Source organism: Alligator mississippiensis, chromosome 1, assembly GCF_030867095.1.
Source record: "Alligator mississippiensis isolate rAllMis1 chromosome 1, rAllMis1, whole genome shotgun sequence".
Classification (NCBI taxonomy): Eukaryota; Metazoa; Chordata; order Crocodylia; family Alligatoridae; genus Alligator; species Alligator mississippiensis.
The window spans coordinates 470,525,724-471,101,007 of record NC_081824.1 but is presented as its reverse complement, the minus strand read 5'-3'; the positions used below and the strand labels follow the sequence as shown (position 1 = coordinate 471,101,007).

Sequence of the window (575,284 nt, the reverse complement as noted above, 5' to 3'; positions counted from 1 at the left end):
GAAGGTGTGACTGCTCGAAGCCCTCTAGATTAGGTCGAATGTCCAGCAGTCAGATGCGGGGATATGGTGACCCTGACTATCGTCTGCCACGTCTTGATGTAAGAAGTCTTCTGTCAGGAGGATTGAATTCTAGACACCACTAAACATCAGGTCATAGAGACAATGAATCCTATGGCTCCGAACTTCCCTTGTAGCCCCTCGTAGTGACACTGGGATTTCAGTCCTACATGTAAACTGAAACTCGCAGGTCTCGCTCTTTTCAGAATTAGCTTGTATTTATTCAATTCTTGTTCTTTATTCTAGGACCTCACGTATCTCTGGGCACAAGACCTGGAGCTCATTAAATATCCCCAGGTAATCCGACGGCCACGTCCAATTCAGGTACGTCTTCCTTCCAGTCTCCCTTACCAAGTCAGAAAAACCAAGACTACCCGACCAGAAACTTGGGCTGTAGCCCTTCTGGGCAGTATCCTCTCTAACTCCCCTTGAAGTCAGAGAAAGTCGGGGGGGGGGTTGCACTTTATGTCAGTGAGCAATATACATCAACCCTCATCAAGACAGAATCCAAGGTTGAGGAAGTAGAAGGATTGTGGGTTAGGCTACATGGGGGGCAAGGAGAAAGGGATTTGGTGGTAGGGGTCTGCTACAGACCCCCACACCAAGGGGAAGAAATAGATGCAGGGCTGCTGAGGTAACTCTCGGAGACCATAAAAGCTAAAGAGGCAGTAGTCATGGGGGACCTAAACTACCCAGACATCTGCTGGGAGACGCAGACAGCAAGGTCCCATCGCTCACGCAGGTTTCTAACCTGTGTACAGGACCTCCACCTGACACAGGAGGTGCGTGGTCCCACTAGGGGGAATGCCATACTGGATCTGGTATTGGCAACGGGAGATGACATGATAGGGGACCTCCAGATCGGTAGCCATTTGGGAGACAGTGATCACCTAATAATAGAATTCAACATAAGAGGGCGAGTGGGTAAGGTAACTAGTAGGGTGAAAGTGCTAGACTTCAGGAAAGCTGATCTCATTGCACTCAGGCGATTAGTCAAGAACGCACTGCAGAGTAGGAGTTTTGAAGGGATGGGAGCCCAAGAAGGGTGGCTGTGCCTAAAGGAAACGATCCTTCGGGCACAAAGCAAGACGATCCACAAGCGATGCAAAAAAGGGAAAGGGGCCAGGAGGCTTCCATGGCTGACCAGAGAAATCCAGGGCAGCCTAAGGGCCAAAAGGGGAGCACATAAAAAGTGGAAACAGGGTGAGATCACTAAAGATGAATATACCTCCTCTGCTCGTGCTTGTAGGGAGGCAGTTAGGCGGGCCAAAGCTACCATGGAGCTGAGGATGACAACCCAAGTAAAAAACAACAAGAAATTGTTTTTTAGATATATTGGGAGTAAAAGGAAGGCCCAGGGAGGAATAGGACCCCTGCTAAATGGGCAGAAACAATTGGTGACAGATAGGGGGGACAAGGCTGAACTCCTCAACGAGTTCTTTGCCTCAGTGTTCCTAAGCGAGGGGCACGACAAGTCTCTCACTGGGGTTGTAGAGAGGCAGCAGCAAGGTGCCAGACTTCCATGCGTAGACCCTCAGGTGGTGCAGAGTCATTTGGAAGAACTGGATGCCTTTAAGTCGGCAGGCCCGGATGGGCTCCATCCGAGGGTGCTGAAGGCACTGGCCGACATCATTGCAGAGCCACTGGCAGGAATATTCGAACGCTCGTGGCGCACGGGCCAAGTCCCGGAGGACTGGAAAAGGGCCAACGTGGTCCCCATTTTCAAAAAGGGGAGGAAGGAGGACCCGGGCAACTATAGGCCAGTCAGTCTCACCTCCATCCTTGGTAAAGTCTTTGAAAAAATTATCAAGGCTCACATTTGTGAGAGCCCGGCAGGGCAAATTATGCTGAGGGGAAACCAGCACGGGTTTGTGGCGGGCAGATCGTGCCTGACCAACCTAGTCTCTTTCTATGACCAGGTTACGAAACGCCTGGACACAGGAGGAGGGGTGGATGTCGTATACTTAGACTTCAGGAAGGCCTTCGATACGGTATCCCACCCCATACTGGTGAACAAATTAAGAGGCTGTGATGTGGATGACTGCACAGTCCGGTGGGTGGCGAATTGGCTAGAGGGTCGCACCCAAAGAGTCGTGGTGGATGGGTTGGTCTCGACCTGGAAGGGTGTGGGCAGTTGGGTCCCGCAGGGCTCGGTCCTTGGACCGATACTGTTTAATGTCTTCATCAGTGACTTGGACGAGGGAGTCAAATGTACTCTGTCCAAGTTTGCAGATGACACAAAGCTATGGGGAGAAGTGGACATGCCGGAGGACAGGGAACAGCTGCAGGCAGACCTGGATAGGTTGGACAAGTGGGCAGAAAACAACAGGATGCAGTTCAACAAGGAGAAATGCAAAGTGCTGCACCTAGGGAGGAAAAATGTCCAGCACACCTACAGCCTAGGAATGACCTGCTGGGTGGCACGGAAGCAGAAAGGGATCTCGGAGTCCTAGTGGACTCTGAGCCGGCAGTGTGATGAAGCCATCAGAAAAGCTAACAGCACTTTATTGTGCGTCAGCAGATGCATGACGAATAGGTCCAGGGAGGTGATACTTCCCCTCTATCGGGCGCTGGTCAGACCGCAGTTGGAGTACTGCGTGCAGTTTTGGGCGCCGCACTTCAAGAAGGATGCGGATAACCTGGAGAGGGTCCAGAGAAGGGCAACTCGTATGGTTAAGGGCTTGCAGGCCAAGCCCTACGAGGAGAGACTAGAGAAACTGGACCTTTTCAGCCTCCGCAAGAGAAGGTTGAGAGGCGACCTTGTGGCTGCCTTTAAGTTCATCACGGGGGCACAGAAGGGAATTGGTGAGGATTTACTCACCAAGGCGCCCCTGGGGGTTACAAGAAACAATGGCCACAAGCTAGCAGAGAGCAGATTTAGATTGGACATTAGGAAGAACTTCTTCACAGTTCGAGTGGCCAAGGTCTGGAACGGGCTCCCAAGGGAGGTGGTGCTCTCCCCTACCCTGGGGGTCTTCAAGAGGAGGTTAGATGAGTATCTAGCTGGGGTCATCTAGACCCAGCACTCTTTCCTGCCTATGCAGGGGGTCGGACTCGATGGTCTATTGAGGTCCCTTCCGACCCTAACATCTATGAATCTATGAATCTATGAAAGTGCACGTGTTGTTCTGACTTGAGAGTCTGCAATTCTGTGTAGCCGCCGGCACAACAAGTCCTTTAAACAATAGAAACTGAAAAAAAAGCCTACTTGTTGCAGTTGGGGTTGAGCCGCCTTCCCCGGCAAGCCCTTCAGCTCCTTGCCGCAGTCCCGGTTGGTGCCTGGTGTTCCCTGAGACGCCTCTTCAGCTGGTCTCTCCCGGCTCAATATAGCTCCTGCGAGCTTCCCAGCCAGCTGGCTGCTGGCTCGTTGCTGCTGCGGCCGTATCGCCTGTCCTCCCAGGTTCCTGGACTCGTGACCTCCGCCCCTTGTTTTCATCTGGGTCCTTTCCTTTGTGAGGCTGCTGTAGTGTTACGGAGCTGCTGCTCTGCAACCGTGGCTCCCGGGGAACTCTTTTTTCTTTTGCTGTCTCCTGTTGGCACTTAGGAAGTATCCCCGCCATCTTCTCCTCCTCTCTACAGCAGCTCTAAGGTTTTCTACATTCAGGAGGAAGGTAGGCAGTTTACTGGCAGGAGCTAAGCTTTTCTTGGACGTTTCTAACACGTTGGCCTTGTGGGCAGCCAGGAAAGGATGGAGGAGCAAGTTCTAAGAGCTCCAAATGTGCGTTCCCAGCAATGAGAATAATATTGCCTTGAGAGAAAAAGGTGGGAGCAACTTGTGAGAGTAGGCAAAAGCCCGTAGGGGTTACAGACCCCGCAGAGTGTTTTTTAAAATGGAAATTTGGCTTCGAATCTCCTTCTTTATGGATGGTTGGTTTTTTTAAAAATAAGAATGATCTTTTAAAGAGTTTTCTTTTTAATTGACCGATACACATTTACAGCTGTAAATCTGATACCTGTTTTCTGAGAATAAAACGTCCTATTTTTATAATTCGTGTTTGTGAATCACCTGATAACATTTTTAGTTGCCTTATTCAGTTTGACGTGAAGTCCATTTATCCCAACATTTGTCAAGGATGAATGTGTTGTGAGTCTCCACAAAAAGCGAAGCAATTTCTGTCATTTTATCACTTGAAAACAAAGTGCCAAAGCGCTCCAGATTGGATTCCCTGTCCTGTTCCCATTCGGACCCTGCATGTCTTCGTACCTGAAAGGTGGATCCACACGTCCCAACTTTTTGAGTCGCCTTGCCTGTTTGTGCGAGTTCTGTAAAGGGCAATGTGCACGTACGGAGTTGGGTACATAGACACAAGGGTACTCAAACATCATTCGGATCAACGCTCAAAATCTTTAAGGAATTTCCTTAAAGGAAAAGGAAGTTTGGAGATGCGACTGGTGCCACCTTAGTCAGGGGGAGCACGTGCCCCGACAGTGACCAGTCAGTGGCCGGTCTCGCTGCCTGGGGGCAGACCCCCCATGGCCGATTGTGCTGACTGGAAAGTGGGCGCAGCACTCTCAGAAGTGGCTGCGGTGCTCCCAGAAGTGCCAGTGGCGCTTCAGCTGGCTCCCCCGCTCCCCGGATGGCCCTCGCAGGGCAGTCACGGGCACTCCCAGCTGCCCCCTCTTGTCCATCACCAAAGCAGGGACTATCTTTTATCAATCTCGAACTTTCCACCTCGGCTCTCGTCGCACACAAGTCACTGAATCACTCCCAGGGACCATTTCCCACTAATAACATATATTTGCCTCTCGAGTAATAATGATGGCTTGTTCCCATTAACTTGCCTGGGCTTGGATCAGGCTCCAGCCAGTGCAAGGGCACGTCTAAAAGTGCCAAGAAATATTGTACCTAGATGTAAAACTGGAAGTGGGACAATGGGAGACAAAATACATTGCTACCTCTGGGATATGCCTGGACTCGTGGGATTAACACCCTTCCTTCACAAGACGAGTTTGATTCCCCTTGGTCAAGCCTTAGTTTCTGTCTCCTCTACCGACATGCACTTCTGATAAGAGAGCTCCCCGCTCCAGCGCTGGGTGGACTTTGGGTTTGGACCCGGTGCAAAGGAGGCCACTGTGGACTCGTGCTGGTTCCTCTGTCCTGGATGTGTGTCTCCCCGCTAGCGCGTCCCAGCGCTGGTCTGTTTGGGAGAGGAGAGATGTGCTTGTCTCTGGGGTGCAGTTAGCTACGGAGATGGGGAGGGAGGATGTCAAGGTAATACTGTCCAATAGGAGAGCCGGTTGTTCACCATTGGTGCCATCTCTAGACCGGCCATCAAAATAACGACACTTCAGTAATTTGTGCTCTCCGATCATCTGTGTTCTCAAACGGCCAAACTGAATTAGAGTTTCAGAGTGGGGACTCTCCTTGTTTTCTGATTCATGTCAAGCTTTTGGTCTTTTGTTTCACAGGCTGCGGGGGACTGCAGAGCTAGCCTGGAGAAGGACATCTTTCTCATCCTCAGGGATTTGACCCATGCTGAAGGGTTTTTAAAATCTTACCGGGCCTTCCTGCCACCAGGCCAAGTCCTGGACCTTCTCCTCAGCAGGTAAGAGCCAAGAGCTGTGGAGGAAGCTGTAATAGCCTTGAGAGGTGGGGCATTGCGAGCAATGATGTCAGATAGTTTTGAAGAAGGCGTAATTAAGAAGCCAAATGATATGGATGTTTTTCTCACAAGCCTGACAAATTCAGTGTTTCAGTTGAAACTGGGTTGAAAATGCCTCCCCCATCCAAGCAATTTATCAAAGAAGGAGACCGAGAAGTAAAATGGACGGTTTGGTTCTTTAGCGGAAAGGTAGGACAGCTGGAGGCAAGCAGTCCTCCAAACAGCTGGACACACAGCTGGAAAAACCAGGCGGTCACCAATGCAGGCGGTCACTGTCCCTCCGCAGAACTCTTTGCTCCATGAATCGGGCTCTGCTGGATCAGGAGAGGGATTTCACAGGGCTAAAGGCACAAAGCATCGCTGTCCCTTCCTCCCCCTGCGCCACAATGCTCCCCCAGCTCTGCTCTCGTGGAGAGACAGCAGACCGACAGCTTTGGTTTTCAGGGAAAACCCTGGCTGAGCCGGACGAAGGGGATGAAAGACAATGATGTTCTTCATCTTTTTTCTCTAACATAGTTTGACTAGAGAAATCTTCATGTTTCATTGTCTGGGCAAGGTTCTGACGTAGACCGTCTTATTCTTCTGACAGAGACCGTTTTTTAAATAAATGTTGAAAGTATCCATTTTGATATTTAGGCATGGGCACCTGGAGATCCCACGAGCAGCGGGAGATGCCAGCCAGGCCAGACAAGAACTTGGGAAGTAAGTGTGGCTTTCTGCTGTACAGCAAAACCTCAGTCAGGATGCAGAGGATGTGGTAAACTTAATCAGCTCTATCTATCTATCTATCTATCTATCTATCTATCTATCTATCTATCTATCTATCTATCTATCTACATAGGCTGTCTCTCTCTATCTGGCTCTATCTATCTATCTAGAAATCTATCTATCTAGATAGAGAGAGAGAGAGAGAGAGACAGCCAGCCTTATTTGTATAAAGAAAGAATTAACTGTATGATGCCTACACGAATTGCCAGAGACTGGGATGCTGCCCCAAAACTGAACAGATGTAGTCTTTTATTTGTGGATCCATCATTTCTGGGAGAGCTAACAAAGCATTCAACACTAATAAACGTGGCCCAAATGTAGCAAGAAAAAAGAAAGCAAGAAAAGTAGGAAGCGAGAATAGCCAGGCGATTTGTGTTGTGTAAAGGTTGGGTTTGGGGCAGGATGTTTGTGTTTTGCCTGTGTCTCCTCTACTTGTTTGCCATAATACTGGACCAAATTGGAGGATGCTGCTATAGCTAAACAAAGTTATAATTGTCCTATATTTTGCGTCTTGAGGATACAATTCAGTATTCATTCCCTAGTTTGGATCAGTAATTAGGAGTGGTAAAACGGGTGTCAGTGAGATCAGACCATGATTAGGTAAAACGGTGCCCAGATCACAATTCCTTGCTGGCTCACAGCAGAAGGGATATATTCATCTACTTGATACAGGTTTGAATGACAAATATCACTGTGATAAAGCCTGACTATGACGGGATTTTGTCAATGTATTTGTTTTCAGCCCACTAGCCCTGCTGTTTTCCATGTGGCTGCACAACTTTGCGGAGGATTTTAGGGAGCCACCAAGTTTTAATACCTTGAACAAAGTTGTGGCATACCTGGAAAGGAACATGCCTGCCTCCCAGCCATTAAAAGAGGCAGAACAACTGCTGGTTACGTTTCAGCGAGAACAAGTTGAAAATGAGAGTAAGTTATATTTTTGCTCAAGCTATCACTACCTAATCTCCCAAACCTCACTAAAGAATTGCATTTTGGGGGGTTAATGTTACCAACATTCAGATGGCCAAGGTTGCTAATAGGTGTCTAATGAGGTTGTGTCCTGGGTTTGGTTTCAGTGGGCCAAGAAAATGTTCAGGTCTACGTTGAGATCCAACTGTTGCTCAAAGTGAGCACAAGTTTCCAGCCGGGTTCTTCTTGCATTTATTTCTTGTAGTCATATTTGAAAAAGGTCCTTAAACTTTGAGCGACAGACACCTCACTTGAATGAGAATGAAATGATCCAAATCTTGAAATAACGGAGAGTAATTACATTAAATTGTCTGTGTGCCAGGGAGTGCGGAGAGGGCAGGTCAGTGTCTCATTTGCGAGTGCGATAGGAACAGTTTGATAGCGATCACTTATTTTATGTGTTCATCAGGTTTGCTTGTGTTTATACAAAGCTGAACAATTTATTCTTTCAAAAGTTCATCATGCTTCTCCGTGAGCACATGTAAAGACTCGGTGCCGAGTCATTGTTGTAAGGGATTTGTTTAGTGAGAAACATGTAGACGGAGCTTTCTATATGCAGCCTGAACTCTACAGACCCCCTTGACGACTCTATGCAGCCTCCACCCATGTGGATTAGACTGCAAGGCTGGGACAAGAGATATTCCAAAGGGCTCTGACAGATGTGATTTGACTCCATAAAGTTAAGATAAAGAGAGCGAGAGGAGAGATTCCAGTTGTCGGGGAGAAGATTTTTGTAAACAATTGTTATAAAATGTCATTTCTGTGGCTTCTTTTCATCAAATATCCACACTTAACTAAGGCTGGTCCAGCCATTTTCACTCGCCTCATTTAGCTCCAAATAATTGGTGTATCTAGGCCAGCCCAGGGACCAGCTCGAGGACCAGCCCGGGGAGCAGGCCAAGGACCAGCCTGGGGAGCAGCCCAAGGACCAGCCCAAGTCCCAACCCAGGGACCAGCCCGGGGACTTGCCAGAGGGCTATCCCAGGGACCTGCCAGAGGGCCAGCCCAGGCACCTGCCCAAGGACCAGCCCAAGTACCAACCCAGGGACCAGCCCAGGGACCTGCCGGAGGGCCAGCCCAGGGACCTGCCTGAGGACCAGCCCGGGGACCTGCCTGAGGACCAGCCCAGAGTCCAGCCTCAGAAAAAGGTATGGTCTGGAAGCTTTTGTTCCAAGTATTCAATATGAAAAGGGTATGCGGAACTGCCGATATTTGTATTCTATGTGAAAATAGACTTTCCACATCCAGTATTCACTCCTGTCCCCGAGAAAGCTGTTCAGAGCTGTGACCAAACACAAGTGCATGGCTGCAAACAGCACAAGTGGCCCACTGGGTGAAAATCTGACCCCTCATTGCATGTGGTGTCAGATAAAGATGTTTCAAAATGAGGCATCTTCTGTAACGTGCGTGTGCTGGGGCTCCCAGCCTGTGGGTGTTTTCAGAGTGGGAGGGGACAAGGGAGCAGAAGGAGCTGAGTCTTGGGGTTTTTCAGCCCCCCTCTGCAGGCTGGGCCCAGTGTATTGCAGGCCTCCCAAGGTGGGGGGCTCCAGTTCCCCCACTCCACCACTCAGCACCAGCTGAGGAGCCCCAAGAACGAGCTCCCTGCGCTTCCTTTCCCCCCTGCCATGCTGAAACAGCCAACACTGCACAGAGCCTGGCCCTTGCTGTAGGAACCTGCTTGCAGGCTCCCAGCAGGCAGCTAGATCCCCACCCCCGGGACCAACAGTGACTTTCTGTTTGGTCTCGGGTAACGCTGTCACTCAGACCGCTTTGCAAACATTGCTCTGAGTTACAGCTGGGAGCTCCACTTCTCTCTGCACCCTTAGGACACGTCCACACACGCAGGCACTATTCCTAGGGCTGTGTGAAGCTTCGGTAGCTGATTCAATTTGGAGGAGATCCTTCCCGATTCAGCGGCAGAATCTCCAAATCCAAATCAAAACAGGAGACCAATTAAAAGGTCCAGATAAGCGGGGTTGTTACTCAAATTTGATCTTATGGTGACGGAACAGTCAAGATTTTGGAGCGTGCTGGCTGCTACGCCACAGCCAATCTTTGAATGAAGGTCCTCACCCAGCACATCCAGGCAGCGTCGGCTGCCACGACTTTGTGTAAGAAGAAAGAAAAAAGAGGGAGGCTTGCTGTTTTCGATGGTTGTTGACATTTGGCCTGTTTTGGATTTTTTTACCATGGTTAGCTCCACTTTGTGGGCATGGCCCTGTTAACGTGAGGCTACTGGCTTTCTATCTCCATTTTACTCCTGACTTATTATATTATTCTTATCATTAATTTTGGTGGGCTGCAGAAGGATGGCTCCCTGGTTTCTTCCAGGTGCCCTTGTACTGCACCACAGCCACTCACGGTTGGTTTTGTGCCCCTGCAGGTCTGTGTGCGGCGGAGGCAACCGGCTTTCCGTCGCATCTTCTCAAGAATTTTTTCTTGTTTCCAGGTCCCGGTAAGTACGGAGACTCCTCGGCGCCTCAGAAGGAGAGAGCTTCCTGCTCTCATCCTTTTCCCCTCCGGGGCATCGTCCCTGTTTTCTTTTCTCAACCCACTTCCTTTGAGCTCTCTCCGCGCCTCTCTCTCTCCTCCTCCTTCTTCCTTCCGGTTGTTGCTGGGGGCGGCTTGTCACTGCTCTCCGTCCCGCACCAGCCACCCCGAACTGACGGGAACTGATGAATCTGGGCGTCTTTCATCCTCCCGCATCCCAAGCTCTCACTCCTGGTTCGTCAGGCGAGAAGTGGTTGTGCTTGGAGCGCCTGCTCCGGCACTCCTTCTTGTCTTCGGGGTACTTCTCCTGGGTCCCTGTAATCTCCTCTGAGCAGGCAGCGTGATCTTCACTGCCAGAGACCAAATCAAATAGGAAGCCTCCAAATCGATTCGGAAAAATTTCGGCCCAATTTGGAGATTCGGCCATAAACTAAAGAGGCAGCAGTCCTCAAGGATGCTGGGCACATCTGCCTCCAGCTGGTGAGTCTGTTGTGGTGGGATGAGTGGGTAGGGAAAGGGCACGGGGGGGGGCAGATCAATGCCCCCACTGTGCGGGAGGGATTGGGGCTGGGGCTTGGACAAGCTTCCCAGCCGGGGCATGAGGACGTGTGAGTCTGAGATGGGGGTGAAGGGTGAAATGGCTTGCTCCAGGCAGACGGGGGTAAGCAGCAGCAGGGCATAACCCCACATCTATTACTACCATGCCCACATCCTGTGCCCGCACCACCCCGGCTGGGCAAGCAGCAGCAGCGCCCATATCCGGTGCTCCCCACACTCTGCCTGGGCAAGAGGCAGCAGTACCTGCATCCCACGGCCCCCACACCCTGTATGTGCATGGCCCTCTGTCTAGGACCTCTGGAGGTTTCTAGATGCCAGAGACTGGCAGGTGGGGGTGGGAGGTCTATGTTGTGTCAGGGCTGACCGTTTTCTTATGTAGAGCTGAGAGGAGAGTTGCATGGGATGGTTTAGATAGAGCTGCTCATGCTTCAGGCGGGGGGTGGATTAGATGGTCTCTGGAGGTCCCTTCCAGCCCTGCTTCTCTAGGACTCTCTCTGTGACTCTGCGGTACCAGCTCACACCTTCCAATGAAGTGAGCCGCGCTCTGTATGGGCAAGGCTCAGAGTGGAAACTTGAGGAAATTTAAAGGGCAACCAACAGGAAAAATAGCAAAAGACAGAGGAGTCTGCAAACACAAAGGAGTGGAGGAGATGGAAGCAGAGCGTCCAGTGGTTTGGAATATTGGCTTGACTTTTCAGATCACGAGACAGCCCATTTCCTTGGGTGAGGAGCCTTGCCCAATATGTAATAATAGAGGACGGTCAGTAGGCACATCCGCTCTGCAGGAGCTCCTTCCTGAGCAAAGCACATTGTGGAGCCTGGAAAGCCACTCTTTTGTTCAGCAGACGAGGCTCTTTGGGTACAAGTGGTATCTTTTATGACACCAACTAAATATCCATTGCAAACAGGAAAATTCGGTATCCTCCAAGTTTCAGGGGTGTTAGTTGTAAGTGGATGTCTTGATATGAATACTTCATTGCAAAGACCAAGTTCCTCCTGTAGGTAGGACACCACCACTAACAACATCGCAGAACCAGGTATAGACCCCGAAATGCCTGCTTGTGTTTGTGCTGTTTTGTTCCTACTGCTTGCATCATGTTTCTGACTTCTTCTCTTCATTTATTTTTTATTCTTTACCTCTCTCACTGCTCATCACCGTGTTCATCTGTACCTCCATGGACACACCTTGTGCACCATGACATCAACTGCATCTGCATTTTACTACCAGCAAAACAAAGACACCCGCATTGTGCAGTGCATTATAAATGACAGCGAAGGCGCTGAAAGCAAAATCATGGTAAGTGATGTGGAAGAGTTGTGTAAATTTATTACTGGATGTATTTTCACTCTGGATGACAATGTAGATGTTAAAGCGCACACCACTGGTAGGAATGGGCGTGTGTGCACAGGTAGGCAGACAGATACACTGCAGACCAGCTTGAAGGCAAGTCACTGAAAGATGCTGTATAGCAATAGATAGTATGTAGTTATACAAGGATCCTCAAGGGCATGAACTTCTAGATATCCTCATGTATTCTCCTTCAGTTTCTCTTCTAGAAAAGGAGAGCTGGAAGGGACCTCAGGGGGTCATCTAGTCTAACCCCCTGCTGAAGGCAGGACCAGTTCTGCCTCAACCTTCCCACTCAAGTTATGTCTAAGCTAGTCTTAATCCTGCACAAACCAACCTCCCACACAACCGCTATTCCCAGTGCCCCAAACACCAAGGGTAACTGTAACCTGCTACATAAATGACATACAGGAACAGTTGTAGTTCGCAGTATTTTTTGGCTGCAGTTTTAAAGACCTGAATCCCTGCAAGTGAACTATGGGTCTGACCCAAATCCTGTTGAAGGTGGGAAGAATCTTTCTGCTGATTTCAAAAGGGATTGCATTGAGCCCTGTGCTTTTTCACAACCCACTGCACTTCCACAGGAGCGTGGAAGCAAGAAACAAGGCCAAAAAACTTCACAGGTGTCAAAGAAAGTATTTGCCACCTCAGACTGTAACTCAGTTGGTGCCTGGGAGCAACATATAGGACAAGGATTTACGTGGAAGGGGATGGCTAGGAAGACGGGCACGTCACGTCTCCAAATGTTTGGTCGAGGGAATGACTCTGAGTTGCTGGTGCCCCAGCTAGTGCATGCCCTGTCTTTTTGAATGCAAACATACTGCACTGTCAGGTGTAGCGCAGTTTTCTGCTCAGCGGCAGCTACAAAGTCATTCCAAAAACATGACCTTTTCTCACTACTCTGAAACTTAGGGCCAGATCCAAAGGGAAACTGAAAACAGACTTCCATACACAAAGAAGCAAAATCATTCACTGCAAAATCCCTTTTCCAGCTGACTTGCCAGGACAGGACGGCAGACGTAATTAAAAAAATCTTGGAGGCGAACAACCGAGGAATGGAGGACTTGGCCAACTACGAACTTGTGCAGGTGCTGTCAAAGGACAAAGGTAAGAAAGCAAAACTTTTTACCAGTGAAAATAGCCTGCTTGTGCTTGCAGAAGAACATGCATATGACTCCATTTCAGAAAGAGTGGGCTGTTTTCACCTCCAAGCCAGGTGGAGGAGACCTCCCTCTTGATTACCTGGAGGAGTCAGCACACCTCTACTCCCCTTTGGGATGGCACGGGTGCAGGTGGGGAAGACTTGCAATGGGAGATCCAGCGCTGACATGTGTCCAGCTGTCTGAAGTCAGGGCCAAATGACAAAGAAGAGAGAGCTGGGAGCATCACCCGTACACTGACTGGTGCCCAGAAAGCCACAGGGACGACACAGGCCAGATCCACTCCCTGAAAGCCATCCTGCTTCGAAACTCGACGCCCTCTGCACCAGGACTTGGGGATGACTTGTGTCATCTCAGCATCGCAGCATTCATTGTGGCGCAGCACAGTACAGCCTCCCTCTTCTCCACTTAGTTTAGTATTGGCGGAAGCCAATTTTGGTCCTGATATGTCCAGTGCCCTTGTGAGTTATTCCGTCCTTGACTTCAACAACTTCCTGGACAAGACTGAAGTTTCCTAGATGTTTGCCATGGGCATGGCTTCTTTCTTGCCCCTGCAGGTGACCTGGGTCACAGGGCTATATCCCACTTCACCTCGTGTGCCTGAACATGCTCATCGGGGCAGGCTCTCCCTCTTGCTAGTACACTGTTTGGCACGCAGAGCTCCCTGGTTGCTTTCCAGCTCATTTTCTCCATGAAGTAACTTCTTAGGGGCTCAGTCTAGAAAGCGCTGGCAGCATCCTTGGCACTGAAGATGGGGCAGTGCTTGTCATGAGAAACAGTCCTTGTGGCTAGTCAAAGCTACCCAAGAAGAGACCCGTCAGGGTTTCATTTAGGCCTGGATTTTCCAGACAAACATTGACTGATTGGCACTTAAACACTACCTGTCCTTACTGGGGACAAAGGTTGCACAAGTTCTCTCAGTCATCTGTGTCGGGACTTCACCACCTGTGAGTTCGGAAGTATTTCCTCGTTTCCAGCTTCAATGTCCCCTGTTGGAAAGTAAGCCCGTTACTGTACCCGCTACAATCACAGAAAACTAAAGAACCTCTTTACAAGTAACAACCCTTTTGGAAGATTTCTAACACCCGCTCCATTTTCTCAGGATGACATAATCCAGGTCTTCCAACTTTTCCTGTCTAGGAAAATATTAGACCTTTCCTCGTTGTTGTTGCTCTTCTCCGGACTCCTTTTAGGTTGTCGGTTTCTCAGGAAGCATGATGCCTCGAACTGGCCCCAGTTCTCCAGCTAAGGCCTCCCCGATGCTGAACATAATTGAAAACCGGCTCACCTCCTTTGCATACAACATGCATATTAACACAGCCCCACACGCTCTTGTTCTTGTTTGGGTTTTGTAACAATATTACAGGGATGACTGAGATTTAGCTTGTGCTCGACTCCTGTAACTACTATATTATTCTTTCATTACTGTAAGACCATTTTCCTTAATATTCCCTCGAAGGTACAACCAATTTCCCCAATTCCTTTTTCCTTTAAACTTACGTTCCATGGGACCCTGGCCACCAGTTGTTTGAGCCTGTGCATGCCCCTGCTAATCTTTACTATTTATTTGAACTATTGTCATGCCAAAAGCCATACTTATGGTCAAAGACCCTACTAGGGAAAGCACTGTATCAATCCAGAGCATTACCCACAGAACAGCTTCACCTTCACAGAGGGCTACTGGATTGTAGGAATTGCACTTGCAGTGTTTGGCAAGCCCTAAGCCTGCTGGGTATCTTGAGTGGCAGGAGGAGAGTCTACCATCAATCCCTGACCATTGCGAGGTCAAAATATCATCACCATCAAATCAGCAGCAGTATCAGGCCTTGCCCTGGGTTTACCAGCCCTCTTTCAGAGCCAGTGAAGAGAGGGAGGATGCAAAGGGAGGGGAGAAAGCCAGGCTGAGCAGGCTTCTTTCTGCTCACCTCTGGCACCCAGCAACCCAGCGCCCCAGTGTGCCGCTCCCCACACACACCCCTCTCCAGAAAACAGCTGTCTCCCATTGCTAGCAGACAGGGACCTGTGAGCTCCGGGAGCAGCAATCTCCTCTGCTGCCAAAAGGCAAAGTCCAACCCCTGTTCTTGGTGCATGAGGAGGTAAAGGGGGTGTCTCAGCTGAATGGAAAAGAATTTGTCTTGCCCTAGTTGTTGAATAAAGAACCCAACACGTGCAAGCTGTAGACAACCACACATGGAAATGATGCTTTAAGGAAGCAAATCAAACGGTTGTCTTTCAACCTACACGTACAGCGCTGTGTGTATACATCGTGCTACTGTCTGTAGTCAGTGATCTCCGAGCCAGAAAACAGTTTCATTTAGTGCACAGGTAAGTTTGGTGTTCTCAGACTTCCAGACGCATGACTTTGGATGGTCCAACATCTTCTCATACTTTTGCTGCTGGTGGGAAAGGAGGTGTTATAACTAGTAAAAACCCAATTAAAGAACCTCATTTAGACTTCCAAGTGGCACGTGCCCAGCCAGAATGCACCTCTGAACGCTCCCCCATTTTTGCTTGTAGTGTTACTATCCAGAGTAAATCACTCGATGCTTCTTTGCTTTTCTCTTTCTGCAGAGCTCGTCTTCCCAGAAAGAGCCAATGTATTTTATGGAATGAGCAGCAAATGCCCTGCAGCCCTTTCACTCAAAAAAAAGGCACGTTTCAGTTTGTACCATGCCCAACAAAAAAGAGGCAGCACCTACAGAGATGATTCAGAGTCAGAATCCGACGAAGAACTGCCATAAATCCTGCTGTCAGGCTGGGGGACCCTGGGAACCTGCGGGGGGTTGGGGTGCAGGCATGGGAGGGATAGGGGGAAATGGGAGGGAGGTTTGTTTGAAGCGGGGGATGGGGTTAGGGTTTGCAATTGCAAAGAAGCAGACACCCGGGTGGGGGAAGGGGTATATTCCCTTCCCTCTGCCCCCCCAGCCCTGCCGGTGCCCCTCACTCCCAACCCACAGCCCCTCTCCCACCCCCACATACCTCCTGGTGCTCCTCCCTTGTCCTGCAGAGAATGAAAGAGGACATCAATCTCTTCTGCCATTGCCCCGAACCCCTGCCGCCTGCTCACCTCTGCCTGGAGCCCCCTCTCCTGCCCCTCTAGGGCCTCAATCTGGGCACGGGTGGGACAGGTAAGGGACCCCCAGCCCCCACGCTACCCCCAGTCCTGAGAGGTCCCTCCAGGCACCTCCCGCAGACAGGGGTCTGGGCACTGTTGACCCACCCAAGGGGCCTATCTGGGTGGACGCCTCCCAGGAGCTGCTGGCTGGAGGCAGCAGCAGGGCAGGGGCCTTGGCTGCGCTCCGTGTCACCCCATAATAGCACCCCTCCTCCTTCACTTACCTGAAGTCTCTGTCATAAGCCCCCACGTGCTCCTGCCCACGACTGGCCTGGAAACTGCCGCAAACTGCTCCCCTGTTGCAGTCCCTGTTCGCTGGCTGCCAGCTTCCATTGGCGTGCTTGTTTTCAAAATGATTTAGGAACGCTTCTGGGGTATCTCCGTGTTGGTTGTGAGAGAAGATTGGGGTGTTCGGGCTGAGGGGAGCAGCTGGGGCTGGCTAAGCTCCTGCGACTCCAGTGTTTGACTGCATGCTGAATCCGGCGAGACCGTGTTTGCACTTGAACCTGGCCTCTCAGGCATCATGCTCACGTTGGCGCTGGGCCTCGTTGTGCTGGCACTGGGCCTCCTTCTCCACCATCTCCATTCGCTTCAGCTCTAGCTCTTGCTTGGGCTTGCACTCCTCAGCTTCCAGCTGCAGCTGGGATTTGCAGAAGTCCCACTCAGAGGATGGCCCCTCGGGTTCTGCATGGACACGTGGAGGTGATCTTGCGGCCCGATCATCATCACACAGGATCTGAATCAGGTCTTCTCTCATTGGCTCCTTTCCCTCTCTTTCATCACCTCTTTCAAGTTGAGCACAGTCATGTGGTCATACTTGTCAGCCATTCCAGCTATCTACACTGCCCACTTGACCCAATGCCAAATTAGAGATTGTTTGCTCCAGGGTTTCCAGCGACTCTGTTCCCTTCCCCAAATGATGACTTCAAGACATCAGGATGTCAGATCCCACAACTTTCATGACACGTTGTGGGCCAGTAGATGGTGCTTCACATTGAGCCATCCACCTCACTGCGCCCAACCACCTTCCAGGCTGCAAGTGCCTCCGTGGGGGCACCTCACGTCCAGCCGACCCCACTCCTGGTGCACACCTGCAAGCCTGGGGGTCATGAAGCCACCATCCACAATCTGGACTGATGTTTGCCCTGTGCCCCATGGGAAACACAGGCCTAGTAGTCCTTGATGGTATTTGATCCACTGCAAGAACTTGGGGTGCTTCCCTGTCTGAAGCAGAAATAGTGGGTTCCCTTATTCCCCTGAACCAAGGGGATCCCAAGGCATAAAGTACACCCTCTCCCAACGAGTCTCCCACGCTTGGTACACAGGAGAAATGTATTGGTTACAAGGAGTAGGCTTGGAATAAGGCACAGGATAGCACAGTATCAGAGAAATCCCTTCGAGCATTCGGTGGCATGGTAGCCTTTGATCACACATCTGGGTTAATGCAGGCTATATATTTCGTTAGTAGGGCTGTGCACATTTTTCCCAGGTCTTTCATTTCAAAGCTGTTTCAATGCGTTTTGAGCTCAAAAGAGTGACATTGAAACAAAACAAAAGGATTTGAAACAGCTTCAAAAGGAAACGAGGGAACTCAAAACATTTAGACAGTTTCAAAGTCGTTTGAGTTTCGAAGCTGGGCTTACTTGGCTTCAGCACCACTCTCAGGTGACAGGGCAGCCTCCTTTCATGTGGCTCACAAATCTGGGGCTGGCATCCCTGGAAGGAGTCCGGCACAGGGTGGCAGCCTTCCCGGGGGTACAGGCTGCACCCAGCATTGGAGATAAATGCTGCTGCCTCCTGTCCCAGGCAGCAGCTGCAGCCTCCCCTCATCCGGCACAGATACAGGAGCTTGCACCCCCAGGAGTAGTGTGGCACAGCCCAGCAGTCCTCCCAGGGGTGCAAGCCCCTGGATCTCCACCCTGGACGAGAGGCTTCTTCTTTCATTTGGAATCCTTTTGTCTTGTTTCAATCTCACTCTTTTCAGCTTGAAACACTTTGAAACAGCTTTGAAATGAAACACCCCATGACATTTCTCACAGCCCTATTAACTAAATACGTTGCGTGCAGTGACTCAGATGTGTGATTAAAGGCTACCATGTCACAGTTTGCTTTAAGGGCTTTCTCTGATATTGCTCTATCCTGTTCCCTATCTAAATCCTGCTCCTTGTAACCAATAAAGTTCTCCTCTGCACCTAGCATGGGAGACACATTGGGAGAGGGTGTACTTTATGCCTTGGGATCCCCTTGGTTTGGTTGAGTAAGGGGGACCACAATTTCTGCTTCAGACAGGGAAGCACCCCAAGTTCTTGCAGTGGATCAAATACCATCAAGGACTACTAGGCCTGTGTTTCCCATGGGGCACAGGGCAAACATCAGTCCAGATTGTGGATGGTGGCTTCATGACCCCCAGGCTTGCAGGTGTGCACCAGGAGTGGGGTCGGCTGGACGTGAGGTGCCCCCATTGAGGCACTTGGAGCCTGGAAGGTGGTTGGGCGCAGTGAGGCAGATGGCTCAACACAGGAATACCTGCTACCGGCCCACCACGTGTCATGGTAGCTGTGGGATCTGACAACCTGCTGTCTTGAAGGCATCATTTGGGGAAGGGAACAGAGTCACTGGAAACCCTGGAGCAAACAATCTCTCATTTGGCATTGGGTCAAGTGGGCAGTGTAGATAGCTGGAATGGCTGACGAGTATGACCACATGACTGTGGTCAACTTGAAAGAGGTGATGAAAGAGAGGAAGGAGCAGAGGAGAGAAGACCTGATTCAGATCCTGTGTGATGATAACCAGGCCACAAGATCACCTCCGCGCGTCCATGCAGAACCCGAGGGGCCGTCCTCTGAGTGGGACTTGTGCAAATCCCAGCTGCAGCTGGAAGCTGAGGAGTGCAAGCTCAAGCATGAGCTGGAGCTGACGCAGATGGGGATAGTGGACAAGGAGGCCCAGTGCTAGCGCCAGCATGAGTATGATGCCCAAGATGCCAGGCACAAGTGCAAACATAATCTCTTAGGAGTCCAGCAAAGCTCGGTAGCCCTCCCGGTGGTGTGATCCCCTGGATCTGTGCCCTGGACGAGAGGAGGCTGTCCTGTCACCTGGGACCAGCACTGGGCATGGGGCGCAGCGAGCACCAGCGATAATTGCTGCTGCCGCCTGTCCCAGGCAGCACCTGCAGCCTCCCCTCTGCGATCCCTGCCAGGTCATATTGCCCACTAGGAGCCGGCGGGCTAGCTCCTCCTGCTTGTTCCCCATGCTCCTGGCACTGGCGTCCAGGCAGCTGAGGCCCCAGCTGACCCCCTCGATGTCCTGAGACGCTGTGAGAGAACCAGGCCATTAGCATTTTGCAAAGAAGTTTTGTTCGTGTCCTGCACAAGGCAGCTTTCCTGGGTGCAAGTCCCCGGGCAGACCTCTCGGGCTAAGGGGTCCGGACGGCAGATAGGTCCCTCCGTGCCCCTCAGGAGAGATTTCCCCCCACCCAGCGTGCCCTCCTCTGGGTGGGAATACTTACCCCCTGAGCACTTACCTCCTCCTCCGGTGTCTCTGTCGGAGTCTCCTGCTTGGGGTGGGGAGCTACCTGTAGTGCAGTGCCAGGGAGGAGTGGCCCAGCTCTGCGTGCGCTGGACCTGGAGACGACTGTTTTCCAGGTAGCTCCAGGGGGTTTTTGTGGCCAGTCTTCTTCGTGGCCACCTCCTCCCCCTTGTCCTCCCCATCCTTCTTCTCTGTGCCGTTTCCCTGGAGTAGGGCCCGGCGGTAGTTGTCCATGTGGTCTTCATAGGCCCCGATGTGCACAGCTGGCGTCCCTCCTGCTCAGGCTACTGCACTCGGCCCTCCAGGGACTCCAGCAAGGAGCACATCCCACAAGTGGGGGAGCGCCGCTGCCACCCCAGGCACCCCCGCCGTGCAGGGCCAGGGCTGCACGCTCTGTCTGCCTGGGGTCTGGGTGCGGGGAAGCTGAAGCTGACAGGCATGGTGATCCACTGCCACGGCTGCGAACTACGTCTCGTACTTACCTGGTCTCAGCAGCTGCTCTTCAGGCCCGTGGGCTCAGGCCGCTTGCTTGGAGCAGCCCTCTGGGCGCCCTGTACGTGCCCTTCTGCACGAGCTCCTGTGCAAACCGCTGCTTCCCAGTTGGGCTGCACCTGTTCGTGCGCTCTGTTCCCGGGGCTCCCGGGGGGGCTCAGCTAAGTAGGGACTTGCGGGGGGGGTTCCCTCCCGGGCTCCACTCAGCTGACATGTCCTGCCCAGCATGGCCCCAAACACACACGTGCACACACTCACTGACGCACACACTCACACTTCCTCATGCTGTACAAGCACCCCTGGGCTCACTTGCCCCCTCTCACGGCCGAGCTCCTACCTCCTGGCTCTTCGCTGGGGCGCCCGCGTGTTCGGCTCCCAGGGACACAACAGGCATGAACCCATGTGTCCCCCTGGGGAGCAGACCCAATAGCAATATTGACTAATGGAGGCCACTGGATGTTCCCCACCTCCCGTGTCTGGGACAGCACCGCACCTACTGCCGCGTTGGAGGCATCCGTATGCAATAGAAATGGTTTGGGGAAGTCGTGTGTGTACGCCCCTGGCTGGGTGCACAGAGCCTTTTTAACTGAGAAATGCCTGCTCCAGCTCAGGTGTCTCAGGTGTGCAGCCCCCCGCTCCCTCCCAGCCCTACCGGCATCCCTCACTCCTGACCTCCCCCAGCCCTGCTGGTGCTCCTCATTCCCAACCCACGTTTCCCTGCTCCCCCCGGTAACCCTAGATAGGGGGGCATCGGCAGAGGGGCAGGGGGCAGGGGATGTCTGCAGGGGAAGGGGGTGGGGGGTGCAATGCATGGGGGGTTGGGTGGGGAATGGGTAGGCACAATCTGGGAGGGTGGAGGGTAAGCACAATCCGCAGGAGGGATTATGGGTATGCAGGATCTGCAGGGGATTTCTGGGCTCCGGGAAGGTTTGGCAGGATCAGGTTTTTAGCCCCCAGCCTGGGTCAGTTCCGGTTTTCATCTACATGTGGCAAAAGCATGGACGTGCATCCAGACAGGGTCTGCAGAATGGCTGCGCAACCTCCATTCCTGAGATGGCCAACTGTATATAGTTAAAACATTTCTGTTTCTATTATTTAATGCAATAAAATATTTATCAGTTAAACAGTCTGGTTAAAGGTCATCTTTTTCAACAGTTGCACTCTCATGAACAAGGTGTCTTTTCAAAAGTCAAAATGCTTCTTAACAAGACGTACTTGCAATCCTACTGTTCCTTGTGCAACCCTACTGCTCTTCCTCCTCCCTTTGATTAAGCATTCATTAATATTGTACTGAAATTATGATAACATTAGGAGTTAGCTGGTGTTTTGTGTGTGGCTGGCCCTGGGATGTTCAGGCAGCCGCCAGGTGTTCAGACATCCCTCGGGGAAGTGAAAGTCATTGGAGTGAAAGCAGACACTTGGCTCTTGGACGGCTCCGGCGTCAGGACCCCAGCCTGCTGCTCAGAGCATGGCAGTAGGAAATGAAGAAAACCGAGAACCGTTTTCACAATTTGTTCCTCATCACATTTTTCAGAGATAACACTTGGTATTTGGGAAACAAGTACAGCAGAAAGCAGCATGGAGAACGAGCAGCCTCCTTCTCAGACTCTTGAGGGAAACCAATACCCAACGATTTCCAATTAGTTTGAGTTTTCTCCATTATTCTTCGGGCCATTATGGATGAGATAGATCTAGATACAGATATAATCAAGGATTGAGAAGGGTACGACTCCCAGCAGGAACACAGCTTTACAAAGTAAGACCTCGTTTTGGATTGTGTACAACCGCCACCTCCCCTTTCTTCTGTCCCCACCACCCCGTGGCCCTTTCTCATCTCTGAAGTGTCTGGAGTGGACATGTTGAACTCTTAAGTCAGCTCAAAGTTCAGCTTACCTCTGAAGTGTGGCCTGGTAGCTGCACCCACCCACAATTTCCACATCCATGTACTCTTACCTGCAAAAAGGCTCATCCTTGATGAACTGCGGTGCTTACACGAAGGTCTCTAATGACCAGAACCACAGGTCCAGGCCCCAAAGACTTGCACACCATCTTGATGCATTAAGCAGATGTTTGAACACAGTGCCCTGTGCCTCAGCACAGCTATAGACCCAGGTCCGTTTGGGCTAGTTGCAGCCAGCTCAGGTCTGAGTTATGACCTGTGAGTGCAGCCAACAGGAAAGTGCCGTTTTCTCCTCTCACACATGGACACAAAACCAGGGGAGCTAAACTCACTGACCATTTCCAGGAACAGTATTTATTTGTTGGTGAGATGAAGCATGAGCACTTTTAATCTGGAAAGAAAAAGTGTTCCAAAGTTAGGAGGAAGTGAAAAAGGGACGGTGAAAGAAGTGGTTATACCAGATACTGCAGGGCGATATCTTCTATTAGACCAAGTATAGTTGCAAAAAAAGTTATTATTTGCAAGCTTTCGGGCTCCCTCACCCTTCCTCAGGCAAAGGAGAAGGCACCGATTGTCCCACTTCTCCCAGGTAGAAATGTCTCTGTCCTGGATCCTGGCACTTCACCACCACTGGAGATGTCCCTGTTCCCACTCAGCTAGTAGATGAACAGGGGAGAATTGCATGAGGTTTGCTGAGGTTTGCCTGGGCTACGAGGGGTATGTGACAGTCTTAGATGCTGCAAGTGAGGCCCTGATCATCACTTTCTCAGCTACTTTCCTCCTCTCGTGGGTCTGGGGCCTGGGCACTGCGCTGTGCTGAGCAGGGCTTGGGACATGCGTGGCTGCTCTGGCACCAGTGCATGCAAGGTTGGAAGCAGCACAGGGCCAGGACAGTCCAGCTCAGCCATGTGATGCTGGTGCCTGGGGACGTGCACTGCAGACTTGTGCCTGTGGGGGCTGCAGGGAGCCCTGCACAAGCCCATGTAGCCCAGGGTTGGCAGTGCTGGGCTCTGCCCTTTCCTCCTCTGCTGGGAATCGCCCCCTGGACGTAAGGGCATCAGCAGGGCTGTGGTGGGTCAGACCAGTGGTCAGTCTCCCCCAAGCTCCTGCCTCCCACAGTGGCAAGCAGCGTATGCTTTAGAGCGGGGGTGGGCCCACTGACCACCTCGGGGTGGGGCTGCAGGTGGGTGGGAGCTGGCATGGGCACGGGCAGCAGCTTCAGCAGGAGCAGCTCAGCCATGGGGGTCCACCCCCACCAGCCCTGCCTCTGGGCCACTACCCCGAAGAGCGGCTTGGGCAGACGCCCCGATCCCCAGCAGAAACCTGCCAGTTGCATCCACAGGTGATGCCAGCGCCCTCCCAGCGCTGTTTCTGGCACACGGGCTGGGAGCTGGTGGAAGCTGTGGAGACGCGCTGTAGGTGCTTCATGGTTCAGGTGCAGCGGGGAGGGGGAGACAGAGGCAGCCCTGCCCACCCCCTGCCCATGAAGAGCTGGGGCTGTCCTGTGTCTCCTCCCCACCACCACTGCCCCGAGGGCCCAGGGTGGTCTGGAGGTGGTGCTGGCGGCAGCGGTGGGGAGGAGCTGCAGGGCAGCCTCAGTGTGGGCTCTGGGCAGCCACAGTCAAGCATGCCTGATGCCAGGTCCTGCTTTTTCCCAGCACCAGTTGCCACTGTGCCTCGTGGGCAGGGCCGCCTGCCTCTGTCTCTGCCTCCTTCCACCTCCCTCCCCGCAACAAAGTGTCCCGCACCTACAATACGTCCCCACAGCTTACACCAGCACTGGGAGTGTGTTGGCATCAGCTGTTCCCGCTGGGGATCAGGACATCTGCCCAGGTCTGCAGCTTTTACTGCTGCATTAGGGCATCAGCTGCAGCCCCGGGCAGCAGCCCTGATCCGCACCCAGCACCTGCCAGCAGCATCTAAAGCTGATGTTGGTGCAAGCCCAGTGCTGATTCTGGGGCATGGGGCAGGAGCTGGCGTAAGCTGCTGACAGGTCTGGCACATGCCCGCCTGCCTGGCACAATGCAATAACCAGAGCTGCCGGCTTCCTGTGGGTCAGATCCCATGACTTCGCAGCTGCCCACCAGCAGGCCAGATGCAGCCCACGGGCCATATTTTGCCCACCCCTGCATTAGAAAGAGAACACATGGACAGGGCATGTCTCGAGTGACTCACCCCCTGGCAGACCTTCAATGACGCAGGGAGGTCACCCGCCTGATGGGAGCCACGGGCTTGGGCAGTGTGACCCTGGAGCCAAGCACACACTTGAGGAAAGGAGAGTTGCCCCATGAGAATTTAGGGCTGTCCTGTCAGGGCTGGTCTGTTTAGGAAAACCTTGTCCACTTTCCCCACAGCCCTGGACCCATTCCTGGACCCAGTGGCATCCCCGGGGCCTGAAGCAGGGAGCCGAGCAGCCCAGAGCTGGGTCAGAATACAAGGGGGTCGGGGGGAAGGGGTCTAACGGTGGGGGTCTGCTACAGACCACCTAACCCGGGAGAAGAGCTGGACCAGGAATTTGCAGCTCAGCTCACGGAGGAAGTTAAGTCAAGGGATGTGGTCATCATGGGTGACCTAAACTACCCAGACATTTGCTGGGAAGAGCAGTCAGCCAGGTCTGACCGCTCGCGTAGGTTCCTAGCCGAATTGGCTGGAGGGCCGCACCCAGAGAGTGGTGGTGGACGGGTCATTTTCGACCTGGAGGGATGTGGGCAGTGGGGTCCCCAGGGCTCGGTCCTCGGGTCAACACCATTTAATATCTTTATTGGCGATTTGGACGAGGGGGTGCAAAGCACCTTGTTCAAGTTTGCAGATGACACTAAGATGTAGGGAGAAGTGAGCACGCTAGAAGGGAGGAATAGGCTGCAATTGGACCTAGACAGGTTACAGGGGTGGGCGGATGAGAACAGGATGGGTTTCAACACTGACAAGTGGAAGGTGCTGCACCTGGGGAGGAAGAACCAGCAGCAGACCTACAGGTTGAGGAACTCCCTTCTCGCCAGTGCAGAGGCAGAAAAGGATCTTGGAGTCATTACTGATGCCAAAATGAACATGGGCCGACAGTGTGGGGACACGGTCAGGAAGGCCAGCTACACCTTGTCATGCATCCACAGATGCATCACGAGCAGGTCCGAGGAGGTGATCCTCCCCCTCTACGCGGCACTGGTCAGGCCGCAGTTGGAGTACTGCGTCCAGTTCTGGGCGCCGCACTTCAGGAGGGATGTGGACAACATGGAGAGGGTCCAGAGTAGGGCCACCTGCATGATTAGGGGCAGCAGGGCAGGCCCTAAAAGGAGAGGCTACAAGACCTGAACCTGTTCAGCCTCCACAAGAGAAGGCTGAGAGGGGACCTGGTGATCTTCTATGAAGTGGCCAAGGGAGACCAGCAGGCAATGGGAGAGTCCCTGTTCCCCCGAGCACTACCAGGAGTAACGAGGAACAACGGCCATAAGTTGACTGAAAGTAGATTCAGGCTACACAAGAGGAGGCGCTACTTCACTGTCAGGGCGGCTAGGATCTGAAACCAACTTCCAAGGGAAGTGGTGCTTGCCCCTACCCTGCGGGTCTTCAAAAGGAGGCTAGACAGCCACCTAGCTGGGGTCATTTGACCCCAGCATCCTTTCCTGCCCAGGGCAGGGGGTCAGACTAGATGATCTGCTTAGGTCCGTTCCGACCTGACCAACTATGAAACTATACCCGAGCAGTGCTCTTTTAGTCCTCCCTAGTTTTTGTCCAAACTTCCACTTCTTGTAAGCTTCCTTTTAGTGTTTAAGTTCACTGAAGAGTTCTCTGCTAAGCCCGACTGGTCACCTGCCAGACCTGCTAGTCTTCCTGCACATCGGGGTGGTTTGTTTCTGCACCTTCAGTAAGGTTTCTTTAAAATACAACCAGATCTCCTGGAGTCCTCTCCCCCTCAGACGGGCCTCCCAGGGGATCCTGCCCATCAGTTCCCAGAGGGAGTCCAAGTCTGCTTTTCTGAAGTCCGGGGTCCTTACTCTGCTGCTCTCCTTCCTTCCTTCCTTCCTTTCCTTTCACGATCCTGAACTCAGTCGTCTCATGCTCACTGCTGCCCAACTTGCCATCCACTTCCACCAGTTCTTCCTTGTTCGTGAATAGTATATCAAGAAGAACACAACCTCTAGTTGGTCTCTCCAACACTTGCATCGGGTAAGTTGTCTTCAACGCTCTTCAAAAGCTTCCTCTGTGCATTATCTGAAGTGACTAGCTGTCCACCAGTGGATTGAGCTCCTCCTCCTCTGTTGCTAGAGCTCCGTATCTGTTCTCCAGGCAAACCACAGCACACGAGGATGACGACATTTTCTTGCTGCCAGAAGATACAAGCTTCCAGCTTCCACCTTCCTGGGAGTGGATGCCCTCTTCCTTTTCTAGCACCACCTCTGGCAGTCCTTCCTCCACAGTCCTAGAGGTTTCCTCCAACACCGAATCGATGAAGTCCTCATGGCGGAGGATGCTTCATAGCCTTTCTTACCTCCTCCTGTAGCTCTCCTGCCTTCTCCCTGAGGGACACCACCAGAAGGCACTGCTCACATTGCAGGCACTTCCCTACTTGGTTGACACTGGAAGGAGTTTGCAAGCCACAGTTTGCATAGCACCAAGCCAGGACCCGTGTGGGAGTCTCGACGGCGTGCAGTCCTGTTTGGACAGACACCTTGCAGGTGGAAGTAGAGGAAGAGCTGGACGTGGCAGTGGCTCTGGGAGCGCAACATCCTCCAGCCATGTCTCTGGGTCTTCATTCTGCTGCCTCTACTTTGTGTCTCTCTTTCCAAGCAGAGAAACCAAACCCTACCAAACTCCTCTGTAGCTGGCCTGTTTGCTGTTCCTTCATCTGAAGGGTTCCCTTTTCCCTGTCCTGTTTGCTTCCCTCTGTTTGCTGCTCCCCTGGTCGGTTGGACTGCCTCCTTACATACCTCTCCTGGGTCTGATGGCAAGTATATGGGTGAAATTAGAAAGCAAGTACACACCAGCACGAGCTATCTCAGAAAAAAATACGAAGGACAGGGATACACGGACACAATTAGGAGCACGTTCCTCACTGTCTTCGTGCTCAAGGAAACTCTGCCTAACACCTTTAAAAGGCCAACTTGGGAGCAACAATTCATAAGCTGGCTGGACACTAGGAACCAAGACTTAGCACCTCTATTGGTTTTATGGCACATTATAACCCACCTGCTTCCCTGGGAATTTCTAGTTCCCCTCACCTTTCACAACTCTACAGACAGCTTTTTACTATTGCTGGGCTTGCTTTTCTCCTCAGACCTGAAGAAGGATGTCTTGCATTCAGAAACGTGTCTAACTATCCTAACTATGCAGTTGGTCCAATAAAAAAATATCACCCAAAGAAATGATGTCCTCTGCTACAAGAACTTTAAGTTAGTGTAGCTATCAGTATATATGTGTGTACCTCATTAATACAGCTTCTGGGCAGCAAGTGCTTAAACCAACTTCTCATGCTTAAAATTGTACCTAAAAAGTATTTAAAAATGGTTTCCCCCTCCTCCATGAAAAAACAATATTTTCTTACATCTGTTACAGTATATTTAAATATATGCAAACTATAGGTAACAGTAACATCAAGACTGAGAAGTTTATCTTGTTAAAAAGTGCATAGAGTGAGGGTATCCCATCAAAAATAGCATGTGGGGAGTAGACAATTTAGCATGCAGCTCTCAGATTCAGTATCATACTAGTATGAGTTTCCAAGGTGAACTTTCTGTATTCACTGAAGAAAGAAACTTAACAGCATTGATTTTAATAGGTTACATTAAAGATTCAGAGATCCTTTTTCTTCCATGCCGCAAAGTATCATTCTGTTCCTTTCTTTTTAGTACAGAAATGTGTCAGATAGAAGGAATAATCTTGTTAGCCAATGATCATTTCAAGCCATTTGGGTATCCAGCATAAAAATACAGGTTCAGCCTCATTAATCATAATTCAGACAATGTAATTTAATTGGCATCCAGATATGCGGCATGTCCACTTAATGGGAATAATTGTCAGGGAACTGATTCTGTGCAATGCATTTTAATACTTCTAACAGCTGCGACAATTCTGGTTACACGGTATCTCTGGTTAGTGGTGGACTTCCCTTTGAGCTCTCTATTTGAAAGCCTTACCTCCCCATTGCCACGTTCCTCAAAGTTTGGGTAAATGTTGCATGTAACTACCCTCTGAGTCCGGTTTTACAAAGCCACTCTTTACTTTGGCACGCTGTAGGTTTGATGCTGGCTATTACAGGCCTGTTCACTGCATTCAAGAGAATGCTGCTAGCATAACTTGGTCCTTTTTTCACCTTGTGCTGGTTCTTATGAGCATGGGCCAGGTACAGAAGTTACACTTATTGTGTGGTAGGTGGTGAAAAAATGAACATCTGTACCACCTCCATGAGTGACTGGTGCCTCCTGAATCTGGGGGTGCACTCACAGAAGCTGCTGATGGTGGCGGTCCTGTTAGAGGGGGCACCAGCCCTACCGACAGCATCAGTGTCGGCTGTTGGGGAGGGCGCCGGCCCTGTCGGGGGGCACGTGCATGCCCGTGCACCCCCTACCAGTCACCTATGACCGCTTCCCATCCTGACTCAGGGTAGGTCACATTCTGCCAACATCTCGTGGAGCATTGTAGCACCCCACTCACCCCTCCTTGCAGAGCCGCGGTATAGCTTAGGCTAGAGCTCATCTCCTTTGCCCAAGTGTCAGGCTGGCCCTATGCCCAGGTTATCACTGACAAGAGTTAGCAAAGCCTCTGTCCTCAGGCCTGCCTGCATCCTCCCTCTAGGTAGCATAGATCCATCCACACAAAGAAAACGACTTATTGCTGAATTTCTCTTATTGCAGGAGTGGGCAAAATACAGCCCGCAGGCTGGATCCAGCCCACCAAGTAATTGTATCTGGCCTGTTGCAGGTCTTTTGGCACGGGTGGCAGCCCCAGCCTTGGTGCAGCCAATCCTGCCACCCCGGGCATAGAGGTGCTGCCTGGCATGGAGGACAGCCCACCCTATCCCCACACTTGGTTGTTGGGCATGTCAGAAGCTGTAGTCTGCAGGGCTGGGTGGTGTGGCACAGGTGGCATGGTGACCAGACTCGACTTCCCAGCAGCCCCCGCAGTGGCAGCTCCTTCTGGCTGCTGCTGCCAGTGTCTCTGCTACTGTCACCAGACACCGTTGTGACCCCATTGCCTGGGCACAGTGGGCTGTCTCCCCCACATCCACAGCCGGGGACACTGGATGGATGGGCAGGCAGGTGGGCAGGGTCTCCATGGGGAAGAAGGGGATGCTGGGATGCTCATCCCTGTGATGGACGCTAGTTCTGCAGGCAGCAACTGCCCATGGGACTGGCGCCCATCGCAGGGACATGGAGGGAGCAGATCATGGCTCTGCCCCAGGACCCAGCCCTGCACTGTCACTGCCCTGTGATCCCAGCCCTGGCTGCCCATCCTGCTCCCGGATGCTGCTCCTTGCCCACTCACAGCCCCATCCCATCTGGGCAGCCAAGCACCCCTGCCCCTGGGGGTCCTGGGCTGGTTTCCAAGGAGACTGACTACTTTCCTGCTTCATCCAGCACCCCCAGTGGTGGGCGTGGGGCAGATGGGCCCCGGGGCTGGATAGGATCAATTGGCATCTCCTCTGCTCTCCCATCCTCCCACCATGCTAGGTATTATAAATAGCCATGGGCCCTGAGGCAGGGTCAGCCCCCACCACAGCCCTCAACAGCTCACTAAAACTCCTTCTGCAGCCCTCCAGCCCAAATAATTGCCCACCCCTGTCTTCCTGCATATTGCCATGGGTGCATGTTGTGACAGCTAAAAAGTGTGCCCGTGTGATACAGGTGCTTGCTGAAGGCTCTATGAAGATTAGACCAAGTGTTTTTCTGTAATTGTTCAGATATTAAACTATATGTTGTTGCTAAAAGCCTAATTCAAGTTTAAGATGTAGTGAAGCCTTGTATAAAGGAAAGCCTAGTCAATTTAGCAAAGCCTAAAAGTGTAAGACCCTGTGGCGCAGTTAAAATGACCTTATCAAAGAAATGCAAAGCTTGTACTGCTAATTGGTCAGTCTAAGGACAGTTGAAGTAAAAGGAATCTGAGCAATCATTCGTTATCAGTATCATTCAGAAGCTATAAATGCGCTGGAATATTTGGAAACCATTCAGAAGGAAGATACAGCTCTGTGAAAAGGATTAGTTAGCTGTTGCCTAGATCAGTGGGCCTGTGGACCTCGAGGAGCCCAAGGACTGCATTCCAGGGTCCTTCACGGCACCCTTCAGACAGTGTCGTTCAGGGACGCCTGTCTTCGCTGAACTTTGTGGAAAAGAAGCTTGCTGTGTATCAGGCACCAGAGAAGACTTGCTGACGCGAATTGCTTTTGTCTGTCATTGTTTGTTTTGTTACTACGCGTAGTTGTGTTTGTGTGAAGTCAATAAATCTTTCTTACCTTTCTACCCCCGACCACACTCTTAATCCCAAACCCTCCGCAGGCTGCTGCTGGGCCATAAATTGACGTCATGAACAGGATTGAGAGGCTCTGGTCCGGAAAGAAAGGGCAGAATGGAGGGAGTTGCATGGGCCCTGTTAGTAGCTTTGCTTAAGGAGGTAACGGGGATGGAGAATCCCGGGTGGGATAACGATAGTTTGAGACCTGCCTGGAGTGACCCAGGAACTGTACCCGATCATTGGGCTAGGTTTGCTGCTGCTTCCCTAGCCCAAAAAGGGGTGTCTGTCATGGCTGCTGGCAACATGCCTGTGGTTAGGGGCTGAAGAAGTCGCCCAGCTCTGGGACAAGGTCACCCAGCTGCGTAAAGAGTTAGAAGACGTGAGAGAGTCTAACAGCGTGGCGTGCGAGGAGACACGGGCCGCTCAGAGCCGCTTGGACACTTTAGAAAGGAGGGAGAGGAAAATCATGATCGCGCATGTAGCCGCTTTCCTCCAGAAGAGGGCACAGTTAGCTCAGACTGTGGAGCCATCCTTCCACAAGATCAGACAATGTCTTTAGGAGCAGAGACCAGAAGTTGAGCTCTGGGAAGAGGGAGAGGAGGAGACTGGTGATGAGCCTGATGTTGAACTGCCACCGTATGTCCCTGCCCAGAGGGAGGAAACTAGCCAGGCCTTCCCTGTGGTATTAACCCATTTAGGGCCTCAAGGAGGGAATCCCCGAACAGAGCTACGTTCATTTACCTGGGTGGAAATAAGAGATATACAGGAACAACATAAGTCCAAGCCAGGAGAACCAGTGATAGACTGGCTAGTTCGAATGTATAGTGAAGGAGCTTCTGCAATTTCAGGGAGTAGGGCCGAAGCAGCCCAAATCATTCTGCGCCCCGAGCTCCAGTTAAATCAGTTTGCAAGAGGTGATGAAAATGTTATTTTGTTTTCTGCTGCACTCCAAGCCACTGCAGCCAGCTATGGTAATATGAAAGAAGAGCTTAGCCCTGCCCCTCGGGCATGGAATAACTTAGGGGAGGCTGTCCGCTGCTTGTATCAATTGGCATTAACTGAAATCATTCGTGCAGTGGACTCGCACGCCAGATACAGAGGTTGTGACAGCACCGCTGTGGAGGAGGTTTTGCCGACGAGCACCAACAGAGTGCACCTTGGCCTTGTTGGCCTTGGAGCCAGAGGCAGTAGATCACCCGGTAAGAGATGCAATACAGTGATTAGTGCAGCTTCTACCCATTTTGCAGAAGCCAGGGCTGGCTAAGTCGACAAAAACTGCTAAGGCCATGGCGGTGGCCTCAGCAAAAGACAAACCTCCTGATCCCCCTGAATTGTTGGGAAAAGCTGGAGAAGGTGGGCCCAACACCCGCGAGCAAAATTGTGGAAAGACTTGTTAGCTGCCGGTTTTAATAAAGTGCAAATTGATGGAGTGTCCACCAACGTTTTGCGAGGGCTGTGGGCTAAACACTGCAGTGAAAAAGCAAGCAAAAAAGCAATTCAATTAGGTAAAAGTAAAAGGTCAATTGATATGCTGTTAGACACTGGTGCCCAGATTTGTATTTTAGATTCTGCAGATTGGAAGGGGGAGAAAGGAACCCCTAATCAAGTAATTGGAGTTGGAGGCACCACACGACCAGGACATCTAGTCCAAGCAACCTTCGCATTACCTAATGGCTCTAAGGTAACAGCAGCCGCAGTAATACTTAAAAGGGGACCAAGCTTACTGGGACTTAATGTATTAAGAGGACAGCAGTTTGCCCTTGAACAAGAGAACTGGCAGTTTGGGTGTGCAGTGCCTCACTGAGAAACAAAAGAAACGGCTATAACAGCTGTAACTCGATGTAGCATGATCCCACTAACCCTGCCTCCCATGAAAGGAGTATGCAGACCCCAGTGTCGAACTGCCCCCGAGGCCACCCAACCCATCCAGTGTATCATAAGTCAGCAGTTAGAAGTGGGACTATTATCCGAACCCACTCCCCGCATAACAATCCAGTGTGGCCAGTGCGCAAGCCAAAAGGAGGGTGGCAGTTGACTATTAACTTTCGAGCTTTGAATGCTTATACTGACCCCTTAACAGCTGCTGTCCCATCGCTACCAGCCTTGACGGAAAGCATCCGATGTTATGGACTCGTGTGGATGGGATCCGTTGATATCAAAGACATGTTTTTTCCTATTCCCATCCAGGAGAGTCACTGGCCAGTATTTGCGTTTACGTGGCTAGGGCAGCAGTATACCTACACCGTGTTGCCCCAGGGATGGATACACAGCCCCACCCTGGCTCATGGAGTTTTAGCTACAATAGTTCATGAAGTTCAAGAAAAGTACCCTGACATATGCATATGGCTGTACATAGATGAAGTCATGGTAGGCAGTCAAGACAGAGAGGCTGCCCTCAAGGCCTTTAAATCATTGAAAGAGAAAGTGCTTACCTTTGGATTCACACTGTCTGAACAAAAAATCCAAAGGGTCGGGCCCCAGTGTGAATTTCTAGGAATAAAATGGCAGAATGGGGGGCCACAATACCAGCTGAGGAGCTGAGAAATATAGTAGAGACCTCGATTCCCACTAATGTGAAAGAACTGCAAGCCCAATTGGGAGCACTCAATTTTTAGCGTATGCATGTTCCTGAGTTCAGCGTATTGGCTTGTCCCTTGTATAATCTATGTAAGAAGAGAACTAAATGGAAATGGGGTCCTGAGTATAAATATGCCTTACAAGCCCTTAAAGAAGCAGTAACTGTTCATGCCTCTGTAGCAGCATGACGTCCTGAAGGAGAGCTTTGGCTCCATATAGGTGTCTCGGAAGGAGGACCACACTGGAGCCTGTGGCAGAAGGGGTCCTTGGAAGCAGAAGGAAAACCCCTTGGATTCTGGAGCCGAGGCTGGAGAGGGGCAGAAGCAAGGTATACTCTCTTAGCCCAGATGTTGTGTGCAGCAACAGCAGCCCTGGAAGCCACAGAAGCACTGAGAGGGGAATTACCCACAGTTATCACTACTCCAATACCTATCCTTGGAATAGCTGTGCCAGATCGCCGGCTACCACCTGGGGGGAGAGTCCAAGATACCATGGTCCAAAAGTGGATTTATTACATTTTCAGCCAAGTCCAACGAGTAACCCCAAAGGGACGCCCTGCATTAGTTAAAAGATTCACTGAAAGTACAATTAATGCTTATCCTGATCAAACAAGCTGCAGTGAACCTTCACCCATCAAAGAAGCACCTCCTTTCTCGCCTGAAATGGAGACCTCAGCTGATGATGAAGTCTGGTTCACAGATGGGTCTGCTCAAGGTCATGCCTGGAGAGCAGCTGCCTTGAGGATTCAAGATGGCAAGCAAGCAGTATCACACAGCCTCGGAAAAAGCACGCAGTATGTGCCGAGCTCCAAGCAGTGCTCGGTGTGGCTGTGTGGGAATTAACAGAAGGTCCACATCCTAGAAGGCCCATCTATATTTATAGCGACTCCTGGATGGTAGTAGAAGGATGTACTAAATAGCTACCCCTATGGAATAAAGAGGACTTTAAAAGACAAGGACAAGACATTTGGAGCCACGAAGAGTGGAAAGCCTTATGGGAGTTAGCCCAAGATAAACTTCCTCTACACATCCGACATGTGAGTGCAGCACATGGAAATAAGGCAGGAGAAGGCCCAGAGGCAATGTGGAATAGGCGAGTTGATCAGCTAACAAGAGAGGAGAGCGCTGAAACCTTGTATGTTGAAGAAAAAGATAAAGTGGCTAGTCCATCATGACCCAATTCCTCCTCCCACTGTACACCTGGGGAACGAGCCGCAGAATGGCTACATCAACAACATGGACACCCCGGGCGTGATGGAACTGCCCTCCTGGCTGCATCTTGGGACATTCATGTAACTAAGAAAGAAGCACAAGAAATAGTCAACGCATGCATCACTTGCCGTGAGGTAAAAATGCAATTAAAACCCTGCCCGACTGTCCCGCTGTCATTATGTGAAGGAAAGGTAGTGTGGCAGGTATGGCAATGTGTATAGGCCCCCTCCCTCGGACTTCCCGAAAGCGACAGTATGTGTTTGTAGCTGTAGAAGTTGTCACAGGAATGATGTTTGCCCACGCCTCAGCAAGAGCTACAGCCCAGGACACTTGTGCGGCACTGGAAACTTTGCTAGCAGAACTACAGAGCGATAATGGCCCCCACTTCCGCAATCATCTTGTGTATGACTGGACCGCGAAACATAGCATGTTATGGACATATCACATCCCATACCATCCGCAGTCTAACGGATTGGTAGAGCGAGCCAATGGCATCCTCAAATGCAATTTGCGGTTGGCCGCTGGCCCAGCTCTTAAAGACTGGGACTTGCACCTGGATCGAGCTATCAATTGGGCCAATAACCGACCCCGTCTGGGAGGTAGCTTTTGCAGCAGACCTTTGGATTGGGTGGTCCCCGCGAGTCGGCAGTAGAGTGACCTAGGGGTGATGACCCAGGAAAGCTCCAGGCAGGAGATCGAGTAGTAGTGAAGCATCCTCAAGGAGATATATGGGGGGGGGGGCGCTATTAGCAAAAGGTATGCATAATACATGGTGGGTATTTAAGTCAGATTCACCTAACAGGAGCCAAGCTCCTTGTTGTCTTGTTCCCACAGATTGGATCTGTCCACAAGTGCAGCCATAGCCATTTCTAATCGAGCCTGCCACTGAAGACGAGTCCTGTCATCAGTCTGAATCGACTGGCATCATGAAGTGGTGGACTGTTATGAGTGTACTCTTTTTATTAATGCCTTGTTGTGTCTCCTGGGTAGGGCATGTCTACTATCCTTCTTATTACCCAGATATTAATGAACTTGCTCCTGAAAACCTCAAGAAGTAGCCTGACCCTGAAGAACATCCCCCAGAAACGCATTCAGATGGCCTTCACGTGGTCCAGCTGCAGTGTTCATACTGGAAAAAACCTGCCACCCCGGAGCAAGTGACGTCCTGGTCTCTGAGTAGAAGATACAGGATAGTTGACTGGCAAGCTGGTAACTGTCAGTGCACCTGTGGCACCAGTTATTATCTTGGGTTCATTCCCTACCTGAAGGCTGGAAAGACTAACTGTGGGAGGGGAGGTGGTTGTTATAGCTCTGCTCGTTTGGGAGTTTGTTGTTACACACTTCCTGAGGAGGGCCCCGTTGAGCTCAACGCCCCTGAGTTTGTGTCCCCAATAGTGCATTCTGCATCTGTTCGGCCTCTTGAGCCACTGCGATGATGGGAGGATCTGCCCCCTCCCATTCCTATGGCTGACAACACTCTCCAATGATGGTGTGAGGCCCACCAGGTAGGAGAGCGCGTTACAGGTTGCAACAAAGTTATTACACGGTTTGTGAATCATACCTACACAGAGGCGTGGTGGAATGGTACCTACTTCAATACAACCAGTTAGGGGGGCTGTATCCGCAAGTCTCCACCACTTATCCTCATCCTTTTATACCAGTGGGGTTCCTAAAGCAAATCAGTGTTATGATCCTGCCCGGACAATGCCGATTTATTACCCCAATACAGCATCGTTCCCATGAGCGACAGTGGGAGCTCTTTCGCTCTCTGGGAGGTGAAGCATGGTTACAGGCTCTCAAAGTAAGAAGAATATATGTGATCTGTGAGAAAATGGGGTGTTCACTACTATCTCTGGCCGTTCCCCCATGGGAGGCCCCGACACCGTCCGTGTATAACTCCACACCCTGGTGGAGGTCACAAGTTAGGATCCCAACCCTCCTAAATGCTTCGTTGTTCACTGCCCGAATATTGTTCAGACCAGAACAATGGTATGTCTGAGCTACTTTTCCAAACTGTTCAGCAGGAGCTCGGGTAGCTGAAGGGTTGCTTAGATGGGAATGGCCAGTCATTTTCTGTTCCATAAGTGCACTTAAGTCCCGCAGACGAAGAGATACTCCAGGTTATCTTTGGAACGGACTTAACTCCGCTATGAATGTGTGGAACTTGGATAAATCCCAGAAAAACACTGAAGGAGTAGCCAATCTCTGACAGGTGGTAGGGCTGCTCACTAGGGGAGGCATGCTCGAAGGAAAAACCTTAGAGCACACTGACGAATTGCTAACTGATTTAGGATTAGAGACTGCCCATCTTGCCGAAGTCATGATGGACACTGCTTTTAAAGCAGATTTGGAGTACTGCATGTGCACAAGTCCAGTTATCATTAAATATGCATTTTCCCAGATAATAAACAACGTTAAAAATAGAGAATGGCCCCCTGGCTTAGAGCATCTTGGGATGCCTGCAACATTTAAAGAGAGATACCCCTATCAAAGTACCTGGATTACCACTTGGGAAGGCTGTGATAAAGGAAAAAGTTCATTCCTGGTGCAGGGGGTAAAAGAAGGAAACTGGACCACTGCTTATTTGCTAAACATGGGGCTAGGAGGAGGATGCCTTTGGGACTGGAATCTGCATCGCCCCATCTGAGAAATAGTTACCCCCGATGGCTCTTGGTATGTAGCACAGTCCCCCTTAGTTCCAATTAGTAGCACCTTGATTGGATTAGGGACCCTACGGAGAGGCTGGCCTCCTAGCCCACCTAACATGACCTGCGTATACGAGTTACCTAATGTGTCACATGTAACAATAGGGCAACGTGTTTGTTGGGAAGAACCAGGTCGTTTACTGCATTGAAATGGTACCACCTGAACTTTATGCAATTCGTGTTGCTTAGGAGCTAAAAGTGGAGCTGTCGCTCTACTGCAATTAAGTAACCATACTACTGCCCTAAAATGGCCAGAAATTTCCTCTGAGACTATACCTCTCAACCTTATGATACCTACTGCATGGGTATCAGATGTAGACATGCCACGGTTAAAAAACTAGAATGAAGTAAAAAATAAGCTGCAAAGCCTTGAGGCAAAGGCTTGGCAAGGCACTCAGTTGGCTCTCCTTGCTCGAGAGGGTGGACGAATCATCAGTCTAGTTGTCAACATGCCTGAGCCTTGTAAATGGTATGATGTAATCTGTACTATTTGTGTGTCACCAAGTGTCATTTCAACTACGTGGCTAACCATCTTGAGCATCATAATATTCTGCATTGCCCTAGTGGCAACAGCTAAATGGTGTTTCAATCATTGTTGTTGTAAATCTGTTCATGCTATGCAAGTTAAATTTATAGATCTCACCCCATTTACTGATGTAGCGCATGTAGCTTTAGCATCTCAATTGTAGCCATCATAGTGCTTCAGCAAGCAAGGGGTGGAGCGTGACAGCTAAAAAGTGTGCTTGTGTGATACAGGTGCTTGCTGAAGGCTCTATGAAGATTAGACCAAGTGTTTTTCTGTAATTGTTCAGATATTAAACTATATGTTGTTGCTAAAAGCCTAATTCAAGTTTAAGATGTAGTGAAGCCTTGTATAAAGTAAAGCCTAGTCAATTTAGCAAAGCCTAAAAGTAGTAAGACCCTGTGGCGCAGTTAAAATGACCTTATCAAAGAAATGCAAAGCTTATACTGCTAATTGGTCAGTCTAAGGACAGTTGAAGTAAAAGGAATCCGAGCGGTCGTTCGTTATCAGTATCATTCAGAAGGTATAAATGAGCTGGAATATTTAAAAAACATTCAGAAGGAAGATACAACTCTGTGAAAAGGATTAGTTAGCTGTTGCCTGGATCAGTGGGCCTGTGGACCTCGAGGAGCCCAAGGACTGCATTCCAGGGTCCTTCACGGCACCCTTCAGACAGTGTCGTTCAGGGACGCCTGACTTCGCTGAACTTTGTGGAAAAGAAGCTTGCTGTGTATCAGGCACCAGAGGAGACTGCTGATAAGTTGCCGACGTGAATTGCTTTTGTCTGTCATTGTTTGTGTTGTTACTACGCGTAGCTGTGTTTGTGTGAAGTCAATAAATCTTTCTTACCTTTCTACCCCCGACCAGACTCTCAATCCCGAACCCTCCGCAGGCTGCGGCTGGGACACATGTGAATGTGGGTGCAGGTGAATGCGGGTCTGCTGCTATTTTGCTTCTGCCCATAGTGAACCTGTCTTAAGAACTGATTCTTCTGCACTGATTTCTGGCAGTGGGCAAGTTCCCTAATAGAAGTAAAAAAATGTATTTGAACATGCTTGAAATCTACCTCAGCACACCTATGCATATATACTAATATGTAGCATCACGACTTATCTGGGGAAACCAAATGCATGTGTAAAATGTAGACTGTGAGAAGTACTTACACTGCCTGCGCTTAATACAGGATGCAGGACCAGAAATCCCTGAGTCCTGCTTACAGATATAACGTCCCAGAAACTTTGGATGCATTCAGCGGCCCATAAAGAAGCAGAGAGTGTTTCTCTGCTCTCATGTCTTAAAACCAGTTTCTAATAATCCTGGTCACCTGGTTTGGAAGCATTTGCAGCTAGCTGTTTTTTGTCAAGTCCTGCATGGTTTGTTTTATTAGCTACTGTTGTTTAATTGTTGCTTTTCCTGGCTATATGAACAGTAATATCCAGCGGTCTGGCTAACCTTCATGTAGTGTTCCCTTACTAGAGCAATCTCACAATAAAAAAATAATAACCCTCTGGGATACAGTGTCTATGATGTTCCCCTTAGGAAAAAAACTTCACATTTTTCAATGGGAGGAGAGGAAACTATTTCCCCACCTTCCCAATCTACTGCCTGCAAAGGCAGCAATGATTTGACTTTCCCTTCTGAACCTAGTTGATTTCCTAAACTCTGTACAGGAGTTTGCAAACCACCAGACAAACAGGGTCACTCTTCTGAAGCTCTCCTGATGAATCAGGCCACGTGTGAGGACACTGTGCAACCCGTGATGGTGCGGTTCGCCACAGCTCCACGTGACCATGGCAGGGACTCAGGTCCTGGGAGAAACAAGGGAGGGAGGAAGGAAGGGGCAGTGGGGGGGATATGAGGCTGCCACAGGCCACCCCCTGTGCTTATAGCCCTCAGGCCATTATGGCTGAGAAGCCCACCATGGGGCTGGGGCCAGAAATGCTGGGGTGTCGGGGGAGGGTGAATTGCCCGCTTCTCCCCCCTGCCAAAGCCTGGAGCCTAGCCAAGGTGCCAGTCCTCGCCCCCCCCCCCCCACTTAAAGTGCTTAAGATCACATGTCCCATTCAGTGGGATCATAAATCTGCATGGACATGTCCCTGCCATTTCTGTCAGGGCCATGCTGTGCTCCACAGGAGACTTGAGCCTAAGCACAGATACTCTGAATACTTGCATGTAAGCTGCTCCCTCTCCCCGCAAGGCACTCATGGAAAAGCATTGATACCCTTTATCGAGCTCAGCAAGCAGAAGGGTAAACAGCAGTTTTTTTCAGAGATCACCCCCAGGTCAGGGACAGGACAACCACTGCAGGAACAAGAGAAAATGCCCTCCTTGTCAAAAGCTGCCCTCCCTCATTCCCTCCCTCCCTGCCACTTCTCGAAAGGGACACACGTGGCAAAAGGATTCCTGCATCTGGCTGCCAGGCGGACTCCTGGGTCTGGACCTGGACAGGCTGGCAAGCAACTTAACAGCACTTTTTCCCCCTCCTGATCTGATGCATGGATGGGGTCCAATGGGCGCTGGCTGATTGTGATGGGGCAGGCTATGCACCATGGACTCCTGTTGCCACGGGCTGTGATACAGGTAGAGGGACAAATTGGATGGGGAAAATGGACAGGCCACAGGGTGCTTACGCCCAGGCTGCTGAGTCATATGACTGGGTGCTCCCGATGGCCACCCGCTGTTTGGAGGAGACACCCTGAGAGAGTCGCAATGCCAGAATAAGGAGTTAATGCACGTGGTTCTGGACCACTGCTGGTTGCCCAGTAGGCACAGGCCCCCCAGGTGGGTCCAGGCCAGTCCTGAAGGGGTGCAGCAGTGCTCAGAGCATGTGGGAGATCACAGCCCAGCAGCTCACCAGGCCAGGTGGTCACTGGGGCAACTTGTGAAAGCAAAGCCCAGTGGCCCCAGCTTATCTACTGGGAGAACTGGGGGTGAAGGGAGGAGCTCTTCCTTTCCCCATGGCCCCACTCCTGGTCCAGGCTTTACTGTGGGGGAGAGGGACAACCGCGGCAGGCATAGGCAACCCCATGGCTTGGTGTGGCTGCCTGACACGAGCCCCAGGCATTGGCGAGGGCTGGGGGTCCACGGTCCTTGAAGGGGGAGAAATGGCCAGCGGTCTTCTACGTCTGCTGCACCAATGCCTTCCAGCCTGCAGCTCTCTCAGAGAGACACTGAGTCCAGGATAGCACAGCTGTCCAGGTCCACAGGCGCTAACATGTGCTCTGCTTCTTCCTGACCTAAACAGGGTGCTTAGAGTAAAGCTCAAAAGTTAGAGCGCTTCCACTGTGGGCTTCTTGAACGCCTGTACTTAGCGATGACGAATGTTTAGGAGTCAAACTACTGCACCTACATCAAAACATGATCCTACAGAGGGAAGGACTTGTAAAAAAATGAGCTCCTTGGTCTGCATGCTATTTCCTAGCGTATCAGTTCCGCTCAATTTAAAATATTTTTCAGACTTTCAGGCCTACAAACACAACTAGAGCTGAAGAATCAAGTTAGGTCTCTTCTTCCTCCTGAATCATCACTGGTAAGAAAAGTTTCAGAGCTCAGATTCTGTCTTCAGTTATATCTGTCTTCAGATAATGCTATTAGTAGTATAGTTGCAATCCTGTTGCTTTCAACTGGCTTACACCTGGTTGCGTTACTTTTAAAAGTGTTTCAGGCATCGTGGTTTCAGACTTAGTCTGGAGAGGATCTAAATCAGTGATTCTCAATCGTGGTGCGGGGCCCTGTGGGGTGCTCTGGGATCCTTTTAAGGGTGCCACAGGGTGCTGCATAATATTAGCACTGTTAGGTGTGGAAACACCTAACATACAATTCACAAGATAAATCCAGATAGTTCATATAGAATTTCACATTGGCAAAAATATTCTGACCTGAGTTCTTTGCAGCAGACAAATTGCTCTAGTGTTTTTTTGTAGTCAAACATGAGTGAAAGCTAAGAGTTGGCATTTTCTGAGGGGGGCCTTGAGTCTAACAAGGGGTGTCTTAGTCTAATGTGGTTGATAACCACTGGTCTAAATGCTAAATTATCCTCTGTAGGCATTTTTGCAATAATTCCACAACACAGTGTGCCCCTTGTTTCTCTTTCACACTTCGAAACAAATTGCAACTCAAACAGTCCAAAATGTTCCATTTTGAATAGTGGCACCTATTCAGAAATATAGTTAAATGTGATTGTAAACCCATAAAAATGACCAGAAGAACACCAAGTACATTAATTGGATTTTGAGACATCACTATTCATTTCAAGACTATTTTCCAAAATATCAAATAGGCAGAACTATAGAAAAGACCTGATCCTACACACACTTTTTATGAGGCACAGTCCCACGGTGTTGCAGACAATCATACACACTGTGCATTTCTTTGCTCATGTGGTTTCTGGCTGACAGACAGTGACATACAACGCAGTCCAAGAAAATGCAATTATTTTGTGAAGATTGGAGCGAATAGCACAAAACCGCATTTTTTGTTCTTCTGAATGAAAATTAGATTTTCGTGCTGTGCTGTTGAAAAATAAACTGCTACCAGAATGTATTTAATATGCTTTTACAACTATGGCTCGAACAATGAGAGGATACGTGCATCAAACAGCATTAACTCCTTTTAATATGCTCATTGGGTCATCTGGCCTACCTATAGACGTGCTGGTTCATGTGCTAACTAGAACGCTCCAGCATCGCCCCATCGTCATGTGTGTTAAACCTCCCTGCAATTTAAAATAACTGTGGGAGAGCGTTTTAACTAATGCTCATCGATTAAGCTTTAGTTAAAGTGCCCCTGTGGCCATTTTAAAATGCAAGGATGGTGTGGGGAGAGTGGGGAGTGTTTTCATACATATTGAATGAAAAATAAGTAAAGTAAAAGATCCTACCTTTTTAGCTTTGCTGTTACAATACTTGTATATAGCAACAGCTCATGGAGAAAAGGAATTATAGAGCAGGGGAAGAGAAGACTGAATGAGAATCGTGCTGTAGTGCGGTTCGAGTGCTGTAGGGGAGACTTTAGAGAACATTGAGTATTTCCCGTACCTGGGAAGCCATCTCTTGCAGAAGGCTGACATTGATGAACCAATCCAACAACACCTTAAAAGTGAAAGTGCAGCCTTTTGAAACCTGAGGAAATGGATATTTGAAGATTGCACCATCAGATTCAAACCCAATCGCATGATTTATCAAGCAGTCATGATCCTCACCTTGCTGTACAGAGCTGAGACATGGGCAATGTACAGGAGACACCTCAAGTCACTGGCGACGTACCAACAATGCTGCCTGAAGAAGATCCTTCAAATCCAGTGGGAAGACAGACGCACGAACGTTAGAGTCCTTTCACAAGCAAGCATCGAGGCAATGATTATCTGACGTTAACTTTGCTGGGCCGGCCACGTCAGCCAGATGTCCAGCTCCAAACTCCTAAAACAAGTTTTATTCCCCCAGCTCAGTCAAGGTGTACCCTCAAGAGGAGGGCAGAGAAAGCACTTCAAAGGACATCCTCAAGGCCAACTTGAAAAAATATAACATTGACATCAACTCGCAGAAGACTATTGCCCAGGGCTGCTCCGAATGAAGGAAAAGCCTGCTGCAAAGATCTCAGGACTCTGAAACATTATGACCATAACAGGAGACACAAAAGGGGGAGCAGGAAAGACAGCGTGTCGCAAACTGAATCAAGAGTCCAGATCCACCTGCTGGAGTTGAAACAGTCGGCTGATCCTGGATTGGCCTTGTCAGCTATTTTTGGACCCACAGGTAAAGCAGTCATGGAAGACAGTCATCCTCGAATGCAAGGAATTGCCAATGATGAGACTGCTGTTCTTTCTGTGGGGGTCCAGGAAATATGCAGGAAGTAAGGTTTCTTGGGTGATAATCTTTTATTGGACCAACTGCATATTTGGGAGAGGTGGTAGACATGCTTTTGGGCACAAAGACTGGAAGTGGGGCATTTTGTGACTGGAAGCTTGTCTAACATCTCTTCCCAACTATACTGGTGGTCCAATAAAAGATATCACAAAGAAGTCTTACTTCTGAGATTTATGCCTTATTTTACTTTTATAGTCCCTGTTTGCTATAACAAAGTCCAGGTACAGTTAGGTCTAGGCAGATCTCCCTAAAGAGATTAATTTGTAAACTTACCTTTATAGCTCAACCACAGGGACTCCAAAATACTGTGCTTTGTCTATTGTATTTATCCTGAAAAACAGTCACAGACTCTTTTATGCAGCAAACTGCTGTGGAGCTAATGCAAAGCAAAATGATTCCCTTTCAGCATCAGACATTAGCTCTTTGTAGGTAATTGGACCCCTAAAGCAGGAGTTTAAGTCAGCAGAGCTGTGGCTTCCAGCGCAGAAGGTACTTGTTGCCTGTTTCCACTACACTCATCTAATGTGTTAGAGGTTTAATAAGATCAAAACCTCGTTAATATGATTGAATTTCTTTCACTTTCTTGAATTGGTGCAGTTCTTTTTTTCCTATGTGAGGACTGTGGTTTTGAATAAAATCATATCATTTCTCTCCAGAAGCATCATTGATCAATTCAAAATCTGAATAGGGAACAGATCACTCTAAAGATAGCCAAGTCAAGGCTCTTCCTCTATAGACTATTCTTTTCTGCCACTGCTGGAGACTGACCACTGGGGTGGATGGACCATTGGTTTGACACGGGATGGTGGTACTTGTATTCTTTAAAAAAACTTATTTTATGCATGCACAGTTGAGTCTTCTTTAGATATTAGCAGCTAAAAGAAACCAGCAGGTTGCAGAGCAACTGAAAATGAGCGGAGATGGGACAAGACCGGGAGTGAAACCCAAGGTCCCTATGTCTCCCCATGCTTCAACAAGCATCTGTGACACCCATTGGCCAAGTGCCCTGTCCACCTCTAGTGCTGGCCTTACCTCCTGCGAGGCATGGCTCACTCTGTGAGCACCATATGCATGTGGAAGTGTGGTCAGCAGATCTAACAGTTCCAACTGGACTGCTCTTAATAGGAACGCTGGTTCAAATGCACATGATGGCATTACTGGGTTTTTTTCAGGGTTTTTTTAAACGGGGAATTCTACATAAAACTGTAACATCATCAAGGAAGCAAAATCAAAGAGTCAAAAGGTAGGAAATGTCGGAATGAAGGTTACCTGTGCAACCTTCCTCTGCATGCATACGTGTTATGATATAGTCTTTCATTCCATGATTTATACATCAGTGGTCCTTAACCCTTTTGGATTCATAGATTGTCAGGCTGAAAGGGACCTTGGAAGATCATCGGGTCCAGCCCTCTGCACCAAGCAGGAAAGACAACTGGGCGTTAGGTGACCCCAGCAAGGTGCCTGTCCAGTCTCCTCTTGAAGACTTCCAGGGTGGGTGATTGCAACACGTCTGGAGGGAGCTTATTCTGCAGTCTGGACACCCTGAATGTGAAGTTTTTCCTAATGTTGAGCCTGAAGCAGTCTTCCAGCAGTTTGTAGCCATTGCTCCTAGTTTCCCCCATAGGTGCCCTGGTGAACAGTTGCTCACCGAGCCCCTGATGTACGCCCCTAGTGTAGTGGTCAGCTGCTACCAGGTCCCCTCTCAGCCTTCTTTTCTTCAGGCTGAAGATCCCAGATCCCTCAGCCTTTCTTCGTATGGCTTGCCGTGTAAGACTGATCATACGGGTGGCTCTTCTTTGAACTCTTTCAAGGCACCCCTCATTCAACCCAAGGCATCTCTCCATAACTTTTTTTTTAACTGACTGGCACTAAAAACTAATTTTGTAGATTATAATGCTTACCTCCTTGCAGAGGGGCCAGGCAGTAGGGATGGGGGATTGGCCAAACAGGGACAAGCTTGAGCCTGCCCTTATCTGCTTATCTCCTCACACCTCCCTTCTCACCCCACTCCTTGAGGCATCCTTCAAAGCATCTGGTGGCACCCCTGGATGCTGCAACACTCTGGTTGAGAATCGCTCTTATACTCTATTTTCCCCACAGGATCCGGTCTCATTCAGCACACAGGTTGGACCTATCCCGGGAAATATACAATATAGAGTTATGTAGTAATAAAGGGTCTTGTCCATGGGAGTCCTGGCTCATAGGTTGCAGGATTCGGAAGGGCGTGTAATGAATGCGGTAGACTTGCTCAGGGCAGAATCATCCCCAACTAAGCCACCCCAGTCAAATGTCTTGTCAACCTGCTCTTGAAAATTTCTAGGGGTGGAGATTGCCCTATAATTGCTACCAGGTTTTCTGGGTAGCCTGTTCCAATGCTTGCCCACTCTTATAGTCTGAAAGTGATTGCTAAACTCCTACTTCAATTTCTTCTGCTGCAGTTTCAAGCCATTATTGCTTCTAGTCTGGTCCTTTACAGGCACAGAAAGAGTCCATCTCCATCCCCTCTACAATCTCCCTTCAGGTGGTTGAAGGCTGCTATCAAATCCCCCCTCAATCTTCTCTTCTCCAGACTAAACAGACCTAGCTTTTTCAGCCTTTCCTCATAAGTCTTGTTTCCCAGGTGGATGATCCAGGATATAAGTAAAGGTCTTATGGTTAAATTAGTAGAATACTATCTGGAGACCTTGAATCTATCCCTGCCTCTGTCCCAGAGTTTTGGTGGCAATACACAAGTAACTTAAACTTTTCCCATGAGCACATTGCTCATTTGTTGTGCCCCAGCTTCAGGCTCGGAGGTCTGATTTCCAAATTGCGGAGCATTCAGATACGATCAAAGTCAGTGGAACTGTTCTTTGAATAGATAACGTGCTCTGAAGAGTCAGGCCCCAGATGTCTCGAATCAGTCTCCCAAAATTAGCAGATCTTAGTGATCATCTTAGTGTCTTACTATCTCAGTTCCTTATCTCTATCGTGGGGGTGATCTCAATGTCCCATGTCATTACGATGTTGTGAAAATAGAATAATAGATGTCTGAGGGGCTCTGAGATACCATAGTGATGAGAACCATAGAAAGCCCATTACGAACTTAATGATTCTTGGCTTCAGAGCAGGCTTTGAATAGTGTGCACTAAATAAAGCGGGGAACCTTGCATTGAATGACAAGGAGAAAAAACATGTTGAATAGGTACTTGTTAAGTGAGCACCATCCGTTTTATGAACTTAATGAGGGAGGAGGGTTCTGCGGAAAAATAGCCTGAGATCAAGTAATTAATGACCGTATCAGAAAGGATATGTGAAAAGGGGCCATCACACTAAGGTTGCACAGGCAGCTTTCACTTTGGCATTTCCTCACTTTTGAATGCTTGAGTTTGCAACCTTAATAAAGTTCTTTTAAAATAGCTTTTATGTGTAATTATTGTTATAATTATTTATACTTAGGGAACATATAGTGGCCCCAGTCTGGGCTTAGTCACTGGAAGCAGAAACTTTCTGTTATTGCTGACTTGGGCTGGATTTGAACCAGTAAACTATGTGAAGTGCATGAATGTCCACTTGGGGTCATAATGTTGGTGTGATTTGTTTCCCAAGACATAATAATATAAAACTATCCAAGATCTGACTTTGGGCGATATGACTGCAAGATGCAGTCAAGAGGTTGCCTTCCTCCCCTTTTCAAGAAGGGGAGGAAGGAGGATCCAGGCAACTACAGGCCAGTCAGTCTCACCTCCATCCGTGGTAAAGTCTTTGAAAAGATTATTAAGGCTCATATGTCAGAGCCCAGCAGGAAAAATTATGCTGAGGGGAAACCAGCACGGGTTCGTAGCAGGCAGATCATGCCTGACTAATCTAGTCTCTTTTTATGACCAAGTTACAAAACACCTGGATGCAGAAGTAGGGGTAGATATCATCTACATAGACTTCAGGAAGGCCTTTGATATGGTATCCCACCCCATACTGGTGAACAAGTTAAGAGGCTGTGACTTGGATGATTACACCATCCAGTGGGTGCAAATTGGCTAGAGGGTCGTACCCAGAGAGTGGTAGTGGATGGGTCGGTATCGACCTGGAAGGGTGTGGGCAGTGGGGTCCCACAGGGCTCGGTCCTAGGACTGGTACTCTTCAATATCTTCATCAGTGACTTGGACGAGGGAGTGAAGCGTACTCTGTCCAAGTTTGCAGATGACACAAAGCTATGGGGAGAAGTGGACACGCCAGAGGGCAGGGAACAGCTGCAAGCAGACCTGGACAGGTTGGACGAATGGGCAGAAAACAACAGGATGCAGTTCAACAAGGAGAAATGCAAAGTGCTGCACCTAGGGAGGAAAAATGTCCAGCACACCTACTGTCTAGGGAATGACCTGCTGGGTGGCACGGAAGCAGAAAGGGATCTCGGAGTCCTAGTGGACTCCAAGATGAACGTGAGCCGGCAGTGTGACGAAGCCATCAGAAAAGCCAATGGCACTTTATCGTGCGTCAGCAGATGCATGACGAATAGGTCCAGGGAGGTGATACTTCCCCTCTATCGGGCGCTGGTCAGACCGCAGTTGGAGTACTGAGTGCAATTTTGGGCGCCGCACTTCAAGAGGGATGTGGATAGCCTGGAGAGGGTCCAGAGAAGGGCCACTCGTATGGTTAAGGACTTGCAGGCCAGGCCCTACGAGGAGAGACTGGGGCACCTGGACCTCTTCACCCTCCGCAAGAGAAGGTTGAGAGGTGACCTTGTGGCTGCCTATAAGTTCATCATGGGGGAACAGAAGGGAATTTTTGAGGCTTTACTCATCAAGGCACCCCTGGGGGTTACAAGAAATAATGGGCACAAGCTAGCAGAGAGCAGATTTAGACTGGACATTAGGAAGAACTTCACAGTTCGAGTGGCCAAGGTCTGGAACGGGCTCCCAAGGGAGGTGGTGCTCTCCCCTACCCTGGGGGTCTTCAAGAGGAGGTTAGATAAGCATCTAGCTGGGGTCATCTAGACCCAGCACTCTTTCCTGCCTAGGCAGGGGGTCGGACTCGATGATCTATTGAGGTCCTTTCCGACCCTAACATCTATGAATCTATGCTATGGGCAGGGAGCCTCTGTTAATCGCTGTACATGTCCCCATGTCTTGCTTGTTCTCTAGTCACTACAAAAGCTATTTAGTATACTGTAAGGAACTAGTTAGCTCAGTGGTTCCCAAACTTTTTTATACTGTGGACTGGCATGGGAGCGGGACGGGGTGCTTGGAGCTAGCTGCCTCCCTCCTGGGGCTGCCCCGCTGCCTAGATTTAACCCCGCACATGACTGCTAGCGGCGGAAGCTGTTTGCCTGAGCTGACAGATGGGGTTCTGAGCAGGGGGCTCATGCCATGACCTGGCAGCCAACCCTTTGCAGCCTGGGTTAGTTAGTGTCAAAGCTCTTCTATTGTATAATCAAGCCTGCACATGCTAACATAATAGAGATGGTCTTTTCTTGTCCATGCAGCTGTGGATCCAGGTGTGGAGTGAGGGGGTGTGTGCCACACCCCACTTCAGCCATTTTGCACATGTGCAGTGAGCTCGAGAATATAAGAGCATAAGAATTGCCATTTACTGGTAGATCTGGGGTGGGCAAGTATTTGGGCTGGAGGGCCCCACTTAGGGAGTTTTGCTGAGCTGTTGAGGGTTGAGGGGTTGGGCGGGAACTGACCCAGACTTGAACAGTGGGTGTGGGGCGGGGGGTGCTGACCTGGCATGGCGCGGGGGTGTGGGAGGGGTTCAATCGGTCCTATCTGGTATTCCACCCTGCACCCATCGCTGGGGGTGCCTTATGGGGCAGGTGGAGTCTCCATGAAGATCAGCCCAGGACTGCTGCAGGCAGTCTGTGCTTGGCGGGGCAGATGGGATGGGCCCACAAGTGTGTGGGGTGCAGCGTCTCGGAGCAGGATGGGCAGGTGGGGCTGGGGCCAGGATCGTGGGGCAGTGACAGTGCAGGGCCCAGAGCCTCAATTTGCTCCCTGCATGGGCTGGGATATGCAGGGAGCAGCTGGCAGCTCTGCCCTGGGCAGTCACCGCCCTGCAATCCTGGCCCTGCCTGCCTGTCCCGCTCCTGGACGCTGCTCTGCACCTGCCCTTGGGCCCGTCCCATCCACCCCGCTGAGTGTGCCCTGCCTGTGGGGGTCCCAGGCTGGTCTTCATGGAGACCCTACCCACCTGCCAGCTACATCCGGTGCTCCCAGCAATGGGTGCAGAGCAGACTGGTAGTGGCAGCCAGGCAGAGTGAGCCACTGCTGTGGGGGCTGCTGGGATGGCAAGGCTGTTCTTGTATTGGGAGAGAGAGTCAACAGAAAATCTCTTTGCCGTTTAGTCTTTTGTAAACCCGTATGATGTCCCCCCTCAAGCATCTCTTTTCTACACTGAGAAGGCCTAGCATCTTTAGTCTCTGCTCATATGGGAGCTTCTCAGTACCCCTGAGCAGCTTTGTTGCTCTTCTCTGAGCTCAGCCCAGTTAGTGCAGGCTACAAGAGCCTCGTGCGTGCAGCGAGCTGTACAAGCTCCCCAACTGGTTGGTGTGAACTCTGGCCCACAGCAACTTGCTGCAGCTCCAGAGCTGGGGAGCGAGTGCCAGCACCTCTCATCCCATCTTTCCTCGTGCTGCTGAAGTCAGCAGGGAAGGAAGCAGAAGGCGAACAGCAGCAGCACCCCCCGCCTCCAGATCTGCCCTTGTGTTCGTGGGATCGAAGCCCGTTCTTTTGAAAACATACGTTCTCAGCTCCGACCGGGAAGTTCACAGCGCCACGGTGTGCGCTATGATGACACAGGGTCCTGGGTGCCACAGACTGGTTACAATACAAAACGGACATGTTTTCCTCAAGTACAAAACAGCCAAAATGAGCTCATCTCCAAGTAAATGAGTGACTGCCACTTGTCTCTTTTGAAGGCAGCTGAGATCAGGCTGGCTGTCTTATTCTTCCTTCCATGGTCTCATCTGAATTGAGCCGGGAGAATAGGGCCTTTTCAGTTCAGGAAGCTTATCTGTGGAGCTGACTCCCTGTGGACGCCTGCCATGGTTTCTCCGTAGCTGTCTCCAGTCTTTTTTTGTTCAGCTCAGTAGCTCTCTGACAGTTTTGGCTTCCCTTTGATAGTTCAGTTTTCTACAATGTCTGAGAGACTAAATAATAAAATTAATTGCATGAAAATAAATAACACAGTGGGATAAATTCATCCTGGTGTGATTCCACCAAGCTCAGAGAAGTTCAATCTGCCCCGATTTTGGTGCAATGTGTGTGGCAAAGTTGTGACTGACGTGAGAGTTTGGCAAACCCGGTGAATCTTTGCTGCAAAAGTGAAACTTTCTTTTCTAATTGAAGTAACGAAGTCATCCCATACCAGGGCAAACTGAAGTTTCATCAGCTGCCCACTCACATGATTCAGTAAGAGCTGCTGCTCACACTTCAGAGGCTCATTTAGTTATGTAAGGCAGAAGTGCTGCTGTGGATGTTGCTAATGACTCTTTTTTGGTGCTGCCATAAAAGGTGATACCGCAGCAAACAAAAATAGGGGGTAAAGCAAGCAAAAAAGTGTTCCTTTGCAATCAAAGTGCAAATATCACTTGGACTTTGATGACTCACTGCTGAGTAATATACTTTTGGGACTGCGCTATGAGCAAAGAAGTGTATTCATTTAAACAAAACTTGAACCAATGTAGCTGTGTTGTATGTGTTGGTTCCCAGTTGGCAGCATTTCAGCGTGACCAACAGACTTCAGCCTTATTGCCCTGCCAGACCCTTTAGTTTGTCACAAGGGCACACTGCTAACTCATATCCATCTTATTGTCCACTGTTACCCCCAGGTCCTTTTTTGCAGAGCTGGTGCCCAGACCCCCAGTTGGTACTGGGGCATGGGATTGCTCCATACGAAGTGCAGGACTTTACACTCCTTGTTGAACCTCATGAGACTCCTTTTGGCTCAATAGTCCAGTTTCTCTACATCACTCTGAATCCTAGCCCTGCCCTACAGTGTATCTACTACACCTCCCAGCTTGGTGCCATTCATGAACTTGCTGAGGGTGCACTGCATCCCATCTGCCAGACTGTTAATGCAGATACTGAAGATCAGCAGGGATCCTGGTTTTCTCTGATTTACAAAAAATCCCCAATTTTCAGTTAAAAAAAGTAAACTCAAATCCACATTCTTCCGTGATTTAAATGGAACACCACTATACACACACACACACACACATATAGTAGTGTTTCATTTTAATAATTGAAAAACATGGATTTGGGGTTACTTTTTTAACTGAAAATTGGGGATTTTTTAAAATCAGAGAAAACCAGGATCCCTGAAGATCAGAATAACATAGAGGAAAAAAACCCAGCCATCTTGAGGACTGGAGTGACAGAAATGAGATGGACTTCAATGGTACAAGATGCAAAGGCATGCATTTGGAGACTACTAACAAGAACAGTTTTAAACAGCAAATGAAGGGAAAGATGTGAGTGCGTTAGTCGAAGGATTGCAAGCCAGAAGTGTGATGCAGCCATGAAAAAGGCAACTGTGATTCTCAGATGTATCGGATAAGATACTTCCAGTAAAGATAAAAAATGTTTATACAAAATACAAGACTGTGGTAAGACCTCATGTGGAATAGCACGTACAGTTCTGGTCACCCATGTTTCAGAAGGATAAATTCAGGCGGGAATAGGAGGATAAGGGGAATGGCAAGATCTTGTGATTTAGTTTAGCAAAAAAAAAAAGGCTTCCTATAAATACACCATGGAGGTACTTGACAGGGAGGGAGAAGAGCTGTTTAAGTAGGAACTAAGGGATATAAACTGTCTATGAATAAATGTAGGCTGGCTATTAGAAACAGTTTTGATGTTCATTATAACTACCTCAGTAGTTATAATGGAGCCAAAATCCCAGATAATTTTAAGATGGAGTTTGATAAATATATGAAGGGATTATATGGTAATATTGTGGCCTGTAACAGTATCACTGACCCAGGAAGTCCTTTCCAGTCCCACATCCTACAGAGCAACTTTTTCTACGGAGGACAGGTGTAAGTCTGTCTTTGAACGGGAGATCTTTAAGGTCAGGGAACTTTTAGGTGGTTTAAGAAGGCTGTGTGTGAATTAGTTATTGGTATTATTACATTTAAGTCACAAGTGAAACATGACCCCGGTACTAGGACCTAGACGTGAAGTCCTAGATATTTTGTGGTCACTTGGGAGTCTAGTGGGTTCATTTGGCCAAATTCAAACAAATAATTGTGTTTTAAATGCAGTCAAACATACTTGCATTCTGCAGCCCTGCAGTCCACCTGCAGATTCAACCAAGGAAGGAGGCCTTCCGGTCATCAGCTGCTGTGTAGCTCCATGCTACCTTGTTAAACAATTAGTATAGATCACTATTAAATTAAATGACCCCATGTGTCATCCTTACCTAGCTCATCAGGGCACTGAAGAGCTTAATTTGTTAAAGTATGTGAAGTGGTTTGAGATCCTCTGATGGAAACTGCAGTGAAACCACAAAGTATTTTCAATTATTGTCATTCTTATATTATTGTTATAATGATTATTGCAAAGACCAAGGTTTAATTGGTTTGTGCTGCGGGTTATTTGTAGGAATGAGCCAAGCTGATAAAGAAGGAAATTCTTTCTGCTATCTCTGAGCAGAGGTGGTTGGCTGTGTTAGTCTCTGCTTATTTTATCTATCTAATCTAAAGCAGCTGTCTCTATGGTTTGGGATGGTGGTGGAGGAAGGGAGGAGGGGTAGCGGGCAAAGAACCTGATTCCATTGCAATGCGAGTGGTGGGCTACCCCAAATCTCTTGGGATAGAGAAGAAGCAGGTAGGTTGCAACTTTCAGTGGGAGAGCAGTGCAGAAAGGGAACTAGATTTTCGGCAATAGGCCAAGAAAGCCTGTATGATAAAGGCCCCTGGCAGACATAACTTTTTGCTGTGCTGCAAAGTTTGTAGCACAATAAAAATATAAAGTACTATAGACAGCCTCCTGGCTGAAGTGCGACAAAGGTCTGCTCTCTACAGAGGGGGCAATGGAGGGCTATCCATAACTCCCCTGCCCCCAGCAGTACCTGTCAAAAAGGCTTGTAAAAGTCCCTTTAATTTCTAGGAAAGCCCATAGCCTGGGACCTACAGCATCACTGCCCAGTGGTCTGGGATCATGGACTGTGGGTAGACAAGATTGTGGTGTGGTGATAGCCTGGGATCCTAGAGATGCCCCCCCAGCAGGGATGAAGCCCCAGGAGAATGGCCCCTTCTCACACTGATGACATGGTCACCCTTGTTTTCTGCAAGGTGTAAGGGGCAATCCCTACGCACAGGATCAGGGTGAGGGAGTGGACAAGGAGTCCCGAATAATGCACATTCATAGCTAAATAAAAGGCAATGACTACCAAAGGGGTGTCTTCAACCTAGATGGGTAAGATCAAATGCAAATATATTCCCTGTGACCAGTGCACATACAAGAGGTTAATTCAGCTCCACTTTTCTCTGCCTTCAACTCCTGTGAACAGATGAGCTCCAGAAAAGTCTGCTGGGAAGCAGATGACTACAGAGCCTGGGGCAGGCAGGCAGCAGCTCCAGGCAAATGGTTAGTATCAAGCTTCCCTTTGCCAGAGATAATGATAATAATAATAATGATAATTGGACAAAACCCCCCCCAAATGTTTTCTGGTCTCCTTTCTGTCTGGGCCCCGGGCGACTGCCTGGTTCACCCATGCCTGTGTCCGGCCTTGGACACAGGCAGGGCTTCCTACAGAGTGTCTGGGTGTTGGGTTATTCACTGGGCCACTTTTGCTTAAGTTACCTTATTTAGTTTGGTTTTTTCCACCTGCTAAACAGGATTGGATGCCAATCCACCCCTGCCTTCTGCGCAGCTGTCGTAGTATCTTACTGCCTGTTGAAAATAGAAGATGCAGCCATTGGCAATCTCTGACTTCCTCAGAAATGGACTGTTCTGTGCTCAGGTATTAAATGTGGGGATGACCTGGAAGAGTCGGTCCTGCCAGGGGAGAGTTTTCTTCTCTTGTAGAAAGGAGTATTGTGCAAATCTTATTCAAGATACTGAAAAGCGTTAGTGTTCACATATCCCAGCTAGTGTGTGCTAACTCCTCCAGGCTGTGTTTTTTTTTTTTTTTTTATTGCCCTTTACTTTCTGTACTTATAAAAGTTAGAGCCAGGTAACGTGTTACCTTTTTGATTGATTTGCATTTTCACTCAGCTTGTGGTGGTATCAACGACTGAACAAGGTGAAGACAATGAATGATCAGGTCTCTTTGGTTTTGCTTTTTGTTCCTTAGCTGTGCCACATTTGAGTCTATTCCCCCTACCTGTTTCTTCCTCTGGTAGTCTTTAACCCAGTTTTTTCAATATATGGGCAATAACATAAGTCTCTTTTATTTGTATGATATCACTCAGGAAAGTTAGAAATGGAAGCATTCCAGCTCTTTAAGACTTTGAGGCCACTGGGAATTATCTGAGTCTATTACAGCTGTGAATTCAAATTTGGCAAGCTATTATCATCTATGATTTGTATTACAGTCATGCCTAGAGGCGAGAATCTCATTGTGCTAGGCCTTGTTGAAACTGTAACAAAGGGACAGTCTCTGTGATTCTGTCTCTGTACTTGATTCAGGACTTAAAATTTCTGCAACTGTTCATTTATCGAGTTTATTAGCGGCTATAGCACTTGAACCATGTGGATTCTTTGTCAAATTTTGCACAATCTTCTTAACACTTTCATATTCAAATAGTGATAGGTCCTAGAAACCCCATTCAGGGATTGTGGCCATGTAAAAAAAAGAAGGTGGTCCTTACTTTAAAGAGCGTGCAGATTTCAGTATAAGAGAGACTACAGATGAATACAACAGAGGGGAGCAACATAGCAATGAAACCATTATGGTTAGCATAACAAATACTATTTATAGTACATCGGGTGCCTAACCATTGTTGAGTGTTATGTAAGGATGAGTTGTAATGACACACGAAGGAGAATAATCTGGCATTTTTTTGGCTGTTGAGAAGCTCTTCCTTTGCATAGAGGACAACCTGGAAGAAGATGCTATGATGCTGGAGGAGAAGATGGACTGATGGTAGAAAAACCATTGGCAGAACTGAATCCCAAACTGCTCCAGATTCATGTTGCTGTGGTTTTGACCAATGCATCTTCCTATGTAAGAGAAGTTAAGATCTCCCCGATCTTCAAGAGGGACACAGACCCATAATGTAAATCACAGACATTTTCTAATCAGTTTGGACTGGACAACAAGGGCATGTCCAGATGAGTGCGCATGTGCAGTTCGTGGTGCCACAGACCGCAGGCATTTGCAAGCATGTTCATTTGAAGTGCGGTGGGGTTTTTTGACGCTAGGAAATCCCAGTCTCAAAAAAAATCCATGCCAAGAAAGGTGGGGTGGTGCATGTGGCAGCAGTGTACTCTGCCGTGCTCTGGATGCCGGTCAGGCTCTGAGCACCCAGATCGCCACTGCTGGAGCCCAGGAGGCACCCAGGACTCCCGCTAAGGCTGCTGGAGCCAGTCCAGGTGCTGGCCCCAGCCTCCCCTACTCCACCCAGGGCAATTTGCTGTGTGCCTGAGCATGCATGCAGGGGTGTTCCCTGGGGACAAGTAGCAGTGGCACAACTACGTGGCACTGCTATTTGTCCCCAGGCAAATGCATGTGCATGCTCATCTGGACGCTCCCCAAGGTGTTAGCCAAAGGCTCTGTCCAGTCTCATTCTGTAGCTATTTCAACTATATCAATCAGATTTCATAAAAGGGAGATGTAAGATTCATTGGGTCAACAGGAGCTGAGTTCCTTACCCACGGGTAGCCTATAGTCAGATGAAGCGTTCGCATGCAAGGTAAGAGATGTGGGTTTGAACCCACTTAGGTTGAAGAGGGAATTGAAACCAGATTTTAAGTTGAATGAATGCTCGAAGGTTCTCCTCTAACAAAAAGCTGAGTATAACCACTAGCAGCCCCTCTTTAAAGGAACGGGTGAGCCAGTTGCCTGTTGAAGAACTTAGGGCCTGAGTCCAGCAAAGTTTTTGGACTATGAATCATCCTTTTCTGTAGGTGCCTCCCTGCAGTCCTGAGTTAGGTACCTAACCTCCGGTGGAGTGGGATTTATGACACACCCTTCTCTGCAGCATTTGCTGCGGGCTATTTTAGGCAGTCACTTGTCCGATTCCCATGCTGAAGTCCCTGCCTCTACCCGTGCATTGTGCGGGGAGCTCAGCTCTTCCCTTTCAGCATGGAACATGCCTGGGCTGGCAACTCTCAATGCTGCACTTTGATATATCTGTCAAGAGCCCTTGCAAGCCCTGAAACACAGAACTTGCTTCAACCCATCCAGGGTGCTTAAACATTCATTGAAAAATTCCCCCAAATTTAGGGGCCTCCCATAAGACAAACCTTGAATAAATTCGGGCATTTTAACTGCTTGCAGCTCACAGTCATCCTAATCCTTAAACCATTCCTTGCATTCTTCTCTTTCCCCCTTATAACCCACATACCTTAGGCACTTGCGTGCTCAATCACAATTTTTTTCCTTTTTCCTTCCTATTTCTTTTTTTTTTCTTTTACAGTTTGATATAAGTGAGGATGCAGATAACTTAATTTAGAATCCAGGTGTTAATTTACTACCTTTATTTAGTGCCCGTTTGCTGTTCCTTTTCTCCTCTCTGCATTTGAGTCTACTTGGCAATAATAAAAGAAAATTCCATTTGCTTCCCTTAATATTCTGGTTGTCTGGCTTCTCCACTCATTGTTAGCTGATCCCATGATAAGATTTATGTCCTGCCATCTGATCCTTTTGTATGAATCCAGTTTACAGCTATAAGGATTATAACTGTATTGTCCTTGGATTGCAAGCTCGTCTCTGTTGGAGGCAAATAAAAACATTTGTTTGCAAACCAAATGCATCAAGAAATGTCCATGTCTTGCTTCAGCTGTGTAACTTGCTTCCTAGTAGTTTGCAAACATCAGTGTTAATTTTAGCCTGGTAAGGCAACAGTGCCTACTCTGCATTTCATAAGCAGTTTTAATACTGCAGGCTTTTGTGATATCGCCCTTCTGCCACTGTCGTACAAATTTAGGCATAGCAAACCTGTACGCTCATGCTGAAACTTTGTAAGTCCTGAAACAGCATGTTAAAACAAGAGCTCACAGTCAGATCCACTGCAGCGTGGGATCAACAGAGAATTCAGAGTCTGATGTGGATACCTTGCAACTGGATACCCATGAGAATAGAAGAGTTGAACGGAAAGAGATTAAGCAGCTCATTGTACTTTTTCCCCCTGTGAAGTGTAAAGAACTGAAAGCTTCATTGTTTGGTAACCACTTTAAAGTTAAAGGGAAAGAAGAATTTCTTTAATAGAGTCCTCCAGTAAAACGTGTTATTTTCATTGAATCAAATGAGCTCATCCAGACCTGTAGGCATGAGTACGAAAACCCAAAAGCCAACCCTGCACCCCATACAAACTCCATTGTCCTCATTGTGATCACAGCTTCCCCACGGTGAACAGGTAGCTTCCTCACACAGTCCACACAAGTCAGCAGTGGGTCCTTCCCGCTCTGGGGCCTGGCTTTATTCATAAAAGGAATTCAGAATGAAACAATACCCCCTCCATGTTACCCCAGGCTTGGCTGCTCCTTGAAAGCTGTCCAGCCCACTTCCTACATCCTTTCTCTCTACGAAGCCATTCTTGCCTCACCTCTGTCTGCATGAGATAATGAACCACCTGCAACAGCGCGTAACCAGAACCAGTATAACATATTCCAGCTAGACTATTGTTTGCTAAGAGTTGAAGATTTCCAAAAAATGCTGCCAACCTGATGTACAAAATGAAACACTTTTTAGATTGTACGCTGTACCCCATTATACAGGCAGTCCTCGACCTACAACGTTTCGAGTTACAACGTTTCGCACTTACAACAGTTATAAATTGACACCCTGCTTCAACTTTATGACATCAGTTTCGACTTTACAACGCTTGATCCGATGCCACGCCACGCCAGCAAAAAAGTTTGCTGCGTCGCTCGTCTCCCTGGAGAACGTCTGTCCAAACTTCCTTGGACACTTTCTTTAAGAAAGCTGACAAGACTCCAGACAAACCCACAGCCGAGACTCCTGGGAAGACTCCAGCCAAGAGCCCTTCAAAAAGTCCAACCAAGAGCCTTTCAAAAAGTCCAGCAAAGTCACCTCAAAGCAGTCCTTCCAAATCAATATGATTTCTGTTTACAATATACATACATTAATGTAGCTATATTACTCATCTATAATTGATTGAGGACAAAATTCTGGGGCATTTTTGGTGAAAAATGGGTATCGGGCCTTGGTTTAGGAACCAATCCCCCATTTATAACATTGTTTCTTATGAGAAAATTGGTTCCGAGTTACATTTCGACTTAAGACGTGGTTTTCAGGAACCAATTGTGTCATAAGTCCGAGGACTGCCTGTATATACTTAAAATTCAAATCGTTTAAAGGCATTTGAGAGAGAGAAGCTGTGCAGTTTTGCTCTGAGTTTGGGATGGGAAGACAGAAGTTCCAGAGTTCAAATCCCAGCTGTGTCATGGTTTTGCTATGTATGTCCTTGGCATAGTCACTTAGCTTCCTCATTCTCCCTATCTACGAAATGAGTGTAACATTACTCACTCACAGGGTGCTTTCAGGATTCATTAATGCTTGTAAAGTGAGTTAGATGTCTCTTCGTATCCCAAATAAGAGGGCAACTGGGAGACAGCCTACTTGAAACCATTATTTGAGAATGCCACGTAAGCAACCAAGTCACAGGGCACGTGACCCCATCAGCAGAAAGATTATTATTAGTGCCAACGTAAGTATTTCTGGTGTTTTGTCTATAAGAGAGCCAAAGTCAGAGAATCAACAACTCCCATTGATTCAACACACAAATGACTCCAGAAGCAACCTGGGACAGAGTGTGGGGATATATCTAGGATATTTTAGACTGAAATGGCTTTGCCTTGAGCAGGAGGTTGGACTAGATGACCTCTCAAGTTCTCTTCTTATTCTATTCTTTAATTTTTCTGAGTGGCACATTATGTACCACATTCACCCCCAAGATGCAGAAGATCTAAAAAGTTGGATGCCAGAGTTGAGAGAAGTCAGTGCTAGGGACCAACCTGCGGTGTACTATAAAGCCTTGAGGTATATAACAAACAGTAGTCTAGAGAGAGACATGGTGATAGATACAGTTTGGGGAATTTAATCCTCTGATTAAAACACTCAATCCAGTTTCATCTATCTTGCTGTTGTTAAATACATTTTTTTTACCTGAGATTTCCTATTTCCTCCACAGCTTTCCACAGGTCACCAGCAATTTAAAAAGTGAAAGAAAAGTACCTCCCATTGGAGGAAACTTCTAACATGAGGTTGTCCAGGAGGCCTAAAACAATTTGCACCTCCAGTGTGGTTTTGATTTCAGTGTGACCTATTCTGTAAGAACCAATCTAAATCCCATACAAGTATCTGTGGACAACTATTCAGTGCTAGATTGTAATAAATAGGTCTGCATATTTATTACAGCTTCCTCCGCTGGATAAATGATTAAATTCACTGTTCTGTCAAGTGGAGATAAACACTCCTGCCCCCTCTTTATGTTTTAGGATACAGTGGTCTTGAGTGAGAAGCCTTTTGCTGTGAATGATATAATATGGACCAGCTATAAACATGGGTTAATGTTATCGAAAGGTTTACTATGCATTTCATGATGGATGAATTTAACCACAGTCATATAAACATAGCAATAAATATTTCACTGATATTCAGGGTAACTTTGCCAAACATACAAATCATTGATAACCTGTAGTGAACCATAGACTGTAGTGTTTTTTAGCATTATTTTTAGCATTAGTGTATCATAGAGTGTTTTTTAGCATTATTAGTGTTATTTAGCATCTAAAACATGTTCAAAGTTGTATGGGAACACCACAGGGATTTCACATTTTTACAGCTTGCCTAAACTGTACGATGTCTGTGAAACATTAACAGAAAACCCCAAGAATCAATGTCTGTCCGTGTTTCGCAGTTCCTGGTTGCTATTCATGTAATGCAGTAAGACAGCATTGCAGAGACATGGAAAAGATCAGGAACAGAATTGTTTCCTACAGTTTATTCTCCAGGGCTTTGTTCAGGCCATTTTTAAGTGACTCAAGCTACTGAAGTGATTCATGCAGTGACATTTTGGCAGGGCGTGAAATGCAATCTGGCAGAGGTGCGATGACTAAAGGTCTGATCCTCTCCCCTTGGAAAATCCATGGCAAAACTCCCGCTGGTTTTAACTGGAGCAGAATCAGGTCCTTGGAGGCATCTCATCGAAATGGCAACAGACGCCAAGCAACAGATGAAAAAAAATCTCATTCTCTTACACGTTACGTTCCCTTTTACTATCCCCCTATATTTACAATAACCCTCTTCGCAGCCAAGAATTTTTACATAGAAAAATGGGCTTCTTTGTGAATGTCCAACCGATAAAGCAGCCCTGGATTAACAGTCTTTCTTTCTGATGTCTCACTCAAGCTGGCTCTTTCAATACTTAGTCCTCTATGATGTTAATGTGAGCTCTCCAAAAGCATAAGTTAAAACAATCAATAAAGAAAGGAAAAACTAATTGATTTGGGTTTTTTAAATTTTTCTTTCACTAGAAGATGCTCATTAAACTTGGCCAGTCTGTGTTGAAAGACAAGTTTGTTGCATCTCATGATATAAAACTACAGTCCCTTGCACAACATTCACTCAGAGTGGTCTCTTCTTTTGCTTTTCTGTAGTTCCCGCATCTTTTTCTCTACCTACATCTACCAAGCCAAATTCCTGCTTCTTTTATGTAAATCTGGGGTAACTTCAGTTTCAACGGAGTTACGTTGGATTTCTTGGGACCTTATTACATGGTCATTTTGGATGACTTCTGGAGCCCATAACCCCTGGATTGACCGCACCTTAAACTGGTTGTAAGCACTCCTTACGCAGCTCAAAGTTACGCCACTCCAGGGCAGGATTAGCTCTGATCTGTGTTACCCGGCTCATGTTACACTAAACTGGGTTACCTGGGAGCAGGATTTGGCCTATTGAGCTCAGATATCCTGCAAATCTGTTTTCAGTATATTCCTCCAGATGCTGAAAAAAATTACCACCTCATTGAACTAGAACCCAGTTAGAAATAAAATTAAAAGGAAATGATTCACGAATAAACAGATGCTTATGTGTACTTCAAAACCACACCAGGCATGCGGTAGCTACATGGAGAACTAATCTCTGACCCTGCCTTAGGAAAGGCCTAAGGCAAAGGGGTTTTGCCTGTGGGGAGTAGAGAACAGTGCTCTGAGCAGTGGCTTATTTAAGTTTGCAGAACTTTGCTCTCTAAGTCCTATTTTATCTGAGTTTCCAAGTTGGGGTGAAAGGGTCAGAAAAATAGCTCTAGTTTTCCTTTTCATCTCTCCCTCTCAAGTTTAGAAAACTAGCCAAAAGAGATGTGAGATTTACCCAATTAAATAACAGAACAGGGTCATTTGTTCAGACTGGCAACAGGCAAGGGGCGATAACTACCCTCCTCCTAAATTCCAAAAATTCCATTCCCAATGGATGCCATATAGAAAATGAGGCATTTAAATCCCAAATAGTAAAATGTACTATATTACAGTGGCAGACAGTGAAAGCAAACCATGCTCTTTATGAATTCTGTGACTTTTGCAGTTCTTAACAATGTTTCACACTTGACAGGATGCCCAAGAAGACTTATTGCGGGCGAGATGTTTGCTTACCATTGCTATTCTGCTGATTTTACTATGCTTCTTTCTTTTATTGGCTTGCCAGTAATAAAAGTTATTTATTTATTTGTTATCCAAAGGTATAAGTACATGGCCAGGGACAGGGATCTGTCTCCCTCCAGCTTCTTTATCTCAGTGATGCCCCCCTGCCAGCTTTTGTGTTACCGTTCTCTGTTGCTGGGTAGTCTCTTGCAAATCATATATTTTGCTATGCTTAGCTGTTGTTATAGTTTCCTGTCCAAATGGGATGGTGTTTTTGGACAACGGGTTGTTCTTAGGGATTGTGTGGAGTGAAGCAAGGATAGGTGTGGGAGGCAGGGTGGGATAAGAAACAAAAGGAAGGCCTTGGTCTCTGGTGAGTAATGAAGCAGATAGGGGGTTTCTGTGAGAGAGTGGCCTTTGCTGGAGCGAGCGTAGAAACAGGGATGGATTTTGTATGATGCTGGCAATGGCAGAGACTAAAATCCTGTAATACAGAGACTCTTGGGGCTAAAGATTGAAAGAGGGGATTCTGACTTTTTAAACATATCTTCCCTGCATTCATGAATTAACTTATCTGCTCATTTAGAGGCCTAACACTTAAAATTAAGTATATATTTTTTGAATATCAAGGCTGCCTTTGCTATTAAGGAATGGGTCTTTCTGCCATTCCTTTTTATTTAACCTAGGCAACTGTAGGATTCATTTTTAAAGAGCCAGCTCCTCAGCTGATGTAGATCAACATCACTGCATTGGCTGACATGATGTACTCAAATCCCACTTTGAAAATGCAAGCATACTTTAATTTGTTTTCCACGTGGATAGCCATAACTTTTTGAGGAAGCAAAAAGCTTGAGATAATTGAGAAATCCCCCAGAATCTCTCCTAAAAATATTGCCATAAAGCAAAGCAGCTCAGTAGAAACTCCATCCCCAGAGCAAAGAATACAGCTCAGGATCAGCAGCATGCTTTACTATTCAGATATACCTGTTCAAACTCACCGATTGACTGCTGAATCAAAAGATGACCTTATTATTAAGCCGTGGATCCCATTTGCATTTCATGATTTCCAGAGCTATGCACAACATCCAAAATTTCTAGTCATGGTTTACTCAGTGTTTGCCTTGACCTGCTTATTCCTCCACCAAAGCAACTCTTAGTTGTTATTCTGTTATTTTCAAAGTCCTTGAGGATACAAAAGAATGTATTCATTGCCAGATGTTTTACCAAATACAAGGCCTTCAATGAAGCAGTGAGAGATGGTATTAAATTGGACTACAAGGAGATTCCTGGGAGCGGACAATCCATTTTTTGGTACCCTGACTGAGTGTCATCTTGCCCACGACTCCCAGAGTCATTAACAGAAAGTGCCAACAATGGGACCTGACTGTGATACCACACTGCTTCTCGTGCCATGTCTAGCACCACAGGGAAGAATGACAGCATTAGGCAGCATTTAGAAACGTCTCCAGTGCAACTTTTACCCTTTTCCCAGAATGAAGTGATTAAATGAGTGATTAAATATTGCAGAGGTAGCAAATGTACAAGCATGATTTTCAATTTTCATGATGAAACTGCAGACGCTGCTGAGATAAAACAAATGTCACTGGAAGTAAGGCTTGTTAAAATGAAGTATGAAATTCCTTATATCTGAGAGGCATTTGTGTGGATTACCCTAGTATTCAGTCTGAGTCTTGAAACCAATAAAGCATCAGCAAGTGCGTCTGAGTTTGGACCTGACCTTTTCAAATTAGTTGGCCAAGATGACAGTGGTTTCTCTAGGACGGCAGGTAGAGATAGACAGTCTAATATAAAGACATACTACAAAAACAGCATTTATGCATCTAGACTACATTTAAGACCTGATTTTCCCTTTATTGGAAAAAAGTTTTATATGGGTGTGACTCAGTTTTTACCCCAGTGTAACTGATAGCAGACTTAGACCCTCATTTTTTACTCCTCAGCCTCTCCCGCCCCATTAGCTATTTAGGCCTTACCTTGACTGCAGACATACTGTGCCCAGCAGTAGCACCCTCAGTTATCCCACACTGCTCTGTGTACACTACGTCCTACCTAGAAGCAGGGCAGCCACATCAATACGGCACTGTGCCCAGATTAACTGCCACTGTTATTCAGCAATACTAATTAATCCATCCTTGGCATCACGTGGACTCAGAGAGAAAGAATCATAGAAAATTAGGGTTGGAAAGGACCTCAGGAAATCATCTAGTCTAGCTGCCTGCTCAAGGCAGGACCAGCCCCAACTAGATCATCCCAGCCAAAGCTTTTGTCTACCCAAGTCTTTAAAACCTCCAAGGATGGAGTGTCCACCGACTCTCTAGGTAACCTGTTCCAGTGCTTTGTTACCCTCCCGGTGAAAAAGTTTTTCCTAATATCCCACCTAAACTTCCCTTGCTGCAACTTGACACTGCTTCCAGTTAGGGAGCTGCCTGTATGGATCAGCACAGCATGTCTGTGGGGGCTGCATGCAGGTACAATAAGTTTGTAGTCTACATATGGCCTTGATCTCTCTTGTTTGAATTTCCCCTTAGCAGTAGGCACCTTTAACAGAACCAAGGTATCCCATGCTTCCAAGAACGTGTCCGATCCCTTTTTGTGTCTGGCTAAATTGTCGGCTTCCACCGCACCTGGCAGCAACAAGATCCACACCTTCACGATATGCTGCACGAAAAAGAAATGCCTTGTGCTAGTTTTAAATGAACTGCTCACTTCATATGGCGACCCCTAGTTCTAGTATTGTCACCAGTGAATCCTTATTGAACTTTCTCTTTGCTGTTTGGAATTTGATAAACCCTTCTCGCATCCCCCCATCAACATCTCTTTTCTAAACTGACCAGGCCTGGCCTTTTCATCGAAGCGCCTCCATATCACTGAGCTTCCTTGTTGTTCTCCCTTTTTTTTAAGTTCAAATCCATGGTAGGCGTCCTACGTACAAGCCCCAAGCCCACAGGCCTTAGCATTCAGATGCTTCCTTGTCTTGCTTGCCCCCAACCCAAAGATGTGGGGAGACGGGCTGGGTTAACTGATGTGCCAAGTATGCTGTGCTTCAGGTTTCAGTATCTACAGTTTATTGGTGAGGTGCTGGCAGCCCTTGTACATGCTTATCTCCCATTCAGGAAAAGCACCAATCTTCCTTCTGTTTCCCCCCCTTAAGTGTATGGGTGTTGGTTGATCACAGACATTTGGCATACTTTAAAGTTGTAAAAACATTGCTGACAATGGTGACTAAATAGTGCCTGAAACTGTGTTAGCTACTACCTATTTTCCTAGGCTACACAGTGCCAAAACCAGATGGTCTGTCCTCTTTGCTGTACGTTTTAAAAGGAGGAAATAGAGGTTCTTAAATGACTACACAAAAATCAATTGCTTCAAGAGCTGATCTTTGAGGCTGGGGCTTAAGTGCCCAAGTCCTTCGCACAGGACACAGAGACCCTTTTGAGATAATATAAAAAGAATATGGACTTGAAAAGAGGCCGTGTAAATTCATTATGAGCACCAAGATAAATCAGAGCTCTTTCTTGGACACACTTACTCACTTCAAAGCACAGAGAAGGTGGGTGGAAAGGTCTGTTTGGGTTTCACTCAGTTCCCTGTCAAGCAAGGACTGGACAAGTCCATGTACTGCTGCTGCTGTGGTGATGGACTTCCCTGAACAACTCTCCTTCCCCATGCTTATGGAGCAAGTCTTAGGTGTCCAACAGCAAGTTAGGATCAAAGACAGATAATGTTTGACTAGATTCAGAAAACAGAGGGTTTTCTGAGTCCTACAAGGGGACTCAAATGATTGCTATATCTGTTATAATCTCTTAATAATAGCAAGAATAGAATAGAATAATAGTCTATAAATTTGGAAGTACTTTGACGTGGTCTCTCAGAGGCAACTAAGAAAAGGGGGGAAATGACTTTGTGCCCCTTTTATTTCCTTAGCCATGATCTACTAGCACTGGCAAGAATTGCACAGGTTGAAATAAATCCGTTTCTAGGTTGAGTGAGGGTTGCTCTTCCCACAGTTGTTAGAAACTGATATAATTAAGTAGGACAGCCTCCTAGTTTGGATGCAGCTATTCTCCGAAGCTATACAGGCACAAGCATCTTTTACCGGAATGACTGCTTCTGTACTAAGGCAGTGTTCAAGTGGTACAAGAACTAAGTATAGATCTTGCCTTCGCTAAATTGTCGCCACCATGCAGCACAGATGCTCTCTACATCAATTTGGAGCAGTTCATGTTGAATTGACTTGCTTGGTAAACTGTCTCATTAGAACCGAGTTATCTGTCTCAGGCACTTCACAAGAAAACGGGGAAGGAGAAAAGAAATCTGTCTTTGGCGTTGAGGTCACTCACATTCCTGCCAAAGCAACAGGGATCTTATATGAAACCTTGCTGAGTTAGGACACTGAATTTAGTGTCCTAAATTCAGCATTTAGGCAAAGCATTTGCAGGAAGCCATTCTGCTGAGGTGGCTCATTCCCTTTTCCTGGGGGCATGAGGTGCTTCCAGTTTTCCCAGCTCTTTCGACATTTAAGGTCAGGGTATATAATACCATGCCCAGTCCTTACCAATGCCTGCCTAAATACCAAGATGTAAAATGCTGTTGCCACTTCCTCTTGATAAAAATGTCATAGCACCATTGCTCCTTGCATAGTTCCCAATTCAAGAATAGACATGTGTGTATTTGTGGGAAATTGGGTTGCCAGATTTGTCTGTTATCCCTGCAGGAGTCAGGAGGTGAAAGAAGCAAGGACAGCCATTGGGAGAAGAGAATTGTGAAAATGCACAAGAGAAAGGTCAGAAAAGTTTTTTAAAAATCAGGACATGTCACAGATGTTGTCTGATGCATCATTTTAATGACAAATTTAGCCCTACCTTAGTTCCAGAAATATTTTTCAAGTACTAGGACTCTCATACATTTTCCCCCAAAGTACTTCTGCTTTAGAGGAAGTGTAGGAAGAAGTTATTCCTAGTGTATGCAATTCTTCCTTTTGCATTTGGCTTCAGACAAATCAGCTAGGACATATCTACACTGAGTTTCTCCATCAAACCTCTCAGTCCTGTGGTATTTATCACCAGTGCTGCTCCATTAGCAGCCGCTGTGGCCTCTCCCATCATGATAGCGTACGGGGCAGCCGTACACTCCTCCCCTCCCCATACTTACTGGCAGAGGGACCCCAGCAGCTTTGCTACTTGTTCCTGATCAGCTAGGTGGCAAAACCATGAGAAAAATATGCACTCTTTTATATGTGATGATGCACCTGACCATTTGCACCCCTTTATTGACAGGATTTGCCCATGGGAACAGGGCCCTGGAATAAGGTGCCAGTCACACTGCTACTTCTCAGACCAGAACCACCCTTGAATCTCTGCCTCCCTGTCTAAGGGCAGATGGTCACTGGGTTCAAACAAGGTGGGAAAGAACAATCAATTCTGGAAAGTGCTAATTTTTTGCCCTCAGACTCCCTCTAGCCCAGTTCAGACATGAGGCCCCCTCCATAGGCTCGAAGCACCCCTTGGAAAATGTCAGCTCTTAGCTGTCACTTGTTTTTCAGCTACAGAAAAATATTAGCGCAACCCTTGCCTTGCAAAGAACTCAGAGGGCATGCAGCAGGCCAGAAAGGTTTTCACACTAGAGATCCCCATTTGAAATCTCTGGGTTTATCTTGTGAATCGTGCCTGCACCACTACATAAGAACTGCCATCTAGTTGCCCCGTGTCCTGTGTCACACAGGGGCAGACAGCGGATGCTGAAAGGGAGAGCAAACCGGGGCTGAACACTGGTCCTCTCTCACTTGCAGCCTCCAGCATTTCAGATCTAGGACAGGGGTGTTCCACCTCTGGCCGGCAGGCCAAGTTTGACCCATGGAGCCTGGTATCCAGCCCACAGGGCTCCCCACAGGTTGGGGGATCTGGCGGCAAGGGAGTGGTGACAATTAATATGGCTGCTCCTCCCCTCTGCCAGATTCCCAGACCCTAAGCCCTGTGTGGCAAATTGGGGCTGGAACACACCCTCTTCCCCCTTCCTAGGCTGGATCAAGTCCAGGCCATGCGCTCTCTCCTGCTGCCCCTGAGCGGCCAGCTCAAGCCCCCTTTGCTCCTCTGGGGAGCCAGCTGCCCCTTCACATGGAGAGATAGGGCCCCACTGCAACACCACCAGATCTGGCCCACGGAGGCTCCCATCTAGCCTACTGAACAAAAAACATTGAGCACCGCTGGTCTAGGAAGTTCGGGGTCAGAGGCTGTGCCCCTAACTCCCATGCTCAATAGCTGCCGATGCCCCTTTCCTCCGAGAACGTGTCCAATCCCTTTTTGAACCTGGCCAAACTGTCGGCTTCCCCTGCATCCGGCAGCAATGAGTTGCCCACCTTCGTGACACTGGGTGAAAAAGAACTTCCTTGTGCTAGTTTTAAATTAACTACTCACCTTATGTGGTGACCCCTGGTTCTAGTATTGCAAGAGAGTCAACAGTGAACGCATCCTTATTTACTTCCTCTTTGCTGTTTGGAATTTGGTAAACCCTCCTCACGTCCCCGCTCCAACGTCTCTTTTCTGAATGCACCAGGCCTGGCTTCTTCATACCATCGAGTATCCTTATTGTTCTCCTTTTCTTTTTTAATCTTGTGTCTCGGGCCAAAGCAGCCAAATCAGTTGAGCAGAGCTCAATTGTTCAAGTCTGTGCAGTGCTACCACAGGCAAGTCTCCTTCCTCCCAGACTTTTCAGCCCCTGGGGCTTCAGATGCTCCCAAATCCATGGTAGGTGTCCTACGTACAAGCCCCAAGCCTTGGCATTCAGATGCCCCTTGATGTGCTCGCCCCTAGCTAAAAGGCCAAAGGAGCAAGCTAGAGGGAAAGCCCAAGAGCAATCCCCTTCACCATAAATTATGTCGCTGAGATCTTCCCATTGGGAGGGCTTAGCAGACTCTTGCAGGGGAGCCTACCCCAGTGCAATGGGTGGGTCTCCACTCTCAACAGCGCCAAGTTGCTCAAGGCCAGGAAGAAGGGGATCTCCCCTGCCAGGTACATATGGGCCAGGACTATCAGCACGGTATCTCCACTGCCAGGCAAGCTTGCTCTCCTCCGAGCTCACAGCTGGGCTGCCGCAGGCTCCTGCCTATGCTTTGCCCATGCAGCGAGCTGAGCTGTCCGTGCTCCCCATCTGTTTGGTGCAAGCTCTGTCCAGCGCCAACACCTCACCCCAGCTCTTCCACCCCTTCCCTTGCAGCCTCCAGCAGGGGTAGGCAGCCCCCAGCACGGGTGCCAGGCTGCAAGGCATTTTGCTTGGCACGCTCATCTCAGGGCAGACGGCAGGGAAGGGTCTGGGGGCTGCCCTGCTACAACATCGGCTCCCTGCCCTGGCACGCCGACATCTTATAGGCATTTTCAGCCAAACAAACATCACCACCCCTGAGCCAAGCAAACTCTGCCCCAAACCCCCTCGCTCGTCCCTGTCCTCCAAGCCCGAGTCCAGGCTAAAGGGGAAGCTGGGGGGCAACAAGCGGCTCATGCCCAGGCGGCAAAGAGCTGCCCACGTTGGAGTGGGCTGGTGGTCCTTGGCATGCTGCGGTGCCTGGTGGGAGAAGCAGTGAGCATCCCTTGGGGTCACTCAGCCCCTTGCCCTGTCCCTCCTGTCCCGGGGAAGCCCCAGCCCGTGTGCGGAGGAGCGGCAGGGCGCCGGGGAGGTCGCAGCCCGGCTCCTTCGCCCGGGGCTGCGGGGAGGAGCTCGCACCCCGCGGCCCGGAGGCGGAGCGGGAGGCGGGCACGGCTCGCCCAGGGGCTGGAGCCGGAGCCGGAGCCGGAGCCTGCAAGCAGCCGCGGCCGGGCAGCACCTTGCAGCGGCGGCAGCAGCAGGAGGTGAGTGCCGGTCCCCTTCCCCGCATGCAGCCCCGGGGCTCGGGAGGAGCTGAAGTTTGGGAGCCGCCTCCTCCGGCTCTCCCCGCGCAGCCCCGATGCTCCCGCAGCATCCGCCTGCGCGGCGCCGGGCGCTCCCCCGCCCCTGCGGCCGCGACCCGCACCTCTGCCCCGGCTCGCACGTTCCTTAGCTGCAGAATTGCTCTCGCGCGGCTCCGCGGTCAACGAAAAAAGCAAAAGCAGCGAGCCAAAAAAAAAGCTCTGGGGTCGCACCAGGAGCTGAAAAGCGTAGCAGCCCAGCCCGTGCCCGTGGCAGTGCCAGCTGGCCCCATCCGCTGACTGTGCAAATGGTGGTTTTTGCATCCTTCATCCCACCCTGCCACCTGGGGCTGGTACCCCAGTGCTGCTGAGAGCCGCTGCCTTGTCTCAGCTGAGGCAAGCGGGCTTCCCCAAGTGCCAGACCGAAGAGGTAGGTCCTACAGGTGTAATAAGGCGGAATGGGTGTGTTTTAGCCATGGCTGAACAGTGAGAGAAGAGCGGGTGTTGTGGGGAGAGGCGTGCGTCTGGTTTTCAGCAAGTCAGAGCACAAGAGGAAGAAAGTCTTGTCCTTTTCCCTGGGACTCAAAAGGTTGCATATTAGCATTCGCCTCTGTCCCATCCTTTGCGTGTGCCTTTACTCTGAATGTCTTTTTTATGCTTTGGGAGCTTTGTGATGTATTAGATCTCAGCCCGCAAGGTAAAGCAGATCCGTGGTGACTTTGGGAGCTGAGGCCACTCATTCTTACCTTTCATGGCTGGGCTCGGAAAGAGGCTTTGGGCTCATCTTAGCCTGGGTCCCCTGAGAGGACTTTGTTATAATCCTCTCTTCGCTTGGTGCCGGTTCTTTGTAGGAGTAGGAATGATTTTCCTGCAGAGGAGGGAGCTGGAAACCAGGAGAATCGTAACGCTGCCGTTCCAGCATCGATTACTTTTGCTTTTTACTGAGACAGAACTTCGCCTTCTGTCCACACAAGGCGAGAAATGCTGAAGTTCAGGGATGGAGGGTGACAGCGAGGTGGATAATTGGCACGTTTGAACCCCGTGGGGAGACCAGAGATTGCAAGTGGGATGCTAAAACTACCTCTCCTATAAATGACTTTGAAATCAACCCCAAAAATAAGTTTGAGGAAGAAACCAATCTTGCTGAATGAGGACGGTAGCCAGCTTGCTGACCAGCTGAAATACCTTCTTGGTGAATATTGTGTGTGACGTTACATTGCAAGAGGGGAAAATGTAGCAAGAGAGAAAATGTGAACCGAAAGACTTGAATTTCCCACACCACGAGGGGCCTGAACATTTTTCCTTGCAATTAATTGACTGCATTAGATGAACATGCATTTTGGCATGTTTACTTTTATCTGTTTTAAATGCAGTCCAACCATGTGACCCAAAGGGTCACGATATTAACCATTCCTCCTATTTACTTGATATCATATGGTGTATTTTTTGTTCCTGGTGACCACACCACAGCTGATAACAGCCCCTCAACTGGGCATCCGCCAGGCTCCTGTGTTTGGGTCTCATTGGGCCTTGTCCCAGAAAACTCAGTCTAAACTGAGCGTGTCCAGGAAGGACATGAGAAGGAGAAATGGTCTCAAGTTTAGTCACAGAGGTTTGTGGTTCATGTAGGACTGTAAGTTCCTTTATTTTTAAATGTTATCTCATTTTTTTTCTGGGGGTGGGAACGTGCATGTTGCAGAAGTTGTTTGGATGAAATGCTTTCTTTTGGGAGGCACTGTGGTGTCCCACATGGTTTTGCAGGCCTGTTACAATATGCTCACGATAATCATCCAGGTTTTGGACTGATTGTGTGATCTGGAGCTCCAAATGTTTTGGTTTTGGTTATTGAAGCTATCCAGCTCCTTTTTGATCTTTCCATCTAATCTGGCATGCAGGTTAAACAATAACCTTCTTGGATGGTTTCTTTTCTCATACAGCCTGTGCTCTTTGGACCTGACGTACCACTCCCTCGCTCTGCTTCTGGGCTGATGTAACACTGAAATCAAGGGTGTTAGACGGGTGGGAGAGTGGAATAAACAGTGATGAATTAGGCCTGGTGGTTTTGGTTTTAAAAGCTAACACAACTGTCTCCTCCTGTCTGCCAGTGCTGTGTGTCTTGTGTCTACCTAGAAAAAAAATAAACCAGGTCAAAAGGAGGCAACAGTGTAAATTCACCCAGTTTTATTTCTTAATCTGAAGTTATTAACAGTAAACACTTGCAACCTGCCCTGGGAGGAGAGGTGTGGTTTGGACTAGCAGCTGTGCAGAACAATATGTAGTTGGGTTCCCTGAGTACAAAGGTTAAAAGGACCAGAGAGGATGGGAGAAAGGTGTATTTTTTTTAAACAGATGGGAAACCTGAGTTGTAGAGAGGAAGTGACTTCCTTGAATTTACACAGTAGGTTGGTTGGTTGCAGAGCTGGGAGTCTTTTGAGTTCCAGTTCAGTGCCTTAAGTGCAAGACCAGTTTCTCCAGTTACGTGGATGAATCACTGCTGAGAAATCAGTGTAGTTGACATAAAAAACAAATCCCCCAAAGGCTATAGCAAAGACTTCATTGAGCTGTTCTTTCTGTTGCTGGTGGCATTGCTGACCTTTCTTTAAAAAAAAAAAAGAAGCTAGATTGGGGAAAAATGCAAAAATCTAGAACTCTTGGTTCGGAGATGATACCTTTTATTACACGAAGTGAGAAAATGCAAAGAAAATGATCTTTTTTCTGCAAGCTTTTGGGCTCACACGCCCTTCATCAGGCTCAGGGCAAGTTAAAGATGGGAAAAGGTCTCCAGGTTGTAGCCGGCCTGGTCTAGAGGGAAAAGGAACCAGAACTCAAGGTGGAGGTGATTTCTTTTGCAAAAATCTCTAATAAGATCTGATAAGGTCTAATAAGATATCACCTCTACCACGAGTTCTGATTCAGACAGGGGAAAAGATAGTCTTGCTTATATAAGGAAGCCAAGATTCCCTAGTCATTGAAATACCTGATAGCTCAAATGATGTAAAAACATTTCAAGCTACCCCCCTCTCACCAGACTTCTTTCACTGTCTGACAGCTTATGTTGTATTCATGAAGTGGGGGATGGGGGTAAATATTTTTCATTTAAAAAAGAAAAAGTGGGGTTTGTTGTTGTGGTTTTTGTTTTCTATTTGCATATGGAAAGCTTTGTGTGCTGTGAATCTCATAACCTTTTCAGGAACTGTTTATGCTAAACATGGGCCTGAAATAATCCTCTCTGGATCGTTTCCAAATTTGCATAAATTCCCCACATCTTGTTTTGAAGCAGGCAGAAACCACTGATCATCTCGTCTGAAAATTTCACCCAGTGATTCCTGCGGTGGAAGGATTTGTGTAGCAGGGAATTTGAGTAAACACTATTGATCCCAGTTAACTTCCGGATGAATTAGAGCTATCTTTTTAGAAAGACATCCAATCTCAATTAAAAAAAATACCTCCCCGCCAAAAAAATAAAACCTCCAAAAATTCCATGTGAGGGTGAATTTGCCACTACCCTCGGTAACGGTTCTGAGAATTGAAGATCTTGTTATCTTATTTCAGTCTTATTTGTGAAACTCGTGAATTCTGATCTGGACTGACTTGCCCGATCATCTTTAGCTCGTGCTAATTCAGGTTAAAGGAATATTTTAAGCCGCTATCCCAAATGTCAAGGGTTCCTACCTCTTAAGCTTCTGATTTAGGCCATGGCACCAATTATTTCAGTCTCTCTTACACCAGCATAACTTCACCCGAAGCCTGCGGTGCTAATAGAGCTGACAGGTCTATGGAACATGTGCTATAGTTTGGACCTTGGTAGCTTTAAGTAGCTCTAATAGGAATTTCGAGCTGCAGCTCACATTGAAGCCCGAGCCGGGGTCCAAGGGAACTGATATGTATGTAAAGACAGACTCAGACTCTGATCCAGTGTGTCAAGGGAAATAACCAGATATCACAATATCCAGTTTGAAGAGGTCCAGATGACATCCTTTCAAGATGCTGCTGTATTAAAGCAGCCACCTCAACTTGAACTTCGGTGACCCTCCATATTAAAAGCTAAAGTTAACAGGCAAGTACCACGCTTCAGTCAACTAGGAGTATATAGTCTAAAAAGCATCAGAGGCAAATTGATGCATCCAGCTTTGAAAAGCAGTATTGATTTGTTCATTAACATTAATAAGGCTCTCAATTGTCAAGCCCCGTTATGTTTTGCGGCTTTTCTGGAAGCAGAGCCATTTACGTGTTGTAACCTGAAAGCTGCACGAAGAACTGGCTTGGGGGGAAATATTCATTTCCTTCATAAACCACAGGGCACATTAACTGGCTAGAACCTGGATTTCCTCCTGTGTAACATGTTTTTAATGGACCAGTAACCTCCAAGGAGCTAGTGCTGGTAGTGTTTACTAGTTAAAATACACTTTAATGAGATTATATCAGATATGGTCTATAGCAACATAGTTCAGGGTCACCAGCAAAGGGCAGGGGAATAGGTTTATCTGCTTTGCTGCTGAATAAAAGGCTGGAAATCTCGTACATATTTTTAGTGCTTGGAGGTACCCCCCACCCCTTACACTATAGATTCAGGTCTTGTCCTAACCTGGAAAAAATGTTGGCTGACTGGAGATCTGGTAGGATTACAACATTAGGGCACCACAGAAGTAAAACCAGGCTAACTGAGTGGGGAAGGGATTTTTATTCATACTTCTTGTATAGCAGTGGTTATTTTTGGTTTGCTGACAGGTAACCCAGATGCTTGGGGGGGGGAGATGTTTTCTTTAAGAGTTTTATAGTCTTGTCCTTTCAAGGAAAAGAATGTACCTTTAAAGAGAGTCAGGCCTTTTGTAGATATGATTTTGAAGAATGAAAAACCATTCTCTTTTTTTTTGCTTTTAGTGATGTGGTCTCTGAACACTATAATAAGACTTGTGCTCTTAGCTCAATCCAAGTGCTCTCAATGTCCTGATGGACCCTTGTGCTCAAAAAGAGTGGGTGCTGGGTATCTGTCATGCTTCTCTTTGCTATACTAATTGCTCTATTTTGTCAAGTTCAGTAACACCCTTAATGTTAGAGGGTTTTCTGAGGACTTTGAGGTCTTGTGCCCTTGTGGTCTGTTCCCAAAAATAGAAGTAGCCGGCTAGTCTTAGAGCATCCATGTGAGGGGGGAAAAAGTTGTAACACTAGAAATGAAAATCCTGTATCCTGTCATTATTTAGTCACTGACTCTTATAACGAATAGTCACTCAATAAATCCTGTCCCCTGCCATGAATGTTTGGTTGAATTTTATTGTCAGATTGTCTAGAAGACTTAAATCTCTGTTTAACCACAGATGCCCCCAGCAGGTCTCAAACCTGATCTGAAAAGGCTACCTCTAAGGGCAAGAAGGGAGTTCAACCTTGGTGCCTAGGTCTCTTGAATTCTGGTTGCTGGGGGTCGTATTGGCTCATGGATGGTGACAGTATAATAGCTACCGGGGTGAGTAGGAGAAATGAATGGTGACGGGGCTGTAAGGGTGCAGGTAAAGGCATGATGGGCTCAGAAGCACGATCTACGCAATCAGGCTTCCTGCCATGCCACACGTAGCAGGCCTAGAGAGCATCTTTCTGGCAGTAGAAAGGAGCTTAAAAATGCAACCCAATTAAACACTTAAACTAGAATATAAAAAAGAGCCCTAGATGTATTTATTTCTAACTCTCATGATTTTTGAGGCTCGAACTTACGACTTGAATGTGCAGAGTTAGTAAAAGTGTCTTTAAAATGAAAGTAATGAAGATGCAGTAACAACATGGCTTGGCACTCAGAAGCGCTAGACTTTCACTTGGATCTTTTCTGAGTATCCTTAGGGAAAGCCATAGATATATCAAACAGTTGAAGAAAGTGCTGTGGTACAAGAAACGAACGTGTCGGGTTGCAGCTGCATTGACCCATTAAAACCATCCACTATTTCATTTCTGACTGTCACATTTCTTATCCCTTTACATCAGCCCATACATCTGTGTAATAAGGTAATTAGTGAAACACTTAAGGCCCTTTTCAGTTTCTGTATTTTGGTGTTTAATCCATCACCTGTGGACTTCAGACTCCAGCTTAGCAGAGATAACAGTTACAAAGGATTTCATGAATCTTGCCTCTTTGTTAAGAAGTCCTTCCTGCTCCATCCAGCCGGCACAAAAAGACAGAGAGAGTGTGGGAACATAATTGCTGCTTCAGGGCCTATCCTAATCCTTTGCTGATGTTCCCAGACAAGATTTGGAAGAGATCTGAAAGCACAGCATCACACTGACCCTGTACCTTGATGTGTGTGCATCTCTAGTGTTTGATAGCTTCAGGCTGGTTTCTCCCTTGAATCTTGAAGGATTATCAATTAAAGCCCTGACACTAATCATTTGCAGCTTGAAAAAGGAAAGTGTTAGTGGTTTGCCTTCATGTAGGTATGTCTGCATACGTACGGTCTCCTGCAACTTCTGCTCTCTTCTCCCAAAAACTGTGCCTGGTTTTCTGTATGCTTTTTACATTCACTATTTGTTTCTTGCCTACTTTTTCCCTCCTAAAAGACTCTCCAAAAACCGAAGCTATCCAGTTTTGTGCTAGTTGAGACATCAGAACCAATTAATTTGGAGGCAGTGATTGATTTTCTTTTCGCTTTGTTTTTGTGTGCGTTTGTTTTAAAGCTCTGAGTTAAAATTTAAGTTAACAAAAACAGACACCTGAGAAGCACTTGGAAGGGGCAAGGTTTCTTGGATGAATATCCAACATCCTTTATTCTTTTAAGTAAAGACACAGTTTGCTCTTTGCATGTAAGCACCCCCCCCCGTCCTCCTACCAACCATCTAGCAGCAAAACTAAGGAAGACCCAACTTAATATTTTTAAGGGCAAAAAGGCAGATTGAAGTAAGACACAAACCCCAAAACATCTCTGGCCTCCTTGAAAAAAGTGCAAAAGGTGGCAACAAACCAATTGTGGCTGTTTTTGTTAAAAATTAAAAAGTACGCCCATATTACAGCACGTTTTAGTGCTGGGTTCAAAAGAAACGATTTCTAGTTATATATAGTCATTCATATTTGACTTGCTACAACCGGGAGTGGGGTTTTAAACTGCCTTAGGCCTTTGATGTCAATTGACTCATTTCACCATCATAATACAGGTTCTGGTTTTTAGCTGAAAGTAATACTCACTGGAGAATGTCTCCTGTCCCTTTTCCCAATTCCCCTGCCCGCCCCCAACATATTTTGCAGGTCTTTAAAACTTTAAAAGGCAAAAAATATTGTCTGCTCTATATTGCTGAGTTCTGTGTTGCTTTCCTCCTTGTCTATCTTGCACCCAAGTATGCGTGGGCTGCTGCAGAACAGCACTTGGAGCTGAATGCATTTGCTGAAGTTGGGCTGAGAATAGCCCTGCATACACTGAAAACCTCTTTCACAACTTTAAGCCCGTGGCTACTGACAGAAATGGAAATCCTCATGCCTTATGCAGCCCTGGAGCGGCCGGAGCAGGACTGGGCCACTTGTGGTGGCCGCTGCAGCCACTTTAGGACATAAGCTGGCGTGCGGGCTCATCCGTGGGCTCAGTCTGGCCCTTAGACAGGCCTGTGGGGTGTGTTGAGTTTGATATCCTGCCTTCGGGACTGAACGACAGGCTTTGAGGAGCTGATTGGGGTCTGCTGTGATCACAGGGGAAAGTTCTTCCTAATCTCGGGAAGTTCGTGGCAGACTGGAAGCAGGATGATTTATATACCTTCTAGCTATACCAGTGGTTCTCAACCACTTTAGCTCCGAGGCATCCCTCCGAAAATGCCAGCTCTTAGTTTTCACTCATATTTTTAACTACAGAAAAATAACACAGCGGCTTTTCTGCTGCCAAGATCTCAGGAAGATCGCAACTATGGATTTCTACTTGAAACATTTGGGTTTATCTGGTGAATTGTGCTTGCAAACCTAAGTGCTGACATTTTGTGGCATCCCGTGGCACCCTTGAAACGATTTCAAGGCGCCCCAGAGTGCCACATCACTGTCCTATATTTTTATACGGGCAAATAATATCCACCTTTACATTGACATTAAATGCCCACGTGCTTTTTGAGTCCTCCTAATGTCTTTACTTCAGTATCCAGCCATGCTGTAATTCTGTGGGTTTAATATTTTGTGCTTTTATGTATTTATTTTAAATCTTGGGACTACAAATAGCCTGGGCCGTCAGAAGCACTTATAATTAAAGATAAACCTACCTGCAGTTTGGTAATGGGGATTGGACCCTTGCAATTCCCTCTCTCCTAGACAAATACCTTCATTTTGCCTTATTGTTTTTCATGCAGTTTTGCCATTGCTCTTATTTAGCCAAGGTAACCCTTGGATGTGAGTGCAGTGTAGTCTCAAAGTGATACGTTGCAGCCCTCGAAAGAGGCAGCTTTTCCCTGCAAGCTTCACTCTCTGAATCTAAATTCATAATGAGCCAAACCTGGATTCGCATAAGGAGAATTTCTATAGCTGACCTTGACTCTGTCAGATTAGCAAAATGGGCAGATGAAAAGCTTTCTCCCTGTGAATCTGGCGTGTGATTTAGAGATATTTTTTTTTAGCAGCTCTAGCTGTGTGTGTGGTTATCTGCAGCTGCTCTCCTTTTGGTCGGCTTTGACTCAAACATTCATATTCTAATGTGCATTTGAACTTGAATTAACTCTTAGGCCTGTCCGGACAGCAAGAGCAAAGGGTCATTCTTTCCTGTCTTATAGGAACCTTCTCAAATTAGGCTTCTTTGGAAAGTTGATATCTAAATCATATGCTACAGATCCCTTTGGGAAAGCAAGGGAAGTCCTTTATGGTTTTGCATGTGTAGGAGCAGCTCGAGGTTTTTTTTATCTTCACAATTTTATAAAAATCCTCCTTAGATAAAAGGTATGTTTGAACTAGACTTTTGAATTGGACCGGACATGTTCAGTGTACTGTTAAAGTCTATAAAGACTGTCATGAGAGGGGACCGTCTACTCTCCTCTCAACATAACATCCAGAAATGATATCTGCAGAATACTGAAATAGTTTAAATATTTGTAGTGGTGTTAAGGTGCGGCTGGCTTCAACCTCCCCCAAAAATCTGGATCTTAAGGCTTCGGGGCCCGTTCCAAACCTGGCAGATCCCCAGGCCTCTCTTTGGGCAGCCCAAGCCCTGTGCACTACCAACAGCTCGCCTTAGTTGTCTCTCTCTGGGATCCATGATTGTGTATTTGCGTGTGCATGGGAGAGAGACTTTTTCACTTTTTTATATACAATAAAATTAATATAAAAAGTATATCTATAATAAAAATTAATAAAAGTATATTTATAAAAAAGTGAATCCCTCCAACCAATTAAAAGCCATGGGGCTATTCATGAAAGCAAACAATAACCAAAGAAGAATGATTAAAATTAAACGCAGGATGGGGAAGATCCTTGTGCCTTCCTTGAGAGAGGTGGGGAGAGAAAGAGAGAGAGGGTCTGGGGCGGAGGGTCAACTCTCTATAGGATCAGAAAAAGACACGGTGTGATCCTACCATGTCCTTTCCTCCGCTCCTCCCTCAGCCTGCCCGTTTTCCGTACTTATAATTGCTTTTTGACTTGGTGATACCGGCTAGATCTGAGGTCTGTGGATCTCTCTCTTGAGCGTAACACAGGGTTTCCTCCCGAAGGTATTTATTAGTAATGATCATTATCGGTCCCGGCTTTTGTAACTTTTCCCAGGTCCCCTGCAGAGGTGTTTCTTTCAACTGGACTCCGAGATGAATCTGAACAGAGAGGATGGCTCACGCTCTTCATGATTGCATTATATCTTGGCTTTTAATGTTGTGTGGGGCCTTGGCCAGTGGGGTGCTTTAGAAATCAAATGGTTGTTTCTGGCAGAGGCAAAACCTCAGGGTACTAGCTGCTTCCGGTGTTGTACTTGCATTGCAAGCTGGTTAGGACAGAGACCTTTTGATACAGGGCTTCTGTTATCGGGATTTTTGCACCTATTCATAGTGATGATAATCTGAAGGCTGGATAGTCTGGACAAATTTGGAGAGTCTGATTCTTGGCTGCCTTCTGTCTTGTATAGGCCTTTTGACCTGGGTGAAAAGCAGTACCAAAGAAGGATGGAGAAGTCCTGTCCTTCCCATGATAGTGTAAAATGATGGGCCAGATGCTGTAATCGGTGGAGAATCAATCTGGTGAGCGACTGTTGGGGGTAATGTGATGACGATCAAAGGCAAAGCAGTTCACCTGTGTGTACTCAGATCTGGCTGTATTTTGCAATTCAGGACCAAGATGAAGCATTTACAAGGCAGCAGGGAAGTGTTAGGGAAGACTCGCAGGCTAAGGCGGGCATGGAAGCCCTTCATTAATCAGATTTTTATTGTAGAGAGTCTTACTTTGACACGTCTGGTCACTGTTGCTGGAGAAGTAACCTATTGCTTTCAACAGGACTACAGCTGGAATATGTTACTAGTCCTCAGCAAGTCCCATGGGGAAGAAGAGCCAGTGTTTTCAAGGTATTTCTATGCAGAGAGATGAAGGTAGACGTCTATGCACTTCTATACGTCCCATAGAGTCTAGTTACTCCTGAAATCAAGAAGACGAGTTAACTACAACCAAGGAGCTTCTGAAAGTGCTGCTGGGTGCCTGTGTACCCCTTTATAAATCTGGTTTTCAAGTTATTCACTAGTGCGAGTAGGGGAGGGGCAGATTTTATTCTTTGGTGATTTTTTTTTTTTAAAGCAACCGAAGTCTTTGATCCTCCCTGCCTTGCAGTAGATAAACTGGAGGGCTTTCTGAGGGGTGCAACAGAAATGCCGGGGGCCCGAGGGATTGCTTCACCAGCGGAGATAAAAAGAGGAAAGCAAGTGTAATTTTTGTAATGAGGGGGGAAGGACCACAAGTAATGTCTGAAGGCTGTGTATGCTAAGCAGGGAAGGGAGCTGTGCACACGAGTCATATTGCACGCGTGTGCAGTCCCCACGGTATTCAGCAGCTCCCCTTCCACGGGTAACGATCTGCACGGAAGTAAATGGTGGTGGGGCAGTGCCGTGGAGTGGTACATGCTAGTGTCACTGGATGAGCAAGAGAGGACTTTAGCTGAACCCTGGGGAGAGGAATTCCTTGTAGTCAGGTCTAATATTCTCTGGGGTGACTATTTTACACTGAGGGAGGAAGCTGCATTTATTAAAACATTTAAACCTAGATTGGCCAAACCACGAGAATATCTGATATTCTTAACATAATGCCTAATATCTGCTGCTCTGCTCTCTGCTGAGCACATGGCCAGAACACATTAAAAACCATGCACAAAAACACACCATCTACAGCTAGGGTTGCCACCCTCCTGGATTGGCCGGGAGTCTACCAGAATCGGCATCGATCTCCCAGTGACTATTGAAAGCAATCTGGGAGATTTCAATAGGTAGGCTATTTTAAGAAAATAAATGAATATCATGAATGCACAGAATTCATCCAGAAGTTCATTCATTGTTAAAACGCCACGGTGTCATCTGATTGCGTTTTTCTTTTCCTCGGCAGCGTCATGACATACTATGTGATGTAAATGACATGACGTCATGCTGCAAAAAAACCAAAAAAATCTCCTGGACTGAAGCTTCAGAGTTGGCAACCCTATATACAACCCAAGTGTGTGTGTGTCGCACAGTAAATTGGTGGCACAAACATGATGCACAGTTTGCGTCACCTTACACATGGGGCTGAGCGGTCCTCCCAGCTTATGTGCTTGGTTATTGTGCACTGACAAGATCTTGTTCAAGATTTCCAGGATTGCTCGTGTTTCAGATCTAGGGTGACCAGGATTTCCAAGCAGAAGGATGTCACAAGGAGGTAGGGACAGTGCTTTGGGAGCAGGGGAAAGAAGGTAAAGGTGGTCTGCAGCAGCACAGCTGGGCTAGGAGTGACGTGGAGGAAGGATCTCACAAGCAGAACTAGCTCCGTGTAAGCTTGGCCGTGATGTGCAGTGCACTCTGTTTCCTCGCTGCTCTGTTTGGGATAGCGGTGCTCAACTTTTTGGCCAGATAAGGGGTGTGGAGCCGGTCTGTGGGCTGCATTAGGCCCTGTGCTGCCTCCACCCAGCCCCGCACTGGTCCTGTGTGTCAGGACTCTGGGGCCCTATGCCACCTCTGCCTAGCCCCACATGCCAGGATTGGGTCCTTTGCTGCCCTGTGCCCCTAGGCTGTTGCATTGAGCCATAGTCCATGGGGAGCCCCACAGGCTGGATGACATGGTGCCAAGGGCCAGATCTGGCCTGTGGGCCAGGGGTTGAACCCCCTTGGTTTGGGAGAAGGCACAGGAGGTGGCAGGGCATCTGGGTGCTAGACAGCCAGAATGCTGCTGGGTTTGATGGACTCCACCAGCACCAACAAAAGGTTGTGACTGTATTTGTTAAAATTGAACATTGACTGTCCCCTGCCATGAGCAAGATGATGGCGGTGAGGGAGGGGTGTCTTCTAGCCACTTGGGAGACCTGTTTATTGGATTGAGCATTTGGGGGCCCTGCCTTCTACTTGACTTCAGGCCAACATAGCTAACTACATCTCCTGGAGACCTGTCCCACTGGAGTTGTATACAAATGAGACCGGGCATCTGCCTTCAATTACCTGGGAAAGTTTTTCAAATTCATACTGAAAAGCATAGTCATGGGACTAGGGGGGTGGGCAAGAATAAATGGCGGCGGTTCAACTAGATACTCTTCAGCTGTACACTCAAGCAAAGCGATGTAAACACATTTAAGCATGTTACGTGCTTCAGCAGAAGTTAAGGGAGCCAATTATCATGTCGCAGCATGGGCTTGAAAATTGGAGAGATGAGCCAATCTAGTTCACTATATGGAGATGTGCCAATCTAGTTCACTATATGGAGATGCGCCAATCTAGTTCACTGTATTGTGCCAATCTAGTTCACTATATGGAGATGTGGCAATCTAGTTCACTATATGGAGATGCGCCAATCTAGTTCACTGTATTGTGCCAATCTAGTTCACTATATGGAGATGCACCAATCTAGTTCACTGTATTGTGCCAATCTAGTTCACTATATTGTGCCAATCTAGTTCGCTATATGGAGATGAGCCAATCTAGTTCACCATAATTCATTTGAGCACGTGCTCTCGATGGACTAGGGAAACTAGAATAAGGAACCTGACTCTCCATGGCCCTCAACCACATGTAGTCCTTTATCCCAGTAGCAGGTGAGGTAAGTGGGTGCCAAATGGTAGCATTTTGGTTAAGTGGTATTTTATCTTGGCTTGGCACAGTGACTGTACGTTGTGCAGGGCAATAGTAAAAGGTATAAGCTTTCGAATTAGAGAAGCAAGAGACTTCCTCAGGGGCAGAGGAAGAAGAGAGAGAGACAAAGAAGTCTGAAAAGTGTTAAAGACCTTGGGGAATCTCTGTGTCCAGAGGCAGGAGGGGTCTGCAGGAGGGGAAGCAGGTGCTTGTGAGTGAGGGGCTTCACGCAGGGCCGGTTGCTAGTACTTCCATGACTTCTGCTTTTCAAACAGTTTGCATCCAGATCTGGGCCCTACAACTCAACCCCAATAGTAATCTGTAAGGGGAAGACTCTTGGCACGGCGTCTCAGTCCAAAGCAGAACTAACCTGTTGCTTTGCATGGGAAGTGAGCAGAGGACAGGAGGCAGCACCGTCCAGGGTAGAATATTATTTATATGCTCATTTCTCTGCCCCTAACTTACCACGTGACTGCCTAAATCACTTAAGCTCTGCATGCTTCAGTTTATACTTCTGTGAAGGGAGAGGATTGATAAATGTTGTTTTTAGATATTTGTATTCTCCTCTTCATAAAAAAACCTTTTGAGCTTAATGGAAAGGAAGCAGCAGTGGGTTTTTTTAGGGGTAGTGGTTGTAGCCATGTTGGGCTAAGGACATTGGCAGACAAGGTGCTTTGGGTAAATCCTATATATTTTATTAGACCAACTAAGATAGTTGGTATTGTTAGACATTTTAGCAGTTATTTTAGACATTCTTGGTGTGGGTGAAGGGACACTTAGACATCTATTACAGAAAGTATTTCTATAATTCACTTAAAAAGCCCCAAAAAACAATGTGATTCTGTCTAAATTCATTCTCTTATTCTTATTGGACTTTCTCTTACATTCCTCAAGTGTTGTAGACATTTCTTCAGGTATCCAGGTTGTAGCCATGTAGGGTGAGAGGAGAAGGCACTCAGGACTAAAGAAATGATTTTTTGCAAAAATCTCGTTGGTCTAATAAAAGATATCATCTCTACTCCGAGTCCTGGTAGACAGTTCTTAGCACTTGTCTAGTTTCCTTTTTTTGCAGAAACTTCTGCTGTTTTGTCTCCAAACTGTTTTGTGTTTCCAGACGTGTAAGACACATCAGCTGTCTTTCAAAATCCAAAAAATGACAGGAAGATGAGAAGAACGTACAGCTACTAACAGGAACCATAAATAGTGGAGGGTCGCTAGATTTCTGTGCTATCACGTGTATAAAACTACCATTTCCTCGCACTCTTATGTTAAAACAGATCCATTGCCACAAGGCGCTTCATCAAGGTGAATGTCAGAACGAGGGCTTATAATAACGATGTGTTCATAACTATGATGTGCTTGTGGAGTGAAGAACATTTCCATGCCTCGTAGGAAGCTGGGTGCCTTTTTGAATGCTGCATGCCCAAAAACGATGAGCCCTGGATTTCATTTTAAAAAGGCAGTGTGCAAACACTAACATTTGAAAACAAAATACAAACTACCTAAGCTTTGCTTGGCTTTAGGAGGAAGACAGTGCATGGTCTTAATAGGCTCCCACAAAAGACCTGCCTGCTTAGCCCACGTTTGGGGCTTGCAATGCAGTGAGGCCTGCAGCTTGACTTGCAGCTGGATGCTTCTGGCGCTGGTAGCTGGCCCTGATGAGAGCTTATTCAAACTGTTTTCATTGCCCTCAGACAGGAATGTTGTGTTCTTTGTCCCACCTCCTAAAAGGCAAACCTGTGTTTGAGTACTTGAAATGAACTCTTGAGCAAATCTATCCTATCTGAAGTCTTTTATATACAGCAAATTTGCCCAGATCTTGCTATTGTAGTTATTAACAAAAGAGTAAAATTACATTGGTATAAACCCCTAACATGGGGCCATTACATGGGAAGCTAGGTATTTGTATGTGTATTAACCATCTCTTTCCTGCAGAGATGCCACTGTATGAATAGCAGCACGTATGATTATCCAGGTATAATAACTGTGTTGTAATTTCTGGCATGGTGAACAGGAGCTTTTGGATGTAGCTTGCGTGAAGGGCCCTTCTTAGAAGAAGGCTTTCTTGCATAGATTTATTTGGACTCACTGCAGGAGCCAAACCAGGTGTTGTGAGTATATTGGAGCATGATGCAAACTTAAGTTTTATGTCATTTTGCAGAGACCGCTCATTAGACCCTATGGTTTATGCCCTTGCCTCTAAACCCATTAATAAACGATCCCGTTCCCCACTGTTTCTGCTTTTAGCATTTCAGTAGCTAAAAGAGGCTACTGAAGAGCAATGACAGGGAAGAAAAGGTAATTTCATGAATCTCATTTTAAAGCTACCTTCCTCCTCCAGGAAATTCAGCTTTATGGCTGGAAACCCCCATCATTAACCAGCTCTCTTATGCTTGGGTATGTAAAGGACCTCCCATTGTCTGGAGACCCCTGGGGTGTTCAGCTCATTCACATGTGCATATGTAATGGTCATACAGTGTGTGTAATGCATTTCCCTTTGTGCTGGCTCCATGGAGGAGATGAGTCTGCTACAGTCATCGATGATGGGAGTTTAGCTTGGGCTTTCCTGACTCTGTCTCTGCTCTGGAGGTCATATTTTAATTACTAGTGATGACTGAGTTGGCACTTCTTACCCAGGTACTATTGTAAAAAAAAAACAAACAAAGCAAAACAAAACTCTTATTTATTTCTGAAATTAATTACATAAAAAGTTCATGTTCCAAAAATGTTACAACGGTCGGGTGGGGGGACAGGGACTCATTTAGTAAATCCCGGTGAGACTAACAGCAGATGCTGTAAGTAATTGCTTTTCTAAATTAAGTACCTGATGTATTCCAAGGCACTAGGTAAAATGAGAGAAATGGCCTGCATACCGATTCTTATAATTGGATGGATCCTGATTCAACAAGGTATTTAAGTATGTGTCTAACTAGAACCAGGTGAATAGTCTCAGAAGTCTCAGACGCAGGAGGAGGGGTGGATGTCGTATACTTAGACTTCAGGAAGGCCTTCGATACGGTATCCCACCCCATACTGGTGAACAAGTTAAGAGGCTGTGATGTGGATGACTGCACGGTCCGGTGGGTGGCGAATTGGCTAGAGGGTCGCACCCAAAGAGTCGTGGTAGATGGGTCGGTCTCGACCTGGAAGGGTGTGGGCAGTGGGGTCCCGCAGGGTTCGGTCCTTGGACCGATACTCTTTAATGTCTTCATCAGCGACTTGGACGAGGGAGTCAAATGTACTCTGTCCAAGTTTGCAGATGACACAAAGCTACGGGGAGAAGTGGACACGCTGGAGGGCAGGGAACAGCTGCAGGCAGACCTGGACAGGTTGCACAAGTGGGCAGAAAACAACAGGATGCAGTTCAACAAGGAGAAATGCAAAGTGCTGCACCTAGGGAGGAAAAATGTCCAGAACACCTACAGCCTAGGGAATGACCTGCTGGGTGGCACAGAGGTGGAAAGGGATCTCGGAGTCCTAGTGGACTCCAAGATGAACATGAGCCGGCAGTGTGACGAAGCCATCAGAAAAGCCAATGGCACTTTATCGTGCATCAGCAGATGCATGACAAATAGGTCCAGGGAGGTGATACTTCCCCTCTATCGGGCGCTGGTCAGACCGCAGTTGGAGTACTGCGTGCAGTTTTGGGCGCCGCACTTCAAGAAGGATGTGGATAACCTGGAGAGGGTCCAGAGAAGGGCCACTCGTATGGTCAAGGGCCTGCAGACCAAGCCCTACGAGGAGAGACTAGAGAAACTGGACCTTTTCAGCCTCCGCAAGAGAAGGTTGAGAGGCGACCTTGTGGCTGCCTATAAGTTCATCACGGGGGCACAGAAGGGAATTGGTGAGGTTTTATTCACCAAAGCGCCCCCAGGGGTTACAAGAAACAATGGCCACAAGCTAGCAGAGAGCAGATTTAGACTGGACATAAGGAAGAACTTCTTCCCAGTTCGAGTGGCCAAGGTCTGGAACGGGCTCCCAAGGGAGGTGGTGCTCTCCCCTACCCTGGGGGTCTTCAAGAAGAGGTTGGATAGGCATCTAGCTGGGGTCATCTAGACCCAGCACTCTTTCCTGCCTATGGAGGGGGTCGGACTTGATGATCTATTGAGGTCCCTTCCGACCCTAACATCTATGAATCTAACATCTATAAGTTAATGGGGCTGCTTAAGTGTGGGGAAAATTTAAACGTGTGCTTAAATAATATCTCGCTCGACTAGTACATCAGCATGGCACAACTCTGGGAAGTGACTCTACTTATGGCCTTATGGTGTTCCCTGCTTGTCTTGGGGCGGTGTGTCTGCGTTGCGGTAGGTAAAATCTTGGTTTTTTCAGCGGTCAAAAGATGTGTGGCTGTGAGGGAGGAGGTGCCATTTCTGCTTGCTTTATAATAGAACTGCCCCCAAAAAGGTAATCTGCCAAAGGAAATGAGGGATGGGGGAGAATTGGGATGTGAGAGCCCGATGCTGATTGGAATAAGCATGAATTTGAACATTAAAGTTTCACCGGGGATTTTTCCAAATGCCTGTCTTCTGGTTGGTGTAAACTTGTTGGCCCCAATTAAGTACTCGTGGCTCATATTGCCTCTAGTGGTTGTATTGTACACAAGTGATAAGATGGGGAGAGGCAGGAACTGAGAGGAGTGATAGAGAAATGAAGGGCCTCCATGGTCTTGTGCCTCCACAAGGGACGTGTGCCAAGTGGCTGAACTATGAACTAGCTCAGGATAGTGCTACATACATTTGCACGGGTATAAATGGCCATACCAAGTGTGAGGCAGTGCAGGATGCAGTTGAGAGGGTTGTTAAGAGTTTAAGCAACAAAAGACAGCTCGAGGAATACAAGGCAAGAATGGGTTTGTAGGACCTTTCTCTGCAGAGTACAGGCTTGGCTTCTTGCAAATACTTGGTGGTTATTGCTTGGAAATCCTCCCACATCTCTGGATAGTCAACCTAGCCATTAAGCTGATGCTTAAAATTAAAAGCCTAATAAGTAGGTCTGGAAAGTATTCTTTATTTTTCCAGTTCTCTTCGGAGAAGATTGAGTTAGATGTGCTCCTGGCCTTAAATGTCACACTGGGTGCGTCTATGCATCACCACGTTTTAGTATTTCCTTTTGGAAATACTAAAGCACGGCGCAGTATGGGTGGTTACTGCGCCATGCGCACAGATTTCGCCAGCGTGCACCGCTACGGCAATGTAGCTGGTGATCGCATGTAGGCCCACGGTCACTGAATTATCTAAGCATGCTAATTTTTTTGGTAATCGGACCTGAGATGATCTTAAAATGGGGGAGGGGGAGAAATAAAATCTGCAGGCCTGGTTCTTGACCACAAGCTCCCACCTAAATCTGTAAAGAGGCCACGCTGCAGATCCTCCACGTGCGGATGCCGTTGGGGTTTGGGTGCATGGTCCGCATGCTTGTGAGCATGTCCTCTCTGATTCGGTTGTGGTGTCCACAAGGCTGGGGAGTGGAGTATTATTACATCAGGAACTTGTTGCGGGGTGGGAGTGGGGTTTCCTAGCTCATCTTATGCCATGTGTGCACCTCTGGGGACCCAATTCCAAACAGGTCACAATCTGACCCTTATTTTATAAGTCTTGTTTATCAGCGACTAACTTCTGCTTCACAGCTGCTGTGGACTATTAGAAGATCCAGGTCTGTTTGGACCGCAAAAAAAAGAAGTTTAGGGTAATGCAGCAATGAGACACAGCACATTTCCCATAAGCCTTTCTGCGTGTCCTGGAAGTGAAGTTCAACCTGACGTTTTCCCTGCTCCTGACAAATGAAGAAGGCAGGCGTGAAGATCGGGTGAACTTTTCCTGTAATGCTTGGACTTGGTCAGGCATCTTCTTGGTGCAGATTGGGTGAACCTTTCCTATAATGCCTGCTGAGGCTGTTACTACAGCTGGCATTAACTTGTCTGGAGGCTGCCTTTCAAGTCCATCCAAGAGCCAGGCACCATGGAAGATGAAATACAGGACTGCAAAGATGCTGAAACACTGAAAATCAGCAGGGTCCAGGGCGTAGGGCCCAGACTGGGATATGAGACCTGTATTATCTTTATGGTTGACTGCAGGATCTCTTGTTGTGACCTTGGAGAAAAGCCGTTTTGCTTTTCTTTCCTCTCCCACCACTGATCTTGTCTGTCTCTTGTTGTGTTTTAGCCCCATCGGACTTCATTCTTCATTGGGACTCCTTGACATTATGGTAACCCCTCAAACAACAGCTTTTGGAATATGTTCCTTTTCTAAACAAATAGTTTATTTTCAGATTAAATTCATCCAATCTAGTTCCTGGAGGAAATAAAACATCACTATAAATTCCTTGTTCAGTGTGGTACCCAACAGGTAACTGAAAAATAAGTGAGCTCCTTAATCTAGTGCTTATAGTTAATGATTTTGTGGGAAATGCAATTTATCACCCCTCTGTGCACTTCGGGATGGGTGTTTAAGGGGACTGCTGTAATATTAGCTCTGAAGCTTTAGCAATTTGCTTGAATAGTGATTTGCTTCTGCTCTCTTAAAATAGCTCTGGAGAATCTCCTTCCAAGACTACCATCAAGAAGGCACATAATAAAACAGATCAGCATTAAGGAGCAGATTCTGATGATGTGGCCCATATAGACAGCCTTGAAATATAGCAAAGCAATACAGAAGCCTCTTATTAGAAACGAGGAATTGATCACATGCTGCGTATCACTTTGAAGGCCAAAGGGAAAAGGGAAGATTTTTTTCCTCCAGAAAACTGCTCCATCCAAACTTTTCCAAACAATTTGGTTTCTTTCTCTTGGACCAGGTTTGTGTGCCATCTTCTTTGCATGCACCTATGGTCAGACCTTTTTTAACCTCAATCTTTCAAGTCCCTTCTTAAAACACAGCTTGCACCCCCTCCCCCCCATCATCTTTATGTGTCTTACCAATGAATGCAAATTCATTATTCTCCTCCTTCATTCGGGTTCCTGTCTGTAATCATCACTCACAGCATTGTCTGCCTTGACTCGGAGTGGTCTCTCTAAGACAAAGACCCCGGCCTTTTGTTTGCTGTTTATTGCCATGCAGATTTATGAGGCAGCTAGACTAGATCGACTTTATTAACAGTGAGCCGCTCTTTCCTCCCGCGTCTGGCTCCAAAGTTGCGCTCTGTACAGCTAGCAGGATTATTCCTTTGGCTCAAATTATCGGGGTTTATAACCATGCTTGATTTCCTTGGTTTGATCCACAGCAACACCAGTCATCCTCAACACCGTTGCCTTTTAGGGAGCTGAATGGAGTAAGAAGACATGTCGCGTTGGTGCGTAGCTTTTAATAGCCCGGCTCGGACTTACTTTTATCTCAACTTTGAATCTTTTTAAAGACAATATTTTCAAAACGTGATCACAATGTTAAGCATTTGTGAAGTAAAGAGTAGGCACATCTGCTCTGCTCCAAAGGGTTTCCTATCTGAAGAATGCACGCTTGTAAATGGGACTACCCTAGGCTGTTTCACTGTTTGCTTTTTGGCGAGTCTGTCGTCTTTTTGCCCTTTGCAGTCTTACATCTCTTTTAAAAAAAAAAACAACAAAAAACCCCAACTAATTTCAGGAGTCAACACAAGCCTATTAACTAATCCACGGAAATTTCTTTGACATTTGATAACTCTGTGTGATGCGAACAAAGAAGGCTTTGTTGCATTGACATCAGCGCTATCTTGTTGTTTCAGCAGCGCGTTCGCGGAGCTGTACGCTTCTGTTCCAAAATGAGTCATATTTCAATCCCCAAAAGACCAACTGTCAAGCTTCCCCTTGGCTATTATTTCTTTCTTGCTTTATTTAATCGCCCTGCCAAGGAGCTGTTCTGACGGCCCAGAGGTTTTGTGCTGAATACTGCAGAGGCCGCCGTGATTACTTCAGCGGTTGGCTTGCAGAGAACGAAGGGTTGATCCCGATTAGCTGTGGAGCCACCCACCACCCCCAGATCCCATCAGGATCAGAGTCGTAATCCTGCTGTCATCGGCGACTCCAGGAGGATCACAGGGAAGTAGGGCTGGAAGGGCCCTCAGGAGGTCACCTAGTCCAGCCCCCTTGCTCAAGGCAGGATCGTCCCTGACTAAACCAGCTCAGCCAAGTGTCTTTTGAAAGTTATAGGATCGCAGGAAATTAAGGCTGGAAGTGCTTCCCAAGGAATAAGCTGTCAATAGCAACGTGGTGATACCCATAAGAGAGGAGGACCCAGCTACGGGAATGCATATGCATCCTTATATGAATAAGAATGATCTTCCCATCCCATTGCTCTCGCAGTGATAACTTTTGTTAAGTGTTGTAATCAAATTGTGCTAATAATTTATCCTAGGGAAGCTCCGGGCAAAAAAAATGTCAGCGGGCTTGGGGTGCTTTTAAATATCCTACTGTGATTTCCTGATTTCCGTGGGGAGCCCTGCTCAAGAGATGATCAGGGATGTCTCCAAACTGCCTCCTTTCATTCTGCGTATTGTCCTCCGGCTGCAGTCCTGCCCTTCAAATCTGCATCCGTCAAGGATGTGAGAGCCCAGTGCATTACCCCTGTCTGAGGCTGCGATGCCTCTGCCTTGCAAAATGATGGCTGCTTTTGCAAACTGTGCTTCTAGGAACTTAAAGATGCCATCCATGGAAACAGTAAAATGACCAGCTGTGGCTTAGGCCTAGGATAAATCGTAGTCAGCTGATGTGACATCAAGCGAGATGGATCCTGTCTGTGTGGAGTGCCAAGTGCTGCCTAACTTCTTCTTAGGGTCCTTTGCTAGCCAAGTCATATTGTGTGATGTAGGCAAATGAGGTTTGAGCAGATCGATTTGCACTAATAGAGCTTTACCCCTGCTTTAGACCTCTTCCCAGAGGAGCCACTAAAGTAGACTGGTTAAAGAAACAAATTCACTCTGTTGGAAAACCATCCCCCAGAAGGACAGATACAGGGGTAGAGGTGTCCTACCATCTCCATCTCCACTGCTACTATTACTTGATCCCAGTTTTAATAGCTGACAGTTGGAAGGGAGGACTCTCCTTAATGAGACCCTGGGGATCGCTGGGTAGTTATTGATGATGTTACATCTCTGCAGCTGGACATGGTTTGAGGCTGACTGGTTTGGCGTGCGAGCGCTGCCTGATGTTACCATTTTTTTGGTTATTCCCCTTTTTTTTAGCAGGAAAAAACCTGCCACATTTGGCGCTCCCCAGAATATTCATTTTTTTGAAGCAGGTGAACTGAATAGCTGCAAAATAAGCCGATGGGAGCCCCATTTCAGAGATCATCAGCAACTCAAGCTCTCTTATGACAGTCTCAAAGGGTGCTCTCAGGTATTTTTTAGGCACGGCTTTCTGTTTGCAGGGTGGGCAAGGTTATATAACACTGTGGGATGCACAGAATTCCCACTATAGTCAATGAGCAGCTTTGTTGTATAAGGACCAGGTGCCGGTGTCCAGACAGATCCCTGTATCCCAGCACAGTCTTGATGAAGGGGTCTACGAGTGCAATCACCAGTTCGTTTTGCACTTCAGTTGCAGCTCCGGACCTGTAAGTCTTGGGTCTCTGCACAGTGGGAATCATGAATGAAAAACTGGCTAAATGACAAACTTTCCCCCCCTTTTCTGGGTTTTTGGTGATATTGCCCTAGTCTCAGAGATCTAGAAATCAGAAATAGCTAAGAATCGGTAGAACTGGTTGGAAAACAGGTGTTTCATTTTGTGAGAAAAAGCACTATTTTTTGAAAGCCCGCTTTCTCTTCCCAGGTTTGTCCTGAATTGGAACAAAAAGTCCTTTCAAATTTTTTATCTCAAAGTCAGTTTTGAAGACTTTCTTTTTTTGGAAAGCATTGTTGTAGCCTTAGTGAAACAGGGTTTTTTTTTTTTGTCCTAGGAACTCAATGGGAAGTTATCCAAACATATCAATACAGGCCTGCGAATTGATTCAATGTTTGCCAAATTGGTATTTTTTCTATTAAATACAATATATTTTTTGATCAGTTCAGATAATAAAAATGATGGTGACTCCTTTGGAGACTGTTTTCTGAGCATCTTCCCGGCGGGCCCCAAGGTGTTAAAAGAAAAGGTCAGAAATACTGATGTCAGTCTCAGGATACAAAGGAAACAGAAAACTATGGTTAGGTGGTGGATTTTTTTTTTTTTAAGGGGGTTGCCAAGAAACATTTTAAATGGTGCCCTGTAAACCTTGCCCAGCAGGAAATGATCTCTCTTGCCAAGGTGCGAGAGCTCCACTTCTGCATCTCAGTGAAGCATAGCTTCAAAGTCTGCTTGGACCGGGTTCAATGTCAATGCTGAATGTCATGCCACAGCAATCTAAGAGTCTCGCTCAGCTGGAGTCGAGGCACCGAGCCTTGCACTCTCTATTCCCTTCCTGCACCATTTTCCCCACCAGGACCGGCTCTGCTTGCTCATGCATCCAAACCGAGTTCTCCCATCACAGCCAGGCTTTGGGGGTGGGAGAGGGCACTCTCTACTTTTTTGGCTGTGATGGAAATTGGATGCAGTGGGTTTTCTCCTTAACTAAAATAAGGAGCAGGGTAATTCCTGTGTTCAAATACTGTGACGCTTTATATTCTTTAGTGACGAAACGATCAGTAAAGCTAACCACACTCTTTCATGCATTAGCAGGTGCATGACAAATAGGTCCTGAGAGGTGATACTTTCCATCTACGCAGCACTGGTCAGGCTGCAGCTGGAGTACTGCATCCAGTTTTGGACTGCAGAAGGGATGTGGACTGTTAGACCCCAACTCCATGCGGCGCCCAACAACTAGTGAGACGACGATCCCATTGCCTATGGATCCAGTTGCTCAGGGAACAAGCGGGGAGCAAACACCAGCACATATTGCTTGCAACAGCTTTATTCAAAATGGAGACGGCTTTGGACTAGCTTCCAAAAAACCGGGGAGCTGCAGTGAATATTGTTTTTTTTCCCCATATTTATACACCTTGGTTTATACTCATTAACATTTACTCCACCTTTGCCCCTCCTTTGTTCCACCCATCTCTCCTCCTATCTCAAGCTCTGCCTCTGTTTACTTCATTAGCATTAAATTGCCTATGCATTTCATTTATTTGCATGCCTTTTTGTTACGAGCGCATGCGTAAGACCATGAACCCTGCTTCTCCCGGTCACTTGCCGTTTCTTGCTGACTCCTTCATCTCCAAGGTCTTGCTTCTGCTTTATCTCCTGACGATAGCTGGTGGGCTGCATCTTGTTCTTCTTACACCAGGCTTGTCCAGCATACGGCCCACGGGCTGCCATGCGGCCTGCCGAGACATTTTATCTGGCCCGTGGAGCTGGCGGTGGCAGTGGAGCCACGGCGGCGCAGAGTACAGAGGTGCAGCCGCAGAGCACAGAGCCGCGGTGGTGGCGCGGAGCGCGGTGCACAAGGTGGCGGCGGTGGCGCAGAGCCGCGGCCACGCAGAGCAAAAACCCATCAACTGAATTAGACAAGAGTAAGGGAAGGAGGGGAGACTGGCACGGGGAAAAGAAGCCACACTCGGAGGTCAGAACAGGGGCTTACCTCTCCTCACACCTAATGCTGTCTATGCTGCCTCTGAGTATGGAAGTCAGAAAGCTGGGTGGTAATATTGGCTTTTCCACTGAAACCTTATTGCAGCCAGGATTTCACTTGGCCTCTTTTCTTCCTCTGCTCTATCATTTAAAATGAGCAAATGATACTTAGATGCTGCTGATTTCAAATAGTGGGTTGAAAGGCATTTTCAAATGGTGGGTTGGAGGCAGGGGGCATCGTGTGTGTTTTCATGTGTGCGAGCACACACACACGCACACATGCACACGGCTGGCATTCAGCCTGGCAGGGTGGTGGGAGCAGTCCCAGCAGCTGGATCCTGGTAAGTCTATGGGGGATGCAGGCTGGAGGGCCAGGGCCAGGGCCAGGGACTGACCTGGGGTTGGTGTGGGTGTGTGAGGGGGGACGGGTGCCTGTTGGCGCTCGGAGAATCTGTCTGGACACTGGGGTTTCAGCAAGGGCAGGGCATGGACATATCGCTGCCCCCCCACAATCATATTACCACTCCCCTCCCTCCTACCCCCCACCAACCCCACCCCAGTGTCCTCTTTTTTGAAACTGGAAAAATGGTAACCCTGCATCTAGTAAGCAGGATCCTGTTGGTAACTTCACATTGCAATGCAACGTCCTGACACGGCCAACGTGCTTTCAGGGGCTGGTTCCTCTGCGGAGCTGCGTGGATACGATGCCGACTCGGAAAGCCTCGTGTTTCTGTTTTGAAGACACATCCACCCTGTTTTTGTTTGCGCACCGGTTACTGTATCGAATAGCAGACCTTCCCCAGTGGCAGGTCTGATTGAGGGACCTAATGGTCAGGGCACAGTTGTTGTCTCATTCATCAAATAGCCACGTGTTTCCTGGTTTGAGAGGGGAGTTTGCATATTGTCACAGTTCCAGGGGCTGCAGCTGTGTCAATCCAGCATGATATATGGGCTTGTGTCTTTTTCTAGGAGAGCATGCTTTTCGAAGGTAAATTTAGCCTACATAAATGCTGAACTCGAAGGATGCTTTTCAGGGGTTGGGGGGGGGAGGGGTTTAAACAGCAGGTGAATGTTGCTGGTCTTTGTGACATGACCCTATTTTATTTTGACTATTTAGATGCAAATTGCTTTTTTTCTTCCTCTTAACACCATCTGTTATCCCGGAGGCTTTGACTATACATGGGGTGTATGTTTGGTGGGGGAAGGAGCAGATCTCTGGAGCTTCTAGAGTAGCATAAAGAATCTGATTTCATCCACCACGAGAGACTTGAGCTCTTGTTTTATTGATCACTTGTTATGCATGCTACACAATTAATAGTGGATAGGAGAAGATGCAGCCAAAAATAAGAATAAGCCTCTTCTCTTGGGGTCCTCACTGAGATTTGATTTTTTTTTTTTTTTTTTCCCAATGCACGTTTCTACATCGTGTGTGGTCTTGGCAGGTAGCAAATGCATCACCTGACAGGTGCTTTGTGTATTTATATGCCTTTTTGTCTTGTATTTTGGTCACATTCAAAGACATGGGTAGAGATTAGCTAGATGCATCTTCATAAGTGCATTTGGTCTGTAATTATGTTTATTTTATACCACCATGATAATGCGAACTCAGATTTACATTGCATAATGTGCTGTGTGTGTGCTGTATGTGGTTTTTATATAGGCTAGCAGATCAGTGTACCTTCAAGGATATTAATGGCCCCCAGTGATATAAAGCTTCCTCATCCTTGTACTGTAAAAACAAGATAAATAATAGCTAAATTTGCCATGTATAAATCTAGATATAAAAGCATATGCTGTCTGAGCTGCTTTCCAATCTGTACCACCCTCACTTGGCCTTGAATATTGTCCCCACTCTCCTTCTCTTGCCTGATCCCCAGTTCAGCAAAACACTTAAGCACATATTTTAATTCTATTAGAAGTCAATAAGACTGTTTCCCAATGGGATTTAAGCACGTGCTTAAGTGGCTTTTTCCCCCCGCAGCTTCTGCAGCGGCTCTGTTGTAAGAAGGCACCGTTGCAAACAGCATGACAGCTTTCAGATAGGTGCCAGATGATAGACTTAAGGGCACTATGTGTCCTATCCTTGTGGTGTCCTTTCCTCTGCAGTAGCCCCACCGGTGGATACTGCTACCCCATTTAGTTACGGTATCATTGTTTTTCTGTCCGTCTTTGGTAATCCCTCGCAGTCAGAGATCATGGTCTTTCATGACTGTCTTATCTGTGGATCTGAAGATGGCTGATGGGCTGATCTGGGATTGAGAGGCTGCTGCAACCAAGGCACGTGTTTCTGTGCAGGGTGGGTGATTCAGTCCGTGACACGCTGTTTCTGCTACTCCTGCTTTTTCATCTGTTGTCATTGTAAGGTTTCAAAATACTGAGATCCCTGCAGCAGACTCTTCCTCCATTTGGGGTGATCCTGGGTCATACTCTCCCACGAGTTGATGTCAAAGTTACTTGTTTTTCAAGCTGGCCTTGAGGACATCCTTGAAGCCCTTGCTCTGCCCTCCTCTTGGGCGTACACCTTGATTGAGCTGGGAGAATAAATTTGCTTTGGGTGTCCTGGAGTTGGATACCCAGATGACGTGACTGGCCCAGCGAAGTTGGGCGATCATCGCCTCAATGCTTGTGGGGTTTGCTTGCAAAAGGACCCTAATGTTGGTGTGTCTATCTTCCCACTGTATTTGAAGGATTTTCTGCAGGCAGTGTTCCTGGTACCTCTCCAATGACTGGAGGTGTCTCCTGTACATTGTCCATATCTCAGCTTCATCCAGTAAGGGGTGATCACAATTGCTTGATAAATCATGAGCTTGGTTTTGGATCTGATGTCATGATCTTTGAACACCCGTTTCCTCAGGCATCCAAAGGCTGCACTTGCCCATTTGATGTGATTTCATAGACATTCACTTTCATACAAATGAAAACTAGGAGTAATGGTCACAGTCTGGACACCCTAGTTGTGAAGTAGTTTTTCCTAACGTTAAGCCGGAAACGATCTTCCAGGAGTTTGTGACCATTACGCCTAGTTTTCCCCAAGGGTGCCCTGGTGAACAGTTGGTCACTGAGCCCTAGATGCACACTTCTGGTGTAGCGGTCAGCTGCTACCAAGTCCCCTCTCAGCCTTCTCTTTTTCAGGCTGAAGAGTCCCGGGTCCCTCAACCTTTCCTTATATAGCTTGCCGTGCAAGTCTCTGATCATATGGTTAGCCCTTCTCTGGACCCTCTCAAGTTTTACCACATCCTTGTGAAGGTGCAGAGCCCAGAACTGGACGCAGTCCTCCAGCTGTGGTCTCACCAGTGCCGAGAAGAGCCAAGTCGAGCAGGAGAGTCACTTCTTTGCAATGGTTTTGCTGGAGATGCATTGACTGATGCATGCCAGCGTATTGTTGGCCCTGCTGGCTACAGCATTGCACTGCCGGCTCATGTTCATACTGTGTCCAATTATTACCCCCAGGTCTTGGTGACAAATGATGGGGGATCTTCAGTCCTGCTGCCTGATGAGAGGCAGCAGTTGCACAAGCACCCATGGCATGAGTTTTGCCTGTGAACAGCTGTGGGTGCAGGGCCCCAGAGCCCAGAGTCCTGCTGAACCTATCTCATTGAAACTTGGCAGGCTTCATAGCCTCAGCAGGGGCTAGCAAGCCTGCAGTTTTGACCTCGCTGTGGCTTCACACATACAAGTGACAGGAGTTTGGCCCTCAAGATTTTGGGGTGCAGTTTCTCTGAACCCCCTACACCTATCTCCTTGAAACCTGGCAGGCTTCATGCCCTCAGAAGGGGAGGGGCTACCATTTCTGCAAGTTTCATCGAACTCAGGTAAGAAATGACAAAGTTATAGCCTGTTTTGACCTTCCCCATTATATCCTATGGGCGAAATGTCAAAACAGGCTCGAAACGCAAAACTGTTTTGACGGGACGATACGGAACAGCTGTTTCAACTCGAAACAAAAGTCGAAACAAAATGCTGTTCTGTTGAACCGTCGAAACGCTGGTTGAAACGAAACGCTTCTGTTTCTCACAGCCGTAGTAGAAACCCTTCGTGTCCACGTCCATATACTGACATAGGAACCCTTCATGTCTTGCTAGCTGCAACTCCAAGTGCACTTTGGCCATCCTGACTTCATCCCTGCATGCCCGAGCAATGTTCTTATACTCCTCCCTGGTCATTTCTTCAAGTTTCCACTTCCTGTAAATTTTCTTTTTGTGATTTAGTTTCCTGAAGAGTTGTTGTTAAGCCGAGCTGGTCTTCTGCCATACTTGCTAGACTTTTTGCTCGTCGGGATGGTTTGTTCCTACACTCTCAGTAAGGTTTCTTTAAAATACAGCCAGCTCTCCTGGACTCCTCTCCCCAACAGACTGGCTTCCCAGGGGATCCTGCTCGTTCCCTGAGTGAGTCAAAATCTGCTTTTCTGAAATCCAGGGTCCTTACTCTGCTGCTCTCCTTCCTTCCTTCCTTCCTTTCCTCAGGAACCTGAACTCAATCGTCTCACGGTCCCTGCTGCTCAAGTTGTCCTCCACCACTACATTCCCCACCAATTCTTCCCTGTTTATAAGAAGAGCACAGCCTCTAGTTTGCCTTTCCAGCACTTGCACCAAAAAGTTGTCCCCAGCACTCTCCAAAAACTTCTTGGCTTGACTGCCATGTTGTCCTCTCAGCAGATGTCAGGGTGATTGAAGTCCCCCATGAGAAGAGTGATGGAGTGATGATAATGCAGCTTTGCTTAACTCCTTTCTTCACCTCAAAGGGGTCTGTGATAGATCTACTACTGAGAGCCATTGCTCACGTACCATCATGGAGTGGGCAAAGAACATCAATGAATTTCAGTGGGCCTCCATAGAAGGATCCTCCACAGCGCGTCTCTGACACCCAAAGGCTTTTGTGTTGTCAAAGAAGACAATTTAGAGTTTATGCTGTTTCCTGCAGCTGGTGAGCTGTGAAAATCATGTTAGTTTTGCCTCCTGATGCCCTAAACCCACACTGAGATTTTGGGAGGAACTCTTCAGCAAGTAGAAGGAGATGGTTTAGGAGGGTTCTTGCAATGGTCTTTCCTGTGGTGGACAGCAAGCAGATCCCCCTGTAATTTCCTCTTGGACTTATCTCCTTTCTTGAAGATTGGCACAATCATAGCGTCCCTGAGGTCATCTGGGATTTCCTCATCATTTCAAATCCTTAAGTTGCGGGCATGGGGCGGTGATGTGAGCTCCTTTCCCTCCTGCTGGAAGATTTTGGTGGAGAGTTCATCAGCTGCAGATGCCTTGTTCTTCATCTGCTTGATGGCTTTCCTCACCTCACCAAGTGTTGGAGGGTTTCTGAGAGAGTCTCTGCCTGGGTGTTGCAGGATGGATTTGAGACTGCTTTCCATGCCAGAGTCTTGATTTTGAGGAGGTCTTCAGAAGACTTCTTCCAATGAGCATTGATGGCATCCCTTTCCGTAACCAGATCTTCTCCATACTCCTCCCTCCATGTTTTTCTGTACTGTCTCTATTTCTAGGTCTTCCTTTACTCCCCCCAGCTGCCCCTTCCACATCTCTTCATTATCTCTTTTCCTCAATCCTTCCACTTCGTCCTTTTTCTGAGTCCGCTCAGTTGCTTCCTTGTTCTCTTCCCCAACTAGCAATGAGTCTTGTTCCAAAGCTGAACCTTCCCAAACCTCAGCATTGTTCCTCAGCTGGGAATTGGGCTCTTCTCTGGCACCCCAGCATCTGGTCCTGTGCTCCTTCCTTCCCTCCTTCCCATCCATTGCCTCAGCAAGTGGGTTGGTTTGTGGATCACCACTTGTTATGGGACAGCCTAGCAGGAGCCTATACGGTCCTGCTATGAGCAGGAGGTTGGACTAGATGACCTCCCGAGGTCCCTTTCAACCCTAATTTTCTATGATACAGAAGAAATGGAACTAATGGTTGTAGTTGACATGCAGGTTGCAGGTTGATTCTGGTTTATTAGCATGAGATTTGCCCCCTGTATGGTGTGCTTAGCACATAGGAAGCCTGGTGGGAATGATGGGTGAGAACCTGGCTGGAATATGGATAATGGAGAGTTGGCTACAAGAGGTCTGACAGAAAGGTCCTGACTACTTAGGGTCCACAAAGCAAGCTTTTTTCCATATTGGCTGTTCACTAACTAATGTAGGGATCCCTTCCCCCCTCTGCTTCCTCTCCTCTCTTCCCTAGTGAGATAGCAGCATAGGGAAGTGGGTGGCATCCTTATCACAAAAGTGCATTTCTGTTTGGTTCACAGTGTAATTCCCTCCTTTACAGCAAGCGGCTGGGGGCTGGGGTGGCACGGGTGCTAAGGCACATGGTTGATAGGCGAGAGGTTACAAGCTCAAGGCCTTAGCAGAAGCACTCCCAGTGCAGTCCTGTCATATTCAAATGAATTTGCAAATACTGCTAAACACCTTATCACAAGGGCACAAAAAGAAAGGAAGTGAGTAGCTAAAAGATACCATACACGAAAATTAGCTCGTAGCATAATTTCTAGGAGGTAATCTGCAGCATAATAGGATTATTGGCCTGATTTAATTACGCTAGAATATAACTGGATAAATGTTAACACTCATTTAGCTTTGGATTGTTGCAGCGGCATAATTGCGTCTTGCATTAGAAATGCTAAGGTCCTGTTTTACCCTGTTTTTTTGTCCCCCTGAAAGCCTTTGGCATTAATTAACTGAAATTAATTAAAATGAGATACAGGCCATGCCTAGATTTTAAAACACTCTCTGGGCTTAAAAACACTTTGGCTAATGCACGTTTTAATCGGGACAGTCTTCCTAGCCTGGATGTCGTTATCTCAAGTGAAAGTAAATAAAGCTGTGGATAGGTGCCTTTGTATTCATTTCTGTGTCCCGACTCTGTTTCGAAGAGTTTGGAAATATGAACAGAAAATAACAAAGTCGCATCCTATTTGAAAAGTAGCAGTTAAGCAATTTTAAGGAAATAATCCAAAACAAAAAAAAAATGGTGGGAGGAATGAGTAGGAAGCAGTAGAGCTGGGGTTGTGGGTGGTATCTGGCTTGATATCTAGTTCATGGGCTGCAGTTTGGAGACAGGATTTGAGGTGGAAACCGAAGACTGTAGTATGGTTTGCTCTAACACGTACCGATAGGTTCTTATGAGACTCCGTACAAAATAGATGTTGAGGGCTAGCAGCAGGGTCCAGCTTTTGGGGACCCCATGCAGAGGTTCAGCTTCAGGCCTGTACTAGACAACCATGCAAAAATGGATTGCAGGGGGCGAGACAGCTGCCGGGTATGTAGTTGCATGGCAACTCGGAAAGCAGCTTTTCCTGCTATCGCTGCACAGAGGCCTTTTGTAGCATCCCAAGGGTCCACCTTCTGGCAAGTAGCATGAACCCTAAAACAAAATGCAATGCAGCGGGGACCCGATGCAACTGCCGTAATACCACCTCTGTTCATCCATCTCCAGCTGAAATGTCCTAATTCAAGCTCTGGCTCAGATGATGCAGAATGCTATTCTTACTATAGGCAGACAAGGTTCATATTATAGGTTTTGGCATTCTTATTATAGGTCCTTTTCAGTTTGGGACTGGACCAGGATCAAAACCTACAGGTGTAGGTTTAGTTCTGGAAACTCAAGTCCACCCTCCTTAAATTTGGATGAGAGGTTTTGAATGCTGTAACAGTGAGAAGGACGTAGCAGTGCTGCTGGGCTGCCTTAGTGCCTTGCTAAATGGCAAAAGGGGCCAATACAGGATGAAACTGTGCTTAGGCTATTGCATTTAGTTTGGGACATCTTAATATTAGGAACCTATTAGCACTGGGGAGAAAGTTTACGGGAAAGCAACAGCAAATGACTTTTTTTGTAAGAACATGGCAAATATGCATAACTTGGCCGAGGGAGTGATGACCATCTGCAGATATCTAAAGTGTGAAAATGCAAAGAATGAAGGAGAATTGAACTGCGGTTGGGGGAAGCACGGAGAACATGCTGTAGGGATCAGTGCTGCCCTGGCCGGGGAATGGACTGACAAAACTGTGGCAGGGTTATGTTTCTTCCAAGAGTCTGTCTGGTTGGAGATCTCCTTCCTAAGACGTCGGGTTACTTTACGATTTCTTGCAGGAAATCTCTTGCCGGAGGTAAGTAGCTCCTACTTGAATCTTATGCATTACATTACATTTCACTCCTCGGGCTGTGGAAGGGCCCTGTCAGAGACTCCTGCATACCTGTCCCCTGAGAAGGCATTAGATAGGTCCTGCCTAACAAATACCACCTATGCATTGTGCAGTGGGCAGTATATATCAGATGCCCTTGAATTTTTCCTGTAGGGTTTCAGTCTGCAAGAATACAGCTGAATCCTGGGCAGCACAAGCTGAAAGGGTTTTTTTTTTTCCCTTGGACTCTAACCTTTGTCACTCAAAGTCAGGTTAATCTAGGCTCCCCTCCTCCTGTTACCAAATGGGTAGGTAATTGTACCCGCTTGAGGGACAGCGTCCCTGTCTCGCTCCTGAGCTCTGTCTCCAATTGTATGTTCCTGTTTTGCAAGTTTTGTTAGAACAAAGCATTTTGGTTCCTCACTTGGGAGGAAAGACCTGGTCAACACCAGAAAAGACTTTATTTGGCTACTGAGTGCAATAAGTGCACTTTGAGTGAATTAGCTAAAAGAAAATCGTACAGCAAAAGAACTTTATTTCTAGAAGATTTAGTGGTAACTGATACCTAGACCCTATATAGGAAGGTAAAACTTACTGGCAGCCTGGCTGTTGTTGAAATCCAGACCGTGCTGAACTTTGCACTGTGTGCCAGGGTTGTTGCTAATTTTATTATGTAGACACCTGTCCAGAAGGAACTGGATTGACACGGCCGCCTTGGGTGCTGGCAGGGCTGCGCAGGGAGGTATGCTTCGACCCTGCCTGCCTGGTGCTTACACAAGTGATTTTCACAAGCACAATCTGTTACTGAACTACGTTGAAGATCCATGCTGCTAGCTACAGCCGTCAAAAACGGGGGTAGTTTAACAAGAATATGGGTGCCTAAAGTAACCACGCCTCTGAATGATCATAGTGCTCCTTTCTTTGGAGAGGCTCAGTTTATGGGCAGAGACCGTGGTACAGTGGTGCATGGTTGGCTGTTTATATTGCACTGGTTCCTTCGAACCCCAGTCACAGACCGCGTTGCTCATACACACACAATCCTCGTCCCAGTGAGCTTGCGTCATAGGGCAAGGCATATATGTCTTGGGACACTGTCCATCATTGACTTTCTGTGCCCCTAAACTACTCGGTGCCTCAGTTTACTGATCTGTAAAATGGGCATAATGCCACTAGCCTCCTACTGGATGAAATCAAAGTGGTTCTAATGTGTCCCATCAGATAGGGCCTGTTCGGCTAGCAGGTGCTGAAGAGTCTCTTAGCTTAAATGGGAAGGAGTTGCCCTTTTTGGAGTAGGAGGTTCTGGGTTCGAGTCCTGTTGTCATCTATGGCTGCAGGTTTTGTTATATTTAGCTCTTTCAGAGATGTTTTTGACAGCTTTAGATTTGTTGTCACGCTCACAGGTCCTTAGACACAAGTGTAGGTCATTACAGCAGAATCCTCCTAACCAACGGGGAGAACTGAGGCAGATCCTGGGCACCAGGCTTTCCAAACTGCAAGTCAGCCTGGAAATGTGCGTGTGAAACCCTGTGGACTTTGGTAGGGCTCGACCCGCAGACTGGTAGCTGCAAACGTCAATCCAAGTGGCACCATAAAGAGAGCAATGAGGCATCGTAAAGCTGTACTCTGCTCGCTTCATTTGTTAGTTGTACCTTCAGCTTTCAATTATTGATGCTGTTGATTCTTCACCTGCCAGGAAACGTTCTGCCCTGCGCTTGGTAAAAGTAACAAAGTTTGGAGTAATGCGAGCCCTCGCAGCCTGGCGGATATAGCTGTGCATGCATGGATTATAAATTCTGTGTAATGGTGATGTTTACTAGATTATCATAAGAAACCCCTCGTTAATGCCCTCCTCACCGCTACAGCCTGTTAAAAGCTAAATTGGCTGGAAACCCTAGGACATTTGAGTCGCTTTAGCTCGCTTTATTGTCTGCCGTGAAATTCTATTAGGTTATTAATGGTGTCATAGTGGATGGAATAAGTACCGTAAATGTAACATATTTATATGCGCAGTTTTTAATCAGTTTGTCCCCACTGACACAACATTTGCTGCTCCTTTTCAGTTAGTGGCTTGCTGAATGAATTCCCTTCCATTGTCTCCTCATCCAGTGGATGCGAGCGACTGTGGACGTTTTGTGCGAGGCCCTTTTGATCGTACAAATTCCACAATTCTTTCTTCTAACTTTGAAGAAAAATCAAGAGACTTTAAAGAAACAATAGGGACTGACACTAGTTCCTATGTTTAATTAAAAGCACTGTCACGCTAACAGCCCTGGCCAGCCAGCAGAAGGGAATGCGATGCTTTTGCCAGCTCGTTACATAAACACTGTTGAACTCCGCGCTCGCTCCAGTCGGTCGTCCCACTGAAGACAATGGGGCCATTCATGGTAGCAAGAGCTGTGCTCCGTTACAGATGCTTACAGGTTTATGTTTCCACTTAGTGCCAAACAGTTGGGCTGTCTCCCAGCAGCCCGAATTAAGCCACTTTGCCAACCAGCACAGCTTGCTCTTGGGGCGTTGCCCGTCTCCTCCTGTGCTCCCCTAGCTCACTGGGCACAAAGTGCAGCCACATCCCACGTGCTCAACATCGCCTCATCGATAGACTTTGCACTGCAAGCTTCCCTTACCCCCAAGGGGACTTGCTGTGTCAGGGATGCTGTTTGGGGCTGGGTGAAACCCTCCAGTGGGAGCCTCCCTACCTGGTGCCTGCAGCGAGCGCTGCGGCAGGGACACGAGGAGATGCCGCTGGAGGCAGGTGAAGCCAAGCAGGTCCCCTGGCGGCTGCAGCAGCGGCACCAGATCCCTTCCAAACTCTTCATTCCTCGTATGTTAAGGACCCCTCTCTTTTTATAATGGTCTTTATGGTCCACCAGTTTAGCTCGCCTTTGATCTGCAGTTCATCTCTGTGTTAGCTGCTCCTGGGAAGGAAGCTCCTATTTCATTGCCCTGCATATTGTTTTTGACTCATTCCCATGATGTTATCTTTGTTTTTGCTTTGATCTTAAACCGACTAATCCAGCCCTAGGCCCCTAGCGTATTAATAAAGCTTCTAGTTTTTTAATGGGAGAAAAATATGTGTTGTTTTAGATGAGATGATGCACCCCCTTTTTGCAAAATGCTAGTTCCACCCATGGCAATGCTGCTTTTGGGGATGAAGTCAGTGAACAGAGCGCTCCTCAAAGATGCTAGCCAGGAAAACATTATAACTCCCATTAACAGAATGGGTACACGACTACTGTCGGCATAGGCTTCCCATACCCGTGCTCCTGCCTGTGCTGCATATGGTGATATTATTAAACGTGACCATTTTCCATTTGTGTTGTCGCAGGAACAGCTTCCACCTGCATTGGGAAAATAATAATGCTGCCTTCAAAACCACTTGCAAACAAAATATGACTACAGAGTTTTAGGATTGACGGGGCTTTTTAAATTTGTGGAGGTTTGATGGTCACCGAAGGAATCTGAAAATCTGGCGGATGGCAAATGTTGGATAATCACCAAGCTCTTGGTGAGCCAGGTTCATTTTGCAGCTCCTGAGAGAGACTCTGAACGATGAATAGGAACAGAGGTTGCTTTTTGAGGGTCGTGCGCTGGCTGAAGCACAGGACCAGACTCGGCTCAGTTATACCGCGTGACTCGACGGTAGTGACTGGAGTGGTTAGTTCAGATTCACACCAGCGTAGCTAGGATTCGAAAGGAGCTTGGATCTACATGTGAACTTCGAGCCTGAGGCCCATCTTGCCTTTTGCAGCTGAAAGACAATTAATAATTCAGGTGCCTCTGGTGCGACTGCTGCTTATCTGCAATTTGGATTTATTGCTAAGTCCCTCACCAACACACGGCCTTTATTATGCGTGTGGTTTAATTAAAGGAGCTCCTACCGGTATCTTCTGTGCTCTGAGGGTGAGACTTGGATGAAGAACGAAAAGCCTTTCGCCGGGAAATCTCTTGGGTTTTGTTTCTGTGCATCCTAGGGAGCGACGGGGAGGGGGTTGTGAAGTGTGAATTGGTTTTTTTCCCCTGCTGAGGGCTCTGGCTACTCTTTTTCTAGTCTGACTTTTGCAGCTGAAAATCGAAACCCTTCCCTGCCGTTCCTGTTAGCTCAAGTGAAATGAAAGCCAAGGCCGGGCTTCAAGCCGGGTAGCAAAAGAGGAGCCTGCACTGACATTTGCAGCGGCAGCAAAGACAACTTGCTTGTTCTGGCATGGAAGTAGCACAGGCGCAGCGTTTCAGTGAATGGAGGGGAAATGCTGAGGATTGCTTGCCTGCTGCGGTAACTTGGCTCTCAGAGCGTCCATTTGGGTATTTCTGCTATATTACTGTTGGCATGGCTGTTTGGGAATGGAGCATGCACTTAAAATATGCATTTGGGATGAGGCAGATAGATCGGTCAATGAGAGGATGAAGGCGATTTGGACAAAGAGGTTGCCTTTTTTATCTCTCCAGTCTTGTTAGGGTTTAGGCACCTTACTTGAGTGCTAGGCCCTTAACTAATAGATATAATGCAGATTAATTCCATGGAGAGAGTTTCTTGGAATTGAATCATGGCAGGGTTTTGGAAACGTGTGGGTTATTGCAGCAGTGTCTGCATGTGGGCAGACCCAGTGGTAGTCAGGAGGACTGAACCTGGGAAGCTGATCATAAAACCTTAAGCCCCAAACACCTGAGCTGAAGAATAACTCTGAGCTGCCACTGTGTAGGAAGCTATTATGATTAGTAACATCCTCCACTAAAGGAGATGTGGGCACATGTACGCTGCCTAATCTTTGTCAGGGCAGGAGCCTCGTTTTACAGACTCTATGGCAGTGCTTCCCAACCTTTCCAGACTTAAAGCCCCAGTCTGGAAAATGGTAGCTCTTACCTTTTGCTGGGTTTAACAGAACAGTATCAGCAATTTGTCTGAGACAGAGGACCCGGAAAGCCCTCACGCAACAGGTCAGAGTGTTTTTGACACTGGATTCCTATTTGAAATGTCTGGCTTCACCTTGTGAAACATATGCAGGTGTTTGCAGACCTAACAGTGCTAATTATTGCACTGTGCCCAGCAACACCCTTAAAGAGATCTTGGGACACTCCAGGGTCCTGCAACCACCGATTGAGAATCATAGGTCTACAGCCAAATAGGGCCACGGCAGGGCCAGGCTGACCTGCAAACTGCAGGCCCAGAGACTTTCATCTTGTGACTTCCGTCATTAGCCCCAAAATGTGTGGATGAACTTTAGTGTTTTTGAAAGATGTCCTGTCTTGCCTGAAGGACTCCAGGGCTAAGTACAAACAGATAAAAAGCCTGAGGCTGAATCCATTCAATCTTTGCAGGTTAGTCTAAGCTGCCAAGATTGAAGCAGGTGAACAGATATTCGCTTTTGATTTTGGAAATGCAGCCACATGCCTGCAGTGGCCCAGGCTAGAAGCTGGGAGGTGCGGGGGGTGCTAGAGCATGTCTCCCAGCTCAGCTGGAGGTGCACAGCATCTGGGGATGCCAGGGGACTGTTCATTAACTTGGCTTTGGAGGGAATCTGTAAACCGCTTTAACCTAAATCGGTTCAGTCTGATACTACATCCATCCAGGTTTATCTTAAACTGGTTTGGGCCATTTTGAAAGTGGTTTATGTGCACTGAACTTCTGTTATGTTACAGATCTGAACCAGTTTCCAATCACTTATACTGTTTTATGTGCAACTTCTGTCCATAGCCCAAGTGGAGGGACTTCTCCGTATCCCTTGTTCAATTCAAATTACTCTTAAACGGCTTATTAAAAAAGATAAAGAAAAAAGCTGGCAGGGGAGCCACACTGCAGTCAGTCGCTAGCACTCTGCAACAGATTCCCCCCACCCCCTGCATGGATTGGCATTGCCGTAGCAGATGGGTTCTGCTTCAAGTATGAAGTTATTTTGGGTGATCAAAAATGTCCCTGTAATATTAAAACAGCTAACCCTTCTTCGCATGGCATGAAAGGTGAGTTACGGGTGTGAGGTGGTAAGACGCCCCTTCCCTAGAGTCTGCCTATGCTTCATCCTTGGGCTGTACACGTTGAGCCCAGGCTGATGGGTTGTTTGTGCTTGGCTTTCATTGGTGACCCAGGCTTGGTACTCGCACTGCAGTAACTGGCCGCAGAGTGAGGTTTTGGCAGGCATCGTCTCTGGTTTAACATCCGGTTTGTTGTCTGTCTCTCTGCCTCTCACAGTACTTACACCACCACTGCCCTTGGCTGCAGGCCTGCTTTGAAGATGCATGTGTAAGGGGTCCATGCCCTTCTTGCCCTTTCCTCTCCTCTGCTCTGCTCTCCTCCCACCCTTCCCCAATTTCTTCTGGCCACAAATAACCAGGTGATCAGGTAGGGGGCATAAATATGCTACCCATGCACGTTCACCCAGCATGGGTCAGGGTCGGAGAGCCACATTTATTTATAGAAAGGTGAAGTAAGGCCAGTGAGTGAGTGGTCTTTCTGAGCTGAGATGAAACTGCAGACTTGGTGTGGTTCACCACTGGGATTCAGATGAGGCCATGACACATGTGGGGGCAATCTCCACTGCTTCCTGTTGCAGCACTGAATACAGCTGTAGGGACAGTTGCTCTTCCAAAGAGGAAACAGTATATTTTAATGCCTGTGTGTGTCTGCGCGTCTGCACTCCAGTACCCTGGTATAACTGATCCCGGTTAAACTCATGCAGCCCCCTGGGCTCGATGAGGGGCATGGAGCTGGTCCTCGGGTTAGATTGGGCCCACAGACATACCAGATCCAGTGCATAGGGCTGGGCTGGTTGTGTGTGCCATATGCAGCTTATGGGGCTAATCTAAGACGCACAGCTGGATCATAGGGCTCCATGGGCCACATCTGGCCTGCAGGCTGGATCTCTGACACCCCTGAAATACATGTTTGTGGATCAGAGCATAGCAGATACAGAAATCTCAACACAAGGCTTAATTGGGTGGATCATAATCAGCATGGTGACTTTAATATCTTGTCATTTGGGGATACGGTCAAGATGACCACCGACCGTACTAACAATGGCAAAACAGCGCCTCAGAAATGTCTGACTTTTGTAGTGGGGGAGAGGAGAATTGGTGAGCTAATCTCTGGGTTTCTCATTACTACAGTTTTATTTCATTTAGAAGTTGCAGCGAGTGAGCAACTCTCAGAGTCTGTCGTCCAGCCTGCATGAATTATAGATTGGCCTTTTATGAGCTCCACGTTGACTCAGCTATCGGTATGCGTTGGACAGAGAGATATCTTTATGGTATGTGGTGTAGCGTAAGTTTTGGCTCTGCTGCAGATTTTAATTGCTTTCTGTCTCGCAATTAGTCTTGCTAGCCTGGCTACAGAAAAAATAATACAAGTAAACACAAGCCAGCCTGATGCTAGACCCTTGAAATTTGAGGGTTGGAGAACGGCCAGATGAAAATGACTTGGCCGGCCAACAGAAGGTCTTTTGTTAGAGGCCAAATGTTTAATTTTTTTTTAATTCAGGTGATGTTGGTACCTAGAGGGCTCATGTTAGGTAGTAGTGAGACCCATAGTAAGAGGCAGGCCCCAATCTCAATGGCATACAAGCTTAAAACTAGTAGCACATCCTGATCCATCTCTTCCTCTCATCAGCACGCACAAATGAGGTAGAATTCCCTTCTGGCATACAGTTCATATTTTGGGCCTGTAACGGCCCAAGTCAGCAGCAGTTTGCTAATTGGTGTGGATAACTTTTGGATTTAGGGTGTCTGGAAGGCCCTCAGGGTGAAATTCTGCTCTGATATGCTGTCGCTGCTGGAGAAAACCTTTCTGTATCTCTTACTCTCTCATCTGGAGCTGTCTGGCTCACCTGCTCACCCATTCATAACCGCATACCACCCCCAGGGCTGGAACGTGTCAAGTCCGTTCTCTTCTGTAACGTGTCTTTAGTCCCCTGGCATAATCGACTTTGGCTAACCAGTATGAAGAGATTTAAAAAGTTTCAAGAGCACCATAACTAGCTGTGTTTGCAACTCATAGCAGTCCTAAGCTTTCCTCTTTTTAGTACATGCCAGAATGTATTTTAAGACTGCTTTGTGCTGAGCCATATGGGCTTCTGACTTCTAATACTGCAAAGTAACCACAGAAACAATAGCATTAGACCGTAGAGATGCCTTTTGTGGGGTTTGGTTTGAGTGCTGGCATTTTAATATATGGTAATTGAGAGTAATCATGTCTGCCTCTAAGATGTATCCCTCATCTGTCTGGAGTTGAAAGGTTCTTCTGCTGTGTAATTATGTTTCCATTGTCGTTAATCATGCCATTGAAATGTAAAAACAGTTCCTTGTGGAGCAGTCCACTATTGCAAACAGCACAATCAAAAGCAAGGGAAATGGGGTTGCATGGCTTTTGTCCATCTGGATTGCTTGGAGCAGAGATGATTCAGTGACTCTGACGTGATGCTACCGGGAGCCAAACAGGGTGTAAAACAAGGCAGATCCTTTCAAAGGAAGAGGGCAGCTAAGTCAGCTATGGATTGAAGATGACTTAGGTGGTTGCTGGACTCTGGGGAGATGACTGTCCGCAGGCATGCAGCATAACTCACGCAAGATGGAGCGTTTGGTTTTGGCCGGGAAGGTAGGGGAGTGGGCTTGGGGATGCTGATGAATTCCTGTCTGTTTGGCAGTGCCCACTTTCTGCGCTTTAATCATCTCTTGGCTCCAGATGCATGGATTTTGCTCTGTTTCGGGAGAACATCCTAGGCAGAACCTCGAAGACCTTTGGAAAAGCCGTCTCTAGAACGTGGACCGTGATCCTGAGCAGGCATCCGGGACCGAAATCCCGGCACCTGCAGGGAAGTGGCTGTGGAGCTTGGGCTTGCTGATCCAGAATCGACTCTCATAACTGGAGGTTGGGCTAGATTCGGTGATTTTAACTTTGTGGGCTTTAGGGGTGTCCCCCCCTCCATGCAATAATCTGGTAATGCCAAGTGTTGCAAAACCATCGCGCGACTCGGGATTTCCAAGTCAGAATAACTCAGACTCGCGATTTCCTGATTCAACCCTCAGATCTCCAGATTTTCCCAGCTGGTAAGTAGAGGGGAAGGGGCAGGGGCAGGGGCAGCGGCAGGGGGGAAGGAGATTTGAGTCCCCCGTGGTGAGGGAGGGAGTGGGGCAGGAGCAGGGGTCTGGGGCCGGGGTGGATCATCCAGAGGCGCAGGGCAGGGGTGCATGGGGGCACATGTCCCCTGCGGGTCAGAGGTGAGATACCTGCTGCAAACTGGGGCTCTGCACCCTGCTGCCTTGCCCCAGGAGCTCAACCACACGATGCCATTGCCACCTGCCAGGCAGACGGGGGACACGGTGCCCGTAGGCTGCCCAGTGGCAGGAGGCTCACTGGGGTCGTGCAGCTCAGCTCCCAGGGCAAGGCAGTAGGGCGCCCCAGCTCACAGCGGGCAGCCCACATCTGACCCGCAGGAAACATGTGCCCCCACGCCTCCCCCGGGGGTGCACGCTGCTGCGGGGGAGTCGCACCCCTCGTCTGCACCCCTGTCTCTGTCTGTCTGCTCCTCACTCCCAAGCCACAGCCCCCCCAGCCCTGCTGGAGCTTCTTACTCCTGACCCACAGCCCCCCGCATCCTGCCAGGCCATGTGGGGACCCCCCTGTCCAGGCCCCAACCCACACCCACAGTCCCCAACACCTTCACAAATCACCCTGCCACACACACACACTTCAGAAATAACATCTCATGATTTACGTGCCAATCTCTTGATTTTTGCAAGAGTTCATCTTGTGATTTTCGGCATGGTGGGGCTGGCAATACTGATAATCTCACGGAGACTAGACTAACCGGCCCCCTCTCATGCTCTGTGTGTGTGGGGGGTAATAGCAATTCAAGAAACCAGGGGTATGTGTGGCTGTGGTGAGGAAGTATTTGGTTGGCTCCAGGGGACAAGTGCTGCAGCTGATGCTTCTTCATCTGAGGAAGCATGTCAAAGGGAGCAAATATGTTCGTATTGCCCAAACTTCCCCCCTTTTACTCATGGGTACTAGCCATAACTCTTTTTTTCCATTGGGGGGTCTTAAAGCATTTGCCCCTTCCTGTGGGGAAGGGGCGTATTACGGATGGGGAAGCAGAGGCAGAGGGAGGGGACTCCACCTCCCCAGGCTTTCACAGCAATTTGGTGGCTGAGCTGCACATAGGACACCCAGGTGTCCTGTCTCCTAGTCTTGCATATTAGCCCTAAGACTGTGCGCCCTGTATCTTGACTTGAATTGGCCTCTCTTCTCCTCCTCTACCCCTTCCCTCTTTTCCCTCCACCGTTGTGCTGCCCGTTGTCCAAGATCCCTCCTTCCTGTTGCTTTCTCTTGTCCTGTCCCTCCGCTAATCTGTTCTCTCTCCCCTGTCCTCAGTCAATTCTTCCTTATATCCTTATGTTGCCCAGCAGATGGGTAGTGGGTGGGGTGCTGCCTTGTCCTCCTCGTTGCTCCCTGACTCTGTGCCGCACTCAGGTGCCATGGGGGAGAGGGGGTCAGCAAGGAGGTGGCTTTTCCTGCCTATTCACCAGTCCCGATAACTCCCAGAAACCATGGGTGCTTGTACACGTGACGGGGGTGTAGTCCTCAGGGTTTTATTCTATGCTTCCTACATTGAAATGGCGGGTTTTTAATTGAAACCCACTGTTTCAATTTTTCCATCACTTTACAATGAGGGGCATGATCCTGTTTTTTGTTGGAGCTGGAGCCTGCCCATGGTCGGGATGCTGGTGGGCCAAGCGGCTCCTGAGCGGTGGGGAGCCTTGGTCCTTCTCTCTATGGTGGCAGCATCCCTGGGGGCCGCCCAGGCAGGCTGCTAGCAAGCTGGGTGCTTCCCCAGGTTGGAGGAAGCACCCAGCCCATGGGCGACTGGTGCCTCCTGAGTCTGGGGGGCACCTGCAGAAGCCAGCAATGCCATCGGGGACGGCGAGCACCCGCAGAAGTTGGCGTCGGCATCTGGGGCGCAAGCTGACAGCTGCATGGATGCACTTTGCAACATTACAAACTAAACTACATCCAGATGTAGTTTAGTTTGCAACCATGCAAAGTCGTTTAAAACCCCCAAAAGTCTTGCATGTGTACAGTGTGTTGCCATTAAGCCACACAGTGACATTTTGGTCACGTGTGCATGTTAATGGCATCACGTGTACAAGTGCCCCAGGAGACTGAACTTCAGAGGAAGGAAACTTTGATTGCTTCTCCTGTCTCTGTCTCAGCTGGGAGCAAGTAGAAAGTGGCAGCGCCTACAAATGCAACTATCACTAGAGAGGACCAAGGTGGCAGATATGTGGCCACTGATGCGTGGCAGGGAAGATACCATGGGGTGATTTTCAGCCCAGGTGGTTGTACTTACCTTGGAGGGGGAGATCCCCTTCTTCTCAGCCTAGAATGACTGGGTGTAGCTGGAGGGTGAAGACCTGTCCCTGGCACTACAGGCAGGCTGACCCCTGCAAGAGTCTGCAAATGCCTCTAAATGTGAGGATCTCAGCTACACAATTTATGGTGGTGGGAGTTGCTTTCCTTTCCCTCTAGCTTGCTCCTTTGGCATTTTGGCTAGGGGCAAGTGAGACTAAGGGGCATCTGAACTCCAAGGCCTCTAGGCTTGAGGCTTGCACATAGGTTGCCTGCCATGGATTTGGGGGTATCTGAAACCCCAGGCTGAAGATCCTGGGATAGAGGAGACTAGTACCGCACAGATTTGAATGGTTGAGCTCTGCTCAGTTGCTGCAATTCAGAACTGATTTGGCTGCTTTGGCCCGAGACATGAAATTAAAAAACATAAAAAAAGTGAACTTCCTCCTAACCATTTGCTTCCTCTTGACTCTGCGTGTGAAAGCAAAGCCCTCTGCAGTCTGTGCAGGTCCCTTTGCAGGTTTCGGCTGTGCCTTTTGTGAGCTGCTGGTGACACGAAACGGTTCCTTGTCAGCGAGGCCTCAGGGGTTTCCATGTCGGGTGGGATCGCTGCCCGCAGACCGCCGTCTTGACAAAGAAACCTCCCTCCTCCAAGTGTCCTGGTCTCTGCATCCTCCACTGTCTGCCTTGCCATCCACTCCTGCTCGGTCCCACGTGCACGTGGGGGAATGGCATGAGGCTTGTGGCCCGCGGAGGACCAGATGCTGAAACACACCCAGACAGATGGAGAGCCCCAGGGGCAAAAGCTTCTCCTGGAAGTCATGGTAGTAACCCTGAGGCAGGTGGTGTGCAGTAATTGCCCTTTTCCGTGCTGCTTCCTTATGACAGGAATTGCTGCTCTGAGACTGAATTCAGTGGCTCGCCTGGTGTCCTGTCTGGGCGTTGAAAACCTGAGGGTAGTCAGTTGCTGCTCTTGGAAACTTGTGCCTGGAGTTTGATATACAGACACTGAGCACACGTTTCTCTGCCCACGAGGACCCCGAGTCTTTCTCAGGCTCTTCGGCGACTGCCACCTCCCTCCTGGAGCATGGCCTGGTCCTCGGGAGCCCTCTGCTGGCACGCAGCCCGGCTAGGTTGGGACGTCCCAACCATGCATCCTTCCCAAGGAAAACATCTTCAGAAGGAGCAATTAAAAAAAAAATTAAACTAAAACAAGTTTGCATTTTCTCCCCTTGTGCAGTGGGACAGGTTCTTGGTCTCAACATTAGTGCAGAAGTAATAGCTCCCGACTTGGGTTTCCTCATTGCTTGCAGAACCGGAGAGCGGCCTGGCTAGTTGTTATTTTATTCTTGTTTGGAAACTAAGTTTTCATGAAAAGCTTGAACCCCCCCATCAGCTCTTGTTTCCAGGCAGGCTGTATAAAAATTGCCCTTACTCCCATTTGGTGAGAGGCATGATTAATTGAGGCCACTGAGTTATTCTGCATGGTTTTTCTGCATAGCTGTTTTGTTTAAACCTGCGCTTGAATTACTGTGTGCATTTGGGGGATGTAGCCTGATGAAAGGAAATGTCCCAAAGCAATAAAACAAAGAGCATTTAAACTTGGTCTTGACATTGGAAATAAACTTTGGACAGATTTAGTGTTAAGTTTGTAAACCTGAATCCTTAGCTGCGTATTAATACAAGGGGAACGTTGCTGTGGGACCACACTTTGCTTGCTAAAAGAAGTATTGCATGCAAGTTGGTGATCTGTAGTTGAGCTGCAAGACAGGACTGACTCATGGGTGGCTGGTTTGCAGGATCAGTTTGTGCATTTGCTAGCTACAATCACAAAAGGGATGACTGATTCTCTTTCTTGATCCCCAGTGACAGCTTCTTCAGCTGAAGATGTCCAATAATGGTATTGAAACAGAAGACAAACCTCCTGCCCCGCCAATGAGAAACACCAGCACTATGATCGGATCTGGAAGCAAAGACACCGGCTCTTTAAACCACGGCTCGAAGCCTTTGCCTCCCAATCCTGAAGAAAAGAAAAAGAGAGACCGATTTTACCGATCAATCTTACCGGGAGATAAAAGTACAGTAGTTTGATATATCTTTTTATTTCCTTCCACAAACTTCCTTTCCGCGTGACGCTAAGAGTCAGATTTTGGCTGGGAAGTGATCCTTATGACTCTTTGGAGGCTCATTCAGGACACGTAATATTTGTTGAATATGAAACTGTATTGGTCATGTTGGAAGTATGTGGTTGTGGTTTGGGAATCTATTTTCCTAATAATTAACCACGTTCTCTTGCCATTCTTCCCTTCCCGTTTCTGTTTCTCATGCGATCGGTGTGTGAGGGGAGCGCGTGGACTATGCAGATGACATCAAGTGACTGTCCCTGGAAACAGGGAATTGGCCCTCTTTTTCAGCGGTTGTCTGAAGTGACTTTTCCTAGTTGCAACTATTGCAGCTAAAGGAAGCCTTGGCCCGCTGTGGTCGTGACACTGAGAGCAGACTAGTACAGTACAAGTGTGCCTGAAGGGCCATCTCCCACCAGGCCTGTTATATGTTGCTACCTGTCTTTGCCCTAAATCGCTGAATGTTTCAGATGTGATCTGTCATTTTGTTCTATTTTAAAACTTCAAGGTGGACATCATCTACCCACTACTACAAAAAATCCATCGGTATAATTTATCACCTAATTTCCTCCAAGTTGAAGGAGCTCCTTCTGCTGTAATGGGGAAGAGAATAGATGGCAATGGGGAAAGAACTATGTCCTGTACATGCAAATTTAATTTCTACCATTAGGATATTTTAAAGACTGCGCATTTATCATGTGAATCTCTTGAAATGATAGATGTTTTCCAGTCCTTAATCTGTCCTGTTTCCTTTTATATCCATAACCTATTTTAGGGAACCTTGTCCTTTATAATACATGATCTCTCCGCTTCTCGGAGGATTGATAGTGTGCCCATCACCCTGGCATCTGACTCCTACATCAATGGCTCTTTCTCTAGTTTTTATATGTTTGGTTATCTCTGCTTTCACTCTTACAATCGGGTGTTGGACTCCTTTGTTCTGGTTATTAATGTAGTCCTATGATTTCTTCCTGCTCTCCATTCTCCGAATGGTGAAGATTCAGATTTGTAAAGCTGCTGCGAAGGAAACTGGTATATGTTCTCACATACTACACATGCTCTTCCCCCTTAAAAAATCAACTCCTGGAAATTTTAGTGCTCATGAGATGAGAAATAGTTTTTGCCAATTATAAGCTGCATGCAACTGCTAGGAAGCAGACCAATGAGCAGGCTCTTCTTTCTAGCTGCTGCTACTCAGTGTGCATCTACATGAGATGCTAACTGCACAATAGCCTAATAACACTGCACAGTATTGTGCTAGGCAAAACCCATGCAAATACGCTACTGTGCAGTAGTTTTAGGCAACTGCACAGTTAGCATCTGAAAAAACCCATGTGCTGAGGCTACTGTGCAGTAGCGTGTTGATTTAGTATTTTGCTATCCAAGTACTAAAGTTAATGCACAGTAACTACGGCTCATTAATGAACATGTAGACGTACCCAGTAACTACAAAGGAGGATCTTTTTTCTTTATTCTGCTTTTCAAAAATAAGGTGTGTATTATATTTTGGGGAATGTTGTATGTGGGAAAATATGGTGCCGGCTCCACAGCACCCTGTCCCTGTCTGCTCTGTACTGAGGGCTGCTTTCCTATACCTCCTTACGGCAGCCTCTACTTATCAAGCACCACGAAAAGCATGGCCAATGTGAAGGAAAAACGAGTCATTCGATGGTGAGAGTGAGCGGAGCTGCATGTGAGATATGAATGCAAGACTGGTGGGGGTTTTTTGCAGTGCTGTGGTTGCTATACAGCAGGGCTGTCCGGCTCTTGTGGCTGTTGTGGCAGACACAGTTTATTTTGGGGCAGGGCAGAGCAGATGGAGGGTCCTGCTAAGCTTGCTGGCCATGCAACGGGGGGAGCAGGGGAGCTAGTGCTGTCTATGCAGGGTGGTCCTGGGGAGCTTGCGTAGCATGTGGCCCATGGCTTGTGACCAGCATGGCATGGGGTCTCTGGATGCTCAGCCGGATGAGAACAGTACCAAATACTAAATGCTGGGCCAGTGGGAAGTGTTTCTCAGTGGACTTCTTTGGTTGAGGAATTGTCACTGGCAGGTATTGGTAGGGTCAAATACTGGAATTATATATTGGGATCCTCCTCCTCTGTTCCCTTTCACATCTGCCCGTGTAATCTAGCACAACACAGAATAAGAAGTTTTGGTAATCCCGGAGATCTGCACCAGTCCTTGGCTGCCCCAGGCGAGTGGTGGCCCACAAAGGCTAAGCTTTATAAGTAAAACAGATGTTTTCCAGGTTTAAAAGGCAGGGCTGAACACCTGTGGAAGTCATGTAAATAAGAAGACTATTTAGGTAGCTCATACTGCTTAGTCCATTAAGAACATAGAAACGCTCATTTGGTGGAAACACTGTGCCCTTTCATGGTCCATTGGGGTGACATGTCCACTTACCTAAAACAAGCTCTGATGAGCCAACGTACATACTATTTTATATTAGTATAGTTTAAGTATTTGAGTGCTGGTTTACTTAATCCAGGCGTGTTTAGGTATTTTTACAGCATCCAAAGTTGCAGGCTGGGGCTGTGTAGGATCGGTCGAAAGCTACAGGACATTGTCCCCGCTGGCAGTAGCAGGAGCTTGGAGGTTAGACTGCAAACCACAGTATCTGTCCCAGAGCTCTGAATATAACTTGAGATATGATATGATAAGCAATAGGAAGAAGATACCTAAAAGAAAGACCAAGCTTGCATGGTTGCTTGCTGGAGGTAGGTAGGCACCCCAAGGATTCTGGTTGAAGTCTGAGGTGCAGGAAGCCTGATCGGCTCGCTCATCATCAAGCACGTCCAGCTCCAGTCACGGTTTCGTTTCTGCCTGTGAGCTACACACAGAAAAAGAATGAAATCGTCAGTGCAGGTGCAGTTGCATTATTCATTCTTGATTGAAAACCGCGCATATCATTTGATGTAACTGAGGCACATCCAAGCTGCACCCCTGCTTATGTGAGGCTGCTTCTTGAATATGCATTTTTGTGTTTAATCTGAATTTGTAAGCAGCTGCGGGAGTCATCAGGACAGAATTCATTGATGCTGTCTGAGAAGGCATGCTGGGGTCGCTCATTAGTGAGACGTTTTCCCCCAGCAGATGTGGAATCTGGGTGCTAAATGCACCTACATAAGTAGGTCCAATTCAGGAGGTCCAAATATAGAGGCATGAAGAGTTCTGGGCTATGAATTTGGGGTGGTAAATGGCATAATGCTCCTTAGCTCTTTTGGAGCCCATCCTCCTTCAGACTGGTTTTGGGATCCTATCCAAAGGGTTTTGGTTGTCTTAGCACGGTTCTTAGCCGTGTCCCTCTCTTTTCTATCCCTTGTTGGCAACATGCAGTTTTCTCTGCCTTTTGCTGGATACAGCTGCTGTCCTGCCTGCTGCAGATGTTCAACATCTGGTAACCAGCTGGTGTTTCTGGTCCTTCCCAGCTTCCCTCTGTGCTGGCTCCTCTGCTTCATCTGTTTCTTTTATTCCTCCCTTCATGAAAGCCACCATTATTTTGTGCACGCTACAATAAACCCTATGTGTGATTTCTTTTCTGGCTTTATTTGAATCCTTCAGGCATGATATTCTGCAGTTACACCAGTTCAGTATAACCTGGAATAACTCCATGTATATCAGTGGCATTGCACTAGATCGCTATGGGTATAATGGAGAGCAGAACATGGCCCTCTAAAGCCACAAGATTCAAGTACTTCCAAGTAGTTTCACTTGAAAAATGCTTTAAATGGTTGCAATGTGGAGAATTAGAATAGTGGCTCTTCAGGATATATGGTGTTTTAAAAAAACCCTACATTTTGGTGCTATGCATATTGAAAAGCCCCTGTATTGGGGGAAAGTCTGTCGTAAAAGAACTACCCATTGGCCAAGTACAGAGATTACACCTTTACCGGTATAAATGATTGGAAACTGGTTTGTACCCATAATAGAACAGAAGTTCGGCACATACAGATTGGTTTAAAAATAGTGGAGCCTGGTCTAAGATTTGCCTTTCCCACCAAAGGGTGAATGTGTTTTGTTTGCTACTGATCGAAACTGTGCCACATATAGAAAATCATGTAACACAATCACGTAACGTGGATTGATTCCTCTTCCAGCTTTTTGAATGTCTGTATTTTAGTCTATAGACAGACAAGATAACGGCTGGAAAACGAGCAATTTAGGGCCAACTCCCGCTTGTGCCCTGGTTATTCACTCTCCCTGTCTGTACCAAAAATGCTGAAGTCAGTAGATTTGATCAGTGCATCCAACGCTCACTCCAGTTTGCAGAGGATAGTATGTTTTAAAAGTAAAATGCATAAAATGTATTATACAATTGGTAGGGCTTTGTTAGACTCCTTAGGGATGATCTTGGTATGTTTTTAAAAAATTGATTCCAGGCATCTCAGAGTTTAATTATTTTTGCTCTTTCCTGCCTGTTGTTCCTCTGTTTTACCCACCGTTCCGATTCTGTTGCCATCGTGAAATACTGTTGTGCTTTCAAATTATTTGGTCAGACCCAACTTGGTAGATTCTTTAATTTTGGAACATGGTTTTAAACTTGTTTGGCGATAATATTTAGAGGTGCACTGATATATTGGATTGGCACCGATAACAGGAAAATTAACATTATCAGCAGTCGGCTTTTTTTGGTCCGTGTAGCTGATCATGTCACTGATAAATGCTGTGTGCATGCGTGCAGCCGCAGCACTCATGGGGCCGGAAGTGCAGTTTGGAGAGCAGCGTCTGGCTGTTAAGTCTGTCTGGGGGAAGGTGGGGGGGAGGGGAGGGAAGGGGCATGGGGGGGGTGCAGATCGAGGCCCCCACGGTGAGGGAGGAAGTAGGGCTGGGGCAGGATGCAGGGTGGAGCTGTGGGCTGCTCATTCGGGGGGGCATGGGGGGTGCATGGGGGGTGGGGGCGGTTCCCTGCTGCTGCATGCACCCCTAGGGGAGGCATGGGGGGCATGTGCTCCCAAGATTTTTGCATGGGGCAAGGACAGACTGTCTGCTGTGGGCTTGGGGCCAGGAGCTGTGTTGGCCTCTTCCTGGTGGGGTGACTGGGTTGGGGCTGCACTCGGGGTAAGCTCAGCTGTGCGGAGCGGGCAGTGGCATGGGGGGCTGCAGGGAACTTTGGGGTGGCCATAGCCCCGCAAGCCTCCCACTAGTGCCACTGCCACCTGTCCTGCTCCTGCCCACCTCGAACCAAGCCCTGTGCTGGGAAGAGGCTGGTGCAGCCCTTGGATCTGAGCCCATAGTGGGCAGCCTGCCTTCATCTCACACACAAATCCAGAGGGGGCATGCCCCCCATGCCTCTCCTGGGGGTGAGCGCAGTGGTGGGGAGCCACCCCAGTCCCCACTTGCTCTGCCTCTTGGACACCAGCTGGGCAGCCCCTGCCCCACTCCTTCCCTCACCATGGCTGGCCTCGATCTGCTTTCCCCCCACCCCTTCAGCCCCCTTCCCCCTGACTTACCAGCTGGACGCTGCTGGGTTGCATATCTGCTCGGTATCGGCCAAGAAAATCTTTATCAGTGCACCCCTAATAATATTATATCATATTCTTTTCTTAATTGATTGTCCGAGAAGATTATTTGCCAGCATAACGTGCTTGCCTTGAATGGTTCTGTTTTTTTAATCACTTAGGTGGAGGGGGTGTTTGACGAGAGCCGGTATTTGCCAATTGATCTCTTTGATCTCCAGTATGGACATACGCAGTATAGACAACTTTTATCTTTTGTTAATAGCAGTGTATGAGTAGGTGATATGAAACAGCTCTGTCTTGTTGGGATGGATTGGTGATGGTTTTTAAGCTGGTTTCGCTCTGTGCCAGATTTGTTCAACTGCTGTAAATGTGTCCAGTTATTCCTACCCCTGGTTCATCTGGAGTAAATGGGGCACATTTTCAAAAATGCTCAGCACCCAATAGCTGCTGTTTCTGGTCTGATTCTCAGAGGGCTTTTACCCAATGTCCACCCAATACGTCCCCCTGAAAATCTGGTCCTGACTGGTGCTGAGCCTCTCTGAAGAGTTGGCCTGTGCTATCTTGTGTTACCTGCATTATGCTGTACTAGACTGGGGTGGTCAACCCCCAGCCTGTGGGCCAGATGGCTGGGGTTGCCTGGGGCCTGATCCCGATGTGTGGGACTGGGGCAGCATGGGGCCTGATCCTGCACACTGACCCCACAGGTGATCTGGTCCACAGACTGGTCCTGTGCCACTCATCTAGCCTGTGCAAAGGTTGAGCACCGCTGTACTAGACTGAATGATGTGGTACGTTGACCAGCTGCTTTCAATTCAGATGAAATACTTAGAGATCACTTGTGGCTTAAGGGCGTGGGTTACTCACAGGGTTCTTCATTGGTGGTAGGGTTTGGTTTCACAGGGACCTGTGAGCTGCCGGGGAAGGCGTTTTGTTCTTGATGGATTTTGCTTTCCTCCCTGACAGCCAATAAGAAGAAGGAGAAAGAACGACCAGAGATATCCCTCCCTTCAGATTTCGAGCACACGATTCACGTTGGGTTTGATGCTGTCACAGGTGAATTCACGGTAAGTGAATTAGAAGAGCATTGCATGGCCGTGCTTGTCGTTGGAGGACGCAGGGCATATTAAACGTACCTAAAGTAGTATTCAAAGAGACCCTGATTATCATCGAGCTGAACCTCTTGCAAAATATAGGCCACAGATTCCCACTTGGTGGAGAGCCAGACTACTTGAAGTTTGGCCTGTTCAAACTTGGCACTAATATATTCCAGAAGGTTGGACTACAGGTAAGTTTTCCACTTTCTGGTGTGGTGGGGAGTGACGCAGCTTTTTTCGCAGAATAGAAATGATCAATCTCTTCTTGTTAGAGCCATGTCTTCTCTGAACTCCAGATCTCTTCTTAGGAGGCAGGCAGCTGCAAACAAATGCCCATGCTAGCGTGTAGGACGTGATCTCTGAAGGCTGGCAGTGATTTCAATTTATTCTTTTCTTTTTTTAAACTTCTGTACAAATCGCTGGGGAGATGAGATCACATTTGCCCATGCTTGGTTCTGAATTTGATTGTGAGATACGATTGAACAGCAGCGGCACCACACAGATTGTTTGCAAGGATGATCGTGTTTGGCTTTCTCTCTTTAATAAACTTCACTTCCAGGGCCTTTGGGTGCCCTCACTCTATTCTTGCTCACAGTCACACTGTGCATGGCTGCCTGTGGTACTCATCAGCTAGCCAAGATGAAGCAGTCAGGCAAAGCAGCTGACTGGTAGATCCATCAGTCTTTTAATGAGTGGGGTCGAACTCTCTGGAGTAGGGAGTCTGGTACCTGGGACACTGGAGTAGCAACAAATAGGAATATCAAATGAGCTAGTGTTGACGGCTGACAAATGTCAGGGCTGGGCTGGGGTCCCCAGGCTTATCTTGCTTGTAGCTGAAGACATTTCCGTGGTGAAATTCTGTTTTAATATTTGGGATGAACATCTCCATAAGATGCCATTAGGATTACTCTACCATCACGACCAATGAGGCATAGGAACATGGGACTGGAAAGGGCTACCTGGGCCATCAAGCCCAGTTTCCTCCCAGTCAAGACAGTGCATTACAATAGTATTAGGAAGCATTGAGTGGCACCATAGCTCCGCTGGCGTGGAGTTGCATGGTGGCAGAGGGTTTGCCAATGTGCGTCAGTTTGCAGGGTCACAATTAAGGCTTCAAACCTTGCCCCTTGGGAGACAAATAAGTTGTTGGTCCACCAGGCTTTCCCAGATGCTGTCAATAATCCCCTTGAGCTTGAGTGAGAGAACTAAATGTTGCACGCCTCCAGGTTTTAAATATTCTTGATGTGAATAGGCTGGTGGTAACTGCCTGAAACATCTCCCCCAGGGTATGCCAGAGCAATGGGCTCGGTTACTGCAGACATCAAACATCACCAAATCGGAGCAGAAGAAAAATCCCCAAGCCGTGCTCGATGTGCTGGAATTTTACAACTCCAAGAAGATCTCCAACAGCCAGAAGTACATGAGTTTCACAGGTAGGTGGTCAGTCTTATTCTGCTGTTCAACTAGGCTTCCTGGTAGCCCCAGGCATTTAAAATCAATTTGAAGAGTCACTTTTACAAAGGCAAGGCAGCTGAGTCTCCGGCACAGCGAACAGCCCCCTTCCTTTGAAATCTAGCCCAAGAACCTGGTAATCACTTTGACAGATCTGGGTGTGAAACAGAAGAGGTGTCAGCTGGGCAGATCCCAAAACATGTAGTGCCTTGTGGATTAACACTGGTAAGTGGATCGCAGAGCTCTGGAGTTGTGGTCTTAGTGAGAAGAGTCCCTTTGGGATGCGGTATTCACATTTTACACCAGCTTGGCTTTAAGATGTAGCTGCACCGATATGGCATCCTCTCCAGCTGCTCCAGGGCACATGCTGGATCTGGTCCGTGGGTGCCATCTGGACCGGCCCATGGGGCCAGATGAGTTTGGCACCCCTGGCTACAGTGGACAAGACTGTCACATGAGTCTGCATTGCTCAGTGATCTTTGTTCATGATGGGGTCTCCTCATTGTACCGACAGGGTTTCTAGTACTCTGCATATGAATGAAAGCGCTGGCTCGGTTTCAGTTGCACTGATGCCTCTGGGGAATTGCACCCCTAACACCAGGGAAGAGCTTGCCCTGATTGTGCTTGCAGAGTGTTAGATTGTTATTGTACAGGATGGCAGCCTGCTTGGGGAAGTCCTTCGCACATCTTATTCCCTCAAGAAAACCCCCTCGGCGTATCAAGAGCCTGCAGGAGCTCCAAGCCGTAGATCGCTTGTGGGCAGCAACTCCACATAGTCAGACTTCTTGACAAAATGACCTCCTGTTCTCTTAAACTGAATCGGATTTGAAATGATTAATTTGTTTCTGGGGCTCCATCAGCTTCTGCTTCTCTCCACATGGCTGTGCATAGGGATTACAAAGGGCTGGAGTAGTTGGGACGCTTTTTGAACCTGGTTGGGAAGACAGTGAACAGTGTCTTGTAATCTGTCCAGGCTTTCTTGGAGCGCAGGGAATTAGTGCTGCGCGTGGCCCTGGAGAGGTGTCCAGAGCACTGAGGCAGGTGTCCAGACTCCCTGTACACTGGATGAGGATATTTAGGTGCGCTTTGGACTAGGACTCAAAGCAGTCAGCACGCTGAGCAGGGAATAGTCTCCCTGCGGTCGCCGATAGGAAGCACCAAGGATGGAAATGTGTTTTTAAACAGGCCCCTTGTGCTGTAACGTGTCTTGATTCAGTCTGGATCTAGAGTCCAGAACCTCTTTCTAAGGGAAGTTGCCTACAACCCTCCTTTCACAAGCCAAGCAGGGACCAGTCCTTTCCTCGAACATACAACTGGAGGAGGAGGTGGCAGCGGTGTCCCCCATGAGCAGGATCCTAGTGGTTGGACTACTTCCCCAGGGAGCGAGGGAGCTCGATTTAGTTTTATCACCACCATGTCCAAGAGGTTGCAGACCTACCTCCCTCACGTCCCAGAAGACTGCCCTACCCACCTGGCTGGAAGCAGGGTAGGCACGGAGGCACCTTCTACCCACCCCTCCATTGTGGTGCAAAGGGCACAGCTTCAGAGTATTCACAACTCGCTGGAAGTGGGCACACCTGGGTCCCAGTATGCGGTCTGCAAAAACCTCCTGCCTTGCCAGGAAACAGGCGCTGGCTAAAATGTCATTAGCCCTTTCCTGGACCAAACTCTTAGACCCCTTAGTCACCCTGCGCTGGGGTTCACCCTCCCTAAAATGGGGATAATTCCTTTCCCCACAGCAGTTTACTATGTTTCTGCAGTTCTTGCCACAGTTTATTGCAGCCTGGGCCTCTAGGCATGGTTGCATTGCAAAGCACTCTCATAATAATTGCAGTGGTATCTGTTTCTCTGTTTCAGATAAATCTGCAGAGGATTATAATTCATCAAATACAGTGGTAAGTTTTTTGTTGGCATTCATTTGGTTTTTCAAAGGTGCATAAAACAACGTTATAATCATTTTGCATTTAATCCTGGCTTGTTTTTTTCAAGCCTGGGGCATTCTAGACACCCGAAATATAGCTAAACAATATATTTAATGTATTTAAAGTCTTTTTAAAACATACGAAAACTATGGTATCTGTCATTCTGATCTAAAAATGCGTATTTCTTTCCTTTCAGTTTTTCCTATAAACTCTCTGTGGCTGGAATATAAGACACTAGACTCAAATGACTTTTATTATTAGTTAATTTACTACATTCATAGAAGTGGATCTTTTTTGTAGTAGTGACACTGGTGAGCAGCAGTGTAAATAGGTCTACAAAAGAAAGTCCAGCCTGGTTTTTTCAGTGTACCAGGTAGATTTTATAGGTATTCAATCCATAAATGTCTTGTGATCTAACCAAACCATTAAAAGCCCACATGATCTGATCCCACCACTGTCAATGATTAACTGCATTCTTCTCAGGGAGGTCTTTTCTTTTCTTTGACCTTTACTCCTCTTCCCACCCCCATGCACATACACAGCACATATGGATGCAACCAGTATTCGCCTTTTATTGGGAGGATACAGTTAAGTAAGTGTGGATATTGCAACAGCCTTCAGGTTGGAAGAAGAGTTGTAGGGGAGGGAAATGATCTGGAGGGTGACACTAGGAAGCTGGGGCAAAGCTCCAGGGGTGTTTTTACATGTGGTTGGGCGGTGGGAAAGTGCTTTAATTAGAGCCACTCTAATTAAAGCACCCACAGTGTATCGTATATCAGCGACCCTGCACTTCAAAATGACAGCAGGATGCTTGAACTGAAGCTTTAGTTCGAACTTTAGTTAAAGCCCCGGCACTGCCCATTTTGAAGCACTGTTGCATGAGATGCAGAGACTGGCTGCTAATTAGCTAATTAGCATGCTCCAGCAGACTCGATTAATCAAGTCTGCTCTGACGTGCTGTAACAGAGCAGCCTCCCGGCATGTCTACAGACACCCCATGTGCTCAGGGAATTTTGCAACAGCTTCGAACACATAATGCGCCTCGTGGCTGTAAGCAGCAGGGCTGAATGCAGCACGCTTAAAATAAAGATCCAAATTGCTGCCATGGTGGTGGCGTGTATGGTGGTGGCAATAAATGGTGTCCCCTTATTAATACACAGAGCTCTATGCATGAGACAGATATTCATAGAAAACAGTGTGTGCGTGCTCTCTGAGAGCTTGCTTACCTCTCAAATGCAACAGCTCCACCTCTCAGGCTCCCTCACTCCTGTCCCATTATGGAGAGGGACTGGTTTGCTCTCCCTTTGTTCCAGGGCAAGGCATCCTTACCTGTGCTTTGGTCTCTCCCACAAAGGGAAAGCAAAACTTCCAAGTATTTCATCTTGTGAAAATGTGTGTTGACCTTGGTAACTTAAAATAAAAAGGATAGGTATTGGTAACATCACTAGTCCTGAATTGGTGTTAGAGCTGTTATCTTACCAGTGTGAGGCAGGGGCTGATTCTGTGAGGTGCTGAGTACCCCCATTTCTCTAAGCTCAGAGACAGATACTCCGTGCCTTGTAGGATCAGGCCCTTCAGTCACTTAATGACTTACCCTTCAGCACTCTAATGTTGACGGGGTCTGGAGACTTCAGAGATTTGAGGTTAGTTTAATTTAGTACGACTCTTTTAAGGTAACTTTAGAAAGCTCTTTCCCCTGCAAGGCACTGCCGGGACCCTGAAAATTGGAGCTAGAAGCCAACTCAGAGCTCCAAGATGTGTAATGGGCTAGGAGAAATATGCACTTTTGTCAGAAATGAATGCTTCTATGCAATTCTTGGACATTTCAGCTATATCCATTTTCCAAAAAAGTTAAAGGGACATCGGGTCTGATCGGTTTATTATGTATTTATTGATTAGATGTATATCCCACCACATCCAAAAGGCAACTTGCGGTAGACAAGTGACCCACATACAGGATTCCCAAAACAACACCCCAGAAACAGAGAACCCCAATTCCCAAGTCACCCCAACCACCACCTCCCTGCCGGGACCCCCACTCAAGCAAACCCTGCCAGCAATCCCAACCACACGCCCCAACTGTGACTTGCATCCAGATACAAGAAACCTCTTCCTGCTCCCTGCCCACCCAGTTGATAGTTTATGGGGTTTTACAGCAACATGGACTCTGGTTCTTTCTCTTGCTGTCCCATATAAACATGGGAAATGTCCTTTTCATTTCCCTTGTATTGTTAAAGTGTATGGAAAAACAGATTTTTTAAATCAGTCTTTTATTTTATAGTTCTGGTGTCACCGTATCAATTATACATTAATAAAAACCAAAAGTAATATGTTGCCTGTATCTATGTGAGTAGTATTTACCATTAAGAATATCTATATAAAAAAATAGGGATAGGCATTACTTTACGTAGCATCTAAAAAGAAGGTAGATCCCTGCAGCAATACACATTTCTGAAATAGGATCTGCTGTTATGAGGCATGGATCACAACACCAAATCTCATGTCCGCCTTACTTTCTCTTAACTTTGAGAGAGCTTTTGAATTTATATTCAGTGTTTGGGCCCATCTCTGATCTTAGTATGGAAAAAAAAGGGCACCTATACATGTGATGGACGTCTCTCTGATGGGTGGTAATTAGCATGCGTCAAAGCAGACTCAATTAATCATGTCTGCTGTGAGTCTGTTGGAGCATGCTAATTAGCGCCCTTCAACAGCCTCCACATCTTGTGTATTTAGTGTTCCTGCATTTTAAAATCGCGGCGGGTTCTGCAAGCTTGAGTTAAAGTGCCTCGCTACCATTTTGAAGTGTGGGACACTGAATACACATGATGCTGCCGGTACTTTAATTAGCGTGGCTCTCAGAGCTGCTCTAATTAAGGTGCCCCCACTGTAGAGCATGTGTATAGACACCCAAATGTACTGAACTTTCCCCACTTTGATACAGGGGGTGCATCTAGGTAATTAATGCAACACAATAAGCTCCGGAGCAGCTCAAGCTGGAGTCAACTGCTCCTGGGCGCAACGTCTACAGGTGTGCCTGGGACTGCAGCAGTTTGAGCTGGGGTGGAGAAGCCCTAGGCTGGCAGGGGGCACAGAGGGTGGCAGTGTTGGGTGGCGGAGGGGCTGGTGGGAGCCAAGGGTCTGGCTCCTGGCTGGCTGGGCTTACCGGGTATAGCTTGCTTCTGGTGGTCACTGTCTATGTGCGTGTTTAACCACACTTACTGACTCCGCTGTACGATAGTACTGTCCCCAACAGTGAGTTAATTTTACTGTGCCCTAATACCAGCGCATGATTAGACGGTAGCACTTTACTGCAGAGCTAATTAATCTATTCCACAGTAAAGCGTACATGTAGACGCACCCATGGGGAAGTTGCCATTTGCCCCTTTGGGAGAGAGAAGGAAAACCCCTTTTCTTCCTTTCTTGTGCCCCTGCAAGTGCAGTGCAGCAGTAGGATGCCTGGGACATATGTCATGTGTCATTTGGTATCGCTGTGAGAGAGGATGTAGAGGTGCTTAGGCCCGAGTGAACCCAGCCAGCCATTAATGTGAAAATGCGGTAGTCTGATTTCTTAGCAGGTGAGATCGCACTGAGCAAAGGAAGTGAATCTGTACCCAGAACATTGTTTTTATTACTCTAGTTATTAAAATCTGTGCGGTGCTTCTGCCAAAGCTTGTTTTGTTGGCAAAGCAACGTGCTGTCACTGCGCTAACAATCTGTCCTCTTGTTATTCCTGACACTTAGTGTTGTCCTGGAGGGAGAAGCTGCTGGAAAAAACAATTTTTTTCCCCCTCTGCAAATGGCAAGTGGAGGTTACCATTATTAATATATTTAAGGGAAAAAAGGCAGTCAATCTGTTGTCTATTTTGCTCCCGAGTCTTGAGGAACTGATCACAGAGTCCCTAGGCTGGATGTCCCTGTTCCCTGTAGCGTCTGGGTACCAAGAGCTATTTTCCTCTGTTGTTGAGTGACTGAGGACCATGGCTCCATGTTGACTTGTTGTGCTTCTCAGCTGTGCTGAATGTCCAGTTCTAATCTTTTCCAGGCTGTTAGCCGCTGGTGGCTGGTGACTGACCTAGGTGTCCTGGTTAGCAGCTTCAGGTCAGTCTTGACATTGCAACAACCTGCAGGTTGGAAGAAGAGTTGTAGGGGAGGGGAATGATCTGAAGGGCGACACTAGGAAGCTTTGACGAAGCTCCAGGGGTATTTTTACACTTGCTGTGCAGGGGGAGTGGGGGGCACTTTAATTGGAACAGCTCCAGGAGCCACTCTAATTAAAGCACCCATAGTATCTCATGTGTCAGCCTCCCTGTGCTTCAAAAGGTGGTAGGGGTGCTTTAACTAAAGCTCATTCGGCGTGCTTTAATTAAAGTGCCCCTGCTGCCCATTTTGAAATGTGTGGACACTGATACACAAGACGTGGAGGCTGGCACGCTCCAGCAGACTCGATTAATCAAGTCTGCTCTGACGGGCTGTAACAGAGCAGCCTCCTGGCATGTCTATGGGCACCCCATGTCACACGCACGTGTGCTGCCCTTTGCCGCAAGGCCCCTTGGAGAATCAAAGGCTGAACCCCCTTTTTCTCCTGGGGATCAGGTGGTATGAAGGCGTGTGACCAGCATCCTGCACTGTGCACTAGGGCATTGGTTCTCATCGTTTGGATCCCACACTTCGCTGCGTCCGACCCGGAGCACAGATTTGTAGCCTAGCTCCCTTATGGTGCTTTTGGCAGACGTGCCCCAGAATTGAGTTTTGCCTGTGCTAATTTGGCCGATTTCTTACACCCCATATGCAGCGCTTCTGGGGGCCGGCCCGGGGAACTGATTGAGAACCGCTGTGCTATGGGCATCCCTTTAGGGCATCCCCCACTCAGTTATCTATGCTGGTTTGTGCCACACTCCACTCCACTTCTCTTTGTAAAATAAAGTGTGGGGGAGACACCTTCTTCCCCAGTGCTAGACCTCTCCTCGGTGGTCCTCTGCCAGGCCTGATATAAATTGCACCTCACAGACAGATTATACTCTTCTGCATCCCCCAGTGGAGTGTCCCTGGCCTCCCTACCTGTCAGCCTTTCCCTCCACGTAGGTTATGCTGTATGTGTATGCCTACCATGCTTATTTTGCATAGGGGTAGAAAAGCAGAGGGGAAAAAGCCCAATAAAATCTTTCCAGGCTGGGTTAAGGTACGTTTGGCAATTAACCCCTTCCATGGTGGGTTCTTTAGAAGGGCATAGATAAGCTCATCCCATGCGTGTGGGTCTGTGTTGCTGCACTACATTGGACCTAGTTAGCCAGTTTAAAAGAGCTTCTGTCTCTGGGGCTGTCAGTCTAGGCCCTTTTTAAATAAGCTCTGCCAAGCTGCTGGAGAGAGAAGCTACTAGCCCTACAGTACATTTTCCATCTCCTCTCTCCTGCATGTAGCCAGCTTGATTTTCCCAGAGGAGCACAAGCTAAACAAAACCGCCTGAAGCAATAAACCCACTGTTTAGAGCACCACGGGCAAAAAGTGCTCATGCACATGGAATTAGGATGCCTTCTGGCTGGGCAGGGAGCCAGTTCAAGTTTCCTAACGTGGCTTTGGATATCCAAGTAACCACCAGAGTCACCGATTGGGAGCACTGTAAAGAAGAGTCATGCTGCCTCTGGGCAGGGAGAGGCCAAGGTAGATGGGCCTGATTTAACAATGAGGCAGATTTTAAATAGCAAGAGCCATGTGAAATATGGGAGCTGGGCACACCGCCTCTGAATTGGTCTGAAGTTTGGATGAATCTTTCTTATAAACCCAGATGAACCAACTAAAATGTCTCTCCCCTTCAAGACTGGCAATGTACTTTGCAGCAGGTCAAATTCTGAGCCTGATGCAGAAGCCCCTGGACTGTGCAGCCGGGGCACAAATCTAGGGTTAGCTTCTTGGGCACCGAATGTCACAGGGTAGACGTCGAATCTGATTATTTTTGTGGGGAGCAATTTCTTCTACAGCTGGTGTTACAGTAGTGCTTGCGTGTCCCACAGACATCTGGGCCTGTTGTGCTTTGTGTTTTACAAGTGCTCAGTGACGCAGTTCCTGTCGGGAGAGCTTGCAGTCTAAATAAATGGGAGAACATATTATCCCCATTAGAGGAGGTCCTGGCACAGAGCTCTTTGTACGCTGGAAAAGCTTGTGTCCCACTTGTAAGATCAATCTCTCTCAGCAGCCACATGCAATTGTAGTCCTTTGACTTGGCAGTGTGGCCCCGTGTAATGAAGACAAATTACATCAAAGCATAGATCTAATTTTAGTTCCCTTTGCGCAGTCTGAACCTGTGCAAAAATTCACTGACTTCATGAGACTTCATTGCAGACACGTTTCAGGGGCCATAGTGTCAGCTGACAACTAGGGCTACATGAAGCTTCTGTAGCTGATTCGATTCGGAGGAGATTTGGCCCGATTTGGGGACCTAATCTCCAAATCCAAATCTAATTGGGAGACCAGGTAAAAGCTCCGAATCTATTTGAAGCATTTGAATTGATTTGGAAAAGCTTTGGAAAAGATTTGTCCCATTCAAAGATTCGGCCATAGACTAAACAGGCAGCTGAGAGCTGCCTCCAGCTGCTAAGTCTGTTGGGGTTGGGGGAGGAGGGAGGGAAGGGGCATGGGGGGAGGGAGGGATTGGGGCTGGGGCTAGGACAAGCTGCCCAGATGGGGCTGGTGGGTGCATTACTTGGGGAGGGGGACAGGGGGGCATGGGATGCAGGTGGGGCAGGACTGGGAACGGGCGCTCTGCCCTGCTGCTGCTTGCCCAGCTGGGGCACGGGGAGACGGGATGTGGGTGCAGCTCTCTCCAGGTGGAAGGGGGTAAGCAGCAGCAGGGCATAGCCCAGATGTGGGCAGCGCTCAGCACCCTGCTGAGTTGTGCTGCACCCATGCCATGGGACAGCTGCTACATGGCTGACAGGCAGGGGGGGCGATCCCTGCTGACCCCCACTGCCCCGCGCTGTGTGGGGGGGCCCTGCCACGAGCTCCCAGAGGGCCCAATCATGGCTGCTGCAGCCAGTGAGTGCAGGGCTTTTTTTTTTTAAGTGCCAGAACTAGGCTGGGGTTGGGCGGGGGTTGGGACTGGACAGGGCAGCCACAGGGGCTTTTCCCACAGCTCCCCCGCCCGGGCAGAGGCCGGCACAGCCGGAGGAGTCGTGGGAGAACCTGCAGCCGCCCGGCTTTGCCTGCCTGTCCCTGGCCGATCCGAATCACCGAATCTCTCTGAGTCAGCGCCGCATCTTCCGAAGCTGATTCTGCTGAATCGACCAATCTCCGAATCAAATCGCTGTCCTCCGAATCAGTTGAATCTGAATCCGAATTGAATACTTCTCTATTCGCACAGGCCTAATGACAACTTGATGTTAACGTCACCTTTGTTGTAGTTGTGGCTGAGGACCAAGGAAGAATGGACCCCTGTTTTTGTAATGCAATTTCTATAACCAGCTAGCAACATCTAGACAGAAATATCTGCTACCAAGGCCCTGACGCATAATACTGCCAGCGTTACACATCAGGGCTCAACAGAGAAGGTTTGAGCCAGCAGGTGGTAATTGCATCTGGTGTGTGATTTGTGGGGCCTGATGTGCTAATGTCCAGGCGAATAACTTTTTGCCCACATGACTATAACACTGACTTCACCAAGGCCACTTGTTTATGCGTTTCCAGGCTCAGGCTCTTGAAACAGTTCCACTTTTATTACACTGCAAAAGCCCGTTAACCTGACTGGGTGTTTTGAGCCTGTTGTGATTAAAGGGTTTCTATGTTAGAAGCTTAATTCCTTTTCCGTGAAGAGCGATAAACTTTATTTTAAAACAACTTTGGTGCTGAAAGTCGTGTTGTGTTTTTGACCCGAATTGCAGAACGTGAAGGCGAGTGTGTCCGAGACCCCTGCGGTACCACCAGTTTCAGAAGATGAAGATGATGAGGATGATGCTGCTCCACCCCCAGTAATAGCTCCACGCCCCGAGCACACAAAATCGGTAAGCACGTGAACCACGTTAACGCCCTTCCCACACATTTCACCCCATCTGTACTAGACAGCGGGTCAGTCTGCCCCAGACCGTGGGCTTTATGCAGCTTCTGTCCCATTCCTGGGAACAGCAAACAAACTGTGATTCAGGGATCCAGTTCCTATTCCCTTGCTCAGGGGAAGGAATAATTTACTTCCAAATGAGCTGCTTCATGCTGTTACATAGTGCTCTTGACTTGCTAAGGCTTTTTCATGTGGGAATGTTTCTTTCACTGCTTACAACATGCTACTACAAAGGAAATGCAGGTAGTGCATGGAGGTGGGGGTTTATTTTTAATCCTTCCTTTATTAAAATGTCTGTGCATTTCTCCCAACACAACAGATATACACTCGCTCCGTGATAGAGCCCCTTCCTCCGCCTCCCACCAGAGATGTGGCCACCTCTCCAATCTCCTCGCCCTCTGAAAACAGCACGACCCCGCCTGACGCGCAGACAAGGAACGCAGAGAAACAGAAGAAAAAACCAAAAATGTCAGATGAAGAGATCCTGGAAAAATTAAGTATGTTGCCTTTTATAAAGTCCATGTTCCACTTCTGGTCAGGGATGTCCAGGGTCATTTCTGTTCCTGAAGCTTTAATGAGCAGAGACCTGTGACAGTTACTTTCGGAGACTTCTTACTTAAGATGTCGCCTTAGGAGACTGTTCTGTCTGTGGTCTTTGGGCGCAAATGTAAGTGCTGAGAGGCCGATCTTCAGGCATGCTGAGTTCCTGTGATTCCCATGGGACCTAGAGCTGCTCAGACTTTGAAAACCAGGCCCTGAATATATATGCATATTGAAACGTGAATGTTGAAGTCATCCTAGATGTTGCTATTTTCTCAATTTGGGGCTGAGTATATTTAAAAGTGTCAGACTCGAGGTGAGCAAAACTGATTGGCATAATTAAAAAATAAATACTAAATTTAAATCCAGCAAATTTAAATCTGGGGCTTGCAGGGAGCGGATCGCAGCTTTGCCCCGGGCTCCAGCCTCATGCTGTCACCGCTCCAAGATCCCAGCCCCTTCCGCCTATCCATCCCGCTCCTGGACGCTGCTCCCTGCCCACCTGTGACCCCATCCCATTCACCCAGCCATGTGCCCTGCCCATGCAGGTCCTGCACCCAGTGGTGGGTGCAGAGCAGATGGGCTGGAGCGCCTCAGCAGTGGGGCTGGGTTCGGCGGCGGTGGCAGTCAGGAAGAGCTCCACCGTGGGGGCTGCCAGGAGGCAAGTCTGGCCTCCACACCACCCCAGCCCTGCTGTGTACCTGAGGAAGCAGGACCAGTTGCATGTGCCATGGCCTGGGCTGCCCCATGCACCTGGGCTGGGCAGGACCGAGGGACCTGCTGTGGGCTGGACAAAATCCCTTGGCGGGTCAGATCTGCCCCACGGGCATATTTTGCCCACCTCTCCAGTAGCTGCTTTGGAATATGTCTAGGACCATTGTCTCTTTATGTCCAAATAGCTATGACTTATTCCAAACTTATAAACTTTTAAAAAAGCTACTTAAGTTGTAACCTGGGTGCTTTTACTAGTTAAAGATACAGCACAATGAAAACCAGCAGGAAACCCTCAGAAAAATGCCAGCTTTTCTATCCTGTAAGACACTGACCTCTGCCAGCATTTACAAGTTTGCGTATAATGTAACACGATAACTCAGCCAAGATAGTAATCCTGTGATGAGGACCTCGCCTTCTCTGGCTTTTAAACCATACCAATTAGATTTCTTGATTATTTTAGAGCAATTGCACATCTGTCTGTGAAACACAAATATCATGTGAAACGTGGATTAACAACCAAACTGGGGAAAATACATAGAGCTCAAAGATGACTCAAGTACAAGGGGACACCTCGTTATTTAGAAGTTGCCCCTTTCCAGGCCTAACATTGCAAACCCAAACTCTGGGGGCTAGTTTGTGTTAATGTTGAGGGGCATGTTGCACAGCTCAGAGTTAATGAGACTGAGCCTTGAAGTGCTGTTGGCAAAGACATGAATGTCGTGCACCAAAAAGCATCTGTCTAGAACCACTTCACTAATCTAAGGAAATAGGAGTGAAACCCCTGCAAAGGCACTACAGCTGTTGCAAGGCTGATGTGCATACATAATACAGCACTTTGTTTTAAGTAGTTATGTGTTCTGCATTTGGTCAGCAACACCTCCACAGCTGCAAGCTTTGGTTGGGGCCTGAAGCTTTGCCACATGTTAACTCCTGAGCGTAGTGCAGCCCAGGAGGACCTCTGAGGTTGTTGGCACTAGGCTGGGCTAAAATCAGCCCTGGGGTAACTGGGCGAATTCCATTGAGGGCAATAGTGATGTGTAGGGGGTGCACGGGGGTGCACATGCGCCCCCTGAGAGCACTGGTGCACCCCCTGACAGCAGCGTTCCCCGCGTAGGTGATGGGCAGGTGGGCAGGCGGGAGTGCTGGTGAGAACCAGCCAGGGAATGGGGGTACCAGGAGAAGTGATCCCCGTGGTCCCCTAGCAGCCGATCGTGCCGACTGGGGGGGTTCCCCCATGGCTGATTATGCTGGCACTTCCATGTCAGTGCGATTGGCCACGGGGGGACCCCCTCAGTTGCTCAGTCTGTGTGTGTGTGGGGGGGGGGGGGGGGGGAGACAAGCGCCCCCCCCGACTCAGGAGGCACCAGTTGCCCATGATTGAGGGAGTGGAGCTGCGTTTGCTCATCCGAGGTCTGACCTGGTAGTAGGACCTTCCAGTGCAATGCAGGACCTTCCGACTAAAAATATACAGAGATTAAAAGAAAATGGCCCGTTTAAAAACCTCTTGGCACTTAGTTCTTCTGTTCGCTTACAGAGCCCTTCTGCAAAGCTCAATTAATCCTCAGCCTCCATGGGGAAGGGAAGAGTTACCCCATTTTATTGAAGCAGAGATTAAGACCAGGGTTTTTGACGGTCCTGTCTGGATGCTGTCGTTGCCCAAATTCTGCGCAGGGGCTATGCTGCTGCAGCCTGAGCCCCTGGTGCAGGCCCAAGGCAGGGGGAGAAGAGGGGTCTTGGCTGCTCACTCAGCAGCTCATCGTCTGGGGAAGGAAAGCGTCACATCTCTAATTGCGGTGTCAGTCCCTGTGTTTGTGTAGCTCGGCTCCCCTCCCCGCGTTCTCCCTCATTACCTCTGTCTGCCCCAGATCCTGTGGGTTTGGCCACTTTCCAGCAGCGTCTGAAAATAGCCTGCTTTTTTTTTTTAGTTGAACATGGCTCGCCACTGGGTGCCTGGGCCTAATTACCATATGCAGAATAACTTTGCATATGCTAATCTGTATCTAGTTAATATTTCTGCTCAGCCCTGCGGCCCTTTTGGAAATCTCTCCGTATGTTGATGGCTCAGGTAGCCTGCATGCTCCAACTTAGAAAACGCCCTTAGTTTCCCAGTTCTTGTGTCTGTCACGCAGGCGCTGTTCTAGGAGCTATTTGTACTTTTATGAGCCTTTGTTTCTCCTCCGTTTCTCAGTCTCGATTGGGGGAGCGCTCATTCAGGCATCAGCCCACATTTGTATAGCCCCTTGGAAAAAAACTTAACAGATTGATTTTTTTTTTAATGGGAATTCACCTGTATGTTTAATCACAGTATGGCAGGGAGGAGGGTCAGATTCAGCGAAGAGCCGACTGCCAGCTTGCTTGCTTAACACCTTTGCTGTCGGCCAAATGGGATACCCAGAGTTGGGGACCGAAAGCCCTCGGGCTCTGTAGCCTCAGGGCAGCCTGCCAGACAGACTGGGAGCCAGGGCTCCAGCCCCTTTCATGGAGAAGTTGGAAACTTTGGGCATCCCTCCCCAATGGGAACAAAACCAAATCCTCTGTGAGATGGAATTGCAACCCCTGTCCTCGCCAGCTCTGTTAAATACAAGTCCAGCCCTGCATCTCAGCAATCTCCCTGGTGCGGAGGAAGATGGTAATGTGCCTCTCCAGCTCAGCTGCCACACAGGCAGAGATGAGCTGACATCGCTGTAAGAGACTCTGGCAGTGCTGCTGAAAGTCTGCGAGCTGCGAAAGCTTGGGAAGCAGCTGCGCAGGCTGTTATCGACTGCGTCTTGAACCTCCGCTTCTCAAACAGATTAGCCTCCTCAGCTATGGATAGTCATAACACTTAACCACTTCCAAAGGCAGAGGGTGTGTCAGCCCTTAGGCTGTAAGTGTTACATGTGCAAGCTCCAGTAGCGAGCTAATTCACAGTAAATGCGACTGCTATTGGAAAAGGTGAAAGTTGCAATAATTTTGCTACACCTGTTTAGGTACAGGAGCCAGCATGCATAAGTCGCATCATAATAGCTGTTATGTGTGCCATTTAATGTAGATATCTTTGTTACATCCATCGGTACCCCTAGGAGAACACCTAACTGCCCCATCTTTGGTGAAGTCCCTGCTGTAAAGTCTCTAGCAGGGGTCCTGGGCCCAGTTTTTAGGACGATTATAGTGACACTGTGCTGGTACAAAAGGCAGATCTGGCCAGCTCACCACATCATAGAGTATCCAAAAATATCTGCTCCAGGCCAAGTTGCCTCTGAGCCCCCAAGCAAGCAAAAGGATGTGAGTGGAGTGCGTCTAAAAAAAGAGCTTGTGCATCGTATTTCAGCAGTGTTGCCTATGCAGACTCTTTCTTCCTAACGAGCTAGATCTCTTGAGCCTGGGCTCTGCAATGAATGCCATACAGGTGGCTTCTAAACTTTTGCAGGTCTTGAAAGTCTGCAGGTGTCTGCGTGCTTGCAGGGCCGGTCTGTGCAATGTTCTGTCTTTGCTTGGGCTCCCGGGGTGTAAGTAGCATTGCCTCTTGCATTGACGCGGAAAGAGAACTGTTTTTAACCTGGTGTTTTCTCCCTTTTTCAGGAAGCATCGTGAGCGTGGGTGACCCCAAGAAGAAATACACACACTTTGAAAAGATTGGACAAGGGTTAGTGTCTGCCTCCCATCCCACCTCTCCTCCTGCACTGTCAGCATAAGGAAGGCAGAAAAGCCAAGCAGAGTTTGTCTTCTGGAAACACTGTGATGTTTTCCTTCCTCCGTCTCTTCCCTCCACTGGCATACTCTTGAGTCATGGTGACTGGGACTTTGCATGATTGTGTTTAATATAAAAATATATATCATTAGATGATCTTGTTGCTAAATATACCAGGGTGTAAGAAAGAACCACTTATTTTCTCTGAACAAAACAATTTTCAAATTATAGATTTGCTTTCAGAATTAACCCTCTATGCTCAGGCCTGGTTTTGCATTCCCCTCGCAGGGGTGTATGTGTATATAGGGTCTCTTGGAGAGGTGATTTGAATCCTTTGTTTACTGAAAAATGACTTAGTTTTTGAGGCCAGTTATCAAACCACTGTAACGATTATTTCATCTCTGGTGAGCCTGCAGAGTGCACATACTTTCCATATAAAGTATTTGGACTCAGCCCTTCCCCTCAGCTATTAAAGGCAGTGGGAGATTTGCCACCGACTCCAGTGGGTTCAGAATCATGTTCTCTCCCCCCGTGGCCACATCTCTCTTGATTTGGTCTGCCCTGCCATCTTTATCATCTTGGGGTAGCCTGGACACCAGGCCTGCTGCAGTTGTGCCACTTTTAGGTTGAATCAAACTATGTTCTTCACAGTGTTGCATAACTGGAGTCACTGCCGCTGTCCCAGAATGTGGTGCGATTAATTCAACCGTGGTTAAGACCAAGACCATAACCATGTCAGGAGACTGTTGTGTTTGTAGTCAGGTCCCCGGCAATCTTTTTAACCACTGAGATTTGCTTGTAAGCATTGCAGATTGTTACTTATGCTTGGAAATGTGTGTGGTAGAGTGGGAAGGAAATATGCGTTCGAGAAAGTTTTATGGATTCAGAAAAGTGTGGGTGGGTGTCTGTGTGTGTGTGTTTCTCACTTTCGCTCTTTAATTCTAATAATGTCTCTCTTTTTTTTTTTCTTCTTACCCCCTTCATCCTTGCTTAGAGCCTCAGGCACAGTTTATACTGCGATGGATGTAGCTACGGGACAGGAGGTAAGAGCTACCAAGTCGCTGCACCCGGTTGCTTGGAATCGTGCCCTAAAACAGGGGTGGCCCGTTTGTGGCACGTGGGAGCAGGGAGCAGAAAGCAGAGCAACAGAACGGGCAGGGGAAGGGGATTGGCGTGGCACTCAGAGAGGGCACGGCTTAATTTGTGACACCTGCCAAAAGGTTGGCCCCTACTGCCCTAAAAGATCTATCTAATGCTGCAAAATAAGGACTTTCTTTCAAGGGTTCATGGTGATTTAGCTTTCAGTCATAATGATTATTTGCGGGGTCCTGTACGGCATGGTCTAGTAGACTGAGCACAGAACAGCAGGCACCAAGAGTGTCCAAAGTCTACTCCCAGCATCCTTCTCATCTGGAGGGGTTTTCTCGGCATCTATGGAAGCTGGAAGTGCATTCATGTACATGTGAATATAGTCCTGATGTTAACATATAGCCTCTCTGAGCAAATCCTGTCCTTCTCCTGTATCACCTACACTGACTCTAAATGCCAGAAGCCGAGATAACTCCTGTTTCCCCTTCCCAGTCTGTGTCCATTTACTTGTCTCTCCTTAAATTGAGAGCCCTGATAGGCAGCGAATGTCCCTTTCTGCACCTCCACAAATAGTCCTCACTGCATATTCATTATTCAAAATAATTTGTGGAAGTTTGTAGCATCACTGGTCCCTGGAACGTGGATCTATTTTGCATTTATACAAAATCATGAATTATAGACCAGCAAACTTTGCTTTTGGCTTTTTTGCTGATGCTGTATTAGGAACTGGTAATGGGTGAGATGAGAAAGCAGTAATACTGCTCGACTTCAGCTCTTTGTGAAGGGGGAGACATAGTGGCCAGCTTGTTTTCCTAAGGCTAACAATTGTAAAGCATTGTAAAGCATTGCAGTAGTCTGAAGAATTATATAATGCGTATTATATGAAACCCTTATGTTGCCTCTTAGGATTCAATACTTGATTTCCATATAGATATTTCTACTCATTATACACCCCATTAAACCACGGACTTTCATAGATGTTAGGGTCGGAAGGGACCTCAATAGATCATCGAGTCCGACCCCCAAATAACTTCCAATTTAAATAACTTCCATCGGCTCCAGGTTGTCATCAATCTAGGCACGCTCAGGTCTTTGATTTTTAAATCTGCATCTCTGAAATCCTTCACGGAAGCAAGGGGTTTTTTTTATGATATTTTTTATTGGGCCAACTGTATAGTTGGGAGAGATGGTCCAATTAAGCACATTGCTTCTCACATTTCTGCACCCTCACGGCTACAGTAACACTTCTTCCCTATCCTTCTACTCTGTTAACCTATTCTTTGGTATGCGGGCTTCAAGTAGTTCTTTGTCACTGCTGTAAATCTTCCCTATTAGTCTTAAGCTCAATGAAATTGAAAGGCAGTAGATTTAAAACTAATTAAGGGAAATTATTATTCAATGTACAACTACCCTGTGCAATGTCTTGTCACAATATATGGCAAGCCAGGGTGTTAACAAGATTACAAAGACTCTTGTGTCTTTATGAATAATTAGTATCCGATGTGCAATTTGCCCTCTTGTTTTAGTTTAGCTCTTGCTAATTTGGAAGGGATGCCTGTGCGTGCGTGTGGGAAGGCATAAGCCAAACTCCCATCAAGGTGAGGAAGAAATCCACCATGAATATAGTTTCTGGTTTCATGCACCCTGAGGGTTAGTGTAGGGGTTTCTCCTTGACTTCTGGCTCATTGAGGATTGAAGCGAGGATCCTCCTGACATAATTCAAAGTGTGTCACCACTGGCTGTTTTATTGACAGCAGCTTGATAGCATTGTCAGTACTGCTGCAAAGCAGTGCAATCTGTCTCCTCGTCCCTCCTCCTCTTTCTCTGGTGTTTTGGGGTGCTCTGCACATATTGCCTTTCACTGTCATGCTGAAGTGCCCTCTGTACAGGTACTTGCCTGCTTTTGTGCACTTGACTTGCTGGCTCCCTCCCATCTCGGCCACGCTTTCTCCGCAGGCAGCTCTGGTGTATGATTATGCTTCCATCTCTTTATCTTTGCCTAAATATTGTACAAAATGCAATTGGGGTGTAACAGCTGTCAAATTGATTCTGTTGTGCTGAGTTAGTCCTATTGATTTCCCTGAGTGAGAGGCTGTGCTTTGTGAGCAAGGGAATTTGGTCCCATATGCTGGCATTGTGATTACTTGGGTTTCATTAACAGCACATTACACCAGATTTCTGTTTGTATGCATATGGATATGGGTCTGTGTAACGACGGGCTGTGTAAAGCAAGAGGATGCCAATTAATTAGAGTTTACTTCCACTCCCAAGGTAACACTAGGGATGGAGTTGAATCAAACTCCCGGGTCTGGACACCCTCAAAGTTTGCATGTGAATGTTGTTGCTCCATCTCCTAGCTCTGGTTATAACCTTGTGAACATTTTACTGTGGGGAACAGCCCTCAAGCGACATGATTTTGACCCAGACATTTCTTGAAGCATGGCTTCCACCCAAAGCAAGAGGCCGATCCAAAATGAAATGATGCGAGTGACATTCCTTAATGGGTCAGCGTTGGCTAAATCAGTCAGTGTTGTAGCGAGCAGCTGTTTGTTGCCTTGCCAAGAGTACTCAGGAGGAAAGCCATCCAACCATGACACAGGCCTCCGGTATGGAAGTATTGCCAGTACGTTTTTGGCTTGCTGAACGTGAACATGTCTGGAAATCAGAGAATCATAAAAAATGAGGGCTGGAAGGGACCTCGAGAGGTCACATCTGGTCCAACCCCCTGATCAAAGCAGGGCCAGCCCCAGCTAAATCATCCCAGCCAAAGCTGTGTCTAGCCAGGTCTTAAAAACCTCCAAGGATGGAGAGTCCACCACCTCTCTGGGTAACCGGTTCCAGTGTTTTACTACCCTCCTAGTGAGAAAATTCTTCCTAATATCTACCTTAAACTTCCCTTGCTGCAACTTGAGCCCATTGCTGCTTGTTCTGTCATCAGCCCCCACTGAGTGCAGACCGGCTCCAGCCTGGTTTGGAAATTGAAATGTGCTGGAAGCACTTGTCCTCTTACCAAACTGCTCGGTCACCCTTGAGAGTAAAACTGGCCTTAAACTTTATTTGAAGTAGGATGCAAGAAGGCCAGATTAGAAACTGGCAGGTTTTGAGGTGACTTAATACATCTTTACTTTTTAATTTGTTTCCTCTCCTTATTGTAGGTTGCAATCAAACAGATGAATTTGCAGCAGCAGCCCAAGAAAGAGCTGATCATCAATGAAATCCTCGTCATGAGGGAAAATAAAAACCCCAACATTGTCAACTACCTGGACAGGTGCGCTCCGATTCCAGATCTGGCTATAGGGCCACTGACTGTCCCTTTCCAAGGCGACTCTGCTTGAATTCAAACCAGGCTGATAAGCCAGACACTTTATAGTTAGTCTGCCGTGCCAGTAGTGAGAGTTCATTTCCTAAGAGACAGTTTTAAAAAATCCACTTTAGCACTTTAAGTTCCCTTTAAAAATGATACCATCAAATGCTTTAGCAAGACTCAGGCAGGTTTCCACATTGCGCCCCTTTCCCTTGCCAAAATGCTGCCCCGTGAGCAATTTCCTCTCTGCCACCAGAAGAGAAATGGAAACTGAGCTGTGCCGTTCGCCTTTGCTGTCTCTTCCGCTGGGGCTGTGATGTGAATGATGCTGGCATGCTCCGTTTGTGCAGAAATCTCCCTGCCAGGCTCCCAGGGTAAACTGTCCTGCTAGCTGTTTCTTACACTGATTTTTATTTCCAGTTGAGCTCAGTTGGCTTGTTTCTTCCCTGAGTCATAACAGCATAATTGGCAATTATGGGAAAAAAACATGCCCTTGGCCCCTGATGAGGTATGAGCAAAGTGCAGGGAAGGGCGGGAGCAGCTGCAAGGAGATGCATTCCCCCAAGCCATGCACCGGGGGCTGGGGCTGTGCTTGCACGGCCCAAAGACTGAGCATAGCTAGAGCTCAGAGGGGCGCTGACCTCTCTTCACAGGCAGCAGGACCTCTCCCTTCTCCGAGCCGACTCGCATGGGATTATGCCCTTGGAAAGAATAAATTGTCTGCCACTGCTTGGCCTCTCAAGGCCTGGTGCCTAGTTCACGCCTGACACTGTGCTAGGTGTGTGGTACAACCCTGGTGGGGGTGTCTAGCACAGAACTGAGTCTTACTGCATGCCTACAGGGTTGAAGTGTTGTAGCCTTGATGGTCCAGGGAATATGTGAGGATGAAGAGGAGAGTCCCTTGATGGATAAATGAATCCAAGATGTCACCAGACAGACCTTGCTTCTCACTTACCTGCACTAGACTTACCTGTACTGGTTTCTAAACAGATAATACGAAATCAGTAAATGCAGGGGGGGAGAAGGAGTGTTAAAACCCCCTTAGTGCCAACCCCCTGGTGAGGTGGTCTCACAACTTCTAAGGAGCATATTAAGCTGTCAATAGAAAAATCCCTGGCTTACAGAAAGTTGGACGTGTGGGGGTGTCATACAAAGACTCGCAAATTCTTGACTTTCAGGTGTTAGTGCAAAATAAGTGCAAGAAGGCCTGTCACTTCCTAATAAAGCATTGAGGACTTTTCCTCCGTAAACTCAGGTTTACGATGATTGGTATTGATGTAGTGCTTTTTTTCCTCTTGGGGGACAGGAGGACATAGGATCTTAAAACAGCTTCTGAGCCCCTCGGCACTCCTAAGATGCCTTAAAGAGGAGTTGGGCCTGATTTTCCCACCCAGACTTGTACTGAGAAAATCTTATTTGGGACCTATTTTAGAAGGACTCTACAGCATGAATCAGGGTTGCCACATCCGACTTTAAATGACATGCCCAAGGTCACATGGTGAATCAGTATCAGGGAACAGAATTTGGGTGCACTGACTCCAGCCCTGTGTCTTAAACACAAGTCCTTTTTATGTCTGTAAAGTCTGCAATGAACAGCTGAGTAACTAATACTATCTTATGCTGTGCGGAGAGATCAGAGTGATCTGGGGGGGAACCAGGCTGCTCCCTCTGATTTGCCGTTACTCAGCTGGAGCTGGCAGGAAGCACTAATTAATTCTGCATCCATGCCCCTTGTGTAAGATCTATCAATTATTTAGGTAGCCAGGCCCTGGATTGTGCACGTGGCTGCTGATTGGCACAGCTTCACATTCGCAGCAGGGCTCTTGGCTGCCTTCATCAGCCGCTCACCAAGTCAGCATACAGCCAAGGCTAGCTGTGCTGTGCAGCGCATGGGCTTTCCATTCTATTCTTCACCCTTGTTCTTGCTCTCGCTGTCCAGGCTATGAGGGCACTTATGGCAGGGAAGGGAAAAGCAACTTCTCAACCACCTTTGCTGATCTGGTGGAGGTGTATCTGAAAGGAGAGGTATCCATTTATTTGGAAGGAGAGTGAGCAAGATCCCCCAGCTTGTAAGTGAGAGAGGTAGTGTCCTTGAGGGTCTGTCTGGAGGAGAGTGACCCAAATTTCATGGGGCAAGCAGGGCATCTGAGCTAACGAATGGTTTCATCCTTACAGTCCCCTCCTCGGTGCTGTGCAGAGCCACTGGCGGCTCAGCCCCTATAGCTATGGGATATACTGCTGAGGAACAGCGGGTGCCTGGACTCTGTCTACAGGCTATATTCTTTGCAGATACCCCTAAGTGAGTGCATCTGCACATGAGAGCCCTGCGCACCCTAGCTACACAGAAAAGGCTCCTTGGTGCCCAATCCTGTGCTTAAGCCATTAGGCCCTATTTGTCCTCCTTTAACTAAGGAGAATCCCCTTGATTCAAGTGTTTCAAGGTCTGTGCCACTTTGGAACAAGCCCCCACTCCATTAAACAGTCCTACATAGCCTTAGAGTCATTGTTGTGTCTCTCTCGAACCCAAATTGTGCCTTAACCCATCTTGATCCTGCCTATAGGAAGTTTCTAGCTAATCACTGCCCAGGCCCTCACTTTGCTTTCTGTCCTTGACAAGTCCCTGAGATTTATTAGTGACTCCAAGTCTGTCTGTTATTCTCTGGTCTTGAAGATGCAGAAGGATTGATGCTTCTGATGAGGCCTGAGAGTCCCCAAAATGACACTTATGCAGTGTCAGCATCAGCACAGCAGATTTTCACTTGATTCTGATCTTTTGTTTGTCTGTCTGTTGACCCTGTCTGCTTGCCAGCTCGATTGGATGCAAAAGCTCCTGCTGATAAAATGGGTACAGCTCAGGAGTTTTTCAGCCTCTTATAACTTTAAAAAAACACAAAGAGAGAGGTGGGAGCAAGAAAAAAATGGGCAGTGCTTATTTTCCCCTATACCGAGCAGATCTTCTTGATGCCAGATCTTTGAACTGGCCCAAGATGCTCACAAATGTCCGTGTGGTTGCATTGTGGTTTGTAATGCTGGGGAAGTCTGTTAACTATGCTGTGTGGGAAGGCAAGTGGCAAAGCACAGCTCTCCGAAAACGGGGGGTGACTAGACACAGGTGAACTGGTCATGGGTCTGCTCCCCCAGAAAATTTCAGGGAATCATAGGATCAAAAAATGAGGGTTGAAGGGACCTCAGGAGGTCACATCTAATCCAACCCCCTAGGACCAGCCCCAATTAGATCATCCCAGCCAACGCTTTGTCTAGCCTGGTTTTAAAAACCTCCAAGGATGGAGACTCCCCAACCTCTCTGGGTAACCTGTTCCAGTGCTTTATTACTCTCCTGGTGAGAAAGTTTTTACTAATATCTAACCTAAACGTCCCTCGTGGCAACTTGAGCCCATTGCTCCTTGTTCTGTCATCTGCCCCCACTGAGAACAGTCTTGCTCCATCCTCGTTGGAGCCCCCTCCAGGTCCTTGAAAGCTGTTATTAAATCCCCGTTCAGTTTTCTCTTCGTCCTGAGGTTGTCTTTGCTCATTGCAAACTGCTTCCCCTGCCACAGTGTCTACTGCAAGCTAGGAAATGTTGGTTGTGTGTCTGCTCCTTATGCTGGATTAAAATCTGGGGTAAATTACTCCATAGTAATAATTGCATTGTGCACCCACACCCTAACATTGTAAACTCTACGGGATGTCTTTTAGCTGTGTGTGTCCATCCAAGGCACACAACGTGCTTCAAATCACTTGAGTACCGTGTGTTTATCTCAGATCTCAAGCACAGCTGCATTGGCTATTAGTGACTAGAGTCCAACGCTTTTAAAATAACTTTTCTCGAAGCTTATTTCAGCTATGGAAATACTTTTTTTTTTTTCTCCGACTTTTACAGTTACCTTGTAGGAGATGAGCTGTGGGTAGTTATGGAGTATTTGGCAGGAGGCTCCCTCACAGATGTTGTAACGGAGACCTGCATGGATGAAGGACAAATCGCAGCAGTGTGCCGAGAGGTGAGGTAACGCTCTGTAATTGAGAATGAATGGTGATCATCAAATACATATTGAAAGGTTCCCATGAAGTACCCTTGGCTCAGCAGCACGACTGTGGCTTTGAACTAGGTATCTCTTGTATTTCCACAGGCCATATCTGAACTGCCATAAAAATGGCTAGACCTAATTTAAGAAAAACAGTGAAATGAGAGCAGAATAGGCCAGCAACTGTATACACAACCTGTGGTACAAACGTTCTCGAATTCTGGATTGACTCCTATCAATTACTTGGATTTCTGCATATCCACAAGCCTTTATGTAAAATAATCTTGCCTTTTAGTGTCCGGGGGGTGGCACATTCACTTGCCCTTGGTTAAAAATATTGTGGCACAAACAGGTTTTTGCCGTGATGGCAAAATTATTGCTGGTCCGATTCTGCGGCCTGTTATGCAAGTGGTCAGGCTAGATGACCTGTTGGTTTTAAAACCTGTTATCTCAGTTACCTGCAATGATTGTGTTTCCCCATTGCATCGTGATAATTCATTTTTATGCTGTATTAAATCTCTCCATTTACTTGCACTGAGGGGCAGGTCAATCCAGGAGGATTATGAGCTAAGGAGAAGCTTTTTAGGCAAGAATGGGGAATTAAGCATCCATCCTCCATTGGCTCTTAATGGGGGATAGGTACCCAAATGTCCCACGTGCCTCTGAAAGACCTTCCTCCCCAATCTCTGTGCAGTCCTGCAGTTTTGCTTTCCTCTTGCCCTGATGAATGAGTGGCATTCCTGTTGTTTAAACCATGGAAATCTTAAGGCTTTGTTGTAGGCTCTGGAGTGCTGCTGGGGCTGGTGTCACGTTGGCCGTGGACCCCGTCATTCTGGCGTAGTCCATACGTGTGAGCGGGGAGGTGTGCCAGAGCCCAGACCTGGCCCCTACGCAATGCACATTGCCCTCTCTCCACTTGTGAGAGAGGCTTTTTCCCTTTTAAACAGCTAGAGCAGCTTCGTCCCATCCACACACCTTTGAAGACTATAAGCTGGGTCAAGAAGAGCCATGGACTCTCTGCTACCACCTGGGTTTTAACGGGCCAGCTCACCTCTAGTGAAGGATTTTTGGGGTTTTTTTTGTATAAATGCTGGGATAGAAGGTGAACTTTCATTTTTACCCAGGAGAACTTCTATAATCTTTTCTCCAATGCCTGATGAACTGTGTTTGTGCCCAAAAGCTTGCAATTAAAGACTTTGTTTTGCAAAAGTCTTCTTGGTCTAATAAAAGGTTCATCTCTATTATGAGTCCTGATTGGGATATTGGAGAGCCATTTGTTAGGGCTTGTGCAGCAAGGCAGTGTCCTGCCAGAGGAACCCAGGAACAATGTTGTCTTTGTCCATATTCAGTCTGACCTACTTCTCATAAACAACTCAATTCTCTGCGTTAGTGTTCGGAGACCTGCACGCTATTCATTTGAACGTTTCTGGGGTGGTCTTTCTTTTCAGGGCCATCTCAGCTCCCCCAGGTAGTCAGTGGGTCTCAATCACTTGGGACCTCTAACCCCCCACCCCCCAAAACCAACCCCTCCCTCCAAAAAACACCAAACTCCAAAGCAATCCCAGCATAATGTGGTAGCACATTAATGTCATAACTCTCATAACGATTCAGGTCCATTGATTATACCCTAATCGGCCTTATCTCCAACCTCATGGATTGTTTTACAGCAGAAAGACAGCTGTGTTAGTTAGCTGTGTTAGTCTGATGCTGTATCACATAGTTAGCTGTGTTATTCAGAAGTCAAGTAGGACCCAGGGTAGATTTACAGCTTATAGGGGTAGGGTGTGTGTGTGCGTGTAATCTCTTGCTCGCTCACACGCACGCACACATGCTTCAACCCGTGGAAGTTTTCTAAGCAGCAAATTGAGCTTCCAAGTGCTAAAGCTTCTGCAATATATAGAGTTGTACTTTGGTTAGTCTATAAGGTGCAACTCTACCCTGCCTTCAAAGTACCAGCATTGGCAAAGCCGGTTTGATGTGGAGGTAAGCTACATTGCCTAGGCTGATATAAATTTTAAGCCTGCATTTGGAACACCTCTCTTTAGACTTGACTGATGAGTTGCTTTTTTTCCTAATGCTATTTTCTTACGTTGTTGACAGGCTTTGATTCAAATTAAAACACTGTCTTGTGGCCTTTCTCACAGTGTCTTCAGGCTCTGGAATTCCTGCATTCAAGTCAAGTCATTCACCGAGACATCAAAAGCGACAACATACTGCTTGGCATGGATGGCTCTGTCAAACTAAGTACGCGTGAGGGAGCTTGGGTGATGGCTTTAATTATCAGGCCGCCCATTAAAATGTGTATTGTCTTCTTGATGCATGGGGGTGGTACAAGGAGTCTATCATTAACATTTGTCAAGTACTTCCCCACTGCGCAGACCAGAGACATGTTTATACAGGTGTTAACGTGGCATCTGTTTGCATTAACGAAAGGTGCAGCCATGAATCCCTGCGCCTTGAGATCATGGCTTTCAATACAGGTGGGCTTTGCCCGAGTCAACCATTTTTTGTTTGGTGTATTTAATGTACCTTTGCTCTAACCCAACAAAATCTTCTCCCTGCCCCAATTCATTATTTGTAGCCTAAGCAAATGTATTATGGAAAATGGTAAAGGGGGAAGGAAAGACATCGTTATTTTTCCGTTTTCCCAAACTATTAGCTCTCCTTGGCACAATCTGGGCTTTAAGAGCTGACCTGGATTCTTTTCTCTGTGCACCTTGTCACCAGTAATAAAGATTTTGCAACCATATGTGGCCCTTAGCAATACTGGGCTTGCACAGGGGTGATTGCTGGGAGCCTAGCAAACAATTTTGTTAGTGCATTAGACAGAAGTTAGTCCAGCTTCTCCTCACCTGGATGTATGCCTGTTCAAGTTTACCAGGAGATGCACATCTTCTTTTAGTAAGTTAGAGCAGCAGACACGACTCCTAAATCCATGCAGGGAACAGATCTGCTGAGTAAGGAGGTGCCATATTTTTTACATAATTGCTTCTCAGAGTGGAAAATATTCCAGCAGATTAACTATGCACCAAGCTATGAATAGCTACCTAGAGAGCCAGGTCTGCGATTGTCTGTGTTAGATAACAACGGTTCTTTCAAACTGCATTTTATTATCCGCTGTTTGGGGGCAGAGTTTGAAAAGTTTCTCTGAAAATAAAAGCCATGACCTTCCAGATTGAAGTGGAGCCACTGAGACCAGCAAACTCCCTCAGGTTTACAAGCCAGAGATGGTTTTTCTTTTTGCTAGCGTTACTGCGAGCTCAGCCTGAGATCTGAAAAATAAGCTGAGAATCCTGTCTGAAACAAGGTCTACAGTCAGAAAGTGGCTGGTAATCATGTTTATGGTGCATGAGACCAGGAGAGAAACCAGCTTGTGTTGCCTCTGTAGGGCTTGCGGATGTTGACTTTTTACCTCTTGTTTTATGCAAAAAGAAAAAAAAAAGGTCCATTTCTACAGAGCTGCTTTTGATCAGAAGAGCATGCTGTGTGCAAAAGTACAGTGAGGTTTTTTGGTGTTTTTTTTTTTAGCCTGCACATAAATGTTCACACAGCAAATCAAATGCAGACGGGTTGAATGACACTTCTACTGTGGAAACTGCATGTTGGCTGAAAGAGCACAGACAGAACAAGCTATTTTCATAATGCCAGATTGGAACTAGCACCCGTTAACTTTCGTGGTGGTGTACATGCAGAATAACAGCACGTCCTTTTACATTTTGAAGGCACTGCAAGTGCAGCAGGATCTAGTTAATTCTTCACTCCAAGGGACTTGGTAATAACTAATTACCCATGAGTGACTCATTATCAGTAGTTCTCCATTTTCAACCTTTTCCTGCTGTGTTTTGCAAGGTCTAGCAAGCCCCGGTAAAGAATGGCATTTGACATTTTTCCTTCATTATACTATTATAAATATTCCAAGCTGAAGAGAGTATCCAGTGCTTTTTGTGAGGATCAGCTGGCTTGATGAGAGCTATGGAGGGCATAGGTCAGTACCTTTTAAGATGACTAATAAGCAGGTGCCACTTCCATTGCATGGAAATGACTGTATTTTAACAGATGACATTAAGAAATCAATAGGACCCTGGTGGGATTTCAGTGCACCGACTAATAAGACCAAGATGTCAAGTTATTCCACTGACTAATGAACCAGATTTTACTGTTGGTCAAGTTTTACAGTGTCCCTGCAAAGGAAACGCTTCCCCCTTTCACACAGGGTCACAGGGTGTTGGCTTGAGTATGGGTCAGCTGTGGGATCAGGATCTGTCCAGTTTTGTCTTATGCTTTAGCCATGAAGCCTATGTACATCGCCTAACTATAACGATAAGTTATCCAGAATAGGTTCAGGTTTGTTTGAAACTAATGCTCTAGCATGAGCACATACATCGTATGGATAAACCAGCTGAGCTATAAGTAACCACGCTCCCTAACATTTTCTTTTTTCTTTTTTTTTTTGCAGCCGACTTTGGCTTCTGTGCTCAGATTACCCCAGAGCAGAGCAAGCGCAGCACGATGGTGGGAACACCGTACTGGATGGCTCCTGAGGTGGTGACGCGGAAAGCTTATGGCCCCAAAGTGGACATCTGGTCTCTGGGCATCATGGCTATCGAAATGATCGAGGGCGAGCCCCCGTATCTCAACGAGAACCCGCTGAGAGTAAGCCAGCGCCGGGCCGTTTCAGTGCTCAGTGGGTCAGAGCAGAACGGGCATGGTGCTACTGGACCGTCCTAAGGTTCCTCGGGATATCTCCGTTTTCAGCCCTAGGCAGAGGCAGGCTCGTTAGGCTCTTCTCTGAGCCCATCTACTAAACTGGGTCAGCAGTAATGCAAGAATATCCTCTCCTGCAGTGTTTTTCCACAGCCCTTGCCTTGCCCAGGCTAGAAATAGGTATGAGACAATTTTAAATGTTTTCAGAACGTGTGAAATTTTAGTTTCAGAAAGGAGTCTTCCTTTCTGAGGCAGCTGACTCATCCGTGACATGCTGTCCTGCCGTGGCCCACTTCAGAGCATGGCCCTTACCCCTTTGTAAGGTGGCAGGGGCCAGATCTTACACAATGACCCACAGCCACAAGTTGGGAGTAGTGTGGAGCCAGAGCAGTTGTGCAAGCCTATATTGGGCCTGGCTTCTTAAAGCCCTGAACCCAGGCTGTCTCAGTCTTTCCCACTCTGATTCTCATGCTCTGACAAAGGTGGATGTGGTTGCAAGCTCTGCCAGAAACTTTGAAAGTAAAGCCCCTTTCCTAGCTCTGAAAACTCCTTTCCGTGTTGAGTTTTACTTGATCTGAATGTAGGGCCCAAACTTCCTGTCCCCTTATAACATATGCACCAGCCTTGCACTCGGCATCTGAAATGCTCTTCCCCCTACATCCGCCCTCGCACCCCAACTTCTCCCTCTCCCAATGGAGGAACATCAGTTTCTCCCTGTCTTACTGGTACGTGGCTCCTTAAAGGTGAAGACTGTCTAGCCTGGTGTGAGCCCTTGAAGCAAAGCTCGAAGGGGAGGTGGCAAGGAAGAAAAAAGTCAAGGAAGTGGTGTTGCATTACTGTCCTCATTTCACGTAATGCAACCTTTTGACCTCCTTTAATTTGAGTTGCCCTAATTCCCAGGCTCCTGTGAGAGATTCATTGCTTTACAGGATCTGATCAGCGCGTCTGAAAAACCTTCAGGCTGCCTGGCAGCATCTAACTAGCTTTTTCTCCTTACTGCTTTTCAAACGCATGCTTTTTCTTCCAAATCCTTGAGTTGGCAGCCTGAGCCTTTCAGATGTACTTGGTGAAGAGCTGGTCTGTTTGCAATGGTCTGTTTTACCCTAGTGGCAAAATAGTTGCTCGCGCAAGGGAACTGAGTATCCCTTTACAACCCCTCTTTCGTAGGGGCTCTTGGCACCTGGCAGGATTGGGGTCCAAGGGCTTGTCTCCAGAGGGAGATGTTACTGGCAGAGCTGTATTGGTCTAGCTACACTGCTGTAATTGCACTGGTGAGAGTTGCCATATGGACGTCCTTTCTCCAGCATGAGGATTATTCTGCTGATACAGTTAAGCCAGTTAAATTTCTGACGGAGGTGCAGCATGGGCGGTTTCTCTTCTTGCAGACCGCTCTGGGTTGTAGGGTCCAAATCCAGATTATCAAAATAAAACACTAAAGGACTGGATCATGCTGAAGCAATGAGGTGGGAGGGGTGTGTGCCCCTCTTCCTAGGATCTCTTGAGCATATATTAACAACCTTTACAGAAGCAAGACCCCTCTGCTTTACCTGTGGCAGGTTAGGGTGCTATGTCTAGTGTTGTGGCAAGTTGACTGCAGTTTTGCTAAGAGTAGATGTGTATAGGATGGCTTGGATAGGGCTGATCCTGCCTCAGGCAGGGGGTTGGACTAGATGTGACCCCCAGAGGTCCCTTCCAGCCCCACTTCTGTATGATTTCGAAGGCTGGCAGCACTTGTGTGTGAGAAAATCACTGCAGTGATTGGGCATCTAAACAGGTTGCTCCTAACCGAGCATGCAGGGGAAACAGGAGCCATAGTGAGGTGTAGAGGGGGAGTGGGACTCGAAACAGGAGTGAATTTCAATCCCTGCTCTGTTATATTTGGTTTCCTTGATGCTTGTTTGCTTCAGGCCCTGTATCTCATCGCTACCAATGGCACCCCAGAGCTGCAGAACCCAGAAAAGCTGTCGCCCATATTCAGAGACTTCCTGAACCGTTGCCTGGAGATGGACGTGGAGAAGAGGGGCTCTGCTAAAGAGCTGCTGCAGGTAACATGGCCAGGGGGCACAGGCAGGTGCAAAGTGGCTCCCGGAGAAGGTCCCGGGGTGGGCTGGTGAAGATTTTGTCTCCAGATTGTGGTGTTAGGTCCAATCCCTTTTAGCCCCAGCCTATTGGGCACAGCCACGAGCAATGATCTGCTTGCCTGTGTCAAAATGAGTGCTCCCATCCTCATCCTGCAGACTGCTGAGCCCCTTGGGGAGGTGCTGGGAGCCAGCTATTCCCATGGCTTTTTCAGCTCCACAGGAGCAAGCCCTGGCTGTGCTTGTACTTTGCCCCCCACCTTATTTGCTCCATGCTTTCCTTCCCTTGAATGCTTCAGACCACAGACCTTCTGGTGAAAATGCCACATCTCAAACCCTGCTGTTGCTGTCCTTAGCTCCGACCGTGATGTGGAGAAAGTTCCCTTTGCAGCCCTCACCCCTCCTTGCTTCCCTCTTGAATTCAGCTTTGCCTTGTGCCTACTCCTCCCAAGACCTCTGCTCATGCATCAATCCGAAACCATTAATATGTGGTTGAATTATAGCATATCCCGTGTCTTTGTTCAGACCCTGCAGCTTTGTTGTATTGCAACAAGGACTCTCCGAACTCACCTCGCTGAGCCCCATGGGTTTGTTGGAGGCAAGGATTTTGCGGGGTGGCCTCTTTAATTGGACCAACTGCAGAGTTGGGATAAAGTTAGAGAAGCTTTTGAATGCAAAGCCACTGTCTTCAGATCTGGAGAAAAACGCTTTGCATTCAATAACTTGCTTGACTTTCAGTGGGTCCAATAAAAGATATCATCTCAAACAATCCTTGCCTCTCGCATAATTCCTGGACTGTCACAGCTATAACGTCACTCTAACACTACCACAGTATGGTGTTGTTGAAGGCGTGCGCACAGTCAGGAGTTTGCAACTTTGCAAACCAGGAACTTGAGCTGGGTTAGCTCAAAAGGTTTGTGGCTTTACCAATTCTTTGTAACCTGAGAGTTGAGCTCATCATTAGACTATAAACTGTGCGGGCTTCCTGTAGCTTCATTGCAGTTGTTTCCTGCTGTTGCTGGACTTCACAGATGTCCTCAATAATTGTCATCTCCTTTTCTCCTAGCACCAATTCCTGAAGATCGCAAAACCCCTCGCTAGTCTGACGCCCCTGATTACTGCAGCAAAGGAGGCAGCCAAGAACAACCATTAGAACAAAATCCTTGTAGTCATTGTGCCAAGCCTGTTAGAAGTTCATTTCAAAGACTGAATATTTGCCCTCCTCCTTCTTCAGGGTGCACAAGACTTTTTGGCCCTGTGAGAACGGCTGGCAGAAGTAGTATTTGTTGAATGTTAAAGGGATACGTGATGGGGACGTTGTTGATCTTAAGTAGCAAATCATCTTTCCTCCTTCTTGCTGGGAAAAGAATATTTTGTATTGACAGGTTGTCATGAAAACCTCTGAGCCTGACCTGACACGTAGCACAGCCAGTTTGTTTTCCTATTTCTTAATGTGTTTTATTTTTGAAAAACTAATGTGGAGCCTTAGACCATGTTTATTTTAATAAATTAAAATCTCGCGCTGGCTGGACTTCCCTCGCCTCTACCAAGCTCTGTTGTTCCACTACTGAGACTCCTGCATGCTTTGGATTACTTGAATGATGGAGCAGCCAGCAGAAACGGGAATAGCTTTAGTCATTGAAGGGGATGCCAGAGCATGCAATGCCCAGATGCTGCTTCGTCCTGCCGGACACACCTGGAAGAGAGCTGAAATAGTTTGATAAGGCTTCCTGCTGCCACTGGAAGATTTCAGTCATGGGTGGCTTGTGTGCCATGTCTTGTAAATAAGCTTCTCAATTACATTATCATCTTTCAGTTCTCATCTCTGGGCCTGTAGACTCCGGTGCTCAGTGCTACCAGCTAATCGATTGTTTCCGAAACTAAACTTGCTGGCAAGCTATGGGAGACTGTGCCAAAGAATGGGGCAGAGCTGCTTTAAAATGACTTTATTTGTATAGCAAGGTTTGGTAGAGCATTGCCCTAGGTTGTAAAACAGTAATACACTGGTTGCCATGATAAAGTCAACATTTGCCTGCAGTTACCACATGGTGATACTTGAGAAAGTATTATTTGGTAGGCCCAGGAGAAACAGCCTTATCTTGGAGGCTGCTGCCATTAAGTATCCATGAGGACAGTTTCTGAAGTGAGGGAGGGCCTCGTTGTCTTCAGCGGGAGGACTGAAAGGGTGAAATCCTCTGGCTGCCACAGTTTGTAAAGTATCTGGTGACCTGGCTCTGCATCTGAGTGGAGAAATCTGTGTCCTGGGCTACACTCAGCTGTACATTGGTTTTAATAAAATGATTGCTGCATTTCTTAATGTGGGAGATGTGAAGGGTTCACTTTGTTTGTCATAAGTAAACTCCTGTCAAGTTAGACTGTGGTATTTGCCACCAAGTGCCTGGATGTGATGGGTGAAGTGGTGCGAGCAAGGATTTCTTACACTCCATCCTATGGAGCTGCTGTTGTGTTACGAAGTGGGTCATCAGGAATCGGCTGCTTTGGCTCCACAGCAGGTAAACTGGGAGTTGGATGCATGTGTGAAAGGAAAATACCCGTATTAAAACTGGGGGAGCTGTTTGCCTTGCTCTCCAGGGTCGTTTGTACACGCCACGTTTTTTGCCCTTTCTTGCACTGCAACAACGTGACTGTTCGTACGAGTGTTTTCTGGATGCTTTAAAAGTCTAAACTAAAATTCGTCGGACATAGTTTAGTTGGGCTTGCTGTGAATTAAAGCATTGTGTTCATGGATTCGTTGCATGCAAACGCGAAGACACTCTAAGATGTGTAATGAGCCTCTTGTTCCACCAGTTGGTGCTGTGACTTTTTTGTAGTTTCCTTCAAATTGCTGCCACTTTCAAATTGCTTCCACTTTTTTTTTTCTTTTCTTGTGCCATTTTCCGGCTCCCTGCTCCCCCGGCTGCGTGGCAGGGCATGGGGCAGGCGGGCAGCGTGGAACCATCCCGCTTTTCAGCACCGGCCCTGGACTTAATTAGTTCAAAAACCTAGTGTGTGAAAACACTGATGTGATGCTCCAAAATAAACAAGTTTACATTTTATAAAGCTGTTTAAATTAATGAGGATTAAACCCTGTGACGTGTACAGGCCCCACAGGCTGCTTCCTTGCTGCAGCTCACTTGTGTGCGCTGGTGCGAGTTGCACTGACTTATGAAATCGCACATTTTGGGGGTTGTATCAGGTTCCCAGTGAAGTGGCAATATCACATGGCAGCTCGGTTCAGCTCCTGAAAGCCAGTACAGCCTTCTCTCTGATCCTTCCTCTTCTTTCTCTAATCTGATCTGATTGTCTTCCCCTCTCCTTTTACCATGACACATGGCTGTCATCATCTGAAATAACCTGCAGGGCATGCAGGATGTGATGGACTGATTATGGTTTTGGTTTTCCTACGTTGATGCCTCGCCTATTGGCTTGCATTTGAAAGAAACATCAATGCTTTCTCCGTGATGCTGCTTTGCAGTATCCCTTGTCCCTTGCAGTGTCTCGGTATCTAGGTGGAAGGAAATATCACATGGGGTTTCCCAAGGATCTGTCTTGGGTCCACCACTGTTTAACATCTTCATTAATGATTTAGACAATGGGATTAAGTACATGTTTAGCAGATTTGCGGATGACACCAAGCTGAGTAGAGTTGCAGACACTCCAGAGGTTAGCTCTAGGATCCAAAATGACCTGGATAAATGGTCTGAAATGAATCAGATGAAATTCAGCAAAGACAAGTATGAAGTCCTGCACTTGGGATGGAATAACTTCATGCACAAATACAGACTAGGGAATGACTGACTAGGATGCAGTGCTGCAGGGAAGGACCTGGGGGGTTACAGTAGATGGTAAGCTGAGTGTGAGCCAAGAGCGTTTCCTTGTTGCAAATAAAAGGGGGGAAAAAAAGAGAAATTAAGTTGTACTGGGTTGTATTAACAGGAGAGTCTCTTGCAAGTCAAGGGCAGTGATTCTTCTGCTGTGTTTGCCACTGGGGTCTCACCGGGAGTGTTGTGTCCAGTTTTGGGCACTGTACTTCAAGAAGGATGTGGACATGGACAGATTGGATGGAGTCCAGCAGAGTGACAAAGATGATTAGAGGTCTGGGAAACATGGCTTATGAGGAAAGGGTGAAAGAACTAGGATTGTTTAGTCTGGAGGAGACAACTAAGGCAGGGATTCGATAACAGTCTTCAAATACATGAAGGGTGATTTACAGAGAAGATGGGGATGGGCTTTTCTCAATGGATGTAGGGAATAGGACAAGGAACAATGACCTTAAACTTCAGCAGAGGACATTTAGGTGGGAGTTTAGGAAGAACTTTCTGACTGAGGATGGTTAAGCATTGGAAGAGGCTGCCTGGAGAAACTGAAGTCTCCATCCTTGGAAGTTTTCAAGGGCAGGTGAGAGACACCTAGCTAGGATGGTTTTAGTCAGGGATTCATAGATGTTAGGGGCTGGAAGGGACTTGCAAGATCATCAGGTCCAGCCCCCAGCACTAGGCAGGGATGATCCAGCCTGGAGCCAGGGGGCTGGACCAGGTGACTTAATGACCCCTACATTCCTATAATGCTGAAAATGTAAGCGGCTCCTTTGCCTTTCTGGCTGCTCTGACACCGGGACACTTTCTAACACTACCACGTCTGTTGTGAATTGTGTCTTGTTAGGCAGACTTATCTGCCGGCAAACGTCTAGCCCAACATTACTCCCCTCCGAGGTCAGCCTACTTCTGGGATGGACCAGAGGCGTTTCTAATGTTCTCATGATGTGATGGTCTGAGTCCTCATTCCTGCCCCGCAAATTGAAACGCAACATACTCATTGTTCAGAATCAGATTGTGATTTTCAAATCTGGCGATTAAAACCGTGCAATCGTTCACTTTTTTTTGCAATAGGCCAGGCTTTTCCTGGTTGGCTGTCTGACCAAGCTTGGATTGAGGGGTAGGTTCCTTGGGCAGAGGGGTGAATAATAGCAAACCCTCCCCCACAGTCTTAGGAGAAGTATGATTTGGTGACCCTCTGGCATTTGGAAGGAAAAACTATAGCTTTTGCATAATTCTCTTCGATGAATGAGAGTTGATGTCTTTATCTTTTCCCAGGTGCTTTCTTCTTGGCATAGCAGGAAATGGATTCGAGGTTCAACTTGGTGGTGCTCAACTTCTGGCCTGTGGAGCTCCCCACAGGTCCAGAGATTCGGCAGCAGGAAGAATGGTCACTCAGGGTCACTCTGTAGCCAGATCCAGCATGGAGGGCTGGGCCTTGCACGAGATCAGGCCAGCACATGGATCACACCTGCAGACTGATCCTGCTTGCAGGATCAGGCCTGTGAACTGCCTCTAGCCCATAGGGTTAGACGGTTGAGCACCACTGCTGTAAATCATGGTAGCTCCTGCTTCTCAAGAGTCCTACAGCTCTTAAATACTGGGGATCTGGATCTGTCCTATACAAGACTTTTCAAGTCTGAGGCCAGGGGGCTGAGGAGACCCAGAGGACCTTGCTAAATCAGCCCACATGCAGGCTTGTATGCTGGTAGCCAAGTTTCCCCTGACCAATGTAGAAAAAGATTATCTTTGTCTATGGTGAACTATGCTTCAGACTCTCTGTTGCCTATGTTGACTGCAGTCAGAAAAAAAAATAACACTTTTGTCTCTTAGTGGACTTCTAACCCATGACAGTGCTTCACTCTTTTAATAGCTTCTTGTGAGAGATTGGCTTGAGGCTCACTGAAAGGATGTTCAATGCGTGCCACCTTCTCGCAAGCCAAGTCTAATGACGATTTCGTGGCACCTGATCTGCTCGCATGGGCCAGGCTGGTGCAGAACACGTGTCTTTCCAGCTCTGATTTTTAAGCTAACTACCTTAGGTGTAAAGCAAGCAAGTGCTACTTGTGTTTGTCTCCAAATAATATTGAAACTCCTGCTTCAGCTTTACTTTCAGGATGTGTGCAGATTTGTGTAGCAACCTATGTTTCCTCCCTTCCCCATTTGCTTCTCACCTCCTGTGTCCTGTTCTCAGTGTTTTCAGTACTTGCAGCTAGATTTGGATAAATGCCCGTATCATTACTGCTTGGGTTTAATGGCCACTGATCTCCTTCTTGCTAGTGATGTTCTCCGAACTTCTGGGAAGTTCACTCCCCCCCTCATCCTCCTTGATTTGTTTTCTGAGAACATTATTTCCTTATGTGCTTAAAACTATTAGACAAGTCCTTACACGAACATTGGAAGATAAAAGCGCATCATTTAATCTACATGCTTTGTTTGTTTCTTTTTACCTATTGTTTTTAAATTAAATGATTTCCACAATCCTTTCGTATCTTATGAGTTTACTGAGCAAGGCTGCTTAAGTGCAGCACTTAATTAGTTGCCTGTTATTGGACATTTATATTTAATCGGCTCCTTTGCGTTAGCTGGTTAGAACACAAAATGCTTGGTTGGAATATTTGCCTTTTGGAAAGTCAGGCTCTTTTCCGGCATATCCATCCTATTAAGTCACATTAAAAACGATAAGAAAAGCTGCAAATCATCAGCTTCCAAAAGTGTTGAAAGAAACCAGGCTGATACCAATCTGAGTAGTTTGCCCCGATCCCAAGCCCACTGGTTGGGAAGACTTCCACGGGTCTTATTGAATTTCCAAACTGGCACTTGCAGTATAAGAATAGAGAAGCTGATGTTGTTGCACCAAAAGTGAGCTTTTAGGGGCAGCTGCTAATAGCTTCTACAGTATTAATGGAAATATCATACTAATAACTATTCACTTCTCACTAAAAAAAGAATTATCCTAATGAGTCCGAAAGAGAGAGAATTTATGTGCCTTTAGAAAAAGGCTCTGTAACTGAGAAAGACATCAGGAGTGTAAGTGAAGAGCCAACTCTGTTCCAGCTTTGACAGCCCAGCTTCAGACACTTGCGGCATGTCTTAATTAATAGAATATCTCACTCTTCAGACCATAAATCTGTCCTATCATTTGCTACTACCTCTTCTTGAGACAAGACATATCCCTTACTGGGGTGGAATATCCCTTTTAAACGAAGGATTCTTCTTGAGAAGACCTGGGTTTCCAGAGAGACATTTTGGGGCTGTTGGTTGTAGCCGTGTTGGTCTAAGGATGTAGACAGACATGGTTCTTTGGGTCAATGTGGTATCTTCTATTAGACCAACTAAATAGTTGGAAAACATGTTTTTTGCAAGCTTTTGGGTACAAACACCCTTCTTCACATGGAGCATGAGTCACTTGTCTTGCAAAAATGTCAAGTTATTTGACTTTTTTCGCCCGATCTTGAAGTAAGGAAGGCAGAGCTTGAGAGAAAACTTGGAGTAAATGGAACAGATCCTCCTCCATGTCTAAGCACTTGGAACAGTCAGCATGGATTTACCAGGGGCAAGTCATGCCTGACCAACCTGATTGCCTTCGATGAGGAGATGAATGGCTCTGTGGATGATGGGAGACTAATCGATGTGGTATACCTTGATTTTAGCAAGGTTTTTAAAACAGTTTCCTACACCATTCTTGCAGGCAAGCTAAGGAACTACAGCCTGGATGAATGGACTGTAAGGGGGATAGAAAACTGGCTGGACCATCGAGTTCAGAGTAATCAGAGTAATCAATGGCTCAATGTCTAGTTGGCAGCTGGTATCAAGTGGTGTGTCCCGGGGGTCGGTCCTGGGGCCAGTTTTGTTCATGAACGACCTGGAAGATAGGATGGAGTGCACCCTCAGCAAGTCTGCAGATGACAGAAGCTGGGGGGAGTAGTAGTACTACTCTGGAGGGTACGACTAGGATTCAGAGTGACCTCGACAAATTTGAGGATTGAGCCAAAAGTAATCTCTTGAGGTTCAATGAGCACAATGCAAAATCCTGCAACTAGGGCAGAACAATCCCATGCACAGGTGCAGGCTGGGGGTGACTGGCTGGGCAGCAGCTCTGCAGAAAAGGACCTGGGGGTGACAGGGGACAAGAAGATGGATATGAGCCAGCAGTGTGCCCTGGTTGCCAAAACAGCTAACAGCAGATAGGGCTGCATTGGTCGGTGTGTTGCTAGTAGGTCAAGGAACATGATTATCCCCTCCATTCAGCATGGGGGAGGCCACATCTGGAGTGCTGTGTTCAGTGTTGGGCCCCCACTACAGAAAGCACGTGGACAAATTGGAGAGAGTCCAACAGAGGGCAACAAAAATGATTCAGGGGCTGGGGACATGACTTGTGAGGGAACTGGGTTTATTTAGTCTAGAGAAGAGGAGACTAAGAGGGGATTTAATAGCAGCCTTCAACTCCCTGCAGGGAGGTTGCAAAGGGGATGGAGCTGGGCTGTTTTTAGTGGTGGTAGAAGACAGGACAAGGAGCAATGGGCTTACGTTGTAGCAAGGGAAGTTCAGGTTAGATATTAGGAAGAGTTTTCTCACTAGGAGGGTAGTAAAACACTGAAACAGGTTACCCAGAGAGATGGTGGAAGCTCCTTCTTTGGAGGTTTTCAAAACCTGACTAGACAAAACCTTTGCTGGGATGATATAATTGGGGCTGGTCCTGCTTTGAGCAGGGGGTTGGACTAGATGTGACCTCCAGAGGTCCTTTCAAACCCTAACTTTCTACGATCCTAAATACTTTAGGTTAGAACAGGGCTCAATACTGCCAGTAATGGCAAAGGCAGCCTCAGTGTGTTTCAGTGTCCAACCCGACACCCCTTAAAGGGGCCTGGTTTGTAGAAAGTGCAAAAAATCAAGGCATTCACTATGAAGTCACTTGGTAAATCTTGGCAACAATCACAACAGCTATCCAAATATAGCTCAAACTGTTGCAGCCTAGGATAAACCGGAAATATTTATAGCAAAAATTTTCTGGGGTTGTGAGAGAAGAGTTTGATATGATGATCTATGTGTTAGCACAGGAGGCTTTTCTTTTTTAGGCTTTTTTTTTCCTTTGAAATAGTTTGCCTTTCACATGTTGACAGGCTCAGATGAAGATCCCAGAAGAATTTTCTCAGTTCTGTAATTACTATGTGAAATTCACTGCAAAACATATGAGCTCAGATGACCCACAAAAAAATAGCGGAACTGTATTTAATTGTGTGCATCTCCTAAAATTAGTAAAGATGAAGTCAGACATACAAACACCCATCTAACATAAAAATAACATAGGCTGGTTGGTTTGTTTGCATAGGCTGTGATTTATTTCCTTTCCACAATGCCTACAACTTTGTTGCTCGTCAGAGATGGCCACATGCAACATATGGGCAATCCCCTACTTCAGGACCTAACTGCTGCCAATGAAAGCTTATAGAATTAAGTATACCAACCTTGATACTGAAAGGCAGGAACTACTAAAAGGGAACACAAATAGATGGGAGATTTTCATGGAAACTTATGAGCCAACAGAGACTGTTTTAGGTGAACGGTGGAGGTTTTAGGTGAACGGTATTCTCACACAGCATCTTGAAATAAGAGAGACCATTTGTTTTTGAAAGGCAGGATGGAGAAAAGGCTCTTTCCTCATAGTAAGTAAGTGAGGAATTGCAGTTAGGGAGCTGAGTGTTCATTATTCTGCACCTTTATTTTCTCTTTTGCCCACTAAGCAGCAGAAACTGCTCTTACCGTATTTTCCCATATATAATGAGCCACCCCGTTTCTAGCAGCTAGATTTTTAAGGGCGGGGGGGGGGGGAAGTGGCTGTTTGTATGCAAGAAAATGACACAGAGAATTAAGAATTAAAGAACCAGGTTTCCAAAACGTGAACTTGCAGGGGACCAACAACCAGCTGACCGAGGAAGCCGAGCGAACGCCTTGCCAGGTTCCTGCATGTCAAGAGGATCAAGCGTCCCGCGAGAGAGAGATTGGGAATGGGAAAAGTAATGTGATCTCAAGAGGTCCCTCAGACCAGTCGAGAGCAGACTGGAGATGGAGGAGTCCAAAAAGTGAACGGCAGCCGTCCCAGGTGAGGCACGTGCCACGAGTGTGAGCGAATTCAGAAAACTCAAGAAACCAACCTAATTCAGCTGAAAGGATACCTGGGAAGTGCAGGGACTGTGCTGAGAAACTGGAGAGAGGTCCCAGGGTCGATTTTTGTGACGGCCTGAGACCGTGGAGGCTGTGCACACAGGGCTGGTGGGACACCGAGACAGCCCCATAGCTGCCCTTCAAAGCTTTCCATGCCTTCTGTTCACCATCCTCTCCATAGGGCTTGACACGGACCTTAGTCATGCCACTTTTATTTTTACCGAAAACTTTTAGTGAACGGTGGTGGTTTTCTGACCTCACCCTTAGTTTGCTGCCAAACCTGTCTGGAAGTATGAGGGTTTCTTTTACAATGAACTCCTTGGCCTTTTCTTTGTCTCTTTCTAATGGTTTCATTAACTTGTATTCTTGTGCCGCAAGATTTGTTACTAATGTATGAGGCTGGCTCCACAAATGACAATAAAACACTATTAAAATTCCAATAACTTGCTAACTGGTGCCCGTAAAGGAAAATCAGGCCTTTGTCTTCCACTAAACTCCCAATTGCATTCAGTTATCTAGGTGTCCGTTATAATGCTGACGTGTCAATGTGAGAGTGAAATCACTGCTATGGGATTCCTGGGGACATGCCTATCACTGCTCTTTTTTAAGGTCTCTTAGGCAATGGCATAGTTACCGTATTGATTGTGATCCGATAGCATTTCATTTCCCCACCATCTCCCTTTAGATTGACAGCTCTTTTGGGCAGGGCCTTTTTTGTACTCTTGGTAGTCTTTGATCTTGGTCAGAGCCTATGGATGGTACAAATAATCAGGAAAAAGGATGCGACCTCCTGCGTTTGCAAGGTTATGCTGCAGTGGAAGAGACAAACTGTTTTGGAGAGGGTCAGCTGCAACCCTATCTACTGCAGTGCCATAATTCTGCCCATCTCACTAAGGCAGGCCTTACCCTAATGAGGCTAAATAAGCCAGAGAGAGGTACTAGTTAATAGTCTGCACTCAGGCAGAAGGCAATGTAGAGATACACTTTATAGCCCAGAGGTTCCCCTCCTTTTTCTTATTGTGCACCCCCTTCTTGACTTACCAGATGCCCACGTAACCCTACCAGCATACGTTTAATATTTTAACCCCCTAACTAATTATTATTATAATTAAAATTAAACCTGCTATTACACAGTTTCTCCAGCATACCCACCAGATGCCTTGTGTGCCTCGAGGGGCATGTGTACCACAGTTTGGGAACCCCTGTTACAGACTAACTAAATCAGAGATGCATAGGCTTTTGTGAGCAAGATGCTATGACCAGACATGCGAAAAGTGCATATGAGCATCTGATGAAGTGAGCTCTTACTCACTAAAGCTTATGCATCTGATTCGGTTACTCTATAAGGTGCCTCTCTTCCCTGCCTTCCATATGACCCAGATCACACGCCAGCAGGGACTCCAGGGCCCTGGGTCCTACAGGGATGAGAAAGGAAAGGAAAGCTCATCCAGTGAACTCTTTCCTAACCACCCGGGCAGGTTACAAAGCACAGGATGGGAAAAGCTGAAGCACATTTGGAAAGGAAAGGCGATGCTGACTTAAAAGCTGCTCTGCAAATTCCAAGTGGACACAGCTAAGCCACGTGTAGGCTGGGCATTGGTGCAGTATCGTGATTGGTGCTTCCCTCTCCAAACTGCTTTGCTAATCAGCCTCTGCAACCCCGGTGAGGTGGTGTCCCAGAAGTGTAACATCCAAGGAATGCAACCAGGGAAGTCCTCTCTCACCCTCCCCACCTCCTTCTGCCTCCTTTGCAGGAGCGTGGATCATGGAGGACAAGGGGTTCTGGGTACTGTAATTTTCTAGAGTAGCAGTGGAGTTTGCTGCTGACGGGGGATGCCCCATTTTTTTTTCTGCCAAAGCACATGTCAAGAGGGCAAAAAAAAGTACTGATTTTGGTAGCAAAAAATGGGGGTCATTACACTATATCAGAATGCTTTGTACTCCAGTACGCACACCGCCTGGGCCAGATGCTTCTTTGACCCCTTCTTGTATCCAAAGTGGGGGATGGGAGGCATGCCACCTTATGCTTCTCTGTTACCCCTCTTACAGAGGTGGGGAGGGAAAGGTGAGGTGTGGAGGGACCTGCTAACCTTTGACCAAGAGACACATTAAAGTCCAAGGTGAATTTACTTTGGATGCAAATCCCTGTATGTGCAAAGTGGCACCTTCTTCATTGGAAGTTTTTAAGCAGGGTCTGGACAAACGTGTGGAATGGTTTAGGAATATCCTATCCTGAACCTGCACCAGGGGATGGGACCGGATGACTCCTGAATTCTTCCCAACTTGGTGTTTCTGTATGGACACGTGCCTAATGTCTGCTAGAGGTGACACATCCAACACGAGTATCACCCATGGTGAGTCTCACGTGGCACTTCCAATGGTCCTCCTCGTACCAGAGGGCAAGTCCAATAAAGCTGGCTGAATTGGTTTAATGGGCCCTCTTAACTGCCCTTTCTGAGGGGCCAGCAGTCCCTATGCATTTGTCTGGTGCTAATGCAGCCTTACCCCATGTGATCCTAGCATGATGAGTTCTGAATTAATAGCATTTAAATGATGGTGGCAGCCAGAATCAAGACACAGAGGTACTAGGTGCAAGCTTATGGGGACATGTACAGCAGCGGTTGGCAAGCTATGGCCTATGGGCTGAATCTGGCCTGTGGACCTGAGGGTCTTTGGCAGTGTTTGGCCATGCCACAGTGCGTGGTAGGGGGCTTTGCTGACATGGGGCTTCACCTTTGTCTGGGCAGCAGGGAGAAGCAGTGGTGTGGCAGTGGCCAAGTCCTGGTGTTGACCCAGTTGGGACCTAAAGAAGGTCATTCCAGTTTGCCATGGCAAAAAGGCTTTCACCTGGAAAACACCCTTGGAGAACACAGCTTTATAAATGCTAGTGGGCAAATAGTCTGGCCCTCGCTGTATTGCATACTATACTGGGCCTCTCAAACACTACATCCTTGACAAAAAAGGGCTTCTTTGCAGTTTGCCCAAGCAAGAAACACAGGCCATGTGAGCCCTGCCCAAGGCAGTTGGGAGGGAGAATCCAGTGCCTAGTTACTTCCCTTGCAAAAGGATGAGCCTGAACTTAATGAAACAGCTGTGATCATGGAGAAGCAGGTGCTCGGGGCCGTTCAATCTAGTATGTGCTCAAATGCAATCCTCATTCACTTCCCTCCAAAACTGTTGAGCTCCCCCATCCCTGCCCCCCATATCTTAGCCTCAAGGCCAAGTCACAGAAAAGCAGCTGGAAGGAGGATATCCCACCCACTTTAAAAAAAAAATTTTTTACATGAACTTTTTAAAAGGGTCCTGAGCAGGCTGGAACAAGATTGCACTTGTGTCCCTAAGTCCACCTCTTAATTGTCCATTAGGAGTTCTGTATGGCAAGGGATGGGTGTGGGCTTAAACAGATAGCAGCCTCCCTTGATGTGATGATAGGGTCCAGTGAAGGGTGCTTGTTCTTTCAGGTGAGAACATTTAATTCAAACTTTTAGCTAGTGACTTGTGAAGAACAGGTTATTTAAACTCTGGAGCCTCTTCTTGTTTGGGTGTACTTGCAGTGTGACTTGATGCCCCAAGTGGTGTTGAGGGCCCAAAGGCTTTCCACTGAAGGTTGATAGCTAGGACCAAGAATTTCCCAAACGACTGACTTTCCTTTTTAGTTGGTGCCTGACTTGAGCTGCCTTTGTACAAGGGAAGGGGCTTATTTTCAGACATAGCTAAAACTGGGACTCTTAAAAGTATCTCAAATTACGTGCCTCAAAATTGAAGAGCCTTAAAAACCCATGTCTGCCTCTAGAAGGGCTCTTGATAAAGTCTAAAACATCAGATCACGTACTCACTGGCCACGTCTACACGAGTAGCGGACTGCGCAGTAACCATGCAGTAGCTTCCCCGCATGGTTTTTTTCCTGACACTACTGTGCAGTAGCATCACGTCACGGTTAGTGCCTCCCAACTGTGCAGTAGTAACGATCCAGCGTGCAGTAGCATCTTGTGTAGACGTGGCCACTGTTTTCTCCCTTCTAAGTACTGGGCTATCTAGAGCAGGGTCCTGTTGTGATGTTACAACAAGGTGGAGGCAAGTGCACTGGCAACCTATTGCATGGAAATGTAATCTTGCAGGAAAGGCACGGACCTGGGAGATAGGGCATCTGCCAGGAAAATGTCTTTGGACCAGCTGATGAGGAAGAAGTTAAGAAGTGTGGGCCACTGCTCGGGGTCTGGGTTTTTAAGGCTGCTCATTACAACCAGTGGGTTTTCCTGGGTGTGGGAGAGCCCTTGCATCTGGCTGTTGGTCTCAGCCTCATTTCCCTCCTGATTGTAATGCAACCTAATAATTGCTGGCTTTCCTGGAGTGCCGTGAAGCTGAATATTGGTGTGCTGGAAATGGGCCGAGAGATTGGCGGAGGGAAGGAGCTAGGGCAGGTGCTGGGCCTACATTTCTAAAATCTTTTAAATACCCAATGCCCATCAGATTTGGGTCTCACCCTCCCTGATTCCCTTTGAAGGCAGTGCTAGTGCTCTGGGGACAGCAGAGAAGGTCCTCTTGGTTTTCAAGTCAGAGCATGCGATGCTTTAGTCTCGAGAGCCCTCTGGTGGCTTGTCTATTAAGTCTTTTCACCCTCAAAATGTTTGCCACTGTGCCGTTTCCTCTCCAGTTTTCCTCTTCTTGCAGCTGTGCTTCTAATGCCCAAAGTCTGGCTCTTGGGCACTTAGTGAGGGGCAAGTTTAATGAGAGGCAGTATGCTCCAGTGGGTACAGCAGTAGACCAGGAGTCTGGAGCAGGTTACCCAGAGACTATGGATCCTTTGACTCTAGCTGACTTCCTGCCCTTTGGGCAGGGGGGCTGGACCTGATGATCTTGCGAGGTCCCTTCCAGCCCTAATATCTATGAAGCACACTGTGTAATCTGGGGCAGCTGGTCACTGGGGGCAATGGGCAAAGCCATCAGCCCCATGAGATGTGGCAGCAGTGTTGGTGACACCTTTTTTCAGGGGGTGCACGTGTACCCCCTATACGTCGCCAGTGGGTGGCTGGGACACAGGAAAAGGTTGCAGCATGGCAGGTGCACCTGAGTGACCTAGAATAGGTGCTGGTGTGGGAGTGGGCTGCTGTGGTAAAGGCACGGGATCCCATCTGGGCCAGCTGTGTGTAGGCAGCATGCTCACTGATGACACTTTGTGGATGTGCACACCTGATGTGGTTGCACTGAGGGTGGCTTGGGTATGCGCCCATGCTGCAGCTGCACATCTCGAGGCAGAGCCGCAACTGAGCAGGGAAGCACTGAGGAGGGAACGCACAGGCCAAGTAACTCTGTGCAGGCAGACATGCATTTCTGGGGGTCTAACTCCAGGTAGGGAGGGGGAATGGGCTGAGCCGGAGAGTGTTAGGGGGACTTGGTCAGGTCAGGGTTGAGTTTGCATTTTGCAGAGGGTGGCAGTCACTGTGGAGTGGGGGTCAGAGCTAGGCTGCAAGGGGAGAGGCCATGCTAAGGGAGAGGGTTGCAGAAGCACAAACACTCCTTGTCCTGCCTCGTCTCTCCATTACTGAGCTGTGTCCCTGGCTTTCCTTTTGAAAGTGAGGAGGAAAGGGAGGGAGGGGAGGCCTTCCTACAAATACTTCCAGTGACTGAGTTTTTCTATTGAGAATATGGCAGTTGCACAAGAAAGGGCAGAAGGGGCCTGTGTGTCGGGGTGGGTGGGATCAGGGTAGGGGTGGCTGAGCCAGTGGAGAGTGGTGGCAGTGGAAGGGGCCTGGGGGCAGGTGAGGATCTCGTTTGCAGCCCTGCTACTTCTCCTGGGCCCCCGCACTCTCTGACACCGTTGCATTTGCCCAGAAGCATCGGGTGCTGCATGCACAGAAGTCCCTCCATGCAATAATAAAGGCACTGCTACTTGCCGCCACAGGGAGCAGTGTATGTTTGGAGCTATTGCAAAAAGTGGAGCTTCCTGAGGTCACCCCCCAAATCATCCCTGCTACAACTCTCCACGGCAGCTCAGCAAATCTACTGCGGGAGCCGTGCCTCTTCCTGCAGTGCCTGGCGTGCAGGCCGGCTGCCAGTGCAAGCAGAGCTGGACGCTGAACAGTGCTGGGTCACCGCCGGTTCTGAAAAACCCATGGCTTTGTGTGAATATGTGTGTACACACACACACACACATACACACACACACTCATGAATATAGATGCACGCATGGATATATGTACATGCATGCATATGTGCATGCATGCATACACATGCATGCATACATATATGTACACACACACGCACACACACACACACACACTCTTGAGGAAAAAACAGCTTTGTTTAAATGTAGACATGTTATCCACTTGACTAAAATCTAGAAACAAAGGTTGGGGGAGGGGGGGGTTTGGTTGGAAAAAAATAGAAAAAAACCCCTTTGTTTTGGCTTAGGATTTTTTTCCAGGTTTGTTTTGGATAGGACAACAGGACAAAACCTACCCAGTCCCCAAGACATTTATGAAACATCTATGAAAAAACACTTCCCCAAACAGCTATGAAAAAACATTTTAAGGTATCTGGATTTCCATTTTACCATTAAAAAAAAAAAAAATTCTCCATCTCCAAAAAAAGCACCCCCCCCCACCCCCGAAATTTCACCCAGCTCTACCCAGAACACAAAGAATAAGCTTTCCTTTTTGGATCTGATACGATAGATCCAGACTTCTCAACAAGCCGTTAATTCTGTTTAATTTAATTCACCCCCCATCATAAAGCGTTAGTATAGTTTATGACTATTTGCATAGTTGTGAGTTCATAATGAAAAAGCTACTTTTAGACTCTGGCTTTCCACATGAGCTGCATGGAAGAGCAGGTGGTTCTGTGGGTAAGGGGATGCTCATTGCCATAATTAGCTGTATTTTGGAAACTGCTTCCTCTCCACTCTTTGTGCTTGCAGATGGCAAATGGATGTGCAGGATCTGCCCCGAATAACAGACTGAAGTGGGGCAGCTTTCTGTGAGCCCTTTCACCTCAGGGCTCCCAGGTTTGGCTCCAGCCTTGGGATGGTGCCGACCAGTCAAGACCTGGGAGCTGATTGGGTCAACATACGATCTTGGAGGTGACATCCAGCAGTTAAGAGTCAGGGATGGGAGAGCTGGAGTTTTGCTTCCTGTTTCTGACTCTGCCACTGACTTGCTGCATCAGCCTCGGGTAAGTCTCTCTGTCTCACTGTGTGTCCCAGCTCCTTTAAAATGCGGTAATGTTTTGTCAGCTCTGTAAAGCACTCGGATACGCAGCACAGCTGGCGTGGGTGGGGGTGTGCCAGGGCAGAGCCTGCAGTGGTATTTCTTGTGAACCCCTCTGGACATTGCATTTATTACAGTTGCTTGCAATCTCCAAGGATTGGCTTGGACCCAGGAGGCCCCCCCCTAGTCCTGTGTTCGTGGCACTGGCCTTCTCAGCAGATCCAGGACTGGAGGAACCAGAGAGGGACCCAAGCTGCCACAGCCTAGACATGCTACTCTCGCAAGCCTGAGGCATGTGGCTGGGGGCATTGCGGGGGAGCTGGCACCACTCCTTGTGCAACTGCTACTGTGGATATACAGATACCTCTGCTGTCATTGGCGTCTTTCATTGATGTGGCATTGAGGATCCGGCATGTCAGGCACTTATTAGGCTGCATAAATGTCTTTGTTAACTTCTATAGTGTTCCTCCACGCTGCTCTCATATGCCCGAGTCCCGTAATATCCCTTCCTACCAGCATGGGGGCAGGAGCGTCTTCCATCACTCCTATCTCCACCTCCATTCCCCAGTCCCTCCATTGGATGGGGAGAGGTGCTACCTGTACCTTGAATGGCTGGCACCCCACCCCTTCGATGGTCAGGGTCTTTCCAGGGATTATATCTGAGGGCGAAACAAGGTTGGCATCGATCAATGACACACTGGCCCCTGAGTCCACTTTCCCGATGGTGGTTCTCTCGTGTACTATTGCCTCCTCCCTGTGGGAGGCTGTCACCTCCTCTGGGTTTGTAATCCTGTAGATACAGGTACGCCCCTCAGAGTGACTCGGGGTTCCCTCCCCAATGTGTACAGCTGCTTGTTTTTTGAAGTTACTCAGGATCACTTCTGGATCCCCTCTGTCTTTGTATGGGTGAAGTCCTTGGGGGCCACTCTGGGGAATGCAGCTGGTGTTGCCTGGGGCTGAGCATCCCTGGCTTCAACTCCTTGCTGCAACTGGAGTAGCATGAGCTTGTGTGCATTGCTCATCCTCCAGCTTGCACTGCTTGGCCTCGTGCTGGCACTTGCATGCCTTGGCTTCCAACTCCATGGGCCAGAGCTTGAACTGTGCCTCTTTGGCTTCTCACTCCAGGGTCAGGAGCCGTGATCGCTCCTGGAGCAGTTCTAGCTCTATGGGGCTCCCTCCCTGAAGCCCATTGGAAGGGGTGCCTCCGCCTTCGCTCCCACTTGGAATTGGAGCAGGAGTTCCCTGAGCTTGATCCCTATCTCACAGGGACTTAATCAGGTCCTTTTTCCTTTGCCCTGTTGGGATTTGGAGGCCCCTCTCAGACAATTTCTCTACTAGTTTGTACACGGTCAGGTTGGTGTAGCTGTTGGTCATTCTAGCTACCCTGTCCAGTTGACCTGATGCCAAATCAAAGGCTTGTTTGCTCAAAGGTTTACAGTGACTGTACTTTCTTCCCCCAGATTATGCCTTCCAGACAACGGTCTGTGGTCTCCCACCGCTACCACCATGTTTGGTGGCACTGTAGGGTGTGCTACTATGCAAAGCCACCCATCTCACTGTGCTGGGCCCAAAACCACACCTTGGGAGTCTCCCATGAGGTGCCTCCTGGGGTACCTACCACTGGTTGTCCCACTTCCTGGAGAACATCTGCAAGCCTGGGGTAATACTGCCACCACCCGGGCACTAGTCTCTGTTAAGGCTCTGTGCAACCTGGGGTACACAGATGCTGCAAGCTTTGGGGGTGCTTTGCCCACTGGTAATATTTCTGGATGCTTTTTGCCTGAAATCTCCCAGGGTAACCTCAGGATCGACTGAGGGAAACATAAACAGCTAAGCCGAACAAAGGGAGTGAAAAGGCCTGTCCCTTAGGAATTCACAGCCAGGCACGCTGTAACTTGAAAACTTTATTGATCAGAGGGAGAGAGAGTGGCTGCGGGGCGTAGAACAAAGGAGTAGAAAAAACACCTTGAGCAAACTAAAATAATTTGAGCCTTACAGATATTGGGTTCGGGGATCCTTTTAATACACGTCTGAATTACTGAGTTCTAATCTACTAGCTAGTTTCCAGGTTTTTACTCACTGATTCATCCACAGAGTCCTTGGAGGCTATTGCTTGTGTCTTGTTCTAAAATGCCACCCGAGAGCGAGAGAGAGCTCCCACTCCCCTCAGGAATTTTTGCAGCCCAGTAGCCTGGTTGACCAGGTTAAAACCAAAGAGCATGCAAGTGAAAGAGAGAGAGGGGTGTAGTTGGACTGACCCAAGTAGGGACAGACAGAGGGGGATTTCTTCACAATGCTCACCTGGGCATCAGTCACCATTGGCTTAGAGATGTCCAAGGATGCATCCTTACTATTCAATTTAATATTTCCCAGTAGATCTGTTCCCCATGAATCTGTGTAATCCCTGTTTGAACCTGGTTATATTATGTGTCTATTTAACCTCTGTGGCAGCAGGTTCCACAAGTGTAAAGATGTACTTCTTGTTTGTTTTAAACCTGTCTCTGGTTTATTTCAGTGGGTGCCTCCTAATTCTTGTAGTCTGGGACTTGGTGTATAACAGTTCCCTCTTCACTTTGTCTACTATTCATGATTTTATAGACCTTTATCTCAGTGTTTCTCAACCTGTGGGTCACAATCCAAAAGTGGGTTGCAAGAATATATGAAAGGGTCGCGAACAAAAAATGAATTCTCCTCTAAAGGAGAAAGACGTGGGAAACCTTGGGTTTTCCCTTGCATGCTGGCAGAGCTCCAGCCTGCAAGGGGCTGCTTGGGGCTGGGGGAAGCAGGAGAGGGGTGATCAGCAGGGATTGGGGGAAGAAAGAGGAGGTGCACAGGCCTACATGCACATGGCCAAGCAGCATAAGAACAGCTCCTGCAGCTCCCTGCAGATACGTCTATGGGGCAGGGGGGGAAGAGGGGCATAGACAAAAACTCTGGGAAGCTGGGGGGGGCCCCAGGCAACTTGATTGGGGGGCGGTATGGGGACACATACTCATCTCAGATTTGTGTACTCACAGCGGGCATGGGGCTGCAACCTGGCTGGACTGGCACGGGCAGGATCCACCTCCATGGCCTGGCGTGAAGGACCCAGTGTGGGAGGTAGAGTGGGGCAGCAAAACTTTTTGCTGCCACTGCTGGGACCTCTGCACCAACTGTGCTGCCAGCAGTGGGAGGAGTAATGGATGGTGGGGAGGCCACGCTGCCCACACCTCCTCCCACTGCCAGCTGCTCATATACTGGGCTGTGGCTCTACCCGCTGCAGCTCTACTCTGGAAAGGATGACAGGCAGCGTGGGTGGCCTGAGAGGCATGGAGGCAGCGGCTGGGCTTTGGCAGCAGGGTACAGCTGTGACCCGGTGCACAAGTGGCTGGTGGTTGGAGGAGGTGAGAGAAGCATGGCCTCTCTTCCCCAGTCCTTTACTTCTCATGCTGCTGCCAGTGCAGCTGGTACAGGAGTCCTGGTGGTGGTGGCAGTGGCAGCAACAAGTCTCACAGCTCCACTCTGCCCTCCCGTGGTAGGTCCCATCTGCTGGGCTGCAGAGGTGGCTCCTATCCCTGCCAGTCTGGCCAGGCTGCAACCCTGTGCCCACTGTGGGTGCACACATCTCTTGGGGGCACATGCCCCCCCATGTTCTGCTCCTGCCCCACCCACCCACCTCTTGTTCCACATACTGGGGGGCTGGGGCCTATGGCCAGGAGGCAGCAGGTCAGGAGTGAAGGGCACCAGCAGGGCTGGATGGGTGGGGGGCTGTGGGTTGGAAGCAGTGGGCACCAGCAGGGCCAGGGGGGCTGTTTTCTACTTTAACTATTTACTGGGTCGGAACTAGCCATCAATGCTTACAGATGGACCCTGATACAAAAAAGTTTGAGAACCACTGCACTATGCGGGTGAACTACAGTGGCATAATGAAATGTCCTGTTTTCAATCTCCTTAATTATGCCCAATGTTTTATTAGCTCATGGAGCTAATCTTTTTAGCAAACTATCAACAATGACTGACTCCAGGGAACCTTTCTTGAGTTGTAATGCCTAGATCACAACCCAGCACTTCGTATCTATAGTTGAGGTTATTTTCCTCCCTGTGCATTATTTTCATGTAACCCGGGCCGTACTCCAAGAGGTACCCCCTCTCCAATTGAAGGGATCAAAGCAGGTGCACAAGCGTGGTGGGAGGTGTAGGGACTCTCCTCCCCCTATAGAGCAGAGCCAGACCACCACTGGGGACTTAACCATATACCTTTTAATGAAAGAACAGTACTGGGAACATAACAGGCATAAACCAGGTGGTATAGGGAACACTACAATGCCCTGAGGGGGCAGGATTCAACAAAGGTTAGACACATACAATCATTGACAAAAGACAGGGTTAACAAAATATAAAACACAAACAGCAGAGCAAACAATACTGGTTGGGGAAATATAAAAGGCACAAAATACAAAATGTCAAATAACAAGGAGTAGAGGGTCTAGCTAAGTACCTGGAGGGGGGGAAAGAGGGAAAACACAATGACCCCTTTCCACTGCAGCAAGGATTTCTCCCTGTTACTTCACTCACCCCAAGTCACCACAGCTGGGGCTTGAATTCGGATCTCCCGCATGGTAGGTAGAAACTCTACTACACAACTACCAGTGCTGGCCCTGCTCCAGGCTGCTAGGGGTCTTGGCCTTCCCGGAGCCCCGGTCTCACATCGAGCTGCCTGGACTCTTATTGGAGGAGCTGGAAGCAGGGATGGGACCCTCTCAGGTCGCCGCTCAGATCCTTGCTGGAGCAGGGAAGCCTTTCCTGCTGGTCACAGCCTCTCGTAGGGGATCCTGGAGCCCAGCGGGGAGCCTCTCCTGCCGGCTGCATGCTGTGCTGCTGAAGGTCCAACTCCCGCCTGCAGGTCCCACTCCTTCAGGCTCTTCTGGGGCAACTGCTCCTGCCCTGCTGGCCCAGCTCTTGCCAGCTCTTTGAAGCTCCTTCCTCATGGTCCCTCGCTGGTCTCTCTTGAGTCAGCCGTGCTGTCCCTTTTATCCCCCTCCAGGTGACCCAAGGGGCCAATCAGGGGACATGGAGGGTGAGTCTCTGGGGCCTGATTGGTGAGTAGAGGGAATCCCAAGTCCTCCAATCATCTTGTACCCCTTCAAAACCCCTGGGCTAAGTCACTGCCAGCTAGCCTGTCACATGCACTTGTCAATATTGACGTTTATCTGCCGCTTTTTCCCACTAAACTGGAGAAACGGTTTGCAATTAAATAAAATGCAATAAGGAAAAAGTCAATGTCCTACATTTAGGATGGGATGAACATATGCACAAAGAAAGACTTGGGAAATGACTAGTTAGGCTGCAGTTCCGTGTTACTTTTGAGTTTGGACCACAGCAGCCCAAGTGCTATGATGGAGAGAGCTGGGCGGAGACCTTTAATTAACTCCTTCCCCCCCCCCCCCTCCAGTTTTACAGCCTACAACAAATTAAAGAGGAGGAACAGAGTAAAGGATCCACTGCAGTCCATGGAAACGTTCTTACCGGGCTGTCCCATTTCTGGATCTTAGAGAAGTATCCATCATGTTGGTTTGCTGCAGAGGTAAGGGCAAGAGAACGATCATTGCCAAAGTTTAAGAGATGAAGCCTTGCATTCTAGATAAATGACCTCACCTGAAATACGGGGAGGAGAATCATAGAAAGGGGATCTGGAAGGGGATCTTCACCTTTTGAAAGACACACCTCTGATAGTACACAAGGACAGATACAGTTTCCCTTCAGCAAGTTTCTCCTCTGTGACCTCTTCAGCAGTAGACTAAGAAGAGCAGGAAGATAAGTTAGAGGGGATGTTTTCAAGCAATCACATCATTTTCTCGCATAAGGCTTTGACAGGAAGCGCATGTCTGTGACTGTAATTGCTGAAAAAATTGGGGGAAAGCCTTATAACGAGCTGCAGAGCTGCACAAAATTCAAATGTTACACATCTCATTATTCAGCAATCAGAACTAGGCTGGGATGTCCTTGGGAGAGTGGCAGGCACAGTACTCTGGCGATGACTTAGATGCTGGCTTCCTGCCCAGCCACCACCCACCTGACCCCCAATGTCAGCATAAAGACTTTGGAGAAATTTAAACTTTTCCAATAAGGATCTTATGCTGTTTTCTTTCTTGTGCTGATGATAAGAAGCTACAAGCAGGAGTAACGTTGTGCAAATCACTGTGAGCCCCTGGGAGGTTGCTTGGGTGTGTTAGACCTTCCTCTGTAGTGAGGGGCAAGACCCTCTTCCTGGGATGTCCTGAGCATATGTTAACAACCATTTACAGAACCAGGACGTTGGCTGCCATGGTCCCCTTGCTTTATCTGTGGCAAGTTTGGGTGTTATGTCTTGTGATGTGTCAGGGCTGACTGTGTAGCTTTGTGAAGAAGTTAGACAATGGATTTATTTGCACGGGATGGTTCGGATAGGGATAATCCTGGCTCAGGCAGGGGTTTAGGACTAGATGACCTGGAAGTCCCTTCCAGCCCCACTTCTCCATGATCTGGTGAGCTCCTGGCAATACCTCTGAGCTGCAGGGAGGCCAGTAGCATGCTTACCTCCATGAGGCAATAGCACTGCAAAGCTGTACACTCCTTTAGGGCCTTGTCACATGTTACACTTAGCATGCGTTACCTGCATTTAAAACACTGGCGTCCGGATATTCCTCATAGCATGGCTAAGTTAGGACTTCTCTGGTGAGGAGCATCTCTGGATGGTATTACCTAACGTGCTGAGCTAATGTCTGAGTGGTCTGCGGGGGAAATACCAGCAGGAGACTGGTGAGGTGTGGAGGCTGGGAATGATGAACAGCTGTTTGTCAAGTCCCTTTCATGGCACCTTGCAGCGCCGGTTCAAGACTCCAGCATGATGAGAAGGCTGGAACTGACACACACCTGATTGCCAATCCTTGTTCTTGCATGGTACTGGAGCAGGTTCAAGACTCTCATGCGGTGGGAGGCCTGGGACCAATAAGCAGCTGTTTGTCAGTCCCATACCCAGCCTCTGCAGACCACTGGAGTCTTCAAGAGCTCTGGTGCTTCCTAGGCCAGAACCTCAGACCCAGCCAGTCCCAAATGAGATCATGGTAAGTCATCCCCAGAACCTGCTGCAAGCTCAGAGCAGCACCCTGGTCCCAGCTGGGCCAGGTGAGGCAATCAGGGCTGCCAGTCCCCTGCAGACACAGGCAGCAGGTACCACCTGCTCCAGCCCTTAAAAGCCAGGCCCAACCTGCAGTCTTCTTGTACGGGCAAAGGCAAATGTTCTTGCTTCTGACTCTTGTGCACTTTCTGGCTGGTCTTCTGGTTTTGACTCCTGGCTCTGACTCTGGTTTCCGATCCTGGTAAGACCCTCAGCATCGCCTGGCTCCACCTGCACCTGTGGCTTTCAGCTTCTCACCCCAGTTAACCCTTGGCTTACCCTGTCTTCAGCTTTGGCTTCTGACCCTGGCCTGTCCTGACTTTGGCTATGGCTTCCAAACCCAGTTTTGACACCAGCCCCCTGCACTAGGTCAGATGGCCCACACCCTGGTGAATAACACTTAGGATGCGTTTTATTTAAATCATAGTCAGCATTGCCCTGCGACTGCTCAGGAAACTAACTCCTACTAATGCAGATTATGATCCAAAAAAACCATGTCCAGCATGTAATGTGTTACAAGGCCCTTACATGTGGGTTTGCTTCGGGCAAATATGATGGGCCTCTCATTGAATGTTGCCATGCCCATCAAAATCTGTTCAGTGAACGCTCCTACAGTGGCTGCCATACCTAGAACAAGGAAATGGCCATTTCCTAACTCACACCCTGCGAGTATGAGAGCGATTGGGCCCGGGTCTCTGTAAGTCTCACCCAGTATACTGCTCAGTGAAACGAACCACGAGAGTGAGCAGGTGGGTCCTTTGGAGGGGCCTATAGACAAGTCCCTTCATTGCTGGATTAGTCATGGTGTTAAAGACACTGTCTTAGCATGAAACCCTCCTTTTCACTGGGCTGGGGATCAGGATGGGACTCCCCAGCATGCCGGCCAAAGGGCGGGCTGGTCTGGGGTGGCTTAGTGGTTGTACTCAGAGTTTACTCTTCAGAAGACCTGGCTTTGAGAACTGGTTCCAGTTTCTTATTGCACTGATGAACTGGGGCTGTGGTTACCTCCTTTAGGGCGACACAACTCTGCTAAATCCAAGAGTGTTGCCCCCTGGCCAACAGAGGAGCAGCCCTGCCTGTCTCTAGAGAAGGGTAATGCTTGCGATCCCCAGCCTCCACAAGGGTATTGGATAATAAGGGAGCAAAATGGGAATCTGTGGCTTTCTGACTGGGACAATGCAGGAGCCCTTGGCAAAAAAGCAGGGAACAGCAGGAATGAAAGAGATGAGAAAGGGTCTGTGCTTAGGTGACACTACCTAGAATAGCTTTGGGCTTCACTCTGTGCAGCTGCCTCTAGTGTTGTCACGTTGGGGTGACCTTGAGCAAACATCTCCTTGTGGTTCAGGTGACTCCTCTCCTGTGAGGGAAAAGGAACAGACCCATTTAGGAGAGCCAACAGAAACCCAGGTTTCCAAACTCTGACAAATTGTGTGCCGCCAATTTAAAACAATACAACCACCAGGAAATTTTTTGTCATATAAGGTAATTATAATAAATCTGTTTATGTGAACTACTGACAGCTTGTCTGCGTACCGCCGGTGGTACGTGTCCCACGGATTGGGAACCGCTGCACTCTTTAGTAAATCGTGTTCCCACCATTTCGGTGCCACGTGTCCTATTACTAAGAAGTGCTCATCTTTGTAGCATCCCAGCATCTTCCATATGTTAAGCAACATGACTTAAGCTCTCCCAGGAATCGTTAGGTTTTCCACCCTCCACCCCAGGGAAAAATGGGACATGAAGTTGAGCGTTACGTCTCAGGAGGTGTGTGGAGCTTTAATGAGCGTGTTACCTGGGGCAGGTCAAAGAAGCACAACGTACAGCGGGATTGCAAATTGATGCAGTCTGTGGTGGTCCTTAATTCCTGACGCTGGCCATTGCAGTGTCTCAGCACAGTCCCCTGAGAAAGCCCCGTCTCCCGTGCTGCATCGCCAGTCCGCAAACAGATCCTCCCTGTTGCACAGGAAAGTTTCCTTCCCATCACACTAAACACACTGTTCTGATGGGGATAGCAGGACCTCTTTGAAGCAATCAAAGGTCTGGGCTCTATCATGTCTTTTCAGCACATGGGTATTGGCCCTGCGCCCATCACAATTTCGTATGGCACGTGACCATAACAAGCCCCCAGTCTGGTGGCAGCTGCAGGGCTAGGGAGGGGCTGGCTGTTAACAGCAATGGTGTTTCCCATTGTTGCCCCTGGGGAGGGAGGCTGAGGCTGATGAGGGGATACTTGCTGGATCTCCACTGCCTCCACCCTTTACTGAGCACCCAGGATTCATGCCCCCACCCTTAGTTAAGTTGTTGGTTAATAATAGAGGCTTGGAGGATCCTAGGAAAGGTCTAGCCCCTAGGTTAGAGAGATGGGCAAAAGCCCCACAATCCTTGCTAATCACAGTCTTTGCTAATCACGGTGGGGAGGAAATTCCTTTCTGACCCCAACTTTGGCGGTAAGCAGAAGAGGAGGCCCCTCTAGCCAGGATGCTTGGGATGTAGAAGCACCTGCTTTTTGATGCAGAGTTGGGTCCAAAAACCTTTTTTTGGAAATAATTAGAATTGCCACTAGAGGGCTGTGGAGTCACTTGAGGCCATGTCAGACCATTAGTTTTGAAGCAGGACTCATTCAAATGGACAGGGAGTTCTGCCGGAAAATTAGCATGTGGCCTGGTTTACTGAGAGTTGTAGAGCAACCTCAGCATCAAAGAGGTGCCCAGGGCTCTGCAGCTGGCCGAGGGGGCCTGCATTATTGTGGGTTTTGGTGCTTGACAGCAAGACAACTCCTGCTTTGCTGAGGAGTTCAGACCATGATCTGGGATGATTCAAAGGGTTCAGATGAATGGGGTGGGCCCACTGGGTTCTCCATTGCAGACTGGGGCCTTTGGCCAATGCTGAATTGCATGTCAGGAATAGCAAATTTGCCGCTTTCCTGATGTCGCAAAGCCCATGATGCTCAGCCAGTGCTGTCACGTCATGGGTTAGGGCTTGGAACTGAATCGGTTTGGGGTTTTATTTTCTCCCCCTCTTCTAAATCTGTATCTAAAACGTGGCCTTTTTGGGGTGCTGTTATCTGTCAGGAGGCCGAGTCACCTGTTGTGAGGCTTTGGCTTAGAGCAGGGTTGCCAAAAGATCCAGCCTATGGGCTGGATCTGGCCCGCAGAGCTCCATCATCTTGCCCCCTGCGCTGCTTCTGGGTCTCAAGTTGACCCAAAGGGCACATGTGGCACATGTCTGGCTGGCCCCCAGCCTGTGGCCTCAGCCAGTCAGGGATGCATGCTGCATGTGGGACCCTCTTTGGCCACTCCAGTGCTCCCCTCAGGCTGCTCTGGGGTGGGTGCTATGTGCAGCATGTGTCCTGGACTGGTTGGAGTGGGCGTTGCATGCAGTGTGTGCTGGACCAGGCGCATATGGACTGGATGAGCCCGAGTGGGTGCTGCATCCGGCACACAGGCAGGGGAGAAGGGAGGTCTGTGGTCCTGATTCAGTGCATGGGGCTGTCTAGGTGCCATTCATCTGGCCTGTGGACCAGCCCCGCACCATTTATCCAGCCCATGGACCAGAGGAGCCTGATGCCCCGGGCTTAGAGCATTCTGTGATCGTGTGCGTCAGCAAAAGTCAAAGTACAGCAGCATGAGAGCCTCCATCGGTGGGGCAAGGCAGGTGCCCTGTCACGGTGGAAGAAGATGGACCTTCTGATAGGATGCAAAGCCTCTGTTTTGCACCGTGCCAGCACTGCAGTGTCACCTACTCCAGTCCAAATGCAAACCCGGGGACTCCCAGACTCTTATTAGAGTTCAAGGCTAACGGCTGCGAGGATCACGGCACAGCCCATGCCACATGCCCTCCTGTGAGCACTGATAACATAAGACAGCACTTGGTTTATGGCCTCATAAACTGAAGGGCCCAATTCTCAGCTGGAGTCAGCACCGTACCTAGACTCCTGGTGGCCCCAGGCAAACTTTTAGTAACGGGCTCCCCTTTGCCAGAGATAACGATGATGATCATAATAATAAAAATTATCATTTTCGGGCCCTCTTTCTGTCCGGGCCTCAGGAGGCCGCCTGGTTCACCTATGCCTGTGCCTGGCCCGGTTGGAGTAAGGTGGTGTAGCTGCGTTGAGATCTGTGGAGCGGTGCTGATCGGTGCCAGCTGAGGCCTGGATCCGGTTTATGAAGCCAAGAAGTTCAGTTCATTTCCTGGTTGGAAAGGGTTTATGAGCTTCTTGAGTTACCAGATGGTGGTTTATCACTGATTTTTAGATCAGAGATAAACCAGTGACCTCTGATCTGAAGATACAGAGAAGTTGGAAGAGCCTCCACCCATAGCACATGTGAATCACAAGCGCAGACCAGCGCTCGAGGGTCCTGGGCTAATGTCTTTTCCCACTTCCCTCCTGCACCCAGAGAAAGGACAAAACAGAGGATGCCCAATGCCAAGGGTGGTGTAAGAAGAGAATAGGGATTTTTTGAGCTTGTGTTTTTGTTGCCAATTTAAATTTGGGTTTTCTTCTTTTTGCAGCTTCTGGCCTCTCAGCCTGCCAGGACGCTTCGCACACGTGGTGTGTGCTGGAGTCATCACTCAGCACTGTTTCACCCGCCACCAGCACGGCCCACGCTGCCACTGCACTGTTCACACGTTTGCCTGAAGAGCAGCTGGTCCATCCTGAGCCTGGGAACAGCAGTGGTGATGCCGCTTGCAAGGGAGAAATAATCCAAGGCGTTGGCTGAACTGTTACTTAGGCCCGTGCCAGAGGCATCAGAGTGCTTGTCTTCAAAGGCAGCCAAATGCTTGTGGTCCTCTTGGACTTCTCCCTGCATCAATGGCAAGAAATGCTTCCTGCTTTCTGTGGCTGCCTAGAAATGACCTGGGCCACAGGGATGTCCTTCCAGGTGAAACTGCAGATAGCTCCCAGGCTCATCCCAAAGGGAGCTACCAAGAAACTGAGCCTAGCCTGGCTCCCTCGCCCACTGAGACGCCCGGTGACACATTGCCCTCCTGCTCTGTGGTCCGCCTGCTCCTTTCCAGGCTTAAATGAAAGTCCCAGTTCTCCGAGGCACATAACAGGTAGGGGCAGCAAAGACCACCTCTCCCCTGGGGACCCTCCAGGACAGCAGAGCTCAGCAGGGCTGCTCCAGCTAGGTGGGAGAAGGGCATTTTCAGTAGCTTAGGAGGGAATCAAACACCTGGGAATGGCCCCCAACAGCACTTGGGTCTCAATGCAAAGTGATCTCCCTTCCCTTGGTAAGGTGATCTGATGCTATGGTGATGGGCACAGAGTTAAAAAAGGCCGGTGGTAGAAAAGGATCGCCTGAGGGATGAAGCAGCTTGGGGAGATAGGAGGTGAAGAGCTAAAAAGGTGGGAAAAGAGGAGGAAAGATAAAACACCCACAGCCCTTCGCCCCCTGTCCCTGGGGAGGTGGTGAGGATGGAGCTGCTTGAGCGGCGCTCGGTGTTTGTGCATGACGCTCTGAGGGTGCTGAACCATGTTTAGAAATGGGTCCTTAATCCACAGGGCAGGACTCCTAATCTGGCTAGAGCCGCCAATGCCAGGCCAAGCCCATCCCTGGTATAACCCCACAGACGGCACCAAGGATGAACATGGCCTGTGGGTGCTTCCTTGCCTTGCTCCTCCTTGGCTGCTGTACCTTCTCTCTTTGGGAAGGGCAGTCCATCTCGGCTCTGGGTCTGCTTCCTCCCAGGTGCCCGTAGCAGCATCAGCCACGGGCATTTGCTCCATGTGGCTGTGTATCACTTCTCAGCAGAAATGTCAGATCCAGCTTAAAAGTGACCTAAATAAGGGCCTGTTTTTGCCCCCCAGTGGTGTATGAAAAATGGCCTGGAACCCAGCTTTTCAAACACCTCGCTTGTGTTTTTTCTTTAAATAAATTCCAGAGATTTCTGGAAAACTCAGACTGTTAAAGATCCTGAATGAGCATCACTGGCCATTAGGGCTCATTTATAGCCACTGAGTCCTCAACTCTGGCCTCCTGCGTAACACAGGCCATCACATTTCATCCTGCGGAGGAGCCTAATGCCTTCTGACAAAAGCCCAGCTAAAAAGACAGCCTCTCTCCATTGCAAGTTTGCCTTCTCGTTGCTTTTGCTGATGTGCTTGCTCTCCAGTGATCTCTGGGACTGTAAGGGCAGAACAGGCCTGATTTACCCTAGTTATCATCTCTCTGATGGTCCCTTTCAATATGGGTTATTTGGATTTTTTTTTTTTTAAGCAAACCAAAGCAAAAAATGCCCCCCAAAGCCTTTGGTGACAGACCAGTGGAGTGTATGTAAGTGCCAGTGAAGAACCCCGGTTTACTCCTTCCAGCCCAGTAATAGTTTGAAATCTTGATTTGACCTATTGTATTTTCAAACAAGAGTGCCCGCACCTGCTAGAGGAAATGTCTCTTGTTGCTCTTTTAATTTCATCACAAATTTTGACCTCCCTAAATTTACATTTTCCTGCCGTATTTATTGGGTCCAAGGATCTGATGGTAAAACAAGCGGTGCTACTTAGATTCCACCAATTCCCCGTGATCCCTTCCAGCCCTACTTCTCTGTGATTCTAGCTCTCCAGTTGGTGCCACTTGTCTCAGAGTGAGGTTGCTCCATCTTTGGGCGAAGAGAGGAGAAATCAGTGTCTGCGAGTGTGTCTACATGAGACGCTAACTGTGCAGTACCCTAATAACACCGCACAATAGTGTGCCGGGCAAAACCCATGCTAATATGCTACTGCACAGTACTATTAGGCTACTTTGCAGTAAGCGTCACTAAATAGCTGTGCGCCGGTGCTACTGTGCACGTTACTGCTTATTGATTTAGTACTAGGTTAAACAAATACTAAACTTAATGCGCAGTCACTATGGTGCATTAATGAACGTGTAGACATGCCCTGTGACAACAAAGACAAACATACTGCTCAATTCATGTTTCTAAAGCTGCACTCTGGGGGAGCAGGGTCGGAGGTCTTTGGACTCTCGGGGAGTGAAGAGGTCTAAGAGGAAGTGTTGGGTAGGGGCTGCATGGCTTTCTAGTCTGAGACCCTTCCCAAGCGTCTGTCCCAAAGGCCGTGGCAGGTTCACACTCACAAGCCACTCATTGTGGGTTACTAACCATAAAGGCACAAATTATTTTTGTTTTGCTGCCTTTTCCCTCCCCAGGCTCCTTCCTGACAGGATTTCAGTATTAGAGCTGAAAACGTGAAAAAATGATAAACATTTATGTTCTGTTCCTAAAATCGAGAACGATGTCTTCTCCACCGGCAGCTTAAAAAAGAAGGATGAGGTTTTGCCAGGGAGTAGTTATGATCAGGTTGTATTAAGATCAGCAGGGATGTCTCTTCCCTTCCCCTCTCCCAAATCTTCTTTAGACGATTTCCTCCTATGGAGTGCTTTTGGAGGGCTCCTTCTGCCAGGGTTTTAATGCCAATATTTTCATGAATCAAACTTCAGTTCTGATGTGTCGTTTCCCCCCCATCTTCCCTTAGAGACGGACTGAAAGCAGCTGCCCATGCCGGATAGGTTTGTTGCATTGTGTTTTAATTTGCAGCCTTTTTGGACCAAATTTCTTGAAGTCTCTCCCCAGTGACTCCTCCCTCTGGGGGTGGGGTTCCTCCATCAGCATCTCTTTTAATACTTTGTGAAAGACAGCGGTGCCACCATTCACTGACAGGAGAGTGGCAGGGAAAGGTCACGGCAATTCAAGTAAATCAGCAGAAGAAAATAAACCTCCTCCATGTGCTTAAAGAAAAGGTGAGTTAGCACGTTCCTTATGGCTGTAGAGATGCTGTCTATGCTGGACTGAATGCAGACGCTGATGCTCTTTCTTGCCTGTCCTAATGTTGGGCTGGGAGGGAGTTTCTTCTGATTGCTTTTCCTCCCACCCTGCCCCCCTTTCTCTTTCTTTACACTTCTGGAGCGCGTTGGATGCGATCCGACAGCTGAGTGACCTGCCTTCCGCATGAACCGCGACGAGAAACAATGCTTAAAGATCCAGAGAGTGGAAAGAACCGGTTACAAAGCTTTAGCCAGAGAGTGAATGGGAGATTTGATAGTAGCTCCAAGCTGCCGAACAGTCCCAGTGAGATCGGAGCCAGCCAAACCTGTTGAGAAAAGAAAGGTCTGATAACTGGCAGAAGTGATGGGGGGGGGTGACACTTTCTTATTCAGATTGCAATGGGGTGGTTAGTGGTAGAGAGTTTGTAGAGAGCCTTTATAATGCTGGGAATAAAAGACTGTTTCCATAGTAAGGAAAAGAAAAGAAAGAGAGAAAGCAAGTGAGCAAGAGAGAGCAAAGTGCCTCCCTTTCTATCTGCCTGCCTAGCATGTGAGGGGGGTGTTGGATGCAGGAATAAAAAGCCTGTGAAAGACTCACGTCTGTGAGCACTGTAAATTGTGGGCATCTATGTATAAAAGCAGAAGCCCGCATGTGAAGCTGAACAATGCAATGTAACTTTTTTTTCCTGCATGAAATTGGTGCTCCCAAGGTTCGGATGCACAAGTGGACTTTTTGAGTGGATGCCTGGGATGTAAAAAAAAAGTCTGGGCCAAATAGTGCTTTCCATTTCACAGGGGTAAACCCGGAGTATAAGTGATTTCAGCGGAGCGGTATCTGGTTTAGACCTCTGCCCCTGGCAACCGGATTCAGCCCTGGAATTAATTTGCTTTCTACTGTCAAAACAGGAAGGCTTAATTTAAGGGTATAAATAAAACATGCAAATAGATGACATGCTTCTTGCCTGGGAAAGTGAACCTTTATGTAGGATGACCCCCTTGGAGGGTGTAGCTCAGGGGAGCTCCATGAGACCTAAGGCAGATTGCACCAGCTTGGCTCCGGCTCTGTCTCTAGCTGCTGGCTGCCCTTGCTCTTCAGGCTGAGAATTCACCAGCTTGCCATCCCTCCTCCCCTCAAAGACATTGCCATGAGGTGTAAGACTCCTGAATGAGAGGATTTGAGGGAACAGAAATAAGTTGTGCACAGCAAAATTTCATCAGCCAAAAGCTTTGCAAGGGAAAAACGGCGCTGTCAAAACCTCTAACGGAAGCAGCTTGTTCAAATGTAATCAGAAATCAAAGTAAAGGTGGCGTGGAAATAAGCACGTCCTTTCAATTTTTCTCATTGCCAAATATAAGCGTTGCCTAGAAATGTGAAATGTCATTTGGAGATGTGCAGAAACAGCCTTTTTATTGTTGACCAGTTTTGCAGTGTCCTTGTGTCTGATATAAGGATTTATTCCCCTGGAAACTTTGATTTCTAAATCCACCGGCATTGGGTGGAGCCTCAAGCCCCGGTTACTTAACCTGCTAAACAGTCTTTACCTCGACCGTCCTTTACGTGAAGTTTAAAGCTGAGCTGGACACTCAACCTCGTATTAGGGTAAAATGGGGCAGTCTGAGGAGCCCATGTGAGGAGCGCGTCCTAGAGACCCGGGCTTGCTGGGTGGTACGGAGGCAAGGGGCACCTTCTCTCCATCATCTCTTCAGCTCCTTGCAAACTCCATCTTAAGATGGATATTTATTTGCTTTGCCTCAGTCTCAGGATTTCTCTCTTCCCCCTGCCTGAGTTACTTGTGTAGCTGAGGGCCAGAACTTGGTCCTGCACAAAGTCACAGTGAAAGGGATAAGTCAAGGCTGGGGAGGATAAAACTTCTCCAGCTTCAAATTCTGCTGATCCCTGCAGGTCCCTTTCTACCTGCTCACATTGCCCAGATCCTAACGCTTCCTCCTGCACCGATGCAGGGACCTGGCCTGGGGATGGGAGCAAGACCCTGTCTGCTGAGCTACTCTTCGATTGAGCTAAAGGCCTTCGATATGGTATCCCACCCCATACTGGTGAACAAGTTAAGAGGCTGTGATGTGGATGACTACACAGTCCGGTGGGTGGCGAATTGGCTAGAGGGTCGCACCCAAAGAGTCGTGGTAGATGGGTCAGTCTCGACCTGGAAGGGTGTGGGCAGTGGGGTCCCGCAGGGCTCGGTCCTTGGACTGATACTCTTTAATGTCTTCATCAGCGACTTGGACGAGGGAGTCAAATGTACTCTGTCCAAGTTTGCAGATGACACAAAGCTATGGGGAGAAGTGGACACGCCAGAGGGCAGGGAACAGCTGCAGGCAGACCTGGACAGGTTGGACAAGTGGGCAGAAAACAACAGGATGCAGTTCAACAAGGAGAAATGCAAAGTGCTACACCTAGGGAGGAAAAATGTCCAGCACACCTACAGCCTAGGGAATGACCTGCTGGGTGGCACAGAGGTGGAAAGGGATCTCGGAGTCCTAGTGGACTCCAAGTTGAACATGAGCCAGCAGTGTGACGAAGCCATCAGAAAAGCCAATGGCACTTTATCGTGCATCAGCAGATGCATGACGAATAGGTCCAGGGAGGTGATACTTCCCCTCTATCGGGCGTTGGTCAGACCGCAGTTGGAGTACTGCGTGCAATTCTGGGCGCCACACTTCAAGAAGGATGCGGATAACCTAGAGAGGGTCCAGAGAAGGGCAACTCGTATGGTCAAGGGCCTGCAGACCAAGCCCTACGAGGAGAGACTAGAGAAACCGGACCTTTTCAGCCTCCGCAAGAGAAGGTTGAGAGGCGACCTTGTGGCTGCCTTTAAGTTCATCACGGGGGCACAGAAGGGAATTGGTGAGGTTTTATTCACCAAGGCGCCCCCGGGGGTTACAAGAAACAATGGCCACAAGCTAGCAGAGAGCAGATTTAGACTGGACATTAGGAAGAACTTCACAGTTTGAGTGGCCAAGGTCTGGAACGGGCTCCCAAGGGAGGTGGTGCTCTCCCCTACCCTGGGGGTTTTCAAGAGGTTAGATAGGCATCTAGCTGGGGTCATCTAAACTCTGCACTGTTTCCTGCTTAGGCAGGGGGTCGGACTCGATGATCTATTGAGGTCCCTTCCGACCCTAACATCTATGAATCTATGAATCTATGAATCTATGAATCTTGATGTCTAGTGTAGGAGGCTGGGCCTGTCTCCACAGCTCCATCAGCTCTTGCCCATCCCTGACAGTGTTTGCAATATTTGTCTTGCCCAGCCCCAGGCAGGCTTTGCACTAGCAATTTGCACAGAAGCCAAGGACGAGACTCTGACCACGACCCCAACAAATACCAACTCATGACAAAGGCTGCAGGTTGGCTCTAGGCTGGTACCAGGTCTGACTTGCCTGAAATTGCAGTCCAAGCTGTACAGCAAACTAGATGCCACTGGGGATGGAAGTGATCTTACGGGGTATCTAGTCCAAGCCCCTACCCAGCAGCCTGATGCATTAATCCTCAGCCGTCCAGGCAGACAGGTCCTGAAAACTGCAGTGAGAGCGATGTCACGTCTTACCTGGGTGGATGGGAGCAGACTATTGCTCTGGGCAGAACAGTGTCATAGCCGAATCCTAGTGACATCATGACACGCGCTCATGATGTCAGTGAGAGGCAGTACATTGCTCACTCTCTGCCTCAGTTCCCATCTCTGCGGTGGGGATATTAATGGGTCCTTCCTCCCATCCTTTGCCCTTTCTATGTGGGCTGTAAAGCCTTTCATCTCTCCTGTGTTGGTATGGTGCCTCCGGCAGCAGGGCTGTGATCTGAGGTGCAGCCCTTCTGGTTTTACATTTGTAGCATAATAATAATAATTAGGGACCATTCACCTTCTTCATGATGGCAGGAAGCACCATTATCTGTTAGAGTGCTTTAAGTGGCTGTTTATCATCCAACTTGCCCTGGAAAGTCTCCAGAAGGTGGGAATAAAAGAGGCTTTCTGAAAATCTGGTGGGGGGGAGGAATTGGCAGGAGCAATTTTTTTTAAAAGACCATTTATTTCTTAAAATGCACTTGATATCACATGAACCTTTGCTCAATATTTGTTTTAATTGCTTCCTGTCTGAAAATAGAAACTCAATCCTTTAATGAGGGTTATGTAGGGTCAAGAGTGCTTTCACACGTGTCTCTGCTCTGCTTAGACATTTTTCAAGCTCTTTGAAAGGACAAAGTCCAAATCTTACAGAGGATGCTTACCAGTTAAACCAGCCCATTTTTCCCACCACCAACCCCTTCATACATCCCTACTGGCAGTATAAGCCCCAGCCATGCTTCAACCCTCCCACCCATCTTTCTTCCTTGATCTACATCCTACCAAAGTAGCCTACCTGTAGCCACTGACATTAGTAGCCATTCAAGGGGTCTATGGAAAGAGTTGGCACAATCTCCTAGCCTCCCATGTTAATCCACGTCCCACAGTCACTTGCAGGTGTCAAGCTGAGGAATAAATGTGTAAAGTTTGGGTCTATGGCACCATTTGGGGCTGTCTTGTGGGTTATAGGTGCAAATCAAGTGGGAAGTACTAGCTTCTCCTGCACTTTTTTTCCATCTGAATTTTATAGTTCATTTAATTGTGCTCTGTTCACCTCTCCCTGGTGGATTCCAGACAGCAACAAGGCCCTATGGGACTGCTCTTCCACTCGAAGAGCGGGGAAGCTCGCTACCATCACCGAATGAATTAAAATGGGATGCTTGGTGTTACCTGGGGTGGACCCACAGATCTCCGCTATCTTCCCTTTATGGGACAGTCCTATCCCTTTGTGTCCCACTGCACATCCCCTATAGATCCACCTTCTATGGGGTCTGATATAAGTGGAGCAGGTTGTCTTTGGAAAGTGATGTGTTGCTGATGGGCTGGAATAAAGCGAAGACTACCTGGCAGTTAAGAGGGGATTTAACATAGATCCAGGAAGCGTCAGACCATGAAGGTGCCAAGGGGATCATCAGTGAGAAAGAAGTCATTTCCTCTATGCGGGGATGACTTTGGGGGCTGGACACACAGTGCAATGACAAGGCTGCACTGATTCCAAACTTAGGGGTGCGCAGCCTTTAGAAAGACTCGAGATGTGGGTTTAAGCCTGTGAGAGGCTTATATAGCTTAATACTCAACAGTGCCTAAGTAGCCATATTTTACCGACTGAATGTGGATCAGAACTGAATAAGGTCATTTTCTCAGCAGGTGTAAATCCATCTATTCAGCAGAGCTAGGCAGACTTATACCTGCTATGGATCCGTTGCCTTGGGTGCAGTCGGGGACATTGCTAGATCTCTCCATGCTTGTTGTGAGTGGAAGAAAGACGCGTATGAAAATCCAGGCAGGGTTAGATGGGAGAAACTGGGGGGCAGAGCAGAAGGAGAGGGAAAAGGAGGGGTGAAGAATAAACCATAGACACGACCAGGTGGGAAGACTAGCAGTCATCTACCCTTCTCCCACGCTCATCTATGTGCTGTTTTTTAATTACTGGTGCAGCTGAAGTGCAAGCACAGATGGTGAAGGCCAAACCCTCAGTGGGTGGGAATGGGGGCAGCTGCCTAACAGCCCATACAACTAAGCCGTTTTCCACTAGCTGGAGAGCTGATCCCAAGGTCTCTGGGGAGGAGGTGTGAAGTCTTAGGGCATTTACCATCCTTGGCCCCTGGCAAATGTTTTGGAGCATGGGGTTTGATGGAATACAGCAGCTTTCAGGTTTCTGTAGCTACCGTGCACACATCAGCCCCATCCTGCATCTGATCCATGTACACAGTCCCCTTTACAAATGCAGAGCTGGGTTTCAACAGCCAGTAGACTAGAATTAGATACTCAATCTCACTGCTCCCCGTTATAGCCTAGTCTACTGGAGGAAATGAAAAAGGTTCAACCTCACATCCTAATAATATATGAATAAATCACTTTCCATAGGATAAATATTGATGGAGCTATTGGGTCCTGTGCCTGAGATCTCATCCATGAGCGTGGACCTGTTAAGTCTCTACACAGAGCTGTTGAAGCCCAGCTCTGCATTTGAAAAGGGGACTGTCCACATGGATCAGATGAAGGATGGGGCTGATGTGTGCGTGGTAGCTACAGAAACTTGAAAGCTGCTGTACTCCCTCCGTGGGAGCGTTTATAGTGTGATTTCCCCTGATGAAAGGGTCAGGGGCAAAGGTAGGTGCTGGTGGCAGCTGGAAGCACTGAGTAGGACTAGCTGTTTTAGGGCTCTCAAAGCCAGCTCAAGCCCTATATGCCATAATGATCAGCTACGTTTGGTTTAGCCAGGAGCTATCCGGCAGCAAAGCAACGTTTGCCACTTTGGTTGTGCGACTGCCATGGCTGCTCGAGAGGAATAATTCATTTCAGGCCATGCAGATATGTTGTGTGTGGTCTGTTTTCAGTCTAGTTGCCGGCTCCCAGCAGCCAGTACCAGCAGCTTTGCGGGAAGATGAAAGAAACCAAATGCTGCAGTGGCTTTTATGGAATAACGGCCCCTTGGAGTAGGCGATTTCCCAGCCAGAAAAGGTAGCAAAGGTCTAAACTAGCCAAACCTAGTAGAACAGTAAAGGTATGAAGGGGGCATCATATCTGACCCCTTCAGACTCTCCCACCTACTCACCCAAGCCCCTGATTTTAGCTGGATTAATGGAGAGTGACTGTGGGCACATCCCCAGAGCATGATTTAAACTTGTGCCTCTGGGGCTGGGGTAGGAGACTTTACCCCTTGTGCCACCCAAGAAAGTGGACAGTGTCCTACTGCAGTTCCTAACAGGGAAGCCACAAATGCTGGGCACTTCAAGCATTAAGCAACTAATCCAAGGCATGGGCCATCCCCACTCTGTAGGTAAGGACACTGAGATCAGAGAGGTGAGATTAGTTAGCCAAGGTCAATGGCAGAGTGAGAAAGAGCATGCATTTCTCAGCCCTCCCCACTGCCACCCTCACCAGTGCACTCCCTCCCGGCTCTCGGGTTTGTCTGAGACTTTGGTAAAGCACCTGGGCATGCAGCAATGCCGGGGCCTCATGTGGCTCAGTAGGCATCAAGCCTGAAGAGCTTGGAAAGCAAATGGGTTTGTTTTCCAGGGAAAGGGGCCAGGTGTGTCCATGCTCAGAGGTTATGGGGGAGCTTGGCTGGACAAGCCGGGTCTGGGGAGCAGTCTGGGGGTGTAAGGAGAATGTGTTCCCCTCTGCACTAACATTTCCGTTGTGCCTCACATTTTCAGAGCAAACCTTCATGACCACAGGCAAGGCCAAATAGAGCTGTGCAAGGCCAGGGGATACAATCTGAGCACCTCCTTGCTATATGTCCGAGCCCTCCTTGTTCCTGTAGACATCCCTCCAGCTCAGTGACATGGAGTGGGGGAGCCCCAGGCTGCTTTCTGTGATGTGAGAGGCAGGGAGACAAACAGCAGCTCTCCGGAGTTCATGGGAGCCCCAAGGCAGACCAAGAAACCAAGCTGGGACGTTGCTGAGTTGCCCGCAGTAGGATTTATCACCCTTCTCGTGTCCTGCAGGAGCTTTATTCTGCCTCCTGTGAGCACAGCATGGATGCTGCAGGTGCGTTCTGCATCTCCCCAGCCCACTCTCACATACGAGGGGCACCCCAGCAACAGCCGCATCGGTCAGTGGGGGCCTCTGAAACCTCTTCTACCACAAACACAGTGAGCCTGAGCTGGGCCTCAGCTTGATGACAGCACTGTAAGCCAGGAGCATCTCCATGGCCATCGATGAAAGGATACTGGCTGACAGAGATGGGGATTGGGCTTGCTACAGTCTGCCCCGGCTGTTAAGTAAATGGCACCCCTGTGTAATTCCACCGACGTCTGTGAGCCTGATCTGTATTGTGCTTCCCCTGGATCGGAGTCTGATGGGGGCAACTGCCCTGTTTACCCCAGATAGCAGAGCTGGGACTGTAGGTTGCAGTAGTCGCTCTAGGGCTGTATTTGGCTTGGGGGCTCTGTAGAGCTGACAATACCTGGTGAGGTATTGCCATGCTGCACCAGCTTAGGTCTGCTCCAGTGTGACCTGCGAGAGTCTGAATACTGGAAAAAGTGATCCAGATCCAGGACTGGGCAGCTGCGTGTGCCCATTTTCCTGCCTAAAGTTTTCTGTTACAGCTGCCAGAGTCTCTTTCTTTCAAGTCTTTATCCACCCTGCTTATCTGGCCCCTTTTACCATTGTAGCTGAGCTGCTCCTGCTCCTTATCTTCCATTTTAATGTCACGGCTCTGCCTCTCTCTTGGCAGGTCACCTTGAGGAAGTCATTGTCCTCCTCCTGCCTCAGTTTGCCCATCTGTAGAATGGGAATTCTGATGACACCAACCTCCTTTGCTTTGAGATCTGGGGTGGGATGTGCTCCAGGAGCGCTGGGGGGTGGGATCCTCACACCCCTTTGGGGAATGAGGGCCCAGGGTGCCTTACTTTCCCTAGGCCACCTGATGTCTGACACAGAGACTCGGCTGCAGGTCTCCTGCATCTAATGCCCCCTGCGCTGGAAAAGCCATTCTCCTTTCCTATGCCCAGGTGATTGGCTTCTCAGACAGCCCACGACCCAAGCAGCCTCGCGGTACTTCTTTGTGCCATGCTTTTCAGAGACCTCCTAAGGCACAATCTGCATTTGGGCACTGACTCTTCCTCAAAACCTGGGGGTGTCAGAGGTTGAGCTGCAGTCGCTGCCTGGCAGAACATCTCTCCTGATCTTCCAATGGCTGCAAGGCCGCATGGGGTGTTGGCTTATTGGTTTAACTACACAAATGCTCATGAATGACCTTGGGTCAGTTGTGAGTCTTCAGCATAGCAACCTGGTTTCTCTCTGTGCGGGGCATGTTAATGATTCTTGTGGCTGCAGGTATTTATAAGGTGCTTATCACTGGGGAGTGGGGATGGTGACAGTGCTGAAGGTGCTTTGCCCAGGACTTTGGAGCATGCTCGGGGGTCTAGGTGCTCTGGTATAAGACAGTGTGGTTCAGAGGAAGACTGTGAGCATTTTCCTTTTTTCTCCCCTGAAAAGCTAAGGAGCCCTGAATGCATGTGCGAAGCTACAGTGCTAACGGGGAGCAGATGAGCAGAGTGGATAAGGGCTTTGGAGGCAATCTCTGCAAGGGGAAGCTGGGAAAGCGATGTGATGCTGTGTGCGGCAAGCGGATGCCTTTCACAAGCAATTAATTGCTGCTGGCTTCTAGTGTGCACCTGATCATGGATTTTCTCCTGGACCTTACACGGTGAAAGTTCAGCTCTGCCCTTTTATGGCTCATAGCTTATCTCCCCATCTGGGTTATCTATGAAGCAGCACTCTGCCATGTGCAATCAATTAGGGCAGGTGTAATTCTAGCTCAGGTCCTTCCTTGTCTCCTTCAGCTTTCCTGCTGAAAATAATGAACCCAAGGAGTTAATAATTTAGGATAATTTCATGGCCCATAGCATGCACATCTCTACCTAGGCTTCCAGAAGATTAAAACTTCTTTAGCAAAAATGAGCCCTGCAGACTTATCTTACTTCCTCCGGGGGTCTGGAAGAGACCTTGGAAATAAAAATCCCATGCGCTATATTCTTTTCGGATGCCAAAATATTAGGGTTTCTCGGCTGTACCAGCCACACTTTTCTCTTTCTGTTGTGCACCAGTCTCCTGGCTCCACACCCAATCCAGTGGTTGGTTTCCACCTTAGAAGTGGCTGCATTTCCACTACCGTTTGCATGTGACGCTTGTGAAATGCTCTGGGATCCCTTTGAGGTGGCAGGGACTATAAATACAAACAGCTTCTTTTCATGCTATCCTCCAGGGGGGATCATTAGCCATTTGAAATGCCAGCACACAACTGACCGGGCTGCCAGCTGCCCACCCACATGGTTCCAAGTATAATCTCCTCGAGCCAGCCCAAGAATACGATCGCTAATATAGCAGGTGCAGTTAAATATAGAGATGGGGCAGGGCAGTAACAAAGTCAGGGTGAAGCACAAGACTCCCGCCGGCCTCCCTAAGAAACGGCAGGTTTGTGCGCCCTGGTTTGTGTTTGCCTGGAGAAAGATTATCACCTCGGCAGCTAAGCCCTGCTTTTCAAGGGCACTGATGCTGATGGAGTGTTTCCCTGGCTTCTGTTGTTGTCAAGGGTATTTGGGGAGCGGAAAGCTTTGCTTCCATACCGTGGGGCCGCTTTGCAGGAAGTGCCAATGAAATCTTTAAGGATGTACTTTTTCCATGCCGAATTCAAGGAGGGGTTGGATGCTTGGCTGAAGTGCAAGAATATTCCGAGTTAGGATGGGTGTGCGCGTGCATGAGATGGTGCGTGTGCAGGTGGAGATCCAGGGGGCTGCACTGGTACACCTGCACCCCTCTTTCCACCCAAAGTTTAAAACCAGCTACCTGGCAGTGGCAGCAGCATGTCTAGCCAGGCAGTGCTGCGGGAGTCAATTTTTAACTCTGAGGCTCATTATAATCTACCTGATCTTTCCAAACTCTTCATCCTACCCTCTCTTCTTTTTAAGGGTCTTGCTGTTCCCCCAATCAAGCTATCCTTTGTTCTGCAATTCTGCTGTCTGTTAGCTGCTCCTGGTAATGAAGCTGCTAGTTCACAGTCCTGCAGATTGTTTTTAACTCATTATAATGAAATTATATTTGGTTTTGCTTCAAACTGAAAGGGAAGAATCCAGCCCTAGGCCCCTGCTATGTTAGTAAAGCTTCTAGTTTCTTTTTAACAGAACAAAAATGTGTTGTTTTTATATGTGAAGATGTACCTCACCATCTGCACCCCCCTTTTCAAATTCTGGATCTGTCCCCGTGTGTATGTGTGTGTTTGTGTGGTTTTTGGAAGGTATATAAGCCCTAAGGCTTCTGGGATTCAGTTTACCTTGAGTTATTAGAAGTTGGGAGGAAATTTCCCTGTGAGAAGGCTATTCCCTGTGTGGTGCTAGGCACCGCTGGTGATGACATACCAGAGGAGATGGACACTTTTCTGATCCAGTCTGGTGATTTTTTTCTGCCAGCAAAAGTTCATACTTAAGGAAGAATCATTCGACATCTTTCTGCACCTTGCACTTCTTGTCCCTACATTTATAAGCCTTATTATGTGAGCTGTAATAGAAACCCATCAGCCAATCAGGGTGTAGCTAGATTAAAGAAAGGGAGCAAGACCTGCTTTGCTAATTTTCTAATTAGAGCTAAGCTAAAATGGACAAATTATTCAGATACGCATATGTAGTGCAGCCCCCCTATTTAAAATGCACGGGATTAAGATGGCAGCACATTGATACCTGGCTCCTGGTATCACAGGGCTTTGTTCTGAGCATATTGCTGCATGGTCCACGGGGAGAACAAGGTTGTCTATGTTGCCCTTCATGTGATTGAAACACTTGCAGCTCTGCATTAAACGACAAAAATCAGACTTCATGTTTCAGGTCTCCTCTTGGGGTCAAGAACTTTATTTCTACCCCCCCTTGATGCATAATCAGTTAGAGCTGTTCTGAGTTTCTTGCCTCCCTTTGGGACATCTGAGTCTCTGCATTTGTAAAGGGGACTGTCTGCATGGATCAGATGCATCCTGCACAGCTGGGAAAACTGGGCACTAGTGAGGCAGGTCAGCGGGCTGAGGTGGTGCTGCGAACTCTCTATCCCAGATGTCTCCATGGCAGATCTCGTGCTCATGTCCAGGCTCACCTGTGTTCCCCTAGGACAGGTTGGTAAGGACAAGGCAGGGGTGACTGCTGTTTCTTTGCAGCCTGGAGTACAGCTCACTTCTGGGGTCACCTGGGCATCTCTTAATTAATCAATTCCCTACCATTGCCTCGTGTATTTGGGGGTATCTCAGCCTCTCCTGCTCCCTGTCCATAGTACACACGTTACTGCGCTGAGACTGAAATGCTTTATTCTGGGTCATCTGGATCATGGTCAGCCACAATGAAGTGTCACTCACTGCTCATGAAATAAAGAGGAGCAGATGATTTAACAGTCCCACCTGGTCTTAAAACATTGTAGATCGGTAGCAGCCATGATGTAGCTGCAGGCACTGACTTGTGCAAGGGAGAGGCTGTTGTCACAACTTGTGTGTGGGAAGCAGAGACCCAGCCCTGACACCCTGGTAAATTTTGGTAGAAGAAAGCAGAGGCAATGACTAGCTGAGATGTCTGTGGGGACTGAAGGCAGAGCCTCTGGATGGAAAAGCCAGAGCCTCCATTTGTACTCACGCAAAGGGCCACAGCCCAGATTTTTAAGATATAGGTACTTCCTCTTACTGAAATCAATAGGTATTAGGCCTCTAATTATTAGATTTGTTTCATTCACACACACAGACGCACTCAAGTTTAGGGCTGGAAGGGACCTCGTGAGATCATCGGGTCCAGCCCCACTGCTCTGGGCAGGAAAGATGCACCTTAATGATGTTCAGCTGTGATTAGTAGAGCTATGAATAGCAGAGGATATTACATTTAAACTCTGCTTAACTTGTAACTTCAACTGTATGCATACATGTGTACCAGGCCTTGCACCCGCTAATCAGAGTGTAGCTAAGTTAAAGAAAGGGAGCAAGACTTGCTTTGCTAATTTTCTAATGAAACTCAAATTCATTTGTAACTTGAAATGTCTACATACATACATACCAGGCCTTGTCTACACGGCTTCCTGGTTCAAGTGTGTGTCTTTTCTACTTCATTGCCTTCTCTTCCTCCTCTAGGCAACACGCTCAGTTGCTGTCTCTGAAGTTTGTACCATGTTACAGTGAATACCTTTTAAAAGTCTGATTCAAGTCTTTCATTTTGGAGGTTGTAGCAGCTAAAGACCTTCCATAGTCACGCCACTAAAAGGGGACAAAGACTTAAACTCAGCCAAGATGGAAAATGCAGGGATGACAACAGGCTGTGTGCTTCCTATAGGGGGTAGGGAGAGGGTTAGGGACTTTAGGTACTTACTATTTCCTGTGTTTTCCGATGCCCCTAGAAGCAGCGTGACCAGCCTGGTTGTCAGGTCTCTCTCCTACATAAGGAGGTTCTTGTCTGGCAGACAAATGCTCCCTGGGCTCAAACTGAAGGCGACCAAATGGCCTTTGATAAACATGAAATTTGGCAAATTTTGGCTTTTTGAAACATTTGCAAGCCAACCCCATTGCTTGCAATGGCACCCCATGTCACTGGTAGAGTATCTCTCGAGGAACCTTGTGGATAGGAGATATATGGTGCATGTGCCAAAAATGCAGTATAACAACAATAAATGCCTAAGTGAAGTATGATGCAGGCTAGGCAACACTCATGCAATGGTACAGAACTGGAAAGTGGTGTGAATGAGAAGTCAGATCTGCCAAAGAAGCAAGGCAAACACAGGTTATTTAAAAGCATTGATGTGGCCGATAGCAACAAACAGCCGAGAAACTTGGACACTTGCAAAGGACTCAGAAAGAAAACCATAAGCATTTGAGACAATGTGCTATACAAGGATATTGAATGTTTCCTGGAGCCCCCAAAATATCCATTCAAGAGATACTTGATAAGACTGGGACCAAACCTGAATTCATGCAAATGGTGAAAAAGAAGAAGCTGGAATATTATGGGCACATGCCAAGAACAGAGGAAGATGGCTTAGACGAGGATATCAGTGAAGGTTGTGTGCCAGGGAAGAGAGAGAGGAATCAGTCGATTTAAATTACATATAAACCCAGTGGTGAACTGACAAAGGACAGAGACAACTGGAGAGCATTTATCTATGGTGTTGCTAACACCTTTCCTAAGGATGGCACTTGATACGCCGGGGAGATTAGCTTTTTCCACATATGGATACACACCTTCCACCAAGACCGCCTAGTGCTTGGGTGACATCAGCTCAAGAAGGAAGAGCAGGTGGCTGAAGATGAACCCGAACAAGACAGAAGTTAAACTGAAGAACAGAAGAAAGGTCTCTGAAATGTTCGCAGCCACCGCGCTGTCTCCTTTCATGGAAGATACGCACCTGCTGCAAGGTCAGGTGCATTGAGGACTGTTTCTAGATTCATGGCTGATGCTAATCTGTCCCATAGCCACTTCCGTGAACAACACTTTCTGGCATCTCTGGTGCGTGAGGAGGCTGAATCCTGTCCTGACATCTCTCGATGAGCCATATCTTCCCCTCCCATCTGGAGGGCAGCATCTCTGGGCATGAAGCCATCCGTGGTTGGGAGAACTCCAGCTAGTACAGAAAGCTTTCGTGTGTCTCCTTAGCAACACAAGCTGCTCACACCTCGCCTCCGCACAATGCCCCGGCTTTCCGCATATTGAATGCAACGAAACATTTCAGCCCTTCTCTTCATTCGGCTTAATGGCCTGAGCCCAGCACATCCAAAAGATCATCCCTACAGATCTGGCAGGGGCTACTTGGCTGCTTTGTGGCAAGGAAACTTCGTAAAATAGGGGAAAAGAGAGCCCGTGAGGGAGACGGAGCATTCCCAGGCACTGCTCCAAGAACATGGAAAGCACTTCCCTAGGACCTAGGAGCCATTATGAACCTTGCAGCATACTAGTCCAAGCGCCAGGAGCAAGTCTGTGACCCCTGAAAACCCAGAGCAGCTACCAGTTTTCCTCCCCTAATTCTTCGCTATATGCATGCTTTCCCAGATTTCTTTTTCAACATGAATACAAGGACTTGAATTCAGTTGAATCAAGCCAAAACCCACACACTCATGAAAGACGTTTTTTTTTTTTGGTCTGGTATTCATCATCGCCTGTATTGAAAACATTTGTTTTCCTCTTAGCGCGCGTGGAGGGAAATCTGCATATTTTAGCCATGTTGGATGCTTTCCCCAAGGTGATGATTTTTCTTTGCTGCCAATGCCCAAAGCTCATTTATGCACATTTTTCTCAACTGCTGAGTGCCTTAGCTAATACCCTGTCCTGACCAGTGTTTGTTGCTGCAGGCTGCAATGTGCTTTGGAGTCAAAGGCCATGACTGATATTAAAAAGAAGGCACAATGTGATCTGATGCTTGATCCTTTGGGCAGGGGGCTGGACTCGATGATCTTCTGAGGTCCTTTCCAGCTCTGATGTCTATGAAATCTATGAAATCCTGACAATCAACACAGCAGAGCTTCTTTTGGTTGTGCGGCATAGCTTAGAGATGGGGACTGCACTGAAACCCCCTGGTCTTGGCACCCTTAAAGATGGATGAATAATTCCCTGTCTTTCTAAAGGCCAGACTAAATCCCAGGCCTGGACACTGAGCCTGGCAGGGTAGATGTGGCTTACACCTCTGGCCAAGGTTGTTCAACCTGCTGATTTTGGGTGTCTGTGTTCCTGGGTGCCCAAGTGGAGACAGCCTAGAAAGCCCTCACCTTCTGGAAATCAGTGCCTTTTAATGTGTGTCCAAATGGGTACTCTTGGTTTGCCTCCACCGTGATGATATCAAATCCCAGTACCAAAGGTGCCTGAGCACATCTTGCCCCTGCTTCAAACCCAGGTGTTTATGAGTAAAGCTGCTCTAGGCTTGTCCCTGTGGCTGCTCTTAGACATGTCACAGACTGAGAGTGCGTGAGCTGGCAGAGAGAGGCACCCAGAGCAGCCTCCCTGCCATGCTGCCAGGTTTAATGTGTGCCCATGGGTGTATAGGGGTGGGAGATGTTTCAGCCTCTCTGTGCTGCCATGCACTGCTGCCACGGTGTAGACAAACCCATAGCATTTACTACTCACTTTAGGAAACATTCATGAAGCCCCAAGCTCACACAGCACAGGGGCTGACTTGTAAGCATGCAATGCAAAAGAAATTTGGAAAGAAGAGGCAGGGGGAAGACAAGTGGGTGACAAAGTTTCACATGGCTTCAAACTTTTGAATGAGCTTTTCACACCGTTCTGGTCAAAACACCCAGCTCCCAGCCCTGGCCTCACCTTGGCTGCATTTGCATATACGAGGCAGTAGGATTTGGGGGGGCCACCTCCCTCGGGCCTTAGTGATGGGCTCAAAAGCCATGCCCTATTGATGGTTTTGCTGGGAGCTGGGGGGAATCGTGTCTTTCCTTCCTGATTCTGGCACAGAACAACTCTTAGTCCATTAGATCAGCTGGCTTTGGGTTACCTGAAGAGCTGGAATCAGCAGCCCTCTCAATAAGGCATCAGCGCTCTGTTAACGGGGTGGCTAAATTCAGCCCTCTTGACACCCATCCAGCTGATGAAGCTGATGGCTTTGGCACATAGTCTTGTAGAGAAAGGAGCCTGGTTTTGCTTGACTGCGCGTCCACTGCCAGGAAACGCCCAATCCAAGCTGGGTGGCTTAATAAAGATGCTCCGTTTCCCATAGCAGAGTTATTCATCTTTCTATTCATCACTCAGCTTCCAACAGTGGGAAACCAGCAGTCCAGTTAAAAAGCCTGCAGTTAAAGGGATTCTTATCTGCCAGAAAACACAGTGTTTCTTTGCAAGGCAAAGTCCTGAGGTCTCCGGGTGAACAGCATCAGGAGGCGCATGTTGTCCTTTTTCTCTTTCATGCCGCGGTTCCAGGCCATCCTTAAGTTTTTTGCAAATGCCCCCTGGCCCTAGAAAAATCCTAGTTTGGGTCCGAACCTGGAACCCAACTCTGCGACTCGGGCCTCTCACTACCCCTCAGTGACAGCTGAACAGCGCTGAATCCTGGATGATGCCTTCGTTATGTAGCCCAGGTGTACATGGGTTTGTACTCCCCTCTCCAATTGAGGGAGATATTGGCAGGGCGGTGTGCTGCGGAGGGACACAACAGCCCAGTGGCTGCCTCAGTCCCCTATAGAGTCAGGCCCGGCCAATCAATTACTTAACTATGTATAAATTTATTTTTACAACACAACCAATAAAGGGTAAGGACATAGATTATATATATCTGTACACATTTACAAAACAATAAACCTTATACCATATATATATATTTGTACATATTATATATATATATATATATATATATATATATATACACATACACACACACATCCCCAATTATTATTAAAAAATACAGATGAACCCAGAACAAAGGATACTGATCAGGTAACCTTATAACTCTATAAATATACAGACTATTACTTCAACTTATTCCCATAAACTATAAGGCACAGTCTACAAATATAACTAGCAATCCTTAGACTACCTGGGTACCCTCCAGGGCAGGGGACCCAGTCCCAAGGTACCACTACAGGAAAGGAGGTTGAGGAAAGAAAAGGAGAAGGAGACCCCAAAGACTCCTAAGCCCCCTCCCCCAGCTATGAGATTTTTGCCCGAATAAAGAATAAACGCTGCAGGTTTCAGCTGAGGCTGCAGTTAAAATACTTTAGACCCATCTGAAGCCGTTTCTCCTCTTTATTCATTCCAGAAAGGGGCTGTGCGATCCACTCATGTGATATTCTGTCTAATCGTTCTCTGAGAACGATTGCACATAAAGAGGGAAGGCTGGTACAGTTAAAAGGCTGATCATTTGAATAGGCAGAACTGGACCTCGGCGGCTCTTGCGTGGCTTTGCAGTCTTATCCAGAAAGAGATTGGCCAAGTTGGGTCCGTGGGTGGGGGAAGGTGTGGCGAACTAAGCTGCAGTTTGTTAGAAATGGCATTGCTGAGCTTTCTTTCTTTTTTTAAAAAATTTCCTGGCTTTCTTCCTAGCTGGCTTCAGTCTGCAATCGCTTCTCGTACCAGCGGAACGGGCTAGAGGCTGATGTGATGCCAGCTCCATGGACTGCAAGGTCTGTTACTCACTCCCATTTTTCTTTCGTTCAATGGGGACTTGACGCTTTCCATTATGAGTGAAAGAATAAAGGCTTGCCAGTGAGACAGGCCAGTGGCTATGAGGGAGGCTCTTCCCTCCATCTCTTTAGAGCAAGGGAGAGAGATTTACTGAGAGAGCTGACAGCCGTGGCGTGGGACAGCACAGCCTCCATATGCTTCCCAAGAGCCGATGACCGCACTTGCTTAACGGTGAAGAGCGCACGGTCTTCACTCTCCCACTTGGGAGGGCAGAGATCACTTCTCTCTGATGGATGAAAGGGTGGGGGAGGCTCATGTGCTCCTTTTTCATGGTTACAGAGACTCTTTGCTATGCCCCAGCGTCTCAAATGAGGGTGGCTAATGTTTGGCATCTGGCTCCCTGTTTACAGATGGCCTCCAAGTGCCGTGTGCCCCAGTAGCTACCAGGGAAACCCAGCCAGTCTCCACATTAAGCCATCTTAAGTGGGGCTGGCACAAACTCTAAGCATTGGCCTCAGAAGTCAGTGGAGAGACTTTTTCCATAGAGGCATCTCACTTGAAACACCCCATTTCATCAGTCTGGGCCTTTATTTGCCTCATTTCTTTAAAGGCAATTGGCTATGCTAGGTCCCAGTTCAGCAAGACAGCACCAGTAAGGATTATTTACATGCTTAATTTTAATTGCATGCCTAGTTGCTTTCCTAAATTAGAGCTAAGGGTGGAAGTAGCTCTATTTAACTATCGCACTTAACAGATTTAACATAATAAGTGAACATCTAGCTGGTGGACAAGCATCTAGCTGGGGTCGTCTGACCCCAGCACGCTTTGCTGCCCAGGGCAGGGGGCCGGACTTGATGACCTACTGAGGTCCCTTCCGACCCTAACATCTATGAATCTATGAATAATCACTTGCCTTGGGTTAATGGTATTTGTATCCGTATTTATCTTTCCCCTCCAACTTCTCTGAAGCAAGTAGCGTGTAGCCATGATAGGAGGATACAACAACTGACCACTGATCACTGCTCCCTTCTGGAGAAAAATGAATTTTTGCTATTTTATTTTAAAGCTTCCTGATCATTGTGCTCTAGCTGGCTGACCTTATACCCATTAGTTTGGGTTTAAATCATTTCATTTTCCATTCTCCTGCTTTCACAGGCTTAATTTTTAGTCTTGTCAAGGCCTACACACTTCCTGATTAAGGCTTCATCTAATGCAGATCAGTTGATCTGAATCTGTGCTATGAAAATGTACCCCTGGAAGTCCCCCTTCCTATTTTGTTCCCACTGGGCACATCCACATGTGCATTTTGCTATGCAGTAGATTAATTTGCTGGGCAATAGAGCATCACCATCTACATGTGCATGGCAATTAGGCTGGTGTAGACTAATTTACTGCACTGTTGGATACCAATGAAACCAGTGCTATCCAACAATGGAATAAATTACTGTGCTTAAACGCATGTGTAGACGTTGATGTCTGGACTAATTTACTCTTGCTCAAAATGCACCACAGTTTATTTAGTCACATTAATTGCACATATAGGCACGCCCACTGTGTGCTATTAATTGATTCAATATTATTTTATTGGCTCGAAAAAGGCTAAAAATTCTGGAAATTCCAAGTAAATGTTCCACTTTAAAAATGGCACCTTACAAACCTTAACTCAGCCCTGTATCTCTTTCTCCAGGAAAACCCAAACACAGGAGACAAGTCTGCAGAGCAACCATTGGATAGATAGAGCCTAATGTGGTGAGTAGCTTCAATAAAACATCTCCCTCATCTTCATTTCCCTGAACTTCTTTATCACTGGCTGAATGAGCCTCTGTTCATGAATTGGACATCTTGGCAGGACCAGTCAAATAATATTGAGTCAATTAGTGCATAGATAATAGCTTGCTTCTGGGTGTATTGCAAGGTCTAGTGGCTTGGTGAGAATAAGGGTTAGGTAGGCTGTTGCTGTAGAGGCATCATTTGAGATTGGGGGCTGCTTGTAAACCAGGACAGACTGCCAACTTGAATGTGAAACAAGAAATCATCCACAGCTTGGACTGTGTTAAGTATGGTCTCAATAGAGACTGGATTTTTATCCCAGTACCTGGACCAGCTTTTATAACCTCTATGCTCCTCAATGAGTTAACTGCTTTGTTATCCTTTTTGATCTCTTCTACTGACCTTTGCTTTTCTTAGCAGTGCCCTTGCCTTTCCTCCCATTTTCCCTATCCTTTGACCAGATGGGCCTATAACCATATACCTATTTATTTAATACCCCTGCCCTCTGTGAGTCCATTCATAGCATCTGATGAAGTAAGCTGCAGCCTACAAAAGCTCATGCCTCTGTGAATGAGTTAGTCTATAAGCACCATCGTGCCCTCATAGCAGGGTGGCATGACATGGGTGGCTTGGCAGACTAACATGGATAACTGCCTTAATTTCTTATGTCATTGGGCTGGACCAGGGGTCCATTTTAAGCAAATAAAAAGATAATCTCTGTCCCAAAAAGCTTTTGATCTAGGATTCTGATAAAGCATCTCAGGTGAATAAATAGGTAGGTATGGGGACAGGGGGGTCAGGTAACAGTAAATACAGACATGGTATCAGAAGCCTTCATCTTACAGCTGCAGCTGGCTGCTAGTTGAACCAGTACATGCTTTCACCAGTGAGAGAGACAACAAATCCTATCCATAAAGACCACAGTAGATTTGCTTTGCATTGTTGCAGCAAAATACCGTAAGTACTACTGCCTTCTCCAGTCTACCCTGAAATATCAGAGCAAGAAAGGCTTTTGCATCTCTGTACTAGCTAGTAGGGCTGTGCAAAACAGTACTGTTTTGTTTTGACTTCTGTTTCGCTGTTTCGACGCATTTCATTTTGAATTTTGTTTAGTTTCGAAACTGCTGTTGGATTTTGCAAACTGTTTTGCTGTTTTGATGCTGTTTTGACATTTCACCCATAGGCTATAATGGGGAAGCATGAAACTGCCTATAACTTTGTCAGTTCTTGCCTGATTCAGATGAAACTTACAGGGATGGTAGCCCCTTCTGAGGCCGTGAAGTCTGCCAGCTTTCAAGGAGATAGGTGCAGGGGTTTCCAGAACACTGTACCTCAAGCTGCTGACAAGCAAAACTCCTGACATGGGTGACACTGTGTGTGTGTTAAGGCACAGTGGGGTGAAAACTGCAGGGATAGTATCCCCTGCTGAGGCCACAAAGACTGCCAGCTTTCAAGGAGATAGGTGCTGGGGTTTCTGGGAAACTGCACCTCGGGTTTCTGACAAGCAAAACTCAGGACATGGGTGGCAGGAAGCAGGGCAGTTCAAACAATGCTGCCTTTTATGCTGTTTTTCCATCCCTCCCCCAGAGCACTGGGATTGGAAAGACCTCAGGGAAGGATGACAGTCACTGGCCAGCTACACATGTCAATATGAGAGCAGTCCTTCCCACCTCTTCCCCCCTCTTCCTCTTCCCTCTCCTTACTTTCTGTTTCTTTTCAGGCAAGCCCGGATTGAGCTTCAAAACTTGAAATGTTTCAAAACTTTCGAAATGTTTTGACTGCGCTCGTTTTGTTTTGAGGCTGTTTCGAAGCCCTTCATTTCATTTCGATTTCGCTGTTTCAAGCTCAGAACAAGTCAAAACAGCATTGAAACGAAACAGCCGGCAAAATTTCGCACAGCCCTGCTAGCTAGAGTCCTGCCACAGACAGCTGTCTAGCATCGCAAAGCAGCATTATACAGTGAGATGCAATGTAACAAAGTTGAGATTCTTGGCCTTTCAGTCATTTTTAAAGGTCTCAGCCCTGCTGCACCAGCCACTGGTCACTTATATAATCAAATCACAGCCTCTGTCCCAAAGAGCCTCCATTCCAAGGTGAAACAGTATGTGGCTAGATGCACAGGAAGCAATGAAGCATCAGTGACTTGGGATCACCCTGTCTGAGCTTACAAGACGCCACAGGGTCAGGCCCCTGCTGACCCGGATCACATTCCAGAAATGGCACTGTCCCCGCTGTTATGCATGAAACCCAAAGCCAACTCTAGAGGGAAGCCATGCCAGTACGTTGGAGATAGGACCTCTTAACACCCTTCTTTGCAGTCCAAATACCTCAATATAAGCTATAGGCGCATAAGACAGGTTCCATGGGTAAACGTTGGGTGATCCTGTGCTTAACCGTGTTTTCCATTTCGTTCCAAATTGAATGCAATTCCCACGTTGGAAGAGTGAGTGGTGATAGTGTGGTTCTAATGACCATATCCTCTTATAGAGCCACTTCTTGCTCTATTAATAGGATTATGATGATGGTGGGCACGTCTACACATGAAATTAATCTGACGCAATAAACTCTGGCTCAGTGTGCACTGGAGTTTATTGTTCTCAGGTGCCACATTTACATGTGCTCCCAGGACTGCAGCATGTTGAGCTAGGCAGGAGCAGCCCCAGGCTGGCAGGCTGACCCCCTGGCTCCCCTGCCAGCCAGGGCTGCACTGCTTTGGAGGGGCTGGCTGGGGAATGAGGGCTCTCCAGTGCAGGGTTAAACAGCAGGCAGCCCCACACTGTAGCACCCTCATGTCCCAGACAGCCCCAGTCACTGTTTACACATGTTTGCAGCAGAGTAAATAACTCCACCATAGAATAGTCCTTGTATTTGGCAGTACTAGCCTATGGCAGAGTTAATTAGCTTACCCTGGCCTAATAGCGCCACTCGTGTAGACGGTGCTGCTTTACTGCAGACCAAACTAAGTTACTCCTAAGTAAAACTCCAGTGTAGACACACCCTGTTTGGTTAAATCTTATTGATTTATCTTCTCTTTATCTTCTCTTATTAAATCTTATCTTATTGGTGCAAGCAGTGGCATAAAAATACTTGTACTTATGTAACGGACCAAATTGTCCGGGATAAACCAGTGTCTCTGTTGGGGTGTAGCAGAGCTATGCCGAGTTTACACCTGATGAGGATCAAGACTCAGTCGTTAAAAGGGTTTATTAACCCCTTGAAATGGACTGATCCTTGCAAATGAGCCAGCGTGGCGCTCTCGGGCATTCTGATAGGAATCCACGTGGCGGGAAAGTTCTTTGTTCGTTGGGCAGCAGCTATTGGGAACCATTCGGAGGGAAAACCAGGTCTCCAGGCAAAGAAAGAAAGAGAAGTGCTCAGGTAAACAGAGACGATGGGTTGAGGGACACAAGCTGTGAAGTGACTGTAGAGTCTGCAGTGGGGGGAGATCAAAACCGCACCGAGGAAGTAGGAAAAAAAGCGAAAGAGCCATGCCACGGGAGTCAGCAATGAACTGCAATTTCATCTTAGGGTTGAGAGGGGACTGCACATGATCTAGCGGTGTGATGGGCCTCTAACGTACCCCGTGAAATACTGGCTTGTGAAGGTGAACTACAGGCTGGGGAGCTAATGTCAGACCCCCGAGAGGTAGCCCTTCATTCCCTACTGCTCAGCCCAGGCACAAAAGCCTGTTAGGTAGCAGTAGGGAGGACTTGATTTTAATATTAGTAAAACTTAGGGAGGGTTCTCCAGCATTGTCTGCTTGCCAGTCTCCAAGAGAGGATGTTGGGCTCGAGGAACCTTTGATCCGGCCTGTATGGCTGTTTGTATGTTGTCATTTATCAAAACAGACTTGGGCTCCTTTCCACCCAACACACAGAGATTACGCACTTAAGTAGTTTGCTCCACTGGAGCCTGAGCACCCTGAGTGTTCATGTTTTCAGCTGCTTAAACAGTGTGATATTTAGTTGAGGCCTGATTCCTTGCATGTGAATAACATCCCACCAGAGTCATAGGGGTAGGTTGCAGAGACTTCATGAGGCTCCCCAGATTTGTAGATGTGGGGGCTCCAAAACCATCTTGAGAGTGCAGAAAGTACAGGCTCAATTTAGTGGTGTTCATCAGGCAAGTTCCCACTTTTGTTTAACTGTCTGACCCTGCACCCATGGCAAAATGTCCACTCGTTTCAGTGGTTCAGGATCAGGCCCTAAGGCCTTGGACACATGGGGCTCCTATACACATGTAGGGAGCCTGCTCCGATGCACTGGAAATCCAGCGTGTTGGAGCAGACTTGATGAATCGAGTCTGCTGGAGTGCAGAAATTAATGTGATCCAGCAGACCCTAGTGTCATGTGTATCAGCGTCTCTGTGCTGAAAAATGGTGGCAGGGTGCTTTGAACTAAAGCTCATTTGACAAACTTTAGTTCAAAGTACCCCACTGCCATTTTTTAGCAGGGGGATGCTGATACATGTGACGCTTGGGTGCTTTTAATGAGCATGGCTCACTAATTAAAGTGCTCCCCCTACGCCTCCCGGAGCATGTGTAAAAATGCCCACGATGTGCTATTATTGATGTAATTTAAATCACGCCTGTACTGTCCTGGGCTGGCTTCCACACTAGGCACTATAGATCGTCTCACCACTGGGCTGCAGAGAGCTGGGAATCGTCTCCTTGCATTGAGCAAAAGGCTATTCCAAGATAGAAATGGACACACAACACCTACAGTACAGCGGTGTGACTGACTCCAGTGTAGATGTACCCCTGGTTTTCCCTGGGATAACTCTATACCACGTTTGAATCAGTTACAACGGTTTAGGGTTATAAGCTGTGTGTCTGCTCCTTTTTATCACAGGATAAGGCTAGGTTACGCTCATATGTGCCGAGCAAAGATTGAGTTAAACCTGAGAAATGACCTAATTCCATAGTATTCAGGAATAAGAAGTGGCAGCTAATGGAAAAATGCCAATGACAGAAGCTGTGCGAATGGAATAAGAGCATTACATCTACTGCCACGTCCCTGGATCGGTAGAAGGCAGGGCAGGGTAGCACCTTAGAGACTAACTGTTGCACAGAGAGAAGAGCTTTCATAGGCAGCAACTTACTTCATCAGATGCCGTGAAAACATTGTGGACAGGCTGACATCCATCTCCTGGGTGGAGATAAATCACACCTGTCTGCAATCACATGGAGCACTGCGTGCACTATGTAAAGAATGAATAATGGTGTTCAGGGTTGTCTGTGATATTCGGTATCTGCCTTAAAGCTACAGACTCTGGAGAAAACAGGAATACTTGAGCATCTCAGCTTTGGTGAAAAAAACCATTTCTGGCCTGGGGCTGCCTATAAATGTGCTGGTTCTCATTCTAATTACAACGTGTTGGAGCAGACTTGATTAACGAGGGTTTATTCGATTAATCGAGTCTGCTCCATGTTCTAATTAGAATGCTCCAGCATTGCCTCTCTGTCACGTATATTAAGCCCCCCTGAATTTTAAACTGGCTGCAGGGGCGCTTTAACTAAAGCTTGTCAAATGAGCTTTAATTAAAACACCCCTGCTGACATTTCAAAACATGGAGGGCTTAATACACGTGATGGCGGGCTGTTTTAAGTAGAGCGGCTGTTAGGGATCTGCTCTAATTAAAACGGCCGCTCCCCACCCCCAGACACATGTATAGGTACCCTTGGTGTTTGCAGAATAAAATTTGACTATATGACCTGAGTATAACCTAAATGCAAACACTGGCAAGCATACAAGAATGAAAACATTATTAATTTGTAAAAATGGAGTGATTTAAATAATCAGTCTCCTGTTTCCTGAGGCCTGGCTTCTGATTTCTGAATGCTTGGCATTGATCATGCTGTAATAACCCATTTGTTTTATTTCAAGTTTTGCTTGCAACAAATAGAGACGCAGCCTGCTTGGATTCCTATCACTGCTGCAGCGATTAGTTTATCATAGAGGTCTTTAGGCAGAGTTGGGCAAATTATTTGTAACAAACAATTTTTTTAACAAATTTGATCTCTCACTGGGTGCAAAGTTTCCATGAACCCAACCGGATGGTTTTGAACTGATCCACTATTGCCAATAATCTACCAGATAAATTTCTGCCAGCAAACTTTGGTCTCTAGATCATTTGCAAGCAGTTCATTGCATGGGGATTGTATAATGAAGGAGACTGTAAATTGCACATTTCTGTGTTAATGATGATGATGATGATAGCTCTATTTTATAGATTAAATAAGGAGCCGGGTGTCTGAGCAACTGGCTGAATCTTGCAGGAGACAAGCAGGAGACTTGCATTTCTGCGTGCAGATCTGCCTAGGTAATATGGCGTGAGTAACACACCGAACTATCCAACGTAACAGGAAACCTTTTATCAGCTATATCAGTGCTCTGGAGAGACGCTTCTTAATGGCGCCTCTTGTTACTTCAACAGGAGTGTTTTCTTGCGTTATGTTCTTATTACCGTCTTGGTGCAAAAACGATTCTTTCACTGGTTTGCAGTGCTGTGCCATTGGCATTGCTCTTGCTGTAGTCAGTTCACATATTTGTCATTATTCCTGAAGTTGCTTGCTTAACATTCAACCTATTAGTTGATCTCCTGTGTCAGCGACTCTCAACTGCGGTGTTGTGGCACCTTGGGGTGCTATGAGTCTTTCAAAAGGCGTTGAATGTGCTTTGCTGGGAGCCCAGTTCCCACACCTCAAAAAAGATATAGAAGAACTAGAGAAGGTCCAGAGAATGGCAGCAAGGATGGTCAGAGGTATGGAGAGACTTCCATAGGAGAAGAGACTAAAGAGGCCGGGCCTATTCAATTTAGACAGAGATGCTTGAGAAGGGACTTGACGAGGGTTTACAAAAACTAAATGGCAGAGAGAAAATAAACAGGGATTTATTATTTGCTACCTCTCACAATAACCAGTGGGTGCATCTACACAAGATGCTACATCACTGTAGCAATGAGGTACGGCGACATGGCATCGGTGGGCATGAACTGTAATGCCAATGGTTTGGTGCGGTAGCACCGAGCTATTGTGCAGTTGGGTCAGAAATGACCCATGCACCACTGGGACTGCGCAGTCATTTAGTACTTGCTTTAGCTTTAGCAAGTATTACATTGGGAGGATGGGTGTAGACGCACCCAGTAGGTAGTAAGTTAAAAACTAACAAAGGAAGTGCTTTTCCATACAGCGTGTCATTAAAGCGTGATACTCTTTGCCACAAGATGCACTGGAAGTGGACAGTTTAGCCATATTCAAAAAGGGGTTGGGGATGTTCTTGGAGGAAAGGGGCATCAGTAGCTGTTGAGCATAGGAGGTAGGGACATGGCCTCTGAACCAGAACTTCCTAGACCTTAAATGCTGGAAGCTGCAAATGAGAGAGGAACAGTAGAAAAAACCCTGGTCATCCCCAGTTCGCTCTCCATCCCTAACTCCTGTGCTCAGTAGCTACTGATGCCCCTTTACTCCAAGAACGTGCCCAATCCCTTTTTTGAATAGGCTAATCTGTCCGGTTCCCTTGCATCTGATGGCTATGGTCCGACACAGTAAATAGCAGTTCTTATGTGGATGGGTGGGCAGCTGGAGAGATGGATACGGGGCTGTGGGGCTGCATTTTTCAGCTTAGCTCATTCCCTCACCCCACTGCTCCTCCCATTCCTCTGGGGTCAGTAGGAGGGCCACAAGTGCGCATGTCTTCAGTCGCAGCATCCGAGCCCCTGGAAGAGCAGCATGTGCCCCTCCCCCCAGGTACAGACTAGGGGCTGGGAGGGGGCAGATAATGGAAAAAAAAACTGGGCACGGTGGGGTGAAGTCCTGCCCCACTGCCCTCACTTGGCACAAGCTTGATTGTAGCACAATGGCTCTCAGCTCGGGTGCTGCTAAATCCGAAAAAGGTACGAAGGGAGCCTTGAGGCTAAAAACGTTGAGAGCCACTTTTCTGCGTCCTCATCTTTCTGGGTGCCTAAAGCCTGGCTTATGCTTGAAAATTGCACTGGTCCAATGATTTTAGTTGGTGGGGGGTGATTTTTAATGACATACCAATACATTGCTTAAGGTGGAGGCTATCATAGTGGCATAAAGGCACCATATGGAGCAGCAAGGGAAATTTAGCTTGGGTATTAGGGGGAACTTTCTCGCTATGAGAGGGGCTCAGCGTTGGAGCAAGCTACCTGGAGAGGCGGGTTTTGGGAGTGTGCAGGAGCATGTTAAACAAACAGTTGGATGAGATGGTTTAGTCAGGGATGATCCTGCCCAGAGCAGGTGGCTGGACTAGATGACCTCCTGAAGCCCCTGCCAGCCCTCTTTTTTGTGACTCTGTGCTATCCTATTCATTCTCCTCCCTGCGCTGAAATAGTTATATCCATGTAGACGTTTTCCTATCGGTAGCACTGCATTTATACTAACTGCTTGTCAGTGTTGGAAACAGGGCTAGATGGGCCATCGGTCTGAACCTTTATGGCACTTTTTATAGTATTAGGGTTGTGCCACTTGATTATATTGCCATGCAGAAAGCTGTTCTGTTTGTATGTGTCGACAAACCCCAAATCTCAATTAAAAAAAAAATGTATTTCAATTTATTAAGGATTCTGGCTAAATGCCATGCTCCCACAGCTGCCATAACACACATACAACCATAATATAAATAAGTTTGAACAAAGTAACCGAGCTACAAATATTATAGTAAGAATAGAGCCCGCCAACATAAAAACATTATTAATCTAAATATCGTAGTAAATCAAGACATGCATCTATAATATTGCTGTACATAGGTTCACAGTTGAGACAATACAATCAAATTTAATGTTAAAATGTGTCACTTGTGTCAGTAATAAGGATATTTAGCTCTAATCGCCTCAGCTTTGTAAGCAAAAATTGCAAGATGGTTTACTATATCTGGATTTGTTTGCTGGAGAAAACAGATTAATTTCTCTCTGCTTGAGAAATGTATTGATTCCTGCCAGCACGGTAATAAATAGGTTCTCCTTATGTCATTACATAAAGAACATTTTAATACATAGTGGATAGTATCTTCCAAAGCTCCTAGACAGGCTGGGCAACATCTTTTATCCCTTGGGATGGAAAATCTACGTCCAGCCAAAACAGCTGTGGGCATCTCTTCGGTCCTGAGTCTAGTCAAAGAGGAGTGCCATTTATTATTGAGACAGTAAATACCTTTCTGCCCCCCAATCTAATTCCAATCTAATTCCCAAAGAGTATATAAAGGGGCAATGCGAGTTGCCCCAGCCACTGCAAAATCACTCTGCCTGGCAATATCTTGTATCCTCTGGAAAACACGAACCTTTTCAATGGCGGGGAGAAAGATCTTTCATTATCTTTGAGATAGTATTCCATCCCAGAAAGTGCAAAAGTGCTGGAAAGAAAAGCTAACCAGGGTGATTGGGGAGGAGGGGGATTATGAATATCTTCTACGTAGCATAATTTAAGCAGACGAGATGGTAAAAGGGGCCGGATTTTAAACCCAAATCCTGCCATTGTAATAATAATATTAGTTAAAATAGAATCCATTCCTGTCTCTCATCTCAAAAAAGATGCAGGAGTTGAGGGAGGAAGAGCCAGAAGAGGAGTTGAGGGAGGAAGTTGAGGGAGGAAGAGCCACAAGAGCCCCAAGAAACTTGCCCTGAGGTATGTCTGCTCAAAGTTACTAGCAGCATAACCCCATACTTCAGAGCCATATAAGATCTGAAAGATAACTTTGGCTTTATATGCTGATATAAGACTGATCGTCCTTCCGTGGTTTCCTAACACTTCTTGATAGACCCCGAATCTCGAAGTTCTGCTTGTTCATAAAGGCATCCGTGCTTCCTGTAACCCATCTATTTGTGCATGGACCTCTTTCTGAGGATGCTGTGTTCATTGAAAACAATGGCCTGGCTATGTAACCTGGCTGCTAGTGCACACAAAACCCAACTCGTATTCAAAATGGTAAAGCTCAGTTAAAACAGGTTGTTACAGTTAAAACAAGCACAAAGAGCCCCTGCTCTGTTGACCATGCTTATCCATGGAGATATGCAGGTATGCACCAACAAGTTTGTCACATGAACAGGGCTACAACTATTATCTCCTTTCTCCGCTAGCACAAACCAATTTTAACGTATTGTGGGTGGACTTTATGGCCTGGGAGGCTCTTTCCAGGCCTATCTTCCTATTTCCAGCATCCTTGCCTATTGCATGCATTGGCCTTTTCCACGCTCCAGATTGTTGCATGGGCTTACTGCATCAAGGTTTTGTGGAGCATTAAAATTTGGTTGTGGGCTTAGTTTTGTGGTCTTGTTTGAGCTGCTTCAAAGTGTCTCAAAATGTAAAAGCAAAGCTATTTTGCAAAACGTTTAGAAAGCTGCGAAACTGTTTGCATTTTTTTCCCAAAATTTTTCATGAGGATTTTCACCTTGGTAATGAAAAAAATCGAAATGTTTTTTAAAAATAATTTTTTGGGGGGAAATAGTTCTTTCACTGTTTTAGTAGACTTTCCCCCACCAATTTTCACTGTGGGAGTGGGGAAAAGTAAAAATATGCCAATGAGTAAGCTGTACGCGGTCATTCATATAGGCCAGGTAGTGTGTGTTGTTTGACTTTCAGTGCAAATTAGCTGTTAAAGAACCATCTGAGGAGGTCTCAGGGCAGGGGGGAGGGCACGTGGGCAGCCATCTGAGGGCATAGCCGTGGATGCTATGTGATGTGAGTTGTCCTGCGAGGCAGGAAGCCCCCTGAGAGCTTGTATCTTCTTTCAGAGAGACGATGAGATAAGCCCTCTCCAATGGACCACAGTACCATCAACTTCAAGCAGCTCAAGCTGGGCAAGCTGAAGGTGGTACGTCGGCGCCTGCTCCAGAGGTATGAACACCAGCCTTTCATCTCCTGCCTGGCTGGGCTCTACAGCTGCCGGTGGAAGCGGTACCAGCGCAAGAAGGTTGAGCCAGGAAAATGCTGCTGCAAAATGGTATGTTTGCCCAACCCCATTGCGAGCTTTCATTTGCTTGCTGGGACAAGCCCACCCCACAGTTCCTTCTGGAGGGGACTAGGGGGCAAATGATTTATATTCACTGATCCTATTAGGGTTGGGATACAGAAAGGATAGGCTTGAATTTGGTCCCAGCTGCTTGGTTTGCTGTAGACCTGTTTGCACAGGATAAGATGGCATGGCACCATAAAAGGGCCCTACCATACTTGGAACAGAAGCTGTCTTCTTGGTCTCGGTTGTACAGGGCTTAGCACAGTGGAGGTCCTGGGCCATGACTGGTATGCCTAGGTGTTGACCATGATCCAGATAGTCCCAAGTGTGACAGCAGTAAAGAGTCACAGGGGTCGTTGTCTGCCCAAGCTGAACAAGAAACTCCACCAGATCACTTGTTATATCTCCCAGTAAAGAAGTTGTGCAAAGGACAGAAACAAATAGGTTAAATCCGAGGAGGACGTTCCAACGATGGGATTGTTGGATTGTGTCTCTTGGGGGAAGTCAGCAGAGGTCCCAGTTGCTTGAGTGATCTAAGTTGTTCTTAGGAAAAGCGCTGATGAGTACACTATGGGGAATGTTTTCAGAGATGGATGAGCAGACTCAATACAGTCGTGTCCATCTCTCACCTTGGGACCCAACGGAGGTTTGCATACACCTGCAGCGTGCGCTGCCTGTTGCTGCATAGGTAAGGTTTAACCACCCGGCCTCTCTTTCTCTCCCCAGTGGGAGTGTGTGTTTTTCCCGGTTCTCATTGGAGCATTCTGCCTTTCCTTGGTTTTTTTGTACATGTGGGGGGAAGCGAAGAATGACTACAACAACTTTGACTGGTAAGTGCCATGCTTCTGCCCTTCAAAATGAGGTTTTCTATAGCTACTTGTCTGAGAGAGCATAGGCTAATGGGCAGAGAGCATGAAGCTGTCTATCAGGAATGCCTGAAGTCTGGCCTCTGCTGTGTAACCTCCTATGTGACCCGGGATGAGTCACGTTGGGCCTGGCCCAAATGAGGTGCCTTTAAAGGGAGCTGCGAACGCAGCATTTCCTGGGAGAGGGTTGGCATGTTTGACCCTTAACCAACATATGCATCAGCTTCCCTATCTGTAAACAGAGGCTCATTCTTCCTTCTCCCTTCCAACTGTGAGGATTAGTTATTTAACGTACCCAGGGCCTTTGGAAGGGATTGAGTATCGCATATTATTCTGAGGATGCCTCAAGGGTCCAGCTGTTTCTGGCTTAATGACTGTCTCTCAGGGTGACTACATCCTGCAGCACAGGCCAAGATGTTTTTTTCAGGAACCAAGCTACAAAGCCAAAAGCTGCAGTGGTGTTTAGCATCGTGTGCTGCTCTTGCCAGGTTACCCAGATGTATTGTCAGCGGGCTGTGGTGGTGCTGGTTGGACTGAAATGCTTGCAGTATAAAGGCCAATATTCATACACGGTGTGTGAGGCAGACTCCTAATGCCATGTTTAGGAAGGGGCCTGATTTTTTAGGTGTGCTGAGCATCTCGGCTTTGCTTGGCTACTGCACAGAGGTACGCGTGGGGATGCAGAAAACTAATGTCAGGTCCTCAAGGGAGAAAATCTGGGTTATGAATTATAAATGAAACAGAAATAAGATCCCTCTGGAAGCCAAAATGATCTGTCCAATGTGCTTCTCAATTAACTGAAGGTAGATGTCTAACACTACTCAATTATGCCGGGGACAGTCAATTAACTATCCCTAGCCTAATCCCACTGATCCTCCCTTCTCTTTCCTCCCTTCCTGCCCTTTCCCTGCTACCATGTATTCTTCCTCTCCCCGTGGCTCTGTCAGACTCCTCACCTGTGAATATCTTTTATATCTTTCATAGTTTCCAAGCTGAACTGGGTGGGACTGACAGGGTTCCCCCCACCCAGTGGAAATTGTGATTTGTGTTATACCAGTACCTGAAGCACTTTAATTTTCAGGGTCCCATTCTACCTGGTGTTGTATGCACATAGTGAGAGGTAGTGCCAGCCCTGAAAAGCTTCCAGTCCAAACCGCCAGGAAACCTCATCTCCATTGGGCAACGGAGGACCCAAGATGTAATGAGTGACTTGCTTAGGGGGTCTCTGATAGAGCCAGGAATGGAGTCCAGATGTGCTGAGTCCCAGCCTAGTGCCCTAACCATGAGAACATCCTTCCTATTGCATTCAAATAGTCAAGCATCACAATCGTTGTGGGGCCAGGAGACCTGCTAGCTAGTAGTGGAAGGGGGGATGAAGGAGTGAAAGGGACCGAAAGACTCTCTTCTACCCCTTCTGCTTTCTCTTGACATGTTTCCGCTTCATCTAAAAGGATTAAAGAGCTGAGCTGGCAATTTAGGATTTGTCCTTTTGACTGTCGAGCACAGCACAGCAGTGGGATTACCACAGCCAACCAGCATAGGGAGATTTGCATATTCATGGCACAAGTCTTGAGAAATAATCAGATGATGATTATGCAAATCCTTGCACTCTGCAGTATACATGTAGCAATGATGTAAATCAGGTGCCTAAAGCCAGTTACAATTAAATAAACTCCAGGGTTATGGGTTAAATGACTGTCACTCATCTATGCCTTTGGGTACCTGCAAGGAAACCCCCTTCTCACCCCTCACTCAGAGATTTGTAGCTTATTTAGCTCATCTGCTTGTCACGTGGCTCCTTTTCAAATAAACAGAAGGTCCTTGTGCCTTTCCCCACTCAGGCTTAGAGCTGATTGAGGCATGGACTAGCTTCACCATGGGAAAAAACAGTCTAATCCAGCCACCAGGGCCAAGTTCCTGCACCACTTGGGAGAACAGCTGGCTTCTGCTGCAGTTGTGGTGCCGGGCCTGGTACCCCAAAGATAGAGCCTTGCCCTGCTGAAAATCTATTTGCAGCACTGTTGGGATTCCTCTTCTAACCCTTTGCTGTAAATCTTCCTGCTGGCTCCCTCTTTTCTGTTGTATGAAACAGAAGCCACTTGTCTTCACTTTCATGCACAGCTTATCCCCACACCGTGTATTTTTTCCCATTCTCTGTTATTAGCTCCTATCTTTGATCAGCCCACGATACCTTTTGTATTGCTTTGTCTCATGGGTGGAAGAGCTCCTTATACACATCTGCAGAAATGATGCTTTCTGCTCCTTCAAACCCCCCTAAACACCCTTTCTGGCTGGGATGCCCATAGACACTTGACAACTGCTCTGCCATCCCATTGCTTCTTTGCACTCTCCCATCTATCTGTACCCATATGGTTTTTTGTATCATTAGACTGTCAGCCAGGGGTGGGTGAAATACATCCCGCCGGCTGGATGTGGTCCGCCAGCCATTCTATCTGGCCCACGGGGCCCCTAAAAAATACAGAAAATTAATATTTATCTGCCCCTGGCTGCCTGTCATGCGGCCCTCAATGGCTTGCCAAAACTCAGTAAGTGGCCCTCCGCCTGAAAAAATTGCCCACCCCTGCTGCAACCTCCCTGGGGCAGGGATCTTTGCTTGTACAGCGCCTGGCACATTGGGTCTTGGTGTGTTTTTACTACCTCTAGTCACAGCTGGTTGGTATATGTTCTGATATATGGTTTTACATTTTGTTCAGAAAATATTGATTTGTCCGTGTTTGTGGGAATTGGCAGAGGTCATTGCAGGACCCCTGGCACAGCTTTACGAGCACTCGTGGTGCTCTGGTGAGGTGCCAGAGGACTGGAAAAGGGCCAATGTGGTTCCCATTTTCAAAAAAGGGAGGAAGGAGGACCCAGGGAACTATAGGCACGTTAGTCTTACCTCTGTCCTGGGGAAGCTCTTTGAGAAAATTATCCAGGTGCATATCTGCGAGGGACTAGCAGGGGAGGTTATGCTTAGGGACAATCAACATGGGTTCATTCAAGGCAGGTCCTGTCAGACCAACCTGGTGGCCTTCTACAACCAGGTCACAAAAGCCTTGAACACAGGTGTCGCAGTGGACGTAGTCTTTCTGGACTTTAGGAAGGCCTTTGACACTGTCTCTCACCCCATCCTCATTAAAAAATTAGGCGACTCTGGTGTCAACGCCTACACAGTTAAATGGGTCACTAATTGCCTGGAGGGCTGCACCCAGAGAGTGGTGGTGGACGAGTTATTTTCAACCTGGCGAGATGTGGGCAGTGGGGTCCCCCAGGGCTCAGTCCTCGGGCCTGTACTACTCAACATCTTCATCAGTGACTTGGACGAGGGGGTGCAAAGCACCTTGTTCAAGTTCGCAGATGACACTAAGATGTGGGGAGAAGTGGGCATGCTAGAAGGGAGGAATAGGCTGCAATTAGATCTGGACAGGTTACAGAGGTGGGTGGATGAGAACAGGATAGGTTTCAATACAGACAAGTGCAAGGTACTGCACCTGGGGAGAAAGAACCAGCAGCAGACCTACAGGCTGGGGAACTCCCTTCTCATCAGTGCAGAGGCAGAAAAGGTTCTTGGAGTCATTATTGATGCCAAAATGAACATGGGCCGACAGTGTGGGGACGCGGTCAGGAAGGCCAACCGTACCTTGTCGTGCATCCACAGATGCATCTCAAGCAGGTCCAAGGAGGTGATCCTGCCCCTCTATGCGGCACTGGTCAGGCCGCAGCTGGAGTACTGTGTCCAGGTCTGGGCACCGCACTTCAGGAGGGATGCGGACAGCATTGAGAGGGTGCCACTCATATTAATGGGGGCAGCAGGGCAGACCCTGTGAGGAGAAGCTAAGGGACCTGAACCTGTTCAGCCTCCACAAGAGAAGGCTGAGAGGGGATCTGGTGGCCTCCTACAAACTTGCCAAGGGAGACCAGCAGGCAATGGGAGAGTACCTGCTTCCCTAAACACTACAGGGAGTAACAAGGAATAACGGCCATAAGTTGACTGAGAGTAGATTCAGGCTAGACATCAGGAAGCACTAATTTACGGTCAGGGTGCCTAGGGGCTGGAACCAACTTCCAAGGGAAGTGGTGCTTGCCCCTACCCTGGGGGTCTTCAAAAGGAGGCTAGACAATCACCTAGCCAGGGTCTTTTGACCCCAGCATCCTTTCCTGCCCATGGCAGGGGGTGGGACTTGATGATCTACTTAGGTCCCTTCCGACCCTACCAACTATGAAACCATGTGGGAGCAACATGCACGAGTTTCAACAAGGATGGGACTTCTAGCCTCAACAAGAGAGACATCCGTTCCCAAGCAGCATACAGCAGGGGTGTCAAACTTGCCCTGAGCTCCATGCCCCACCTGAATGACAGGGCTCCTCCCGGGCCAGATCTGTGGTGCCGGGGGTGCAGCAGTATTGGAGGTCCAGGGATGGTGAAACCAGGTGGCAGTGGTGGGGCACTGATGGCCATGTCTGGCAGGGCCCCTGGGTCCTGGGGCAGGCCACACCTTTCTCTAGCCACATCCCCAACTCTTGGTAGCTGGCTCCTAGCCCAGTGGGCTGGATGCCAAATGTTTGACACCCCTGGCCTATATCATTAAGATATCCCTAATGGAAGGTCATGGTTTTTCAACTAAGTCTCCCTTACGTTAGGTGAGTATTTTAGCTCCTTGCCTATTGGCTTTTCTGGGATGTACTGGCTGTATATTTTCCTTTGGTCTTGGGAGACCAGGGAGATGGTGCCTTTGGTGGGTCACTGGGTACCACCACAACTTCTTGAATGGCTGAGGAGTCCAATACATGGGCTATCAAGACTAGAAATACTTTGTTGGATCAGCTTGCATGTTTGCAGGACCAGGAAGCATGCCCATGCCTTGCTCCCAGAGCAATGTACAGGACTGCTTTTTATCTCTACCTTGTTCTTTGAAAGTGCTTTGGTTGCACATGGAAATGGGATTCCAGTAAGTCCAACATTTCCTCCCACTAGAAGATACTTAGTTGTATTTCTTCTTGAGGGCTGACTGGAGGGGATGGAAAGGGCAGTTTTTCTTATTGAACTCTACCTAGTTAAATGTAATACTTAATAATTTCACCAAATTTATAAGATTTTCTTGTTTTTTAGGTATAACTATGGAAATTTAGGCTTCTGGTTTCTCTGGTCTGTTGTCCTTCTGATTTTGGCTTCAGTCTTTTTTATATACATTGCCCTCTTACTGGTAAGTAGCATTACTTGTGAGCAAATCTCTGGCCTGGCAACTAGTTATGGGCCAAGCAAATGGGTGTTGGATCTGGATGTAGCATAGGCTAAGGTGTTTGGCACCTTTAACATTTTCAAATGTTTTAGCACCGTGAAACAATGGCACTACATCGCAAGAAGAGTCACTGTCTTCTTCCTACCTTGAGCTAGAAACTTCAGTATAGGAAGGAAAGCATTCTCCCTAATAATGCTTTGCTGCTTCTTGCTCTGCTGTAGAGTTTCTAAATACCAGGCATCCTGGTTTTCTCTGCTAAAAAAAAAAATCCTCAAATTTTAGATAAAAAAAAAAGGTACCCAAAATCCACATTTTTCCATGATTAAAATGAAACACCGCTTATATATATATATATATATATATATATATATATATATACACATAAGCTTTTGGGTTCAAAAACCCAAACCTTCGCTTGCTTAATAAAATTGAATAATTGTTTTCCAGCTATTTAAGTTGGTCTAATAAAAGATATCAGATTCACCCAAATAACCTTGTCTGCCTATGTCCTTAGACCAACACGGCTACAACCTACACCCCTGAAACACTCTAAGACTTTCAGACATTACAGAGATGGGGCCACAGAAATCCCTGACAATTTAAGATGTGCTGGGAACTGTTTCTAGGTGGATGTGTAGGAGATATTCATTTGCCCCTTGGGCAGCCCAGGAAGCCTCTGAGACTGTCAAGGAGGAGCAAGGCTGGTTTCTATTGCTCTACAGAAGGTGTCATGAAGCAGCAGACCCTTTCTATTGTTGCCTGCCCTGTGTGCTGCAAAACCACGTCACTGTGTCTAATTCAGTGCTGTGTCTTCATGCATCTATTTGAGGAGCGGTGGGTGTTGGGAGGCACGAAGCCCTGAGGTCTCATTGCTGCTTTCTAAATGGGATTAAGTTAAGAAGGAAATGAGAGCATGGAAAATAATCAAGGGAGGGGAAAAAACACAGGCACACATACCACCTATACCGCTGCCCTTTCAGAGCCCCTGGTGGGTGGCGTCTGGTGGAGGGACAAAAAACAACTGTCAGCATCTTATCCCTGCAAGTGTGAAACCTGACTCCCTCTGATAAGCCCAGGATTGCTTCAGCGGAGCTCAACCCTCATGGAAGCTCTTATCACTGACTTTATCCCAAGCTTTTTCAGCCCTAACCCTCTTTTTGAAGGGGGTTCATCTCCTCCCCTCCACTTTGTGAAGTGGTTTTCAAAGCCTGAAACAGAGCAGTCCCTGCTGGGTTTAAATAGCCGATGGGGTTAATTCAATGACAGGTTCCTTTGAGCTTGTGACAACTCCATAGATGAGCGCTCTAAAGGCACGGGGAAAGATGAGACTGGCAGTATCAAAGATACGGTCCTGATCCGTTCACAGATTTGATATGGTCTGTCTATGCTGAATGGTTCTTTTTTAATTTTGTTCTTAACTGAGATAGTCGTCACAACCACTAATGCAACTGCAGCTATGTAATAAAAATGCCTTAAGCTACTAGCGCATAGTTCCTGTATAAGAGTGATTCCTGCCTAAGATTGATCCTAGTGCTGTTGTGATGTGCACGTTGCAGGGTTTGTACTGCTTTGGCCATACTGGTACAGTTTGTCTATAAGATGCTGGTCTGCCTCATCTGCTGCCTGACTTCAGACTACTGTGGATAACCTCCTCTCTCCGGTATAGTTAAGTCAAGGCAGCTTTACTGTGTGGACAAATTGAGATGGGTCCACACCTAGAGGCAGCTACTGGCCTTCAAAATAGGCTGTGAATTACAGTGACACAGCGCTGTGACCATGCAGCCTGCTTGTTATATGCATGGCATCTAAGAGGGTGACTCCATTGGGCTTCTCTTTTAGTAACTCCAGTCTTATCAACCTCTTTTTCCAAGAAGACATTCGAAGAGGGAACTGGGTAACATTTAGAGGGAAATGTGGTTTTTTTTTAAATCAAGCATTTGAAATGCTCCATTATTGGGGCTTTGTTAGAACATGGTTCACTCAAATATCAAACATCTCCTTGGAAAAAGAGACCTCTGTAAAAGAGTCTGTCTCTCTCACAGCTCTTTGTCCAAGACAAGGAAGATATGACACTTTTGCCATTTCTAAGGATGATCTAAGCTGAAAAAAACCACGACAGTCTCTTTATCTATCACAAAGTAGTCAAAGAGAGTTGACTCTGATTTTTCTCCACCCTCGTCAGGTCACCTTTAAGCCATGAGGCTGACCTTCTGATGACGTGTGCATGGGAGAGACTGGGCCTTAGGTTTGCTGTCTCTGTAGGAATGTGGTTGGACGTTGGTATAGCCTGTGGGGTGGCACAGGATAGTGAGGTTTGAAGGTGTAGGACACAAACAATGACTCATGTGGCAGCCGTTTTGACCCCCCAATAACGCCACATACTAAACTCTCAAGGCTGACCAGTACTCCTGAGCTTAGTGAGACCTGCAGGGACAGCAATGAAGGAGGAGGAAGAACATATGGCCAGTGGTGGAAATGACTGGGTTGGGACTCTTTGCTTAAAGCCAATTCTGCTGTGTCTTCCCTAACTAGGTATTCCTGCTTTCACCTGCCTCACACCCCTTCTGATATGGATTCTTTCTTCCATCAGAAGATGATGTCAAAGGAAGCAACATGGGTGAAATCAGTGGTCCAGGTCAAAGCAGCATTGGTTTAGTTGCGTTGGATTGTAGGTTGGATGTAGAAGAACCTGCTTGGAGATTTAAGGGTGTTTTTTTTCCATAGAAACCTGTGTAGGGACTGGGAGGAGACCAGTCTTCCAGGTCCAGTTGCATGCATATAGGGGGACAGTGTTGCAGAGTCCTCTGGCAAAGAACCTGTGCTCCAAAAAGGGGTTATCAGGATCCCAGGCAACAAGGCCCTTATTCTTTCACCCAGGGATCTTGCATACAACCGGCTGATCCAGCCATCCAGAACCACCTATCCCCTGCCATGTTGCTGGTGCTCTGTTATATATGATGGACAAACTGGAACACAGGGAAGATGAAACTTGAATGGACATGATGAGTCTTTGGGAGGATAGGGGAGAGTCCAGTTCAGCTTTCTACATCCCAGCTGTAGTTTCTACATCATCCTCTCTCTCATATATCAGCAGCCACTTAACTAGGTAGCAGCCACTTCTGTCTTCCCTAGTAAATACCATTTCTTTTGCGTACGACACACAGCCTTTTAAAAAAAAGGCTGCTAAAAATTGCAACGTGTATTATATATAAGGAAAAACGGTAAGAGCAGTTTCTGCCCTTACTGTGCAAAAGCCAAACTACAGCTTGCATGTCATCCACAGGGACTAGAACAATGGAAGGTCTTTTTTTCTTTATTCTGTCTTTCAAAACCAGCATTGGTCCTATGTTGGGGTACATTGTATGCAAGAAAATAGGGTATCATCATTGCATTGTTGTTTTTATTTCCGTTATCTCAGTGCCTGGTGCCCTGAGTCATGCTCCAGGCCATCAGCACACTGGGTGCTGTACACGCGATTGGGTTGTGTCTGGTAGAGACAGTACATCGTGTTTTGCAGTCAGATAAGCTGAACTATTCCCCTACCAGCATCTGTTCTACTTGTGAACGGCTTCTAGCTCAACATGCTGATCAGTCTGTGGAGGGATTTAATAGCTTTGGGGGCCAGCAAAGATCTGGGCTGGCTTCCTGTGCATCACAGGATGTAGAATTTCATTGTTTCATCCAGGACCCCTATTTCTAGCCCAGTGATTTTTGGTTGACCAATAGCTCTTTGAGTAGGTCTCATAGATTTCATAGACATTAGGGATGGAAGGGACCTCAGGAGATCATTGAGTCCAGGCCCCTGCCCCAAGGGCAGGAAGTCAGTTGGGGTCAAAGGATCTCAGCAAGATAAACATCCAAATGTCTCTTAAAGGAGTCCAGAGTAGGTACTTGCACCATCTCCGGCGGCAGTCTGTTCCAGACCTTGGGGGCTCAGACAGTAAAGAAGTTTTTCCTTATGTCCAGCCTGAAACGGTCTTGGAGGAGTTTGTAACTGTTTGACCTTGTCATCCCATGGTGTGCTCTGGTGAACAGACGTTCCCCTAGATCCTGATGCACACCCCTTATATACTTATAGCTGCCACCAGGTCCCCCCTGAGCCCGTGCTTTTCCAGGCTGAAGAGTCCCACGGCTCTCAGCCTCTCATCGCAAGGCCTGTTCTCCTGCCCTTTGATCATGCGCGTGGCTCTCCTCCGGACTCTCTCGAGCTTCTCCACATCCTTTTTAAATTGTGGAGCCCAGAATTGGACGCAGTACTCCAGCTGCGGCCTCACCAAGGCCGAGTATAGCGGGAGGACGACATCCTGGGATTTGCTTGAGAAGCATCTATGGATGCAAGCCAGTGTTTTGCTCACTTTACCAGCTGCAACATCACATTGGTGGCTCATGTTCATCTTGTGGTCAATCATGACTCCCAAGTCCCTTTCAGCCATGGTGGTCTTACCCCTTAGCAGCAAAGAGGTTGGGAGACATTGCATTGAAGGGAGAGAAGAGACATGCTCTTTCTCAGTGATACGAAAGGCAACAGAGAATTTTCCTCTGACCGGTGCAGCCCCTTGTAACCAAAGGGCTCTGGGGATGTAACCCATGGCAATGCAGCAGGGCTAGACGTTTCAATGATCGGGAGACTGAGTCTATTTATTCTTCCCCTAGCTAATGGATGAAGTCCTTTTGGCTACAGCAGGATTCATGTCTTTAGAGCCCTGTGTGAAGTCCCATCCCCTGTGTTAGCATGGGTTACAGAGATGCAGGGAGTCTTCAGAAACCCATGGTTTCAGCTAAGTAGCCACATAAGAGAAAATATAGCTCATATAGGACCATGACTGGCTTTCACATAATAGAGACTTGCAGTCAATCACGCACTGGGCTCAAATAGGATTCTGCCAGACTGCAAGTATCCCACCTCAGACATGACTGACAGGAAGAAAAAAGCAGTGCAAAAGTCTGGTTGGGGACAGTTCAGTCAGCTGCTGTCTCAATGGGACATATGTGAATTTCTGCAACTTTGCCACTGAACTAAATGGGCAACTGGACATCAATAAAGCTGCAACTATTTGCATCAGGCCTGAATTTGGTCCAAAGCTTTTGAATTTGTTAGATGGATTTGCTAATCCCAAGAGATACTGGGATGGGCATCAAATTAAAGCTTAGTGGTAGTTGGGCCTGACCATCCCAGCCCATCGCCATTTCCTACAATGGTGTTATCTGCTCGTCAGGCTAATGAGTTCAGCCTTTGTGAGGGTAGCAATGAATGAGTGGTGTGCAGGTAGGGGAGTCTTTTAGGTTTGTACTCGTAGTATTGATAGGGTCACCGCCAGCGGAAGATGCTTTTATTTATTTTGTTAGTACAGACGTAGCTGGGGCTTCATAGCCATATACTATTGGTTGGGGGGCTGTTCAGCTCTTCAGGGGAGTGTAAAAAGTGGCACAGAAAGGGTGAAGGATAGATTAGCGAGGCTGGAGTCCAGGAAGCGTAACAGGTATGTGGCATGTGCAATATTACAAGAGCCCAGCATTACTTTGTCTCCAGCAGTGACTGCTGACCAGGACTCCTACAGGACATTAGTTTTGCCCTTGGAGCACGAAACCTGACTTATTCTTCTCTTTGCCCGCAAATGTACAGGTGCTGGTGTTAGTCATAAACTTGTGCTGTTCCTAGATGCGCTGCCCTGGAGTGATAGATGCAGATATTTTACCCCTAGGAGGCAGATCCATGGCTCTATGAGGCTAAGCCAAGGCAGTGACTGCTTGGCAATGCCCAGGTATTTGAGTGCTTCAGTCCCTACTTCGGGTTTTCCACTGAGAGTCTCTCTCTTAGTCCTCTTACTGATAGCACCTGCATGTAAGATATCTCTCCTGGCTAAATATAACTCCTAATCAGCACCAGCCTGGAAGCAGAGCATGCTTTAATTGGATCATAAGTGACCCATGTTGTCTCACTGTAGGTGAAGTACTGGGGGAGGGGAGCACCCAGCTCCTGGAAGCTACTGCCCTATAAACTTTGCATCCAGCTGGAGGTAGCACTGACCTTGCATAGGACAGCCAAAGACAGGACCTCTCCCCATCTCTGCTGTAGGGGATGCACAAGGGAAGAAGGAGGCATGCACCACACAGGGTGTAGATATGTGTGGGAGGTGGGGAGGATACCAGAGAACAATTGCCCCACACCACCACTTGCATAATATGTCCCTCCTTTGCCCCCCCGCAAGGACATGCTTCCTTCAGGAGGTGTTTCCCTTATCCCTGACTCAGTCCTGCCACAGTTTAAGGTTCCCCACCACGGCTGAAGTTGTTCTAGGGCTACCTTAGCCATCTGTACCATGCCTGAATCCTAATCGCACAAAAGGGTACTAGAGGCATCTCTTTGTTACTTATCTCATTGAGCTGTGATTTCTTCCTGGAAAGATAGCAGAGCCTCATGCCCTTGGGATCTACCTTGCACTTGCTTTGTGGGCCCCCATTATGGGGTTTAAACACAGCTCACAGAATGTGCTGTACCAGCCCCACCTGGCCAAGACGCTTTCTCTTAGAGGTGCCTTCTTTCTGCCATGCCTCTGCTTTGCATTTGCTTGGTTGAATGCACTGTTTGCATTTCTTCTCCTTGGGCAGTGACTTTATGCAGAGATCTGCTGCATGGGTGACGTGCCTCTAGCCATCCAGATGGAAAAGCCATAGGGCGTAGGACTTGTGTGTTAAGGATAAAAAGAAGGAAGAGCTGCATTCATGTTGTTCTTGTTTCTGACAGATGTTGATGCAGTTCACAGATGGTTGCTCATCCCCCTTTTTCCATTAAATTGTTCCCCAAGACTCACTTAAGCAGTACTTGCTACTCCCCTGACCAGGGATGGTAGTTGCTGGGGGTCGCACAGACATATGGTTAAACTGGGAGACCTCTGTAGGAAGGGCTTCCTGGGCAGTACGGGCTTGGTAATGCTTGATTCAAAATGTGCCGTGCAGTATAATTCCACACCTGTCTTCAGAGACGTATGGTCTTGAGAACAGACGTCACCGGACAGCATTTAACCAGGTTCTAATGGGATGAAACACTTGCAAATGTACGTGTTGGTTTGATTTCACAGGTCCTAGCAATGTGTTTGCTGTCGGAAGGCCAGCAGTTGTACCTGCACTGGAGTCACAAGGTGGGAAGAGTTGAGTCATTCGGGCAATTCTCGCTTTGGCACAGTTAGATCATGTCAGTGCTGTTTCCCTACACAAAGACCAAAATAACCGTCTTCTGGGCGACATGACCGTTCTTCTCAGTTAAGAAATTTGAACAGAAGCAACAAAATGTGTGTGTGTGTGTGCACGTGAGTGAGAGAGAGAGAAAGTGCAAACCAAATAGCTGACCTCCCTGCAGATAGAAGGTGAGGTTTTCTAAAGCACAGTGACTTGTGCTCCCAAATCCTGTTGGTGCTTTAGAGAATCTGGACTAGACTTGCCAAGGAGCTGGTGCAGTCCCCAACCTTGGAAGTCTTCAAGAGGAGACTGGACAGACACCAGAGCAGGGAGGTTGGACTTGATGATCTTTTGAGGTCCCTTCCAGCCCTTCATTTCTGTGATTCTGTGATCCCACCCAGGTTCCTTAAATGCATAGAGGCATGGTACATGCAAAACCATTTTCAAATGTCCTCCGCTGCCAAGGCCGCTCTGGATTTCATCTTCCAAGGGAAATTTTCAGAACGATGTCATGGGCGTTATTCAAATGCAGCCTTCACCTAAGCTTATGTGAGAATGTAAAATGGATCCAGATCCTACACTGATTAGACAGATGATTGTGTCACTTGAATTTCTCCCCCATTTAACATGTATAATTCTATTATTCCCTTTCAAAGCTGAAAATACAAAAGACATCTAGTTTTTTGTGGCAGTCATTTGAGGGTGGATGCCTGAACTGCTTAAGGAATTGGGGATTGGCTGTAAAGCCTGTGATTGGCACGCTAGCTGACACATCCAGCCCAGATGGGTAATGTTTGAAAGTCCTTCCTATCAATGGCTCTTTAGTGCTATATGCAGAATGGGTTGGGCTCCTAGTGCCATTGATAGCTGAACTTGTTTCTCAGTACAAGGGATGCGCATTGATATCATTGGCTCTTTTGGTTGCAACTGGTGCAAATAAGTTCAAGAAAGAGGTTAGGCTACTTCTGGTTGTGCTGGCAGGACCTTTTGTCCATAAGTTTGAACATAGGATCATAGGGCTGGAAGGGTCTTCATGAAGTCATCTAGTCCAGCCCCCTACTCAAGCCAGGATTTTCCCTGACTAAGCCAAGTCTCTGTCCAACCTGCTCTTGAAAACTTCCAAGGACGGCGATTCCACAACTTTTCTAGGTAGCCCGTTCCAGTCCTCGACCACCTCAGAAAGTTCCTCATCTCCAGCCTAAATTTCCCCCGCTGAAGCTTGAGGCCATTGCTCCTAGTCCCATCCCCTATGGCCAATGCTACATCTTATCTGTAATCACCCTTCATGCATTTGAAGACTGTTATCAAATCCTTCCCCAGTTCTCTCTACTCCAGACTATAAATACCCCTACTTCTTTCAACCTTCCCTCGTAGTCCATGCTTCCCAGGCCCCTAATCATTTTTGTTGCTCTGTGAACATGCAAAAAATCAGTGATGAATTTGTTCCTGGAATAGCCTTTAACAACTGTGAGGCAGCTGACTATACTTCTGGCAGGGGGGTTACTCTTGCAAGGGATACATGGTTTCCAAAGCTATTACACAAATCAGGTATTTTATAAGCTCCCACTTTCAGCGGGTGAAACATGCTGTCTTCTTCAAAAGTACCGGGCATTGCCAGCTTGGCTGCTTCTAAGTTTTCAGGGAGTTTTAGCAAATAACGTAGTCCTCTCCAGATATTTTAACAAGGCCTGAACCTCTGGCTCGGCGGACACTTCCCTACTCTTCTACTTTAACCATCTCATCCCTGAGCTACACGGTTGGGAAGCAGCACAAGGTTGTCTGTATTGCTGCTGAGCATTTTGTCTCTGCTTCTGGGTGGGAAGATATACATATCCTTTCCAAGAGTGCTGATTGACTGGGAAAATCATTTAGAGAGGGCAAATCTCTAGAACAGTTTACCAGTGACATAAGAGACCACTCATAATTTGGGTCTGATGTTGGCTGACCTAAAGCATCACCCAAGTCATACTCAGTCACAACAGGTCCAACCAATGAGAACCTCTACCCCCCAGTAGCAGCCTGTTTTTACCCCCGTTTGATTTTTCTGCCTCTAACCCACCTGGGCCAGCCCAGATAGCCATGTACTGTGCTATCGTGTAGAAGATATTCTAGAGTTCAAGCCACATTTATAACCCACCAGGCAACAAGAAGTGAGGGCAGCGTGTGCAGAAGTATGAATTGCAATTGCCATGCAGACATCCTGCAGCTATGTGATGTCCTGTTTTCCCCTCCAGATCGGGACTTGCGTTGTACTGGGATTCTCCATAGCTGCCATCGCTGCATTATCTGAACTGTGGGGGGATCAGTGGAAAACGGTCCACCTCTCATTCCAGGTAAGAAAGGAGGGAAACTCCATGTCCCCAAAGGCAGAGACGGGAAAGCAAGAGTTCATTTTGTTTCCATTGATGCATTTTCCCATTAGACAATGCAGTTTACTCGGAATCAGATTTTCCGCACGAAAATGCCAGTTTCAGTTATGTTTTATTTGCCCGCTCAGAGGCATAGACATGAAAAAAAGTTTTGCTCCAAGACGTAGCTTTTTTTTCCTTGCAATATCCCGCATACCCTAGTTCTGGAAGGCGGCGTGTAGAAAGACATTATTTCCAGATTCAGGCCCGATACCTGGCTAAATGAGCAACCGGACATCAGTAGAGCTGCAGCCATCTGCACGAGGTCTGAATTTGGCCCAAAGCCTTTGAATTTGGGGCAGGGGGCTGGGCTCAATGATCTTCCGAGGCCCCTTCCAGCCCTTATGTCTATGAAATCTATTCAATTTATTAGGTAAATTCTGCCTTGATTTACACCTCGAATAATCTTAAGTGATTTTGGGATGAGCATCAAATTATAGTAGCTTTGAAAGGGTTAACACCGGACTCTGCCCCTCCTGCTTGCTGGCAGGGAGAGAGAAGCTGGGGGCCATTTTATAACATGGCATCTTCATGCTTCTATTCCTCCTTGCTGCTATCCTGGCAAAGAAAACCAATTTCCCGTCTTTAAGGCATATACCCCAATTGTGGGAGGCTGATTTTTTTTTGAGAAAAAGGGTGTGTGTGCAGTACAGTAAATTCACAGCCCCATGTTTCCCTTCCCATTTTGCACCAGATGTTTCAATCCGAATGGTCAGTATGGCTTGTTTGTGGGTTTGTTGGTAGTGACAGTCCACTTCAGCTGGTTTGCAGGAGATCAGGACCTCCTGGCCTGTAGCATCTACTGGGGCTGGACCCTCATGCTGCATGTCCCGATTACCCTGCCCCAGGCATTACTGCGTGCTGTTTTCCTTCCAGTGGAGGTGTCAAGTTATTGTCTGCATCCAAGGGCCTGGATCTCTCTGAGACTTTTCTGCCTGTCTCCGGCTTTGACCAGCTCCTTCAAAGTGACTGCCTCTGATGGCACAAAGCAGGGCTGTGTCCGGTTCCCAGGGGCCACAAGCTTTGGGGCTGCACTAGTGCAGAGTTACATTATGCATGCACATGCCTCCCCACCTCTTGCATGGTGTATGGGCGGTAGGATCTCAGCCCATGCAGTGCAGCACCCACCTCACCTGCAGCTCCCTACGCTCCCCCGATGCACCGTGGTGCATGGGGGCTTGGGGCTGCCAGCTCACCCAGCTCTGCAAGCTGCTCCATGCTGTCCCACTCCATCCTGTGGGGCAGGTTCCAGTAGCTGAAGCCGGGGAAAGGCGGAGGAGCCCAGCACATGGCCCAGGGGCAGCATGTGAGCTCCTTGTGGGTTGCATGTGGCCTGTGGGCTGCCAGTTGCCTGGTACAGACTTTGCTGACACACTGCTGCCGGGGGGCAGAGAACAGTGATGGTCCTTGATCTTGAGGGACAAGTAGCAGGGAAGACCTCTCTGCAGGCTGGTGCCAATGCCTCCGACGCTGCAACAAGATCAGTGGCAATGGCTGTGACTGGATGTCATGGGGGATCCCCGTGGACCACAGTAGAAGGCCTCTATGTTGAGGACTCTTCTCTGTGTAGCTACAAACCTGACAAGTGCCTGACAGACACTCCTTTGAAGACCATCTGCAAGTCCTCAGGGGCTTCTACCGCACAGCTCAAGAGGGAAGCGACAGGGCACCAGACCTCTTTGAGGCAGACATCTCCTTACTCTTGGTCACCATGCCAAAGACCCTCTGAGCCCCTAAGGAAGAAGTGGAGGCTCCATGGGGTTAGCCCATCACTGCTTCCTCAACAGGGAGACTTGCATCCACCTTGAGGCAGGTGGTTCAAGGGTTCAGCCTAGATCTATGCCTGAGGGATGCCTACTCTTTTCTCCACTCCATTTTGGGGCAATTCCTACTATTTCCAGGGGGTTTGGAGCAGCATCCTGTTGGATGGCCCTGTCCAAGAGAGATTCAAGCTCTTCTCCATCCCAGCCTACCTTCCCCACCCCCTTTCAGCTAGATCAGCTCATCATCTCTCCGTGCAGGGTCTCATGGTGTCCTCACATGCTACAGGGGCTAAGTTCCTTAATGGCCTAATGCTTGTATTTCCACCAGTGGAAGAATTGTCTCCTGTCTCCCACCCCCGCCATCCTGGACTCGTAGTGATGAGTCCCCATTTTAAGACCTTAGCACCATAGTTTTTTTTATACCATCCCTTAGCAAAGACACCCTTCTTAGCAGCGGTCACTTTTGCCCATGTAGTAAGGCAGTGGAGGGCATTCACAGTAGACCCGCTGTCTTCTACAAGGACACGGTTGTGGTCAGGAGCTCCCAAAAAGGCAAGAGGAGAGACTTCACTCCTTGGATGTATTTGGAGCTGTTTTCTTCCACCTGAGAGACCCAAATCATTTCAGGGTCTCGCTGCCTTTGCCGCCACATTGTCTCTATTGATTACCAACCTGAATCTTGGACTATATTCAGCCATGCTCTCCTCTGGCTAGTGTACAACATCCCGGTCAGGTCCAAGAGCACTTCACTAGGTATCAAGAAGCTTCTACAGCTTCTTTCAGATGTTTTCCCATTGGCGAAATATGTAAAGCAGTTAACTGGGGACTGTATGGACTCTCCCCCAGTGCTATTCGCTTGCACATGCATTGAGGCCAGATGCCTATTTTAGCAGAGCTGTCTGACAACTGTTAATTAGCGAGGCTCTGAGCACCTGCCCACACATCAGGTTGTTGTGTGCGAGGCACTAGAAATAGGATAATTATGGACAAACACTTGAAGAGCTAAAAATAGCTTCCTTACAGTAACTGCAGTTCCTTGTGCTGCGTTGACTTTGTCTATATGTATGCAACCGCCCATCCTCCTCCTCTATGGCTACAGCTTTCTATTCCTGGTTTCTATATGGGTGAAAGAATTGCAGGAAAGTTGGCCCAGCTCAGCCCTTTATGGCCTTAAGTGAGCGGGGAACAAAGAGTCAGGGTCCAGGAATAGCCTGAATCAGCATTACGGGTGAAAAGACTCCATTCTTGAGTGCAGATGCTTGCCCGTGCCACCAGCACAGTGATAATGGCACAGAGGGGTGGCATCTTTGAAAGAATGGCAGTCGTGCTAAGGCATGCAGCCACTTGGCTTAGCATTTTTTCATTTGGTGCGATTTTGTTTGATGTGTCACCTCTCTCCCCTGGTAAAACCAGTGGAAACTGATTTTCCATGGAGAATTTCCAGAGGTTCATGCATTTCCCAACCTGTTGTAGAAGTTACTCTCCATCAAATGTCTGCGAGTCCAGATATAGAGATGGAGAAATGGGTAAAAATAAGCTTCCTCAGCAGCAGCTCATACCCAGTTTTGGAATCAAACTTGAGCTCAGCATTTGAAAGGGTGTTTGGAGGTGTCGAGACAGTGTCTTCTATAGGAAGTTTGAGGCTGGGTCTGTTAGCACTGCAGCTGATGGAGTGACTCTGTGGATTTGCATTGGTTTTGGCTATTATTGTATGGACTAACCCAGGCCTGTCCACATCCCCTGCCTACATGATGCATGGGCTGCATGCCCCCTGGTTGCATGCCACACCAGGTCATGTGCCCCTACCCCTTGCCATGCTGCACGGTGGGCACTTCCCCATTGCACTGTGCCAGCACTCCCATGCCACCGGCTTCCCCGCTGCTGCACCTATGCTCTGGATCCCCAGGGTGCTCTGGCTGTGGGCTTTCTCAGCCCCAGGGGGTGCCCTGCTCTGCCCTTCCACCCTTAGGTGTAGGGGCAGGAGACAGAAGCTGAAAGAGCAAGGGGGAGCCTGGAGACTCTGAAGACAGCAGCAGGAGAGTGATGGAGGGAGCTGGGGGCCCGGAGGCTGCAGGTGAACCCTTTGGAGGCCACCAGTTAGACAGCCTTGGAGTAACGGAAAGAAAAAGATGCAGCATAAAACCATTTTGAGCTTGGATAGTGTTTTTTCCTACTGTGAATTTTGGCAGGTCCAGGTTTTAAAATGGACCAAGTGTCAGAATAGCACGAAAGAAAAAGTGGTAGATGCTCTGCTACGTTTTTCCAGTTCTCTGCAGAAGCAACTCCCTTGACTTCCATGGAGTCACACCGGCATACATGGCAGTGAAGAACTTAACCCTCTCAGGGCAAAGCAAAAGGGAATAGTTTTGTGAGATTTCCAAGCCACTTTTGTATATTCATGATATGCTCAGTGAAGCTTCTGACCCTTTGAAAGTTTATCCTTTTGAGTCAGAACTCATTTATGCAGGCGACAGCCGGTCCTCTTGAATAGTCAGCTGATGAGACATGAGCATTACAGCAGCTGGCTATTTTGTGCTGGAAAAGCAAGAAAGATTCCCAAGGTCACTAACTTGAAGCTTAAAAATAAAGAAACAGCTAGAAATGCATTTGAATCCAAGTGGAATGGAGCTAAAAAGCCTGGGACCAAGTGCTTTAGTTGAATGAAGAGGAGTGAAGGCTTTTGTGCATTGCAAATTTATGCTGCAGACTATTAATGAATTAGACCAGGAACATCACAGAATGGTGAGCTTCAAAGGGGTCTCAAGGGTTAACTCCCTGGAGGACTGATTGGGCAAACAGGATTAATTGGAGCTATTACAATGACACTAGTTAATGTGATTATACTGTTAAGGATTAAATGTCATCACTCATTTTGGGGCTATAATTACCCTTTAGAGATCACTCTTTCTTTACAAGTACATTCAAGGGGGGGAATATTAAGGAAGGAGAAGAGTTTTTAGGATGTAAAGCACCCCTGGCACAGGATCAAATGGCCACAAATTGGCTACTGAGTGGAAGCTAGATGGTGTCCAGATATCAAAAGCATAAAGTTTTGCAATGATCTTCCCAGTCAGGTTAGTGGGGCCAAAGAACCGGAACCGGTTTGAATAACTTTATGGAAAGATAAGACAAGGGGTTCCTAGTTAAGCAATCAGCATGTGCAGTATCGGGAATCAAGTAAGTGCAGGCCCTGGTCATGGGTATGCCTTTGTCGACTTGTAGCTAATCCCATGCTTCAGGACTTTTGCTGATCCACAGCGGGGGGCAGGAGGGAATCTTTTCTTCCCTTCATTAATACTGGAGGAACGGGGGATGCCATTTTGCCTTGCAGTCAAGCTCTACATTAGACACAACTAAGACGGGGAAGGTGTGGACTGGGGTACACCCAAATACTTAGAAACCTCAGGTTTCTGGCTAGAAACCCTTGTTTCTTCTGCTTGGGGTAATACCAGTCGCCACATTTGGGGCCAGAAGGAATTTTACTCTGAGGCCACGTTATTAAGGACCTGGGGTGGGTTTTGTTTTCCTCCCCGGTGCAGGGGAAAGAGTCTCTTTCTGGCAAGACATTGGCAGTGCCCTCCGCTCCCTTGGCTCTCAGCTGTGGGTTCTTGCGAGCTGTACCTGGGGTCCTGGGTCTTGTGCTTTTCAGTGGTGTATTGGGGTTTCATGTGATGATTTGAGGGATTCCTTGGCTTAGTGATTACCTGAGTGGGACTGGACTTGATGGACCTGGGGACCCCTTCCAGCTCTATGTTCCTCTTGTCTCGAGGATGGCCACCCAATCTTAGTAAGCAGTGACATTTGCAACGTGGTCTCTGGACTTGCATGCTATGGCAATGGGAGCATAGAAAAAGCAAATGGGGAGCTCAGCACCACACAATGAGCCCTTGGGGGAAGAACTGTATTGTGATCGGCCCTCCTGAACTAGCTTTTGCTGATTCGGGAGGATCATGCTGATTCTCCTTGGCTGGAACAGCTGACCCTCCATGGGATACAGAAAATCAAGGGGAGAGGCATTTTCTAAGGGTTGCCAAGAGGTGCTGCATGCACGCAAGCCAGGTGTGGACTTGGAGAAGAAGCTTAGCAGTGACCCTTGGATGTGGAGGGATAGCTCGACTGGCTGTATCAGTAGTAGGGTTCAAACATACCAGGGCTAAGTAGGAACTGTTTGTTTCTGCAGCTTTTCACAGCAATGCTTTGTCTTCCAACCAGGTCACAGCTCCCTATCTCCACGTTGGCGCCATAGCAGCCATGGTCTTTCTGTCCTGGCCCGTGGCTCTGCATGCTGTCCGGATGGATAGAAAAGGTACAGGAGGTCTGTGGGGGTGTCCTCGACTCTGTTTTGTGTTCTTGGGAGAGATGGGGATACAGGCCACGCTTCTCAGGAATGGGGAATGGGTTTGCATGGCTCAGTTTCAGATGTCTTTCAAGGGGTCTCATTCTTGGAAGGTGGTTGCCCAGGCCCTCCAAACCCTCCCCTTCCCATGCCAATGCCCTGGGTAGACATTTCCAGCAAGAAAATTTCCCATACCAATGCAGTTTGGCTCAGGGATGCTGTTGCTGTCACATGCTTATGACCATGTGGGAACATGATCGCATAGGAGCGCCAGCCCTTGAGTTGTCCTTGCTGCAGACACCTGCGCCCCAGCTGTGCGGGGCCTTTGAACAACCCAGCAAGACTTGGGTCCTACAGTCGCATCCCTTAGGTCGCTCCCCTATGGTCCAGCTCCATTAGGGCTTAGTGAAGGGGTTACAGGCCAGGGCTAATGAGGAAGCCTTTTTCATGGGAGCCCCTTGGTGCTGCCTGAGCAGCCTGTGACATTGTAAGAGTTTGTAGGAACTCAGGGTAAGGTGAATTGGGGAGGGAGGCACGGTCCAAGTCCCTTCTTTTTTGTGTCTCTTTGGGCTGCTCCTCTGGTGACAGGTGGCTGCATTAGCAGCTCAGCAGAATCAGCAGGTGGCCAGACAGGGATCAGAGTAGCCACAGTGCCAAGATGGGCATGTTTTCTCTTCCCATTCCTCCTCTCAAGGGACCCATAAACACTGTTTACAAGCTTCCTCTTCCTCCAGGCCTTTGAGCAAGGCCTCCTCCTCTGCAGCTCCATCATCAAAGTGAGGGATGTCTGCCTGGTCCGTCCCTGGGTGATTTAATGATAGGTTCCCCTGGGGCCTTGGCTGTATCTTCAGCTTGGCCAGCCAAAGTTGGACGCAGGATGGACTCTTATTAACTAGCAGTCTAATGTCTTAGGGAGAACTTTGCTCCTGGCATAAAGATAATGGCGCACACTGAAAAGCCACCTGGTGTGCGAGGCATTAGGACAACCCACGCGTGCCTCTGGCTCTAGCCCTTCTGGTGCTGTCATGTTTGCAAGTCCCCTGTGCACATTACCACAAAGGGGCAATTGCAGCTTTGCATTTCAAGCTTCAGCACCAGCGGTCCTTTCCCTTTCCACAGTGATTTTCCTTAGTATAAAGAGCAATAAGCATGAAGGAGGCAACTGAGATGGTGCATGTGGGGAGGCCTGAGCACTGTAGCTGCTAAGGAAGTGATTTGCCTTCCTTTATTTATTGCTCAGGGAAGTATTGTCTAGCCCAGGGGTGGCCAACCAGGAGCACGAGTGCCGTAAGTGGTACGGACAGCCTCTGTGCATACAATCGTAGACAATGAGGTTTGAAGAGACCTCAGGAGGTCACACCTAGTCCAGCCCCCTGCTCAAAGCAGGACCAGCCCCAACTACATCAACCCAGCCAAAGCTTTGTGGAGCTGGTACTTAAAAACCTCCAAGGATGGAGATTGCACAACCTCACTGGGTAACCTCTTCCAGTGCTTCACACCCTTCCTTGTGTGAAAGTTTTTCCTAATACCTAGCCTCAACTTCCCCTGCTGCAACTTGAGCCCATTGCTCCTTGTTCTGTCATCTGCCCCCACTGAGAACAGTTCAACTCCATCCCCTTTGCCCCTTTGCAACCACGCTTCAGGGAGTTGAAGGCTGCTATAGAAAGGCTGCAGGGCACGTAGACGACTGGAGAGGGGACAGCAAGCAGAGCAGGAGATCAGGCAGGGAAAGGCAATCAGAGTGGTGCTCAGAGAGGGTGTGGGGCTAATTTGCGGCATGCCTGACAAAAAGGTTGGACCCACTGCTTTAGTCACTTGAGCAAAAGTCCAGGGGCTAAGAGCTTCTGGCTTTAGCACGGTCTCCTTCTTTCTGACTCAGTTCCCCAGCTATTTTATTTGCATTTGCCTGCTTCCTGGAGGAATTGTGAGCATTAATTAGCTGTGGTATATAAAGAAAATTAATATTTATAACTGCTACCATGATATGTTATCATATCATTTTAATTATGCCATCATTAGACCCTGATCTTAGCAGCTCTCCCTGATACTGCTCACGGGGACAGCCAAGTGTCTGAGTAAGTGTTCCTTTGTACCCCAAATTATGGTACAGGGAGTAGAAACGTGAGATCCTTGTCTCCCAGCTCAGTGTTCGTGCCTCAGCTGAGGGGAGAGCAGGTGGAACAGCCTCAGTGTAGGCTTGAAGACAGCTTGTGCGGTGCAATAGGAACACGAGTCAGATGCTTCCCGAGTGACTTGCAAACACAGTGCCACCCATTCAGCAGCATGCGCTTGGCAGGGATATCTGCACAAGAGTGCTTTAAGAGCCAGTAGCTTATCTGTGGTGGAGCAAATGGCTGCTGCCCACTGACACAGCATCTAAAGATGGAGGCAGATACCCGGGCCCATAGAGGCCAAGGAAACCCAAGGACATGGGACCCAGAGCAGGCCACTCCAACACACTGGAACTGACCCCTGCTTTGGGAAAGGATGGACAACAACCTGACCTGCAAGGCAAGCATCTGCCCTCGGGTGCAGAGTGATGGAGGTCTCGGCTGCAGCATCCTCCTTTTCCATGCAAGTGAAACTTAAAACACTGCTTGGCATTACTTTGATAATTTAATGTCCAGCCTGAAAATAGGACCTTTCTTCTGAGGTTGGGTAAATTTCGCTATGCCCATTTTACAGTTGGGAAAACCGAGGCAGAGATTGAGACTTACTCAAGGTCACACTGCAAGTTAGTTGCAGACCCCAAAGCATAAACTAGGCATCCTGAATCCCAGCAATTTGCTCTGGCCACAGGGCAACACTCCTTTCCTGGACTGGCCTGTGGCACTATCTGGTGATAAAATGAAGAATAAAGGAAAGAAGGCAGTTGGGGGGAAGAGGAGTCGATGATTCATATGATCAGTCTTGGCCCAAGCTCTTTGATAGGACATTGATATAAAACAAACTGCAAGGCAAACTCCAATCTTATCAAATGTAATAACTTCCTCCTTTGAATTCTTGGATTCTTTTAGTTGTTCAGATGATAATTATTGGCCCCTACCTGGCTCTCCTTGTCTTTCTTCTCTTGATACCTCTGGGGATGTACTCTCCCTGCATCAGAGACGTGGGGACGCTGGGACCCAAGCCAACTCTCATCGGACACAGAGGCGCGCCAATGGTAGGTCTGGGGAAGGCGTTCTGTCTCCTTCTTGTATTAGGTGGATTGCAGCTGTTATTTTATTTTTTCCCCCAAGAGCTTCATGGTGAGTCTGTGAGGGGAACATATTTGATTTGGAAAAGTCCTGCATGCTTTTCGTGCCAGGACCCATCAGCATCCCTACAGCAACATGGGCATAGGTTGTAGCTGTGTTGGTCTGAGGACATAGGCAGACAGTGTTCTTTGGCTAAATCTGATCTCTTTTATTAGACCAACTGAAATAGTTGGAAAAATGCTTCTTTGCAAGCTTTTGGGTATTGTGCCTGACAAAGTTCGAGTATTGTGCCTGATACCAGAAAGCTTGCAAAGAAGAATTTTTCCAGCTATTTGAGTTGGTCTATTATAGATATATCCAAATAACTTTGTCTGCCTACAGCAGTATGGCATTTCAGAGTCAAAGCCTACAGCCACTACAATGTTGCATGCAGCATGCAAAGGGGCAAGGGGTGGGACAAGGGGGGAAGTTTGATATTGCTGTTGGGCAAAGGATCAGGGAGCAGGCCTAGATTGCAGCAAAAGAGGGAGGCAGCGCTGGAGGTATTAGCTGGCTGAGCCTGGCAGGCGAGGAACAGAAGCTAAAACTTTACATGGAAGAAGATGAGAAGCCAATGCAGTGACTCCAAAAAGGACAAGGTGGGGGATGAGGATGTTTTTGGTAGCAGTGTGTCAGGCGGGATGGGCAGAGATGGGAGAGTGGAGGCGACTGTAGTCAAGGTAGAGAATGGGACTCACATCTAGAAAGTCACTGCGGCATGATTTGGTGAGAAGCTGGGTGTGAGCTGATGAGAGGAAGGAACCTAAATCAACCTCTCTTTGCACAGCAGGAAGGGTGGATATGTTGTTAACAGCAGAGAAATGGAAGAGTGTGGGAAGGTGAGAATGGAAATGAAGATCCACCTCAATGCTGGAGGCTGAAGGAGGAACATAAAACATGAAAGAGGGCTTCCACTCTGCTTAAATATTGCTTAAAATTGTTTTATGGACTAGGTCTTTCCCTGCCCTCCATCAAGTTTTAAAATGATCTTGAATCTTAGAGCCTTTGATGGACCTGGAAGGAAGTGGAACAGGTTTTCACTTGGTGGCCAAAGTTATCTTTAACAAAGTAATGATTTATTGCATGTGCACACATGCGTGTATGTGTTATCAAGCAACACTGCATCCTAAAGATACCTTCTGAACACAGCATGTCCTTGTGCCTTTTCTTACTAGATGGCTCCAGAAAATACTGAGATGTCATTTCAGAAGGCCATTGAATATGGGGTGAGCGGGCTTGAGACAGATGTCACTATCAGGTAAGGGGTAAGGCATGGAAACACATGCCTATGTGCTTAATTTGAGTGGGAGTTTTGTAAAGGGCAAAAGTCTTCTGCTGTTACAGTGACCCCAGATTTGCTCTGCTGAAGTCCAAGACCCACCCCAGAATTACACTGGTGTAAGGAAGAGTGCAATTTGGCTCAATGTCACCGCATGTTTATTCTCGGGAAGCTGGCCCTAAGATCGTTACATCCATTTTACAGGTGGGGACACTGAGGCACAGAGAGAAGTGACTTCTCTAAAGTCAGCAAGCCATTGGCAGAGATCGGAGTAAAACCCAGGCTTCCTGAGTCTCAGTGCAGTGCCCTGACCCACATTGCCTCCAATAAGGCCATAAGGCCTTCTACTCCCGGCACGGTGATCCGAAGGGAGGCCTGCTGTTTACATCACTTGCATGTAATTGGCTACACTCCCTGAACGAAGCTGTCCGCCCAGTGAACGGTCCTCTCTCTTTGCACTAGTTACGATGGGATTCCCTTCCTGATGCATGACGGCAGCTTGAAAAGGACCACAAACATCCAGGAAGTCGTTCCCCACAATGCTACTCAAGATGCAGCCATGTTTTCTTGGGACACCCTAAAAGACCTGAATGCTGGGAAGTGGTTTTTGGAGGTAGGACTTGTTCAAGGGCTTTCCTTGAGTCCCTCTGTTGGACAGGGTGTGGCTTAGGACAGGCATCCATCTTACTCCCACTAAAGTCAATAGAAGTGTTTGGATGTGGCTTAATAATTATGCAGAAGCTCACGGGCTCCCTTGACACCGTGGGCCGCACTATGCAGCTCTACCCTCTGGTGCAAGAAGCTGGGCCCCGAGTTAGCTCTGAGCAGCCTACATTGCACTGCGGGCACTGCTGGGACCAGAGGGTCACACACAGACTCGGCTCCCGGGATGGGGTTTATCCATGGGGGAACTGCACAAAAGTTTGGTATCGGGCTTCTGCTCCTTAATAGCAACGGTGAAATTGACAGCTGCTAGTCAGTTTCACCACTAGGAATGGGTGGCAATGCTTGCACGACCCTAGGTGTGCCCACCCACGTCTCCTGTCCTGGGTGCCCCTTAGTGTGGCCGCACTTATACTTTCATTGTCCTGACCCAGTTTTTTGAACGTGGCCGCCTCCCAGCTGCTAGGAATCCAAGACCTGGGCTCATAATATTAAGTAGGGATTAATGGAGAGAATGCCTTAATACCGACAAGGGGCAGGAGACGAGAACTAGAGCAGCCCCCTAGGGAAGTGCAAGCTTCTACCCTGCGGAGCAACAATGCCAGGTTATTTCTGTCATCGAGATGTATGACCTATTTGCATGCTGCCCTCTCCGCCAGGATGAATTCATGTATTTCCCTGGGTATCTGTTTCTTTCTAGGACAGACCCTTCTCCTATATGGGTGCACTGTCAGTGGCAGAACAGAAACAGGCCATGAATCAGTCCATTTACAAACTAAGTCATTTCTTAAGCCTGGCCGAGCGTCAGAATAAACTCGTGATCTTTGATCTCTACCGTCCCCCGGAGCAGCATCCGTACAGGAACACGTGGATCAACAGGACGCTGGAAGTGATCAGCGACTCGGGGATTAAGCCCCATCTGGTATGACGATGTCGCTCCTCCTTCCTGGTGCCATGTGTAGGTTCAGGTGTAGCTAGGGCATGAGGGGGTGTCAACCAGTGTCACACCACTGACTTCACCACCAAGGATGTGGCTCATCCAGTTTTATTGACGGACTTCCCCAGGGACCCAGCACCTTTTAAAGACATAATTCCCAAAGGCCAGACTCTAGCATCCTTCCCTTTCCCAGCCACTCATTGAGTAGCACCACTGCTTTTATGGGCATTATTAGTTGTGAGGCAGGGCCCTGAGTGAAGTGTAAGATTCATGGTAGGCGACACAAATCTTAATGAACATGTGCCAGATGCTGTGAGATCCCACAATGAAAGGATCACACGACAAGGGCCACAGAGGGTCTGCCTGGGTCTGTCTATCATGTTTTAATGACCCCAGCAGTATTCCTGCCCAGAGCAAGGGGGCTGGACCCAATGATCTTGCAAGGTCTCTTCCAGCCCTAAATTTCTGTGAATCGGTGAATGTGGGAGGCAGGGGCTGCTGAGTAATGTCAGCCTTAGCTCACTCCCTGTTGCTGTCACCCACAGGTCCTGTGGCTGGAGGATGAGATGAGGTCCTTTGTTCAGTCCGTAGCTCCTGGGTTTCAGCAAACAGTGGGGAGAACGGTCCCGGTTGATGAGCTATTGAGATATAATATTGTGAAGCTCAATCTGGTTTACACCCAAATGTCCAGTGAAGATATCCGGTAGGTTGCAGCTTGAGCCTTAAATGTAGTAGGCAACCCAGGGCATGGTGCAGAGCCCAGATGGGCGGCGCTGCCTCTCTGCAGCCTCCGAGGTGTATGTTTTAGATGCGTGGCCCCGCTTATGGCTGTGCCATCACAAACGCATTGCTGACTGAGTGATGAACCTGGCATCCGTATGGAGGTGGGATGAACCTGACATCTGTATGGATGTGCAATGAACCTGGCATCTGTATGATTCAGGGCATGTAACTCCAACCCCCGCTGAAGCCCACCTCATGCTAACTGACACTTTGCCAAGACCACCATGAATGGTAGAAGTAATTGAAACCCCCCAGGTGTCCTGACTCCCTGCTTTTCCAGCAACTGCACTGGGTTTTGGACTGGTCCCTAAGTCAGCAGGTGTTGAACCCAATGTATGTTAACGCGTGACATGAGCAACACAGCTGTCTGGCCTCCTTTAATTCTAGTTATGCCCATGGCCAAGCTTCAACCTGCTTGTGTTCGAATTTCTTGGTGAATTGGGAATAATTTTATTTCTTTGTCAGCATCCAGCTCGATTGCAGCCTTCCCCTATGCTCCAGACAGCTATTCTAACAGCACTTAAATAAGAGCGCGTGAGAAGGTCTCATGTTTTGCACAATGAGAATCTGCTCATTTTTAATAATGTCACCACGACACGGTAAGGTCTCAGCTAGTAACCATCCCCCTCTGGCGGCTGGCTAGAGGAGAGAAAACACGTTTCTAGTAAGGAGGAAGTCTTGGAAAATCTCACATGTGAAGGTGTTGGATTTCATTCATTATTTTTCCCAAACAATTCTTTTTTCCCAGAAAACTCAGCTCTGATACATGTTCTCCCTTAGTGAGTGGAATTGCTGCTTTTCCTTGCATGCACTTCACTTGTCCCAAATCCTAGCACTTGATCATTTCAGAAAGGAAAACCCTTCAGCATTTTCTAATGCTAATTAGAGTGACTAACATTTAGCGTCCTACTGTGTGCAGTTTAATTTAACAGTGGCAAAGGCTGACATTTTTAATAAAGCTTTTTGGAACAAGTGCCTTGCTCCTTGTTCAGGGGCAGTTTGGAAATGATTAAAGATTGGGCAAGTGGTCCGTAGACCACTGAGTACAATACAGATATAAGTAGCAGGTTTTATAGATGATTATAAACACATCAATAGAAAGTGGTATCAATACTCATAGGTCAGGCTTATAGGCAAACTTTTGACCCATTGGGCTGTACAGCAATTGATTAACCATTTGATGAAACAGCTAATGATGATGTATTAACCTATATAAATTGAATCTATATAAGACAGATCTACAGATCTATATCTCTAGATATAGATAGATATAGCTATCTATCTATAGATCTACAGATCTATCTTCTATATAGATATAAGATATAGATCTATAATCTTATATAGATTTATAGATCTATAGAGATATAGAGATATAGATATATCTTGTAAAACATATATTATTATGATTTTATTATGTATGCTATCCGTTCATTATGCTTTAATGTATATAAGTGTAAATGCATATATAAGTGTGTCAAGGTTCCTTGGGTGAATTTGATATCTTTTATTAGACCAACCCAAATAGTTGGAGAATAGTTATTAAGCAAGCTTTCGAGTATGTAAGTGTGTAATATTTGAATGGCAGACACAAAGAACCCTGTTGTTGTACTTGCCATTCAAATGTGATTATCCTCAGAGGACCATTCGTTGTTAACGTGGCGAATCAGAACAAACCCCATGTCTGTACATAACCAATTGATTGGCAACTCTTGGCCCCTTTGCTCCCACTCTGTCTCCTTTCCAAGAAGCCACCACAGCTAATTGCCACCCAGAACTTCCCTGGCACATGCCAGATGGAAACCGCGCACCCTTAATGTTTTTTACATGCACTGGTGTTTTAAAGGACATACGCCGATGCCAACATCACCACCAACCTCTATGTCATCGATGAGCCGTGGCTCTTCTCTCTGGCTTGGTGTGCCGGTGCCCACTCGGTAACCACCAACGCCGCACACTCCCTGAAGGACCTTGACCAGCCTCTTTTCCTTATGGTAAGACAAAAAGCTCTTCCAGCAGTGAGGGGCTTCAAAGACCCTGACTGGAGATGTTGTTCATGGTCACTATGCAATATGGTGGGGCAGGAGAGGTGGAGGGGAGCCTTGTAACACAAGGCAAGGTGTTGCCTTGGGTTGGTGCCTTGCTCTGGTCTTCACCACTGATGCTCTCTGTCTTTTCCACCTTCCCTGGGAACACTCCAGCCCTAGCAATATGGGGCAGTGTAAAGGGCCCCTGCAGGGGATCACTAGCTACCCTGACCTCTTCATACCAGGCAGTCTGGTACAAGGGGGTGCCAGACTGCTTGGCTTCCCAGATCTGACCCACAGATCATGATGATGCTCAAGGGCAACCAGCACGGTTTCATTAGGGGCAGGTCATGTCAGACCAACCTGATTGTCTTTTATGATCAGGTCACAAAAGCATTGGATGCAGGTGTCGCCGCAGATGTAGTCTTTCTGGACTTCAGCAAGGCCTTTGACACTGTTTCCCACCCCATCCTCATTAAAAAACTAGGTGACTGTGGCATTGATGCCTACACGGTCAGATGGATTGCTAATTGGCTGAAGGGTCGTACTCAGAGGGTGGTGGTGGACGGGTCATATTCGACCTGGGGGGAAGTGGGCAGCAGAGTCCCCCAGGGCTCAGTCCTTGGGCCCGCACTGTTCAATTCCTTTATTAGCGATTTGGACGATGGGGTGAAAAGCAACCTGTTCAAATTTGCTGATGATACCAAAATTTGGGGTGGGGTGGGCACGCTAGGAGGGAGGGAAAGACTGCAGCAAGACCTGGATAGGTTGCAGGGGTGGGCTAACAAAAACAGGATGGGTTTCAATACGGACAAGTGCAGGGTGCTGCACGTGGGCAGTAGTAACCAGCAGCACACTTATAAGATGGGAAACTCCCTTTTTGAGAGCACGGAGGCAGAAAGGGATCTTGGAGTCATCATTGACTCCAAGATGAACATGGACCGACAATGCGAGGTCACAGTCGGCAGGGCTAACCGGACCCTATCGTGCATCCACAGGTGCATCTCAAGTAGGGCCAAGGAGGTGATCCTCCCCCTCTACACAACACTGGTCAGGCCACAGCTGGAGTACTGTGTCCAGTTCTGGGCACTCCGCTTCAAGAGGGATGTGGACAACACTGAGAGGGTCCAGAGGAGGGCCACCCGCATGATCCAGGGACAGCAGGGCAGACCCTACAATGAGAGGCTATGGGACCTGAACCTGTTCAGCCTTCACAAGAGAAGGCTGAGGGGGGACCTGGTGACCGTCTATAAACTCACTAGGGGGGACCAGAAGGGTTTGGGGGAGACCTTGTTTCCCCTAGCGTCCCCCGGGATAACAAGGAATAACGGCCACAAGTTGTTGGAGAGTAGGTTTAGATTAGACACCCATAGGAACTACTTCACGGTTAGGGTAGCTAGGATCTGGAACCAACTTCCAAGGGAAGTGGTGCTGGCTCCTACCCTGGGGGTCTTTAAGAAGCGGCTCAATGCCTACCTGGCTGGGATCATTTGAGCCAGTCTTCTTCCTGCCCAGGCAGGGGGTCGGACTTGAAGATCTCCAAGGTCCCTTCCGACCCGACTTCTATGATTCTATGATCAACAATGGGTTAGATCTAGTGCCCATATTCTGAGTACCAGCAGAAATGAGACTGAATGTACCATTGGCAAGATGGGCCCAGCCCAGAGCAGGGATGCACTAGAGGCAGGTCTTGGTGGGGCTTAAAGACTCAGGCCTCAAGTAAAGGGAGAAGGAGCCCATGGTGTGGGCCACAGCCCACTGCCTGCCGAGCGAGGCCGTCTGGACAGAAGTTTCCCAAGCAGCAGCCGGTTCATTCAGTTGAGTTGAATCTCATGGCAAGACCTTGGTGCCATCTGCTCCGTGTGAGTACGGGGTGAGCTGCATCACTGCTCCTCAGTGCTGCCTGTGTTTCTCTTGCAGACGCCAAGAGACTACAGAACCATGTGGGTCCTCACAGACGTGCTGTCCATCCTCCTCATTGCACTCATTTTCGCTCTGCATTGGTAAGTACTGTGCTGCTCGAATCCCCTCCCAGCTGCCCTTTTGCTGGGAGTCCTTGTGCACGCTTCCACCCTAATCTGCACACGTCTAGTGGTAAAGCCAACCCTGCCCCTCCACCTGACACGTGGGTGGTACCAGCACGCTGACGGCATCCTTCTTCTTAGGCAGCTTTTCCAGAATGAAAGAGGGTGAGAGGCAGCAAATCCTTTTGGAAAAAGGGGTTTCAGTTCCTAAGTTTCCTAAGTACCGTGGAGACCATTTCCTTGGTGCCACATGGTCCCTTCAGGGCTCCAGTTATAGCATGCCTGGCTGTGCACAAACACAGGACAGCAAAGACGGGCGTTGTCCCAGAGTTTATACCAAAAAATGACTGGGGGATTGAGAGAGACAGAGACAGAGAAAGAGAAAGAGTGTACATGCATGCACGTGGGGGTGTGTGGAGTGTAGGGAAATTTCACCTGACATTTCGTTTTAAAGCTGTTTTGATGTGTTTTGAGCTCGAAACAGTGAAATTGAAATGGAACAAAAGCCTTTGAAACAGCTTCAAAACGAAACAAGGGAACTCAAAATGTTTTGAAAGTTTCAAAACGTTTCGAGTTTTGGAGCCAGGTTTACCGGCTTCGGCACCGGTTCCAGCCGGCAGCACCAGCCTTCTGTCACCTGGCAAGCAGAATGGGGGCTCCCCGCACCCCTGGGAGGGCTGCAGGGGCTGTGCCAGACTCCTCCCGGGGGTGCAGGCCTCTGATCTGCCTGCCAGATGACAGACAGGTGGTGGGCACAGCCCGCACCCAGCACCAGGAAGATCAGGGCTGCTGCTGGCCCTGGGTGTCAGCAACTGGCTCCTGTTACCCAGCAGGGAGATCAGGGTCCACGCACCCCCGGGAGGACTCTAGCACAGTCCTGCAGCCCTCCCAAGGGTGCGGGGAGCCCCCAGTCTGCCTGCCAGATGAGAGGAGCTGGGTGCTGCCTCCTGGGACCAGCGGCAGAAGCATTCTTCCCCGTGCTGGTCCCAGGTGGTAGCACCTGCCTTCTCTCATCTGGCTGGCAGATCCAGGGGTCACACCTCCAGGAGGACTTGGGCACAGCCCCAGCAGCCCTCCCAGGGGTGCCAGCGGGCCCCCATCTGCCTGCCTGCTGCATTTTATGTTTCCCCATAATAACCTATGGGCAAAACATCGAAACAGCATCGAAACAGCAAAACAGTTTTTTGACGAAATGAAACGGAACAGTGCTTTTGAAACTAAACAAAACTTGAAACGAAACATTGTTCTGTCGAATCATCGAAACGGAAGTCGAATGAGAATGATGCTGTTTCGCACAGCCCTCGTGGAGTGCAGTGTGCCAGTGAGCCCATGCAGATCAGCACCACCAGGCAGAGCATTTAGTCCTTCCAGAGGCTGGACCCAGCCTTAGCCTCACCAGGCCATCTCCATGCATTTTGCTTTTCCCAGGTGGAGGGAGCAGAGCTGCTCCTGCTGCTCCAACAACAGTGGCACGGTGCTGGAGAACAGCACGTACAACAAGTTTCGGACTGGTGAGTCAGGCCTGTGGGGCCGTGGCAGCTGTGTATTCCCCTGGGTGGGTGCGTACTCACTGAACGTGGGGCACTTCCGTGTTGCACAGCATGGCAGGGGGATGCGGCACCTTGCAAGCCCTGCCCATGTCAAAGGCAGTGCCCAGTCGGCGCAGCAGCAAAGGGGACCTGGTCATTCAGGCTGGGCAGTCCAAGGTGGCTGAAGGAGATGCCAACCACATTACTCCCATGTGTGGTGTTGGCTAAGCTGGTGGGCCATCATCTAACCAGACCGGTGGGCTTAGGTTCAGGTGGACCTTCACCTTCTCAGTACTTAATAGCCAAGGCCCAGCAGCCCCCTCTCACCAGGGCAGTGCTGCACCATTTGGGATGCTTGAAAACACATTGGCAAACCCACCTAACCAAAACTTGCCCTGGCAGAGAAAAGCATGTCCTTTCTCACCGTCTTGGTTACTTCACACTGAGCTGCTGAACCAACAGGATGCCCAGGGCTGGCAGCAGTCCCATGAACAGCCTCTCTCTTTCAGAGCTCAATGATTTGCCATCTGTGCTGGTCTAAGGGAGCAAGCCCCAAGGTGTGGATACCCGGCCCACGGCGCAGAGAATGGATGTTGCCCAGAAGCTAAAGCTGCACGAAGGCATTGGCCTGGGTACTCAGCACAGGGTGACTGCAAGTAACTGAAGTGAGAGGGGCCACCCTCATGCCTGCTGAGAGGTCCCAGCTTAGGACTGGAGATTGGCAGGGGAATATGGATAAGCCCAAGATGCCTCACACCTCTGGCCCACACCTTGATGCCCATGAGATGCCCTTCTCTTCCTACATGCCTCGGACTCCTCCTAGATGGCTCTTCCTGGTGGGAGCCCTTGGAGGTTGCTTGGGAAGTCGGATGGATGGGCAAGCATGTGCAGCCAGAAACTGAGACATAAGAGGAAGGGGGTCTTGAGACAGAGCTGGGCCTGTCTCAGTGCCCCCACCCACCCTTTTAATATCAGAAAAAGTCTCATGGAAATGTGGCTTTTCCCAAGTGCATAACACCCGTGTTTTTTTAAATGTATTTTTATGTGGAGAACTAGAGCCACTCTGTACAGAGCACTTCGGCCAAGCTCCCTGAAATCACCTGCTTTCAGGTGAGAAGCTGCATGTCACCGTCCCCCTTGCTGCGGTGAGGTGCGGCCCCAGCTACAGCCTTGAGGGTTGGGTAGGGTGGCAGCCAGCTCATCGGGGGTGTTGCGAGGGGTCAGGAGGTAGCGGATTTGATCCAAACTCCATCTAAGTCAGTAAGTGCCACACCACTGGTCTTACTGGGATTTGGGCCGGGCCCAAGAAGAGCATGTGGTTTCAATGGGTTAGCACCTCCTTCACAGTAGGGCCCCAGTGTGGTTGCGGTGACGGCACCACTGGTGGAAGGGCCCTGCTGCATGACACTCCTCTCGCTTGCCACTCCTTGGGAAAGAGGGCGGCTGGGATTGCTGAAGAGCTTTGGACACCCAGTTCCCACTGACACCAGTGGGAAACGGGTGTGTAAAGCCCCAAGGCACCATGCAGATCCGCACCCTCGCATCCCAGAGGGCCGGGGTGGCAGAGGCATGCCTTCCACCTGGTCGCCTCCAGTAAGCACCTGAATCCCCCAGTCTCAGCCCTGCAGTTTCCCAGCAGATTGAGCATGTTACAGAGAACTTGTCCCATGTTTCACCTTGCTTGCCCCTCCTCTGGGCTGTGCCCTGTGTCTCCTGCCTCTCCTGGCAACCCCCGCTTCAGACCTTGGCATGGTCAAGGCTGCTCCATACGGTGTGCATCTGAATAGTCCACATGTGCTGCTGCAGCAGCATGTGAAGGCTGCGTGTCTTGGTGCCGTATGGGGCGGGGGATGGAGTTGAGAGTCCCGTGTCTGCCCACAACATAGGTACAGCCTAGGGAGAGGGGCGATGCCACATTTCACTCCACCCTGCTCCGCCTCAGCCCTGCCAGGAGAGAGGAAGAAGCACATCTCCTCTTAGGGCAGCCTCCCCAGAGAGGCCAAGCATGTGGGGACTCACTCATGGTCTTGGAAATGGGGGCTCAGCGCTTTGGAGAGGTGACCCCCATGACTATAAACCTAGCGCACAATCTGTGCTGCACTGACTTGCCCATGAGTCCCACCCCCCAAACCTTTCCCCTTCAGAGCATCCCTTATCATTGGCCCTAAATCCAGGTGGTTGCTGGATTCCCATGGTGGGCCTCAGCCCTCGGTTTCCCCTCTCTGCGCGGGGAGGGGGGTCAGCGCTTTCTAGGACTAAGCCATACAACCTGTACTTGAACATGCAATGACGCGTTTCTTTGTAAACGGCGGCTGCTATTTTAAATAAAGTTGAGCTCATGCGCTCGGGTGCTGTTATGAGTTATAAGTTAGGCATTGCAACACCTATGTTCTTCCCGGATTTCAGCTGATGGCAAGACATGGTGAATAAATGCATTTTGCTAGCACTCCGCTGGGGGTTGACAGATTTGCAGGCCCTCACGGCTGAGACTTGCACTCAGAGGCCCGTGTTGCATTAAGTCAATGGCTTGACATACCTCTTAGGAAGACCTCGCGTCTCACTTGAAAGGCATCAATGATTTGAGAGTCCATCATGTTCCTTGCAAATTTATTCCAGTGGCTAATTACCCTCACTCCACCTCCCACTGGAGTTCAATTTGCACCTCATAGGCAGCCCCAGTGAGCTATAATTAGCTACCAGCCATTGGAGTCTGTTGATACCATGGCTTTTCTCCCGAGGGGGGTCATTGCAAGCAATGATCTCCCCATTGCCTTCTCGTCATTAAGCCAAAGTGAAGAAGCTCTTTCAATCGCTCAGTGAAGAGCCTCCCGTGCACGGTTTTATTTTATTTTTTTTATTAGAGTATTTCACCGGGACAGAAGTTTTCATGTTACACCACTTGTGTGAATACAAACAAACAGGCTCTAAGACACACACGGTATGACACACACATGGATTCCAAACGGACTTCGGACACAGGAAACACACGCTCAGGATAATTACGACTGGGAGCACGAGCGGTACATGTTAACGAGGCCGTTGCATGACAACCTGCACAGCGGTGAATGGCTCTAGGTGGCACAACCATTGAGAACAGTGATATGTTGTACTGTCTACTGCGCGTGAGAGCACTAGACAGCTGGACACTGCTGGAGACCTCTGGAGTAGGCAGCTGGAAGGGAAGAGTACCTGGTTTGGGACAGGGCAGCAGGCTGCAGTGGGTCACTGGTGAAATATTAAACATTGCAATTGATAGGGGGAGTTTCACCTGGAAAGTGCCAATGATGGTGGCGATGCAGGGAGCTCAGTTCTGCTTTCATGCTGCTTTTATCTCAGTGCAAGGCACACAGCTTCAGGTGAGTTGCTTTGATTGACTCTGGTGGGAGCTGGAGCAAAATTGCATCCCAGTGGCTGTATTCGGCTGGTGGAACAACCTGGGCTGGGGAGGAGGTGGGAGGGAGGATCACTTCTTTAACCCCAGGATGGTACTGTGTCTCCTGCACTATAGCAGGAGTTAATTTGGTACTGGCCCCTTGGGAAGTCTTGCTTTTTGTGCATAATGAGGCCGTGACAATGAACAGTATGTGCTGAGAGCAGAGGAATGGAGGGAAAGCAGAACAGGGGAAGCAGATGAGGAAGTTACTGGGATTAGGACATCGTAGAGTTAAAAAAGGAGATTGCTTTTATCAAACTAGCCCAGCTCACCCAAAGGTACCAAGAGAACCAAGCCCATTTCTATGGAAAGCCACTCAGCATTAGTGGCACCAGGACCAAAATTGTCCTACGGCCTCGCCTGATGCCACGTACTTTCAAACTCATTCCTTTCTAGCGCATCCTGTTGGGAGCCACACAACCCTTTGAGCCCTGTCTGCACTTTACCTGGTGACACACGGAGTCCCTGTGCCATCATTTAGGTGCAGCAAAGCCAGCCTTTGGGTAGGATGCGTAAGGTCCCTTCCATCTTTAAGATGTTTGATCGCAACAGCCCCAGAGGTGAAGGGCTTGACTGGCAGGTGGCAAACCTGCTGTGCAAACCAGAGACCAGACCCAAAACCCGTTGAAGTTGGTCGATTCCCACCTCACCAGAGGACCCAACTGATTGAGGTCTTTTGTTACAGATATAGGACACAAGAGATGATCAGATGTGCTGAATGCATGAATTCTGTTTAGACTTAGATTTCGGGGCCTTTCCAGTTTAACCTGCTGTGCTCTCTCTGGTTGTACGTGGCCCCACCTTGTTCTAACAAACACATCCTTTGCAGTTATCTCTATTGCTCATCCATGCAACATGAAACCTCCTAAAACAGAAGGTGATGTCCCTACCTGCCGCTGAAACCCAGTGCTGCTGGGAGAAGAGACTCAGGGGCCATCTCAGGGGCATCTTGTGTATAGGAGGCCACTTGTAGGATCAGGTGGACATAGCCTGTGATCTTGGGGAGGATTATAGAGGTGTTGAGCTCTTTGTATGAGGCGAGTAACAAGTTGTTTCCTCTGCATTGGGAAACACTTGGATTTGTATTGCCAGGGCCAATTTTTTAGCCTTCATTGCACCTGTCTGTCAGCAGCATCCTCACCTGCTCAGAAGGGCTACATTTAAAAGGGAGAGATGTTTCTACAACACGCAGCTCAGCTTTGGATCTAGATGTTCCCCAGAGCTTGGGGCTGGCTGGCAGTAAAGTCTTGGTTTAGTTAACGGAAAGATGGAAGCCAGTCAAAATTGGGATTGGGAGGGTTTCAGCCTACCATTGCTGGGGCAAATCAGACAAGAAGGACTGTTACTAGATTGGTACCCAGGGTTTATTCTTCACTTCCAGCATCTCTGCCCTCCTCTGTCACCTCGGACTGATGTTACACAATAACTGTGCAGTGAGCGCAGCTGAAATGCATGCAACGCTGCACTGCATTTGCTTTGCAAAGAAAGGAACGGCAGTGCGCCTGAAACATGCAGGGTTGCACGCACCATGGCATGGTTCAGTTGAGGTTTTCCAGACCTGGGGACCTAAAGCTGGGCACCCTTTCTTCTATGTGTAGCCTTCTAGCTACAACTCACGCTCCTCCTAGGTGCAGTCTGAAAGTGGGGGGTCAGTTGATCTCAGCAGCTTCATTCCCAGGCTGCTCCACCAGGATTGGGTGCTGAGCTTTAGGCTGCTCTCAGGTTAGAAAATCTTGACCTATGGCCATTCACCCTCAGTCTTGTCCTTTTGAAGATGCATCTCTGAGCGAGTCTACTGGGTTAGTCCTCTGGAGCTGAGCAAGGCCTTCCTATTGACTTGCCCCAGAGTCAGCCTGCCAGAAACCAGCGTTTTTGTGTTTTGTTTTTTTAACTTTTCTTTTTTTTTTTAAAATTAAATAAATAAAAGAATAAGAACCAGAACTTCAAAACTTGGTCTTTAAATACTTCCAGCAAAATGCGCCCAATCTTCAGTGCATTCACAATACCACCTGTTTTACATGTGGTTTGTCCTGTTCTATATGTGTTTTTTTTCACCTACTTTTAATCCTATTTTAATGCACTTTTTTTTTTTTACCCCCTGAACATAGTTTCTTTTTTTTTTTTTAAGAACAGAAAATGGATGGTCTTTTGTAACAGCCAAAATAAGCCCTGGGCTGCTCACAGGATCTGGCTTCATGCTGGAGTAGGGCTGCATTAGTGATCTGCAAGTCTTTGAGGCCTGGAACATCTCAGAAACCTGTAACATCTGCATCAGTTTCTCCTTATGAAGAGTGATTCATCTTTTCCTCACAGTCCTTCACCAGTTCATTCTCTTGGTGCCACGATAAATATCCTGTTGGAGTTTCTCTGTTGCTCAGTCACTGTCTGAGAGCGGTGGCGTCACCTGGAAAGCTTTGAGGTCTAGAACGCAGCGGGGTTCAACAGCTGGAGAGGGGGAGTTTGGAGGTCATCGTCATAGATAGTCATCCTCGCTGGAAGGGGAGGTGGGGTTCGAGCCCTCCATGTCAGAGTCTGAAGAGCTGCCATGTGGAGTCCGGCTCATTTTCCACATCTGGGAGGAAAAGGTCTTCCCCCAGCTGCAGGGATACCCCACCGGCCCCAGCTGGTGAATTAGCTCCAGGGTCACCTGCCAGGGGCTTCTTTCAATTCACTTGCTCCCCTTTGCACTCCTCTGTTTGCTCATGGCTGTTAACATCTGACTGATGTAGGACGTCAGGAGGTCGTCCATCTTGTAGCCCTGGCAGAAAGCGAGGGGACATGAGACATGTCACCCACCTCTACAGCCTTACACCTGCTTGCTCGTTCATGCTGCCTGAAAGCAACTATTTCCAAGCCCATCCCCAACCACCCCTGTCTTCTCCCCACCTTCCCACCCCCATTTCCAAGCCTACCCCCAACCTCCCTATCCTCTCCCCACCTTCCCACCCCCATTTCCAAGCCCATCCCCAACCATCCCTGTCCTCTCCCACCTTCCAACCCCATTTCCAAGCCCATCCTCAACCACCCCTGCCCTCTCCCCACCTTCCCACCCCCATTTCCAAGCCCATCCCCAACCACCCCTGCCCTCTCCCCACTTTCCCACCCCCATTTCCAAGCCCATCCTCAACCATCCCTGTCCTCTCCCCACCTTCCCACCCCCATTTCCAAACCCATCCCCAACCACTCCTGCCCTCTCCCCACCTTCCCACCCCCATTTCCAAGCCCATACCCAACCATCCCTGTCCTCTCCCCACCTTCCCACCCCCATTTCCAAGCCCATCCTCAACCATCCCTGTCCTCTCCCCACCTTCCCACCCCCATTTCCAAGCCCATCCCCAACCATCCCTGTCCTCTCCCCACCTTCCCACCCCCATTTCCAAGCCCATCCCCAACCACCCCTGCCCTCTCCCCACCTTCCCACCCCCATTTCCAAGCTCATCCCCAACCACCCCTGCCCTCTCCCCACCTTCCTACCCCTATTTCCAAGCCCATCCCCAACCATTCCTGTCCTCTCCCCACCTTCCCACCCCCATTTCCAAGCCCATCCCCAACCATCCCTGTCCTCTCCCCACCTTCCCACCTTTGCATGTGTTCCCCAGGGGATGCCCCGCACCCCAACCCTTGCCCAAAACAAGAAGCCAGCCACGGTCCCTGAAAAAGTGCCAAATTCACAGCCAATGAACGGAGTTGTTTTTTCACACAAGACTCCATCAAACTGTGAGACTTGGGGCACAGGAATCAGTTGAGGCAAAGGGATTCAAAGTGGCACCAGATGTGTCTGTGGATCTCAAGACTATCCAGAGTATCCAGTGACAACACAACTGCTGGCGGGGATCCTGAACCTCATAACTGGAGCTTCAGTTGATAGCTACCCATTAAAGGGGAATGGCTGGCTCTAACGAGGCAGACAGATTATCCCACACTGCCCAACACTGGAGTTTTTAGAGTTTCCTGGTCCCGGCTGCAATTGGAGACAGGGCATTGAGCTCTGGGTCTTACACCGTCTGGTAATGCCTGTATGTTTATGCAATGCCTGGGCGCAGGATCTGGGGAATAGATTCAAGGCCCCATCTGGGCCCACAGCACATCTGCTCTTCACTGTGCCATAGTCCAGTATCAAAATCCACAGCTGTGCACTGCTGCGATGGCAATGCAGCCTGCTTGCTGCCTATTTCTGCTACATGTGTTTTTAAGCCACCCTGAGAGGCATTGGGTGTTGGCTACAGCCAACACTGGAGATTTGACTGGGCTGTGCCACTGCTCCTGCTGGGACCAAAGCTGGAGGTTGCTGGCAGGAGGGTCTTGCCCGTTTGCTCAGACCGATGCCATATTTGGGGTCAGGAAGAAATTTTACTCCATCGTCAGATTGGTATGTACTGGGGTAGTGGGGAGGGTTGCCTTCCCCTGTAGTGGGGGGCATGGCCCTGGGGATCTCTCAAGCATATTAACAACCTTTTATAGAAGCAGGATGTTGGCTGCCGGGGTCCCCCTGCTTTACCTGTGGCAGGTTAGCATGTGATGTCTGTGTTGTATTGCGGTTGATAGTGGTCTTAGGTAGAGTTGAGATTATGGATTGTCTGGCATGGTTTGGATCAGGATGATCCTGCCTCAGGCAGGGGATTGGCCTAGATGACCTCTGGAGGTCCCTTCCAGCCAGCTTCTCTATGAATCTATGGATCTATGACTCAGTTGGCTGGCAAAACGTCCAACCATCTCACCACCCTGGCTCCACTGGAAGGAGTCAGCAGATGCGGTGGCAACCAAGTCCACTGCAACAGCTGCAGACGTATCTGTGCTGCCATTCGTGTACTAATCTACCACTGATGCAAAACAAAGCAGCTCCACTGACTTCAAAGGTGCTACCACCACTTATAGTTTCATAGTTTCATTGTAGCTAGGGTCAGGAGGGACCTGAACAGATCATCTCGCCTGACCCCCTGCCACAGGCAGGAATGGATGCTGGGTTCACAAGACCCCAGACAGGTGATCGTCCAACCTCCTCTTGAATGGTCGCGAGGACCACTTCCCTGGGAAGTTGGTTGCAGATTTTGGCCGCCCTAACTGTAAAATATTGCCTTCTGATCTCCAACCTAAACCTATTCTCCATCAGCTTATGACCATTGTTTCTCATCATCACAGGTGGTGCTGGGGAGAAAAGGGCTCTACCTGTTTGCTGTTGATCCCCCCAGATGAGCTTGTAGGCAGCCACCAGGTCCCCCCTCAGCCTTCTCTTGCTGAGGCTGAACAGGTTCAGGTCCCTCGGTCTCTCCTCGTAGGGCCTGTCCTGCTGCCCTCTCACCAAGCGGGTGGCCCTCCTCCGAACCCTCTCCAGGCTGGCCACATCCCTCTTGAAGTGCGGCGCCCAGTACTGGACGCAGTACTCCAACTGTGGCCTGACCAAAGTCTCATAGAGGGGGAGGATCGCCTCTCTGGACCGGCTTGAGATGCACCTTTGGATGCATGACAAGGTACGGATGGCCTTGCTGGCTGTGGTCTGGCATTGGCGGCTCACGTTCATCTTGGAGTCAATAATGACTCCGAGATCCCTTTCCACCTCTGTGCTTTCAAGAAGGGAACTCCCCGGCCTGTATGTGCGCTGTGGACTCCTTCTCCCAAGGTGCAGCACCCTGCATTTGTCTACAATGAACCCCATCCTATTCTCATCTGCCCACTTTTGTAGTCTGTCTAAATCTAGTTGCAGCCTCTCTCTCCCTTCAAGTGTGTCCACCTCGCCCCTCATCTTAGTGTCATCAGCAAACTTGGACAGCGTGCTTTCCACCCCTCATCCAAGTCGCTGATGAAGATGTTAAACAGTGCGGGCCCGAGGACCGAGCCCTGGGGTACCCCACTGCTCACATCTCACCAGGTTGAGTACAACCTGTCCACCACTACTCTCTGGGCGCGCCCCATCAGCCAATTTTTTACCCATCCAACTGTGCAGGCATCAATGCCGCAGTCGCTTAATTTATTGATGAGGATGGGGTGAGAGGCAGTGTCAAAGGCCTTCTTAAAGTCCAGAAAGACTACGTCCACGGCGACACCATCATCCAAGGATTTAGTGACTTGGTCATAAAAGGCAATCAGGTTGGTCTGGCAGGACCTGCCTTTGAAGCCATGCTGATTGCCCCTGAGCATGATCTCCCCCGCAGGCCCCCACACATGTGCTCCTTGATGATCCTCTCCAAGAGCTTCCCCCACTTGCCCCATGGGCGGGCCTGGCCTCCGTGAGCAGATCATTAGCTCCACCCTGTGCTGATACACATGCTGCCATGTGCTGTATTATGCATGTCCGACCACTATGCCTTTCTTCCGCTCAATCTATCTCCATCCCTCCCACTCTCTGAGCAGCCTGGACCAGCCACTTTAAACCCGGCCAATTCCAGAAATGTGCTGTTCTCTTCCACAAGGCAAAATTTTTCTCCCCACACTGCCCCAACTCTTCTTACCAGGGATGTCTCACAGAGCAGCTTGCTCCCCCTCACCAGGTTGCCAATGGTGATGTGGAAGTACGTGTTGCCGCTGCTCCAGTTGGAAATCTTGGTGAAGGGGTGAGTGATGAGGATATCCTGCCAGGGGCAGAAGCACAGACACTCAGTGCATCCTGATAGCTGCATCTTAATCCTGTCCTTCGGCATTTTCCACCACAAAGACCCAGGAACATTTATGGAAGTGGGAAAGTGCAACCCAGCTGCCCCACCTAAGGGTGCTGAGCACAAGAGCCAGCTACTGCAAGGGAAGCCAGCATGTCAGCTGCTTTGCCATCACTGCCTGCATGTAAGCTCCTATCCTGTGATAAAAGCAAGGCTGCCAATCCCACTTTTATTACTGAGGGGTAAACCTCTTCCCACTGGACATGGGTTGGGAGTGCACACAGGCAGCTGACATGCAGTATTAGCACCCCAGCGACGACCTGACCTTATGCCCATTCCCTGATAAATCAGGAGGAAAAGACTGCTGTGTTTCAGACACTTGCTCTGAACTCCTGCGGGAGACAGGAGGCTGGACTCGATGGGATGGGAGGGGTGAATGTCATACATAGGAGCTCACAGAGGCCGGCTCTCCTTGGGCCGGATCCACGGCTCCCTAACATGGAAGGGCTGGGGAAGGAATTATTGCTTTACTCAGGCTTGGTGATGGTGCATGGGCAGTCCCCACCCTCCTCCTCTCGAAGGACAATTGTATAACACATCTTAGTGGCTGGATGTTGTGCTTGTATTCAATTTTCCAGGTCTCTATTTCACCCTGAGAAGCCTGTTTATAGCCTCTTAGGCCTCCCTACATCTCCCTCTCCCCCATCGGCAGTCGAGGGGGCTTGCAGAGTTATTGTGTCATCATGTAGCCAAGCTGCAGATGCAGGTTACACACATCCTTGCAACTAAGGTGTCACAATGAATGCAGTGGCTGTTGCAGAGCCTGATGGTCCCCTCCTATTTAGAGTCCTGGATGCATGGGAGCCAAACCTCTAGTCTTTTCCAGAGGCACCATAAGGTGAGGCCAAACCTCACGCAGTCGAGAGCTGCAGGCCCTGCTGAGGAGGGGGAAGAGATGGGGACAGGGCCCTGCTCTCCTCTGGGCTACCCCACTGAGCACATGGACTACTGCACTGTATTGTCCAAAGGGAGACTACATGGCTAGCAGCCAGTGTTACCACCCCTAAAGGCTGGCAGGAGCCACAGCGAACCCCACCTCATGCTGAAGAGCCCCAGAAGTGCTGCTGCAATGAATACAGATCTGGATTTTCACCCCACCTTCTGTATCCCCTTAGGACCTGGGGTAATGATTGTTTTTTGGGGGGAAGCACAGCAAACCACAGCTGTCATGTCCCCAGTTGGGCACATCCCATTACACACTGCCCTGTGCCTTTGACAATCAGGCTGCTTTTCTGCGACCCCTCCAGGCCTTTCTCCCCACAACAGGTTTGGGAACATGGGCCTAGCATGGGGATAATAAATCTCCTTTTCTCCCTCCCTCAGTCCAGCCAGCATGTAAATGCCTAGGGCATGGACCATCTTGTCCTAAGTGCCTATATGTCATCGCACGCAACAGGACATTGACTGTAGCAGGATGCCCTGCCCCTTGCAGTCCATTCCTTGCCCACGGTGCCCAGCTCACCTTGTTTTTGGGATCGATGAGGCTGACTCCATGCTTGTTGATGGCAATTAAAAGGATCTCTGGGTAATTTGGCTCTGTGGTTTGCTGTAATAAAGGACATGATGTGACAGGGGGAACAGAAAGAGCAACAAGAGCGGTTTCGGTGCTCAGGGGTACCCTTCAGAGAAACTTCAAGTGAATCAGAGCCTCTTTGCTGGTACGGGGAGAGCCGTCCAGTTAATTACTGACCCTCAACCCACCCATGTGCACCCAAGTGAGTGAAGAAAGAAGTTATTGGTGGCTTCAAGCTCTGTGCTTTTCTGTTCCTTCCCCTCCTGGGTTTGCTGTTGGAGGCAGCGGGGAAGGGAACTGGTCCAGTGACACTGGGGCATGGTGGAAAGCTCCAGCTGGCCCCTCTCTCTTCACAGCCCTTGTGCCCTGGGCTAAATTGAGCATTTCCCTTTGCTCTGCCTGACTTTGCTCCTAGTCTGGTCAGTCCTGGCAGAAGACGTTTGACCCGACATGGAACCAAGTCCCAGCCAGAGGCTCAATCTGTCCTGCACCCTAATCCCCTGTTGGTAAAACAGGGATGCCATCATTCCCTTCTCTGTGCTGGACTGCAAGTGAGGACTGATGCATTGATGGCCCAGATGCTGCCTATGACAAGTGCCATCTGGGGATGTAAAGAGGAGTGAGATGAGGTCCTGCTCTGCTAAAGTGAGTTTCTGACTGCTGTGCCCCACTGGCAACCTCTGCTGTGACGCCAAGTCGCTGCAAGAGAGGTCCTCCATGGTTCCCCCTTCCAGCACACACCTGGAGAGTGATTGTGGAGCCCACCATTTCCCTGTGTCCCCGCTCCTCCCTCCCTGTACCTTCACTTCAAAGAAAGCTGATCCAAATGTAGGCCACTTGAAGACAATCTTCAGGAAGGCAAGCTTGGCATCTTCTCTCGATTTGCCCGCGTGCTTATTGTAATATGCCACGATGGACTGCAACAGAAAGCACACAGGGGCTATCACAGGGCTCCTGAGGCCACCAAGAATGCTGATGTGTTAATGCAAAGGGCAGCTGGTTACATAGAGAGCTTATGGGTGCTACCAGAAACCAAAAAACTTTGCCATCAAGTCTTCTGTGTTAATGGAGAGCCGCTGGGCACTCCTCTGGGTATCAGCCATTAAGCTGACAGAAACATGCCTGTAGGGAGTCTGTAGGGCTTTCAGACCACGGAGGTTTCATTTGTTTCCTGAGGGCTTTTGCTGCTGTGAAGCAGAGTGGTCTAGTGGAGGAGGAATGAACCTAGGCTACCGGAGCTGTGGGTCAGTTCCCAGCTCTGATGTGCTAAGCCCTTTTGTGGCTCCAGACACCTCAGTTTTCCCCCTGGGAAATGGGAAGCATCAATATCCCTTTCTCCCTCCCTGTCTGGCTTGCATGTACATGCCTTGGGGTATAGGCTGTCTTCTCCTGAGTGCTTGTGTGTCATTGCACACATTGGGACAGTGACCGTAGCAAGGCCTCTCTTCTGCTAGTAGTAACAGCTACAGAGGGTGCAAGTGTAGCCCCTTGGTGGGGTGCATTACTGGTTCCCTTGCTGTGGCTGATCAGTATTGGCCCTGAGGATGGTACAGCCCCAAGCAGAAACCTTAGCTGAGTAAGATGACCGCTGTTACACAAGAGTATCCAGGAGTTGGGCTATGGGAATGGCTTAGTGTGGCTCACCCGTTTCCAGTCATCTGGAGCGAGCTGCCGGATGAGGTCCTGAGGCACCAGCTCCTTCAAGAGCTTGGGTATGCTGGGGAAGTAGGACTTGTCGTCCTCAAACTTCACACGGTAGATGAGCGCGGCCAGCTGCAAGACCTCCTCCCGGCTGCACTTGTGGTAGCCCCGCAGGTACTTGGGTAATTCCTGCACAAGAAAGCCATTGGCAGCATGATGGGGCAGCTGCCATCACCCAGCACCTCCTAAATGACTGTGTGTCCCAGGAGAGGGTGGCTACTTGAAAGGATATGCTGGCTTGTCCCAAGAGGTAATTGCTCAGGGAAGCCAAAGGTAGCTCAGAGGCTAGTGGCACTAGTGCAGGGGTTTTCCATCCTGCAGGGAGTGGCTGGGGAAAGGCAGGGCAGTGGTGCTTCCTTGGAGGTTGCAATCCCCCAGTCGAGACCCCTGGCTTGGTCATCAGAGGCCAGGGCAGGGGATGTTGGATACAACTGGTGCTCATGTGAGCTTGCTCCCCGCCTTTGAAACAAGCCTGAGTCCAACATTTCTGGATATCATGGCTACAACCATTACCAATTTTCGGAGCCAACTGAGGTCCCCCCAACCATTGCAGGCTCATGGCATACCTGATAATAGTGGAAAATAGAGTCAGCCATGGGATCCTTGCCAGGCATGGTGTTTGTCCACAGTTTCTTCATGAAGAACACTTGGTAGGTGAGAGAAGGCACTATACCTGGAGAAAGGAATCAGGCTTGTAATAGATGCTTGGATCACTAGATGGCAGCTTTCACCACCATCCCAGAGACTCTCCTTGCAGTCTGGGACTGGAAAAGCAGGAGGGCTAAAGCAGGGGAACAGAAGTGCGATGGCTTTAAAGCTACCTGCTGGGGCTGGTGCCCCATTTGCCCCACCCTAGCTATACTACTGCTCCAGGGGAAGGCACTCCTCAATGTCATGGTCCAGTCCCTTCTGACCGGGCAGTCCTCAGTCCTCCTGACCTGTACAATCACAAAACATCCCTGATTCTTGCCAAGACTCATCCAGTCCTCTGACTATTAACCCCATATGCTGCTCAGCTATATGTTACTGCCAGGTTTGATCCAGAACAGAGCAAGAGTGACTACAAAGCTCTGGGTTGGAGGGTGTGAGACAGGGGCATAGGTTTAGTTTTCACTTCTCCTTCCAGTCACTAGTCCAGCTTGCGAAGGGACACTTGTATCCTAGAGATCAATGTACGGTTGTACAATGTGGCCTGTAGAGCTCTGGCTTCGTCAGCCATGAGGTGGCATCCTAAGAAGATGACCTGCAGAAAGCTGAGATGCCCGTTGCCTAATAAAGAAGGGGAAGAGCAGCTTTGCTCATAGATATGCTAATCTACTGAAGACGGTTTTAAACTAAGGTGAAAGATGGATGGAAACAAAAGCCCAGAGGAGCGAGGATCACAATTTTGAAAAAAGGCTTATGCAGCAGAAGGAAGATGGGAATCTAGCAAGGTTGTAAGAGGGAAATTAGTGGGGCAACCAACTAGTTCCCTCAGACTAAGGCAAGATGTAATGGGAATAAGGTCAGAGAACTTTAAGTTATTTATGACATTAGCAGATGACTTCCAGCTGGGTGGTTTAGCAGATCCATAAGAGAACAGAATGACGGCCTTGCAAATTGGAAAAATGGTTTGAAAAAAGCAGAATGAAATTCAATAAGGACAAGTGCAAAGTCCTGCACTTAGGAAGGAACAATCAAATGCCCAAATACAAACTGGGGAACAACCGGTTAGGCTGCAGTACTGTAGAGAAGGATATGGGGGTTATGACGGGTCACAAGCTCAGGATGAGCTGACAGTATAATACTGCTTCAAAAATAAGTGCACGTAGCAGGCAGAGATGTTTTAACAGGAGGGCCGAATGCAACATTTTCACTCTATTCATCATTGGTGAGGCCCTGCCTGGATCTTGAGCCCAGTTTTAAGCATCATAATTAAAAAAAAAAAAAAAAGATGTGAACAAAGTGGAGAAAGTTCAGAGAAGAAATGAGTTAAAGTCTAGAAAACCTGACACCTGAAGAAGGTGAGAAGAATCAGGATGATTTAGTCTGGAGAAGAGAAGACTGAGGGGGGATTTGATAACAGGCTGCAAATACAAAACAAGGACTGCTAGAAAGAAGACGGCAATCGCTTGTTCTCCGGGTTCGTGGAAAACTGGACAAGGAGGAATGAGCTTAAATTGTAAGAAGGGATGTTTAGCCTGGGTAGCAGAAAGACCTTTCTAACTACAAGGGTGGTTACGCACTGGGGAAGACTGCCTAGAGAGGCTGTGGGGTTTCACTCACTGGGAGGTTTTAGATGCTGGTTAGATAAAGACTTCGTTGGGATGGTTAGATAGACGTGATTCTGCCTAGCAAGGGCTAGGACTACATCGTCTCCTGAGATCCCCTCCCCTTCCATGATGCCTAGAGACTCCTGAGTGGAAATAGGAATAAGATTAGAGTGGGTCCAGTAGAGTTAATGGGCCCCACAAGGCAGTAACATCGACTCCCGAAGCAAAATTAAGTACTTTCTAACTAAATGTGTAGGTTGCTAGATCTTGGAGAAATACTGGTTGTTGATTAAATTGCACTTGCTCAGAGAAACCAGGCAGCCAAGAGTAAATTTATACGAGCAGATCTTTTCCTACAGGCAGAATTGCAAGCCCAAAACATTACACGATGCTGAACACATGACAGTATAGTCTTTATAAACTACCGGGAAGAGAAGCATCTTTTAAATGGTTACCAGGGCCCTGAGACATCAGACCAGCCTTGTGCCAGGGAGAGGAGACAGCACAAACTGCAAAATGCCATAATTACCATCTTTTGCCGGTCTTGCTTTCTTTATCCAGTCTGTAAGGTGTCTGACAAAGTCGAAGAAGAAGTCTCCTTCTGGGACACTGATGACCTATGAAAATACAACCAAGTAAAAATTCGCTACCTGCCCTGCTTGCAGAGGCAGGAAATCAGCAGCATTTGAATTAAATCATGATTGAAGCAGGAAGCAAGACTTTCTTTTATGTTGGCGTCTCTTTTGATGCAGTCACGGACTTACTTCTTGCCGCAGCCCAGCTGAATCCCTCCCTCTGACTCTGGAGGATAACTCCTTCTCGTATATTTTACCCAAGCTGGTTTTTAAGATCTAAGGAACCCACAGATCTCCTTGATGCTATTTCAGCAGTGCCCTTTGTCTGATGTTATGCATCATTTCTCCTCTTGCTCAACTTGAAACCATTCATCTCTCTTCATTATGATGCTCTCTGTAATTCCTGAGTCACTAGCTTCTGGGACACCCTGTGCTCATTCAAGCCCTCATAAACTGGTTTCTGCAGCGGCCTGGCTATTCTGTTGATCACCTTGGACTGTGCTTTTAGCCCAGAAGGAAATATAATATTGCAGATAGGATGACAGGGGCTGGGATGCCCTTGCTTGGGCAGCTGACAATCCCATTGTTCTTTCTAGCTCTCATAAAGATCTGCTTTAATTTATTCATTGCACTATATATTATGGCCCTCTTCTTGGCACTCTGTAACAGACCCTCTGCCCTGTGTACTGCTGACGCCAGCAAAGCAATCAGATACAATTAGCAGGCAAGATGCCGCACAGATTAACGGCTCGGCCCTGTAACCCTGACCCACGCCAGGACTGCCACAAAGCTCAGGTGAGATGGCAGGATCAGGTCGGGATGTTGGATGGGATGTGCCATAGTGTCCAACCCTGGCTGGTTGCAGTCCCACTGACTTGCACTGGGATCAGGTTCCCTGGGAATGAGCATGCGAACCCATCTGTACAGTTATGCTATCAGCAATAACCCCTGCCTTAAGGCCCAGTTCTGTGGTTGGCAAGAGTTGTCCATATAGCTATTAGTAACCCTTCTGGCTTGCACAGGGCTGCTGGACTGCACCTATTAACTGACACCTGAATGGGGTCAGGCCCTTGGAGGCATTCAGCACTCCTTGGGAGCGGTGTAACTTGGTGCCGATCCACTGGTTTTAGTGGCCCCCCACCGATTTACACCCCCTGGGGAGGTGGCCGGGCAAGCGCCTGGAGCTGTCCCATTACCTCCATGGGACACTTACCTTGTCCGAGATTTTGACAAAGAGGCTGAAGCCCTCCGAGGACTTCAGCAGCAGGCGGTTGGAAATGTTCTGGCAGAAATCCTTGGCTTTGGTGCTGGACTCCACTTCAAATGCCTGCAGGGCAGATGGAAAAACCCACAGCTCAGCCCCTTTCCCCATTTCTGCATCTCCCTCTCTCCTGGAAAACCTGGCAGTGCCTGCATGCTGGCTCACACAGGATCCCCTGGTGCTAATGTCTTTTGTGCCAGGTGGGAAAGGAGATGCCCACCCTACATATAAGCAGATTGCAGTCCCCCTCGCAGACCTGAGCAGCACTTACCGCCTTGCCTTTTGGCTTTGAAGCCTCCCAAACCCAGCACACTCCTGCCTCCTCCAAGGTTAAACACTCCAGAACTGATGCTAGCCTGCGTGAGGCATTCATTAGGGAAAGCTGCTGTCTGCTCTGAGATGAATTTAGGTTTCCCCTCCATTCACAGATTGTCAGGGGCTGGAAGGGACCTGAGAAGATCATCGAGTCCAGCGCCCTGCACCAAGCAGGAAAGACAGATGGGGTCGAGTGACCCCAGCAAGGTGACCATCCAGTCTCCTCTTGAAGCTTTCCAAGGTAGGTGATTGCACCACCTCTGGAGGGAGCTTATTCCACAGTCTGGACACCCTGACAGTGAAGAAGTTTTTCCTAATGTTGAGCCTGAAACGGTCTTCTAGTAGTTTGCAACCATTACTCCTGTTTTCCCCAAGGGTGCCCTGGTGAACAGTTGCTCACCAAGCCCTTGATGTATGCCTCTGATGTAGCAATAAGCTGCTACCAAGTCCCCTCTCAGCCTCCTCTTTTTCAGGCTGAAGAGTCCTAGGTCCCTCAGCCTTTCCTTATATGGGTGCCACGCAAGCCTCTGATCATATGGGTGGCTCTTCTCTGGACTCTCTCAAGCTTTTCCACATCCTTGTTGAAGTGCGGCGCCCAGCACTGGATGCAGTACTCCAGCTGCGGTCTCACCAATGACAAGTACAGCGGAAGAATCACTTCCTTGGTTTTGCCGGAGATGCACCGATTGATGCACACCAGGGTATTGCTAGCCTTGCTGGCTACAGAGTCGCACTGTGTGCATATGTTCATGTTCATCCTGTGGTCTATTATTACCCCCAGGTCCCTTTCATTCATAGTGCTGGTCAGGCTGGCATTGCCAAGCCTGTAGGTGTGCAGGCTTACCTCATCGGTGTCATCGGGGAAGTAAACTTTGTGGAAAATCTGGGTGGTTTTGTGTTGAATCGCCTCCACTTCAACCAGATGGGGGGGATACTTCCTGGAACCATTCCTGTAACACAGGAGGGTTACAATGACAACAGCATCCCAGAAAGCACAGCACATATACCCTTGTAGTCCCCACAGCATGCTGGGGCAAGCAAAGGATGAGACCACAGGTGGATTCAACAAACAGAAAGGTAACACAATGCTACAGGCTCTCTGTTGTACTTATCCTGATAGGAAGGCAACGCAGCAGATCAGCTGCCTGGACACTGAGAGGCAAATATCAACTTCTAACAGGGAATAATATGATGTCCAATACTTCAGTATACTATTATGTAACTTTTCATTCAAAATACTTAATCAAAGGAAAGTACTGCACTTTCTCACATACCATATCCCTCCAAATAAGACACGCGTCTTGCTTTGGGGAAGGCAGAAGGAAAGAAAAAAGAATTGCTCCAGAGTTACGGCTGCGTAGACTAGGGATAGAGCCTAATCTTCAGCTCACTCACCCGCCCTGTCCTGATTAACCAAAAGCTGAATCCCTAGCTGCTGCTGTAGACTGGTTTCCACGAGGGGATCTACAATTTTGAAAAGAGCTAAAAGCCATCTCCAGAAGAGAGACTAGAAGCAGGTAACAGACAGCAAAATTGCCCAAAGAAAGGTTAACTTGATTAGTGGACCATCGAGACTATTAAAAAAAAGAGACTATCATTAACACCTGTGGAGTGAAGAGCAATGAGCCTTTAAATCAACTGACTCTCTCAGTTGCCTGACTAGAAATGCCACTGCTGCTGCCGGGGGGAGAAGGAATCGAAGTGGGGTGCTTCTATTCTAGGGAGAAAATCAGCTTCCCCACTTAAGACGTGCACCCCAATTGGGGGGGGGGGGGAGGCAATTTTGGGGGAAAAGGCACATATGGTATGTGAGGAAATATGGTAGGTAACATTACATCCCGTTTCACACATGGGAACCAGAAAGGTAAAAGTGGGTTTTCAAAGACACCAGTGGCTGTTAAGAACTGACTGGTCCCTGGAAGACAATGGCTCAGGTACTTGACTGTCATCCCTTGCCTTCAAAAATCACCCCCCAAAATGACTTGTTGACAAGCTGCTTTCAGCACCATACCTCAGTGCCTTCTGCAGTCTCTGGATGCAGTCGCCAGCGAGAGGGTGGTGTTTCCGGGACTGGAGAAACCGCTGGACGTGGGGCAGGAGAATATTACTGGGAGGGAAAAGGCCCGTACACAGCCACAGCAGTTCCCAGCCTTTCTCTTCACTATACCTAAGGGAAAAGATACCCAACTGGAAGATCAAACATTCACTTCTGGAGCACACAGTCACTGAAGGGCCTGATTCTCTATTATATTATGTCCCCTTTAACATTGCTCTGGCAGAGTGAAAAGGGCAAGAAAGTGGCTACCGACGTGATTTCGCCCAACTTTAAGGGATTGCAAGATTCAGACTCTGTCATGGTGAGGGAGGAATCAGGGGTGATGCCCAGATTACAGGTGCAGGTGGCAGAGAAGGTGCTGGGGGCGAGGATGCCAGTTGTGACAGAGAACAGGTAGAAATATAGGTCATATTAAATGGGATGACATCCACTGAGGAGGAAACATCTCCAGCTGGGAGGCAGGACTGAAGGGGCAGCAATATCTCAAGAGCAGACAGACAAATGCATGTATCACCAGCTGAGATAAAACGATGTTAAAAGTCTTTCAAGGGGCCAGGGAGACTTGAAGACCCATCCGCCCTCGTGCAATCCCACGCTGTGTCCTGAACACCCACAGCAACAGGACCCAGGGAAGGGCTGTGGGCTTACTTAATGTGGTTGTCCGTGAGCTGCTTGAGGACCTGACAGTAGATCTCATCCTTCAGGGGCTCAGCCTTCAAGGCGCCTTCAAATATTTGGTCCGTTAGCTCGTTGACTGAGCGGGTTCTTTTGGATGGGTAGTCCCCCATATACTTGAGCACAGGTGCATGGCAACAGTTAAGGACAGGCTAGCGAGGAGGCTTAGGGAGCTAACTCTGCCAAAAACCCAATTATAGGGGTCCTACCTGTCACCCCAGTGGTGGCTGCATTATAGTGGTACAGAGTCCAGCAACCCTTTCGATCGCAAACTTTCCTCTTCAGGTGTCACCAGCTGCAGAGACTTGGCATGGCTGAATACATAGTCTGAGAAAGGCTGCTGCTACTTCATCAGACCGTGAAAGCACCACTGAAGTAGTATAATGAAGGACTACATCTTCAGCTCATGTTAGTGACCAATAAAGCCACAAGGATTTACACCATTTAAAGAGCTGGCCCAGGATGTTTTATTGCAACTACTGTATTTTCTTGCATACTAAATAAGACATGCACCTTGCTTTGGGAAGGCAGAACAAAGAATTCCCCCCCCCCCGCCCCTCCCTGAATCGTGACTACATTTTGGCCGCATGGAGGAGGGGCAGAGTCTAATTTCCAACCCTTTCCTATTCACCCAAAAGCTAGAGGCTTATCTCTGTCATAGCCATGGCCAAATTGGCAGCAGCTTTTGGCCAAAATTTGACAGTAGCTGTGACAGGGCAAAAACTCCAGATTTTTGTGGACTAGCAGGCTGCATCCCTCTTGTCTGCAGCTGGGAGGGGGCCAGCCCCTGGCAGCCAGCTCAGTGTCCGATGTCTCCCTTCTAGCATGGAAATCATATTCCTTGCTTAAAATGCACCCCCACAATTTTGGGTGGCTATTTTTTAGAGGAACAGTATTTGTAGTCTGCAAGTACATATGGCATTGCATACTATACCTGGTAGCCATGTTATGAATTATCTTGTGATGTTTGGGGAACCAGGGGAAAAAAAAAAATCACAAAAAAAAAAAAAATCACAAAAATGTCCTCTCATTTGGATTATTGTTATTATTGTAGTTCTTATTATTGAATGGCTCCAGTGTGAAATCTGGATGCTTAGTGTTAGACACCAAAAATACTTCAATGCAGGTTTGGACAAGGCATGTATAAGGGTAAACCTGGACCTATCCCTGTTTGCATTTGGACAGGCCCTTCAAGTTCAGGGCCATTTGGGGCCAGGATTAGGTTTGGTTCTGTTTCTAATTATTCTGACTTGTGTCAAGCCTTACAGTGCATGACCCACAGCTCACTGCAGTCACTGTGAATCGTTCCACTAACTTCATGGACTATGGTTCAGGCCCACAAAGTGTTTGCCCTGATGGGGTGGATTGCTTTCTTCTGCAGGGGAAGGATATCAATGAATGCCATGCAGGCCTCCTGGGACAGCTCCTCGCTGCCCTGGATTTTCTTCAGCAAGGGCTGCTTGACTGGCTCCCGCGTGTAGCACCACAGCTTGTCTTTCCCTCGGTTCTTGGTGATCATCACCCGGCTCAGGGTGTGCTTGGGAGGTGGCCTGGTGGTGACAGCAAAGTAAAGAAAAAACAGCTGTGATGATGAGTGATGAGATCCCTCCCAGGACTAGCTGGGCTTGAACCTGGGAAAGCTGCCTACACCTGTCTTCTGAACTCAGACACCCAACATAAGGCCCCCAGATCTACACCTGGGCACTCCTAGTATTCACTGACATTTATAGGAGTTATTCCTTCAACTTCAGTGGTCAGTGGATCAGCCTAAACTGAGTATCAGGCTGCAGCTCTAGACAGTTGTTATTTTTATTACTCTAAAATAAAAACGGATGTCAATTTATTACGTGTATCAATTATAGACCAGGGTTACATCACCCTATGCGCTGCATAAGCACACAATGAAAGTGTAGTCTCTGCCCCAGAGAGCTTACAGTCCAAGACAGCAGCCAACAAATGCACATGGATAGATGGACAGACAGAAGAAGCAAGGAAGCCGTACTGGTCAGCCCAGCAGGCAGTGCAGTCTGAAATCCAACTACTGCCAACACATCATGGTTGCACATGGGACTTGCCAAACTGGATTAGACTAATGGCTGGGCTGTCTGTGAGCTGGGATTTGGAAATTTGCAGCAGGCTGTCTCCTAATTCTTCGGAGCCAAGAGGAAGGTCCCCACAATAATGCACCTGCCAACTGCAGTGTCATGCTGCAAAGGCAATTCACAGATTTTAAGGCCAGAGGGGAACACAGATAATTGCACCTAGTTATCCCTCTGCTGTGCCTAACATGGAAAAGGCCTTATTAACTTCTGCTGTTCTGCAAAGATTATACAGAATGTAACATCCCAAAGCAGGCTGGGCTAATTCGTGGCCCGTGGGCTGCACATGGGCAGTGAGGGGCTAATTTGCAGCTTACAGGTTCCCACCTGGGCACTGCCCCTCACATTGCTGCTGCCAGCATCTCTGGGCTCCCCATCCCTCCTCTGGGTTCTGCTTCCTGTCTGCACCCCTGGAAGCAGGGTGGGTCCATCTGCATGGTTCAGGGAGCCCGAAGCATGGAGGTGCCTAAGGTGCCTGCTCAGTAAGGGTCACTCGTGTGGCATGACGGGCTGGTGCTGGCGGTGTGCTGCGAGGGCCATGCAATGCGTGGCCCCCCACCGCTCCAAAGCTGAACAGCTCTGCCTTAAAGCACGAGCTGTAGCCACACAAAGCAATGCACAAGATGATTTCTAAAGCTTTCCCCCTGTACTTCTGAAGAGAAGGGTTTGAATCTGCTCTGCCTCTGGAAGAAACTCCTGCCTGCTACCCATTGTGAAGAGGAGAGTGGTAAAGTGTCACCTAAAATAATCATAGGAAAATTCTTCCAAGGTGTACGGCTTCACCCTTTCTTCGCTGTCCGAAATTGACTGCTGGGCTGATCGAATGACATCTTGCCTCTGGTCAGGGGTCATCGTGACAAGTGCCTAGTGAACAAAGATTATCATTATTCATTATTTAATGGAAGATCTCCATTATTCAATGTGTTTCAGGTGGATGAATGCTGGCGTATCTAGAGAGGTGACGCAGACATGGTATGAAAAGAGCAAATGACCCAATAATGAAAAACAACAGCTCTTAGCTTCAAATGAATGATCAGCACCTGCACTCAATATCAGAGTGATTGCTCATCCTCAGGCATTTCTTAATTATTAACACAACAGGTCTCTAAGGTTCCCACAGCCTCAACAGAGAGAAGGTCTTGTTGACCATCCTCGCTGCCCTACACTGCTGCACCGACCCACTTCCCAGTCCATTATACCATTAAACAAACAGACTTCACTATTTATCTAAGAGATTCATGCATTTTCAAAGTCAAGCAAGTGGTTTTCAAACTGGAAAAGCTGGAAAAGCTGATAGGTCAATGCGGGCAGATGGCATCTGGTTCTTCCCGCAATAACCTGCCAGCTGCCTTAGTCATTCTTCTTCTCATAGCATCATCATCATCTTCACCATCAGTGAGATGATGGGCTGGACCCAAAGCTCTCTGAAGACCATGGAAAGGCTCCTTTTGGCTTCAGTGGGCTCTGTAGGAGAGCCATACTAAGCTGCACCTTTCAGTAGGGGGCTTACCACAATCTCCAGAGGAGGCATGGTGACAGTAGGCAGAACATAAACAGAATCTGTTGGGAAATCTCCTCTCTGTTTGGTCCTTTCATTGACGCCATTAGCCCATCCTGAGTTCATTACTTGTTCTCCAGTGTCTTGGTCCAGAATGATCAGGTCTCCTTTAAGGAAGCTGAGGAATCCAGATTCTTCTCCCACTGCAAGAGAAATGGCCACGATTATTTTCCAAGTCCCTTTGGAGGAATCTGTTTGGCTACAGGTCTGCCTAGCTGCATATCCCATGCACCTGTCACAGGTATATCTGATCCTACAAAGAGCTGTGAGGAGACTGCTATATAAATACTCAGTACAAATGGTCAGTTATAGGGATACACCGATGTGGCGGTCAGTCGTGTCACCACCACAGCGTGGGGTTGGCAACAATAGCGGTTTCCCAGCTAAGCACCCAGGGTCCTTGAAGGGCTCGTACCACCTGTGCCAATGCTCACAGTGCTGATAGCCAAGTTAAAACTATGTCTGTCTGTGCTACAATCCTGCCTCCTATTGCAGTGCGGACAGACCCACAGAAACACCGAGGCTGGGATTTTCAAAGGAGCCCAAGAGAGATAAGATGCCAAATCCCATTGGCTTCTGACACAAATTAGGTACCTCATACCTTTGGGCACTTTTAAGAACCCTGCCCAATGGACATCTTGCATTGGTTTGAAGATTTTCAGGCCAGCAGAAACAATGACAACCATTGAATCGGATTTGTATAGTGGAGAAGGCAGGGTAGATTTGCACCTTATAGACTAACTAAGTCAGAGGTGGATGAGCTTTTGCAAGAAGTGGCTCCCTTCAGTCACAGTGGGCATGTCTATGAGCATGCAGCAATAAACTCTGGTGCATATCATGCTGGAGCTTATTGTCCCTGGGTGCACCATTTGAATGTGAGCCCGGGACCGCACAATGTTGAGCTGGGTCAGAGCAGACCGGTCTGGCGAGGGCCAGGGGGCCAGCCTGCCAGCCCACGGCTGCTCTGACCTGGCTCGACATGCTGCAGAGGGGCTGGCTGGGGCATGAAGGTGCTCCAGTGCAGGGGTAGCTGGCAGGCAGCCCCGCACTGAAGCATCCTCATGTCTCAGCCAACCATGTCAGTGTCTACACATGTGCTGCTGTGGAGTAAAAAATGCTACAGCAGGATAATACTCATATTTCCGAGTACTACACTAATGTTGAGTTTATTCGTTTCCTGCAGCCTAATAGGGCCGCACATGTAGACATGAGACATTTACTGCGGAGCTAATTAGTCTACTCCTGAGTAGATGTCTCATGTAGATGTGCCCAGTAACCTCAAGGCTACCTGCTATGGCTGAGGTAGGACACAGATTTTAGAAAGACATCCACACTCGGTTTGGAAGAAGGATAAACAAAATGTCTTGCCAGGCCCTTTCTTTGGAAGGGAAACCAAACAGTGAATCCAAACAGTTCTTCCCAGGGGTCCATTTTAGAGACAGGGGGGACTGACAGACAATACATTCAGCAAACTACCAAGTAGGCTCCTGACCATGTCTTATACAAAGATGTTGCACCTGAGGTTCAAAGCAGGAGGACCTCCATGGTGCCCTTGGAAACGTCAATCGTCCTACAGCCAGAGTCGGGTTGGTCTGCATACTCACCGGGATTTGGGTTGTCTTGGAGAGTGACCACATATTTTGACCTTTTCCTTAGTCCTTCTAAAAAGATCACCACAAGGTCTCGGATGTCCTCTGCATTGTTGGAGGTGAAGGTGTATTCATCCCCTTTAATGGTGGCCATGGTGAAGCTCTGCCCTTGGAGTTTTCCCCCTCTAAAACAGGGATTGTTGGAAACACATTAAGTAAAAGTGCAGCATCCAGACATCAGGAGGCAAAGGTCCCCAATTAATCAGCAAATTTGCATCTGTAGCTGTTGCCAGGACAAACTGACCCTTGTAAATCTAGTCATGTACTGAACATGGTCAACGTGGGCTCCCCTGTATATAAACACTTCCAGACATGTGGGCATCTCAGATCTGCCTGCCCCCACCCCAGCGCAATTAAGTGTTGCACACTTGCCAACACAATTAAGCTGGCTTGCTATGAAAACCTGGGCCTATTGCTATGCTGAAAGAGATTCACAGACTTTCAGTCTGAAGGAAACCACTATGATCATTTTATCTGATACATGCTGCAGATCAGAGGCCATTTTTATTTATCATGCTGGATGGACAGTTGTTTTCATCTGAGAAGGCATGATGCAGAAGAGGGGGAAAAAGAATTATTGCCTGAATACAGGGGAAAAAGCTGAGCATACCTAGAATCAGATGTGAAATCCAGTGGTTGGTACTAAATAAAAAGTTATGGGGCCAGGTCCCATTCCATCTGTTAGGTGCTTATATGAGCTTAGACACTTCACTGTGATCCTATGCACTCTTCTGAGTCCCTGAAAAGCCATTAACACATCCACTTTTGTAATACACCATCATCTTAGCCTTAAGACTAAGTCACAAGAATCAGTGAGAGACAAGGTGACCCATTCACCATTTGCGTGGATGGTTTTTCAGGAACTCAAGAAGTGCATCTACACGTTTTACTGCACAGTAGCGTAGTTCACTATGCAGTAAGACTGTCAAGACTGTCTACATGTGCATATGCTTACTGCACAGTAAACTTCTCTAACTGTGAGTAAATTTGCTACCTACAACTGTAAGCAGCAAATTTACTTGCAATTACTTACTACACAGCAGTGCTCATGTAAATGCCTGATCGGGAGCAAATCTGCTCCTGATCAGCCGGCCCCCAGGGGGTGGAAGATTGCTCCCTGCCCCTGGGAGCTGCTTGCTGCTGAGGTGGCTCTGCCACTGGAGCCCAGGTGGGGACTATGTCCCCCTGCCCCGGCAGGAGGAAGTTCTAAGCCCCCTGCTCCAAGATTACAATTAGGGAGCGGGGGGCTGGGAGATCCTTATCCCCCAGCACCAGGTCTGTGACTTCAGGGCCAGCGCAACTGCAGGGCTGGTGCTGGGAGATTCTTATCTGTGACTGTGGGCCCTGCACTGAGAGATCTCCCCGTGGTCAGAGAGCTGGCACAGGGAGACAAGGCTCTCCTAGTGCCGGCCCTGTGACCAGAGCAGGGGCTGGGAAGTGGGTGATCGAGGAATAGGGCTTGGAAAGAGAGACAGGGGTGGGATAGGTCCCAGACCCCTGCCCCAATCCACCAGTGGGGCAGCTAACAGTGACCCTCTCCCCTGCAGCTCTTTCCAAGTCCCCTGCCCCTGATTGGGAAGCTGAGGCCAGGAGCTCCCTGCTGCAAGGGCAGGTGGACACTGTCCCTGCCTCGGCAGCAGGCAGTCCCCGGGGCAGGGTGTAATGTCCCAGCCCCAACCAGGAGGCAGCTGTCTCCTGGCCCCGTACTCCCTGTCAACCCCCGGTCTAGCACCCAGGAGGGGCCTAGAGCTCCCCTAGTGGCAGCAGGGGCCAATTGCAGGGCCCTAGGAATTGGAAGCAGTTTGATGCCAGCAGCAAATCTACTCCAGCTTCCTTGCACGTGTAGACACCTGCCTGGGAGAGTTTACTCATGAGTAATTTACTCGTGAGTGAACTGCTCCCACATCAAATCCATGTTTAGACACTAGGGCTATGTGAAGCTTCGGGTGCTGATTGATTCATAGATTCATATGAATCTATGATTCAGAGGAGATTTGGCCCGATTCGGTGGCCAAATCTCCAAATCTGAATCGAATCCAGGGACCAGTTAAAAGGTCTGAATTTATTCGGAAATGATTCGGAGAACTTCAGTGATTTGGGCCGTCTCCACTGGCTGCAGCCAGTGAGTTGGGCCTTTTTTTCCCAAAGAGCTGGGGCGGGTGGGGCAGCCATTGAGAGTGGGTGGGGGATGGGGCCTGAGTGATTCGGAGATTTGGCAGCAGCTGAATCTCCGAATCAATTCGGGACAGTGATTTGAATCACTGAATCGAATCACTGTCCCGTGAATCAGGCGAATCCGAATCTGAAGTGAATACTAGCCGCTTTGCACAGGCCTAAGTTCCCCAGCTAAATAAAAGCAGGTGCTTCAGCTTCCATTGGTTTCAAAACATGCCTAAATATGGATTCAGGCATCTGACTCTAAGCACCAAGTAAAGAAATGTTATCCTTTTTTCATGGGCTGCATAAGGTGAAGCATCAGGTTTCTCAGTGGTATTAATGTCCCTGAAGATTGCAGGTGCAGAAAGGTAGAGCCCAAGTGCTGGGCAGCAGGACGCTCTAAGCCTGCCCTACTGATCCACTGGCATATTTGTGGCAATGCAGTAGAGGAAGCAGGAGATACATTGCCACCCACTGATTCACTCTACCTTGGCATCGCGACCTGAGTAAAGCTTCTGGAAAGTCAAAATGACAGCAATCTATATCAACCCGCTGTTAAACCAACACTGTGACCCACTGACTCAGTTTGCTCCTTACTTGCTGCTCGAGACAGCGGTGATCTCTGGGAAGGAGAGTTCCAGGAGGACCTGCTCTTGTTCATCCACAAAGTACACCCCAGTCCAGTTGACAGCTACAATCACATCATTCTTGGGCAGACTTGGCCCTGGGTTGAAAGTAATGTGGACAAGAAGACACAACTGTCAGCCTGCCAAAGCTTGTAGGTCTTACAGATCTCAAATTCAGTTGCAAAAGGCAATATTCAGGGATATTCCTGCAGGGGAATGGACTACGTGACCTCATGAGGTCCCTTCCAACCCATTTTCCATTGGTCTTTTTCATTGTGGGAACTGCTCAGACCTTCATAGCTTGGGACATTTATAGCTGGCTACAGCAGGGCCAGCAGGACCCAAAGCTGTGTCTCCAAAAACATGGATAGATCACTCATTTCTAGCTCCCATGATTCTCCTTTTTTTAGTGATGCTCACCCTATGGCAACCTGTTTTGTTGGGTTACCTGAAAATTTGAAAGCTTCATAGAATCTAGAAAACAGCAAAGGCCACTTGAAACGTGCAAAATCCACCACCTCCTCCTTGACTTTTTTGGGGTCTGCTCTCTTCTGAGTATAAATTCCCTATAGGAGAAGCAAACCACAGCCAGCATTGAAAACACATATTCACGTGAGGCCAGGAAGAGATCAAATTAAGAACAAGTCAATGGAATTAGGCTGATTTACACCACCTTGGAGTCAAGAGACCTTTGGCATCAAAACAAGTCCAAGGGTTTTTAAGAAACTCCCAGGCAAAGCAGTTGGAGCCTCAGACCTTGAATTATTAAGGCCAAGATGGACACAGATCTAGAAAGTCCAGCAAGGGAACCAAGCCTGGTCTGGGTTCAGGTAAGGCAAGGGCTAGATGACCCAGTAGGACTTTTCCATACTTGGATGGATGAGAGACAAGTCATGGGAGTCGTGGCACCCAATTCTTCCTTAGTATGAACAAGGGACAGTTCTACTGATGCTAGGTGCATTTTGCTTGGATAAAACTGATCCGGTACCAAAGCACTTCTCAAAACCTGTCAGGAACTCCTTTTTGCTCTGCCCCTCTCCCAAGGCTAGACAATCCAGCAGCATGGATGTGATATCAAGTGCCCCGCTGACTGGATCTCTGGAAAAATCAATAGGTCCAGCTGCCTATAGGAGAATTGCTCTGCTTTCTCCACATGGCAGTGTCAACAGCATCCACTTAGTATTCCAGCAAGCATTCAGGTGACTTATCTATTTATACAGCACCTGACAATAGAGGTGACCATATGGACTTGGTCTTGTAATCATAGCTGTATTTTAAGTAATGATGTGACAGTCCCATGTTCTGAAGGACAATTCCCAGAGATGGAGATTCCTTAAAAAGCAAAGATCTTATGGCCTTTCAGGTGTCCTTTCCAAAACCAATGCTACTGTTGAATATAATAAAATATCCCCTTTCCTCCACCTGTGAGGCAACCTGCATCAGACATATCTACAAGCTCTGATTTAAATTGATGCCCAGGTGGGGAATGCTGCTTTCTTTTTTAGCTTTGGACAGGGCTGATCACCGTCTCCCAAAGACTGACACATATCCAGTGTGGAGATAATGCTCCCTTTGCAGCCTCTTTCTACTCAAGAGCCACTGCCTACCTTCTTATGTGCAGCTATAATGAGCTGAGCCCATTTCTCCACGGTTTTCGAAGCAGTAATCTCCCTGTCGGGGATGTAGGAGGGGATCAAGTTGAGGAGTCGCTCCAGAACCATCTCGGTCCCATAGTCCACATAGTACTGTTCGGAAGCCAGCTCTGCCAGATCTTCTTCCTAAGGGGATCAATAGACCAACAGCATAGGGGGATTGTTGTGACCATTTTCCTGGAGCCGACTGAATGCCTTGCTGACGCAGCCTCATTGCTCCTCCAGATCAGGGGTCACATTTCAGTACACCTCCTTTAAAATTTGCATAAATATCTGCCATGTCGTATCTAATTTTGGCTCTGCAATTTAGTAAGTTCTTATCCCAGATATTTAGGACATCCTTCTGATGTAGTTCTGGGCCCACATGCCTACCAGTGATGGCTGCTATAGTCAAATGCCTTGCAGTTGATGGATAATGGGAGAGTTTCCAAAAACTCTCTTATGAGTTTTATCAAGAGGTGTTAGCACCTTACCTCTCCTGACTGTATCACCTCCTTTTGATTAACCAGTGTTAGCACCCATTGCTGAGCATGTGAATGTGGATAACATGCATGTGAATGCGGATAACATATTCTCACATGCCTTGACCCCACAGCTTTGTCTAAACCCAGAGGAATGATCTGTAGCTGAGAACTGGTGTTAGCAACTTTTGCATTTGAACCAATGCTAAAAACCACAGGCCAGGTTCTGTTCCACCTATTAAGCATGTGAGTAGACTTGGGGGCCTAAGTGCGATTCATATTCTACCTTCCTCACATCCCTGAAAAATGGCTTATGCAAAAAGCACGTGGGTCTTCCTCCTTGTGGCAGGACATGGTCCTGGCCCCTGCTACACTCCCACTGAAACAGCCCAGCAGGTGGGGGAACTCATCTGTCTGAGTCCAGACATGTAGTGTGGCTCGGGCAGCTGGGAGAGCACAGCTGTTGGCAATCAAGGAGCGCGAGAACCCATGCTCCGGAGAACTGGCTCTGGTCGGCCCATGGCTGGCAGTGGGCAGTTTAAAGGGAGGACACCAAGGGAAGTCTGACATTCAGCATCCCCAGGGAAAAAACCTGACCAGAGGCAGCAGGGAGGGGGAGGAACCCTGAAAAAGCAGCCCAGCACACCGGACCCTCAGGAGCTGTGGAGATTGGGGCAAGCCCCAAGGACAGATTGATCTTTCTGCCCACAAGAGATAAGTAAACAGGGAGAAAGGGGAAGGATGGAAATCCTGTAATTGCAGAAGCCCGAGCTGGTAATCCAGGGGAATGATGCCCATGAGAAGCGGTTGGGCAAGCCCATCGAGGCAGTAGGGAGTGGGAGAAAAAGAGAGCAGATTAGTTTGTGGAGGCAAGCAGGGACAGAGGTGATCCTGAAGCTGCCAGCATAAAGAAACAGAGTACATGCGTCCTGTTGGTGAGCGAAGAGCCGAACAGGGGCATGCTGGCAGCACAGACCCAGTAGTGGGGAGAAGAGCCCCAAGGGAGGTACTGGTTAATTTTGAGTTCTAAAAGAACAGAGTGAGAGAGGACCTGGCTAGGGTCCCTATCTTTGATTTAAATCCCTCTGCACTAAGAAAGGGGGAGGGGAAGAACCCTTTTCCCAACGATTTGATTTAAAGCTAAAAGGTGGGAAGACGCCCAACAAGCCCCAAAGAGGATAACAGAAGAGGTCAAAACCAGAGGCCTGAAGACCTACAAGGGAAAACCCCAAGGGATCCCAGAGAAATAATGCTGCTTTGATTTGAAAAGAGTATTCATAGAGTGACGGGGCTGAGGAGGAACCAGAACAAGCTACCGCAAGCTGAAGATCAGACATAGAGAGAGAGAGAGGCCCAGACAGTCTCCGCTCATCATCCACGGAGAACAGTGACCACCCACCTGACAGGAAACGGACATGGTATACGGGAGGTTGGAGCCCTGCAGAAGATCCATGATGGGATCAGACAGACATGCAAGCCAGAATGTCCATCCTCCCGGACATAATTTCCATTAAGTCATGGCAGGCGAGTGTGGGGCATACGCTGCAGTCTGAATAATGCTGCGCGGTTCCAAGGAGAGAATACAACCTGCTCACACTCACTGTTTTTTTGTGTCTCAAGTGTTAGATGATGTTGGGTTACAAAAGTAGAGGAATTCATGCAAAAGGGGAGAAAAGAATCATACTTGGGTGGCTAAGTCCACTTAGATGTCCAATAGGTGGAACGGAATTTGCCCCTGCATAGTAGAAAGCATGTTCACCACAGCGTGAAAGATGGTAGTTAAAACTTAAGTAGGCTCAAATACTGAACACATCTGTCCTCATCTATACTTGTACTTGAGTTGTCTGACACCTTCAGTCTGTAATGGATAATTTTGCTAGCATAGATGAGGCGTAGTGGGTACTGTATCTTCTTGCATACCACACTCCCTTGTTTTTAGAAGGCAGAATGTAGAAGAAAACGGCCGCAAGACTAGGCCCCAGACTCTTGTAAGGGCAGAAGCAAATCTGCTACTGTATTACTATAAACAGCTATCTAAATAATAACGTTCTTATAAATAATAAAATTTTTCCACACCACAAGCCTCATCATAATATCATAGCCTGCATGCATCAGGTCCCTTGCCCTCAGCCATCTCAGTGGCTCTTCAACCAAAAGCTACTGCCTCACCAGCAGCTGTGAGAGGGTTAACATTGGACTCTGCCCCAGGGAGAAGTGGCAGCCACCTTGGTGGCCATGAGTCACAGCATCTGCTCGCTCTGCTCTGCCCTGTTTCTATTGCAGCGAAGAATATCAGCTTCCCTGTTTAAGACACACACCACAGTTTGGGAGGGCTGATTTGGAAGGGAAATGGTATATGTGGTATGAGAACAAATACAGTATACATGGGCTCTGTCTCCTTATATCCCTTGCCTGTGCAACGTCATAACCTTTCTTCATAAAGAAGGATAACTGCTGAAGAACAGATACGCATAATATCATTTTGTACTGTGCCTTTCACACCACCCATATCTCAAATCATGTCAGAGGGAGACTGGGAGCAAGATGTACAGCAAAGAGCAAAGGACAGGTTGAGATGCAGAGTCAATGTTTTGTTTGCCTTGGATACACTGATGATGGCACATTTTATGGGCGCACAAGAGAAATCACATGAGGATGATCACAGGCAAGAAGGAGGAGGAGGGGAGAAACCAGGAGAGAGATCTTGAATTAAGCAAGTGGATGAATTTAATACCAAGGGAAAGAGATCTTAGTTAAAATGTACTGGGCTTTTAATGTAGGAATTTGGCTTCTGCATGTAGGAAAGTCTCGGTGCTGTGTCCCGGTGCTGACCCAACCAGCCAGAGGGACAGCAAAGGCATCATCCACACTATTTGCCCACACAAAGAAAACAGAGCATGCACATGCTTGCTTCTCCCAGGCATGGATTGCCACTGCTGCAGACTCACCTTGTCACAACGGTATTCCCCGAACTTCACCCCCCGCACGACCTGCTGGTAAATGAGGTTCGTGGCCACGTTGTCTTCATTCGGGTTGTGCCAAGGGGTGAAAATCTCCTTCCTGAAGAAGAGCCTCCAAGGTGCGTTGCGCTCCTGAGCGCCCTGCTCCTTGGCGTATTGCTCACACTGAGACACGGCATCCATCACGTGGTCGTTGCCACTTCCCAGGGAAGAGACCTGCCAGGGCAGGAGGTGGGGACAGAAAAGGTGCATTGTGGGCACTGTGAACCACTGCAGTTTTAGCACCAGTGTTGCTGCCCCCTGTGAAAGGGGGAAACAAGTGAATGAATGGGGCCAGGTTATGTTGCACAAAGGCAGCAAGGTGACAGGACCCATTATTCATTTTTGGCTATTTTTATTTATAGAGCCCCACTCATGGGCCAGGACCCCTCAGTGCCAGGAGCTGTACAAACACGTGAACAAAAAGACAGTTCCTAGCCTAAAGAGTTGACCATCCCTACCACCTCTACCTCCCTTCTGGGCCCTTTTGCATGGCCACTTGCTCCCCCGAACACACCTAAATGAACAATTCTGTCTCACTGAGTGTGACACATAGCAGGGCTGTCCTCAGGTCAGCAGGCTCCCCACCACCCTCCGACAAGGGCCATGTCTAACCTGTACGACTGAGCCCCATTGATTGCTTATAGATGGCACGACTAGAAGAAGCAGCCAGTCCTAAACGTTACATATTTGATTTTAAACTATACCTGGTGTAAGGGACCTGAAGAAGCGTGAAAACAGACAGCTACATCTTTTCCCAAGGGCTACAAGGATACTCAGACATGCAGCAGGCTTTGGTAACAGGCCAAAGATGGCCCAAGGGAGATGCAGCTCTCTGAGGCTGAGATATTACTTTCAAATTGTATCTTCTCTTTTACCCTAACCTTTATTTTAGGGAGGCCTTTCCTTCATTAGTGCATTATTGCATTATTGACATGGTGGATATGTCTACACTGCACAAAACAGTGCATCCTTAACTCAGGTCAGACAACCTGAATCAGTTAACTTGGGTTAACCAGCAAGTAGGATAAGGCAGCCACTTCTAACTTAGGTTAGCTGCTTGAATTCCACCCAGGTTCAATTTGAGCTGATTTAAAACCCAAGTTGTCTCCTTTTTGGTTTTATTTTAACTTGGGTTAGCTAACTCAGGCCAGCTCACTCAAGAATACAGCTTTTTTTGGCTGTGTAGATATAGAACAATAGAAAAATAGGGCAGGAAGGGCCCTCAGGAGGTCATTTAGTCCAGTCCCCTGCCCAATACCCATTGCTGACCTAGGGTTGGGATCCCTGCTGCAGTCACAAGAAAGTATTGCCATCTCAAAGATGCGGACTGACTAAGGAGAGCCACCCTCCCTGTCTTCTAAAGGTCTTGTTAGGGGTCCAAGTCGGCACGTACCTTGTCGAATAGTGCAATGTAAAGTGAAAACCCAAACCGGTCCTTCAGGCTGATCTTGTCGGCCAGGGAATTACAGAGCTCTTTCGCTGTTGTCGCTGAGTCAGTTAGCAGCGTCTTCGTCGTCCCATCCATAAATGTAACGGGCAGCATGATGGGCTTCTTGGACTTGGTGGCCTAGCACATCAAAGTCAAACTCTTTAAAGGCATCCTAAGTTGAACTAGGTCCAGGCTACGTGCCCCAAGGCAAGTTTAACCTCCTTTCTGTTTCCTCTACTAACACCCATGGCTGCATTTGTAATGATTCTGCTATGTATTTCTCCCCAGCATAATGTAGCGGCAGCATCTGGGGAGGGATCAGTACCTGCATCTCCCAGGTTTTTTAAAATTTTATTTCTAGAGTTGAAAGTCAGAATTTTAGATGCTTTTCACTAGTTATTGGATCAAGCCCTTGAGACATGCACGTTATTGAAAAAGAGTTGGAGCTGGTTAAAGCTAGAGAGGAAATTGTTCTGTAAATCCTCTACAAGAAAAAATAAAGGAGGTGAGATAACCATCACAGACAGACACGGGGGAACATCTGAAAGGACACTGTTCAGCCATATGTTCTGCGTGAGGAACAAATCGTTTCTGCCAGTAGCATAATTTTGGGCCGGGGTGGGCTGGAGGTGGGGGGTGAGGCACGTAGGGCACCAGCTCCAGGCACTGATTTAGAGGGAGAAGCAAGGGGCATGTGTAGACAAAACATGGGCCCTAAATTGAAGTGGTGGGTTTAATTTAGGGCCCTTTAAATCCCCGTGTCTTGCACACACCCAAACTTACCTGCCTCTCTGGCGGCAGGGAGCATTTAACTCACTTTAAAGTGCACACGTGCCCCTCGTTTTGTCTACACACGGCCCAAGATACATCCCCCCAGGGAACCAATGCTGCTGGTGCAGCAGCCCCTGTACAGGAAGCTTGTACTGAAGTGGCAGCAGCCCACACCACTGCTATAACTTTTGCACCGGGAAGCAAACACTCACTTCCACCCCCAGCCCATGCCACCCAAGGTTACACCTCTGGTTTCTGCCTCTGAGCTGCTAATCCTCAGAGAGCCTGAGCCCCAACTCCCTGCTCAGGGCATGGTGAGATTGTTGCAAATACAAGTGCATTTACTATTAGAAGTGGCAGGGAAATGCGTTTCATTCACCACTGAGCAGTTTAAAAAAAAATGGGATTTCTGGAAAAGGGCTCAGGTTCATGTCAAAAGCATAAAAAAGCAAATATTAAAAGCATTGCCACCAGCCCCTTTTTTGTTGTGAGAAACAGAAAAAATATTCCCACCAAAAACCTTAAACAAAGTCAGAGAGAAACGGCTGGTTTCTGGTGTGCGTTTCCGTTTTGTTAAAATCACATTTTTTTGTCAAAATAATATTTCCACGAAATCCTTCTGACCGGCCTGTTGGGTGTAGGGGAGAAGAGGCGGGCAACTCAGCAAACTGTACCTGCAACTCCAACCAGCTGGGAGGCTGCGTCCTCGTCCCGTTTACAAACGTCCTCCTCAGTCTCTCTTCGCAATACGGAGCGTAACCGGGAGGCCCTCCATTGATGAAGTTCCTTAAATACTGTTGTGACAGAGGATGTGTTGTTTAGACGCAGGGCGCCGCTGTTCATTTGAAAACAAGTCAGCGTCGCATTTTAAAGGCCCTCCTTTCAAAATTGTGTTGTGCAAAGGCCAGAAAATTGGGGCTGAATGAAATGGACTGTATGCAATGGGCAGTGAAAAGAAAAATAGTGAATGTAACCCATTACACACCTGCACATACCCACACACAGAATAATCACTATCCACATGTACGTGCCTGCACATACACCCCCCCTCAATATTCACACACATGTGCACACACAGTACTCAGTATCCACACACACACGTGCACAAATACACACAATACTCAATATCCACACACGTGTGCACTCACACACACACAATACTTAATATTCACACACATGCGTGCACACACAGTACTCAATATTCACACACACGTGCATACAAACATACACATACACAATACTCAATATCCACACACGCGTGAGAGCACACACACAATCTTCAAGATTCACACACATGCACACACACAATACGCAATATCCACACAAACATGCGTGTGCGCGTACACACTACTCAATATCCACACACACGTGTGCACTCACACACACAATACTTAATATTCACACACATGTGTGCACACACAGCACTCAATATCCACACACACGTGCGCGCGCACACAATCTTCAAGATTCACACACATTCACACACAATGCGCAATATCCACACACACATGCGTGTGTGCGTACGCACTATGCAATATCCGCACAGTGTGCACACCCCCAGTATTCACACACACATTCAATATCCACATCTGCATGCGCGCGCACACACACACACACACATTACTCAATATCCATACACATGTGCAAGCACACACACACACACACACACACACTGCTCAGCTATCAAGGTGACATGTCTTAGTAAGAGATTAAATACATAGTTATTTATTTAAAAACGCATCATAAAAAGATCCAATTCTGGGCTCTAAGCACTTGCAACCATATTATTGTAAAGACAATTAAGGCTTCCTAATATGACAGATTAATTCAGACAGAAAAACACTCTATAAATCACTTCAATTGATAAGTTTCTATAAAAATGCAAATAGAAATCTGTATAAATCATGTCATACAGATCTCCCATAAATAACTTTGATAGAAAAATGGACAGGTCTATAAATCATACCTCATAGAGATGGCCTACAGATAACTACAACAGACAGACAGCTCTATGAATTAGAACATGGGGATGCTCTATAAGTAACTTAGGTTGACAGCGAGATTAGATAGCAGGGTGCTGCTGAGCACCACCTATAAAATCCACAAACACGCACTAGTGGCTTCAGAACTGCTGCACGAAGCGTGGGGATAAGAAAGAATTTTTCTAACTCTCAAATAAATCTGAATAATGCACTTGCCAAACTGAAGCTTTCACAAGAGCTAATAAGAATAATAAGAATAAAAGCTTTGAATATTTTTGCAAAGGAAAAAAAGGAGAAAGGAAGACAGAGAAATGACAGTTTCCAGCCCTCAGCTCCATGGGTTTTGCTGGAATTTGATGAAGCCAACATTTCCATGATAATATGCTTGTTTTTAGAACTATTAATGTTTTAAGCCCTGACTCGGCCCCTGCATCCATTCCGGTTCCTGCAGAGACTTGTGGGGAGCTCCTTGCAGGTCCGGGGTGTTGCTTTTTTCCAGAATCAAGGCGTTAAAGACCAACCTCCAAGTGGGTCCCTAACCATGCAGACTGCAACAGGGTTGCCCCACAGCCCAGATCAGAAAGTGCAGAATCCTGGCTTCGTTAACATCCAGAGCTTTGCCCCTGATGAAACGGAGCCAGGGTTTCAGCCACAAGATGAATTTTCAGGTCTTGATGAATTAATTTTGAGAAAAGCTGTCCTCTCCTAAAAGAAGCCCTTCTCTATTAAATATTTAAGCACAGGCCATCTCCTGACTTGCTTTCTCAGACCTTGTTTCCAGACATAGTTTGATTTTCTGCTGTTTCACAGATGATTTATCGGCCTTATCAGATTTCCCCTGGCAAGGGCTTGTGGATGATGAAAGGATGGCTATTGCTGTAGTCAGCTCCTCGTTTGAGCACTCAGAACCTCATTCAAAATCCACCAAAGTCAAGAGAAAGGCTTGAACTTTGCTGGTGAGTGGATCAGGCCCCAGAGGGAAATGGGGGTTTAGCTTGAGCAAAGACTGCAAGCTCCTTCAAGGGGCTGAGTCCTGATCTAGCCAAGCATCCAATGAGGGGCTTGACTTTAAGTACTTGAGCTGTCTTGTTGCAGAAAAAGGATCATAGATATTTAGGACCTTTGGAAATCAAGGGTCTAAATATGGGTTTTGGCCAAGATTTAAGAAAAAAAAAGAAAGGAGAACTAAAGAAGTGGCTTGATTTTGGAGCTCCCAGGCACTTCTGAAGGGTTTGCTGCCCAGCATGGCTTAAAACAAAGCTGTTCATTTAAACATGTGAATGTGGACTAAGAGCAGAGGCTACCAGACGGATACATAAGGGAGCAGGTGCTCTCAGGGTAATATGCATGGCGTTAAATCCTGGCATTCATAAAGCAACAGATCCGGAGTGAACGTAAGACCTTTAAGTTACCGTGGGTTTATACATGTCTTTGCAGACACATACATATGCACACGCAAATAAATGTAAACTTTTTGTAAACTTACTATATTGTCTCAGCAAAAAGCAAAACCCAACTACAGGGGGAGAGTATTGTTAACACGAACATTTCAATTAATGGACTTTCTAGATAACCAAATCTTTAGGGAGTATGTGCGTATTTCCGAATCACTTATTTTTCATACTGGTAATTAGATGACTTGATTAGAAGGTTAGTTTTTGGTTTCCAATTCAGTAAAGTATGTGCTTAGTTTTAACCTCAGTTAGGCTTACATTACAGCATAGTCAGTAGACTTTATATATTATATACAGTATAATATGATATATATGATATTGTATATTATATGTTATTGCATATTAGTTATTATACATTGATACAGTTGAATTTTCCTTTAAGATCAGAACCTGGTTTGGAACAATTCATTCTGACACAAATTAAAGATCTGGATTCCTTCGGCTATGAAACCAAAATGAACTGTCGGTCCCAGACTTGGAACAGGAAATGATTAAAAAGTTGTGTCATAAAAGTGATGCTTTACCTTCACAAACTTTTCAGAGGGAGCGAAGCATCCCACACACAGGGACATGAGGATCCAGCCTCTGGCATGGCTGCTTTTGGAAGGATTCTGGGTCAGCTGCTTGCAGATTTGACAGTAGATTTCATCCCTGCGGCAAAAATCACAAATAAATCCCAGGCCCAGCACTGCTGCTCCCCTTTCTCTATATGGAGCACTGATATGCCTAACCCTAAATGGCTATTAGGCATCTCTGAAGTGTCTCCATTGGCTGTAGAGGGGCCTGAGGTACCTAACCTGATCAGACTGAGCTGTTCCCCCTCTTCCCCCAGGCAGGTAACCTGAGGTGTTACAGTATCGAAATGCAGGTGCATAAAGACCTAATTTTACCCCCGGCCATGGTCAGTCACCTCTGGAGCCCAGTGCTCACTTTGCAGAAGTGCTGAGAACTCACAAGTGCAACAGAGGTCAGCGGGAGCTGTGCTTTAAACGTGTAAACGTGCATGGGATGTTGACTACTCCGCAAAATCAAGTCCTAAACATCTGCGTTTGGGAATCCAAAATTAGTCTACAATGTTGACCTTGATCTCTCTTTGTCTCAGTTCCCTATGTGCAAAATGCAGGTCATGATACACTCTACTTTGAGTGAAGAAGCATTCAGATAATACACTGATAAGCCTCATATAAAAGCCCTTGAGGAAAAGAATAATTCTTGCCTTCAGAGCAGAGATGAATAAGGTTCAGTAGATGAGGCATGGGGCCATGCTGTGAACAATGAGGGTATACAAAAAAGGGAAGAGGCGTTCCTCAAGGGAACGCCCATCATTGTGTGTGTTGAATAGGGTCCCACCTTAAAGACGGCATGCCATAATGACCCTCAAAAAGCATATCTAGAAGGGTGCTGACCTAAGGATGCTCAGACAACCATCGCTGGCCTTTCTTACCTTGTGATTGCTCAACTTAACAATCCTTATAGTTCCCTTTGACTATTGTTTTTTAGCATGCAAGAAATAAAATCTATCCTTCTTATGAAAGGTGGCACAGCAAATAATGGGGTAATGGCTTGAATAAAAATAAGCGATGGAAAGAATGAATGACAGTCAATGGGGTCGAAGGCTGGATCCAAAGCCCTCCAAATTTGACAGCCTTAATCCTGGCTGCTTCACTGATCTAAAAGGTCTTCAGATCAAGCCTGAAATGAATATCTAAGAAGATCACGCTATATAGGCTCTGGTCGTACAAAGCAGTTGAAAGGGCAACGGAACAGTTCTGCTGGACTACAGAGATTAGCAACAAAGCTGAGCAGGAGGTTCATCGTTCTGTACTGATATCTAACCTTAATCCTGGCCTGAGGATGCCATTACCAATAATGAAATGGAGCTTCTCCAAGTTGGAGGTAGGCCGGTCTTCGAGCATGCTGTTGCCTTGGAGGGTGGACTCACCATCATGAAGTCTCTTGGTAACCTGTCAACCAGAGACATTGTTCTTGTTGTGTACAACTCGTTGCTGTGGCTCTCACCTCCTCCACCTGTTCCCCCCCAGATCTAGCTGGGACAGTTCTCAGAAAGCATGAATGGGTTTACAAATTTGCTGTCTTTGATCTAGCAGAGGTCTGGCCTTAGTTTGCTACTGCTGAAGACACACCAGGTTTGCCTACTTAGTCTACCTACCATATCTTCACTAATGTATCTCCTTTAGTTTTGCCCATATTTTCCCACAATATTGGGTGCACCTACACGTGTGCTTGACTGCGTAGTAAGCACTGTTACTAATCTTATTTCTGGCCATTACCAAGAATAATTGCCATTACTGCAAAGTCGTGGTGGCACACGGGGCATTTCTAACCCTACTATGTAGTAGCATTAGCGTCACGGTACATGCCCACCAATGCTACGTCACCAAAGTGCTGAGCTATGGCAACGTAGCGTCTTGTGTAGACGTGCCCAGTGTGCTTAGGACAAAGCCTAAAGCCTAAAGCTAAATCAATTTATGTCAGAGGAGGCTCTGGCCTTTCAACTCTTTTCTACTCCATATATATTATTAAAAAAACACAACGGTATACAACAAGCAGAGACAACAATGTGTCTGGAAGCACGCAAGCATGTTTGTGGTGGTAATAATCGATATTCATTTGCTCTGGGAGTGCATGGGGATAAAAAAGAAGGATGGGACCAGGGGGTGACGGGACAGGTTTTCTACCTTAAAGAGCATATGGGAAGGATTTTGAAAAGCACGGAGCACTGATCTAACTGCTCACATGGACAGGGGAGCAGAGATAGCCCAATGCTGAGTGAGTTTGAAAAGCCCACCATGGCCATCTAAGCTGGAAGGGAAGGCAAAATTATTAAGCACAGGCAACAGAGGCCAAAACAGCATGGCAGGAGGCCTCTCTAGCTAGAAGGCCATGCAGATGAAGGGATGTGAGAGAGGTGCTTGATGGATGGAGAGTGGAAGCTGCTCCACACAAAGGGAACTGCGGGAAGGAAGGCATGAATGACTCAGAGACACACGAAGCCAACCTTTCCCCTTAAACACTCCTTAAATCTTTCAGGCACCCGGAGATACAGGTAGCACCAAACCAAGAGGAGGTCTGGCTGCATTTTGTCTAGAGAGAAGCAGAAGAGAGTCAGTGCGCCCTGGAGAGCATCCAATACTGTTTGTGCTTTCTGTCTGCAACACGTTTGCTCTCACCTCTTCAGTCAGCTTGGACTTCTTCTTGAGAGTCAAGGAGACCAGTTTGTGCCTCACACTGTTCTTCTTGTGTCCATCGATGCTCTGAGAAAGAAAGAGGAATTGGGTGTCAAGTATAGCCCTGGTGAGTAGGCTTCCTGTGATACGGACTCAATCATTTTTCAAAATCGCATCATTGCCAGGGCATTCAGAGCACTAATTCGATAGTGCAGCGATGGGCCAGAACCGCCACCCAAAATCCACACTCTCTGAACCATGGTAACATGGATCTGATGAAAGGGTGGGGCTAGATAGCTCTTGAGGTCCTTTCCAGCCCTGGGAGTCTATGATTTTCTGAGTTTCGGAGGGGGTGTCTCTCTCTGTAAGGGTCCAAATAAAAAAAACCCTGTCCTGGATCAACCTGGATGTGGGGAAAATTTGAAAATGGGGCCAAACGACATGGCTCAGATGCAACCCTAATGCTTACTATATTTACTTGCATGACTCGCAAAAAATAGCTGCTGGAAATTGGACTGTGTGTGTTCGATGAGGAAAAGCAGGGAGCAGAGGGCTCATTCCTGTAGGAGCTGAACTGTCCACTGAACTTGGAGAGCAGCCAGTGGTGCAGGCCAAGTCAGTGGAGGACCTACCCAGCTCAGGAAGTGGGACTAGGTTCAGCTCAGCTAGTAGCATCAACTGAAGGCTCAATCCTGCTGGAGCTAAACTGCCCAGCTCCATTTCCAAGCTGGTGGGCACTGCATCCTGCAGCTAGGGGTTAAGAGAGCAGTCACAGGTTTTTGCTTCCCACCACCCACTACTGCAGCTGCCTGTATTGTCCCTGTTAAAATACCACACTTACCTGTATTCTCAAGGAAAGAGCATTTTTATTTCATCCCACCTTCCAAAAACAGGGTGCATGTCTTATTTGGGGGCATGAGGTATGTAAGACAATGTGGTAGTCATTTTAGAGATGGCTACCTGTGTAAATCCCCCTGTCTTTTATCAATTTAATCGAGGAGATATTTGTACCACTTCGCCAAATCAAAAGTACAGTGGTAATGTCTGAAAGAAACAGTTTGGGCTTGGTCCTACTCCACCTATTATGTGCCTACGTGTGATCCTATTCCACCTTGCTCGAGTCCCTTGAAAAAACATTTAGGCACCAACATCTAAGCCTTAAGACCAAGTCATAGAAAGCAGTGAGCAGGAGGAGCATCCATTCTTTTTTTGCACTAGCTGTTCTTCAGGACTTAAGCAGCGTGGAACAAGCTCACACTTAGGTGCTCAAGTCCGTATAATGTCTAATAGGTGGAACAGAATCTGGCCCTAAGGGTCGATGATAAAATGCCTTGTTAAAATTTACTTCTCTTTGCTAGATGGGTACCAGGCAATGGACAAACCCCCCTTTTTGTGCAACAAGAAAATTAATCATAGATAATTATAGAGAAGAAAGGCTGCTTCTACATGTATATTTTAACTTAATTCAGCTGCACTGGAGATTTATTATCCTGATCAGAAACTTTAACAAAATCACTACACTGGATCATTATTTCTCAGCTTGTGTCTCCAGTGATGTGCTTCGTATATTCAGATCAGTGAAGGGTCAAATTTTTTGGCATCGGAACCACAAATTAAGCCCCACACCCTCCCCAAGTGCCACTCTGATCCCATTCCCCTACCCCATCTGCTGCTCTGCTTCCTGCTCTCTGCCCTATCTGCCACTGCTCTGCCTGTACCCTCCCCAGTCTGTCAAGGGACACGCACAGAGGCTGCCTATGTCACTTATGGCACGTGCGCTACGGGATGGCCACCTCTGATTTAGATCTACAAAAAACAGAGAGACATTCATTCTCATGTGGCTCATGGCATAATTCAGAAACACTTCCTAAGGACAGTAGTACCATTTAGTGTAATACACTACCAGCAAGCCAGAGCCTAAAATGTTTAATGGGGTCTTCTGTAAGACAGAGTCTCAAAGATAAAAGCATATGAACTGTCAGAGTGCAATGGCCTATCCTGCCTGAGGTCCTGTTTTTGAGGCTGTCAAAGCAAGACTCTCCCAATGAATTATCACAGTTCTGTAATGCAGCTAATGATGAAATCCTATTTAACATTGAAAGATTTTTTTTCTGACCTCATAGTGGGTTTGTTTCACAGTACGATCACAAATCACCCCACCTTCTACTCCAAGTTTAAAGTCTACTTCTTTGCCCTGCCTTCTCTAACGTCACCAGAGCAGAATGAAGCAAAACTGCATGACACGCAGAATTCTCCGCGCTGGGGAGAAGGTAAGATTGAGAATAAACCCCAGGTCCCACCGGCTGTTTGATTGGCCTTAACGAAGAATAAAGAAAAAGCTTCTCTCACCAACATGTATCTCTCACCTCTCCTTCCCCCTGTAGGGCCTGCAGTTCTTTTTTATAGGTCTTCTTCCCTAGAGTCTCATAGATTTTGGTCATCACGGGAATCTTCTCACTGCCATCACTCATTGCTGTGTGGTACTTAGGCTCAGGAAGGTCTCCCATGAAACGAAGGATAGTGATCCACACTGCGAGGGCTGCCTATTTGGAATAAAAGTTTAACTTCTTGAGTTTTTAGCCTAGACAGTTGTAATGTAATGAATCCACGTTAACTGGTGATTAGACACTTTGCTATACAAATCAGCTAGTAGAAACTTTGCAACCATACAGATAATGCCTAGAAGTCCTGCTCAAACAGCGCAGACAGGCACCACTTGAGCAAAAGGAGGATCTTGTCGAGCTATTAGGAGTTTACAGTCTATGACAAACAGTCAAGTGATTTTGAAGGCATCTAGTATAGGGTAGTACTGAATATGTGGGAAAAAATGACAAAACATGCACAAAATGAAAATAAAACTAAAATTGTGCATTACAGACCAAAATCTTTTAAATAATCTACTCCTCCAAGTCAGAGAGGTGAAACATGAAGAGGTGAAATGATTTACCTGTATCACAAAGGGGTTTGTACCAGCTAAGATTTTTTTTGTCCAATAGTTCACCAGATATATGAATGGAAAGGCTGGCAGAACATGAAGGAAAGCTGGATCTAGCTTTTTACAAAATCTAGCATCATTGAGGAGTTTGGGCTCAGTTCTTGTGCACAGACTTTTGTCCACCCTCGAGGAATCGATGTCTGTCCTGTTCTTACCAGACAGGTCACATGAGTCCTTTTGAGACCTTTGGGCACCTATACATACCATGGGTTTTAATCCTCATTAAATTAAAGAGGTTTATAAAATTTAAACTTGTTTATTTTGGAGCATCACATCAGTGTTTGCATGCACTAGGCTTTAAAACAAATTAAGTTTTGGAGCATTGCATCAGTATTTGCATGCATTAGGTTTTCAAACAAATTAAGCCCAGTCTCTGGCCGGTGCCACAGGAGAGCGCGATGGTCCAACGTTAACCCCCCCAGCCTGGAGCCCCGCTAACTCATGCCCTATCCCCATGCCCATGCCACAGGGAGCTAGCAAACTGTACAAGAAAAAAAAAAGTGTAAGCAATTCAAAAGCGAAAGCAATTCGAAGGGGTGAACTACAAAAAGTCGCAGCCATCCGGTGGACAAAGAGGCTTATTATACATCTTTGAGTGACTTTTAAGGCTGTGCGAGGCTTCGGACAGAGCTTTGGATCCAGAAAAGATCTGGACACTTTGGAGTCTGAAGCAGCACATCCGGGTCGAAGTGCTGCCCAAAGCGGTTCAGAGCCGCCTCGGAGATCCGGCCATGGGGTATAATGGGGAAACAATAAAATAGCTAAAACTTTGTTGTTTTTTGTCCAATTTGGATGAAATTTTCAGGGTGGCAGACTCTGCAGAGAGCATGAAGCCTGCCAAGTTTCAAGAAGATCGGTACAGAGATTTAGGGGGAACAGCACCCTAAATTCTTGAAAGCAGAAGTCATGTCACGTCTAGGTGTTACAACATAGCGGGGTGAAAACTGCAAGGCTGGTAGCTCTTACTGAGGCTACAAAGCCTGCCAAGTTTCAAGAAGATCAGTGCAGGGGTTTGGGGGGAACTGCACCCCAAGCTGTGGACAAGCAAAACTCGTGCTATGGGTGCTTATGGGACTGACTGTGTCTGTCTTGGGCAGGGAGGGGAGACACTGCTGCAGTCCTAGCTGCTAAGCGGCTGTGTTCCCAGTTACCAATTAATCAATCATGATTCACTCAGGGACCAGGGATTCAGGGACCAGCTCAATACACAGGACCTAGTTACTACATAACGACTCAACGAGCATCAATTAGCACCTACAAAACCAGGCTGAGGAAAGGAAAGACTCAATACAGACAATCAGCTGCCCCAAGACAGACACAGTCTTGGCATGAGTTTTGTCTGTCAGCAGCTGGGGATGCAGGGCACCAGACTCCCTCTGCACTGATCTTGTCCACAGCTGGCAGATGTCACAGCAGGGGCCACCATCCCTGCAGCTGTCACCCCTCTGCGCCTTAGCACACGCAGGATCACCCATGGCATGAGTTTGCTTGTCCGCAGCTTGAGGTGCAGTTCCCCCCAAACCCCTGCACTTAACTTCCTGAAACTTGGCAGGTGTCATGCGCTCAGCAGACACTACCATCCCTGCAAGTTTCATCCAAATCAGAGAAAACAACAAAGGTATAGATATTTCCTGGATTCCGCATTATACCCTATGGCCGGATCTCCGAGGCAGCTCCAAAGCTTCAGAGCCACTTCGGCCGGATCAAGGAGGAAACCTGGTCCGGGGCGCCGGATCGCATCGCAGCCATCCGAAGCAGCCGGATCTGAAGCCGGATCAGATTGCTGCTGACTCACACAGGCCTAGCACCTTTGTGTTTGCATGCAATGAATCCATGGAAGTGGCACTTTGATTCCCAGTAAACTACATCTGAGGAGTTTTAGTTTAATGCACCAGGACTTTTAAAGTATCGAGAAATCCCACTCGTGCAAACAGTCATGCAGTTCCAGCACAAGAAAGGGCAAAAATATGGCATGTACAACGGCTTTGGTGACAGCTTCAGTACAGATACCAAGGAAAAAGATTGACTCAATATTTTGCCCTCTGGCAGTATCTTAGGGCTGAGGCATACTGCTAGGACTGTGGAAGCCCAGAATGAATTGATGCTACATATTTACACCTGCTTGGTGAACAAGGACTTTACTCACTACTGAGCTGTAGTCAAACTGGTGGACTCCGCTGGGCTAGAATCCAGCTGGTGTCCTAGATAGGAGGGGCTCACTCGTCTCATACCAGTCCCCTGAGCTAGGCAGCCCCATTTCTCGTGTGCAGAACTGGTTTTTATTCCCTCTCTTACCAACTGGTCGCCTTCATCCTCATGATACAGAAGAGGCTGCTTGAGAGGCCGGCGGATGTAGGTGTGTGTTGTCGTGCCCTGGAAGTACGTGGCTGCAAACTTGGCAAACTTGTACTCTGAGAGGTCTTCCTCCTCTTCCTCAGGGAGGGGCAAAGCTGCATCTAAATCTTCTTCCTCCAGCTCCTTCTGGACACGCTCGAGGTCCTAGAGAGAGAAGAAAACAGGGACCCTCCATTTGGCTTTGTGGTTTTAAAAGATCTTTCTTTTTGGACTTGACCTTGCTCCTAGTTTTGGCACTGATTTCATGGGTTGATATCAGCCCCTAAGGAAAGAATGGGCACGAAGGAGTGAACACAGCCCTGGCACTGGACTCCACATGGTCTCATTGGCTGTAGTACATCAGGATGGCTACCCCTGCACACAACCTGAGTGACTAAAAGGGGCAGCAGGCCCCTCTTTAAGTCCACTTGGGGCACTAACTATAGGCAGGTCTACACTAAAGCCTGCGGCTTTTTCTCCAAATGCTTCTCCTAATTCCTGATACTAGCTTGTCTCCTGGTTCCTGAATGTGGCTCCTGCACTTTGCCTTTTCCTCTGTTCCAGTCTTCATTTTGAACCTTCGGGTCAGACACCCCATGCACTGCTTCATTCCCACAACTCCCTTTGCAGTCACTAGTTTCAATGGGGCTGGTCCCAAGCAAGGGCAGCATATAGTTCATTGTGCTAGGGATAACTGCTGGGCTGGGTCCCAAAGGCAGCAGTAGGTGGGGCAAGCATGGAAGAGTTAATATAAACTTTCCAAAAACTAGGCATCATAGAACGATCATGCTAAACTAAGGGAGGATGGGCCTCAATAGCCACAGACTTCAAACTGTCCCAAACTATGAATATGCTGCTAATGGGTTTAACTTCTCAGCAGCCCCTGGCAGCCCCATATATTGCTGTACGCCACCTGCACTGTACCTCAAAGCCATTGGGCGCCTGTCCTTCCTGGCCTGGAAGTGAGGTAGTTGTACCGAGGAATCCAAACATTTTGTCCACCATGTCCGAGTCGTTCACTGGCTCGTTTCGGGCTTTCTCCATCTTTTCTAAGAATTCCTTCTTCCGGCGGGCTTCCTCCTTTTCTTTCACCTCCCTCTCAGCATCTTCCCGGGCCAACTGAGCCAGGCGCACCTAGAGGAGCACAGTTCAAAGATGACTCTATATATTGCTCTCTCCAACAAGCTGGAACTCAAGCATGATGTCCTGGCTTTAGAAAAGCGGGCTGATTAAGCACTAGATAGATACTTGGGATGAACCACTTACATCTCTGTGACTCATACAATACGGGTAGAACAATATTTCTTCCTTCCTCTTTTTTTAATGCTCACTCAGAGCATATCCACCTAGGCAGCGGGACTGTCTCGCACTCTCTATGTATGTTCTTCACCTAGCATATGGTATCCCAAACTGAGCTGGGGCCTTTATAATTACCATAAAAATAACAACAACAATGCAATAATTACAATCATCACCCATTTTTTTTTGCCTCCCTACCTACCATCTGACACCTCCAGGGAAGGAGTCCTACCTCATCAACACATCAAAGAGCTACTCAAACACAGCTCACAAAGACACTCTCATGGACCCAGAGGGACAGACTTCCATCTTCAGCTCCCTCTGTGCAAAAATGAAATTTATTTCCAACCTATGGGGACTTTTTACCATCTTGTACCATCTACACTTTTCCCAGAGCCTGACGAAGGGACTTTGATTCCTGAAAGCTTGCAGAAAAGGACAATTTTCTTGCCATTTTCCAGTTGGTCTAATAAAAGCTATCATGTTGAAACCAAGAGTTCTAGTTTTTTTGTATGCCGATCATCACCCATGGCATTCGGATGCAGCGGTTTGGAAATTCAGGGGCAGCTTGTTCAAGTTAAAGCACTTTACTGTTTCATAGTTTCATAGTAGCTAGGGTCAGGAGGGACCTGAACAGATCATCTCACCTGACCCTCTGCCACAGGCAGGAATGGATGCTGGGTTCACAAGACCCCAGAGAGGTGATCGTCCAACCTCCTCTTGAATTTGCCCAAGGTAGGGGCAAGGACGTCCCTGGGAAGTTGATTCCAGATTTTGGCCACCCTAACTGTAAAATATTGCCTTCTGATCTCTAACCTAAACCTATTCTCCATCAGCTTGTGACCATTGTTCCTCGTCACCCCAGGTGGTGCTGGGGAGAAAAGGGCTCTACCTGTTTGAGGTTGATCTCCCCTGATGAGCTTGTAGGCAGCTACTAGGTCCCCCCTCAGCCTCCCTACTGAATTAAATGCACATGATACAAGCCATATAGCTAGGCGTTATGCTGTTGTTTGGGATTCTGCCTCCAAATTTATTTTACTCTGTCCCTCAAGTCTTTCAGCAGGGGTAGAATCAGACCCTCAAACACAGAGAGAAACTGTGAAAGAGAGGAGTCATAAAGTACTTGGTGCTTCTTTTCAGCTTCCTCTTTGGCTTTCTTGGCGCTCATCTCCTTTCGGAGACGCTCCTCTTCTGCCAGCCGAAGTTTCTCTGCTTCCAGGCGGCGGCGATACTGGGGAAAGAAATGCAAACTGGCTTTGACGAACACAGGTGACATTTTTATTTGTCCCCTGAAGAGCCCGCAATACAAAACCACCTCACTTCTTCCATCCCATGTACTAGCAAACAGCCATTCTTGAACGGTACTTACTTCTCCCTTCAGGCGCTTATACAGCCTTCGGGCAATCATGCCCCTGGCATAGGCCTGGATCGTGAGGACAGCCCAAAGCCGATGGCGGAAAGCCCTACGCACAAGGTAACCGCGGCATTGTGCCTGGAAGTCGATGATGCGCCTACGAGCCATGTGGTACTGCTTGTGCAGCTTGTGTGAACGGTAGAGGGCCTGGAGCCTCAGGAACCCGATCTTCATCTGCAAGGGAAAGAGGGTTAAGACCCCACGCCTATTGAAGATCTTGCCTGGTCTAATCAGGGTGCCTTCTCCAAGCACTTTTCTCACTGCTGTAAAGAAAAACAAGCTGATATCAGCAACAACCATACACAGCCGGGAGCTGCCTGGAGGCAGCAGAGGGGGAATAAAAAAAAGGGCTGTAGGATTTGAGGCTGGATCCAAAGCCCACCAAAAGAAAGGAAAGCTTTTCCACTGACTTCAGGAGGTTTCCAACCCAGGCCAATGGTTTCTACAGTTGTCATACATAGATTTGCCTTCCCTTGAGAAGTTGGCTCTGCACAAAGCCCTAGGACCATTGAGAGAGAGGCCCAGCACCTCCATGAGCAGAGTCCCTCCCCAGTCCTTGCTCCTACAGCGTCTTCCACATCATGGAGCCCTTACGTTGACTCAGTCATTGACAGCTTTTAGGCTGAGCTTTTGCCTGCGGGATCATACTGCATAAAAACAGCCATCCCTCAGCTGATCTGATGCCTTGGAGCAGCCTTTGAAGGTCTCCTGCAGGGTCAGGGGACCCACACAGTGTACCCACGTGCCATCCTGTCCTCTCTTTGCAGTTCTCTGCTAGGCTTGGGGATGCTAAAGAGAGCAGAGGGCCGCACGTGGTGGTGGCAGCGGTGGCTGCAGCTGTAAAGCCGAAGGGCCAAATTGAGATCAAGCGCACTTCCAAGAGGAGAGCTGCACTTCTGCCAGCTGTCTCGGTCCTGGAGCCTGCAGCCTCATGAGGAACAGTGCAAGTCTTTGGGTATGTCCTACACCATGTCCCAAGTGCTAGCACATCTGCTCCTGCTTGCACACGCCAAGTCTGGAAATATGGTGATGAAACCATTCCAGGTGTGCCGATACGGTGGCCTCATTAGGCGTGCTGGAGACAGAACAGCTTCTGGAAGCACCCCCAGAGCACCTTCACTGCTGCATTTTGGGGTTTAATGATGCGTGCAGGATGTGCGATCAGGAATGCTCCCTTCTGAAAGCACTTGGGACACTGTGGAAACGTACCCTGGGAGGCCCCAGGTGCCCATCTGGTATAAAACGGGTCCAACTCATGACAGGTTTGAGGAGGATGACCGAATAGGAGGCTATTCCCTTTGCTGGAGCCTGCAGCAGCAAGAGAATAACGTGCTCCTTTGTTCCTCCCTTCCTTTGACACACACGGGCCAGTTCTTTCCTCTCGGGCCTCTCCTCCAGGGAGAATTCAAGCAGACATGGGAAAAAGTGAACACCGAGGGCCTGCAGTGAATAGCATTATCAAGGCAGTAGAGGGCACACAGCAATGCCTGCCACACTTACGGCTCCGTAATTCTTCCGGCAGTTGTGTCCTCGCCAGTACCTCTGAATCATCAGGGCCGAGTTTCTCACTTTCAGGAAATTGGACCTGGAAAGGCATTTCAGTCACTTGTCTTTGCTGTCCTGCTCCCTGCAGTTACCCCTCTGGTGAGCGAGGAGAGCTGGCCTCATTCTTTAGATAGTTCAGGCTGGGCAACCTTCACTCCCTTCAGCTCTGCTGTCTCCCTGCCAATGCCTGCCCCCCCCCCCGGCCTTCCTTTCCTTTGCCAGATGAAGGATGGGGTTACAGGACCAGTACTGCGTTCCTCTACCTCTTCTCTGTGCTTCAGCCAAACCAAGTGATGGCAAGAGGGAGAGCCATTCAATTGTGGTGCAATGGGAGGTGAGCGAGGCTCAGGACCCCTTACCTGCTGTGCGACTCCTTGGACCCATGTCCTTTACACCACCTCTTCTGCCTTTTCCCCTTGCCAGGCTAGCTTCATCTGCACCAAGTTGCCTACCCTCCAGGCATCTGGGGGCCTTTTTGGCAGGGACCCCTGGGCCCGGGCGCAGCTGGCCCGTGCGTTAATCCACCTATGCCCTGAGCCCTGCACCCATTTGGGATCTCTCTTATTTCTAGTCTTGCACTGCAGTCTCTTCAAGATAAAGGACCAGATGTTCAGGGGGCGTTTGCTGGTCTTGCTCCCTAACTCTCACAAACCTACCCCTTGCACTCCAGTCTCTCCAAGATAAAGGACCAGATGTTTAGGGGGTGTTTGCTGGTCTTGCTCCCTAACTCTCACAAACCTACCCCTTGCACTGCAGTCTCTCCAAGATAAAGGACCAGATGTTCAGGGGATGTTCTCCAGTCTTGCTCCCTTAACTCTCACAAACCTACCCCTTGCACTGCAGTCTCTCCAAGATAAAGGACCAGATGTTCAGGGGGTGTTTGCTGGTCTTGTTCCCTTAACTCTCACAAACCTACCCCTTGCACTGCAGTCTCTCCAAGATAAAGGACCAGATGTTCAGGGGGTGTTCTCCAGTCTTGTTCCCTTAACTCTCACAAACCTACCCCTTGCACTGCAGTCTCTCCAAGATAAAGGACCAGATGTTCAGGGGGTGTTCTCCAGTCTTGTTCCCTTAACTCTCACAAACCTACCCCTTGCACTGCAGTCTCTCCAGGATAAAGGACCAGATGTTCAGGGGGTATTTGCTGGTCTTGCTCCCTTAACTCTCACAAACCTATCCCCAGCTGATGATCTGGCCGTCTCCATTTTCCATGAAGTGCTTTGCACACTGAACAGGGTGGATTTGCCTAACATCATGCAGCAAATCATGTCACAGTCAAGGTCAGGCTAGACCTCCATGGTACAAATAATCTGGCATCCTCTTAGCAACCTTGTCAGCCTAGCCTGAGAATCAGCAATCCTGCAGCAAAATCTGACCTGCATTACCGTGTCCTGGCAGTCATCACGTTTCCTTGTGCGCCGATCCCTGTTCTAACCTATGTGCATCACCTTGCACAGATAAGGAGAGAGCAACGGATCAGATGCACTGCTACGGGGCAGAGTAAGCTAATGGCAGCTGAGGACGAGACAATACTGTTTAATCAGGGGGCGGTAGGCTGCAGGGCACTGTGCTCGGGAGTCACACCAACCCATCCTCCAGTATTCAGTGAGCTTTCCCCCTGCATCCCATACCTGTCTTTAAATCCACGCACCACCTTCTGGATGAGGATGACCTTGTCTGTGATGGCCTTGTCCCTTTCAATCTCCAGCAGCATGTCGTGGTGATCCTGAGGAATGAAACGGCACAACAGCTACACCTTAACAGTTGTGGATGAGGAGCTGGTTGGAAGCTCCTCTTCTGAAAGGTCCTTCCCACCCAGCCACACCTCTGAGGATGTCCCACTTCACCATTCACCACGTCCAGGGCCGTGTGGTCCAGCCACCCTCTTCTGATCGAGGAGAAAGGGACTAGGACCTTTTCACTTCATTAGTGCCCCATCTGAAAAGGCCAGGAGGTGTGACCCCTGCATACCTGCGTATGGCCCACAGACAGGACGCTAGTAATGGCTAAATGAGTCTTTCTGTGGTTCAGTTAGCAGAGGTTGCTACCGGGCACCTGATGTGCTGGCGTTTCACTTCACACTAGTTAACAGGACAGTGCAAGGTTCAGGACCCAGGAGAACCTCATGACCAGGGATCTCTAGTTTAAAAAAAAATCCCCAATTTTTGGTTTAAAAATTAGTAATCCCAAATCCACGTTTTCCCATGATTAAAATGAAACACCACTAATAGATAGCTATAGATAGTGGTGTTGCATTTTAATCATGGGAAAATGTGCATTTGGGGTTACATATCCAGGTTGCAGATGTATTGGTCTAGAGGAAAAAGCAATCAGGACTCATGGTAGAGGTGATATCTTTTATTAGACAAACTAGATTTTTGCAAAAAAAAAAAAAAAAAAAAATTAATTGCAATTAAAGCTTGCAATTCAAGACATTGTTTTTTGCAAAAATATAGTTGGTCTAATTTTTAGACCAACTAGATTTTTGCAAAAGAAAAAAAAATCTTTAATTGCAAGCTTTAATTGCAATTGAAAAAATTTTTTTGCAAAACTGTTTTGCAAAAGTCTAGTTGGTCTAATAAACAATATCACCTCTGCCACGAGTCCTGATTTGGGGTTACTTTTTCTTAACTGAAAATTGGGGATTGTTTTAAATCAGAAAAAACCAGGATCCCTGCTCATGACAGAGCTGGGAATAATGTCTGGGCCTCCTGATTCTCAGTCCATTGCTCAGATGAAGTGTAAAGGCTGCACTGTCTCAGGACAATAAGGAGGGCTCAGGGTAAAACCTCGCCCCTTCACTCTGAGCTTCCTTGTTTGACAGTCAAGTCTCGCAGTCGTAGCCGGCTTTGGTTCCTTTCCTGGCCGCTGGCTATGATGGCTACTTACATACACCCGCACACGTTTCCTGTTTCATCTGACCTTGTTCTGCCCTTCACAACCTCTTCATTTCCCTGCTTCCTGCTCTGACAGCTGCGGGGGCCTGATAACGCTCTCTGGAAAGGAAAACTAATGGGATATCATAACTGGTTTCTAAGAAATAGATTGGAGGGGGGTGGGGAGAGTGGCATTTAAAAATCAGCCAGCAAGATTACATCTGAGAAACACTACAGTAAAGTCATCCAGCTCTGAGCCCGTTCCTTGCTGGGTCTGCCTGGTTTTCCTACAGGGATTTAGAGATTCATCTTGAGATTATGGGAACAGGAGAAAGACAGCTCTTTGTTACTCTGCTCTTGTCCCCATAGGCAACATCCTGGCAACATAAGGCAGCACTGCGCTGCCTTGGTTGATCTACAGAGAGCTGTGATAGTGGCCCCCAACCTGCTGATTGCCCCCTCAAAGGCCATGTGCTGAAGAGATGTATTGTAGGTAAGATCTCTCGGTCATGCCCAGTGGGTCTCTGACCAGGCTGATCCTTTTCTGTCCCCTGTGCAAGCTTTCACAGAGGGTCACCATAGCCTTGAAGCCCGGGATAGCAATCTGCCCCATGGGAACCTGACAAAAGCCTTTGGAAGAGCCCTGGGACACGTTGGTAGATGTTGGGTATCTGTGCTACTCCATTGATCTCTAATTGCCTAGGAGAGACTGGACTCTTCAGGCCAATGAGCCTTGATTGCAGCTTACGCTGCTCTTTTGGAGCTGTCCCATGGCCCGAGCATGGGGGTGGGGGAGTGAAAAGAAAACTTGACTCTCTCAACATCTCCATGGACATCAGTGAGCTACGGAGCATCTCTCATCCAACCCCAGATCTTCAGGAACCACTTCAGAGTGGCCTTGAAACCTCTCCTTAGGGAGTTAATTGCTATGTAACGGCAATGGAGTCGCTAGCTTCCCCTCTGGAGGGAGAAGAAGTGGCTAAGCAGCCACAAAGCTGGCCTGCAGCTCCTGCAGCAGAGAGGCCTGCCCTACCCCAGATGTGACCAGTGCCCTATGTGTAGGCGTTCACAGGATTTCACTCTAATCCTAATCCCCAGCCCACACCAAATTTGTAACCAAACACCAGCTACTTGAGCCAGTCTTTATCAAGCCAGGCCAGAGACTTGAGCTATGGATGGGGCTTACCTCTAGTAATGGAGCCCACTAGAGGAGGATTATTTGATTCCTTCAAAGCTAAAGACCCTGGGAGGACCGTACCTTCAGGAATATTTTTGTCTTCCCAATCTGCCAGTCATCATCTTTCCCTAGCACAGCTTCAGCGATCCGCTGGCATGTCCCACGCAGGTCCCCCTAGGAGAAGGCAGTCATTGGGATCTGCCAGTCACAAGCTGGACATGAACATCTGCCTGCTATCAATGCAGGGCTGCATTCTGCTTGGGCTTCCACCTATTTTACGCTGCTGTAATTTTGGTGATTGTAACAGAGTAATCCTCACGTGCAGGTTTCCTTCTACCACCTGAGCTAGAAGCACAGCTTGAAGCTGAGCATCTGACACCCAGGCTCAATTCTTTATCCACGATGCTGTCACTGCCGACTGTAGTGTGTGCACAGTGTATATGCAGTCATGGAGGAAGACCTGTATCTCTTAGGGGCACAACGTACTGGAGAGAGACAGAGTCTGGATGCACTGTGCTTCCAGTAAGATACCAGTGGACGGGCTGCAGGGTAAAAATGGCTTGTAATGGGAGGAAACATGTACCTGCTTATATGCCGGCTTCACCCCTGGCATGAGGACGCGGTATCTGTCCACAAACTCTACGAAGGTGTAGCGGATGGGATAGCCAGCTCGGCGGATCCGGATCGTCTCCATCATCCCTGAGTACCTCAGCTGGCGAACACACAGCTCCCGGTCAAACAACTGAGGAAGGAAACAACAGATGGGAATCAGAGAGGGTCTTGTTTGCATTTCAAAACTCGCTGACCTGCCAAAGGGTGCAAGCACCAGAGCCCAGCTAAGGATAGGCTGGATGTAGCAGATCTGCTGGAGCCTCAGAGAGGACAAAAGGGCAGGCGACAGATTGGACCTTTGCCCTATAGTCCTGAAGCATTCAGGATCACAGTTTTTTACAACCCTAATCCTAAAAGGGGCTGAGTGCATTCAATTCAGCCCTTTGGTTTAATACCTACTTAAGAACAGAAGAGCTGCTGTACTGGTCTTGGGTCCATCTAAGCCCAGTAGTATCCTGTTCCTCATGGTATCAGATGCTAAGGGGCAGAGTTTTACAGCAGGGCATATCCAGAAGGATCTGCCCCTCTCCCTCTTACAGCTTCCAGCAGTGGAATAGAGAAACCTACTGGGATATACTATACTATAAAGAACTAAAAGGTCCAGGCAAAGCTTTTTAGACACTGCTCATATGAAAGACCTTTCCTTACAGAAGAGATGAACCCATTTTGGGTTGCTTTCAGGGCAGTGGTAACAGAAACCTAAGCTGTAACTGAGCGTGAAGAGTATGAAGTGCTCTTATTGATTTTGATGTTCTTGTTCATTAACTCTGGATGCACAGTCAAAGCTTTAGGCATCCGGGTGCCCACACAAGTATCTGAGCACCTCCAAAGTTTTTATGTATCGAACCTACCCATGCCCCTGGCAGGGTAGGGAGGTATTTCATTATAGATGGGGAGTGCCAGGAGGTATCAGCCCTGAGGAGTTTGGCTTTTAAGACATCAGGCCAAACACAGAGAAGGGGCCTAAACCAGTCCAGTATCTGAATGGGTATCTGGGAATGAAGAGTATCTGGGAATGAAGTGAAGCCTGTCTTGGAAGAGCTGGAGCACAGGTGGGATTTCATAGGATTGATAGACCTGAGTGATGGAGCCGGCCTAATCACCTGCTGGCAAAACCTTCTTACCAAGGCACCTTTTCTCTCTTGTTGCCTCCAGGGATGTGAGAGACAACAGTTAATCAAAGCGATTACAGACAGATCAGCTGACGCACAGGGATGGTAAATGAGCAAGCTACTGTTGGCTCAATGAATCAATACAAGGGATCCCAGCCTCCCTTGGAGGTATTGGTGTTGGCTGCAGCAAAGGCTGGAGATTATTGACTGGGGGGTGCCAGTGCTTCTGCTGGGGCCAAAGGCAGAGGTTGCTGGCTACAGGGTCTTGCCCTCCACTCAGGGACAAACTGATCACCATACTTGGGGTGAGGAAGGACCCATGGTCATATTGGTATGGACGGTGAGGGTTTTTGCCTTCCTCTGTAACGGGGGACGTGGCCCTCTATCAGTGATTTGAGTAATCTTAACAAGCTTTTATAGAAGCAGGACGTTGGCTGCCATAGTTCCCCTGCTTTATGTATGACCGGTGAGGGTTTTATGTTGTGTTGTGTCAGGGTTGAGCATTGATGATGCATAGGGGGTGCACATGGGTGCGCTTGCACCTCTTGAGATCAGCCGTGCGCTCCCTGGAAGTGCCAGCGGCGAAACCAGAAGCGCAATTGAGGCTTTGCTGCTGGCTCGGTGATCGGGAGGCACCAGTTGCTCATGGGGTTGAGAGTAGTTTTGTGTAGAGTTTAGATTATGGTTGTATGGCATGGTTTGGATAGGGCTGATCCTGCCTCAGGCGGGGGGTTGGACTACATGACCTCTGGAGGACTCTTCCAGCCCCACTTCTCTAGTCTATGATTCCACGATCACAGAGATTCATCATGAATAGTTGCATACGGCAGCATCAAGTTGGCCAGTAGCATCAGTGATCTCAGGATTAGTCCCCAATTCAGGAACTAAGGAGTTAAGCATGTGCATTACTTGGAGAGTATGAACAGCATCCTTGCAATCAATGAGGCAACTCAGGGGCTTAAGGACTTTCGTGAATCCAGGCCTCACTGAGCTACTGTATTATACAGTGCCAGCAGTTTATTGATTTTCTTTTCTTTCCTCCCACACACTATTTAATTAATCGCATTCATTTCCTTCAGACCAACTACAGCAGCACGCAAAGAGGCAGAGACAGCAGGGCACGGGAACTCGTCTGACTAAGAGGAATCCCCCTGACAGCTGCAAAAAATCAAAGTCTTCTTCCAAAGTAAATTTTAGGGATGGAAGGAGGTGGCTCCCCCACTCCCAGCAAGCTAGGGCCACATTTTAAAATCCTGTGGAATAACAAATGGCCAGGACTTTCCATTGGCCTTTCACTTCCTGCCGTCCTGTTTCCTATCGTGATTGCAGCACTTTATCGCTCGGGGCAGAAAATGAACTCCCAGGCAAATGTTTTTCTTGCGCTGCCCTATGTTCCATTACCTGATTTCTTTTTCTTTTCAGATCTGAACGTTTAAAGCCAATTCTGAAAATAAACCTTTTTCCCTTTTAGTGCAAAATCCCATTATAACAGTGTACCGCATTGCCACTGACCGGCAAGATCAGCCCCACTGAAGTCTCTTTTGGATCCATCTTGTTGTTCTCCTGTTCGCTCTCCCACTTCATAAGTTATTCTGCTCTGCTAAGCTGCTCTTAGCCGTTGTTGGGAAGGGCAGCATATACACTGAACAAACCACCACGTTAATAAATATAATTCTTTTGCTTTTGGATTAAGTTTCATTCTGCTAAATGGGTCTACTGACATCAGGTAGCTGCTGCTGTGAGTGGCAAGATCTGGTCCTTAAACTGCTGTGAAAAAGATGCAAGATCCTTTTCTGCCTTTCTTACCAAATTTTGTCCCCCATCCCTAATTCTCCACAGTTAAATTCTGTCCGCAAATGGTAAGCCAGGATAGAGGTATAACCGAGGGCAAAATGTTGCCCTTGTCTGTGTAACTTGAAAAGACACCAGTCGTGGATAAAATAACTTTCAGGGACAATCAGTAAACAGAAAATGTAATAAGTAAAACGCCCGCTCCATATATTAGCAAACACCAGTGATTGTTCCTAATTCCTGGGTCCAGTCCTGAGAGCTGAGCACGCTCACGTGGAGTTCGATATCTCAGAGTACCTGTGCACCCGGGGGTCCCAGCAGAAATTTGGCCTGGATGGCAGAACCGGGGTCTGGTATTTACGGGTGTTTCCTTTCCTTTCATTCAGTAATGAAAACCTGTCCTGAAAGTGCACATTGATTTTGAAGAAGCCAGGGCAAATGCAAATAAATGTGTCGCTGTTTTACAGCATATCCGTGATGGTTGAGTAATTATTTTTCTTGATTTATGGCTGCTGGCACAATCCACTGAGTAAAAACACACATTTAACGTTCTGCTAACAGAGATGGATGAACGGGCTGTTATATGTTCACCAGATTAAGATGTAAAATGTGAGCAGGCCTCTCTCTATCATTTACTCTCCATGTCCTCGGGGTTTGTCGTTGAAAATGCCCCTTATCTTTCAGCCATCCCTTTTAATTTCCCAAATCCTGCTCAGTCCTACAAGTCTGACTCCCAAAAACGTCAAACAGGGATGAAGCCAAGGAGGTTCTTAGAGAAACTAAAGAAGATTCAATTGAAATCTCCCCCCAGAAAACCCTACTGAAGGAGATCATCCCTATAAAACATGTAAACTAGTGGTTTTCAAATGGGGGGGTGCACTCTCCAGGGGATGTGAAGAAACATTCGGGGGGGGACGCCATGCGCAAGGCATATTTTACTTTTACAAAATGATTATTCTTATATAACAAGAACGTGATATTTGACAGCATCACATGCTGAAACAGTACGAGTGAACCTTTTGCCAAGGATTTCACCGGTGTAGCAATGTATTTAATGAAGCCAGCGATCATTTCCCTAGCAACAACTACATTATTTCCTGGCTTCCGGGTTAGTCTATCCTATTTACTCTTACAACTTAAAAAAAAGACAACAAGCATTTGTGCATTGCAGTTTATTCTGCTGGTGAGTTCAGTATTTTTCATACGATTACAGGGTGCAAATGGATCGGGGTCGGTTAAAAAAAACCTCTCCACAAATTGATAAACTGTCTGCAGCAAACAGGCACACCCTTCACATGAACTGGTAAGTACAATCTCCGTGCATTGGAAACTTAGAGGGGTAGGTCATTTAATTAGGTAATTTAAGTCATTTCAGTCTCTGTCAATTTAAGAAAGCATATTTTGCATGTTTGCTTTCTGTCTGGATTGAGGCAGGGTGGAGGCATGAATAAAACCGTACCTCAAAGGGGGACTCAGCTCAAAAAGTTTGAAAACTGCTGGTTTCAATTATCCTGGAAAACTGAACACAAGATGATATTCCTGCTCCAGGGTGCTGCATCTCGATTTAAACATTTGATAGAAAGCCTCTATTTCTCTCTAGAAATCTATAGGGGCTTTCCATAAGGGTCCCATACGGTGGCTCTATGGCTCACTCAGCTGAACCGAGGGGTCCCAGAAGCAGGCTGCATGATTTGCATGAGATGTGCCAAGAGGACAGTGCCCTGCGAGCCCTCCTGCAGTAGGAGAAGCCCTTCGTGACCTCAAAGCAGGTGTCCAAGTCGGGGTTCAAGCAACTTGGATGAAAGCCTGACCCCACTGAAATCAGAGGGAGTTTTGCTTCCAGCTTTAATGGCTCCTCCCTATCGTACCATAGCAAGAAAAGATGAAACCGGCACTTACCAGGGGCTTCTTATATTCATTGGGTTTGATGCAGCGGACGAAGAAGGGCTGGCACACGCTGAGGGTTCGCATCAGCAGCTCCAGTGAGCGCTTGAATTGGCTGCTGAGCGTCGGCGAGCGCTTCCTCGTCTCCGCTCCCTGGAAAAGAGAGGAACCCCAACCGATCTGTCTCAGGAAATGAAAGGATAACACAGCTTTTCCCCTCTGGCCGGCTCACTGTGAACCTCCTCCGCAGCTGGAGGGGGCTTGGGGAGGGGCTCTAAACTGCAGGGAAGTGCGAGGAAGCAACCAGGGAGCATGAGGCCACTACAGAAATGGTATAACATTGGGGCAGGACTGAGATAGCTATGTTTCTGGAAACTGCGCAGTGTGGCAGGGAGCATCCCTGGTGCTTTCAGCGTTATGTGTTGCTGTAGGCTGGGCCAAACCCATGGCTGGTTTCAGTCAACCCAGCTCTATTTATATCGACTGGTCTTCCCTCTACTAGCTCTGCATAGCATGTGAGGCATGAGACCCAGGCAGCCAAAGTTGGCTTCTGAAGTCTGTGCCTAGTGAGGACTAGAGAAAGTCCCTGTGCATGCACCTGCACTACCTCTTGGGGCTTCACTGGAAAGGGAAAACCATAGTTTTTTTCTCCTATGGGCTAAAATGCTGCTAGCTGCAGAGCTGAGGTATCCTATGGGGGTCAAACTAGAGGATCTAACACCCCCCGTCCCTTGCATTAAGATCTGGTAAGACTTGGGCCATGCATCTATGCAGGGGATTAAAAGGGCAGCACAGCACCCTGTGTCTACGTTGGCATAGGTTACATGGACCCCGGGTGCAGCCTGCTCCACCATGCCAGCAGTGATGTAACTCGGGGCTAGTGTCAGGCCAAGCTTTTAATATTGGCCCTAGCTCTTTTGTTGGACCCATTGGGCCAATCAAGTCATTAAATCCTACTAGGGTATTTCACAGCAACTCCAAATCAAGGATTTCTGGACCCCCAGGGAAAGCTGGCAACACCTATCTATTCTCTGCAGTTTCCACCAATGTGGATTGATGCAGGGAGCGCCTTACCTGTGTTTAGAAGGGGTTAGTAACACGACTCATGTTAACTTATGGTGAGCGTGGAGGATTTTGTGAATGTCTTCCCAAAATGTAAAACCTATACAAGGCCTGGATCCCTGCCTGAGGGCTTGTTCAAAGAAATAGCTACATTCCCCCCTGTGAGTCCCTTTTTGCATGGTGAAGACTAGATGGAGCATAGGTTTCAAAAGTTTTGCAAGGTTTGGGCTAAGGGAAATGCAGCAAAATTTTATCTGAACCACCTTTATCAATGACTTTTTATCATGAATAATGGTGGGGTAGGGCATCAACTTCTCCAACAGTTTGATATTTATCCATCACATTGAAAAGCCCAATAAATTCCATATCCCCTGGCATGTCACATACTCAGGGCGTCTACTGCATATCTACATAGTGTCTCACATTTTAAGGCAGTTTATAGGAGTAGAAGGCAATGCTACTGGCTTGTAGGATGAGTTGGGTATCATGACACCTAACTCCTGAAAAAGAAGCTGGTTTTGTCATGGGACAGCCAAGGTTGCCATGAGAGAGTCTACACCTATGTCATGGGATGGTCTAATCATTATGGGTTTCTGAAAGGAGAGTAGGTTGGGATTTCCCAAACGCCTTATTCAGGATCCTTATTCTGCTGTACCTTCTCCAAAGGCCTGGTGTGCTATGCTGGGCAGTGTCCAACGGTCACAGGTACAACTGGCCACCATCTTCATTGGTGTGGCTGCTATGTTTCTCTAAGACCCAAAACTAATTTCTCTTTCTAGTGTTAAAAGTACCCGTGGCCCTTGTCTTTGGGCACTGCATTACATAGGCAACCGGCAATCCGTCGGATGTCATCACGGGTGAAGATTTTGCGCGCTGCAAAACTATCAGGGCTGTTACACAATGGTGATCACAAATTTCCATACAACCAAACCCAATCAACACAAAGACAAAGGCATCATGGAGGTCCACAAGAGCAAGTGAACAGTTAAAACCCAGCTCATGCACACACCAGAAAAACCCAACACCACTAGGAAAATAGAGCTTACTGGAACAGCTATTATCTTTCCCAGCAAACCTCCCCTCAAGGACACATTACTAACATGTTTAATTTATGTTGACAGACACAGTTCTGACCCCTCCGAGTTCTGTCTAGTTGGTGATATTATCCTGTTCACAAAGATTGATTGGAGGAGGGCAGACTGAATCAGCAATAATCCTGCTCCGATAGGCAGGAGTTTGAATGCTTTGATTAATGTCATCTTATAGCTCTGCTAATTCAGGGGATGTGGTCACCTCGAGAGCAGCACTTGCAGGCTGGTTGCTCGAGGGGTTATAAATAGATACTGTGATAGGAACCAGACTCAATCAATTCCCACTTTGGAAGTGATTGGGTATTACAATCGTTCTGGCCAGCCTGGGAGAGGCTCTTGGTCACCGGTGGTTTATAAGCCTTCTGCCACTTTCCTACACTGGGGGACGCTGGGGCTGCTCGTGGTGGAGGGCACTTCTACTTTCCAGATTGCTTCCCAGCTCTTGCTCAACATTGGGTTCCCCACTTGCCACGTGCACAGGGGCAGGCAGCTGGTTTCAGTCTCAGACGCTCTCCCGGTTCATCGCTGAAAGTTGTAAGACAATTAATTCAGGTTCTGAATGCTCTATACACGGGCAGGGCTTACAAGGCCCAGGCCGGTATCAAATCAAATGAGAGCATCTGATGGGACTGCAGCATCTCATTGGTCCACACAGCCTCTGGGCCTCTCATCCAAAGGCTGCTATGAATGCTAAAATGCTATAAAGACTACCCTCAGGGATCCTAAATGGCATTTAAACTACACAGCCCATCTAAGACAAGCTCTTGGGTCAGGTTTTCCATCTACTTTTGCCAGTGTAGCTCCACTGAATGCAGGATCTAATGGTATATATTGTTATATATCATTGCATATGGCATATAGCAATATATATATATACACACACACACATTTGTGTGAGGTGCTGAGTGAGGGAGCCAATGAGGCCCACAGACTACACAGTGAAGGGATCTGGGGTCTATTCCCAACTCAACTACTGGGCTGCTGGATCTTGGGCGAGTCACTCCCCCTCCTGATATTACTAGTAGTAATGCAGTAGCATCTGGAGAGGCCAGCTGAGAGGCATACCCCATCAGGCTAGGCCTTGTATCTTCCCAGGGAAAGGGAGCTCCTGCCTTGAAGGCCTTGTAAGATGACCGGACAAGATAGAGACAGAGTGGGAGGGGAAACTGAGGCACAGAGCACTGATGCAACCTATTCTAGGGCAGTCACAGAGTAACAATCTCATGCCATAATTATTACATGGCCTCTCAGTGCCTCCATTTCCTCAGCTGAAATTGGGTAATTATGCAAAGGTCATTGTGGTAACTCCTACCACAGCTACTCCACGGTCAAGGCTCTATTGGGTTGCAAACTGTCTGGACACATGGGGAACCTATACATGAGCAGACTTGATTAATTGAGGTGGTAATTACCGCTCCAGCTTGTTTGACACCTCTGCTGCCATTTTTAAGTGTGGGGACACTGATACATGAGATGTTCTGGGTGCTTTAATTAGAGTGGCTCTAATTAAAGCATCCCCCCCCATACACACTCCCGGAGCACGTGTATAAACACCCTTAATGAAGAGACAGCCCTTGCCTCAAAGAGCTCACAAACTTGCAAAGTGTTTCAACACTGTGTTTTTCCTTTGTGCCTACTATTTTTAACTAATTCCTTGGAAAATAAGATTATTTTAAGCCAGAAGAAAGAGAGAGAGAGAGAAAAGAAATGGGCTTTATTTCTTGTGTTGCTTGCTTCAACCAGAAGCCCAGGAAGAGGCTTTTCTGACACATTCTCTACGTTTGCAGCCCATTACGTCTCAGTCCAGAAGGGATTTTTTGGTGTGATGCAAATTTACAAACGTAGAGATGGGCCCAGCGTAAATTATACCGTCCCAACACCACTTGTATTTTGGACGGCAAATTCAAAATTGGGCGCAAATGGATGGGAATTGTTTCAACCAGGGTCTCTTCTCTTCGTCGCCCATGCTGGAAATCGAAGTCCAGATCCCCTGGGACACTGCAACCCCAGGAAGGGTTGGAATTCAGATCTGAATTTTGAAAGTCAGGCCCATCTCTGATATAACCCCCCTGATACTGGAGGATTATAATGGAAATGGAGATATGACAACAATGCTAATACCACAAACATAACTCTATTACACAATATGCTATCCTATGACCATTCATCTAACAGGAAAGATTTGGAAAGCTGTCAGGACCGGAGTGAAGGCACAAGGTTAGTGTAGGAGGATCACAGATCCAGTCTGGATAAGCACCCAAAAGCTTGATACTTACTGTAAGAGGTCTTCTGGAGCTGCAGGATTAAGTCTGAGCTATTTCGAGAACAAGCCACAAGCTGGCTTGGAAGAAGACTGGCACTTCCAACAGAGCCGGGAATATAATCAAACCATTTCTTCCTTTGTATGTCAGCACTTCCTGTCCCCAATGGACCTCTGAAAGGCTGGGCCAAGTGAACGTGACATTGGCCCAGATCCTCAACTCATGGAAATGAGCACTGTTACACTGGAGCTACACTGATTTGCACCAGTTGAAATTTTGGCCCATCAAAATGTCAAATGAGAGCTTACCAAAGTTATTCAAGAGCTCAGGAAAAAAAGAGTTTGGGTTCAAAGCACAAAGTTTTGGCCTGGTTCTGATTTTATCCCAACCCCTTTTTTTAAATCATTGCTGGATCCTTTGCTGCACCTAAGTGCTCCTTTGTTGAATGCAACAAATGCACAAAACGCACAACACTCCTGCATCGGACCAACAAATCCGAACCATGTCCGTGGTCATTTAAAACAGGTCCTTAACAAACAACACAGGGAAAGGAAAGAACCAGCCGAGAGCACAGCACAGTACTTAGCGGAGAGAAAGCAACATACAACAGAGGAACTCGTGTATTTATTTTACCTTTGGAGTGGGTGCTGGCGACTGGCCATAAGTACTGGATGCATAGCCACAGAGAAACTAGAGGGAGCAAAGGCAAAAAGAAGAGACAGAGAACAGAAAAAAAAAAAACAGTGAAAAGGAGGAATACCTGAGAAGGGAGCTCTGAGCTTGTAAAACCTCAAGACTTGGCACTAGCCGTATGTCAACAGAAAAAAGAGCTAACTCTTAGGGACTTTTCTATCCCTGTCCTCACCCCTTCCATTGGCCAACTTTTCTTCCTTCTCCTTCTCCTCTGTTTTTTTCCTTTTGGTGAAAGATGCTTCTTCCTGCAGCTCTTGTTGCTTGGAACAACCTTCCTATACCTTTCCATCTCACCGTGGAGTCTCCAAACTGAGACGTTTCTAAGAGCAGGCTAGGAAAACGCTTGGATGAAATGGGTTAGACAGGACTGATCCTGCCTTGAGCAGAGGGTTGGAGCAGATGACCTCTTGATGTACCTACCCGCTCTATTTTTCCTGTGATCCCTTTTCAAAATCCTTTGAGGAAGCACATCTGCTCTCCTTTGTTTTCCATAGTTTTAGTAGTACGCTGGCTAGAAAGCACTGAAATCAAAATGTCACCAAACCTCCAATTAAATTTCCCTAACTCTTTTCCCTCTTTCCTCCTACGTTTAGCTAAGTCGGTCAGAAATTTTCCGCAGAAATACTTTTTTTTTTTTGTGCAAAAAAAAAAAAAAGTAAAATTGCTAACTCTTGTTCTTTCCCCATCAGCCAGCTCTAGCTTTTAATCTTGCATTCCCAGTTACTAGTAATGTACCCCTCTAACTATCCCAGCTAACTTTATCAAATGCTTTGCTGTACAGGCCCCAACCTAGGGAGGTAGTCCGTCTCCTCAATCCCCACCGAATCTGATATCTTGCAAGAATAAGCTGTAGGAAAGACACTATATACAGCAAGGCTCCAACTGTGCAAACACACGTGCAAATACTTCATATGACAGGACAGGTTGTGGACAGAAAGTTACTTGCATGCATAAATGCTAGCCTGGAATTGCATTGTCTTGTAGCAACACTTAGCATTCAACCCCCAGGCTATGCTTTGTGCTAAGATTAGGTTGATCAAATGTCATGCTTTAAAGCAGAACCAGAGGTTTGCATCTATGTACAGCCTTGCACTAATGACTAGATGCATTATGTCTTTTCCTAGCTCCCACTAAGGCATCCAAGTAATTGTTGCTGGAGACAGGATATTAGATTTGATTGATCGGTGGCTAGCTCTGTTACAGAAACTTCTATGTGAGTTTCTTTTGGCAAGCACATCCATAAATTGTTTCATGAAGGCTCAGCACCAGGACTACATGCAAACCACAAAGAAACTCTCAGCCCAAGCTTTTGGGCGCAGAAGCAAGGTACTGCACGAAGTTGGCACGCTTGCATTGATGCTCGGTGGCTTGTTCTTAGTGGATACAGCACAAGTGAGTCATTTCAAAGCCAAATAACGTTGATTCAGGGGAGACACCAACATTATTTCAAACCATTAAAAACAGGTTCATTTTCTTGCAGTTTTGTTTCACCACTTTTTTTAAGGTCCAAAAACGGCCCGGGGCTTTCGGAGGCCTCTTCCCAATGGTATGGTCGGTAAGCAGGGCTGTCACACAACATTTTTTCTGCTGCAGTTTCTTATCGGTCAGGAACGATCAAATCTCTTACTCAAAAAAGAAGAGCAGAGATGATTAGCATACCGAGGGGTGAAGACCGACCTTAGGGACAGAGTCAGAAGAAGGTCAGCACCCCCACAGATGGCTAACACTGGAAGAGAAGGGATTGTTTCAAGAAAGCCCCTGGATATTTGCATCGTTCTCAATGTTTGCACCAGAGGCAAGGCCAGGTTGGGGGGACAGATCACAACTCTACTTTAGAGCTGGCTGACAGCAGCAGCTGAAACTTAATCGTGGTCTCCTGCTGTACGTATCCCTGAAGGAGTCTCAGCGACTGTGGATCCTAAGGATCATCTCTGCAAAGTCAAAAGCCTACTCAGTTTTAAACTGGAGTTTTCTGTTCAGTCCACAACTGAGCAAGAAATCATTTCCAAGGTGAACTGCAAAACTCTGGTTGCCAATTAAGAGGCAAGGATGCAACACAGAAAAAGAAAAATGTCGCTGAAAATTTTCAAAATGCGCTGTGATCGTTTTGCAAGACATTTAAAAGTAGTTCCCCAGTTTCACGTGCATGAATGCTATCATCACGATCAGTAGGTGAACGGATCTATTCCCTATTTTGCTCCTGCTGAGTTTTGTCTGGGGGGGCAGTGGGAATGGGAAATATATTTGGAAAGTGCCTAAATATAATTTTCAGAAGCATCCTGGGTACGCAGGAAACTGGTGAAGTGGACTGGTATTAGGAACCTCATTTATGATATGTTGGCACTTATTGAAAATCCCACTGTTAGGAGTGGAAGTCACATAAACTGTCAGTGGGACAGAGTCCTAAGTGCTTTGGAAAATATAACGCAGGTTTCTAAGTCATGTAGTTGCTTCGGAAAATATTGCCCCTAAATCTTCTGAAATCTCATGATAACACTGAATTGAGGAAAGCAGGATTTGGCCATTAGGTAACACACATAAAGAGGTCAATGTACAAGTGCGGCCCATTTAACATTTTAAAAACTAAATTTGTGAAAAGCAAGTTTTCTTTTCTTTTGGGACTCAGGGTTGTTGAGCCACAGCAAAGCCAAGGTAGACTGCAGATGCTCAGGAAAAGATCTCAATTGTCTGCATTATCAGAGAAACAGTCTATGATCCCTTAATTAAAGCAGAGAAATAGTTTATGATCCCTTAGTTAAAGCTGGTGTTGCAGTGTTGCAAATTCACTGGGGGACAGAGTTCACGTTTTATTTGAACCTTTCTACTAGGAGGATCCAATTATTCAAAACTCACATAATTAACAATGGGCATTTTGCATGGAGTTGATATATGCTCACTCAGGGGATCGTGGTTTAGGAACAGAATAAGCTTTACTAAGCTTCAATGGTCCCAACTTTCACCAGCCCCTCTCAATCTTACCCTCAGTGATTGCTTGGAGTCAAATGAAGCTATGTATTACTTCACTCTTCATCTGGTTGGTACCTGTTCAATACCTTTTTGCAGTCTTAGAATATAACCTCTTGGTTTTCTTCCGTTTTATAACTCGTTTGCTACCCAGTGGTAGCTATTTCTTTATCTTATGAAATTTATAAAATAATAATCCCCATAGCTCCAAACAGCACAGCGTTTTGATTAAGAGCAATTATCTCCTGATACAATAGTTAATGACTTGGTCTACTGATCTGTAACTACTAGAGAAAACATATTCAGAACTGTTAATTATTTAACACTGTTCAGTCACTCCACGACAACCACAGGTGAGGAAAGTACAACATGCAGTATCATCCCTACATGCTTCCTCACTCCTTCAACCTCCCACCCAAGAAACCCAACTATTTGTGAATAGACTGTAAACTATCTCTTCAGGTGTGTATTACCATAGCCACATCAGCTTGGAAGATCTGCTTGATGAATTTGTTTCTTGAAGAATGAACCAGCTGAATGATGTCTCCATGGAGCGTGTCCCTGTTTTTCTCCAAAAACCCTACAAGAATAATGGAACAACATGTACCAGTGACGTACAGAAATACAGCTAATACCTGCACGGCAGCAAACTGCCCACCTCTGTCACCTGCTAGTCTTGTAGCAATGGTGAGTAAACTACTTCATATGCAACCCAAAGCCCACTAGAGTCCATGGAAGTCCTTCTATTGACTTCGACAAGCTGCAGAGCAGCGGTGAAAACCTAGCCTTCGGCTTTCCATTGCTGTTGTAGCTATTATTAATAACCTTGCTTATAGTAGGTCTAAGGGACTAGTTGGGAAAAGGGCCCCATGGGCACACAGAATAGCAGGCTGTTCACTCTGCAAGAAGTTTACAGTCAAAATAGGAACAAGCTACAGTCTACATAGTCTATTTAGTTACAGTCTAAATAGCCAAAATAGGAACAAGAAGCCGCATAACGTAAAAGCAGAGTGAATGATATGCCGATGGCTAACATCAAGTTAGTGCCATGACTGAGGGGGGTTTGATGTCAGTTTAGTTAGGAAGAGATTAAATAAATGAAAAGATATTTGACAAGGAAGGTATGAAGGAGATGGCACATGTGGTGGGAAGGAAGCACATGTGTTGTGTGAAGCTGGGGGGGTGGGTTTAGTTGGAAGGGGGCTAGCAAACTGGAAACACATGAGAAGAGCGAGCTGTGAGGAGGGACAGAAGAAGTGAGATGAGTGTGTTGTGAGAGGTGGGGTGAAGACATTGAGAGAAGCTTTGTACACATTGAATGTTGCACACCCAATCATTTCCATGCACAGCTGAATTTGCACATCCGTAAGCCAGGTGTGGCTGGCTTGTCCATCTAGTTCTGTCATTCCCATGCTTGGCTGACGGAGCACCTCTCTCCATCTCACAGACATACTTTAAAACACAGCCCACGATGGTAAGCGAACAGCACATTTGGTCAGATAATCTTACTGCTATTCAATCTGTCCAGGTGCTGCTCACATGCAAACAGTGGGATTATCCTAATACTTTTTGGCACAAGTGTTGAAACTCCTGGCTACCAACCCTTAACCTCAGCTATGGCCAGATGGTCAAGGCTGTCATTTAGGCTCTATGCTCTTCCAAAAAATGGGGTCAAGTTTTTAAAATCAAAGTCTCCAATGTATAATTGGTATGCATGCAATATAAATGATTATTAATGTCTTATTCATTAAATAAATCAGTCGTGTATCTATTTACTTCATATTCTTGTATTTATTTCCTTTGCAGTAGTCTTTGCAGGCCCCATTTGAGGCACGGTCAACTTTGTGCTAAGGCCCAGACAGATGCAAGTTAGCGCTACAACACTGCCTGCAGTGGTGTAGCAAGCTTCTTCAGCACCTGGGGCAGGTGCTGGACATGTAGGGCAGCAGCAGGACACGTAGGGTAATGCTGATATTGGTTGCCTGTTGCAAATAAATGCGACCTGATTTTCGAAGGTGCTGAGGACCCACCACTGCTATTGACTTCAAGGGACTTGGTGAGTGCTCAACAGCTCTGGAAATAAGGCACTTAGTGAGGTCCTTAAGGGTTGATAGCCACCTTTGGGATGGCTGACCCAAGCTCATTTCTCCTCCTTGTGCTTTGCCCCCCGCAGAGGGCCCTGAAGTCTGGTGGGGCCTGGTGTTTCAAGCATGGCACTGCTGTGTTAATGGCAGGTCACGGTACAACAGGAACAGGTGTCGGCACACCTGAGCAAGCTGTCCTCTGGCTAGTCCTGGTACTGTAGTAGCAAAGCCGTGGCAGTATGGACGTCAACCACTGAATCTGGACTGGGGTCCTGCTCAGGATGATGTGGTTTGTGCTGAAATCCATACTGCTGCAGCTGCACTAATATTAGTACCTGATGCAGGAAAATTAAAGTGGAGCTGGACATGTCTGCGTGTGCTGCAACCACATCTCTGAGGGGTTGACATAGCCAGACTCTCTCATGTATGCACATGCATGCACACCCCCCCCACACACATTTTTCCCAGGCAATCAGATCTGGCAGGAACAACACCACAAATTATTTCTATTTCCAGGATTTTCTCCTCCCAGGACCCTTCTTCAACCCTTTGGCTTCAACAGCGAAAATCACCCCACAACCAGCCAAGCAATTTCCAAAGCAAATCTCCTTTACCTTTTGTTTCATAGTAGACTATCCCAGCAAAGTGGTTAATCCCAAACTGGGTTTCGTAGTTATTCTTTGGAGGAATGTAGTTGGTGTTAAGCTTGTGCTGGGAATTCAGCTTATACAGCATTGTGGTATCTGTACCCTACACACGTAAGAAAAAGCCCAAAACATAATTACCGCTGGTCCTATGGAAATAGGTTTCACAAGATCATTTTGTTCCTTTTTTACAACAGTGGAGCAGATGCATTGGGAGGAAACTTGAGAAAGATAATTCAAAGGCAAATGCCTTTGGTATTTCATATATGAAATAGCACTGGGTAGAAGACTATGCTTAATGGCATGATATTTTTCTCCATGACCCTTGACGCAGGTGATTCCAGAGAGCTCATCAGATCCCACTGCAAATAAGCCTTAGCCACCATAAGTACTGATTTGTTTGCAACAATGACAGTACATACAATCAGCCCATTCTAGCCCATCTAGGATGCTCTTTAGAGATTGATTTAACTCTGAATATCCCCAGTCCGTTCGCAGGACATTAACCGAGATGGCAGCAAACGCATCCAGTTGGTTATATTTATCCAATGAGGGAACAGAAACAATACCACGTGACTGAAGCATCCCATCATACAATGTTAGTTTCATAAACACAGGTACCACCACCCATGCGCTAAGCTGTGTTCACATGCAACTTGGGGCAGATGATTTGGTGCAGTAAATCTGTAATAACCTGAGATGGTCTGCAAACTCAGAGAGGTGTGGAAGTGAGGGAGCTGCTAGAACAAGCCGTTGGCCCAAAGCATACCTTAGGGAACTTGCTCTCCTCATCAATGAGCGAGATGATATTCATGGGTTTGACGGCAATCATATCCAGGGCATCCTGGTTGTCAGTGAACTCTATGTGCTGCCAGTTGATATTCTCCAGGTTGTATTCCTCCTGCTCCAGCTTGAAGACGTGGCGCACAAAGAACTGCTGCAGATTCTCATTTGCAAAGTTAATGCACAGCTGCTCGAAGCTGGGGAGGGAGGGGTGACGGAGAGTCAACTTGGAGTCACAGCACCCACCTTGTTTCCTGCTTTCTAAGGGAATGCTCAAGCATTAGGCGAGATAGATATTGGCTGAGCTGTAACTAAAAAAGAAGCGAACCCGTTACCGGACAACTAGCACTATATGGGCTGTTTCTGATGATATCCCATCCATGTCTTGGCCTGCCTCAGCTCAATCTAGCTTAGCCTGCAAAATTTGGTCGGAGTGCATAGTAAGGTAGACTAGTTTGGGGTGCTGAGGAAGAGAGAGGGCCCTGCAATGTTCCCTCCAGCTTTGTACCTGTTCACAGTGAAGTTCTCAAAGCCGAAGATATCAAGAAGCCCGATGGACCTCCTGACATTTTTGAGTTCTTGGGAGGGAGGCCTGTAAATGGCAGCATTAATCTTCTCTACAATCCACACAAAAAGTCGCCCATAGATTCCCTGAAAAAAACAAAGAGATGTTGCTCAAGGAAACACAGCTGGTGGGCATCTGACACCAGCTTCACTCTGCCTCTCATCTAGGAGGGGATCAACTCTCCTCAATAAGGACCCAGGATCTGGACTTTCCATCAATGCACTTGTCTCCCAGAAGACCACCATGCTGGTTTAAATCTGTAATAACCACCTCGCAGTTCAGGAGCAATCTGCTTACAGGTACAGGTTAAAGGCAACCAAAAGCAAATTCCCAGATCTGAACCCTCTCAAACATTGGTGGGGCTTGAATCTACAGATCTAGTTTGTATTCACAGGCTCACAGAATCACAGGTTGGAAGGCAAATGTTGAAATACCCATCTATACTGCTGACAGTGCCCCCCTTTCTACCTGGCACGATTACCTATAGCAGGTAGATCAGTAGAGATAGGCCTTATTGCTCAGCAAATTTAGGGTGCTTTGTCCAGATACGACACTATTTTGTTAAATATCATAGCATTGGCCAATCAGCACTAATTGGTGCTGGCTCGGCATTACGGGGGTTGCAGGCATTACTTTCTGTTACAGAATTCAAGACAGCACTTACACGGGGAACTCGTGGACCCAAGAGTCCAGCACCTCAATAGCTAAGGATCTGACCTGGGGGTTGGCTCAGTGTCATTTCCTTGAGGTTCAGGAAAGCTCAGATCTGCGGTTCTGGCTCCTCCCTTGAATCCTGTGTGAGTCCAGATTTCAAACCTCCTGAGGAGGAGGTGTTCAGGTGTGGGACTCCACTGTAGGTCCATCTCAGCCTACTGCACAGAGCTCTGTCCTGTGCACAACATCTACATTGTGTCCCCATCTTATCCTGGTAGGGTCACTCTGAGCCACAGCCCACCCGCTCCTGAGCTGAACCCAAAAATGCACTGGTCAACCCAGTTCAGGGATGCCCTCCTGCAGTCCATCTCCAGCACATATTTCTGAGTCTGGCAAGTGTGAGTTGCAGTGGGTAGGCAGGATGTTCTCAGACGTCTCCCTTCTGGGAGTCATTGGGGACACAATGTAGACATACCCTGGGTGCATCTCACAAGAAGCACTCGCTCACTTATCAGTTGCAATGACTTCCAGGCCAGCAGGAACCACCGAAGATGTGAGCTGAGCTCCAATGCAACATTGGCCGCACTGGAGTATGACCGTTATGACCATTTTCCCCAAGGACTGGTACATGGAGCTCCATCACCTCCGTGCAAGGGAGAATCCAAAAAAAAAATGGTAGGTTTTTTTTATTGCAATGAGAATGAGTGTGCCTTGGGCATTACCTTTACAAAAGCGTCCCTCACATCCAGTGCCTGCTCCATGCTGAGCGGGGTGGAGACTGTCTCTCCTCTGGTGATGATGGTACGGCTAGTAAGGCAGTTCTTCACATCCTGAGGCTCCACCTGACCAACCAAACACAGTTGTCACAAGGACCGGGGCGATCCTGCTTCAGACAGGGGGCTGCACTAAATGACCTCCGGATGTCCCTTCCAATCCTCTCTATGCTTCTATGATACCTACATCTGCAATGGTTCAGTTTAGGGGGAAATTGGTAATAAATAATTTGCTTTCAAATACAAACAGGCACTGGTGGAGCCAGGTCCAAACTGACCACCTAGGCATCTCAAAATGTAGGTGCCTGGCCCCAGGAATATGATCCAGATGGACAGGATTAGGGACCTAGGACCCTTACACTGTGAATGGGAGGTCCTGGGCACCACCCAGGGGCAATTGAGACTGCACACATGCTGAGTGGGGAGAGATCAACCGCAAGCTGTTATGAAACACTAAGCACATTGGTGTGTCTGGACTCCTGCTTCACCTCAAAGCATAGGCCTCCCTCGGTCCCCTTTGGATCCAGAGTGCCTGAGGGCTGCTTTAATTGACATTACACTCTCTTCTAGTCTGGCCACTGAAGATGACTGGGACCTGCTGGTAGGTGCAACATAGGATGGTGCCACGCCAGCCAGGTTTGTGTCACCTGGAAAACTCCTTATACACTGGTGTGTTCCCCAGAGGGAAGATCCAGCCAGTTTAGGGACACCTTATGCTGCCAGAGTAAAGCAGCAGGACCATACCTGGTCCCTTCGCCCATGCACAGAACATCCAATGTGATGGGATTCGCAATAAAAAGCATTAGCAATCAGAGGAGCAAACCCGCACGGTAATAATATGGGGGAGCAACTGACCTCCAGCAATGAAGCTGCAGTGATTAAGGATGCAGACTGCAGAACCTCGCAGGCATCCAGGTTATCGTACGTCCGTGCTGCAGGGGGAAGATGGCAAGGAAAACCAGTACAGAAGTTGCCTGTGTGGCCATTCCCTTTTCATTCAGGTCATGCAGGCTTTTCATAATATCTCTCCTGCCCTTCTGCTGCAAGGACAGGCTGGAGTTGGGGCATAGAGCCGATGGCTCAGCTATGGATTGGGGGGGAAGAGGCAGAAACCCTTCCCCGTGCCTCAGTGTCCCATCTTTTAGAGGGGGTAATAGCACTTCTCTTCACACAGGGGTGTAGTGATGATAAACACTTTAGGGCTTGCAAATGGATCAGATTTTACTTTACTGGAAGCCACAGAAGTCATTAAGGGCAGAGAGATTTAGATCCCACTTCAAAAAGACTATAGCAGTCTGACTCACAGAGGCTGTTCCCACTGACAGTGGGAAAGTCAAGGGATAACCTCAACTCTGGCTATAGCCTCCATGGGGCATGGGCAAGGTCTTTCAAGCTTAGCTTAAGTCTTGCCACATAGAATATGTTGTATGACTTCATCTGCCTGACTTCAGTGTCTGGGAGGTGTGACATCATCTGAGTTATTTCATCATCCAAAATAAACCACCAGGCAACTCTTACCTTCGTACCGCAGGTTGCCCATGTGCAGTATGGCAGCCAGAAGCTTTGAGATCTCCCAGTTCTCAGTGTCCGTGAACATCAGGACTTTCATGGCGGAGCGAATGTTTGCATACTCCTTACTGTCATCTCTGCCGTCGCAGGTGGTGCAGTTACCCTGGAAAGGAAAAGCGGTCATCACCTGGCGCATGTGGCGCACCTAAGAAGCTGTGTGCACTCAATAGTAACAGGTATAACAGATCTCTGATTTCCCACTGAAATCAATAGAACAAATCTCATAAATCCTCAGTCCTTCCTCAGCCAACTTTCACCTGAAGTCAGGGAGCCTCTCGGCTAGACTCATAAAGGTTGGAGAAAACTCAACCTTCTGCAGAGATGCGTGACTCTCTGGGTCTAAAGCACGCCAAAAAGATTTCCCTCCGTCTTCTTCTTGTAAACCTCCCATAATGAAAAAGCAGCGAGTAAAAACTGCCTACTTGTAAGGGCCTCTATTTATATGTATACTATGGAGCACGGTTCAAACAGTGGTTCAACCTACAGTGGTATCACTGTCAGTGGCTACCCATCATCTGGTTGAGAGAAGGGCACAGTGGAGGAAGGGCTGGAGGAAATCAAAGGAAGACAGAGACAGGGGATCCATGTGAGAGGTCCCACTGGGCTGGGGCATGCACCTAAAGTCATGGCAGACTTCACAGTGCTAGGCTTTCTTGTAGCTCTAGGTATCAGAGGCACCTTCTGTCATCTCCAGCTGTACGGCTGCTAATCAGCCTTGCTAATGACAACTCGCTAATTGGTCATTCATGCCTTCACTGCTTCCTGCTTGGGCTATGGCATTAAAATGTATGTGGGCTTAAGAGCACAGCCACAGGTGGTGAAGAATGCAAGAGGCCACCTACTCGGTGACGCCAGCTACCAAGTGCAGCCCCTGGTCTGGATGCAAGCTTGTAATGAGCCTCCGAACAACCCCATGTGAACTACACAATTTCAGGGCATGTTTTTCCCCACTCCCTCGTTAGGACAAGCCACAGGATCCAAGCTATTCCCTCATCTCCCCCGCCGGACCTTGTTCTGCCACTCTCACCATAGCAAGGTAGTTATAATCAGTGGCTCTCCCAAGACCTAGCTTCTTTTTCTGTTCTGGTGTCATTCCTTTCAGCATACAGTAAAACACGTGGTAATTCCTCTCATCATGGGCCTGAAGGAGAAGAGGACATGGTTAGTACTGCTAGGAAGACGAAGCTGATGAATGCCACGAGCCTCTCCGGTTCCCCCAGAAGAGCCTCACCTGTCGGCAGACGCGGGACTTCTCCAGCAGGTACTGCTCGATCTTCGCCCCTTCAATGGCACCCCGCTTGTTGAAATGGATGTCGATGTATTTACCGAACCGGCTGGAGTTGTCATTACGAATCGTCTTTGCATTGCCAAAAGCTGTGGGTAACAACACAAGGGGGCAAAACTGAGACCTGTAACCAGCTCAGGAAGGAGCCTGTGTGTTTGCTCCAGGGTGACAAAAAGCAAAAAACTCAATGGAGACAGGACGGCTCGGGAAGGTGGGAATAGGCTACAAGAGCCTTTTGCCCTGCAGGTCCTCAGATCCAGTCCAACGGAGATGTTTCTGCAGAGCTGCTTCCAGGTACAAAATAGAGGCAAGGGGGAAAGGTAGGAAAGACTCAACATTTGCACCCCAGCCAGGAGGTGGTGCGATGATCTGAGCAATGGATGAGAGAGCGGGATGATTTTGGGTGGGCATTAGTGGGGCAAGTTCAGAGAGCCCCAACAGGAGGCAAAAGCATGATCTTGTAAGGTCCCTTCCAGCCCCTAAAACCTATGAATTTATGAATTACTATATCTGAGGTGGGAGACAATAAACACGGGGGAGAGCAACTAGGACTTGGGACAGAAAACAGGGGGTGGATCCTCCCTGGAAACTAACCACTGGAGGGCACTTTTCTCCCATAAGCCTACCACGAATACATGGCATTAGAGAGACGAATTAGTTGTAGTAGTAACTCAAGGAATCCAGAGCTCAAATAAAGCGTACGGTGCAGCACGATCTACATACATAGAGTATTGAATGGAAAATCAAACTGAATGGGATGCGTGTGTTTTTTTTTCTTATGGCCAAGAAATATGAAGATTTTTCTCCCTCCATTTGGGCTGTCATTCTGATGTATTTGTATGGTTGTAGTGCCTAGGAACTCCAGTCTGGGACCACAAACCCCTTGGACAGCTGGGTGTTAACAAACAGAACAGACAGACAGTCCCTGCTGCAGAGAGCTGACCATCTTGCCTATAGATGTTCCCATAAAAAGTGCACCTATTGAATGCATATTTTGCACATGACAATAAAGTGGGCTGCCTGGCACAGAGTGCCAACAGCTGGTATAAAAAGGGCAACACCACAGACCCCCCATCTCATTCCCTTCTGTGCAAGAAGATACAGCAATGCTTATTTGCTAAAAGCTTCAAACCACTGCATTGGGAAAAGAAGGCTAATTCATTTACCCCACAAATTAAAGACCCAACACTGAATGCCCTTAAATATTATTACTGCACTGATACTGAGTGTGTTCTCACTGAAATAAGATGGTCCTCTTGTTATAGATTTCATAGACTTCATAGACGTTCGGACTGGAAGGGACCTCAGACGATCATCGAGTCCAGCCCCCTGCCCGAAGGGCAGGAAGTCAGCTGGGGTCATTGGATCCCAGCAGGATAAACATCCAAATTTCTTTTGAAGGCGTTCAAAGTAGGTGCTTGAACCACCTTCAGGGGCAGGCTATTCCAGACTTTGGGGGCTCAGACAGTAAAGAAGTTCTTCCTTATGTCCAACCTGAAACGGTCTTGCAGGAGTTTATAACCATTCGACCTTGTCATCCCTTGGGTGAACAGATGTCCATTACCTAGCTGTCCCATGGGTTGCCTTCCCACAGCTACCATGATGCATGGCATCATATTTTCCAAAACGCCAAATTTGGCCCAAATGATACATCTCTGTGAAATTTTTTGCTGTCACCAAATCTCTACATTTTGAGAGAAAAGGGTGGCGCGTGAAAAAATGTGCCTGCATCTGCTGTTAAGCAGTTGCAGTTCTGGCCCTTGCTGGGAAGAAACCATGTAAAAAGTAGTTTCTTCGTAGTTCCCCACTAATGCCCATCCAATGATTTGTGTATTTTTTATGATAGCAAGAGTCTTGCACCTCACCCAGCATGTCCTCAGGGCTCACCTTCCAATATGGGGTTTGCCTCCAGCACCTGCTGCTCAATCCAAGAATGCTGCCCACTGATGGCAGCCAGGAACTGGAGAATCAGTTTGGTGCTCTCCGTCTTCCCCGCACCGGATTCACCACTAAAGTTGGAAGGAACATATAGAAGTAAATGTCCCCCTACCACCACAGCCTGGACCTTGAACTCTGCATCCAAGCAGACTGGAAACCCCCCAGGCCTCTGTTCTCAGCATAGGTAAACCCAAGCCACTGGATTTGGATTTTCAGCACACCAAACGTGGGGAGCTGCTTGAACAAGGAGATTGTGTGAAGCTGATTACAGGAGTAGAAGCCCACGGCACCATTAGGATCTACATCTGATTTCAGATCAGGAGCAAGCTGCTTGGAGCTAAAGTTTGCGTCATGCCTATCCCCATCTTCCACATCATTACAAAGCCAGTTCAGCTCCTTATGTAGAGTTTAGACTGTTGTTTATATAAGGCTGATCCTGTCTCAGGGAGGGGGTTGGACTAGATGATCTCTGTAGCCCTCCAGCCCTACTTCTCCATGACTCTGTGATTCCTATCTGCAGACTCTAAACATCAAGGACACATCTATGCCACATCTGGTCCGTAACAGGAAGCAATCCAGAGAAGCATGACACATGCACTACATGCTAAAATGGATGCAATGAAGCACCACAGAGCAGGCTGTGCATACACTAATATGTTCAGTGTCTTGGGTGTGTTATTGGTGCATGCCCAGTGTTGGGTTACATGCACTTCTGTGCTCATGGAGTGGATGTGCCATGCTTAGCAGTTTCCACTGACAGTCTAGACACACCCCAAGACGCAAGAGAAGTCAACAGAAGTGAGAGATTTCCCAAATGATGCTCTGTAGGGCATGGGTTCATGATTCAGGGAGAATTGGTTGCTTGCATTGAAATAAGCTCTTGCCCTTGATTCAAGCCACCCGTCTGCATTAGAAGAGGGTGACAATCTCTCTATACTTGTAAGACATTACCTTCCCATCGAAGCTGGTTTTATAGAGACCACAGAGATTTCATGCTGTTGGAGCAAATCCATGGGAAAAGTAAATATGAGAGGAGTTCTGCCAGACCTTCTCTTTGCTGAAATCAGACCCGTATTATGAAAGAGTTTGGGAGCCCCATGATCCTAGCATCCAGGATTATCTCATAGAGCAGGTTGTCCCACTGATTTTAGAAGACCTACTCCAGAGTAAGGTGTTGCTCACATGATGGGCATAATGGGGCTGTTTGGTAGCACAAGTGGTTAACCCCAGGATAAATGATGGCTGGATGCAGGGATTCGTGGGTGTGATGCTATCATGGGGGTTACATCAGGGGCCAAACAAGGTGATTGAGATGGTCCTTCTGGTCTTGAACTCTATAGGTCTCTGCATCAGTAATTAAGGAATAAACAGGATGAACTATAAAGGGAAAGCTGCAAACAAAAATCAGGAGAATAACCAAAGGAATGGTAGAAGTTTCATTATTTGCAACGTTAAATCTAGGACTGATAAAAAGTAGGCACCGGATCACCTAAAAGGTCTTGTCTTGTCCACCTTTAACTCCAATAGTAGAACACAATTATTAAAGCCAATCCATGGACCTTGAACCCTCTCAACCCTATGTGACTCCCCACCAGGAGCCAGGCAGCATGGAGATACCAACCTAGCCTATGCTCCACGATGTGGATAAATGTTCTCTCAATCTTAATCTCCAGTGTTAGCTACCTTGGTCTCTCCACAAGCAATGAAGTCATGGGTGCTCAGCAGCTTATGCAGGCTGGACTCTTGGGTTCAACACTCCCAAACACACCTTATGATGCAGCACTGATCCTTATTGTTGCGCTGCATGTTGAAGTAACAATTGTCAGCAATTGCGAAGATATGTGGTGGCATCTCCCCGATCTTCTTGTTGGTGTACAGGCGTATCTGCTCAGGCGAGTAGATGGGTAAGAGCTGGTAGGGGTTCACTGCCACCAGGATGGATCCTGTATACGTCTAGAGGAGAAACACACCACGTTTTATCGGGACCAGTTGCAACCTGTGGCCATCGCAGCAAAAACATGGCCAGAGCTAGCAGACACCCAGGTTGATCACATGCATCCGTCCACTGCCTGGATGACGCAGGTATGCTATATCACAGATACTCTGGAGCTGCTCTGGACAAGGCCTTTGGTCCACCTCCTACAACACTGTGTAATGTTACTGTATAACAGTCCCTTAAGACCTGGCCTTATTTTGTTACAGAGGCGAGAGACTGCAAGGAGCCTTTTCCCTAGGACAGATGTGCGAAGAGCAGCCTTCACTTGTCAGACGTGCTGGGGAGCAGGCAGGTCAGGCCAACAACACTTGTGACCTCCAAGTAGGAGACTCTGGGCATGGGATCGTCATAAACTCATCCCTAATGAGTCCTGGCAGGGTAGCTCTGCTGTTAGCACACAGGGTGGCTCATTAAAAGCCGCTTCTCGCTAAGCTTCTCCCTAATATCTCTAGAGGGGATGTTTAGTGATGTCTCTAGGCAGCACAGGAAATGGTGCCTCCCTTTTCTCGTCCATTCTCCCATAGACTATTATTACATGAAATGATTATGGCCATTGACTGTGATCAAAGCTGCACATCCTAAGACAAAGGTGGGGTGAGCAGTAGTGCTAAGATTCATGCGGGCACCACAATGCAGCATCTCTAACAAATGCAACCATCGCCATCAGGGAAGTGCAGCAGCAGTCAGTGTTCAGGGCAGAAAAAAATCCCCTTGTAATCTTCCACTCTGAAGATCTCTATGGTTTTCGAGGGTTTCTCCCAAGACTGGGCAGATTGGTACACACTGTGTGGGTTTTGCTTTTCTGAGATTGCTTGACTGTATTTTAACCACCTTTGCAGCAGCAGGATGTTGGCTGTTGTGGTCCCCTTCCTTTACCTGTGGCAGGTTTGGGTGTTACGTCTTGTGTTGTGTCAGGGTTCATTGAGTACTTTTGCTCCAAGTTTAGACAGTGTTTTGGATAGGGATGATCCTCCCTCGGGCAAGGGGTTGGATTAGGTTGAGGTCCCTTCCACCCCTACTCTCTATGACCCTATGACTTCATTCTGGCCGGTGAAGGAATCTAGTGGGAAAATATCCCTATGCTTCCCATTTGAAAACAGCCTCCAGACCTAACTGCACATCCTAAGTAGTTAACCCCAGGATAAATGCCTATGCTCCATGATAAAAGACAAGGCAAGAGTTACATATCCTGATCCAAAAGCCGAGGTAGAAAAATCAGTGTCAAAATCCTTCCTATCCTGGTGGAACCAGGAATGAAAAGGCCAATGCTGCCAGTGCTGCAGAGCTGGTCATTTAAATGCAAAATAAAAGGCCCTATATCTTTTTATTAGCATGCTGTAATGTCAGCAGATGGGCCTTTGGCATGAAGAAGAAAAGCAGCACATGCAATGAAAACCTCCTGTGAGCAGCCTTCAAGTCCTCTTTGGGGTCCGATGGACTTTTAACAGTGGTGGGAGCCAGCTGGGAACGGAGCAATGGTGGGTACTTTGCAGTGGGAAACAGACCCTTTGCACCATGACCAGTGGTGTTTTTGCAGTGGGCTCCAAGCAATTAAAATGAACTGGTCTCTTACAATCCAAGTAAAGGCTCATTTTCATTTAGGTCAGACTGGAAAACTAATTACTAGCATCGGTGGCTGCCGGCCAAGTTTATTCTACACCGGGGTGGGCAAAATGCGGCCCGTGGGCTGGATGTGGCCCGCCAGGCCATTCTATCCAGCCCGCGGGGTCCGTAAAAAATTTAGAAAAGTAATATTTATCTGCCCCTGGCTGCCTGTCATGCGGCCCTTGATGGCTGGCTCAGTAAGCGGCCCTCCACACGAAATAATTGCCCAGCCCTGTTCTGCACTGTCCTGCTAGATGCCTTGCTCTCCATTTTGAAGGGCTATTTCTAGAGCTAGAGCCCTGTGATCCATTCAGTCCTTCCCATCTATTCAGACTCCTAAAAAGGATGCCAATTCTGGACATCTTTGTGGCAACAACATCGTCCACTGGAGCAGAACTGAGACCTCCCCAAACCCATTTCACAGCCAAGAAAGGCTGAAAACTTTCAGACTGCATCCTAGGCTGGATTTGAACTCACAGTAAAGGCAGAGACAAGATATGATAGCTCTCTGCAAAATGCATCACAGCTGTAACCAGCAGGGAGGGAGAGGAGGACAATCTGGCACAAAAATGAATGAGACCCATGGATAAATTCAGGCTGAAAATGAAGTTTCTAACCACCGGAGGAGTGAGATTCTGAAAGGAAAACAGCCTAAATCATGTTAAAATGGAGCTTGGTATATTTATGAATAGTCTAAGTTTCTCATACTGCTATATACATTGCCAAGATTTAGAAATGACAATACACCTATAAGGTGATGTCAGGGACATTTCTAACAGTACTGCTCACCCCACCTTTGTTTTAGGATGTGCAGCTAGGATCACAGTCAACGGCCATAATCATTTTATGTAATAATAGTCCATGGGACAATGGACGAGAAAAGACAGGCACCGTTTCCTGTGCCGCCTAGAGACATTGCTAAGCATCCGCTCTAGAGATATTATTTTTTGGTCTCAATAAAACCAACTTACTTTCTACAGGAGTTTTTGACACCCCTGAGTTTCAACCTTGGACAGGAACATCTCTGCCCTGGACAAGCCCCGTGAGGCCGAATACAGCCAAAGGTGCTTTTAAAGAAGTTAACCATTAGCAGTGGGAATGCTTTCTGCATGTTCCCACTGACCTTTCACTGGTAAGCACTGGGGGCCTGCGTCAGCACAAACTCCTGGGTTATCTCAAGAGGCAAGCGTGCGTTCAGTTTCCCGCTAGTTGATGAATACACACTGCTCGCCCAATTTTAGCAGAAGGCGGCATGTATGACTTCAGCCACCGAGTTAAAGAGGGGCCAAAGGGCAGGCACAAGAAAATATTTGTTACTCTGGTTTATAGGTCCGTTAGTGGGTCAGTGTAAAGCCCTTCTGTTTTGGAGCAAAGATCAGCTTGGTTTTACTTGCAGGGGGTCTGCTAACTGCTTGCAACAGGAAAGACTGTTTCCTTGCAAATTCCTTACTTCCTGTGTGACCTATATTTTAACGAACCATGCAACAAATCTGCTCTGAGCCTCGTTCCCACAACGCCGGCTAACTTCAAGTGGAGGTTTTGCTGCTCAAGCAACGCAGGATAAAGACACTTCCAACCACCCCTGCTCTTTGTGCAGTGAAACGCCCCTGCTATTCAGCAGTTAAGCTGAGTGCATGCAAGCGTGAGCCATGCAAAACAGCCCTTGCTTAGGTCTTTCTATTTTGTTGCAGGTGCCTGTTTCACCTGAGCGGAGGCATGACAAAGAAGTGGTCGCAGCTCATCACATTCACAGGCGGAGCACTTGGTATTGCCAAGAAGGCGCCGTGGTTCTGCCTTTACGGCCAAGAGTGCCAGTGCTTTTGATGCATTCGCGGGGTAGCAGTGGAAATGCAGTGCAATGGTTACTTGATGGTTCGTGTAAGTGGGATGGCCAGGGGATGACGTGACAATGCACAGCACTAATGAATGACGGCTTGACAGATCTGTGCGTTGTACTTACCCTCCCGCCGCAATTAGTCTGAGGGTTAAAAAGTAAGGGAGGAGAGAAAGGAAAATACATACTTCATTAGAGTTACTAAAGTCAGTCTCCAAGTCAAGGAGAAGCTTTTCACCTGAGCCAGCTTAGCAAGGCCAGACTTTAGAGAAGACCCCCCTGTCCCTGGCTGCAGGATTTGTTCTTGATTTGAAAATCCCAGGAACCAATTTAAACAGGGAAGATGTCTATGTATCATACTGAGTTTGGAAAGGTGAGAGCAAATTTTACTTCTGCTGGCAGGGGTTGGTCCTTGCTACCTGGGCCACATCGGTCACTGTGTATGCAGCTTTGCAAAATTGTCACGAGCAAAGATAAGAAACCCCTTCGCTGCTGGTCATTAAAAGAAAAATCCCCCCTCCACATTTTCCACTACGCTTCAGTCCTTATCAGAGTGACTGCTACAAATAGTTGTCAGCTCAGGAGCCGTTCCTGTTTACAGGTGTACTTGCTACCCTCCGATAGCCTGGTGAGGTGTTTACTGCTAGGAACTTGAGCAGAGAAGCCAGCGTATTAACAGAAAGTTAATTTTCATTTTGCAAATGCAAGCTTTCAAACTGGAAAGCTGATCTGAAGACATAGGCCCCTCCAATCAGGCAGCAGGGATGTGCCAGCTGACCCGTGCATCTAATACCAGCTAAACAATGCAGCTCAAATGGCAATGATCCACAAAAAAAACCAAAAAACCCACAAAAAAAATTTTCACCCACTATCCACAGAGCAAGGATGACCTGGGGGAATGATTGCAATATCATCACAATCTTTTCTGAAACGCGCACACACAAAAGATTTTGTTGAATAAATCATGGGGGTCTTCAAGAGGAGGCTGGACAGATATTTGGCTGGGGTGTTATGACCCCGGCACCCGTTCCTGCCCGGGGCGGGGGGTCGGACCGATGATCTGTTTAGGTCTCTTCCAACCCTAAGCACTATGATTTATGCCCAGGTTTATTTACTCAATTATTTGCTCCAAATCATTGGAATACATGAATAGCTATCTTTTCTCTTGCTATTCCTTTCGCTCTCTTTTCTAAGTTTTGGAGATTGGTAGGAATAAGTGTTCCTCTCTCAGCCATCTCACTGCTGCAGGATGGAAGCAGTGCATGGGTGAGTGGTGATGTACTTTAGCAAGTGCTGGAAAGCCTGGAGTTGTGAAAATGTCCTTTCTATTTAGGAGTTACACTCCTAACAAGAGAGAGATACCTGGGCTGGATGTCACCCTTCTAATAAAAAAGTGAACGTGTTGGTTAGAGGCACAGACATCCAGCAAGTGCCCAAAACTGCCATAAGTCTCCTTTTAAAGAGAGATGGCCAGCTTCCTGCTGGGCATTTTGGGCAATAGTTGGGCAATATTTCTGAGCACATGTGCACAACATGGCTGCAAGCCATGCTCTTAACACAGATTGAGCAGCTACAGTCCAAATGTATTTATGTATAATTACATAATAATAATAATAATCTACTGTTAAATATTATAATATATCATGATATAATATATTACATTATATATTACTATACTGTATAATAAAGGATATTCATACTATGTGATAAATAATGAATACAATTGGACTGTGTGTTATGCAATGTTTTTATAATAATAATATTATCCTTTTATTGTTGCATAATAACAATAGTAATAATATCATTTTATTATTGCATAATAATAATAACAATAATATTATCCCTTTATTATTGCATAGAGCTCTGTGCATGAAACACTGGGCGGAAAGACACCAAGTAGATTTTCCCACTCCTGTGTCTATACTGGGGACCATTCATAGTCCTCGAACCCTACTGGGGGCCAGACTAGTGCTCATAAGGGCTCCAGCCTTTGCAGGAGACGGACAATGTGAGTTGAACCCAACTTGAGGATGGTAGGGTGCCCCTGGGCTCCAAGAGGCATGGTCCCTGGCACTGGTGAATGACCAGCCTGAGACTATACCTTCCTGGCACAGCAGCATCTTCATGGGACAGTCCTCTGTCTCCCACCATCTTAGTTGTTGTTGGTTTTCTTTGTTGCTTTTCTTTCTCCGACTCTCTCTAAAATCCCCTTCCCTTTGCTCTTCCTGTGCACCAAACCAAGGGTTGAAGCATGTCTATATAGGTCCTTCCCGTTCCATCTTCCACGTCCTGGTCACCCTACCCTACAGCTGACACACAGAAGCCACCACCTTTCCCACCATAGAGAAACCTCCTTACACAGCCTACTAACACCATGTCTGCTGCGTGCCAAGAACGCTGTTGCTGAGCCATAGTCAATGTTCTGCCTGGAACAGGTTGATGCGATAGTGGTGAATTATTTTGTCATGGAAAAAAAAATGTGTTTGTGATGCTCCTGAAACTCTACCAAAATATTCTGTCTGGAAAAATGCCTCAAGGCTAGTTTCACAAGATGGAGGGAGGTGCCTTCCCTGATCATCAATAGGTCAGTGTTTAGGGCACTTACCCCAATTCTCCACTCATTTTAGAGCAGGGGTTGGACCCCAGTCTCCCATACCTAACCAGGGAGACAAACGCCAGGCTAGAGGCTATTATGGGAGGGAATATTCCTTGATCTCACCTGCTGCGCTGTTCCATTTCATATAAGCCACTTCAATATTCAGCTCAAGAGAAAAAGGGAATGGCTTTCTAACCTGGTGGTTAGGACATATGGCCGTACTGCAAGCGAGGCACCTTCCCTCAATGACTATTTCAATATTGCATGCCTAGTTGAGCAGCCTTAGAACAGACATACTAGATTGCAGACGTGGCCGATGGGGTGCTCCTGTGGGCCAGAGCGTAGGGCTGAGAGCCTGGACCTGTGCACCAGGGCTCTCTGAGGTGGGACAATGCTCCTACTGGGACTTAAAGCTGGGGGGTCCTGGCTAGAAAATCTTGCCCTTCCACTCAGAGTCATATTGATGGCCACATCTGGGGTCAGGAAGGAGTTTTACGTGTGGTCAGATTGGTATGGACTGTGGGGGGGGGGTTGCCTTCCTCTTTAGTGGGGGCATGGCCCTCTACCCAGATCACTGGAGCATGTGTTGACAACATTTCATAGAAGCAGGACGTTGGCTGATCTGGTCCTCCTGCTTTACCTGCAGGTCAGGATATGATGTCTTCTGCTATTTTAAGGTTGATGGTTATTTTATTCAGAGGTTAGATTATGGATTGTATAGGATGGTTTGGATAGGGCTGATCCTGCCGCAGGCAGGGGGCTGGACTAGATCACAGATGGAGGTCTCTTCCAGCCCTACTTCTCTATGAGTCTATGAAGTCCTGTTTTCCAGTTATGGCTCTGACTCCAATTCCTTTTAAGGTCTGGGACAAGTGATTTGGGCCACTATTGTCAAATTCAACTGCATAAATTTAGGCTTTTAAAATAAACAACGCAATTATGAGACGTGCGGCATGCTTGTAACATCTATTTGCTCATCCAGGTGCTTAAAACAGAACTGGTCACTCAGTATTGTAAATGTTGGCTATTAACTTTCCCTTTCCCTCCATTTCCCCATACACAAAAGGGGAAACTACTAATGACCTACATACATTGCAGGCTGCGGAAAGCACTTGGCTCATTACTTTCACTGATGCTCATAAAACATCCACACACATAAGGTGAGAACAATATTGGAACCCAGAGGACATCTACTCTAAGAAATATAAGACAGCCGCAAAGATGGTGTGAAGACATGACTGCAAAGTCGCAGATCATTACCTTAATCAAGACAATTATTTGTTCCTCATAAACCAGCTTGCTTTACCAATCTTCTTAAATGCATGTGCTAATCCAAGGCTGCGTCAACCCTTTCCATCCCATCACATTTTCTTCTAATAAAACAAAAATATGAATCCTTTATTCTACTCAAAGCTGCCAGGAGCTTTTCAGAAGGACATTTTCTCGTAACCCCACAACCCTTGTTTCTATTCCCAACCTTGAAAATATATGCAATGCAGTATCTACCAATGCACTGTGGACTAGTTCCTGCAAAACTGAAGGTGTGTCATTCAAAAACAAGGCTTATTACTAACTAGATTGTGACTGCAACTGGTACCTTGCTGATTTAATCTACAAAGATCATATTGTCTCATGACATATGAGAAAAGGAGAAAAGGACCTGGGGGTTACTGTGGACAATAAGCTGAATATGAACCAACAGTGTGCCCTTGTTGCCAAGAAGGCTAATGGTATACTGGGCTGCACTGGTAGGTGTGTTGCCAGCAGGCCCAAGGAAGTAATTATTCCCCTCTATTTAGTACTGGTGAGGCCACACCTGGAGTACCACGTCCAGTTTTGGGCCCTACTACAGAAAGGATGCGGACAAATTGGAGAGCAATGAAAATGGTTGGGGGCTGGGGCACATGACTGGTGAAGAGAGACTGAAGGAACTGGGCTTATTTAGTCTGCAAAAGAGAAAACTGAGAGGGGATTTAACAGCAGCCTTTAGCCCTGAAGGGGATTGCAAAGAGGATGGAGCTGGACTAGTCTCAGTGGGAGCGGATGACAGAACAAGGAGCAATGGGCTCAAGCTGCAGTGAGGGAAGTTGAGGTTAGATATTAGGAAACACTTTCTCACCAGGAGGGTAGTAAAGCACTGGAACAGGCTCCCCAGAGGTGGTGCAATCTCCATCCTTGGAGGTTTTTAAGACGCAGCTAGACAAAGCCTTGGCTGGGACGATGTAGTTGGGGCTGGTCCTGCTTTGAGCAGGGGGCTGGACTAGATGTGACCTCCTGAGGTCCCTTTCAACTCCAATTTTCTGATTTTTATGATTTTATGACATGGGCCAGACAACTGAGCAGTTGCTGGATACAAGACTAATATTTGTATGACAACTGGAAAAAGTTCAAATAACATTTTTCTTGTGTGCCTCTGACTCCATCACAGGCAAGGAGTGGATGTGCCAAAATACCAAAAGAAAAGGTTTATCTGGTTATTATTCCAGTCTACCTGGAAGGACCGAACCAAAACCAGGCACTGGAATGCCCTCTAACTTGAGAAAGAGATACAGGAAAAGACAGGGTAGATTGGCAGAGACTAAATCATGCAGAGAGGTTGAGCTTTCATAGGCTACATACAGCCTACTTCATCAAATGGTCAAGATACTCACCTAGGCTGTGTGAGATTTAGGCTCAAGTCTCTCCTTGGCCTGATTCAAGACAGGCACTCCAAACCCAGGTAAACCTCCCTACCTGATAGCCATTCTTTTGTGCCTCCCTTCCACCCTGGACCCAAGAAAACTTTCCCAGTGGTTTTTATCAAAACGGTTACAGTCCAGGGCAAAGTTGTCGGTGAGTCAGCATTACCTGACCCCACTAAAAATAATTTCAGAAAAAGTTTCCCAAATAGTTCTAGTGCGTGCCATTCAGATTTAGCTGTACAAAGAGATGTGGTTCTAGATGTGAGGAAAGCTAGTCTTGTGAGATCTCCAGTTGGCTTTGCTGACCTAAGGGTTTTAGATATTGGGAACCTTGCAAAACTAAGCATCCAAACGTTTGGGTGCTCCTCTGAATGAAATCTCGGGAACCCTTCAGGATAAAGGCAACTCTTTTATTTAGCAGACAGACGTAACAATGGGATCCAAAAGTAGGAAGCTGAAACTAGACACACTTCTGCTAGAAGCGAGGAACACGTTTTTCAGTGAGAGTAATTAAGCATTGGAACAATTTACCTCGGGATATGGTGACTTCTCCATCATTTGCCGTCTGTAACTCAAGACTGTGGGGACCTTTTTTAAAGGATGCTACAGTTCAAACAGAAATTATAAGCTTGCTGGAAAAATTCCTGGCTGAGGAACTCTGGCCTGTGTTATATAAGATAAGAGATCAAAGTCATTTATTTTCAGGGTCCCTATGGTTTTAAAAATCCATCAGTCCATGAATCTCTCCTCTCTCAATGAAACCTTCCAATAGCTTGTAAAAAAAAAGTCTGCAGGTGCACAAAGCAAGGAACATGGACTGCTGAATGCTTAAATATGATTTACAAGTTCTCCTGTATTGCCCAGTTCAAACCTCTTTGCATGGACTGACTGTCTGGCCCCATCAGCTAGCAGCACCCAGGCACACGCTGTGGGTAGATTTCATTTCACGAATAAAAATGGACATCCCATGCCCCCACAAGGATCCTGACAGTCCACAGTCTGTTAAAACAGAAGGCAGGAACAGACATTACATATAAACCGGTTTAAGTGATGAGAAACTGGCTTAAACTTGTAACAGAACAGATGTTCCGTGCAAATACACCAGTTTGAAAATAGCTGGAACCGGTTTGAGATAAACCTGGTAGTGTCAGACTTAACTGATTTGGGTCAAACCAAAGACTGATTTGGGTCTTTCAGCATCCGGCACAGGGTGGCAAAGGCCTGCAGCAAGATAGCAGCCCTGGACTTCAGGAGGGAGGATTTAATTGAGCTAAGGAGACTAGTCGGGGAGGCACTGAGGTCCTGGAGGGATGAGGAGTTGGGAGTCCAAGAAGAGTGGCCGTTCCTGAAGGAGACGATCCTCCAAGCTCAAAGGGTGGCAACCTATTATGGATTAAAGGGGGTAAGAGTGCTCAAAATCCCCCATAACTCACCAAAAGCATCCAGGAACGTCTCAAAGCCAAAAAGGAGGCATACACCCAATGGAAGGGAGGGGCCATCACCAGGGAGGACTATACCTCTGTTGCTCGGGATTGTAGAGGGACTGTTAGGAAGGCCAAGGTGGAGATGGAACTGGGACTAGCGACCCAGATCAAGGATAACAAGAAATCCTTTTTTAAATACATAGTGGGTAAAAAGAAGGTACCGGGTAACGTAGGGCCTCTGCAGGACACACTAGGAAATCTGGTGGTCTCACCAGACGACAAAGCTAACCTATTTAATTATTTCTTTGCCTCCATTTTTCTGAGCAGGGACCAGGTCATTCTCCACACCGGGATCCCCGATGGTCCCAGGGGAGGCGCAGCCAGGCCCAGGGTCAGAGAGGACCTAGTCAGGGAACTTCTGGTGGGACTGGATGTGTTGAAATCAACAGGTCCTGTTGATCTCCACCCCAGAGTACTGAAGGAATTAGCAGAGGTCATTGCAGGACCCGTGACACAGATTTATGAGCACTTGTGGTGCTCTGGTGTGGTGCCAGAGGACTGGACAAGGGCCAATGTGGTTCCCATTTTCAAAAAAGGGAGGAAGGACAACCCAGGAAATTATAGGCCTGTTAGTCTTACTCAATCCTGGGGAAGCTATTTGAGAAAATTATCCAGGTGCACATCTGCGAGGGGCAAGCAGGGGAGTATATGCTTAGGGACAATCAACATGGGTTCATTAGAGGCAGGTCCTGTCAGACCAACCTGGTGGCCTTCTATGACCAGGTCACAAAATCCTTGGATGCAGGTGTTGAGGTGGATGTAGTCTTTCTGGACTTTAGGAAGCCTTGGGCACTGTCTCTTACCCCATTGTCATTAAAAAATTAGGAGATTGTGGTGTTGATGCCTACACAGTCAGATGGGTCACCAATTGGCTGGAGGGCTGTACCCAAAGAGTGGTGGTGGACAGGTCATTTTTGACTTGGAGGGATGTGGGCAGTGTGGTCCCCCAGGGCTTGGTCCTCGGACCCGCACTGTTCAACATCTTCATCAGCAACTTGGACGAGGGGGTGCAAAGCACCCTGTTCAAATTTGCTGATGACACTAAGATGTGGGGAGAAGTGGGCATGCTTGAAGGAAGGGACAGGCTATAACTAGATCTGGACAGGTTACAGGGGTGGGAGGATGAGAACAGGATGGTATTCAATACTGACAAGTACAAGGTGCTGCACCTGGGGAGGAAGGACCAGCAGCAGACTTACAGGCTGGGGAACTCCCTTCTCATCAGCACAGAGGTAGAAAAAGATCTTGGAGTCATTATAGACTCCAAGATGAACATGGGCCGCCAATGTGGGGACGCGGTCAGGAAGGCCAACCGCACCTTGTCATGCATCCACAGATACATCACAAGCAGGTCCAAGGAGGTGATCCTCCCCCTCTATGCGACACTGGTCAGGCCACAGTTGGAGTACTGCATCCAGGTCTGGGCACTGCACTTCAGGAGGGATGTGGACAGCATGGAGAGGGTCCAGAGGAGGGCCACTCACATGATCAGGGGGCAGCAGGGCAGGCCCTATGAGGAGAGGCTAAGGGACCTGAACCTGTTCAGCCTCCACAAGAGAAGGCTGAGAGGGGATCTGGTGCCCATCTATAAACTGGCCAAAGGAGACCAGCAGGCAATGAGAGAGTCCCTGTTCCCCTGAGCCCTACTGGGAGTAACAAGGAATAACGGCCATAAGTTGACGGAGAGTAGATTTAAGCTAGATATCAGGAGGCACTACTTCACTGTCAGGGCGGCTAGGATCTGGAACCAACTTCCAAGGGAAGTGGTGCTCACTCCTACTGGGGGTCTTCAAAAGGAGGCTAGATAGACACCTTGCCGGGGTCATTTGACCCCAGCATCCTTTCCTGCCCATGGCAGGGGGTCGGACTAGATGATCTGCTCAGGTCCCTTCTGACCCAACCAACTATGAAACTATGAAAACAGTTTATACATCGTCTGTCCCAGACCCCTTGCCTTTTTAAGTTAAACCAGATGCCCCCGGCATGCTCTTTGGGCTGGGCAGGGCTCTCTGCTCCACAGCAGGGCTGTCCCCTCCCCTGTGCTCCCTGGCTGGAGCTCCGGCTGAGACTGCAGGTGTCTGCCTCATTTCCCCCTGCTCCCTCCTCACCCCGCCACGCCCTGCTAAGCAGAGGTTCCCCCATCCCCGCTGCCTTACACAGACACCTCTCACCATTAGCTAGCAGACCACATGCTGGCTACAGTCCAAGCTGTGGCAGACGGGACAAAGGCCGAATCAACAGGTAGCTGGTAGTCTCCCTCTGTTGTTTTCTTAATGGGGTGATAAACACTGTGTTATCAATTTCCTGCTGGGCTGGTCAGGAGAGGGGGGAACCCCTCCCTAATCAGAGCATCCTGCTGGCCAAACTGCCCTCAGCTCAGCAATGCACAAGGGAAGGGAGGGCTGCTCTAGTGTCCCCCAGCTTCTAGCCTGAGCCACTGCAGGCATGTGCCTGCATTTTTTTCAGACCAGAGGGGATGTCTTTTCAGTCACAAACTGGTTTAGACTAGCCAGATTAGACTAACCTGCAAAGATTGCATCCATTCAGGCTCAGGCTTTTTGAATGTACGTCCCTAGCCTTAGAGAATAAATAGTCCAGACAGGCACGAGTTTTTGTAGACAACAACCTCCTTTGTCATTTGAAATGGATTCATCTTCACAACGAAGTCATAGGACCTGATGAAGTAGGCTGCCACCTGTCAAAGCTCATGCCTATCTGAATGCCCATGCACTGCATTTGATTCCCAATTATACTCTCCAGTAAACACATGCAGCTCCAATTAACATCAGGGAAGATGAACAGGTGTCACTTAAGGAAGGGCTGCAGCGGTGTGGAATTGCTAGAACCAGCAGCCCACCATAAGGCGGCAAGAAGCCAGCTTGACTTCGGGTGAGGTTTGCAAGCAGGGCCGGACACAGGCATGTGTGAACCAGGTGGCCACCCAGGGCCCAGGCAGAAAGGGGGCCCCAAAATGGTAACTTTTATTATCATTATTATTATCGTTATCTCTGGCAAAGGGGGGCCACACTACTAAAAGTTCACCTGGGGCTGCCAGGAGTCTAGGCATGGTGCTGTTTGCAAGGCTGGTTTAGTGGCCCTGTTGGGTAGGGCATCCCCCAAGAGTCATGCCTGTTGATTTTACAATGGTTCTGCAGAATCCAGCTGCGTTTCAAATGGTATTAAGGCAGACACTGCCTGTCAGTAGCATCAGCACACTAAGAAAACTTTACAGCAATAAAAAAAACAAACTCCAGACATTAAGAAAAATACCACAGCAATGACCATCCCTTCCCCAACCCCCCGAAAGAACTGACAAAACCCCAAATACACAGAAATTCAGGATCATTGCTTCATCCCTGCCCCACAACCCAGGGTTATCTCCTTTAATGGCTCCCCACTTCCAGAGATCGCTGCCTTCTTATCAAGTTGCAAGACCTCATTCAGCTTTTGGTCTCTCACTGTTGTCACCTCAGTGATACCACAGTCTGATGTGGTTTTGAGTCTTTGGCTATTTCCCCCGTGCATAAAACCTACAGCAAGGCTGGCAAAACAAGGGAGCAGAGGCAAGTGCAGGGAGTTCATTCCTCATCCCCTCAGCCACGGCACCTTTAACTTCCACGTGGACAGCCAGAACCTCAGGCATCCTCTCACCCAAACACTAGTACTCATTGCGATGCAGGTGTCCCCTACTTAGTGGTGCCAGCTTTAGGTGTTAATCCTCGTACGGCTCAAAGAGAGAGGTAAGAGTGCTCCCCATTTAGCCTCGCTAAAGGACTCCAATTTAATTACCATGCAGCAAATAAACTCCTCCTTTAACTCATGTATCCCCCCTACAATGACATCTCATGCCCTGTTTGAATAGCATGTAAAGTCTTGCCACGCACAAGCATACTCAGTGAGTGTCTACATGAGATGCTGATGGCGCAGTAGACTAATTCTACTTCACATTAGCACAGCATGAAAAAACCATGCTAACGTGCAGCAGAATTAGTCTACTGCGCATTAGCGTCACTTAAAAAGCATGCGCCTAATGCACAGTAGCGCTGATTACAGTGCACTAAGTTAGTACCTGTGATTTACAGGTACTAAAAGTTAATGTGCCGTAATTACGGCACATTAATGCATGTGTAGCTGTGCCCAGTTAGGGGCTTCTGGCTTGGATTGGGTCAGGCGAGAACAGAAATAAGCACTGCTTAGCTGGGGCAAGGTAGCTGTCTTGGGATCGACACTCACATAGATGAGGTGCTCCCGGTAGCGGATGAGCAGATTCCGCAGGATCCCGGCCTCGTTCAGGTCGCCCAGACGGATCATGTCCTCCACCCCATGGATCGAGGTTGGGTGCATGGGCTTGATGTGGCTGGCATTTTGAGGGGAAATCCAGTGCTCCTGCAAGGAGAAAGGGGAAACGGGTCCAAGGTGACATTCTGGGGGTAGCACGGTGACAAGAGACAAAAGCACCTCCATAGATGGGGAACCGACAGGATACGTGCGGTAAAGCATTGTTTCTCAATGCTTGGCAGCCGTTACGGTTTACAGTAGCAGTCAAGGGAGCTGTCTTAGCTGTCTGCAAGACCAGGACACAGCCATCCTGCTAAGCCAGAGTGTGGCCCTCTGGACAGAAAACATCTAGGACAGCCTGAGTGTATCAAGGAGAATGCAGACCCCTACTCAGATGGATGCATGTATTGAAAGCATTTAGAAATACGGGCACTTGGTTTACGGCCACTTTGGTTCCTTACAGATGCCTGCATTTTGACATCATTTTGACATCATACGTGGCTGGATGTACGTTCCTTACAGACGCCTGCATTTTGACATCACTGACGATCTCATAGGACTCACTGCAACAAGGTATTGCTGAAGTCACGTAGCTTAGCAGGATCCAAAAACAGAGAATGTGGTATTTATGGCCTTGATTCTCCTTGACGTTTAGGCTGCTTCACTCAGCTCTGGTAGCATAAAGGGGCTTTGAAAGGCTGAGTGCGTGGCATGCAAGCCTACTTTAAGGCTCTTTACGGCCTCTTTACAAAGTTACGCAGTTATTCTCCAGCCTTGTTACACCATTCTGGCAGCATCAGCAAAAGAGTCAGGCCTCATGCCAATAAGAACGTGCACGGTTATATTGAATAGGATTAAAGTGAGATATTGAGGAAGACTAGAGTTTCAGGTGTCAGGGTATGAATGGAGGGATTGAGACTGGAGGGATTTGGCAGATTCTCTGAAACACTTGAAGAGACAGGATATTATGCTAGAAGGATCACTATTCTGAATGCCATTCCTATCACAGGTAAAGCCGAGCTAGATGAGTGTGTTAAAAATCATCTGTCCTCTCCTGGAGCTGCATTTCTGAAAAAATCCCGTTCTTTATCTTTACAGTGGAGACCCATCTCTTGATCTGTGCATGTTCAGCTGCTGGAACAACAAAGACTTATCTTACTTGGGACCTGTAAGAGCTGTTGTAATACATCATAGCCCAAATCTGGATATCTTTCAGTAGCACTCAAAGACCTTCCTATTTGGGCCAGCATTGAGCAAACAAAGCCTGGCTGAGATATGGTTTGGGGGAGGGTCTGTGTCTTATCTGGATAGTGTAGTACACAGTTAAGGTGTTTTGTTCTCTTGTTGCTCTCCTGTTTTACAAGGGACTCTGTTCTCTTATTGTAAGCTCTGTTCTGTTCCCGAGCCTTTGTTGGTAAAGATGGCATATACATCGAATAAATAAGCAAATAAATCAATACTGCTATATCAAAGAAATCTCGGGACTCGTTTACTTTTATGATCTCGGGGGCCAGTTCTGCTGGGTTTTGCAGACCACTCCATTCAACCCTGCCTTGGTTCCCTCCCCCCACCCATCTGCAGACTGATATCAAATTAAGCAACTTTATCATCCCTGGGTGACCAGAAAAGGAGGTTCAGAAACTCCTTCTTGGCTGCAGAGAGAAAAATAAGGTGGATTTTAAAACAGTTCAACCGGGAGCTCATGTTTTGCTGCTGTACTGCATCATGTGGCCGTCTAAGCTATTTTGAAAGGGAACAAGAAAATGTTGCAGATCGCTGCTCATGAAGAGATCTGTGGGAATTTGAGAACAGGATTGATACACAGGATTGATATTAGAAGAGAGGAACAAGTAGCAGGAACAGAGTTCGCTAAAAACACCCCCCCCCCCCACCCCAAGATACTTTTGTGGCTTCTAGCACCAGAATAGGTTAGTAAGCTCTCACTCTGCAACATGTTTTTCCTTAAAATACCCTCATGATAAAGGGCAGTACTAGTATACCCATTTTACAGATGGGCTAAGGAAGAATAAATGGGCCTGGGCACAGCGACGTTGAATATTCCCAGACCTAGGCTAGATACTACGAAATGTTAAAAAAGGGAGGGGTGTCTGAACTTCCATTGCTCTCCCAGGTTTTCAGGCCTATGTCTTTCACTCCCCAAAAGAGTACCCTAACCACCAGGTTAGGCTGGGCTGAAGGCACTACCATTGCCATAAACTGTGTAGAGAGGAATAAGAGTCCTGGATCTGGAAACAAAGCCCCCAGAGGGGGCCTGATGCTGTATCCCAGAGACAGGGGCACTCTCCTGGGTGCTGGGCCCTGATTCTGGCAGTGTCACAGTTGTGACAAGGCTGTGGTTGTGTAGCAGTGACCATGGGTGCTACACTTAATACTGTGAGGGTGTACTGGGTGTGCTCAGAGCAGGCCTCCTGGGCCCCTTGGGCAGCTAAAGCATAGTGTCTAATTTTTGTTATGTGCCTGACAGTTTTGAAATGTGGGGCGCTGCATACATGACATGCCAGTGGCGATGCACAGGGGGTGCAAGCAGGTGCACGTGCACCCCTATGAAAAGGCGCCGTTGAAAAGACCACCTGTGGGTGGTTGCGGCTTGCTATCCATGCCACCGACACCACTGGCAGCATCTACGGGAGCTCCCCAGCTTACCGCCATGGTGCTCTTGCCACTGTGCCCCGCCAGCCTCCGGAGGCCTGCGTCATTCATGTGACATGTTGTGGCATTTTAATTAGAGCAGCTCCCGAAAGCCGCTTTAATTAAAATGTCCCCTTCCCCACCGGAGCACGTGTATAGGGAACCCTACATTCCTACTAAGTACCCAACTTAGGTACCTAAGGCCTCTTCTGGATCTTGCCCCAGGCCACTAAAATATGTGATGGAGCAGGGGACTGACCTGGGTCTCCTAAGTCCCATCCTAGGCCCTAACACTTGAATCACCCTTCTTCTTTAAGCCTCTGCCACACATTAACTGGTTAATCGCACAATAAATTTAGACCAGCCACACATGCAAAGTAATTCTTGCACCATAATAGTGTCCAAAAGAGTAAACTGGTTTTTATCCAGCTTTAGTTTAAATATGTGGCAGGGCCATAATAGTGAACACTAGCAGTAATACAACTAGAAACAGGCAAAAGCTTAAACAAAACTTTTTAACTGGGTGTGAAATAGAAGTGGCATCCATTAACAACGTGGTGTGGCTGCATGATCTGGCCACAGCCCTCCTTGCCCCTTCCTCCTTGCCCTTTTGTTTGTTATAACTTACTGCACTTTCTTTTCTTCCATGTATGAGCTTTGGGGCAGGGATGATGTCCTATTACGTGGTCCCGGTCCACCGGAGAAAATGGAAATAATCCTATTCACTGTAATAGGCTTAGGATCAAGCTGAGCACCTGTCCAACTTCTACTCCAACTCCCAATCATTCATGGTAATTAGGGGCCGAACATGCAACAGTAACAGAAGCAATTAACACAGTCCTCTGTGCCTTCATACGTACATTGTCTTCATCATCCACCACCTGGATCTGTCCGGAGTCACAAAGTTTGACCACCGCGCCAATGGGAACATCGAATTCCCGGCCAGTTTTGAGGTCCATCCAGACATAGTCCCCCTAAAACAAACCAAAGGAAAGGGAGGGTGAGGGTAAGCAGAAGAACTCAGCACCACAGGTTCACATAGGAAGACTAAACCTCTGCAGTTAGGTTCATTTCTGGAAGTTTAGCTCCAAAACAGGGTGAGTATGAATGCCCTCCACGACCTTCCAGGCATTATCTTTCTCCTCCTAGGTTGGTAACAAAGATACTAAAAGAGAGGCTATGAACATTTACTGTGGTGGGATCAGCTGTGCTGGGATGTCCTGGTCTGCTCAACTAGCTGGTTCAGACATCAGCTGGGGCCACTGTCCCATTGGGTTGGGCCTGGCCACTCCTGGAGCTTCGGGGGCACACTTCTGCGGGACAAGAGCCCTGGATGCTTGGCTACAACCTGGGGTGTGCATCTAAATGTTTGGGGAACCATTTGTGGGGTCCCTGCTCCACATTTGCAGACGGGCACCTGGGATCAGGGCCGGGCAGCATGAAATGTGTCCCAGGAATCCCCTGCAGAGGAATTCCTGGGCCACACATCTATAAGCATGGAGCAGGGACCCCATCCCCAAGCCTGCAGACACATGACTCAAGAATCCCCTGCAGGGGAATTGCCAGGGCACACCTAGTGCATCAAAAGTGTACAGACCTCCCCTGTGATAAAGCAGCAAAACCTGTTACTAGGAGTTGTTGTGCGGCCCTTTGTAGTCATTTGTGGTGCAACAAGAAGCAAGGACATCTGGACACTTGTGTTTTGTCCCCCCATGAAAAGCATTATGGAGGGACAATCACAAACTCTGTAGCCCAAATCAAACAACAGCACTCAAATGCATGCTCCCACCCTCCTCCACAATGGGCACCCTGACCACTGCTAACCAAAATGAGAACCCATTTCACACTTATACACACATGACATCTAGTTTGCTCCTTTATAAATAGGTGCAGTTTCAAAATACATAATACACAAAGGGTGGGAGTGAGGTTGAAAGAAAACCAAGAGGGGTCATAAATTCAGTTTGATTTGAACCCCAAGCTTCCAAGGATCAAAGGCATGGTCAAATGGTCACCTCTGCAGGTCATTAAGTCATCAGGACCATCCAAACTGGTGCACAAGTTAGTGGTATGACGATGGTAAGACCGTTGGAGCAAGAACCAAAGTTATCTCAACAAAGTTTTGTGCACTGGGGACAAGAGAAGGCATTGAGCAGAATCGGAGCACATTCACCGGAGGAATCACATAAGCAAGCTAGGTACACATATCCGTAACAATCTCCATTGCAAGTCAATCAGGTATTTCAAATTGCTTACCACTCTCCAGTATTTTCTTGAGGGAATGTGTTATACAAATTAGATTTATAACCAACCAGGGCTATTCCTGAACGATATTGTTCAGCGTGAAGATCTGCACATGAAACAGCATGCTGACAAATTTACTGTTGCGTTGTGCTCATATGCATGGGGAGAAAATATTACTTGGTGGGGCTGGTGCAGGGTGCAGCGTGGACCGTACTGCCTGACCCTCTCCCCTCCATGCTGCATGGCCGTAATGGGGCCAGTGCACGTTGCTGCTGCTGTACACAGCCGAGAAGCGCGTGGCGGGAACACCGGGCACTGCACTACAGCGGCAGGGCACGGAGGTGGCACAACTGGAGCCGCGTTTGAGGGGGCTAAGCCCTGTCAGCCCTAGCCTTCCACTGCCTATGGTTGTACTCACCCTCCCACAGATGCAAAGAGAGGATATTAATTTGGTGTTTCACCAGTCAGACCTTTGATCTGAAGTCAGCTCGTCCTCTTCAGTGGAACAGCTTATTCAGAGTGGAAGCAATATAAAAATAACTGACTGCAGAGAGGGACGGCGTGGCTAGAAAGCACGACGGTGTTCAAGTATATAACCCTGAATTTCATGCCGGGAAAAAACTCTGACGGGAGATTTGTCTGAATATGGTAGGGGCGGGCAATTATTTCAGGTGGAGGGCCGCTTACTGAGTTTTGGCAAGCCATCGAGGACTGTATGACAGGCAGCCAGGGGCAGATAAATATTAATTTTCTACATTTTTTAGGGGCCCCGCGGGCCGGTTAGGATGGCCTGGTGGGCTGCATCGGCTTGCAGGCCGCATTTTGCCCACTCCCTGGAATATGGGCTGCAGGATACATGTGTAGATCATGTACATAGGTTTTAAATTAATCATATGCAAGGTACAACCAACCGCATTTAGACTAGAAATTAGAAGGAACTTTCTCACTATGACAGTAGTTAAGCATTGGAACAGGCTACCCGGAGAAGTTCTGGAGTATCCATCCTGGGAAGCTTTTAAAAGCAAGTTAGTTGCGCACTTGGATAAGATGGTTTACATAGGGCTGATCCTGCCTTGAGCAGGAGGTTGGGCCAGTTGACCTCCTGAGGTCCCTTCCAGCCCTAATGACTGTCCTATGATCCCATGTAGCTCTTGTGGGACAACATCTGATTCTCTCCCTGCTCTGACCCTGTTCTAGGGAGGTGCTGAGCTTGCTCCAGATCCTCTGCCAGCCCTGGAAACTGGTTCAATACCTTGCAGGGTTGAGCTTTCCGCAGCTACGTCTCTAGTCTTCAAACAAAAAAGCAGTAAAACACCATCAAGCACAGATGCCTCATGTCTTTACAGGGCTGGAGATAATGGGTAATCTCTTGAGCGCCATATGGACCTACATTTATCCTCTGGAATTGAGTAAGAGAGGCACTGTACTTCAGAGGGCTCCCAAACATGTTGTGATGGATCTTCCATCCCTGGCAAGTACCAGCAACATGGGCGTCTCTTCTGTTTCCTCCCTGAGGTCTTGGTTTTCCTCTTTGGTGTATTTTATCCTTTGTATTTGAATGTTATTTTATAAATGTCTATCCAGATTGATCAAAGTATCGTTCAGAGCAGGCAGATGACATAGGTGATCACTTGAAGACCAACCCCCTCAACACACCAAAAGCCTGTAAGCTATTGAGGCTGGGGGATTGTCCACCGGTGGCTCTCAGGAGCCTGGGTGCATATGCGTTTGCTACCAAGCAGAGCTAGGTCAGAGAAGCTGGAGCTACCAACCTGTTGTCTGAACCAGAAGTCTCTGCACACAAATGTCTTCTGTGGCTACCTGCCTGGGGAGTCACTGAAGCTTTAGGGAGGGAAGGTAACATCTTCAAACATGCCACCCAATATACCCAATATAGACAGAGATCTACACGACTATACATCACGTGAGATCACTGCCCCCACTGAGCATTCAGACAGGGGGAGTCAGGCCTCCAAAGTCACCACCTCCAATCTGAAATCATGAGGAGCTGCTTTGCCTGCTGCGGTCCGACCCTTTCAGTTCTCATTTTCAATTTTTTCTGAACAGGTTACGACCAAGGTTTTTTCGATTGATCCTCTCCGTGCCAGACTGCAAGACTCATGGTGGAATCAGGGGAGTTGTTCCAGGCAGACATCCCTCCAACTCCAGCTTCCTGATCGATCATGCAAAGCCAAGCATGATCACAGACAGACTTTTTGCTGAACTACTGATTGCTGAAGTCATCATTCTGCTGCCCACTCAGGCAAACTCACATTGTTTTCAGCACCAGCTTTGTTGAGCAAGGATTGGGAAATCTGGCCCGACGGCAACAAACCAAGCCAAATTCAGCCCCAACACAGGCGGCTCCCTTGTTGAGTATACAGCACTTGAGAGGAGAGGTGTCAAACATCCAGGCCGCGGGATGAGTCTTGCTCATGGAGCCATGTCATCCCTTCCCATGGCCAAGAATTTGGCAGCAGGATGAACAAGGGCAGCATTAAAACCTGAGGCTCCCTGAGCTGACACAGTGGAGCCCCATTGGGGATTTGTTTCAGCGGTGGTGGGGTGAGCGATTGCATTGTTCATCCTCATGGTAGCCTCAGCTCACATGGCCGATCAAGCACCCGCAGGAGTTCAAGTTGCTGTTACAGGTGGGTCCAGATCTGGACTGAAGGTCCCAGCCCAACTTGGGGTAGGGCAAATGAGTTTGACACCACTGCCTTAGAGCATCACTGGTTTATATACCCCTATGCACACACCTCATACAGCGTAATGGCAAGTCATCCAGTTATACTGCTTTGACAGTTAAACCGCATGCTGATTTAATCTATGCTACTCGTCACCACTGAGTTTTGTGTTGCTCCACAGATGCCATCTATGCAAATTAGCTGGTGGGCATATTTGCATCTATCCTGCATGCGTATGTTGGCTTAAAGGCTTCATCTAAGGCTGACGGCCCTAGTGAATAACCTCTTGGGCGTACAAAGGGCAGCAACGGCAGCAGCGGGGAGAATTTCACCATACGCACTGCTGTGCTAGTAGGCTTTATCACAATCTGGGATGGAGACTTCTCTGGAAAGCAAGTCGTTGAGAGCACGGTCAGTGAGGCAGCCTCCCTTGGCCTTGTATTCTCCCACCAGTCTTCCCTATTCTGCCTTTTTCCAGCTCGTTATCTGTTCCTCCTGTGATACTCTGCTGCTAGGGAGGGGAATAGCACAAGGAGAGGTTGGAAGGCCTCATACTGCCTCTACAACTCCTTGCTGCCCAACTAGGTGTGTGAGGTGGTGTGTGAGGTGCTAGCTGGACTGTGAGAGTGGCTGCAAAAGTCATTAATGTGACAAAATACAGCGTTGGCTATCTGACAACCTCCTGAATCCTTTATATGTGAATAGCTGGGGTTATCTGACCTGAGCAGTCTTTCCTGCCCAAGCATAGGGGGGCTGGACCTGATGATCTTGTGAGGTCCCTTCTAGCCCCAAACATCTATGAATCTATGAACTCTTTTCAGCCTTTCAGATCACATTACAATGGCACCCACTATATAGCACCCAAAGATGAAGTAATGCGACTCCAGTTGGCGTCAGTGAAAGTTGCACGACCACAGTTCCCTACAACGCTCTGAAATGTTAAGACCCGATTCTCAGTTGGCATCAATCAACATGAATGCACGATCTTCATCATAATACTTGTTCACCATTGTAAAATCCATTAAATTCCTCGGGTGAAGGAGACCACAGAAGTCAAGTGGGATTGACAAAACTATGCTAGTTTCCATCAACTCAAGATCTGCCCCTTCGAATCTCAGTTATAATATAATCAAAATCTCTTCAGAAGTGACAGGGGAAAAAGTGTTCTTAAAAGCAAAAGAATCAAAAAGCATGCATCACATTCAAAAGCTTGTCTATCTCAACCATGCAATTGGTCCAATGAAAAGGTATCTTCCAGAAAAGTCCCTCCCTCCCACCTATTTCTGGGATCATCATGGCCACAACGTCACTCCAATGCTACCATATTAGCTACTTTATTCTTACGCTTGAGAACCTGGTAGAACAGGAACAGAAAAGTATGTATTATTGGTGATGTATGGCTTCATTTTCCATTTTCCATTCACTTATATTAATACTTCAGATATCTACTTTGTTCGGAGGACCTGAAAGCATTTACAGTGAGCGGTGGACAGTGCAATCCCCACTGTATTGCTGGGCAAAGCAATGCCCGGAGAGGTTAAGTAACTTGATCGTGGTCACCCAGTAGGTCAAGGGAATAGCCAAGTGTAGGACCCAGATCTTATATCCTCTGTCCTTAGTCACTGGAGAACGCTCTTGACAGTTCAGAAGTAGAAGAAAAAATGCATTTTATCAAAACCAGAAAGTTTCTTTAGGCTACCCTGTTAGAGCCATGTTCACATAAGTACTGATGTGGCCTAGCTTTATGCACCCCCTATATCACCAGGCCCTTGAGAGAAAAACATAGCCAAATATCACAAAGTCAAATGCAGTTTATATGCTCTGTATTATATGATGTGATATGTCAATCCCCAGAGTCATTCTGGGAGCCAAGAAAGATTTGAAGAGCCAGTGACACCAAAATTAAATACTCACAAGCATAGATGTCAATAAATGTTACTAACTAATTAAAAATACCAATAAGATATAAATGACCAAGCAGCACAGGTAAGGCTTCTCAAGCAAATGATTAAAATTTGTAAAATGTGCACTCCTCTCAAGAAATAATAATTGTGTTAACATTTGAGAGCATTCAAAATTAATGTCTTGAAGTCCTAAAGTCTTATAAAACCTCTCTGAGGGTGGCCAGCTGGTTAGGGAAACAGACTTCTCACCTAGGTTTCAAATTAAGTTTTAACAGAGCCCTTATCTCAGCTCATCTGCAGACGGGCTATTCGGCAAGACCTGCAGTTCAAGGCTGAAGAGCAAAGATTCGTAAGGGGGAACCCAGATTTTTATATGCTATTGCCCAGCTCAGTATCAAACAGCTTGTTAAATAAGGCCAGCATTTTTTTAAATATTCCCAACAGATTCTACTCTAACCAATATTCATATGACTATTTTTATCCCCTGTTGAAGCTACATCTTGTCTTAAACCAGATCTAATTGGCATAAAAAACCACTAAAAGTACATTGAGCAACCTTTAGCTTACTTCTTTTAACCTGTCTTGCTCACACTTCTAAAACTAGTCTCACCTCTGACATTCCTGCTTTCCCATTTCCTCTGCCTCTCCTTCTCTTACCCAAACTTTGGTCAAGCAAATGCAAGCAAAAACTATACCATATTGCTATTAAGACTACCTACTGTAGTCTAGAGGTCATGTATTACGACATCAAAAATAAAATAAGTGGTTGGACTAGCTAGCAGACAGGACATTCATTTCCTAGAAGCACCCTCTACATATCAATTTGATCTAGATTTATCTATACCCACCAAAATGGCAGTCCCGACTAACCCAGCGGGACCAAAAAGAACTGCACGGCTCAATTGCATCAATCACTACAAATATGCATTGACCTCTTTCCTCTTCCTTTTACTGGGCCCACTGAAGTCAATGGTAGTCTTTCCATCAGCTTCAATAGGTTTTGTCTCAGGTCCCACAGGAATGAACAAAGCAAAGGGTATTTCATAGTGATTTCTAGTTTGCCCATTAATCAGTTCCATTCGACTGGTCAGTAATCTTCGTATAATGTGGCTCATACTGATGACATTTTAGGATAGACAGCATTGCACCCAAAAGCCCAAGAAATCTTTTAATCACTAGGCACTTTCTAAAAACTCATGGGCTCTTCCTGCCCCGAGGAGTTCACAATCTAAGGACAGACAGACAGAGATATAGGAAGGGGGAACAATAGGTAATTTATATACAGGTCAACTCAATTCACTGCACTCAGTAAAGAAGTGGATCTGTAAGAGGAACTTAAATGTGGACAGACAAGGGACTCTGCAAAAATGCTCAGGGAGGCTGTATGATGCAGAGGGGGCCATGACGAATGAAGCAATGATGTGAGCGTGTGAGAAAGCTTCACAAATACTATAAGGACTAAGCCACAACATGATCTAGAGTCCAAGGAGTTTGCAAGTCACCAGCAGTGCTTAGAGCCGGTGAGCCCTTTCTTACCGATAGGAGAGTCGAGGGTTTCAGTGCTTGGTTCACATTCCGGAGCAGAGTCCACTTGCCCTGGTCTTTCTCTGGGCTGTCCATCTCCTCGGGGCAGGGCTGCATGATGCTGGTGGCTTCGGTCTCTTTAGCATTCCCAAAAGGCTGCTGCAAAATGTGGTCCTTTCCCCCGGCTCCTACCTATATAGTCCACGCGCTGGGAAGGGAACCCAGGATCTTGAGGGGTGTCAGCTGTCTGGCTTTCTCCCTCCTGTTACAGGACAGCGATTGTAACCATCCCCTCCTGCTGCAGGACACTCTCTTTCCCGGTTCACAATAAGGTGGTCAACAAAGATCCTCTCTTAAGAGAAGAGTTGCCGGATATCAGTTTAAGTAAAGCTTTACCCCTGGCTCACCAGGTGCTTGCGAGTGGTCTCTTCTATATTACTTTGCCTTGGAGGATCCTGTACCCCAAATGGAGAACAGTCCCCTTCTTCACTTAATGCGCTCCTGGCCTTTCCAGCCACGGGTGATCCTTAGTAGGAGAAACAGAAGTAGCTGCAATCAACAATTCTGCCTTTAGGCCATCTGGAAAAGCAAGTGTAAAAAGAAAGGCAAGTCTCTTCATTTCACCAAGACTTCTTTCCTTTTCCTTCCTTTCTCAGTCCACTAATGTGTTGGCAGCTTGCGGGCTTCCAGGCTTCAGGTGCAGAATACGCTTGGGTACTTATTAATCCACAAATGCAGTCAGTCAGTCCCCATATAACACATGGCATTTAATTAACCTAATACCTTCACAAGCCAAATTAACCAAAGCACAGGGGGAACTCAAAACCAGAGGCCATCTGCATTTCTTTCTAACTGATCACCTCCCGCACTTCCATAGCAACCGAATTTTAAATAATTGAGTGGAAGGTGTTCGGAGCAGCATTTCTTGTGCAGCTGTATGGTGTAAGTGAGGCTAGGCCACCGGCTGAAATCACCTGAAAGTGCAAATTGTAGCAGTCAATCCCTTGCAGTTTGTTGTCCAGGAGGAGAGTTCTCATAAGGACTTCTCACATGAGTAGATGTTGAAGGTTGGGACCTGATAACATCTTTCCTCTGAGGCCCCAAAGTATTTCATAGATGCAAATTATGACAGGGAAATCCTACAGTCCCTGCAGATCACACCCCGCTAGAGATATTGGCTGTAGCCGTGTTGAGCTAAGGACATAAGCAGGCAAGGTTGTTTGGGTAGATGTGTTATCTTTTATTAGACCAACTAAATAGTTGGAAAAGTTGTTCTTTGCAAGCTTTCAGGCACAAATGTACTTCTTCAGGCATTGGGAGACTCTGCCAGCGTTATGTGTCCTTCAAGGTAGAAGAGAACTGTGCTAGCACACCCCTCCTCAGACGGCCTGTCCTGGCTGGCTGCCAAGAGGGTCCAGATGTTCACTAGGATTCCCCACATTTGGGAAAGTCTTGGTTGCCTATACAGGGTATTTCTAAACACTTTGCACCTCTGAAGGTCTTCAGCGGGGCATAAATTTTGGCCGCTCATCCCCTACAGACCAGACCTGCGGTACACAGCGAACATCCATCAAGCAATCAACAAGCAGTCAAGCCCAGGAGCCCCAAACCTAAGCCCTTACTCATTTATTAGTCAACACTTCAAGATTCCCCAGGCTTCATATTCAACTTGTGGGACAGCGGAAATCGCTTTGGTGGGAACCCTTACAGAAGGTCTATGATTTGAAGAGGACTTCACATGTCTCCCTGAGGGCTTTCAGTGACCAGAGGCAACCAACATCCACTGGTGTCTAACCCAGGTTTGGGTTCTTCTGCCTGTAGGTTACTAGCAATAACATCTGCAATAAAATCCCTGGGTACAGGCATCTGACCAAATAAGACTTTACCCTGATGTCAGAGAACACGTGTGATGAGATGTATCAGCACAGGTTAGGTTCACTCCTAAATTAACCTTTGTGCAAAGTCCTGCATACTGGTGCTGCCGGAGAGCAGTGCACGGGCACAGGGAGATTATACATTGCAGCCATCCTCATGTGCTAAGCCAGAGGTAGCCTGAAATAAAATCTAAGTCTTGAACCCAGCTCCTTTGGTCTAATTGCTAGGGTGCTCTGTCCCTCCTGTGGGATGAATGAGTAATAAGCACATTACCTCTTGTACATCTTTCTCTACCACCTCCTTTCCTGTGTATAATAACGCACTTAGCTTTTAGCTGAGGATAAGTATGGGGGCCTTTCTTCTCTTGGAGCATCTCACCTAAATGCAATTTCTTTTGGTAACAGCACAATCCTTCTAACGCAGGAGACAGCAACCTATGGCCCACGAGCCACATCTGCCCTGTGGAACCACTGGATCTGGCTTGTGGACACGGGGTTTTGGTGGCATTCAGTGGAGGGGCGCGGGTACTTTTGACTTCAGTTGCTTTCCCCTTGTTGTCACTGGGAGAAGCAGCAGTGGTGGCTGGACCTTAGCCATCCAGCTTACCCATCCACCACCCTATGACCTAGGCCCCCAGCTGGAAAAGGTTGCCTACCCCTATTTGAACATATAATGCCAGTGAAGAAGAGGCACCTCTGCATCACTTATTTTCCTTTCAATGCCATTGCCTTAGTGTTCTCTGAACTTTGAGTGGGTAGAGACTCCTTGGATATTAGGGCACAGGTCTCAATCAACCAGAGGCACCTGAATCTAAGAGATATGACCCTCTCTTTTCCCAACACAGACCTTAGCACATTGCTTCTGTAGCACACCCAGTCCCCGTCCCTTCCTGTCCATTCTGCAATCTGGCCCCTCCAGTCTCCTGCACGGAGGTGGAGAGCCATACTGCTAAACCACCTTGCAGATCTACGTTGTTCTTTAAAAAAAAAAAGTGCTGTGTGTAGAGTGGGGGAATAAGGACATAGGCCAAGGGGACTAAGGGAACATGGACAATGGAGGAAAACAAGCCTGCAGCTGGCTGTCAGCCAGTCAGCATGGCCGCCCGTTTTATATTACGGCTCACTGTAGTAACACTAGACTCTCCTACACAAAGATCGATGTGTGAGCGCCCAGGCCACTGGACACTGAGGATCTGATTATGTGTTATCTCTATTACAACAGCACCTACAGAGGCCCACTGGCTGCATGGAGAATTGACCTCGGGGAGGACCACTGTCCTTGTGACTGCAGTGTCTCATGGACAGTCCCAAGCCAGCTTTAAATGAGCTGGCCCTTACCCTGGTAGCAGTAGAGCTTCAGTACCTATGCTCAGCACGAGCTGCAAACCCTTCTGAGAAGCTGGATAAATCCTCAGGCAATTAGCTCATGCTGAGCTCTGTGCTACTGCTGTTAAGACTGTTACTGGTGCCTGAGCTCACTAGTTTAAATTGGCCCAGATCCTATTCCACCTCTAAGATGCCTAAGTCACACTTACACAGTGACAGCTCTTAGTCATCTAAGGTCGTCAAGCACAATCTTATTCTAGACTTACACTCATTACGGCCTGACAAGATCCCTAGGTGACTAGACTTGGCCTACTCGACATGCTCAGTAGCAACCCAAAATGGCCATCTAAACATGCAACTCATACCTAAGGTCTGGTGTGATCTAGTTTTGCCTGGGAAGGGTAAACACTGCTGGAGTTCCTGATTCCAAAGACAGATCAAACCTAGGCCGAGTGATGGCTTGGAGCTGAGGCCAGGCAGCAGCTCTATGCAGGAAGAGGCAGCCCACCTGCCCACCTTTGGCTTAGTAACTTAGTGCGTAGGGCACCTGCCTAGGAAATGGGAGACCTGGTCAGCCTCAGGGCATTTGACTTCTCATCTCTGACTTCCCAGGGAACTGCCCCACCCTCCAGGGTATGGGCTATAGACGTCTTGGCCCATTGAAGAGCCACAAGGAAAAGCTTCAGGGTCCCAGAAGGAGAATAAGCAAGAAGCTTGCTACCCTGGAGGGAAGGACCCCCTGGATTTTGCTCTGTCCCCCATGCTGTTTGTGAATTCTACCCCATTTTCTTGCTTACAACATGCTCCAGAATATAATACACACCCTGGTTTCTGAAAGGCAGAAAGAAGAAAAAAGGATCTTCCCGTGTGTGTTTACATGAGACACTTTACTGTGCATTAGATTAGTCTAATGCACAATAAAGCATCATTGTCTACACGTGCACGGCAATTACTGTGCAGTATATTAGTCTAGTGCACCATTTTCTAGTACCTGTAAATGCAGGTGCTAGAAATAAGCAAATTAAACTAATGAACTGAAGCATGCATGTAAATGCTGACCGGGAGCAGCCTAGGCAGCAGGGAGCCGCAGGGGACAGAGACGCTGCCTACAAGCCCTGTGTAGATGGGGACCTGTCCCGATCTCCACTTGGCTGGCAGAGCTGTCCCGGCTGCTGGGCAGCTGTTTCCCTGCCCTGTGGAGATGAGGTCCTGATCTCCACAGGGCAGGGAGGCAGCTGCCTGGCAGCTAGGACAGCTCTCCCCCACCCCATGGAGATCGGGACCAGCCCCTGGGTCCCCTGCCAGCCTGGGGCTGGCACCTGTGGAAGCCTAGTGCTCCCCTTGGCTGCTGCAGGGGGCAGAGCAGGGCAGGAGCAGCCCTAAACTGAACTGCTCCCATTGGGAGTAAATTTGCTCTTGATGGGTGTGCATGCTACTGTGTGCTGGAGGCACAGTTTAATGCACCTGAATTTTCTGTGCAGAAAATTCAGGTGCATTAATTGCACCTGTACATGCACCCTCCTTCTAGTGAGCAACTGAGTAGCAGCAGTGCGGGAGCTAAGCCTGCTCAACGCACGTATTCCCTGTGAGTCGTGTACAGATTTTATTTTAGCTTTTAATTGGCAGAACCTGCTCTTACCATATTTCTTACATATAATGCACACTGCAACTTCCAGCAGTTGATTCTTGGGGGAAAAGCCTGTGTTGTATGCAAGAAAATAGCTATAGGCAGTCTCAAGAGAAGGAAGCAGAAGACAGGGCACCCTGCCTCCCCCCCTGAGGAGCACTGACCTCACTGAGACACAGAATCACACTCCCTGGCACTTGCTCTTCTTATCAGAGATCACACAGGGTATCTATGGCAGAGCTGGCCACTGGTCCTCACTCCTGTGAGTGGCAAGCCAGTGCCTTCAGCACAAGACTGTCCTTTCTGTCTTCTCAGCTCACAGGGAAACTTGCACTTGGTCATGTTGCACTTTTCTTCAGGGCAAGTTCCCACTGCATTTGGTATTCCTTGGACATGTTTACAAATGCTGTGGAGTGGGTTTACTTTAGAGTAAATTACTCCAGAGTAAACCCAACCTGGGCAGGCATCTACACATGCAGGGATTGGCAGCAATCTGCTCCCACCCCCTCCAGCCCTGCACTGGCCCCTGCAGCAGCCAGGGAGAGCTCTAGGATCCCCCTGGGTGCTAGGCCAGGCGCTGGCAGGGAGCACAGGGCCAGAAGACAGCTGTCTCCTTGTGGGGGCTGGGAGATTGCTCCCTGCCACCACAGGGCTGCCCGCTGCTGAGGCAGAATCCACCACAAGAGCCCAAGCAGGGATGATGTCCCTCTGCCCTGGCAAGCACAGACCTGTGGCTGGGAGCAACCTCCGCAGTCCTCACTTTGTGATCGGAGAATGGGGGCTGAATGCTCTCTGCTGCCGGGGCCTGGGGACATTGTCCCTGCCAGGCTCTATTGCCCCAGCAGCAGGCAGATCCCATGGACAGGGAGCAATCTCCCACCCCCCACTGCCCAGCTGACTAGGAGCAAATTTGCTCTTGGTCAGCTGTCTACACGTGCTGTATGGTGCAGTAAGTAATCACAAGTAAATTTGCTACTTGTATTTACAGGTAGCAAATTTACTTGCCATCATAACAAATTACTGCACAGTAAGTGCCTGTACATGTAGATGGTGACCCTTACTATGCAGTAATTTGCTTTAATCTCGAGTAAAGTGCCTCCTGTAGGCGCACCCCTTGTAGAGCTTTTAGGCCTCTGTTTGATGGATGGGAAGGCCACTGCTTTTGCAGAAAGCCCAAACAGACATGCTTTGTGCCTGGAACTGTCCTCCCCTACCCAAAGCCAAGCATGGAGCATTCTCTGTAGCAGTGACCACAGCACCTGTACAGAGTTTTTGCCCAGTAGCTCACCAACCAACTTCCTATATGCTTCCTCCCAGCTTGCCCCTTCAACTTTATCTCCACACTCCAGCACTGACAACCGTACTGGAGACACGAGACCCCTCCCTGCATATATTCTATACTGCTGCCCTTCACTCCTGCAAAGGAACCAAGGCAGTTCACCTGTTTCTTGGGGCTTGTCTGTGTCTGCCCAAGGGGTGAAGCATGTCCAAGGCAGTTACACATCCAGTCCATCACTACATTATGACTACACAGGCATGTTCCAGACAAGTGGGCAAATGTCTCTGGTGTTTAAGAGGATATTAAGTTCATCTGGAGGAAGTGGGCTGCATTCTGTTTTTAATTTTTAAGGCTGGACTACTAACTCAGGCTTATATAGTCCCCACCACCCTCAGTGGATGTTCACAGATATCAATAGGAGGTTTCCACAGAGATGAAGGAGAAAGAATGGCTTGTGTGTTGTAATTAAAGGCCAGATGTACCAAGGTCAATAAGAAGAACTGGAAGTAGGCGCCTAGCAAGATTAAGTGAGATATGTAGGATAGGCCCCTAAAGTCCATGTCTTAAGAAGCTCTGTGCAGAGATACTGTAAGCTCCAAAACCAGAAACATTACATATCCCTCAGCATAGCCCTGTCCCTCAGCTAATCAGCTCTGCTGGATGAGTCTAGTCCACCATAACGTCACTTGGAGAGCAAATTGCAATTTAGACCCCTGTTTTCCCCACCACAGGACATTTTCTCAATGCAGAATGTTTTTTTAACTAAGTACCACTGGAGTGACACTAAGAAGGTGTTACACTAAGAATTTGCCATGAGGTCCAAATTGTGCCTGCCTGGTCGGATTCTCCTCTCATTGACACTGGTGCATCTCCACTGACCTCTGATTTACACCATCAGAAACCAGAGGAGAACCAGGGCTACTTGTTCCTATTCCATGCATCCATCTCAAGCTGTACAGCTGCCATTAGCACTGACGAGAACTGCGGGGCAAAACCATGTATTTCTATTTAAGAATCCATCCCTGAAACAGGAAGCCTCCACCTGACAACACTGCAAGCCCGACAGAAAGCTGACATCACCAGTATTCTCCTTTTCCCATTTCATGGACAAGAGAGAATCTCTTTCTAATTTCTGGTGGCATCATGGACACCACCTGTGAGCCCAGGTAACGTGCTACAGGTGAAGACTGTCAGCAACAAAGGGATGGCTGCAAACGGATAGTTAAATAATTCAATAATCGATGCAGCGTTAGCTCATCCTGTAACACTGATACTTTGGCAGCAGTTGAAGAAGGAAAAAAAAAGTCCTGGATGATCTGATAGGCCTGATTTTATTTTCTCTCCTTGAGGAGAAGGTGAAGTTCCTGCTGCAGAGAATAAAGGATGGCAGGAGAGTTGGGATATATGAGTTCAGCCTATTTAATTCCCAGTCAGCCTTGAACTTAGTTCCTGGTCTATTGAAAGGAGCTTCCTATTGATTGCTCTGCATTTCTTGACTCAGTCACTGTCTTTACATGGTAGGTGTAGAGATGGGATCTGCCACAGAACCATTTATCAGTCCATAATGCCTTTTAGACAGAGGGCCGAATTAGTGTTTAGGACAAAGGATAGACTCCTGCATAGACTTTTTGACTTTACATGTAAGTTAGCTCCCAGGTGACAATTCAATTAGTCTAACTAAGTTATTACTTCGCCTCACAGAGCATACTACTCTTCTACCCCTGGACCATCACAGCTACATCACTGCCACCACTATCTCCAGCCCAGGCAGCTGACTTGTCAAGGTCTGGTTGCTAAAGTCAATACATAAGGCACAGAGCTTCTGAGTGAAGAGTGATTAGCCTGACTGATAAAGTGTTAAAGGAAAGTGTGACAAGTTAGCCGTGGTTTAGGATAGCATTCTGGATGAGAATGGGAAACAGGGACAAAGAACACCACAATGGAGATGCACATTTACAACAATAGGAAGACATCCACATCAGAAGACCCTGGAAGGTATGGTACAGCTCAGAGGAGTAACAGGGAGGAATCAATAAGACATGTCTCTGACAGTCTGAGTGTCCTGAACAGGCAAAGGAGAAAATGCTATCTGGGGGCGCTTGTGCACGTGATGCCATTGACATGTACACGTGACAAAAATATCACTTTGAGTGGCTTAATGGCATCACAACGTACATGTGCAAGACTCTGGGGGGGTTTAAATTACTTTGTATCATTGCAAACTAAACTACATCCAGATGTAGTTTAGTTTGCAAGGTTGCAAATTGCAACAATGCAGCTGTCAGCTCATCCCCTGGCTTTGGGAGAGGCGGATAGGCTCCATAGAAAAAAGGGATCTAGCCCCTCACCACTTCTACCTTCAACAGGCACCTGATGAAGGCAGAAGTGGCAAGGAGCCTGATCCGTTTTTTTGGATTTTTTTTTGGTGGAGCCTGCCCACCTCTCCTATTGCCGGGGGGCAAGCTGCCGGTGGGCTGAGTAACCCCTGAGCTGCAGAAGGCCCTGGTCCTTCTCTCTGTGGTGGTGGCACCCCCTGGGGCTGCCCAGGCAGACTGCTAGTGAGCTGGGTGCTGCCCCAGCTCGGTGTCAGAGAAGAGTTGGATCAGGCCAGGTGGTACCTCCGAACTGGGTCAGCACCTGGCCCACTAGCAGCCCACCCAGGCAGCCTTGGGGGCACTGCTGCTGCAGAGGGAAGGATTGAGGCCCCCTGCAGCTCGTCCCGGCTGTGAGAGAGGTGGACAGGCTCTGCTGAAAAAAAGAATCGGGCCCGTCACTGCTTCTGCCTTCAGCAGGCTCCTGCAGCTGGCAGAATAGCTAGGGCCACCCGGAAACGAGCTGGCTCACCCCTGGGGCAGTGCAGGAAGGCAGCGGGATAGCAGCTGGGTTTGCTGGTGGCTGGATGGTGCACAGGGTGCTGGAAGCCAGGGTGGGCTGGCCAGGTGCTGCCACAGCTCGGAGATGCCTGATCCAACATTTCCCCAAGCCCGCCCAGGCTTCCAGCACTCCATGCACAATCCCCATCACCTTCTCCGATTGCCAACAAACCCAGCTGCCTTCCTGCACTGCCCTAGGAGCAAGCCAGCCCATTCCCAGGCAGCCCCAGGCATCCTGCCAGCTGCAGGACTCTGCTTTCAAGCAGAAGTGGCAAGGGACCCAATCCTTGCTGTTGTGGAGCCTCTCCCCCTTCCCCTCCATCGCGGAGGAAAGAATCAGGGTCCTGCACAGCTCAAGGGCTGCTTGGCCCACCAGCAACTTGCCCCCGGCCGCAGGCAGGCTCTGGCTCCAACAACGACAACAAAAAACAAATTGGTACCCTTGCTCTAATGTGATGGAAAAATTTATGGAGAAACGTTTTAGTTCTCAGGGTTTTATCTATGCCCCACCATTTCAATTTAGGGGGCATAAAATAATACCTTGGGGATTAAACCCCCGTCATGTGTACAAGTGCCCTGGAACTGTAAGACTTATTTTACAACAGCCAAGCCAAGAAATACCAATCTAGTTTAATACTTATTAAAGCTAGACCTAGAGGCATTGTGTTGTAGTTTTGCTGAACACATCTGCTCACAGGAGCTGTTGGATTTGATCTCCACCTTCTTTTCAGGCTAAATAAGGGAGCAAATAAATGGCCCTTTGGTTTGTGATAGCTGAAACAATGGGAAGGACTTCCTCCTGGAAGAAGTCAGTCCACAAGACCCTGAATTTTGCTGGTAGTTCAGGTCGAAAGGGGAAAACAAAGGGTTTTAATCCATTTTTTTTTCTCTCTCTGCAGAATGTTTGCGTTTCAGACTGTTCTGAGACAAAGTTGAAAAAAAATGTATCATCTTCTTAGACGCAGCCTAAGAAAAAAATATATCAATCTTGTAGCATTTGGCTGGGATAACTGCTGAAGGGAGGCCATTGGCACAGTGGCACTGGAGACTGTAGAGAAAACCAATGGACTGAAGTTAGTCTATAAATGGCGAACACTTTTAATGAAAAACAAAATATTCTCTGTTATTTTGAACACTGTCACCAAGTCCTTCAAAATGGGGGAGAATCAACAGAGATGGAAAGTTCCCATCGAAAATGTCACTTGAATCTATAAGCACCAACATTTTGACCTGTTTCTTTTCTATCCCATAGGGCAGCAATTCTCAACGTGGGGTACCACAAAATCCCTTTAAGGGTGTGCGCGGTGCCATGCAATGTTAGCATTGTTAGGTGGGCAAATACCTACACGATTCACAAGATACACTCGGATTTCAAACAGGAATCCAGTGTCAAAAACACTGTGCCCTGTTGCGGGTCAAAAACCATTGCTATAGGTGTTCAGATTCCATCTTCATCATACTAATAACTGACTCCTTCCAGTTACAATCATGGCTGACATCTGTTATATGTCTCGTTCAATCTCTCGGGGCCTTAATGCATGTTGCATTTACCCTGCTGTGATTTACACTTCCTTTGGACACACAAGAAAATGACACTTAGGAAGAATTTTCTTGCTAGGAGGGTAGTAAAATATTGCAACAGATTACCCAGGTTACCTCCATTTGCAGGTATCAAATTTAGGCATGATTAGCTTGAAATTGCCATTTTTAAAGTGCATTAAGGGCACGCATGTGTAGACACATGCCTTAATGCACCTTAAATTTAGGCTAATGCACCATAAGGCATCTTGTGTAGATGCACCTAATGTGTTATGTGGGCTGCACCCACACAACTTACTTCCTGTGTATCCAGTTAACGGGATGTCACATGGGCTGTAGCAGTGTGCTGATTGGGCTGCATGTGGCCTGCAGGTCATGGGTTGAGAACCACTGTGCTAGAGTAAACTGTGGATACGCACAATCCCTTTGCTGGCATAATTTACACTGGGGTAATTTTATCCCTGTTTCTTTCAGGAGTGCTTGTACATTGGAATGAGCAAAAATGTTGTTCAAATAAATCCATTTTTTTCCTTGGAAAATAAACTGAATCAAGTCACCTTGGCCACATTTGATTGCAGAAGTAAAATAGGATTTTCCAACCAGCTTTAATCAAAGACTAGTCCACTTTCTTGACAACTGCCCTGTAAATCTTTCTAGACGTTTACTTTGAGATTCAGGATCCGCAAAAAAAATTATCTTTTCAGAATCCCAGTTTTCATCATTAGTTTAAAGTCTGATCTACACCTAGTTTTCGTGCCATAACTATGTTACTTTTAAGTATGCCTTTTTTTAAAATCTGTGAGGCAAGGATTTCTTAGGGTGATCTCTTTTATTAGGACAGTTAGACAAGCTTGTGAATGCAAGACATTCTTCCTCAGGTCCTCCTTTTTTATATGTACAATTATGCCAGTACATACTGTAGTGTGGTCACAGTTATACTGCTATAACATGTCTTTTCCTAACTAGGAACAAGGTAAGCCAGTATAAGCACATTTAACCCCATATCACTGCCTTCATGCTAAAGGTTTGTGTCGTTTCATCTACAGCAGCAGTTTGCCATTGCTTTAATTCCAGCGGTATAATGGCAGTAGAGCAACTTGCATGAGCCGACACAGCATAAAGGTGAAGTTATGCTTTATACTTAGGCCACACTAAATCTGTGGCCTAAATTGCACATTGAAGATTAATACCCTTTCTTACCTGACTTGCCACTAGAAGGTAGACAAGTAGGGACATGGGTAGAAACCAGGACCCCTGGGTTCTATCCCAGCTTTGAAGTGGTGCATCCTGGGATGCTGGAGGACTGCAGACTAAAGTTACCCTGATAGGAGCTGTGTAGCACTGCACAGAATTAACACTCGCCTAAAGTGGCGTAACTTTGGGATGCCCAGAAGGCACTCAGCAGGAGTTAACATGCTTTACCGTGAAGACACTCACGTTTTAAGTGCCATTAGTATGGTCCAAGTGTAACATAGTACTTTATCCTGACATTGCAGAGTGGCTGTGTTCCTCCCGATGGAAATATGAGAGTGAGGGAGACCCAAGTGCCACCCCTTGGTAACATTACTGCTATTTGAATGCCAAGTAAAATAAAGCCAACACTGCCCTTTCCATCACGCTCTATTTGCTTTTACAATGGTGCATTGTCTTGGCTACTACAGAGTGTGTGTGGGCGGGGAGGGACCTTAAACCATGAAAAGATCAGGCTTCAGCTCAGTAAGTAACCTGCAAGTGGGGTGTGTGATGTGTCTGTCCCAAAGAGAATGAAGTTATATGATCTGCAGATACCATCATAGTGCATCTAAAAGACAAACTTCTAAGAGAAACAACAGAGGAAGAGTTTGTGTTTCATTTTTAAAAATTGGAAATGCTTGTGGTTTTATCACAGGTCTTTTGATATTGGGGTGGGGGGTTCAGCACCAACTCCTGGAAGTTTGCACGAGAATCTTAGCTTTCTTTAAAAAAAAAAAATGGAAGTAAGTTTCTAGCCTTTTGTGATGGGGGAGAAAAGCTTGAAAAAGTGAAGCATAAGACTTAGAAGCTAAAAAAAACACACTGATAAGTCAAAACAAATCTCATGATTTCTTGTAGGCTGCGTCATGATTTTCCAACATTTATTAGAGTTGGCAGTACTTGTTACATTGCGAGGTCTGGGAGAAAAACCCAGGAAGGTTGTCAGATGAGCTTTAAAAAAAAGTACAGAGGAGAAGCCCTCGTGAAGAACATTGCGTTAGTTGCCTGAGCATTGTCAAAGCTCCCCTTCCCATCTGGCTTGGAAAATCGCCCAAATGGTACTTCACCCATTAGAGGAAGGAGATGGAAAACGGCCAATCCGCTCTGTGACCTGCTCTGCAGCATACTAGCAGCCCCCTCTACCGTATATGTTTAGAATTGCTGAACACAGTAACAGTAATCCATGATGAGGTTTCTTCACATCACAGATGTGTAGAAAACCCTGGGCTGGAAGGGCCCTCTGGAGGTCATCTAGTCCAACCTCCAGTGCAAGGCAGGAGCATCCTTGTCTAAACCAGCTCATCCCCTGCTCCTAAAAACCATCAATGCTGGAGAGTCCACAATCTCCCTAGGCAATCTCTTCCAATGCTTAACCATCCTCCGAGTTGGAAAGTTCTTCACAGTATCCAATCTAAATCTCCTTTATTGCAATTTAAGCCCATTACTTTGTGTCCCGGCCCTTGTGGACACAGAGAACGATTGAATGCCATCCTTTTTTTAACATCTCTTTCTGTAGTTGAAGCCTGTTATTGATCTGGAATTAAACTATCCACCTAGCAATGCCCTGAAGAAGAGAAAGGGGGAGAGAGAAGGTGGAGATGAACAGACATTTTATGCGCAGTTTTTCGTGCTATTGTAACTTGACAAGTGTGAATCTGTGAATCAGATTATTGAGTGAATCTGTGACAAAAAGTCTTTGCCAGGCTGTAAGGCACTCAGAGAAGGGCAACCAAAATAATTAAGGGCGGGAGGGGTTCATTTACAAGGAGCGAGTGAAAGAATGACATAGCTAGTCTAGCTAGGCAAAAGCAACAGGATGGGGAAGGGGGAAGATTTGACCTATGAAAAGGGAGTGAAATGATTCAGGGTGGGCCAAGAGAGGAGTGTATTGCAGTTTGTATTACCATAGCACCTAGAGGTATCAAACAAGACGGCTGCCCCATCATGGCAGGAAATAAATACATACCCAGGCCAAGGGACTGTCACTGCCCTGAAGCTTGACAGGTAGGGGGCGGGGGAACGAACTTTAATTTTTTAGCACCTAATTTGAGATACGTTCAAGAGAATTGATATTCAGAATGGCCTCAACAACAGACTACTGAAAAAAATCAGGCCTTCTGAGCTGTTTGAAGTTGCATGGGCAGATCCTGAGGCCTTCCCTTCAGTGTAACCGCTAGGCATTTAAAAATTGTTTTTGGCTTAAATAGGCACAATATTCTTCTTAGCTAGGACTCAGTGCCACAAGAGATCATTGCCAATAAAGGTTGGTAAGGATTCTCCAAAGGCTTAGACCGGTGGTTCTCAACCTTCGTAAGTCCCAAGCCACCCTATGAGACTCGAGGCATGCTGCAGAAAATGCCGGCTCTTAATTTTCACTCATTTTTTGACTACAGAAAAATACTAGGCGATTCTTCTGTTGCAAAGAACTCAGGAAGACCAAAATATATCAGCATGCTTTTAACACCCTGGGTTTCTATGTGAAATTTTTTGAATCAGGTCTTTATGCCTCACAGTGCTAAAATTGTGTGGCACCCTACAGCACCCTTGTAAGGATCTTGTGGCACCCTCGGGTTTCATGTCATCCTGCTTGAGAATCGCTGGTACAGACAGTCATAGGAATATCACTCAGAGGTACCCTAATGAGAAGAAAAATCCAGAAAAGGCAATATATCCTCATGAACATAAGAACTGCCATATACCGGGTCAGACCATAGGTCCATCTTGCCTGGTATCACGTTACACAGTCCCCATCCCTTTTGTGTTCTGCAATTTTGGTCCACGGACCCACCAAGTCCTGGGACCTCCTGGTCTAGCTCCTGGTGCCTCTGGCTAAGCTGGTCATCTATAAGGCCAGGAAGGAGGCTCTGGCTTGGAGGAGTCCAGGCGAGCGTGAGGCTGCTTCCCTGGCACTGCTCCATTCACATCTCTGGACAGAGTTTCACTGGTCGGTGTCCACAGGCTCCCTCGACTGCTTCAGCGATCAGTGGCTGCTGGCCAGTGTGCTCTGTTCAGTGTCCCCTTATGATGCCCTAGTTATATGGGCAACTGGTGGCACTTTAGTCGGGGGGGGGCATGTGTCCCCCAAGCAACCAGTCAGTGACTGGGGGCGGGTCCTCAGGGGGGGTCCCCCCCATGGCCAATCTCGCTGACAGGGGAGGGGTCCCCCCATGGCCAATCTCAACAACTGGGGGCAGGGGTGGTCCCCCATGGCAAAACTCACCAAAGCTTCTGGAAGTGGCCGTGGTGCTACATCCTGTGCTCCTACTCCCCAGCACCTAAGCAGGGAGTGTGGCTAGTCAGGAGGTGCACCAGTGCTCTCCGGGGGTACACATGCACCCCCGTGCACCTCCTATGCATCACCACTGCCTAGTTATTTCCCTACGACCTCATCCCGGTCATGTTTTCTTTTTTGTTGTCCCAAGCAATTAGCTGGTGTCTCTCCAGTGGCCTCCCTTCTTAAGGGGGCTTATAGATTTTGTGATGGGCTGAGACCTATGACATCAGGGCGTATCAAACAGACCTGTCACACAGTCCCCATCCTTTTTTTGTTATGGACTTCCCATCCATGGCCCTACCAAGTCCCAGGACCTCCTGGTCAACCTCCTTCTGGCTCTGGCCAAGTTGGCCATCTATGGGACCAGGAAGGAGGCTCTGGCTGGGAGGAAACCGGGCAAGTGTGGGGCTGCTTTCCTGGTACTTCTCCGCTCACGTCTCCAAGAAGAGTTTCAATGGTCAGTGTCCACAGGCTCCCTTGACTCCTTTAGGGGGGCAGTGGGTGCTAGCCGGTGTGCTCTGCCTCCAAATCCATTTTTCTTAACCTATGACTTCACTGCCATTCCTGTTTTCTTTGTTGTTGTCCCAAGAAGTTAACTGATGTGTCCCCACTGGCCTCCCTTCTTAAAGGGGACTTACAGAATTTGTGAAGGGCTATGGCCCATGAACGTTTTTGGCACATCAAATAGGCCTGTCACACAGTCCTTGCCCCTTTTTTTTTGTTAGGCACTACCTGTCCATGGCCCCACTAAGCTCTGGGACCTTCTGGTCAACCACCTCCTGGCTCTGGACAAACTGGCCAGTGTTCTCTTCTCAGTATCCCTTTCCAGTTCCCTTGCTATTGGTGGTGATGCAGAAGGGGTGCAAGGGGGTGGACGTGCCCCCCCTGAGAGCACAGGTGCACCCCCTGTCAGGCTGCACTCCCTGTTCAGCTGATGGGCAGGGGGGACAGGAGGGAGCACCAGTGCCCCCCTGTGAGTGCCGGCTGAGGAGTGCGAGAGCCGGATGTAGATTGCAGCTGCTTCCAGAAGCACCGCAGCCACTTCCAGGAGTGCTGCAGCCACTTTCAGGAGCAGCACAGCCACTCACCAGTTGGTAAGTTTTGCTTCGGCAAGATTGGCCATGGGGGACCACCCCACTGACTGGTCACTGGGGGGGGTGGGGGGGAGGCATGTGCCCCCCCTGACTGAAGCGGCACCAGTCGCCCCTATTTATTAACATATGACCTCGCTCTCGTTCCTGTTTTCTCTTTAGTTTCCCCAACGCATCAGTTGATGTGTCCCCAGTGGCCTCCCTTTTTAAAGGAAGCTTATAGTTTTTTGTGATTAGCCAAAGCTCACAACCCCGTGACACATCAAATATACCTGTGATGCATGGTGGCAGACAGGGGATACTGAAAAGGAGAGTGAGCAGGCTATGACCAGGGTTAGGTCATAGCCTGGTCATAAGGGTTTTTCCCCTGTTCCTCTCCTACTTACCACCTCTAGCATTTAGGGTCTAGGAGGTTCTGATTCAGAAGCTGTATCCCTGACTTCCACGCTCAATAGCTCCTGATGCCCCTTTTCTCCAAGAATTTGTCCAATCCCCTTTTGAATATGGCTAAACTGTCAGCCCCCCACAACATTTTGTACAAATGAGTTCCGTACTTGAATGACACACTGCACGAAAAAGAGCTTCCTTTTGTTAGTTTTAAACTTGCTACCTACGACTTTCATTGTATGACCCCTAGTTCTTGTGGTTGTGAGAAACAGTAAATAATAAATCCCTTTTTACTTTCTCCTCACCATTTAGCATTTTGTAAACCCTTATCACGTCTCCCCTCAAGCATCTCTTTTCCAAACTGAATAGGCCCAGCCTTTTTAGTCTCTCCTCCTATGGAAGCCCCTCCATGCCACTAAGCTTCCTTGTTGCCTTCCTCTGGACTTGCATATCTTTTTTGAGGTGTGGGGACCAGAACTGGACATAGTATTCAAAGTGTGGCCACACCATGTATTTATGGCTCATGGCTTTAGGACAGCAGATGCTAGGTGCTTGGGATGATAGCAGTATTTTTTTCCATAGGCATTTTATTACCTAGCTGTCCATTAAGTGGATTTCATACAGTCTTCTAAAAGATTAAATATTGACTTCTATTGGAAATGGGGTATCACATTAGGTAGGCAGTTGATCTAATATAAGAAACTCCTGTGATGCTGTGCAAGTACTCTGTGCTCTACCTTTGTACAGCAGTGGGCACTGTGGGTCCTGGTCTGGGATAGGGGATTGTAGGTGCTGTCATAAAAATAATAATGAAACAAGTAATACAACACTATGTACTAGGTTACATGTTCCCGTGCTCAATGCCCCTCCACTGCAGCCTTTTTAGCTGAACAGAATCAGTCCATGAAAGGTGGGTCAAATTTCATTTTAGGAACACAAGACTAGAAGGGGACTCAGACATCCCATCCCATGTTTGGAGGCAATTAGTCACACAAAAAATTCCCCTAAATCACTTCTTCAACCCCCCACCCCCCTCCAATAAATTGGTGTTTGTTTACTACCAAGTATAAAGTTTCAGCTGTATCAAAACTTGCCGATAAAGTAATTTCAATAAGGTGATTCCAGTGCTTTGAATTAAATGACTTTGAAATGTTCCTTCCACAACAGTTCAGGATTTTGACTCTTCGTGTGACTTCAAGATAAAAACCAAAAATTAAGAAGTTGGATTTTCCTGTGGGAGGGAGATTCTGTTTTCAATCAGCTCTATTTAAAAGGAAAATATATTTTTCCCCTTTGTCTCCAAGCTACAGTGACCGTGTTCTACTTGGCAAAGCTAACAGATAGGAGTTTTCTTAGCTATTCATCGTCAAATATTCAGGATTTTGCAATATTCAGGAAATTTTAAGAATTGCTTTATTTTTTAATGAAACCTTTCACTGGTACACATTTTCAAAGCAAATGTCAGGCATTTCCACAGTCCCTCTATGGAGTTCTGGAAGCATTTCAGGGTTTGCTGGGTTGTGAATTTGACATGTATTTGCCATTGAGGATGCACTATAACATAGAGTAATGTCGGTAGACATCAAACAGCAGCTTTTTTCCATCATCACTCACCATGAAGTAATTAAAATACACACACAACCAGCCACTAGCCTGGCTCATTGTAAAAAGGGACATTTAAGCTGGTGAGACAGCCACAAGATAGTGGCTAAACTAACAGAACTAAAATAAGGAGAACTGATTTTCTGTTGCTCTGCCCCTTGCATCAATGGAAAACAAGTATAAAATATAATCACATGACAACAGCCGTGTTTTGCATTCACTTAGCACTGTGCAGACAAACACACAAAATACAAGGTAACAGACAGGGCTGGAAGGGATGTCCTGAGTCAGAGCGTCCAGTCCCCAGCTATCACAAGCACCATATCCCATAGACCTCTTTGTCTCAAGTTCCATCTACATTTTAGATGTCCTCGCTCCTGGGAGTGGAAAGCTGTTCCAGGGACCATCAGGCTCCTGAAGCCCATCCCTATCATTAACTCTCTGGTGAGGAACAGACATTTGAACCTCCCACTATACACCCAACTTCCTTTGTCTGTACAGCTAGGAATGCTTCCAACCTTTGTGAAATATGGTTCAAAGCACCTGTATGGCTAAGGACAGAAATTACACATAATGGAGTGTAAGTGATGGGAAAGCGGGTCAAATCTGTAACACAACAGAAGTTCAGTGCACACAAACTGCTTTCAAAATGGCTGAAACCAGTTTAAGATAAGCCGGGATGGATATGGTATCAGACTTAACTGATTTAGGTTAAACTGGTTTATTGCACTTCTGTCCCAGATCCCTTCCAGATGCAAGGTAACTCACAGTCCCCTAGCATCCCAGGATGCTTTGCATCTTTCTCACAACCCCCCGACCCCACTTGCAGGGTGGGCAGGCTAGCCTTGGTCCAAGCTGTCTGCTCCAGCCAAGCAGGGAAGCGTGCTCTAGTGCCCACCACAGCTTCTGGCATAGGCCACTGCAGGCACATGGCTACATTTCCAGAATCAAAAGTGAATGCATGTTCACTTGCTTATTAGTTCAATCTGTGCAGCTTAAACTAACCTGCAAAGATTGAATTGATTCAGCCTTGGGCTTTTGGCCCATCTGTACATAACCTAGAAGACATAAGTCAGTGAGTTTTAACCAAAACATGAGCCAAGCCTCAAATGGAAATACATAGTTGTCACCTTTCTGAGTTCTCTGCAACCGAAAAACAGATCTATCTTTTTCTGTAGGCAAAAAAGTGTGAAAACTGAGAGCTGGGATTTTCCGAGGGAAGCCTTGAGTTTAACCAGGGTGTGCCTTGAATCTAAAAATGTTAAGAACCATTGACCTAAGTTGGGGTGAGGTGTCGGAGTAGTTAATATGTCTTGCTAACAGTTCCTAGTTGTGAATTCCAGCATGACTTTGGATTTGGGCCAAAGGTTGCCCCCGGTTCACCCAGCTGCAAATGGGTACTGTGTTTTTGAGCTGGAGAGTGAGGGGAAGCCAGATGTGGTGCTGGGCACATCAGTCTCTTGCAGGCTGCTGGCTATAAAAAGGGGTGCACCTTAACCCATAGCTTTATGGGCCACAAAGCTCAGCAAGGTCCTTGACCCCCAGGCTGGTTGTGATTAGGATGACAGGACATAACCTCTAGTTGTGAGAGAGATGGTTCAGAGCTGTGAGCAGTCTGAGCTAATGAGGAAGAAGGAGCAGGATTACTGACTTTCTGTCCTGCCGCAACAAAGGAGGTATTGACACAGCTGGGGCTGTTTGCCTCCATGCCAGCTTTGCCCAAGACACCAGGTGCTATACTATGGTCCTGGGAGATACCATAGGTATCAGAGGCCTTTTCTTTTCAGAATCCTTATGCAAACAGATGCCAGATTTCAGCACGTTGTCGGGGGCTGACAGCATGAGAGAAAGAGGAAGGATGGTTAGTGGTACCTGGAAGACCAAAATTTCTACTCTGTTTTGCCAGACACTTGAAGTGACCCTGAGCCAGATGCTGAGCCTCTGTACCCTCAGCCTGTAAAAGAGCAGCATCATCTACCCGCACAGGACAGATAAATCTGTAAAAGATTCTGGGGCCCTCAGACCCCTGGTGAAGGGAAGCATATGAGGACTTAGACTATTGCACATATAGAAGTGTCTCAAGCTGGCAGATCTATTCTCATCACCCCTATTAAAAGAGTGCCTCTGAAGGGCCCATTGCATTCGGTACTGCACAAACACTCGTTCAAAACAGCCTGTGGCCATGGATCAAAAAAGAATAAAGGATCTCACAGGCCAATATTTCCTGGAGGGTAACCTATCAAAAACCAAGAGTGTGAGTATTACAGACAAGTCTACAAAAGAAAGCAGGATGCATTCAAGCTTGGGCGAAGCCTACTCCCTGCATCTTCAGCATGCTTTGTGCAATTCATGTTCCTTGGCCAAAACACTGCAAGAATCCCAGTCAGAACATCTCCCTTGCCGGCAGCTGCTTTCTCTGCACACAGCTACCGTGGCGCTTTAATTGCCCCATAAATTTGATTGAAGGGATTTGTGGCCGAGTGCTGTTAAAATGCCACACGTCTTGAGCACCGCAGCTAATGAATAGCTCCCAACGATTCACGTTTCAATCTATATGCAAATGTGCCCTCTGGTTGGCTCATGGTGGACTTTTCATTGCCATGTTATTGCTATCCGGGGATGCCTCAGACTCGTAGATCACACAGGTACAAGACAGAAAATGGGAGAAGACTTAAATTATTTAGCATTTATGAGGAAAAGAATATAAACAGTGGGCTTGTGTTTGGGCTTTTGGAATACCACGGTCACAAATCAGCCCTGGGAAGGCCTATAATAATGCGTGATATTTTTTTCCCCCCTCCCTGCTATCAAAACATATGCAACACTCCATCTTTTAGAGATGCAAAGCTGAATGCACATTATCCAGTATTATCCAGGAACAGCACAGTTCACATCAGCTGTGCATGAAAATGGAGACTGGTTAATCAGGCTTGGGGATGCCTATGAACAGGCTGTGAGACTTCGCTGTAGGTCTCTCTCATTTCATTCTCATTAGGAACAGAGGATGAGAAGAGACTTGGGTTAAGGAGGTTTAGTCCCTCTACCTAGACAGATGCCTTTCATCCATGAAGCTCCCTGTATCCCTCTTATCTGGAAACTGCATACAATTCTGGTCAAGAGATAAATTCAAATTGGGATGGGTGCAAAGAAGGGCTGTCATGATGAGCAGGGAGTGGGGAGCTTATCTTATGAGAGGAGAGCAGCCTGGAAAAATATAGGCTGAAACAGGACAGGACTGCCCTTGCTGAGCACATGGTGGGGGTTTAACACCAGCAAGGGAGAAGAGCTATTTTAGCAGAAGGACAGTGATCACAAAAGAACAACTGTGTATGAAATGACCTAGAATCATTTTAAACTTTTCAAAGGATGGATAAAGGTAAAAAGAAGAGCACAGGAATAATTTGAAGTATGTATGTATACACGCAGTGATGATAATAGCGAAGAGAGACAATGGCATATTGGGTTGTATTAACAAAAGTGTCCTTTGCAAATTGAAGTGGATTGGGGTTTCAGGCTTTAACCCAGAGGACCATCTTGGGTTTAACACTGCACATGTTCAGGGAACAAGGGCATGGATTGGTGCAAGCTTCAGCGCTGCATCAGGTCTGACTTTGCTGTCATGCAGTCAGCATTTCTCACTCCCGCAGGACGATCAATCCTGTTGTTTTTTCCTGCCTCACACCATCACCACCACCAAATGTGTATTTCTTTGGACTGTGCTAGTTCAGCAAAAGACCAGGAATTAAATGGCATCTGGAGCGTTATAGTTTATGTATCTATTAAAAACCCTGTGAATGAATAAGATACTGTCAAAGGAAATTAAAAGTCTGATAGTTAACAAGTTACAACAATCCTGTGTATGTATCCACCAATTAGTCTGGCCCTACAGGCAGAGGAACTCCTGATGCAAGATGGCTGCAGAGAGGGACTGACTGTTGCTCAGGCTGTCCCCAAGAGATGCAGGTAGAGAGCTAAAGGGGACTTGTTGGGAACTTGAAGGGAAGTTACTGACCGGGGGGGGGGGGGGGGGGGGGGGGGGGGAGGGGGGGGGGAGAGTTGTAGACTTTTGAGTTTAAAGTAGCGGCTTGCCTTTTTTATTCTAGTTTATATCAGAGGACCAGGTGTGGCTGACAAGGGGAGGAAAGGAGGCCACAGGGGTGCCAGAGGGGCACATGAGGTTTGAGCCCTGCTGGAGCAAAGGCACAGGTGGCCTGAGGCTGAGAGCTGGAGCCAGAGCCCAGAGCGGGCAATGTAGGCAGCCAGGGGGTATCAAGAGACTGAGACTGAAAGGCAAGGCAAGGCCAGAGCCAGTGGGCCTAAGCCACTGGTCTACAGCCAGAGTAACCTACAGACTAAGGCTAAGGAGGCCAAAGCCTGTACAAGGGAGTGACTGGCAAATAAGTGGCATCTGTGAGGCATGGGCATGGCCACAAATAGCTCTTAAAGCAACTGGTGCCCTGGGGCACAGATGGGGCCAGAAGGGCCCGACTTAGTATTTGAGAGGTAGGACTGCCATCAGCTGGGTCTAAGAGGGACCTTCTGGCCAAAGAACAAATGAAGGCTTGCTCTGAGACTTTGGAGCAGCCTCCCTTTTGTACAATCAAATTATTCCATCAAGGTATGGCAGGAGAGACAATATGTAAGTTATCCAAGGAATGGGGCAGGAGTCATGTGACCACCAGGAGGCATCACAGCCACTCTTGGGGCCTGGTTCTGTCACTATAACACAGCCTGGAATAAAGGTAGAATGAAAGAAAAAGTTCCTTCCTTGGACCCTTCCTAAGGAACTGGGCAGCAGCAGTGAGGGAGCCCCGCCTGTTCCTTGCCCTGCTCCCTGTGCAGATTTGACTTTCATTTTTGCTAGTAACTGGCAGAAATTGCTCTTACTGTATTTCACACGTAATGTGCATTGCAAGTCTCAGCAGCTGTTTTTTTAATGGGAGAGGGCACGCATGTGTTGTATGTAAGAAAATATGGTATTTCCAGATCAAGAAATGTACTGCTCTCATACTAAATTTGCAAACATCAAGGAAGAGTTGCAGATGTTCTGTGGAGCCAAGCTAGCTCATCAGCTTAGCCTGCCAAGAATTTAAAAGGCCCTGCTCTTTGATAGTTTTCTCCACTGGATACCAAGAAAGTTGCCATGACCAATTTGCCAGTGACTAAAGCTGACAAGTTTGGCTCCCAGACATGCCTCTGCTGTGGAACAATATTTGCTTTTCTTCTAACTTATTTGAGTGGAAGGTACTGAGAACGGCATGCCTTGTACATTTTGTGCTCCTGACTCAGAGCTGCATGCTCCCAACTTGCACTTTGGTCCCATGTACCATTCCCCAAAGACGGATCCAACAAGACATTTCCATAAGTCTATTTCTAATGTATAGTACTTTTGAATTTGAGTAACTACTTGATCTACACCCATGAAGGGAATCATGTCACCAATATCATAGGAACTAAACAAATTCTGACACCATTTGAGGGTCGAGCTTTGTCTTTTTTTGGCGTACGTGTATTTAAGCCATGGATGAGGGTTCTTTCAAGGAAGGGAAATGAAAAGATAAGCTGGCAGGAACAAGGGTTGGAAAAAAGAAATGTTAAATCGCTAGAGTTTTTCAAAGAATGGCATGGGTGTGTTCCTAAAGCCTTTGATTGAACTCAATTGTTGACACTATCTTTCTTCTTGCTGGCAAATAAACTCCATTCCAAAGCCAGCAGCTCCCTGGAGCACACATTGTGCAGATATAAGTCACAGAGCAGACCCTTAGCTGGTATGAACTGGAATAGCTCTACTGACATCAAAGGAGCTTCAGCCATTTATACCAGCTGGGGATCTGGCCCCACGAATTTAAAACAGAAGGCTCCTGGCTCACACTCCCAGCATCACCTTAGCTTATCACAGAGAAGATTGACTTTTGATCTTTTATAAGTAAAATACAAGAAAAGGACAGTTTCTTTGAGTGTCTAGATGAGTACAGTGTCCGACTTGGTGGTTAGAGAAACCCTTGTTTTTGGGTTGCAGAAGTGGAGGAAGAGTTTATATTTCAGTCTGTTGTGGAATGAGATGAAAACATAGTATTTTCCAGCCACCTGGAATAGATGTTTCCTGAAAAAAAATTGGAAAGAAAAAATAAAACGTCCCACATTTTGTGTGGAAATTCTCTTTGTTTTTGACAAAAGCGAGAATAAAGACACTGTAAATTTCTGAAAATCAGTTTCAGTATTTTGACTGAATTATGGAAAATGTAGAGCAAAGCTGTCAACAAAATGGTATTTGGAAGAAGGCTGTTCGTCATGTTAGAAAGCGTGACCGCATTTCTGACTCTTGAATTCCTTTTTCCTGAATTCCCTATTCATTTTGGACGCTGCTTCTTTAAAATTTAAGAATTTTGCCCGAAAGACTACTAAATAAAAACTGAGGGAGGACTTTGGCTCTTTGTTTTTTTAAGCAATCTTAAACATTGATCCCTCACTGCTTTATGACAGCCCTTTAAGTGAATGGGATCTTTTATAAAGGATGTATATGGGATCAATCAATGGGACTTTAAAAGAATTATCAGAGATTTTCTAGGTTTGTCATATACACTCATGATGGTATTTGAACCATGGGATGATATTACTTTGTTGGTTACTGTGTTGTAAGGCTTGTTCCCCTGCATTCCAATATTAATTCTGGAAAACAGCTATGGTTTCAATTCCACTGAAGCATCCTAGAAATTCATCCTCTGGGTTTCAGACCAGCGGCTGGAATTGCCACTGTTTTGCTCCAGTTCCACATCGCTGCAACACCACATGAGCAGAGGCAGATCTTGAAGTGCCAGCCCAGGTTTTACAGCACACCTTGATCTAAAAAGTCCGACCTAGGTTTCATACAACACCTACTGCCTCCTAGGACAGACACCGAGGGGCTTCTACAAGTGCAAGTCAACACGGATCCAAAATCTGGATTCAGATAATACTCTGGAGTGAATTCTTGGGCTGGACTGATGGGTACCTAGTATAAGGGCCACAAAAGTCGGTGGCCATTAGCTGCCTCTGACCTAGCAGATGAGTGGCAGTTCAGTCTTGAAGAACAAAGAGCAGCCCTGGGGCTGCTATAATTTGATTCCTGGAATCTTTTTTGATAGCCAGCGATTGCTGGACATTGATCCAACCATGTCACTTTTACTCAGCCACAGCCCTTGTGACACCGAACCATAGGAGGACTTCCCCATCCTTGACCAGCACGTAAAGGCTGCTGGACACCACTGGAGAATCACAAAGCAGAGTTACTAGTGTGCTAGAGATATGGGGCACTACATAATCCTGAGCTCACTGTGGCAGCATAAACGCTCCTCTAGAATGACTGTATACATTTCCGCCAATACATGCAAACAGATGGTCGCAAAAGCCTTTCAATGAGACAGTCTGCAGCAACAAAAAAACCAGGAATATTCCAATCTGAAACACGCTGATTTTGCACGTCAACAGCTTGGGTGACTGTTCTTATTTCCGCTGCCACTTTCCTGGGCCTCACAAATAAATCAGTCAAAGGCAAGTTTGCAATATGTGCTCCGCATGATTTATGCCGATGAAAGGAGAAATGAATCCCTTATCTAATCTACCGAGGCACAGTCTGCTTTTCTCGTGCCTGATGCTGTTGGGAGCTCAATGCGATGCTGTCAGGCACTTGAGCGCTCCATTTGATCTTCGGTGTACCTGACAAGCCAATTCTAGACACAGCTGATCAAAAGCTTCAAGTGGTGCTCTTGATGACAAGGGTGAGAAGGTTGCTCCCCATGGTCACCTGGTTAAGTGTTAAGCTACCACAGTACTTACTGCTCTGCCCCGGTCCTGCAGAAGTACGTCCTTTTCTGGGCCAGGGTCCAAGTGTATTGAAATGCTCATCTTCTGAAGGCCAAAACACATGCTGAAGAGTTTGCCCGGGGCAGAGGGGACCTTGCAGGGCTATATCCCAACTAAGAGCAGTCCAGCAGCCTTTGCATTAGAAAGCAGCTTGGAGCGCTTATACACGTTATGCGTTGCTTCGATACACGTCACGAAATGGCGCCAAACGTCTCCATTTCGCTAGGTTAGTCATGTGTGAAAATACACGTTGACGTCCTTTTATTGCGGTAGATTTTGATTTATCATGGTAAATTAGACCAATTCTTTAGTTCTCTTAGTATGCCCCATTAGACACAACCAAAGCAGAACTGAATCCCCAGGCAAGTGCGAATCAGAGTCAATCCCGGGCTTGATTATTTCTCCAAAGAAAGGCTGTGCTCTTTTCTTTGCATAGCAAACATCTGCCCCCACCTTCCCCACCCACCCTCATCTGGCTCTGGACAAGCAACGTAAGTAGAGCATCATGCGAGGTTAATCCAGGCTACACAGAGTGATGATTTCCTCTAAGCCAATCAAGGACTAAGGCTATTGGGTACAAGATGTGAATCTTTCAACTGGTCACTCCAAAAGAAACGAAATGGGATAAAACTTGCCTGGCCTCACAACAGACCTTTCATCAGCCAACAAGGCAATGCCCACGAATTAGCAACTCTCAAGTCTGAGGAACGTCCGGCTTACCTGTCGTAGAATGACCATGTTTCCTATGCAAACACATCAGCAATCACCGCTCATGGACCTAAAACAGAGAAGAAAATTGAGCGTCAAATAAATTGACAAAGTTCCCGCCTCAGTGGTGCCTGGTTTACAAGCCATAACCTTTCGAAGGTGGGGCCCGGGAGCAGTTACAAACAGGAGATATGGCTGTAGAATTAATGGCTTTATACCATTAGGTCCAGATAGCAAGCGCTAATCCCCAAATATATCCACGTTAATACCCATACGCTGATGAATTAGATGAGCCAGTTCCCAGGAGTGATTAGTGCACGTTCTTTGCTCAGTCTTCCTTTTTTTGTTTTTTTGGTTTTTTGCAAGAAGCGCAAACTGACCATGTGCAAACCAACTCGCAGGAAGTCAGCCAATGAACAGCCTAGCAAAGAGAGCATGATGATGAACTGTTATTTGTTTAAATGGGATCCTGCTCTGTGTATAAACGAGTGGAGGAATCCTGCTCTCAGACAACTTCCAAGCAAGGCTGAAAAATTATCAACCAGCCCCATGGAAACTGTTTTGCAGAGAAAAAATGTTTTCAGTTGCATTAAGATTTGTGCCAGAGTGTCTGCTTTCTTTAGAAAAGGCTGAGTCTGCTGAAAAACCGAACAACTGATAACCAACATTTTTCATTTGGACTGGTAAGGAACCCTCTGCTATCAGAAATGTGTTCCTCTGTATAGACCTGAATGAAATCTTAATAAGGCAAGTAGACTGAATTTCTTTTAGGCTGGTTTTTCCAGACCTCAGATCAAACCCTTTCCAATTGGCCAATATCCTTTTAAAAGAGCGGCCGCAGTCATTTATCCCTGTTAACACTTGGAGCCTGCACCGAGGTCTATGAAAGGCTGAAACCTTCAAGGCAAAATGCTCGAAGCCCAGTGGGGCCCTTACAAAGCTCCTCCTACTTCAATAGATAAATAGCTATTCACAGCTCAGTCTATAGGCATGTAGGAAGTGTCTCTCAGCCCAGCAAGAGCATTAAAATACACTTAATGCCCAGTGTTGAGGTTTCATTGAGATGTGCTCAGTATAAGCACCCAGGAAGCAGCGGCATGTGACGCCTTAAACATCCCGGACTAAAAGGGACCAAAGGGGCTATTTCAATTCCCTTTGCAACATGGAGAAATTATTGTATTTTCTTGCATACAGAACATACCCTTCTTCCAAAAATCAGCTGCTGGAAATTGAAGTGCATGTTATAAGCAAGACAATATGGTAATCACAGTTTCTGCAGCATAAGCCTTTTCTGGGGGTGGGGAGGGGGTGGTGGTAATGCTGCACGTGCTCCCTAGGCAGCAGCACAATGAACACACTGGGCTCCCTTGCTGCTGCTACTCAGTTACTTGCTGTACGTACCCATTTTTTCAAGGAAAACACTTTGTCTTCATGGTGCTCTTCATAAACAAGGTGCATTTAGGGGCCTGTTGTACTTGAAAAAATACAGTGCGTCTCTCCTAACCGCACCGCTTGTGCCGGCACTAGATAGCTAAAGATATCTAGATGTTTCCTGGCTGGAAAGTCTCAATCTTCTATCAATAGTTACACTGATCACCAAATTGGGAGTCCCTGCATCAGACTGGCGAGGGCTGTGAGGAATTTTGCCGCCCCCTTTAGGGTGCAGCATTGTCTCTTCCAGTGATCCTCTAGGCATAGCCAACTAATCCCCTATCATTGCAGTGGTAGGGTATTGGAAGTGACCTAGTCCCTCCTGCTTTTACCCAAGGCATGCCATAGAAGTTGGCACCTATTACCCAGAGAGGTTGTGAAATCTCCATCCTTGGAGGTTTAAGACCTGCCTGGCTAGACAAAACTTTGGCTGGGATGATATAGTTGGGGATGGTGCTGCTTTTCAGCAGGGAGTTGGACTAGATGATCTCCTGAAGTCACTTCCAACCCTCATTTTCCATGATCCTATGGGCCTGATGCAATTGCATCCGGTGCACTAAACTGGGATGTTAGTGGCAATTCAGGAGTGTCAGCCAGAAGCAAGAAAAGGGGGCTGCTGGCTTGGAAATGGCAGCCAACCTTCAGACTTAGCTCTGTTAATTGGCCCACCTTACCTGAGAAGTTGCAGGCACCTATTGTAAGTTGCTTCTGGTCTTCCCCCCTGTAGTTGCGCATAAGATTTGAAGTGGGGATTTTGAGGAATTGTTAAACAGTTGCTTGCAAACATAAGAGATTGGGCTTGATGGCTCCAGGAAGCCCCTTCCAGTCTTACTTCCTATATCTATCACCCATTGAAGGCAGTGGGAGCCGGGCATCTAAATGTCTTTCAAAGTCTGTTCCCTGAAGGAACTAGCTGGCAGATAAGGTGAGTGTTAGGGCTCCTTTGCAACATCCAGATTTGAGGCTGCAGTTGTGGTCTTTAAATGCAGTTCATCTGCTTTAAGAAAGACTGGGCTGGTTTCATTGCCAGCAGACTGATTGTGCATCATTGTTCATGCGACAATAATTGCATGTAGGGTGCAACCTAGGAATTGCACATATCTGAATAGAGCTGATGGGGTAAGGATAATGCCATTCAAGAAACAGGAGAATGCGAGGAAGTCCACTGGTAGAGGCATTTTCTTACCAGTTTCCACTGGGTACAGCTAAAAGTAATTAGAAATAGTCCAAGGAGAGAAGCAAAAATGATCAAAGGTTTTGAAAACATTATTTTGAGGACATATTGAAAGCACCAGTAAAAGAAGAGAAAGCTTGGGGGTGGAGGTTCATAACAGTCCTTCACTGTGTTATAAAGAGGATAGCAATCAATTATTCTCGCCTGCCGCTGGGGGAAGGGCAAGAGATTGGATTGATTTAAAAGAAAAAATATTTAAATGAGATAATAGGATGAGCTTTTCAACTATAAATCAGAAAACCCCTGCATCAGGCTACCTAGATATGTGGAAATGCCTTTACTGGAGGTTCCCAAGAATGAGTTAGACAATATCTATCTATGTCTGAACCTGCCTCAGTGTGGGTGGTTGGACCGGTCCTTTCCAGCTCTACATTTCTAATATTCAGCAATTCTGGAAGGCCATGCCATGCCCTAGCTAACCAGATTAGGAGCCAGAAGGCTTGGCTCTATCTAGTCCTGGATCTGTCACTGACCTGGTATGGACAAGCCTCAATGCCTCGTTTCCTTATCCATAAAGTGAGCATCATTATTTCTACACGATGGTTATAGTCAATACTCGAAGGGAAAGGCTCAACATCATTACTTCTTGGCATGTTAGCTAGGCAGGTGGGTTGAATTATCTAGTATTATTTTGTGGCAGTGCACCCCTGCTTATTGCTAGTAATCCCTGTGCGGCGTTTCTCTCACACTGCAGATGAGACACTGCATGAGAGGTATAAGAAGTAAGTGTAGCAGGTTCAGAGTTATTGCTTAGCTCATAAAGTCTTTAAACATAATACAGTCCTTTATCCCCAGGGCACACTTGTCCCTCAGGCATCTTCCTACATCAGTCACTCCTCAAATGTTAACATAGTTAACACCATCAAGGTCCGAGTCCTCTGCAGAAGGTGCCTCTGGCTTACTGCTGCCGCTTCCTCACTGCAATCTTTCCTCTTGGGCTGGCTGTGACTTACATCTCTGTCATGATGCTGCTGTTCCCAGTCTTACAACCCCTGGGTCTCTCCCCAGACCCTGAGAGTCCCATATCCAGTATTGTAGCCACTGGCCAGGCCACTCTGTCTCACCTTCGGTCTGCCTGTCTCCCCAGCTTCTCCTCCCTGGGAGCCTTTTAACTTCCTGTGGCCACTAATTATCTCTCTCAACTGGCCCAGTCCTGCCGAGCAGCCTGTACTCAGCATTACTGCCCATAATGCCTCTGGCTCCAATGGTCTGCTAAAACCTGCTATAGTAACAGTGTCCAGAACATCTGTAGATTTACAGAAGCAGATCTCAGCAATGTCCCTTTGTCCTCTCATCTTTCCAAGGCGGATAACAAATGAGTCCCATGAAGTTTACTCTGACATCTTCCAGATGGCAAGGCACAATGAGATCCCACCTGCTCCATGTGATCTGTGGTGCTTTGCGAATGACTTGGAACCAGACTCGTAAAGATATGTTGGTGTCTAACTCCCTTGAATTTCAATAGGAGTTAGGAGCCTAACTACCTTTAAATTTCTGGCCCTCTGTGCTTTTATCCCATTGTCTCTGGTCAAAAATTCCTCTTTTCTACCATGCTCTAAAGTCACTTGTTAGCTGTATTGCAACAGTGTTTTGTGAATAGGGTGGCCAACATAGAGGACAGTCTGGTTGTCCTCTGTTGATACAAAACCAGATGCCTTTATGTCCTCTATTTTTCTCTTGAAATAGAGGACATAAAGGCGTCCAATTTTGTATCAGAGGACAGAGGACAACCGGACTTTGCTCTATGATGGCCATCTTATTTGTGAATGTAGGGTAGTGATTCTCAACCAGGATGCCATGGTATTCTGGGTTGCTTTCGGGTGCCATGCAAATGTTAAGACTGGTAAGTGTGCAAACATGATTCACAAGATAAATTCAGAGATTTCAAACAGGAAGCCAGTGTCAAAACCATTCTGACTTGTGGGCTGAATTCTTTACAACACAAGAGCTGCTCCATTATCTTTCTGTAGCCAGAAATTAAATGAAAACTAAGAACTGACATTTTTGAGGGGGGCCTTGAGTCGAAAAAAGTTTGAGAGCCACTGACAAAGGCCTAATTTTCAGGACTAGGAAAAGACCTGAGAAGAGACAGGCGGAGAACCGTGTGGACTCCCCTTTCTAGTCCTCCCTGGGGAAAATGTAGGAAGAAGCGGGGCTGAATTTTCAACCTAGCAGTATTAGGCACCCATCAGTCCTTCTGGATCGTGGTGCATGTGTGAGAAGTAACTGGGACCTAGGCAGGAGCATGGAAGAGTGGAGGCTGCCAACACCTTCCATCCCTACTTTAGACCACTGAGACAGACTCCAAAAGCCAGACCAAGTCTGGACATTCAATACTTTGAAGGCTGTAGTTATATGTCAGGGGTGGGAAAAATGCAGCCAGTGGGCCTGATACGGCCCACCAGGCCGTTCTACCCAGCCTGCGGGGCCCCTAAAAAATTTAGAAAATTAATATTTATCTGCCCCTGGCTGCCTGTCATGTGGCCCTCGATGGCTTACCAAAACTCAGTAAGCAGCCTTCTGCCTGAAATAATTGCCCGCCCCTGTTATATGTGCATCTGGGAACTGAACCCAGGTTGCCTGCATAGGGTATTTGTCCCGTCTAAGCCTGAACACCTTGTGAAGCTGGCCGCTGCTGTATTCATCTAGGTCTAACTGCAACTAGAGAGTTACAGTGAGAACAACATTCAAGCATCTTGATTTATTGGTAATTGGTGAGGTGTTGTCAGTTGGCTACAAAGACAGAGGTTTCTTAATTGTCCCCAGAAGTGCTTGGCATGATTCATAGACGTCAGGGGCTGGAAGGGACCTTACAAGATCATTGGGTCCAAACCCCCCTGCACTTGGGCAGAAAGACTGCTGGGGCAAGATGACCCCAGCCAGGGAAGATGAGGAACTAGACAGACAGTTCACCAACAGGTTGGTGGTCCATCCACAGCTCTTGTATGCAGATTAAATGGAGAAGTTGTGAAGGGAGGAAATGATTCACCCTTGCCTCCTAATACTTCCATTTACACCACAGCAAGCTTAGGGCAAACATGCTACTGCCAATATACATGAAAAGGAGAATCTGGACTTGGTATTAGCATAATATACCTACTTTGTCTGCATGCCCATGACCACCCTGAGTGATTGGCAGAGGTCATAGGGTTCGCCCAACCACTAAGACTTAACTAATTTCTCAACCTCCGGGTCAAGCAGGGGGCAGGTTATAGAGGCTTGCTCAGAAGTGGACTCTGCCCAAACTGAACTTGTTTTCTGCCCTGCCTTCTCCAGGACAGGTAACTTGGCAGCTTGCACCAGTACAAAGGTCTTGCAAATGTTGGGGACTGAAAAATGTGTCTCTGAGGACAAAGTTATTTGTTACATGTTCCTGACTGGTCTGATTCTCTGGTGCGCTCATGTTCCTTTGCCATCCCTTTGATATTTTTAGTGGACCATTATCCCTTATGGCAGGATTTGCAAAGGCTGCTACCACTCATTCATATAGGCAAGGGCAAAGGCTGCCACCGAGACTTTCAAGCCAAGCTGGATTGAAGCTTGACAGTGGAGCATATCTACTTTACTAAATCCTAAGGGATTTCAGACTCGTTAGCAACCAAAACCAACCAGAGCTGTACTGCAGATAAAGAAAACTCAGAAAATATAGACAAGGATATTCACACAGGTTTTTTGTTTTTTTTTTAAACTTTAATCTGCCTTGGCTGGCACTATTCAGTGCTGTCTGCCCATCATGAGCTGATTTCAATCACATGGCTGGCCGTACTTTATCTGGACCCCCTCCAGTGAACTAATTCTCAATAGCACTTGCTAATTAACCACTGGTTAGGAGGAATTCTGGTCTTCGTGCTAAGTGCAAATTCTATTCCATTCCCCCTGAAGGTCCTAGCTTCAACTAATTTTCCATCTGCAAATTTATTTTAAAAAGATAATTATCTTCAGGAGAAGTTGCATTGACAGGCAGTGGCATTTACTGGCAACCTAACCTATGAACCTAGAGAACACCCTTGATGTTCGACATTTTTGATTAACTAGTAAGCTATGAGTGATCAACAGGGATAGATATTTGTTCACCAGCTTAGATCTACTTCACTTGACTGGTGCACGGCAAATCCAGCAGTCCTCTTTAAAATGCACCACGTTGGCACAGAGATGAATGGCACTGATACTCTCTGGAAAATACCATGCTCGCTCGCTGTCCTTAGAAGGAGCAGTTTGATTTGGCATAGGGATTTTCTCAGGGGATTTTAGTGTTCGCCTGATATAAACTGAGTCTAAGGGGTCAGCTCTGCATCACTGAAATCAAATGTCTTTGACTTAATAAAAACAGGTTTAGGTTCAAGAGACCTAGCCATGGGTCTTGAACAGAGTTACTTCCAGCTGTGTGTAGTTAACCCTGAAAGCCTGAAGCGATGGCAGCAAAGTCACAGCTGCGATGAGAATGCATTTAGGTTCCTTCAATATAAATAAGAGCTGTGCAAGCTGATGGACTCTGAGCATGCCTGAGACTGTGAAATCAACCCTGCCGCTCATGGCATCCCTTAGCAGTCTGATCATAGATCTATTTGCCAGCAAAAAGCAAGGTCATTTTCTAGTACTGGGAATATACTTTCAGAGGTTCAGTGGCTCTAACCTGCTGCCTTTTGGCTTTCTTGGACATTCATGTGCTGGAAAGCACATACTGTTTATTTAGACAGTAGTATCTAGCACCCTAGCCAATTCAGGCCCAGAAGGGCCAATTTGATTATCTAATGCGACTAGTTTGACTAAAGGCAGGGTAGATTTGCACTTTATAGACTAACTAAATTAGTGCTGTACGATATAGCACAAGCATTTGTAACAGTGGGTTGACTTCATGGGATGCTGTGAAGGGATGGCAGGAAGAGCAGTGATTAGTATACAACAGGTAGGGAAGGAAAAAGGAGGGGGCATTGCTGAGAGGCAAGGTGGGTAGGAAAGACGGGGGGAGGAATAAAAGCAGTTAACCTTTGAGGGATACAAGCTAACCCAGGCAATGAGATAAAAATCTGTAGGCTCGGTTTAGACCATATTTAACTCAATCCCATCTGTAGCCGATTTCTTGCTCTGCAATTTCTCATGCAAGCCAGCTCTTAAGGTTTTGCTGCATAAGAACAGCTACTCCGAGGTCAGCGATGGGATTTCCAGGAAGGTGAAAGCGTTCTGCCACAGGCATCTCCGTCCTTCTGGAGTTGATGCTTGGATGCTTCTCTTGCTGCAGTGATCTGACCCCAGCTGACTCTCTGCCCCTTGGGTAGGGGGCTGGACCCGATGATCTCGTGAGGTCCCTTCCAGCCCTGATATCTATGAAATCTATGATGCAAGACCGGTGTCATTCATTCTTTCCCGTAAGGATCTACTGTCCTTCTGCTGTCCAGTGTAGACAGCAAAGGAGCACTGTAAGCAAGTAATGACTTATAGGACATTGGTAGAGGTATGGGTAAATGAACCTTGGATGTTATAACCTGTGTTAATCGGTCCAGTGATGATATGACTTGTGTTCATGAGAGGCCACCACTGGCATCTGCATGTGAAGCAGGGTTTGGTGCCTTGGTAAGAATAAGTCAGGTAGTCTGTTGCTGGAGAGATGCTGTTTGTGGCTGGGGGCTGCCTATGAGCTAGGACAGGTTTGTCCCCCACAGCTGCCTTGAGATGGCCATCATTTTCCAGGAGGGGTTGAAGGGCATTAATGATGTGGACAAGGTATTCAAGCTGGGGCCATAGGTGACAACCAGAGGGATTCTGTTGTCCTGGTGTGCCTTATTTTGGCTAAAGCATGTCCTCTAGAAAAAAAGATCCTGATCTGAAGTCACTCGAAGGGAAGGAATCCACTGCTTCCCTGGGCAATTTGGCCCAAAGGTTAGTCACACTCACTCTTAAAGAAAATATGACTTCCTGCTGGAATGTGTCTGGTTTCAGCTTGTAGCCAGCACTTCTGATACTGTTCTTTGCTAGGTTAGGAAGATCCCTAGTGTCCAGTGCTCTCCATGAAGGTACTTTGGCACGAACCACATCTCCTCTTATTCTTCTTTTTGATATGCTAAAAAAAAAAAAAAAAAGCTGTCTCAGCTTCAAAATGTTCTCTTCAGTTCATTTTTGAGAAGCTCTTCTGTATGTTTGCAAAATCCTGTTGAAGATATAGACCCTAGAACTAGGCCTAGGGGTCCAATAGGGTCCAGCAGTGCTGTATGTTAGGTTAAGTCACTTCCCTCTCCATCGCTCCCTGGATTATGCATCCATGGAGTACATTTGCCCTTTTTGCCACCATGGGAGCTCCAGTTGAGCTGTTTGTCCACCATGCCCGCCAGCTCCAGTCATGGCCTTCCAGGCTACAGCCTCTGTTTTGTATCTAGAGCCTACACTTTCCATTGCAATCCAGTTTGGATAAATGGCCCAATTTACAGAGGGAACCCAATTGGTTTGTGTAGCTACCCTGCCCTCAGGGCCTCATTCTCCAGGGTGCTGTGTCAGTCTATACTAAAAGGCAGCCCCTGCCCATAGGGGCTTTCATACAACCTAAGGGAAAATAGGGTTTATGAGAAGCTGGGAGTTGAAGGTGGCAGCAGAGGCAGGGACAGTAATCTGCTGTTGTTCTACATCTCAATATCCCCTCACCTGCACTGGTCCGGGGGGTGGGGGTGCGTGGAAAAGCTGTATCTATTCCCCCAGATGCTCAGTGCTCTGTGCCAAGCAGTGTGGGCCATGAGTAGGACCCCCAGGATGTGTTTCCAGCCCCAATCCTGGTAATACATAGCAGGTACACAGGGGAAGATGATGGCAATTCACATAGGTTCATTCTAGCACTCTCAAAGCACAGCCCTCATTGCCTCCATACAGGACAGATGGCCCTGAGGTAAGGGCCAGAAACATGGTGCTAACTATATTTTATTAGCATTGGGCTTCATAGACTCAAACCCTTAGGCTAGGTACAGACAGTTAAAAAGCCCGAGGCTGAATTGATTCAGTCTTTGGAGGTTAGTCTAAGCTGCCCAGATTAAATTGCAACAGAAGTGAGCAGATATTTACCTTTGATTCAGGAAATACAGCCACATGCCTGCAGTAACTCAGGCTAGAGCATAACTCTCTGGCTATATGTTCACTTCCTCTTTCTGCTACCCCAAGGTCTCTGGGAGTTGCAATCCACAATTATAGCACCAGGACTCTGCAGGTTTTTTCATCACTTCCTCTTCCTGCTTCCAGGTGCCTCTGGGATGTGTAGTACACATTCGCAGCCAGCAGCAATTGTGAACGGGAGGAGAGGTGTTTAACCCCCCTCCCTGGCCCTAGACCCCAGTTAGGGTTTGCCAGGGGCAGGGGGCAGTACGCCCCCCATAGACTGGGCTGCATCCCCCATGGTGCTTTCCACCCCACTCTCCCCCTTGTCAGCCAGCCCTCACTGCTTGGGCTAGGAAGCAGAGGGACAAGGCCATCCCTGCTTTCTGGAGCAGACAGCACAGCCCAGCCCAGAGCTGCAAGGCATCCTGGGATGCTAAGGGACTGCAATTTAACTTGAACCAGGAAGGGGTCTGGGACAGAAGTTTCATAAACCGGTTTGACTGAAATCAGTTAAGTCTGATACTACATTCAACCAGGTTTATCTTAAACTAGTTTCAGCCATTTGGAAACTGGGTTATGTGCACTGAACTTGTGTTCTGTTGCAGGTTTAAACTGGTTTATATGTAACTTCTGTCCATAGACTTACACACTAATATCTTCTAGTAGATTCTGGCTATTAGAACTGGTGCCTAAAAATTAATGAAGTACCAACTCTGTACAAAGTTTCTTAATGGGACGCTGCATGGGCTTTTTACTTGGCCATCACTTATTAGAACTACTGATTATTGCAATCAGAAGTGTTCTGCCTGACTTAATTCCGACAGCCGAGAGACAATACAAACTTGTTTTAAACCAGAGCCAGGTCTTTGGGAAGGGGATGATATCAGCTGCTGCCTGCGAGAGCAGGAACCATGGTGTCCCAGGAAAGCCTGTCTTGCCCTATGCTCCTAATGATCTGCTTCCGTACAGGCTTCCCACGGACCCTGGATAAGTTGCTCAGGGCCAGATTCTATTCTTTTTGTTGTGCATCTGAGTGCATTTAAGTGCTTAAATGCTATTTTATTCTATCCTGTTCGAATCCCTGAAAATCCATTAATGCATTTACTTTGGTAACACACCAGCCTCTTACCCTTATGACTGAGTCACAGAAAAGCAGTGAAGAGGACGAAGGCCGACTCACCCTTCATATTAATCATTTTCCAGGGACTTGAGCTGGGTGGAATAGAATCATCCTTAGGTGCTTAAGTCCTAATTGGTGGACTAGATCTAGTCCTTAGTCTCTCTGTGCCTCATTTCCCCCAGCTGAGGAAACAGGGACAGACCTTCCCTATTTCAGCAGGAACTTGGGAAAAAAAATGGGAAAAGGGAAGCTCAGGTGCTATAATAATGGGGCTAGGGCAGCACATGGGATAGACAGTTCCTATGAATACAATGGGAACTGTCAAGGAGTGCCACAAAGGGACAAGGATACCTGTACACAGCAGATCTGCTTTCTAGGTGTGTGCAGAGTCATGTTTGTCCAACCCAGTGAAAAAAAGTAAGCTGTTACTGCTTTTTCTTCCTGTTACCCCTCGGAGCCAAATAGAGCAACAGGGCTGTGAGCTAATTGTTCTCTTCCTTCTTTACTCAGGGTAAGGACAGGCAAACAAATGACAGCCTGTTATAAAACGGGGCAGGAACTTACTGTCAATCAGGTGCTGTATGCTGACTGCCTTGGGCCTGCCTTTTACCCTGCAGAAGATGGAAGATAACCCATGGTAACTTACCCCTGGTTCGTTCTAGGCTAAGACATTTGCAGCTCAGCTTCCACTTACTTGAGGGTAAGAGTGTTCAAACAGACATTTACTATGGATCAGCTGATGCTCCCTTGTAACTCACTGTTATTTGTTCCTTTGCCCAGACTGTAATTTCTAATCCATCCAACCTATGCAAAGCTAAGAAGTCAGCGGAAGCTGCCCAGGGGTTACCAAGGATATATTTTGGGCCACGAGTATTTTTAAGTGGGAAAGGAGGAACAATCCCAGCTAGGATCAGAGGGTGCATCTATACAAGATGCTAACAGAGCAGTAGACTAATTCTACCATGCATTAGTGCAGCATGGTGAAAGTTGTGCTGATATGCTAATGCTCAGTAGAATTTATTTACTACGTATTAGCATCATCTAAAAGATGTGTGCCAGTGCGACTGCACAGTAGTGCCAAATATTATATAAACTTGATGCGCAGTAATTCTGGCGTATTAATGCATGTGTAGATGCACCCAGAGACACCAAGTCTGCAACGCTAGCAGAGAGAATTACTCCCAGTAGTGAACACCTCTGAAGAATCATTTCACAAGTGTCATTCTATTATGATGATTTATCATGATTTATTGTGTAGCTCCCAGAGCTAGGACCTTCACAGAGGGAAAGGCTGGCACCATCTGTCCTGCCTGAAATAATTTAGAAGCTACATTTGAGTCCTAACATCATAACCAAGTTGGCTACCAGCAGGAAGAGTAAAGGGGTTATGGCAGTAGTTACATGGATAGTCAGTTTAGGCATGGGCATTAAGGGGATTTGGTTAACGCTTCTGTTATCTTAAAATATATTTATAAAAACAAAAGATGGATCTTAGGTATTGACCCATCTTGGCTTGCACAACGTGTGTGTCACTGAAAACTTTAGGACTTCCTCAGGAGAGGGAATGATTTGAAGAGAAATATTACTCTATGCACAGAGAGCAATATGAAGAAGGGACTGGACAGTTGGAGACATATTGAATGAAGTGTCACAGCCAGCTTGTTGAGTAGGAAATTATTATGTATTCCTTCTGTCACGGGAACACATTGCTATCTGACCCAAAGGGAAAACAGGCCCTATTATCTATTATCTATCTTGTCTGCCTAGGCACGAAGAGGGACTGCTTTCTACTATGTTTGTACAGTTTCTAGTGCAGTGGCTTGAGTTAACTCCTAACTTTGAGACAGGGAGATCAGGCACAGATTATAAAAGTCTTGGAGTCATCAAAAGGACCTGGAAAGGACCTCAGGAGGTCATCAAGTCCAGCCCCCTGCTCCTGTCTAAACTACCTTATCCAAGTGTTTGTCTAACTTGATCTTAAAGGATGGAGATGCCACAGCCTCCCTGGGCAGCCTGCTCCAATGTTTGACCACCCTCAAAGTGAACAAGTTCTTCCTAATCTGCAACCTACATTTCTTTGGTTGCAATAGAAGACCATTACTTCTTGTCTTAGCCCCTGGAGCCACACAGAATAGTCTATCACCATCTTTTATATAACCACCCTTCAGGTATTTGAAGATCGTTATCACCCCCCCCCCCCATCACCTTGTCTTCTCTTTTCCAGACCCAAATTGATGGCTAGAGAATAGTTGCTTTTAGATTAAATATTGCATTAAGACAATGGTCCAGGGGAACGGCAAGAGTGAATTGGTTTCTAAAGTCTCTGGCAAAGATTCACGTTCTCATCATTGTATCAGACATACATCTTGAAAACATGTAGTGACAAAACGGGCATCGCATTCCCTGAAAACCCATGACAAGATAGGAACATGCAGACTTAGCCTCAGGTCAAAATGACCAGCTGTAATTTGGCGAGAAATTCATGGTTTTGGTGGAATGACCCAATCCGGAGACTGGAAGTGCCCAAAGTAAAGTACCGGCCAATTACCAAAATAGGATGTATACACATGATTTGTTTAAAGGAGCAAGGATTATGCTGACAGGGCAGAACGTGGACAGTGTGATGATGACAGGAAGACCAATCAATGGTACCCGGAAATGAAAAGTCATTGGGAAAAAAAGAATACAGAAGGTGAGATCCCGAGGCCACTGTGGGTCAAGGACGCACCCCTGCCGATCAAATCCACCCCATCATGGGATGGGTGGGGGTGGGCATTGGCACCCAACCTCCAAGGCTGCTAATGTCCTTCAAGCAAGAAACACGAGGTGGTGCTCACATACTGGCCAGACATATTGTCTCCCCATGAAACAATATGTCTGATAAACGAGTAGAACTATACAGTCATTTTGCTTGCTTTGTTTGCATTAATCTTATCCGCTACCACTATGTTTCAAAAAAAATTCTTTTCTTATTGAATGGAGGTGTTGTGTTCAGCCTCATTCAGAAAGGTTGGGCCTGCCTGGAACAAGGTATCAGGACTGGTTTCAAAATCCAGTGCCAACACAAATAACCCCCGTTTTTCCAAGCTTTCCTTGTAAATTGTGTTTCCTAGGTCTTGAATCATTGCCTATAAAGCAAGTGACCCCCTGCTGGCACAATACAAAGGTTAATAATGTTATGTGGCATCACAGGAATTACAGATGGAAAAGGCCTTTTAAACGATGTCCCCGACTGTGTTTGATTACTCTTCAATGCTTTTATCAATCCAAATATATTAATATATTATAAATATATATATATATATATTTCTATTATTTACTTATATTTAAAGTAAAATATGAAGTGAGATACATATATACATATAATACATACATACATACATACATATATATATATATACATACATACATACATACATATATATATATATATGTTTGTGATAGAAGCCCCATTTCTCAACCCTGAAAGAAAAACCCTCCTAAAAATCAGGCTAGTTGAGAAATCATTTGATCTTCAGCCCAGATTTTCTTTTGCTGCTTCTAATTTAGGGACATATATAACCACCAGTGGTATAATATCCAAGCAGTTCACAATCTTTAATGTGTTTAACCACACAACATCCTTGCAAGGCAGGAAGCTCTATCATTCTTCTGTTTTACAGGTGGGGATCTGAGGTTCAGGGAGCCTAAGGGCCTTATCTAAGGTCAGACAGGAGGTCTGTGGCACAGCAAGGACTCAAACCTAAGGACTCAAACTGAGATCAAGTGATCTCAGCGAGGTGTCTGTCCAGTCTCCTCTTGAAGACTTCCAAGGCTGGGGACTGCACTATTCCAGATTCTGGTCACCTGTACTGTAAAGAAGTTCTTCCTTACATCCAAACTAAAATCATCCTTTAACAGTTTATGGCCATTGCTTCTTGTCTTCCCTTAGGGTTCCCTATTGAACAGTTTTTCTCCCAGCTCCTGATATTCACCCCTTACATACTTATAGACAGCGACTAAGTCCCCCCTCAATCTTCTCTTCCCCGGGTTGAAAAGTCCCAGATCCCTTAGTCTTTCCTCATAAGGTTTGTCCTCCAGGCCCTTAATCATTCTTGTGGTCCTTCTCTGGACCCTTTCAAGATTTTACCTGTCTCTTTTGAAGTCCAGTGCCGAGAACTGGACACAGTTCTCCAGCTGAGGTCTTGCCAATGGTGAGTATAGAGGCAAGTATCACTTCCTTAGCCCTACTTGCGATGCATCAGCTAATGCATCCCAGTATGCCACTAGCTCTGCTGACTACAGCATCGCATTGGTGGCTCATGTTCATCCTGTGATCAACCATAACCCCGAGGTCCCTTTTAGCCATCATGCTGGCCAGGAAATCTCCTCCTAACCTATATTCATGTTGCTGGTTACTTCTCCCCAGATGAAGCACTCTGCATTTATCCTTATTGAACTGCATCCAGTTCCATTCCATCCACCGTCCGCATGCTATCCCCCAGCATGACTGCTTCTCCCCATAACTTAGTATCATCTGCAAACTTGGCCAGCCTGCTTTCCACATCCTCATCTAAATTGTTGATAAAGATATTGAACAGCATGGGGTCAAGAAGTAAACACTGAAGAACACCACTGGCCATCTCCCGATGATACAGACCTATTCACTAACACTCCCGGAGTTTGATCCCTTACCCAGTTCCCAACCCACCTGACTGTGGACTCTGCCAGCCCACAATCCCCCAGTTATTTTATAACAACATCATAGGAGACCATGTTGAAGGCCTTTTTAAAATCCAAGTATATGACATCAACTACATCTCCCACATCTAAGCAGTTCGTTACTTGATCATAGAAGGAGACAGGGTTGGTCAGACATGACCTGCCCGCAATGAAACCATGTTGGCTATCCTTCAGCATCATGCCTTCTGCCAGTCTCTCACAAATGGATTTCTTGATAATTTTTCCCAAAATTTTACCCAGTATCAAGGTTGAACTGACCAGCCTATAGTTTCCCAGATTCTCCCTCCTACCCTTCTTAAAGACTGGCACCATTTGGCACTTTCCAGTCTTCTGGGACCTCTTCCGAGCACCATGAGTCTTCAGATACCTTTGCCAATGGTCCTGCAATACCTCAGCCAAGCCCTCAGATACCACCGCATCTGTACTGAAGAGCACACCCGGGATCGCCACCTCACCAATCTTAAAAAGGTTTTCACCCAGCAAGGACACTCCTCTAGAGAGGTAGATCGCACGTTTGAAAGAGCCACCTGGATACCACGTGAAGAACTGCTGCAGTACAGAAGAAAAACACCCACAAATCGCACACCGCTGGTTATGACCTATCACCCATCCCTTGAACCTGTACGGAAAATCCTCAAAAAATTGCAACCCATATTAGAAAAAGACCCTATTCTTAAAAAGATCTTCCCAGAGCCACCCATCCTAGCCTTCAGACAAGCACTGAGCCTCGCCAACCTCATCACCAGAAGCAAACTTCCTCAACCCCAGAACACACCAAAAGGATCCAGACCGTGCCAGGACAAGAAATGCAAAACCTGCCCCCACATCTCCACCACCCCCACTATTACTACACCCCACAACAGAGCCATCAGCATCCCAGGATCTTACAGCTGCACCTCCAGAAATGTGATATACCTCATCCAATGCACCAAATGCCCTGATGGAAGATATGTAGGAGAGACCAGACAACAACTGCGCACCAGCATGAACGCACACCGGAAATCCATCAAAGACAGAAACACCCAATTACCGGTGGGGGCACATTTCTCACAGGAGGGCCACTCTCTCTCCAATCTCTCAGTCCTGATCCTCAAGGGAAACTTACACAACACTTCCCAGAGACGAGCCTGAGCTCCATTTCATCAACCTGCTGGATACTAGAGACCAGGGACTAAACATAGACATTGGATTTTTGATACATTACAATCTGCCTGGCAACCGACTCCCCCGCCCAGCCCAGCCCAGCCCCTGGCTTCTTTACTTGTCATCCCATCCAGGAAGAGCACACACCGACTGCTGCAGCTTCCTTAGCCTGATGAAGGGTTTTTGAACCCGAAAGCTTGCTTAATAACTATTCTCCAACCATTTAGGTTGGTCTAATAAAAGATATCAAATTCACCCAAGGAACCTTGTCAGCCAATTTCCTCAGCACTCTTGGGTGTAGTCCATCCAGTCCTGTCAACTGGAAGACATTCAGCCACTCTAAGTGCTCTGTACCAGTTTGACACTGACCATTGGTTGGCAATCGCACCCCCACCCCCATCCATCCAGTATCGAACCAGGTGGGTGACCACCATTTGCATGCAGAAACACTGTTGCAAAATATTCATTAAAGAGTTTGGCTTTCTGCTGACTGTCTGTTATCAGCATGCCCATCCCATTCTGCAATGGCCCCATATTTCCCTTGGTCTTCCTCCTACTCCCTATATACCTAAAGAAGAACTTCTTATTGTCCTTGATTTTGAGCAGCAACCTGAACTTAGTTGCCACCCTTGCCTTCCTTATCCTCTCCCTACAAATGCAGGCTACATTTGTGTATTCCTCCTTGGTGACTACACCTTGTTTCCTCTGTCTGTAAGCCTCTGTTTTCTTTTTTAAGCACTCATTGACTCCTCTGATAAGCCAAGAGGGCTTCCCAGCACCTTTACTACCTTTCCTGCATACAGGAATGGATCTTTTCTGTGCTCTAAGTATCATTCCTTTGAGGAACAACCACCCTTCCTGAACTCTCTTCCCCTCCAGTCCCTCTTCCCATAGGGTTTCTCCCAGTATTTTCTTAAGCCAATTGAAGTCAGCCTTCCTGAAGTCAAGCACCTCTGCCCTACTAGCTTACTTCCCTGCCCTGTTATGGATAATGAATTCTATCATCTCATGATCACTATCTCCCAGATTACCCTCAATCCTCAGATCTCCCACCAGGTCATCCCCTTTGACCAGAACCAAATCCAGTAAAGCCTTCCCCCTGGTCAGCCCGTTCACCTCCTGTACTAAATAAAGTTTGTCCATGCAGGTCAGAAACATATGTGACTGGTCAGATCTGGCCGAGTACTCCTCCCACCAGACTTCAGGGTAATTGAGGTCACCCATGCCCACCATGTCCCTTGAATTGCAGCCTCTATCAGTTCTCTGGAGATCTAGCTCCTCCTCCTGGTGTGGAGGTCTGTAGAAGATGCCAACCATCAAGTCCCCTTCTCCTTGTCTCCCCTGTATCTTGACCCACAGGGTCTTGAGTCACCCTTCTTTCAAAGCAATTTGAATCTCCAAGGAGGCATACTGCTGCTTTACATAGAGAGCTATGCCTCCTCCCTTCTTCCTGACCCAATCCCTTCTGTGCAGCCTGTAGCCCTCTATGCATACAGCCCAGTCATGCGTGACATCCAACCCAGTCTCCATTATTCCAACAAGGTCATATTCCCTATTTGCTAAGAGAAGTGCCAGTTCCTCCTGCTTATTCTTCATACTTCTAGCATTTGGGTATAGACACTTAATCCCCCATTGGTAACCCCCAGGTCCCCACTGCCCCAACGTCATTCCAGCCTCTTGACACCTTTGTGACTGCCCTCTCTACACCCTTCTTATTTGGCTGTCCCCTGGCTTGCATTCCCATCTGCACACTCATCCCCGAATGCACCTAATTTAAAGCCCTCTCCCCCAAGGGCTTCATTATATACTGGAGGGTAGGGCTAGGATTGAGCGTAACCTAGACAAATTGGAGGATTGGACCAAAAGGCATCTCATGAGGTTTAACAAGGACAAGTGCAAAGTCCTGTACAATCCCATGCACCACTACAGGCTGGAGGCTGACTGGCTGGGCAGTATCTCTGCAGAAAGGACCTGGGGTTATAGTGGACAATAAGCTGAATATGAGCCAGCAGTGTGCCCTTGTTCCCAAGAAGGCTAGCAGCATCCTGGGCTGCATTGGTAGGAGCACTGCCAGCAGATTGAGGGAAGTGATTCTTCCGCTGTATTTGGCAGTGGTGAGGCCACATCTGGAGTCCTGTGTCCATTTTGGGCCCCCACTACAGAAAGGTTGTAAACAAATTAGAGAAAGCAACAAAATAGTTAGGGGGTTGGGGCAAACGACTTGTGAGGAGAGGTGGAGGGAACTGGGTTTATTTAGTCTGGAGAAGAGAAGACTGAGAGGGGATTTAATAGCAGCTTTCAACTAACTCCACGGGGGGTCAAAAAAGGATGGAGTTGGACCGTTTTCAGTGGGGGCAGATGACAGAACAAGGAGAAATGGGCTCCAGTTGCAACAAGGGAAGTTTAGGTTAGATATTAGGAAGAACTTTCTCACTAGGAGGATAGTAAAGCACTGAAACAGGCTACCAAGAGAGGTGGTGCAATCTCCATCCTTGGAGGTTTTTGAAAACCCAGCTAGACAAAGCCCTGACTGGGATGCTGCAGCTGGGGATGATCCTGCTTTGAGCAGGGGGTTGGACTAGATGTGACCTCTGAGGTTCCTTTCAAACCTAATTTTCTATGATTTACACTAACTCCTGCCTCAAAGAGATTACAGGCAATGACACAAGACATAATAAAAGGGATGAGACCAAGTGCATCATCATACCAAATGGGAGAGGATACCTTAGCACAGACTAATTCTTGGCCAATCAGCAGTACAATCACAATTTCTGATTAATAGTAAATTATTCCTCATTTCCAGTTTTCCAAGCAAGCTGACTCTGGATTTCATGAACATAAAGTTCCACCTTTAATTATTCTTTTAAATTATTTTTTCCATTCTTGATTATAGTTGAAGGAGAAAAGATAAAGCGGTGATCTCTTTGCTGTTTTAAAGATGATCAGAGTTTTACCATTGACTTCAGTAAGAAAAGGGTTTCACCCTGATTATTTTGGACACTTCTCACTTCCCTCTCTTTCTAGAGCCATGGAAAGTTATTTGCATAGGAGTATTGGTAAACATCTCCATTTGTAAACATCTCCATTAAAAAAGGTTGAGTCTAGTTAAATGATATCCAGGTACGTCATTGTATTATAAAGTCATGGAGAAGTGGGGCTGGAAGAAACCTCCAGAGGTCATCTAGTCCAACCCCCAGCATTTTCTGTATGCAAACCATCCTATGCAACTCATAATGTAACCTCTTAGTAAAACTACAGTCACCAGTGATACAACACAATCCAAAATACTCTAACCTGCCACAGGTAAAGCAGGGGGACCATGGCAGCTTATGTCCTGCTTCTGTAAATGGTTGTTAATATACATTCAAGGGCTCTCACGTAGAGAGCCACATCCTGCTCCAGAGGAAGGCAAACGCTCTCCCCACCCCAGTCTGGACCAATTGCTTTGCTGATGCTCCCTTGATTAGAAAGTTGCTCTGCTTACATTTTAATTGGAGGTGTTATACTATCGGATCAGCTTGAGGACATGAAGATAGGTTACAGCTAGAATAAGACGAGAACCCCAGCCCCACAGAGGAGGTCATGATACCAGTAAGCTGCTGAAAATGTTGGAATTATTCACAGCACGTGATCCAAACAGCCATGGCAGACTATTTGTGGACTTAACACAGCAAGGTGACGTGGGTAGCTTGAAGGACCTTTGGCTTCAATGCACTGATCCAGTGGTCAATGAAGTGAATGGGTGCCACTGAACTGAATGGCCTTTAGAACAAGCTCATACTGATCAAGACTATGGTGTTGGCCCTGTTCATAATAAATATGGAGTAATCTAGATGCCAGTACTCAGCATGTGAGGAGGAAAAACTGATGGAGAAGAAATGCAGGGTCATAAATACGTGTTGGTGCAGAGGTATTTATCTTTCTAGTCTGATTCCAGCTAAATATGTGCTTGAGAGAGAAAACACAGATGGGAAAAACCTGGGGGAAGTTGAGCAAGTTTGTACTGTAAAGAGGACTGGCTGAAAAGCAAGACAAGCTTATGGTAGGGTTAACAGGGGTGGGCAAAATGCAGCCCACGGGCCGGATGCAGCCCACCAGCATATTCTATCCAGCCCGCGGGGTCCCTAAAAAAAATAGAAAATTAATATTTATCTGCCCCTGGCTGCCTGTCATGCGGCCCTCGATGGAGTGCCAAAACTCAGTAAGCAGCCCTCCAGAAATAATTGCCCACCCCTTGGTTAAGATCATCCTAAAGTTAAGGGCAACGTAGCCACCACAAAGGGGGCTTGGAGAATTGCTGCTGGGTCTCCTCAGCCATATTACCAACAAAAGCAAAAATCCCTCACTTAACAACAGTCACATCACTGGCTGGGATGGTGTGGGTGCTAAGGCACATAGTTGATAGCCCAGAAGTCACAAGGTCAAGACCATGGCTGAAATTCTTGAGGTGTGGCCTGTTGATTCCAACAAAATTTGTGAATTTGGCTTGATATTTTGTCACAAGGCCATGAAAAAGGAAGGTTGCTAGAATGAGGAGAGCGCTGCCTGTCTTTTTGGACTGTTTGGTCTCGTTTCTTTGTACCCATCTGCCGTCTTAGACTCAGAGGTCTTTGGGGCAGAGATGTCTCCATTATGTTTGTACGGCACCTACTGCAGTGAGCTTCAGGACAGGGTCTGGGGCTCCTTGGTGCTTGGATAATACAAATGAATTAATTTTCTTAACAGATTGGGATGCCACAGATTACTGGAGAAAACAGAACTGGGAACAAAACTAAGTAGGAGTTTACAAGCCCCACCTTGCAGCACTGACTCCTTCTGGGAGCGTATAGGGTTTGTGGGGTGGGTATGGGGTGGGTTCCCCAGGTGTCCCCCATAACCACCCACCCCATATCCACCCATATTTTCCTGGAGGTGACCCCCAGCCTCTACATAATGAACTGTCTTGTAGGCCTGCACTTAGGAGAACTGGCTGCATTTCTATCTACTTGTCTATGGCCTTCACCACTGTAAAATCCAAGCCCCTTATAAAACCCATGAATGGATTATATCCATTCATAGTCCGTGCTGATATAACACTGTGCGTCTTATTCTTGTATTCAGTGAAATATGGAGCCCAGTGGGAGATGCATGCGGGCCCTGTCATAAGCTGGCAGCTTGGCTACAAAACATGCATCACAATTATCTGTCACAGAGCAAATGTGGGATCTCAGCCCCACAAATACCAACTTCTGCTACCGAAGATAAAGACGACATCCTTTACCTGAAAGAAAGTAATGCACTGTTAATAAATGAGGCAAACGATCACAAGCTCCAAGCTGGCATATTACAATACCCCAGGGCAAAGCAGCATAATAGCTCCGGTTCATGCCAAAGGCACCTGCGAGCAGCAAGTAGATAAGGTTACATATTCCCTTTCAGACAGATGTAACTGTGCAGAGCGCTGAGAGGAATCTGGAGAAATTGCTGCTAGCCCTTCTCTGCTCCTGGTTCATTAAAACCGAATCGCAGCATATGCATGCAATATAAATTAAATTTAGTTAAACCAGCAAGACCAGCAAGTTCACAGGGAAGGCTCTACTGTTAGCCGTGGGAAGGGATACTTAAATGAGGTTCCTCCCAGGGTGAAGTTTAGGCCGGCATTCCAGTCTGTGCAAAGTCCAGCGGCTGCAAACAGCTACAAGACGTCCCCTTTATTACCCTGATTGTGAATGCTACTGAGACGTGGAAGAATTATACTGCATGCACTGTCAAGGTTGCTAGGCTGTCTGGAACAAAGGCCACCATCTAGCCACTGGCCAAATACATTATTCAAGTACACCTCGAGTTTTAAAACCTACGTTTTTCCTTTGAAATGACAGATTGCATCCATTTCCTTCCTGCTAGCTGCTGTCAGCACATCACACTTAGCATTTCTTCACAGTCACGTGTTTCATTTGAGTCGCTCAGAGAAAACAAACTCAAAAGCCGATGCACCGAGCTTGTGAGTCAGTGGGTGCCTCTGAAACCGAATGGAGCAATTCTCGTTGCTGGTCTGCTGATAAATGGGCGCGAGCTACTAGTGAGGATGATAGGGTCAGATGACAAAGGGGCAGGGTGGCACTGGATGCGAGATTGCTCAGCACTGAAAATGGGGAGCAGATTTTCTGATGAGGTCAAAGGCCTTGGGGTTGGAGATCTTTTGAAAGACTGTTTCTTCTTTCTATGACAGTTGAGGTCTTCTGCTCTAAATTGCCTTTCCAGGTCCAAGGAGATGCAATGGGCTCCTTTGTGGCTCTGCCTTTCCCCTTGTGCCCTTAGAGCTAATATGAACAGGATGTATCCACATGTCTGGCTGCTTCCTCCACAACACCTAGTCCAAGCAAGGCTTTCCATAAGCCACATAGGGCATATACAGATGAGCATCCATATGCATTTCCCAAGGGACAAATAGCAGCGGCACATAGTTGTGCCACTGCTACTTGTCTCCTGGATAAGTGCATGCTCTGGCACATGGAAAGTTGCCCCAGGTGGGGTTAGGGAGGCTGAGGCCAGCATCTGGGCTGGCCCCAGCAGCCTTACCTGGGGCTCTTGGGGGGCTTCCCAGGGCTCCAGCAGGAGTGATCTGGCACGCAGAGCCTGGCCAGCAGCTGAAGTGTACCTCCACTTGGCTAGGCTCTGGTTTCGGGTGGCGCACACTGCCACCATTCGAGCTTTTTTCAGGCACAGGTTTTTTTGATACCAGGATCTCCCGGTGTCAAAAACCCCTGCAATGCTGCAAATTAGTAGCACAGCAAATGCCTGCATGTGCGGCACGTGCAGTTTGTGACACCACATACTGCACATGTGCATTCATCCGGATGCGCCTGTAGAGGCCAGAGGCTCTATGAAGACAGTTTGTTATCTATGTATTTATGTGGCCCTTCTCACCATAACTGCTTAGTATGTCATACCCATGAATGGATTTGGCCTTACAACATGCTTGGCAAGTAGGAAGCACTCTTAACATTACAAATAAGGAAGAAAGAGACAGAGGGTGCATTAAGTGGCTTGTCCAAGGTCACACAGGGAGTCTGTAACTGAGGTGGGAATTAAACCTCAGGTCTCCCAAAATACAGGCTAGTGTCCTAGCCACAGGGCTAAACTGCCTTTCTGCCCTTAGCTTACTAAAGACTGATTTAACTCAATGTACACATTCAGACACCAGAATCACTGAAACCATACAGATACTAGAGAGAGGCAAGGATAGATGGCATTGATCCCATCCTGCTACCCTATGTCCAATAGCAGCTAAAAACCAGGCCCCAATCCACCTTGGAAATGCAAAGAATCAATGCATTTCATGGATTAATCTGAGATGTGTCAGGAAATCAGCATCAATTTTTAAACCTCTGGCAGCAAGTTCAATAGATCTGCCCTGCATTCAGTCCCTTTGATGCTCTGCCGCAAACAAAGGAGCAGAACACAAGCCCTGACCTTTTCTCCCTCCCCGTGCTAAGACACAACAATACACTGCCTGGGCATCCGATACAGGTTGGTTGTGCTAAAATAGGCAGGGCCTCCAAAGGAGAGTTAGTTTCCTTTTGTGCTGTAGCCTCTGCCCATAGCTGCCACGGTGACAAAAATGAATCAAATAAAGGATCGTGTCACAATGCAGTCAGGTGGAATTTCAGCATAAAAGAGTCGTGGCAGGATAAAGTGGTCCATACCACTTGCTTTTCTGACTGATGCCACTGATTGATCCGCCGATCTTTGGGAAGAGGCTATCCATCCTAATTGAGATCCGGACCCCATTATATCTGGCCCTGCACATGCAGGGGTATTGAAGGGTATTGTATGAATGAATGCCTGGTGGATCCAAATGACAAAGGAAACACGATGCCTGTAACTGTGAGGGTAATGAACGTGAAGGGAAAGTGACAGATTCTTCATCCCTGGATGTCTTCAGATCAGGACTGAGTGCCTTTGTAGATGATAGGCAGACAAGGTTCCTTGGGTGAATCTGATATCTTTTATTAGACCAACCCAAATAGTTGGAGAATACTTATTAAGCAAGCTTTAGATGATATACACTTGCCAAAGGGAAGTTAGCGGCTCAATACGGGGGTGATGGAGCCTACCTGGTAAAGGGAATCAAGCTAGACTGCCCAGCGGCCCTGTCGAGCCCTGAAAGCTATGAATCTAGGAACACATCACGAGAGATTTTCCAGAGTGAGAGATGGGGAGATGTCTGTGGCCCTTGTAGAAATAGAGAATGAAAGGAAAGGGAGCAGGAGCCCATCTGCCCTAAGAAAAAAAAAGATTGATAAGAGACCAACAACTCGAAGGGCTCAGTTGTTTTTTATGCAGCCAAGACTCTGACCAATTTTTGTTTGAGCAAGGATGGTGTTAATACACACACCACCCTGAAATAGTCCAAAAGGAATAAAAATTTTGTCTTCTCTGGTGCCTTTCATCTACTGCTCTCCAGCACTTTGCTAACATAAATGAACTCATCATTTCAAGACCGTTGGCAGGAATTGCTCCTCCTATTGCAGGAGGCCCCCGTCACGAACCAGAAGACTGTTGTGTTGGTGCTATGAACATCCCGAGATAAAGAGGGCCCTCGTCCCAGACAGCTTAGGCTCCTTTTACTGAGAAGGAAGCAGCAGAGGTGTACCAAGCCATGTCTGTGCCTTGGACAATGGCGGTAGACAGGGCAGCACTAACTATGGCCATCATTTTTGTGAACCCTCTAAATTGGTGCCAGCTCTAGTTATGCTACTGGGAAGTGGAGACGCAGGAGAACTACTGCAATAAAATGTCAAACATCAGTACAAAACTTTAGACACCCAAATCTATACCTAGGCTGGGAACCTACATAAATGGCTTGATTTTCCCCCCTCTAACTGCAGGAGTTCAGAAGGGGCAAGAACCCTAATTATTTGCAGGAGGGTAATACCTAAAGGCCTCTGCTGAGATCAGAGGTGCAGAGTGCTAGGTGCTGTCCATTTACAGAATAGGAAGCAGTCCATACCCTGGCAAATTTATAAGCTGAACAGAGAAGAATAAGAGGGGAAACAGGGCCAGAGAAGTCAAGTAATTTGTTCCATGTCATGTTTTGGGTCATAAATAAGAGCAGAGAAATAAATTAAGTCAGTTTTATTTGATTGCTCCATTCCCATCCCTGCTATTTTCCAATATTCAGGTCTTACTGTAGTCTTTAATACTGATATGCACTGTGATGGTGGCACACTGAAACCCAGCCCCTGCCCTAAAGACCTTATAGTCCAGTTTGCATACCTAAGTTTAAAAACCACAATTGTTCCTGTGACACTAGATTTTTTTCCCCCTTCCACTTCTTCACCTAACTTTTACAAAACATCTGTATTTTAATATTGAATTAAGAGCAGGTTGCAGGTGCCAGGTTGGATGCTGGGCTGACTGCAGTCTCTTCTTTGCATGGAAGAGATAGAAAGACAGCAGCAGGAAAACCTTTCCCCCAAGTGTGACATGGAGGGATCATCTTTAAGAGGGAGAGGAAGTGCAGTCTATATGCCCTGAATAGTCTTTAAGCTCTGTATTGTGGATATTAGGACTGATTACAACTGATACCAGACAAATTTGTCTGAAGCAGCTGGTCCTGGTGAACGTATCTCACCTTTGCTCTCTCCGCTAGGATCTGACCCTACAGGTTTCTCCCACATTGGACCGAGTATCTGTGCAATGTCCCTGGACAACTTTGATCTTTCCCTGTTGGATGAAAACACCACTGATTTCACAGGGGCAGAAAAAAAAAGGGAGCATAGATTACATGAAAAAAATTGTTCACTGTCAGGACAACTCCCCTTCTGAATGGACAGGGGCATCTTAGCCTGCAACAGAGGCAGGGGGCCTACCCTATGCATCCCACTGCCTGGATTACTGCAATTTCTTAGACACCTCTTTGGAAACATCTAGCAATGGAGTTTGTGTCTGGGAGGTGATTACTTCATTTTCTCCACATCTTCCCCCCAAAATCAGCCTCCCAAAACTGAGGTGTGCATTAATTGGGGGAACTGATTTTCTGCCCGGTATACAAGCACCCTGCTTTGATTCCCTTTTCATGGTGCAGTAGCTGTGGCATTACTATTTAGGCAGCTCAGGGAGTCAATTGACTTATTGTTCTCTACTCCACAGGTGTTAAGGACCATCTCTCCTTTTTTCTGGCTGCTAGCTACTCTTGGTTTCTGTCCTCCTATTTCACAGCCCGAGCAGGAAAAGAAGGGCAAAGCAGCTGAAGATTAGGCTTTCCTCCTGATCTATGCAGCCATAACTCTGCATAGAAAAAACACTTTTTTCTTCATTCTGCCTTTCAATAACAAGATGCACATTATAGTCAGGGGTGAGTTGTGTGTCAGAAAATACAGTAATCCTCACCTTACACCTGCCACAACAAACCTCCCCTTCAGTTGCTCCTGGATTTGCCACTGGTTTAATGTTTAATGTTTAATGTTCTGGCCCTGGATAGTGATGGTCTACAGAACAGGTCCAGCAGAGGCAATGGTGGTACAGAAGTGACAGCTCCCAATCTTCACAGATAAACTGAGATGGACAGGTTGAACCATGGGCCTCCAGAGCTAAAGGCACAAGTTGCTAGAGCTTGAACTAGACAGCCAAGTCTGCCCCAGGACCCCAGGGGCACAAGAAACCTGAAACTATCCCCCTGTGTGGGGCACTGGATCTCTGTTCCCAAATGGTTTACAAAAAAGAAAAAAAAAATCCAACCAGATTTGATTTCTTGCTAAACAATGGACACATTTTATTGAGCTCTCCCCCCTTCTTCCCACACACTTTCAGACCAGATCTGTAACATAGAAGTTCAATAGCATGCCAATCTAGTAGGGTTACCTTTTGCACGTGGCATGGAAATCCTGAAGTGCCACTGGGAAACAGGACCGTTTCTCATCCCAGATACTATCCCTGTCTTGTGCGCAAGTTTCATACCCATGGACTCACTGCACAAGATGGTCTTTGTCACTCATAATCCACAGTGTAAAGCCATAGGAAAGCTCTAGGATTCCCAGGAAACAGTATTTGTTGGTCATTGTTAGAGAAAGGAGACTGTTATTCAATCACATTCCCAATGACCAGGGATCCGGGTTTTCTGTTTGCTGCAGAAAAATTGCAGATTTCTTCTTTAAGGGAGAAAAATCAGAGGAAACTGCAGGTTTCCCCTTGCAGGCTGGAAGAGTTTCAGCCTGCAAGGTGCTGCGGGGAGTGGGGGCACAATGTGTGTGCGTGCGTGCATGCGTGCACTTGGTAGCCAAGCAGCGGTGGAGAGCAGCTCCCGCAGGTCCCTCCCAGTAAGTCTATGGGGGTGGGGAGCACACATAATGTGGCAAAGGGAGGCAGGGAGGTCAAGTCAATGTGGCAGGGGGAGCAAGTGCCCCTTGAGATTTCTGTGCCCACAGTGGAGCACGGGGCTACAGCCAGGTTGGACCAGCTCCAGGCAGGAGCTATCTTTGCAGTACAGAGGGCAGGACCTGACACAGGAGGGAGCACCATGCTGCCATGGCCTCCAAGGTGAGGTGTGGTGGCGGCATGGAGATGTGCCCCCCAGTGCTGCCAGGTTGGCATAGGGCACCTCAGCTTGGCGGCCATGGCAGCATGCTGCTCCCTCCCATGCTGGGTCCCGCCCATTGGGCCATGGAGGTAGCTCCTGCCCAGAGCTGGTCCAGCCTGGCTGCAGCTCTGCACCCCACTGTGGGTGCAAAATTTTTTTTGGGGGGGGCATGTTCCCCCTTCACTCCCCCACTACATTTCCTGTACCCCTTCTGCCCCCCACATTGCCTGTGCCCACACCTCCTCTTCCCCTTTCTCCAACACACCCACTCCCTTCTTCACATACTGGGGGCTGGGGGGCAGTGGGTCAGGAGTGAGGGGTACTAGCAAGGCCAGGGGCTGTGGATCAGGAGTGAGGGGCACTGGCAGGGTAGGGGAGGAGGGGGCTGTGGCTTGGGAGTGAGGGGCAATGGCATGGGCAGGGGCAGGGCACTGGCATATTAGGGCTGCTCAGCACCACAAGGCAACAGAGGGAGGCAGGGGACAGCTGCAGCTGAACCCACATCCTGGTGAACAAAGGGGGCAGGGGGAGCTCTGATTTTCTATGATAAAAACAAAAAACAAAATCAAATGCCAAAATATATAGATATTTTAAATTTATTTTATTGAGGCACTTGTGGGCTTCCAGCTTGCTTTCAAATTGTAAATGTATCAATAAAACATTGTGTTGAACTGGTACCTATAAATATAAATTATATATAATATGGTGGCATCTCATTTTAATCACAGAAGAAAACCACCAATTTCGTGGGGGGTTGATCAGAGAATTTGGGATTTTTATACACAGAAAACCAAGGTCCCTGCCAATGACAAAGGCTTTGGAGAGAAGTGTGGGGCCAAATCACACATCTTCAATACTCCTGACTAGGCACCTAGTTTGCTGCCCAAATACCTTTAAAAATGCCCCATACTGGACACCACCTACTGCATAATGGCAAGACTGAAGCTGTATGGCCTGCTCTGAGCCATGCAAGGGAGATAGACAAGGGAGCAGACTGCGCCGGCTGGTTTACTTCTTCCCATCCTAGCAGGGCTCTCCGATCTCTTCTTGGCTATTCCTTCTCGCACTTTAAGTTCCTTAGCTGTGAAGAGGTTTCACCCGCTCTGGTCTATCTGCCATTCATAGATGTCCGGAAGCAGCACAGTGCTCTGAAGAGAGCATGGGAAGAAAGGAAAGCTGGGCTGCCTGCACCTCAGGACTCCAGTCTACCATCAAAAGGGGCAGGAGGGTTCATCGACTGACCTTTCATGGCTCTGTCAAATGGAAAGTCTACAAAAAATACACTCCCCTCCTTCCCTGAGAGGCTTTATCTATTAAAGTACAAGTCAGATCTCAATTATATAGGCTCCATATAAGTCCACCACCACTGAGCTAGAGCTGCATGGCAAGACCCCCCTCCGGCCCAGTCCCCTCTGCTCTCCCAGTCTTGGCCCATCAGCACCGTGAACGATTGCCTCTTTCTTCTTTCCCACAGGATGCAGCAACTGCATGGACCCCACTCTTTCAACCGCATGGACCCTGCTGTTTCTTAAGCTGATCCACAAGTCCCGTATCAAATCTAGGTTTTAGTCTGAGGCGCTGTCTACAGAGACTCCCCCCAAACTGAGCCAAGAGTCCCTTTGGCTGCCTCCTTCCCCTGCCCTGAACAGCCTGGAACAGATGTGAGCACCCCTCCAGCACTTCTCCTGAGACAAAGACCCTGACTGCAGTCCTAGACTAACACTTAGGGACATCCTTGAGCCACCCTAATGGCCAGCCACCAATATACCCAGCAGAACAAGGAGGCAGGGCTCACTCTATCAGTGCTAGACACAGGCTCATGCAGGAATTCACATCAACATGCCCATAGATGTGCCATTATTTCCTTTGGGCTGGATCCAATAAAGGACATACACACCTATCAGATCTAGCCCCTCTGGGAACTCAGGTAGAAAGACAATTTTAATGTCAAGAATTTAGATGTCTCCAGGTTTTGGACTTATACCTGAGCCCTGCTGTGGGTTCCTATGTCCTTTATTAGATGTAGCCTATTGGGCCCAGCTCCCTTGTCCATGAATGGGTATAGCCACGCTCCTCTTCCCCATCTTTGTCCATTTTCACTGTGAAAATGGCGATTTTAGCTGTGTGCAAGAATACATGTCACAAAAGTCTCACGATAAAAAATAATCCTGGTGGAACAATTGGCCACGCTAACAATAAAAACATGTCGGAGGTGGTCTAATTTGCCACAATACATCGAAACCTACCATGATAAAGAGATGACAACGTGTATTTTCACACGTGACGAAGCTAGTAAGATGGCAATATTTGGTGCTGTTTCGTAATGTGCATTTAAACAATACGCAGCTTATACAAGCGCCCCGTAGGGTTCAAGATAGGGCCTGCGTCTTAGTAGGGGTGTACCGCCCCGTGCATAATGAAGTCCTGAAACTTAGCTGGGGCATCTAGTTGCCAATGTAAGCAGTAATAATAGCCTGTAATCTCTGCACAGTAGAGACCATCCCTTCTGTGCTAGCTGAAAGGGAACCCCAGTCCTCACAGACGTCCAGGCCTGTCTTTCTCAGAGAAAGCAGTGTCCCATGAGCACAGAACATCTCCATGACAGCTTGCCCACCACACACCAATTGCATGGCACTGTCTTCAGCTGTTCCCAAAGCAAATAATAAATGATTGCACCCAAAACTTTGCTTCACAAGAAAAGGGAGTCAGTGGAGCAGGTTTCGTAGAGGGGAAGTAACACAGCAATTGCAACCTGGCAGTGCTTTGTCAACCCAAGATCATAACTAGTGCCCAAACCAAATGCCACTGAGGTCCCAGTCCTGCACCTGGGCTAGTAGCACACCAGCTTTGTACCATGCAGAGATAGTCTTTTAAAAAAATGCCAGAATGTGTTTCTCCCAATTTTACCCCTTCTTCTATCAGGCCTGAAAGCTGTTCTCTGCAGATCAAGAAAAGGCTCTGAAAGCTTGCAAGCTGACAATGGCTTCATTAATCGCAGCATAATCCTTCCCATGGCAACCCAAGGATTGTGAAGTCACAAGTTAGCAAGCATGAGACTGACACACAGCACTCGGAAGAGCTGGCCCGTGCAAACCAGGAAGCAACAGATTCATCGCAAGGGATGAAAACCAGGGAGGGGGAAATGCAAAACTGTACATGAAAAAGTCAGCTATCACTGAAAGACCCAGACTGTCTGAAAAGCATCGGTGAGGACGCAAATTTGCAAAGAATATCCATTTAGGTAAAGCTATTTATAAGTCAGTGGAGCTCAGACACCGCCAGGCAGCAGCTAATGACATCCTAAACCTTAAACCACTATTCAATCGATTCAGCACCTCTAACGGGCCCAGCTACTGGAGTCTATAAGCAGCGCTCCATTATGGGTGTTATCTTCACTACACCTTTCTTAGGATAGGGATATCTTATCCCCATTTCAAGGAAGGGAGGTTAAGGGAAGTGCCCAGGGTCTCACAAAGTGTCTGTAGCACAGCTGAGACTTGAACCCAGATACCTAACCATAGCTTTGGCCATACAAGACCATCCTACTTTTTCAGAGGCTGCTTCCTGTGACCCACAAGCACTCCAGCTACCACAGGGAGCCACCGGGCCCTCAGCTCAAGCTAATAGGGGCTGACAGATAGCCACACACAGTAATGGGGCCCTGAGGAGAATATAGCCAATGTTTCAGTGAACAGTTTCAGGATGGGCCAAATGTTTTACCCTTAAGTGAACAGGGAGGGATTAGGCCCTCTTTCTCCCTGGGCTGCAAGCACCTATGGAGTCACTTGCACACGAGCATGGCAGCCTGGGGGTGCAGGAGCATCCAGTTCCCTTTGCGGAGGGTTTTAGAGACCCACCGGGCCATCCCAGTTTGAAGAGACATAGGACTCCTCCTCCCATCCTCCCTAGCTGGCACTCGAACCATACTACCTCCACAGCCTGTAAGGACTGGAAAGATCTCCAGGGCCAAGATGCCAAAGGATGTTACCCCTTGAGATCTAGTACAGAAGTTCAACTCACTGGTATAACCTAAATCAATTAGATTTGAGGGCACATCGAACCAGGTCTATTTTAGACCAGGTTCTGCATTTTTAGACTGGTCTATGTGCACCGACCTTTTGTATGATTACAGGTTTAGACCTAGTTCCCTTAGACCAGTTTAATTGCAATGTCTGTACTTGGCCTAAGAGACCCTGCATAACCAGAACTGTCCAGCGCTGAAACCATATGGGGGTGATATTCCCGGTGTTCGGTGGAAATGTTCCCGTGGGGGAGGTTATGCTAGAGTTGCTCCCGGCAGAGGCAAGATGGTGCTGGATCGACTCTCGGGCCCGAGCCAGTCTCCAAGCATCGATGTTCTTGCTTTCACCATGAAGGGAGCGCAAGTTCTTGGGAGTTCAATCCGAGCAGGTGCCTCTGAAATGGCGATGTTTTAAAGTGTATTCACCATTTGGGACCTTTACTCTACTCCAGGCTTAACTGCAGCGCTGGTAAAAGCTTTGGGGTTCGGTCTGCAGGGGCTTGTGTCAGGTCTCCCTTCCCCCCCAGACGCACAGACACCGGCAGTGGCCATGGCCCGGGAACACAGAACGAGAAGCAACATTCATTCTTCTCCGCAAACAAATTCAGCCTCCTTGTTGTTATTAAGTGACCCAAGCAAAATTAAGCAGATGCATGGGCATGACTTCCCTCTCTAATCCTGGCTGCAGAAGCAAACTCAGACAATGAAGCCTGCACAAACATGGCTTTGAATATCTCCGGGATGGTCTGTTTTGCAAGCGGGGTGGATATAAATGATGGCATCAGACCCAGCTTTTCTATCAGCATATTTTTAAGACTAATAGTACTATGCTGTTTCCGGTTGTTCGGCTGGACTACAATTATTACCACTTGAACTCTTTTCTGCCTTCAGTCAAGTGCTGGAGACCCCTGAAGAGATTATGGACATGATACGTCTAAAAGGGGAAGGGAGGATTCACTGCTGCAATCCTGGTGTCATTTAAATCAGCAAACTCATCTAATAATAATAGCCCCGATCTGTCAACGGCAGAGTGCGCCGAAGCCACCTGCTCTATTGTTTATCGCCTTAAAGGCACCTATCTTTATAAAACAATGCCTTCATCCCCTGCCCTGAGGTTGCACTGCTTTTGGAAAAGATCTGTTCAAGGGTGACGGGGACAGCAAAGCCACCCCGAGCAGTGCCCCAGGGGCAAACAGTAACTGCACGACAGTAACAGCGGCATGATTCAGGTCTGAGGAGCGAAAAGGAAGCAGCCCCCCATAAGCATTTCCAGCTCCGAGGACCTGCCGCTCTAAGAGGCTTTCCAGCAAATCCTTAGCAGTCAAGCAATCCAGACACCCCGCGCTGTGCAGCTCCAGGCTCGCTCTGGGGACCGACTTACCTTCGCAGGACGTGCAACCACCACCTTCTCTACCGAGAGCTGCAATTAGTCCAGCTTTCAGTCTGCCCAGAGAAAACGTGCCGGGTAAATGAACAGCCCTCGCCTGGAAGGAGTTAAAGTGCCGCCTCTCCTCCTTGCCTGCCGCTGCTTTGCTCACTGTACCTGATACAGTGCAATCGCCTGCCCATTCATACCCCTGATCCTTCTTACCAAGGGGAGGAGCTCAGGAGAGATTACAGAGCTGATGCTTGGGACTGTGCAGACACAAGGGGCTGGGGAAGGGAGTCCCTGTGTTTTAAAGGGCAAGGGGAACACTAGGTGAGTGTCAGCATATATATATATATATATATATATATATATATATATATATATACACACACACACACACACATATATATATACACATACATACATACATACATATATATATATACACACACACACATATATATACACACAAAGTATATATATATGTATATGTGTTTATATGTGTATGTGTGTGTGCATATATGTATATATGTGTGTATATGTGTGTGTATACACACACACACACACATATACACACACATATATATACACACATACAGTTTCAAAGCTCGACTCTGCTTTCCTGGACTTGGTGGCAACTCCGTGCTTTTGTTATTAGGGGGTGTCATACTGTAGTAGGACCGAGGATCTTGGTCAAGGTCAGCGGCCTGATAAAAACAGGTCACAAAGGGCCTCGAAAAAGGAAACAAGTGTCATGAAGAAAGCAGGGCTACCCCCAGCTCAGTAGAAGTGCAGCGCTTCATGCCCACAGCTGCATCCCTAAGGTAAAATATATGCTTTAATCAAACCAGATGCACCATACCCAGCACCATACCTAGATTCCCGGTGGCCCCAGGGAAATGTTTAGTATCCAGCTTCCCTTTGCCGGAGATAATGATAATAACAACACAAAAATTATCACTTTTGGGCCCCCTTTCTGTACAGGCCTCGGGCAGCCGCCCAGTTCACCCATGCCCGTGGCTTCCAGCTTGAATTTGCATGGTAAGAAGATCCAGGATGCGAAAGACTTTTGAAGATAGTTAATCATCTTTGCTGGAGCTACAGCACGGCTTTCATTTTAGAACTTGGGTGCCCAAAACTGCTCCTGCAGAGCCTAAATGGCAGTGATATCTCGTGCTGCTCGGCACCCAAAGGTCCCATTAGAATTGGGGGCTGGGGGTGGAAGTCGGGCTACCTACATGTAGGGGCTTCAGTGTGCAGTTGGGAGCCAAACTGCAGGCAATGAAGTTTGAAAGTTTTGGCCTAAGCTTATAAGTAGACATGAAGGAATTCAGCAGTGTCAGGCATGTGAATGCCAGGAAATTTAGAGCTCAGATGCTGTGAACAACCTTAACTCTGACTGTGAAACAGCGTGAACTGTCAGACATCTGTTGATTACTAAGGATCACAGGAAAGTAGGGCAGGAAGGGACCTCCTGAGGTCATCTAGTCTAGCCCCCTGCTCAAGGCAGAATCATCTCTGACTAAACCTAGACTGAGAGCTTGTTGAAAAGGGTTTTGAATGAAAAGGCCTTTTACTGAAGTTAAAAAAAAAACAACAGCAAAAAACCCCCAAAACGAACCACCCCCACCACCCGCAAAAAAAAAAAAAAAGGAGACTCTTTTTTCCTGGGGGAAAAAATCCCAAACGGTTAATTTTGTTAGGTTGTTTTTGTTTTTAAATAGGAAGGGGGAATGTCTGAATTCTCTTTTTTACTTTGGTTTTTGTAAAGATTGAGTACATCAACCCATTGAGAGGACATTTCCAATTAAAGTTGAATTTTGTTTTTAAACAAACAGACAAACCAAAAAAACACAACAAAACAACCCCCCCCAAACCCAGGCCTAGTTCAAATATTTGTAAATGAAACTACTTTGACATTTTGGAATTGTTTGGCTGGAGATGAAGAAAAGGGAAGAATTGGATGCCACTTTAATAGCAACTAGAGGAAATTCTTTGGCTTTTGTTGCGTTGCAAGTCAGACTCGAAGGTCTAAAAGAGCTTTAGTCTATAAAGAACTACGTTGCCAGTGATTTTGGGTGCCCAAATTAAGATGTTGTAAAGGGACTTGATTTTTAGACAGAGACACCAACATTAGTGTCCTCTTGTAAGCAAACACCATGAGCGCTGCAACAGTGAGCATCCCACATCAACTTTACTGGGCTGGCCACATTGGATGTCTAACTCCAAAATCCTAAAGCAAGTTTTATTCTCCCAGCTCGGTCAAGGCAGAGTCAAGAGAAGGGCAGTCAAGTCAAGGCAAGTCAAGAGAAGTCAAGTCAAGAGAAGGGCAGAGAAGGTGCCTCAAGGATGCTCTCATGGCCAGCTTGAAGAAAATACGACAGCGATATCAACTCTTGGGACACTATCACTCAGGAGCACCCCAAATGGAGGAAGATCCTGCTGCAATGATCTCAATACTTTGAAGCCTCATGATGACAACAGGAGACAGAAAAGTGGGAGTAGCAGAAACAGTGCATCATGGAGCAAATCAAGAACCTAGAGCCACCCATCCTGCATGGAAACATGTACCCAAGCTGCAACAGAGCTTGTCGATCCTGGAAAGGCATTGTCAGCCGACTCTGGACTCACAGATAAGACAATCATGGACGACAGTGATCCTCAACTTTGAAGGATTGCCAATGATGATGATGAAGCACTTGCCGCCTGGAAATCAAGCCTCCACTGTGGCGTTTCATTGAGCACCCAACAATGGAGGCCCACCCCAAGCCATAGAGGCTCCTTGGCCAACAAGTATAACAGCTGCAAGGCAGGAGATGAGGGGAAATAGTGGCTGCATGAAAGAAAGTCGGCTTCTGTGTATTAAATACAACTACCGCAGGGCATGCGATTCCCTAGCTGCCTGGTTCAGACTGAGGAATACAGTGTTAACACAAGCCTCAGGTTGAAGAGAGCAGTCCTTGAATGAATTGTCGACTGCACCAGAGATTGTTTGGACCCTGGCAGAGAAGGGGTTACACACGCTAGGAAATTAATGACAAAGAGGGGACATGAGCCGTGTCTTCCACAGGGACCATAAATCACTAAGCAGAGATTCCTCTTCATCTCCCATGCCCCCGACATGACTGAAACGCATTGCCTGAATGCATGTGGCCATGACTCCCTTACGCTGGTGGGGGCCAGCCACCATAAACGACCAGCTCCCACCTGACAGGGTCCTCCATGCTCCCTGTACATGGCCGTGGTCCGATACAGATGCAGTTATGATAGTTTTTCACAGGGGCAAATGGGGATCAACGAGAGCCACTTCCACATAGTGATCCCTGGTAACATCTCTGATGTTTAAGAGCTCCCAAATAAAAAAAAAAACACCAAAAAAAAGCAAGGTCAAATGAGGGTCTCTGCCAAGAGGTGGTGATATGCTCTTGGCAATGCAGAAAATACAATTCAGATCTGTGTTTGGTGGCAAAAGCTCAAAACTTTGTTGTTCTTGGACAATGCAGCAGTTGGTCAAACTAACAGTCAGTCCAACTTAGCAAAGTTTGTCCTTGGTGGGTAAAGATGCCGTATATCATTCACGCTCCCCCAAATCTTCTATAAGGTCAGGTCTCACAACCCCAGTGTTCATATTTGCCTGCCCCCCACCCCATCTCATACAAATTCTTCTTCTCTCTCTCTCCATCAAGATGCTCATCTCTACTCATTTTTTTTGTGCAAACTCTACACACCTACATTTTGTTTTTTATCTCTGTCTCGTGAGCGAGTTCTTACTTTTTATGCTAGTCCTCAAGTTTTTCAGCTGCTGTTTTCCTATTCCCTTCTTTGAATCAGAATCTTTGTACTCATTAGTGTGTTTTGATTTTATTTGATTTTTAAATTGGGTCACCCAGCAATCATGAGACCCATTTGCCCCATACTGCATTTCAGCACTGTAGTTATAGCTTAGCATAACTATGCCCTAGCACAACCAGCACTTCTACTGGCAGGAAGGATGTGATCTGACACTGCCTTTCCTATCACCTCCTCCACTGTGGTGGGGAACACCTTAAAATGTTGGTGGAGAAGACAGTGGATGAGTCTACACAAGATGCATTGGCCTAATATACTGGGAAGTAGTGTCTCACAGCAAAAACCATGCTAATAGCATTAGCCTAATAACACTGTGCAGTAGGCTAAGTGTCACTAAATAACTGCGCCAGTGCTACTGTGCAGTAACTCTAGGTACTGTACATTTAGTTAGCACTTTATTAAGGAAGTACTAAACTAAATGCACAGTACCTAAGGCGCATTAATGAACATGTAGACATGCCCAGTGAGTACAGTAATGCTCACCTGACAACCAACAGTGGCTAAGGGACAAACACAAGGGGAACTTTTACACATGTTCTGGGGGTAGGAAGGGCAACACTTTAATTACACTGGCTCTGAGAGCTGCGGTCATTAAAACACTGCAGAGTCTCATGTATCAGAGTCCCCCCGCCGCGCTTAAAAATGGTGACAGGGGCACTTGACCTAAAGCTCGCCAAATGAATGGTTGCAAAATGCTGCAACCATTTCTAAGTGGGGGGGATGCTGATACACGAGATGCAGAAGGCTGCTGGAGCACGGTGATTGCCATGCTCCAGCAGACTCGATTAATCAAGCAATTACAGCCTGTCGGAGCAGCTTCTGCACTTGTGTACAGGCACCCAAGGATGTACTGGAAACATGCATGGTGCAGGTGAATTGATGAAGAGCCTAAGGGACCGCGAAGGGATTTTATCTTTGTCTCTTCTTATGGGGGCTGTCCTGTGACAGTGTCAACAGTCTCCTTCCTCTAGTACTGGCCAAGGAGCAATACTAGATGAAAGACAACAATAGTACCCCTAAAACCACCCTCCCTCACTTCCTCTCCTTCACTGGGGGCCTTTTGTCTGGAACAGCCCCTCTTGTGCTTCTTAGAGAAGACTAAAGGAATAGTACCCTTCTCAAGAGGCAAATTCAGCCACTGCCATTAAAAAAAAAAGATGTTAAAGGCAGAAAAGGTCATTTATGATCATCTGGGTTGATCGCACCTCATCCAGTTACACTCAGACAGCTTCTGCTGACCCATTGGCCTGATCACAAGGGCAGAATTAGGCCCAAAATGTTAAGCACCTCATTGCCATCCTACAGCAAGCCTTGATAGGAGCCCAAAAGCAATGCCCAGTCTCAACTAGGCAGTACCAACCAAGCAGTTGGCACTACAGGGCAAGCCAGCAGCTGTCTAGGACATGGTGTCGGACCCGGTCCTCCACATTCAGAGCCTGGGTTCAGCGAGTGTCTGAATCAGACCAGTTCAAGGCTCCTCAGCTAGTACTCAGCCCAGACTCCCTCACTCTTGGGTCTTTGGGTAAATAGCAGGTCCTGCTGGGCTCAAGACATGTTGTGAGGGAAGGAAGGAGCCAAGTGAGTTTATTGCCTTTCAATTAATGCTGATATCTCCTCCCAGGTGGGTTCTCTCCATCCTGATATATTTTGTCCCCTTCTGGCAGGTCCTGACTGCTGCTTCCTCATGCTTGGGGCCAGCAGAAGGAGGCAGGATGCCTGGCTAGGACCAGGGATGAACTATACTGGCCGTGAGGAAGCTATTGGGGTTACGGGAATGGCAGAAATCAAGCCAGCCTTGCAAATGAGATCCAGCACCCCCACCTTGTGGACATGGGAGAAAATTTCATTCTCCCTGGTCTCAGGCAGAGCACAGTGAGATTTGGGCACGCACCGGGCAAACACCCATTTGCTTCTCGTTAAATATGGCAATCCTCCAACAGTTCCTCCAGCTCGCATGCAAGGGCTCCGGTGTCTCTTGTCCCAACGATGTGCCCCTCTCCCTTCTCACAAGTGAAGCTCACTTCAGCACAAGGTCGATGCAACACTTCAGTCCCCATCAAGCTTTTGTTTGAGGGTTGAAAAGGATGTAGGTTGGGCCTAGCCTTCGTCATGACTGCACAGCAAGATGGATTTGCTGCAAGTGGTCAGAGAGGAACAAAGTCAGCAGAGGGTAGAGAAAGGGGAGGGAGCGGATGAGGAGGAAACAAAGGGCAGAGGATGTGACAGGAAGTCAAGGACAGACAAAGTACAAGAAGTGACTCCCTACATCATGAAGTCCAGTTTCCAGGCACTACATCATATCACCCCTTCATCAGCTGACCAACCTCTATCCTAAACTAGTTGGGAGTTTTGCCCCAACTACCAGTGGGAGGCTGTTTTACAACCTTTCAGCTCTGAGATTCAGCAACTTTCATCCAATTTCCAGCTCAAATTCATTCGTGGCCAGTTTACACTCACCTGGGCTTATGACAACGCTGACCCTTTGCTTACATAGTTCTCTCTCTCTCTCCATGGTGTTTATCCTAGACATATTTAATGAGCGTAATTGTCACCTCTTTGCCTGCCTTATTCAGCTGAGCAGGCCATACTATTTTCTCTGCTCTGGTAAAACAGGACCATCTGTTCCCCTGATCATCAGCCTTGCAACCCTTCTCTGTACCTCTTCCTATTTGAATGGGCTTCTCATACGGAGACACTCAAATTGTGCCCAGCATTTCAAATAAGAGTATATCAGCATCTTTACAATGATGTTGATACTAGACATCCCTCATCTGGTACATCCTAGCCTAGAGTCACATTTGCCTTTGTCATAGCCACACCACGTTGGTGGTTCATAGTCACCCTATGGTCAACTAACACACTGCTGTTTTCTCCTCTTCTGTCATTTCCAACCAACAAACAGCTTACAGTAGAAATCCTTGGTCATGGTCCCAAACCGCATGATCTTGCACTTCATACTATTAGATTTCATCTTATTTCTATTACTCCAGTCCTCAAAATCATCCATTTCTTCTGCTACGATATCCTCTGCATTCACAAGTGCCTCCCAACTGTGTGTTGTCAGCCATTTTCATTAGCCCACTCTTACATTTTATGTTTAGGCCGTTAGTGAAAATACACAATAACAATTAATTAAATAAAGGAAAAGGATAAGCCTTTTCTTACTACTTGGCTTCATGATCTGATGGACAGCCTACTTTCACCTTTCAGGTGTTGTGTCAAGTTTCCTATCAATTTGTTAAATACTTTGGAATCCTTTGGGATTAAAAAAAGGTACTGCATCAATATAAAGGGCTGTTGCTACTAGATCATATTAACCATATTATCCAGAGACGCTGAAGCCTTACGTATCAAATCAGAAGTGAAGTGATAAGCAGTAACAGCTACTATTATATATTGAACTCCAGCCTCCCAGGTCACAAGAATCATGGAAAATTAGGGTTGAAAGGGACCTCAGGAGGTCACATCTAGTCCAACCCTTGCTCAAAGAAGGACCACCCCCAACTAGATGATCCCAGCCAAAGCTTTTTCTGGCTGGGTCTTAAAAACCTCCAAGGATGGAGGGTCCATCACTTCCCTGGGTAGCCTGTTGCAATGCTTTACTACCCTCCTAGTGAGAAAGATTTTCCCCAGTATCTAACCTAAACTTCCCTTGCTGCAGCTTGAGCCCATTGCTCCTTGTTCTGTCATCTGCCACCACTGAGGACAGTCCAGCTCCATCCTCTTTGCAACCGCCCATCGTGTAGTTCAAGGATCAGCAGGATACAGATCTGTCCCCACTCTCCTTGTGATGAGTCCCACTCCAGGGCTGAGTACATACAATAAAAAATCCTGAGGCTGAATCAATTCAATCTCCAAAGTTTTGTCTAAACTGCATAGATTGAACAGATAAGCAAGTGAACAGACATTCACTTTTGATTGCAGAAATTCAGCCACATGCCTGCAGTGGCCCAGGCCAGAAGCCGGGGCAGGGGGTGGGGGGCAGTAGAGCATGCCTTCCCGGTCTGCTGGAGCCGATGGCTTGAATCTGGAGGGGATCTGGGACAGAAGTTCAATAAACCGATTTAACCTAAATTAGTTAAGTCTGATACTAGATCCATCCAGGTTTATCTTACACTGTTACCATTTTGAAAGTGGTTTATGTGCACTGAACTTCTGTTGCATTATAGATTTGAACTGGTTTGCAATCACTTATACTGGTTTATGTGTCATTTCTGTCCCTAGCCCAGCTGGAACAGCCCGGGCCCTCCTAGCACATTTTCTCACAGATTACCAGCACGACCAGTAGCTTTAATTCAATTCCCAAACCACCCAGGCAGTCGCTTGCTACTGCCAATACAAACCGCCTGCATCTACCAAGCTGGTAAATCTCTGCCTGCCATTGCACATTGATCACCACACAAGAGAGACAATGGCTCAGGTACCAGTTGAAGGTCACTATCACAGACCTTATGAAACAAAAAGGGCAAAGGGGATCCTTTGGGGGACCTGCATTTCCAAGAGAGGCCAGATCTCCACCCAAGAGCTTGGTACTGAGGCCATCCAGCAGGACCGATGGTGGGGGTGCAGGTGCAGGCACTTCCTATTGCACCCCCTGGGAGGACAGAGCCTTTGCTCACAGGTTAGGCTCAGCCAGGATGTTTGCAAGGACTAAGCCCTGCTGCATCCCCCTTGCTCTTTGCAGGGCTCCTTCTCCGGGGCGGTCCCTTCCCCTGAGCCTGGGGCAGAGCAGCTTGGGGGTGCGATTGGCTTGCTCTAAAGTGGGACGTGGGGCTGGGGAGCCCCAGGCAGAGGGCCCTCTGGAAATGTCTCAGTCTCAGTAAGGACCCTGCAAATTGACTAAACTCCACTGACTGCAGTGTGCATTTACTGCAGTTACAAGCCCAAATGTGGGTTTAAACTCTGTAGGCTTTCCTGAACTGGTTTGGGGGAGGAGAAGCTGCCAGGGGCTGCTGAAGAGTGAAGTCTCCTCCAAGGGAGAAGCAGTGCAGATAGCAAAAAGGGAAGCTCAGGTAGAGGAGAGAGGGAGGGAGAATTGTCCCAGTGTCTGGGAACTCCTCTTTCCTCCTTTTCTTCCCCTTTTTCTTTCTTGAGGTGTTTCACATTGCATTTGGTGGTTTTTTTCCTGTTTTCTGCATTAAATGGGTTTTTTTTGGTTACACTGTTTGCTGGGGGGTTGTTTGTGTGGGACGCTCTAGTAATTAAGTCAGTGTTCCCAGGTTTCTGGGGAGGGGGCTGGAGTCACAAGTATAAATTGATGAGGGACCCCAAAATGTGAACCCAGCCCTGGTGCTGCCGCCCAGCAGAAGGATTACAGAACTAAGGCAACTTTCTCGGGCTCCTTCAGTTTGGCCGATGGGAACAAGCATCTGCTGATGACATGGTGGTTTATCCTGCTTTGTTTTTCTGGCTTTACAAGCTACCCAATTATTTCCAAGAAACCAAAGGGATCCTAAATTGGCCTGCGAAGCAAGCCTCTCCCCTGGTTTGGATGGGAGTTTTCCAATCGACTGGGATAACCCTGGTTCCTGGTGGATGGGTGAAGGCACCAGCATTTCCTCACATGGCATATACACGGAGCAGCCGCTGCTCGTGCAATGTGCAGTGAAAAAGGTGGCAGTTGTTTCTCAGCCACGGCACTGAACGGCAGTCTCCCGGCCAGACTGAACAGCACCGTGAGCCCAGGATTAAACGCCGCAAGTGCACGATGGGGTTTTTAATGAGGGGTGTCTGTGAGAGGGCAAGAGCACCACAAGCAGGGAGACCTGAGTAGAAAGGTCCAAGGTCCAATGTGATCTGCTGGCTTTTTTGGTGATGCAGCTCATACATCAGCCATGGTTGCAGCAGACAAAGAGCTGTATCTACATTTGATCCTCCTTGTAAGCTCTTGGGAAAGGCACAGCCTGATCTCAGAGTTGGTCTCTAACACCTTTTCACCTTTACATTAATGGGATTGAAGGTGTCCCTTTGTAAAGAAGGCCATCACCTCCCACTGGTCTCAGGAAGATGTGACTCAAGGTGCCCTTACAGGAGATGGCAGTTCTTGAGCTCCAAGATTAGGAGACCAAAACCAGTGAGGGGGTCAATGATATCGGGATAGGGAGCAAGGAGGGAACAGGAGCAGACGGGGGTGGACTGGAAAGGTGGCATGTTAGAAGAGACGGAGAAGTGGCTGGGGTCAGCTGGGGAAGACGGAGGGGACAAGTTTGAGGGTGAACAAGGCCTGGGGGATACAGGACAAGGGGAAGTGTAGAACCACTGGCATGGCTGGTTGAGTGCTCGTGGAGCTCGGGTCAGGTCCCAGAGGACTGGGAAAGGGTTAATGTGACCCTATTTTCGCGAAGGGGAGAAAGGAGGATCCGAGTAATTATAGCCAGTCAGTCTCACCTCCATGCTTGGAAAGGTCTTAGAAAAGATTATGAAGGATCATATTTGTGGGAGTGCAGGAGGAAAAATAATGCAGCAGGACAACCAGCATGGATTTGTGGCAGATAGATCATGCCTGACCAGTCTGGTTTTGCTTCATGACAGGGTCACAAAACGCTTAGACACCAAAGTAGAGATGGATGTCATTTTCTTGGACTTCAGCAAGGCCTTTGATACGGTATCTCATCCCATTCTCATAAATAAATTAAGAAGCTGTGACAGATGTTTACATGGTCTGGTGGGTGGCAGATTGGCGTAGCGGTCTCACCCAGAGAGTGGTAGTAGATGTGTCGGTATCGACCTGGAAGGACGTGGGTAGTGGGGTCCCGCAGGGCTCAGTCCTTGGACCTGTACTCTTCAATGTCTTCATCAGTGACTTGGATGTGGGAGTGAGGCGTACTCTGTCCAAGTTTGTGGACGATACTAAATTGTGGGGTGAAGCACACACTCCAGAGGGTAGTGAACGATTGCAGGCAGACCTGGACAGGTTGGAAAACTGGGCAGTACACAATAAGATATTGTGCACAAGGACAAGTGCAGAGTGCTGCACCTAGGGTGCAAAAATATCCAGCACACTGACTGGCTGGGAAGTGACCCTCTCAGCAGCACCGAAGTGCAAAGGGATCTCAGAGTCATAGTGGACTCCAAGATGAACGCGTCGTCAGTGTGATGAAATCATCAGCAAAGCTAACTGCACTTTATCGTGCATCAGCAGATGCACGACGAATAGATCTAAGGAGGTGATACTTCCCCTCTATGCGGCATTAGTTAGACCACAGTTGGAGTACTGCATCCAGTTTTGGGCACTGCACTTCATGAAGGATGTTGATAGACTCGAGAGGGTCCAGAGGAGAGCCACTTGTATGGTTAGGGGCTTACAGGATGAGCCCTATGAGGACAGACTGAGGGACCTGGACCTCTTCAGCCTCCGCAAGAGAAGGCTGAGAGCAGATCTTGTGGCCACCTTCAAATTCATTAGGGGGGGCGCAGCAAGGGATCGGAGATGCTCTGTTCATCGGGCGCCTCTTGGGGTAACAAGGAACAATGGTCACAGACTGACAGAGAGCAGATTTAGGCTAGATATCAGAAAAAACTTCTTCACGGTAAGAGTGGCCAACATTTGGAATGGGTTTCCAAGGGAGGTGGTGCTTTCCCCTGCCTTGGGGGTCTTTAAGAGATGGCTGGATAGACACCTGGCTGGGGTCATCTGACCCAGCACTCTTTCCTGCCCAGGCAGGGGGTCAGACTCGATGATCTGTTGAGGTCCCTCCCAACCCTAACATCTATGAATCTATGAAGCGTGTAAGGAACACGGGGCCTGAGAAGAACAATAAAGTTGCTTAAAGGGCTGAGGCTGGATCCTGTTTCAGCTATTAGGCATGTAAGCATAATCCTACTCCACCTCATTCAAATCCCAAAAAGCACCCCCTTCTTTTTCTCCTTGCAGCTCTTTGCCTGAAAGCTAAGATGAAGGTGCACCAAAGGGTGTCAGGCAGGGTGGCGTAGGATTGCACTTAATATATCACTCGGCTGACTAACAGGTGGATTAGGGTCTGCCCCCACAGTACCTCTCATTTAGCCTGCAAGAAATGCAAAGATCTAGAACTCTTGGTTCAGAGATGATACTTTTTATTAGACCATCCTTTTATTTTGCTTACACCCCTACCTACCCATGTTCATCTACTGGAGCACAGACTATCAAATGAAACGCAGACATCCCACAGCATCTGCTGCATGTATTACACGTTATGAAACAATCATGCAACAGAAGAAGACTCCTTGCCACTTCATGGTCTAGCACAGGGGTCGGCAGCTTATTCCAGCAGCAGGACAAGAATGACCCTGCTAGGGTGGGAAGCGGGCAGGCATGGGGACCTAGCTGCTCCAGCATGGGGACCTCTCCCTGTCCCTGCTCAGCTGCAGCTTTGCCTGGCAAACGCCCCCCTCCACCAGAGGCCACGCTGCTTAACTGCAGATAGAGCTCCCCCTCTGCCACAGCCCCAGGCAGCCGACCGCAGCAAGGCACAGAGAGAGCCCCCGCCAATGCGTGCCACCGAAGCTAGGCCCATGCGCTAGATCCAAAGGCTCCATGGGCCCAATCTGCCCTGTAGACCATACGTAGCTGAACCCTGGCCTGGTGGATAGATGTTAACCTGTGACTGAAGAGTCAGGATGCAGTCCTAGCTCTGCCACTGACCAGCAATGTGACCTTGGGCAAGTCCCTTTGCCCTTCTGCTGCCCTGCCCACACTTTGCACGCGCGCACACACACACACACACATATATATATTACATTATTATTATTGCATGTTTCCTCCAATGGCAGCTCTTTGGGAAAGGACCTCTTTCTCACTTTGCCAGCCCAGACCTACCACAATAGGGTTTGATTCCAGTTGGCACTGCTAGCTGCTGCTCTAAGACTAGCAGGACGGTCACTTGCCAATCAACAGGAGTGATTCTTCCACTTTAATCAGCACCGGTGAGGCCTCACCTGGAGCACTGTGCCCAGTTTTGGGCCCCATGTGTCAAGAAGGTTGTGAACAGTTTGGAAAGAGTCCAGTGTAGTGCGATTAGGAGCCTGAGCAGCAAGACTTAAGAGGAAATGCTAAAAGAACTAGGGTTATTTAGTTTGAAGGAGAGAGAAAGTGAGAGGGGATTGGATAATAGTCTCCAGATACATGAAGGGCAATTACAGAGAGCATGGAGATGGGCTTTTCTCTATGGCCAAAGAGGACAAGGCTAGGAGCAGTGGGCTCAAGCTGCAGCAGTGGGAGTTTAGGCTAGAGATTAGGAGGAATTTTCTGACTGCGACAGTGGTGAAGTATTGGAAATGGTTACCTAGAGCAACTCGACTCTCCATCCTTGGAAGTTTTCAGGAGCAGGTTGGACAAACACCTGGCTGAGATGATTTATTCAGGGATGATCCTGCCTTGGACAGGAGACTGGAGTAGACGACCTTGTGAGGTCCCTTCCAGCCCTACTTCCCCATGATCCTATTCCTATAAAGAATTGTCTTGCGGTGGGCACTTGCAAGTCGTTGCTTCTCTTCTCAGTGTAAATGGCCCATCGGACCATTTCTTTCTCGTCTTCTGCAGTGTAGGAGGATGTTCTGCTGCATAATTCAAAGTAGGAGACCACACAGCTCTATCTATCTTTTCTGCTTGTTTTAGTACATTGAAATTACTCTATCACACCCCAGACATCCTCTTGGCTGGGCTCCTGAACCTTATGTTCTCTATAGTTTATTAGCTGCCTTCGCATCCACTCTTCAGAATGGCATCATTTATTTTTCCAGTGTTGTGAGAACAAATCTTATGGAAATCAGCATGAGGTTTGGCAGGAACGCAGCGCTCTGATGGATTTAGCCTGCTGTATCCTCCAATTTGGGCTCTTTCAGTGGATCAGAGAACTCGAATGCACCGCTCTTATTTCACAAGGTTAGATCCTTTTCCAGAGTTTCTGGGAATTCAATTGACATCAACATTTCTGGCATTTGAAGCAACAGTATTTGGCACTTTTCTGTTTTCCACTGTTCTTGTTTGCAAGGAACACGCAAAAGTGCTGTTTCGTGGCGTTTGCTTATGCATCAATTCCCTGTGTAAATTGTTCGGTATCTCCTCTGCTTTAAAACTTCATTGCTGGGCCTTAGGTGCCTGTACATGAGCCAGGTGGCTTCTCTGATACGCTGCAATTACAGCGCATGGGAGCAGCCTCAATTAATTGATTAATCGTGGTAATTACCATGCTCCCGCCAGCCTCTGCGTCTCGTGTATCAGCATCCCTGCACTTCACAACGGTGGCAGGGGTGCTTTAACTAAAACTCATTCGACAAACTTTAGATGAAGTGCCCCTGCCACCATTTTGAAGCGCAAGGACACTGATACGTGAGACGTTCTGGTGCTGTAATTAGTGGCTCTTGGAGCCACTCTAATTAAAGCATCCCCACCCCCCACCCCAGAGCACATGTGAAAATGCCTTAAGAAACTAAATGCAAGGAGACTCATTTTCAACCTCCCAGTCCTCCTTCCAACAGAGATTGCTTAAGTGGGGTGCTACAGAGGGAACTCACTTTTGCTAGCGACATTTTTGGCTCATATCATGTTTTTGTAGGTAAACTGCAGAGATCTAAAAGGATTGGGTTAAATCCTGGATAGGAAGTGCATCCATGAATTTTGATTTAAGCAAGGCCAAATACAGCTGCTACCATCACTTGATGAGGACTTCTATTGACAGGGAACTCAGTCAGAAAAGTAAAACAAAAAAGTTTTAAAAAAATTAAATAAAAGCCCACATGAGGGCTGCCCTGCTTCTTTTAGGCCTCAACCGATGAAACCAGTTTGAGGCTACTCTCTTTGTCATCATGAAGGAGCATAAAAGCTGCCCACAAGCCACGTGATGAAGCATCTCCTGGGTCTTGCCACCTATTATGATAGGACGTGTGGAGTCATTAGCTCTCCAAATGTCCATGTAAGCGTGAATTAGGGACCATGAAGTATTTCAGTTAGTCTTACAAAATCTCTTTGGTTGCTGGACAGCCTGTAGACATTGAGTGTTTTGGTTTAGAGGATCCAAATGGGGCCCACTAGTCAGACTTGAGCATTTTTTCCATCCTTGTCAAGCGCTGGAAAATCCACGTTGCACCTGCTTTTGAAGCATACCCTCACCTGACCCTGACGAGCGAGTCAGAAAAAGCAGCAAGAAGGATGCACCCACTTTTTCATTAATGGTTTTCTAGGGACGCGAGCAGGGTGAACTGGAACTGCATTTACACACCGTCTACATACGTACTTAGTGACTTTAGCAATGTCAGGCCATCTCCACTCGGCTGCTAACTAACAACCTAGATTAAAAAATATTGGCTACGACTCTTGCCCCGTGTGAGCTCCCATATCCTCGAACACTTCCCCATCCTGAACTTGAACTTCTCTACACTCGGCTTCCTAGGTACTTGAAGCGAGCAAGGTAAATCATGTGTCTGATGTTACATGTCTGCTTGCAATGCTGTTCTGGACGTTGCAGAACGCATCTCATCAGGACACAAGCTTCCCCGGTCCCCGCCAATACGACGTGGTGCAGCCCAACTCCATTTTCTCCGCTTTGAAGGAAGAACTTTAAGCAAGTTAATGAAATAACAAATCTACAGCTGGTGGAGAAACCATCTCCCCCCATCCAAGTTGGCAAAGAAACCGATTCAAAATGGAGCTCACTGTATTAAAACATGCAGAAAGATGAGAAAAAAAACCACAACCCACATGGCAGGCCTGGGTTCGTGAAAGACCACGTTACCTTGAAGTGACGGAGTCCAAAGAAAATATACACAATTTATTTATAGAAGGTTTACATCTGTACAAGTTTGGCATTATGCTTGGACTGCTTGTTGATCTCATACAATGCGACACGTCAATGCTTTTCATGTAGGAAGACACTGTCCTGTCCCGTTTTAACACGTGCACGTCATGAAGCTTGATGAACCAAGTGCCATCATGATTCTTCATATACAGTGAAATTATTGGCAGAAGAAACAGGCAACAAATCAAAGGCATCTCTTAGGCGATCGCTTTAGAGCGCTCATCTTCAAAAGCAAGAGCTAACTTAGTTTTACAGACGTTGAAAGTTAGCAAAGTTAACAATGGCATTTCAGTAACTCCTCTCCCAAATCATTTTTAAAGAGAAAAGACGAGAGCCTAAGAAATCATGTAATAAAGGGTGTTCCCGTTATCTCCTTGAAAGGGAAAAAAACATTTTCTTCTAGAATTTAGGAGGCTTTAAAAAAAAGCAAAACTGAACAAAAAGGCAAAAAGGATTACAAATATTAAGACATTTTGGTCCTGATATATATATATATATTTGATGGAAAAGGCTGTAAACAACCATCTCTCCTGTCGCTATGGCTTGTTTCTCTGTAAGGGATAGGCAAAATAGTCTGTGCGCTCTGTGACTTTCCCTGGTTAAAGGGTCCTGATAGCCTTAGGTGCAGAGCAAGCCTCTCAAAGCAGCTTCAATGGGGCTGCTCTGGATTGACGGGCTATTCAGCAAGAGTAAGGGATGTGCAATCTGGCCCAGAGGCTGCACATTTCCTGGCCAAAGCTGCTCTAGCAATGGGGCCAGTATCACTTTCTATTCAGCGTATAGTAACCTCAGCCTGGAAGGCACCTCTATCAAGTCCAGGCCTTGACTTCTAGAGGTGACCAGCTCCTACCTTGCCTTTCATACACAGACCAAGCTCTATCTTTAAAGCAGTTTGGTTTGGGGGTGTTTTTCATCCCCACTCTTCTTTGTGGAAGACTGTTGCAGAAGCTCAAACTGAGGCTTAGAAACCTCCTAATTTCCATCCTGAACTGCCAGTTCATGACCAGTTTACACCCACTTGTTCTCGTGCCAACACTATCCTATAGCTTGAACAGCTGTGCTCCATCCCTGGGGTTTACCTCCCCGATGTATTTGTGGAGAGCCATCATGTCCCCTCTCCGCCTGCACGTCTGTAGGCTACACAAGCCCAGCTGTTTTAACGTCCTCTCTACTCCCCTGATCGTAGACAGCAGTCGGTGTGGCCTGGAGAGAAATTGGACTGCTATTGCCAAAGTGATCTCTAGACACAAGCCCTGAGCATGAAATGTGGACCCGAATCTGAATGCCTCTGAATGTCGGGGTCAGCTGGACCCAAGGTTTTGCTGCAGCCAAGCAGCGCCCAAATCTCAACTTCTTCATTGACTGGAGGTCTTCAGATCTGGGAAGTAAAGCCCCAGTGTCAAAAGTACTGAACGCCTACAGTTCCCAATGGTATATTGGTGGGAGTTGAGGATGCTCAACACCATGCAGGAATGGTTAGCACATGGCGGGGGGACGCTGCGGGCCAGAACCTGCCTCCAATCCTGCAGAACCACAAGTAAGGCCTAAGCAAATCACCAGACAGGCCAATGTGCCAGCAATACCCACAACAGATTAACGCCACTGCTCTGGAAAGCTGTACAGAGGGCTCCTTTAACTGGCACCCCGCTAATAAAGACCTCTGTTGAGCTACTTTGGCTGCTTCTTGAAGCACATGTAGTTGAAATGAGAATGAAGGAAACATACTCCACGTGGCAGGAAAATCACCCGTTTAGCAGGACTTTGTGCATCTTGAAAAACCGTCTTGCCAAATCAACACAGAAATGTAGTGCTTCAGGCACAAAATTGCCTGCTCTGATGAAAGGGCTCATTCCGCTTTACTTTCCCGTTGAAATACGACTCAGGTTGGTCCGGGGGTGAAAAACCATTTCTAAAGCTGTCCTAAACCAATTTATAAAACAAAGTTATCAATGTCTGTCCATGAAGCAGTACAATACTCATCTCCATATGTTGCCTGTGGCCAACAGCAAAAGGCTTGGTTCTCGTTAACCACTTAGAAGGTTTAAACGGAAAATTCTCCCATCTTACAATTATTAAAGGCACATTGAGAAAGCTGTAATGCATTGAAACCTGCCTTTGCCAGACACTCAAGGAAGAGACTAGGATCCACTGCTTTGCTTCCCAAAAATGATCCCCTAAAAAGAGCCCAGTTCTGCTACCAATGGGAACAAATGACACAACTTTAATATAGTTTGCATGGTAAACCAGATGGCAGATCAAGGCCCAGAGACACAGCAGAATTGTCAGTATCTGTGAAATACTTCAGGGTGAGCCAGCTCCAATAAGGAGGGGTCTCTCAAATAAGTAATCAGTGTACTGGTAATTAAAAGTGATAACCAGCCTCTACAATGAATTATGTCCTTGTCTTTTCAAGGTGTGCTAGGACCAGTTTTCCTCTTCCTTCCTTCATGGCAAGGTAGAAGCTACAATGCCAGTATAAAAACACATAAGAGAAGAATTAGGTCTAGTTTGTAAAAAATTATGAAGGATAGAGGTGCTGGGTACTCAAATTATACACTGAAAACCTGTACCAGTTGGTTGCGATGGCCCCTACTGAGCAACGCTCTCCAAACACTGGCTCTGCTAGCTTCAGGCTTTCATGACCGATGCCTCGGTATCCCCTCTTTGTCTGAACATGGCATCTCTTGCTGGACCTTGGTATGCCACTGTTGGCTACCTGCTCTGTGCTGTGTGTGGTCCAAATTGCTATGGATGTTGGCTTTTTCTATATCCCACTCTCACAGTTATCAGTGAAAGACTCGGGTTGATACTTGGCAAGATAGATCATGTGGAGACAGCAGATCCTAGATGAAACATCCATAATCTTTGTCTTGTCAAGCGGTACCAGTTTGGCTGGGCTTTAGAAAGACCGTGGAAATACCTTGATACTTTCTTCATCCGGTTGCCTTACGGCCAACGTACAAACCCATGCTAAGAACACATACAAACTTCCAGGTCAACTGTTATCTACTTCTTGAATGTGTTTCTACAGATAATGATGCAAATGAGACTCTGGTGGAAATGACGGTCTATATGGCTGTCTAAAACCCAAGCAGGTTGACTTAAGATGCATAGTGCTTGGGAGGACCAAGAGGTCCGCCTGCGTGTGCGTGTGTGGGACACCCCCATGTAAACAAACAGCATTGTGGCATCTCGCTCTGGCTGTCACAGAATGTATTACACGCTCAGCCCTGTCACACCAGCACACACTTCTTTAGTATGGGCTGCAAAGGATGCCTCATCTGAAGAAAAAAATGGTTTTGGTTCCCCAAAAAGGCACCTTTTCTTTTTTTTTTTTAAAACATTGAAAACACAAGACTGGCCCTTTTAACTGGGATGCATGCATAGTTCATACAACTTGCAGACAGTATATATGCTGTATATAATGTATACACATATATGGCCCTAGAAGAAGAGTCTGTGAGTAGCTAGACATTGGTGAGGATGCTACTGCTGACAAGCTTCACGGCGATGGTTCCTGGAAGGTCGTTGGACTGCTTGTTGCCCTTGTCTTGGAGATGTAAGGTGTGTATGGACTGGACGTCATTGGGATCAGCTGTTAGAGCCACCTGACCCAGGAACTCGTCACTCAGAAGGTTGTGGTTCCAGATCTAGGGAAGCAAAACACAAATGGGGGGTGTGACTTGTGGGCCACGCAAGCTCTTTCCAAGTTGGGCCGTGAACATGAAGCTAGGACACATAGGGTTGCCTTTCCAGCTCTATTCTACTATCTCCATTACAACAACAGGGGCCCCCCAAATATGTCTGGGGCTCCATGGTGCTGTACATGCACCTGGCACGAGATGGACCTTGCTTGTAAGAGCTTGCAATCAAAATACACCAAACAATACAGGTTGGGAGGAAGAAAGTGCTGTTGTTTTCACTTTACAGATAGGGGACTGGGACAAAGCCAGTAATATTGCTCCGTAAGTACCATACTTACTTGCACACCACATATACCTTTTCTCGCAGACTCACCCCTGCAAAATCAGAGCATGTGTCTTAAAAGGGAAAGCTGATTTGTCTGAGAAAAGGTTTGAAATTGTGGCCAGGAAGACCTCCGTGATGCATGACATGTCCTTAAGCCCAGCTTTCAGGTGAAGAGCCTGGCAAAATAACACTTTGTACTTAACTTCTGTGGCTCTCAACTGTTAAATAACCAAACCTTGCAAGACCCCAGTGAGGTCAATGTACCTACTACCCAGATAAAGGGACTGAGGCACAGAAGGATTTAAGGAGCTGGCCTAAGCAGAAGAATAAGAAATAGCTGTCACTACTCATGGCCTAGAGACTGTCCCCTGATTACCTGAACAATGACGGGCTGTCCTGGCTTCTTGCGATAGAAGAGCCCTTTAACATCAAACTCTGGAGAGAGGGTGTTTTTCTTCACTGGAGATCGAATTTTTTCACCTTCACATTTAATGATCACGTATGGGTCAGCAGCTGGCAAAAGGAAGAGAATTAATGTCTGGCAGAAACTAATGTTCTCCTTTGGTCCTGGGGTCCTTTGTGCAGTGGTTATACCCTGCAACCCACAAACGAAGGCAGGCAACCAGCCCTGATCAAGAGGGACAGTGATGCATGATCACCTTGGCCATGCTCTTTAAGACCTACAGATGTACAGCGCTCAATCTCATTCCTCTCACGTGTGCTGCCAGCCTTGTGCAGGAGCCAGTGTCTGAGCAACTGCTTGGCAATGCTTCCCAAGCAGCGAAATGACATCGCTGCAACACTTAGGCCAAGGTGTTCCAGTAGAATTAGAGATTTTGGATGATCCAACCCGAAATACTTCACAGATCCCTGATTCCCAGTGAGCAAATTCTCCGCACGTTCTGATAGTTATGTCAACTATAAGCTGACTCCAGCTGGACACCCAAAATCACTTTGGAAAACCTTGACAGTCACTCAAAGAAGTGCAGACCAAACTGAGGGACACACTGCAGAGACATGAAGGGCCCACCTGGCTGCCAGTGCTACACACCTCAGTGAGAAAGAAAAGCTCATTTGGACCGGAGTGCTTGCCCCGTCGTTCTGCTCAGTGAAGTACCACCAAGGGTTAAGCCTCTGCTCCAGCGCCTAACGAGCTACTCTCCTAGCTGGGTAGCAAGACAAGCTTTGGTCCAGCTATTTCACTTCAAGGGACTGTCCCAGCACATGATCTATGCTCAACACATGGGGCTTCTAGGTTGCGAGCAGCTCCTGGTCCATTTTCACCTCCAGCTTTCTGCCCTGCTGACTCAGGCCCTGGCTCCTGGTCCTTGACTCCTCACCCTGCTGGAGTTAACCCAACATCCCTGATGCTTCCAGTCCCAGAATCAGAGAATCACAGAAAAAAAAATGATTTGCATCATCTACATCTCAATCCTGACAGCACTTGGGCAAATGTTATACTTTCAGTGTGTATTAGACCCACTTGTGCCAATGAGCTTAGACACGCTTGAAGTCTAACACGTACTGAAGGATTTGCAGGACTCTAAATCATACTCGTAGCCAGATGTTTGTCTACAGTAGTGGTACTCAACCTTTTGGCCCCATGGGTACAGACTCGGTGTGGGTCAGATAGGCCCTGAAGGCCAGCATCATCCCCTCCCTGCCCTGTGCACTGGGGTTGGGCCCTGGGGACTTGGCACTGCCCCCTCCCACCCCCTGCACATTGGTATTAAGTCCTGGGGGCCTGGCACTGCCCCTTTCCACCTCCCACACCCAGATTGGGCCTTTGGGGCCCAGCATCGCATGCTGGGATCAGGTGCCGGGTTCAGCAGACAGGGCTTGGAGCTACCCGTAGGTCTGGAGATTTGGCAGCAAGGAAGTGGTGGCACCACTCTCCTGGTACCAAATTTCTAGCCCCACAGGGAGCCCCACCGGCCAGATGACATGATGTTGTGAGATGGATCTAGTCCATGGGTTGAAGGTTGAGCACCCCTGTCCTACGGCAAGAGACAGGAAGGAAGAGGAAACCACAGAGAAAGTGAAAAAGAACCAACCAGGGCTATAGGATGGGAAGTGTCAACTCAAGCCCCCTCAAACAGCTGTTGAATGATTGCAGTGACTGAAACCCATACCGTCCTACCTGGCTGCACTTATTGAGCATTGCACATGTCACAAGAACATAGGACAAGCTCCCTAGGCAGCTTGCTTCACTGCCCTACTGTTCTTGTGGGCAACACGGGAGACACAAGGCCTAAGGAAGGGTTTGAACGTGGAGGGAAAGTACTCTGTGCATTAGGTGTGGACAAGAGTGGAAGGAGAAGGGGGTAGAGCCAAGGTGGAGAAAGTTAAGAAAGAGTTGGATGGAGTAGGAATATGCATGGTCTGGAAGGGAAGGGCAAGAGCTTACAGTTGCTTTGCTGGGGCCCGAGGGAGTTTCAAGGAGCAGTGTGCTACGCAGACACATCCATGAACAAGGAAGACCATTGTAGCAGCTGTGCTGGGGATGGACGGGAACAGGCAGGCTGCACGGGCAGCAGGCCAGTCAAGGACAGCAAGGAGACAACTGTGTCGCAGTCAAGTGTTTGAGTCGCCGGGGCAGAGAACGGTCCCTTGTGAATCAATGCTTCCCCAGGAGGATAGAGGACCAGGCTGCCGGGTTTTCAGGGAACCGATCTTTGTTGCAGGGTTTCAGCAGCCAGTTCATGTGTGTGCTGCTGGCTTGGATAGATACAAAGGAAACCCAGCCATGTGGCAGCGCTTCATCTAGGAACATGCTGGGAAAGCTCGGGAGCATACCAGCTCGTATCTAAGGGCCAAGCAGCCATTGTTCTTGGAGCTTTCTCCCAGAGGAAACGTTCAGCTGGCTTCCCCATTACCTCCTCGATAACTTTCCCCCAGCTCCCTGCTTTACAGATTAGAAACAGCTGCACAGCTATGCTTTCCAAATCCGCCTGCTCTTTCGAGAGGAACCATGCAATGCTCAAATTCCACCGGGCGCAGCCAAATTCCACCCCGTAAATCACTCCCTCGGAAACCTCCTACAAGAGTTGGGTTGGGGCACGGGAGAGAAATAATCACTTGGGAAACCACAGCGAGCTGCAGCGTGCAGGCCAGGAAGACCCCTTTACGCCGATCTCAGCGGCGCTACACTGGTTGAGAAGGGGTGCAGACTTCATGGATTAAAGCAGTGAAACTTGAGCAGCTGCATGTAGGTGAGAAAAGCCACTTCTCCAGAGGCAAGCGGCATTGTGGTAAAATAAGTAAATATTGTGGCCACAAGACTAATCTCAACAGATCCTTGGACTTGAGAGCTTTGATGTTTAGGAGCTGCCTTGACTAATCTCCTTCCCCAACATGTCTGCAGCCCAGCAAAAGAACATGTGAAATTGTGCGAATCCATGAAAACCAGGGAGATGTATGAAGGGCAGGAGAAAGCCCTAGCCCTGCATCGTTCTCACTTCACGTTGATTTGGAAATGACTTTCACCCCATTAGCATCTGTCCTACGTGGGTTCTCACACCAGGCTCAAAGGTGTAGTATCCAGGCGCCTAATCAAAAATGGAAGGGGAATGAGTGGTGCAGGAATGGTGGGGGGAAAATAACTTGACCAAGGATAATCTGCAGGTCAGTGGCAGTGTTGGGACTAGAAGCCAAGTCTTTATATGCCTAGAGGTGGGTCATAGCCATTAGGTAACTGATCCTAGCTTGCATTAAATGGAGTTGCTCCTGATTTACCTCAGCATAATCAAGGCTCCCGCCCTTGGTTTTGATGACCATGGAGTTTGCCCAGCAACTCTGTTGTGCCCTGCATGGGTCATGCCTGCAGGTAACAAATCTCCCTGCACTGTTTGAAGCCATCAGCTGACAAGACCTCAAGATCACTGCTAGACACAAGGGCCATCCTCTGCTTGCAGGATGCACAGCACCATGTTGCCAAAAGGGTCTGTGCTTGTGTGCCCCAACGAAGGGCAAACATCTGCCCACAAACTGAATATGAAGCTGAGGGAACTGGGCTTATTTCGTCTAGAGAAGAGAAGACTGAGAAGGGATTTAATAGCAGCCTTCAACTACCTGAAATGGGAATTTGAAAGAGGATGGAGCTGGACTTTTTTTAGTGGTGGCAGATGACAGAACAAGGAGCAATGGGCTCAAGCTGCAGCAAGGGAAGTTGAAGTTAGATATTAGGAAAAACTTTCTCACTAGGATGGAAGTAAAACACTGGAACAGGTTACCCAGAGACATTGTGGACTCTCCATCCTTGGAGGTTTTTAAGACCCGACTAGACAAAGCCTTGGGTGAGATGATCTAGTTGGAGCTGGTCCTGCTTTGAGCAGGGGGTTGGACTAGATGTGACCTCCTGAGGTCCCTTCAACCCTCATTTTCTATGACTATGAGTCTATGCCATTTGATCCCTGTTGAGCCTCCTGCCCTTTAAGGCTTCCTTCCCTTGTTTGTGACCTAGCGTGATGATACGACTACCCAAAGCCATTCTGTTAACATCCAAGGATCTAAGCGTAGGGCAGGATTGGAGGCATTTATAGGTCTTTCCACCCATACGGGCCCTTGGAAGTTTACAGACCTATACTGACTGCTGGGGAAGTCTACGGGAACGGTGGAAACCTTATCTCCCCAGACTGTCTCCTGAAGAGGACGTTGGTTGGATTCTCCACTGCATCATGTCTCATGTAGAGATATACACCCACACTGTCCAGATGTGAATGACCTCATAAGATACAGACTCACCTCTGCAGAGATGCAATGCAATCTCAATGTATACAGGTGTGAAATAACCACTTAAAAGTCAAATCGTATCCCTCTATTGTATTTCAGAGGTGCCCAGCACCATGATCTCCAAACACAAGGTGGGCATTTTGTGTGTCCTGTAGGTCTGAAATGTAACCTGCTAACCAAAAGGGCTTGGTCCTAAACCCTTCCAGTCAAAACAGCCAGGTCCCGGTTCCTTGGTGCCTAGACAGAACATGAAATAAAAGGCCAATACCTCCTTGGGAATCCAGATTCTTGAGCCCAGCCGCTGCTAGGACATGGATTTGGGACACCATTTGTGGATAGCCACACATTCTGCTCCAGCAGGTGTGAGGAGGCTCATCCAAGGTCAGCTCTCTGCAAAGGAGATCAATGGCAAGTAAATCTTCACTGTTACCAAGCCCAGAGTTCGTGGGCCTTGAGCTTCTCTCTCACGTTGGCACACCATCGCTCTGTGGTCAGAGGCAGATCCCAAGATTTTTCAGGACATCTTTGGGGTTGGACGTGAGGCATCTCAGTTCCTGACACTGGGTCACCAGTGAAAGGAAGATGATGCAAACCCCCGCTATGGGTTTCGTGACCGAAAAGTTAATCCTGTTGAGCGGTGGGGAAAACCAGGCAGGGGGCTGGGGCTCCACACCACATGCAGTGTGGGAGGGAGCCCCATTTTAGCAGCAAGTTCTACCCCGTTTCCCCAGTTACTGCTTTTATCTGGTCCCCATCCCCAGAGCACACAAGCACCTAATCTCTTTTAGTATGTGTCCTCTGAAGAACCCAGAACGAGGAGATAGGAAAATTCATAAGCTCTTTCTAAAGATGGGGACCTGGATCACTGATGGTCAAAGTGAGCTGCCCCAGGAGATGCAGAGAGTCTGTGGCAGAGCAGGGATTGAAACTGGGCATCCTGAGTCCCAGGCTGTAATCAATGGATCACCCTTCCCTTCCCCACTAACTTCACCTCGGTTTAGACACCAGGTCTTTAACCCATTAGATCACCCAGATACCCATCATCAACAACCAGCAGCTGCTCAAGTGGTTTGCGAGGAGGCTTTGCTCTGGGGGTTGCTGGCTACCCCTCCCTGCCTATCTGCTACATGTGTCAGGGAATTTTTAAACTTTCCTCAAAGGCCAATGCCTTGGCTGGGATGATGTAGTTGGGGCTGGTCCTGCTTTGAGCAGGGGGTTGGACTAGATGTGACCTCCTGAGGTCCCTTCCTACCCTCATTTTCCCTACTTGAGTGCTGGCTGCAGCCAAGGCTGGGGATTGTGACTGGGTGTGCCAATGCTCCCACTGGGATTTAAATCCGGCGGTTCCTGGCTAGAGCGTCTTGTCCCTTTATTCAGGGTCAGAACGACACCACATTTAGGGTCAGGAAGGAATTTCCCCCCCATGATCAGATCGGTACAGACTATGGGGGTTTGGGCATAGCCCTTTACCTGGGATCTCTTGAACATATATTAACAAGCTTTTATAGAAGCAGGACTTTGGCTGCCGGGGTTCCTCTGCATTACCTGGGGCAGGCTAGGGTGTTATGTCTGTTGGCTCAGGGTACTCTCATGTAGTATTTAGATTATGGATTGTACAGGATGGTTTGGATAGGGCTGATCCTGCCTAGCTTAGGGCCCTACTTCTCTATGTTAAAGGTGCCCAATCACCAGGTGCCAGGCACCTACACCATTTCAGCCCAGAGGCTGGCACCACCAGCTGCTGTGGAGAAGGGGGGAAGGCTCCTCACCGGCAGTCTGAAGGCACATCTGTGAAGATCCTGAGCAGGAACTCCCCTTCGTGGCCGGGGTCGAAGGTGGTTGGGATGATGACGTAGCGGCCCTCCTTCAGGTCCGTCCGCAGGAACACGCTCCGGGAGTTGATGAAGATTGAGCTGGCCACTTTCTGCTGCAGCATGTGCATCCGGTAGCTCCGGTTCAGCTCCACCTGGGCAGAGATCACAGCAGGGTGCGCAGACCCCGGGTGTATGAGAGCGCTTGTCATGATGCATTTGGTGACTGTGTTTGCAGGGGACGAAAGCCCTGATGCGTGGCTCTAAAAGCAAGAGTCTTTAGGGCTTGAGCTACAAGCTGGCTCCATGAGCTTAATGGCAGCAGCAGGCTCATGAACCTCTGTATACAGTGCAGTCACTAAAGGGAGACCAAGCATCACACAAGGATTAGTACAGGGTATATACACACACTCACACCTGTGGAGGGGGCTGCAGTGTGCCTTTTCTATTGGCAGGGGCAATCTCTCTGCTTTGGGGGTGTTAGTGTGTATGTGTGTTACTCCGCTTTTCCGCTAGCTCTCCTAACCCATCCTACTTCAATGGAGCTAACAAATGGAGCGCCTAATTTCTTAGAAGGCAAAGTAGATATGTACCTTTATAGACGAACTAAATAAGAGATATATACAGAGCACAGCCTTTCATGAAGCCAAGCTCACTTCATTAGATGTTACAAAAGGATGTGCAGAAAACAGGGTACAGCTACTCCTCGCTTAACGTCGTAGTTACGTTCCTGAAAATGCGACTTTAAGCAAAACGATGTTGAGCGAATCCAATTTCCCCGTAAGAATGAATGTAAATAGGGAGGTTAGTATCCAGGAAATTGTTTTTTGCCAGGCGAAAGACATTATATACAGCCCCCTTCCCCTGATGCACGCTCAGGGAGAGAAGCGGGAGGCAGAGGGCCAACTCCCCGCTGCCGTGCGCACTCCCAGGGGGCAGGGGGGACCAGAGCCCCCCAGATCTGTACCCAGGGCAGACACAAGCTGTGGGCTCCCACCCTGCTTCAGTCCTCCGGGGATCTGCAGCTCTGCAGGCATGACCCGGCGTGGCTGGGGACAGCGGGACCATGCAAGGATATCCGCACCACTGCGAGCTCCCCCCCCCCCGCTACCCTGGCGATGCACCCCCTGCTCATGCTGCTGTTTTGAGGGGCACAGCCCTGCACCACTGCCCTCACTGCAGCCCTGTGCACAGGAGGTGCATTGCCAGGGCAAGCATCTGGCAAGGAGATCCCCATATGGCTCTGCTGCTGCCTGCCATGCTGGGTCTTGCTCACCAAACTGGGGGGGAGCAAAGCAAGGCAGAGCTGGCAGCAGCTGCAGCTCTGCCTACAGGGCCCTCAATCCCCGTCTCCCCCCACACTTCCCTGCAGCTGCTCTGCAGGCTGCCTGGGGCCATGCGCATGTACATACATGCACGTGGTGCCCCTATCTCACTGCCTGTCTCTCAAGCCGGCAGCGGCCAAACAATGTTATAATGAAACATTGCCCAACTTTAAATGAGTATGTTCCCTAATACATCAGCAACGTAATAACGGAAGTACGTTAACCGGGACGATGTTAAGTGAGGAGTACCTGTATAGGAAGGAGGGAGAAATCAGAATGCAAAAGGCAGGGGGAAGGGGAGAGATAGCAAGAGGGGGCAATGCTGGGAAAGAAAAGCGAATGAGCAGTAAGGGGGTCACAAAAGCTAGTCCAGGTAATAAGATAAGTATCCACAGTGCCTGTTTAAATCAGACTTAACAGGGGGAAGCTCTCAGAGCCATCACCCCCCCACTTCTAATCCCTTTAACCAGAGGCAGTCATAATCCAGGCCCGGGGCCCTAATACTGCAACCTACCTTATGGATATCAAACCCGATGGCCAAGTTCTCTCCTTTGCCCTCCTTGCGGCTTGTCCGTTTTGGCTTCTGCTGGATGGAGATAAGCACTTCGTCTTCTGCCTTCTTCACGTCAAACACGTACTAGAAGTAACAACACAGCCCAGAACGGGGATGGTGAGAGGCTTTCTGATCCCAGGGGCAACACTGATGGCACAAAGCAGTGGGCTGGGAAAGGCTGAGCCCTACTGAGGGTCACCACAGCTTGTTCCCTGCTGGAAATAACCTGGGTTTGAACCCAGCAAGTGGATGTTTCTTCAGCAGACTGAGGTCTGGTCTACCCTGCAAGGGCTTGCAGAAATAGGATGTGGAAAGGTCACCCCTCCCCTACTACCACAGCTATGCCACTTTGCAGACAGAAGGAGGCTCCTGCTGTCTTACCTAATGTCCAGAGGAAATGTATAATTATGGTACCAGACAACCCTTTTTGCTGTCCCACAATGCATCTCCATTAGGGGTGTTCTGCTAGCCTACCTCCAGGGGCGCAGGTCTAAGGGGCAGCCACTCTGTAATGTAGACAGGCCCTAAATTAGTGGGACTTGCTTCTATGTGACATCCCAGCACTGTTTGGGGAAAGCTGGCAGCTGGAGAAGCAGGGGATGGTGAGCGGGAAAAGCTGTACAAAATTCATCTAGGCCCTGTAGTGCCTGAAAACCCCACCGTCTTTAATGAACTTATCCTCCCATGAGATAAGGGAGAGCTGTTTCCTGAGGAAGCAATGATGTTCAGAGACTGAGGTCACGCAGGAAAGCTACAGCCCAGCGGGGACCTGGTGTCCAGGTCTCTCAAATGTAAGGTTAAAGCCGCACCTGCTAATCCATCCTTCTGCTCCCTGCCCAAGGGCTGTGCCTGTGTTAATTTGGGATGGAGACACCATGCCAAATCCTCATTGCTAGCTCCAAACAGAGCTTGCAGCACAGTAACAACAGCTGAAGAGATGCCACTGGAAGCCACGAAACTCTGATTGGAGCCCTATCTGGCTGCTTTGTTAGACAAAACCTTCCCATTGCGTCTGGCAGCCATTTCAGCCTTCAATCTCCTGGACGGAGCAGGCTCATATAACCCTTTGAGGTCCAAAGGTGACCTCCAGCAGGCGTCCCCAGCTCCCTGGCTCCGTACCTGGGGGTTCTGCAGGAAGGTGTCCTTGTGATTGATGCAGCCCCCGCTACGGTTCTTCAAGGGGTCGTCGTGTCTAGTCCAGGCCCCCTGCAGCACCGACTCTTCCCAGGTCTTGTGGATGCTCAGGTATGACGTGTTTATGAGCCGGCACTTGATGATGTCAGTGTAGTATCTGCAGAAGTCTTCAAACGTCATCCTACGACAAGAGTGAGAATGGGGGCCTGAGTCGCATGGGGTAGGTCAGCTGTGATACAGAGGCTGCCTCAAGTAGCTGAGGGTCTACAGCAAAACTATTACTGGTAGGAGCAATGAGAACTACCCTCTAGCTCAGGACTCTCCAACTTCTGAGTGGCTGTGGGCACATGCTGCACAGGCTTCCTGGGGTCCCCACCATGGGACCCCTGAACCTCCCTGCCGCACATGGCCCATGGACGATGCTCTGGACACCCCTGCTCTAGCTCTAGTGGTCGAGCCTGGCAGCTTTGGGACCAAAGGAATAGGGATCTCGTCCTGGTTCCCCATGCTTACGTACATTATCTACCCCCAGTATTATATACAGGGCACATGCATAAACAACTCTGCTGACCCTCTCAGAAGGCTCTGAACCCAGGGCACTAAAGATGGGGGTCTCCAAAGAGCTAAAAGGAGTTAGTTAAACAGCCAAATCCCCAAAGGACAATGAGCTGAAAACCTTGTTTCCAGCTCAGACACTAAAGAGCAGTGGTTCTCAACCTCATGAGACTGGAGGCCCCCTTGGAAAACATCAGCTTTTCGTTTTCATTCATTTTTTTTGACTAGGGAAAAATAAAAGAGCAATTCTTCTGTTGCAAATTGCTCAGGAGGACCACAATAGGGCAGAATGCTTTTAACACTATAAATTTATATGGGAAAACTGGGTTCAACCTTTAAATCATGCTGCACACCCAACAGTGCTAATACTGGTGTGGCACCCTGGCTGAGAATCACTGCGCTAGAGTGAGTCAAAGACACACACTGCCGAGATGAAGGCCTGACACGGTCCCTTGGAGCTATAAATCTGACTTGTCACTGGTGTCTGTAAGGCCTGGATGATTTTCCAGTCTCCCTTTGCTAGGTATGGCGGGTTCACTCCAGTTCAGTGGGAAATGGGTGGAAGTAACTTCTTACCCTGTCTTGTCCTTCACCATGTACAAAGCCCAATGGGGGGACTCACCAAAATTCTCCATCATCTTCCACCGTCATCCCCATCTTCTCTCTCTCGCTTTTGCTCACTTTTTTCCACTCTTCAGAGCTGTGGAGGGGAAGGGGACTGTTAATGTGAGTTTAAAAGGGTACAAATGGGCTGGGGTTCCCAGTGGTCAGCAGCCTATATAGTACATGCTGGTGCATCATAAGGGGTAGACCTAGGCCTATGAAAAGCTAACCTATTAGTGCATCCCAGGTGACAGAGAGCTGCTCCGGCAGGGCACAGAGGGGAATCTCAGGATGGCAGAAGGCTAGTGCAGCCTGGCTAGTGGCCGTGGCACTGTCAGCAGAGAGGGGTGGCACCACCGCCGGCACTTTTTGCAAGGGTGCACTGCCAATCTCAGGGGGTGCACATGCACCAGCGTGCACCCGCTATGTGTCGCCAATGACCCAGTGCCTCTGAGGAAGGCTTAAAAACCCCCCTGACACATGTAGCAGCAGGAGAGAGAAAAAGATCCCTCCCAGCCCCTTGTGGCAACCAGCTCAGCCCAGAAGCCTGGGAAATGCTAAGGAAATCCTATGCCTAGATCATCCCCAACCAGTGACTGTCCAACCTCTTCCTGAACACCTCCGTGATGGAGAGTCCACAACCTCCCTAGGCACCTACTGCACTGCCTCGCTCTTCTAACTGTTTAGTTCAGACTAGTGCTGCTGGCTAGGTCAGCTGCCAAGGATGAGGCTAACGATAAGAGGGTTCAGAGCTCACATTTCCCTCCACCCCTGTGTCTCGAACTCGGCTGGGTTTGCTGGTTGCGTCTCATGGAGGCTACCCACTCAGCCAGCTGTGGCAGAGGAGCTTGTAAATTCAAGCTGGGTACTATAGGATGACCTGGTAGAGCCCTGGCTGCAGCCTCAGCAGCATAAAGTTGTCAAAAAGTTGGTGGCAGAGAAAGACTCCCTGTGACCTGCCATCTCCATACCATTAACTCCCAGAGGAAGGGTGTCAGGGCTCAGGGAGTGATGGAGCTGGTTCATGGTTCTCCATCTGACCCCCAAACAGAACTGGGGTCTTCTGGGGTGTCATAAGCCAAGTTCAGCTCGGGATCATTTGGCTGGTCCATCATTGAAGGGCTTAACCCTGACTTAACCCTCTCCTTTCCACTCCCTCGTCACTTATAAACTGGCTGAAGATCTGACCCAAGCCTTGACGGACTAGACATGGTCTGAGAGGCTCCTGGTGTAGGAATAAGCTCTTCCCAATCCCATTGCAAACTGCTACTACAGCCACGAAGAGATCTACAGCAGTGGACCACTGGATAAACTGAACGTAATGTTGTTGGCTGAAATATCGCATAGAACTAGAAACAGTTTCCACTACCAAAAGACAACAAGTTTCCCAAAGTTTGTCAGTAAGGGCCCATCTCATCCACCTGCCAAGCCTCTTGTCTCACCACAGGCCCCACAAACATAAAGGGTTTGGCTAAGACTTGTCAGGGGTTGGGGAACCCCAACCTGTCCTAGGAAAGCTCACAGTCGCCTCCATGCAGCGTGGCCACCATCTTACTCACGTATCGCTCCACGGGCCGGTCCACTCCCGCTCCCCCCAGGGATTCCTCATACGGATCATGTCCAGCTTCTCCGATTTGAAGAAGGACAGCAAGCCATGGCCCAGACGCACCTTCCGCACATCCGTCACCGCGTAGGCATGGCCCTTCACCAGGCCACAGTCCAGGCGAGCTTCCATGTCAGCTGCTGAGGTCGCCTGACCAGGGGAAGACGCAGTCAAGGGAAAAACAGAAATGATTAGGACTTTGCACACTAGAAAAGTTATTTTTCTCTCTGTCGTGACCTGGATCTACCCTGGAGATCTTCAAAAGAAGACTGGACGCACACTTTGTTGGGGTTTTTGACCCCAGCAGTCTTTCCTGCCCACAGCAAAGGGGCTGGACCCAACGATCTCATGAGGTCCCTTCCAGCCCTAAACTTCGGTGAATCAGTGACAGAAAACCAGGCCACTATGAAGTCCAAGGTGGTTATATCTGGTCTGGCATGATAGTCATCATCACTAGCTCATCACCACTGGGGAGAGATGATGTTACCTGCAGTATTTGAGTTAGGTGGCTGGGGCACTACCAGGATTGCTGCTAACTAGGCTCTGTGGCCTGATGGGGCCAAGACTGGATGAATGGTGGAGGCTAAAACACCCTCATGCTTCAGGACAGGGCTGGGGTCAACTGGCTGGATGGGGTAAGGGCATCCTGAATGCCAACTTCGGGCCATGCAAGAGGACGCTCTTGATGCAGAAGGCGAATGCACACTCAGAGCTGCCAGTTCACCCCAGTTCATGGACTGAGTGCAAGCCGCTCTCATTCATTCACTGTCATATCACCAGCTTTCCCCATGGGGCTGCCAGGCTCTTTGTGCAGGGGCATCCTGGCTCCGGCACCTGCACACAGGATGAATGCTGACTCTTTGGGGATGGGCAGTCTGGGCTCCCTGTCCCTTGTCAGGGCGTGACTGTGGTCTCATGGAAGCCAATGCCAGCCGATTCCCAGCCTCTGCATAGGACAAGCCCTTGCCATGGGTCCCAAGCACACGGCTGTTGGCCGTCTCCCATCCAGCAGCGTTCAGGCCAACACAAAGCACAAGACGAGAGTTTCCAGATGACAGTGAGGGTCTAGATTCGCTCTCCAAGCTGAATGGCAACTTGCTGCACCTGAGACCCCTGTGCCAGCACTGCCCCCGGCATAAGGTGCTGCTCACGGGGGTAAGGGGCGGCCCACCAAAGCTGCCTACATGGTGTGGGCCACCAACACCATGCCCTGCACTTGCACCATGCCCTGCACATGCCACCAGATCTCCATGATCCCTAAACACCAGTGGATCTCCAGAAGGTTGCAGCTGCCTGCCAAGAGGCCTTTGTCCTCCCTCTGGGCCCTGAATCACCAGGATCTCCCAGGCCAGGGCTGCCTCCCTGGGGGCCCCTCCACAAAGGGGTTCCTGCAGTGCAAAGAGGACCATAGGGGCTGCCATAACATCACCTTGCTGTCTTCCTACATCTAGAGCAGGCTGTGCATGTGTGTCCCTGTGTGCATGTACCCACATGGGATTTTCTCTATCCCAAACTCTGGTCCTCTTTCTTCTTCACCCTCCACGGACAGATACCAGCCCCATGGGAGATGAGCCCCCTATGGTAGCCCAAGTAGGGGAGTGCCACTGAAGTAGCTGAAGGCCCCCCATGTGTGCATATGGCAGCTAAGGTTGCTGCCCCGCTGCGTTCAGCAAGCGCTGACACCTCCAGAGGAGGGAAGAAGGGAGACGGTAGGATGTCCGGTAGGGAATGACGTAACAGATAAATGCTGGGCACCGGGCTGGCTTCCCCAATAAACAGTATCAGACAGTAACCAAATTGGACAGTGAAGAGCTGACTTTGGAGGGACTGCAGCATCAGGCTCATATTTGGTCTACTGAGATTGCAAGCTCTTGGGAACAGGAACCCTCTTTCCATGTCGTGCATTCGGCGCCCAGCACGAGACCCAGACCCTGAACTGAGACCTCTCGCCTGGTCTGCAGTGCAATCACCGACACCCTCCATTCCTTACTTTGATGGAGCAGCTGATGAGCCCTCCCCGATTGTGCACCTTGAGCACACGCTCGAAGAGGAGGTTGCGCTTGGCTTCATCGTTGATGTAGTCCCCTTCGGTCAGGTCGATGGGCTCCGAGATGCCACCTGTAAAATCTACGAGTGCATCGGCTGTGTTGCCTCCATCGAGGGCCTCGTAACAGCCCGACAACCTGAGGGGAGGAAGCAGGGAAGGAGAAAAGGAGGTGGCCTGAAATCACACAAAGCTCACAGCAGGAGCAAGGAGAGGCCCAACAGTGTCGCTATAAACTGGGTTCTTCCCGCTTTATAGACTTGCTTGGCATAGTAAGCAGGCTGGAGAAGTGACTTTTTGCTGTGACTCTTCCTCCCTCCCTTTTACCCCAGGTCTAACTAAAAGACAGATCCCAACCAAAAACCACATGCCCATAACTAACAAAGCTGAGCCAACTCTTCACCAAAGGCTTCACCCCCATCCACCGGTTCAGCTGCTTTGAGCCTGTAGACACTTTTCAGGATGTGGATTGTCTCTTTCCATGGTTGCCTCAACCAGGCATAGTGGGACTCTGATCCCAGTGGGACTTTTGAGTGCGTCCATAATACAATAACAGTCTTTAAGAACCACCAGCCACCCCAGAGCTTCACTGAAAACTCCAAGCAACACTTTCCTGAAGTTTAGAAAAGTTTGGAGAATGTCCCTTGCCCTGTAGTTTTGAATAAATGGGATCTAGAGATAAGGCTGAAGTGTCCAGCTCAAGGGGAAATGACAAGCACAGGAGGTCTCACAACATATTTGAATGTTTGCAGGACCTGCAAAGCAGTTAAACTTTCTGGTCCCCATCTGAACAGCTGCCCTAGGCAAGTGTCTTCTCTTGTTGAACATTTCTAGTGAATTAATACCAACGCAAGACAGAGGTGTCTGTGGCATAGGAGTGGAGTCAGGAGGTCAGTTCTATCCACAGATGTTTTGGAAACCAAACAACTCAAACCAGTGTGAACTATGGTTGCTCAGAGCCTTTGCGAACCAAGAGAATGATACAGAGGCTCAGGCGTGCAAATTCAAAGATATGGACCTTGATCTCTTGAATCTCTCTTCATTTTGCAAACAGGAAAGTATAAGGTTTTTATATATATTTTTGCCATGGTTACATTCGTTAGGCCCTTGGAGATTTGTGATGTGGCCAGCAGCTCCTCCAACAGCTTCCATTCCAGTGAGTTCTCCTCCTCTTGCACGCTGGTGACGACCGGAGTGGAAGTTGTAGGTGCTTCCCCCAAACAGCAGGTGGTTTTTGATGGGTAGGTCTTCCTACATCCCAGTGCCAAGTGCCATAAAACCACAAGAAGAAATGCAAAAATCTAAAACGCTTGGTTCAGAGATGATACCTTTTATTCGACCAACTGGGAAACTGCAAAAAAAAAATCTAGATTTCTGCATTTCTTGTCTCAGACCAACACGGCTACCAACTGCATCCCATAAACCCACAAGGCACTATGGGCTGTCATGCAAAGAACACGGGAAAACACTGGACCTTCCCAGTACCAGAGCAGTACTCTAACCACTATTACCACTGCCTCCAATAGGGGTAAACACAGGGAGCACCCGCCACTGCTACCAGTCAGTCCCCGGGGTTACAGCCACCCATGTACCTACTTGGCATAGGCCTTTTCCACCAGTGCACACCAGAACTCGTTCTTGGAGTTGGAGTGGCAATAGATGAGCTGGTTGTGAAGCGTCGGCAGACGGTCGTCGATCACCACGTCCAGCCACTCGCCGAAGCGCCAGAACTGGAAGTGGAAAATCCCGGCGTAGCTCTCGGGCTTCTCGGGATTCCACTCCTGCTCCTTCCAGTCCGGGATGACCTGGGGGTCAAGGGAAGGGACAATCTGGTTACCTGCCTGTTATGGAAAAGCAATTCTTTGCTCCACCGTGTTAAGTGTGAAATGAATATCATTGCAAATGGGGGAGCAGGAGAGTGGGGGTCTCTGAATAGCCCACCTAGCCCAGGATCCCTTCTCAGCTCCTTGCCAAGGCTGAATGTGTCCACACGAGGGTGGAGCTGCCTGCAAACAGGCTCAACAGGGGCTGCAGCGGGTTCTTATAGCAAGGGTTTGTTACAAGGAAGTTTTGGCCCTGACTCCGGTGCGACGCCACCAGAGTCAGTGCAGATTTACACTGGTGGAAGAGAGGAGAATCAGGCCCCTGGCACCTGAATCCTATTTATTTACAGCATTATCTGGAAGGGCCCTGGAGCCACCCACTTAGCAGTATAATGTGCAATGCTGATGAGCCCTAAATAATGATGTCAATCTGATTAGGCCACAAGGACGAGAGGCATGGGGGGTCTTGGTGATAAGCACAGCCTCCACAGAGCAGCTCCACAGCTACTGCAGAGCTTGGGAAGGTGCCAGAGCCGATAGGAAAATGGCTCGAAGAATCATTAGCTTGATTAGTGGAACATCAAGAGCATTATAAAGGAGAGACAATCGTTACCGCCCGTGGAGTGATGAACAAGGAACCATTACATCGAATGACTTCCTCAGCTGCCTGATTACAGGGGTATAGGTTGTCGCCATTCAGGAAGAGCGCACACCAACTGCAGATGCGTCCTCAGCCTGATGAAGGGTGTTTATACCCAAAAGCTTGCAAAGAAGAATTTTTCCTACTATGTGAGTTGGTCTAATAAAAGATACCAGGTTTACCCAAATAACCTTGTCAGCTGCCTGAGGAAGTAATGCCCCTGTTGCCACACTGCGGAGCAGGAATCAAAGCAGGCTGCTTCTATTCTGGACAGAAAATCAGCTTCCCTGCTTAAAGGGTGCACCGCACCTTTGGGAGACTGATTTTTTGGGGAAAGGTGTGCATGGTATGCTAGTAAATACAGCGCCCTCTCTTCAGAACTCCTCATGTTTTCCACGGCGGCAGCAGAGGCCATCCAAATGTTGGTGTTAAGTGTTCATGGGAGTGGAGAGACACCTTGAGATATTAATGAGGCCATCAGTATGACAGTGCATCAGCTTAACTTGATCCCAGAATGAGCCCTGATCAATACAGACTGCACGACGGGAACACTGAGAACCGGGCGCTCTCAGAAGCACGGTACTTTCCAAGAGTGGCTTCTGCTAATAAAGATGCCTCTTTCTCCTTCTGGGAAGCTGCCAGCAAAGGATCAGATAGCACAGAGCAAAATCCCCCCATGAGTCTCTCTTGACTGCAGGCTGTGTTAATAAATTACCGTGGCATTAATCAACTCACTATTAATGCAGGCCCTGGGAACTGGTCAAAAGCTTAGCACGGATGGCTTTTCATGGCAGAGAGCAGCCAACCAAGGCAAGCGGATGTGTTAGCTCTGACACCTGCCTAATGTAAGTGCTGTAAGGAAACATCAAGGTTGGACACCTCCGTTTCCACCTCTTCGACCTAAAATACTAGTGAAAATATTCAGCACCATGAATTCAGCAGCAGCTTCATGGCATTGGGAGCAAGGCTGGGGACTCAGAGACCAGGAGGAACTTGGCCAGCTTTCCCAAGCAGCCCTCCCAATGTGCCTTGTCCCAAGCAGCCTTCCCAATGTGCCTTGCCCCAAGCAGCCTTCTCAATGTGCCTTGTCCCAAGCAGCCTTCCCAATGTGCCTTGCCCCAAGCAGCCTTCTCAATGTGCCTTGTCCCAAGCAACCTTCCCAATGTGCCTTGTCTCTGATCCACAGTGGCCACCTGTGAAGGGGAGAGGAGAGCTGAGGGCTCCAAGGCCAAAGTGGCTCCCGGTCTCTTAGATGATCAGGTCATCAAGTGGTTGTGACCTGGATGCTGGGACCTGGGCTGATGCTACCAACTGGGCTCACGCTGGGCCATGAATAGCTCTGATGTTGTGAAGGCCACTCACCGTAGCTGACTGGGGCTGACTGATCCAGTGACCCAGAGATGGAAGAGCGGTTTACCACCCAAAACAGTGCCAGGTTGACGTGGGACACTTGAAGGAGTGAGTGCTCCCAGAAACCCCAAACCTGCAGAAGGAGCCATTATGCACCTGGACATCACTTAATCTACAGGGAAGTCATTGTGAACTGCTCTCCTCCTCAATGCTGAGCTTTCAGAGAGCTGGTTTCAGCATCACTTGGGAGACCTCAGAAGAGCCTGTACTGACTGCCTGTGGTCAAGGCAAACAGCAGTCAGGAAATGTCACCCTGAAAGCCCAGTAGCGACCAACCCAACAGGGCCTGGATACAGGCGAGAAGCCAACACAGGATGAGTGTGCTTTCAGCTAAGTGGTGTGAGAAACACCACGGCACTTGCTTTTTGTGGAGGTGTGGGAACACGCTAATCAGCCAAGCAATAAAACAGTCCCCTGGGAAGCAGCGGATGGGAAAAGTAGTCATTTAAGAGCTGCAAATGGAGTCCTTGGCTTAGATGTGGTCTTCACAAAATTGTTTTGCTGGCACAGCGCTGTCGGAGAAAATTATCGCTCCCAGCACCACCACGACTCTCCTGGCAGCATCCCTCCATGCAGGGACAGCAGCATGGGGTACCTGAGTTTGCAATGCAGGTTGTGGCTTCCCCAGCCTGCTCCGGGGATCATTTACACCTGTGCAAAGCAGAAGGGGAAATCCTGGTAGCTAGACCCCTCCACTCACCACTTGCCTGCTTTGTTCCTGACGCCACATGGGCAGGGGGATGGGAGGGCAGGGGAGCGGAGGGTGATGGGTGTGCGGGGGGAGAACTGCGTTGTGATCAGGGTATCACCAGCAAAGCGCTGGGATGGAAAGTCAGTAGGACGCAGGCAGCTTGGGGGGATCTGGGGAGCCCAGGCCTGCAGTGCTGCGGTGTCTGCACTTGAAGGGATCCCTGCTGCATTGCTGCCGTTGCTCTCCAATGCGCCGAGGCATCGTGTCGGCAATGCTCAGCGTGCCAGCACCTCCGTGTAGGTCCCGGCTCTCCAGTGATGCCCTCGAATAGACACTCCCCTCCTCTCGGCTCCAACCTGCCATACTCCCCAACCCAGCCAGCCATACTCCCCTTATTCCATCTCAGCCTCACCCACTTGTGACCCTGTTTCCCCCCTTTCTACACCCCATATGCCTAGTATATTATCCTACTGCACAGCCCCCATTTCAGATCCCCCTCCCCAGCTTACTCCAACTTTGGACAGCTTCCATGAGACATTACGGGAGTCAATGTGGTATGTACCTGGAGGCTGGGGGCCAGGTGGACCTAGAGGGAGCAGAAACCAGAGGCAGACAGGGAGGCCTGTGCCCCTGCAGAGCTTTGGCACTGAAGCAGCAGCTGGGATCCTTGCGGCCCTTCTGTCATTACAGCGCGACACAGAGGGATTTGAGGACAAATCCCAGAGCAGCCTTAGCTGTGGAGTTGCTACAAACACCTCCAGCATCCAGGGTTAAGACTTGCTTAGTAACCAGGGCAGCCAGCAGTGCCCTGACACACACACGCAGTGTGCAAGGAGGGCTGTGGGCACACACACAGCTGGGGTCCAGCTGGTAAATGTGGAGGCATACCTCAAGTCATTTGCTACAGGAAGGTGGGCTGGAAGAGACACAAGACGGCTAGAGAAACGTAGTGGGAATGGTATGGGCAAGGCCTGCTGGGCCCTGCTTGGTTATCTGCAAGCAAGCTGAGGAAGTACGGGCTGGATGAATGGACTGTAAGGTGGATAGAAAGCTAGCTGGATCATCAGGCTCAGAGGGTAGTAATCAATGGCTCGATGTCTAGTTGGCAGCTGGCATCAAGTGGCATGCCCCAGGGGTTTGGTTCAATATCTTCATTAACAATTTGGAAGATGGGATGGAGTGCACCCCCAGCAAGTTCATGGATAACATCAAGCTGGGGGGAGTAGTAGATACACTGGAGGGTAGGGCTAGGATTCAGAGTGACTTAGATAAATTGGAGGATTGGGCCAAAAGAAATCTCATGAGGTTCAACAAGGACAAGTGCAAAGTCCTGCACTTAGGAGGGAGCAATCCCATGCACCGGTGCAGGCTGGGGGTGACTGGCTGGGCAGCAGCTCTGCAGAAAAGGACCTGGGGGGACAATGGACAATACGATGGGTATGAGCCAGCAGTGTGCCCTTGTTGCCAAGAAGGCTAATGGCATCCTGGGCTGCATTGGTAGGAGCGTTGCAGGCAGATCAAGGGAAGTGATTCTTCTGCTCTTTTCAGTACTGGTGAGGCCACATCTGGAGTCCTGTGCCCAGTTTTGGGCCCCCGCTACAGAAAGGATATGGACAAGTTGGAGAGAGTCCAGTGGAGGGCAATGAAGATGGTTCAGGGGCTGGGGCACAGGACTTATGAGGAAAGTCTGGGGGAGCTAGGCTTATTTGGCCTAGAGAAGAGAAGACTGAGTGGGAATTTGATAGCAGCCTGTAACTACCTGCAGGGCAGGTCAATAGAGGATGGAGATGGGCTGTTCTCAGCGGTGGCAGATAACTGAACAAGGAGCAATGGGCTCAAGCCACAGCAAGGGAGGTTTAGGTTGGATATTAGGAAAAACTAGGAGAGTGGTAAAGCACTGCAATGGGCTACCTAGAGAGGTGGTGGAATATCCAGCCTTGGAGGTTTTTAAGGTCTGGCTTGACAAAGCCTTGCCGGGGATGATGTAGTTGGGGCTGGTCCTGCTTCAAGCAGTGGGCTGGACTAGATGCGACCTCCTGAGGTCCCTCCCAACCCTAATTTTCTATGATTTTATAATTTGACCTACCCCTCAGCCCACACCCTGGAGCTCAGGGTCACCTAGGCCAACATATGCATCACCTGGGCCAACATATGCATCACCTGGGCCAACATATGCATCACTGACCTGCCATTCACCCTGGGACAGCCCCTCTATTCTCACCGTGACTTTGGCACAGTCAGAGAAGAGGCTGCTTTGGAGAGTTCACCCAGGAACCATGGGAATTAGCGAGTGCTGTGTGAACAAATCAGGTAAGTCACCTCCCCAGTCCCGGCTCTTTGGCTTACGGGGCTCCCAAAACCTGGACACGTGACCCTCCGTTTAGGATCAAGATTCCCAGCAGAAGGCGTGGGGTAAGTAAAGCAGGGATGCCGTCAATGTGAGTCCCCAGACCTGATCTTCAATGTGATCTTTTCCCACCCTCCCCGTTTAAAAAATTACCAATTAGGAGACAAGACATCTGTGACCCTGGAGAAATGATCCTGTGTGGAAGGAAGAATAACAGGATGTAATTTCCTACCAGCAGGTGAGGAGCAGGGCTCTCCCATGGGGAGCCCACAGCTCTGACGGGGAAGGTTTCACACGGGGCCTATCATGTGAGATCTGGGGAGAGTATGGGTGAAACCCTCCTCTGCAGAGGATTTGGACAAGGTCAAGGCCTTGCACGTGGCCAGATCCTCAGCTTGCATAAACTGACACACCTAGGCACTCACAAACACATACACTCACACATCAAAAAGGCCTAAACATCCAAATAAGCATCCTACACAGGGGCCAGCACCCTTTTTCAGGCTGCGGGCTGGTATAACTCAGCTCCAATCCAACATGGACCGCATATCTCCGATGGTGCATCAGTGGCAGGGGGGGGCTTTCCTCACCTCCCACTCCAGGGCCAGGCAGCTGGGAGCTGGAAGCTGTGCCCAGGCTGCAGCCAGGGCACAGGGGACTGGGGGGAGTGATGGCAGTGCAGATGCAGCTCCCAGCTGCCTGGCTCTGGTGTGGACTCATGGAAAGACCCTGGCACTAATGCACTGCTGAAACCACTCGACCTGTGTTGGGCTGGGAGAAGCACCGGTGGTGCAGGTGCAGCTGGAAGCTGTCGAGCCCCAGTGTAGCTCCTTGCTGCCTGGCACGAACATGAGCACAGGAGCGGGCATAGGCAAAGCTCCCCAGCTCTGCCAGCAGGACCCAGTGGCTCCGCGGGCCAGACATGGCCCATGGGCTGTGTGTTGCCAACCCCTGCTCTACACGATATGTTTACAAACTTTGTGATTTATTAGAGGGAGCCGGGAGGGGGGAAAAAAAAAAATCACCTAGAAAAATACTTGTGGGTTGAAACACATGGTGGCTTCTCCTTTATTGTGTATATGCTATGGGCATTTTAAACAGAGACATTGGGTCAATGGTAGACACACACAGTCTCTGCTGCAGAGGATCCATAAGGACAAGGCTTTTATATTGCACTGCACACACATGCACACCCAGCAGCGTGGAAGTCAATGAAGGAACAGCAGAGGACCCGTACAGAGCTGTGACCAGAGCATCAGTGACCAAGGCTTTGTAGTGGCTAGGGTGAGGAGGACAGGGTGAGGGTGACACTAGACACATAGTGGGTTTCTATTAGAAACTCACATAAAGCATAGCCCAGGGCTCCAGGACTAAAGATGGGAGGCTCCTCTTCCTGTCGATCGGGTGCACCCTTGCACAAGAGCCTGGCTGTGAACAGAGACAGGTGAGATGCAGAGCGGGAGACGAATGAATGCAGGCTGCCACCAAATTCTGCAGCAGCACAGGGGTGACCATGGACATGCTCCTGGTGGGACCAGTCTGCCTCCCAGCACTGTGGGGAATGCATCTCTTTGCAGCCCAGGACAGGTGGGGTAGCCCCAACATGCCTACCTCTCCAGCATGTTTCTGCCCCAAACCGCTGCCAAGAAATCCAGTGCTTCCTGCTCCACTTGCTTCCACTGTCGTCTGGCACAAAGTCCCAACCTCACTTTTGACAAAGGGGCGAACTCTTCCCCCTCCTTTACAGTGCAACTTTCCTATATCAGAGGAACCGCGAGTGATGAGGATGAAGCGGAGGTGGGTTTGTCACCACTGAGACCCTTCCGAGGTCTTGGTTTGCATGCAGAGTATATAGCTTTAGAACAACTCTTAATGCTGCGTCCTCCAAACACTTGCTCTCAGGTGCACCTTGATTGAGGACCAGGGGACCAGCAATAATGATCCTTAGCACTTCCCTAGACTTCCTGCACTTTTTGACAAAGGAGGGTAACATAGCACCACCCCCAATTTACAGATGAGGCAAACTGAGGCACAGAGCAGCCCACTGACAGCAGTATAGCCAGGAAAACCATGATCAACTGACTTCCAACCCTGCAGCCTTCCCTCTAGACCATGCAGCTTCTGTGGACACCTAGGACAAAGCTCTGTGCCTAGTTTAAGTGTTAGCAGGGGACTCTTTGGGACAGAAGAAGTGCCTTAGCCTATGGCTTGAAACATCCTGTCCAAAGTCACAGCACTGTACACCAGGTTATTAATTAATATAGCTCTCTGTGCTTTCATATACCTGTACTGTACATGCATGTATTCTACAAAGGGGGAGCACTGAAAAAGACTCACACCTGGGCCTGGCCTATAAAGGGTTATATATGTTCAGAAAACCTCTTGCTTCTGCTCTCAGAGTTTCTCCAGCTCTGGATGCTGTGGTGGATTGATTTTCCAAATGATTTCAGCTAGGAAAATCCCCAGGCAGTAACAGTGCTCTGCTTGTGTCCCAGTAATGCAAAGGCAGAGAGAGGCGCTTGCTGCTTGCAGGGAAGAGATGAGCCACTGAGATTAACAGCAGGCTAAATCCTCAAGTTCTCGCCCAGGGCTGGACCACCGGGTCTGCACAGCTGTCCTGGGGCTCGGGGTGCATTCATTTCATGGGTGATAGGAGACTCCTTTTGAGCCTGATGTTCAGAGAGGCAGAGCCCTGCAGCTCCAGCGGAAGGCAAAGCAAACCCTGCAGATGCTTCACGGGACTCAGGGAGGCATCTTGGAGAATAGTGTCCCCCCAAATAAAATCACTCAACACTTGTGCAGAGGCTGGCTTTGAGCTTCAAATGCAAAGTACTGCTCTCCCTGGGGCCGTCCCTTTCTTCACAGGGCTATCGGGTGGATGGGACTTGGAGTATTTTCACTGGACCGTGGCTGGCTGAGATGGAGCAACCAAACAAGCGTGCCTGCTCCTCGCTCGGCCGAAGAGCTTGCAGGGCTGAACTCTAGTGTGCAACACGGTGCCCGAAGGCTCCCAAAGCAAGAGCCCGCTCCATCACATCAGCTGCAAGCTGCGGCACGCACCAGGGGGCATTGCTCCATGGGCATGTGGGTGGGGGATCCACTTTACTGTTACTTGGCTAATCTCAACATGATAAAGTCAGCTGCCTGTCAACGGGACACCGGTTCTTGTGGTGCTGTCCCTTTCATAAAAAAAAGAAGTGACTGATCAAAGCAAAAAGAAAGAAACACGGAGGGAGAGATCCCAGGCGGGGGCAAGGAGGCACCGGGAGTTGCCCAGGATGGGTGGTGGGGGATCAGCCTTTGAATATGATGGAGCATTTGAGGTGGGTGGGTTCGAGGCCATCGGCGAAGGCCAGCAGGAAGTACATCACCTTGCGGATCTTGGCCAGCTCGTTCAGCCTTTCCCCGAACTCCTGGGCGTCTGCCTCGTTGTACTCCACCTCCTTGCCCCCCGGCTTCTTCCAGAAGATGCCAGCCGGCTCCAGCAGCTGCCGGGTCATGAGGTTGGTGAGGTCGGGGGTCCAGTGCTGGGAGATGCCCGCCACCGTGACCTTGCCGGGTTTCCCCAGCCGGACCCTCCAGCGGAGGAAGCGCAGGTTGTGCTGGCGGACGAAGTCCACCCGGTAGACGTACTCGTGGAGCCGCAGCAGCTTCTCGCCGTCCTGCGGCCGCTCGTTCCTCTGCTGCAGGCTCTGCACCCGCAGCCGCATGCACTTGGTGAGCTGCTCGTCCAGGACGAAGGGCAGCTCCAGGTCCGAGGCGTCGGCAGCCATCGCCTCCGCTTCTCTCCTCCCCGGCTAACTTCTCGGCAGCGTCTGACTCTCCGAATGGGCTGCCCTGGGGAAAAAAATGCCAGCCCAGAGCTTCGGCGCCCCGCCTCGCCGCTCCCAGCGGTGCTAGGCAACCCGGGTCAATGATGCAAAGAGCCCTGGGGGGTTTCCTCTGGGTGCCCTCTCGTCTCATTTGCAGAGGAGGAGCAGATCCTGCCACCGCTCGCTAATCTATAGGGAAGGGATCTCTGATGTCAAGCTCCCTGACAACCGCTCCCGTGCAAGCTGGAGCACAGTTGTTTATAGTGAATCGAGGGCTCTTGCAGCCAGGCCACCGTGGCAAAGCTGGGGTGGGGGGGAGGCAGGATGCCCCATCCGCTCTTGCCCTGCGAGCAATGAAATCTGGAAACGAAGCCCTGTGCCCGTGTCAATGAACGGGCCCGAGGAAACTGGGATCAATGTTGAGCGCGGCCCTAAGGTGGCTTCATTGCTTCAAAAGACTCATGGGTATAGGAAGGGCTGGCAAAACTGGAATGACCGAGTCTGGAGAAGATTGGGGGGGGGGGGGAGTTGATAGTGGTCTTCAAATACCTGAAGGGTGGTTACAAAGAGGGTAGGAATAGCTGGTTTTCTGTAGCGGCAGGGGACAGGCTATGAAGTAATGGTTTTAAATTGCAACAGGAAATTCAGGTTGGACATTAGGAAAGGCTCTCTCGGTACGAAGCGATTCAGCAATGAAACAGGGTACTAGAGAAGCTGTGGAGTCTGCATCCTTGGAAGTGTTTAAGAGCAGCTTAGTTGAGCACTTGGCTGGGGTGGTTTCGACAGGAATGATCCTGCCGCAATCCAAAGGGTGGACGTGCTGCCCTCCTGAGGTGCCTGCCAGCCCCATCAAGCCAGGATCCTGATCTTCAGGACTTTGCCCACGTGGGTGGGAGCAAGTGCGCCGGCTCCATGCTCTGTGAACATCACGGGACAGTCCTGATGCCGATGAGTCTGTCCTGTCCCATTGTGGGACAATCAAAGGGCCCGCATTTCAAACATCGGAGCAGTGTAGCGTGTGACAGAAACATGGGGCACGGTATCACCATGCAGGATACCACAGCCTCACATCCTAGTATTATCAGCTCATTACTCACTAGGGCTGTGCAAAACACCATCATTTCGTTTCGACTCCCATTTCACCGTTTCAACGGGACGGTGTTTCGTTTCACTGTTGCGTTTTGTTTCGAAGCACCGTCCCATTTCGTTTCGTCGAAACTGCTTCGACGTGTTGCCTATAGGCTATCATGGGGAATTACAAAAATGCCTAAGACGTTGTCCTTTCTTGCCCGATTTAGATGAAAATTACAGGGATCGTATAGACCCTTCTGAGGGCATGAAGTCTGCCAAGTTTCAAGGAGATAGGTGCAGAGGTTTCTTGGAAACTGCACCTCAAACTGCAAAAAGCAAAACTCGTGACACTCGCCGGCCGGCGCGCAGATTCAGGGAGGGCTGCAGGGCTGTGCTGGACTCCTCCTGGCAGCGCGGGCCCTCGGATCTGCATCGGATGACAGGAAGCTGCTGCTGCCACCTGGGACTGGCGCTGGGCGCATCCTGCACCCAGCACCAGGAGAGACTGAGGCTGCTGCTGGCCTTAGGCAGCAGCAGCAACCTCCTGTCATCCAGCCCAGTGGCAGGAGGCAGGGGAGAGCCAGGGCTGCACTCCCAGTGGCTCTGCAGCCCTATGGAGCTCAGCACGGCACTGGGAGGTGGAGCACAGCCCTGGCTCCCTCCTGCCTCCCGACACTGAGCTGCTTCGAAACTCAAAACCTTTCTGTCATATTGAATGTAATATTTGAATGCTTATAATAAATGCCCATTAGCCAGTTTAGGAAAAAAGCAAGGTTCATCTTCTTATCTAGGCCATTGTTTTGGCCTATGTGCAGAAGGTCCTGGTTCTTGAATTTTATCTTTAGAGGCCTTTAACAAAGTTAACTTAAAAACGACCCTTAAGCAAACATCCCGAGAGATCAAATTCTAGGGGCTTTTGAACAGGTTGGAAAGAGAGGTCACTGCAGTGGTGTGGAAAATCCCCCAAAGAAACTGAACAGTCAGTGGACACAAACTGATTGCCAAGCAAAAGAACCTGTAAAGTAAGATCCGAGCCCAAATTTGGGAGTAGTGACAGGTTTGGGTAGGAGGGGCCCAAGACGGCAACTCACCCAATAAAACCTGTAACCTACTGTCCCAATTTGGAGGTAACCTCACTTGCAGAACAACGAAGGAAGAATCGCAAATGTAGGCCGGATCAGACCAATCACCTGAACCACCCTCTCCATGAACACGAATCTCTTAGTTCACGCTGAAGCCTGAGTGGGACCGAAGGAAGGGGACTTGTTCCTATCACTTCTGAGGCCAGCCCATTGAACCGTACTACTGAGGCCAACCCATTAAATTGTACTACTGAGGAATGAAACCATATCTAGGTGTTCGGCTTCTCTGAATTGTAGGATTGTAAGTATAATATAGTAATAACTTTTCTGGGTCAAATTATATAGTTAGTTGTAATTGTAATTGTTTTAAAGAAGTGCATTTGGAGCATTGTTTCTGATACATGTAGTTATTGTGTTCTTAATGTTTGTGGTATTTCTTAAAGCTAAACAGTGTTATATGCGTAACAAAGAAATTTAAAATAAAATTGTGTTGTATGAATTAAGTGTGCAATCATTGTGAAATCGTGCAAGTAGCTAACTACTCCCCCAGCCAGTGCATCAAACAAATCAGTAAGTTGTGTGGGATCTTCTCTATTCCATAACTCACTAGAGACAGTTTCAAGTGCCCTCATTTAATTTCCAAGCCGTTTTGAAGCTTTTCGCTTGATTTCGAATTTGCTGTTTCGAGCTCGAAGCAGCTTCGAAACGAAACACTTGCAAAGCCCTACTACGCACAATGCTGACATGCAGCCATGCACCAGCATCACTCCACCCTTCATCATTCGCCACTGGACCAACAGGGCAAAAGTGCTCTCAGATCCTATTAATAAAGAATAAAAAAAAAAGGAAAAGAATAAGAAAAACAATCAAGAGCTCGTGCGTGAAAAGCCACCGAGACTGGGAGCTCAAAGTCCTGCATCATGTGACCGTGAACACTTTGGAGAACGTCATGTTTTCACTATGTAAAAGAGCCAGGACCAGACGTGAGGTCGAAGAAACCAGCCCCTTTTCTGCTGTTTGCTCCGCTGGTGTGCTAGCACATAAACAGCTTTCGCAGCAACTTTTCAACCAGCCAGGGGTTTGCAAGTTAAATGTGTATTTGATTACCCTGGAGAAAATGCCATAGCTGTGCTGTGCACAGTAAAGGCACAAGGACTTTGCAGAGTGATCTGAACTGCCACTGGTCTTTTACCTCCTCACTTGTCAATGAAACAGGGCAGGACACGGTGGGTCAGAGTGGGGACTGTGCTGGTCCGGAGCGTTTCCCCTGCCCGGCACTGAGATTTCAAGCTACAAGCAATAGTTAAATAATGCAGCGGCAGCATTCGGAGTGCTGCTCTTGCTAGAGAGTTGCTCTTCCCCCCACAGCGCACCCCTCGGCGAGGGTTTGAACATGACCCTGTGCTGAATCCTAGTCCAACTTCCACTGAGCAAACCCCTGAGCTCCTCGACACATCAGCCACAACCCCCGTCCTGTGGACATGCCAGTGGAGGAAAGGGAAGTGCCAGGCAGGACATTCACGGCGTCCCCTCTTGGAGCTGAATGTGGGACAATCTGACCGGACACAGGATCCTCCTCATGAAGTGGCCAAGAGGTCGGATGCCAGGCCCCCTGGCATCCATAGAAAGCCATCTCAGGGGCATGTGCCACCCCAGCACAGATGCATTAGACTCACTTGACTAGTTTCCCCCCAACTAAATGCTCCCAGCCCCTTGAAGACACAGAGGGAATCCACCGAGGAGCTAATGCAGGGATTCTTCCCTACCAGGGTGCCAGGGCACTCTGGGGTGCCACCAGATCCTTTGAAAGGTGCCCTGATCTGTGAGGACATAAGCAGATAAGCTAAGCACATAAGTGCAGGCTCAGGTTTGTCCTTGCCTGGCCCCTTCGCAAGGAGCTAAGCACCTGTAATTTATGAATTAGCTTTTGAAATTGGTTGACGCTCAATTCACAAAAGCTACGGAGTTGGGGGGACCTTGAGTCCCATGAGGTTGAGAGCCACTGAGCTAATGCCACCATGGGCCGATATTCCTGTAGGGCTTTGCGGGAAGAGGTGCATCCGATACCCTTTTCCAACCTTCCTTATTCTGGTCAACCAGCGTTTCGGTAGCGTTCATCACAGCAGCCCCCAGTACCAATGCACGCACGGGGCTGCTGCTCGCCCCAGTCACCGCGGCTCTCTACCCGCTGCTAGGAGGAGAAACCCCGGGGACTCAAAGGCACGTGGCGCATGACACATGCACTCTGCCAAGGCAGAGGATGAGTCGGAAGCTGCTTCCCAATTACATCCATAACAGGCCTCTCAGGGACCTGGGGGGAGGAAAGGAAAGTGCATGAAATGCCAGTCTCTGGGGGAACACGCAGTGCTGCTCCATCTTGTTCCTTTGGAGGAATTCGTCCCCCAGTTCAGCCCCATCGAAAAAACTCTGTTTATCGGTCCTCTCAAAACCCAGGGAGGTGCAGACATTTTCCACCCAATCTAAAATAGTTGTGGGCGCAGGAGGTCCAGTTCTGGTCTCTCGGGCTTGGAGGCTGTCAAGACCCGGCTAGACAAAGCCTTGGCTGGGATGCTCTAGTTGGGGATGGTCCTGCTTTGAGCAAGGGGTAGGACTAGATGATCTCCTGGGGTCCCTTCCAACCTTCATTTTCTATGATTTCATGATTTTCTATGATTTTAAACCAGGCCCAGTGAGATCAATGGAGTCAAACCAGTGTTGGGGCAGAATCTGGCCTGAGACCCCCAACCTGTTCCTTCGGTGACCTTGACTATCTAGGTGAACATTTCCTCATACCCTGGAGCCTAGATCCGGGTGGGTTTCTTTTGAGACAAAACGGGTTGCCAGCTTGTTGGTTAAGTGCACAAGCCACTTAAATGTATTTAGTCTGTAAATTAATGGTACAGTACTCCATTAACTGCCCCAGACACAGCGAAGGGGAAATAGCTCGAAGTGCTGCTATTAGCAGCTTTGAAAATGATGGGAACTACTCGGTGTCTCATACTTACTGCACATTGCCCGCAGGTCACGAGCGGTTGTGCTGATTTTGGGAGGAGCATGGAGCAAGGAAGCACTCAATGTAAGGCAGTGATTATCAGCCAGGGTGTTGCAGTACCCCAGGGTGCTGCACGATCCTTTTAAAGGAGCCATTAAAAGGTATGCATATAAACACCTACCCAATTCACAAGATAAAGCCAGAGATTTCAAACAGGACTCTGCAGCGTCAAAAATACTCTGACCTCTTGCGGTCTTCCTGAGCTCCTTGCAACAGAGGAACTGCTCTATCATTTTTACATCGTCAAGCAATGAGCATAAACTTCGAGATGGCATTTTCCAAGGGGTGCCTCAAGTCTCACGTGGCATGCCTTTAGCACAGCAAAGGGTGCCCTGAGTCTGAAAAGGTGGAGAATATGGTGTGCCGCTTGTGGCATTCAAATGCCAGTCCTAGGGAAGTGGTCCTTGCTCCTACCTTGGGTAAATTCAAAAAGAAGTTGGACGAACACCTGTCTGGGGTTGTGTGATCCCAGCGTGTGCTCCTGCCAGTGGCGGGGAGTCAGACTAGCCCACTGATGACAATGGTTATTGTCTCCTTAGGTCTCCGCAGCCACTTTGGTCCCCACGCGCTCTCTTAGGCACGGCAATGCTCCTAAACCCATAGCCCTGGCTTACAGAAAACAATGGCAGAGCACTTGCCATAGGGAGATCTCAAAGCACCTGACATCGGCATTGTTTCACAGATGGGGAAACTGAGGCAGAGGTGGGCACTGTCATTCAACAGGCCACTAGCAGAGCTAAAAACAGTGGCTAGGTCTCCTGCGTTTCAGCCACATGGGCATCCCACGCCACAGGCTCCTCTGGCACCCCAAGCTGTCACAGCCGTGGCACCTGGGGCAGGAAGCAGAAGCTGGAGAAGGGGGGAGCCCGGAGACAGTGGCTGCTGCTGCAACCAGGGCAATAGGGGTGGCCAGGCGAGAACCTGGGGTCAAAGATTAACCCCTCACAGGCCACATATGACCCGTGGGCTGCCAGCTGGACAGCTCTGGGCTAAGCCACATAAAATTGATTAAGGGTGATGGGTTCCCCTCTTGTTCTGCAAGCCTTTCTAAAAAGGATGCCTCAACCAGGCCGAGTCAAATTCTAGCAACCTTGTGATACACCCAAGGTCAGACAAGAGGATCCAGTGCTTCCTTCTGGCCTTAAAAACCTGGATTCTCACTAAGGTGTGAATCTGGCCAGATCCCCTAATGGCTACAACCCGGTCCAGGTTACTAGGAGGAAGAGGATGCTAGCTGCTGCCCCAGGCTTGAAAACAATCCTGTCCAAATAAAAAGAGGATAAAAGCAGCAGGTAGGCAGGAGCCCCGGGGAATCGCTGGCTTGGAAAATGATGAGCTACCAACGCACACAACACAGCGCGCCAAGGGAGGAGTTGCGGTGAGACCGGCGAGCTGAAATAATGAGCTCTCTAATGGGCCCCAGTCCTGGTCGATCGGCATCCTCCAGGGCAGGGCTGGAAGTGAATGGCAAAGGGGAAATGAGGTTGGTACAGCGCTTAGCCTCCTCCAAGCACGTTTGAAACAACAACAAACAGCAGGGATCTTGCATCACACAGAAACGGGCCTGAAAGGCTGGGAGATGGAGGGGAGAAAAGTCCTCGCTGACGGTCCAGAGCGCACCCAGTTCTCAGACCACAGAGAGCCCGCACGGGACCGCAGCTCTTGAGCCTGCTTCAAATACGAACCCCCAAAGCAGAGCGCTGGCTCGCTTGGTGCTAGCGGGCTCAGCCGACCTGCTTGGAGCAGGTCTAACCAGGTGTTAAACGGCAAGCGTCGAGCCTGGGCTGCTGCATCAGAAGAAAGGTGAGATCAGTGGAAACCTTAAGCTTCACTGGGCTTTGAGCAGACTCTTACCCAGCACATCCAGTCCTGCAGCAATGAGGGCCCGTTCAGCTCTGCCGCTTAGTCTATATTGCACAAACCCCCCCGGTGACAGGTTCCCATCCCACGAGAGACTTCAGCTTTTAGGAAGAGTACATCCTACATGCATGAACAGAGCTGGACTAGAGGACCCTTGAGGTCCCTTCCAGCTCTATGATTCCCCTGGGATCTTAATAAAGAAACCTTGATAGACAATAAGCAACCACCCCAGAGAGCTAGAGTACAAGAGACGCTGTTAGAGGCCACCTAGTCCAAGCCCCTGCTCAAGGCAGGCACATCCCTATCCAAACCATCCCATACGAGTGTTGTCTAAACAATTCCTAAAACTCCAGAAACAACTGTCACGCAACCACAAGGATCATAGCTCAAGGACACCGATGCCATCCTCACCCGCCACAGGTAAAGCAAGGGGACAAGGGCATTGTCAACATCCTGCCACGGCAAGGATGTTATATATATGATAACCAAGGAAGAGAACCAGGCTCCCTACTACAGAGCAAGGCAATCCTGCCCCATAGTCGGTACCCATCTGACCACGGGGGAAATCCCTTCCCGACCGCAAACGTGGTGATCAGTTTGATCCTGAGCAACAGGGCAATGCTCTCTAATCAGGAACTGCGGGGTTTCAGGTCCAGCAGGAGCATGGGCCTGCTCCAGCAAAGGTGCATTAGACTGCGATACAGCATTTGAAGGGAAGACGGCAGCAAAACTTCTTTCTCACTCCCAAGATCACAACCAGGACACCAGGGCTTGTTGCATCTCTAACAACAGCCCAAAAGTGCAGGGAGGAGCAGCAAACGTCTCCCGAAGGGAACCCAGCTAACGAGCTGCTTGCCCCGAGCAGGGCCCTTGCAATACAGGGGCAAGCTCAGATCAGAACAGCCAAAGCTCGAGCTGCGGGGAGTCAGGTGCCCTGCTCTGTGACCAGAGACCCCGCATCCTCTCCCAGCAGCCATGACCTGGCAGGGCTGTGATCTGGGCAGGGCTCCACCTGAGCAAAGTCAACGTATCATGCTAGGGCACATGTGCTGCTTCCCTCCACTGCCTTTAGTGGGCACTGGCACCAGCACTGGGAAAGCCTTGTGCCAGCTACTGTCTGTGGCACAGCCTTACTGGCACCTGGAGCCTTTGCCTGTCTGAACAGATCCTTGCTCAACCTCCTATGTCCTTTGCAGAGGCTTAAATACAGCAGCCGGCGCTTGTGCAGGGCTAAGCCACAGTCCTTGTTTGTTAGCTGTGCCATCTCCCCTTTCAAGGCTGTGGTAGGAGGAGCAGGCAGCACATGAGATATGCCATATCTCCCCCTTGTAGTTAACACTGCCAAGGGAACGTCTGCCTTGGGCTCTGTGCCCAAGCAGCGCAAAGCCAGACACCACCAAGAAGGAGGGCATAGTGCAAATAATGAGGGAGAGACTGAAGATGAGGCCCAGTCAAAAGCCCAGATCTAAATGCTCTGCACCTCTCGTGATTTGAAATCCATGTTCCCTGTGAGCTGCTCTGGGAGTGTGGGGAGGTGCTCATGTTAATGGATTGAAATCAAGGCCTGGCCATAATTTTGAGGATGCTCACAAGCACCAGACGGGGGGATCAGACCAATAGTACGTGAACCGTGCTGACACAGGGCATGCTCTCCAATTCACCTCGGTTCACTGAGATGAGGAATGGTACCCCAGGACCCGTGTCAGCCTCCAAGGCTGTTGCTGAGCTTCCCCAGCCCAGTGCAGCTGCTCCGCCGGGCTAAGCAGGCTCCTTACCTTCTGCCACAAGGCCTCCCGGGAGGCCAGAGATGAGCAGGCGGCCACGAACCAGCAGTTCCCCACCTGGCCCTGGTGCAAGTCATGGGAACTGATTCCATCCACGAAGAGGTAAGGGTCGTCGCAGATCTCCTGGGGAGTGGAGAGGAGACAGACAAGGTCAGTGGGGAGAAGAGCTGGGTGCAACAGGGTCTGCATGTCTGATCCCTATCACGCCACACCCCCAAATTGCAGGTTAGCCCTGTGGGGTGACATAATCACCCTATATGGAGCCCAGGGCCAACTTCTGCTCCAGGATGAGCTGGTGGCAATCAAATCCTTCAATGGGAGTGCTCCAGACATCCCCCAGTTCACTAAGGTAAGTATAAGCACACATTTAACCTTCAGCTCATGGGGAGCCCTGTTGATTTAGTAGCACAACTCATGAACTTGGGTACTGGAGGCTGTATTGGGAACATACCCAGATCCAACCCAGCACCATCAAGGGGGAATGGAGCTTGCTGGAGTGTTACACGGCTGCAGAAAGTGTTAGGCAGTACTGACGCCTTGCTGGAGTATGAATTAATACAACCACTGATTGGTACATATACAAACCACACAGAGGCCCTCCTAATAGCATGAACCAAAGCCGGCCTCACCGGAGCTGAACTGGACATACCACGTATGGCTGGCAGGGAAGTGATGGGAAAGGAGTTAGTCTTTATAGGTGCCATCATACAGAAGATGGCTTAGACCAGTACAGGACACCAGAAGAGATCAGAACGACCAGGCAAAGAGGGGTCCCTAGCAGGTGGGTAGGTTGCACTATTTGGTGAGAAGTAGGATGTGGCTGCTCTCACCTAATCATGGTTTAGTAACAAGTGAGAATTAGGATGTGAATGCTCTAAACATGTTTAATGGTGTATAAAAATGGGCGTGGGAACCCGCAATACTTTGCACTGGGTTCAGGCCATTGGTTCTCAACCTTTCGAGACTTGAGGCACCGCTCGGAAAACACCATCTCTGAGTTGTCTTTTTTGTCCCTTTGATTACAGAAAAAATACTAGAGCAATTCTTCTGTAGCAAAGAAAGCCTCCAACAGGTCAAAATGTCCCTGACGCTATGGATTCCTATTAGAAATCTCTGGGGTTATCTTGCAAATCCTGTTTGCACGACTAATCGTGCTAATCTTGTGTGGCATCCCGTGGCACCCTTGAAAGGATCTCAAGGCTGTGCTGTGACAACCTGGTTGAGGGGTGCCTTGAGTCTAAAGAAAGGTTCAGGACCGCTGCTTTGATGCCACTCTGTATGTAAGTAGGCTACAGATAATTTCCTCTCTTTATTGTCCACACAGGGAAATGGACTGGTAAAATTACAGTGGTCTAATGATATAAGTGCACTATGATAACCATTCCAGCATAACTCCCTGTGTGGCCACTGTACTCTGGGATAAAAACGACGGTTCAGCTATAAGTACTCCTCTGTAAAAGTATAATAGAATTACATCTTTATAGTGCTGCCAGGCAATTCCCCAGCGGAAACAAGTCTTTTAGGTTTTTGTTGCAAGTCAGTCGTCACATCAGCCCTTTTCTTGCTGTGGCTGTTTTGTGACTTCCCCCCTCCATCTTCCCATGTCTGACCTCTTTGCAAAAACTACCTGAGGCCTAGAAAACCTGACGTGAGGAAAGGCTGGAAGAACTGGATGCGTTTATTCTGGAGAAAAGACTACTTGGTGGGAGGCGGTTAGGATTTGATAATAGTCTTCAAGTACATGAAAGGGTGGTTAATAAGAGGATGGTGATCATCTACTCTCTTACAGGAGAAGAAATAATGAGCTAAAATTGCAACAAGGAAAATTTAAGTTGGATATGATGGGAGACTTAGGGGCCTGGGGCACATGATTTTTAGGAGAGGCTGAGGGAACTGGGCTTATTTAGTCTGGAGAAGAGAGGACGGAGGATTTAATAGTAGTCATCATCTCCCTGCAGCTGGGTGCAAAGAGGATGGAGCTGGACTGGTCTCAGTGGGGGCAGATGACAGGACAAGGAGCAATGGGCTCAACTTGCAACAAGGGAAGTTGAGGTTGGATATTAGGAAGAACTTTTTCACTAGGAGGGCAGTAAAACACTGGGACAGGTTACCCAGAGAGGTGGTGGACTCTCCATCCTTGGAGGTTTTGAAGACCCGGCTAGACAAAACCTTGGCTGGGATGATGTAGTTGGGGCTGGTCCTGCTTTGAGCAGGGGCTTGGACTAGATGTGATCTCCTGAGGTCCCTGCCAACCCTCATTTTCTATGATTCAATGATGAAGCATTTTCTAATGAAGAGGGTGGTCAAACATTGAAACAAGCTACTGAGAGAGGCTGGGGAATCTCCATCCTTGGACATTTTTACAAGTAGGTTAGACAGATGCTTGCCTGGGATAGCTGAGACGATCCTGTCTTGAGCGGGGGACAGGACTAGACCACCTCGTGTGGTCCCTTCCCAGCCCTATTTTTGTACAATCCTGGTATGGGATACAGTAGTCCAGCAGTGCTCTCATCAAATGCCAAACAGGGATATCATGGTGTGGACTCATAGGTTTGAAGGCATCCCCACATTCAGTGGCCCCCACCTTTCACCAGCCCACAGGCAACAGGACTGAGCACATCACATACTGCAGACACCTCCCTGCTTTGCTCTCCCTGTCAGGCTGCAGAAACACGTATCTCTTGAAAGCAACATTTCCTGCAGCCTACGTTGTAGGAAACGCAACCATGGGCTGAAGGCTACTCATCTCACCTGCATAACACAGGTCGAAGGATCTCACACACACACACACATCTCTGCAGCCAGGCCAGAATTTCTCCTATCCTTAAGAGCCAATCTTTTAGAAAGATGCAATCCTATTTAAAAAAAAACCTGATTTCAACCGATGGGCAACCCAACCACACCCCTACAGCATTGGCCTGGAAGCTAATTACCCTCCCTAGCACAGACCTGGGTTGCATTTCTAGCCTCAAAACATCTGGCTTCAGCTTCCAGCTGTTGGATCCAGCCCGTGTCTGCTGGATGTAGACAATGACCGTGTCAACGAGAGCTGAGCACTGAGCCTCTATTATTTTCCTGCTCCGTTGTGGATTTCCACAGCAAATACGAGACCGATCATGTGTTGCGTAACAGAAAACAGCTGTGAAAACCATGAAATCGGAGCTTCCCGCTGGCTCTCAGCCTAGGAGGCAAATGCAGACAAGGGGGGATGTGATAGGCGATATGAGCTGGGGCTGGCGAGAGCACCGGGGACCGCAGCTGCCGGTGTGCCCCTCACGGGTCAGGCCCCTCTGCAGAGCTAGGAGGGAGGCAGGAGGAAGCAGACAGAGACCTGGAGCTCAGCGGTCTGGGTCTCCCGGAGAAATCAGTGCAGCTTTCCTGGGGGACATAGGGGTAGGAGGTGCTGGGTCTTCTCTCTCCCCCTTCAGCTCCCCAGACCTTTGTCCTTTCCCTGCCCTGTGGTCTGGGTTGCAGAGCAGACGCCCGAGAGGCTTGCAGCTTCCAGGAATGGAGAAGAGCCTAAGCCGGAGGAGAAAGGTGTCACTCCCTATCGCCGAGAGGTCCTTTCTACACAACTGCTTTCCAAGGACCTGTCCCCCCCTTGTTACACCTAGGCTGCAGCAGCGAGGGCCTTTTTATCTACCCTGGAGATCCTCAAAAGGAGACTGGATGCACACCGTGCTGGGGCGATTTGACCCCAGCAGTCTTTCCTACCCAAGGCAGGGGGGATCTCATGAGGTCCCTTCCAGCCCGAAACTTCTGTGCACCTGTGTACCCCAACCCAAGAGAGAGGCAAATCTAGCCCCGAGCATCCCTCTTCCCTTGGCAGAGCTCAAGTCACTGCCATCACTTGGGATCGTCACTAGAGGGAGACAAGAGCACGGGCACCGAGCCCGTGCATCGCACCAGCACAGGAACAGGCTGGTGGGGAGGATGCTATGATATTAAATTTACTAGGGACTGGAAAGCAGAGCAAGGAGGAACCTGCCCTCTCTGCTTTTACACAGGGTGGCCCAATCCCACCTCAATCCCCCCTTAGCAAATGGCTCCAGCAAGTGCCACCTGCAGCATGACCCCTTCTGTGTGCCTTCAACTGTGTTTCCTACCTGTAGGGCCTAATTCTGCTCTCACCGCCCATGGTGACTCCAGGGTAACCTGCAAGTCAGGGAAATCACCCTGCATTGACTGCTCCTGGCTTCAGCATCTAAGCATGGAGACGACCTTACTGGGAAGTCCTCAGTGGTGCCTCATGCAGGAGCCAAGCGGGCATTGATCTTGTGTCCACGCCAGCATGGGCAGGGAGCCAGTTTCCAGCTTGAAGGAAAGCACCTGAGCTGGAGCCTGTGTGCCCGTTCGGGCTGGCAGCCCCAGGCGTCGCGAGGACGCGTGTCGGGCACGTACTCTAGAGGGAAAAGACAGATGTGGATTTGGTCCCCCACTAATGAAGCTAATCAGCTGCTCCTTCCCCCTCTGCACGCGGTCTGTCGCTGGTAATTACAGTCTCTCCCTGGTGCATTTTAGTAGGGAAACAATTGATAATCTGATCAGACAGGGATCTGGTCAGGCTCCTGTCCACAACGTGAGTAATCAGCTCCTGTTTAAAGCAGACTCCTCCAGCTGCATCGGGAAGATTCAAGGAGCCGCAGCGCTTCACTGCCAGTTAAATGGGTCACGCCAGGCCAGGGGCTCACTGACACAATCCCTGGCCGTGTAACTGTGCCCAGTGGGCGCCGTGGCCGAGACCTGCCAAGTAGGCTGGGGCTTTAGCTCCAAGGTACAGCAAAGACCACATCTTCCTGGCAGAGGCAGCGCTGCTACAGCAGGCGTTACGTTCCCTTCCCCTCTGCAGAAAAAAAACCCTTTCCCGAAGTGCACTTTCAGCCCGAATGGGCACACCGGGTTGAGCTCAGGTGCTTTCCTTCAAGCTGGAAAGTGGCCCCCTGCCTACACTGGTGTGGACACAAGCTAAATGCCGGCTCAGCTGCTCGCAGTCTTGTAAAGTCTTGCAAAACCCATAATTCCTTCTGACCCCAATGCCTTCTCCCGCAGTGCCTGGGGAAGAGCCCTGGAGCAACTCAGCTCGCTGCAGCATGGAGACCCAACAGCATATGCCCTCCAAAGTCCTAGTGAGGCCCTTCTCAGGACAACGCCAGTGAAGATGCTGAGTTGCATCGGCAGCAAACACACTCCTCATCTCCCCAGACCAATCTGCCTTGCAGCTCTTTTGTTCGTCCAACTCCCATTAAAATGAACGAGGAGTTGCAGAGACCATGGGATGAGGTCCTGCTCATCTCTGACCCAGGGACTAGCGCTATTTGTACAGCCTGGGGCTTACCTTCACCACCTCCCACTTGCCCTGCAGCTCTGAGAGGGGAACTCTGCCTTTCCTCCCCTGGGGAGCCCTTCTGCCAAGCAGCAGATCACTCTCTCCTCCCTGCGGGCAGGATGAGGAGGGGAGCACACAAATGCATGGCCCCGGCAGGGGGGCCCTGAACTCCTGCCCTGCCCATTAGAGGATGCTGCCTTGCTCAGCTCACCGTGTCCTCTGCATCTACCAAGAAGCATCTTACTGACATTGAAAAGCCAGAAAGTCTGCCCACCGCGCCATCCTGAACCCCAAAACCGGCCACTCTTTCTATTGCAAGAGTGCCTAGAGCAGCGATGCTCAGCCAGGCTGCCCTGGCACCCTGGGAGGTCCTAAGTGCCCTAGGATGCCACACAATATTCATGCTGTGAGGTATGCACATGTTACACACAATTCACAAGATAAACCCAGAGATTTCAAAGAGAAATCATGGTGCCGACCACTCTGACCTGCTGTGGCCTTTCCAAGTTCTTGGCAGCAGAAGAAGTATGCTAGTGTTTTTTGGGTAGTCAAGAAATGAGTGAAAAAATAAGAGCTTGCATTTTCTAAGGAGGGACCTTAAGTCTAAAAAAGGTTGAGAGCCACTGGTCTAGAGGCTCCAGCTAGGGTAGGCCCATGCTGCGCCAGGTGCTGTACAACCGGAGAATGAGAGATGGGCTGAGCCCAAGAGCTCTGAAGATGAGCTGGACAGAGGAAAGCAAGGAAAGGCCAACCTTAGGTTTGCAAGGTTGCAAGACTGCACAGAAGCCCTGGCTCCTATGAAATCCTGTATTCCCATTTGTTTCTAACCCAATGCCCTTTCAGAGCGCATCATCTGCTTGTCCTGCCCTTTATAGAGGGGTCAGGGGATCCAAGAGTCCCAAGGACCTAAAGAAGCAGGTAAGATCTTATCAACTACAGGGTGTGGGACCCTCTGTTGCCCACCCTGAGTGCTGCTAAATCCCATCACCCGTGGCACCTGGTGACAGCAAGAAAGGCAGCAGCTGCAATAGGGGGTCTGTGTTAACCCCCTGGGTGCTGGCTGCACAGATGCCTCCTCCTCCCCACAACAGCCCCAAGAGCAGAAGTGTCTCTCTCTGGCCTTGAGGCTGATCGGGGATTGGCGCTACTGGGACCCAACCTGAGCTTGACCACACCTTCACAGGCCAGATCCAATCTTTTTGTAGGCCAAATCCAGCCCGCGACCTGTAGGTTATCGATCCCTACTGCACACCAGCTTTGCTTCCCCCTCCTCCTGGTTTCTGTGCAGAGAGAAACTTGAGCAGAACAGGAAAGCAGGGCCAGAGATTAAGCACTTCCACAACAAGAGGCTCGATGTACTGATAAGAGGCCCCTGGCGAGAGGCTCAGTGTACAGATAAGAGGCCCTGCGTACAGCCACGCGTGTAGCGCTGCAGCAGCCGAAGCCCCCAATGGAAACCGCACCGGGCATGGAGCGTGGGGTGCGTGGTTCACCCACTCCCCCTTCTCCCCTACGTTGGATGACGATTCACCCAGAACAACTCATCCCTGCCCGCTTCTGCTGATCTCCTTCAACCCACCCCGTCGAACGGATGCTGTAATTGCTTCCAGTCCCCTGGGCAATAGCTCCTGAAAGCCGAGTGCTGCTTGATCCAGATTGCAGCGCGGTCTGGTTCGTGCCAGGCTACCTGCCAGCAGGGGAAAGCACCAGGTGAAGCCCAGCAGCGTCTGCTGGCCAGGGTTGCTTTCATTAACGAGGCTGTGCAAAGAGCAGACTGGGGAGAGGAGGCTGCCAAGAAGGACCCAGACCGTCTCAACCAGCAGCTGCCATTTCGCGGGATCGGGGGGAGTCACCTGCACGGTTCAGAGCCTCTTCCCCCAGTGCCACTGCCCTCGCCTGGCCGCTCTGCACCAAGGGGGGACCCTGCCGCATTGGTGCGTCTGCACAAGAGTTAGCACAGGTGTTACCCTCAACCCTGTCCTGTCCACACAGCCAACCTGCTGCCCCAAGTCTGGTGGCCTTTTTGGCCAGTCCCGCCTGGGACAAAGGGCAGGTCAGGGGTGCTGCTGGTAACTTGCTCGTTTGGTAGTGACGATCTGGCGGCTAAATCAACCACTCGAGTGCTGGCAGTGGCATCTTCTGCATACCTATAACAGAAGCCCACCAAAGCCAGGAGCCCCAACACTGACCTCTGCCTGGATGATGGATTGCAACCCGGGATGGTCTCGGTAGAGCCGAGCCTGCTGACGGCCTAGATCAGTGGTGCTTAACCTCCGGCACGCAGGCTAAATCCAGACTGCCGGGTGGTGTCACCTGGCCCATGGGTCTCTCCACAGGGCTGGAAGTTGAGTGGCAGCATTCATCGCTGTGGTTGACAGAGGTACGGGCTGCACCAGTGTGTGCCAGATCGCTGGCTTAAATCCCCTCACCTCCTTCCAGCTGCAGAAACCCCATAGGCCCTGCTCCACGTCTCCATAGGGGAGCCTAGAAAGCCCAGCCCTTCCCCATGCCACCCCTGGCTACTCCTTCCAGCTGTTGCTGAATTACTACGACTAAATAGCAACTAAAGAATGTTTTTTGCAAAACTCTTGATGGTCTAATAAAAGATGCCATCTCTACTACGAGTCCTGATTGCCTTTTACTACTAACTGGGAAGTTCCTGGCAGGTGGAGTCCAGACCCCTGCCCTCCCCTCTCCACCCCCATGAGAGCTTGGAAGCAGGGGGATGTTTTTTGTGGTGATGATGATGATTACTAACAGAGATGTCCTGGTCTGAGAGCATCCCCGATTGACCCAATGTGCTAATCCTACAGCCCTCCCTGCTACAGCCCTACTGCTCTTCCTTGCTCTAGCAGCACCCCGTAGGCCGGTCTCCTGCTGATTTGGGGATCCCAACTGGTGCCTAAACTGATCTGAGTTGGGTGGTAACTGTATGGTATGTGCTAGGGTCTCTCTTTGGTGGCTGGCAGAAGGATTGTGTTGGCCATCCTGATCCTGAGACTGTAATTATAGATGATGAGCTTGAGGGATCTGATTTTGCCTTTTGTCTGCAAATAATTCAGTTGGCGTCAATTTAAAGCAAGTGTAATCTCAGTGACTTCCGTGCTCAAGGATAAAAAAAGAAGACTGGTTTTCTCCTTGGACAAAGTCTTTCATCCTAGGATCCTACAGACAGACGTATAAAACCACTGTCCCACACTAAGGACCTGTGAAGTATCGGAGTTAATACTTTGCCAGGGACAATCAGGACTAATTTGAGATAGCTGTCATGCAAACTGGGACTGACTGCCCCAGCCTGGTTTTCAAAGCCCAGGACAGTCAACCCCAGATTCAACCCGTCCTCCGTTTTTAGCCAAAGTGTGTGAAGGATCAGGAAGCAGAGCCTGGCTGGTGCAGAGACCACAGCTTAATTCAGTCTCCGAGCCCAAGCACAGGATGACCTCAAAATTGTCCTCCTGCCTAAGGCCACGATGAAACAAAACAGCCTCGGTTTCCCCCTATAGCCTTGGCTCAGAGAAATATGCACCAGGCTTTTACAGAATAGGCATTTCTATCTAAACAACATTCATTAGCTCCAGGGACAGCCAGGGCTAAGATTTCACACTTCATTAAGAGTCCCTACCTCCTTTCTTCTGCATCCTCTAATAGTAGCCTTGCAATGCACCCGTCTAGGATTGCCTGTCAGTTCAGGGCTGATTCACAAGCTTTGGCATTGATGACTTGGAGTCCCTTTTACCAACCTCCTTATTCAGGAGCTCCCTTTGTAATGGCTCCCCTCTTCTAACACCCCCAACTGCAGGACCAAATGTTTCCCAGTGTAGATTAATTCCCAGCAACCTAACCCACCCTATTACAGCAAACAGCTTCTCTGAATGACCTTTTCTCCCAGTCCTGACAAAATAGGCAAGTCAAATTGCGGAAAGGACCAAGCACTTGTCTTCCTTGAATTAAGCAAGAGTTGCAGAAAGGACCAAGCACTTGTTTTCCATGAACTGTATGGCAGGGGTGGCAGGACGGCAGGTCCAGGAGGGGACAGGCAAGGCAAGAAGCAGAAAGCCAAGCAGCAAATTGGGCAGGAAGCAGAGGAAAGGAAGCAGGAAGCAGAGCAGCAGATCAGATAGGAAGCAGAGGGCTGGGGGTGAAAAACAGCAATAGATCAGGCAGGGGATGAGGATGGGAGTGATACTCGGGGAGGGCCCGGGACGAATGTGTGGTATGCCTGGCATAAAAGTTGGCCCCCACTGCTCTGTGGCTTCTCCAATTCAAGACTCAAGATGGGAGCCATCCGAAATTGCTAATCACTACTGAAAATCTCAGCCCAGAAACACCTGTGTCTGCAAAAGGGAACCGGAGAGTGTGTTCTGGTGAAGTGAGCAGACGGGACTAGTTTCTGAAGGGCTCTTTCAAAACCCAAACCAGCCCACATCCCCAATCAGCTTCCTGGAGCCTCCATCACGTACCCGGGCAGAAAGCCCCGCGGAGTTGGCTTTGGTTACAGAAATGACTCTGGGGTTTGCAAACAGACCCGAAAAGTCACTTTTCAAGCTCGGCAACCTGAATGGTGAGTCATAAAGAGTCTTCTGCGCTCGGCATCTGACTTGCAAGCAGAAACCCAGGCCAAAGCAATAAAAGCACAGAGGGCTGCAGGGGAGTGGAAATGCTGCACAGAGCACGCTGCGCTCCTCTGGGAGCCAGCACTCGACAGGCAAGGAGAGCGAGAGAAGAAAAAGGGATGAACTTCTCCCGAACTCAGCACTCCCCTTCCTCCCGCTGGTCTGGTCAGTAAACCCCATCCATTACCGACCAGGACACTTTTCAGGCCTCTGCCCAGCAGAGAAGAGGCTTGGAGGCTCACCCAGAGTTAGCTGTAAGAGATGGAAAGACTCGGATTTCCTGGGCTGGGGATTAGACTCGCACACGCACCGAGAGATCATCTACTTCTTGGCCACGTTCCCAAAGACAAATGGTTTTGATCTATGTAGCTGCAGAGGCATTAGCGCTATGTTGCTGCACTCCTCAGCAGCAGCTCGCTTCACAAGGCAGGGCATCCTTAAACCCGCGTTCAAGAGAAACTGAGGCTCAGAGATCATGACTCACTCACACCCTTCTGACCGGTCACGAGCAAAACCCCGGTGCCTCAAATCCCCCGTGACCACTAGGCCCTGCTGTAATCTAACTGCTTTGTAGTGAGACCACATGCTGGATTTAGAGGACTGACAAAAGCCGGCATGGCCCCCGGTCCTTATTAAGCATCCTCTCCTTTGCTCCAGCCTGGAAGTGTTTTCCTGTGCCCTAAAGCTTTCTCTCTCTTCCCTTTAGCGTAGGGACACGATGGGAGCGGGACCTCACTTACCCTTAGCCAGTGCAACCATTGTAAAGGGACCTCCTGCACTGGCCAACTTGGAGCAAAGAGGACACTTGGCCAACTTGGAGCAGTGGGGGCCAATGCCACCAATTACCCCTGCACCCTCTCTGAGTGCCACTCTTATCCCCTTCCTATGCCCGATCTGCTGCTCTGCTTTCTGCTTCGTGCCTGATCTCCTGTTCTGCTTCATGTTTCCTACCATACCTGCTGCTGTGCTAGCCGTTCCCTTTCGCACGTGTAGACAGGGGTGTATGGTATACATCCCAGACAGGGGTGTATAGGAGCCGTGGTCTTGGCCCTGGCGCCACTGAAACGCTGCGTCCAGTTCTGGTGTTCACGATTCAAGAATATACCGAAAGATTGGGGACAGTTTGAGGAAGAACCTGGAACGCCACGTCGCTTATCAAAGGGGAGACTAAGGGGCGAGTGGATCACGATCTACCAGTACCTCTGTGGGGAACAGGATTTTGATGGAGATCTCTTCAGTCAGAGAAACAGATAGGATCCAATACTAATAGCAAAAATAATGTGATACCCAATGGTTGGAAAGGCAAGTCAGATAGATCCAGGCTCAGAATAGGCTGCAAATTTTAAACAGGGATTAACCATCGGAGCAACCAACCCAGGGCAGCCAGGGCATTCTCCTTTGCTGGATATTTTTAAGCCCCGACTGGTTTCCTGGACAGGGGAAGTCGTAGGGACTGTGTTGCACAGCGGGTCAGAGGAGAGGATGGCAGCGGTGCCTCCTGAGCTTAAAATCGCCGAGGCTGTGAGATTTCTCACGCTTCCTGCCGAGCGCTGTTGGAGGGGTTGCCACACAGCAAAGACTTCCTCCCATTGCTTTCTCTCTGTCATCCCCGCTAGTGGCTCCTGAGGTCAAGGGTTGGTTTTGCTGCATGACATTGTTTTGCTTCCTCTCCAGCGATGACGCACGAGGCGACCCGCAGAGCCAGCCCTTGCAAAGCCTGCACACACGGCCCTGCGAAGTCAAGGGTCAGGTCCGCCAGCAAAGCCACTGCAGTAGCAGGATCAGAGCTGGCCCCACTGTCACCCTCGAATCCCAGTGACTGCAGAGAAGCCACCGTGCCCAGAGCTAGTTAGACATCACTACAAAAGTCCACCCCTAAAAGCCCTAAAAGTACAAAATTATAATCCCTGAAGACAAGAAGGGCTGGCTCCCAGCGTTATGGTCATAAGCAGGGCTGAAAAGCAGCAGCTGCCTTGCTGATCAGCTTATCTTTGCCTTCTTTAATTGCCTGGCAGAGGTACGGTCAAGATTAAATAAAGCATCCAGGCGGAGCGGGGACGCACCTTTATCAGCAGCCCACAAGACACCGGGCAGAGGGCTAAAGCGAGTGTTTTCATGCATGGCTGAAAACGAAGGGACCGGAGATCAGGAGCAAATTAACTGGCATTCAGACTCGCCCAGGAGCGTGCGTGACCTGGAGGAGACGCAACTCCATGCAGCAGCGGGCACGGCATTGCCTTTATCTGCACACGCACAGAGCACCGATGCTGACCTCAGACTCGGCTGCGCCAGGGCGTCCCACGGGAGTTCAGGACGGGGCATTTCGAGCCATGCAGCAAAGGAGTCTCCACTCTCCAACAGACTCGGGAAAGGAAGTCTTGAGTCAAGGTCTATCACCACGTGCCTGTCTTGAGATGCTCCAGTGCTCCCGCATATCTCCAGGGAGCACGCCTGTGCTTTCAGCTAGGCACCTGCTTCAATACTTGCTGAACCGGGGCCCGAAAAGACTGGGGACTGCTATGCAGACTGCCCTGCCTCCCACAAGCTACAGTCACTTCTGTAAGGGGTAAAACAGCAGCTCCGCTTGGACCTGAAGGCTCGTGGCATCTCTGAAGATGAAGCCCTCGTGGTTACCGTATTTTCTTGCATAGCTCACACCCTCAAAATAAAACATGCCCCTCATTTTTGGAAGGCAGGATCAGGGAGAAAAAAAGGAACACCTTTTTCCTGGGTGACCATGACACGGAGTAAGTCCTCCTGGAAACAGTGCCCGAGAGGTGTGACATCCTAGGAGACAGTCTGGGTAAGCCAGCAAGCATGGCAAGACAAGCAACAACGCTAGGCCCGGACCTTTGCAAGGGCTGCAGCAAGACTGTTACTTCTTTCCCATAAATAGCAATTTATATAAGTTCCTGTAAATAATAAAGTGTCGTTTCCGCATCACAAACCTCAGCACAATACCATTAGGCTGCATGCTCCCTTGCCCTCAATCAGCTCAGTGGCTCTTTGCCTAAAAGCTACAATGAAATGCTGTCCTGCCTGTGCCCGTAAGATAAATAGGATCCTTTACTCGGTTTTTTTCTCTCTGTCTTGTGCACATCAGGGCCAAAAGACTGTATTGTAAAGACTGTACAGCACCTAGCACCATGGAGCCAGGAGCCTACAGGAGAGTGCTAGGGGGTGGGCTGCGGGAGCAGGGAGATGCTTACCATGCTCCAGGTGGGGACCCGAGGTGCTGGGTGACCGTGGCATGTGGCAGAGACCATTGCAAAGTCCTGGGAGGTGACAGATTGCTACAACAACCTACTGGCAGGAATGGCGAGAGCAGGACAGGTCAGCGGTGCAGTCCTCTCTGAGGACAGCAGCATGGCTTTGGCTCTCTCGCTTTACCCTTGATTGGCCTCCATCCTTTATCCGCTTCCTCTTCTCTTGTGGGTATCGAGATCTGATCTTTAAGGCAGATGCTTGCAGACAGGCAGATACCAGGTACGGGTCTGAGTGAATTAGTTCGCTGACTCTCGGGACCCCGCCGGTCTGATTGTGTCACCCTCACTCACATCAACACGCCGAAGTGAACAGAGCTATGCACACAAGGGCTTAATAACAGGAATCAAGTGCCATCAGGAGGGGAGGACAGATGCCGCAAGGATAAGCTCTGCTCCTGGAGCACCTCCTGGGCCCTGATGCCAAGGGGAAGCAGGGAACTGGACAGCACGGGAGAAGAACCTGCCACTCGCAGCAAAAGAAAACTATAATAAAACAAAATCAGGGAGAACCAGCAGTGGTTGTGCATCGCCGGCAAGCTAAACAGTACGAGAGCAAGAATAAAAGGAGTGAAATGCCGTGAGGATAGCAAGGTATGTACTGGCTGAGACGTGAGCCAAGGTGGAAAAGCCTGCTCCAGTCCATAGGTGCGACCAAGCAGAAGGCTTTGGTCCAGCCGCAACAAATTCGCGATGAGGGAGAGTGGAAGCAGAGGAAGGGCGGAGAGGGCAGGGATCGAACTCCTGACCACACCACACCTCAGCTGCTCTGGGACAACGAACCCACTGTGAGATGCAATGACCAAAAAGGGAGTCCTGCTCCCATCAGCTCCCAAGGCTCGTCCCCTCGGCGGGGCAGCTGCACTTCTCCTCCCAGTTCTCTCTCCAGTGCACTAAGAGACCGTGTTGGGGGCAGGTCTTGCCTGACCAATCTCATTTCCTTCTATGACCAGGAGACACATCGTCTGGACAAAAGGGAAGAGGGTGATATCATATATCTGCACTTTAAAAAAAGCCTTTGACCTGGTGTCCCATGATGTCCTCATGGAAAAAGTGGCCAGCTGCGGCCTTGGCTACACCACAGTCCGATGGCCGGAGAACTGGCTCCGAGGTCAGCCCCAGAGGGTGGTAGTTGACGGAGCTGAATCAACACAGCACTTGGTGACCAGTGGTGTCCCACAAGGCTTCGTTCTCGGACCTGTATTCTTTAACATCTTTATAAACTATCTGGACACTGGTGTCAAAAACGGCCTGGCCAAGTTTGCAGACAGCACCAAACTTTGAAAAAGAGCATCCACACTTAAGGATAAGCTGGTGAGCCAGGCCGACCTCGGTAGGCTTGTAAGGTGGGCGGATGAAAACCTAGTGGCATTCAATACAGAGAAATGCAAAGCGCTCCACCTTGGGGAAACAAAATCCTGCATCATGATTATAGGCTCAGCAGTGCTACACTCGCTAGCACCACGACCAAAAGAGACTTGGGGGTCATGACTGACCACAAGATGAACGTGAGCCACCAATGCCATACTGCAGCCGGCAAAGCAAACAAAACTCTGATCTGCATCCACTGATGCTTCTCAAACAAGTCCCAGGATGTCATTCTCCCCTTGTACTCGGCCTTGGCGAGGCTGCAGCTGGGGTACTGCATCCAATTCTGGGCTTTACAATTCAAGAAGGATGTGAGGAAGCTGGAGAGGGTGCAGAGAGCCACGTGCATGATCAGAGGGCAGGAAAACAGACCTTATGATGAGAGGCTGAGAGCCATGGGGCTCTTTAGCCTGGAGAAGTGCAGGCTCAGGGGGGACCTGGTGGCTGCCTATAAGTACATCAGGGTTGTGCATCAGGATCTGGGGGTATGCCTGTTCACCAGAGCGCCCCAAGGGATGACAAGGTTGAACGGTCACAAACTTCTCCAAGACCATTTCAGGCTGGCCATAAGGAAAAACTTCTTTACTGTCCAAGCCCCAAGGCCTGGAATAGCCTGCCGCCAGAGGTGGTGCAAGCACCTACTCTGAACTCCTTTAAGAAACATTTGGACGTCTATCTCGCTGGGATCTTTTGACCCCAGCTGACTTCTTGCCCCTTGGGCAGGGGGCTGGATCCGATGATCTTGCAAGGTCCCTTCCAGCCCTAATGTCTATGAAATCTATGAAATGTAGTAAATCCTGATACAAGTAGCTGCATTGAGGCAAGTTAAGTACAGTCCTACCTCGGGCCTCTGTCAGCCCAAGAAACACAGACGGTGGAGAAAGTGTTTGGTCAAGGGGGTGAGCCTGCACGTATTCTCCCCTTTCGCTCCAGCCAGGTTGACATCATTGAGTCAAGTGAAACCAGAGACTGGTGGAAAATGCTTTCTCCCCTGATTATTACAAGGATCACGCTGTATCCAAACAGCTGCCAGCCGCGTCTCTGAAACCAGACATTATCGCCTCCCAACACCAAAGCAAGCCTGGGGGGTCCTCTGGGCAATGGAAACAAATGCAGATCTCTGAAGGACACAGGCCACCCACTCAGCAGCAAGTGCACTGCTGCTTTTTGTGTCTCCTCATGCTTTCTTTCTGTTTCCAGGGACTCTTTTTACTTATCTGTCTCACTTTTGGCCCAGGCCTGGGAGCCCAGACTCTTCACAATGCTTGCCTGTTTGCATGGAGGAAAATCAAGGCCGGTCTACTCCTCGGCTGGTGACCCTGTAGCTATACAGTTTAGACTGACCCAAACCCCGGTGTGGAAGCACTTACACTAGCACAAAGGTGTGTGCTTAACTGTATTTGTGGAAATACAAACCTTGGATGAGCAGTATGAAGGGGATCATAGCAGACGCCAAGCTAGGGAGTTCCTATCTGCCGTGCCTGGCTGAAAGGCAAGTTTTGTCTTTGGAAAGACACTTTGCCTATAGTCCTCTTGCCCTTTGCTCTTACAGGTGCTACAGAGCACTCAGAGGCCAGGACAGAAATGTAGTAAATCCTGATATAAGTAGCTGCACCCACCTGTGTCAGTAGGGGTTATTGCTGAGGGACAGTGGTGAGAGAGGGCAGAGTTAAGGGTAACTTGTGAGGATGGTGTGTACCTTGATATTACATGGGTTTCGAGGCCTGTGGCTCTCCACATTCGGGGACAGCCCAAGGCATCACTTGGCAATGTAACTAGGTGTCCACTTGGGGACATTTAAATTTCTTATTTCTTTTTTAAATTACCATCAGCCCCCATGAACCTCAGGCCAGCTTGCTCCTCCTGGCTCCTTGGCTACCATCATTGCAGTTGCAAGGAGCCCCAGCTGCCGGCCAACCCCACCAAAACCTCTCTGCCGGTCCAACTTAGCCCAGGGCATCCCTCCCCTAATTGGGGGTGAGCTCCACATGGGACCCTACAAAGTGAAGGCCGGGGCAGGCACTAGCATAGAGTCAGTGGGGAGCCTTTGTGGGGAGGGGAAGGCAGCTTGGATGGGCATGATGGGGCAGAGGTGAAGCCCTCCCATCATCCTCGGCCGCTCAGCTCTGCTCCCTCCTTCCCAACGGTGTCCTGTTCTTCACCTCCCAGGTGCGCTCCTATCTGACCCCATATTCCTTCTTCCCTCCTCCCCACACGCACCGCTTTAACCCATCCATCCTACCCCATGCCCTGGCCCCCCATGCTTTGGGACCTCTTCCCCCCACCCCGGCTCTTCCACCAGGATGATGTGACACAGCACTTGCCTTCTCCCCATTCAATCGCTGCTGCCTCCCCTGACAGCTCCAAGTCAATTCAGAGCCTCCCAGTGAATTTCAGTGCGCCTGAAAAATGCCACTCAGCCCCAAAATGCTGCTCTCTGCACTAAGTTTCCAAAAAAGCACGGCACAGAGAAGGCAGGGAGCAGACTCCCTCCAACACCTGCCCGAGGGAGGGCTTGAACTCGCAGTGCATGGGTGCAAGCACCCCAGCACGTCACCTTGAACACCTCCCCCCCCCAAATCACTGTGCTGGAAAGCTGCTTAGAAACCCACTTGTGATGGCAGGGCACTCACGTGTTGCTCACCCAGGCTTTGTTTGGAGGCCCAGCAGCTTGGCACAAGCCCACCCAGAGCTCCCAGCTTTACCTACCCTTCACCCACTTGCACCATCTCTCCCCTCATGGCTAGCAGGTGCTGGGCACCCCCAAGCAATCAAGCCCAGGAGGATGAGGATCAGAACCACAGTCTGAACCCGGGTGTGCACAAACCCCTCCTCCAATAAATGCACACCCTCCACCCCCACCCCTGCATGAAAGAGGGGTTCTCCAAACAGCTGTTTTTTTAGGGTGGTTGCATCCCAGGAAACCCTTAGTCAAGCAACCTCAAAACACGCTCAAAGACCCAAATACACCTAGTCAGGTGTTAGCTTAGGAAAACAGGCAACGGACATACCAGTCCCCATCAGGTCTCATCCTTATGACCTTGCCCTGCAAGAGCCCTGGTCTGGCCTAACCAAGCACAACTCCCATGGAGAGCAGGGAAATTTTACCTGCGCCCGAGGACTGAATTTGGCCCATTGTGGCTAGAAGAAAGAAAAGAAAAGGATGTTTCCTCTCTTGGGTGGGTGTCAGCTTTGCATTCAGCCAGGCCTACCTGGGCCATGCAAAACTGGCTTTATTTTCAGTGGGCAGGCACAATGGACCATACTGCCATGAAAGGCTGCCTGAGCATCCAGTCATTTAGGCCAGAGATGCTATGTGAGCCTAAGCCCTGCCATTTGTAAATCCGTATCATCTTCTGCATGTAGGACTCCTTTTTTTTTCACTAGCAGTAATCGCTTAGAGGTCTTCGTCGAGATACTGTGCTAATTGCAATACAAGACCAAAGAGGCTCTAATGAGTTTGCAGCCTAAGGAGTCAACATGAGCAAAGGCTGGGAAAGAAGCACAGAGCAGGTTAAGTGGCTTATCCAAGGTCACAGAGAAGGGATGTGCAAGAGCCATGTCTCCGGTTCAACATCTGGAGCCACTGCCCTGAGCTGCCTCATACCAGGATAGCCAGCTGACAACTCCAGGAAGTTTTAAGAGCCACCGATGCTGCTCCAGGCAGCTCTAATCCCTGTTGATTTAGCAATGAGCACAATAAGCAGCAGTTTTTGTTCAGCTAATCATATTTTTAAGTGTTTACAGTGAATGGGGAAACACTTCCCCATCTCCCCATTGAGGAGGACGTGAACTCCTCCTCCTGCCTTAGCTTTCCCCAGGAATCAGCTTACTGGCATTGCTGCATCATCTCACAGATAAATACAAAGGCAAAAATAGCCAAGCAAGCCAAGAGCAATTACAGGACTTAACAGGTGTTCCCTCTGCAAAGTCCTGGCAACCACAGCCGAGCTCTGGGCCAAGAAGAAGAGAGGCCGCCATCCTGGAAGAACAAGGGCTAAGCCGATCCAGGAAACTGTGATTCCAGATGTGGATGGAAGATGTACACAGCAGCAGTCTGGCCTGGAGGGATTATTAATGAGGGCAGGAGTCATTGCGGGACCGGGCCCCGGGTTGTGACCGTGGTTGTCAGCTGGTTTGACGGTTTCCACTGGAAGTCTCCAAGTCTAAACAGCGCTCAAGGGCTTGGAGACCCAGCAGGACACTCCTGGAGTCCTGAATCCAAGCCACCCACACAAGCGGGGAAGAAGCAAAGCTTAGGAGGCCCAGACCTGATTGCATGTCAGCCACACAGCAGTGGAAGTCTATTGAGTTCAGTGAAGCTAGTCCCGAGATACACCCGGGCATGCAAGCAGTAAGCTGGACCACGTGGATCTGGAAAGGCTCCCCCTTAGCTCGGGACCTGATGCAGTATGGCACCGAGCTCATACATGCTGTGTGCCTTAAGCAGGGCAGAATATCAACACTCAATTAGGCAAATGCCCCAGAATATCCCTAATGGTACATACCTGGTACCCTCACGGACTACACTGAGCCTGCATCTCTGCAAGGTTGGCCCAAGGGCAACAGTCACTTTGGAGAGTACCATATTTTAGAGATACAGGTTGTAGCTGTGTTGCTCTAAGGACACAGGCAGACAAGGTTCTTCGGGTAAATCTGGTATCTTTTATTAGACTACCTCAAATAATTGGAAAAAAGTCTTCTTTGCAAATACCCTTCATCAGGCTGAGAATGGGTCTGCAGCTGGTCTGTGCTCTTTTTCCATCCAGGAAGAGCAGACACTTTCTCTAACATACAGGCAGGCACGGTTCTTTGGGTAAATATGATATCTTTTATTGGACCAACTAAAATAGTTGGAAAAAATCTTTGCAAGCTTTCGGGTATAAACACCCTTCGTTAGGTTGAGGAAGTGACTGCAGTTGGTCTGTGCTCTTCCTGGATGGAAAAAGAGCACAGACTAACTGCAGACCCTTTCTCAGCCTGATGAAGAGTATTTGCAAAGAAGATTTTTTTCCAACTATTTGAGGTAGTCTAATAAAAGATACTGGATTTACCCAAAGAAACCTTTATTTTAGAGACAATTTTACCACTGAAATTAAAGGCGCTTTAGGGCTTCGCTGCAGCTCGTCCTCAGCAGACCGTGGCGCCTAGGCATGGTCCGATGCACGCAGCTGCAAGGCCTGGCCTTATCTTTTTGCTTATGGGAAGAAGGGAGGTCTATAAACAAACTGTACAAAGTCAGAGCACAACAGGACAGCAGGGAACATTTGCAAGGACAAGCTGGCTGGGAAAGCAGCCACGTGCGTGGCCAGCTCTATAAAGCCGCGGTGTTTTGCTTCTACATCCGTGCAAGACTGTCTAGCTGCCAGATATGGCTCTGCAGCCAGTCTCTGTTAATACAGTTGTCCCTACTCCTGACACCAGCATCCCATGCTGACACCAGTCACTGCCCTGCTGAGTGGCAGCAGATGTCTGGGGCCTCACAAGTTGGCTCAACTAGAGGAGAAGTCAGTGAGGTGGAAGCTGTACAGAACCCATTGGATCCCTTCCAGCCCCTAACAACTATGAAACGATGGGGGTTGGGATGATCTGTAAGGTCCCTTCCAGCTCTTAACAACTATGAAACTGTGCATGCACACCTTGCAGGGATCACAGCCCAACACCAGTCCCCATCCCCAGGAAGCAGCTTTGCCCTCAAAATCAACTCTAATCAGGCTGAAACTCCCCGCTGCTTGCATGGCTTCCTCTACCTGGGATTTCATTTAACTAGACACAGCAGGTCTCCCAAAGATTGAAAGCTTGCTCACCAGCTTGCGGGGTGCGGGGGAAGCATGGAAGACTATGGATTAAGCATAACAGGCAGGGGTAGCTGCCATAACAAGTGCGACAGTGCTTAATAATGCAGGATGCTCCCTGCCGGTTGGAGTCAGATCTTCTGAAAGCTGTCATTGCCTCTACTGATAAAAGGTTTCCCTTTTTTTAGCTTGAACAGATGCTTGTGCTTTCTCTCTGCTACTTCCATGAAGGTATAAGAGGTCTTGCCAGGAACTTGGGCCAGGTGAAGCATGTGGCTTGGGTCCTTAGTGCCTGCTTAGGTCCTAAGTGCCTTAGATCCTAGTGGCTTAGGTCCTAAGTGCCTGCTCCTGGAGTCAGGTGATGGGATCAGCAGCTCAGCTTTCATTCAAAAAGAAGGATGGATTCTATGGGTCATGGGTGACGGTGCCTCCTCAGTGTGGTGCCAAACAGGGGCACAGACAATCCTTCAGCTGAGCTTCAAGGAGAAGTGACTCAGACCCTTGCACTGCTCCGCGGCAGTTTTCACTGCAGTGCAGATGACAAGCGGAAAGGACCTGCCCTCAGTGACACGGACCTGACCCGTGCTGGTTCCCTCCTCAGTGCTCTGAATAAAGGACGCACGTAAATCAGTAGCTAAGAGCAAAGGCAAAAGGCGACCCCCTTTTAGCAAAGGCCTGTCAGGAGGAGGAGTGGTTGGGCTATTCCCCGGATAGCAGCAGAGCAGCCTGGGCATTGGAAATCAGGAGCAGAAGGTGGGAAGGAAACCGCATACCTCACTGTCAGAAAAGTTTAAATAGGAAGGGAGACGTCTGACTCAGGGGAGACCAAGAGGGGACCCTTAAAACTCCCTGCAGATTCAGTGAGCGCTGACTGGACAGTCTGACTACAGCTACAAGAGGCGGCAGCTGGCTCCGCAACAAAAGACCCATCTCCAAAAGCTACCTCTGCAAATCTGCAATCAGAGACCTCCACAGGAGAGGGTGACAGCAGCTCTCCAGTCCCTACATCCTGCCAGCTCCATGGAGCACTTGGCGCTAAGGATGCTGGACTTTCCTAGGATGGCACGGCCCACATCCTAGTCCTGGCGAAGGACCTCTTTGCGCAAGGTGCAATGCCAAACCTCCCTCCCCACAAAACCCCCCCAAAAACACAAAAAACCCAACACAGAATGAAGTCCTGGCTCCAGTGAAATGACTGGCAAAGCTGCCATTGACTTTGCTGCGGCAGCTTTCCTCCAAGCATCCTGCCCAAGGAATGTGCAAGCTGAGAAGACCAGCAAACCCTAAAAGGCAAGGGAGATGTCTGCATAGCCTGGCCACAGTGTCTGTATCTGTAAAGACAGCTTTTCATATGCTGTGCGTGTCGCATTTCCTTCAGGCCAAGACCCAGGATATCTTACAACACCTTCAGCTCTCCTGTGAAATATGAATTTCCATTTCCACCTAGGAGAAATTTTACAATCTTTCCATTCTCCTATGCCTGAAGAAGGGTGTGTGCGCCCGAAAGCTTGCAAATAAGCATTTTTTTTTTTTTGCAAATATCTAGTTGGTCTAATAAAAGATATCACTCCTGCCACAAGTTCTGATCCCATTTCACACACACACACACACACACACACACACACACACACACTGACCACCGCCAGGGGGGTCACAACAATGATTTATTACCCTTAGTGCTTCTAAGGTTTCAACCAAGTCAATGGGAGTGAAGGTTTTGCAATACAGGGATCAGAAGCCACTCAGCTTCTTTCTTCCTGCCAGATCTGCATCCATTGAACAGGCCGTCTATACCCACTTTCCCTCTCCCCGCTTCAGTGTAGCCCACCAGTGGGCCTGGCCCCATTCTGCTTTTGCCTGGAATGGAGCTATACCTCTGTTCCCCAGCTAAGGATTCGGTTCACACGGACACTTGCAAGCCCCTTATGGCATAGTGGACCAATGGCCAGGACTTGCCTCCCCTCCGTCAAGTCAGTGATACCTGGGCACAACAGGTGGAAAGTGATTCCAGAGCATGAGGGTACAACGATGCCACAAAGGAGCCATAGGAAAGACTAGTCCCAAATTCAGGTTTATCTAGATGGGAAGGCCCCAATCCAGCTCCCACTGAAGGAAGTGTCAAATCTACCCCTTACAGCCCTCATAAAGAGCAGCCCCAGGCCTCGCATCCTACAGCTTTCACTCCCCCTTGTGAAAATCTGTGTCCCTTCCCACCGAGAGCTGGTAGAAATCCAGCCAGACCCAGCGCCAGTAATTAAGGCTCATTTTTCAATCAGTGAGCACAGAGCACTTCGCCTCTGTAATAAATTTGGAGGTGGCTGCCTGAAAGGGAACCTGCCGCGGCTTTATGAAACTGCTCGGAGGGGGGTCTGGAAACTTAAAAGAAAAAGAAGGTTGTAAATCCGTGTTTCCAAGCACAAAAAAAGCCTTCTGGATCAAAGCAGCAGCAAGGAGGAAACACAGTCCCAAATTCCCTCCTGCGTTGTTTCTAGCCTGAGATGACCACTCAAAACATGAAGGGACCCATTGTCCGAAGCCTGGGAATGGCCAATTCTAACATGCTACAGAAACCACTCAGCATTGCTGGCTCAGCCAGAGAAAGTCTAAGAGTGAGAACGGTCACAGCTCAGGTCAGGAGTCTCTGCCCTGCAGGAAGGGATGCTGGCAAATGCACGAGCAGGAAGGGATGCTGGCAAATGCACCCCTGCGGCCGGGAAGGGATGCTGGCATATGCATGCACAGGTTAACTGTGGATTGGAGGCACTGCTCCGATTTCTGCAGCTCACACTTCCACCTAATGCAAAGATCAATGCTCAATGGCAGGCATCTCCAAACCGGGCCCAGCTCTGGGTGGCATTAGCCCCTTGTCAAAGGTTGGGGGGGGGGGAAAGGGGGGGTTGGATTTAATAAATCAGCCCAAACGGGACAAAATATTGCAAGTGGCTTTATCTTTTAAAAGTCTTCAGCGTCTCTTCTAACACCTTTCAATAAGGACCTTTTTTTCTTCTTCATAACTGGTGGTTAAAAGAGTGAGGAATAGATTTTAGCTTGGGGCTGTGTTGTACTAAGCACAGTTCAGCTCCAATAAAAGCAAAAGGCTGGGCAACCTTCCCACCAAGCGATAGCTACACAACACGACAGACTCCTGAGCTCAGTGACTCGGCATCCCATACAGCCCTAATTTTGGGACCCTCCTTCTCATCTAGCCATGAAAACAAAGGATGTTGTGGTCCCCAAAGCCTGCTGGGCGAGCAGAAGTGAGTACACACCCTACTTGCTTTGGCTGCCTCCTCTTATACATTCAGACCAACTACGCTGTGATTGGAACTGCCTCTGTATGAGTGTTCACGACTTACAGCAATGGGACTAGGTCCCTAATCAAGCCTTTCACCAGCCATCACAGAATTCAAGAGAAATAACGCTGCGCACAGCCCCTAGAAGTAGCAAAACAGAATAAGGAAAGACAGCTACATTTTAAAGTGCCAGATCAAAGCAACAGCAATCAGGACTCGTGCTAAAGGTGATATCTTTTATGACACCAACTAGATTTTTGCAAAAAAGCATTGCAAAAATCTAGTTGGTCTCATATAAGATATCACCTCTACCACAAGTTCTGATTTTTTTTTGCTTCTAGACCAATATGGCTACAACCTGGATATCAGATCAAAGCAACCGAAGTTAGGCCCAGTGTCTGCATGTCGTAGGGGACCGATGCTTGCAGACATGGAGACCCCATTGCCGGCACCTTAAGAAGCCTGTCGCAAGCTCTGCAAAGGCCAGTTTCTACTGCCCAGCCCTCTCCTTTGTTTCCTTTCCATACAGGTTTAGCAGGGTTTTCCACATATCAGGCAGCCGGGCTCACTCCGTTCCAGCAAAGCAAACACAAAAAAATCAATACCAGACTGTCTTCAGAGCCTGGTCCCAGCCCAAAGAGCCTCTTTGTGCACTGAAACCGGGGTGGCCGGGGTGTGAAAGGAAAAGCTGACTGAATTCAGCTCTTCCACAGGCTTTACACAAAGCCTAATTATTCCCCCCGCATTCCCCTCCCCACTGCCTGCTTCCAGAGGCCCCAGGATTGCTCTTCAGAGGCCAGCTGGCTTTGTGGAGACAGGCTTGCAGGGGCGAGGGGGGAGAAGGCTGCTCAGACTGCCCTGCCATAGGGCTCTATTGTCATGCAGCCTCCCTGTGCTGTGCGCCTGATCAGCCAGCCCCAGCAACCAGGGGGAGGGGGGAGAGTGTGCGTGCGTGTGGAGATAGGTCACTCCCTATTTGCTGCATTACAAAAAAGGGGATACGGGAGTGCAAAAGAGCAGGAGCCCCTTGCCCCCAGGGACTGCCACCCCCACACCACAGCCCTCCATAAGCCCTTCCACCCCCTGGCAAGTGCCATGTAGAGCTGAGATTCCCCACCCAGGCTCAAGTCTCCGTGAGGAGTGTGACGTGGGTCCCTGAAGCTACAGCTCGGCTTCCCATTCACTTGGGCAGCTCTGGCAGTTCTCAATCCATCTCGCCACCCCTCTCTCAAGGCCCTGAATGTGGGGCGTGACCTGGGTCCTGGTCACACTGTGGCAGCAGTATGTCCTGCTCCATCGGCTCCAAACCCTGGTGAGTCTGCAAAAGTGAGGTCCCCCCAGGATCACCCGAGTGACTGCTTGTTAGCAGACCAGAAAGAGCGGTCTTGAGAACATCTGTTGGGGACAAGAGTGACCTGCTGGCATATTAGGCGCACATGCATGGGAGTGGGTGGGCCAGGAGCACTGCTAAGAAACGTGCCACCTGATCCACTTGTCCCCCTCTGCACATGCCAACACTCAGAAACTGGGAAGCACGACCGCTACGGCACAGCCCTGAGCCCCAACCTAAAGCCCCACTTACGTTCGGGCGCTTCCACTGGATGCCCTGGATGCGAGACTTGTAGAAGAGGGAGTCCTCGGTGGCCGGGAAGAGCGGGTCCTCAAAGAGCTGCTTCCGCCGCTGGCAGCTCTTCTTCAGGGATGCATACCGCTGATTCTCGTACGCCTTCACCGAGGAGAACATCCTTCACCGCCGGCCCTGGGGGACAAAAGCAACATGGATGGCATGGATCCTGGGCAGAGGCAACGGTAGATCAGGCTCCTCCTTTCTACTGAGAAGATGCATCTTAAAATGAAGGGAGAGAGATCATCTTACTACGCCAAAGCCTGCCTCACTAAACCCCAGGGCAAAGGGGTCCCATTAATGTTACGCCTTGCCCTGAGGGATCAGATACCACAGTGATGGCCACAGGATAAGAAGCAGAGTCACACCTGAAGCCTCCCCTGTGCTAGTGAAACACAAGCCCAGTGGGAGGTCCCCATGAAAGGATGGGGTGTGCAAGAAGCTTCACCGGGGCTTGGACCCATGGAGAAGTGTTACCCTGAGACCATGCACGACCCTCACTCCCATCTATTCTTCAGTCCCATGCCCCGACATAGCTCCCTGGGCTCATCCATCAGGCTCCAGCTCTGCTTGACACCCACCACCACTGCCCTGTCCTGCAGGTCGCACACTCTGGTCTTCCAGATGGGCTATTGTGCAGCACAGCCCCACCATTTTCAAGGGCACAGGCTCCTACTGCCTTGTCTCCTCCTAAACTATGATTAAATCAGGCCCCACATAGCCACCTCCATGCTCCTCCTGACTGCAGGAACATAAGAAGTGTCCCTTACCGGACCCAAGGAGACGGACATGGTCCCAGAGGATAGCAATGCAGAACAGACATGTGTAAAGACCTTAGCTCATGGGCTCCACCACCCCGGTCCTTTCTGCCCCAGATTAGATCCAAGCACATGCAGCAAAGATGCTGGGCTTTAACAGAGAGTTTATTGGATACCCCAGCTTGGTTGATTTTTAATTAAAAAGGCCTCCTGGCACAGAGCCTTATGTTTCTAGATTAATTACAGTCTCACAGCAAGCAGCTAAATTCCTGGCCACAGAGGAGACGAGGAAATTATGTCCTACACGCACCCAAGAGAAACAGCATCTGAACGTGTTGCCTTTGGTTGTCCATCAGCCCAGCGGCTTCGAGGCACTGATACCAGCTCCTTTGATCAGGAGTCTAGGGCCTCGCATCCACCTCTGCCCTCTTCGCTGTTGCCTGTGGGGTGGCAGTCACCTTCCTTAGGACCCTCTCTGCATCACTCTGGGGACAGAGGGAAATGCATGGGGGTCCTGATGGTGGGCAGTGAACGAGCTATTCTGGTAAAAGATCTGGGGAGCCACTAACCGATGGACACGCTGATAGAACAAGAAGCTGCATAAGAGACAAGTGATTTGTATGAAACTGGGAAGACATCTCTGGTGGTGAGGATACAATCAAGACGCTGGGTGTGGAAATCCAGGTACAAAACCTCATTGCTCCTCATTGCTACACTTACTCACTGCTAAGTTTTCCAAGCTGACTTGTGCCAAGATCACGGTTCCCTACTGCAGCATACACATTGCTAAAGTGTGCTGTAACACCTATGACAGCACGGTTGTAAGGAGTCTAATTGAGAATTATGTCCTTGCTATAAAGTCAGCCCCTGGGTCCATTTGCAAATGCTATAGTAGAACTGTCCTATCAAATGCTATCAGGCTGCTGACAGCATTTGATAGGACAGAACTACTACTACCACTTTTGTAATCCTAAAATGCTATACGAAAGTAGCCGTAGCAGTACCATCCTGGCAAAGGCTGTCAGGCTGTTGTGCATTTCTGATCCCATCTTACCTCAAGGATGCAATGAGAATTGCCTAATCCTTGTTAAACAACTGATCGATTGATTAAACGCCCATTGGCCGTTTATGAATCCTTTGTAAATGCTACCGTGAAAGCGAGACCCGTTTTTCTCTTTTACTGGAAGCATTTCAGGACCTCAGCAGAGCTGTGCAGATTTCCATTAGCATCGTCTCTAAATGGATTTCTGTTCTCTTGGCACGGAGCACAGCTCTGAATGTAGAACAGCTCTCCCTCCGAAGGCCTGCAGGATAGCAAATGTCATGTTTATATTTGAAAAAGGTTCCTGGGATGCTCTGGGGAACTGCAGGCCGGTAAACCTGATCTCTGCACCTGGCAACTTGGATGAATAGATAATTGCATACAGAATAATAAAACACCTGGAAGATTGCAATATAAAGTCAAAACCTCTGCAATTTCTGCAATGGGGGAAAAAAATGTATTTTGCTAATCTCTTAGAGTGCTTTGGACATGCCAAGAAAGTCAGCAGATAAAGTATCAGGTGATGTCATCCAGACAAACTTCCAAAAGACCTGAGACGAGATCCAGTGGGAGATGCAGCTACACCAGGGGTGGACAAAGTGCGGCCCACGGGCCGGCAGCGGACTCCAATTAGAGCTACAATCTGCAGGCTTCACGCTCTGGGCAGGGGCGGGCAGGCAGCGGATCACAGCTCTGCCCCGGATTGGGACCAGGCTGTCACCACTACAAGGAGCCGGGGCAGAGCCGTGATCCGCTGCCTGCGCGCCCCTGTCTGGACCGTGTAGGCTGCAGATCTCAGCTCTGCCCTGGCCCCATCGCAAGATCCCACCGGCTCCAAAGAAGCCCCCTGCCCTGCCCTGCCCTGCCCTGCCCTGCCAGTGCGGCTGGGGCCAGTCTCCATGGCAACCCCAGCCTTGTGCTATCACAGTGCAGGTGCAGCTGGGGTCTCCATGGAGACCGGCCCCAGCCATGAGGGCAAGTCCAGCCGCCATTTTGCCCACTCCTGAGCTACACCAATGGAGTTGTCATGGGGCAAGAGCCAGCATCCCCACTGGTCAGAAACTGGAGAGGGAGGAAGCAAAAAGGAGGATCAAACGGCCAGATTTCATCATGGAGGTTGAAATTAGTGGCCTCAAGGATCTGCACATACCAGGGCTCAGACTAAGTCCCATTAGTGATCTCAAGCGAAGCAATGAAAAAACAAAATTTGCATATGAAACAAGGTGACTTTGGGAAGTCTGGCCTATTTGTTGTGCCATGACGGCAGGCTGAACCCCCCAGGACTAGCCATTGAGGGTAGAGGCCACTAGGAGCACAGCAACTGAGTTCGTGGCGTGAGCGGTGACAAAACGGGAAAGGGAAGGAAGGGGGAAAGTCACAGCAGGTAACAGCCAAGGTGCTCGCAGGACCCCGAGCACAGAGCTCTCGCCAACCTAGGTGAGTCAAGGTCGGAGGAGGCTATAAGGTATGTCAGAGACCGAACGCAGAAAAGTGAAAGGGCAAGACGATGGCAAACGACATTTAATAATAACAAATGCCAAGCGGAGGGAAATGTTTCGCCAGCTGCTGCAAAAGCAGGAGGAAGTGCTCTGTCATGCAACGCTGCCACGCTTACTGCAACCAAAACCACACACACGCGCACTCAAAAGGGGACTGGTTAGTTAAACGGACGCCAAGACTACCCAGAGTGATCGCAATCAAATCATAACAAACTTGTTTGAAGAAACCAAGACATCCTGTTTCAGGGTTTGAGCCAGTCGGTTAGGCTATAAACAGACATCCCACTTGAGGTGGTTTCGACTGATCCCAATCAAAACCAGGGACAAAAAGAGGAGAGAAGCCTAGCTTTTCATAGGAACAAAGTCCTATGTCCCAGGATGCTACAGGGGTACCAACCCATTATCCCACTTCAGGGATGTATTTGGTGGCCGTGTTGGTTTGAGACAAAAAGAAATGCAAAAATCTAGATCTCTTGGTTCAGAGATGATACGTTTTATTAGACCAACTAAGAAACTGGGTTTTTTGCTCACTGTCTGCTTCCGGCAACAGTGAAAGGGGTAACCCTTTCACAACCACTGCCACATTGGCAGCAGCTTTTGGCTGATCTGCCAAAAGCTCCTGCCAATTTGGAGCGGGTATAAAAGGGTGAACACTTGACTCCACCCCGGGTGGATGCTAGCCTGGAGAGAAGCAGCAGCCATGATAGCAAAGCAGCTCCTGATCTGGTGAAGAAAAACCAGCTCCCCGGCTTAACACACGCACCTCGGTTTTCAAAGGCTGATTTTTGGGGAAAGAGTACACCTGGTCGGTTGGTAAATACGGTATTTCCTGCTCCCGGGCTGTTCTGCTTTCAGTACAGACAGCCCAAGAGCCGGACCAGCCACCTGACCTGCAGGAAGGGAGCATCTTATTTAAAGACTACAGAAACTCAACAGCAGTCCTCCTGGAAAAGCACAGCTCAGACTGCTGCTGTACCACGCGCAGCGCCGTGGGGAACTCTGTCCAGTGACTCAGACTGCACCCGGAAGCTCGTCCTTGGTCCACGCAGCAGCCCTGTACATTTGGGTTCAACGGTCCTAAGCACGGGTGTCACAGGGACCTGGGTTGGGAGCTCTGCCCTTCCACTTGCTCCAGGGCTTTCGAGAGTCACGGCACCTGTCTGTGGCTCAGTGGCCCCATGGGGTTATGCAGTCCGTACCGACCACCCCAGAGCATTGCAAGGATGCAGCCACGAGCGCTGGTCAAGAGCCTCAGGTGAAAGGTGTCCCACTGAGCTGGCTTGTGTTTGCATCTGCAGCTCTCTGCTGGAGAGGCAGGAATTCAGAGCCGTATCTGGTTCCCAGTAAAACGAATGATTCATTTGCTCTTGGCCTCAAAGGGAGGTGGGTTGGGATTATAGTACTATGCCAGCCCCAGGCAAGACCAGGAATTTCTTGTTGGCACTGTTTAGCCTTGGTCACGCTCTACTCTTGGGTCTGCATCATTGCACACTTGAGCATATGCAAAGGCAGGGGTTGGGGGAGGAGGGCAGGGATATTCGGAGAGAACAGTGAGAAAGAGAGAGATCGGTGATTTGACCCCAGCAGGCTTTCCTGCCCAGAGCGGGGAGGGGAGCTGGACTCGAGGATCTCACGAGGTCCCTTCCAGCCCTGAACTTCTGTGCATCTGTGATTCGATCTGTAGAGAGGAAATCCTGAGCAGGAAGTGTCACACCGCAGTCATATGAGCACAGCTCTTCACTGGTCCCCGACTACCGGAGGGCACAGGAAACCCTAAGAAGGCAGAGACGATAAGCAACGACCAGGCGCTCTTTCAGAGCTGTACTACACTCGTGTCTAACAGCACCAGTTATAAGCAGGAGTAGTGCTAGGTGCTGTATCAACGGTCCTGTCCTTCTTTGTAGGCATCACAGCTTTGCACAGAGGTTGGAAGAGACCAAGGTTGTTAAGCCTGGACCTGGTTATGGGGATCTCGGGCCTAACACGTGACACAGCAGAGGAGAAGTTAGAGATTTTTTGCTTGCAAATATAAGAAGTGAGCGGTAGAGAGCTGAGCACAAATGGGGAGTTGAGCAAGAGGATGGGCAGGGTGTGACTAAGGGCTAGCGGGGGGGCTGGAAAGCACAGACAAGGAGCTAGCTGGACTGGGAGCCAGCTCAGGGATGCAGGCCGGGGTGATGAGGCCCAAGCAATGGTGTAGGAGGCCCTTCTTTGCTTCTGTGCAGATACGCTCGAGGCAATGCTGCATTAGCCAAGGCCAGCCACAGTACCGAGACAGGCGATGATGACTGCTTGGATGAGAGCCACAGTGGTGTGGAGAGGAAAGGGCATCTCTTAGAGACATTGCACAGAAAACCCCAGCAAGATTTAGGCCTGGCTAGGATGTGGGAGCTGGGGCGTTTCTGAAAAAAAAGACATGCTCTGGCATGGCCAGAAGTTATGGGCTCCAGGCAGGAGTTGCTGGGTAACATTTTATGGCCAACATCGGTCAGAGCAGAGGACCGCGATGTCCAGATGCCGTGGACAAGACATCGGCTCTGCCTCTAAGCCAAGATGCTCTGGAGGGAGCAGAAAGCTCTGGGTTGCACTTCTGAGTGCAAAGGAAAGTTTGCAACAGAGGACTCTTCCCTCCTAAAGCTCCCTGCCATACCCTTCAACCACTGGCCTAATGCCGCATGGCAGGATCCTCCAGATTGTGATCTACCCTCCTGTTTGGCACCACACCCCCTGGCCCTGGGGATGTGATACCTTCGGGAACAAGCTTTCCTATCACATGCATGGCTGAAACCTTGCAGCAGGGTTTGCAATTTGTGCCTGCCAGCCTGCAGCATGGGCCTCTCTTATAACACACAAGCTCCCCCTCCATTTTCAAGGGGTGCAGCAGGCTTCACTTCCTGTCCTAAACTGCTGCTGAGCACTGTGGAACAGCTGACGTGTTCCACCCCAGAGGCAGCCGCACCATGGGGCTGGAAGAAGAGCAATTCGGGTCTGTACAGCACTGCAGGACAGCAGATGCAGTGCAAACATGGTGCTTGGTGCCAAAACTGCTGGAAGCGGAGCTGGGTTGCAAAGGGAAGCCTTGAGGGAGACGAGAAAAAGGAAGCTGCTGTTCAAGGCAATATCCATACAACGTACAAAACCAAACCATTCAAGGGAAGAGCGAGCAGCAGCCTGACTGGCTCCAGTCTCCTGCAAAAAGCCAGAGACACTTTCATTCCCTGCCCTCTGTCATGCTTTAAGCCTGCCGGGTGGCTAGGCCCTGGGCAGCCTCGTTGGTTTTCCTCTTTGTGCACAAGGCTGACGAGATCAAGTTCAGAAACCTTCAGGATTATCAGAAACAGGCACAGCCAGGGATGTGGCCAAATGAACACAACATGAGACAGGGAAGAAAACAGCCAAAGCCATAAGATCCTGGCAGGGACTGGCTACACATCCTCTGGGCACGGGACCAAAGGGCACAGAGAGCCTGACTCAGAGCTGGGGCACTGGAAGGGTTAAATGGCAAGCTAATGGCCAGGCTAATGATCAAAGGTGTTTCTGTAGGCTGCTCAGAGGCTATTCCACTGCCCTCGCGGGAATATTACAGCTCCAGCTCTCCTACAGCAGAGCACCCAGCTCTGGCCATGGCGTTAGCGTGATCTGGCATCATGATACACGGTGCCAGCGGGCACCGCTCCTCGCCCACGCCAGAGTTCAGAGCTGCAAGGGGCGCTGCACTGCTTGCAGTAGCTGTTCGGCTGTCAGAGCAGAAGGAAAATATCCTATCTCCATTGGTATCTGTGAAAACTTGCTGCGGACTAGACCCAGGCTTTCTATAGCCCGTGGTCCGCACTCTCCCAATACAAACTGTGTGTTTCCACCGAACAAACAAGACTCTCAGCAACGCAGGGAAAACACTGTGCACAGATCGCCCTGCTTTGTGTTCCTCTCCCCACCTGTTTGCTTGCGCCTTCACAGGGTTGCATGAGTCACCTGTTTTGTTTCCCCACCTGTTTGGGGTTTGTTTTGTTTTTTTTTACAAGGGCTTGGGTGTTGCCAGGTCCAGGGTGCAGTAAAATAAACTGCTTTGCCCTGTTTTTAAACCAGGACATGGGATCTACAGATCCCCGAGGCCAGGGCGTCCCTTGAACTCGTCTGCCGCGCCCTTGACAGACAAAAGGCCAGGCCTGGTGACTCTTAGCCAACCCAGCCAAGTGACAAGCGGGTTCAAATCCCATTGCAATCAACAGGTGTTCAGAGCATCCCTCAGACCTTAATCCTACTTGAACCATACCCAAGCAGCAGTCTCTGGCCCAATACACTGCACTTCGTGATGAGGTGGAAAGGACGTAATGCAAAGGACAGGGTAAAAGAGCAATCACAAGAAGTTAGTGAACTGCAGACTAGCCACATCTGCTATGTCCATGCTAGGTGGACGGCTGACCTGGCCAGGGCGGGGGAAGATACCAGGTGCTCTTGAATGCAGCCCGAGCAAAAGCTTATGGAGGGCAACTCAAAGCGTCCTGTTCAACCCAATATCCTAAAGACCGTAGTCTGCAGTTGGGAGACCCTGTCCTAGTCCCAGCAGGAAGACAGAAGAGCTGCCACACAGCAGCTCCTGTGCGTGCTAAAGGGCCTGGCAAGGATGCTGCAAACACACATGGTACAAAATACTGTCCTCCCCATGACAGCGGCAGGCCAAAGCCCCTCAGGACACAGCATGCAGGGCAGTGCTGAGGCTGGACAGCACACAGGCTCACAGGCCAAGACATCAATAAACTACATGGTAGCCCGTATTTCAGCCAAAACGCCAAGCAAGGTGGATAAAAATCAATTTTATGTCTTTTTTAAAATAAAAAAATCTGTTGTTTTTTTTACTTTAAATCAGATTTTTTAATTTAATCACATTTTAAAATTTCTTTGTTAAGATGCTTTTTTTAAAAATCAAAACAAACAAAAACCTATATACAGTTTTAATTTAAGATATGTTAAAGCTCAAAGATCTCATCATGGACTGTGGATTACAGCTTCTAATTATATACTATTTGAGACGTATGTAACGTTTTTCAGAAAAGTTTTATAAATAGGTCACAACAGGCTAGGGACCATATTTGGGGCTCACTCCCATGGGGTTCCCAGAGGCTGCTCTATAGGTTTGTAAAGACTAAAGAAAACCACTCTACCGCATGGGACTCAGGGCTCAGTCTAGATGATCCCATTAAGCATCTCTGTGATGCTTAGTTTCAGGTCTCAACCTGTGGATGTGTGTCTGCAGAGATAACACCCTTGTTAACAACAGTATATGGGGATGAGAGATAACAGAGCTGCTCGCTTACCACCAGCCCTCTTGTCTCTCTCCAAGTTTGTGCACACAGTCAAGCCCTTACCTCTCCATACAAGTGCAAAGTTTCAAGAAGTTAAATGAACACAGGATATCGAACAACAAGAATGCACTTTTTGTAGAAAACAGTGATTAAATCAAGGCTTCCTGATTTAATTTGCTTTAAATCAAATCCACCCTGACGCCAAGGAGCCTCATATGAGCTGCTGCCCCAAGCAAAGGGGACATCTAAAGATGTGTCAGTACAAGGCAGGGTCACTGGCCGGCAATCCTCCCCCAGTGCATTGGACTCTGCGATCTGGAAGGATGTCCTCCCACTCCGGTGCCAGTCACAGGATACCCTGAGAGAGGAACTTTCACGAGCCACCGAGATGCCTCCGCAGTTCCTCTGAACAGGAACAGAAATATTCAGGAAGAAGAAAGGACTCGGGGACAAATGAGTACAAATGGCCCCAGAGGCTGGAAGTCAGGGCTGCACCTCAGGAGACCTGGGCTCTAGTCCCAGCTCTGCCACTGACCCACTCTGTGACCTTGAACAAGTCACTTTGCCTCTGTGCTTCAACTTCTCTCCCCTGTAAAAAATGGATAAACATTACTGCCCATTTATATAATGGATCCCGACTTCCTTTGCAAAGCACCTCGGGCTCTGGGGAATGAGAAGCACAGCTTAATGACAAATGATGATTACTAGTCTAATTAACGACAAAATCACCTACGCAGTGTCCTGAGAACATTAAGTGACAATCCATCACTGGCGTTATTCCCCTTAACGTGCTCCCTTGTGGTTTATACTTGAGTAACTCAGCAGTCACCCAGCAGCGACTCTAGCACACAGAGCTGGCTGGGGAGCAGGGTGGGATTCACAGCGTCTGATGCCCACGAAAAATCTTCGTGCATATTGGAAATAAGAGGTCACGTTTCCGAATCGGGACCCATTCGAGTGCTTGATCGGCGACGCTGTGTCATCAAGTGGCTCTTGGACACGTGTCGTTAGTCCGTGATGGATGGACTCCGCTACCACTCAAGAAGATCCTCCTTGAGCACAGCGAGAAAGGCTTCTTGTTTGGAAGCAGCGAGACGGGGGCAGAGAGAAATGGGGTGGGCAGGGCCCAAGCCTTTGCAGCCCTGTCTAAACAAGTGTCTAATCTGCACTTAAAAACTAACAAGGATGGAGCCTCCACAACCTGTCCCGCTAATCCACCCTGGTGCCTGAACCACCCTCAAAGCAAGGACGTTCTCAACAATCAATCTAAGGGCTGTTACTACGAGGACTTTTTTTGCCAGAGCCCTCCCAGAATTGACGTGGCAACTCGTCCGATGTGGTATGAAGTGAACTTTAATAGTTACCCCTAGGCTTTATTACAAGTTCCCTCCCCATAACATGACCTGGCAAGTGGTTTCTTCAGACGTTACAGTGATAACTTTCGGGGGTACCAGTCTCGGGTCCTCCACCTGGTGTGTGAGATCTTCATTTCTGGCTCCCCGTTGCTCGAGCAGGGACCCAGCAGCTGCGTCTGTCCTCCCATGGTCACAGCATACTAACACACACGTTCCTTTGTTTCTCCATTACTTTTTTAAACATCCCAAATTGTCCAATTGTGTCAACCCTGGCACTGCACCAGGCATAGGGAAACTGGTGTGCCTTGCCCACCTAGCGCCCAGTGACAGCAATCACATCTCCCAGTGCCACAACATGCTCTGTTCAATTTTGTTGCTTAGTTCAAAAAGCCTTAGCATAACTCAGTTTGTTCTCTATGGGACTCCTTGCTGTAATTTAAGGCCATGAGATGTAGGTTAGAGCTCAGTCCTGCCATCACAGTGGAGTCCAGAGGACCTCGCCACACTTGCTACGTCCAATGGGCTCAGAAGGACGTACCTGATATGAGAACCCCCTTGCAGACGCACAGAAAGAGCCTGGCTCCAAGAGTTTACCATCTAGGTAGGTCACCAATGATGGTGAATGGAGACATCTCAGCACTACCTATTCGGCAAAGGCCTCAATGAGGGAAGAACTGATCCCAGAGCCATGTACACTGAGTCTAGGTAAGCACACCGCCTTTCTTTTTTCGTTCCAAACCCATGCACCGTACCCCCGTTATGAAGGGGAACTGAGGCACTGAGACGAGTCACAAGGTCACAAAGCAAGCACACATCACAGATAACCCGAGTGGCACCCGCTGCCCTAACCGGCCTTCAGTTCTTAAGCCTGTCTTTATATCAGCTTGGACCAATGTTCCCAGTAGAAAGATCTTTGATCTTATGCGCCAGGGTTAAAGCCAAGGCAGACCCTGCAAAAGTCACTGATTTTTGCCTCTACATCCAGGACCATTGCCATTTGAAAATAACCACAGATTTGAAGGACTTGCATACAGTACCATAGCAAGTGGGGGGCCAGTGGGATGACTGCCCCAGGTGCCAAAGCGAAGAGGTGCCAACAGGCACTGCCCAGTTGAGGAGGGGTGCAGGACAGAGCCGCGAGTGGCTTGTTTGGGGTTAGGGGGAGGGCAGCTGGGGCTAGGGGGAGGGCAGCTCCCACCACTGCATGCACTTCCTGGCAAGCATGGGGGGGCATGTGCCCCCCGGATCTGTGCGCAGGGTGAGGGTAGGCTGCCGCTGCGGACTTTGCCCTGCATGCCAAACTTCCTTGCCACGTTACTGCTTGCATATGAGAGCTGTCCTTGGCAGAAACCGAGACGTGCCTCCATCCTTGCATTGAAACATAAAGAATCACTGCTCCGGGACTGAGATTTGCTGTTGGACGCAAACTCCAAGGCAGTGGGAAGAGACTAGGACATTGTGCCAACAGCAGACATGTTTGCTGCATTGTTTGTGGAGGGTTTGGAAAACACATGTCTGGCAAGGGCTCGGTTTTCCAAGAGAACTGTGCTCATTCCCTGGTGCCCAGATCTCAGCCCACAGTAAAGTTCCCATCAAGACACGGGACGTTTTCCAACCAGTCCCGCTCCCCTTCATGGTGCAGAGGTCCCCAGTCCTGGTGCTGGGTAGTGTATTACCCTAGAGGTGGGTGGTGAATCGCAGCACAGGCCTCCGTGCACCAAAACCTCCCGACTTCCAAGCCTGACTTTGGCACACAGCAACCTTTAACACACTTCGGTAATGCAGAGCACCTCTCAAGCTTGACTGTGCAGCCTCACAGCACCACCATCGTGCCCATCTTACAGAGGGAAATGCTGAGCCTCGGGGCAAAGTTCTGCATTATATTTAGTACATACTAAGGACACTTTAAACATGAGCATCCGCACATTAAAAGCTTGTTAACTTGCGTTAAGCGCCTGTTGGGCAACTCAAAGTTGTGCCACTTCAGGCGGGGGTTAACTTTGGGCCGTGCAACTTAGCTTGTATTACGGTAACTTCAATCTGCTCCACGGAGATAAAATAAGCAATTTGCAGTCCCCCAGCATCCCAGAGTGCATCGCTTCCAGCCCCACAGGCAACCTCCCAAGCAGAAACAGAGGCCAGGTCTTCTGGCTTATACTCACACCCCTTATCGCCAGTCCTCTAGTAGCAAGTCAGAGCTGTGCAGGGGAGAAACGAATTAATCCTTAACGGGAGACCGCGCACAGCTTTAATGCAGCTTAACATGCCACAGATTCAGTCTGGGCTAAGCATAACGTGTAACTTCGCTCTGAGAGAGAAACAGAAAGAGAAACAGGGCAAGTTTCCCGCCGCAGGCAAGGAAAACGAGAAGTCAAGGCCCTGACGCCCAGCCCTGGGGCTGCCCTAGACGAGTCCGTTCCAAAGCTGTCCCCGGTCGGTCTCGCTTCCTGCGATGACGGCTGCTGCTCTGGCTCCTAACGCCGCAGAGGTGCATTTTCAGTCGAACCCTGTTTCCACTGGAAATCTGAGAAATATCATCAGTGTGCGCCACCACATTTCTGCTGGGCTTCAGTAGGGCCAGTGTGGTTGTAGACCAGGGGTGCTCAACCTGCAGCACTGCCGGCCAGATCCAGCCTGGGGCACTGTGTTATCCTGCCCGCCAGGATCCTCTGGAAATTGGCAGTAGGGGAGCAGTGGCATTGCTTCCCTGCTGCCAAATGTCTGGACCCATGAGAGCCCTGCCATCTGTGCGCTGGAGCTGGCACCCAGTCTCAGTGAGCAGGGCCAGGCAGGGACAGCACCGGGCTGCTGTAGAGGCTGGTAGGGGGTGGCATCAGGTGTCCAAAACCCAATGCCGACATGTAGGGGATTAGAAAGCGTGGTGGCAGGCCCCCAGGGCCCAATTCTGGCATGCAGGGGGCAGGAGGGCATGGTGCCAGGCCCCCAGGGCCCAATCCTGACATGCAGAAGGGGGAGGAGGGCATGGTGCCAGGCCCCCAGGGCCTAATCCTGACATGCAGAAGGGGGAGGAGGGCATGGTGCCAGGCCGCCAAGACCCAATCCTGGCATGCAGGGGGGGAGGAGGGCATGGTGCCAGGCCCCCAGGGCCCAGTCCCAGCGTGCAGCATCCAAGTCACTGGGTCCCAATCCTGGCATGGCAGGAAGGAGCAGTGCTGGATCCTGCTGCCCAAGGGAATGAGAGAGGGAGATGCTTGGTCCCCCAAAGCCCAGTGCATAGGGGGCAGGAGAGGATGGTGCCAGGCCACTGGGGCCCAATCCCAGCATGCAGGCGGAGGGATGGGGCAGTGCCAGGCAGGGCCTGATCCAGCTCACAGACAGGCCCCACACCATTCATCTGGTACGCAGAGCTAAAAGGTTGAGCGCCACTGTTGTATACTAGCTGTAAACGTAGTGCCCCTGCAATCAGGGAACATTGTTTTCAGAAGTGTTTGATACAGAGAAAAATCTCAATGGGCCTGATCTCAAACCCACTGCGATCAATGACAAACCTCTGGATCAGTCCCCATTAGCAGCAGTAACTGCACCATTATTACCGCACGGAGCAGCGCGCTTACAGATATCGATCCAGATTATGCTCTACTTATTATGAAGCACCTAAATACCACCTACCCTCCTCCACTGCCTGCGTCCCACTAAAAAACAACGGGGAACGGGGTGCTCCTCTTCTTCACTGCTTCTGCCTCAGCCTTCAGGATGAGCTGGGAGAAAAATAGTCACGATGAGGATTTTTCCAGGGTTCGAGCAAGGTGGAGCAGGATTGCACAGAGACACCCAAGTGCCACACAGAGGCCCGGATGGACGGACCAGGATCCAGCCCCTCGTCCACCAGAATGGCGTGTCGTGGTGAATACGCATGGCTGAGGGGCGGTTTCATACGGCTGCTTGACCGTGACAAGCAGGGCCCATAGTTTGATCTGCGTGATGCATGTTGATAAGCAAGGGTCCTACTCACCATTGCCCTGCTGCTTCTTTGCAAGTGCTCAGCTGGCACCGGAGACCTCGTGCAGCTGGGTCAGACAGCTCGCGGCTGTTTCTGGGGTGGATCAAGGGAGAAAAGGGCTCCTCCGTGACTCTACCTATACAGGGCTCTGAAGCAGGGACAAAACCTGGTGCAGCTGGTCCCAGCAGCCCTTTGTACCTCCTCCAAAGGCCAGTGAGAGCCTTTCTGGGGGGCGACGCCAGTCTCTTCTGAGCAGGTTTGGCAGTGCGGGAAGCACACTGCAGCGGCAGGTCTTGTGCTCCACGCACAATGTCTGCAGCGGCAGGATATCCTCAGCCCGGGAGGCATTTCCTCCCCGGGATCCAACATGGGGTGCCTCATTTGTACTCCTTTGCAAGCTGCCAGGGCCCTGGACACGCAGGCAGCCCTGGGAACACTGTCCCACTCAGTTTGCTTTCCCTGTGGACACACAGCGCCACTTCTGAGATGAGGCGGATTGCGCTGTTGGGGTCTGGGACCAGATCCAGACCCCATTAACGGCAGCAGGAAGTTTGCTTCCACGTTGTGGTTACCGAACACTTCTGCTGTGCTGAAGTGTTCAGCAGCTGTCCCTTGTGCCCTTCCAAGTGTTCAGTAAGTAGTGCACTGCCCGAATGTTTAGTAAGCACTAGCCCCACTGAGCTCAGAGGGTCTCCAAATATCGTGCAAGGAAAAAAACATGGAGGGGAAAAAAAATCTGACATTTTATAATGACGAGGCAGGGATGTCCCCACCACTGATCAAGGGAACCCTACCAGAACAAGCTCCGCTAGATGTCACATAGCACTGGTCATTGCCAGATGGCACAACAGAAATGACGCCGATTTTACAAGTAGAAAAATGGAGAAGTGCAGCTTAAGTGACATGCTCAAGGCCACCCAGCCAGTCAGTAGAAGAGCCAGGGTTAACAGCCTAGCGCTCTACCTACCAGGCCACATTGGGATCCAGTCTCTGACTGCAGATGACTCTGTCACATACCTCATTGGGATCATCTGCTGAGCCCACCTGGGAGAGCTTACTGTCCTAGGTTATAGCATCTCCCTACCTAAGATCCAATTGACTTGGTTATCAAATCATGAATATTTATGTGCCTACCCACCAGGGAAACCCATTCTCCAGCTCTTAGACCGCCCCCTCCCCAACATGCACATGCACACACACACACACAGACCCACCTAGTAAATCTCAGCTGGACACTTCCAAAAAGATGCATCAAAAAGATGCCTCTGATGGAGTGTAAAGGCGCTAATCAGCTGCAAATCTGCAAGTGTTAATAGCTATATCAGCCAACGAGAATGCAGCTTCCTTTGGAAAAGAAACTGAAGGACAAATGGAAAAGTCTATTAAATGTTGATGATTTCAATCCAGCCAGCCCAGGGCAATGTAACTAGAGGAGACGGACATGGGGAGAAGAGGCACAGGGTGCAATGGCTACCAGTCACTGGTAGATGACAGGCAGGGCTGAGACCACAGCCTGGACTTCCCAAGTCACCCCCTGCACTCGTCCGCTGGACCCCACCGCCCCCACAACAGTGCCGGGCACAGCCCACTGGGAGACTCAGGGGTTTGGAGGAGACACCAGAAGGAGGAAAGGCAGGACTGCAACCAACCCAGGCAAAGCAGCACACCTCCCTGAGCAAGCAAGTAGCCCAGGAGCCAGGCACCGAAGTGAACGTCTTTGGTACAAAAATGGGTGGTGAAAACAGCAAGGAGAGGTCCATCGCTGGGGTAACCAGGAGAAGCAGCCCCTTGAAAAACACGCCGCCTTCCTAGGCAGCTTCCCCCCTGCCATGCCCACACTGCCAAAATCCCTATCTCCGCCTTCAGACTGGCTTCCTGCCAAGCCAGTTAATAATTACAATAAGCAACAGGATGCAGAAGAGGGAGCAAAGTCAATGAAATGCAAACTGGATCAGAGCTGGAATTGCCAGGGCTCCCCACCAAACCACAGCCCCGGCCACGTACGGGAACCTCCTCCAGAGCCCTGCACAGACGTGGCCCCCGTCTCAGTGCCGTCCTTCCCATTTAAAGGCAAGGCACAACTAAGTATTGCAGACACCTGGAAGGTTGTTATATTCAAGATGCCTGGGGTCTATTACCTGGCTCTCATATGAATACTGTGGGGAGAGACTAGACAGCCACCTTCTACCCAAAGGCCCCTAAGGGAATAAGGCAGGAGACCTCTAAATCCACTTCCTACCATGGGGTAAGTCCATGGATCAATCCTGCTGGCACAGAGCAGAACCTGGCCCAAGATCCAAGCCCTAAAGAGCTTGTTGGGCACTTGGGAGATCTGGTTATTTATCAGCCCCAAGCCAGCCCTACCTGGGGTTTTGCTGTGAGCAAAGACTGGGATTATTTGCAGGCTGCTGGCAGTGTCCAGAGCTGGCCTGAGTCTCCAGGACCTGTCTGGTTCAGGCCCATGAGGATTACCCCAAATCACACAGCCCAAGCCTTTGTAGGCATGATTATGGCACTCAGAGGTGTTCCTCGGCCCGCTGAACATCAGGAGGGACACAGCAATAGTGTGCATCGGGGGGAAACTGGGTGTCAGGTAAGTCATGGACACTGGAGACTATGACTGGGACGTTTAGGATAAAACACCCCAGACTGTTTCAGACAATCCCAGTGCAAATAACCACAACGTGCCTACTCCTTTGGTGACCCTCCAATTATTTATACTGGCAAGCAAGACAGCAGATTATAGGCAACATGAGCCAAAAAGTAGCGACAGGCCCAGAAGGGAGCTCCTGGGTGACAGTCCAGCCAGTTCCCTACTATCGCAGGCACCACAGCGCATAAAGTGACCCACATCCATCTTTCAGAGGAGCTCTGCTTCTGGCCCACCACTCCCCTTGCAGGCCTGTTCCCTCTTCTGGTGGTAAAAACCTTCTTCTAGCCTCCAGCCCACTCAAGACCACCTTATGACCACTGGTACTTATGCCAACACTGCCCCTGAACTTACCTAGCACTTGGGCAGGAGAAGCAGCACGGCCATGCCAGCGCTCCACCCCAAGCGAGAAGCAGACTTCATCAATGCGACACTGCCTAGGTTAGCACAGTTATACTGCCCTGCTCTCCTCTTGGTAAAGCCAACCCCATTTCCCATCTACTTCCAGGTGGGAGCGCATCCATAAAGATTTTCTTGGCCAATACCGATGGTCAATTGTTAAGCAGTCACATTGGCTGATACCAATTGGATGACTTGATTTACAGGGATGCAGCTGGGCAGCTTGGAGAGCAACATCTGGCCGGTAAGTCTGCGGGGCGAAGAGGAGTAGGGAAGGGAAGAGGGGTGGTTTTGGCATGGGCAGATCGAGACCCCCACTATGAGGGAGGGAGTGGGGTAGGGGCAGGTGCCACCCAGCCAGGGTGGTAAATGTGACCCTGGGAGCAGGGCAGGTGGCTTGTCTGGGGGCATTGGGAGTGGGGTGGCTCCCTGCCACTGTGTACACCCTCAGTGAAGGCATGGGGGGAATTTGCCCCCCAGATTTGTGTGCAGGGCAAAGGCAGGCTGCGGGCTTGGGGCTAGGGGTGGCACCAGCCTCTTCCCAGTGCGGGGGACTGGGCTGGGGCTGTGCTCGGAGCAGGTGGGTGGCAACAGTGCTGGGGGGGGCTATGGAGTGGCTACCGTGAATTTTAAGGTGGCTGTAGCCCACCCTGTAGCCCCCTTCCCAGTGCCATCACCACCCACCCCGCCCCCACCCACTTGGAAACCCCTCCCTCCCCCCCAGGGCAGGAGGCCAGTGCAGTCCCTGGCCACAAGCCCACAACCTGCCCTTACCCTGCACACAAATGAGGGGCACATGCGTCCCATGCCTCCCCCAGGGGTACATCATGCAGTGGCAGTGAGCCACCCCTCCCTCCCCCCCAGGTGAACTGCCCACAGCTCTGCCCTGCTCCTGAGGTCACATTCACTGCCCTGGCTGGGTACTGCCTGCCCCTGCCCTACTCCCTCCCTCACCATGGGGTGCCTCAATCTTCCCGCTCCCCGTCCCTTCCCCACACAGACTTACCAGCTAGATGCTGCTCTCCATGCTGCTGGGCTGCGCTCCTGGCCGCGTGCATTCTGTGGCTGCACGCATGCACGTGGCATTTATCGGTGGCCTTATCAGCTACAGCAGTCAAAAAAAGATGATTGCTGATAATGTTAATTTTCCTTTTATTGGTGCCGGTCCAATATGGACCGATACTTCGGTGCACCTCTACTTCCAGGTCCTTCGTTCGTCTTTTCTTCGGCAGCTATTCTGAAGCCTGGTGTTTCTCTAGAGCTCAGACTTCCAGACCACAGGCACTGTATTTGCTGTTCTCCACCCCAATGGTATCACCCCTGGTGACCAGAGCTGCCCCTTGGTAGCTCTCTTACAGGTCTAGCATGGGGAGGAAGATCCCTTCAGTTTTCCCCGCTACCCCAGATGCAGCCATTTCCATCTCAGATCTCTTGCCTTTAGCCCCATTCAAAGCTACGATTCTTGTTGAAAACAGAGAGAAAGTTGCACCCGGAGGGGTCACTGCTTTAAGATCTAAAGACACCACTAACCATTGTACTGATGAACAAGGGCACAGCAACCACCCCCATCACAGGGACGCACACACCTCCCTGATCAGCTGTACAAAAGCCCCAGGCTGCCTGCAAGACAGCGGCAGTACCTTGATCCCTGTGCTGAAGCCTCTCTTTGCAGCTGCAGTCTCTCCACACCAAATCTGCTCTTCAAATGAAGCTGGCAGCAGAAGGTGCCAGGTGGGCTGGGGCTTGCACATGCCACCTCCCAATCTGACCTTTCGTAGCAACCTGTCCCCTATGCTAGCACACTGGGTGTGTGTTCCCATGATAACAACTAACAGCAGCCACCCATCAGTCAATATCTATACTGAGTCACCACGGTGACCGGCTCTGTCTCAGCACCCCTCCCACCCACAGGTAGGGCAGGGCTCCCTATCAGTCCACCACCACCACCGGATCATTTTCCCCTCATTTACAGCATTAGGGATAGCTGCATGGATTGATTTTAGATCGCCAGTAAATGATCTAATTGGGCAATCGTTCAAAATGGGTTGCACCATCTGAAAAGTTGCACCACAATTGCAACTGCTTGGCTACAACACCACGGGCGCATCTACACAAGACATTTATTCTGGTGGCCTAATTAGCTCTGCAGTAAACGTCTCGGCACGTACATATGCAATGCTATTAGGATGGAGGGAACTAATTAACTCTGCCGTAGGCTAATACTTGTTAACACAAGTGCTGTCCTTGTAATTGATTCTGCAGCAGCACATGTGTACACGCTGATGAGGCTGGCTGGGGTGTGAGAGTGCTTCATTGCAGGGGCTGCCTGCTGGCTAGCCATGTACCGGACTCGTGCACCAGTCACCCCTCCACAGCATGCCGAGCTGGGCTGGAGCAGCCTCAAGCTGGCAGGCCGACCCCCTGGGTCCCCTGCCAGCTGGGGCCGCTCTGCCCCGGCTCAACATGCCGCAGTCCTGGGCGCACGTTCAAATGTGGCACCTGGGAGAAATAAACTGCAGAGCAAACCACTCCAGAGTTTATTGCTGTGAATTAACTGCATGTGTAGACGCGCCCCATGGCTTGCATCTGATATTCCAAGGTGGTCTCCCACCCAAGTACCAGCTGGGTCTGGACTGCTTATCTCCCGAGGTCAGACAAGATAAGGTCTCTTTTGTCCAGCATAGCCACTTACTCTGACTCAGTCATCACACAGCCGCAGTCCCCTGCCCTGGAGCTTTCTCTGTTTAACAAGCAAGTCCTCTGTAGGAAATGGCTTCATAAGTGATGACTGTGAAACTCAAGCTGAGCTGGACCTACTCACAAAAGTTAAAATACAAAATACTGATGACAATTTAGTGCAAGAGGATGTAAGTTTGCAGCTGGACCTTCTGAAAAGAAATAATGAGGCATCACATTCAGCTTATCTTACTATATGTATGATGATTTTAAGCAGACTCCTATTTGCCTGGTATGTAACTATGTGAAATGTCTCTGCTTGATTAATTAGTACAGTAAATATTTCTTGGCAATTAATTTGTGTTTATGCGGAGGAAGATACATTCCCCATATGGACTTTGATAGGTGTCTCCTCCTGATTTACTTAGTGGCTCCCTTGATCTTCCAAGGACAACTCCTCAAAAACCTTGTGTTTTTCCTGGCTGTTAATCAATTCCTTAATATGTCCCAACTTAATTGAAATGGGTAATCTCGGTTACTGAGGAAGGTGACTCAATCAAAATGGGGACTTTCTGATAACCAATAATGAACAGTTTGACTAACAGGATTTTCCTGTTAATTACTAGAGGTGCACGGACACATCGGTCCATATTGTATCAACACTGATACAAGGAAAATTGACATTACCGGCAATCGGCTTTTTTTGGCTGATCTGGCCAATAATGTTGCTGATAAATGCCGCCTGCATGTGTGCAGCCACGGCATGCACGCGGCCAGGAGTGCAGGCCAGCAGCTTGGAGAGTAGTGTCTGGCTGGTAAGTCCGTGGGGGAGGGAAAGGTCATGGGGGTGGGAGAACAGCTCAAGAGTGGGACTGGAGCAGGGGCAGGGGCAGGCGCTGCACAGCTGGGATGGGGCGGGACACAGGACGGAGCCAGTGGCTTGTCCAGGAGGCATGGCGGGGGGCACATGCCCCCCCCCCCGATGTGTACATGGGGTGAGGGCAGGCTGCTCGCTGCGTGCTCGGGACTGGGGCTACGCCAGTCTCTTCCCAGCGGCTGTGCTTGGGCTGGGCAAGGTGGGGTGGGGCAGGGTGGGGGCTCTATGGCGAATTTTGGGGTGGCTCTAGCCCCCCCATACACCCTCCTCCCAGCATCGCCGCTGCTCACCCTGCCCTGCCATACCCAGCTCGAGCGCAACCACTGGGAAGAGGCTGGGGCAGCCCTAGCCCCAAGCCCACAGCAGGTAGCCTGTCCTCACTCTGCGCACAGAATGGGGGGGGCATGTGTCCCCCACGTCTCTCCTGGGGGTGCATGCAGTAGTGGGGAGCCACCCCCCACCTCCCTGTACCCCTGGACAAGCCACCTGCCCCATCCTGCATCCCACCCCACCCCAGCTGGGCAGCACCTGCCCCTGCCCCAGCCCCACTCCCTCCCTCACCGCAGGGGGACCTTGATCTGCGCCCCTCCCATGCCCCCTCCCCACTGCACAGATTTACCAGCTCTGCTCTGCAAGCTGCTGGGCTGCATATCAGCAATTGGATTGGTATTGGCCCATATGGCCGGTCAATAATTGGCCATCGGTATCAGCCCAAAAAATCTTAATTGGTGCCCCCCTATTAATTATGGCTTGGGATTCCCTCGTGATTTATACAACTACAAGAACGCTTTGAAGATGCTGAGCTAAATGGAATAAAAAGGGAATGAAACCGATAAGGGGGCGTGCTTCAAGAACGAGAAATCATGGACAGGAACAGCTGCTGCGCCCGGCTGGTCTTCTAGCGAATGCACGTGCACCTTAAGAAGCTGACAAGACTGAGACCGCCTCTTTGCCTGTATCGGTGAGATATCCTGAATCCCATTTCGAGACTTAACAGCCAGGGCAGAGGGGACCCTTCAGTCATCTCATCTGACCTCCTGTCTATCACAAGCCATTACATTTAACCTGTGTAGCCCTGTGTCAAGCCCAAAGGTTTTAGTTTGACAGTCCTCAGGAAGCTCAAATGCCTGCAAGCTATAGGCAGCAGAGAGAAAGAGAGGCCTCCGGCCCCTGAGACCCCTGCAGCAGCAGGGAAGATGTTAGGTGAGAGATGCCCAATGATCCAAGCAGGTGAATCATGCATGCTCCACGCTGTGCAGCAAGGTGAAAGGCCCCTCGAGGTCCCCGACCTGACATGCTGATCTGGGAGGGTCTACGTGAACAAGACATACCAGATAGGCACCTGACAAAGGGAATTCCCTGTACCCTCTCCCAGCACCAGGGGATCCTGGCCCATGAACTAAATACCCACAAGGAACCTGGCTTTCCTCCATCCCCTTGCACCGGAGGATAGCAAGGCCCCCAGGCATTGACTCTGCAGACAGATGGCTTCCTCCGAGACTCTGTGTCCACCCAGAGATCACTCCTGGCCTGCAGGACCAGTTGTTCAGAGATCAGCTTAAACCCAAACCCCTGGTCCAAGCCACCGTCCAGCCTTTGCAGCAATCGGATGCAAAGTCTGTAGGTTAAATCTGTCTCTGCTGGTGTTGTTTAGCATGGGAGGGCAGTGAACACACATAAGGGTCCTGAGGAGGAGGAGGAGGAAGCAGGTATGGCCTGACAGGATCACCTAAGCCGAGATTCAGCAGGGTTTAGACCTCTGACTCCCATTCATGTATGTCAATGGATGTTAAGCCTCTACCTCCCTTTAAGGATTTCAGCCTCAGCTCCTTCCCTGTCAAAGGCTGGGGTCATAACCTCCCCAGGGTGGGGGGTCTGTTGCCTACTATAGCAATTGCAGCATCTCCCATGGGATGCAAGGGCAGGGAGAAGTATTCAACTCTGTTAGTCTCAAGCTATGCAGAAGGCAGGGCATTTGCCCCTTACAGACAGCAAGATCCTTCTCTATAGGCATTTTTAGACACGCAAGCATCATTAATTAATCGAGTTAAGCGAGTTAAACAAATTAATCAAGTTAGGCGCCGTTAATTCATCAAGATTCATCGAGTCTGCTCCGAAGCGGCAGATCTCCAGTGCATCACGGGACTAAAAAGTCTGTCTATACATGCCCAGTGGGATCATTATCCTATAGCAATCAACAGGATCAAAAAGGGCTGGGATCAGGGCTCTGCTCTTGCTACTCTGGTTCAAATACAGACATAGTTAGGAGCTCTACTGAGTAGGCAAGAGTTCCTGAGATAACACCCACCCCCCAACACACACACACACACACACACACACACACACACACACACACACACGCACACACACCCTTTGTCTTCACTACACAATTATCATTGGCCTTTACCCAAGTTTTAGATCCTCCCGCTCCCCTCCAAACTCTGACCCAGACCATCATGGGTAAAAACCCAGGCTTGCTGTGTTCCCTTAGTCCTCCAGTGCCTTCCCACAATCCCTGCTCTCCTCAATATGACAGAAAGACTCCTAGAGCCTCTTGGCATAAGGCACCCGGGGGTATACCCTGACAGGCGCAGGCAATGCCGAGGACACACTAACATGGGTAAAGTTTTGCTGTGGAAACACTCCCAACCCAGCGCAGACTAATCCCAGCGCCTATCATCCAGATTACGGCACATTTTGGAGTGGGGAAGCCAAACAATGCTCATATACAAGGTAAAGCACAGAGTCCACAGGATCCTTGAAGGATGCTGAACAGGATATACCTTCTTCTAGTAAGGGTACAGCCTGGGCCTGACCGTGGGGGGGTCATCTACTGTACCTACTGCATTCCTGCATACGAACCTCAAGTCACCAGGACTTCTGGAGACAAGCCGGATGGCATTTCTCCATACAGGGGAGTGGCTTCCCTGTTTCATGCACCCAATATTAATGCAAACAGCCTAATTCACCACCCTGCTGACAAAAAAAAAACCAGAAAAGAAAAAGTCAGCAGAAAGACAAGGGAGAGATTTTGTCTGCTGCAGCCTTGCCCAAATCCACACACCAGGCTCGCTGCACACGGCTGCCCTGGGCAACCTGCCTCCTTGCAAAATAAGAGTTTGAACTTGCAGCCTTCCCCTCGGCGGGCTGCCACTCACCCCGCTGCACCCGCGTGCTCCCGTGAGAACGGCGGGAGCGAACCCTTCATTGGTGCTGGGCGAAGCAGCTAGCACGCCCCGGAGCAATACTCCGGCATCCCGAGAAAACTGGCAAGACCGGCTCCGCAGCGCCATGAGCATCAGGCATGCAAATGCTTCATCTGACAAGCCCTTGCCAACTGGTGTGTGGCAAGAAGCTGCTGTCAAAGGCTGGAATAAAGAATAAAAACCTTGCCTTTGTCCTGAACGGGGACGAGGACGAGGATGCTGGCACGAAGTGACAGGAGAATGACTGGAACAAAACTGAGCCATCTGTTTCCTGCACCCACAACCCAGATTTAAAATGACAGCTTAATCTGCTCTGGGACCACACAGGTCTGACCTTCTCTGCTAAAGGAGGTGATTTTTTTTACCTGAAGCCAAACCCAGAGCTGGTGATAGTGCTAAAGTGCCTTCCCTTCACAGCAGTGTAAGAGTGATGCAGTTGTGATGGTCCAGAAATGATGTGAGAGGCAAGGATTTCTTAGGGTGCTGCCTTTTATTGGACCCACTATGTCGTTGGGATAAAGTCTTGAATGCAAGACTCTCTTTGTCAAGTATCAGCCATTCAAAAGCTTGTCTAACTTCATTCCAGCGACACAGTGGGCACGTCTACATGTGCGCTGTAATGCGCAGTAGCCTATTTTACTGCACATTCGAGCATCATGACAAAAACTTTGCTAGTGCGTTAATGCTCGGCAAAATTAAGCTACTAAGCATTAAACATCACTAAAAGAGCATGCATTTTTCACTACTAAGTATTAGGGCATGCATTTAGTTAGTACCTCACATTAGAGTTTCCAAAATTAATGTGCAGTAGCAAAAGCACATTCATGAACGTGTAGACATAACCAGTGGGTCCAATAATAGATAACACTTAAGAAATCCTTCTCTTCATGGGACTTTTTACCTTAGGTTAACTCACATACATTAGCTACCGCAAGACAGAGCGCACACCTCCCATTTCTCAACCGTAGGAACAAAGGTCAAGGCTAACTGGCCTCAAATGCATAATTATTGCATGAGATACCACCTGGCTCATGTTTTGCATGCATCAATCTCAAAGCAACAAGAGGTCAGCATTGTTACCTTCACCTTAAAGCAGGGGACAAGCGGGGTCTGTGGAGGTGACCCAACTCACCTGCGGTTATCCAGCAGGTCACCGGCCCTCATCTTCCAGGGCCAAACTCAGCCCCCTTATCCAGCAGGCCACTTCTCAAATGGGTAAGGTGGTTTGGGTGCCTTCCTGTGCACTCCTTACTTTAAGCCCCTCTGGGTTTATAAATGCTCAGTTTTAGGATCATTAAATCCCCGTAATGTCTGTTTAGCCTTAAGTTACTGATACATGCCCTGAATCACCCAAATGTGGTTTGTGCTTTTAGGGGTGTAGGTTGTCGCCGTGTTGGTCTAAGGGCATAGGTAGACAAGGCTCTTTGGGTAAATTCAGTATCTCTTATTAGACCAACTCAAATAGTTGGAAAAAATGTTCTTTGCAAGCTTTCAGGTACAACTATAAAGGGTAATTGTAGCCAAAAGCTTGCAAAAAAGAATTTTTTCCAACTATTTGAGTTGGTCTAATAAGAGATATCGGATTATACCAACTATTTGATTTTTCCAACTATTTGAGTTGGTCTAATAAAAGACACTGGATTTACCCAAAGGACTGTGTCTGTATTTGCTTTTGGGAATCTAGATGGGTTACACTCGACAGGGCCCTCTCTTCAAGAGCCTCCCCAAGCATCACCCACAAATAAGTTCCCTCTTTTCCTTGCCTGGAGGTCATGCATGCCCAGATCTCTTCTCCCGTGCAATCAACCCAAAGAAGTGGCTTCCCCCAATTATCTCAATAAACACCAAGGCTGTCTCAGTACAGACCTTCTTCCCAGTACTGAACATTGTGAAGAAACAGGCTTAACATTGATTTACGCTGCCTGGAATGACGAAAGATGAGCCAGAAGATAGCCAGAGCTGGATCAGGGCCTAAAAACAGCTCCTCCATTCCCAACATCCTTCAAAGCCCTGGTCTGTCGGACTTGGCCTTGCTGACGGGGGTCCTTGCCAAGTCTCCGATGCCAAGGTCTAGGTTTGTGAGCTGCACAGCAGCCCCAGGCCAAGAAGAGTGATTAATAAAAACCAAGGAGAAAGGTACGGATGCTTGCTCGCTGCACCAAACTGCAAGCGACAGCCAGACATTAAGGAGACAGACAAGATACCCCGAGTGTCTTTCCAGCGAGACAGGGATTATTCTTTATGCTTCTGACCACTTCCCTCCCCCATCCCATTTCTTCCAGCATGAAGTCCTTCCCCCCTGTTCTCTAAGACAGGATTTTCTTATCTCCACTGCAGCCAAACCCGGAAGCAGGAGCATTGACCTTTCTGCCTGCTGAGCATCTGCGCTAGATTTAGAGCAGAAAAGCCAACATTTAAGGGGCCCCAGCGAGGCGGGCGAAATACTAGAGCAGTTCTTCTGTTGCAGAGAAGCCAGACCACAACAGGGTTGGAGACTATGGCTGCCTGTTTGAAATCACCGGGTGGTGTATCTTGCAGGAGGCAGTGGTAGTCTGAAGTCAATCAGAAAGCAGGGTAAGCCATCTGTAGGTATTTGAGTCGCTCTAATAAAAGGTATCAGATTTACCCAAACAACCTTGTCCTTAGACCAGCATGGCTACAACCTACACCCCTGTAGGTATTTGCATGCTTAACAGCAGCACCCTGCTGTACCCTTAATAGGATCTTACAGCTATAGCACCCTGGTTGAGAATCACTGCTGTAGGCAATCAACAGGCAGCAGTTTGCCTCTGGATAACGAGAATAGCTCCCCCATGGGAGCAGGCTCCCTGCTGCCTTTGTGCTCCCCCAGCAAACACCTAGGAGCGTCACCCGAGGCTAGTCCTGGATACCAGGACTACCACTGAGGGTGTTTTGGTCCTTGCCTACAGATTCAAAGCCTCCCCACGCGGACAGCACAGCATCACCCCCACCCAATTTTGGGAAGAGAAAAGGAGATTCCAACTATCTTCCTGCCAGACTTGGTGGGTTGGACCCTGGAAAAAAAAAATCAATCCTTAGCGCACAATCACGTATGGCAGCATCCTTGTTGCAAGGGCTGTGTAGGCAATGCTCGCTGAATGAAGAAAAGCGGTCCTTGGGAAAGAAAAGCATGTGAGCAAATAACCAGGGGCTGTAGAGTAAGGAGTATGTGCAGGCGGGCAGAGTTAAGGTTACATGTACCGTCTCAAATTCATCTGGCCTGAATGCAATGTGAACATCTTATAGCCTGATCCCAAGTCCTGACACCAGGGGAACCTTTCCATTCACACCCCGGAGGTTAGGCTTTGTCCTTAACTGTCTAGGGCAATGGTTCCCAATCCGTGGCACACATCCCACCAGTGGTACCCACACAACCTGTCAGTGGCACGCTTTAACAGAACTATTATAATGACTTTATATGACAAAAATGTGCTGGTGGCACTTAAGGTTGTATCGTTTTAAATAGGTGGAGCACAATCTGTCAAGTTTGGGAACCGCTGGGCTAGGGGATTGACTGTAGTTTCCTTAAGAGGGCTTTAATCAATGTGCAAAGTGAATCTGGGGGGGTGGCGAGGGTCCCCAGGACTCACGAGGGGCATTATGTTTCTGTGACACTGTAGCTGCAGCCGGCCTTGGGCTGGCTAACGTGATGGGAGACACAAGTGCTTGAGCCTGGTAGGGGGAATTATCACGGGAAGGGGAAGGCACGTCCAGGCCCTGGCTATCGGGTGACCACATCCTACCTTCCCTCTCATACACAGATCAAAGCCCACTTTAAGACCGGTTTGGTTTGGGGATATTTTTCATCCCCATTCCTCTTTGTGGAAAGCTGCTCCAGAAGCTCCCTTTGATGCTTAGAAACTTCCTCTTACTTTCCAGCCTAACTGTATCCACACCTGGTTTACACCCCTTGGTTTCTGTGCCAACACTGCCCTTCAGCTTCAATAGTTCCCCTCCCTCCCTAGTGCTCAGCCTGATGTATTTATTGAATGCAATCAGATCCCTTCATTCGACCAACTCTTTTAGCCCCTCTTGCAGAAGAGACTCCACTCCCCTGATCATCGTAGCAGCCCTTCTCTGCACCTGGCCCAGTTTGCATTCATCCTTCTTGAGCATGGGTGATTAAAGTGTAACTGATATTCCAAGCAAGGTTTCACCAAGGCTTTGCTAATACTTCTCTGTCTCCACTGAGAACACCTGGCCTGATAGAGCAGATAGACACAGGCTTGCATTTTTTCTCATGCCTGCATCATACAGCAACTTGAGTCATCCAGTGATCAGCTAATGCACCAAGATCTCTCTCCTGCCCTGAGCAATTGCTGGGTTCCAGGTGATAGCAGTCTTTCTTGTTATTAGACCTTCAGTGGAGGATATTGCACTTTGTCTGACAAGCTCATCCCATACCTATTGCTACACTCTTCGAGGTCCGACCTGTCTCGCATTATATTCTGGCCCTCTGAACTGATACTGCCCTCTCCCCTGAAAACGCTTCCTACCCACCTGACAGCTCTGCTAATCCTGAAGTTCTCCAGTTTAACAATCATTTCCCATGCAAGCCAGCATCAAATGCTTCGCTGAAGTCCTGAGAGAGAAGGTCTACATTCCCTTTGTCTGGAAAAAGCAATTCTTTTAGTCTGGCACGATGCACCTTGCAGCATTTTTGCCTCATTTTCCGTGGACCTGCATGTCTTTAACGATCCCCCCAATGCCTTGCACAAAAGCCTCATAGACTATTGAGGCCAGACTGCCAGGACTACCCCTTTCCCAGCTCCTCAGACCCAGCCTGAAGCAATCCGGCACTTCCTGTAATGTAGATACATATATCTTAAACAGATCCAGAAAGTTGGAGGAACACGTGTCTAAGTATCAAGCCAGGCACAAGTTAAACCATGCGGGGCACAGGGCAGCAGCTACCTGGCAAAGGGACGCCAGAATAGAAAGGCAGGGGAAAGCAAGCAGAGTGGGAGACTACAACACCGACTGCAAGCTCTGGGGTGGAGCTTGACTTCATGAACGTTTGCTGAAATGGCCCGTGATAGTAGCCAGGCAAGCAAGAGCTGCCTTCACAGCGGTACAGCCCTGCACTCACAATCGTGCTCGCGTTCATCCTCCCGGCTCGGCCGCCAAAGAAACCAGAATGACACCCCGTGTTTCAATCAACGTCCGGCCTAGGCAGGAAACCTTCATTGCCTTCCCATGCCAACACGCAATCATGCACATAAAGATGCGGAGAACATACAGGTTGCATACATGCATGGTAGCGTTAGAGTGATGTTGTAGCCGTCACAGCCCAGGAATTACTGCAGAGACAAGGGGTGTTGGTTGTAGCCGTGTTGGTCTAGGCAGGCGAGTTTCTTTGGATAGATGTGAGATCTTTTATTAGATGAACTGAATAGTTAGCTGGTCTAATAAAAGATCTCACATCTACCCAAAGAACCTCACCTGCAGAGACCAGGACCAGGACACCTTTAATTGGACCAATTGGGATAGAGGGAGACAAGCTTTCAAATGCTTGTCTAGGTGTCCTGAAGAATGTCTTGCATTTGAAAGCTTGTCTCCCTCCATCCCAACACTGCAGTTGGTCCAATAAAAGATGTTAACCAAAGAAATCCTTAAAAGTGCCTCAGATGCTGCTGCCTCTACAAGACGTATTTAGGACTGCTCAACTCTGTGTCGTTGATCTGTACTGCTAACAGGCACTGGAGATCCTCCGTTAGTTCAGGAATGGCTATCTCCTCCTCTTCCAGGGTGCTGGGAGGGGGTATCAGCAAGGGCTGAACTCAGGAGGGGTCACTGCAAAGCACAGATCTCGACCGCATGGACAACAGAGCAGGGCTTATCAGCTGTGAATAGCAGCAGGCAGCCTGGCTCTGGGAGATTAGCCACAGACCAGGGCAGACACACGCTTGGCCACTGTGTTACGGGGAACAACCCACAGAGGAGCTGACGGGAGCCTGCTTGGGCTTTGCATATGGTCAGGCCCCTACTTTGACCTTGCAGTGCTGTTCCCCTGCAGGCCCGAGGCCAAGAGGCTCTGGAGGCAGCAGGACTTCCAGCAAGTGGTACCACCTGTGCCCAGGCCATTGCAGCCTGAGCAATCTGTTCCCCGGGCCAGCCGGCTTCTGCTGACTCCAGCACAAAGCAGCCGCACATGGGAGATTACCATGCTAATGAGTACCAAGCACATCCGGCAGCACGCTCGGGAACTAACCCACAGCCAGTGGCAGAAAGCACAACCATAAAACCTGCAAGCGGGAACACTTCCTGGCCACCAGATAAAAGATCAGTTGTGCCAGGGGTTCCCACCAGCGTAACACGAATGCACTGGCATCTGCTACGCATGCGCGACCCACCAGTACACACACACCGGCATCTGCTACGCATGCACGACCCACCAGTACACACACACTGACATCTGTTACGCATGCATGACCCACCAGTACACACACACCGGCATCTGCTACGCGTGCACAACCCACCAGTACACACACACCAGCATCTGCTTCGCATGCACAACCCACCAGTACACACACACCGGCATCTGCCACGCATGCGTGACCCACCAGTACACACACACCAGCGTCTGCTACGCATGCATGACCCACCAGTACACACACACCGGCATCTGCTACACGTACACAACCCATCAGTACACACACCCCAGCATCTGCTCCACATGCACAACCCACCAGTACACACACACTGGCATTTGCTACACATGCACAACCCACCAGTACACACACCCCAGCATCTGCTATGCATGCATGACCCACCAGTACACACACACCAGCATCTGCTCCACATGCACAACCCACCAGTACACACACACCGGCATCTGCTATGCATGCACATCCCACCAGTACACAAACACCGGCATCTGCTATGTATGCACAACCCACCAGTACACACACACCGGCACCTGCTCCACATGCACAACCCACCAGTACACACACCCTAGCATCTGCTACACATGCACAACTCGCCAGTACACATACACCGGCATCTGCTCCACATGCACAACCCACCAGTGCGCACACACCCGCATCTGCTACACACATGCACACAGTTGCATACAGTGTTAAAGTGGTCACCTAGAAGGCAAAGCATCCACAGGAAAGACTGCAGCACTGACCCCCTTCCCCGCCCCTCCATCTTTAGCATTCTGGATGCAGCAAGAAGAGCAGCCAGGGAGTTTAATAGGATTTTTTTTCCTGCTTAATGCCCTACTTTCCCCCCCATGCTTTCCGTCTCTCACGCTTGGGTACTCCCTCCTGCGTGTTCCCCCCCCAGCTTCCTGCCAAGGTTTCATAATGCTGGGGTGAAAATCTTCCACCTCATCAATCAGGTGTCAGGACATCAACCTGAGACATCAAACATTTGAGCCCCAGGCAACAGATACCTGCAGGACATCAGAGGGGGAAGGCAGGTCTATTATTACCTGTTGTCATCCGTACACGGACAGCTCGCCCAGTTGCAAGTGACTTCAGAGAGTGCCTGGACTAGAGCAGATCAGGAGTTTCCTGATGCAATGTTTCCCTCTTGGATTATGCGGGTTGGTCAGGAAGATTTCACGGGTCCGGAGGTGGGGGCGGGATTTCAGGGGCAGATCAAGCCCACTGCAAAACAGTGGAGATCCCAGCGGGCAAGACACTCCGCTGGGACCCTGCTTTGAAAGATTATTTTGGAGCCCAAGCAAGTGCCGACCACTGACTGGCCTGTTTTGGGGTGGGGCGTCTCGCTGTAGCTTTTCTGCAAGGAGTTTCACAAGGGTTTGGTGTTGTCCCAAAACCTCACATTCTTCTCAGCACAGATCCCAGCTTCCTGGCCAGCCCCAGTCTCCGCAAGGCGTCCTCGCCAGGAGTTTTCCTCCCACTCAGCTCCGCCAGCGGGTGCTGTAAACCGCAGAGCCCCGCTTCCAGGGGGGCCGAGACTCGGCAGCTCCCCTCGGCTTCGGGTGGACTTGTGTAGGGGGGGCTCAGCATCTCTGAGCATCCCGGTGCTGTCTACAGCAGGGGGACCACTGCTGTCCTGAGACAGGGCAATGCTCAGGGATGAAGACGTGTCTAGACGGGGACCTGCATTAGGTTTTTTCCCCTCGAAATATCCCACCCCTGCTACCATGGGTAACAGACACCCAGAGGCCCCGATTCAGCAATGCAGTTGATTGCGTGCCTAACTTGCAAGACGCCCACCCCCAGGGGAGACACCCACGTGCTTTAGGAGCATGAGCCGCACAGCTCGGGAGGCTGGATGGGCACCCAGCCCCCTTTATGCCCGCTCCCCCCGCAGAAGGCTGCTGCCCCTAGGTGCCATGCTCGGCTCCTAGCCCAATGCTTCCCCTTAGCATCCAAAGGGAGCAGATTTCAGAGCACTCATCCTCTACCACGGCTCAGGCAGGATCTACACCAGCCCAGCCAAACGTTTGCCTAACTCACTCTTGAAAACGGCCAGGGATGGAAACTCCACGGCCTTCCTAGCCACTCCACTGTGGCTGGAAAGGGCTTCCTGATCCCCAGCCTAAGCCTCTCCCCTCGTGTTCTCAGCCCATCACTTCTAAACCTGGCCCCTGTGGACAAAGAGAAGGATCGACTGGCCTCCAGACCAGACCCTGGGGTGCGGCTGCTGGATCCCTCTGGCCCGCTGTGGGCGATTGGTGCAGGAGACATCCCCAGAGGCCACAGCAACGGGCACATGTGAAACCCCCGCACAGGCGATGCCAGGGACACTTGCACATCAGCCTCCCACCCAAAGGAGCTGGCAGTTCTGCAAAGGGAAGGGGAAGCAGCACTAGGGGAGCACTCGCTTCTGCTTCCCCTTCCCCGGGAGCCCCAGCGCATGCAGAACTTGCAGGGCAGCAGAGAGAGGGGGCTCTCCGCAGGCACCTGCCTCCTCTGGCCGGGCAATCACCTGGCACTGAGACTGCTCCCCCCATGCCACAACCAGCCTCCAGAGACGCAGCCACATCCCCTGCCCCTCTGGCCTGGCAGCGGGTGACCCTGGAAGGGGGGGAACACCAGCTTCAGCAACAAGCTCTCTACTGCCGCGCATCCCCAGGCAGGACCCATTGCCCGCACGCCTGTAATGCGAACACATGTGCCTATTCAAACACTTAAGTGCCAACACATATAAATACGTATGGATAGGCAAGCACACATATATGCACGCGCACACATATATGCACACGCACATATGCATGTGCACGCATATACGCATATATGCATGCACATGCATATCTGCACACATACATATGCATGCATACACATACATATGCACGTGCACACATATGCACACACATACACATGCACACATATGCATGTGTGCACATACATGCACACATATATGCACGTGCACACATATGCACTCACATACACACGCATACATATATGCATGCACACACATACGCACGCACACATATACGCACATATATGCATGTGCACACATATGCACGTGCACACATACATGCACACAAACATATGCACGTGCACACATGTATATGCAGGCACACATACATGCACACATGCACACATACACATATATGCACGTGCACACATATGCACACATACACATATATGCACGTGCACACATATGCACACATACACATATATGCACGTGCACACATATGCACACATACATATACACGCGCACACATATGCACACACACATGCACACACACATATATATACACACGCACACACGTATATGCATGCACACACATACACGCACACATACATATGCACGCGCACACATACACGCACACACATATGCATGCACGCACACATATATGCACATACACATATGCACGCGCACACATTTATGCACGCCTGCACACACAAGCACACGTGCACACAGACCTGCACGCGCACGCCGACCCCCCGACACGCAGGCAAAACCGACAACCCACCCGCAGGCACATGCAGAGGCTCACACGCGAACACACCCGCACCTGCACACGCGCACACCTTGGTGCAGGCGCCGCTGCACAGTGCAACGCCGAAGCCGGCCCGGGTGAGCGCACCGTGGTGCCAACCCCACGCGCGTGTGTGTGAGTGTGTGTGTGTGCCCGGCCCGCAGGACCCCGCTCACCTGCCCTGGCCGGGACCCCGCCGCCGCTGCAGCCACAGCCCGCCGCGCAAAGCGCCGCCCCGCACCGCCCGGCCCGGCCCGGCCCGGCCCCCGGGCGGGGAGAGGAGGGAGAGGAGGCGCCCGCGCCTGCGCTGCGCAGCCCGGCCCGGGGGAGCAGCGGGGCTGGGGCACCCGGGGCAGGGAGCAAGACCGGCCAGCCCCTGCCCCAGGGGCTGAGGAGCAAGCAGAGGCAGCAGGAGAGGGGAAACTGAGGCACAGGGGGCTGCACCAGGGGTGGCCAACTCTGCCTCCGCGGGCTGGCTCTGAAGGTCGCACGTGCGCGCCCCATCCAGCACTGGGACCCCACGTCCAGCCGGGCTGGGTCTCCGAGGGCTGGAGCGCGTGGTGCCGCGGGCATCTTTGCCATCCCCCCCCGTGACACCCGAGCCCACAGGGACCCTCTGGGTGCAGCAGATCCACAGCCCCAGGTGGAGGGGGCATGGCAGGCCTGAAAACGCAGAGCCCCAGCCCAGCAGACGGCATCAAACTGCTGCGAGGCCTGGCTTGCCAGCAACCCCTTTCCTTCTTGCGGACCGGGAGGGAGACATAGATTCATAGATTCATAGATGTTAGGGTCGGAAGGGACCTCAATAGATCATCAAGTCCGACCCCCTGCATAGGCAGGAAAGAGTGCTGGGTCTAAATGACCCCAGCTAGATACTCGTCTAACCTCCTCTTGAAGACCCCCAGGGTAGGGGAGAGCACCACCAAACGGCCGAGTTCGATACGGTCCCTGCCCTAGGATGCGGATTCTAAGCACTGGGATTAATTTGAGAAGCTCCCCTCAGCCCCCAAAACTGGGACAGGGAGAAACTTTTAACAGTAAATCTCTTCTGGCACCCTTACGGCTGTTAGGGGCAAGTTATTAGGGCCCAGGACGGCTGCCTCGGTTGAGGATGGGTTCCAGTTACATCCACGAGAGCCGGGGAAGTTGCAACCGGCACCGTCCTTTTAGGGCACCTCTAAGAACAGCCTCCTGGATGTTGAGTGGGAGCATCCCATTAAGTAGGAGGCAAGTGTGTGCACTCTGGGACTGTACCTCACCAGGCCTGGATACCACTCCCAGCTATGCTGGTGACCTCCCACGAGTCACGTCCCCTTTCTGTGCCTCGGTTTTCCCATCTGTAAAATGGGCATACTAATACCGACTGCCTCCGTCGAGCACTTGGGGATCTACTCATGCAAGAGAGTTATGATAAACTCTTAAAATTAACTATGGGAAGTGAAAATGTCAGCTTGAAGGCCTCACCACCTTCTCCTGTCATGCTCCGGGGGTGCAGACTAATTCAGGACCCGAGTCAGCTGTGACAATCAAAGGGACGTCGTAGCATGATTATGTGCAGGGTAATGTCTAGGCATGCAAAAAGACGCCTAATTTCAGGCTGTGCAAGGCCTGCATAGGCAAGAAAGGCCTATAGCAGCTTGACTTGTTGCATTGTCCTGACTGCTACTTTTAAGAGCAAACGCCATCTCCTTCCCATCCGCACAGAACCTCTCAGCTGCGTGCAGCGGTGCTTTCGACTTCGCCTAGAGTCTGCCCTTGAATAGGTCACCCGTGACTCACCCTCTTGGCAGTGAGGACGCGAGCTAAATCACTCAAACACTGGTGTCCCTCTGGTGCCCCCCAACCATTCCTCTGCGTGCCCAGGGCACACACGCTCTCCGGGGAAGACCCTGAGCAGCTCAGCTCCCTGCAGCGTGGAAAACAGTGCCACTAGTGGGGCTGCCACCAGTGAGGAAACGGTAACTGGAAGCGTGTCCGCTCACACCCAGGCCAGCTGCAGCAGAGATCCCCAATGAGAGGCCAACTTGGCCGTGCAAGATGGATAGGTAAGTGAAAAAGAGGAGTGGAGGCAGCTCCAAAGAGCGCAGACCACGCTCCAAGCAGCAAACACCCACTTTAATTTATTTAGCGGCCTGGAAGAGATTTCCTTTGAACAAATACAGGCAGCAGCTCTCCAGCTGCTTTCAGCGGGCGTGAAATCCCCACCGAAGCAGACTTTACCCAGCAAACGAGCCCTGCGGTCCTTGAGGCTGAAATGTCAGCGACGGCGTCATTTTCCTGATCTGAAGCTCAGCGGGAACTGAACATCAGACAAACCCGATGTATTTTGATGTCCTGCTGCTGCTGCTGAGCGACGTGCAAATGTGCCGTGTGCCGAGGTCCTGTGAAAACGGTGGACGGTGGCTCGGGGAGGAAAGAGGAGATAAGTTCCCCTTACAAACTCTGAGCCATAAAGGGAGCGGATAAGCGACCTAGGAAAAAGTCAGAGTTCAGTGGCCGTGTGAGATAAGGCAGAGGGGTAGATACTCAGTAGATGATTCATTCGGCAAATACGAGGGAGTTGGCTTCAGTCGAAGGGTGACCTGTGTTCCTCCTTCCTTTCTTGAATAAATGTGTCTTGCCCCTGTTTGTTCTGGGGTTTGTGCAACACCCTAGGGCTGGATTCTCCTCTCAGGGGTGTTTCCACACCTGTGGGTGCATCCCCACGGGGAAGTCGGGAAGCAAAGCTATCGGTTTGTCATGCCCCGGGACCCCATGCTGCCGTCCTGTGCGGACTCTCTTAGGGCTTGTGGCAGCTGCTTGTCCCAGCCTGGGCATATCCACCGCTACTGATGCTTCACTGCAGAGCCAGAAGCTCACCTGTGAGATGGCGCTGGACTCATTCCCAGGGCCTGCTTTCAAACCCTTGGTCTCTGGTGGGTCTGGGAGCAGGTCAGGCAAGTCTGGAGCAGCCTTGTGAGTGAACTTAGGGTTCTGGAGCAGTTTTTGCTCAAACCCTCCAGCGCTGGCTCCTACTGCCACAGAGCAGCCTGTAATGTGCCCTAAGGATGCCCTGGCACGAGGTGCCCGGCTTCACCATCCAGCCCCATGGTCTCCTCTGCCAATGGGCAACACCAAAGGCTGCAAAGGAAGAGGCAAGGTATCCGGCAGTAATAACTTTCACACGCAGAGGGAAGCCCTGCTGTAACTATAAACCTGGGTTTGGGGGGGCTGGGGAGTCAGAGTGCAAACCACATCACTGCCACTGACTTCGGTAGCTGGGCTGTACTCATTGCCTGACGGGCTCAGGCAGCCATTAGCAGCTATAATGACTCTGGATGTTCCTGATAGGCATATCAATGACCCGACTTTCTTTTTTCGTTGCATTTTGCTCAACTAAAGATGTTTGGCTTCTCCAACCCGTCCCAGCGGACATCTGCCTGCATTACAGCACTGCAGTAAATAAGAAGGATACAGTCATTCTAGTGATTATACAGCTGTTCTGGCTTGCATCTGCCATCAAAGTCGGAGGGGAGGGAGAGGAGCGCCCAGCACTCTCCATCTCTTGAGGTGTGGCTTCTCTTGGTACCTTGCTCCAGTGGCCAGTCCCCTTGTTAAAAATGACCCCAGGAAAATTCAGAATATTTGCCTTGACAGCAGCCTATGGCACATCAGTAGTAAATTCTGCCTTTCCCTTTTCCATATAGTAACAGCATAGTCCCCCTAGTTGCTTGATTTATTTTGGCAGGCACTCAGATGCCTCCATGATAGGAATCATACAGGTGCCTAGACAGAAATATTTTTTTAATGTATTTATTAATCTTTATGTCTTTTTTATGTATTTATTAATATTTATGTATCTATTAATTGAAACTCCTCATTCTTCAAGCCACTTGCCAGACAGAGAGACAAGTTGCAGGCCACAATGAATGCTGAATTATTTGCTGTCAAAAAATTAGATGCTTGAGGAAACTCAAGGCAAGGCCAAGGTTGTTCAAGGTAATGTCCCGTCACTAATGCCAGAGGCGGTCGATTAATTAGCTGCTCTCTCAGCTGATGCCATCGTGTCCGAAAGAGCAAGAGCTACCTGCAAAGGAAACAAAACTGCAGCGGGGGCAGCCCTGTGGACAAGGCAGCTCTCAGATGAGATGCTAATGTCTGTCCTTGATCAAGACGGAGCAATGTAAGAAGGCTAAGGCTGGAAAGGACTGTGGTAGTGGTCTGCTGGACATCCAGAAACCCATCTAGAAACACCTTCAGGTCCAAGAACTCCTGACTAACTAGCGCGTCTTTTAGAAAGATACCTGGTCCTGGCTGGGGGCGTTGGTTGCAGCCGTGGTGGTCTAGGGACATAAGCAGGCGAGGATCTTTGGGTAGATGCGATATCTTTTATTAGACCAACTAAATAGTTGGAAAGATTGTTCTTTGCAAGCTTTTGGGCACAAACGCCCTTCTTCAGGCAGAGGGAGAATGAAGACTTTACATCTCTTGGGCAGCCGTGCCAAGCGCTATCTGTCCCCCCTCTCAGAAATGCACATCTCATTTGAATGCTTGTGATTTTCCCTTCCATCTCTTGGATCCAGTCATGCTTTCCTTGCTGGATTTACAAGCACCCTCGTATCACAGCTTTCCTCCCTGCACCTAGCGTTCCTGTTTTTGTGTTCATTCTTCAGCCAGTTCACCTGGGATGTCTTCGTTAGGCACATTAAGGGTTTTTTATTTTCTATTCAGCATGTAACAGCAGATACTAGGATGAAGCCTCCACCGCCCCAAGCTGGGATCTTATTCCTTAGCATTCATCACGCTGGGGCTGTGCTATGACTTGAATGGAAAATCACTTGTTTTTTGTGGGGGATCATCTTTTTTTCCTCTGGGAACAGCACAACTGGTTTCTGGGCAGAGGAGGCCTGTCTCCCACTGTCACAGGCAGTGCAAAGACCCGCTCCAATGGCCCTGGTTCTGCAGCATCCTTCTTGCAAAGCCTTGGCCAGGATGATGTAGTTGGGGCTGGTCCTGCTTGGAGCAGGGGTTGGACTAGATGCGACCTCCTGAGGTCCCTGCCAACCCTCTGTACCACAGCAGAGGTTAGTGTGGATTCCTGTTTCTAGAAACACCCTATAGGTAATTATTCCCCCAGAGCTTCAATGGTATAATGCCCACTACTCGCGGGTCCTTCCTCAGTCCCACACACCAACAGATCCACGCTCCATTTCATGTAGGAATATAAACCCACCATCTGTCAGGAGTGGTCCAGTTACAGCTGATCGTGCCATGGGGCAGAGGGTGGACTTGATGACATCTTGCAGTGCCCACCCACTCTATTTGCTATTACTGTGCCAGCTCCTGTCTTGATGGGGAATCACAATCCATCTTCGGCAAGAGTGGCTTGTCATATTGAATGAAATAGTTTGAATGTTTGTAAAGGTTGCCCATTAGCCAGTTTCAGGAAGAAGATAAGATTTATCTCCTTACCTAGTTCATTGTTTTGGGACTACGTGCAAAAGGTCCTGACTTTGCTTAAAGTCTTAATTTAAATTTCATCTTTTAGAAATCTTTTACAAAGAGAGCAAGTATCCTGAATTCCAAGAGATCAAACCCTGGGGCCTTTTGACCAGGTTGGTAAGAAAAGGGCATTTGCAGTGATATGGAAGTTTCCCACAGGTAATTTAAAATGCTCAACGAAGGTAAAAGAATCTGTTGAGTAAGATCCGAGCCCAAATTTGGGAGCAGTGATATATTGAGTAGGAGGAGCCCACTGATGGCAGCTCGCTCAATAAAAACTGTAACTTACTGTCCCAATTTGGAGGTGACTATACTTGTAGAACAACGAAGGAAAAATCGCAAGTATAGCCCGGGTCCAGATTGATCACCTGAACCACCCTCTCCGTGAACACGAATCTCTTAGTTCACACTGAAGCCGCACCTGAAAGGGACTGAAGGAAGGGGACTTAGTCCTATCACTGCTGAAGCCAGCCTATTGAATTGTATTGCTGAGCCCATTTCATTGAACCGTACTACTGAGGCCAACCCATTAAATCGTACTACTGAGGAATGAAACCATATTTTGGTATTTGGCTTCTTGGAATTCTAGGATTGTAAGTATATTATGAAAAATAATAGTATTGATTCAAATTTAACTTTTAGTTGTAATTGTAGTTTTTGTAACACTAATTCTTATAGTATTGTTTGGGAAGGAAGTGCATTCGGAGCATTGTTTCTGATATATGTAATTATTGTGTTTTTAATGTTTGTGGGGTTTCTTAAAGCTAAGCAGTGTTATATACGTAGCAAAGAGTTTTAAAATACAATTGTGTTGTATGAATTAAGTGTGTAATCATTGTGAAATCGTGCAATCAGTTAACTACTCCCCTAGCCAGTGCATCAAAACGAATCAGTAAATTGTGTGGGATTTTCTCTATTCCATAACCCACTAGAGACATGGCTTACAACAGAAAATAACTTCAAACTAAGAGGTTTTCACACAGCTTGAATTCCAGCTTTTGTCTCGGGAGTGTACCAGAGCGCATGCCTTGTGGGGAGCTGGGTGCAATGCTTATTTATTCAGCCATTAGATGTCTAATGCAGCGTTTACTGTAATGCCTGTCCTTCGCAGGTGCTCATGGAGAAGAATGATCTGCTTTACAAACAGGAATCCCGGTTTCCTCCGATTTAAAAAAATCCCTGGTTTTTGGTTTTAAAAAGTAACCCCAAATCCACATTTTTCAATCAGAGAAAACCAAGATCCATGCTTATAAACCTCTCTCCCACCAGCCTCCTCCTTATATTGAGCGGTCCAGGGATGACGCAGAGAGAAACTATCTCTAACTTGCAAGGTGAGCAAGTACGATCTGGAGTCATTGATAGAAAATAAACCTGAGCCCCAGAGTGCTATTTTCACAGGGTCGCCTTTCCCCAGGGAACTGCACTTTGCTGCAAAGTATATTCCTGACCAATTGGGATCAATTTCTCACTCAGAAGGAAAGCCAGAAAAATTAGATCTTTTTGCACATGGGAAACCTCAGTGTATTGAAACCCCCTCCAAGAATAGCTCCTGTGTTGACCCAATGGCTACAAGATGATTGCAATAAGGTTTGCTGTGGATTCTCCATGGACACACACACAAACACGCATGCACACACGGTGACTCACACACACACACACACACACACACACACAGTTTGACTCACACAAAGTTAATAAATCACCTACAGTTAAGTGTTCATTGATACTCCGGGGCTGCTGGGAAATCCAAAAACCATTAATTTCTGCACTTAACTGGCCATATCTGTGCTTCTTTCTGAACAGTAATAAATCAAAGTGTCTTCTAATGGACTGGCTACTCTTCAGTGGGTTATGGGCCTTGAATAACAGCAAAAAGCTTGCTCAAAGATGAATAAAAACTATACCGAGTGATAGGTATTACAGCAGCTGAGATCAGGGATAATGGCACGGCTTGTTGGCACAAGACAGTCCCTTCTCTAACAGGCTTCCAAGTAACTGGAGGAGACAGGCAAAGGAAGGATTATCCTCACAGGGGACAGGAGCAGACAGTGTGTGTGTGCACTGCAGGTCTTGCTGCGGTGTAGTATAAATGGATCTGAGCTAGCTTGGGTATCTGTAGGTCTATCTTGCCCAGTATCCTTGGACACGCAGGGGCAGGGAGTGGATGCTGCAAGAGAGAGTCGACCTGGTATGGCCAGGGTTTTTCCCACTGCTCCTATCTCACTTGCAGCCTCCAGCATTTAAGGTCTAGGAAGCTGTGATTCAGAGGGTGCATCCCTAACTCTGGTGCTCAATAGCTGCTGATGCCCCTTTCCCAACACCGCGCCTAGACTCCTGGCAAACTTTTAGTATCAGGCCCTGCTTTGCTAAAGACAGTGATAATAATAATCAGACAATGGAAAGAAAATTGCTATTTTTGGGCCCTGTGCGGCCACCCGATTCACCTATGCCCGTGTCCGGGTCTGCCCTTTCCTCCAAGAACGTGTCCAGCCCCCTTTTGAATCTGGCTAAACTGGCGGCATCCGGTGGCAACCAGTTGCACACTTGAATGACAGGCTGTGCGAAAAAGAACTTCCTTTTGTTCGTTTTAAACTCACTACCTATGAGTTTCACTTTATGACTCATAATTCTCCCGGTCCTAAAAGAAATGGAGCCCGGGTCTGGAATAAAACACTATAAAAAAAAATAGGAAATGCAATTAAAGAAATTCTTTTGCAAAAATCTTGTTGGTCTAATAAAAGATATCCTCTCTACTATGAGTCCAGAATGAAATTTGGCCTTCCTGCCAGTGCTCAGGTCTCAGTTCAGCCCCCCTGACCTTACTCTCGGCTACATATATTTTTGGAATAGCCAGTAGTATCCTAATTTCTTGTCCCCACCATTGTTCAGTCTTCTGTCTGTCGGGGGCATGTCGGACATCAAGCAGGGAGAGGCCGATGGGAGCTGCCAGGGGGAAATCAGTGGGCGATGAGAGGGTGGAAGTGCATGCTCTCCTTGGGGTCCCTAGTGACTGAGAGTGTCAGGGCACAGGTGAACATAAGCGGTGTAGCCCTGGCAAAGGATCCTGATCTAATCCACTGTTACACACCCGCAGCTCCTTCAGCATGGTTCAGAGCAAAGCGGCTACGTCTTTAATCCTGCTTCTCCCGTCCGCTTCCAGGCAGCACTGACATGGAGCAGATGAAAAGGGGGGTGATAAGGCATCAGCTTAACACCTCGTGTGTGTGAGCAAGGATGGATTTCCTTTACGCTGGAAGAAAGATGAGTGTGCTCAACCTGCAGCCCTAACCAAGAGTTTACACCATCTTGTAACACTCAAATCAGGAGCCATCTGCATCCTGAGATATTCTTTGCTGAGCTTGCCTTGCATTGAAATGCTGACGGTGCCATCTAGCGGGTTTTCTAGCTCATGTTCATGCTCTGTTAATGCAGCTCTTTCATCAACTCCTTGGAGTGTTGCTAAAAGCACCGCTTACCTGCCAGGATAGCATGGAGAGCTGCTGGAGCAGCTCATTTGCTCTCTGCTTAATTCAAACTTGGCCTGCTCTAGCCCTGCAAAGGGAGAGCAGAAAAATGGGAAATGCTGGGAACGTGGCGAAACAGAAGAATTGGCCTAGAGTGTGTGCAGGGGAGGGACACGGGCCGGCGACGTTCTTTGGGTACATCTGATATCTTTTATTAGACCAACTCAAATAGCTGGAAAAAATTTTCTTAGTAAGCTTTTGGGCACAAACGCCCTTCATCAGGCTGAGGAAGCACCCGCAGATGGTCTGTGCTCTTCCTGGATGGAGTGGTAAGGCAGCCAGAGGCCAGTACATATGCAAGAAAGCCAGTCAATTAAAATGTAAATTGAGGTGGACAGTAGATGAGACACAGGCAGGGGTGGGAATCTTTATCCCAGCCTCAGTGCCTAGTATCCTTCCCCAGCTCCTGATCCATTCACTAACTACACACGATGAGTGTGGAGAGGCTGGTCTCAGGGTCTTGCAGACAAAACCCGCCCAGCCCAAGGAGCTCAGGAGAGGAAGTGGTGCAGAAAAGCTCCATTTAGCTGTTGCTCTGGCATGCACCGTTGAACCTGACTGTGCCCGTGTGCCCATATCATCTACAGCCTGCGCCCAGCTAAGTCACAAGCTCCTCACCAGTCAGGAAGCCCCTTCATTCCTTGCTTCCTTGCTCTTGGTGGGGTGAGACCCAGCGTGCACAACGTGGGCAGGGGCAGAGGGAGGCAATTGTGAACCATCTCTCCAGGCAGCTGGGGATGGTGCAGAGCATCTCACTAAGGCTACAACATCAGGGGACCTCCCTCGCCCGTGCTTTGAATGACAGCCCGCTGAAAGAGCAGCAGAAGAAACTTGAGGTTGGAGATATAAGGAAGTTTCTGACTATGAAGGTGGTTAAGCACTGGAACAGGCTGCCTGGAAAAGCTGTGGGATCTCCATCCCGGGACATTTTCAAGAGTAAGTTAAACCAACCCTTGACTAGGATGGTTTAATCAGGGATGATCCTATGACTGGAATGACCCCTGACCCTCTCTTCCCAACTTTCTTCCTGCCCCAGGCTCACAGACAGGCTGGCCTGAGCCAGGATTGTAAAAAGAAGAGATGGACCACTAACCTGGGATTTAAGGAATCAAAACTCATGGCAGAGGTGACATCTTTTATTAGACCAACTAGATATTTGCAAACAAAATTCATTATTGGCAAGCTTTCGGGCACAGGCACCCTTCACCAGCCATAGGAGACTGCAAAGAGTGTAAAAGTTGTCTTGGGTAGAAATGAAAATTCATATTTCATAGGAGAGCTGAAGGTGTGGCAAAGTCTCTTGCTTGGAACAGTCGTTTTGTGCAGATTCAGCTCAGAGAAAATTTGGAAAATATTTATTTTTGCAAATATCTACCCGATCTAATAAAAGATATCACTCCTGCCACGCGTTTTGATTCCTTTTGCCTCCAGACCAATCCAGCTACAACCTGCATACCTGACAACCTGGGATTTAGGAGTTTAAGGTTCAATTGCCTGCCCTGCAATCAGGCTTTCAGCCCGATCTTGGGCAAGCCCCTGAAGTCTGAAATCAGTGGGAGTTTGGTGCCTAATCTCTTTGAGGGTCTGAGCCCTAGGGCTACTTCTCTGTCCACCTCTTAGGCATCTAAGTGGCTTTAGGCACCCAAGTATGATCCACTTCACCCTGCTTGAATGTTCAGAAACCAGGTAACACAAACGGCGGTGGAGCTGCCTGCCGACAGCTGCTTTTTTGTGACAGTCGCAGGGCTGAGACACAGCACGTGCCCAGAGGAGGAGCGTTCAACACTTCTTCAGGAACAGGATCAGAGCTGGGGACCTGTGTCCACCTAGATGCTGCTTAAGTAGGTGGGATAGGCTCTGAGCCTTGGTGTCTCCGATCATTCACTCCCCATCTGTCAACTGGGGATGAGCACTTTCCTCCCTTGCAGAAGTGCTGCGAGGCTAAACAGATAAAAGACGGTGGGTCACTGAGCTTGTCTAGCATTCCAGCCTGCAAGGAGCTGTGGGGAGCAGGGGGTGTCACGTGCATGTGCACTCGCACACGTGCATGAGGCTGGGAACACAACCAGGCGTCCTGGATAGCAGGTAAGTATAAGTGGGGTTGGGGACATGGGGGGTTGAAGAGGATTGAGGATTGAAGAGCCCTCCATCTGTTCAGTTTTCTGTGTCAGCTCCAGAAGGAAGGAGGCCCTTAATGAGAACCAAGATGACTGTCAAAAAATTGGAGAGCACAGTTGGGGCAACGATACACCCTTGCTTGACTCCAGTTCAGATGACAAACAGGTCTGTCTCCAATCCACCACATAGGACAGCTTTGGTCTTCTGGTCATGAAGAAGCCTCAGGACCTTGGTGTACATCCAAATCTGGCCAGTACTTTCCACAAGGCCTTGCAGTTGATGGAATCAAAGGCCTTAGTGTGGTCAGGGAAGGCCATATGCAGGTCCCGATGTTGTTTCTGACACTTTTCTTGACAAAGCTCATGTCAGTTGTCCCAAAGGGTGGATTGAAACTAACTGAGATTCAGGCAGGACTTCCTTAGCAAGAGGTAGAAGATGGTTCAGGAGCATGCAAACAAGGATCTTCCCTGCTGTGGAAAGGAGGGCAATACCTTGAAAGCTCCCACATACATACTTACTTACCTCCTTTCTTGAAGACAGTTGTGCTATTGGTATTCCTTAGGTCCCCGGGGACCTCTTTGTTATTCTAAATTCATAGAATAAATTCATGGAGTCTCAGCACCAGTTGCTCACCACTAGCCTTGCAGATCTCAGCACGTATGCCATCTGGCCATCTGGTTGCAGTAGCCTTGCTGTTTTTGGTTTCCTTGATGGCACACCAGACTTCTTCTAGGATAGGAAAGTTGGTGAGGGATCCCTATTCAGGGTGTGGGGGGATGGACTCAGCGGTGGTATCTGCCACAGTTGAGTCATAGTTCAGGAGTGCCTCAAAGTGGTCTTTCCACCTAGCTTGGATAGCTCCATTGTCTCTGAGGAGCATCAAGCCATCCTGTGAATGCAGGAAAGTAGGGCCATGGGAAGTTAGGCAGTAAATGATTTTCATTGCCTGGAAAATGTTACATGTCACATTTGTCAGCATAGAGCTGGATCCCTTGGTCTTTGTCTTGCCACCACTGATTGTGGCAGATGAACTTCACTGTTGACAAGTGCAAAATAATTTACAGGGTGGGGGGAAATAACCTCAGCTCTAGATACACAGTTCTGGGCTGTGATCTAGCTGCTGTGAATTGGAAAAGATACCATGGAGTCACTGTAGACCGTTCTCTAAAAACATCAGGCCCATGAGCAGTGGCAACCAAAACAGCTAAGAAAACAGGCATCATTAAAAAGGAATTGAAAACAAAACAGAAAACATAATTATGCTACTGGATAAATCCATGGCGCACCCATATCTTGAATAGGGCATGCAGTTCATAGAAATCATAGAGGAAAAGGGCTGGAAAGGACTTCCAAAGTTATCTCCAACTCTCCGCCTGATACAGTATCTTCCCTATCCAAATCATCCCATACACATCCCTTGTTTAACCTCTTAGCAAAACGACTGTACAGTGAACCCCGACACAACACAAGACATAACACCCAAACTTGTTACAGGTAAAGCAGGTCTTCATTTGTGGTCTCCACCTCTCAAAAAGGATGTAGTGAAACTAAAAAGGTACAGAATGGGCAAAGATGATCAGAGGTAGGGAGCAGCTGTCCTACCAGAAGTTATTAAAAAGGCTAGGACTCCTGTTTGGAAAGGAGAGGGGCTGATGGGGGATATGATAGAGGTACCTAAGCCGGCTTGCTCCATGACCTTGCTCTGCTTGTCATTTTAGCCTTGATTTAGACTTTGACCCTCTGGTTTCAACCTGGCTATGCCTTGGGACCATTGGTTATTGGTGCACGTTAACCACTAGGCAGACTGCTTACACCTCAGTACATGACATAAGCAAACTTGGAGATTTCACCGCGCCGCCCCATTTCCAGATCCCAGATGAAAATGTTGAAAAAAATGGGGCCCAGCACAGATCCCTCTGGGACCCCACAATTAATCTCTCTCCATCCGGAAAGGTGGCCTCACCCTTTGCTTCCTATCTTTTAACCAGATCTCAGTCCACAAAAGACCCTTCCCTACAATCCCATGGCAGCTCCATTTTTTAAAACGCCTTTGGATGAGGGGCTTGGTCAAAAGATTTTTGAAAGTGGCAATTAGACCCTCCTTCTCCCCAGGCTTGTTAACACATGCAAAAGACTCCAGCAGATTGAGGCAGGATTTCCCTTTATAAAAAGCATGCTGACTCTCCCCAACAGATCATGTTTGTCCACGTGACTGTGGACTTTATTCTTTATTATATTACTTATTCACAGTATTTCCTTCATCCACCCACATAGGTGCTTTGTCAAAGAAGGAGATCAAGTTCATCTGATACAATTTATTCTTAGTCGATGCAAGCTGGCTGCTTGTGATCAGCCTTTCCTCCTCCAGATGTTTGCAAATAGACTTCTCTCGGATATGCTTCAGTACCTTCCTGGGTATTGATTCATAGATGTAGATTCATAGATTCATAGATGTTAGTTAGGGTCGGAAGGGACCTCAATAGATCATCAAGTCCGACCCCCTGCATAAGCAGGAAAGAGTGCTGGGTCTAGATGACCCCAGCTAGATACTCGTCTAACCTCCTCTTGAAGACCCCCAGGGTAGGGGAGAGCACCACCTCCCTTGGGAGCCCGTTCCAGACCTTGGCCACTCGAACTGTGAAAAAGTTCTTCCTAATGTCCAGTCTAAATCTGCTCTCTGCTAGCTTGTGGCCATTGTTTCTTGTAACCCCCGGGGGCGCCTTGGTGAATAAAACCTCACCAATTCCCTTCTGTGCCCCCGTGATGAACTTAAAGGCAGCCACAAGGTCGCCTCTCAACCTTCTCTTGCGGAGGCTGAAAAGGTCCAGTTTCTCTAGTCTCTCCTCATAGGGCTTGGTCTGCAGGCCCTTGACCATACGAGTTGCCCTTCTCTGGACCCTCTCCAGGTTATCCGCATCCTTCTTGAAGTGTGGCACCCAGAATTGCACGCGGTACTCCAACTGCGGTCTGACCAACGCCCTGTTGAGGCGTGCCTAACTGATTTATACTGCCTTGGGTCCTCCTTTTTGTCTTTTTTAAAGAGGGGCACTACACTGCCCCTTTCCCAGTCCTTTGGTACCTGGCCCATCTCCCACAACTTCATGAAGATCATTGCCATGGGCTCCAAGATCTCCTCTGCCAGTTCCTTGAGTACCCTGGGGCGATGTTCATCAGGCCCTGGCTACCTGAATACATTCAGACCCAGCAAAAGCTTGCTGACCATTTCTTCTGTTATTTCCTCCCTCAGCTTGCCCCATCCCTTATCCAGACAATGCTTATTAGGTGTCTGGTTGCAACTTCATTTTTTTTGCAAAGACTGAGGCAAAGTACCTGTTAAGTAGCTCTGCCTTCTTTGCATCTTCTGTTAAGAGTTGCCCCTGGTTATTTAACAGTGGACTCACAGCTTCCTTGTTCTTTCTTATCTGGCCAAGCTACTTATAGACCTCTTCTTGTCCTTACCCTCCTTTGCCAGGTGCAGCTTCTTCTTTATCTTTGCCTTCCTGATTTTGTCCCTGCAGGTTCTTGCTATTCCCTGGTACATGCCCTTGGTGACCTGCCCATTCTTCCATTGCCTGTATGCCTTCTTTTTGCATTTCTGGCATGCTAGAAGCTCCTTGTGCAGCCACATCCTTCTTGGTACAGTGGTCCTAAAATCCCCATCCCTGGGGCCCTGTACTCCCTGCTCTCTAGACTGCCGAGTCCTCTGCATCGTGCCCGCAGATGTGCCATCCTCTGCCTCCTTCTCAGCTGTGCCAGTGCAGAGGGCTTGAAAGCAGCTGCTGACTTTGTTCTGCTCCTCTTGAAGTCTGGAGACCCTCTTTCTTTGAGTAGTCACATGCTGCCGCTTCTCCTCATTTCCCTTTGGCCTCTCCAGTACGAGCTTTTCATAACTGCTGTCCAAATAATCTTCCTTTTCCTTGATATAAATGCAACATGGGTACCCGAGCTTCCAACCTTCGAATCCTGTCCTCTGGGGCAGACACCAGCTTACACTCGGTGCAGATGAAGCGGCCTTGAGCCTCTGGGAGGAACGTGAACATGGCACATTTCACACAGGTCACATCTGCTGACCCAGCCTCCACACATGCCTCCTTTGCTCCCTGGAGGACATCTCGGGTGTAAGCAAAACCCACACACCAAAGCCCCACACCTGTGCCCTCATGCCCACACTATCCTGCCCGCTGGCTCCTTGCTAGAGTGAACTCCTTAGGCAAACTCCCTCTCTGGTTGCTGCTTACCCTCTTCACAAGAGGTTGCCTCCTTTAAATAGGGACCTACTTAATTAGGGTTCCTATATTTCCAGTATCAAAAAAAAGGACACCTGTGAGGGGGAGGGAGGATGGAGAAGGGGGGGAGGTATATGATGGGTGGCGGGTCAGTGACATGCCCATGCCCTGCCCCTGCCCCTCCAGCCCTGCTGCCCACACAGCTCACATGCACGCGCATGCATGCACACACACACACACACTGTGTCTCTTACCTGGGAGCTTGCCAGGGCCCGCGCACAGAGCACGTGACTCCCGACAGCCAATCACCTTGCCTGCTGCTCCCAGCCCAAAGCAGTCCCAAGCTGCTAGGCCCCACGAGAGCAGAGGAAGAGCAAAAACCCAGACGTTTGCTTGCATTTTAAAATCCTGCCCTGACATGAGGACAGGGGGCCAAAAAAGAGGACATGTCTGGGAAAACCCGGATGTATGGTAACCCTAAACTTAATTCACAATTTCGCAGATCTCGCGAAAACCACAAAATCAGGCGTTGCTCATGACGTCTGCAAAATCAAAAAAACCCTAGCTTGCTAAAAATAAAATGCCAGCTCCCCAGTGGGAGCCAGTGGTCCTTATAGTCTGCTGGGAGGGAGGAGTGCTGCCAGTGTGAAGGAGAGCAACCATGATGGCAGCCTCCCCCCCTCCACCCATCCCTCACTGCTGATTGGCTCTGGCCTTCTCCACCAGTCAGTGGAGAAGGATGGGAACACATGGGGGACAGCCCTTTCAGCCAATCAGTGGCAAGGGGTGGGGCCACCAGAGCCAGTCATTGCAGAGGGGCAGGCTCACCGTGAAAAGGCTGCAAAATTGGCTCCGCTCACCACAACTTGGGTAGATCCCTACTTACAAGCCTGCCTAGCCTAGCTCCACTCCTCAGTTAGCTAAACCAACCTCCTACAGAGCAAGCCCCGTCAATCTGTCACTCCAAAGGGGAGGGAAAAATAACCCCTACAAAACCCCGAAATACCAGGTGCTAACTAGTCTAATCCTCCGGCTCCAATCAGACACCCAGTTACCAGCCCCCAGAAAAGCCTCCTGAAGGCAGTCCTACTGCCGAGACACTTCTCACAGCCACTCCCCCCCTGCTTAGTCCCATCGGTGGTATTGCACGGGACGTCCATCTAAAACCTCTGGGCGCTGTAACAATTCAGACAAGATGAGTGCAGGCTGTTTAATTATGAACCCTTAAAAAGCGGGACTGATGGAAGGCCTTGGAGGAGGTGGGGGAAGACTTGAAGTAGCAGCCACTGGCAGGTGGGACTTTGGGGGCATGAGGGGCTGGACTGCAAGGCCATAAGGGAAGGCCTGGCAGCATCAAAGGGGCAGGAGGACATTTCACTGGGCTCTGTCCCCCATATCCTGAGGGGGCTTCCCCAAAAGACATTCTGTCTCCTCTAATGCAGCTTGAGTTTGGCCAAATACCAGACTCCCCGCAGTTGCTTGCACGTCTTTGCCAACAGCCTTTGTAACATCCGGTGAATGGATTTTGCGGTCCTCCCAAGGCTCCAACACAAAATACATGTCCGCATCCCAAAGCCTAAGAAAGAAGTGTGTTAACTTTAGCTCATTGGGGAAGTCATGTCTGTTTAGTTTCAGCTCAAGCCCCTCCATCACGCTCCCTGGGAACGGTCACCCCTCTGGCGGAGCTGAAAGTGGCTCTGAGTTGCGGAGGAGTCGGAGATTGAATGGACTGAATGATCCCCAGCGCTTCGTGATGTTGTATTAAGACACCCCATCGTGCATTATGACGAGGCGCGGGTCTTGAGGTGTAAGACATGTCTCTGCTTGAGATGGGGGGGCACACTCAAATCCTCCAACTTCTGTCATTGGATTTGGGATATGGATCTAGGTCATCTCCTCCTACAAGAGCTTGGGGCTGAATGATATCTACTGAGACAGGTCTGTCTTGTGTAAACTGAAAACAACTATTTAAATGTTCTTCTGGGCAAGGTTGAGAGACCACTGGTCTATCAAATAATGATAGACCTCACCCTCTCTAGGTGCTGATCTGCTTAGCACTGTCAGGGCTGGAAATGGCCATGCCTCTTGGGTTGGGCAGCTCCTGTGAAAGGGTTTTGAAGTGACATTCGGTCACCTCAAGGGGCCACTCAGTGCCTCATTCCACTTTAGAAAAGTAATATTTATCTGCCCTGGGCTGTCTGTCATGCGGCCCTCGATGGCTTGCCAAAACTCAGTTAGCGGCCCTCCGCCCGAAATAATTGCCTGCCCCTGCATTAGACTGAGCTGCATGCTTACGGCATATTCTTGGGTATCTGTGCAAAGAAACTGCTTCTCTGCTGCACGAGCTGGGCCAGAAGGACGATCTTCTGGTTTCGCCTATATTGTGCAAGCTTCAGGCTGTCCATTGCTTGGTCCTGCTGTCTTTTCTCTGCAAGCTTTTCATCGGAGATATAGCTGTGGGCATATGTTACATTTTTAGTGTCGCAAGAAGTGATCGGGGGAAATAATGTCCATCTAATTCATTGCAACCCTTCCCACTATTGTCAATGGGAACGGCTGGCCCTTTGACAGAGCTGAATGTGGTTCTGGGTTGGGAGGCGGGAAATATGAACGACCCTCAGCACATTAGGAAACCAGGAAACACCAGGTGCTAACTAGGTGCAGAGCCCTTGCATAGGATACCACAGGTGCAGAGCCCTTGCATAGGATACCACAGTAGGGTCACATATGCAGCTCTTCAGAGAGGGACTGAGCAAGGCAAGTCCTATGCCCTTGGGGTCCAGCATCCTTTTTTGGCAACTGAGGTTTTTGACCTTGGAGCATGGCAAGTTACAGGCCTAAGGACCAACTCCTTGAAGGCACCAAAAAGAGTTGAGAGGCACCTCGTGGGGTTTTTCAAGGGCAAGTGTGTGATGACTTCCCCTGGAGACAGAAGGAAATGGAAATTTCTTGCACAGCTCAGCTTGGAGTCGGGTGCTAAGGTGGCTATTTGAGGCTTGGCTCCAACCCCCTTTCTAGCCTGAAATAGGACTGACATCAGGTACAAAGGAGGGGTGCTCCTCTTCCCTGGGGGCAAAGCCTTAAACAGGTCTCCTGAGGGGGGAAAAGGGGAGCCTGCAGGGAAAGAGGCAGAAGGGAGAAGGGAGATGACTTTGGTGTTGGGGGATCTGTACCGTTCAAGCAGTTTCTTCTCAAAAGCCCTCTGCTTCTTAAACTTGGAGCTGTTTTCCCAGCTGTCCACCGGATCTAAAGTCTGCCGAGCTCTTTCAATCCGCCTACAGAACCATTGGAAAATTTGCTCTCTGGCTTTTTGGCTGAATCGCCCACCAACCCTGACCCCCTTTTCAACACAGGCAGCATAGGATGGGCTGTAGCACAGGACCCCCTCATCTGGGCAGCAACAAGGCTGCTGGGGCTGACGTTTCCCTGAGTAAAAACCTTCCCCAGAGATGGAGACGTCATGTCATCCTTGCAAGACATCAGAGGTGAGCGGTACCTCCCTCCACACCCAAGTTCCTTAAAGTGTTTAAAGTCTGAAATGAGGGGCAGGTTCAGATCCTTCATTTTTTCATTCCCTTTCTGAATACAGCCCTGAGCCTTCTTCACTTAGACCCCGATGCAGCAAAGCCCTTCAATTTATCCATGCCTGTTGGCTTGGACGGCATCTGCGAGATGGTTTTGAAATGACATTTTGGCCACCTCATGTAGCCATTCAGTGCTTCCTTCTCTTTCTGGATACAAGCCTTCCTCACTTAGACCCCGAGCCTTCCTCGCTTAGACCCTGATCCAGCAAATCACTTCAATGGATTAAATTGAATCTGTGAAAAGTCTCCATTGACAACAACAGACCGACCAACATGGCTCATGTTAGGCACCTGCCTATGTGGAGGGCTGGACTGACATAGTAATAAAGGAGAAAACTCGTGATGGCCCTGGAAGGGAGCTTGGTTCTGGTTTTCCTAGGGAAAGGCACATTAGAGTGAGCCCCACGCTTACTTCTTGATTTCCAGCAATGGGAACTTTTCTCTCTGCTGCTCAGTCTGGCCCCCGATGATCTCCACCTGCTTTCCCTCCTCTGCAGCAAGCGGAGGAAACTCGTAATAGTCCTCGTCCTGCAGTTTTTTCTCTGCCAGATTCGGACTGTAGATGGCACTTCTTCTATAGGGAAGGCTCGATGTGTCCCTCTCAGAGATTGGCAGCTGCTCGGGTTCACTCTTCATCTGCATCGGGATTGTGGGAGGATGTTACTTTGGAAATAACATAATTCCCAGCTCTGAAAACTCAGAAGGGGGAAAGCTGGTGGTGGGAAAAAAACCCACCTAGGAGGTCATTATTGGTTGATCACAACTGAGTTTTTCTAGTGAGCGGCCTTGACACAGGGTAGATTCCCCAGGGCTTTCTGAAGGGCAAAGTGTCATTTGGCTATGGATTAGAGAGGAAAGCACTTAAATGGGTTTTGTTTGTCTTTTCTGTTGGGGTGGCTTTTCCCAGGGCTGGTTTGCTGGCACGTTTGACTGTCCCCCTTAGTACAATCTGTGCAATGCAACAGCTCCAGCATGGCGCATGCGCACATGCACATACACACACACATTTATGAAAGGGTCCGTCTTTTACCTGGTCATCCAAGGCTGCCTTACCACTCTCCTTTCCTTCTTTTTGGTCCCTTAGACTTCTTGTACTGGGGGCAACAACCCTAGAAAGAACCACACAAACGTGCTTTGGCTATGGGCACACGTTACATTTATAGCAGCCCCAAAAGTGACCGCCCAGATGTTCGTGCTGTTTGTAGCACCACACAACTGGCATATCTGCCACATACGTGTTCCCTTTTCAAAGAGGAACTTCCCAGCAGTGCTGTCTTTTGTAGTGCCACGTGTAATATGTAGACAGGGACGTGTAGCGCTGCAGGGAGTCTCTCAGACCCCCAGCATCCCACAGTCCTCCACTTTCTTTACCCCTCTCCAAGGTGGTGGGGGGAAGCAGAGCAGCTGGCTCCCTGGCTGCCCACCCAGGCCCAACGATCTGTCAGGGATAGCGCCACCAGTGGAAGCAACAGCAAAGCCAGTGCTCCCATGATGATGGCAGACAGCTGCCCCTGCCACCAACATCGAGGGAGCGCTGGTTCCTGCAGAGTTGGCTGAAAGGCTGCCACGACACAGAGACTGCCCCCAAGTGATGGTAACACTGGCATTAACTCAGGGTAGCTTTTGTGCCACCTGGCTGGAGTGCGTGCCTTTGGGATGACCGTGCAGCCCTCCAGCCAGGGGGCTGGGCACGTGTAACAGCGCCTTGTAGCACTACAAAAGAACGTGCACCCGTGGCCTGATGTTTCCAATAGAGAAATGTGCCGAATTCATTCAGCAGTACTCTAACAGGGCCAGGAAATGTCAATCGATGGATTGATTAGATTATGGTATATCCCGCCCTGTCCTAAAGGCTCAGAGCATCTAACAACAGCCAGACAAAACCTACACATAGGAGTCCCCGAATAACACTCCACCATGTGAGACCTCCCTTTCCCCCAGGTAGAGCTGTCTATAGTGTCATCAGTCCACAACTTCTTACAGAGATGTGGACTGTAATTTTGATCAAAAATTGATCAAATTGATCCCCTAAAATTGATCAAATGGTTTGATTAATTAGGCTGATTTCCACAAGCTTTAATGAGACTCTCGGCTTCGCTCCGGCTGGCATCAAAGGGCACTGGCCATGTTAATAGCCACTGGGTGCATCTACACATGCACTCGCCTTGAGGCAAAAACTCTGGTGCAGTTTGCGCCAGAGTCAGCTGCTCCTGGGCACAGTGTTTACATGTGCACCTAGGTTCACAGCAATTTGAGCTGGGACGGAGCAGCCCCTGGGCTGACAAGAGGCCTGAGGGGGGTGAAGCCCAGGGTCCAGGTGGCAGAGGGGTGGATGGGGCATGAGGGTGCTACAGTGCAGGGCTAGCTGTCAGGCAGCCCTGGCATTGCAGTTCCCTTGTACCCCAACCAGCCCTGGTCATCATCTACACACACATTGCGGCAACATAAATGACTCCACTGTAGGATAGTCCTTGTCCTGGACAGTACTATCCTACAGTGGAGTTAGTTAATTTACTGCACCCTAGTATGGGTGCGTGTGTAGACTGCGATGCTTTACTGCGGAGCTAGTTAGTCAGCTCCTCGGTAAAGCACAAGGGTAGATGCACTCATCGAGTGATTTTGTTACTGGATTTTTACATAAATCCTTTTACTTGCAGATCCTGGAGGATGTTCTGTGATCGGCTTTTGAAAGACACGTCCTTACTGTGCTCCAGACGAGGTAGCCACCTTGGCTTGAGGTCAGGCAGAAGGCAGGGCAGGGAGAGACTGGCTGGTTCAGAAAGGAATGAATGTTCATGGACTCATAGAGAAGTGGGGCTGGAAGGGGCCTCCAGAGGTCACATCTCGTCCAACCTCCTGCCTGAGGCAGGATCAGCCCTATGCAAACCATCCCGTACAAACCCATTGTCTACCCTCTTCGCAAAACTACAGCCACCCCTGACACAACACAAGACATAACACCGAAACCTGCCACAGGTGCAGCAGGAGAACAACTGAGTTTGTCAGACGATGAAGCAGGTGGCTGCCTACAAAGCTCATGCCTCTCTGAACCAATTGCTGCATTGGTCCTGGGGCCAGTTGTGCTTTGCAGCAATTTGAGCCCATTGCTCCTTGTCCTGTCATCTGCCCCCACTGAGAACAGTCCAGCTCCATCCTCTTTGCACCCCCTGGAGGGAGTTGAAGGCTGCTATTCAATCCCCCTCGGTCTTCTCTTCTGCAGACTACATCAGCCCAGTTCCCCCAGCCTGTCCTCACAAGTCATGTCCCCCAGCCCCCAACCATTTTCATTGCCCTCCACTGGACTCTCTCCAACGTGTCCACAAACTTCTACATCTTCTATTTAAATCTTATTGCCAGTGCCTAATGTGCCCTACAGATGATGTCTTTTGTGGTTAAGGGGTGTCTGACCAGCAGCTCTGATTTAAGCCAGGAGATCCATACAGCAAATTTCTACCCCCCAGGAAGAAGCTGGTAGGAGACCCACTTTCATAAGGCACTTTCCAGGCCCTTTACAGCTCTTTTATGGCAAACAACAAAATAGCCCTTACACAATTGTGTTATTTTTTTTTGCTTTTAAAGGAGTGTCCCCCACCATCAGCATCATTGGTGATGCGTAGGGGGTGCATGCGGGTGTACCCCCTGAGATGGGCTGTGCACCCCCTGGAAGCGCCAGTCGCAAAACCGGAAGTGCACTGCAATCACCCGCCATATATTAAATTATATTAGCAATGTCCAGCCATGTGGCAGATCCGACTGGCTGAATGACCCTCGGCACTTTATGATGCAGTATTAAGACACCACATAGGGCATTATGAGACACAGGCCTTATGGCACCGGAGTCTACAACACAAAGTGTGTTAGATGTTCTCTCAATTAGGCTCCATATACTATTCTTTTTCCTTCAGAAATCTTTTTAAAATAGGCATCATCCTGTGTTTTGAGCTGCACCTCTGTGGAAGAGCTAAGAGGACAAAGGGAAGAAGAAGGAAAAATAATACGTATCTTGGGCCTTGCTCTCTTCGGGCCCTTGTACACCATGTGGGTTGTTTAGATACACATTACCAAATGGCACCAAAAATTGCCATTTTGCTAGGTTAGTCACGTGTGAAAACACACATTGACATTTTTTATCACAGTAGGTTATCGTGGCAAGTTAGACCACCTCCAACATGTTTTAGTTTTACCGCGGCCAACTGTTTCACCAGGTTGAGTTTTATCGTGAAACATTCATTACGGGTATTCTCGCCCACAGCTCAAATTGCCCTTTTCCCCAGTTCTGCCCTCGAGTGTTTTTTACTAGTACTAGTACATTAACCAATGATGAGTGTTAAATGCGTTACGTGCACAATAGGAACGGGACTCATCGCGGTGCATCGAGAGAGTGAAATAAACCCAGAGAATATCTTTAGCTAGAAAAAGCCAACATCATGTGCCTGACGAAGGGTTTTTGAACCCGAAAGCTTGCTTAATAACTATTCTCCAACCATTTGGGTTGGTTTAATAAAAGATATCCAATTCACCCAAGGAACCTTGTCTGCCAACGTCATGTGCAGGCACCCATAGGCCTACCTACAGCAAAGCACATCAACGCAGGCTTAGGTTTAAGCATGTGAGAAGTCCCCATTGACATCCACAGGCTGACTGACATGACTCATGTGCTGCGTGTGCCTATGTGAAAGCCTGGACTGATGTAGTGAAAAAAGAGAAAACCCATGACTGCTCTGGGAGGGAGTTCAGTCCAGGCCTTCGCAGGAAGGAGAATGGTAGAGTGAGTGGCACACTTACTTCCGCCTGGCTTCCCGCCGTAGGACCTTTTCTTTATGCTCTTGAACCTGGCACAAGGCGATGGCCTTCTGCTTTCCCATATTGACAGCCAACTTCAGGCGTGCAGAAAACTCCTGGTCCCAGCGTCTTCTCTCTAACAGCTTCTTGTTGGCAATGGCGTTCTTCCTCAGGATGAGGTTCAGTTGGCCAACCTGAGGGCCTGGCAACCACTCAAGTTCCCTCTTTACCTATATTGGGTTTATATGGAGATGTGAATATATGGAAATAACCTACGTCCTGGCTCTGGAAACCCAGAATGATCCAAGCTGGTGGTAGAAAAAAAATGCCCAGAAGGTCATTATTGTTTGCATTACAACAGCGATTTTTTGGTGAGTCGCCTCATCACAGGGTAGATTTCCCCCAGCTTGCTGAAGGGTATTTTGGTTTGTAAGATGGTATCACTCAGGCCCCTTCCAGACATATAGGTAAAGGTGCAATGGGATCTGATGCACGAGCCACACAATCGTGCTTCCTGCCATGGCTGTGATCCCATCACACCATATTGCCAGTGCAGGAGGGAACCCAGGATCACGATCCCAGGCTCCCATGATTGAGAACCCGCTTAGCTGCCAGGGCTCCCGGACACAGGTGCACACCTGGCCATGCCTTCAATTAATGGTGTGATAAGAACCAGCCACAAAGTTATTACACATTTTTTGTGGAGCACCTTTGTGGCTTATTCCTTGTTTTATGGTGCCATTCATTGCTTTAACATGTAGCTCGGTTACAATTTAAGAAACGATTCACTGGTTAATCACGCCTTACGTGTAATATGTGACAGAGGCGTCAGCCATGGGATAGTTAGGAAAGCACTGAAACAGTGTTGTTTTTCTTTTCTGTTGGGGTGGGTTTTGCTAGAGGGTTGGTGATTTTTTGGCATGTTTGACTTGTTCCAGGTGGTATGATCTGTGCAATAAAAATACCTCCAAGTGCAGAAGACCCCCCTCCCCCAATACTTATTAAAGGGTCAGATTTTTACCTGGTTGTCCAAGGCTGTCTTATAACGCTCCTGGTCTTCTTTTATTTTTCTTAGATATTTTGCATTTTGGGCAGCAACTCTGCAAAGAAGCATGCAAACATACTTTGGCTGTGGGCATGTGTTACATTTATCGTGTGTAAAGTGACCACACACTCGAGGGTGCCACAGGAAAGGACCAAGTCTACTACCATTGGCACTTCTCAGGACAGCTGGAGACAGATGTGTAGAGCATGACCCTTTATCACCACTGTCCCAGAAGAGATGGAGACCAAGGCAACAGGGCGGGAGCCAGACTTACTCTTCTGCCAGCCGTACTTGATCCAAGTGAGCAATGAACACTTTCTTGAGTCTTAAAGACATTTCCTTCTCTCTCTTCTCCATTATTTGCTGCCATCGATCTTTTTCTGTAAGCCAGGGAAGAGGACTTGGTATCCTTTCTCTAGCAATGCCAAATCTCTGAAAGAAAAGAAACATTTTTCAATTAAAAGAGACAGAAGACGATTCTGTGAAGATATGGGGTCAGTTCCCTAAAAACACACCTTGCAAAATGACCTCAGACAGGGAGGCTTGTGGGCAGTATCTGCAGAGAGGGAAATCGCCCCAATACTGCCCACACTGTCGTGGCTGCATTTTCACAAGGGTCTCACAAATTGTTCCTCATAGCACATCTACCACAATGTTAACCTACTGCCAAGCCAGATAGTGTTTCCTTACACAGGATGCAAGGATATTTCCTTCCACAGCAGGATTGAATGAAATGGTGCTGATAACACCAAGGTCTTGGGTTCGATCCCCACACTAGCCACCCTGGGCGGGGGCTGGACCTACCCAGGTCCCTTCCAGCCCCTAACAACAGCTATGAAACTATGAAAATCCCCATAGCCTATCTTGCACAGGTCATAAGGAGTCAACGTGGTATCTGCTGGCCTTGACATCTGAGCCGCACTGCTCAAAACAGCAATATCCATCCTTGGAAAATTCGGACATTGAAAATATTGGTATCATAATCTTTCTGGGTTTCAGCCACGCGCCCATTTCTGATGCCTTTTAAACATGTTACGGATGCTATAAATGCTTGTAGAAAACAAATACGCAGCAGCGCCGGAAAAGGAATGAAGCGATTTTCCCCCTTTTTTTTAAAAACAAAAAAATGTGCTTACATGCTGTTTTCTGGGCTTTTCATTTTCCTTCCTTTTTTGATGGGCAACTGTCACATTACAGGCAGAAAGGGTTTTCCTGTGCTTTCTGTCCTGTATGATTTTCATCTATTGTGGGAGGAAAAGAAAATATAATGAATTTGAAAGAGGTTTGAACAGGAAAAAAATAATGTCACTGAACACTCGCCCCTTCCCCGCTGCTGGTTTTCTCTATGCTCTGTAGACTTGATGAAGAAGGTCTTGCATTTGAAAGCTTATCTGACTTTATCCCTATTACTTAATTGGTCCCATGAAAGGTAGCACCCTAAGAAATTCTCACCTCTTGCATAATTTCTGGACCATCACAGCTACAATATCACTCTTACACTACTGAACGCTGCAAAAACCGTCCCGTGATTATGGGTTTCTGCTCAGGACGTTCAATTTAAATGCTTCGTTGTACAATGAAATAGATATTTGGCACAGATAAGGCCAGAATTAGGGGCCACTGAAATTAAAACTAAACACTGAATGGGCTTTATATTGGGCCTGCCATGCTGAAGTGTTTATAATTGCTCTACAACATTAAACTACTAGCCATATGTAAACACGCAAAGATTAGTCCACCTGACATCATCCTTGCTAATATGTATAGTCAACAGCCAGAGACCCATTAGCTTTAGACTTGGCTTTTCCTTCCAGATGTGTAAAACTGATTCCTACACGGTGGACTACCATCTTCCACTTGTGGACCAAAGAAACGAGGCGCAAAGAGAGGAAGGGACTTGCCAGGGTCATACAGCACTCAGTGGCAGAGCTGAGACTAAACCCCTGTTCTCCGGCTCCCCAAGTCCCAGGGTCCTACTTGCTGGGACAAGGGTCTCCCCGGAAAACTAGGGGTGGCCATCAACCAGGGGGCTGTGTTCAGTGTAAATTCAGTGTTGCACAGAGGCCCTTGCCAAGGCTTTATCTACTGCTTGAGCCCTTGCCGGAGGGCTGGGATGGACACAAGGGCATGTGCCTGTTGCCCTTGCTGGAGTGAACGACACCTGGGGAAGGAAAGAGCTCCCACGTGCAGAGATATTTGCGGCAGGTCTTCGAACTCTGCACGCAGTGGTTTGTAAGGCCTGCAGTTCCCATGAAGGGAAGGAGAAAAGCCAACTGATGCAAGGGGGCTCTTCCCGTTGTCTTCTCCTGGCTTTTGACCAGGATCCCAAACCAGGACGTCTCTCTGCAGGATCTCTCTTTCTCAGAATAACCAAGCAGGACATGCAGCAACCTTCCTGCTTCCTCTTTGGAAACATTCAAAACCCAGCTCTCCCTACAGAGAGAAACCAGTTCCCTTAAGGCTTCCAGATGCAGGCAGTACCTGGTCCCGAAGAACGGCCTCCAAGAGATTCATATCTTGAAATTTCTGAACAACCATGCGCCCTTCTTCCTTCTCTGTGCTCCCCTTCTCCGAAAACCTCTTCCTCAGATGCTCCCAGCACAGGGAGCACGGTTCCTGCAGGCCAACAGATGCATTTAAAGGTGGCGCGTTATTTTTCTCTCTTAATTTCTCCCCCTCGAGCCTCTCTCCAAGTAAAAGGCATGTGCATGAGCCTTCAAGAAAATCTAGCCCCCTTCTGTTAATGGAGAAAGAAACAGAGCAGGGGAAAGTTGTTTTGTGCTTGTTGAGAGCAGCTGGAGGCACCACGGCTGTGGGCTGGCCAAAGGGCACTGGGCGCACGCCCTTGTGTCCGTTTCAGCCCCCCAAGTACGGGCTTTAGCCTTACTGGGCTTTATCATTGTGCTCCTTTGGCCTCATCTGCGGTATATCTGCACCACAAAGAAAAACCTCACTACTCTTCCTTTCATCACTTGGCAATCAAAGAAAGAAGGAAATAGGGTCACTGGAGAGGAGCCTGGACCATGTGCCGATAAGCGTCCCCGAGACAGGGAGCCTAAAAGCTCTGGGAAGATATTTGGGGCTGCTCAGAAGCAGCTACATTGGCTTATTTCCAGGAGTTGGGCTACCTATGTTGGAGTGAATGGGAGGGACATGCATCATGGTGTGACATCCTTCAAGGTGTGACCCAGAGACATGGGGCCAGGCCCAGAGACCCTTTGAAAATCTCCCCTTTGTAACCACAGTACGACTTGGACCCTTCCTGTCTGGTTTGGTCTGCAGCAGGTTGCCGTATTCAGAACGAGCCTCTCAGCCGCTTGCTGTGGCCCTAACTTCAAAGGACCCCACTTCTCCACTCAGCTGTGGCACGTCTGTGGTCCTACACCTGTGATCGGAGAGGCGTTCCCATCGGGAATGAAGGCTGCCGTATCTGGGCAGTCCCAGGCAGGTGCGTGCTGCGGTGCTGCACACCCCGTGCTAGTTCCCAACCTCTCATCTTCACAGAAGGGCAAGAACCCAAACCCTACAAAGAAACCATGCTGGACCGGGTTATCCCAACTAGGTCAGGAACAGTTTGGCTGTTAGGTAAGAAAACTTGGCACCTAAAGCCAGACAGGTAACCCACTGAACTGCCGAAGATATTGAAGATGCTACCAGATTCCCTTGCAGGCTGCATCCAGATGTGTATGAGTGTGCACTTGCAGCAGCACAAATTGGTGCATGCCTCCGTCCATGTGACAAATTGTCCTGCAACGGGCAAACCGCCCTTGCCCAGCTCCTCAGCTGGAGAGTTGGAGGCTGGGGTCAGCACTGGTACTAGTCCCTGCAGACTTACCTGGTGGCCTGAAGCAGCAGGGGCACAGGTTGGGCAGCACAGAGACGTGGCCCATAGCCAGACCACTGCTTTGGATGGCCTGGCCTCCGTGTGTGCAGGCACATGCTTGTTGTGCATGCATTGCACCCCTTTTTTCCATTTTTTTTTTTAGCAACTGGGAAATCCCAGCAGCAAATGTTGGCCCTGTGCTGCGAAACTGCAGTGTGGGGCACATTTTAACATGTGCCACAAAGCTTGTCTGGATGTGGCCTTAGTAGTTATGCAGTTTTCATTGTTAGGATTCCTAAAATCAGAACACAAAGGGGGAACACTTAAGCATATATTGACAACATTTTATAGAAACAAGGCATTTTGTGGGTCCCCTCCTTTACCTGTGGCAGTCTTACATAGTATTTCGATTATGGATTGTATAGGATGGTTGGGATAGGGATGATCCTGCCCCATGCAGGGGGTTGGACTAGATGACCTGGAAGGGACCTCCAGAGCCCGACTTCTCTAAGAGTCTATGATCTAGGTCAGATTCACCAGCACAGAGATGCAACAACATCAGAGAAAAGTCTGGTGTATCTAGAACCAGATATGTACAAACAGTAAATCCTTTATGATTGCATGAGCTGGACCTGGACTGTGCTTCACAAGCAACAAAAGGTCCAATATAAGCTCTAAAAACCAGTCACGTCCTGTTAGACCGAACAGCCGCAGAGGGTCAGTGCTACAAATCAATACACACATATCAAAAAGAAGGTGACACGAAAGGTCAATTAAATCCATGTACTGTACCTTTCGTGCTGTGACCTGGCTCTTACAGGGAGAGGATGCCATTTTGGGAGTGGGATCATGGATTATTTCCTTTTCTGAAGGATGCTGACCCTTTGCCGTCTTCGATCTAAAAACACACAACACACGAGGAATAGCAGTTTGTTACAAATGAGGAGTTTGCAGCTGATCTGCTGGCATCGCTGTCGACTGCAGAGATGTAAAAGGCGGATAAAAAGGCGAATATCACGACGTACAAAGAGGTGGACTGAGACCAAATGGGGACCAAATGCTGCATCCTCCAAAAAACTAGGACAGGGCTCCAAAAGACTCTCAAGGAGCCCTTCCTTTCTTCCCCTAGCTGGTATCATGGCAAGACTCAAAGCCCTGAAGAAAAGGTAATGCCAGGCTGAAGCCCATATGGTTTCTGCAGTAACAGGAGCCGTCCAGCTGCAGGCTCCAGCTCTTCTTGCTTACAGCTGACAACTTGGTCCCCCACAAACCCTATGCTATAAAGACGGCAAAGGATTCGGGTACCACAGCGACCAGCACAATATGGAAACCAGTGCTGTATTGACTCACAATATAACATTTCATAGCAGCAGGACGTTGGCTGCCGCAGTTCCCCTGCTTTATCTATGTTATGCCAGGGCGTTAGGTGTATGTTGTGTCAGGGTCGATGGTAGTTTTACATAGTTTAGCTGTGGAGGGTGTAGGATGGTTTGGATCCTGCCTCAGGCAGGGGGTTAGACTAGATGACTTCTGGAGGTCCCTTCCACTACTACTCCTCTGTGACTCTACACCACATGTATCTCCATGCCATATCCACCCTCCAAAATTGGGGTGCATGTCTTAAACAGGGAAGCTGATTTTCCTTTGCTGGAACAGAAGCAGGGTCTACATGGTTTTAATGGCTGCCAACCTGGTTGTCACTTCTCTCGGACCCGGCAAGGACAAGGGGGACAGTTCCGGCATAAGCCTCTCCCAGCAGTAGGTGATGCCTTCCAAAAACTTTCTGCCTTATTTGAGGGGCAGGAATATGGCAATTTGCATTGCTCGTCTTTAAACAGCTTGATTTGGATTAGTAGCTGGCTTCGTTCTAAGCTACACATTTATAGCTACTTATCACCTCTTAATGGGCACTGTGGATGAACACAGGTGACGGCCTACCTCCCAAAACTTCTACTCCAAGCCTGCTTCTTGATAGCTCTAGTCACATCGAGCAGATCTGAGGAGCAGTTTCAAGACTAGCTGACTTAAGAACCTACTTGCCATTTTCAAACGTGACTTAGAAGCAAGCCTAAGTCTTAATAAAAGCTATCTAGGCACAAAAAGGGGCAAGGTTCAATGGGACGTAGGTGCCTCACTGACAGGGTGTTTCAGGAAACCCAGTATGCATCTGTCTGGATCTTTGGAAACCCTTGAAAATTTGGCCTAAAGTCACATTTGAAAATGGCAGCCAATGAACTTTGGAAACGTTTATCCTTCGTCTAGTGTTATAATGAGTTTTCTTTCTTAGCATTCGCAATTAAGAAGGAGGATGCAACCAAGGGGAAAACCTTCCCCACAAACGTACCAAGTTGGGACACAGGAAACCACATAACCAACATTTCCCATTTTCTCCAAGGGAATCTCACCTTTTAAAGCCGCTGTTTTGCTCTGCAGTCTTCTCCACTGAATCGCTGCAGACGAGCATCGCCGCTTTGGCAGGAGCGAGACTCCGCTGGGACCGAAGATGCTCCTTGGGAAGAGTTTCTGTAAGCATGAAACACGAAGAAAAGCCTCAAGAACGGCTTCTCTCTGATCGCTCAGGGCAGCAAAACACTGCAGGGAAGCCAGGCCAGAAAGTGCTGCCCTGCTCTAAAGGGTCCCGAGGCAGCGATTCTCAGCTCCTTGGAAGCAAGTGGCTCTGCAAGGGTTAGTGCCTATCTGACATTCATAACATGGGTTTTTTCCCTGCAAATCTTGGCTTCTCCAGTGCAGCATTGCACCCCAGGGTCTATGTTTTTTGTGCTTTCCTATGTTCCCAAGGGAATAGGACAGCCAGTTCCTCTGGGAGTCTGCAGACCACCACCTAGAGCCAACTATCAGAAATCAATTCTTGAGGCTGGGCTTGATCCTCAGCTGGTCTAAACTGTGTAGCCCTAGGATCCAGGCCATTATATTTTCCTTTGCAAAAAATGATCAGGGCAGAAAAATAAGCACAACCTTCCTGTGAGGGCTATAAGCAAGGACTTAGGAGCTGCAAGGAAGTAAATCAATATGAATAGGAGTGATTTAGCACCGCCAGGCACATGGGCCTCCCACCAAACTCAAGGAGAGCTGCACCTCTCCAAGACCTCCCCAGTGATCCTCTTGCAATTCACCCTTGTCACCGAAAAATCAGCCAGTTGGTCTTTGCGTTTCTTCTAATTGGGCTGTACATTTCCACCTGTACACTGATGGGCTGGTCTGATTTGATCCCCAGGCCATCGGGACACCAGAACATAGACGGCACCTCTTGGAGCTGAGACTACACCGGGAAGTTATCGTGTCAATACTATGAGTTAAGGTGTCAATTTAAAAATGTTTGTAGCCTGCAGACAGTTGGCCCAGGATGACATTTCCCCATCAAAGAAAAGCAAGCGAGGGATCCGCCTGACACTCACCCCTCTCCTTTTGCACAATACAGTCTGGGTAACAGGGCTGAGTGGAAAGAGCACGTTAGCTATATCTGACTGAATTTCAACTGCCAGCTTCCTGAGTGATGCCTTTCCCCGATCGATGCCATGCTTTATTTGCAGTACTGTGGCTACTTCCAATGCTACAATAGGCGTTGCGCTACACTACACCTAAGATCTGGCTCCAACCATCTAACAAGAAGACAAATCATCGGTATCCGTATCCAGCTATCGTTATTCAGCCTACCTTTCTTGTCTGCATTATGATAATGATCTTCCCCTCTTGGAATTAGCTGTTTTTCTTTGTTGGCCATTTCATTCTCTGCTTGGATGGTTTCCAGGCCTGCTGGCTTATCAGCTTCCTTATACCCAAGGCTGGAAGCAAGCAAAAGATTTGAGTTTATCTTGTAAAGCAGCATCTGATTAGACATCACCATGTTCCTGCTGCAGGCTGCACTAATAGTCGGGTCACACCTGAACTGTAGAGCTATGTAGGATTGTGCAGGGAGCACCTTTTAGGCTAACCGGTTGAGAGAGGCATGCGCTTTCACAGGGAACAATCTACCTGATCAGACCCACAACGGCTCCTGCCTTTCTGAGCCAGTTAGTCTCCAAGGTGCCAACCTGCTGTACCTTCTGCATGACGTCAGACTGACAAGGCTACCACATCTGGAAGGAGGTGGCTTTCAAAAGGTGCTCATAAACTATTCTGAAGGAATAGGCAAGTACAAGAATTGCTATAAAAAAAGGCCAGTCTGGATGGGAGCTTCCTTCCCGAGGTGCAAGGCAGAAAGAATTGAATCTACCGAAATACTGCGAGTCGCTTAGCGCTGTCTAGGACAGTTTATGCTGTAAGGTGCCAAAGCTCAACACTGCAGGTTTGCATTGCAGGAGTCTGGGGTTAATTTATCACATATTATTGCCTGTAAATGCATACTCTTGATGAACACTGTCGACAGGCAACATCCTGAAATGTTCTTACTCAGAGCCCAATCTTGACACTCTTACACGCGCTGAGCAGATCCGGGTAGCAGTTTCAAGACCATCAGATGAAGCTCAATATTGAAGGCTTGAACTGTATGAGCTTGGGATATGGGGCATCCATGCTTTCTTTTGCCCTCAGGCATCACGTACTCTGCAGACACCCCACGCTTGATTATATTGCAACCCTTCTCTCAGTGCTCAGCTTAACACTCCCACCCATTTGGAGCTGGGCTCCCTTAGTAGTTCTGCCTGCAAGGGGTAGACCCTTATGCTAAGCCGCTTTTGCAAAGTGCAAGCTGAGCTGAACAAGTAGTCCACAAACTGGAAAGGAAGCAAATGTACTTACCTTGGCAACTTCCGAGGTCTGGCCACATGGGAAGAAGTGGTGGGTGTCCTTGAACCCAACCCTCTTGAAAGGGGTGAAGTAGCTCGTTGGAAAGTTATTGAGTCTTCTGCCACAGTCCTCAGCAAAGGCACCTGACACAATATAGATGATTCTGCAGAAGTTAGCAGGCAGGAAGCATGCAAGGCAAACCTTCCTACTTCTACAACAACCTCCTGCTACTAGATCAACACAGATGCTGGGTATAAATATGCACTCACCCTGGCCTTCCCACATCTTGCTAGGCAGGGTGGTGCCATTAGACTGATGAAAGACCGACACGAAGTACTCCCTGAACTTATTGATGTGGCTCTGAACTTAGAAGAGACCTCTAGGATCTAATGCAACCATAGAATAATGGAAAATTGGGGTTGGAAGAGACCTCAGGAGGTCATCTAGTCCAATCAAAGAAGGACCATCCCCAACTAGATCATCCAAGCCAAGGCTCTGTGTACCCAGGCCCTAATACACTCTAAGGATGGAGTTTGCACAGCCTCTCTGCATAACCTGTTCCAGTGCTTTACTAACCTCAAGAGAAAGCTTTTCCTAATTTCTGACCTAAACTTCCCTTGCTGCAAACTGAGCCCATTGCTCCTTGTTCTCTCATCTGCCACCGCTGAAAACAACCCAGCTCCGTCCTCTTTGCAACCCCCTGCAGGGAGCTGAAGGCTGCTATTAAATCCCCCCTCAATCTTCTCTTCTCCTGCACTGCATGTAATAAGAATAATGGGAGGACAAAGCAACAAGACCTCCATAGAAGACTAGCTGTGCGCCCCAGGTAGATCGCCACCTGCCTTGCAGCCCGTACTGGTGGGCACTGCTCTGGCAGCCTCATAACTGAAGTGGACCTTCAAGGGGGAAGAGGCACGTGGCTCTGGCAGGAACCACCTGATGAGCTGGTGAGTTCACAGAGCTCACTGTGCAGGTGCTGCACAGCCACGGAGGATGCAAGTAGAGCTCCTGTACCCCTGGATGCACCCCTGGGCAGCTCCGGTAGTCAGAAGAAACTAGCTGAACTGGCCACACTAACACTGTCCAGGACAATGACTGACTTACCTTCCGAAGCATGCTGGCCAGGTTCCTACTCCCATCCGTGGCTTGCAGGAACTCTCTGCAAAAGGTCATGGTCACTATTTTGTTCTGGATACCCAGAACACCAATCCCCCTGAGTGGGAATGTCACTGGCTGTCCATGAATCATCAGGCGATAGAAATACAGGACAGTCTCCCTTATGCAATCTTCTATTTCCTTCTTTTTCAAGGCAGTCTTCAAAGATAGAGTCGTTATATTCAGAGGAACAACTGGATATTCATCTAGAAATCAGTAGCCAGAGGACATAATGAGATGTGTATAGTTAATGGATGAGAGCAACAAAAAGGCACACAGATGCTACTTCATCATAGAGATGGCTGTGAATAAGTTAATCCCATTTTGCACTCTTGGGGCATCTTCGAGGGAGATGCCAACAAAACTGAATAAAGCCTCACAACGTCCTGGGATGTCAATCCACCCATTTAATCAGCCATTGTGGTATCTGACCTGTGTAACACCTTCATTAAGAAGGATCTCAGAGCTGTGTAGAAACAACCTGAAGCTGCCTAACAAATAGTGATGGACGTCAGGGGAGGAAGAAAAGCACGCCACAACCATTGGATGAGGACTGGAGTTTCAGGTGAACATGGAGGTAGACTATGGGTGTGGAGACCTCTCTGATACAGTGAAAGGGGGCCACTGTTAACACCAAGCAGTCAGAACTTGAAGTTTGCAGCTCATTTAAGAGACGCAGTGTTGAACTTCTCCACTGTTTTTCTGCCAATGTAACTATGGACTCTTTCACACGCACAAGCCCAGTAAAACGGGGGAGAGAATTACTGCTTCTGCCTTCAGCAGGCTCCTGAGGCCGGCAGGAACTGGCTCCACCTGGGAATGGGCTGGCTGATTAAAACATGCAAATTCAGCATCATGATAATAACAGGCGTGCACGATCTCAGGGAGCAGAAGTGAAAGGAATATTTCAAACAGAGTTGGTCTAACTTTAAACCTCCTTTTTTTAAATCTATGCAACACTAGCTTTAAAGACATACGTTCTCGGTGTTTTCTGGATAGAGTCTAAGCTGTTGTTGAAACAACTGGAATGAATTCTCTGTTGTATCGAGCCCTGTTGTTCTTACATATTTATAACAAGATAAATTACGATGAAAACAGGATATAAATGCATTCTTAAAAAAAGGCAGAGGCTTTAATCAGTCATCTTACCAGGAGTGTATGTTTTTGATTGTTTCAGTCCATAGGCCCGGGAAAGTTTCTCAGACAAGAGAAACACAGGTCTTTGTATTGCAATAAATCTGTTGCCACCCAGATCTAGCTTTGTTCGAGCTAATGAGAATATTCCCAGTCCAGGGACATTGGCACCCTGCAAAAAAGAAACAATAAATATTGAGGGTGGGAAAAATGGGAACTGATTTGTCATGTCCCAGGTTGCATCAAAGCATTGTGCCGGTGGTGCTGGCATGATCTCGTCACACTTGTGTGTTTTCCTGTGCAGAAGAAGCGGTTTGGATCCGCTTTAAAGCTCTGTGGCATTATGGAATATTTCATAGTTTTCTTCTCTCTCTTGCTTACACAATTTTAAAATGGATGTAGTGACATCGGAGCCAATGGGCCTAACACAGAGGAGTCCCAAAGAGTTTACAACCAAAGGGCTTGTCATTGCTAAGCCTGATCTAGATGAGCCCTCCTCCTTACCTACAGGAGAAGTGCCCTGGGCTATAGTTGGAGGCCACTGCCACGAGTACAGACTGTTTAGATGAGCGAGGATTTAATAAAACATGAGTTACTTTGTTAGACCAGATCATTAAAAGAGGGAAATGAAAGAGCAGGACTTATGCTAGATTTCGCCCGAATCTCTGATCAACCTGATTGGCTGGTACCAGCCTGATGGGAGCGGAGGTATTTGCCGTCTTGGAGAAGACTACTTTTTTTTCTTTTAAGTAAGATCATTTCTCATTGAAAAACAGACTAAATGAACCCAATTGGGTACATATGGATACAAAAGGAAATAGCAGAGCGCCCCCACCTTGTCCATGGAGAGGTTCCGGTAAACAAAATTAGATACTCCGACCCAAACATTTCTGATTTCTAAAATGCAAGTGAAAGACATGTCATATTCTTGACGACAAAACACAGATTAATTAATGCACTGCATTCAGGAGGAAGACAATCCCCTGATTTTTGACCAGGGTCGTTACAAGACCCACATATAATCACCTGATATAGGCATGGGCGAATTGGGTGGCTGTCCAGGGCCTGGACAGAAAGGGGGCTCAAAAATAAAAAATAAAAAAAATTACTATCGCAAAAAACAAAAAAGTTTGAATATTGCATATATACGGGACTGGCAAAGTTATCAATTGAGAATGAACTATTTAAGGACATTTAAGGATAGCTGTGATAAAGACTTTTGCAACAACTCCAATTATTATGATCATAATCTCTAGAGAAGGAGTGCCTGCTACTAAAAGTTTGCCCAGGGCCTCCAAGAGCCTAGGTACAGCACCACACATAGGATAAATACATCTTAGGGAGCAATGAAAGTTGATTCCTAGTAGATGTTTCAACTGTGTTTTCATTTATAGCCTGATTTTGCTCCCAATTGCTTTTAAAATCCTCAGGAAATGTGTGAGGACAAAGGCTGGGCATGTTACCAGGAGCTGTGTGTCTGCAGTTCACAACCCAGTTCACCAATTTGTAGGCAAAAAAAAATAAAGTAAGTAAAGAAAATAAGAGAAACAGAATTTCAACCCCCACCCAGCTACAGATTTTCATGCAAACAGCACTTGGGACTGCTGTTTCTGGCAACGTCATTGTAGCCCAGCAATGGACCGCAGGAAGCCTATGCTTTCATGGAGGAAACCAACCCAACACAACTCCCTTCTTTCCAAGACAAAGTGGTAAAATGCTACCCACTCACTAAGAAAACTCTCCGGTTGAACATCCACTAAAAGGCTCGGTAGAGGGCTGGGCTACTGAATGCCATTCCCAAGGGCAGAGAGGGCTCCAACACAACCCATCATGTACATTTAATCCATATTTTGGCACATATAAATCCATCCAACCTGCTTCTAGTCAATATTTTAGCTGAGACATTTCTGACACATGCACCAAAAGAGGAGGAGTTAAACTGGGCAAATCTCCACCTGGAGACAAGCATTTCCTCCCATGCTATGAACAAGGAAAGCAAAGCCCAGCTATCAAGGGACTTCTGTCCAAGGGCCACACAGGAGGTTGATGGAAGATTTAGGAGCTAGATTTAGCTAGCAGGAGTCCTAGCTACAACATCTCGGCCTTAAGTCACAACTCCTGACTTAAGAGTTGGTGGGGAGTATAGTAGTGGATGGCAACTTGGGCAATAGTGACCTCGAGACGACTGAGTTCAGGATCCTGAGGAAAGGAAGGATGGAGAGCAGCAGAGTAAGGACCCTGGACTTCAGAAAAGCCAACTTCGATTCCCTCAGGGAATTGATGGGCAGGATCCCCTGGCCAGGCTGGGGTGGGGAAAGGACTGCAGGAGAGCTGGTTGTTATTTTAAGGAAACCTTACCAAGGGCTTGGGAACAAGCCGTCCTGATGAGCAGGAAGACTAGCAAGTATGGCAGAAGACCAGCTTGGCTTAGCAGGAACTCTTCAGTAAACTAAATCACAAAAAGGACGCTTGTAAGTGGAAACTCGGACAAATAGTTAGGGAGGTGTATAAAAGCATCGCTCGGGCATGCAGGGATGAAATCAGGAAGGTCAAAGTGCAACTGGGGTTGCAGCTAGCAAGGGATGTGAAGGGTAACAAGAAGGGTTTCTACAAATATGTCAGAAACAAGAGGAAGGTCAGGGAAAATGTGGGTCCCTTCTTGAATGGGGGAGGCAACCTAGTGACAGAGGATGTAGAAAAGGTTGAAGTACTTAATGCCTTTTTCAACTCTGTCTTCACAAGGCAAAGTCAGCTCCCAGACTGCTGCACCGGGCAGCACAGTTTGGGGAGGAGGTGAGTAGCCAACAGTAGTGAAAGAACAGGTTAGAGACTATTTAGACAAGCTGGACATATATAAGTCTGTGGGGCTGGTATATGCACCCGAGGGTGCTGAGGGAGTTCACTGATGTGACTGCAGAGCCACTGGCCATCATCTTTGAAAACTCATGGCAATTGGGAGAGGTCTCAGATGATTGGAAAAGGGCAAATATAGTACCCGTATTTAAGGAAGGGAAAAAGGACAACCCAGGGAACTACAGATTGATCAGCCTCATCTCATCCCTTGGAAAAATCATGGAGCAGATCCCCAAGGAATCTATTTCTAAGCACTTGGAGAAGAAGGTGATTAGGAAAAGGTGATGCATCCACATGGATTCACCAAGGGCAAGTCATGCCTGACCAACCTGATTGCCTTCGATGAGGAGATGACTGCCTTTGTGGATGTGGGAAGAGCAGTGGATGAGATACATACCTTGACTTTAGCAAGGCATTTGATATGGTCTCCCACAGCATTCTTGCCAGCAAGCTAAGGAAGGAAGTAGGAGGTGAATGAATGGACTGTAAGGTGGATAGAAAATTGGCTGGATCATCAGGCTCAGAGAGCAGTAGTCAATGGCTCAATGTCTAGTTGGCAGCTGGTCTCGAATGGAGTGCCCAGAGGTCAGTCCTGGGGCCGGTTTTGGACAATATCTTCCTCAACGACCTGGAAGATGGGATGCAGTGCACCCTCAGCAAGTTTGTGGATGGCAAACTAGGGGGAGTAGTAGAAACTCTGGGGGGTAGGGCTAGGATTCAGAGTGACCTAGACAAATTGGAGGATTGGGCCAAAAGGAATCTCATGAGGTTCAACAAGGACAAGTGCAAAGTCCTGCACTTAGGAGGGAGCAATGCCATGCGCCGGTGCAGGCTGGGGCTGACTGGCTGGGCAGCAGCTCTGCAGAAAAGGACCTGGGAGGGACAGGGGACAATAAGCTGAATATGAGCCAGCAGTGTGTCCTTGTTGTAAAGAACGCTAATATCATACTGGACTGAATTAGTAGAAGCGGTGCCAGCAGATCAAGGGGAGTGATTCTTCCCCTCTATTCAGCAGTGGTGAGGCCATATCTGGAGTCCTGTGTCCAGTTTTGGGCCCCCCACTGCAGAAAGGATGTAGACAAATTAGAGAGAGTCCAGCGGAAGGCAAAAAAAATGATTGAGGGCTGGGGGATATGATTTATGAGGAGAGGCTGAGGGAACTGGGCTTTTTTAATCTGGAGAAGAGAAGACTCAGGGGGAATTTGATAGCAGCCCATCACTCCCTGCAGGGGGGTCAAAAGAGGACGGAGTTGGGCTGTTCTCAGCGGGGGCAGATGACAGGACAAGGAGCAATGGGCTCAAGCTGCAGCAAGGGAAATTGAGGTTAGAAATTAGGGAAAACTCTCTCACGGGGAGGGTAGTAAAATATTGGAACAGGCTCCCCAGAGAGGTTGCGGACTCTCCATCTTCGGAGGGTTTTAAGACCTGGGTAGACAAAGCCTTGTCTGGGATAATATAATTGGGACCGGTCCTGCTTTGAGCAGAGGGTTGGACTAGATGTGACCTCCTGAGGTCCCTTCCAACCTGAATTTTCTATGGCTGTATGACTCTAAGGTGGTGGGATCTCTAGGGACCCATCCTCTATGCAGGGCATGCCAAAGGGCTCACGCGCCTGTTACTATATTTAACCTCCTAGGCAGCGCGATGCCTGCGACCGGACTCTGCAGGACCTCACCATGCACAGAAAGACTCCGCAGCGTAGGGAAAAATGCCAGGGGGGTTTCAAGGACCCCTCTCTTCATTTCTTCCATCATTTTGATCCGGAGGGAATTCTGCCTGGTGGTTTTTCAGCCAACCTCCTGGCTTTGAAATCCGACTTCCAGTCTTCAGGGCTAACAGCTCTGCAAATAGCTCTGCAGGGCAACAGCTGCCAAGCTCATTGGAGAGGTAGTGAAGTGGGAGCAGGAAGGTGCAGAGGAGTCTCCAGGATACCATCGTTGCTAAGGGACACATCATAAAGGGAGGTCCCATCCCTCCAGTTGGTGCTGCCCTGGCCTGGAGCGAGGGGGTGTCACAATGGCAGCTTCAAGCTGGTGTGTGAAGCAGAGCTGCCCACGTCCCAGGGAGGGAGAGCTCGTTCTTATTTCCTTGCATAGCCTCCAGCTGGAGAAGTTTTAAAAACTAGAGATGCAAAAGTCAATCTCTTTTCCACCTTCTGTGCATTTCCACATCCTTCAGCCCTGAATGATGAAGACAGGTCCCTTTTTCTCTCCATGCCTTTAATGCCCAGTCCTGCACTGCTGGGTTTGGAAGGCCAAGCACCAAAGGTATTCATTAAATTTAAAAAGGCTCTGCACAAATATTTCTAGTGCTTTTAATTTTGGTAAAGCCACGAGCTTTCCAAAACCTGATGGGGACTCCTTCCCGCTGCATGACTCCCTGCATGCAGACATTTGTAAGGGAAGTCTCGTTCAGCTGGGAAAGCCGTGATACTCGGTCATGCTCTTAAAAGTGCAAAGCTCTTAACAAAGGAGTGAGTGCCTCAAGGTTTCCCTTAGGAAAAATAGCTATTGAAAGTCCTGGACAGGAGTTTCAGGAGTGACTAGTGACATTCAGGTGCCTTTAACTGTACAGAGCCTGATTTCCCAGGAGGGGTTGAGCATCTGTCTTGTGACTCACGCTCTGCTCAAGTGTCTGAAAACCGGGACGCACAAATGGAGGAAAATCCACGCTCAGCATTGGTGAAAGCTATGATTGAAAGTCATGCATGGCCACACAGCAAGTCTGCAGCATGGGCATGGGCATGGATGCAGTCTGGAGCTGCCCCTCGATAAAAGCCTCCAGGGGATGGAAGTGTTGAAGGCATCAGGGTAGAAGGAAACTTTCCATTTGAATGTGCATGCTTTGAGTGGTTGGATCCATTAATGGATTTGTACCTCCAGAAAGCAAGTTTCCTACCAGGGACTTAGAGATGTAAGGGCAGGGAAGGAGGTTGCCCAGGGCTATGCAATGCTCCCTGAACCAGAGTGCCTACCAGCCCATTCACAACAGGGTGCCCTGCCACAGGGGCCTCTTCACGCCTCTCCTCCAGCTCTTCAAAAGCGGTATCTCCCTGAGGACAGCCATTCTTCTAAAAACTTTCTTATTGGGCGCATCCGCATGAGATACTTGCTGCACTGTAGCTCTGCCCTAAATGTCTCTGCATCTACATGTGCAGGGCTATTAAGCTGCAGTAAACTAATATTAGCCTGGGGTAAACTAATAAACTTTGCAGCAGGATAGTTCTTGTAAATACAATACTATCTTGTAAATACAAGTACTATCCTGCTGCAGAGTTTTTTACTCCTCAGCAATGCACATGTAGATGCTGACGGGGCTGACTGGGGCACAAGGGTACTTCCATGCTGGGGCTGCTAAAGCACCGTCATGACCCAGCCAGCCCTTCTACAACATATTGAGCTGGGTTGGAGCAACCCCAGGCTGGCAGGCTGACCCCCCTCCATACACCCTGCCAGCCAGGGCTGCTCTGACCTGGCTGCATGCGGTGTAGTCCCAGGCACACGTTCAGACAGCATGCCCAGGAACAATAAACTCCGGGAAAACTGCACCAGAGTTTATTGCTTAGCATTCATTGGACATGTAGACACGCCCACTGCAAATCAAATTAGTGCTGCTTAATGTTTGGACCTTTTGCTAGTTGACAAAAAATTGTCCTCTTCGCCCAGAAAGCCACGTGCTTTCAGCATGGAGAAGCAAGACAGCACAGGTGGGCAAGCTTGACTTAGAAAGGTGCAGTATTTTTTTAACTCATAGAAGTTGAGTTGTTCTCTCCAGGAACAAGATTAAACACATGCCCCTTAGTTATGTATTAGCAAATGCTACAGACCATGAATTGGCTCCACACGTGGAACAAACAGGTTTCAGCCTTTTTTCTCGCAGTATGTTCAGTACTTTTGTGGCCTTCCTTAGCCTAACGGGATCTCACCTTTAGCTAGTTATACACCACACCTGTATGAAATATGGTAGTAGTATTAACCCCATTCTACTAAGGCATTTTACAGCCTCGAGTGTGAATAGCAGAACAATAGGAGAAGCCTCAGCAATGTTCTCAGGGAGAAGATAGAAGAATTGCTGAGATACCGGAAGTGTTTCTATACTAATGCAAGAAGCATGAGGAAAAAACTGGAGAAATTGGAGGTCCTAGTGCAGCCGAGGAATTATGATGTAATTGGAATTATGGGGATGTGGTAGGATAGCTCACAAAATTGGAGTACTGTTCTGGATGGGTATACTTTGTTCAGGAAGGATAGGCAGGCAGGGGAAAAAGGAGGAGATATCGCCCTGCATATACAGGAGATGTGTGTGCTCTGCGATGAAGTGGAAGACAGGCCTGTTGAAAGTCCCTGGGGATGGGGTCCGAGGAGTGAGCAGCAGGGGGCATGTCATGGTGGGCATCTGCTATAGGCCACCAAACCAAGAGGGAGAGGTGGATGAAGCCTTCTTTAAACCTTTAAACCACTGATGAAAGCTTCCCAATTGCAGGACCTGGTTCTCATGGGGGACTTGAATTATCAGGGAAACAGCTGGGAGGAAACCACAGCTGTGCACAAGCAGTCCAGCAAATTCCTGGGGAGCGTTGGGGATAATTTTTTGATACAGATGTTAGAAAAGACAAATAGGATGGAAGCTCTTCTTGACTTGCTGCTCACATACAGGGAGGGATGGATTGAGAAGGAGAAGGTAGAAGTTAACTTGGGTGACAGTGACCACAAAATGATACAGGTTAAGATCCCAAGAGGAAGGAAGGTGAGCAGTGAAATAAAGACCCTGGATTTCAGAAAAGCAGACTTCCACAAACTCAGGGAACTGGTGGACAGGATCCTCTGGGAAGCAAGCCACTCACAGGCCAAGCTAAGTCATGTCATTAAAATGCAGAATCAAAGAAAGTGCATTCTCATAAATTTCATGCAGTATCTAAACCTTGCATTGAAGGAAGGGCTGGAACATGTTTTTTTCTAGTTGGATGGTTTGGGCACACTGCTGGACTGGCAGCTACCTTTTGTGACCGGAGAGAGAGAACAACGTAGTATATGTTTATGGCATCCATTTGTCAGCGAGTGACAGAGGATATTGCAGCTATTCTACTGACTGGTGGTGCATTTTCTCTTGTGGTTGTAGAGACCGATGTTAGACTTACAGGTCCTGCCACATTGGTCAGAAGTGTACATGGTGTTAGGGGCTACTGTACCGACAGGCTGTTTCCTTTGGTAATGTTTCTGTTGTAATTCGAGTGACCTTTTCTTGCCATGATGTGGGACTCCATGATTGAGAAGGGAGCGCCACTTTGTCCCGTCTCCCGCTAAGGCCTCCAAAAGGCTGGGGTCAATTCCCAAAGCCTTCATATCCTTTTTATAGACATCTTTGAAGCGTAATACCTACAGTATGACCATACAGGATTGCAGGGGGAACGAGAGCAAAAAGTAGAACAATGCGGAGTGACACCAGAAAGGGCCCGCTTTTTAAGAAATAGCTAACCTGTGCATGGGTGGGCTTGCCATTTAAAAGGGAATTGGGGGAGAAAGAGAGAGATGAAGATGCAGGAAGCTTAGTGGAGCCAGTGGCTGAGCAGGAGTGCAGAGACTGGTATAGAGCCCCAAGTGAAGCAG

At 48.4% G+C, this 575,284-nt stretch overlaps 7 protein-coding genes and 1 long non-coding RNA gene across 13 annotated transcripts; 3 read left to right on the top strand and 5 right to left on the bottom strand.

The window, feature by feature from the left end:
- The first annotated feature begins 52,939 nt into the window (after nt 1-52,939).
- Nucleotides 52,940-57,303, top strand: LOC102576157 (uncharacterized). The gene is made up of 3 exons (XR_363506.4): nt 52,940-53,116; nt 53,802-53,878; nt 54,130-57,303. It is a non-coding gene; the product is annotated as an uncharacterized LOC102576157 (long non-coding RNA).
- A 12,511-nt stretch (nt 57,304-69,814) lies between these two features.
- Nucleotides 69,815-156,650, top strand: PAK1 (p21 (RAC1) activated kinase 1). Of its 3 annotated transcripts, none has more exons than XM_014601521.3 (15): nt 69,815-69,918; nt 115,981-116,191; nt 122,661-122,761; nt 124,077-124,224; nt 126,101-126,138; nt 134,040-134,159; nt 134,532-134,709; nt 139,028-139,091; nt 140,131-140,179; nt 143,381-143,493; nt 147,410-147,527; nt 149,696-149,795; nt 152,008-152,204; nt 154,163-154,300; nt 155,400-156,650. In XM_014601521.3, exons 2-15 carry the CDS (start codon nt 116,002-116,004, stop codon nt 155,484-155,486), a joined length of 1,641 nt encoding a protein of 546 aa, XP_014457007.2. In that variant the 5' UTR covers nt 69,815-69,918; nt 115,981-116,001; the 3' UTR covers nt 155,487-156,650. The 3 variants fall into 3 exon arrangements, with proteins under 3 accessions (XP_014457007.2, XP_014457005.2, XP_014457008.2); XM_014601519.3 differs by lacking the exon at nt 69,815-69,918 and adding an exon at nt 70,105-70,384; XM_014601522.3 differs by lacking the exon at nt 69,815-69,918 and adding an exon at nt 111,088-111,815.
- A 29,624-nt stretch (nt 156,651-186,274) lies between these two features.
- LOC102568998 (glycerophosphodiester phosphodiesterase domain-containing protein 5) lies at nt 186,275-253,416 on the top strand. The gene is made up of 19 exons (XM_019479379.2): nt 186,275-186,392; nt 203,989-204,068; nt 205,757-205,818; nt 212,071-212,160; nt 216,589-216,797; nt 217,536-217,639; nt 222,786-222,879; nt 229,995-230,054; nt 232,326-232,424; nt 238,475-238,568; nt 241,616-241,761; nt 243,010-243,092; nt 243,576-243,726; nt 244,477-244,698; nt 245,259-245,416; nt 247,340-247,487; nt 249,441-249,523; nt 250,973-251,055; nt 251,583-253,416. The coding sequence occupies exons 5-19, from the start codon at nt 216,615-216,617 to the stop codon at nt 251,612-251,614; spliced, it is 1,740 nt and encodes a 579-aa protein (XP_019334924.1). The 5' UTR covers nt 186,275-186,392; nt 203,989-204,068; nt 205,757-205,818; nt 212,071-212,160; nt 216,589-216,614; the 3' UTR covers nt 251,615-253,416.
- A 474-nt stretch (nt 253,417-253,890) lies between these two features.
- Nucleotides 253,891-418,920, bottom strand: MYO7A (myosin VIIA). 3 transcript variants are annotated; one of them, XM_059722674.1, is made up of 50 exons: nt 418,761-418,920; nt 385,087-385,144; nt 350,921-351,034; nt 347,367-347,519; nt 336,499-336,516; nt 332,706-332,890; nt 330,887-331,008; nt 328,946-329,088; nt 328,742-328,855; nt 327,664-327,817; nt 327,001-327,077; nt 326,095-326,214; nt 324,662-324,804; nt 324,140-324,350; nt 323,341-323,476; nt 321,116-321,222; nt 312,587-312,724; nt 307,756-307,914; nt 307,254-307,346; nt 304,751-304,845; nt 303,075-303,159; nt 301,530-301,748; nt 301,284-301,391; nt 299,786-299,995; nt 298,823-299,026; nt 295,899-296,075; nt 293,536-293,619; nt 292,181-292,308; nt 290,869-290,995; nt 287,583-287,702; nt 286,102-286,275; nt 284,655-284,882; nt 281,201-281,371; nt 280,042-280,159; nt 279,565-279,691; nt 276,766-276,935; nt 275,114-275,304; nt 274,343-274,467; nt 272,897-273,054; nt 271,478-271,631; nt 270,785-270,940; nt 269,618-269,723; nt 268,411-268,524; nt 267,152-267,239; nt 264,937-265,043; nt 264,314-264,499; nt 263,470-263,586; nt 262,619-262,702; nt 260,953-261,072; nt 253,891-257,264 (listed from the first exon to the last, which is right to left on the bottom strand). In XM_059722674.1, exons 2-50 carry the CDS (start codon nt 385,102-385,104, stop codon nt 257,175-257,177), a joined length of 6,546 nt encoding a protein of 2,181 aa, XP_059578657.1. In that variant the 5' UTR covers nt 385,105-385,144; nt 418,761-418,920; the 3' UTR covers nt 253,891-257,174. The 3 variants fall into 3 exon arrangements, with proteins under 3 accessions (XP_059578657.1, XP_019334940.2, XP_019334941.2); XM_019479395.2 differs by lacking the exons at nt 385,087-385,144; nt 418,761-418,920 and adding an exon at nt 358,432-359,020; XM_019479396.2 differs by lacking the exons at nt 336,499-336,516; nt 385,087-385,144; nt 418,761-418,920 and adding an exon at nt 358,432-359,020.
- A 15,403-nt stretch (nt 418,921-434,323) lies between these two features.
- Nucleotides 434,324-531,460, bottom strand: CAPN5 (calpain 5). 2 transcript variants are annotated; one of them, XM_006264031.4, is made up of 13 exons: nt 531,384-531,460; nt 497,512-497,688; nt 472,263-472,394; nt 454,296-454,504; nt 452,646-452,838; nt 450,612-450,805; nt 449,072-449,149; nt 447,880-448,075; nt 446,722-446,844; nt 444,841-445,037; nt 443,340-443,461; nt 438,717-438,853; nt 434,324-438,021 (listed from the first exon to the last, which is right to left on the bottom strand). In XM_006264031.4, exons 2-13 carry the CDS (start codon nt 497,671-497,673, stop codon nt 437,839-437,841), a joined length of 1,926 nt encoding a protein of 641 aa, XP_006264093.2. In that variant the 5' UTR covers nt 497,674-497,688; nt 531,384-531,460; the 3' UTR covers nt 434,324-437,838. The 2 variants fall into 2 exon arrangements, with proteins under 2 accessions (XP_006264093.2, XP_019334935.1); XM_019479390.2 differs by lacking the exon at nt 531,384-531,460 and adding an exon at nt 528,739-529,033.
- Nucleotides 460,575-463,939, bottom strand: OMP (olfactory marker protein). The gene has a single exon (XM_019479392.2). It carries the CDS (start codon nt 463,381-463,383, stop codon nt 462,904-462,906), a length of 480 nt encoding a protein of 159 aa, XP_019334937.2. The 5' UTR covers nt 463,384-463,939; the 3' UTR covers nt 460,575-462,903.
- Nucleotides 531,461-547,764: 16,304 nt separating the features above from the next.
- Nucleotides 547,765-555,148, bottom strand: LOC132250298 (uncharacterized). The gene is made up of 6 exons (XM_059726852.1): nt 554,926-555,148; nt 551,171-551,249; nt 550,553-550,776; nt 549,730-549,831; nt 548,852-549,010; nt 547,765-548,132 (listed from the first exon to the last, which is right to left on the bottom strand). Exons 1-6 carry the CDS (start codon nt 555,003-555,005, stop codon nt 547,931-547,933), a joined length of 846 nt encoding a protein of 281 aa, XP_059582835.1. The 5' UTR covers nt 555,006-555,148; the 3' UTR covers nt 547,765-547,930.
- Nucleotides 555,149-556,840: 1,692 nt separating this feature from the next.
- Nucleotides 556,841-567,744, bottom strand: CCDC81 (coiled-coil domain containing 81). The gene is made up of 10 exons (XM_059724654.1): nt 567,661-567,744; nt 566,841-566,997; nt 565,641-565,897; nt 564,549-564,679; nt 563,466-563,593; nt 562,196-562,313; nt 560,583-560,688; nt 558,449-558,583; nt 557,104-557,208; nt 556,841-556,912 (listed from the first exon to the last, which is right to left on the bottom strand). Exons 1-10 carry the CDS (start codon nt 567,742-567,744, stop codon nt 556,841-556,843), a joined length of 1,293 nt encoding a protein of 430 aa, XP_059580637.1.
- Between the last annotated feature and the right edge of the window lie 7,540 nt (nt 567,745-575,284).

What these genes read in the sequence shown, in the direction of transcription:
- CAPN5 (XM_006264031.4), bottom strand. Translation starts at nt 497,673, where the DNA reads ATGTTCTCCTCGGTGAAGGCGTACGAGAATCAGCGGTATGCATCCCTG. An exon ending in CCTTCCTGCAGAACCCCCAG is followed by an intron (nt 446,845 to 447,879) that starts GTACGGAGCCAG and finishes TGTTACTTCTAG; the next exon opens with TACGTGTTTGACGTGAAGAA. An exon ending in TCGGGTTTGATATCCATAAG is followed by an intron (nt 445,038 to 446,721) that starts GTAGGTTGCAGT and finishes ATCTCTGCCCAG; the next exon opens with GTGGAGCTGAACCGGAGCTA.
- LOC102568998 (XM_019479379.2), top strand. Translation starts at nt 216,615, where the DNA reads ATGGACCACAGTACCATCAACTTCAAGCAGCTCAAGCTGGGCAAGCTG. An exon ending in ATGTCCAGTGAAGATATCCG is followed by an intron (nt 245,417 to 247,339) that starts GTAGGTTGCAGC and finishes GGTGTTTTAAAG; the next exon opens with GACATACGCCGATGCCAACA. An exon ending in GTACAACAAGTTTCGGACTG is followed by an intron (nt 251,056 to 251,582) that starts GTGAGTCAGGCC and finishes TCTCTCTTTCAG; the next exon opens with AGCTCAATGATTTGCCATCT.
- CCDC81 (XM_059724654.1), bottom strand. Translation starts at nt 567,744, where the DNA reads ATGTCTTTCACTTGCATTTTAGAAATCAGAAATGTTTGGGTCGGAGTA. An exon ending in AGACCTCGGAAGTTGCCAAG is followed by an intron (nt 563,594 to 564,548) that starts GTAAGTACATTT and finishes GCTTGCTTCCAG; the next exon opens with CCTTGGGTATAAGGAAGCTG. An exon ending in AAAAGCCCAGAAAACAGCAT is followed by an intron (nt 556,913 to 557,103) that starts GTAAGCACATTT and finishes GAATTTTCCAAG; the next exon opens with GATGGATATTGCTGTTTTGA.
- LOC132250298 (XM_059726852.1), bottom strand. Translation starts at nt 555,005, where the DNA reads ATGGGAAAGCAGAAGGCCATCGCCTTGTGCCAGGTTCAAGAGCATAAA. An exon ending in AGGCAGCCTTGGATGACCAG is followed by an intron (nt 550,777 to 551,170) that starts GTAAAAGACGGA and finishes ATCCCGATGCAG; the next exon opens with ATGAAGAGTGAACCCGAGCA. An exon ending in GAGAAGAAACTGCTTGAACG is followed by an intron (nt 549,011 to 549,729) that starts GTACAGATCCCC and finishes ATATGCCCACAG; the next exon opens with CTATATCTCCGATGAAAAGC.
- PAK1 (XM_014601521.3), top strand. Translation starts at nt 116,002, where the DNA reads ATGTCCAATAATGGTATTGAAACAGAAGACAAACCTCCTGCCCCGCCA. An exon ending in AATCTTACCGGGAGATAAAA is followed by an intron (nt 116,192 to 122,660) that starts GTACAGTAGTTT and finishes CCTCCCTGACAG; the next exon opens with CCAATAAGAAGAAGGAGAAA. An exon ending in TTTGAAAAGATTGGACAAGG is followed by an intron (nt 139,092 to 140,130) that starts GTTAGTGTCTGC and finishes ATCCTTGCTTAG; the next exon opens with AGCCTCAGGCACAGTTTATA.
- MYO7A (XM_019479395.2), bottom strand. Translation starts at nt 358,536, where the DNA reads ATGCAGCCCTGCCCCGAGGAGATGGACAGCCCAGAGAAAGACCAGGGC. An exon ending in ATAAGCGCCTGAAGGGAGAA is followed by an intron (nt 301,392 to 301,529) that starts GTAAGTACCGTT and finishes TTCTTTCCCCAG; the next exon opens with TATCGCCGCCGCCTGGAAGC. An exon ending in CCAGCTGGTTGGAGTTGCAG is followed by an intron (nt 286,276 to 287,582) that starts GTACAGTTTGCT and finishes TTGATGTGCTAG; the next exon opens with GCCACCAAGTCCAAGAAGCC.
- OMP (XM_019479392.2), bottom strand. Translation starts at nt 463,383, where the DNA reads ATGGCTGCCGACGCCTCGGACCTGGAGCTGCCCTTCGTCCTGGACGAG.